The 448,034-nt window shown below is 49.1% G+C and overlaps 2 protein-coding genes and 1 non-coding gene across 10 annotated transcripts; 2 read left to right on the top strand and 1 right to left on the bottom strand.

Moving 5' to 3' along the window:
* The first annotated feature begins 42,031 nt into the window (after window positions 1–42,031).
* CUX1 (cut like homeobox 1) lies at window positions 42,032–415,745 on the top strand. Of its 8 annotated transcripts, none has more exons than XM_055339489.1 (24): window positions 42,032–42,481; window positions 130,434–130,544; window positions 217,142–217,189; window positions 245,688–245,766; window positions 265,986–266,123; window positions 269,958–270,081; window positions 272,863–272,939; window positions 275,067–275,133; window positions 307,516–307,564; window positions 322,740–322,844; window positions 329,309–329,497; window positions 337,807–337,865; window positions 341,213–341,261; window positions 342,071–342,167; window positions 343,155–343,823; window positions 344,944–345,009; window positions 346,339–346,440; window positions 348,981–349,813; window positions 351,759–351,924; window positions 352,472–352,528; window positions 372,843–373,145; window positions 377,215–377,403; window positions 382,870–383,134; window positions 387,745–388,526. In XM_055339489.1, exons 1-24 carry the CDS (start codon window positions 42,380–42,382, stop codon window positions 388,472–388,474), a joined length of 4,674 nt encoding a protein of 1,557 aa, XP_055195464.1. In that variant the 5' UTR covers window positions 42,032–42,379; the 3' UTR covers window positions 388,475–388,526. The 8 variants fall into 8 exon arrangements, with proteins under 8 accessions (XP_055195464.1, XP_055195465.1, XP_055195469.1 ...); XM_055339490.1 differs by lacking the exon at window positions 42,032–42,481 and adding an exon at window positions 52,067–52,343; XM_055339487.1 differs by lacking the exon at window positions 42,032–42,481 and adding an exon at window positions 53,145–53,803.
* On the bottom strand, window positions 259,340–259,446 carry LOC129520402 (U6 spliceosomal RNA). The gene has a single exon (XR_008666614.1). It is a non-coding gene; the product is annotated as a U6 spliceosomal RNA (small nuclear RNA).
* Window positions 415,746–415,874: 129 nt separating the features above from the next.
* On the top strand, window positions 415,875–440,237 carry SH2B2 (SH2B adaptor protein 2). Its single transcript, XM_055339495.1, is given in 12 exon segments — window positions 415,875–416,223; window positions 416,631–416,763; window positions 417,624–417,728; window positions 428,935–429,416; window positions 429,419–429,652; window positions 432,452–432,553; window positions 434,241–434,332; window positions 435,624–435,715; window positions 435,810–435,971; window positions 436,491–436,699; window positions 439,208–439,379; window positions 439,804–440,237. Coding segments are annotated over 12 exon segments (2,307 nt in total). The 5' UTR covers window positions 415,875–416,055; the 3' UTR covers window positions 440,160–440,237.
* The last annotated feature ends 7,797 nt before the right edge of the window (window positions 440,238–448,034 follow it).

Below are 448,034 nucleotides of genomic sequence, written 5' to 3' on the forward strand. Positions count from 1 at the left end.
ACAGCCAAGGTGCTTGGATACAGCTCTTCAGAGTTCCTAGGAGGTGGGACCCTGCATTGGGAGACCCAGCTGGCTCCAACCCCTCCACAGTCCGCCACCCCCCACTTCTTCTGCCCCACTGATGCATACTCCTGTAGTCTGGGGGACAAAATGAGGCTTGGGCAGGAAGAGGAGATGGAGGCAATATGGGCAGACTCCAGGGACGACAGGAGGGGTACAAAGCGGGGGAGAGAGAGAGGGGCCTAGAAGCTCCTTCCTCCTTGGCTTTGCACAGCTGCCCAGGCCAGAGCTGGGTCAATGGCCTGCACTTCATTCCCTCACCTCCAGGGGAGGCCAGCTTGCTGTCTGGGTCAGGTATGGAACTCCGAGGCAGGGTCCCGGCGCTGGGGACCCTCCTGTCCCCTTCCCACTCTAATGCATGGCCCTCCTCTGTCTCCATGACCCCATCACAGCCTGTAATTTCCAGTGCCCCCACCAGGCGGTGAGCAGTTGAGGACATGGACCGTGTGTGTGCGCCCGCACACAACTTTTCCATCTTTCTTCATGCTCCTGGTCGTGCATACTAGGTGCTTAATCAATGTTTGTTTCCTTGAATTAAAAGTGTTTGGGATCCTGGATGGCTTAGTGGTTAAGCACCTGCCTTCGGCTCAGGTCATGATCTGGGGGGCCTGGGATCGAGTCCCGCATCAGGCTTCCAGCAGGGAGCCTGCTTCTCCCTCTGCCTGTGTCTCTGCCTCTTTCTCTGTGTCTCTCATGAATAAATAAATAAAATACATATTTTTAAAGTGCTTGATTCATCTTTTGTAAGCTAGGATTAAGATCTCTCTGTCTCTCTTTACCTCTCTCTCTCTCTCTCTGATAAAATGGCACTCAGGGTGGGGATAGAGGACTTCTCAGGGAGACCTACTACCTCCACTCTGGATGGTTGAGGAAGGTTTTTTCCCCCCAGTTTCCAGACCTGCCAGAGACACCAAGCAGCCTGTCTCCAGCTGCCCGCATCAGTCCTCCACGGTGGGAGAGAATAACAAGGACCCTATACTGGGCACGCACCATGTGGCAGGTTCAATCACCTCACCTGCATTAATTACGTCCATCACTTCCTTCCATATCCCCATGACATAGTTCAAGGAGTACATTTAGAAGGGCACTCAAGAGGGCCAGGTGACTTCCCAAGGACGCTCAGCAAACTCATGGTGAGCCTGCCTGTCCTCAAGGTCCCTGCCCCTGGTCACTCTGCCTCCCGACTGCCTGCCTCTCAGGAGGCCTTTCAGAAGTGACCATGTAGTGGGACGTTGGCAGGACCCAGAGGAGTATAAGAGGAAGTGGCTTGACTTGGTGACTCCACTCCTGCCCCTCCTCCCCACCCCCACCCAGGTGCACGGAGATCTTTCCTCTGTGACTCTGCACCACACCAGCCTGGCAGCCAAAGGCACAGTGTCTCTCGCCTAGGACAGAGAGACACAACCCTCACATCAATGCCAGTAACGGTTTACCCACTTGGCTTCCTGTTAGGTTTTTTTCTTCCTTCCCCACAGGGGTGTCTCTTATCATAAACTTCTTATGAGGGGTGTTGTGCTGGGCTGTTTACCATTTGGTGACAGTTGGTGCCAAAACCAGCCCCTGGGAAAAATGAGGAGGAGTAGAGCAAGCCCAGGTGGGCCCTGGGGTCCAGACTGGACGGGACAAGCAGGCCCCGTGCAGTCAATGTCAAAGCCACATCCAGCTGCCCTGCCAGAGGCAGACTCCATCTTCTAGACAGGGCTAGCTGAGGCAGGTGGAAGGGTTTCAGCTTGCTGTGGAGCTCCCTCCGACTGCAGGGAAGAAAGAGGCAGGGAGTTGCAAATAATCCACCAGATGGATAACTGAGAGGTGGTTGGGTCTGCTGGGCTGGGGCTTGCTTTGGCCTCCAAACTGGGAGTTCTGGGTTATTCACAATGAATGCAAAATAAGAGAATCTGCTACATGAATTGGCCCTTTCTCATCTTTCTACTTCTTAACAGTCTTCTAGCAAAGACCTCTTAATGCCCTGTGGTGTGAGCTCTGTCTGACCCGGTGGCCCAGTTCTAAAGAGTGTTTTGCATCCTCCTGGGGGTCTCTGAGGCATAGCCCAGCCCTGAGCTCTTGGCCCCACATCACCCTGGGCCCCACCTCACCCTCATCAATCTGCCCAGAACACTTGAGTCTGAGACCCTGTCTACACCTGCTCATCCCCACCCCGCCCAGACCCCAGAGCCCCAACCTCAGCTTCACTCAGGGCTGCTAGGCTGCTGGTCGCTCTTCCTATCTGCTCCTGCCTCGAGATGTCCGTCCACCTGAGGGACCACCTCCGGACCAAACATTACTCTCCCCGGGGAGGGGGTGAGGGTCTGGACTTGTGATCACCCATCACTCACCTGTAAACCAGCTAGGTCCCAAGCCCCCTGACCATCCCTCTGGGCCTGTCCAGGGTCTAAGTTCAAGGCTGACCCAGACCTGACTAACCCTGAACCTCTCTGGCCAATTCTCTCGAATTGTGCCATGTCTGGGACACGTAAGGAACAGATGCAGTGAATGAAGAGAGAGGGAGAGCTGCATCTCTCAATTGAGAGAATGCTCCAGCTGGGCACAGAGGCATGGCCTGGGGTTGGGTCGGCCAAACTCTGACCAGTGATGGCAAAGAGACTCTCTTACCTGGTATCCAGAAACCGACTCCTACAGCCGGGTGAGGCTCAGAGAAATAGGCTCTTGGATCCCCAACTTTAGTTGAGATGCCACAAAACACAGAGGCATGATCTAAGTGGAATCCCACCAGCCCTCCTTACCCACCAGACTGAGATCTAGGAAGGAAGTCTGCACAAAAGAGGCTCGAGTCATCTCTCAGACACTGCCTCTGGTCACAGTCACGTAAAAGGTGAGATGTACAGAAAGAAAACAATACGTGAGGAGGGTGGAGAAGATTCGAGAGCCCCAGGTGGCCAGTCCACAGCTCCCTCCCGCCCAGCTGCCCAGCCGCCTCCCCTCCCCACAACCAGGCTGGCAGCGCTGCCCTGAAGGTGCTTAAAGGAGGGCTGAGAAACTGAGGAAGTAGAGAGACAGCAGCACGTTCCTGGAGACCTGTGTTCACAGCCCACCACTGCGAAGACACACATGGGGACCGCACATGTCCAGGGCTGTGGGTAACACGGGACACTGAGGTGCCAGGGAGTGGAGGGAAAAGTGACATGTGTGAAAACTTCTGAAGTTACTCATTCCCCATTCATTCCTTCGACAAATATTTATCGAGCTTCTTCTAGGTATGTAGTATAGGACAGAGATAAGCTCACAGACTCAGGCCAATGGCCTGAGTTCAAGTCCCTTTGCTTTTTTTTTTTTTTAATTGTTGTCTAATTGTGGTAAAATAACCTAACACAGCGTTTACCATCTTTACCATTTTTAAGTGCACATTTGGCCAAGGTCTGTGCAAAGGGACTATCTGTGCTTCTGGCTCCACCTAACAATTTTTTTCCAGTGCTTTCTGTCTCTTTGTGGGCACAGGCTGCAAGGGACATAATATTGTGGGCAGAGGGGCACCTGGGTGGCTCAGTGGTTGAGGGTCTGCCTTCGACTCAGGATGTGATTCCCAGGGTCCTGGGATTGAGTCCCGCATCGGGCTCCCCATAGGGAGTCTGTTTCTCCCTCTGCCTATGTCTCTGCTTCTATCTCTGTGTCTCTCCTGAATGAATGAATGAATGAATGAATGAATGAATGAATGAATAAATAAATAAATAAATAAATAAATAAATCTTTTAAAAATATATATTGTGGGCAGAAATCATGGGCCTGGAGTTCCAGCTGTACCTCTCCTGGGCAAAGTGGAGGTAGTGAGTGTGTGTGTATGTGTGTGTGTAGGGGGTCCCCAGGGTAGAGAGTCCCTGCACTTCACCCCTGCATCTTTCCCCTCAAGCCTGCCTCCCCTTTAACTTTGAAAAGCTCAGAAGCTCCTCTGGAAGTCAGAGCCAGCCTGCAATCTGCATTCACCCTAGAGTCAGGCAGGACCCGGGGCGGGAGGGATGTGAGGGTGGAGAAGCTTGGGGCACCCTCAAAGCGCCAGGGGAGGAGGAATCCGGAGGATTGGACCACTCCCAGGAAGGAGATCCCCAGGGGGAAGGTGGACAGGTGGCAAGTATGAGGACAAAGGGGCTCCAGCCGAGGCAGGGATGTTTGGGGCCTGAGGGAGAAAGGGAGGGCTGTGCTGAAGATCCCAGAGGTGAGAATGCCTGGGAAGGGGGACTGGACTGGGAAGGCCCCCCGTAGCCGGGGAGCTAGGGCCCCTTGCACTGCCCTGCACCCACCGACTGAGCAGTGACGGCCCAGGGAGGTGGATCCGGCCCAACTCGGAGACAGACAGACGAACGCTCACCCAGAAGACGTCATTGGCTCTGGAATGCAGAGCCGGGCTGGGAATGCAGTGACAGCGCCCCGGTGGCAGCCCGCAGGACAGGAGGAGGGCGCCTCCCGATCCCCACTCAGGGGCCCTCCCTCCCCCCGCCCCATCGACGACACAGAGAAAACCCACAGGTGACAAGTAAGGACTCTTGGAATGTGCCCCAGTGAAAAAGCCCTGAAAATCCAGCCACCCTGTTACCCAGACGGGGAAACTGAGGCTCGGACAGGGTGCCGGCCCCCGCCCCGCGAGCGTCCCGCTCCGCCCGCGCCAGGCAGGGGGCGCCCTTCCCCGCGCCCGCCAGCCCCCGAAGGGGAGCTCTCGTAAGGAGTTTTCCCTTTCGCGCGAACTCGCCGCCTCCATGCAGCCGCGCGGCCTCAAAGGTGAACATCACATAAATGCGTTGCAGATGTGCTTCCTTCCCTTCTGGCTACCGCGCGGCGCCTGCGAGCGGCGGCCGCCTCCCCGGCGCGATCCACGCCGCGTTTTCCGGCCCGCCCGCCAACTTTTTCAAGCTGTAGTTATTTGATAATGATTTTTTTTTTCCAAACCTCTCCCAATAATTGTTATCCTCCCCGCCCGGTGCGGCTCAGGTGATGGGCACAGACTGCAGACGCCGCCTCCTCCTCCTCCTCCTCCTCCTCCTCCTCCTCCTCCTCCTCCGGGTGCACAGCGGCAGCCCCCGGGGTGAGAAGCCACAGCCCGGGCACCTTCTGCAAAGCCAAGGTCAGAGGTCGGTGTCTGGGCCAGCCTGGCGCGGCTGGAGGACCTCCAATGGCCCCCACAACCCCACAAAGTTTCTGCACGACCCCCTACCCCCACCCCTACCCACTAGCCAGGCCACCTCCCCAAAGCCCACTCTCAGGGGCGCCCATGGCTGTCTGATGGACGGCTGAACAGAGAGGGTGTGCTGGGCACCGAGCTCCACACTACAAATATTGCTGGGCACCCACTGTATGCCCGGGCCCTGGGCAAAGTGCTGGCCTCAAGGACAAGCAAGAATAGGGCCTGCCCCCTGGACTCCCAGTCCAGAGGAGACTGGGACCACACATCCCTTACTTGGAAAGATGAGAGGGCTTCCAGGCCGGGATTCAGACCAGAAACTGCTCAGAATAGCAGAGTGGGACAAGGAGGGCTTGACCCCCCACCCCTCCAGGCCCCTGAGTAGAGCTTCCACACTGTCCTCCCTTAACTTTCCTCCTTTATCCTGGCCTCTGCAAAGGGTCACTAACAGTCTGGGTGGAAGCCTCTTCTAAGAAGTTACAGGGCTCAGAAAATTGGGTCACACAGGTCAGGGTAGATAGGCAAGGGTCCAGACTGTTGAGGTCTCTGAAGCCACCCAAGCAGACCGCTGAGAGGCAAGGCCAGGTGTCCCTTTGGGAGTTTAACCCCCAAGGGAGGAGCCAGGTGAGCTCTTGCTTCCCCATTTAAGGATCACATGTGTTTCTGATGTTCAACTAGAGTGGTTTGATACAGCCCTTTGCTGGAGGGGGAGTGACACCCCCAGAAAGCCTTAGTTAAACCTGAATGAATTTTAAGTTTTTACATTGACACATTTGAGGTGGAATGGGGGCAGCCAGCAGCAGGGGGTAAAGGAGGAGGAAGTGAAAGTTAAGAAGGCAGAGGGGCAGCATGGGGATGCTGAGAAGAAGGGGGTGCTGGCTTTGAGGCCAGAAAAGAATATCCTTAGGCAAAATCAGAGGGCTCTGCTCCCCCACTCCCCTCATGGCTGGATCTTCCAGGAGCCCTCCCTGGAGCCTGGAGCCCATGATCCAGTAGGCTGGCTCAGAGACACCATGTGCTCAAGAGTTACCAGTCAATTCCAGTGAATCCCAGGGTAGCTGAGGGGCAGCATGGGGGTGTGGCAGTTGGCTCTTTCACAAACCTGCCAGCTCCCCCCACCAGGTGGTGGGACCCTCCTTGAGCCTTGGAGAAATCTGTCTTCCTATCTCTCTGGGTCCAGTGGAGGCCCTCACAGCCCTCCAGGAGGGGGCTCCCCTAGACACCTCCCCTCCCGGTCCAGCTGGGAGGAGGGGCATCAGCTGCAGAGTTGGAGGCCCCTTGTCTAAAAAGAAGCAGGATTTATCTCAGTTTGGGGAGGTCCGGGCCCCAGAGTCCTAGATCATCATTAGTTCCATCAAAGAGGCGGCTGTGATCTGAAGGGGCAAGATGCATGGCGTCCAAATTGGAAACAGCCCGGGGGGCTCCGGGGCAGGAGCCGGGCTGTGAGGGGGCTCAGGCTTCCCCTGGGGAGCCCGGGACATGGGAGGAGTCCCACAGTGCACAGGAAGAGGAGGAGGAGGAGGCAAGAGAAAACATTCCACTCGGGCTCCAGGGAAGAGTGCAGAGTGAGATGGAGCAGAGCCAAGTCTTCGAGTCAAGGCGACCTCCCCAAGGGGACAGTGAGAGAGGGCGGCGAATGCTGCCAGTGACCTCAGGGCCTACTGTGTGTCTGGCCCCGGGCCGCACGCCCGTATGCATCCTATGGGACCGCCTGCAGAAATAGAAAGCACTGCCTTTGCTTTACAGACGGGGAAACTGAGGCTCGTCGGGGCGAACTGATGTGCCCAGGGTCACTCAGCCCAGGTGCCTTGCTCTCCAGGACTTCATGCCTCCCAGAAAAGGCAGAGCAGAAGGAAGAGTGGCTCCCACGGCTCCTCATCCTCAAACCCCCAGCTATTGCCCAGCCTCAAGCTGCAATCTGAGAGTTTAAACTCCAGGTCTCCAGGTGTGACGTGGAGATAGAAAAACAGGACAGAAATATCTTCTAAATATTGGGAAGTGATGACACTCCAGACAGAAGTGGAATTTGTTGTGTGTGTGTTTTTCTTTTTAAGTAGGCTCCACGCCCAATGTGGGGCTCGAACTCATGATTCTAAGATTAAGCATCACGTATTCTACTGACTAAGCCAGGCAGGTGCCCCCAGAAATGGAATTTAAAGGACACAGTCAGCTATAAAAACAAATTTTAAAGATCTCTTGGGGGCAGCCCGGGTGGCTCAGCGGTTTAGCGCCACCTGCAGCCTGGGGTGTGATCCTGGAGACCCAGGATCGAGTCCCACGTCGGGCTCCCTGCATGGAGCCTGCTTCTCCCTCTGCCTCTCTCTCTGCCTCTCTGTGTCTCTCATGAATAAATAAATAACATCTTTTAAAAATAAGTAAATAAAATGTCTTTAAGGGGAGATAGAGCTAGAGAAATGCTCAGGCTAGGAAGCCATCCCGAGAGAAGGAGGGAAACGCTGAGCAACAAGATATCTGCCCAAGGCGTTCTAGAAACTTTACATATAATGCTAAAAAATGGGACGTAACCTAAACTTCCAAGAACAGGGAGATAATTCTATGTGATGGAATACCATGTTGCCCTTGAAAATGACGCCTGTGGATGGGGTTCATTGACGCAGGAAGTGCTTCAATACGACATTGAGGAGTAAATGAGATAAGTCTAGGTAAGTGCCCGGCACACGATAGACACAAAGTCCTGACCATGGTTGGTGCGTGATAAAGGCAGGAAGGAAGAAGTACAGGGGAATGATCTCCAGGCACTAAAATAGCAAATGCATAGAAAAAGGCAGGAGGGAAATACAACAGAATATTACTGAGTTGTGACATTAGAGATTTTCTAACAAGTGGGATTTTAAAAATTCATTTTCATTTAATTTTGTGCAGCATATTAACTTAGAAAAATTTCAAACATACAGCAAAGTGGATACCTCTTCCTAGGTTCTACCAGTACCTTTTTTTTTTTTTAAGATTTTACTTATTTATTTGAGAAAGAGAGAGAGAAAGTATGAGCAAGGGGAGGGGCAGAGGGAGAGGGAGAAGCAGGCTCCCCCCAAGGACCCTGGGATCACTACCTGACCCAAAGGCAGACGCTTCACCGACTGGGCCACCCAGGGACCCACCACCACTAACTTTTTATCATGTATTCATCTATCTATCCCTCCCTCTATCCATCCATAAATCCTGTGTATTTTTTTAAGGTATTTTAAAGTAAATTGCAGGCAACAGTAACTTCACCCTAAATACTTTACCCTGAAAACATGCATGTCAGGAAAAATCATGTGTAATAGTTACCTACAGGACAGAGGCTGTCCTTAGAGCTGAGAAAAGCAGCCCCAACCACACCCCCTCCTGCAACAGGCTGGTCAGGAAGAACTGAGCCTGGCTGGGGTGAGGCCTGGCCCTCCTGGCTTACTCTCTGCATAATGTAACCGTGACTGTGAGCTTGAGCGCAAGTCCCTGGAGCCCTGTGGTTCCTCCCCACCTGAGGCAGGGATAATGAGATGTAAATAAACCTCTCTTTTGGTCATCTGAGGACATGGTGAAGGTTACTTAAAATGAGGCCTGCACTCACCTTGGGCTTCCTACAGGGATAGAGTTGTCAGATTTCGCAAATAGAAATACAGCACACCCAGTTAAATTTGAATTTCGGATAAACAACACATTTTTTTAAAGATTTTTATTTTTAAGCAATCTCTACACCAGACCTGGGGCTCAAACTTACAACCTCCAAGATCAAGCATTATAGGCTCTACTGACTGAGCCAGCCAGGTGCCCCACACGTTTATTGGTTTATTAATTTTGTTAGTATGAGTGTGTCCCCGGCAATGCTTGGGACATGCCTATGTTAACAAGTATCCCGTCTATATTGTATCTGGCGGCCCCATGCAAGATGAGAAAATGGGAGCCCCAAGAAGGAAGCGTGGCTGAAGGTGGGAACAAGGTTGGGATTCTTGATAGTGAAGTCTCCTGCTTATGCTGTACTTTGTAGTGGACAAAGTGTTTTTCTGTCCTTCTCACCTGAGACCCGCGATTGCCATTTGAAGTTGAAGAAATTAAGGCTTGGGGAGTCCAGGGTCCCCACCCGGCTGACTGGGTACGCACTTATAGCTCAGCCTCAGTGTGTGGTCTTCAAGGGAGCTCTCTCCCTCTCTAGCTCCTCTCTGGAGGCCTCAGCAGATCACAAAACCCACCAGGGGGCTGTGGGACCAGACCTGCAAGCCCACAGCTCCCATGCTCAGGGCCCACCACCCCTGCAGTAGTTGACAGTGTGTCCGTTTAACCAGGATATAGGGTGCCCAAATGTTTGGCTAAGCTTAATTTCTGGGTGTGTCTGGGAGGCTGTTTCTAGATGAAATTAGCACTTGAATCAGTAGACCCCGTAAAGCAGATGGCCCTCCCCAACAAGGGTGGACCTCACCCAATCAGTTGATGGCCTGAATAGACTGCCTGACTGCTGAGCTGGGACCTTGGTCTGCTCCAGCACTCAGACTGGAACTTATCCCACTGGCTCCACTGGTTCACAGACCTTCAGGTGTGTCTGGAACTTACACCATTGGTTCTTCTAATTCTCAGGCTGCAACTCACTAGTTTTCCTGGGTCTCCAGCTTGCAGATGACAGATCCTGGGGCTCTGAAGCCCCATAATCACAGGAGCTGATTTCTTATAATGTATCTTTTTTTTTAAAGATTTTTATTAATTTATTTGACAGGGAGGGAGAAAGCACACAAGCAGGGGGGGAAGCAGGCTTCCCAATGAGCAGGGAGCCTAAAGTGGGGCTCTATCCCAGGACCCCGGGAACATGCCCTGAATCAAAGGCAGATGCTTAACCTCCTGAGCCACCCAGGTGCCCCACAATGTGTCTCTTTCTATCTGTATGTATCCTATTTTGTTTCTCTGGAGAACTCACATAGGTTGCCCTGGGGTGCTAGAAGGGACAGATGTGAATTAAGAGGCCTTGGCAGGTCGCATGTCACATAGTGGGGCTGAGGCTCCCAGAGGTTATGGGGCAAGATCCGTAGAGCAGGAGAGAGGGAGCATCCAGGCTTCTACCTCCACAATGCTCTTTTCAGGGCACCCTCGGGCTGGACATGTGGCTTCTAGGGGAGGACACGGGCACAGATGGTGGCAGCATGGAGTGACAGGAGCTACATGTCAAGGCATGTGAGTGGGTGCTACGGATGGGAAGTAGGGATCCCTGAAGTGGTAAACCCTGCCGAGTCCTCCTTCTGATTCCCCGGACCTGCTCTTTCCCGGGGCAGCCACTAGCTGCATTCTGGAAAGAGACCCAAAACGTTGAGTTTATGAAAAGGAGGCTAGGCCAGTCCCTCTTCTAGTTAGCCTTTCATTCGCATGTGATCCAAGTGTTTGACCATTTACTTACTCCCACGTAGTGATAACTGCTCACTCCACCGGCGGAACTCTGAGAGCGCCTGACAGGTCTCTAGTTAACTATCTCCCAAAAGGCTCATTTTTAAATAACCTGTGAGTGTTTTCACAAAACAACATGAGGATTTCTAATTTTGTCACTCCTACAAGCATGCCTCATTTAGCCAAGACTGGGGCAGCCAATTTGGGGACCTGTGAGTTAAAGATTCAAGGGTAAAATACGGTCACTGGGCTCACACACCTCTCAGGGCCAGAAGGTTCTCCAGCACACCACGGAGGTCCTTCATGTCCTTCACCTTTTTCCCAGCACCTGCCCAGCTGTTGTCAGTGTTGGCCACCAGAACCAACCCGGGGTTGGTCAAGGGCTTGAGCAAGCCAGGGCCCAAGAGCAGAACCCAGATGCAGGCTCTACCGAGTGATGGTTTTGAAGCTCCAATCTGCACCAGCCCTCGTGGTGAAGCTGAGCCCAGGGAAGCTCTAGTGAGATTCAAGCTCTAGGGTCCTTCTTACATCAGGTGTGTAAATGTATCCCATATTTCCGGCCATTGCTTCACTCATCGGTTCATTGCATTCAAACAGTTATTTAAAAATATAGTTTGTTTCGCTGTGATCATTCACCGAAAAGTGTGCTTTTAAATTTAGCAATACAGTAACCAACACTTTGTAGGTCACATATTGTCAGATGCTGTTCTGACAAAGTAGGGAAAAACTCACTATCTGAATTTCCATGATCTGCTCCCCCACCCCCCAGACACACACACACACACACACACACACACACACACACACAGACATCCTGCCCCATGCCAGAATTTTTCTTCTCTGTAGGAAAGGGTGTTATTTATTTATTTATTTATTTTGGTTTTGTTTTGTTTTTACTTTGAACTCCCAAGATTAGTTTTTGGCAAGTTTCCTTTGCTCTCTACCAAATGGTTTTGAAATCGTCATCATTTCTCTGAGATGATAAACAGCGAAAGATTGCTTTTACTTTTGAAGGCAATGAAAACATGTCTACGGTTTCGCTTTGAAGCTCATCAGGAAAAAAAACAACCCTCCTATAACATTTAGCACGTGTAAAGGAATTCTCAATTCATGGGCCACCTGTGTGTCTGATAATCATTTAATGCTACTTCCAAAGTTTCAATAATCTCTGTGAACAGCTCAATCACAGCAGATAAAGCCTGGCGATGCATGGCCCCATGTGACTTGTGCCAACTACCCCGTGTCCCCGGTGTGGCTTCGCTGCTCCGGTTACACGTGTTTTGGGTAATCGCCAGTCTTTTCAGAGATGAATAGATGGCATGGAACAAAGAACTGAACACAATGAAAGCATGTCATGGGTTGTTTTTTTTTTTTTTTCATTTTTCCGCAAAAATGATCGGCATCACAAAGTCCAACCGATGGGCACGACAGTGTGCCTGAACAGCTCTGGTTCTTGCTCCTCATGCCACTGGGCACTGTCGTCCAATATCCCCCACATTTGTCATTGTGGATTTGATCACTTTTGTGATGAATCCCGCTTTGATTTGCTGCAGATAAGGCTTCATGACCCTATGTAAGTTTACACCGGTCACCTTTTTCAGGACCAGCAACAATCCATGCGTCTTTGTAATTGACATTGTGACTGAGACCTTTCCTGCCTAAGCCGCGGGGGCTCTTCCTCTGCCCCACCAGTGGTCTTGTCGTGATATTGAATCCGGAGACATTGATTTCATCTGCTGTGCCCTGTCACATTTCAGGTTGGATTTTTTTTTCTGGCAATTTCCTTTTGAATTTGCTAACTCCTTTAGGCATCGATGAATCTGTAAGTTAGAAGAGCTGGCTTTCTCTCTCCCTCCAAATTGCTTTTATTCATAGATAAAATACACTTGTCATGACATCTTAATGATAAACACTGTTTTCCAAGGAATAAAATATGTTTAACTCTGAATTTCAGGTGTATTCGAGTTTCCGCAAGCCGTTATGAGCAAGCAAATAATAATTTGTTAGTGACAGTTTCCCCAAGAAATCAATATATTCTGCCCCCTCTACCCTAACTGCAGTGATTTTAAGTGCATCTTATATTTTTTTGCATTTTTAGATTTTTCATGGAGATTTTTTTTTCTCCAAAACAGAAACCCCTTGTACTACGGGAATGATTCTCCTCTGCAGGTGTATTTTGTTGGCAACCCATGGGCACAAGTAATGAGGGAAGCATGTTTTATCACCTCATTTCCCACCCCTTGCAAATCTAAGCATTAGGAGTCCTCAGAATTTCCAGATCTGCCTTAAACTCCTCATACATTAAAAATGAGTTACAGGGAGCACCTGGCTGGCTCAGTTAGTTGATCTCAAGGTTGTGAGTTCAAGCCCCACATTGGGTGTGAAGCATACTAAATAAATAAATAGGTAAATAAATAAATATTTTAACTTATTCATCACACATTTCAAGTTATGTGTGGTATCCTGACTTGAAACCATATTACTTTCTGTATATTGGTGTCATTTGTATACAAATTGATTATTGGTAATAAGGAAGAATTTGAAGTGCTGGATTGTACCATGCTGACTCCATTATTAAAGAATAAAACAATGGGGGCCCCTGGGTGGCTCACTCAGTTAAGCACCTAACTCTTGGTTTTGGCTGAGGTCATGATCTCAGGCTCGTGAGTTCAAGCCCACTGTAGGGCCCTCCGCTGAGCGTGGAGTCTGCTTGCAATTCTCTCTCCTGCCCTCCTACCCTGCTCTCTCTTGCACATGCTCTCTCAAAAAAAAAGGAGGGGTGGCACCTGGGTGTCTCAGTCAGTTAAGCATCTGCCTTCAGCTCAGGTCATGATCCCGGGGTCCTGGGATCGAGCCCCACATTGGGTTCCCTGCTCAGTGGGGAGTCTGCTTCTCCCTTTCCCTCTGCTGCTCCCCCCCGCTTGTGCGCTCACTCTCTCTCTCTCTCAAATAAATAAATAAAACCTTAAAAAAAAAAAAAGAATAAGAAACGAGTAACACTTTGTCGGTATTTCTTTTTTTTTTTTCAAAGATTTTATTTATTTATTCATGAGAAACACACACAGAGAGAGAGAGGCAGAGACACAGGCAGAGGGAAAAGCAGGTTCTGTGCAGGGAACCCAATGTGGGACTTGATCCCAGGACTGCAGGATCATGCCCTGGGCCGAAGCCAGGAGCCAAACCGCTGAGCCACCCAGGGATCCCTTGTCGGTATTTCTAAACATGGGTCCAATACCATGAGAGTCAGACTGTCCTGCCTTCGAAATACTCCTTGGAGCCCTGTTTCGACTAGCCACCTGATTTTTAGATCGGCTGAGCTGAACTCTTCGAAATACGAACATAAGCTTTGATTTTCACATCTTTTCCCAATAATCACACTTAGCAAGAAAGCAACCATCGCAGATCATGATCAGGATATCCAGTCATTAAAGGAGAGTAAGATGTTTGCCCTCCCAGTGACACAAAGCTACGCGCTTGTCACTGTGAACACGGGGCTTCCCTGGTGAGTGGGCAGAGTACAGAGTATCCGTCAAGAAAGAGGGCACGATGGATGGATCCTGCTACTGTGCTGGTGCTGGTGCGAGCTCTCACTTGGTGAGAATATTATTATGGCTTGTACCGCTATAGCATGAGCACAAGTGTGAGCTGTTTCTCACGCCTACGTAGCTAATTGTACAGCTTTTCGACTCTACGCTGTCATGTCTCCGGCATGTCCTTCTTCCTCTCTTTGGGAAGTTGGGGTGCCTCCATTCATTCTCTGACTCCTTGGGCTTTCACCAGGCTCTTCTACGTAGGCACATAGCTGGGCCCTGGGCACACAGATGAACCACCCATCACATGTCCTAGCTGGGAAGCTTGTAGCTCAGAGGGAAAGACAGATGTAGACACTTCTTTTTTTTCTTTAAGATTTTATTTATCTATTTGAAGCAGACAGAGAGAGACCACAAGCCAGGACAGGGGCAGGGGCAGGGGAGGGTCAGAGGAAGAAGCAGGTTCCCTGTTCAGCAGGGAGCCTGATGTGGGACTTGATCCCAGAACCCCAGGATCATGACCTGAGCTGAAGGCAGACACCTAACCCACTGAGCCATCCAGGCACCTCCAGATGTAGACACTTCTAAACTGTTTTTACCTTCAACTCTCCTGACATCAATTGTGTGCCGCCCCACCCCCCCACCCCCCCTGCCACACATACAGATGCCAACCGCTTCTCTGACTTTCTGGACACCAGTTGGATGTCCTACAATTCACAGAGCTTCCCCAGTTTCTGCAGGTACACCACCTCCCAGCCCCTGGTTATGGCCACCAACCTGAAAGCTCTCTGAACCCTTCTGTGTAGGGGACTTTATGGAGATTCCATTACAGAAGCAGGATTGCTCAAATCTTTGGCCATTGGTGATTAATTCAAACTCCAGCCCCTCTCCCTTCCCAGGTCAGGGGGTGGGGATGAAAGTTTCAACCCCCTACTCTCAAAGCTGGTTCCTCTGGTAAACAGCCATTCTGAGGCATCAAGGGTCACCTCATTAGCAGAAACACAGGTTATGGATGAAAGGGATTTGTAACCAAAAAGATGTCCTATCTCCTCTATTTTTCAGGAAATTCTGAAGGTTTGAGAAGCTCTGTGTCAGAAACTAGGGACAGAAGCCAAATACATGCAATCAATTACCTGTATATAATATTTGACTTCCCCAAAACTTAACAGCCTACTGTTGAGCAAGAGCCCTACTGATAACATAGTGGATAAACATGTATTTTGTATTTATATGTATTATATGCTGAATTCTTACAATAAAGTAAGAGCGAGAAAAGGAAATGTTATTTTAAAAATTATATGGAAGAAGGGTGCCTGCGTGGCTCTGTTGTTTGAGCAGCCAACTCTTGATTTTGGCTCAAGATCAAGCCCTGAATTGGAGTCCGTGCTCAGTTCAGAGTCTGCTTGGGATTCTCTCTCCCTGTCCCTTTGCCCTTCCTGCTCATTCTCTCTCTCTCTTTCTCTCTCTCTGAAATAAATAAATAAATAAATAAATAAATAAATATTTTTTAAAAATCATACAGAAGAGAAAATACAAGTGCAGTACTGTCCCGTATTTATCCAAAAATGTCCACACATAAGCAGACCCGTGAAATTCAAACCCATGTTGTTCAGGGTCACCGGGACTTCTCCCTGTCTCACAAAACACAATGTGGTAACTGTAGAAGACCGGTGGGTCGTTTCTTCTGGTTGCAGCGAGGAAGGAAGAAGGAGCCAGTTTTCCAGAAGTGACTGGGACCACTCATAATCCCCACTGACACCCCCAAAACTACACAACCCAAGCAAAAGCAATGTCCAAATTGAGTTTCAAGGTAGGTTCCCAGTCCCTTGACCCAACCCGGAATTCTGGTGCTCAAAGTTCCTCCAATCAGAAGTGGGTGCATGCAGTAGAGGGGGAAGGGGGCTTTCTCAGGACCTTCTGGCCACCTTTGGGGGAGAGGCGGGCTCTCTGCCGACTGGGAGTATTCTTCACACGCAGAGAGGCCCCCTAACCCCAGGCGCCAAGCCTTGTTCCGTCTGTGATGGTACATGTAACAAACACAGTCCATGCTCCAGCTCAGACGCACTGCAACAGAATCTCCGGGCAGGGGACCCGGGTGTCGGCACCTAGGTGAACTGCCTGACCACAGGTGTGAGAAAAAGAGGGTGGCATTCCCTGAGAAGCCACAGCCCCTGGACCGCCAGTTAGGGTCAGTGACGGGGACCTTGGTGATGCCGGTGGCTGCCTTGGAATGAATGGCAAAGGCTGCTCGGTTGTGACCTTGGGCCCTGCCCAGTGGCCTCGCCAGGGAGAGTGTGCCTTCTCAGGCCAGCTGACCTCTGCTCAAGTCAAGCCACAGGGAGGGAGGAAACCAAACACAGTGTCTGGGTTGGGCTGGTACCTCTCCCACTTCTTTAACCATTTGCTGTGCTCCTAGCCTACTCCTGCTTCCTGTCCCCCTCATCACTGCCGGAGAGCAGCCTCACCATCCCTCTGCCAATCTGCTCCTCTGCCTCTAGCCTCTGCCCCCGCCTTATCCATACGCCAAGCTGCAGCCTGGGCAGTGGTCCATGATGCAAATTGCTCTCATTCTTCTCCCGTCTAAATCCTTAAATGACGCCCCCCCTCCATTGTCTACAGGGAGATGTCCAAACTCAGCAGCCCAGCATTTGGGACCTTTCAAAATTCTGAAACACTTCCCTTGTCTCTGAATAACCCTTTTTATCCCCCTAACCCCTACCTACCAGCCCGATTGTGACATGTTTGGGCATCACTCATGTTGGGTAGCATAGTGGCTGGGAGTGTGGCTCTGGAGGCCGGCTGCTCAGGTCCAATCCTTGCAATGCCCGCTACAAGTCTTTCAGCATGTGAATTTAAGCACCTTAAATTCTGCCTCAACTGCCACATCTGAAAAATGACGACAATAAAGATTCCTACCTCACAGGGTTGCAGTGAGGACTAAAAGATTAAACACATATGTATAAAGCCCTGGAAGCGTGCCTGGCACAAAGTCTGCATCTAACAAATATCCACTATCTTGGCTTGGCTCACACTGCTCCTTCCACTCGCACGTCCTTCCACCCTTCTCACTGAACTCCTATTCACCCTTCAAAACAAAATGCAGCTTCAAAGTCCACCTGCGACCTCTCCAGGATATCTACTCCCTCTTTTGTATTTCCTCCACCTCTTGGGCTCCCCTCTGTCCCAGCCAATGTCACCTGAGTCACTGCTTATCTGTCTCCTCAACTAGGCTATGTCTTATTTACCCTTCCCCCAAAAGCCCACAAGGCCAGTTTGATGAATGAATGAATAAAACTTCTGAAAGAGCGATGAGAAGAAATTTTCCCCCAGTATCGAACAAACACAAAGACCACAGTATAAAGAAAAAACCTGAATTCTATCTATGCAATCTTTCTTAAGGCCATAAAAGACTGGTTATTTTTCCCTCTCAAAAAGAAAAATATGAAAAACTAGATAGAAGGTAGGGAAGTATATATATATCAGAGAGATAATAAAGTAGAAAAAAATTTTTTGTTTAATTAGTCATTATGATCAGGCATCTATGGAAACAGATGGATATTCACATTCAAGACAGACAATCATCTACTTATTTAGCAATGTATAAAGAAACATGAAAGTTGGAGCCTAAAGCATCAACATTGGTCCTTCAACAAGTGTTTCTTGACCGGAAGGATATGAGAAAACAAGATCCAATCTTTGCCTTCAAAGACACCATAGGTCAACAGGCAACTCCAGTCCACCTTGTTCTGATATGGCAGTCAAGGGAGGGTGTGCCAGAGTGTGTGGGCACACCAGTGGGGAAGACCTAGTAGCAAGGGAGATGGGGTGGAAGAGACAGAAGACGAATGTAGCAACAAAGCCCTTGAGAAGGTTGGCTGGGAATGGGAACTTTGGAGGGTTGTGGAAAGTTCTAGAACTCCTTGGGGAGAACGCTCTAGAACTTGATGGTGTGATGGCTACCTGAGTGTATGCAATTGTCAAAATGTACTTAAAAGGAGTATATTGTAGTGTATGGGACTTATACCTTTTTTAAAAAGTCTTTGAGGGGCACCTGGTGGCTCAGTGGTTGAGCATCTGCTTTTGGCTCAGGGAGTGATCCCGAGGTCCTGGGATGGAGTTCTGCATCGGGCTCCGCTTGGGGAGCCTGCTTCTCCCTCTGCCTGTATCTCTGCCTCTCTCACTGTGTCTCAAATAAATAAATAAATAAATAAATAAATAAATAAATAAATAAATAAAATCTTTTTAAAAAAACCGTTTGAGAAGAGAATGATGGTGGTGCTTGTCATTGCTGTGGGGAACATAGAATTAGGGCAGGAGAAGGGGTGGAAGGGAAGACTCTGAACCCCATCTTTAACATGGGGAGGTTCAGGTATCTGTGGTTTTATACTAAAAGTGGGGTCCCTACCCCTGCACCGTGTCACCGGTGACAAAGATTCTCTCCTTGACCAAAGTTTACTCAGGCTCCCTAACTCTTTTCCAGCTAAGCCCTCCCTTTTAGACTTCCGTGCTTGTTTCGGCACTCTCCAATTTGAGCAAGAATCCTGCTCAGTGAGTTTAACCAGAATCCCCCATTCTCCATATCTGATCACCCTCAATAGCTGACCAAATTCCTTACCCCCTTTCTATCCCCCCCTCCGCGCCCCAGGGGATGCCGACACCCTGGCCTGCCTTTGGCAAGAATCCTGTTGGGTCGGTTTAGCCAGAATCCCCCTCACCCCTGATGATTCCTCTGACTAATTTTCTATCACTAACCCCACCCTGCTCCTTGGCTCTGAGTCTCCACGTCATTGAGGCTGAGCCCAACCTCCCTCCCCTACCGCAAGACCCCATTGTAGTGGTCCCTAGATCTAGCATGACGGCTCCCACCCCGAAGAAGTGTCTTTAGCAAGTGTCACTGGATAATGTTTTCTTAAATCCTGGGAACTTGTTCGAGACTCAGGATCTCGGTGCCACCCCAGACCTTCTGAACCCGAGCGCTCACGTTAATGAGATCCCCAAGTGAGTCATGTACACGTTGAGTTTGAAAAGCACTGATTTAAGGCTCCTGGAATGCCTCCTTGAGGTCAGTGACACACAGCTGTGACAACTTATAGCCACAGAAAGGCAAAAGGCACATAGTAGAGTGGCAGGTCTACATGGGGCACCCCAGCCCTCAGGTGGCAACCTGGCCAAAGGATGAAAGCAAAGAGGTCCAGGGCCCCTGATTTGGGTCCTGGTCATTTTCACAGTGAAAAGAAGCCTGGTCATAAAGATCGTCAAATTCACCAAGGGTTTTCCACACACATGGTCGTCTTGATTTTTTTTTTTTTTAATTTATGAGAGATACAGAGAGAGAGAGAGGCGGAGACACAGGCAGAGGGAGAAGCAGGCTCCATGCAGGGAGCCCGACGTGGGACTCACTCCCGGGTCCCCAGGATCACACCCTGGGTTGAAGGGGGCGCGAAACCGCTGAGCCACCCGGGCTGCCATGTGGTCGTCTTTGAGTCTGGCTTAACCCTACAAGAGGCTGGCAAGATCAGAGTGAGTCTTTTCTCAGCTTTACAGATGAAGAAGATTGAGCTCAGAGAGTAGGGGCCTTCCCCACAAAGACGCAGCCCAGGCAGTAGACTGCAAAAGTCCCCCTCAGTAGAGTCAAGAGACTGGGCTTGGGGGTCTTCGCAGGTGGCTTCTAGAACACCCTGGGAGGAGAGGGCCAGCCCCGACTTAGACTCCCTAGCATAAGTCCTTGCTTGCCCAAGTGCCTCACTACAGTCTGGCTTGTTTTCCAGGAATACCCAGCCATTTCCCCACAACGCCCACTCAGGCCAAGTCTTTCAGGTATTGGGCCTGACCCGAGCACACTGCACAGAGGGCTGTGTCTGTCACCGGGATGGCAGGGGAGCCAGAGGAGCTTTACCTCGGCCACTGGTGCCTACTTTGACGCTTATCCCTGCAGCCACTGAATCCTGGCAGGATGAGGGGGTTCAAGTCTAGGGCCATGGGGCATTTCTCTGCTGCTGCCAAGCAGCCTCTGGGGGGCTGTTTCCTGCCATCTGCTCCACTCCAAATCTCCACACCATAAGCCTGTTTTCTGGTCTCCAGATTTCGAGCTCATGCACGCATGTCAGAGCCCACCCTTGGAGCTCAAGCCTTCATTATGTACAGACAGAAGTAGAGCCCAGAGAGGGAAAAGATGCTGCCTATGTCACCAAGCAAGCCAGGGGCAGAGCCAGCTCAACATCAAAGTCTACCCTTTCCAGGGCTTCCTGAAAATCACGTGTGCATGTGTGCCTCAGCCTGGGCCTCGCCAGGGCCCTACTCACTGGAGGCTTTTCATGAGCAGCAGCTGTGTGGTACTGCTAGCCCCAAATGCCTGCCTCAGGGCCCTTGCATCTGCTGTCCCTCTGTCTGACAGACTCTTCCTCTCAACATCCCCAGGACTTATCTTCTCAGGACACGCATGGATCCAGGATCTAGGATCAGGCCCTGGGCTGAAGCCACTCCTGAGCCACCCGGGCTGCCCCTATAATAATGGTTTTCTTTTGTTTACTTGCTGTCTTCCCTGGCCTGAGTATAAAAGCCAGAGTGGCACGCACTTTGTTTTGTTAATTGCTGTATCTCCAGTGCCCAAACAGTACTTGGCATTTAAGAGGTGCCCATGAGGGGCACCTGGGTGGCTCGGTCAGTTTGATGGCTGACTCTTGATCTCAGCTCAGGTCTTGATCTCAGCGTTGTGAGTTCCAGCCCTGAGTTGGGCTCCATGCTAGGCTTGGAGTCTGCTTTCAATAAAAAAAAGAGAGAGAGATGCCCACGAAATATTCATCAGATGAATGAATGAATTGAACCTGTGAACGCATCCCTATTTCCACCCTCCACCGCCTCTGTGGTTGGCAGATTCAACCCCTTGCCCTCATTATTCTCAGGGGTGTGCGTGAGGAAGATGGGGGCTTCATCTTCATCTTGCCTTTGGATGTCTAATCTTTCACCCTCCTCATGCTGCCCTGAACCCCCAGCACTACCACCATCCCCTGGAGTCCTGCTGATTACTCATCTGAGAGTGGGCTCTCCCCCTCCCAGGTGAAGTGGCAGACAGTCTGTAATGCTGTCTCACTGCCTAGTCAATCCTCATCCCTACCTGTGGAGGCAGACACAATTACACCCAGAATCCAAGGCTCAGAAAGGTTAAGTAATTTCCCTGAGGCCACACAGCTAGTAAAGGAGCGGAGTGGAGACTCCAACCTGACTGCCCTGAATCTGGGTTCCGTCGTCTGTCCTCGTCTATGCCGGCTCCAGGGCCCGGCATGGAGGGAAGAATGCCAACACTGTATGACCACTGGGGTAATAAATGTGAAGCACCTAGCAAGTAGTTGGCGCTCAGTGACGGCCTGAGAACCCAGACAGGGCTCTGCTACAGGAGTCTGTTCTCTTGGAATGTTGTCTGACGGGTCAGGCAACCCTTCTCCGTCCTTTTTTTTAGAACACCCACCAGGAGCTTGCAGGAGGCAATGAGTTCCTGGTTCTCTAGAAGGTTCCATCCATCAGCAGCAGAGGGGGCTGAGCAGTTAACGGGGCAACCCAAGCCAGGGGGTCCATGCCACCATCCTGAGCAGACTCTGGGTCCTGATGCTGCAAAGAGCAGCTCCCGCCAGGCTTCTGTGACCAGCCCATCCTCAGCCTCAGCCTCGGTGAACAGTGGCAGACAATTTATTACCCCATCACATTTCCCAACACCTCCAGTGGGGAGGAATGTTCTTCCCTACATTGAACTGAAATCCTGCTTCCTGGAAGTTCTGCCCATGAGCCCTTTGAGGCCTCACAGAAGAATCTTTCTTCAGGAGAGCGAGGATCTCTTCCCCATCAAGTTGCCCTCTGGTAAAATGATTGTGGGTTCCCTCACAGTTCCACACATGATAGAGCTCCTAATCAACTTCCTTCTTTTTTATTCTTTTTAAAAATATTTTATTTATTTATTCTTGAGAGACACAGAGAGAGAGAGGCAGAGACACAGGCAGAGGGAGAAGCAGGCTCCATGCAGGGAGCCCAACACGGGACGCGGGACCCGATCCCGGGTCTCCAGGATCACACCCTGGGCTGAAGGCAGCGCTAAACCGCTGAGCCACCTGGGCTGGCCTCCTTGTTCTTTAAAAACACTCAGTTCCAGAGAACAAAATAGTCATCTCCCTCTGTATGAGAAACTAGGCCTCTAGTAATATAGCCCAAATTCACATTTGCTGTTTGAGCAGCCATCTCCTAAACCATGAAAGGTGTGAGCTGAGTTTGAAGAATGACAGGATTTTCATCCAGTATCCAACACAGTGAAGATTGGCAGTTGGCCTCAAAAATACACACAAAATGGTCAGAGAAAATGGTACGGCCAAAATCGTGAAGTCAAAAACAACCATGGCCTATTTGGAGGAGAAGCAGGTCTGACTGAGCCAAAGGTTCACGATGGGAGTCCCAGGTTGAATGGGGGAGTTGGGACAGCTCATGCAAAGTCTTGAACAACAGATTCAGGGGTTTGAACTCCTTGCAGGCCTAGGGAAATGACTGAAGGTTAGCAAAGGTATGGACATGCTGGCCATTGATTCAGAAAGTTTATGGGCTTGACTAAGGTTAGGGAGGAAAGGAAGAGAGCCCACATTAGGAGGCTCCCCTGCCATCCAAGTGGAAGATGAGAAATTATAGAATGTCACCAGGAAGAATAATAAGTGATGATCTGTATCTCCCTTCATCCATCATTGAGAGAAATCAGGGCCCAGAGAGGGAAAGTGTCTTGCCCAAGGTCACACAGCTATCAAGGAACAAAGCCTGGACTAGACTTGATTTTGTTGTAGGGTTTTGTTTTGTTTTGTTTTTTTCCCCTAATTTCCAGCAAGATGTCTTTCTATTACATCAGGCCCTTGCAGGGGATGACTTGGATCTTGGTACCTAGTAGGTATTCAAAAATAAATATGGGCTTGGTTTGATATGCTACCTGGCCTAGGTTGGTGGTGACAAAGAGGCATTACTGAATGGGTAGCAAGAAGATGATGTCGGGACAGGGTTCCACTTGTCCAATACAAGGGTGAGCTCACTCCACAGATACTCTTTCAAGGATCAAGCTGCTGAAAACCCCTACAGATCCAAATGGGCTCAGAGCCCTCCCTGGTCCCTAAGGCCATGGTGTGAGCACACAAGAGACATCCACCTGACTTCTGGAGGGAGGCACTGCACACATATCCCTGGACTTTCTGCAGAGGGACACCCCCAGGACACCTACAATCCTCCCTCCAGGGTGAGGGACTCAGCTTGGGAGAACTGACTTCCTAGCCTCCTGCCAGCTGACCCAGGAGCCCTCTGGGCCACCTTGAGCTAATCACTTACCCTCTTTGAGTCCTGGCTTTCTCATCTGTGAAATGGGAGTGATGATACTTACCTACCTCATCGCCGAGTTATGGGAATTAATTAATGTTTATAAAGGACCTGGAGATCCACAGATGAAAGGCGCTATGGAACTACAAAGTATCATTACTGTAATTACATTACACTATTATATCTCAGGCCAAGGGCTTTCTGCAGCTTCACTTATTACTGAGAATGGGCGATGGGGTGCAGATAAAACCCAATCTCCCCCAACCATCGCTCCAAACTCCAACCAAACTCCATCCAGATCTAAATTCCGGGAGATTCCATCAGGCTTGGAAAACATGACAAGCGTCTCCAGCCCCAGAATTCCCCCAGGGGCAGAGAGACAATGAGAAAGACTGTCTTCTGAGTCTCCTCCTGAAAGCAACAGTTTTTGGGGGGGACGGAGATCTTAGGAGTGGTCTTAGGAGATCATGGGCTCTGCTGAATTCATGCAGGCACTGCACCCCCATTGCACTGACCCTGGGTTGTCTGGCTATGCACTCTCTTCTGAGGGCCCTTTTGGTGTTAAACTGGGACCCTTACGAGACCCTTTTCCATAATTTCCCTGGCCCCAAGTCAGAACCCACTTCCAGACCAAAAAAAAAAAAAAAAAAAAATAGAAGGTGGCTGCCCACGTTTATTGAACCTCCAGCAATTCGTGCATTCACCCATCATCACCCATTTCTCAATTCCCCAGCCTGGCCAGGTAGGCGAAAGCTAGATCAGAAAGAAATATAATTACCTTTTTATGAGCTTATGACATGGTTGCACCCTCCTCGGCTGCCAGCTTGTCCAGTCACTCACAAATGATGATATACATACTATAAATTATATCATTATCGACCTATAATTACAGGCAACATATATACAAATCCCCCTGAAGGAACTGGGGCTCCAAGATTATGTACCCTCACCCCTCGATCCCCTGGGAAAAAGCCCGCTGCCAGGAGGGGAGTTAACCTATTTCCACATCTCATGGACGCCCGGTTAAAACAACAGAGACGCCCCCTGTCATCTTCATGCACACACCCCCGGGCTCCCCCAGAACATATCAGCTCTCCCCGCAGAAGCACAAAGCCGGAGATGTTGGTGTGAACAAATCTGGACATGTGAGGGCGAACTCTCAGGGGGAGACCGAGAACAGAGGCGCCCTGGCACAGAGCTCCAGGGGAAAGGGCTGGTATCCAGACCCTGGAGCAGGTCCCCGGACACTCCAGCTGGGTGTCTCGGAGCCCCGTGGCTCCCCTCAGGCCTTGGGGAATACCCTCAAGCACACCCCTGCCTCTCGAGGCTAGCTGAGCATCCGTGCCTTCAGAGTTGTCCTCATTCCACTGGGGTGATTTCCAGGGATTCTGGCAACATCTACATGCCTGCAAACCATCCTGCAGGGTGGCAGTGGGGTGAGGGGATGGGTTGGACCTGCCTGATAGGGCCTGTGGACCCTCCCTGCCACTTGGCTGATGGCAGAGAGCTATGAGTCACAGCCCAGCTCAGTTCCTCCCGGGGAACGACCTCTGGGCAGAAGGGAGATGGTCAGCTGGGCTGCACCCCAGTTACGCTCTGGGTCCTGGGGCCAGGCATCCACTCCTCTCTTTCTCCCTTGCATCCTTCTATGGACCTTCCAGGTCAGGCTCTGGGGAGAGTCATGAAAAGGACAGAAGCCTGTCCTGAGGGAGCTCATAGGGAGAGGCCCATGGCTGGAGGAGCATCTGCCCTGAGATAAATGGGGCAGCATCACACTTGGACAGCACACAGGGTGGGACAAAGAAGGGAGGGCAAGACGGCTCCGGGGAAGGCAGAAGCTGAAATTTAAGGGATCAGTAGAGACTTTCCAGGTGGGCAAATGGGGGAAGGAGATTTCAAACAGAAAGAACCACCCCCCCTTAAAGGCACCAAGGAAGGGATGACAGGGTATGGTGCATCCAGGCAGAGGGGAGCCTTCCAACAGGATGTCCAGGGCAAGCAGGGGCGTGGTATGGGGGCGAGGCAGGATCCTCAGACCAGGCCTGTCCCTTGCCACCTAGGACATTCCACTCGTCGTTATACCTCTTCCTGCCAACCACCGTGCCCTGTGGCCCCAGCTCAGGGACCCCTGCTCTGTGACCCTGCTCCAGGTGCCCCAGCACGTCTGGTCACACTGAGTCTGCAAGGCCTGGATGGCTCTCTGCCCCAATTCCCAAACAGCCGGGCCCCAGGCAGCTCTGAGAACCAGCCCCCAGGCCCATCCACCCACAGCGAGAAGCCGGGGACTCGAGTCACAAGTGGCAGGCTCACGGCAACCAAGAGCCTCCTCCATCTGGCTGGCAGGCGACCCCAACTGTAGCTCGTCCTTGAATCACATCTTGTAAAAAATCATTTGCACATTTGAATTCAAAGCCCCTCAAAACAGTATAAACACCACCATTCCGAGTACCATAAAAACCACGTTGAGCATTTATGGAAACTAAAACATGTGTATTAACATATGGCAAAAATTTCACTTACTGCATCTTTTTAGCATTGGACTGATGCATGAGGCATCTGTGCTAAAAGCGTTTGAGTGGAAGCTTCAGAAAAGAGCAGAACGTGAAAAAGGCTGTCGCCAAGACTGGGTTGTTGGCAGGGCTGCAGGGAAGCCCGAGGACTCGTCCCGGGGAGGGCCTGGGCTTTGGCGGAGGGGAGTGGGGGTCCACCCACCAGACGGCGGGATGGGGGTGCACGCACAGCATGGCACACTCACCCCAAACCCAGCAGCGCAGGCTCCCCGGCTCCCAGCCTCTCTTCCCTCCTTCTCATCCCTTGTTTTCTTCTCCTCCCACCCCAGAGAGCAGATGGGTGTCAGGGGAGAGGGTGGTCAGCATTGGAAACCAGAGAGGAATGTTCTCCAGGGACTTTTCTCTCACCTCAGTCCCGGGCAAGAGAGAGTTGGATTCCCTGGTGCCCCACAGCCCATGGACCTAACTCTGTTGGGGCTCCCAGAGCAGGACTTCCATCAGCTTCCACCCAGAGCTAGCAACCCCTGGAGCTCTTCCAGGTGGCCACAGCCTCCATGGCTACCTTGCCTCCAAAGCCAGTTGGGAATATTCCTCTTGTTCCAGGGATCTAGGCACACAGGGTCCCACGTGCTGGGCTCTAGTCCTTACACCAGCTTGTTTCCAGCTGCGGCAGATGCAGGTCAGAATGCCCAGGCCCTCACAAACCCCAGCATGCTGATGGTCAGTGGGTCCTTGAGCAGTCCCCGACACCAGCTTCGGTCTCAACCTGGCAACTGGGGGGAGGGAGGGGGCAGCAGGTTGCAGATGGAGTTCTGACCTGGTTCCTTGGGGCAGCCTGTGGGCACGGGTGCTGTGGGCAGGGATGTGCTGGTCACTCTCGGTTGCTTTGGAAGAATAAACCAGCCTGGTCAATAGCTACGGGCTCCCGGTTGACTCATGGCTTTGATGAGACCTGTTTTTTTTTTTTTTTTAATTTCTTTGAGTGATTTTGCTATCATGTGTCTTTTTTTTTTTTTTAAGATTTTATTTATTTATTCATGAGAGACACAGAGGGAGGCAGACATAGGCAGAGGGAGAAGCAGGCTCCCTGCAGGGAGCCTGATGTGTGATTCTATCCCAGGACCCTGGGATCGCGCCCTGAGCCAAAGGCAAACACTCAACCACTAAGCCACCCAGGTGCCCTACCATGTGTCTTTGAGAAGAGGCCAGACAGGCATTCAAGGTCCCTCTGAGTAGGAGACCATCCCAAGGAAGACACGAAGAGCCTTGCCGGGCAGTGTGGAGCAAGTCTGTGGAGGGCTTAGTCACAGATTCGCGCTCCTAATTACATGGACATCAAGCATAGAGGTACTAGAATCTTGACCCTTCAGCACCTTGCAGATGTGGGCCTGGGCTGGCCCTCTGTCATTTGATGGGATGGGGCTCCTCCCGATTGGAGGGGAGGGTTTGGGAGTGAAAAGCCACATTCCTGGTAGCAAGTGGGAGCATCATGACCACAACATGATCACAGCAGCTGCCAAGAAAGGCCCTTCTGATGTGGGTGGGTGCCAATGGGCCCTTGGGTTTTGTGTCCGGGGCTAAGCGAGTCTATCTCTCTCTCAGACAATAGGATCATAGCCCAAGGCAGGCAGCGTGGGGGTAACCAAGCCAGCCATGTTGCAGTCAGGATGTGCAACCACCCAACAAGGGAGGCATCCGGATGGTCGTCTCTTTCTTACATTTGAGGAAGCTAAGAACAGAGAAGCTCAGTGACCTGCCCAAGGCCACATGCCTGACAGGTGGAAGGGACAGCACTCAGAGCTGCAGACATTGTGCCCCACCCCTGGCCCATGGGTCCCCTCTAAACCCAGAAGACTCCCAGGTGGGAAAGCTTGATGCTTTCGCTGGAAGCCTAGCTCCAGAGAGCAGATTCCCCCTTTCTTGCACAGTGGGTGCCAGCTGGGTGCTTGCTCACTTGTGACCAGAAAGTGGCCTCTCGGGATTAAACCAGTCACCTGGGGCTCCACGTCTTTAGCTCTCAGTCCTGACATGGAAACAAAATAATAACCAACTTTCCTTCTTTGCCTTGATAAAGATCAAAACCCTGAAGGTAATGTCAAAGACCACCAACCCTCGCCCAGAACCAGCATCCTGGGTTTGGAGTTTATTCCAGCCCTGCAAGGTCTCTGGTCAGACAAAAGAGACACAGAGCGTCCCACCTGACTTTCCCTTTCTCTCCTGTTCAGAGAGAGAGCGAGAGTGAAAGTACCCCAGGCACAAACATGCTAAAAGGAGATAAGATGATACCCTCTCGTTACCGTCCTGGTATTTCGACTTCCAGAGATGGCAGCCCAGTGCTTGCATTGGCAAAGAAAGTGGGGTAATTGATCTCAACTTACGACATCTCTCAGAATGTGCTCCTCCCTGCTTTAATTTCAGCCTTAAGGTGTGGAGAAGCAGCCTGCTCTCCGAAAAACAAGAAAAACACATCCTCCCGTTAACCAGCGTGCCACATGGCTGCTGGCCTTTCTCACACCTACCACCCGAGGCCCCCATGCCCCCACCCCAGCCCCAAGATGGTCCAGGGTCTTTTCAACTGGATGTGTCCCATCCCAGCTTCTTCCTGCTGGATGACCAGAGCGTTCTGTTCTGAGGGGCCATGGGAAGCTATGCTGTGGCCTCTGGAATAAAGATCCAGAGACAAATTCAGGAAATGGGAAAGGCAGTTGTGATGTCTCTGGCATTTAATGCTCCCCAGGGTTGGGAGGACGAGACCCCTCCTGATTTCCCAGGAAGTGCTTCCTGGGACACTCGTGTTGGCAAGGGGGTGGTTCACAGTGGCTAGGAGGGCTGGAGGACCTACTTTGAACCCTTGGCCCACACAAGTGTGATGAGAACCTGACCCCACTGTGACTTCATGCTGTCAATTCAAGTGTCTGGCTTCAGTGTCTCACCCTGTAGTAAGAGGTGGTAACTGACCTTCCAGAGTCTCCAGAGGGCCCAAGGATGGTGTTGGGCGTGCAGGAGACTGGCACACTGTAAAGCCCTCTTCAAAAGCCAGCAAGAAGCCAGGGTGAGTGGACGTGGGTTCAGGCCAGGTGGCATATCTGAAGTTCCCTCGAGAATCCACCATCGTCAGCATTCCTTTGGGAAGAGCCTTAGATAGTCCATTGAGAAGTGGACAGGAATGGGTACATTTCTAATCTTCAGAGGAAGAAAAGGCATCACCTGTGCTGGCTGGCTCACGGTCACACAGAATTTCTGGGTCCTTCCCAAGCAGGCAATGACATCTGGTAACCCCATTGTCTGCTATCTGCAGGGAGAAAAGTGTTAGACTCGAGGGGCAGATGGAGTTTGCCTAGCGTGTCTGTTCTCTTCTCTGCTGCCTTTTCAACTTTTCTTGGGAATGCAGCAAAATAGCAGCTGTTCATAATTTCATGAATAAAGAACTATGTAAATTTCAGCTATGAAAATGTGTTGCATCTCTTGTGGGCAAAGTGTGGTATATGCTCCCGCTCAGTCTCTATTTCCATCTCGTGTGCATCTTGGAGTTTATCTAAACTGCATTCGCCGGGCAAATGCTCTGCTTCAGACTCCGTCCCGGCTAAGTGATGACAAGTCATCGCTCCCCTTCCCTACTGGCCAGAGCGAAAGGCTGACAGGCCAGGCTCCCAGTCCTGGTTCTAATTCAAGCTGTGGCACCTCTGAGTGAGGTGCCAGTCTCTGTGTGATTCTTTTACTGACCTGTAAAATGGGTATATTGACATTTCTCTCTTTTACAGAACACTCGTGTGATAATTAGGTATTTGTGAACTAACTTCCAGCAGCCTTTGGATGAGGAGGCCAAGCATGTTTACAGTTTTCTTCTGGATACCTGCGCAAGGCCAAACTTGCCAGTGAAGGATTCCATCTTGACTGGGTCCAAACAGGTACATGCAGCTCAGGAGCTGCCTTCTGCCCCATTTCCTCTACCCCTGGGAGCTTCCAGAAGGTGTGTTCACACTGCTTCTGAGAAACATGTTGTACTCTTTACTCACAATCTTACCAGCTCAGCTCAGAAGTAGCAGGAGGGGCCACCCTGTTTGATGGGCCTCATATGGGAGAGATCAAGCCTACTGTGAATGGGTCTGAGGTGTGGCCTTAGAACCCATGTGTGTTCAGCTCCTTAGAAGGGGGAACTTTCCGGTGTGCCCAAAGAGATGGACCAGGCTAATAGGGAAGGATGAAGGTGGAGGTCTGGTGGCCAGTGGTCAGGGTACCACGAGGAAACATGTGCCCATCAGTCACCTGGGGACCTTGTTAAAATGCAGACCTTGTTAAAATGCTGGTTGACTATCTGTCTTCTGCTTGGGTCACTTCTCAGGGTCCTGGAATCAGGCCCTGTGTCAGGCTCTCTGTTCCATGGGGAGTCTGCTTCTTCCTCTCCTTCTGTGATATCTCCTGCTCTCTCAAATAAATAAAAATAAAATAAAATAAAATAAAATAAAATAAAATAAAATAAAATAAAATAAAATAAAATAATGCAGCTCTTGACTCAGCAGGCCCAAGGGAGGACCTTAGATTCGGCATTTCAACCCAGTTTCTGGTGATGCCGATACCGCTGATCCCAGGACCACCCTTAAGTATAGCTGATCCCTTGACATGTCTTCCATCCCCAAGTACCTACACTTCTGTGATTCTATGGACAGGTGAATTAATTCCCTGGAGGTCCCTGTTGGCTTAGCCTAGGGAAGGTGGAAAAGGAGCCAGAGAGCCTCCCTCAAAGGTGCCCCCCTCCCGCTCAACATCCCCCTACTTGTCTTCCAATAGAACACTGGCTTTCAGTTTTGTGATGAACAGCACGGCATGGATTGCTTCTGATCTCATTGGCTGAGGCTATTTGAGGGCCTCTTGGAGTCATGCTGCTTTGGAAAGCTCGGCCCCAAAAGGTTTCCACGGAGGCTGGGGCTACAGTGGTCAGTCGGCTTCAGAAAATACCAAGTTCCCTTCCATGGTCAAGGTCAACAAAAGAGAGCAAGTTACAGGAATTCTATTTTGCCCACAGGAAACTGGCTGGCCAGGACCAAAGGAATCTGTGAACGAGAACTGGTCTCTGCCCAGTTGTCCTTTGTTGCCTGAGGCTCCGTCCATTCTCCAAGCCCAGCACACTCCTGCACACACTCCCCGACAATATTTGAACTCCATCCACTGGGTCCAACAACTATTTTCCACAAGCTTCCCTTCTCTTGCCAGGTACCAGGTCTGGTGCAGGGGACACAGAGGTGGGCCAAGCACAAGGCCCCTCCCCATATCGGACCATGAAGAAAAAGCAACCAGTACACAGAGGGAGGGCTGAGGTAATCAGAGAGGGCTTCTTAGAGAAGGTGAGATTTCAGGTGGACCTTAAAGATTATAAGATGAAGATCATTGGAAATGGGTCAGCCAAGAGTATGGGAAGGGAGTAAAGAATGCACCTGTCCCAGAAAGATGCCCACAGGGAAAACTATCCAAGAAGCGTGAGGGCTAGGATGCTGGTAAGAACATCACAGGGTACCGCTGCTTTGGAAGACAGTCTGCAATCAAACAGTTAAACATGGAGTTAACCTATGACCCAGCAATTCCTCTCCTAGATACGTACTCAAAAGAAGGGAAAGCATATAGTCCCACAGAAATGTGTACACTAACAGCAGCATGACTCACCATAGCCAAACAGTGGAAACAACCCCAAACGTCCATCACTCAATGAATGAATAAACAAAACATGATGTGTCCACGCACTGGAGTATTATTCAGCCCTAGAAAGGAATAATATATGCTACAACACAGAAGAGCCTTGAAAACACTATGCCAAGTGAAAGAAGCCAGACACAAAGGACCACAGATCGTATGAGGCCATTATATGAAATGTCCAGAATAGGCAAATCTTTTTTTTTTTAAGATTTTATTTATTTATTCATGAGAGATGTGGAGAAAGGCAGAGACATAGGCAGAGGGAGAAGTAGGATCCCTGTGGGGAGCCCAATGCAGGATTCAATCCCAGGACCCCAGTATCATGACCTGAGCTGAGGGCAGATGCTCAACCACTGAGCCACCCAGGTGTCCTTCCTGGATCCAGATTTTTGAGGAAAGTAGGCTTTAGCAGGGGGAAAAGTTGAGCTGGGAGCCACAGAAAAGGCCTCAGCTGGTGCTATGGCATCCTCTGGACCTGGGATGACCCATGAGAATTGTCATACCTGTGGCAAGGGGGCGGGCCCATTGAGTTGGGGGCTGCCTTCCAGGAAGGGACATGACCGTGAGCAAGTTGAGTTTTGGGGGGGAAGGGCAGTCCTCAAGAAAGGATTCAGCTGAATCTTGTGGGTCACTAGCACTCCCTCCCCCATCATTCACCACATTGCTCTTCAAAAAGGCTGGAGATCCACTTTCCACCTGCTTAAAGCAAGGAGCCTCACCATCAAGGAGTGAACCTGTCCCCCAGGCTTCATAGCTCAGATAAAACAGAAGAACGCAGGCTTAGAGGGTGCCTGGCTGGGTCATTAGATAGAGCATGCAACTCTTGATCGCAGAGTCGTGAGTTCGAGCCTCATGTTGAAGGTAGAATTCACTTAAAAAATTAAAAAAAAAAAAAAAAAGAAGGCAGGCTTGTTTCAAAAGGACTATAATAGGGATAATCTTTAAAATAGCTGCATTCTAGCACATTTCTGGCACAAGGAGGAACCCGAGCCCTGCGTTGTCTCCTGTTTCTTCCTTGTGTTTTTTTTTCTTTTAAAACAGTCTGAAAATGGAGATACAATCCATATAACATAAAATTTATTCCTCTTCGTAAATCTTTTTTTTTTCTCCCACTCTGTCATTTGAAGGCATTTGTGTACAAGGCTCACCCTTGAAGAAGCAGCAACACTGACAGTCAAGATATAAAGATTGGTGGAAAGTTAGGATGGTAATTATAACAAGTGTCATCAGAGAATGGCTGAAGTCATTTTTTTTGCTTAAAGAAATGGGATTCTCTGCAAAGTTTTGATATGTCCCTTGTTGGTTATGTGCATCAGCCACTGATAAACATCCATGTATATAGAATAGAAAGAGACTCGCTATCCCTTTATCTTTTTTAATATTTATTTATTTATTTATTTATTTATTTATTTATTTATTTATGAGAGATACAGAGAGAGAGAGAGACAGAGACATAGGCAGAGGGAGAAGTAGGCTCCATGCAGGGAATCCGATGTGGGACTCCATCCAGATTCCAGGATCACACCCTGAACCAAGGGCAGATGCTCAACTGCTGAACCACCCAGGTGTCCCTGGCTATTCCTTTAAATATTCTTTCAGCATAAAAGAAGGAAAACTGGGGCATCTGGATGGCTCAGTGGTTGAGTGTCTGCCTTTGGCTCAGGGTGTGCTCCTGGGGTCCTGGGATAGAGTTCCATCGGGATCCCTGTAGGGAGCTTGCTGCACCCTCTGCCTAGGTCTCTGCCTCTCTCTGTGTCTCTCATGAATAAGTAAATAAAAATCTTTAAAAAAAAATAAAGGAAAGTTGCTTTAGACTATCCACTGAGGTTTTTTTTTTTTTTTTTTTTTTTTTTGGTCAATAATACATGATGTCCTGTCCCACCAATGAAAGTGAATTGGATCATCAGATTGCCTGAGCTACAATTTAAAGCCACCTTCCACTACCCACAGTTCCTGTTTCCAAATCAACTCAAGTAGAAAAACAAGTGTAAAAAAAAAAAAACCTTAAATAATTATGGAAGTGGGCAGAAGGCTTTTTTTTTTCTTTTTTGTGATCAAAATGGTTGATAACGCTTGTATAAGGAGGGAAAACATCTCACATAAAAATTTAATCTGAGTGTTTTTGTTGTTAAAAATCTCCTGTGAATCATGAATTATGAAAAACATGACCGGGGTAGGCTGTGAACAAGTTGATTCAAGTATCTTAGGCATCTGATGATCTCACGCCCCAGTCCAGCTTGGCTTCTGGGACTGTCAGGATTTTTATCAGGTTCAGAGCTCACTGATGGCCTAATGCTGGCTCTGGGCCTCACCGGCTCCTTTCACACCGGCGCCAGATGTTTGGAAGGCACTCAGGAAATCATAGCGAACCAGCACTCGGCTGGTCACTGGTGAATACAGTGGCGGTGGCTGGTATGGCTCTCCTGTTCTCAAATTCAAAGAAAGACTCTGAAAATGAGGAGCACAATGAGATTGACTTAGACCTCATGATCTCTGACCTTGGACTCTTAACTGAAGTGTGAACCTGGCTCCTTCCTTCATCAAGTGTTTTACTAAACACCTACTATGTGCCTGGCTTATAGGCTACAGGAATGCAGTGATATGAGACAAGGTCCCTATCCCCAAATGGCTCAGTCCAATGGCAGAAACTGAAAAACAATTGGAATATGTTTAGACAAACAGACTTCAGATAACTTTTGACTCTGGGATGGAATCTGTGTGACGTGCATTTGGGGCCAAAAGATGGTGTTGACCTTGAGAGTTGGGGCCATCTGCCAGGTCCAGAGAGTGACTGGCTGAATGCAGGCAGAAAGACTTGCCTGCCCCTTGCGTGGGAGGGGTTAAACTGGGCAAAGAAAGATGTCGGTGACAAATCTGGTGTCCAGTGTTAGAAAATGCTAGAAACTAGCTGATCAGAATAGAAGGGCTGTGGCCAATCAGAGTGGATGTCAGCCATGCTGGGGCTTTGCTTGTGTGTGTGCAGTGTTGCTGAAGCAGGGAAGAGTCTGGTGTAGGCTGGAACAGTGACTCCAGGATGGAGGCTGACATAGTCAGCAGGGGCTGAGAGGTTTAACTCAAGGGAAAATGAAAGAGAAGCTAAAAAATTAGCAGGAGACAGGCCAAGCAAGGGTGTTTCAGGATGCTCACCCAGGTAGCCCTGTGGAGTGTCAAGTGGATGATTTGGTCCCTATGTCCTGTGTACCTGAGAATACAGATGCCAAGCTTAATGGCATGGAAAGGACATGAAAAGTTGAGAGGACTGGACCACTGGTCCCCTGCTTCCTTTCTTTCTGAATGCAAAGACAGCATCCAGCCACTTGATGTCTATTCCTATCAAGTTGTCCGTGACTTAGAGGCTGCAGGCCTAGACCTGATTTAAAAAAAAAAAAAAAGGATTAATTTTTTTTTTTAATTTTAGCTCTCTAAAAGAGAGAGAGAGAGCAGAAGCAGGAGGAGAGAAAGAGAGAGAGCAGAAGCAGGAAGAGGAGCAGAGAGAGAGGGAGAAGCAGACTCCCTGTGGACTTGGGGTTTGATCCCATGAGCTGGAGATCATGACCTGAGCCAAAGTCAGAAGCTTAATCCACTGAGCCATCCAGACTGATTTTTTTTAAAGGTTTTTTTTTTTTTTTTTTTTTTTTTATGATAGTCACACACAGAGAGAGAGGCAGAGACAGAAGCAGGCTCTATGCATCGGGAGCCCGACGTGGGATTCGATCCCAGGTCACCAGGATCACGCCCTGGGCCAAAGGCAGGCGCTAAACCGCTGCGCCACCCAGGGATCCCCTGATTTTTTTTTTTAAAGAAAGATTTTATTTATTTACTCATGAGAGACAGAGAGAGAGAGAGGCAGAGACATAGGCAGAGGGAGAAGCAGGCTCCATGCAGGGAGCCCGATGTGGGACTTGATCCCAGGTCTCCAGGATCATGCCCTGGGCCGAAGGCAAGGCGCTAAACCGCTGAGCCACCCAGGGATCCCCCCTCAGACTGATTTTTTAAATCACCTTCTCATCTCTTTTTTCCAGGGTCACCTAAGTCCTGGTGCAGCCCAACCCAAGAGAGAAGTCCACACTTGCCACACGCTCTGGAGAAGCGCTGCTTTCAACAAAGCCTGATCTCCTTCTAGATTGGCTGGAGGGCTTGAGATGTCCCCAGCACACCATAGGCAGACTGATAACATCAACATGGAACCACAGTGATGAGTTCCCAAGAATTTGAACTTCTGCTATTACCAGACGTCATACCAGGTACTTTATACACGTAATACTTAATTTATTCCCCACCACATGTTTTAACTTATCTTTCTTCCAAAGCACAAAGTCACCAAATATACCGTAGCATAGCTCTACCCCTCAAAATGGGTCCATAGCGATGAGTGGAGACCAGTAAGGACACTGGACCATCTGTTAGAGGGCTCTTTGGCAAAATGACCAGCTCCTGTGCATTTGCCTGCTGGCACCCCGTGAAACGGCAAAATTAGCACAGATCACAGACCTTCAGGGTTGGTCTCAAATCCTGGAACCCGAAAACACAAAGCCCACCAGTGCCAAGAGTCCGTAGAATTATTGCCACTTTGCAGATTAGGAGACCCCCATTCAGTGTCAGTGGCTGACTCGCAGTCACCCAGCTGGACTGTGGCAGAACCAGGACTCACACCCGGTCGTGTGTGGCTCTGAAGCTGTGTCATCTTCCCCTCCCTGCCCCGTCCTTTCAGTGATGTCTGTTCCCAAGTTATCTCAACGTTCAAGGTTTAAAAATACATGAATTCTCATGGGAGCTAAGATGCTACTTTTCTTTTGCCATCAAGAGGGTCTATTAAAGCTGGATCTGACCAAGTTCCTTCTGTGAACTGAGGTCCTGCACATGCCATGTCTTCAGATCAACACTTCTGGGCTAAGCGTCATCACCCCTACTCTTTCTGGAGAGAAGGTAATCACCCAGTGGCCCCGGGCTTCCTTTTCTCTGTCACAGTCCCTGGTGATGGGGGAAGGCCATGCATTCTGACACCCAAGGACCTCAGCTCTAGCTTTATTTGGCAGAAATACCTTGCTCCATCACCAGCCAGGCTCAGAAACCATGGGTGACTCTGGAGAGCCGGGGATCTCCCGTGACATTTCCCAGCCATTTGCAAGAGTCCATAATCCTTCACCGCCCTATTCTACTCCGAGTGCGTCAGGGCAGAGGGGTCCTGTAGTGGTTTCTTCCTTAACCCTCTGAGCTAAATGCCCTCAGATCAGAACTGCAAAGACCGCTGCAGATGGAGAGATGGGCTTGATGAATAAGATTGGCCAATGCCTTCATTCATTCAATGCATCATTATTGACAGAGCCAGGAGACAAAATAGTGAGAGGGAGAAAGACCCAGTCCCAGCCTCGCTCCTGCTGGAGGTTAGCAGAAAAGACAAGCAAACCAGGGGCCCTTGGAAGGCTTGGTAATATGCATACTGACAACGGGGGAAGAAATGAATGAAACCCTAACCAAATATCACTCTGGTGTGTGGAGTTTCATATATATTCTCTTTCTTCCTTCTTGTTCATTAACATATAAGTTAAAGACATATTTGGAAATCCCTGCTGTATCAGGCAGGGGCCTACCAGAAGACCAGAATCAAACACAAATGATTCAGGAGAAGTTAACCAGAGTCTAGGTACAAAGTGCAGGAAAATTGAGAGTGTCACCTAGGGGTGTTGGGCCCCCTGAGATTAGCAGCAGCAGGGAGCTGTTACTACCCCAGGTCAGAAGGGGGAGGGCGAGGGTTGTGACAGATGGAGCCTCAGCTGAGGGAGGAATGGTCTGGTGAGGGGCTGGCCTGGTGGAAGCAGTCCTTTTGGGAGAATGCAGCTGATACCCAAGCTCCAGAGGCAAAGCAGGGAGTGGGGAGGGAGTAGAAAGCAAAGCCCCAGCTGAGGTGCATCATTCCAGGCTTATTATGCTGAGGAGCTAAGAAGAAGCTAAGGAAGAAGAGTGTTGGCACAGAAGAAAAAGTTGGCCAGGGGTCCTGGGATTGAGTCCTGCATTGGGCTCCCCGCAAGGAACCTGCTTCTCCTTCTGCCTATGTCTCTTTCTTTCTCTGTGTTTCTCATGAATAAATCAATAAAATCTGAAAGAAAGCAAGAAGAAAGAAAGAGAAAGAAAAAAGAAAGAAAGAAAGAAAGAAAGAAAGAAAGAAAGAAAGAAAGAAAGAAAGAAAGAAAAAGTTGGGCTAGCTGGTTAATCTGTGCTGTTTGGGTAGTCAGAGTGCGTAATTTAGTCTCAAAATGGGAGAACTGGGAAGGTGAGGTGGTGGTGGTGGTGGTTTGTCACCATCCTGTCTGTATCGATCAACTAAACCGATAACTGCCAGCTGTCCCATTCCCTGTGCTGTGAATTCACAGCCATAATGTGTGTGCATCTGGCCCTTAACGAGAGTTCATGGAGGCTGAGTAATGTTTGGATGGAGAAAAAAAAATTATTGCATTCAGCAATATGATCTTCAGCAATCGACAGCTGGTGATGGAAGAGCCTTCAATCTTTTATTCCGTCTCAGGCTGAGCAGCTAAGTCTGGTGTTTAGCTGTCTGTTGTATTGATTTCCAAAACGACAAAGAAATTTCCAAAGCTGTCAAACAAACAGGAGACGTTTATGAAATGAAGTTGCGTCTCCTCGCAATTTATGATTTCTTCCTCATCAATTATGGATATTTCATTAGCGATTAGTCAGAAACTTGAAGCTAACTCCGGAGTTTGTCATTTAGAGTTTTCATATCAATTTCCTTATAACACGAGAAATAACATTCCTATAAATAAAGCAAAAGGCTAAGTATGTAGGCAGATAATGAAGAGCAGAAAATAAAACATCATTTCCAAACATAAGCAATTATGAAAAATAGAATAACAAAGCCGGCGATGTTTCAAATTAAGTTCCTAAATGTACATTTCATTTAAGCTTAATAAAATATCACTTATATTGCAGTAATACCATTTAATTATTAAAAATCCTATCCAACCAGATTAATAACTATGTAAGAGATGCTTGTCTAAATTCTACGTTTTTCCTCCACCCAGCAGTCCCTCATTATGAAGACCATCCCTCATTTTAGAAAGAATTTTCTTCTGTCCTTCAAAGACCTGCTGTTAACTCATTTTTAACACTGTAAATTATTTACATCAGAAGCTTGGAAACAGCAAAGCAAAATAGAGATGTCACTGATGTATCATTTCGTGTTTATTTTCCACCTACTCTGTCTTACTGGGCTCAAGCGAAATCTTGAAGAAACATCATTCATAACCATCTACAACTGTGTTTTGAGGACGGAAACCGGACTGTGTTGGGACATATTGTACGTACCTTCCCAGACACTGGACATGTTCTATCCTAAATACTCTCTGCAACAGGCCCATGAGGTGAGTACAAATGCCCCCAGTTTGCAGACGGGGGAAGAGAAGCTTGGAGTGACACAGCCAGTAAGCGGCAGGGCCTGATCTGACCCTACATGTACCGCTTCAACATTTTGTGCTTTCTCCACTCAATCATGCTGCTAAGACAACTTGTGATAATTACCTACTATAATTCCCAACACTGCAGTTCACATCAAATGCCACCGCCTTCTGATTTGGCTTCCGTTGGATCTTAGCAATCTTAACGCCTGATAACAGTAATGGTGCCAACCCCCTCCCATGACACACTGTGTGAATATATCAAAATTGATGGTTTTATTAATCGGTGACATGCCTTGAAAATTCAATCTCACAGGGTAAGAGTTTGGGGACTTGGCAACCAGACAGAGTATGCTGGGGAAGTTTCTGTCTGTATTTAAAATGTGTTCCTGGAGTTTCTCTGTCCTTTTTGTGGTTGCTTTTTACTCCAGGGTATTGTAACATTGGCCTCAGGACATGAAACAATCAGACATTGGTTGCTCAGCGGGATTTGTGTTGGGTGAGAAGCCTATTTTTATTCCATGAGAGTCACTGCTTTTTCTTTTCTTTTCTTTTCTTTTCTTTTCTTTTTCATCGAGTTTGGGCTTTAGAGGTTTTGGAACAGAGAAAAGTTTCAGGGATTCACTTGACCACAGAACCATGTCTTGGAAGTCAGTATGATGAAGCCAGTAGCTGAGAAAGACACGTCCATGACTGTGGTTGCAAAAGAGCCTACGACTCAGAACGTAGGACATGACAGACGGTCCCTCCTGCCTTTTTTTTTTTTTTTTAAGATTTTATTTTATTTATTCATGAGAGACACAAGCAGAGGGAGAAGCAGGCTCCGTGCAGGGAGCCCGTTGAGGGACTCCTGGCATCCCAGGATCAGGACCTGAGCCGAAGGCAGGTGCTCAACCACTGAGCCACCCGGGGTCCCTCCTGCCTTGTGAACTCAGGACAAGGAGATAAGGGACCTCTACTCTGGGCAGTCCTGGTGGCGCAGCGGTTTAGCGCTGCCTGCAGCTCAGGGCGTGATCTTGGAGATCCGGGATCGAGTCCCACATCAGGCTCCCTGGATGGAGCCTGCTTCTCCCTCTGCCTGTGTCTCTGCCTCTCTCTCGCTCTGTATCTCTCATGAGTAAATACAATAAAATCTAAAAAAGAAAAAAAAGGGGGGACCTCTACTCCCAGCTCTGTCTACTCCAGAACTTATGAGACATTGAAAGGAACTTGATCCTGAGACACCCCCGCCCCCTACTACCACCACCAGAAAGCCTCCAGTCTGGTTCTCTACCTCCAAGGACAAAACTGGCTCACTGTGACCATTAGCATAGGACTTGCCCACAGGAAAACAAAACAGTTGTTAATTTCGGGTCACCAGTGAAAGGATGCATCACTTCCTGGCTGCTGGTCATTATTCGTGAGTGTGTAGGGAGGGAGTGGTAGTATGTAACAGCACCTGCTTCACCTTTTTCTCTTTAAATTGAGAGCTTTATTTTTGGGAACAGTTAGATGTACAGACAAACTGAGCAGATGGTACAGAGAATTCCCATATACCTCCCTCCCAGCCGCCCTTCCCCTACCTTTAACACCTTGCATTATACGGTACATTTGTTATAGCAAAGGATCCATACTGATGCATTATTATGAACCGAAGTCCACAGTTTACATAAGGGTTCACTCTTGGTGGCGCACAGTCTAGAGTCTGGAGATGCGTATAAGGTCATGTATGGACTATTGCAGTATCACACAGAGGAGATTTACTGCCCTAAAATCCCAGTGCTATGAATCCCTTCCCCGGGCAGTTTCATTATCCTGGAGTTAAGCGAAAACCATACTCCTGGAATCAGAAAGCATGAACAAATATCATACTCATTTGGGCTACGAACATCGTGTGACAGATCTGGGCTCACAAACAAAAATTGTAATAGCAAAGAAAAGAATTATAGGCAGAAGAATGTAAAACGGGGTTGCCGAGGGAGGGTAAATCTTCACTGGGTGAGGTCTGAGCCCAAGTCGATGCTTCCCTTAATCCCACAAGGTGGGTACCATAATTATTCTATTTTACAGATAAGGCACAGAGTTTAGGCAATTTGAGTCCAAGGATGCAGAGAAAGAGCAGGCTGCATCTAGAATTTGAATCTGGGCTGCCAAGAATCAGGGAATGTTCTCTTAACTTCCACCAGGAAGCAGGAGCTTGCTGCATCATTATTGCTCAATTCACCACAGCCCTGTGGGACGGGTTAGCTATGGTTCAGATGTTACAGGTGAGGCCACAGAGGCTCAGATAGGTTAAGCCACCAGTTCAAAGTCACCCAGCAGTACCGCGGCAAAGCCTAGGGTTTGCACACAGGTCTTTGCCCTCTGATGTCCGAGCCCACGACCTTCTCTGCCCTAGGGCCCCGTCTCCTCTGAGAAGAAGGGTGGGTGAGGATTCAGCCCTTTCCTTCATCAGCGGAGTGGCCCCTACAATTGTTCCCGGGAGCGCGAGGCAGGCAGTTTTTAAGAGAAGCAGCGACAGGAAATTTGGTCTATTGTTTGAAACAAGAGGTGCAAACAAGTCTCCGCTTTGAAGTGCTGAATAACAAATCCCGCCGGGAATGGAAAGGCGAGAAGCTACAAGATTCCTGAGCTGGTGTCAAATGCACAGGCAGTGGCGGAGGGCAGGAGGGGAAGAGGCGGCCCTCGGAGAAACTGGGGCAGGATTTGTTTGAAGAGAACGTGTCTTAAATAGATCAGGCTTACAGAGGACAGCCAGGGGCCAGGGGGTCATTTCTCTTTTTTCTCCAAGGGAGCCTGTTTTTGAAGGAAAACACCAGGTCCAAAGATGGGGGTGGGAGGCGAGCAGCTCAACAGTGAATCGCAGAGCAGTATTCAAAGAAAACAACACCAAACCCCACCACCTGGTCCGCCTGGGTCGGTCATAAAACGCTATCGCATCCAAGGAGCTTGTGTAAACTAATCCCACCTCCCACTCACCCAGTCCACGTTGCATTTAGGAAGCAGAGAGGGTAGGATACCCGACTTGGAATGATTTGTCATTGTTTTACTGAATGGTCCGTCTTCACCCCTGATAGCGAACCCATGACCCCACCCTCCTGCCGCACTGGTAGCCAGAATGGGATCGTTGATCAGATATTTCCCCAGACGGTCTATTAGACCAGGCTCCCCTAACGTAAAGGAGTGAGAACCCCCTGGGCAATCAGCAAGGAGAATCCCGATGCTGGCTAGGAAAACACACCCCTCTCTCCTGCTGCTCAGATTGCCAAACGCCCCGTCTGGCTGTACTCTGGGGGACTTTTGACTCTCCCCGCCGCCTCTCATTTGTAATCGATGTCTCATTCAAGACCAAGGTCAGGTTATCAATCTTTATTATAGATGCCCTGGACCAGGGTGTCTGGAGCCTCCAACTGCCACAGAGAAATGTCTGGAGACAAAAGCTCCACGGGGAAGGACTGCTGGCAAGCAGGTTGCTGTAAGGTAAGGTGGAGGGATTCCCTCCTGGGCGGGCAATACCCAGGACTTCCTGTCCCAAGAGGGCCACCTGTCCCAAGTCCCAGGTGGGTTCCCACTGACCAGGTTGGAGCCCTGGGTGTGACAGGGGCAGCTGCAGGTAGGCGTAGGGCCCTGTAGGGAGACCAAACATTGGAGAAGTCTCCTTACATCTCTGGTCTTTAGTTTTCTTATATGTAAAATGCTCCCTGCCTTGCAAAGCTGCTGCGAAGATCAGAGATAAAGCTGTGGATGTCTCAGGACAGATGGCAGGTGCTCCCTGGATAGTAATTGTTGTTATTTGGTGGTTTTACAGACAAAGATGACTCTTCCAGGCTTGTGACTTTCAATCTGGCCTTTTTACCCTCAGGACATCAGTAGATAATAGAATATCCTGCATGACTCTATTCCCAACCTCTTCCAAGAGTTTCCATTAAGATGTCTTGTTTGGGGGAGGCCTGACCTCAGGAGTCCCCGAAGGGGAAAGAAGTTCCAAGGGAGGTGTATGGCTGAGTCAGAACGGGGCTGGGTGCCTTGGACCCTGGTCTCAGGAACAGTATCTACCAGCTACAGCAATGGACCTGCACGCAGTTGGGGTTTCCCAGGTTTTTACCTCCATCAGATATTATGTTCTTTTGCACATCAAGTAATCTCTAGAATGGAACCAATTACATGTTCCCAGTGTCTCTTCAGCCAGATCTTAAACTTTCTCCAAGGGCAGAAGCTACTGCATTTCATTTGGCTTTATATACATCCCCCACCTTGCCTCCCTTCCCGCCTGCCCCCAGTACACATGTGCGTACACACACACACACACACACACACACACACACGTTCTCCACCAGCCTGACACAGTCTTCAGGAGCAATTGCAGATTTGAGCTGACTCTAGTTCACATCACATTTGGGAAAGCAGGACACTCTGCTGCTCTGTATGTGGTTGTGGTCTCAGCCCTGATTTCTGAAATAAAAGGTGGTCTGGGGTAAAGAGTCCTTGAAGCTGAATATGAGCGTAGCCTTTGCCAAGGTCAGACCTACCAAAGATTTCATTCTGCTAATAAGTGCTTACATTGCCAAAAGAGAAGGCTGAAGGGTTACAATGCTCTGTGGCATGAAGAATGTATGTCAGGGAAGTGAAAGGCACTTACTAGCCAGCACTGACATGGTACAGGATGAGCAGGCTGTGAGGGGCCATTTTGTCTCACTCCAGGATTTTTTAAATAATATTTTATTTATTTATTCATGAGAGACACACACACAGAGAGGCAGAGACACAGGCAGAGGGAGAAGCAGGCTCTATGCAGGGAGCCCCGTGTGGGACTCGATTGCAGGACCCCGGGATCACAATCTGAACCAAAGGCAGACGCTTAACCACTGAGCCACCCAGGTGCCCCTGGGATTTCTTTGCACGGTGTTCAACCATATTATAAGGAAGGATCAGAGGACTCCCTCGGGCTCCAAACTGGGCACACAATAGGCCCTCGATACATATTTTTTGGAGGAATAAATACATAAAGGTATACATTGCTTCAGAAAGGCATTTAGGAGGGTCAGCCGAGATCAAATCATTGAAAGGTGGTCAGAAAACTAGCAGGCGCTTGGCAGCCTGGGTGAGAAATCCAATCTCTCCATCAAACAGCTCTTGGTGCTCTGAACCTCAGTCCGCTTGTCTGTAAAATGGTATTCCATCAGCACGAATGCGGAGAAGCAAAGTTAGGGTCCGTGGATGTGATTCAGCTGAATGAGAGTAAGTAGCGGCTCGCTTTCATGGGTGCTTGCTCCATGCAAGTAGAGCTCCAAGATTTGTACGTAAGTTTTCTGATTTCATGCTCGCAGCACACAATGAGGTGTGCGCTTCTTTTGTGGAAACTGAGGCTCTGCGAGGTTACATAATGTGCTCAAGTTCAAACTGTTCATTACTAGAATTTGAACCCACATCTGACCCTGTCGTTGCTGGCTTCATTGCAAACTGCTTCTCCTTAGCCCTGCTGTTTAAATGCCGACGGATAAGGCAAGAGAGTCTTTTTGACATGGTGTGCTGCAAACGGGCAGTCAAGTGGGAATGGGTCGTTCGCAGGAACAGCATGTCTGGCAGCACTGTGGCACATTGTTCAAAACGACTGACTCCCCCACCACCCCTGCCCCTTCCGAGATACCACCAGCATCTTCCCATCTGGCCAGTCTTTAAGATGCCAGCCTTCTTTCCACCTCCTGGGCTCCCGGCTGAACAACCCCACTCACCGTTTCCCTTCTTTGTGTGGATTTAGTGTGTGCTGCATTGTGCATGATTTCCTGATCCCAAACACCCTCCACCTTTCTTGCCACCTCTTCCCTCCCACCCTGTCCAACACCCCAACATTTCTGAAGTCTTGGCTCACAAGAAAGCATCTCAGTTCATTGCTTGGATCAAAGCGAGTGCTCTGGGGGTATCTGGTTGGCTGAGTTCAGGGCAGGCAACTCTTGATCTGGGAGTCATGAGTTTGTTGGGGGTGGGGGGAGACATTACTTAAAAGGTTTTTTTTAAAAAAAGCTAATGTTATGGTATGTATTAGCATTTTAATTTCTTCCCTGGATATCATTTGTCTTCTGCTTAGGTTGAATACTTTTTTTTTTTTCCCCACATTGAACAAGATTGTTATTTTTTACTATTGTTATGGACGTATTCCCAACAAAATTGTAAGCTTCAAAAGACAGGGACCTTGCCTGCTGCTTCTGTGTTTCTTTGTAGTGTCTGGCACAACGCTTTGCCCAACAGATAGTGTTTGGTGATTAGATGGTGGATGTTCCAGCATTATTGGTGACATCCTTATCTGCCCTCAAAACAACTTTTGTAAAGAACACAGGGAACCCACACAGCCACGGTTTGTCATTTGGCACCGTATCTGTTATGCCTTCTTCCACTGACTGTAATGACTTCAGTTTTTCTTGAATGCCTTTATGTTTTATACTTGCTTCAATTAGTATTAATAGAACAATACCTTGTGCCTTTATGGGATCTTTTGCTGGAGAGCTCAAAAGCATTTTACAAGAAAGTATTAATTATTCCTATTTTACAGGCAGGAAACCTGAGGCAAAGTCAGTGACTCAGTGGCAAAATTAGGACATGATTTTCCTTCTGTTTTCAATTGTCTATTTTAATCACTAGGTCACGCTACCCCTTCTGGTTAGAGTTAAATTGCTGTTTAAAAAATGCCATATCAGGGACGCCTGGGTGGCTCAGTGGTTGAGCATCTGCTTTGGCTCAGGTCATGATCCCGGGGTCCTGGGATCAAGTTCTGCATTGGACTCCCCTCAGGGAGCCTGCTTCTCCCTCTGCCCATGTCTCTGCCTCTCTCTCTGTGTCTCTCATGAATAAATAAATACAATCCTAAAAAAATATAAAATGCCATATCAGCCTTTTCCACCATCCTTATTTTGAATAATATTCACAATTTTCCTGTATTATAAAGATAGTTTATGCTCATATAGAAATTATAAAAAATACAGAAATATTAAAGAAACTAAAACTTACCCATGAAGTCATTGTCCAGAGGCATGCACGGTTAAGACTGACATATATTTCCTTATGGCATTTTATGTGAATACAGAATATGCTGTTCTTTGTGGCTGGGCTCACCCTATGGCCTGTTTTCAGCTTATATGATGAACATTTCCTTGTCTTGTTACAAATTTTCAAGCATAATTTTTAATGGCTACACACTATTTCATCATTTCTGTGCTATTGGGCATTTCTGTATTGTGGGACATTTAGGTCTTTCCATTTATTTATTTATTTATTATTTTCTATTTGCTTGTTTTTTTACCAAAAATACTTCTGTGCTGAAAATATTTGCATTTCATTCTTTTATTTGACATTTTTACTTTTCAGACTATACATGTACATGTGTGTGAATATTTTAATTAGAGAAAGCGATTGCTAGATTAGAGGTCCATTCTCCTGGCTTCTTTTTTTCTATCTCACACACAAACAACATTTTGACATCCTATTGAGATTCTGCTAGCTACTTAGACCTCTAAAGATATTATAATAATACAGAGTCTCAAAAACTGACACTAGATCAAATATCTATTGTGAATGGAGCTTGAGGGAATGAGAAAAGTTTTTTATTCACTGCTAGAAATATCAGCTTCCCTATTTTCCAGTGGAACAAGCTTTTGGAATCTTCCAAACCACAGTTACCAGGGAAAAAATAATATCCAGCCAAACAGTGCTCATGACAAAAGAAAATCTAATTACATTTCATGAAAACAAATCTTCATTCAACTCCAACCATATAACACTGCAGAGATGTGTCATAAATGATCTTGTGGAGAAACAAAACAATATTTTGCTTCATGTTGTAAATGTGATTTTTTAAAAAGCATGTCTCTACTCTATATGTCTTGGCATCAGGGATATAGTTGTGTGTTTAAAATACTGGATGGCAAACTGATATTGTGAGAGCAATATTAATAATGAAAGGTCAATATAAATAGAATGCATATGGCTCCCACTTCCCAGGAGGAAAGAAAAAGAATTAATATAAGGTCTTAGCCCAGAACATGAACTTTACATTAAGCAAGATAATAATAATATTTATACAGTACTTTACACATTTCAAGCCCTTTCAAGCTACTGTCAATGTACACTATTAATTTCTAGTGATTCAGCAATGACATCAGTGAGAGGATCATGTAGGAGGGCATTTGTTTCCATAGTGCACAGGAAATAAGTAACACTCCATGAACACGGGTATCTCACGAGGAGGCAGAGGCAAGAAGGGGGAAAATGAGCTGTGATATTCTAATAATCTCAAAAATTCAAGAAAATTTATATTAGAACAGAAGTTTGGTAAAAAGAGACTCTGGCAGGGGAGGGGGTGTAGCTGGTGAGGTGCAGTTGGCAGAAATTGTTGGGTGATGGGAAGCCCCAGGTCCTTCCTTGGGGCTTGGGAGTCCCAAAGCAGTGAGCAGTTGAGTCCGTGAAGCTCCATTCGAAGGCTTCAGCTTCTAGCTTTCTTGTTTAAGAGCGGAGGAGAGCAGAATGTAATCATTAGAGGTGCAGAAAGATACCTAGAGCTAGTGGCATGGACATATGCTGTCCAGAAGTGTAAGGCAAAGTTAAATGGTGGGCCAGAAATGAAGTCTTTGAAGATTTCTAAAAGGGTCTTGGAGACTGAGAGAATGCTGTCACCAGACAGAGGCTGATAGGGGTGGTGAAGAGGAGAGCCCTACTGCTTAGAAATCATTATAGTTTGTTCTTACAAGTTTGGCAGGTTCTTGGTACAATTATATAACTACACATACATTTGGCGGATAGAGATGAATTATGTACTATGCATGTAATTACATGTAGCAAAATGTGTACTTTTATTTGGTGGGTATTTACATAGTAGGGTGAATAGCATACTTAGAAATAATTAACATAAAGTATTATTTAAAAAACAAAACAATTAAAAGTAGTTTGGTTTTCTTGAGCTCCCAAAAGAAAAAAAAAAAGAATCTGGAATCTTGCTTTTATTTATTCCAGTAGTCCATGCCAAATTGTTCTGGAAGGCAGTCGCCAAAGACAAAAGGAAGACAAAGTAATTTCCTTCTGTTATTCATACTCTTTTGATTTAAGGAAAAGGCCTCTTCAAATTTAAAGTGTCTCAAAACTTCTGTCTGGCCTTAGATTTTCCTAAATTTAAAACATTTACAATTCAGTCGACGTGAATGAATACCTTGATTTAATTTTCACCTTCTATCTTTGTAAAATTGAGATTCTCTTATGACTTATTAGGAGTATGATTCATTTTTACCCATGTACTACAAAGTAAGCACGTATTTATGTTTGTGAATAAATTATGATGTAAACGTTAAGCATCATGTCTTGTCTCTGCTTAACTGTTTCTTGTTGAACACCCTTCAAAAACAGTACTAATTCGGATGCAAAAATATTCAGAAAGTGTAGTAAAGTTTCGGAATGAAACTCTTTAGTTTTCTTTTCAAGCATATCACATGAGATCTCTGAATTTTTTCATTATCTGTAGAGTTTAGATCATTTTCCAACTTTTTCTGGAGATAAAGTTTCTAGGTGAAACTTCATTTTATGAGTCCATTATAAATAAGATCTCAGAACATAAAGACTCTTGTGAGAGAGAGTATTTTTTCTTTTTTAATAATGCTCTACATTGTGAGACATTTTTCATTTTGGAAGAATTTTTTGACGGTTAATTCCTTCAAAAAATTAGGTGACATGTATCAGAACAACTACTATCCCAGAGTCTTTAGAAAACAAGGCAGTATTATTTTCCTTTCTTTGGGGGTACCAAAGAGGACCAATTTAGTCATGATCAACCCATATGGTATTTTAGAGAATTTGCCAATTTTCACCTTAGGATTTAATCAACTGTGTGTAGAGGTCAGGAGAGTAGGAAAATGGAAACTTCTAAAAGTGCTTTAACCATTTTTGATAAGTTATATCCATTAATGTTATCACACCCCCAGTACTGGCTACTGTATTTTTCAGAGGCGAAACCAAATAGGTCAGAAAAGAAACTTAGGAATTCTGGACCTAGATTCCAGTTGTTAGTTGCCTTATTTGGTGCTAAGCTGTATTTCTTTTAAAGGTGTCAGCAACAAACATTGATTGGTCACTCCACACTCTCCCCAGCCCCACTGTCCCCACCTGATTATTTGGGGCTTGATTTTTGAAAGCTGGGGATGGAGAATTAGTCACAAACTTGGGAAGTGTGAGCTTTCCTTCCCTAAAAGGAGAGCCTGAACGTCAAAAAGTGAGAAGAATGCTTCTGTATTGTTTTCCTTCGGCTCCATTGTAAGAAAATGACTTTTAGTCAAAATGCTTCTCTGTTCTGGGCCAGTTGCTTGCTAACCTCTTATACTTTTTTTTTGGGGGGGGGTTCTAGTCATTATCTTATTGTCTTTGTGGGTCCTAATGGAGATCTAAGTCCTAAAGCCTTTCCATTTTCTGAATATTTTATACAGAATACAATTTAGTAGGTCTACTCTGTTTGGATGTCAGCAAGTCCTCCTAATCTTCCACAATGCTAAGACAAAGTCAAGCTGAAAAAAAAAAAAAGAAAACCCGAAGAAAATAGTCTTTAGAAATAGACAGAATTTATTCTGATCCTATGTCTCCACTCAAGGAAAATTAAATATGTTTTTATAGGTCCCTGATGATTACTTCACTCTGCTAAGATAATTTTTGATCAGTGGTTTATTTCGAATGCCATTTTAAAGTGGTAACATTTTGTGGTGTTGGCAAAGTTATCCCAACCCTCCCTTTCCTCCCCAGGAGAGCAAGAAGCCTTGTATAACGCAAAACTTTGGTAGAAGACATTCAAATGTTATTTAAATAGAGCTTGACCTCTGGTCCAGTCAATGTATTGTTTCTCTCCTGGCCAAGTTAGCATGCAAATAGTGTAAATACAACCAGAAATGTAACAGGGGTATCTAATACTCATCAAATTCATTTCTAAAATATTGCAGTGGATTCAGAACCCTGAATTCCAACCAGATGTACTTCTGGAGTATTACACAGGTCATATATATTTCACTTTTTTTTTGGTTCAAACCCAGGGGATCGACACGATAATTAGATTGAGAACATCTGCACCAAATCCAAACCATTTCCCTGATCCTTCCTTGAGCCTTCCCCACGGGAGCGGTTTTTTTATTTATTTTTTATTTTTTAAGCCCTTGCACATTTTATTTGTCTAGCCCCCTTTAGGGCAATTCCGAGGTTTTGCCTGCCTGCCACCGCACATATAGGAGGCGAGCGCAGACGTACCCCCAAGAGTAGGATGGCGGGGGGGGGGGGGGAATCGTTAAGGATGTGGCATCTTGTCGGGACAGGAATCCCCAGAGGTGGCAGTGCAGCTTCCCGCCTGGGGCCTGGCTCCGGGACAGGGCGTGGCCAGGCGCGGGGCGCGCGGGTGGGCACGTGCGCGGGGACCCGAGGACGCGAGTGTCGGGGCGCCGCTGCCCTCTACCGGGCGGCGCGGTCGGAGCTGCAGTGCGGCCGCCTGGCGACTGCGCGCGCGGGCTCGGGCGCCCCACACCAAGGCGGTCCTCGGCGTTCCCGAGGTCGCCACTGCCCTGCCCGGCGTCACAGCATCGGGGGCCGAGGCTCGCGGCGCCCCGCCCGCCCGCCCGGCTCCTGCCCCGCGCGCTCCCACCACCTGCTTCCTGCCCCTCCTGCCGGTTGGGGCTGCGAGGCCGGGACGCGGAGGGAACCCCCCGGCCGACTTCAGGAGCCGCGCGCTGAGCACACCGAGACGCCTGGTGTGCAGCGCGAGACCTGGGGGGCACGTGTGTCCTCTACTCCCGTGGCCTTTCGTTTCCAGTCCTTTCCACTCCAGAAGGCTCCATTCGCCCCCTTGATCAGCGCTAAGCCCTCGCGCTCGGTTCGAAAAGCAGTTATATCCCACTTACATGCTTTATTTTGTATTCCATCCGGATTTTATTCACATATAATTTCCAAGATTAAGGAATTTGGGGGTTTAACTGAGGACGCGTCAACTGGAGAGCGGGAGAGAGGAAGAGGACAGTATTCCTACTGGAAAGTCCAACTCACACGTGTGTATAATCAGTGAAAGATGACGCTCATAAAACGTGTACTTTTGCCAGGTTTCTGCGAAAAGAAGAAATCCAAAGCGAACTGACTCTCGGGTTTGAATTTTAGCAGTTCTGTACACCCGGGACCACGCTTTCTGTAAGAAGCGTTACCCACTCGTTCCAAGTTTCTGCACCAAAAGGAGTGCAAGCCCAAGTGTCTGAACTACAGGAAGTTTCCAGGGCTGTTCCGCTGCCGCGGTGCGGGGGATACACAACCGTGCCCGCCGGGACTTTTCCTGCCTCGGCCTAGGCGGGCGCAGCTCGGGCGGAGGGGGCGGCGCGGACCCCGGCCGCCGGGATCGCGGGGCGCCTCGGGGCGTCGCGGGGGCCGCGCTGCCACCGCTCCGGGCGTTAACGGGTGCAGCGGCAGGAGGGTCGGGGCTGGTCTCGCCCCAACTCCACTCCCCCCAGCTGGAAACGCCGTCCCCGGCAGGCTCGGCCCGAGTCCCGCGGGGGCCCGGGGCGGTGGGCGTGCGGCGGCCGCTAGCCGGCTCGCCGGGCACACGCGCGGGGTCGGGGCTCGGGGCTCGGGGCTCGGGGTCGGGGCTCGGGCAGGTGGTCGCGGCGGTTCGGCGCCGGCTGGAGGGCGAGCGAAAGCGGCGCGGCTCCGGCGCCCGCCCGGACACGGCCGAAAGCCCCCGGCCGGAGGCCCCGGAGGCCCGAGGCCCGGAGGGGTGGCGGTCGCCCGCTGCGGGCCGCCCGCGACCCCCGGGTTCCCGCCCCGCCCCCGCCCCCGCCCCGCGTAGCACGCCCCAGGTGAGCCGGGCCCCGGGCCTCCCGCGGGGGCCCCGGCGCCCCTCCCGCCGCCCTCCAGCGCCCCCTCGGGGCCGGGCCGCCGCCCGCCGCCGCCGGGGCCGGGGCGGGGCCGGGGGCCGGGGGCCGGGGGCCGGGGGCCCGGGAGGGGCGGGGGTCGCGGGCCGGGCACCGGGCGCGGGGGGAGGGGCAGGGCGCCGGGGCCGCGCGCGCCAGGCCCCGCGGCCACCGCCGCGCCCTCGGGCTCAGACTCCGGCTCCGGCTCGGGCTCGCCATGGCTGCGGCGGCGCCGTGAGGAGGAGTCCGCGTCCTCCGTGGCGGCGGCGGCGGCCGGCTCCAGGCCGGGTTTTGGCGCCGCCCGCCTGCTGCCTCCTGGCGGCTCCTGAACTCCAGCCCCCTCTCTATCAGCCTCTCACTCCGTCTCAATATGTCTCAAGATGGCGGCCAATGTGGGATCGATGTTTCAATATTGGAAGCGCTTTGATTTACAGCAGCTGCAGGTCAGGCTTCTGCTCGCTCGGCCTCTCGCCCGGGGGTGGGGGCTGCGGGCGGTCGCGGCCTCCCCCGGGGCTCCGGGCTGCCCGGCCGCCGGGGGGCCGCGGCGGCGGGGAGGAGGGGGGTGCCGGGGAAAGCGGGGCCGAGTCGGGGACAAGTCCCTCTCGCTCCCCGGCCCCCATTGATAACTCGCTTGATCAGAAATTGATCCTCTTTGTTCAATTCATCGATCAGCCCAAGATGGCGCCGGGAGCCGCCGCCGCCACCGCTGCCCCCGGTGTCGGCCCCCACCCCGGGCGCCCCCCCGGCCCTGCGCCGCCGCCGCCGCCGCCGCCGCCGCCGCCGCCGCGGGACCGGGGAGGGGGCGGCCCCGGCGGCCCGCGGGGTGCGCGCGCGAGCGGGGAGCGGGCGGCGGCGGCGGCGGCGGCGGCGGGCGCTGCGCGGGGAGGGGGGGCGCCCGGGGACGGCGCCCGGCCGCGCGCCCCGCGCCCCCGGCCCACCGTATTCCCGGGGAAAGTTTGTGGGGAGTTGCTGTGGGGGGTGAAGCGCCTGCCTCTCCAGGAGGAGCCGCCGCCGCCACTGCCGCCGGCGCGGCGGAGCTGGGGCTGGTGGCGCTGTGGTGCCGCCGGCTCGGGGGAGGGTCAGAGCGGCCACCGGCGGCGGCGGCGGCGGCGGCGGCGGCGCGGCGCGGCCCGGCTCCGGCCAGGCGGGCGGGTGGCCGGGCAGGCGGCCGGGCGTCCGCGCGCCCCGGCCCCGGCCCCGGCCCCGGCCGGCCCGGGCCCCGGCCGCCGCGCGGGGCTGTCAGCCGGCCGGGGCCGCGCCGCCGCTCCCGCACCCGGCGCCCGGCTCCCCGAGCGGACCCCGGGGTTTGTTTACGTCCGGGCGGGCGCCCCGGGGCCACCCGCGGCCGCCCCGCTCTTTTGTGTGCCTGCCCGAGAGGCGCGGACCGGCCTCTCCGCGGCGGGAGACCCCGGCAGGGGCGCTGAGGGGAGACTCGCGGGGGGCGGCAGGCACCGAGCGCGGAGCCGTGGGTCGGAGCGCCCGGCGGGAGCCGCTGCGGGCGGAGGGCAGCAACTTTCCCCGCGCGCAGGCTCCGCGCTGGCCCCCGGCCCTCCCCGCGGGGGCCTCGCGCGCAATGGAGCGCGCGGCCGGTCCCCTCCGAAATGCCTCCTCGGGTCGGGTTCTCGAAAGCAGAGCCCCGGGGGCCCCCCGGGACTGTGGCGTGCCGGGCCGTGGTCCGCGCCCCGACCCCGGAGCGTCGCGGGGGGATCGCGCGGGGGCTCCCCGTCCGGCGCCCGCGCCGCCGCGGTGCCCGGGGGGCGCGTCCCTGCCGGCCGCCCCCGACCCGGAGGAGCGGCGCTGCCCCGGGCTTCGCCCCGAACCTGCCGGCTCCGCGCTCGCGGCGCCCGGACAGCCCCGGGACTCTGCCAGGTGGATGTTGTGCGTAGCCGGAGCCAAGTTGAAGGTGAGCGGCGTGTGGTCCGGGAGCCCCCCCCCGCCCCCCCGCCCCGGGAGCGCTGCGGCCGGCGGGAGGGCAGGTTGGTCTGCGGCTGGCCGGGGCCCAGGGCGGCCGGTGCTCCGGGATCGCCCAGCGTCCCTTGGGGACGGCCGCGGCGTCCAACCCCGCCGGGTGCGGGAAGGCAAACTCGACCGAACTTTCCCAACCCGGAGGACTGGTGACGGTGACCCGGGATACTTTAAGTCAGGAGGGAGGCAGATGAACTCCAGATGCAGCCTTGTAGGAAACGAAGCGGATTGCATTAAAACGTCTATCAGCGGAGTCCGACAACTTTAATTGTACATGCTTGTTTTCTGTTTCTGCCTACGTAAGAACGGTAAAGCAGACTCATAGTCGTTATGAAATTTCTTCAGATTTCTCGCTTAACTAGGAAGAAGACTATGTGAAATATGTATTTCCGATAAGATTAAAACTTAAAGGAGTTTGAGTATTTATTGACTAAAATAGATTACTCCAAAGTGTCTATTGTGTAAATTAGATTCCTGAATGTAATGAACACAGCCGAATGGCATTTTTGATGAATTGGTCTACCCTGTTTTAGTAAAAATAGCTCCCTTTTACCATAATTTAATTCCTGTGCTTACTGTAAAACCCGTTGTGGAGTTTTGAAGAGACAAACCTTAATTTTTTTTTTTTCTTCTTGGCTTCTTAAGTGGACATGTAGCTGAACATTGGCGAGGTTTATTTTTTAAGCATCTTGGCAAAACTCCATGGGAGATGGATTTGGTTTCCAGAGCGGTATTAGGTTTTTAGGAACTCTCTGACACCACGAATCTGTGGGTGATCAGCTACTTGAGGATATCATGAGGATGTTTAATACTGTGACTTACAGAACTGGGTTGGAAGTTTTCTTGTCAGTCTTTGTCAACGAACGTTAAGGTGTTGATCTTGAAAAAGAAAATTAGGTGAGTGAGCATCACTATCGTCCTCTGTACAGAGCATCCGTCGGCTTTGGGTGGGAGATAAAGATTGGGCCCCAGATGATTTCCTGCTCCTCCATCACAGGTTTGAGAAACTTCATTTGACTATGGAATGCCAAAGTTCAAGTATAAGGCTAAACTCGTTCTTTTCTCCGGGCCCTGAAGAGGCCTTTTGAGTTGGTATCCAGTTTAACGTCATCTCTGTTCCCACAGACAGTAAGTAGTAAGTGAGCCAGTGAGACTGCAGTTTGAGAGGAGAGAATTCATTAGTTTCAGACTCTTCTCATCTTTCCACAACCCCTGACCCAGAGATCGGGTTGCCTGCAGAGCCAGCTCGGGCTATGGCCCTGCCACCTGAGGGCAGATCTCAGCTAGACTCAGACCCAGGTTGGACACTTAATGCTGGTTTGCTTGAGACAAGGCAGTTGTGCCCCTCCCATGCCTCTACTACACCCTCAGTGAGCCGGGCCTGAGTTCTCATCCTCATCCCTCTGCTTGGTCTTGAAGCTCCTTGGGACGTGGACTGAGTGCCCAGGAAGAGAGCTTCTAAAGATTGAGCTCTATTTCGTTTCCTTTGCAGTCCCAAAGGCTTGTGGTATGGAAGTGTCAGTGCTTTGGTGTTGCTAAGACTAGTTGGACAAGTTTTTGTCCTATCCCAGACTTGTAAAAACCAGACTTTTTTTTTTTTTTGTTACAAGAAAAACACCATTGTATAAATTTGTCTTTTATTTTTTTTTTTTTATTTTTTTTAAAGATTTTATTTATTCATTCATGATAGTCACACAGAGAGAGACAGAGAGGCAGAGACACAGGCAGAGGGAGAAGCAGGCTCCATGCAGGGAGCCCGACGTGGGATTTGATCCCGGGTCCCCAGGATCGTGCCCCGGGCCAAAGGCAGGCGCCAAACCGCTGCGCCACCCAGGGATCCCTAAATTTGTCTTTTAAAGACATATTTGAAAAGAGAACAGTTTCTAAAACAAGTTCATGTAACTCCGTGAGCGAAGCTTTTCGGGCATGGGGCCTGCCACTGACTGGCTTCCCTTTGGGGCGTTATTCCTGCGTGGTAACTAGTGCTCCCCTTTAAGGAGTCTCTGCAAAAGTAACCTTGAAACATTATCCTCTTTATCAAAATCAGAAAATAATTCCCGTTTTGCTGAAAGTCCCATTTCTCTGATAGGTTTTATTTTGTGTTTTCCTGTTACGGCAGTATTCCCCAGAAGTAGATCATTTTGATTACAATACGTATCCCGTCTTGTACCCTTTAGAAAATACGGAGGAAACAAATCATCAAGGAGTTCTACACAGCTGCTGTCTTTGTTTCCTTGGTTCTTTTAATATCGGTGTCTTCGAGATTGGGTGTGGGAGGGGGTCACTTCACTGTCAGTGGATTAAAATTCACTTTAGTGGTTTTTGTTTTGTTTTGTTCGAAAGGTGCAAGGCAGTGGAGGGATGGGGTTATGCAAGAGTTTCTGATGCAGTTGGGTGGTGGAGTCCCCCCCCCTTGGGGGGTGGGGAGGCTTTTCCTCAGTTTCACTTAGCTCTTGCCAGTAGTTAGCTACATGAGGAAGTTGGAAGGGCAAGGGGACAAATTGCCAGTCCTCTTAGGAATTACTCTCTCCTAGCCCACTGAGCTAATCTTAAAAATGCTGTCTGGGGAGCAGCCGATGGAGCCTGAGATCTTTACTGGCAATTGAAAAAGTCTCTGGCCCTGTTACATACAATTAAAACAAACCCAGCAGGGGTTTACGGGAGCTGTGCAGAAGGGGTAGTCAGTGCTTTCTGATCAGTGGTGTCCCCCCCACCTCGCCCCCCACCGGTAGCAGTCAACAATCCAGACTGCTCCAGGGGCTGTGCTCACAGCCCTTCTTGGGAGAGAAAACAAGGCTCCAAGTAGAAAAATCTATACTCGTTTCAGCTCATTTATAAAGCACAAGGAACATCCTCAGTGAAATGAAGGACAAATTTGTTAGAGGGAACCTGGCATATTTTAAAAAAGAAATTCATCACGTGAGAAATCCTATGGAGCTAGGCCAAATTCCTACCTGTGCTTCGTTTTTACACAGTTCACACTTTTGGCATGTAAATTTCACAAACTTAAAAGACAGGTGTACCTGATGTCCTGTACCACAAACCCTACCTAAAAGTTACTTTAATATATAGGATCCTACATTATAGAAAATACTTTTAAAAACCTATTTATGGTCACTTAATGTATAAAAATGTATATATATAATTGCTTTTCCTATGAAAGTTCTGATTTTTACAAGTAATCGTCAAAGATAGAAATTGGTTATCTTGTTCTATTGTTTTGTCTGAAGCTCTGCATTATGGCTGTGAAGAGATAGTTTTGGTTTCAACTGAAATTCCCCTGCCTCTGATTGTTTAAACCAGACCCTTAATCTTATTTTAACATACTTAAAATGTTCAAAAAACCCGGAAGAATTGTTTTGTATAAGTAGCAAGTGAATGTAGTTTAAACACTCAAGCAATTCTGGTATCTAATTGGAAACAGGTGGAATTCTTGGAATCCTGTGTTTGAATCTTATTATAGCAAAGCACAGAGACACTTTTTACTTATGGCCATTTTTGTTTTGTTGAAGCTGTTTGAAGAGGGGCCCCATGACCTCTCATTGTGCCCCACTACTGTTTACCTGGACGTTCCAGTCGTGCTGGGCATTTTAGGAACTAGATGCCTGTGTATGTCTGGACACCCAAGAGAACTATGTGTGTGCAGATTATGTGGTGAAAAAGGAACTTTAATGGCATAATTAGACAACTGATTTAATATCTGTGTTATGTAGCATTTATGGTGAAGAAGTTATGAATTCACTTGTGATTTCTGATTTAAAAAACATTTATTGGGGATCCCTGGGTGGCTCAGCGGTTTAGCGCCTGCCTTTGGCCCAGGGCGCAATCCTGGAGTCCTGGGATCGAGTCCCGCGTCAGGCTCCCGGCATGGTGGAGCCTGCTTCTCCCTCTGCCTGTGTCTCTGCCTCTCTCTCTCTCTCTCTCTCTCTCTCTCTACATCTATCATGAATAAATAAATATAATCTTTAAAAAAAATTTATTGACATGAGCATTTGGATACATTTTATTATACCCTGATAATGATTTAGAATTCAGAGAGAAATTACTTTTCTTAAAAACTCTACATTTAGGGATATAAACTTATGTAGCACCCCCCCCCCCCCCAAAAAAAAAGCCAAACCGAGTTGGAGATATTTCAGCAAAATGTCAGCGGTAAGGCTCTGAATTATCTCAGCCATTTTTCTTATTCTAGTTTTCAAAGCCAGCTAAATCGCTGGTTTTGCTGTATGTTTAAGAACCAGGTTTTGGTTGGTGTTTGGGTGTTGATTTTATTGAAGAGGACAGCTAAGATTTGTATTGAGCTGTTGCTCCTGTCACAGTTTTGGATTTGCTGAGCTGTAATCAGCCCTCATGTCAGCTATATTCTGAAAAAGTGAGTAGAGGAAGGTGGTGTCTGGCTAGGGGGGGCGGGGGGGATGGGGAGTGTGTGTATTCCTACAGGAAGTTACCTGGGATTAAGGGGGGGACCCATGGCATCGCCTACATTGGCACCCATAGCAGAAGCAGCTTTGAAGCATCTTAGATTTTTTATAAAAGTACACAGTGCCACCCTATTCACATGATATGACACAGTTAAAAAACATAACGAGGGCAAACCCGGGTTTCTGAAAGACATCTAATTTGTTGCAAAACCCATCAAGGACCTTTCCTTTGAAAAGTAAACAACTCTCTAATAAAAATAATTCTCATTCTTGCTGTAATTAAATTCTGAGAGGATGATGTTAGTGCACGAAATAAATCTTGTCATTTTCTTCATTTGAATCTGAAGGTTCTTTCTTGCTGCAGGAAGCCCAGGGCAGTTGGCAGAAATTTTGTGTTTATTAGAGCACTGGGCCATGGGCAGCCTGGGAAGTTCCTCAGATTTGGCTGGTACGATTCCCACCTAGAGGGAGCCCCCCCCCCCCCACGGGCCCCATCCTCAGGAACCCCATCAGACAGGTGGCTGGAGAAGGAGTGAGGTTGGGAGTGTTCATTGCTCCCAGTTTATCCAGCACCACAAAGCATCTGGGAAAAATAGCCAGGTAGGAGATTCACAGGGAACTGAACAGATCTTGCTTCCTTTCATGGAAGCATTTGTGAAAATGAGTTGGCCCATACCTTTATAAAGCCCAAGAGGCCACAGCAGGGCCCACTCAGCCAACAATTGAAACCCTCAATGCTTTTGACTGTGATTTATTAAGTTAATGTTGAAGAAATTACCAGAACTTACTCTGAAGCTTTTTCTGTCTTAGCATTATCCTGAGCGTACCAGCATGGGGCTTGTTTTCTTAAAGACATCTTTGTATTTGGCGGTGTTTAGTCAATATGTTAAAGGAGTTAACGTTTTTTAAAAAGTTATGTATGGTTACGAGGTATTCCGAGTTTGGTTAAGGGAAGAACAAATTGACAAATTTGCTCTTTCTTAAGTGAACATTGCGAAATTGCAAGAAATGGAATGCCATTCTGACTGTCATTAAGATTTTATTTGGGTGTTGACAGCTTTTTGCTAAATGTAAGACGTTCGGATCCTGTCCACTCAACTGGAAAAAAAAAAAAAACACAACTAGCTTAAAAGCTTCTTCCTAGTTTCCTCTTAAAAGTCTCTCTTATGTTAGTTCTTCCCCCAATACAATTTAAATGTTTTATTTTCTCATATTGTCTTATGTTTTTTTCAGACCAAAAAGGGTAGGAGGTCCTTTTAGGCATCTTGATTCTGTTTATATTTTAGACTTGTGAAGGTCTTTGGTTGATTGCTAGTTTCCCTCCCTGTTTTTAGGGTAGAAATCTCTGTTGAGGTCAGAGTAACTTGATGAATGCTAAGAAATGACCTCATAGGGGTTTGCAAGGCCCAAGGCTCCTGGGCCCATGGTAAGGAAGGGCCTCGAAGGCGCCGCCCTCAGTCTGGGCACCGTCAGCCCCGAGCACCTGCTGTCACCGCTGCCTGCCATTCCTTGCCCCTCTTCTGAGCTCCTGCCCTGCCAAGCCTACCCCTCCTGTGTTGTGACAACTGTTGTTTTCTTATTTTTTTTTTCTTTGTAAGTATTTGTGGCGCTCCATTATTTTGAGATTCTTGGAAGAAAGAGACTATGTAAATGAAAATTAAAAATAAAATTCTTGCTGGAGGGAATTGTGCATTTAATTCTTCTGATTAGTTTTGGAAAAGACTTTTTTTTCCTTCCCCTGAAAATAGGAACATTCTGTTGCTCCTATCACCATTTTTGCCTCATTCTGAAAGGTGTGGCAGATAATGGTGAAACATGTCCTTTATTTGCTGTGTCTCACCATGGTAGTTGACCTAGAACTTGAACCCACGCGATTCTGCGTACAGTGAATTATTTCTGATTCACATTGTTCTGCTTTGCCCTCGCTAAGCATGTAGATAGCAACTGCCCATAGAACACAGACCTTTTAAAGGGGAAAGATTTTGAGTCACTGAACACAGAAATTACAACTAAAATTTTGAGTAGCCTTACTTCAATTTCCAACTTCCCTTCTTGTTCATATGGCAGAGATGTTATAAGTCGTATGATTTTGAAACAGAAAACTATGATTTCAGGAGCATTCATGGAAACAATTCACTGGAATCCCTTCATTTCAGCTGTGCCATGGTTCCTTGCTTACATAACATCATGTGCTGTCACAGCATTCAGCCAAGGGGGGGTACCAAGGTCAGATTTGGGGTCATGCTTCGGTTCTGTAGGCATTTGGGGGACCCAGGAGCCAGATGGGAAACCCAGGCTGCTGCAAGGCCCCCATCCAGGTGACTTGGTCCACCATAGACCTCACAGTTGCAGGGGAGCTGGGGGAGGGGGGCAAGTGAGCACCAAGGGCGTGGAGAGCAGTGCTAAGCGGTCAGGAAGTTGGTACCTGGAGCTGGTCACCCAGAGGGGGTCGCTCTGTCCCCCCCCCCCATTCAGATTTGTCAGCATTGGCATGGGATTGGGAGAGGAAGGGTATTGCCAGTTGTGGCTTAAGTGTCACTGTCAGGGGAGTGAGAAGTGGTTTGCAATTGTTTTACTTTGCTCTGTGTTGGTCTGTAATTATAGTCATTTTACGTAGCACGGATACTTTAATAAATCTGTGTGCGCGCGTGCTCGTATGTAGTTAGTTTTGGGGGCTGCTTGTTGTATGAGAGAGCCAGATCTTTCTAGCACAGGAGAACTGAGCATGTAGCCTTGACTTGTTTCAAAAGTGTCTGTCTGAAACGGGTCATAATCCATTATAGATGTGGCTGCCAGATTATATCTTCCCAAACCATTGATCCAACCATGCTGTTCTCTCTCCTTAAACTCCTGCAGTGGCTCACTTGGGTGCAGAATGGAGATTGCTTTCCTTATGCCAGCAGAGAGAGTTCCTCATGTTTGGCCGTACCTTACCTAAACCTTTTGCCCCACTTAGAAGGGTCCCAGATTCATGCTCAATTTGGGGGAATGCTCTCATCCTTCCTCTGCACGTCTGAGTATCAAATCTTATTTCATGCACTTCCTTCCTTTATTCTGGCCCAATGCTGCAGGAGTGTCTGGGTACCAGGTGCTGGTGATGCAGGCTGGAAGAGTAGCATTTGCCACCCTGGGGGCATGGGCAGCTGGACTTTAGCCATGATGGAGCCATGTGCCAGGAGTTGTTGGAGGGCTGCAGAGGAAGGGAGTCCAAAATTGGGGAAAGCGCCTCCCCGTCCCTCACCCCGGAGCAGAGAGAAAGCCTTGGCTGAATTCTGTGCACCTGAGAATTTGTGGGAGAGAGGGCATTCCAGCAGTATGGTTGGGGGTGGCTGGTGATCTCTGAGGTCTGGTACCTTTTCTGGACCCCACATAGCATCCACCATAACTTCTGGCTGTCCTTGAGCACTCATGCACTTCTTCTCCACCTTACATTGTCTTGTACCTGCTGTTTGATACAGCTCTGTGCCAGAGCACCCAGCAAGTCCCGCTGCAAGAGAATTGCCGGCCTCTTTTAAGGGGGCAGTCCCAGATATTTGGATTTTTTATTTATTTATTTATTTATTTATTTATTTATTTATTTATTTATTTATTTATTCATTCATTTATTCATTTATCATTTATTCATTCATTTATTTATTTATTTTAATTTTTATTTATTTATGATAGTCACACACACACAGAGAGGCAGAGACATAGGCAGAGGGAGAAGCAGGCTCCATGTACCGGGAGCCCGAAGTGGGATTTGATCCCGGGTCTCCAGGATCGCGCCCTGGGCCAAAGGCAGGCGCCAGACCGCTGCGCCACCCAGGGATCCCCAGATATTCTGATTTAAGGCTCATTCAGCTAGTTCACTTAAGAGTGCAGACGGAATTCTTTTTAGGATTGTGCAAGGCAGGTAAGTTATATAAAAATGGGTGTGTTTTGAGAGTTAATGATAGATATATATACCGATAGAACATGCATTTCTTATTTATTTCCACTTATTGAATTCCATCTTTGTAAAGCTGCATGTACAGTGGTTAAAACATGTAATTGTATTTGTGGTACGTGAAATATTAAAAAAAATCCACATTTTTAAAAATAGAATTAGCCAGAACAATTCTTTGATAGAGATTTATTCTTTGACTCTGCCCAGAGCCTGAATGGGAGGAAACTTCCCCCTAAGAACGGGGAAAGTGCCTTTTGTAATGATTAGAGCCCAAGCAATGCAAGAGAAAGCTAGCAGCAAGAGGCATGAAGGTCTGGGTGGCAGCACCGGAGAAACACCTTCCGTGTGCTCAGCCCACAGAGGCTGCCCTGCAGGCCTGGCGTAAGGGGAGGCAAAGGCCCTGGGCCAGGCCCCCTTCAGAGCAGTGGCCTTCATAGCCTGCATGCTTTCTCTGCTTCTTCATTTACAAAGAAAGTACCTAGGATATTTTTGTGGAGGTGACGTCACTGTCTGGCCGCATAAGCATATGCATGGATTTGGGGAAGTGAGGGTTGCCAGGGGCAGCTAAGAGGAGCCACAGACCCCAGGGGCCAGCCTAGGTGGCTGATGTGAGGGGCGGGACCTGAGTCCACAGGGACCGGGAGGAGGGAGAGGTGCCATCCCAGGCCCGGGGAAGAGGGTGTGCTCCTGGCAGGATCCGTGGGATTGGGGAGTCTGGTGGGAATTCCGGTGCTGAGCCCAGGAGAGAAGGAGCGGAGGAGATCAGTAGAGAGGTTGGTGTAAAAGTAGATGAGAACTTGACTCCTGGGGGTTGAAACTAGTGGAGGATTTGTCTGTGTGGCAGTTGGTACTTGAGAGGCTGGCATCGTTTGAGGTGGGGAGGGCCAGAGAAGTAATCTTTATTGGGGGACCCCCGCTGAGTGTTAACTGCCCCAGTCCTGGAACTAGGACTGCTGGGATGTTTCAATGGAAGGGGAAGAGAAGTACTGTATTGCTTTGCTCATAGTAGACTGCACATCTTATACCTGGTTTCATGGCCACTGGTGACAAGGTGGAGGCTTAAACTCTTCTTCTTTCTTCTTTCTTCTTTCTTCTTTCTTCTTTCTTCTTTCTTCTTTCTTCTTCTTCCTTTTTTTTTTGTTAAAGTATACATTAACAGCTGTCATCTCCCAAGTACTGACCATGAGCAGGAGCGTTTTGGGGCCTTGAGTTCTTTCCTGTCATCCACATAACAGCCCTGGGGAGGAGAGAGGATCCGGCTGGTAGGTGGGAAGCCAGAGAGCCTCCTTGGTCCATGGCTTTCCTGCTGATCCCTGCTGCTCACGAGACTGGCTCCAGAGAAGTGGTGGGGTCCTTGTGCTGAGGCTGTGGGCAGATTCAGGAGCGGGGCCCCTGTCCATGGGACTACGTGAGACGAGCCTGGGCGTGGGGAAGTCATCTAATGAGCAGCTGGAGATGGAAATGAAGCCTGTGAGGTGGGCATGCAGGTACTTGGGTTGACCTCAGTGGGTGGACACCTTCTGGTTGAGACCTTGCTGGATTTGAAAAGTTTCCTAGTGCTTCCCCCAGCCTTGAGACTTCAGAGTCCATTCATAGCAATAGAGCTCCCCAGAGAAGGTAATCAGATCATCCTTTGCTGGGCAAGGAGCGTTCCCATCAGCAAACGTTATGTGATAATTGGGGTGTAGCGACAGCCTTGAGCTGAAAGCAGCCCTCTTTTCTGTGCCCCCTGCTGTCCTCCTTGTCCCATCTGTGCAGACAACAAATGTGTCAGAAGAGCTTTGGGGAAATGGTAGGCAGGAGAGAGGGTGCTCATGGGAAGGAGGGAGAGAAGGGGCTGGCACAGGAGAGGCAGTATACCCCCTGTCCAGCTGCAGCGAGTTGGAGAGTGCGACTCTAAGCAGGGCTTTTCTCTGAGACACGGGGCCTGAAGCTGGTGCCGGGGAGCAATTTGCTGCTAGAGTCTAATATTTGTATTTCACTCGTGTGGTGGCCGGGACAAAATCCCCTCTTGCATAGCCCCCAGGAGTCCAGTTGTTTTAGGCACTGCAGTGATATTGGATTCAAATCCAAGCATCATCACCTGACAGCATGGGGTTCTGTCTGTAGTTACACATTGGAGGCAATGTTGGGGCACCATCAGCAAGAGCCTGGCTTTGTAGGGGGGTCTGTAGGTGGGCATCTGTCCCGAAAGAAGAACCCTGGCCAGATCTACTCCTTCAGGGAATTATCATGGAAAAAGAGCTCTTAGTCTACTCTGGATTCAGATGATGTTTTTTGAATGTCTGATTTTTTTTTTTGATGATGATAGTTTCTTTTATAACAAAGTTATAAATTTAAAAAATAGAAAAACGTGCAGTGGTCTTGGAAATAATGCAGCATGTGTGAGTGAAGTTGTCGGCAGTGACTCATTTTTCTCTTAGACTGTTGGGGCCATTCATTTATCAAGAGTGTCTCTGAGGTTCCAGATCACCCCTGGGGTGCCAGGAGGAATAAGCCCCAGGCTCAGCTGGTCAGAGAACTGTAGGACACACAGGGTCCCCAGGGGTCAGGTTATAAGGGCGGGGGCCTGGAAAGACAGTCCTTGGCCATCTTGCTCCATTGGCTTATTTCATCTCCTATGGGCCATGCACTGTTCTAGCACAGTGTTCTAATGACCAGAACAGCAGGGAAACCCCTGCATTCAAGGAATTTACATTCTAGCAGGGGACTGAAAGTAAACATAAGGGATACATAAGTTACATACTGTCAGTGACCCCAGCCTTGAGCAGACAGAGCAGGACCTTAGTGCAAAGCCCCACTGAGCCATATGAGGGGCTGACCAGAGTGAGGAGGGAGAAGCCGCTGAGACCAGCCCTGGGGAGGGGTGTGTGGAAGTCATAGTCCTGGAGAGAGATGGGGCGGGACAGGAGAGAGATACAGCCTGCGTGCAGGAGGGATGAGCCCGGGCCCTGGTGTTTTAGGGCAGGGTCACAGGGTTGTAGTGGCTGTGGCTCAGAAGGGGCCACTTGTGCTCGAGGCTTCAGCAGAGTGTGGGGAAGGGACAGGGAGCAGGGCAGGGAGGGAGTGGCCTTCTGGGTCTGTTTGACCCTGAGTGTCCAGCAGGCTGGTGTCACCTGGCGCTGGTCCTTGCACACTGCTGCCTGGCTAGGCCCTGGGAGTTTATTAAAAACAGGTGGGGTGACTGCCCTGTACTTGAGCATTGGGCGTGACTCGATGTGCAGGGAGTCAGCTTGGAGTTTCTTTTCTTTATTCATCCCTATTTGCTTTTTTGTCGGTAATCCTTTGTAATTCCCCAGTTTCGTGATGTAATTTTAATGGAATTAAACTTGAACACTTTGAAATTATGTAATTAATTACGTTCAGCTTCAATTACAATGACTAATTATAGCGTGATACCTGGTGGCAAGTCAGGCAGGTAGGTACTGGTGGGGGTTTGTGCCTGCTAGCTCACAGGACAGCCACATCTGTGCAGCATCCAAGCCACCTGCACCCCGGGGACAGGCCAGCTGCCTTGCTGGTTGCCCCGGGTGCCTTCCAGTGCCAACTCTTCCGGAGCAGGTCCCTGGGACAAGGCGAGGTGCGAGACGCGTGGGCATTGCAGGGAGGGCGGGTGATGGCGTGTGGGAGGGTTGTTTTGGGATGCAAAGGCTTGAACTTCTTTGCAGGTTGAAAAGGAGGACTCACTCGTAAGTTTGGGGTGCCAGAAGGAAGCTGACAGCCCTGTTGTGAGATTCTTCCATTTTTCTGTGGGATGCGGGAGGGAGGCTGCTCCCACAGGGAATGGGAAGTGTCAAGGAGAGGCTAAGACAGTTTACAGAGAAAAGAAAAGGTGTGAGAACCACCTTGGCGTGAACAGGAAAGTTGGGAGCAGGTTTAAAAAGGTTCCTATGTGGTGTTATTTCCAAGTGGCCGATGTGCAGGGCTTCTGGGACCAGTAAACTGAGCCTCAGACACCAGGACAGCAGCTCTGTGTTTGTGGACTTTCCAGAAAGTCTACCTCCACTTAGCACAAGGTGGTGGTTTTATTTTGTGTTAGGAGGAGGAGGAGGGTTGAGCTGAGAAATATTCACCTGAGTTGACCACTGCCCCTACAGCACCCACATCTCCTCCGGTTGAGGGGATGCAGTGTTCTCACAGGGATGGAGTGGTCAGGCCCTTCCACCCTGTCCCAGCACAGCTGCCTGCTTGCCCTTCCTTACTCCAGACACACCTGCCATCTAGCTGTTCTTCTGAGGAGGCTTCTTGGAATGGACTTGAAACAGAGGCGCCTGCGTGTGTGGCATCAGTGGCCAGCGTGCTGTTTCTGTGAGATGCCTGTTGTTTGAGAGGCTTAGGGCATTTTTCGAAAAGCTGATCTTTACGTCTCTGAGTTTTCTAGCATATTCCTCCTCTAGCATATTCCAAGGGTGCATGGAGTGGACTGCACTAGCCAAGGAGCCCCTGCTCTCAGAAGCTTCTGCAGAGACTGTTATTTGGATTAGGGCCTTTAAGATGTCTAAAAATCTTACAGATTTCTATTTTATAAGGGACAGTGTGACCTGAAAACATTTGAGTGTACAATTGGTTTTACATTTTGGTGGGGGTGGGGCATGATGGTGCAGAGTGCTCTTGGAAAATTTCTTTTTCTATTGAACATTCTTCAAAGAATATCTCCTTGGACACAATGCCCAATACCTCTGTTCTATTACTTTTTACTTTTTTGTTTTTTTTATGGAGCCTCTGTGCCCAACATGGGGCTTCAATTCGTGACCCCAAGTTTAAGAGTTGCACGCTCCACCGGCTGAGCCCAGCCAGGTGCCCCATTTCTCTTGATTTTTTAAAGATGAAATTCATATAAAATTCGCTGCTTTAACCTTTTTAAACTGTGCAATTCATTTTTGTGTGTGTGTATTCATAATGTTGTGCAACTGTCACCACAGTTGAATCGGAGAACGTTTTCACCACTCCAACAAGAAATCCATACCTGGTAGCTGTAACCCCCCTGCATCTGCTCTGCACATCCCCTCCCCTGCGCCTTCCCTCTCGCTGCTCCACACCTCCTCTCCCGCTTCTCACCTCAGGCTCTGTGGAATCGTTACTGTATTCTCTGTCTCAGTGGATTTGCCTGTTTTGGATATTTCACATATAAATGGAATCATATGATATGTGATCTTTTGTGTCTGGCTTCTTTCACTCAGTGTAATATCTTCCAGGTCCACCGCTTTGTGGCACGGATCTGTACCTCGTTCCTTTTTATGGCTGAATAATATCCCATGGTATGGCTATACAACATTTTTGATCCCCCTTTCATAAACGGGCATTTGGATTATTTGTGCTTTGGGGCTTTTGTGAATACTGCTGCTTTTGTGAATATCACTCTGTGTGCAAAGTGTGTTTTTGCTTTTCATAGGTATGTACCTTGGAGTGGAAATGCTGGGTTGAACACGAGGACACTGTGTTCACATTTTTCAGTCTGCCCCCCCCCCTTAAAGATTTTATTCATGAGACACCCAGAGAGAGGCAGAGATACAGAGAGGCAGATAGAGAGGCAGCGGGGAAAAACGGGCTCCGTGTGGGGAGCCCGATGTGGGACTTGATTCCAGGACCCTGGGATTACGACCTGAGCCAAAGGTGGACACTCAGCCACTGAGCTACCCAGGTGCCCTGAGTCTGTCCCTTTTTGACCTCCTGTCTGCAGCTCCGTGTTTGTTGCCCAGGCTGCTCCCATCGTATTCTGCTCTGGTCTTCCTTTGGCCTCCTCTCCAGGGCCTTGTGTGGTGGGGTCGTTGTGCTTTGGAACCAGTGTGTGATAGAGGGGCTTGTGAAAAGACTGTGTGTTTGGCTAAGAGCAGACACTGCTGGCTTGCTCCCTCACTCCTTCCTGCTCTGGGATGAAATGAGAAGTTTGTCTAAACTTAAAAAAAAAAAAAAGTTTGTCTAAACTGTCCCAGCATTGCCTTCCCCTTGCCAGGCATGGTGGGGATTTCACTTTGTTTTGGCCACAGAGACAAGGGGATGTCTTGTGACATCCTTGCTTATGAGAAAGTGCTGCTTCTCTCATGAAAGAAGATGAGCCAGACCGAAGCCCATAACGGGCCTGAGGGCAGGGAGACTCTGGGGCCCGCTGCCACCAATCTGAGCATCAGAGGGGGTGCCCAGGCCGGTGCAGATGCACACAGGTCATGGAGCAGGAAGATGGAAGGGGCCTGGGCCCTCAAACCTGCAGTCACTCTGCCTCCAGCCATCTGCAACACAAAGCAGGAATATTACAGATAAGATCCAGATGGCAGGAAGTTTCTCTTGACTGCTTTGCTGGTGTGGACTTAGGAGTAATGTTTTTGAGGTGCTCTGGTCCTAGGTGAGGGGAGGCTTGAAAGCATGAGGAGGAATGTGTGCTCCAGTCTCACTCTCTTAGTAGCAGGCAGGATCCCATTTGCCAAGCCAGATGTCCCTCAATACTTTAGATGGAGCCAATAAAGCATTAAGCAATTAGAATTGTTAATATTCAGTTAAGTATAATTAGAAGCTGGTGTAAATTGTGAATGAAATTGACAGGTTCCATAAGTTACAGCAAAATGCCGAATCTTTTTCAGCTGTGTACGTGTGTCTGCGTGGATCTGTCAATTCAGATAGGCCTGCCATGGCTCCTCCTGAGTGCAATCACCACGAGGGGCTGTTACCAATTCAGTTCTTGGTCATTTTCAGAGTTTAGCAGCATCTTGCCAACTGTTTTATCATATCAAAGATTGAGATCCTTGAGTCAAATGTAAGAGGTTTAGCACTCATTTTTGTACATGAGTGGCAGGAAAGTCCAGATCTGTCTTCTGCCTACCTCCGGTGTGTGTGTGTGTGTGTGTGTGTGTGTGTGTTGTGTGTGCATGTGTGTCTCTCACTCTATATCACTCCTCAGTTCACAGCACACATGATTCATCTTATTAAATGTTTTCTCCTCTGTGAGCCATTTCCGGACCCCCCCCCACCCCCAGGCTGGTGTGTTTAGTATGCCTTTACATGGCTGTGTTCTTGGGAACTGTGTGGCTTGCTTCGTAGGTGTAGATAGTTTCATCCCTGTCTGGCATTGTGCTGTACATCTTTCTCTCCCTCCTTTTCACTCATCACTGGTTTTCAAATCTGTTCAAGTTCCTCCCTACATTTTGGTCGACCTTCACAATAGCAGCATTGGATTCCATTTGAAGAATCCACTTGTCTTGCTTGGCTCAGGCAGATAGAACAAAATACTGTAGACCGGGTGGCTTCAACAACACATGTTTTATTTCTCACAGTTGTGCAGGCTGAAAGTCCAAGGTCAAGGTGCCTGCAGATTGCATTCCTGGTGAGCGCCTTCTTCCTAGCTTGGAGAGACAGCCATCTTCCTGCTATATCCTCCACATGGCAAAGGGGATTGAGAGAGTGATGTCTCTTCTTAGAAGGTCACTACTCCCGGTGTGGGGACCTCACCCTTATGACCTCATTTAAACCTAAGTACCTCCCAAAAAGCTCACCTCCAGATGTCATTATATCAAGGGCTAGGGATTCAGCATATGAATCTGGGGGCCACAATTCAGTCTGTAGCACCTATCTGCCACCCCCAGCTCCTATGTCCATTTCCGTGGGGGTGGCCCCGCTTTGTGGCCTCTTAACACCCCAATTCTTAGGGTATCCTTAACACATACCACTTGATGGATGGCCCAGGAGTGGGTTGGTGAGTCCAGAGCAAAAAGGATTGTTAATTTCACTAAGCGCTGCCAGATTGCTTCTCAGAGCGGAGGCATCACTGCTCTCTCCACGTTCACTTCAGCACTTCCTGGAGACTTTTTGCCATTCTGATGATTTTAAAGTGGTACTTCAGCGTTGTGTGATTTTACTCTGATCACCGGTAAGGTTCATACTTGTTATCGACCTGTTTTATACTTGTTAGATTTTCCAGGTTTACCCTTCTGTAAATTGTCTCATCGTATAGTGGGTTTTTTGTTTTTTTGTTTTTTTTTTTTTAATGGCTTACCATGTTTTTGTTGATTTGCAATAGGTCTTTGTATGTTTTATATGCTAATCCCTTGTCGGTTTCGCTGTTGCAAATAATCTTTTCCTAGTCTCTTTTGTTGATTTGACTGTGGTGTCCTTCAGTATGTAGCAGAACCTAATTCTGATGAAGTCAAATCTGTCAGACCTTTACCCTTATGTTTGGTGTGATTTCCACCTTGAGAACATCTTTCCCCACTTGAAATCACAAAGACATTGGTATATATTTTTAAAGTTTATTTAAGTGATTTTTTTCGCCCAACATTGGGACTCACAACCCCAAGATCAAGAGTCGCACACTCTACCAGCTGAGCCAGCCAGGCGTCCCAAGGATACTCCTATTTTGATAGCCATAGATTGATCTTCCACGTTTAGATCTTTAGGTTGGTGATGGTTTTTGTACCGAGAGTTAGCTAGTTTTTCCAACACTACCTGCCAAGCTGTCCCAGTGGTTTTTGGGACGCTGTCTCGCTTATAGTCTGGTGTATATATATATATGTGTGTGTTTCTGGGGTCATTCATTTGTTCTACCCAGCTATTTGTTTCTTCTAGTGCTCGTACCACACCATTCTTTAACGGTGGCTTTATATGCATTTTAATTTCTGATCAGGTGGATTTATCCTCTTTTGCTCTTCTTTTTCAAAATACCTTGGCAACTCAGGGTCCGTTGTTCTTTCGTGCACCTTTCTGTCTGGTTCCCTCCAAATTCTGGTGGAGTTTTATTGGATTTGGATGAAATAATACAGGTTATTTGGCGGCAGGAGGCGGGGGACGCGGAGTGAACTCTTAGGTTGTCCCATCCTTGAACAAAGCTATCTCTCCATTTATTTAGGTCTTCCTCCTCCAAAAAGATTTCTTGAATTCTTTATTAGAAGTAGTAGTAGCATTGTGATCAGTATCTTATTTAAAAAAAAAAAAAACACAACACACTTTTTTCCTCCTAATTGATGGTTGCGGTGTAGAGGGAAACAACTGGCTGTGTGTATGGATTCTGAAACTGGCAGGCTTGCTGAATCTCTAGTTTTCTGATTACTTTGACTCTTGCCTTTCTCTGAGGATGCAAAAAAGCGACACTTTTGTTTCTCTCTTTCCTTCCATTCCTTGAACCAGAGCTACTTGTTTTGTGGGCCAGAGCCTTGGGGACCCTGTTGCCTATTGGTGGGTGATGGTGGCCCGCCCTTTCATGGTCACCAAGGGGATGTGCCTAAAGGGGTTTTTTGTTAGAAGCCTTAATCGGATTGAGGAACTACCTTGAGTCCCTTTACTCTCCTTTACTGAGTTTTTTTTTTTTTTTTTTTAATAATAGGTATTGACCTTTAGCAAATACTTCTTAACGATCTATTCAAGTCTGTGCAATTCTGATCCCCTCAGTCTGTGTCTGTGTGTCTGTGATAAATTACATTCTGGTGATGGGTGCTTTGAGGTCAAATTGTGTGTTGCATTGTGGGGTAAACGTGTTTTTTTTTTTTTTTGTCTCATATTTTAACATATGGTAGGATTTGTTGTAGAGTTTTTACATCGGTTCTATCCCCACCCCCACCCCCCAAAAAAATTGGCCCATACTTTTTACCTAGTTGGAATTGAAATGAGACAGGTCTCTTATACAGGGGGTGAAAACTGTTTTTGGAATCATTCCTCTGAGATGAGGATGGCCTCTGTAGGTCAGGGTGGAGTAGGGCTCAGCTGTTCTACTGTGGGTCCTGAGATTGGGCACAGCTGGCAGGCATTTACCATTACACTTTCTTCAGGCTTTTGTCGACCAATTTGGGCATTTGGTAACTTTCTAGAAATACATCCATTGCATCTAGGCTTTAACATTTATTCTTGTATGAGTGTTCACAAGAGCTTCACGAGTTTTGCAAATCTGGCTTTTAGTGCTAGCTGTTGTGCGTCTTCTTTCTAGATTCTCTGCCTCTGAATTTATCTGCGACCTTATTTTTCAGTCTCGTAGAGTTTTTGTTTGTTTTATTAATCCCTCAAGGAAACCCAGCTTTTGCCCTTCTTGACCTCTTTGTCTTTGTTTTTTGTTCATGTCACCAATTTCTCTTCTTCATTTCGTTCCTGTCTCTTAGAGGCCACTCTTTTCCAGACTTCTTTTTTCAGAATGCTCAGCTTTCTGATTTAAATTCTTTCTCGTTTTCTGCTAAATGTATTCAAAGCTGTAATATCTCTTCTAAGGATTGCTTTAGCAGTGCTCCACAAACTTTGACACCTTGTGCTTTCATTTTTATGCACTTTGTAAAATTGTATTCATTTTGTAATTTCCCTTATAATTTCCTCTTGAACTCAAGGGTTAGTTAAAAGTAGATATTTTCTAGATTTTTGACATTAAAAAGAAAACTTCTTAGGCTATCTCGATGTCTGTTTTGATTGCATATAGTTGGAGGACGTAGTTCACATGATGCTGATTTCTCCAGAATAAATATGTAAGAGACCTTTTGAATGCCTTTGCACTTGGTGGATTTTTGCAGATGTTCTGTATGTGTTCAAAAGTAATGTGTTTTCTGTTTGGTGATAAAGTTTTCTCTATTATTTCTGAGACTATTTGTGGTACTTAATTTTTCTAGGTCTCTGCTGATTTTCTTCCTATAGTTTTGACAGCTATTTTATTATATTATGTTAAGGCTGTATTGTTAGATACACATAGCATGGTCTTTGTTTTCCTGATTAATAGTTTTTTCTGGTGTATATGTAGACTCTTTCTTCCTCCTTTATGATGTTTTTCACCTTAAATTCTGTTTGTATTGTTGCTATAAGATTTCTGTTTATTTTTCTTTGTAGTTTCTGTGTGCCCGATAACACTTTTTTCTCTAACATTATTTTCAGTCTTTCTATATCCTTTTGCTTTGGTTGTGTTTATTTTAGATATACGATGTAGGATTCTGTTTTTTAAACCCAGGTTAAGAGTCTGTCTTTGATTAGTGAATTTAATTGGCATACATTTAGGGTAATTATGGTTATTTTAGGACTTCTGCAATATTATCTTACGCTTTTCTTTTTACCATTATTTTTGGGGAAGGTGTCTTTTCTCATAATGTTTTATTGACTTGGTTTTTTTTTTTTCCTCTGCTGGATTTTAATATTGTGCAATCTATTTTATTTTCCTGAAATCCAGAATCGAGATTATTCCTGAAGTTATTAAGACAGACCCCCTCATGTGTTTGTTTTTTTTCTGTTTCTAAAGTCATTTTCTCTGTCTTCTTTCCACCAGCCTCTCTGTCCTCTCTGCTGGTTTTGACTGTGTCCATTTTAAGTTTTTGTTCAGTCAGATCCATTAACTCTAATTTCCCTGTGCAGGTTTTTGGGCTAGCTAGTTGGTTTCTCTCTTCCAGTGTTTGCTCTCCTTCTGGCTGTTTTTCCCTGTGACCTGTGGTCTCCTCGGCCTGAGCCCAGGGGTATATCAGCTGATGCCTTGCCCCTGAAGGGAAAGAGTGAGGCCACAGTTTATCAACCACCTGGTTTGGTGAGAGGGACCTGCCCTTAGGGTAGAGAGCTTGGGCAGGGGACAGTAAGGCCCCTTAGGCAATCTTGAGTCCTTGCTCTAGCCACACCTGTTTTCCTCCGGCTACCTGCCTCTGAAGTTATCAGCCAGCAGATCCCCTGGGGCATGGGTCACCTTCAGGGATTCTGATTCTGCTAGTCTGGGATGGGTGTTGGTAGCTTTTAAAAGGGCGTGATCTTGGAGACCCGGGATCAAGTCCCACGTCAGGCTCCCTGCATGGAGCCTGCTTCTCCCTCTACCTGGGTCTCTGCCTCTCTTTCTGTGTCTCTCATGAGTAAGTAAGTAAAATCTTTAAAAAAAAAATTTCTTGTGATAGGGTTAGGGTACAGAGTGGACTGGTCATGAATTAGCAGTTGTTGAAGCTGAGGGACCACCAGATGGGTAAGTACTTAGGGGTTTATTATACTGTTCATACACAGCTAAAATTCTGATTACTTCCTGGCTAACACCCACTGGTCCTAGGCTGTGGTATGGGGATTGAGATAGATAGGAGACAGCACAGAGGAGACCAGCTAGCTAGACCCGGGGTGGCTGCCAGAACATTTAAAATGACTTATGTGGTGTATGTTATATTTCTGTTAGACAGCATTGGTCTAAATCGAGACCCTCACTACTCAAAGAGGTCCACGAACCAGCAGTTTGGGCATCTCCTGGAGCTTGTTAGAAGTGCAGAATCTCAGGCGCCATCCCAGACCTCCTGAGTCAGAATCTGCATTTTTATGAGATCCCCAGGTGATTCATATGCACATTATATTTGAGAAGCACTGGTCTAGATCCTCTTAAAAGGGAGGGTTGGTTTTACTGAATTTGTATTTTAATAGTGACTCCTCCCTTATCTTCCCTGTAGAGTTTTCCAGAACACAGTGTTGCAGAGGGCTGAGCTGCCAGGGCGATGGCCTACAGTCAGTGCTCTTGGGACCCCTCCCAAACCTCTCTTTATCTATTAGACCCTCCCAAACCTCTCTTCTCTCTTAGACCCAGCTCCTATGGTATATATACTTGGTTCTAATAATACCAATCATCTGCTTTTCAAGGTCCTAACATATTAAAATAACACATTGGAAGAAGGCAAGGTAGGACAAGGTAGGACACCTAGGGGTCAGCTAGGGAGCAGACCAGAAAGACAAAAGAGTTGCAGGCCTGGGCTTTGTGGTATAGAGACAACTTCTACAGATAGACTCTTGAGGACTGGAGGGATTCACGATGGATGTCAGCCCCGACTTCCAGTATGATTAGCCCGAGCCACTAAGAAGTGACTAAGTTACACTGTGATTTGAGGCCTATACGCACCATCCTGTGGGGAAGGCCCTGCTTTCACCTGTGCCCTGGCAAATGTCGGGGCCTAGATTGAAGACATGTATTTGGAAAACGAACTTCGAGGAGCCTCTGCGCTGCTCATGGAGCTGTTCTCAGTGTGAGCACACGGGGTTTTCTTTTCTTTTTCTTTTTTTTTTTGGAGCCCGATGTGGGACTTGATCCGGGGACTGCAGGATCACACCCTGGACCGACAGCAGGCGCTAAACCGCTGAGCCACCCACGCTGCACCACATGGGGTTTTCTAGATGGATGGCCTTTGGATGTGCCCACAGCCTGTCAGCTGCCGGCCCTCCTGGCTGCGGGCACACCCACCTGGGTGGCAGATGACCCTCCTGGCTTGGAACCTTTGCTCTTCTGTTTATTAGCTGTGTGACTCTGGGCATCTAACCTGCTTCCTTTGTAAAAAAAAAAAAAAAAAAAAAAAAAAAAAAATGGGTGATAGTAAAACTCCATACTTTATTGGGGTTTTCTTAAGGCTCAGCTTAGGACAGTGCCTGATATACCGTCCTCAGTTTTTTTAGCCTGAAAGAATCAAGGAGAGTAGTGGTGCAGGCATCTCATCAATAGAGACTGCCTTATATTAAAAGAATAATAGGGACACCTGGGTGGCTCAGTGGTTGCGTGTCTGCCTTTGGCTCAGGTTGTGATCTTGGGGTCCTGAGATCGAGTCCCGAGTCAGGCTCCTTAGGGAGCCTGTTTCTCCCTCTGCCTCTCTCTCTGTGTCACTCACTCACTCATGAATGAATGAATGAATAATAGTGGGGTACTTGGGGGCTCAGGTAGTTAAGCACCTGACTCTTGATTTCGGCTCAGGTCATGATCTCAGGGTCATGGGATTGAGCCCTGTGTTGAGCTGTGCGCTTAGTGTGGAGTCTGCTTGGGATTCTCTCTCTCTCCTTCTCCCCCTGCTCCTGCTCTTTCTCTCTCTCTAAAATAAATAAATACATCTTGGAAAAAAAAAAAAGAAAAAGAATAATAGTGTTACTAACCCAGACGGAGCTGTCCTCTGTCACAGTGTCAGCCCTGATGCCTGGGCTGTCTTGGTCACTGGGTACGGACTGATGTTGTGTTGTTTGTATTTTTCTTTTATGCTTTTCCCCGGAGATTTTTCCGCCTTATAAGATTAAAAATATCTGCTTCCACATTAAACCCAACTCAGTTTGAATAATGTATTTTTAAGGCAAAAGCCTGCTCTTGGGTGTGAGTAACTTCCACGTCAAATGTTCAGTGGGCAAATGAAAAATGTGAGTCATGCAGTACTTGGCACCTTTGGCTTTTAATATTTGGTGGCAAACTTCCTACAGAGAGGAGGAATTTCAAAGTGGAAGTCCTTTCAGATCCAGATGGCGAAAGGATTGTTCAGTGTTGGTGGGGACTGACTAGTAATTGGTTTTTCTCCTATTTTCTCGGTCTGCTAGGCCACTGGCAAGGCCAGATTTAGTTCTGACTTCACTTCTCTTGTGCGGTGAGGCTCTGGGCCTATGGAATGTGCTTACCTTGAAGGATGAGAACGATTTCTAGTGGCTTCTTAAATGGACAGCAAATAAAAAACAGAATGTGGGTAGTCCCACAGGACACTTGCAAGGCATCTCTGCCGGCCTGGAGAGCTTTGGTCTGCTGTCTGCAGTGGTTGCTGACAGCGACGAGCAGGATATAGCAGCTGGGCCATGTGACTTACATGTCGGGCTCTGAGTTTTGTTTTCTTGGCCAAGATCTTGAAGCCTGTTTCCAAGTAGGTGTTTCTGCCTTGGCAGCAGATTTGAGCTGTTATGTAGGCACCTTGTCCTTTTCCAAAGGGGAGCTGCCTTGGAGGGTACAGGAGAGGGACAGAGCAGCTAATATTAGTGTTCTTTCCCTCCTGTGTCAGGTAATCTTGAACGGAGTGGCACTGTTGCCTGAATTTTGAATATAGGAAACTCATATAAAACCTGCTTTGATCTGACTTTTTAGGTACATGATAGAAATACGAAAATTGGAGGAAATGGTGAAATCGTTGTATAGAACATGTGTCAGCAGGGGTTTCAGAGGCCGAGTAAGAAAGTTTGTTGGTGAGAAATCTTGGGTGATAAGGAAAGAGAAGTCAGTGCCTGGTAAGGGCTCGAAGCTCCCTTGCAGGTGTGCCTGGGGTGTCATGCCGGGGCCCAGCAGCTCCAGGCAGCCTCTGGGGAAGCTGTGGCCTCCTCCATCTGACCCTTTGCGGCCCAGGCTGGAGCCAGCCTCCTAGGTTCCACCACTAGAAAATGGTCAGGGAGGGGAGCCTGGCTGGCACAGTCGGTTGAGCATCAGCTCAGGTCAGGTCATGGTCTCAGGGTCGTGGGGTTGAGTCCCACATGGGGCTCCATGCTCAGTGCAGAGCCTGCCTAAGACTCTCTCTCCCTCTGCCTCTCCCCACCCCCTGCACACACAGGTACTCTCTCTGTCTCTAAAATAAATCAGTCTTTTAAAAAAATTGGTCAAGAAGGGTGCCTGCGTGGCTCAGTTGGAAGAGCATGTGACTCTTGATCTTGGGGTCGTGAGTTCAAGCCCCACATTGGGTGTAGAGATGACTTAAACGTGAAAAAAGATGATTAGGGAGTAAAAACAGTTATTAAGGCAGGATAAACACTGTTTTGTGTGATTCGTACAGTTATCACAATTTGGAATTGTTGAAGGAACAATAAAAGGGGGGAGAAAAGGAAGTTGTACATCTTGAGTGTATTTAATTTGAAAATAAAAATTGACTAAAGGTAGTCATTGGTTTTTGCATGTTTTTCTTTCATTCAAAGCATTTGATTTTCAGTTTTCAATCAAAATTCTATCAGTATTCAAAAAGAACCAGCCCCCTGCCCACATCTCCCCACCGTTGGTACCTGCGCCCCGGCACAGTCTCTTGTCTGGGAAGCTGGCTTCTCTGATCCTGATCCTTGGGTTTCAGGGTGGGCGTCTGCTTGCTGGTGTGGCGCTGTGAGATGTGCAGGTGGAGTGGGGGCTCACAAAAGGTCCCCTTCACCCCTCTCCCCCTTGCAGGGGTAGTCCTGCTTCTCCTTTGGGCTCAACTGATTTTCACATATTCAGCGTTCAGATGGCTCTGACTACATAAATACTCATAAATACTAATTTCTGTGTACAAGATCTGATTTCTTCCCAAACTCTCTTCTAGCAAGAGAATTTGTGTCTCTTAAAATATGGGAACCCATCAGACTGGTAGGGCCTCATCTTTTCTTGGCAGTATTGCTCCTGGCCCCTTGTCCTTCTGCTCCAGCTGGGACTGGCTGCTGCCTGGCCCCGGACCACCCTCCTCCTGGTCCCCTTCACCATCATCTTTCCTTCCACTGTAGGATTGCCTGTCTCCCGAAATCTTGTGGTTTTGACTTTCTCTGTTAATATCTCACGAGGGCGCAGCGGGTGGGGGTGTGGGGGGGTGGGGTGGGGGGCTCTTCTCCAGTAGCTCCTGATAAAGGTGGTTGTGGAGCGTAGCATTCCAGATCGGAAAGCCATGCCCTTGAAATCAGGAAGACCAGGCAGCCAGGGCTCCTGTTGTTGGGGACAGTGGCATTTCCCATCCTTTGCTCTGTCTCTCTGCCACTTGGAGAGACATGGTCTTGACCTTCCCCTTTTTCGAGATCAGGAAGATGCACCTAAGGGCGGGTCTTGTTTCCTTGCCTATATTCCCTGTCGTCCGTAGCTCAGAGCTCGTTATTCAGACGTGGGGCCTCAGGGCCATATCTGGCCGTTTTTCTTACCTTTTATTTTTCATGTCTTTGTCTTTTTTGATGTATCCTGGAGAACTGTTCAACCGCCCAATCTTTCTGAACTTTTATCTGTCATATTTGTAACTTCTGAGTTTTCTTTCTTGTTCTCTGAATGTTCCATTCTTATGACCTATTCTTGTTTTTGTACATGAAGTGTCCTCTTTGATCTCACTGGCTATATTCACCACGGTGTCTTTTTAAAGTTCTGTTGCTCGCGTTGACTTCTCTTTATTTTTACTTAAAACAAATTTTTTTTTTTAAATTAAACGCTACACCCAACGTGGGGCTGGAACTCAGGACCCCGAGATTAAGAGCCACACCCTTACCAACTGAGCTGGCCAGGTGCCCCCTCTTCGTTTTTACTTTTTAAATCCTTAAGAAAACATACAATTTAATACCTGTAAACAATTGCATGTAACACATTTTGATCACAAAGTGTAGTAACCTGGTGATCTTCTCTCCCTCTTGTCCCAAGAATGTCACCAATCGTTTGCATCCACCTGTAAACTCCTCCTCTCTTGTTTTCCTGCCTCCTTATCCAGACAGGAGACCCCTGTCCTAAGTTCTGGTTCTATTATGTCACAGTCTTAAAATAGCATTTGTTTTATCACAAATGTCTATACGCTTAAATGCTGTGATATTTACTCTTGCTTGGGTTTGAGCTCTATAAAAATGATATTAATTCAGCATGCCGACTGCTGGCACTTATTTTTTGACTCTTGTGTCATGGAGATTCACCTGTGATGTTGCAGGAAATGTGGTCTGTTTTCTCTGATGTTGGTACCCAGTAGTGTGACTAGACTGGTTTTATTTATCTTTTCTCCTGTTGCTTCGTCTTTTTTCACTTTTTCTTTCTTTGTTTTGGTCCCAGTTAGAGATTCTGTCGAATGCCTGGTGACATTTGCATCATCTATCCATACTTCAGAGCAAGCCACTAGCATGCTTATGTGGAAGCTGTGTGTGCATGCGTGCGTGGGTGGGTGGGTGGGTGGGCGGTTTGGGGACAGTTGACTGCTGGCCTTCACTATAAGAGATCAACCAGGTGTTTTGGTGGGGTGGGGGAGTCCGCAAAGTGTCTGTATCTGTGGCTCTTGTTTTGGGCTGACAGTTTCTTCAGTGAGAGACCCTTTGTTTCCCTGCAAGGAGGGGTGGTTGGGGGCTATATGTCTGATTGCCTGTCTTCCAGTGACCAGGCTGGGGAAGAGGCTGGGATGTTCATTCAGTCCGCCTGCAAGTAGTGGAGAGACATCTCAGTTTTCTGCTGACAGTGGGGGACATGTCCTGAGACTGCATGAGGTCTAAACGGCATCTTGCCCAACTTGCACTCCCACCTTCCAGCACCCCCCCCCCCCCCCCTGCTGCCTGTCTTGAGTCTTTTCTGAGTTCTTTGGCACAGATGACCTTACTGTGTGTTGGGTCCCATCTCAAGGTCAAGGCTATTAGCTTCCCCTGGTCTCTTGAGGCTATAGTGTCTGGTTCAACAGCTTTGCAGCCTCTTACATGGGTGTGTGTGGGGGGGGGAGGGGGCTTCTCCTTCACTCCCTCTCATCTCTCCGTTTGTCTCCTGAGTTTAGACCATAGTTGTTCTGTCCGAGAGGGCATAGAGATGACCCGTGTGTCAGTCTGCCCTGTTAACCTGGAACTTACACGATTTCAAAAGGCCCACATTTTTGGATCAGGGTAGGCCATATATGATGACACCAGTTTTATAGGAAACACCAGTTTAGTCTTTTACAGCAATCTTGGGAGCAGCTTCCAACCAGGCTGCCAGTGAGTGACACATGGTAAACACATGCTGGGATCGTCTTTAGAAGTGGCTTCATGAACCGCCAGGAACACTGGTCTCCTTACTGAAGGGGCCTGGGCTGGACTGGGAAGAAGGGAGCACGCAAGCTTTGGGACCTGGGGCCTGGGTTCTAGTCCTGCCTGCATCGTCTACTGCTTGCAGGGCTGCACTCCCTCATCTGTAAAAGGCGAGCCCTTCTTGGCCTGGTTGTTACAAAAACAAAGGGAGGGGGTTAGATGTGAGGCGCCTTTGGGGAGCTGCTCTGCCAACAGGAGCTATTATTAACCCTAACATCCTTGCTGGACTAAGAAATGGCACCTCATTCTCAGCAGTGTGCTCCCACCTGTTTTTATTCACACACGCACACGCACACACACACACTCAAAAGGACTAAAACCAGACTCGCTTTGGATTGTGATGATCTGTTGCAGGTTATATATTTCCCTCTCTCTGTGAATTTCTCTGCTTCTGTCTTTTTTTATTTTTAAGTTATTTTTATTTATTTTTCTAATCTCTGCCCAACATGGGGCTTGAACTCATAGCCCCGAGATCAAGAGCCACATGTTCTTCTGACTGAGCCGGCCAGATGCCCCTTCCCTCTCTTGCTTGTCATCTTCTGCCCCTTCCCTTGGAGCCCCCCCACCCTACTTGGCCCTGCGTCCCTGCAGAAGTGCTTCTGTTTTCCCATCCTCCGGAACTCTGTCTCTGGAACCCTGTGGCCTTCCTGGTTGGCCTGGCCCCTCTGCTCCCTCTGTGTTGACCTTGTAGTCTGTGAATCTGTCCGGGTAGCCTGGGCCTCCTAATGGGAGGAATCACGCCTGGTTGTGTGATCTCCTTTCTGTAGGGTCTGGTCATGTCTCACTGATTGACAGATTGAGGCTCAGGGAACTTACAGGTGGCCAGGTGGCATAGCAGGAGAGCCCTCAGTGCTTCTGTAGGGATTTTGTAACTGAAGTCCCAACATTCAGAATGGCACCTTCTCCCTGTGTCCTGTCGTGTGTGTCCCATGCCCCCCCCCTTCCATCCCCCCCCCCCCGCCCCGCCATGTTAGAAACAGCTTGGGTCAGCAGGAAGTGAGCAAGTTGCAATTTGTTTACCTCATTAGAGTGGTGTGCCCATCCATTCTCCTCCCTAACCTGAATTGTTTATCCAAGCCTGTGTTTTCCATTCTCTAATTGAAGGCTCTAAAAATGGGCCCATCAAGAAGCCGGTGGCTGTGGGAAATGAAGTGGACTTCACAGAAGGATGGCACGAGCAGATGGATTTTCTTCCCTCTCGATGGAAAGCCTTCAGAGGGCTGTCTCTCTCCCAGCCAGGACAGACACAGCAATGCAATCTGTTTCCTGCAGGCCCAAGGGGAATGCTTCCTCCTTGTGGTTAGTGACTTCAAAAGTTGCCCCAGTTAGATGAAGTTCAACCGTTTCTCCAGTTTCGGCGACTTGGGGGTAAGCCGGTCATGCTGCTCTGCCACTGTTGCCGTGGCACTTGAGGAAAAGCCTCCCTCGAACCCCAGGAGGAGCTTACAAGCTTTCCTCTTCTCTCCAGTCCCCTCTTCATCGTTAAACCGAAACTGCTGTCCTGAAGCCAAACTAATTTTGGGATCCCTCCCTGGGCCTCATCCTCCTTGACCTCTTCGTGTCCCCTCTGCGCCTCCTTGACTCCCACACGTGCCAGCTGTACCAGGCCCCTGGGTGTTTGAACCGCCGCCGCTGAGCCTCTGCTCACGCCATGTCGTGTCTCCCCCCAGGAGCACCCTCTCATGTCCTCTCCCCCAGCCTCCGAAGCCCTGCCCAGCTCAAGTTCCTGTTTGAAAGGAGCCCTTCCGATCACCTCCCAACAGACAGAAGCTACCCTCCTCTGAACCCCAGCCCGGGGCCCGTTGGGCCTGGCCTGTATTTCTGCCCTCACTGTACCCAGCATCAATTCCCTGGGTGCTGGTTTTGTGCCTCTTGCAGGCAGGCAGCTTACACCAGTGCAGGGGCTGTGCTGGGCTCTGGCACTCCAGCCCCTGTCGCCTTGCCTTGCATATGATATGGTAGGCACAACATTCAATAAATGTCATATTTTTGAAATATCTGTAGAAATAAAAAGAAATGCTCCCCCCCCCCCGCCCCCGTTCCAGGAGTCAAAATGCATGGCTTTCATCCACTTTCAACACATAAAAGCTGTTTTCAACACAGAAAGGCCTTTCACATTCTTAGTTAATAGTCAGCTTTTGGAATGATGTGGACTAGAATGAAAAATGAGGAGGAACACCTCTGGAATCAGCTGTTTTGAATTAAATAAAGCTGAGTGAGTGAGGTTGGAGTCAGGTGAAGCGAGAAGATGGGATTGAACCAGGGAGGATTAATAGGCTGGGCTCCTTTAAACTCTGAGGGACTGTTTTCTCAGAAATGAGCCAGAGGGATGGACAGGGCTCTTCTGGTCCCCATTCTGTCCTCCCAAGGCTGTTGCACCCTTCCCTCCACCTGGCTCAGAATAACTTAATCCTTCCTGTGGCTTCGCATAAGCACAAGAAGGTGTTTTTGGTCTTTTTTGTGGGGATTTTGTTCTCCCCTTCACCGTTCTCCCTGGGGCTTTTCAGAGACCTGCTTCCCCAGGCTGGCTTAGCAGGAAGGACTCTGAGTCTGGGAGCGAGTTGTCTGAATGTCCAGGTCACTGCTCTGTGTAGTGTGTAGGCATGTTGGATGGGTTGCGTGCCCATGTCCCATGCTCTTGGTTGGCCTGCCCGCTCCACGTGGAGCGTGGTAGTCTGGATGTGGCACTTTGGACGTGGTGGATGTGGCAGTCTGGATGCGGTACGTCCACTCGGCCCCCAGCTGCTTTGCAGTAGCCGGCTCTGCCCAGAGGCCACAGGAGCAGAACCGAGGTAACAAAACATAAAGCAAATCCTACCAAGTCCTTATTACAAAACCTGCTGAATTGACCTCTGTCTCAGTGGGGGCAGGGGGGTCCCAAGTCTGACTGTAAAGGTGGTAGAGGTGACCTTCCCTTGCCGAGGCTGGCGGTTTAATGAACTTCACCAATACCTTGGGTGGGGACAATAGATGGCCTTTGGCCAGCTGATAGGAACTAGCTCCCTGGAAATTCTGGGGCCTCCAGGTCTGCTAGCTTTTAGTGAAGTGTATGGACAGCAGCGCAGCCAAATGTGTCTGTTCCCATGCGGGTCCTCTGGTCACATTCGTCCCCCATGGGCAGGTGGGCACTGGCGCCCGCAGTTCTTGCAGGGGCTAAATGCCCCCACTTAACAGAGAGCATGGCGGGGCTAGCAAAAAAGGCTGTATGTAGATCCCTCAAGGTTAGGACACAGCTAAAGCAGCTCGTAACCAAGCAAGTGGACAAAACTCTCACCAAAAGGGTTTCAGTTTCTGTTTTCTGGGGGTGGTGGTGGTGGGGTTTCATTTTAGAGGCTGACTTGGTGTGCCTCAGTTGGTTTTACTTCCTTCAGGTCCCAGCTCAGATGTCCCCTTCCCACCCTGTAGAGGATAGCACCCCCTCCTGCCCCTCCCCTGGACTTTTTCTTCTCCAATGACTTAACAGTCACGTGAGCCACTATTTATAAAGGCTATCCCCTTCCTCCCCTCCCCCCATGTGAACCGTGGCTGCTTAATGAAGGTATACTTTGGCCTCTAGCATGGGAATGGCTTTGTAATCCCAAGAACACCTTGCTATTTACTAGCGGATCATGGAAACCAGTATACTTCTGTTTTTTCCTTGAAGAAATCCAGTAACCTAGGCTTTCTGGATCCAAAGTAGGTCAGATGGCCATGGATTGAAAATGGATTGGCATCCAGTGTCTCTGGAAACATAGAGCTGGACTCTGGCTGCATTCGTGTTTATCTTCCTGTCGTGAAAGCACCTCCGATGGCAGCTGGCAGCTGACTTTGCAGGCGCTGTGAACCAGGAGAGAGAGAGAGAGAGAGAGAGAGAGAGAGAGAGAGAGAGAGAGAGAGAGAGAGAGAGCGCGCGCGCTAGCGCCAGAGGGCCAAGAGCAATCCCAACCCCAGGCGGGCGGCCCTCCCTCCACCTGAGCCCAGAGGGAGGCGGGCCCATGATTAACTCTCGGATGTCTTCATTGCAATTTGCTGGGGGCCAAAAACATTCACTTTTAAAAAATGATTTAAAATTACCAATTGACCATATCCGGGGCTGAACCTGCATGATTCAGCTCCTTTTAAAAATATCTTTTCTCAACAAATTGCTTCCTTAACATTTTAATTTGTTGATCATAAAGGAAGCTTGCCAAATATTAGCCGGTCTTTTCCATTTCCTGCAGCTTCGAGCTTCCCTTATTTGGCATATTTCAGAGGAACTGTAAGGTCACTCCCTATTTCTCTTCCCAAATAACTGTATTTATTACTGTCAAGTATTGGCGGGTTTGATCCAGCTGTCATCAGAACGTTTGGAAATATTGTTCTTTGCCAGAATGCTGATTTAATGATCTAATACTGACATGGCTTGTTTTCTCCACTGATTTGATAACTTACTTGTTCAATAAACTTCCGTCTTAGAGAGCCACACTGTTCTTTTTCTTTATTTCCTCCCCCCCCTTCTGTAAGCTTTATGGGCAATCTCTTGCTCTCTTTTTAAAAGATGTATTTATTTAGTTTTGAGAGAGAGAGAGGGAAGGAGGGAGGGAGAGAACATGAGCAGGAGAGGCAGAGGGAGAGAGAATCTCCAGCAGGTTCAGAGCCTGATGTGGGGCTTGATCTCATGGTCCTGAGATCATGACTGAGCCCTGAGCAGAAACTGAGATTCGGATGCCTGACCCACTGCACCATCCAGGCACCTTTATGAACAGAGTCTTATTATTTTTTAAGCTTTTATTTATTCACTAGAGACACACACACACAGAGAGAGGCAGAGACATAACGCGGAGGGAGAAGCAGGCTCCCTGTAGGGAGCCCGATGTGGGACTCGATCCCAGGACCCTGGGATCACGCCCTGAACCGAAGGCAGATGCTCAACCACTGAGCCACCCAGGCGTCCCTATGGGCAAAGTCTTAAAGACAGCAGTAGGGTTTTTTTTTGCCCCCCTTCTTTCTCTCTTTCCTTTCCTCCCTCCATCCTCCCCTCTTTACCTCCCATCCATTTTTGTCTTCTTTTGTCAGAGAATGTGTTACCAGCTCTCCTTGAAGCTAGCATTGCTGCTGCCTGGTATTTTGAGGAGCACTTCAGAAAACTTTTCCTCAGGGAAAATTTCAAACGTACACCAAAGTAGAGAGGCACCTAGAACATATCCCCCATGTACTGCCAACTAACTTGACCACTTATGAGCTCATGGCCAGTCTAGTTTCATCTCTGCCCCCACGTACTTGAATTTTGGAAAAGACCTCAGATTATTTTACCCATAAATATTTCAATAGGTATCTCTAAAAAGTCATATGTTTATATTTTTTTAATACCATATACCAGTGGCATACCTAAAAAAAAAATAAAGCCAACAGTGTGACGAAGGAGTTCCTCCTGTGTGGCACCATAGAGGTGGGTGTCATGGGGGCAAGGCGGCTTGACCCAGAGCCCTGCCCCAGGTCCTTTGCTACTGCTGCCACTGCCACCCTCGCCCACCGCAGGGCCGGGGGCTAGTTACTGCGCATTCTCAAGCCTCAGTTTCTCTGCGTAGACAAACAGGGAGTTGCTCTAGTTCTTCTGATTCAAAGTCTTGAGTCTTGGGATGTGTGAGGCACTGACTTGCTTTAGAATTGGATGTCCAGGCTCCTTGAAGGAGGGGGTGGGCATGTGCTTCAGGTCGACTGGTTCTGCTTCCATCAGGGCACGTTCTGCCTCATTCTTGCCCTACCTCATTCCTGCCAATGGTGGGAGTTTGAGTGTTTGCTTTCGGCTGTGTCCACCTGGAAGTCAAATGTGTGCTCCTGAGCATCTTTTTTTATCCTGGGGGATCACTTTGTGTGCTTCGGATTCCCCCCCTCCCCCTTTTTTTTCTCCTGATCATCTGAAACAATGCGAAATAGTTGATTCTCTAAGTAGAAGATGAGTTTCCACATTTAGTAGTTAGCTGTTAAGGGTCAGTTAACAGGTGTCACATTTGCAACCCATTTTTCTCCCCAATCTTTTAGAACTGAAATGTTTTCGCTTACTTGAATTTAACAAACAGCCTGACACCACACCAGATGCTGAGGCTTCAGAGCTCCTTCAGGTACTGGCTGTTTGTCTGGGAGCTCCTGTCTGGAGAGGAGAAGGCACTTGCCACTGTAACTGTGGCAGGATGAGCCAGGTGTAGGGCTTGGAGCTCAATGTTAGGGGGCTGGGTGGACAGAAGGTCCTGATTTGGTGGATGGTACTGCTGGAGCACGGGTGGGATGTGCACGTGTCCTGGCTGGTAGGGGGTGGTGGGTCGTCATGTGTCAATCACCATAATCACACTATCAGAGTCATAATCACCATTAACGTTGCGATTCATTTCCCTTGGATATTTTCCTATGAGTATATGTGTTTATGATATCTATTCAAGTACTCAGGAACTCAAGAAACACGTATGGAGCACCTGGCCATGTGCCAGGCACCCTTCTTGGTTGTGGGTTTGGTGGGGAGAGGTCAAGATAATTTTTGCCCTCAAGGAGCTTACATTCTGGTAGACTTGTGTCATCTCCTCTCTGAGAGGAGATGTGTGTGTGTTCTGTTTTGTTCACTTTACAAATGACATCAGGCCATCCATGGAATTATTTGCCTGCCCTTCCAGCCTGCAGTTGCCCTTGAGCTTGACAGAACAGCTGCCTGTGAAATGTGACCCTCTGGACGCCAGCCCCCCTGACACTGGCTCTGAAGGTACTCAGGGATGGCTTCCAGCTGGGTACGCTTGGGACCTGCCCCCTTTCCCTTTGGGTTGTCTGTAAAGGATGGGTTTTTCCTCTTTTTGAGTAATTATACTGACCTAATTGGCATTGAGGGACATGTTTAAAATCCCGGTATAATTTGTAACCCATGTTTGCCTTTAAATTGTTCCGTTGCCAGGTTTGGCATGGGGGCAATTGTTCTGTTGGATTTCTTAGGATTTCTAAGTGCCGGATATGTGTTTGGAAATGTCGGACCTGAAGTTTAACATTCAGAAGGGATGAATGCCCTGTATCGTTCAGTGTATTTGGAGAATGTGACTCCAAATTCAAATATATTCCCAAATAGAACAGCATAATGAATTCTTTTGTACCCATTATCCGGCTTCCTGGATTATCTGCTCACAGCCAACCTTGTTTTAGCTGTACTTTCTCATTCCCCACCCCAACTTAATTTTGAAACAAATCCCAGACAGCGGGTCTTATTTCATCCATAAATATTTCAGTGTGTATCTTTAAAAGATAAAGACTTTTTAAAAAAAAAAAAACACAACCACAATCCATTATCATATTTCTTCCCTTGCAGATGGCAAAGAAAAAGAAAACATTAATATCAACTATCTAGTCGGTGTTCAAAATTTCCATTTTCCCATAAATATCATAATTAAAATTTATTTGAATCAGAAACCAAGTAAGATCGTCATACTGTGATTCGTTCATGCATCTTAGTCTTTTAAATCTCTTAATTGACCAGGACCTTCCCCCCCATCATCTAATTCTGAACCTGAAGATCAGATTTGGGCTTTTTTAGGCGGGGAGGGGGAAGGTGCAGCTAGATTCCTTCCTAGGTATGTATTTCTATCAGGAGGTCACAAGACACATGTAATGTATATGTGATGCCAGGGTTTCCCTCCCCCTTATTTTTAAAATTATAAAATACACATAAAATATACTATCTTGACAATTTTTTTTAAAAGATTTTATTTATTTATTCATGAGAGATACAGAGAAAGAGAGGCAGACACAGCCAGAGGGAGAAGCAGGGAGCCCAATGTGGGACTCGATCCCGGGTCTCCAGGATCACGCCCTGGGCTGAAGGCAGAGCTAAACCACTGAGCCACCCAGGGGTCCCTGGCTAATTTATTTTTTTATTTTTTTATTTTGACTGTTTTTAACTGTATAGTTTAGCGGCATTAAGCACATTGACATTACTGTGCAACCATCACCACCATCCATCTCCAGGATTCTCTTCATCTTGTAAAACTGAAACTGTGTCCCCATTGAATACTAATGCCCTCCTTCCCCTGCCCCCACCCCAGGCACCCACCATTGTACTTTTCTGTGTTTGTGGACGACTACTCTAGGTGCTCATGTAAGTGGAACCATAACAGTGTTTGTCTTTTTGTGACTGGTTTATTTTCCCTCAGCCCAGTGTCCTCAAGGTTCATCTGTGTTGTAGCCCATGACATAATGTTTTTCCTTTTTAAGATTGAATAATATTCCATTGTATGGATGGATAGGCCATATTTTGTGTATCCATTCATCCATGGACAGACACTTGGGTGGCTTCCATGTCTTAGCTGTTATGAGTAATGCGGCTAGGAACATACACAAACGTATAAATAACTCTTTGAGACCCTACTTTTAGTCCTTTTGAGTATATACCCAGAAGTGGAATTGCTGGATCATATAGTGGTTCTGTTTTTAATATTTTGTGAAACGGCCATACTGTTTTCCATAGTGGCTGCACCATTTTACATTCCCACCAGTAGTGTATGAGGGCTCTGATTCCCCTACTTCACCAATACTTATTTTCTGTTTGTTTCTTTTTGTTTTGTTTTGATAGAAGCCATCCCAGTGGATGTGAAGTAGTATTTCAGTGTAGTTTTGATTTGTGTTTCCCTAATGATGGCACTTACTTTTAATAACTTATTTAAACTTAATATTTCATCTGTGGGTGCTTCAAGATGAGGAATGTATTTAGGGAGCCACCATAATTATTTATTTTAAAAAATGAGAACTATTTCTTAGACAATTTTCTGTTTTTTATTTTTTTATTATTATTTTTTTAAGTAGTCTCCATGCCTGGTGTGGAGCCCAACATGGGGCTTGAACTCATGACCCTGAGATCAAGACCTGAGCTGAGATCAAGTCAGATACTTAACCGAATGAGCCACCCAGGTGCCCCCTGGACAATTTTCACAATGTTTGCATCGTTTGTGTGAAATGTTTTGTACAATCACCAAAATTAGACCAATCCTCTCGGTTTGTGAGGAAGAAGCCGAAAGCTTGAAGGCTTTGCCCACGGCCTTGAATCCGTTAAGACCAAAGCGGAGGCTTGGGACACAAGTTCCCTGAGATCCAAGGTCTGAATCTCTTGGCTGCAACCGCCTTGTCGTTGTACCCTGTTTCCACGGCCCACTGTGGTCCTTGGGTGGTGAGGGCCAGGTGCACAAAGCCCTGCTTGTTTGGCTACACATGCCCACCAGCAGTTGCTCTTATTACAGAGTGGTTATTCTTATTTGTCAAGAAACCCAGAACAACTGTTTTTATTCTTCACAGCGGACGCTTATGCACATGACCTTTTGAGAACATATTTCTGGATGGTGTAGAGGCACTGATGTTCATGCAGATCAGCTAAAGTTAAATCTTTATTTCTTGCCATTGGAATCGTCTCTCTGTGCCTTTAAGAATTTTGCTGTGTAGAGTTTGTTTCTCGTGCTGTTAAATGTTTATTAGAAATCCCGGGTAATTTAGTGTATTATTTTCAGATGACAGAAGAGGCCCTCGGCAGAGAGTGGTGTTAAAGCCTGGTGTTAGTTAAAGCCTCCCCTTCTTGTCATGGTTGGTGTTGTACAGCACTGGGTCTCAAGCGCACGTGGGCAGGATGGGACAGAGGGGACATCTGACAGTCTGCCCCGAGCAGCCATGTCACATGTGTCCTGTAGCATGTCCTTCTAGGGGCAGCTGGCAAGTGTTTACGCATTTGTATGTGGTCTGTAAACACAGATATTCACGAATGGAGGAAGTGTGCTCATACACCTTGCAAGTGCAAAGATGTGTTGAATGCTGTTTAGGATGGCTGTGGTGGAAGGTTCATCCGCTTGTTCATGAAGCCGATATTTATTGTTAGTGAGAGCCAGGCACAATGCTAGGTACTTAGGATTATGACAGTTCCTGCCCTCTCGGGACTTAGATTTTTAGTGCTTTCAAAGGAAAACAACACTTGTTTTTGAGAGACCTTGGCAAAGCAAATGACCTTGAAATCTACCAAAGGAAGGGATTTGGAGTGCTCGTTTGATAGTCTCCAGATGCAGGAATCCTATCAGACTCTTTATTGTACACATGAACATTTATTTTAAGGACTCAAATTAAACTAGAGTAGATAAACGAGCAGGCATAGTTGTTTGCTGATCATTCATGGTTAATACAGTGCACAACTCAGTAAATTGTTGGTAGCAAATGGAATCATGAGAATTTCAACCCCAAGACACTCCAAACAGCACAAGCCATGAAATGTTGAGGTAAATGGTGATTCTACGTTGTCCCCTAAGCCTTTGACTGACTTCAAAGCTTCTAAAGAAGGCACCTCTGGGGCCTGTGGGGAGATTGCCATAGAAGAAGGTTCAAAAAGTTTTGTAGAAGTTAGATTTGAAGTCTCAGTGTGATTTGATTTTCCACGGTGATAATCAATAGGCTCCGTGTTACCATAAACATTTTGGTTCTGTTTTCTTCTGAACGCTTAATTTTCCAAAGCAGAGAAGAGTCAGTCTTGGTGGCTTAAATGGTGATGGTTCCTTACACAGAGGTATGTTCCAGAACGTATGTAGTGGAGCCAGCTCAGGCAGCAGCGTCCTGGTTGTTCAGGTGGCCCCTCAGAAGCTCAGTTTTAACGGCAGGCTGTTGATTTCAAGTCTGGCCCTCCAGCAGCGAGTCCCACAGCTAGAGCCACATAGACGCCACTGCACGTCCTGGGGTGCTGGCAGTGGCCAGGGTGAAGTCGTACTGGTGTGCCGAGTGGCCTGGCTGTGGCAGATCTGAGGCTCTGCCGCCAGGGAAAAATGGGGTGGGCTGGGGAGTGAGGGCAGGCTCACGGGACACTGGCAAAGTTCTGAGCAGCACACTGTGTGCACCCTCCCTGATGCCTGGTCAGGGGCACATCACAGAAGCCAGCGAGTGTGTCAGCTGACCAGCATTTAACGTGCTATTCTTCCTTTCTGGACCTTCATCTCCGAGTGTCTCCAGAAGCTCAGGCTTCAGATAGTTTGCTCTTCCCTTTTTTTAATTGTTTTTTTTTTAAATTTTTTTTTAAATTTTTTTTATTTGTTGATGATAGTCAGAGAGAGAGAGAGAGAGAGAGAGAGAGAGAGAGAGAGAGGCAGAGACACAGGCAGAGGGAGAAGCAGGCTCCATGCACCGGGAGCCCGATGTGGGATTCGATCCCGGGTCTCCAGGATCGCGCCCCGGGCCAAAGACAGGCGCCAAACCACTGCGCCACCCACGGATCCCTGCTCTTCCCTTTTTAAGCCAACTTCTTTGTAGAATCCCTCACTTCAGCTTTGACCATTAATGCTGCCTCAATGTCAAGGTGTCAAAAGTCTGGTCCTGTGGGCTTGGTTGCTTGTGTTTGAGAGTAGCCTCATCTGTGCTTACCCTAACCCTTGGCAGAGCGGGCTTGTGTCTGTGTGGAGCTGGCTCTATCTTCCTGATTGCTTGCTGAGCGCTGGCCTCTATGTGATTTGACACCTCCTCTGGCTGCTGGGGGCCAGGCGGCGGGCGGGGGGGGGGGGGGACGACTCTTGAATTTGCCCCCTTGTGTCTCTTCCCCTCCAGCCCCACACCTCTGCCCTAGTTGCAGGCAGACCTCCCCTGCTCTGTCTCTCTTGCTCTGCACGCGTAAGAGCTGGAGCACTCACCGGTTCCCTGGAGCACTGCGATCCACAATCCACAACGACTGTGACCCTGCCTCCCTCTCAGAGGTCGCTCCCTTAACTGGGTGATGGGCCTTTTACAGGATAAGTCAGCCATGTTAACTGCAGGAAATCTCTTGAGCAGCATAGAACTCCAGAGGGACAGTTTGTACTTTAGGTGTCGACAGGAGGAGGACCGCTGATACAGGAGTGATCAGGAAAGGCTTCTGGGAGGAGGCCTTGTTGGAAGTGGGAGGTGAAGGATGAGGATCACGTGGCTGGCAGGGAGGGGGTGGGGCCTTGGGAAGGGACACACATGTGAGCACTGGCCCTGCACTTGAGGATGCCTTGGCCGGATCTGAATCGGGAAGCCTGGCATCAGCGGGATCGCATAGGAGAGCCCCAGGACTGACTGGCCATTGGAGACTTGGTGCAGGAGGGAGCCGGACTCCCAGGGCCCAGGACAGCGCCTGGCATGTAGTAGGTGCTTCATAGACACGGGGACTGAAGGAGGTGAGGGGAGGTCAGAAAGGCTCCGAGTCCACATGCCCGGTGGTGTTCTTAACCCCACGTAAGTGAGTAAGTTCCCTGAGGGATGGAATTTAAAAAAGAGCCAGGGGCTGAGCATTGGCATGTTTAGAGGCTCAGTGGAAGCAGAGAAGTCAGTAAAGGAGTCAGGACAGGGATGGCCATGGGTGGGAGGTAAATGGCCCAGCCCAAGGTCAGCCAAGGTCAGGAGGTTCCTGTGAGGTGGTGGACACTGAGGGCACATGGGCCAGAGAGGGTAGAATAGGAAACCTTGTTCAGGTTTCCCATGGCTTCCCGAGGCCGCCCCTGTCAAATCTAAACATGGCCCGTAGTGGACGGTTTACCCCCTGCCCCGTACACCCACCAGCCCCCTGACTGGCCACCACCGCCTGTCCCTCTGGCTTGGGCCCATCCTCCCCAAACCTTCTCTGAGTCCCTCCTGAGGTGACCTCACTGGGGGAAGGCTGCGTCTCCTGCCCTCCTTTGCTCTGTGACATATGGGAGCATCTACCCGCAGTTGGATCCCTGTGTCCCCAGCCTCAGAGGGCACCTTTCAAGGTCACATATCCCAGAGCAGCTGCTGTGTCCCCATGTCTGGTTTTTACTGGTGGGGCATGCTGTTCGCTCACCTCTGGGTCCAGAGTGGGTGTTCTGGTGGACGGGAGGAAAGTGTACTGATGGTCAGAGATGGTTCTTCTCTGCCCTTTGTAAAACTCTTGTCTGAAAATTAATGGGTGAGCGAATCTAGGGAATCTTGTCAGCTTGTTTCTTGAGGAGGCCTTGAGAATATGAACTAAATAAAGGGAAATATCACAGCTATTTTGATGAGGCTGTCCAATGGTAAATGCGTGTAACCTTAAGTGGTAGAGCTGGTTTAGCTAGATTTTTTTCCTCTTTGTGGTAGTTTTCATTTTTCCTCCAGTAAAGTTGTTCCGATAAAGCTGTTAGGGAAGCATAGAGAGTCTTACCTTTTTTTTTTTTTTTTGAGTTGGTAATAAGTAATTTTAGGATAGATGCTTATGAAGTCTGTAAATAATAATTAAAAAAAAAACCCTTGCCTAGTGCCTTGCAGATATCACTTCTATAAATATTTATGTAGTTGGACTCACCTGTCTGCTTGGAGGGGTTGGGGTGTGGGTGTGGCTCAGAGCTGGTGGTCCTGATATTCCCTGGCTCAGACATTTTCTTTTCTTTTCTTTTCTTTTCTTTTCTTTTCTTTTCTTTTCTTTTCTTTTCTTTTCTTTTCTTTTCTTTTCTTTTCTCTTTTCTTTTCTTTTCTTTTTCTTTCTCTTCTCTTCACTTCACTTCACTTTACTTTTCTTTTTAAAGATTTTATTTGTATATTCATGAGACACACATGGAGAGGCAGAGACAAAGGCAGAGGGAGAATCAGGCTCCCCAGAGGGGGCCAGATGCGGGGCTTGACCCCGGGACCTGGGATTATGCTCTGAGCCGAAGGCAGACACTCAACCACCAAGCCACCCAGGCGCCGCCCCAGCTCAGACATTTCTTCTCAGAATCCCGAAGCACACCTGTGGTCTGATCCCCTCTACTTGCTTGTAGTCTGCAGATCCAAGGTTCAGGAGATTGTGGTGTTCATCCTCCTGTGGTCTGACTGGCTGGCACTGTTGGAAGCCACCTAGGTCATCAGCAGAACACAGGCCTTGGCTCCCTGTGATCTGGTCCTATAGTGAGGACCAAGAAGGAATGTTCTCGGTGACATGATGGCTTTCAGAAGTAAAGTCCCTACACCCCCCCCCCCCCCCATACAATCATCAGAGTGGCAGCATTTTAAGTCTGAATATACCGAGGGCTCACAGTGTGAACTCTGTCCTGTTGGTGGGTGTGTGAGCTGGAATGACCACTTCAGGATGATTCCTGGAAGGCCCCCTTGGACAACAGAGCGGTCATAGAGATGTTTTGGGCACATGTGCAAGTTATGGTCATGGCAGCACAGAGGAATAAAGAGCTGAAAAAGCATGTTGGGATCCTGGGGGCGAGTGTGGTTGTCATCCCGTGCTGTTCTGGAGAACAGGCTGCATGCGGCTGGACCTCACAGACATAGCGTAGAGCTCAGGAGGCCTGCTGATGGGTGTCTGTGGTGCAGGCCTATCTCTGTGGAGTTCAACATGCACAACCATACCTTGTGTTGTTAATAGGATCGTAAAGAGCTAGAACATATAGAGAGACTCTTTGAGAAAGGTAAATGGCAAATTCTGGAAAGTGATTATTTGCAGGGAAAGAGGGAGAAAATGGGACGGATTAGGGTAGAAGGGGCTCCAAGTACATTTCCTTCCTTTAAAAATAGCAAAGACAGCAGAATGTTACAAGTTAATGAAGCTGAGTGGTGGGTACATAGGAATTTGTGCTGTTTTTTTTTTTATGACGGAAATACACCCTTAACTTAAAAATAAAGCAGTGTATGCTATCTATATGCATCTGTGTGAACGGTAACCTACTGTACTTACAGCCTAAACTTTTCAAAATTGGGATTTTTGTGTATATCTCATCTGCTCACTTAGCGGAATACTAAAATTATGGTGGCTTTAATTGTATCTGTTGAAGAGCCTTTATGTTCTCTTAGTTTATTTTCTGTCTTATTTTAAATATCTGAAGGTAGGTGACACTTTCTAGGTTTGTCTCCATTTTAAGAAGACAATTTTAAGGTGTGTCTTCTCCCTTGGATTATGCCTTTTGGTGGAAAAATAGATCCTTGCCACTGTGTCTGTTCAATAACAGTGAATTTTCTACAGAGAAATGAGGACAGGTGAACCACTGAAGTGAATGCCTGCAATTCCTTAGAATATTCGGGATGCCTCAGCAAAAGTAAAGTACAAATCATATTTAATATCATTCCAGGCCATGAGTCTGGAATGGTTTCCCATTGTCCCGACGTAAGATGCTTCTCAGAATGCGAGTTCTGGCTTAATTGAATTAGGATTATTGCAGGCAGGATGGGAATGAAGTGGTACATTCCTTCTGTGCCCGTTGTGGGGGGTGATATTAAAGCAGGCCGTTGATAGAATAATATCCTGTTACTTACTCCATGTCTCTTTCTGAGGAAATAAGAGCTTAATATGCCCCATTCAATTAATCCTGACAACATCCTTATAGGTGAATGGAAGACAGGTAGTGTTCTTTCCATTTTACTTTAAAAAGCAGCTGAAACACGAGGAGTCTGAGCTCCAGGGGAGCCCTCGGACTCTTCTCCAAGTGCCAGGCGGGAGTTCGTTAATAGGACAGGCAGTGGAGAGGAGCGAGACCCACCGCGGAGGGGGGGCGGGTATTGATGATGCGTCACCTCCGTGCAGGGCTCTGTTGGGAACTCCTGGGATGGTGATCCCTTTGGATCCCGATTGCAGTTTTGAGAGATGGGAGGCCAAATCCTCCTGTGCCCACAGGCAAGTCCAGTGGCTGGTCGCTGTTGTCCCCAGGCTGCTCCGCAACAGGCTGGGCTCTGCCCTGCCCACCAAGCATGCCCCACCTTCCCTCCAGGCCATGGGTCCAGCCTGGTGGTGTGCAAGAGAAATCAGGGCTGTCTGTTGATGGAGGGAAGAAGGCAGAGGTTCAAGGTACAGGAAGTGAAATTGACAAACTGAGTTGTGGTGGATGTCAGTTGCTGAGACCGGGAACGCAGTTTTACTCAAAGGAAATAATTTGGGATCATTGAGCAGAGTTCAGGGCCCGTGAACTCATGCTTCTTGACAACTGTACAGGGCTTGCCTCCCCCAGAGCTTCCAGCACGGATGCAACGTTCATTAGTAGCCTCTGCTGGTAGACTTTAGTTGGCCACTTTAATGGGGCCCATCCTGTGCCAGGGGCTCGACCATTCCAGTGTTTAACAGTTTTGATTAGAAATCATTAGGTAAAGGTCAAGAAGGGGAAATGAGGCTAATTGGGGCCTGTTGTCTTTGCTGCCGTGCCCCAGTGTCTTGCCCAGGGACTTATTAGCATTAGGGTTTTCTGTTTTACCAGTAAAGAAAGGGGGGTGGGGTGGGTGTTGGACTTGCCTGGAGCAACTTTTTATTAAGTAGTAAAGCTAGGCCCCAGGCCCAGGCCACTTTGATTACAAGTTCATGGGCTTTCAGATCTAATAAACTGTGTGCCATGCCTTTGGTGGGATAATGTTTCTTCTTTTCTTGTTGTTTTTTAAAAAAATATTGCTAATCACTCACAAGAAATCAGGATGAGGGCTTAGACTTCAGCTGCTCTGAAGTAGACAATGATTTCTCTTATTATAAGCAGAGCCCTTTATTAACTGAAAACACTTGGCTGTTAGACATGGTGTTTAATTGCCTTTAGAATGTATTTTTGTCACACTGCCCTATAATAAGCCAAAGAACTGTTTGTGCCAAACATAGAAGGAAAGAGAAGGGAAGATGAAAACCCTTCTGCTCCTCCAGCTCCCCATTTGAGCCCCTGGTGTTCTGTTTGCTATTCTGATTCTGGTTTCTGTTTACCACTTCTACCTCTTACGCAAAGAACACCTGGTCTGGGGCTGATCGGGACCTGAGAAAGGGAGACCCTCCACAGGATGCTCACAAGGTGTCTCTGCTTTGGCGGAGTGCTTCTCTTTTTCTGGCCTTTGGGGTTTCTTTCGTTATTGTATGGGCCTTAACATTTTATTTTAAAAATTTTATTTATTTACTTATTTTAAAGAGAGAGGGAGAGAGTGAGCTTGGGGGACAAGGAGCCGAGGGAGAGGCACAAGCAGACTCTGCACTGAGCACAGAACCCTATGCAGGGCTCAATCCAATGGCCCTGAGATTATGACCTGAGCTGAAATCAAGAGTTGGAAGCTTACCCTACTGAGTCACTCAGGTGCCCCAACATTTTGCATACTTAAAAAAAAAAAAAAACCTCTTTGGCCTTTTAAATTTTTCTTTGCAAAATGGAAGTGACTTTATGTCTGAAACTAAAGTCAAGAATGCTAGTAAAAATGAAGCAGCTACAAAAGAGTATAATGAAGGAAACAAAAGTCACCACTAATCCTGTGTCACTATTCGCATTTGGGCAAATATCCTTCCAGAAATCTAGTTTATGTAGACCTAAAACTGGGTGAGTGGTATAACACTTTGGATACTGTTGTATAACAATCTTTCCCCACCCAGGAATTTACTGTGATGTTAAGAATATCTTTCCTTCGTGTGTTAGTTAAAGGAAATCAGTCCGCTATTTGTTGAGGTTACATATACAGGATTCCCCAAATTGCATTAAATCCATCCTTTCTGCTTCTTAGTACTTTAGACATTTGCTATATTTAGGCATTGGGGGGGTGGGGTGAGCTCCATCTCTGTGAGTTTTTGATGATTGTTCTTGATGTCTGATGACTTCTGTAGGTTACATTTCTAAAAGCAGTGCTGAGTGAGTGGTGTGAGTATATTTTTAAGACTTTTGAGTACATGCTTCCCAAACTTCCCAGAAAAGTTGGACCAATTTTATAGCAGCAATGGTACTAAATTCCTTGCATTATTTATTTCCAAATAACACGATCATGGTTCTGTAACAAAGCATAAGGACAAGTCTTCTGTCTGCCCTCCCCTGCTCCCGCTGTTGCTGATTTCTTTGAGTATCCTTCTGGAATTTCACAGAAACAAATATGAATGTGTGTTGTTATTCCCCGTGGACACATAGTCTAGCGTGCTATGCACCGTCTTCTCTACCTTGCTTTTTTTTTTTAATTGTTTCTTAGACTTTTCAAATGAGACAGTAGCTGAGCTTTCTATCTCTAGCCCTTCCTACATCTCTCTCTCAAAGAGATGGGATATTCCATGCTATAGATGGCCATATTTGATGTACCCAGGTCCCCACTGATAGATAACTTGAGCTGCTTCCAGTCTTTGCTCTTCTCTCTCTCTCTGTCTCTCTCTCTCTCTCTCTCTCTCTCTCTCACACACACACAGTGCATGCAATCACACAAGCAGGGGGAGCAGCTTGGGGAGAGGGAGAAGCAGGCAGGCTCTCCCCTGAGCAGGGGGCCCTACATGGGGCTAGATCCTAGGACCTTGAGATCATGACCTGAAGCCGAAGGCAGATGCTTAACCTGCTGAGCTACCCAGGTGCCCCCAGTCATCGCTCTTACAACAGGGGCCACCTTGAAGAACTTTGTACCACATCCCTTTGACACTGATACTTGTATATCTGCAGGGTACATGCCCCTGCAAGGAGAGTGGCTGGGTCCAAGGACAGGGACACCTGATGGGTACTGTCAGCTTACCTCCGTGTGCCTGTGTAACTTTTCCCAGCATTTTTTCTCCATGGCCCCACCATGGAGCCTTCCCGGAGTTCCAGTTCTTTCGCTATCATTCCAGTTGTGCAAATAGTATGCACATAAGGAATGCAGAAACCAAAGCAAAACAAATCACCTTCTCTTGCAGGCGAGTGTGTGAGTGCTTATGGAAGCATGGAGTCAGAAGAGAGTAAAATTGGTTGCTGTGGGTACCACCCCCATACAAGTGAGCGTCATCCCTTCGTCCTCCTCCCCACTCCCCTCCTCTCTATCCCTCCCCTTTCTCTCTTCCCTGCCTTTCCAACCTGAAACAGCGCCACTTCCTTTTATGAAACGGGCAGTGGCTTTCAGCCTGTGTGACCAGAAAAGCAATGAGTCTTCTTAGGGACTGACCTCACAACTAGCAAGCAACAGGTACTAGCAGTTTAACTAAATGGTCTTTGAAGCAAACTTATGACAGTGCAGAGCTCAAGGAACCCAAATGATCAAAGCTAAGGCTGACAAAATGTAGCCTGGCAGTGCCCTGGAGGACTGGGTGGCGCCACTCTCGCTGGGACGTGGTTGGACTTCATGAGGTTCTGTTCAGAACAATGGTTGCCCATCCCCAGAAACAAACTTATGCTTTTTAATATAATTGTTTAAAATGCTGCTTATAATAAAGAGAAAAAAAGATGAACCAGCAGCTTATAGGTTTTTTTAAAGAGAAGAAACTATTTTCTCTGGACTCCTGTGAGGGCAGGAGGCCTGTCTGCATCTCATAGGGCATCCTGGCCCTGTCCATTCCACGCAAGTGGTGCAAACCCATGTCATATTCCAGAGCTTTTTCAAACTCCTAGCAGGCAAAGCATCCCTGGTGCTGACTTGTGCTGTTGAGCTGAGCCCAGGGAAAGGTCATGGGGCTGCTCTTGGGAAGGCAGGGCACTACCTGGTAACTTTGGGTGACTTTGACTCCCTTTCTTTTCCTCTTGTGTCCCTTCCTGATAGCTTTAACCTAAAAATGTTTATACATCATCCACCCTGTGTGAAAATGCTGAAAATAGGGTGGATCTCTCCCTCTTATTTTCTATCCAGTTTCTAGTCCTTTAAGATACCGTAACTTTCTGCTCTATTCTTCTAGATTAAGTACATTCCAACCATTGGCATTTCAAGGTTTCTTTCTCGGGGGCTGTTAGCCTCTTCCTGGATGAGGGTGGGCTTACCTGGATGAGGTTGGGCTTACCTGATGGTGGTCTTACTGAATGAGGCCGGGCTTACCTGGATGAAACTGGGCTTACCTGATGGTGGTCTTATTGGATGAGGCCGGGCTTACCTGGATGAAACTGGGCTTAGCATGGCTCCAGTGGCCTTCAGTGTTTTCTTGGACTTACTGTCTCCCATTCCAGAGGCCCCATTCCTGAGACCCAGCCAGCACTCTCCTCAAGCGGTGGGACCCCCACAGTAGGTTCACCTGGCTTACCTGATGGGTGACATGCTTTCTTCTGAGATCCGGTGTGTTCCACTTTTTCCATGACCTCACCTTGCTGGAGGATAAAAGTGGGCTCCCTAGGTGCTAAGTGGGCTACCTGTAGGGTCCTTGATACACTTCCAGACACATGCATTGATATGCCTATAGGATCTATCCTTGTCCTGAGGCGTCCTCACAGTGGCTTCATAGAAGGCGCCCTGCTGGGTACACTGTAGTCACCAAAGACAGGCCAAGACTGCCCCTGTATCGGGGTATTACACGTGTCCATGTGGGGGACCATAGGATCAGGCGCTTATTACCCCCCCCCCCCCATGAACCTCTGTGGTGGGTGGTGGCAAACAGGAGTCAACTCGGACTGTAAGGAAAAGGTGGCTTTGCTGGGGGCCAGGGAGGAGGAGAAAAGGATGTGTTCCTGGGCTGCAGCACATACTGGTCTAGAACTGTATAAAAACCTATAGGAAAAGTCTTGCTTTCAGAAGCAACCCAAAGGCACACAGGACCCAAAGCACAAGAATATCCAGAAGGCATTATATAATGTGCTCCACTGGAAGGAACATTGTGAACAAACTGAGGAAAAGGATTTTTTAAAATGGCTTTCATAAAAATACTGCTAGGAACAGGTCAGAAGATTGGAGAGCTGACCTGGAGAAAGTTCTGTTCCAGTACATTGACTGGTGCTCGAAGCTGGTTGTGGGACTTTGGGAAGTGTGTTCCCCAGACACAGCCACCTGAGGAAGGCTCCATCCTACTTTCAGTGAATTGGGAGGAGGGTGCATGTCCCCCTGCAAGAGTGGGCTTTGGGGGCTGTTCTTCCTTATCATTCATCCCCCAGACCCCTCTCGCTGGCCTCGTAAAGAAACAGATGGCGCACCAGGAATAGCTCAGAAGTCACGTTGGCTCCTGGCTGTATAAAGAGAAAGAACCAGACCCATAAAAATTTGAAATCTCCCAGGAAAGGAAATTATTCCTCAATGAAATATTGACATAAAAGGAGCACTTAAAAAAGACAAAAATTATGAACCCGGATTCAAGTTGAGCTAGATCCTATACCTTCACCTTTTTGAGAACTGTTCATTTAAAAGCAAATAGAATGAAATATAGGCGATAAAAGCAAATTAAATCATTTTTATGCTTCCTGGGTTTTTTGTATCACATGACTGGAAGAGCTAATAGGGGAGAGCAGGTTCTGGACCAAAGATGGGGGTGCATGTCCAATCAAGCGTGGGCTATGACCCTGCAGGGATGGGAAAGAAGCAAGCTGAGTGAGGCCTCACCCAGGACTAGAAGCTCTGCAGATGCAGAGCGGCCTCCAGAACAGAAATCTTCGGTGACAGACATTTCTCTGGAGCAGAAGAGACTGCCTACTGCCTGTCCCGTGTCCCACCAGAGGGAGCAGATGTTTGAGAAAGGTGTCTGTATCTGATTCATTTGGGGGTGCCCCTCCCCGCCCCCTCAGCAGCCGATGTTTTATGTGGAGTAGGGGAAGCTGGGGCCGGGTTACATGTACCTACCTGCAGGAATAAACAATTCTTTTGAAACATCACTAGGTAAAAAAAAAAAGGCAGCTTAAGATTTATCTGAAAAGGAAGTGGGAAATTTAAGTTGCTGGAGATCTCATTACTGTCTGTCTCGCTAACCGTAATTAAAAAATGCCTGAATGATCTTAATAACACATGATTCAGCTGACAAGCACTAATTGCCCTGTATCAGGCCAAGAGAAGATGAATGTTGTCAAGAAAACCACAAGTCAGACAAGCTGATTCTCTCCTAGTCTGACACCGTGTTCCCATGTACAGACCAGTTTTTACTGGAGCCCTTCCAGCATCAAAAGAAGCTCTTTACCTTCCCATTAATTTTCATCGCTGGCAGGCCCGAGTTGTTTGTGACGAGCCGTTCTCATTACTCCTGCTTGCCGGCTCTCGAGCCCCGGTCTGCAGACAAAATGTAAATATGTTTCTTGCTCTTATCTCGGTCCCTTTTAAGAAAAGAAATCTGCTCCCATTCAGGACTAATGCCCCGGTGGGCTTGTCAGTGAATTACATGGCATTTGGGAATTGATTTTCTGACTCTCTCGATTTGTCAGGAATTTATTCTGCCTTTTCAGCAATTTGACAGAACCTGTTGGTCCGCCGAATCATGTGATCGGGTCTTCTGTCTGCAGAGAAAAGGGAACGAGAAACTCTGTGTCTCTTGGACACACAGAAACCTTCTTGAAGGCGGGGCTGGCGGCGGCTGTGGTGGTGGGGTGTGATGTGTGAAGACGGAGAAGGGAGGAATAATGACGTTGGCCCCCTCCTGCACTTCCACAGGACGGCCAAGTCATCTTGTCACACTAGAACTGAATCATAGTCTGAGTCTAATATTGAAACTCAGTTCCCAAAACAGGGCCAATTACCTCTGTGTTCTGAGCAGTGTGCTGGTGGGAGAAGGGGCCACGGTGATAATCACACCTTTGCTAGCCGTGACTGTCTAGTGCGGCCCTTGGCACCAGGCCCCGTGCCAGTAGCAGGCTCCCTACACCCTTGGGGCGGGGGAGATGGATGCAAAGCCTGCCCTCACCTGGGCTGGGCAGACCTCTGCAGGAAAATACCATAGCAGAGCATGCTGAGTCCTGACCAGCATCTTCTGTGACAGCCCTGTCCCTGCCCCCTGGAGAGGCAAGCCACTTGGGAGTGGAGAGATTGACTCAGAAACCCAGCAGAGCTAGCTGGGCCCTGGCTGTGGGGTCAAGTGCATAGTTCTTGCCATCTCTGAGCCAGTGTCCTTGTCTGAGGAAGGACCTCTTAGGGCGGAGGTGGGGTCTCCAGGCAGGGATGCCTCACCGTGACACCACTTAGCACAATGCATGGCACAGAAGAGGGCCAGTCCACTGCTGTTACTACCCCACAGGATTGGGGAGGAGGGCACACAGGCTTCAGACTGCCTGGTACAAGGTGGCACATGTGAGGAGCAGAGTGATTGCTGCAAAAGGAGCCGTTCTCTTAGTGGAGGCTGATCGAGCTAGTAAATAAATAAGCATAGCCTGGTAAGTCAGCCCAGTAACTCAGCAAGGCGACAGTGACTAGTCACCTAGTGTTCCCTGCTGGCGGGCGAATGACCAGCTGACAGGAACGCTGTGGAGCCGCCCCCACACAGAGCTTTCGCTTTAGCCTACTTAGTGTAAATGTCTCTTTCCAGAGGCCTATTTTCTTGAAATTTAGGGAAAAAAAAAAAGTGAAAATTTGCAATGATCATCAAATACCATCAGCGCAACTTCGTCGTAGGGAAAAAAAAAAGAATCTTCAAGGAAGTTGTGCATGGACAGCAATCAAGCCAGGGTGCCTGCCCTGTCTGATCTCCCAGTCAGAACGTGAGTTTGGTGGCCTCTGTCATTACCTTTTTACTTTGAAATGCAGGACCCTGTGCAGGGGCCGCATGTAGGTGCTCAGGATGGGAGCCGCTAATGTGCATGTGTCTGGAGGACCCAACACAGGAGTGTACACACGGTCCCTGCTCCCAGCCAGGCTCTGCGATCAGGATTGCCCTTTCATCAGGATGACCTGGTGACCCTCCAGAGTGTCTTGAGGCCTGGACTCCCCCACCTTAGGTTGTCCTGGGATTTGAGAATCAGGAATAAACCTTTACAGGCTTCTGGAAAGCCCCATGTTTCTGTATATTCTAAGAAACAGCACCTCTGTGTGGTGGTGTGTCCCCTTTGTCATGTAATGTATGCAGAGCCCTGAGTCACTGGAAATGAGGACTAGAGAATCCAGATCCGTTACTGATTCCCAGCCTCAACCTTACAGGCTCAGTTTTTAAAAATTTTTGGCTCTGAAGGGGATAGTGGTTCATTTAATCTTCATATCTCACCGGTTTTTTGTGTGTAGGAGTGGTTCTCATCACCCTGATTTTTTTTTTAATCAAGTTATTTATATTATGGGGCGAGTCTGTCACACGGTCTGAATGCGGAATGTTGCCATCTTTTTAATCAGAACCCTGCCAGTAACTTCTGTTTACAATAGAGCTATTGAAATTATATTGGGATGAAACTAGCATAGTATAGAAATTGTTGGCTTGCATGAGATTTCTATAATATGTATATGCAGACAAAGTTGGCTTTAGTTCAGAAGGCTACTTCTGTTTATTGTTGTGCTTTTATTAGCCCATGTTAGAGAGCCCCCACAGCGTGCCAGATGCTCTTGAGAAATTCAGGGAGATGGAGTCCCTGGCCACAGACCTTGAGATCTCTTGTCTTATCTGTAGTTAAGAGTCCTCTTGATGGCTTCTCAGAAAGAATCTGATTCTAGAACTCCTTGCTCTTCTTCTCCCACGATTTGATACATGCTTTTTTCTCTCCAATAATTGCCACAGTGCCAGTTTGTAGACTGGGTGGGGAAGGCATTGTGCTCGGGGTGGGGGAGAGGGGTACCGGGGTGGGGGGGCTGCTCATCTGGGAGACCTGGTGCAGTTTTGGACAGGTGATTGTTTAAATCCCTCCCCTCCCCAGGGCAGGTGAGTGTCGCACCTGCCATCCGCCCAGGATCCCGTGCAAAGTACCTGGGGAAGCAGGCTTCCTGGAGAGTGCAGAAGCTAATAGGCGGGGCTTTGAGACAGAGAGGCACGTGATTGTCAATTTCATGGATTACAGTTAAGTCTGTTTAATGTCCTTTTCTCCCCTTTCTTTTTGCAAAGTCCTGTGCATTATAGAACATTGACTTTAGCACAGAAGTGCTTAATACTTGATTTGGCACTTTAATAGATATTTACACAGTGACACCACAGATGTTGGATAAACAGGGGATTTGTTCTAATGAGATCTTCAGTGATTTGAAGCTGTTTCCCCCCTTGCCTTCTGGAATCCTGGGCTCCACTTCTGCCTACTTGTGGTGGTGCCAGAGCTGCAGAAGGCTCTTCTCTGGAGCATTCCCCCCACCCTGGTCTCTTCACTTCCTTGCTGGGTTTCAGCACTTTGAAGCACCAGCTTCCTCTTCTGTCTCTGTGCCTTCCATAGCTCCTGGTTCTGTGATTTGCATGTAGCGGAAATATTTGTTGAACTGAATTATTTTTACACATGAGCCTTTCATGTGGCCAACGTTTTGAGGTCTGTTTCCTTTGGCTGGAGGTGGGGAGAAATCTTCCGGTCTCCCGAGGAGCATCAATAGGTTCAGGTACAGGGGTACCCTGCTCAGGGAGGGTTTCCGGCCAGAAGGGGGCATGAGGCGAGTGCCCACATCCCCCAGCATGGTGGTTGGGCAGAAGTGAGAGTGCCTAGTCAATGGTGACGGTCAGTAGAAGGGTCTAGAGGTCTTCGGGTGGACGCCATGGGAGAGGCATTCCTTCTGCGGCCAGAGAGGAAGAGGAAAGCCATCCAGGACCCCGGAGTTCCCATGTCCTTCAAGCCTCGGCTCAGTGCTGTCCAGATTTCCTCTTTGCATCTTGTGAATTAGGCAGTAGATAATCTGTGTTTTCCAAGGATATTTTGCCCGGCTCTTTCTGATGAGATTGCTGGCTCCAAGAATAAGGACAGTTTACGCTTATGGAATATTTCCTCTGCTTGCTGGGTACTGTTCTGAGCTCTTCGTATCTTCCAACTCGGTCAGTCCTCACGAGGAGGAAAGGGAGGCGCAGGTGGCAGTTCTGGCTCCAGGGTCCCTGTGTGTCCCCCCTTGTCCCCCAGGAAGACATTCCGGGAATGGCAGGTGAAGTTCCCCAGGCCTCTCCTGTCTCCTGATAGACCTGAATATCTGTGCCGCGGCGAGCCTGGCCTTGTGTCAGTCCCAGCCTCAGTGCCTCCTGGGACTTCTTGAAAGGGGTGCTGGCCTTTCGTGCTGCTGACTTTTCTGTTCACTCAGTACATTCGGTAGGAGGGGTCTCAACAGGTCCCGCCCCCGCCCCGCCCACTGAAAACTTACAGTCCCCTGTGAGGGCCAGCCACCTCAGGCACCGCATATTTGTAAAGTCCTGTTCTCTTGTATCCACCCCAGCCTGGCTGAAGTTAGATTTTGTCCCTGAGAATACAGCGGCGCCGGGGTAAAGAGGTGGTGTCAGATGGGCTCTGACCTTTGTCGGAGGCCCCACACGGTCACTCTTATCCCTTTCCCCCCACTGGCTCTGGGTCACATTTGCTTCGTTGCGATTTGGAGGCAGCCTGAGAACTCACATGTTTTCTGGCCTGCCAGGTTTAATGCTGCTCCATGGTGACAAAAGGACCCCTCAGGACTCAGCTACAGTGCATCCCCCACCCCGTCCCAAGCATTGATCTGGGAAAGCAGCTGTGCCCAAGAATAGACGTTCCTGTGAATGGGGTCCAAGCACTGCTGGGAGTCACCTCTGGCCTGGTGGATGCTGGAAGGGAGGCTTTAAAGGAGCTCCGTGAATGGAAGATTCTGGGAGGGAGATCCTGACCATTGTGGTGGAGGTGCTGGCACCATCTCTCCTCTGCCTGTTCCCTTCTGAATTATGTGTTGACAAAGAGGGAGAGAGCCACCCAGGACACTGGCATCGGCCCTGGGATCACCTGCATAAATACCCGGCCAAGGATGCCTCCTAGCCTTGAAGAGGGCCTCCAGGAGGAGCCATTGGACAGGGCCGAATCCACAACCACTGTGGGTATGAGCCACTAAAACTGCGTCTTCCTCCAGGATTCGTTCTCCAGTGGCATTTCTTACTTTTAGTACCCAGGGATTGAAAAACCGAAACTAAAGAGGGTGTCATCTGGCAATGACAATGACCTTGACTTTACTTAGCCCCTTTCAGTTCTTAGGTGTTTTTTGGTTTACATGCAGCTTAGCAGTCATGGGATGCTCACTCCAGGAGAACACATCCAATGCTAAGGAACTCTGTGATGTATAAAATAGTTGAATTTAGGGACATCCAGGCTAAAATGCACTGAGGGGCAGTAAGTTCACTAACCATTTTTACATGTTTTCCTTGCTGCCTGGTACTGTGCTCCATCTCATTTAATTCCATTGACTATTAAACTAAATCCATGTTTGCTATCAGATTTACACACATCTCTATATTCCTGTTTACTTATAAATAATGTATTTGACACTTAGTTCTATACTGTCCTTCTCCCCATCTGTATCGTCAGCCTGAACTTCTTTTTTTTTTTTTTTTTCCTGAATCTCTTTTCACTGTGGAAATCATGCCTTCTAAACTGGAGGATAGAGCAAATGAGGCTCTGTCCTTCTTTTCTCCCAGAGATCTCACTCATAGGATGTGGCTATTCAGATTCACCAAATCAGATAAGTTCTCACAAAACCTTGTCTCCTAAAACTTGGTATCATTCTTATTTTGCAGATTAGGAAACCAATGCTCAGGAAAGAATCTGAGGATGGGTGTGGAAGAGGCACAAGAGGCACCTCCTTCCTCTAATTCTGGTGCCTTTATCTCTGTACCACAACTTTGTCTTTAGGTGCACGTTAGCTTTTGGGTTTCATTCTTCCCTCTCCTTTAGTTTTTGGATTGTTGTTAGTGGGTTTTTTTTTTGTTTTTGTTTTTGTTTTTTTGTTTGTTTACTTTAAGCTTTAAAGGAATAGACTTGAATAACCACTTCATCCTCTTCCTGAAACATTCAGTGCACATGAAGTGTTCGGGAAATAATTTCTTAGAAGGAACCCTGCAATTGTAGACATCATATTGCTGGTTGCATGCAGGATGCCGTAACTCTCCTTTAAAATAAATAGTGATGTGAGATGCTCTGTTTCCTGGTGATCCAAGCTTTCCTACCCCTGCTCAGCTTAGATGGGATACCGGGGCTTTTGTAGCAGACATGGCTGTCCTGAAAGCAGAACCATTTCTTCTGATGTGTGGTGGGGCGTCCCAAATGATCTGAGGGGGAGGGAAAGCCAGTGGCAGGAAAAGACTGGAAGAAGAGGGTGCTAGGGGAAACATGGGGTTACCGAAGAATAGGTTTTAGCACCAGGGCAGCCTGATATAGAATAGCAGACAGGCATGAGGAGCCCTGAAGTTGGCAGAGACCTAAAGAGTGTGTAGGTTTGGAGCAGGAAACCCATACTGGCACAGTGGGGTAAGCGGCCACTGGTTGGAGAAAGGGCAGGACGTCACTTTCAGAGGTAACAAAATCCCAGACAGTGACCAAAATGAGAAGAGAGCTTGGGGGTCAGAGCAGACTGGCAAGAGGGCTCTTGCCCCCACCCCCTCTCCCTCCTGCCTTGGGTCCAACTGGACTGGACAGCCGAGCCTTTCTATCCTGGGCAGGAGTCAGGGCTGGAGGGTACAGAGTACCTGGCAGAGAGCCCTGCACTAGATTTCTTGGGATCAGAGCAATGCACGTGCCTTATGATTTTGAGTTGCTGCTTCTGTGGGTTAGTTAGTATGGGGAAAAATGGAGGGTCCCTTCATACTTATGAAATGTATATAACGTCTGGCTGGAAAAATAGCAGCTTGAACCTGCTTTGTGTATCTTCTCTCACTGCTAGAACACAAATCTACTTTCCTATTTTCTGAATAGCATTTATTTGAGTTTTTAAATCCTTACATACTTACTGAACTGGCCAGGTTAACCTCAGACCTCTCCATGGCTGTGATTACTGCGTTCTCTGTCCTTCCTCACTTGACCTGTTAGCATGAGATCTTTTTTATTTCTGAAGTGTGGTTTGACATTGCTTAAGCTGCCACTTGCTTATTTTCGACTTTTTTTTTTGTCACTTAAGTAGGATGCCTTAATTCTTAGTGTTATATCACCTAGCAGAACTTTTTTTTGCTATTTTTTAAAAATGTTTTTGTATCATGTTTTGAACATTCTCCTATGGGAGGAATCTTTTTAGAATCACTCCAGGTCCTGTGACTGTTCTCAAAGATGTTTAACTAACTATCAGATGTAGACACACTTTGTTTAATCATTTATTTAGAACTCCAACCCAGGGAAGTCAGCTGTTGAGAACGAGCTCCAGAGAGAGTGCAGATTGGAGGAAGAATCACTTTATGATGGGCGTGGACTTCTGACCTGCACTAGGTGCTGTGGGGAGTCCAAGGAGAAGCAAGACAACCTCTGTCTTCTAGGAGCTGGGCTTAGTAGGTCCAGGAAGACCACACAGAACATGCCATGTGCCACAGACAGTGGGCAGGGATGAACAGGGAGATGGTGGCATTTGAATCCCAAATTTGGGGCTGTTGGCGTCAAATATTAAATTTGGGGCAGTAGTCCTTCATTTTTATTTTCCCTTGTCAATTCAAAGAAATTGTGACATTTTGGGTTTTAAACTAGTTGGTGTAGGTGTTGAATTTCTTTTTTCTTTTTTTTTTTGTGTTGAATTTCTGTATGGAGAACATCTGCTCATTCCCCCACCCCCCCCCTTGTGTCTTCCATTTGCATAGTGTCCATAAATGTTAAAGTGAGGTCCTCGAAAGGCCTTGTTGCTGCCGCTGTTAAAGAGCCGGGTGCCTTGTTTGGCTTCACACAGATCGTAAACTGGAAGCCCCATGTGGTAGGGGCAGTGCCCATTTTAGCCTTTTGTCCCCACAAAGGGACACACCAGAGGCGAGGGGCTCACTAGATGCTCATTGAATGAGGCAGATCCCAGGAGCGTCTCTCCCAAGTTTAAATGGCGAGGCTGTCCGCGTTCTGTCCCTTTCCTTGCTCTGAGCTGACGGATGGCAGACAGAGCACGGTGGACTTGTTGAGAAAACAACACCTTGGAAACAGTTTGTTGGTCAGATTCTTTTCATTTTAGGCTTAGTATTGCTCCTTTTTCTCCCATTTGGTGAAGTGGTATGATGCTTTAGCACATTTTAAATAAGATTACACAAGCTGCTGTTAGTTGGCATCAAGTGTTTTTTAATCTGGAGAGAAAATGTTACCTCCTTCACTTGCAAAGCAGAGTGTTAGTGGTACCATAATCCAGAGTGTCTTCTGGTGGTTCCGTTTCTCAAAATTTACTGTAGGCTTCTAATTACCCTCATTTAGACGTCCAGGGCAGAAATTGCCACTTTGGCAAGAAAACTTTGTAATGAGCCAGAGGAAATGGACTCATCATTACTATGTTATATGTAGCCTAAAAATCTATGTGGGTTTTATTTCATGAGAAAGTGACTGTTTAATTGAAAACTTTCCCTTCCCATCAGTCTGTTGTTAATGCTTATACATCCAAGCTAGAGTCCATTAAAATTGGTGCCCCTTTGCCAAAATGCTTCTTCCTTCTCATTTCTTGTGCAGAATTCTGTGGTGCTAGATCTATTTTTGTTTAATTGGGCCCTGCAAGACTATGAAGGAGAGCTGTATTTAAATTTTTAGACTATTAAAGAGCCTAAAACTATCCTAGATGAAAGGCGCAAAAAATTAACTTTAATATTTATTATATGGGTAAAACCAACAGGGAGAATATTTCCAGAAACCTCTTTTTCCTTCTTCAGATGGCTGGCTCAGATTGATAGGCCAGAACGCAGGCATGTTTGCTACTTTTTCTTGTTCTGTCACCAGAAACTAAGACTCCGTCTCCTTGCATTGGGAGTGGGGGAAGCGGTGCAGGTCGTAAATTCTGTAGCTCACTGATATAGTAAAATGTTGGTTGAGAACATGATCATATTTTCTTTCCTCTCTGATGGGAAAGGTCCTCCGATTTTTACTTGGACTGGGATTCCTTTTAAAATCTTCACCTAGAAAACAAAACCATGTGCCACATACTTGCCTTGCATAGAAAGTTAGAACCACTGCTTCCAGTGACATCAAGCAGGCTGGCCACTAGCCTGAGAGAAGCTTGGTATTGGTAGGAAGCTTGTATGGGGCATGGCCTGCGAATGTTCCCTTTGTTGTTGGGGCATCTATACCCATTTGAGCTGTGGGTTAGCCAGAGACTTTTGTAGAAGAATGGACAAGACCTGGTTGCATCAAATGGAGATGATGGGCCAAAAGAAGGAAGGGGAGATCCCCACCTGGCTTGAGCTCTTGTATTCCCTCTGTACACTTGAGTCCCCAAACTGGATTGGCTGTTGGGACGGAAAAGATTGTCAGTACTATATGTAAATGAGAAAGAGGGATGAAAGTGCATCTCATGCAGATAATTTCTATGTAGATAATTTGCCATAAAAATTTATATTGCAGTCCTTAAAACCTTCGGAGATTTAGTCTGTCTAGGGAAAGGTGATTTATATGGTATTAAAACACTTTTTATGTTCCAGTCCTTTAGATTTAATGTTTATTGCCTATAAAAATGAAATCTTCTTGTGGATATTTAAAAGTTTTGGTACTGTGCGAAATATATATTCAAGTTAGAGCCTGAAACGCTTTGGAGATGTTGTAAATAAATGGCAAATTCTTTGCTCCAAAGTCCATGCTGCTGTTTGGGCCTATGTCTGTGGTTTGCACACTTAAGAGGTTGCACAGGTACGGTGCCTCATCACCATGGTGAGGTTGCCAGGTAGGAAAATGCCGTGTGTGTGTGTGTGTGTGTTTTAATTAGCTAACAAGTCTAGAGGTATTCTGATGCTACAGAAAGTTATGCAAGGTGTGACCAGAATTTCATTCAGTTCTGTAGCACTACATGAATTATGGCCCAGGCTTTAAAGACTGGAAGTGCTTCGGTGATACAGAATCAAGTACAGAGCCATTTTTGGACTTTTGAAGGCCCTCAGATTCATAAGTCACGGCATGCTTTAGTGCTGGTCTTAAATAAAACTCTCGTGGTTAAATCATACCATGAGGCACAGTTCTGCTGGGGAGGGAAAGCATTTAAGCATTTTGTGGCTCCAGAAGGATGTCTCTTGAACTAAGAGCCCTGAAGATGAGGACCTTGGTTTGAATGTTAAACTAAAATGTGGTCCATGTAGCCCAAGAGAGTGCTTCCCCAGGCTGTCCGTGTCCTGATACTGCCCATGCGTGGAGAGTAGCTGGCCACCAAAGTGCCCAGATGGTGGCCTTGCTGAGCCATACGAACCAAGTGCCCATCCCCAGCTGAGCCACAGTCAGCTTTCCAGCTTCTTTAGATGCTGGACATTTTAGAAGTTACAATGAGAAATGCCTTTCCTGGAGATGTGCAGGAAAAGGTGGAACTAATCAGTGAGGCCACCCCATTAGAAGCTGCAGTGGGGATCCCAATGGGAAAGCCATTGGAGCCTGGTAGTTGGGGTGAGTCTGGCCCTGGGTTTTGGCTGCTCTTTGAGGACTGGAATGGCAGGAAGAGGAGACTGGGGCTGTTGACTTTGGATTAAATTTGGAGAAGAGGAACTTGAGGCTTTGAAATTGCTGTGATGGGGGTGTTCTCACCTATATAGCACAGAACATTTGTTCATCCATGGGGAGAAGTTTCGATAAGCCTCGCTGGGTGACCGCCCCAAGAAAGGGCTGGGCTCAGTCTCTGAGTGGGAAGAAGAGCCCATATTCTTACAATTCTAGGGGAAGAAGGATGGAGGCCCCTGAAATTTGGATCCCCTCAGTGGAACTTGAGTGTCTCTCTGTGGTAATCTGGAGGTCAGAGGACCCCTCTAAGGGATATCACTGAGATTGAGTTTTTAGGCAGAATTGGCACAGAAGTGGTTACTCTTGGAGCACCTGGGTGGCTCAGTGGTTGAGCATCTGCCTTTGGCTCAGGTTGTGATCCCAGGGTCCTGAGACCAAGTCCCGTATCAGGCTCCCTGAAGGGAGCCTGCTTCTCCTTCTACTTATGTCTCTGCCTCTCTCTGTGTGTCTCTCATGCATAAAGAAATAAAATCTTTAAAAAAAAAAAGAGAGAGAGAGATTGCTGTTGCCCGATTGTGGTGGTGTCACTGGTAGCCATATGTGTGAAGACAGGTTACTGCCAATTCAGGGGCTGCGTTTTCTTGTGTCACCAATAAAATGAAGCAAGATATCTATCTTGGGAGAGAAGACTATAGCCGACAGCCTCTTGACTTGGAGCTTGCTCTAACTCATGCCAGTGGCCTTCTGGGCCAACACCGTTGTTTGTGAGGGTAAAGGTTGAGAAGAGGGTCAGCAAGTGGGCAGGTGTGAGAATAAAGACACACCAGTCACTGTGGAGACAGTGTCCCACCCTGAATAGGTGTGTAATCCATCTGCATTTGTTGAAAGGCAAATGGGTATGTGCAGTGACAGTCCCCACCATGAGTGGGGAAGGGACAGAGACACGCCATAGTCAGCTTTGCATAGAAAAGGCCACCGAGCAGATGGCTAGCCTTGCTTCCCTGGCTCCATGTGCTCCTTGGGAGGAGGTGGAGCTCACCAACCTCAAAACTCTGCTTTATCGGTGTGAACCACACTATCTGAAAGGAATGTGAACACGCAGACTTCTCAATGACAGTGTGCGAAGCAGGCCAGTTACACAGCTACATCTACTAATATTTTTGGTATAAAGTGGTTGCTAAAATTAATTCCAGTCTGAAACTTGACAAATTCTCAGTCATGGAATTAACAGGTTTCAAATGAAAAAAAAAAAATCAGCTTGATAAAAATAAACGTTTATGGTGGAGATTTGGAGCCTGTCCCGAACAAACTACATCTGAAGTTTTTCCACTTTATAGGGTCTGTTTGCCTCTTTGTGTTTATGGGGAAGGTACATCTTCAAACCAGAAATGTACAGACTGGTACCATTTGCCTTCCTCAAATACCCACTTATGGGGAGTCAGTATTATTTGTCCTTCGTGCAGAAGGCTGGCAAGCAAGCCCTGTGAAGAGGCAGCCTGGCTTCCCACAGGGGACCCCTGAGCACACGTGGAGGGGCTTTAAGTCGTGCACCTGCTACCAAGGGTAGAGTACCAAGTGCCCAGGAGGGGCAGCCAGCCTCCTTGCAGCCATGCTTCTCGTCTTATTAGGCCTTGCTCTGGATTTCTGTCAAGCGAACTATTTAGGACACCTACATGTGTTTCATTCAGTTCTTAATGAGGTTTTGAACTTCTTCTGCCCATCTCTGTCCTCTTGGCGACAGCACGGAGCTGTACGTCATTTGGTAGGAGACATCTGTGGTTTGCCACCCTTGAAAACGTTGCTGCTCCAGGGTGTGTTCGGTTAACATAGCGGGCACAGAACAAGGGGCTCTGGATGAAGTATTTGGAGATTAGTGCTTAGTTAATTAGAAGATTTCCAACAGTGAAGGAGTGAGGTACATGCAGTTTTGATGGTTTAAAGATCACATGGTGGGGGGGCACCCTTGGTGGCTCAGTGGGTCGAGCATCTGCCTTCAGCTCAGGTCATGATGCTGGGGTCCTGGGGTCAGCCCTGCATTGGGTTCCCTGCTTGGCAGGGAGCCTGCTTCTCCCTCTCTTTCTGCCTACTGCTCTCACCCACCCCTCATGCTTGCCTTCTCTGCCAAATAAATAAGTAAAATCTTAACACCACCCCCCCCACACACACAGGTCATCGTGAACAGTTTTATTCTTTGGACACCCAGCTTTGGTGTTGAATAACAGCCAGAATGTAGCAAGACTAGCTCATTATCATCCCTAGGCCTCTGTAGGTTTAGCTGTAGGCATCGAAAGTTGAGTACCAACTGGTGTTCCTGGATACATCTGTGTAGCAATAATAATGCAAAAAGCTGGATGTTACCAGTTTCTGTTAAAAAAAAAAAAATCCATACCCAGGTGTCACTGCAGTGCCAGTGCTGCAAAATAAGCCGTCCTTCCCCCTCCTCCAGCTGTGAGATCCAGTAGCACACTCCACACTGGCCCGTCAGGCCTCTCTGGCAGCTGGCCGGCATAGGGATCCAGCAGGGTGAGGTCACCCCGGGAAGGGCAGATGTATTGGGAGGGGGAAGCCCATTCCCCTGCTTTAAACCACAAATGTCTTTTGATAACTAGTAAAATTGGCAAGCAGAGTGATTGAAAACATGTGAGAAGTAACTGGATCTAAGTTTCAAGTAGTACATATTTGAAAAGTTTTCCCCAATGTAAAAGTTACTCTTTAAGAGCCTTAAACTAATAAAAACAAGGAAATTCCATGTTACGGCTGCCACTCGGCCTTTCCATTTTTATTCCAGCAGTCAGATTTGACAGGCCCAATGCTGATTGGCTCTGGGACCCCCATGAGCATTTAAAGTTGGGTTTGGGGGAGGGTGTTGGGAGTGGGTACGTAAGCATAAGCTGGCAGCAGCTGGGCCGGGCCAAGTCTCCACGGCTCTTCAGTGCCAGGCTCCTAATTCCATTTTAGTATATCCTATTTTCTCTTCTTGGGACTGCTTCCTGTATTTACTTTATCCACTGAAGCTGATTTGGGATTAATTGAGAGATAGTGCTTGTTTCTTCTTCTTCTTCTTTTTTTTTTTTTCTTGGTCTCATCGCAGACTTCACTGGGTGTCTGCTCCACAAGCATTGGGGGCTGGACGTCTTTCGCCCTCCGCAACCCTGCCCTGTGGCTCATGGCCCCTTGGCTGAACTGCAGGGCCTGCTCTTGGGCGCCTCCAGCCCCCGCGCCAGTTCGTTTCTCCCTGTGGATCTTTCCAAAGAACTGCCTTGATCACTAATAGCCTGGAGAAGCAGCAACATACTGACTCAGCATAGAGTCAGACGCACATTCGGGGCCTGGTGAGGTGCCCCTAGTCTGTTCTAGATCCACCTCCTACCTTTCTTAGTGACCCAGCAAATAACAGAGGGCTTTGGCCCTCAAACCCCCACCAGACTTGTTCTTTTCTCAAAGTGGACCCGGTCGCCAACAACGTGAGGGCACCACCCCTGTCCCCGATTGACCTCATCATGGAACTTTACAAGAGGAAGGAGCCCTAGAGTCCATGCCCTCGGTGCCCTCAGAGCCCAGCGTCCCCATGTCAGCCCCAAGCCTGTTGCACTTTTTGGGACGATCTCGCTGCCCCGCTCTTCTTAGGTGACCTTTACCATGGTGTCCTCGTGCATGGGCAGAAGGGCTATAATGAACACGTTGTAGAATCACAGTGGTGCTTAGTACGAGGGACGTGAAACGTGGGTCCCTGAACACTAGATACAGCTGTTTTTCTTGCCTCTGCCCACTCTAGGCCTCTTGGAATCCTCTTCCAAAGTCAGCCCCATTCCTCAAGGCCACCTTAGATCCTGCCACCAGGAAGTCACTTCTCTCCCTCTCAGCTCCCAGGCCGTCAGTGTCCCTGTCCTGCAGCGATCCACCTGCCTTACATAGTCCAGTCGGTGCACCAGGGCAGTGTGTTGGCCCTTTTGTGCCCGGTGTTTCCTGCAAAGAGCTTGGGAACTCATCTGATGAGTGGGTAGTTGGTTGACCAAGTGCCTGGCTGGGAGGATAGCAGTTTCCTGGAGCATTTGGGCTGTATAGTGTACCCTGGGAGTGAAGGGTTTCCTGTGGCCCTTGTCTCACGTTAGTGTGTGAACTCGATCTAGCTGTCCCTGAAACTGGTTGTAGCCTTTCTTCTCCGAGTCTTTCAGATACAGGTGGGTTCTTCCCGTTGGATCCCATTGGACCTCCCCCAGGCCAGGCCTTTCCCCTGCAGCCAGATGTGCTGGGGTTTTGTGCTTGGTGATATGTAACAGTTGAAGTACAATACAGGTGTATAGTCACCCTGTGAAACCCACTAAGCAGGCCCTTAGGGATGGGAGTAGGTTAGCAGTAAACCAGCAAATCCTCTTTTGTCTCCGCTCTTATTGCAAATCTTGATAAAATGAATATGTTGCTGTGCTTTCCAAAGAATTAGTAGAGTATACAGAATATAATTGATTTTGCTTGTGATCATTGAAGATCTTGATTATCGTTGTGGATCTGTGGCATTATTTCCTTTGTATTTACATTAGCTTAGCAGAATCAAGTATTTGCTGGCACGGAAGGACCCTGGCTGCTGCTGGTACATCACTGCCTGTGGCCTTCTGCCTGTGATGCAGTGCCATGGGCAGAGAAATTGCCAGAGAGTGTAAGTGGGGCCACTTGGGCAGAGCTGCTTCCTGGTGTCTGTCTTCATGGCGTTGTCCCGGTGTCTGGGCCTTTGGCTGATATCACTGAGAGGGCCAGTGGGGTCAGATGTGTCCTTTTCTAGATCACACTTTACTGGGAGCTGTCATTTGTCCCCAGACTAGAACCCTGTTGTCCCTTTTGTCCCTCGAGAAGTCGCAAGAGGCACAGCCCATAGAGAGAACCAAGAGCATGGGGGTACAGGGAAATGTCATTCCAAAGGCCGAAACAAGTGGCGTCTGTGCAATTAAGAAATGACACATGGAATCAGGGAAAAACAGGTGCTGAGAACCTGAACTTGGAACGGTTACAGAGAGATCAGAATGCTTTGTAACTGGCATTAACTTCCTGCCTTAAGAGCCATTCCTGGGGCTCCTGGGTAGCTTGGTTGGTTAAGCGTCAGACTCTTAGTTTTGATTCAGGTCATGATTTTGGGGTCCTGGGATCGAGTCCCATTTCGGGCTCCCTGCTCTGCAGGAATCTGCTTGGGATTCCCTCTTCTCCCTGCTCATGCCCCCCTAAAATAAATCTTAAAAGAACCATTCCCTTGCACCCCATGTGGCCTTGAGGAGACCATGGAGTCAAGCTGTGGGATGAAGGAGGGGACTGTTCAGAGTTGGGAGGGCATTGGGAGCTGCCCTGGCTAATTAAGCGTGCTGCTTTTGGGTATCAGAACCCCACTGTATAGTATAGTTACTAGTATTTTGTTGTAATTGTGCTTATCAATTGTGTGTGTTAGCAAAAGCTCTTTAGCTGGCTTTATAAAGTCTGAGTTAAAGCCTCTCTTCAGCTATTTTCCAGAAGGTTCCCTGGACAGGATGGAGTGCAGCTGGTGACCGGAGTCATCATTCCAGTGGGCAGACTGGTGGCAGCACTTCCAGGGCAGTACATGGAGCAGCTCTTTTTCTTCTCTGGGTATCCCATACCTCTAGCACAGCTAGAGGTGAAACTCTGAGGATTTAAATGGCCTCCTTAAAGTCACATTTCTGCCCTTGGCACTGGGAGCCCTCGTGTCGTGTCACCTGTTGGTGCCCAGCACCCAGATTTCCTGACAGTGGCCAGCAGCACTGGTGCCAGGAAAGAGTGTAGGAATCACAAGCGACATTCACATTCTCTGCCATACGAGTGTCATTCTGCTGGGCCATCTGGCTGGCAGTAGCTTTCAGCCAATGGCGGGATGTTATAAACCTTGCTCGCTGAACATGGCACCAAAAATCTTGAAAATTAACTGCAAAAATAAAATCAAAGCTGGCTCTGAGGTGGCATCTCTTGGCCTGACATATGCAGCTCCAGTGATGCTGCTCTGCGTTGTTGATAGATGCCTCTTACTGGTTTGGTTTTCCCTGGGAGCTGCTTTAGCATCTTGTAACTTTTCCTTCTAAATTCCAGGCAAAAAACATTTTGAGAGCTTTTTGGGAGTTTTATTTGCTAATTAAAATGTGAGAAGGGAGCACAGCTACAGGTAGAGTTCTAGTGCAAGCCACAGCTGTGATTTAAAAAAAACCCAACCTGACAGTTTCAAAATGAAGTTATTAGCACTTCACCTATAACTGTGATAGCTTTTAACTTTCATGATCTGTCTCTTCAGCGCCCCCCCTCCGCCCCCATAGCATACAAAAAAGGCTCAAGTGAGGAAGTTGGAGGATACTTTACCCTTGCAGAAGAGAGTAAGAGCTACCATTTTTTTGTGGAACCTTTTTAACTTACAAGAGATTTTCTTATTCTTTTCTGCCATGCAGTTTTCGAGCGATCCTGTGAGCCATGGTAGGTGGTATATTTTACAGATGAGCAAACCAAGGCTCAGGGTGTCTTGGTGACCTAGTTATTGTAGCCAGGATGGAGCCTGGTCACCTGGAAATTCTCCAGCTGCTTGCTTCCTAGACCTCATCTGTGTCATAAAAGACAGGGCAGTGTGGAAAAATCACCCACTATTGGGTGACAAGTCCTCTTCCACTCACAAAATAATTAAATGAAATGGGCTCTGATTCTTCTGATCATCGAATTCAGCTGATTCTCTACCACGCCCAGTCGTATACTCCTAATAACCCTCAAAGCAACTCCATCCCAGCACACAAGCACTAGTTGCTTGGCTTGATGCACAGCCTGTGTCTGCCTGCAGATGTTTGTGGCCAGGATAGCCCAAACAGAGAGAGAGAGAGAGAATGAGAGCTGCAGGGTGGTGGATGGCTTTGCCGCCAAGCATTTTCCCAGAGAAGTGGAAGGGAACCGTTGCCAGAGTGGCTGGTGCCCTAACAAATTGATTCCTGCCAAACAATAGAAACAAATATTTTCAACAGACAGAAATTTTGGCTCCTAAAGCATTCAAATTAAAGGCTTTATTTCTGAAACAAATACTTTAGGAGGAAAACGTTTACCAGCATCGATGAGATCAGAGTTATTCCTTCTGGCAGCGGCGTAATTATTTTTTGAGATTAAAACACATTTTTCCTGTCCCTGCTTCATTTTTAGCCTGTGACCTTCCCTCCTACTTGCTGGAGAAAGTCAACTGTATTAAGCTGGGGCTTGGGGAAGGGGCCCCCACGTGGTTTACTGCAGAGAGCTTCAGCTTCCATGGAGATGGTCTCCCAAGTCTGGATTCAGATCTCAGGTCGACCCCTGACCCTTTCGTGGTGCACTTTGGGCAAATCCCACCAGCTACCTGTCAGTTTCATCAGTCCCTTAAATGTCAGTCTTGTAACAGTGAATAGCATCCCCCTCAGAACCCAGAGAGTCATTCTAGACCAGCACTGTGTAATGCATTGATGGAATGGTCCTTGTGTCATCAAGTGTAGTTGCCTCTGGCCCTCGAAATGTGGCTACTGCGATGGAGAAATTGAATCTCTAATTTCAGCGGACGCAGGCACATGTGGCTAGTGGCTGCTGTGGATAGGGCAGTTCCCACTCACCCCCCTCCTTCAATTAATTGGTCCCTGGGTCCAATTACTTGGTTGACAGGCCCGTCTGCTAAAGATCTCTCTGTATTCCAAATGCAGCTATGGGGGGCTCAGGGTGTCTGCTCTGACACCCACCCCAATCTCCTGTCCCGCAGCCAGAGCAGTGGGGCAGTACCCTCGAACTAGACAATAAACCTCCAGGTCAAACGTCTGTGGGTGTTGTAAAATCGTGACAAGGTCTCATTTGGTTTTAAAATACGCCTTCTGATGTGTACTAAGTGTAGGAAGAACAACAGAAGTCAGGGAGTCGAGGGAGCTATTTCCTAGGCATTTTTTAGCCAGGGCGAGTCACTTACTTGTCCAGCCTCAGTCTCTTCATCTGTGACATGGGATTAGCAAAGCTCCTGTGGCTGCATCTCTTTCAAAATCATTCCGAGGCCCACAGGTTCGGGGGGGGGGGGGGGGAGGGTGCCAATCGGTGGGACCTCAGCAGCACTCCTTGGTCCCCAGTGCTGTGGCCTGGGGAACCTCAGAGGAGGCGAAGATGAAGGCACTCAGCCGAGGAGGCCCTCGGAACAAGCCCCGGGAGAAAGCAGTAGTGAGCCTAAGAAAAGAGATAACGAGGGATCCCTGGGTGGCGCAGCGGTTTGGCGCCTGCCTTTGGCCCAGGGCGCGATCCTGGAGACCTGGGATCGAATCCCATGTCAGGCTCCCGGTGCATGGAGCCTGCTTCTCCCTCTGCCTGTGTCTCTGCCCCCCTCTCTCTCTCTCTCTCTGTATGACTATCGTAAATAAAAAAAAAAAAAAAAAAAAAAAGAGAGAGATAACGAGACAACAAGAACAAGGTGGAAGGGCTGGGAGAGGAGGAAGGAGGCTTCCTTGGGCTCTCTGGAGAAGTCCAAGAAGAGAGGGGGCGAGCCCTCCTGCCATTTGGGGCTGTGTGTGTCTAAAAAGTGAAGGTGGGTGGGCAGAATTTAGTTTTGTTTCGTGATACAGCCAAAGAGAGGAGCGGTAAAGAAGGCTACTTAGGAAACAGGCATTTTTATAGCTCAAAACTGGGCAGATATCCGCAGTTTCCCCTGGCTTGGTCAATGTGTAAAGCAGAACCTCCTTGTTCGGGTGGAAGGTGTCCCTCCATCTTCTCTGCAACCAGCGCCGGCCCCGCGGGCCTCCTCCCCACCGCCGGTACTCAGATCCATCTATGTTTCATTATGCATCACCGAGACGCCGTCTCTCACGTCTCACTGTTTAAATGAGAGTCTGGCAAGTATTCTATGTAGCGCCGTGCTTGTTGGATACATCTGGCATTTTTGTCTTTGCCTAGTGGGTTTGCAATGGGGTGCAAAACAACAAAAAAACAAAATCTTGGTTCTCTGTTGAAATTTCTCGATCCCAAGGAGTTCACGAAAAGGGTTGGTTTGAGAACTTTTGTACTCACAGCCTTTGTTAGGCCGACGTATTTGTTTTTTATGCACTCTTTATTTTCTGAGCCAGTAACGCTTTCACTTGATTCAAAATTCTGCTTAAAAGTAGACACTGAGGCATCTTGGCCGCACCTCGGTTCTCTCCCATCCCCACCGTCCCCGGGGGTGTAGCCTTCAGCCAGAGCTGCAACAGGCAGCAAGTTTTTTGAATTTCCTAGATTAGGAATTAATCCCAGGTCACGTCCCAGAACTGGGGAAGTATTATGTATTAAACAACCAATACATACATACATACACACGTAAATAAAAGTAAATGACCGATACCATCTTCAGAGTGAAAGCACAAGGGAATAATCTTTCTATGAGGTGGGAACCGCTTGAATCGGGAGAGAGGAGAAACTACCATAGTCACTGTAGTGGGATAAAATTATCCTGTTTAATCCTCATGACAGCCCCGTGAGATGTGTATCAGTGTCCCCACTTCAGGTTAGAGAGCTCGGCTGGTCGCAGAACCGGCAGGTCCATATGCACACCAGTCCCCCAGCACCCTGCCCCACGGGCACCTCCTCCCCATCCCCGGCCTCAGAGATTCTGTCTTTCTCCGGGGGTGCTGGACAGCAGGGCCCACCCTTGTGCTGGGAGTCTAGCCATGTGCTCTGGGGATCTGGCCAGGAGGCTGTGTCCTGCTCCTTAGACTCTGATCTCCAAGGTGGGAGAAGACGAGGTGCATTGCCTGGAGACCTCAGCAAGGGCTGGAGCACACAGCATTTCTGACCCAGACCCCGGGGAGCTAGAAACCTGAACTATAGGCAGTCCCTTGCTTGTTGACATGCCCCCTTCTTTTTTCCTGGAATCAGAGAGCCGCTGGTTGTGATTAACTGAGAGAGCTCATGCTCCTCCCTGGCTGGCGTTTACTGAGCCCCTGCCAGGAGCTGGGCTCTGTGCATGGTGCTCCCAGAGAGTGCTTTGCCTGCCCTGAGAAGAGCACTCCCTCCCAGAACCCCTCCTGGAGTCCCCTTCTGGGGGCCCGTTTCACAGTCAGGGGAAGAGCCTCCACAGAGAAGCCCGTGTATGCTTTTGCTGCTGCCTGTTTACCCCCGAAGTACTGTCAGGATAGACTTTCCCCACCCCTGTGTGCCCGTTCCGCATTCTTCGACTGGAGCTCTGATGAAAGTTGCTTCCTGGGCTGCTATGAGAGCTTGCCAGAGTGGCTCCAGCAGGGAGGAGGCCCTCTTGGGCAAATGATCCTGATTCTTATAAGATGGTACTATTCTAGGGCTCGACCCAGGATCCTTGGAGGCTGAGCAAGAGGGGAGTGTGGGTCTCCTCCAGGCCTCCCTGCATCCTTTCCCATCCATCTTGCCTTTCAAGAAGCTGCCGGCTCTGTCAGCCTGACCCCCCTCCACCCCCTCAGCCCCCACAGTCTCCTGAACTGTTCTAGAACATTCTCTGCCACTCAGGGCCTCTGTGCTTGCAGCCATCTCTCTTTCCAACTGGAAGCCTTGCAGAGTTGTTAAATTTGTCCTCTCTCTTGGTATATTTTGCCTTTTTCTTTTTTTTTCTTTCTTCTTTTTTTAAGCTTATTCTTTCATTTAGCAAATATTGACTGCCTACGTATGATGTGCCCCAGCACCGCGTGACGTGCTGACGTGGGAATTCTGAGGCAAGCAAAAGGCAGGCCCTTTGGAACTTCCAGCCCATGGGGAGACGCACTGAACTCACACATATGGAATTGCAAACTGGGGTCGCTGCCACAAGGCACGGTTCAGGGAGCTGGGCTCACTCACCTTACAGTCTCTTCCAGGGTGGGGGTAGAAGGGGATGGGGTCGGGGAAGTGGTATTCAGTTGATCTGATGGTTTGATGGAGGGGAACAGGGACAGGCCTTCAAGCAGAGGGAACAGCTGGTGCTGAAAGTTCTAGGACAAGGAGTGGACCCAACCCCTGGGGACAGCAGAGGAAGGCCATTGTGCCCTGTCATCTGAGGTCCCCTAGGAAGCCATTGGAGGCTCTGAGCAGGGAGTGAACAAGCTCAGATCTGGGCCGTGCCATGGCATGTCTTCTCTCTTGCCTTTCGTAGAAGGTGTGTGCATGTCCTGGCTGTCCTTATAGCTCCCCCTGCTCTGTGCTAATTGAAATCCCCAGGGAATGCTGGGTGTCTAAATCTTGCATCAAGCTGCACTCCTACAGCTCCCGTACAACTCCAGGATCCCGGCTTTCCTGCCTTTAGCTGTGCTGTTTTTCTCATTCAGTTCATCCACTGCCCCTCAGTGGATGGGGTCTCTGCTGGAGTTCCATCTCACTCTGTGGCAAGTACTGCTTCCTGAGTGGGAGTACTCACTGCTGGCCCCCAGCTGCCATCACATGACTACTGTAGCTGTGACCCAGACCTCGGTGGGACTTGTGGTGAAATCAAGGATCATGAGCGGGAAAGTGATGAGTGAGGACCAGATGTCTGCAAAGGGCACTTGGGACACGTGGGGTCAGCCTCAGTCCTCTACCTAAACTTAGAAAGTAAGCGAAAGTGGTAGTGTTCTCTTCGTGTGTTCTGCAAGGTTCTCCTTTAAATATCACCCTTTGTCAGTGCACACACCCAGCAGTGGAACAAAATGCACTTCCTGCAGCTCTGTGGGGAGCACCGTTCTGAGAATGAGGGGGCAGGCAGTCAGTGGTCCTTATCTGTCTATCAAAGCCTGCTTCCCATTACAGGGAAAAAAAAAGATTTGGAAAGATAAATGTATACTTTTTAGCAGAAGTCATTACAGTCAGTGCTCAGAATTCAAAAGGTATGAAGGGAAGAAGGGAAGAGGACCTCCCTGCTGGCCACTGGCCTGCTTGTCCAGTCTTCTCCCAGGATAGGGAGTAGTACCCATACCTTGTACTTGTGGAGTCTCCTAGAGGCATCTCGTGTATATGGAGCAAAAGTGTGGAGCACACATACTGTCCTCTTATGGTGGATGTCTTGGTCACTGTTGGTGGACATGTTTGGGGAAGTGGACTGTATGTTTCCATTTGAACTTATTTCCATGTTGGCGTGTTCCTCCTGTGTCTCTGCTACCCCCTCCCCAGGGGAGAGGGCTGACCAGGCTCCTGGTTCCTCTGAGCCCTGTTCTTGGTCTCCCACAGCGCTTACCCCACGGGTTGTGCCAGGGACTCTGTGAGCCCTGGGGAAGGAGAGGGAGGAGGGGAAGGAGGAGGAAGATAATGGGGATCAAGGGTGACCCACCCATAAGCCCCAGCCGAGATGGGTACCTTTTGAGAAAACTTGGAAGTCTTGCTGGAAGTTCTGTTTTCCCCTTTGAAACCTCTGTTTTGGTTCCCCTGGCTGGAACCCTTCTGTCCTGGTGCCCTGTCATGCCTGCCAGCTTCCTCAGCAGGACTGTGGGCACCTGGACGTCAGAGTCAGCTTCTGATTCATCTGTACATCCCTGGCGCCCCTGGCCTGCGTGGCAGACGGAGTTCAGGCCTGAGGTCAAGCGCGTGGCTCTGATAGTACAGAAAAACTCTCTTGATGGAGCATGTCCCATGCCACAAATTGAACATGCTTTATCTTAGTTATCTCCAGAGAGGGAATGTCATTTGACCAAAACCACACAGGTTACAGCCGAGGTGAAGCCCGGATTCCAAGCCGGGCTTTTCCAAGGGCACTATCTGAAGGGTCTTCAGATGTCCTGCGTAGGGGATGGGCATTTGGGCTGGGGATGTGGCAGGAGGCTGGAAGGTGGGCTTGGGCCACTTGGGGGGGGGGTGGTAGTGGACATGAACGACCCTGTCCAGCCAGAGCAGCTTCGTTTGGCCACTTGACCCCTGTTGTTGGAAACAAAGCAGAAAAAGCCCCAGGGACTGCCTGCCCCTTACAGAAACTGGGGGTGCCTTTCCTTATTTTGTTTGAGTCCTCATGGTTTCACTGATAAAGCCATTTTGAATTCGTATTCAAGATTTTCTATTTGATTAGTTTGACAGGTAAGCCTGAAAGAAACACCAGATGAACTCACTCTTTGGTTTAAGGTTACAGACAATAAGTAGAGAATACGTTCCTTGCTTTGCTGAAGCAGTTGGCCAGGTACATTTCTGGCCAGCCCAGGGGTGCTGGGGGAGAAGGAGCAGGGAGGTGAGGCAGGCCTGGCCTGGGGGCTTTAGGGAAGGAGCCTCACAGACACTCCACAGGTATCCCCACGTCAGTACAGCACAGCTGACACACATACCCTAAAGGTGAGCAGTTTTTTCTTTTCTTTTCTTTTCTTTTCTTTTCTTTTCTTTTCTTTTCTTTTCTTTTCTTTTCTTTTCTTTTCTTTTCTTTTCTTTTCTTTTCTTTTCTAAGATTTTATTTATTTATTCATGAGAGAGAGAGAGAGAGAGGCAGAGACACAGGCAGAGGGAGAAGCAGGCTCCCCGCAAGGAGCTCGATATGGAACTCGATCCTGGATCCCGGGATCACGCCCTGAGCCAAAGGCAGATGCTCAACCACTGAGCCACCTAGGCGTCCTGAGGTGAGCAGTTTCAAACTGATCATTGACGTGCTTAAGCTTCGTTTTCTTTGGGAAAATTTCCTTCTTAAACAGGCAATTATTGTCACTTTTTATTTTCTGTGTTTTCATATGTCTTCAACACTTGGTTGAGTCTGGAGTTCAGGCAGAGAGAAAGTTAAAATGTTAGGAGAGAAAGTTAAAATGTTAGGAGCTTTGCCTTTTGAGGATCTGTCAAAAAATGGAGGAAAAGTGTCCCAGAAATTCTGATCAGTGAAGAAAGCGGGATTTCAGGCGTCCCCAGATCTTTGGCAGCCCCTGGGTCTCCCTAGAAGGAGTGTACCTATGCACGGGGAGACTCGGCTCTGAAGCTACTGACTAGTCTTGCTCTGGACCTCGTCACCTCCTGACATTGGTCATCACTTGATGACTCTGAACAAAAATTGATTGCAGTTTCTGCATCCAGGTGCCTGTTCTTGTAAGACACTTTCCCAGCACAATTCCCAGCCCTTTTGGCCTAGTTGGAAGTGCCCGTGTGTTCAGAGCCTGCGGGTTTGCTGCCAGCCCTGCCGACTCCCCGTCACTTCGGACCTAGGACTCAGAGATGTTTCCAGCGGGACAATGTTTCTAAATCGTTTTGAGGGGACGCCCTCCTCTGCCCTTCCCTGGGAAAGTTCTGGCCTGGGTGAGTGGTGTTTTCTGTAACTGGCCGCCGCCTCCTTGTTCATCAGCTGGGAGACTGGCCAGCGCGCAGCGTGTTGTGCAAGAAACAGCTGTTGTTTTGACAAAGGACGGGCTAGCCTCACTTTTTGAATTACCAGAGCGAGTCAAGAGGTCATCTATTCCAGGCCTTTGCTCCTGGGCAGGTGGACATAGAGACCATGAACACGCATGTATGGGACACATGATGTAAGATATATTTCTGTATGTAAATCTGTATTCACATTAGCAGGATTTAAGAAATTAACATATAGTACAGTTTTTTTAATTAGGTAATTACACGCGCATGGCTCACATAGTCAAAAGATGTACACTTGTCCCTTGAACAGTGAGGATTAGGGGTGCTGACCCCTGGCATAGTCAAAAAAAGTCTGCATATAACTTTTGACTCCCCCCAAAACTTAACTACTCAGAACCTACTGTTGATTGGAAGCCCAACAAGTAACATGATTAACTCGTAGTTTGTATGTTACACATGTTATATACTGTATTCCTGCATTAAACTAAGCTAAAGAAAAGAAAATGTTATTAAGGAAATCATAAGGAAGAGAAAATACATTTATGGGATTGCACTATAAAAAATTCTGCCTCCAAACCCATGTCCAAACCCATGTTCTCTGAGGGTTATATTTGTGCTGAAGGGCCGGTCCCTGCACCCCCCACCATGCCTTCTCAGAGCCAAGCAGTTACAAGTATCTTTTGTGTCTTTCTGGAGACAATCAAAGCTTATGCAAGGGTATGTATGTATAGATACCCTTTCAAACAATATAAGCATTGTTTTTGCACTTTGCAGTTTTTGCTTAAATATATCTTGAAGATCATCCCATTTCCTACTGTATGTGGGACTTTTTTTTAACTATTGCTGAATGATCCTTGAGTGGATATGCCAATGCTCTCTTATTGGACACTTCAGTTGGTTCCCAGTTTTTTGCTTTTTGTTTATTTGGGTTCCCCCCAACCTTTGTGAGTTTTTAGTGCTTTTTGGATGTGAGGACACTACATGCTCTTTTTTTTTTTTTTTTTTTTTTTTACAAGTGATTGGTGACTCAGGGACTGAGGGCTCTGTATTTTAGGCCCCCACCACCACCTCCCCTGAACCCATTAAATTCTCTTGTTAATGTGTCATTATATTTGACACTTTGAGAATAGGCAGGCTGGGTAGATAATAAAACAGTATTTGGCTTATGTTTAATAGCTGTGTCTTCTCTGTGTTGTCCCGACAACCTTAGAAAGCCCTGATGTCCTTCAGAAGGACTCAGTGGTGGTTTTGCAGGGGACCCGATCAAAGATTGTGAGCCCTAAGCCTGACCAACCGGACCTGGGGCCAGGCAAGCGCAGCCTGTCCTCGCTGTGCCAATCTGTTTCTGTGGTGGCGGGTGGTGGTGCGGTGTTAAATTTTGGGAACCCTAGTGGTTTCTCATGTGGACCTGCGTATGTCTGCACTGATGGGGAAGGGAGTGTGGCAGGCCCCTGGAGGATCCCCGACTGCCAGCAAGTCCCCCCAAGAGCCCTGGCCCCATGGCTCCGTGATAAAGGTGGGTTTGGTGCCTTCCATCAGGGACCTGCCCTGGGCTGAGTACTTCTGAGTCGGGCTTTCTGACGCATGTACCCATGGGGCTCCTTGGCATCAGGCTGGGCTGGACTCCCACAACGAGAGGGACATGTTGGGACCCCAGGACCCACCAGACCGGGTGCTCTTGCATGTCTCCCACCGCATGGCCTCCACCGTCCCCACACTGGTCTCCCTGGATGGGAAGGCAGGGATCAGGGCCGGGCCACCCAGGCACCTCTGTGCCCCCAGTGTCCAGTGGTCCTGGCTGACCAGGTGACACCCCTCCCAGGAAGTAGGGTCCTCCTTGAAAGCAGTCCGTGCTCTTGTTTTTCTCCATGTATTCTGCATCTGCAGGCAATGGGAACAAAACATCGCCTCTACTTTTTCTGTCATGTTTCAATATTGGCGTTGGTCCCCTCTCTTGAAGCCTCCTTTTATAACTTCTTCTGCTGCTGCTTAAATATAGCTGTCTAAGTCCTCCTCCTTACCAGATTGTTTATATTTTTGAAAAGCCTTCTGCTTATCTGCGATTGCTCTCTCTTCTCCGTCTCCGTCCCCGCATCACCACGTTGGTTTTGGTTGCTCTTTTTTTTTTCTTGCCTTCACTCGACTGGGATGTGTTTCAAATGTGGTCTATCAAAATGTACAGTGTTTCCCTCTTTTTTGCAGTAGCTTTGACATCTGTTCTTGAATCCTAGCCCATGTTATTCTTTTGGACTTGTTTGACCAAGATTTGCTGTGATGCCAGAAACACGAGAAGGGGAGAGTGTGGTGGGGGGTATCTGTGCCACCCCCCTCCCTCCCCCCCGTTAAAACTGTCTACGATTTCCAAGTCAACAGCACGCTGGATATTGGCTCCAGAGCCCTGTCATCTTGTCTGGCAGTGGCCCACCCTGCTGAGTACAAGTGGAGTGCCCACTGGGAGACCCTACAGACTACTTGGGTTACTTCCTCCAAAAAGGGAAGCAGGTGGTGGGTGGAAGGTGCATGGAGGGGGGGAGACTCACGTGCTTCCTGGGTGTTTGTAGAAGGACTTCCATCTCTGATTTCCCTTGCCTTTCAATCTTCGATTGGGTCCCTGCTCTGCTGGGCCTCGGGATGGGCCATGACATCGAGAAGCCACATGGAACAGCCACGTTGAATCCTAAGCAGGATGTGCCAGTGTGTGTCTTTAGTAACTGAGGCCACTCAGCAAGAAAATGGGCCTTTTGGTGGTTCCGGCAACGTGTCCTTGGGCCCCTGCTGTCAGCCAGGACACCACTCTGGGCCCATCTGCCACAGGCTTGTTTGAAATAGATCCTGTTGGCCCGCTTCTCCCAGAATTTCTGAGGCCAGGGCACAGCTTCTCTGATGCTTTGAGTGTCATTTTGTCGTGTGGGCAGAGGTCCTCAGAGGGGCCTCACAACTGGTGACTCTCAGTTCCAGTGTGAGGAAGATAGTTTGAGGATAACTGTTGTTTCCAGGCGCCTCATGTTCAGAGGTGACTACGTTCTGCAAATCGTCATTCCTGGAGATTGCTCTTAAAGATGCCTCCTGAAATCAAGTAACAGGTTAATTTGGATTGTCCTGGACATGATGCCTCATGTATATTAAACCCACAATAAATACTCTTAATGAAAGCAAAACCAAGTATCACTCCAGAAGATCCCAGGCCCTGTCGAAGACAAATCAATTGCCCCAATGAGCAGCGCAGAGTAAAGCAGAACCAGGGCACAGAGACGTAGTGAGGGGGAGTGCCTGTCAGGAACAGCAGTGAGCCACTCGGGGTGGGAGGGCGTCTAGGCATTGGCCTGATGCTGGGTTTAGTAAAGAAAAAATGTTTTGGCGTGTTCTGTCATAGAAGTAGCCATGTGTGAGGTGTGCATGGATACACAGCCATCAGGCTGTGCTAGTTTGGTGTTCTTGGCCCACCCAGTGCACGGGATGGGTGTGATGGGTGGGATCTGCCCGCGTGTCCACTTCCTTCCTGCCACTCCCCACCCCCCGGCCCCTTCTGAGCCTGGGGGTCTCTCCCATATTTCTGGTCAAATGCAAATACGATCTCCTGGTATGCAGTGCAGTGACATCTCCTCCTCCCTTCTTTCTTCTGGACAGAGGGAACTTGATGCCACCGCAACCGTGCTGGCGAACCGGCAAGATGAAAGCGAGCAGTCCAGAAAACGGCTCATTGAGCAGAGCCGAGAGTTCAAGAAGAACACTCCAGAGGTGAGGCTGTAGCCCTGTCCGGGTGTCTTGAGAGGGGTGTCCCTGTCCATGCACATGTTCAGGAGCCGTGTTGTGAGCATGGCGTTCCCAGCACTCTGCAGGTCTCTCTGTGGGTCAGGGAACTTGGGCATTGGTAGGCCGCCTGGACCCATGAAAGGATGAGCTAATTCCAGATGCAGATATGGACCCAATTGGGTGTGTGTGTGAGCACGTGGCTGGCCTGTGGCCCATCCGTGGACTCTGGCACTTGCACCCCTTGCCCACATCTGTTAGAGTGCCAGGCCAAGTCTGCAGGGGCACTGAGCGCTGGGGCCTAGTGGGATGGGGCCTCTTCCCCCGTGTGGCGTCTGAAGGCCATGCCCATCTGAGGGTGCGATGAGCTGATCCTTCTTGTAGGACAGACATTTAGCTTGGTAGGGCCTGTTAAATGCTTCTGTTTCCTGAAATACGCCTTAAAGGGCACAGGAAACATGCACCTCGCGGGCTCCTTTTTCTTCTTGTAAGCACATGTTTCAAAGGCAGCATTTAGAGGGGCTTCATTTTGGGAAACAAACAATTCTCTATTTTCAGAATAAATATTTGGGGAGAAAACGTGGGCAAGGGACGCAGGCGCCAGAGTGTTGGGGAAGAATCAGCTTGAGTGGTAAATGCCATTTGATGCATTTCTTTGCAGGACATGTTTTTTAGACCCTTTCTTCCATGGGGAAGGGGCTCCCAGAACGCACCTGGCAGGGGAAGGAAGGTTGCCATCCTGCTTGCTCTTGGCCTTTGCCAGCTGGGCAGGGCTTAGCAGTCACTCAGGCTTCTCCTTCTGCACTAAGGAGGGTCTCGCTGCCACTGGAATTTCCAGGAAGCTGGGAAGCGTGAAGCTGCCTGCAGGCTCCTGCACCGCTCCTTGCATTTTCCTATCCAGGTCCATCCTTGAAAACTGTGTGGAGTCCCTATGGCCCACAAACTGGTGGAGAAGATAGGTTCACGTAGGCCACCAACCAACCAGAATTCTCTGTAAATAGTGAAGCCACTTAAACCAGAATGGGTGTGGGGGTGAGTCCTCTAGGGTACATGGAGGGAAGGGGTATGTGTGTGTGCGTGGGGGGGGGTGGTTCTGGTGGCACATGTTGGGGCTCTGGTGAGTGCAGGACCTGGGATTGGGAGAGGATGTTGGATTGTCTATTTGTTTGGAGTCCTAACGCAGAGGGGCCCTGATATTTCTTCCATCTTTAGTTATTTCTTGTGACTGGGCAGATCACTCAGCACCTGAGCAGAGTAGCACTTACTGTAGGGGAAACTCTATGAGAGATTAGACATAGAAAAGTGAAGGTTGCTTAGAACTTTGTTCTCAGGGGTTAAAAAAAAAAAAAAATTTGGCTTGTTGGCAGGAAAGGCATCTTCCTCAGGTGGACACAAAATTGGCCACGTGAGGACAAGGCCCTCGTTCCAGTGGCCAGGTGGACAGTGTGGCAGAGCCAGGGTTGGTGGTGTGCCCACTGGTTTGTACCCAGTGTGCCTATGGCTGGTGAAAACACTGGATTCCCTCATTGTTCCTGGGAAGAAAATGTGTTCCTAGTGTCTGTTGAACATCTAGTGGATCTCATGTGCAGGCTTAGGCATCAGAGAAAAGCCCGAAGTGAGTAAGGTTGTCTCCTGATAGGGAGTTTATATTTTCCAACCTGGCCCTGCCCAAGCGCAGCTGGAAGAGCTCAAGTACAGAGGGAAAGGTGGGCTCTGCAGGAGGCTGGGAGCTACCAGAGGACATGCAGGAGGAGCCACAGGAGGAGCAGGTGCCGTGCTGGACAGAGCCGCGAAGGTTTCTCGTTTAAAGGACATGTTTAAATTTAAGTTTCAATTTTATATATTTTTTAAGATTTTATTTATTTATTCGTAAGAGACACAGAGAGAGAAAGAGAGAGAAGAAGGCTCCATGTGGGGAGCCTGATGTGGGACTCGATCCTGGAACCCCGGGATCACCCCGGGCTGAAGGCGGCGCTAAACCGCTGAGCCATCGGGTTTCAATTTTATGTCATTAAATTAATACATTCACAGTCAGTTGATATTATTGCTTATGACTTTTTAACCCCCAAATTGTAATCAATTTGGAGAACATTGCAGTTACTTCAAAAATAAATTTTTATACATTGCTTTGATTCAAAAAAAGAGTCCCTTGTAAAGAAAAGTGGTTTTTAATTTTAATTTTGTAATGAAACATCCATTCCATATTGAATTAATAATTGAGAGTTGAGCATAAAAGACTGGGGTATTTCTAGGTTCTATCACTTTCCATCCAGATTACCTCAGGTGACTTACAGCCTGGTGGCACTGCAGATTACTTAGCCTCCCAAAGTCTCAGTTTTGCCACCTACCCAAAGTGTAATAATAGGGCCTAGCTCACAGGGTTGCTCTCTGTGTGTGTGTGTGTGTGTGTGTGTGTGTGTGTGTGTATGGTGTGTATTTGTGTGTAGATGTATGGTGTGTATGCATATGTATATGGTGTGTATTTTTGTGAGTATGATATTTGCATTTTGTGTGTTTGGTGTATATTTGTGTTTGTATGTGTATGGTATGTATTTTTTTTCTGTGTGTATGGTATGTCTTTGTGTGTGTGGTATGTGTGGTGTGAATGTGTGGTGCGTGCTGTGTATTTGTGTATATATGTATGTTATATATTTTTTGTGTGTTTATGACATGTATTTATGTGTGTGTATATGGTGCGTATTTGTGTTGGTGTATTTGTGTATGTGTCTCTCTGCATGAGCGTGTGGAGGGCTTTGCCCAAGCCTCGCATCTAGAGTCCAGGATGTTTCTTACTGGAATGAACTTGGGATATATACTGTGGAGCACAGTTGATTTATGCTCCTTAAAGTTAGCTCCGAGGACTTTAAGAAAACACAACAAATGCAGGTAGTTTCAGCTTAAAGTATTTAAAAAGTTGGTTTGTGGTAATAGGTGATGATTTTACAGATATTTTGTGAGCACCTTCCACGTGCCAAATGGTTCCACCCTGAGGATACAGTCCTATCCTTGTCCTAATCTTTGTTACCAGCAAGCAGAGCATCCTGATCTGGCATGGTAACGGCTAGGATGGTATAACTGGAATCTTCTGAATGCAGACTTCCCCCCCCAGAAACACACTCTTTGTCAGCGGTAATAAAGGTGTAAGCCATGTAGGCCTCTGTAATCCTTCCTGTAGGTAAATGAGGCTGCTTTTTGACCTTTGGTTCTAATGCTAAGTGGAAAGGACCTGCTGCCCAAGAAATGCGCATGCTTGCCTAGGTTCTCCTGGCTTCCCTGGAGCTCATCCGGGCTTAGAACACAGCCCGCAAGACGCAAGACGCAGGAGGGCCACGCCAGGAGGGCTCTAGTGAGCTGGGGGGTAGGAGACAGGTGGAGGAACTGGGCCACCCCCAGTGTGATGACCAGGGCCAGTGCCTTCCTCCTGCCCGAGGCTGGTGAAGGGCAAAGTTAGGCTGGTGACAGGTGCGCAGGCAGGGCAGCAGTAGCTTTCTGGAAGCTTGGCGGTGGTAGAACTGTGTGCAGTGTAGGCCCGAAAGCACTTGCCTTTTGCCTTTCTGTGGCTTTGATTAGGGATCCCAGGAACAGGCCAGGATGGCTTCTGATGCCCTAGATGGCAGCTGTGTTGACACAGCCGACTGCAGACCAGATGACCTGGGATATGGAAGCATGCAGGCACTGCCTAGAACTAGTCCAGGATGCTGGGCCAGCTCTGCACTCCTAGAAACAGAGTCATTTCTCAAAAGTCAGGGACCTTGAAAGGGACGGTGCTAGGGTTTCAGGATTCTACTTCGGAATTCCTTTTCTCTTGTTGTTTCGCCAGTTAAGTTGGCTCCTTGGGCCAGTTAGTCTCTAGAGTGTGGCAGTCTCTGCTCGGATGAGCTGTGACTTGAGCCCAGGCATGGTAGGCCCTGGACTGGCGCTCTCACCTGCCAGGCTCTGAGCCTGAACAGGGTGCAGGCCCCTGCGGCAAGCTCACAGGGCGCCGGCCTGGCTCTTGGAATAGAAAGCTCTCCTCTCAGAAGAAAGGTCCTCAGTGTTCAGTTTGCTTCCACAGAGAGCAGGGGCTCTTTTTTTGCTCTGTTCCAGCTCTTTTCAGTAGAGAAGAACCATCCTCTGCCGGGGGGCAGGGGCAGGCAGGAGAAGAGGGGAAGCAAAGACCCGGGGTGCAGGGATTTTATCACAAAACCACCTTCAGGGCCCACTTCTGTCCCGTCTGTGTGTCCAGCTGCTACCCTGGAATCTGTCTTAGGCACTTGTCTGCCTGCCTTGGCTAGGTTGATTTATGTTTCCTATAGAAGGGGCCACACTGACTGAGCTGCCGTTTGGGGGCTCTCCGTGGTCATTTCTGCTCTGATAACCTCTTGCCTCAACTGGCTCTTCGGAGCATTAACCATCGTGACACCTGGCCCACCACACACACTCGCATTCGGGGTCGTGTTTTCTGTGTCCCTCCTGCCCAAGTCCAGGGTTCCGTCTGGCTCCCATCATCATGGCAGAGCCCAGTGCAGCCCTGACAATTGTGGGCCTGGTTGCCTGGGGGCTGGGCCGGGACTGACTGCCCCTTCCTGGCTCATGTCTATACTGGAAGGCAGTCCTAGGGGATCTGTGACCGGGAACATTCTCTTTGCGGCTGACTTGACTGCCTGCTCACTGGAGTTCATTTCCTGGGTGGCACAATCTTATTCGCTCCTTGTGTCCCAGGCTGGAGTGCTTTTTGAATTTTACATTCCTGGGAAACTTGTAAAAGCCCCAGAGTCATCTCAAGATACAATTTGGAAAGAAACCTTTTTTTGTCATCTGCAAATCAAACTAGGTCTGCGGATCCCTTCCCACCTCCGGCAAGTGGGGCTTGGGCCAGGGATAGGTTCTGGCAGAGGTAGGGGGGGACACCTCCTTCAGGACTGCCCCGGTCATCTCTGTATTGATCAGGCTGGACTGCCGGAGCAAGAAAAGAGAGCACGGGTTGTCCCCTCCCCCCCAGGCTACCTGGTCCCTGTTGCCGAGCTGAGGACAACACTGCAGGCTTTAGGAGTCTTCTTGCATACCCCGTGAGAGGGGGAGTCAGCAGGCAGCGGGAGGGTGGAGGGAGTAATATATAGCCATGGCCCAGGCCCAAATGCATTTGGTCACTGCCTCCAAGCCTTTATATAGCCACTGCAGGGAGTGACTCAGCCTGGAAAAAGAGAGTCACTTCAAGTTGCGATGCAGATGGACACGTCCTGCATGGGCTGCCTTGAGCCCGTGTGGCCAGGGCTCAGGAGGCGGCGGGGGGGGGGGGGGGGAACGGTGGGGTGTGTGTGCCTGCAGGGGTCCCTGGCAAGGATGGTGTTACCATTGCATTGTGGAGTAGGGGTGGGGGAGTTCCGGGGCTCACATGTGACTGACTCCTTGTGTCTTTTTGACTGTGCAACCGTGTTTAGATGTTATTAGCAACACCTGGCAACATTTGAGTTGAGCACTGAGCACATTCTCCACTCGTGTTTTCTACAGATAGATGGACGGGCTCAGGAGACCAGCCTGGATCTTCAGTTTACCACTGTTCTATGTTTTACCATGTTTTTTGTTCTTTTGCTTCCCTCCTCATAAGAATCTAAAATCAATTCCCACAAAAGAACTAGAAACACCAGCATAAATTTTCTTTCTCACTGGACATGTGAGTGGGTTCATTGAAGACCCACAGTGTCAGCTGACAGACTGTGACTTTCATAGAGGAGGGCAGAGCAGACATGGCCCTCGGGACTTGGACCTTTCAGGGAAGGCAGTGATGGAATAGGAGGCCTGCAAACCTGGAAGGCCAGGGGGTGCAGGCTGGGCACAAGCTAGATACCCCCCCCCCCAACACACTGCTCAGTTCTAGTACAATTACTTTCTCCCACTTTCCAAGGGCAAGACCTTTGTATTGAGCCATGCACTTGGTATCATGGACATTTGATAACAACTGTAGTATGAAAAAGTCTTAGCCATATTTACAGCATTTATTTAGGAATCTTTTCTTTATAGGGCAGTTTAAGAGAATTCTTAAAAAAATTTTTTTAAAAGATTTTATTTATTTATTCATGAGAGAGATATAGGCAGAGGGAGAAGCAGGCTCCCTGTAGACCCCGGGATCATGACCTGAGCCAAAGGCAGACACTCAACCACTGAGCCACCCAGGAGTCCCTAAAACAGAATTCTCAAAAATGCAAATTACTCTGCAAGATTCATTTCTCAGACAGGCAGCTAACAACATTTTATTTGATGCTTCAGTTTTATTTCTTTGTACAGAATTTTTTAAAAACCAACAAATTCAAGAAATGCCTCCCTTTGGCATTTCTTCAAAATGTTAAACATAGCATTATCCTCTGACCCATCATTTCCACCCCTAGGTATATATCCAGAAGAATTGAAAACATGTCCACACAGAAACTTGCACATGAATGTTCATAGCAGCATAATTCAAAATAGCCAAAAAGTAAAAGTAACCCAAATGTCCATCGACAGACAAATTGATAAACAAAATGTGGTCTGTCCATATGAGGGAGTATTATTCGGCTATAAAGAGGAATGAAGCCCTGATACCCACTGCAACATGGATGAACTTTGAAAGCATTATACTAAGTAAAAGAAGCTAGATACAGAACGCCACATGATTCCATTTATACAAAATGTCAACAAGAGGCAAAAATCCACAGAGACAGAAAGTAGATAAGTGGCTGCCGGGGAAGGGTAACTCATAATACTTATGGAATTTCTTTCTGGGGTGGTGAAACTGTTCTGGAATTGGATAGTGGCAGTGGTTATACAACTCTGTGAATAATATGTCAGATACCACTGAACTGTATACTTTTAAAGGGTAACTTTATGGTATGTGACTTTTCCCTCCAACTCTTTTGTCAGTGCCTCTCTTTGTGGAGGTAGGAAATCATTCATTTGTTCTCTCTGATACTCTGAACAAACTCCCCCTATAAAAGTAGCTGGTGAATTTTCATCTTGGCAGTACCAGCTTCGTTTCCAGAAGGGTACTCTGGTATCTGACAAAACTATAAAGTTCAAATAATCAACTCAGATGTTTAATCATTCTAGAATCACCTACCGTTAAGTTATAATAAGACTTTAACTAGAAAAAGTTTAAAAATTAAAAGTGAGAATTTTAACTGTTACCGATTAAACCCTTTAAGCCAGCTGATCGACCCAAGAGGTTTATTTCCTCTTTGGGGTCCCTTGGAGAGAAAACCTGCCTCGTGTGTGAGGGGGTGATGGGTGTAAGTCACACAACTTAGTCACTGGCCAGTTGCCCTGTTGTCTGCCCTGCATTCCTGGCAGACCCTGCAGTGTGCTCCAAGGCACCAGGAGGCCTGTGGAGCAGGGGCATTAACTTGGGCCTGAGCAGATGGAGTGAGAGTCCAGTGCTAGCACCTTCATCTACAGAAGTATATATCATGCATACTTAGGGGGATCATGTGAGAAACATGTGAGATTCCAGAGAAGTAAATGTCCAGCCTCATGTTGGGAGTGGAGTGGGTATTTGGGCCAGATGATCTTGACCAAGTTCACTAAACATTCTGAGACTAGGACCTGTGTATGTTTGCAGGACTGATCATGTCCCAGCTACTAGGCAGGTGGAATGAAATCAGATGGATGGAACATAAAGTAGGTGCCCAGAAAACATTTCTGTCCTGTGTTCTTTCCTCCCTCCCTCCCTTTCATAAGTAGCTCTGAGTGCTTGCCAGGGGCCAGGGGCAATCGGAGGTTTGGAGAAAGACAGCAGGGACTGAGAGAAGGTTCCAGCTCTCACAGAAGGGCAGGCAGATAGAGACCAAGTAAACATGTGGCACACGGACAGGATAACTTCCATTGGTGGTCAGAAGTGAAACAGGACACTAGGGCAGTGAGTGAATATGGATGGGGTGAGGGTTCTTCAGGGAGTTAGGGCAGTATTTAGAGTCAAAGATGGAAAATACCCCTTTGCACACATACACACACCCCCCATCCCCTGCAAAGGATGAATTTGGGCAGGTTGTTGAGCAGTGGCGTCCCTAAAATTTCTTTCAGCTTAAAGCCCAGTCATCGTTACTTGTTTTTATCACTCAGCTACTTTCAGACATCATGTTCCGTTCCTCTGCTTTCTGAGACTTGGATGCTCTTTGGTTTGGATGTTAGGAAGTTCTCGCAGTTTGAGGGATACCATCTTTTGTTCAATTGCCTTTGGCCCTGAAAAGTGAATTCTTAGGTCATCAATGAAGAATTAATCTGTGTGTGTGTGTGTGTGTGTGTGTGTGTGTGTGTGTGTTGGTGACACAGGAACCCTGCCGAGGAGCAGCAAGGTGGTGTCTCAGAGTCACCTCCTCTCTCCCCCAGGCCACACTTGCTTCCTGTGAACCCCGCGGGGACGCCTGTCTGGATTACTCCCTGAAATGTGGACACAGCCGCCGTTCCCTTTCCTTCCTGAGCTCGTGCGTCGCTTCCTTCTGTGTCTAGCAGTCTTTAAAGGGCTATTTTAAGCCTAACAGACAAATTATCTAAGAGTTTAATAACTGGCAAGAGGAAGAGACTGTAATTGGATTCATGTGGTATGGAAGTTTAGTCGACACCATGCCGAGTTGTACAACCTCTCTGGGCCTCCGTGTCCTCGTCCAAACACTGGGAGTGATGACAACTATCCTGGAGTTATGAGTCAGGCAACATGTTGTAGAATACCCAGAATAGCTTTGGCAAATAGTAGAAGCTCAATAAATGGCACGTTGTATGTATGTTATTAAAACCTAATCTTCTGAAAGGAGAATTTGTGTTCAAGAGCGTATTTTGAAGCCATAAAGGAACATGAATGTCATAAAAATCCTCTAACAGCCTAGATTCGACCTGTTAGTCTGTGTAACTATAGACCTGGTTTCTACTGCAGACGTGAGTATTAAACGAAATAAAAATAGGCTCCCTCCATATATATATATATAGATGGTCATTTTCCTCTCCCTTTGGCTGAGCACCTTGTTCATAGAGAGAAATACTTGGGCTGGACTCACCCTTTGGAAGCTCTTCTTTGCATATAGCCCCCAATGCATCTTTATGAGCGATAACCTCCACTGAAGTGCATTTTGAATGGAGGAGGTCACTCTGTGGAGATCTTCTCCAGAGATACCTTTGTCGTGTGTAGGTTGTAAGGCATAATGACTAAATGTGGAGGTCATCAAATTTGGTTGGAATTGTAGCGAACTGTGGTTTATTAATATTTATCAAACATTTGCTAAGAGCAAAGTGTTATGCTGAGTGCATTACAGACGCTTCCTGGTCCTTCACTGTCACCCTGGGAGGAGGGTGTCGCTAATGCCGCCTCATGGTCTGTCAGCCACCTGCCTACCAGGCAGCAGACTCCTGAGAACAAGGCTGTAACCACTGTGCTACCCTGTTTCCTTTTAGCTTCTAGAAGCTTCCTTTTCATTACTTGTCAGCAATTTCTTCTATTAGTAGGAAAAAGTGCTGATTTTTAAAAAATTTTTATTTATTCTTGAAAGACACAGAGAAAGGTAGAGACATAGGCAGAGGGAGAAGAAGCAGGTTCCTCGAGGGGAGTCCGATGTGGGACTTGATCCTGGGATCCCAGGATCACACCCTGAGCCAAAGGCAGTTGCTTAACTACTGAGCCATCCAGGTGCTCCCAAAGTACTGATTTTTGAGTATTACTTTGAAGTGACACACTCATTTAAAGGTGTGTGTATGTGCAAGCGTGCATGTGTTCTGTGGGAGTGTACCCAGTCGGGAGCCAGTAGCCTGCAATCTGACGTTAGTTCAAGAGCATTGGTTAGGGGATTATTATAACCAGAGCACAGAAAAGTCTTCCCTTCTGTCTTGAAAGAATGTCAGTCAAGAAAGAGACAGTTGGGGCACCTGGGTGGCTCAATGGTTGAGCATTTTCCTTCAACTCAGATCATGATCCCGGGGTCCTGGGATTGAGTTTCACATTGGGCTCCCCGCAGGGAGCCTGCTTCTCCCTCTGCCTATGTCTCTGCCCCTCTCTCCGTGTCTCTCATGAATCAATAAATAATTCTTAAAAAAAAAAAAAAAGGATTCATTTTGGTATGCAGCTAAGAGTCATGGTGATCCTTCTAGTGTGTGGAGTTGGAGTCCCAGGGCGATTCTGTTTTGAGGGCTCTGGTCACTGCAGGGACACAGTGGTATGTAATAGCCAGTGACAACAGCTGACACTGAGTACGTACTGTGTGTGCGCGCCAGTGTTCCAACAACTTCAGATGGGTTGGCTGAACTCAGGATGCCTGTGAGGTAAGCACCCTGTTTATCTCCATTGCAAAGAGGAAAACTGAGGCCCAGAGAGGAGTAGGAAGAGGCGTAGCTAATAAGCGGCGAAACTGGCTGGAGGTTTTCAACCCAGGCTGACTGGCTGCAGGTCTGTGCCAGAGCAGGTCCTCAGGGAGCATTTACTGAGCTCTGGCAGTGACAGGCCAGACCCTCAGAGCTGCCCTTCCCTGCCTCCCCAGCAGCAAGACGTCCCAGTGCAGTTAGCGGGGAGCACAGGGTCTGGGTGACTGCCTCCTGATGCACCTTCTAGCTGCAGGACCCCCCCCTGCCCCAGTGGTTCCCTACTTGGGGCACTTGGGGTGCTTTAGAGAGGTGCCGCCGCCAAGAGCCCCTGGGATAAGTAGCCTGAGGTTGGACAGCCGGTGACAATGTGCCTAGCATTTCTTTCAAGAACTTGTCTGAGGGAGTAGCCACTTAGGCAGAAGGACCCAGAAGGTACATGCCCCCCCTGCCTTCCCTGAGCCCCACTCACAGGCCTCAACGTAGGATTTTTCCCTGCGGGGACTCAGTTCTCTTGTACACCAAGCTGTGTAATGGCTTTAATTATTTTTTTTATGTGAAATATTTCTTGCATACTGAAAAGTATAGAAAACAAAACATTTTCATGCCCTTCGTGAGGGCTGGATAGATGTTGACATTTTGCCCATTTGCCTCTGATGCCTGTTTTTCCAAACAGAAATAACACCTTTCACACGTAGCTCAAACCCCATTTCCATTCCTTCTCCCACCTTCTTCCTCAGATGGAAACCCCATCCTGAAACCGATGGTTCCTTTTCTTATGCTTTTTGCATTTGTAGCAGTGTTTATGCATTCCTAAGCAGTGTGTGTTGTTGTATGGGTACATGTATTTTACTGTTTGTACAAATGGTCTCTTGCTATATATGTATATATCCTTTGACACCTTGCCTTTTTCACCAAGTGTTACTTCTTATTTTATTTTTTTATAAGATTTTGTTGTTGTTGGAGAGAGAGTGCACACTGCACATGAGTGGGGGGATGGGTGGAGGTAGAGGAAGAAACAGACTCCCCGCTGAGCAGGGAGCCTGATGCGAGGCTCCATCCCAGGACCTCAGGATTATGACATGAGCTGAAGGCAGACACTCAGCCGACTGAGCCACCCAGGTGCCCCACCGAGTGTTACCTTTTAGAGAGTTAGTCCTGGGTGCTACCTCTATGCATCTAGTTGACTCATTTGAGCTGTAACACAGTATTCTGCTGTGTGTGGGAACCACAAGAGATGTCTCCATCACCTTTTAAGATGGCATGTGGATTTTTGGTTTGCTGATTCTCTTCTCTTATTATAATACTTCCCCTGGGGAGTAGTGGCTTCAGGAATTTTGTGGGGTGGACACCCAGAAGTGCGGTGCTAAGTCACAGCCTCGACCAGCCTGATGTGCCCAGTAGTTGCATTTGATGATGTGTGCTGTCACTCCCACTGGCGAGCTCCCGGCTGTGTCTTTGCCAACTTTTGCCGTGTTTCCTTATTTCTAATGTGGGTGAACACCCTTTTGTACAATGACTTGCCTGTACAGTGTCATCTTTAGTATCTTTTTTTTTTAAGATTTATTATTCATGAGAGAGATAGACAGACAGGCAGAGGGAGAAGCAGGCTCCATGCAGGAAGCCTGAGGTGGGATCGTGACCTGAGCCGAAGGCAGGCGCCCAAATGCTTGAGCCACCCAGGAATCCCTCATCTGTAGTGTCTTAACTGCTCGTATCCTTTGCTTATTTTATCTGTTGGGCTGTTTACTATTTTTCTTACCAGCTTGTGGGCAGTTTAACATTCTGAATTCATACCTTGCGCCGTATGTGTGCTTTGCTGGTATATCCTCCTGGGCTGTTGGCCTGTCCTTTTGCTATGTTTACAGTGTCGTTTGTCACCGGTAGATTTTAATTTTAATGCAGGTGAAATGTTTTCCAGGTTTAGTTGTAAAGTTTACATTTTCTCGTATCTTTTGTCAGAAACCTGCCCCATGCTGATGGTATAAAGACAGTCTCCTGCTTTCTTTCAATAGTTTTTTTGTGTTTGCTTTTCACGTTGGGCCTATAATACATTGTGTAGATGGTCTTGGGTGCAGCTCCGATTTACCTGTCTTTTGAGAGCCCCTCATTCCATAACGTTTACCATGGGATCCACCTTTCCCAATCTCTTTGCTAAGGCTGGGTATCTGGTAGGGGAAGGGACTGGCCTCCCCGCTCTTCAAAATCATCTAAGCTGTGCTTCCACATCACTTTTAGAGTCCTTTATCCACCTCCATTTTAAAAATTCTGTTGGGCCATATATGGGAATTGCGCTGTATTTGGAGATTAGCTCAGAGAGGCTTTATTTATAAAGTGTTGAGAGTTTTGATGGAATTACTTTAGATCTTAGGTGAATTTCATCCTGTGTATGGCTGCAGGGATCTGTGAAAACTAGACACTCTTAACTTGCCCTAGTTCATTGTATGGATGGAGAATCGTCAAAACCAAAGGATTGATCATTGTAGTCTGGAGCCAGGCACAAAAATAAACCCCACTCTGTTATCATAGGTGGCTGTGATTAAGATCAGGGGGAAGGTCAGCCCTGAGCCTCCTAACATTGACAGTTTCGTTCAGAAGATTAAGTGGTTCTTCATTTTTGGCCCCGGCCATCAGTAGCTTAAAGCCATTACTGTCTATTGGCTGTTTGGTTTGTCTGAAATATGGGGCTGGTCTCAGCCTATTTCCCCGGGGTCAGGTGTGTTCACATAATCAAAGTGCCAGGAGCCCGTATCGTGCCTCTGTGTGTGTGTGTGCGCGTGCACGTGTGCGCATGTGCACATACACACACATATGAGCACAGATTAGCCTTCTTGGGGGAGGAATGCATAGGGCCAAGACAGAGGGATGTTCTTCTTGTGTTTGCTTTTTAAAATATGCGCTCTTCATTAGTAGAGTTTTCTAGCTCGTTTTGAGATAGATTTGTTCAGCCAGTTATGTGGTGCTTTCGGAAATGGCCATTCGTGAAGCTGTCACCCACTGACAAAGTGAAGAAAAATGAAGATCCCTTTACTGATGATGTGTGTTAGGGATTTTCATCGGCCACTGTGATTCCCATGACCTGTTCAGGGAAGGGCGATAGCTTGTTTCCTTTCATTAAAAGTTAGTGACGACGAGGAAATTTTTATTTATTCTGTTTGTATATAAACAAGCCACGAAAAGCATTTCATATATATTTAAATGATTGCTTTGCCAAAGAAAAAAATGCTGGTTCCCACAGTGATATGAAACCCCTCTGCCAGTGACCTGTGAGTTAGGAATGAAGTGAACAGTAAAAAATTTGATTAGGACAGGTTGGGCTTAATACCGTGGAGAACAGAACTTGGGGTTTGATTCCCTTTCCTCCTTTAATATATGGGAAATGTTTATATATTTCTTTCTTTTTCTTTCAAATCAGTTTGTTCTTCAAATTAGATAAAATGTTTGTGTTCGTTTTCTTAATTACAAGTGTGAGAAGTGAGTTCCATGGTAACCCTTTATAAGTAACTGAACTGATAAGTTAGAACCAGAAGAGCTGAGAGTCATTTTTATTTTAAAATTCTTTTTGCATTAACACATCTGCAGTGTTGAAGAATATATGGAAAATTGAAATAGTGCTTCTATCCTGCCGTGTCTCCAGCACGTCAATAAATCACCTTTTTTTCCTTTTAAAATGTCTGGCCTTATAATTTATGTTTGCATAACCCATTACTAAATTCATAGTAGGTGTTTTAGTTGGCAGGCATTATTCCAGGGATTCTGAAGATCTTGAAAAAAAATACAGAGCCTTTGTTAGTATTTATATTTAAGTGGACATTTTCCTTTTAAAGAAAATAATGAACTAGTTTTTATAAAAAGAATTGGGAGCTAGCTATTTACCTTTTTCTTAAGCAAACAAGATTAAGTCTGTTTTCCCACATTATCAATTATGATCATAGATTTCTTAATAGACATTTTCCCCTCTTTCTTTCTTCTTTTGATTAAAACTGGCAGAAGAAAAGGATCAGGATATTTGGATCATACTAATTTCTATATAATTTTCTGTAGGTTTCATGATGCACATAAAATAAGAATTTCTGGTTTAGTGATTTTTTTTTTCATTTCCTAAATGCATTTGACTGTTTTCATTATAAAGTGAAGATGAATATCTTCATTCATTTATAACAGTGTTTGGTGCTTGACCAGAAATAGAAATGTTCAGGGCTAGTTCACATACTTGTGGCTTACCTTTGAGACTTTCTAATTTTTAACCAGACATTTAAAAATAATCATTGTGTCTTCCAGCCCTAAGTTAGGAAAACTTTCAGAGCTTCACTTTGAATGATGAAAAAAAGAGTTCTTTTTTTTTTTTTTTATTGTAAAAGTTTAAAAAGTGATTTTTATGGTAGTGACAATGCCGGAAGGACCATTTATGGTTTTCTGAAGAAGTTTGCTTCATTCAAAATTTCTAACCTTCTCTTTCCCTGTCATTAGCTGGTCAATAAAGTTTTCAATATAAAATATGTCTCAGCCCATTGAAATGACTGTGGCCAATCAGAGGAGGGATTGTTTCTCCCCAAGGGAGCCTTAGTATGTTTATCAGGAAGTCTGTAGCCTCCTCAGTCTCTTTGTGAGACGGATTGCAGGTCATTGTTTAAAGGAGAGTGTTGTTAAAATGCAGAATTTAACACTGTTCAAGCTATGATCTAAAAGCAAGCCCAGTTGTGCTGTATAAGCTTGAAAAACTCTGCCTTCCTCCTACCTGAGGATGAAAAGGAATGACAGTCTTCTCTGTTTTAGCTTATTTCAGAGTCCTAGCTAGCTCTTCAGATATTTTTTTAAGTGCCTTCTTGTCATCATAACATTACTTTGTTATCAGAGATGTTTATTCTGGTGGTATGGCTCTGACAGATCTTCTGCACTCATGGAATGATTTCTGTTGGGATCAAAAGGTGCCTCTTGTGCTTCTGCATTTTCTTCTGGAAACTGGAGGGGCCATCACTCAGGCCTCCTGGTGCAGTGCAGGGTTTTAAGAGTCCGTCCAACTTTTAAAAACTTCACTCTCGGTTTTGAGCCTCTGGTGACTCTTCCAAGAATGAAAAGAGGACATGAAAAGAAATGGTATTGCTGCTTTCAGTAGATGAGAAACACATTCCCTGGCTTCCCGTGGGGCTTGCTTTCCCCCTCTGCATCCACCTCCTATCCTGGGTTTGGTGGCCTCACCAGCGGGAGCCCTGAGGCTGTGTCCCAGAAAGCATTTCCACCAGGGAAGGTGCTGTGCCAGAAGCTGGGAGAAAGGAGAAAGGAGGTGTTTATCGTCCCAAAGACGCCTTCCAACTTTTATTATTAACTCCTTTCCAAAGTAAACTTTCGGGTTTGTTTCAAGTCACTAGCTGGCCAAAGTGCAGTTGGGTTTGCCGTGTCCTGTAGGAGTGGAGGCGAAAACAGCATTGCCCTGGCCTGGAAGGAGGAGGGGAGCCGGATGCTGGCTGCGGGGCACTTTGGCCTCGGGGAGCCTGGGGCAGGAATGATTGAGGCCCACCCCTCATTAGCCCTCTCTGGGTCCTGTGCCACTTGGGAGGTGCTGGGAGTCCCCACCCCCCAGTCCAGAGACGGGTACGGAGATGCAGCATTTCAGTAAAAAGTAGTAATTGACAAAATGGCGAGGATGGTGCCCAGAGGACGCTTGGGGCAAAGAGAAGGGGCCCTGTGGGAGATGCGGGAGCCCTATGCCAGTATGGGCCCATGTGGGGCTATCACCAGGAGCGAACAGCCCTGCCGCAGGTGGGGTGGGCAATGGCATGGTGCAGAGCCTCCGGAGGGAGGCTAAAGAGCCTGGACTTCCCCCTGCCAAGTGGCCACAGGGCATATACTTAGGAGGGATGTGGCTGTATATCCAAGTTGCATAGTTGATGCTGCATGCTGTGGTGTAGCATGTGGATGTTCCTGGAACAGAGGCGGAGCCAGAACATCTGGGATGCTGCTTTCACAGGCTGGGCGAGAATGAGTTAGCAAATGGTAGTAGGTCGGATCCATAGAGCAAACGCCTACTGTGCACCTCCTCTGCGTTAGGCACTGTTCCAGCCCCTGAGGATGCAGCAGTGAACAGAATACCCCAGATGTCTGCCCTCTCCTTGCTTAACCTTCGAGTGGAGGTGACAGCAAACCAAAACATAGGACTGTGTTCTATGAGATGCCAGCATGGAATCCTGATCGTGGAATTGGGGAAGCAGAGACTGTGAACTTGGGAAATGTTTGGTGGAGAAGGGCAAGGGAGAGGTAGGCAGTGGCCAGAGAAGAACAAGGTTTAAGAGGGCATTTTTCCCAACCCTGTAGGGGACCTGAGCTTGCGGCTAGGTGGCAGTGGATGGGGAGAGCAAGAGCCCATGAGAGGCAGGAGGGTGATTCCGAAGGAAGATCTTGGTCACAGAAGTGAGAAGAGGAGTCAGGTTCCCGGGTGGAGGGCAGGAGTGAGTTAGGGTGGATAATAGGGCATGGGCCAGAAGTGATGGAAGGTTCCAGGTGGTGCAACTCACCTGGAGAAATAGAAGAAATTGCCGTTGAGGGGTAAGCAGGGAAGCCCCGAGTACTTGGGGGTTGGGGTGGACAAGGTTTGAAGTGGCCCAGGTGATGGCAGAGGGATTTGGCAAAGCAAACTAGAAGGATAGAGCAGTTGGCCATGCCCTGCTGTGCCCTGGCTCTTGGATATGTGGTGGTGCCTGCTCACCAGGTGTGCAGAAGGACATGGTGGGCATCTGTTGAGGATGGTGAAAGGATTCATGGGGGTGACCAACCCTGTGGTCCCACTGGCTTCCTGGCTTTCCAGGTTTCCTGTTGCTTTACCTATTCAAGCTGGCCCTGATGCTTTTGAAATCATGCAGCACCCAGCTAGGAAGTCATGTTTCTCATCTCTCCTAGTTTTAATGCTTAAGAAACCAGCTTTGCTTCCAGTCATGCAGGAGCCACCACCCTCTGTCAGTATTTTCCTAACTTAGCTAATCATAAAAATCTCCTGGGTGTGTGCTTGTTAAAAATACTGTCCCTGGGCCCCACCCTACACATAGTGAGACATGATCTCCTGGGAAGGGCCTGGGGACCTGCATTTAGAACACACCCCCCCCCCCCCCCCCGGCAATTTCTTGCTTCAGGAATTTATACTGGGTTGGGGCACCCAGGCTCCCTTGATCTCCTCGGTTGGGATGGCTTCTTCCTCCATGAAGAAGCAGAAAGTTTTCTGTGCTGTTCCATGAAACCCAGCTATAGTTTTCATTTATCTGATGCCCCACGTTGTCATCAATGCTCAGGGACTGTGTGTGGAGTAGCCACCTAAGACTCACAGGTGGTCAGGGTAGGCAGGAGGGTCTGCCTCAGTGCACAGAAAAGCACCTTGTGACAAATTAGGGCTGTTGCTCCTGGAGGGTAGCTGGGAACCCTCCCTCATGGGATCCAAGGAAGCCTTATGGAAATGCCTCTTGTCATAAATGTGATGACTATGTGACTGGCTGGGGCCTTAGTGCTGTACAGAGATCTGCTAGGATTACATAGAACTGGCTTGGATCAGAGATCACCCAGGCTTTGGCCTAGGCCAGAGTAATGGTCTGGTAATGGGGTGCAAGGGCATTGGGAGGTGTCCTGGAGGGAGCGGGAACCACCAGCTGGCAACTCTGCTCCCTCAGGGGGACTGGTGGGATGTCCAGAGTGTCTGGAGGTCAGAAACTGTGTCTGAGGGGCCCCCACCCAGAGTAGGGTTTAGTGGCTTCTGTGGTATTCTTCGTAGGACATCTCCAAGTAGGAGACATAAGCTTGTGTACCTGTGTGTGGGGGGTGTGTTCTTTGGCTGAATGAAAGCAATGTTGCAAGCAGAAAGTGTGACTGTAACAACAATCAGAGGCGTCAGGCTCATAGCTCACCCATAACACACCAGGTGCTGTGCTAACATGCTTTGCACCTGTGCCCTGTGTACTTAACCCACAGACCTCCAAATCAGGCTGTCCTCCCCCCATTATGCCGAAGAGAGGGCCCAGGCTTTCCTTGCCTGAAGTCGTCGGGCTGAGATGTGGCCAAGCAAGGTCTGCGTCCACCAACCTGTCCTGCCACCCTGGCTCTCCCACCCCCTGCAGCACAGAGCATGGCATCTCTGGCCCAGAGGCCCAATAAGTCTCCTGTTTTCCCCATTAATGATATTAGTTATTGATTTTACATTCATGCATTTCCTCCTCCCCAGCACTTTCTAGCTGATTTGAGTTTAGCAGGCCCCAAAGATTTTTATAAATAATAGGAGATCGTGTTAAGTTTGGAAAATTCTTTCTCTGTTCTATCCACACTTAACCCCCTCTCCCCCCTTGAAAAGCTGGGAGAAGGATGAATAAGTGAATTAATTATAGTAGTGAGTATCCTGGTCTAACTACTCCAGGGTTTGTACTTGACGGGTGGTGAGAGGTGCTTTGACCTGTTTTTTGTTACACTGTAACTCCTTCTCTGGTAACAGCATAGAGGTATTAGTGTAAAATCAATTCTTCACCTGGAGAGAGATTTTTTTTTTTTAAAGTCAGGTTTAGTTTATGCTCAGTAGAGTTCAGCCTTTTTAGGTGAACACTTTGTGAATCCTGAGACACATACCATTGTGATCCTGCAGCACCACGGAGCTATAGAGCAGCTCCATGTTCCCAGATTGTTCCTCGCCTCTCTGTGATCAGTCTCCAGACACATCCCTAGCCCCTGGCGACCCCTGGTCTGTGTTCTGTTCCCATAGTTTTACATTGGCTAGAATGCCGTGTAAATGGATCGCACAGCCTTTGAGTGCGGCTTCTTCCCACCAGCCACGTTGTATTTCCTCCCTTCTTATTAAAAAGGTGCTCAGCAGAATTCCCTTGTATGCATGTACCACAGTGGGGAGACATTGGTAAATGGATTGGACTGCCCTTAGCTCAGGATCCCCAATATCCAATCTCCTGGGACATTGAAAGCTGTGCACAGCTGGGACCCCTGGCTGGCTCAGTGGGTAGAGCACATGTCTCTTGATTTTGGGGTCATGAGTTCAACCTCATGTTGGGTGTAGAGCTTACTTAAAAATAAAATCTAAAAAAAGTGGCTGGGGGCTCCTGGGTGGCCCAGTCAGTTAAGTGTCTGCCTTTAGCTCAGATCGTGATCTCAGGGTCCTGGGATTGAGCCCCACATCGGGCTCCCTGCTAGCCCCACATCGGGAGTCTGCTTCTCCCTCTGCCTCTGCTCCTCCCCCTCACTCCACACTCATGCTCACTCTCTCTCACTCAAATAAGTAAATAAAATCGTGGGGGGAAAAAAAAAGGCTGTGCACAACCCCACACCTAATCCTGCCTGATACTCCTGATTGGCTTAACAGGCAGGCTGGGCACGTGTACTTTGCACCCCTACAAAGGGTTGATCACGTGCCATACGCTGCTGTGTCTCTGCTTTGGGCTGTTCACCCTTGTTCTCCACATGAGCAGTCTTCTTGAAGACGGGGGGCTTGGGATCACTGGGGGGCTCAGTGTTGAGCGTCTGTCTTCAGTCCAGGTCGTGATCCCAGGGTCTAGGCATCAAGTCCCATGTCGGGGACTTAATATACTAGGGCTCCCTGCATGGAGCCTGCTTCTGCCTCTGCCTGTGTCTCTGCCTCTCTCTGTCTCTGTCTGTCATGAATAAATAAATAAAATCTTAAAAAAAAAAAATGAAGGAGAGCTTGGCATTGGTAAAAGTGGCAAATTTCTGTCCTTGTGTCCCAAGGGAAGGAAGGATCTGAGTGCTGCTGTTGGAAACAGGCACATGCAGAGATGGGCTTCATGCAGCTGCCAGCCCCCCAGCCTCAGTGGTGTAGATGAAGGGCGAAACTGGCCTGTGGGACCTGTGTCAAGCATACAGGTGTCACAGGTGTGGCAGGATAGAAGGTCGCAGGCTGTCACTCAGGAGAAGCCCTGCAGTAAAACAGCGTCTGGCTCCCTCTGTTCTCTGAACTGGAGATGCTCCTCTGGTATTTCCTTATATTGTTATTGGATTTCTCTGTCTTTTAACTTATGTGATGTGCTTTCTCCAGCTTAGAGGGTAAGCTCTGGGAAGGTAGGAACAATCCCTCACATCCTTCATAATCCTCGGTTGGATTTGTTGATTGGTTGATTAGTTAAATGCCGTAATGCAGATGTGCACTGAGTGGTCTAGACCCCTGCCTGACCCCAAGGAAGCTGTCACAGCGGAGTTGGGGGGGAGGGGAGGGTGGCAGGGTGGAATGATCACTTGCCCACCCTGCCCAGTTCTCTCCGAGAAAACTAAGGCCCAGAGAGGGAAAGATGGACTGGGGGGCACACAGGCAGGATCAGAGGGGCTGGGGGGCACACAGGCAGGATCTACTCCTCCCACCCCACCCCACCCTGAGGCCAGCCACGCTGCACATCCCATCTCCAGGCAATAGATGTGAAAAGGCAGAAAGCAAAGGGCAGCATGCCGGGCTTCCTTGAGACAGGTGGCTCTTTTAAAGCTGGGGCTTGTTGCCAATCTGACTTCGTTTCCATGGAAGCAGCCAGTGGGGCGGCTTGTTCTTGTCAACCTGAGGTGGTGGAGCCTCAGCCCCTGACAGGCTTGTAGGAGCTGGCTAACCCGCTCCGAGGAGGGGGAACCTCAGAGCTCTGCTAGTCTCTCTTCTGGTTACTTTTTCCTCTAGGAGTTTGCTTTGAAGGGCAAGTCAGTGAAGTGCTAGTCGTAGCCTCTGCTTCTCCCCAGGACTTGTACAGGGGTGTTCTCTGTCACTGCACTGGGGCTGCTTCCCTCGGTCCCCCTTCGTGGTGGGGTATTCCTGTGGATCATGTCTTTCCGCATTGTACCTGGAGAGTCTGAATGATGCAAATGGAAGATGCAGGTAGCATCTTTGTTTCATTTGGTAGGCAAACTCTTCAAAAAACTAAGGACCTCAGTGGAATCCGTTTCCTGAAATCAATTTTACGAAGCTACTGAATTTCTTGCCGAGACTAGTCTCCCGGTTGGAGGTGTGACACTCCCCCACTCCCCTGCCCCACACACAATCGCGAGACTCAATTTGCCTCCTTTCTTGTCCAGTAGTTTTGATGTCTTGACATTCCTGAGCTTGGTCTGCTTCATTTCATGCTGGGATCACAGCTCAGTAATGAAGCCTTTATTATATTAACTAGTCAACAGATAACATTCTTTGAAGAACTCTGAGTTTTTAATTACGCCACTTAAGCCTTTTGGACGCACTGGTTCTGAGGGGGCATTTTTGCATTGCTGAATTCCAGTTGAGTGCAAACCTTAAAAGATCTGAAAATACTAAGAACAACTTGCTAGTTCATGAACCAGGGACAGGGCCTCCCAGCTCCCCCAATCCTTCCTGCTCCCCCACCCCCACCCCAGTTGTCAATCTTACTGATAGGTAGTGGTGTCAGAGCAGTTTACCAGTCATGCCAACACCCACCGCTTCCTGGGTCTGTTTGTGCATTAGTTTAGGCAGAAAACCACCCAACTTATTTTCCAGTAGGTGGAGAAAGACACTCAAATCCTAGAAGCCCTGCTCACCTACCTTTTTAGGGTATGGCAGGTTTAGCTCCAGGGCTGGAGGATTTCCAAAAATGCATGACTAAGGGAGAAAAAGGCTACTCCCAAAGCTAACAGGGTGGAGTATTGCGCCCGGAACAGGACTATTCCCAGCAGGGCAGCAGCCTGTCTGTAATGCAGATGCATTGGCTCATGGATTTGCTTTCACGGAAACAGAGCAAAAGTTTTTTGAATTCTCTTTCCAGAAGGCCCAGTTTCTGCAGATGTGTCTTTCAGTCTCAACCTGCCTTTAGTACTGTTTCAGACAATTTTCTCTTTTGGCTGCGTACTGCAAATAGCTGGCCGAAACGGCTGCCTCTTGCTCTGCCAACCACGTGTCTCAGGGCAGAAAGTGAGCAGCTTCTCTTCCTCAAGATCCTGGCCGCCGGTTGTTCTTCCCCTGCTGTTTTTCCTTTGCCCGTTAGCTGCCAGCCATGAACCTCAGCCTGCTGAGAGTTTGTGTGTGTGTGTGTGTGTGTGTGTGTGTGTGTGTGTGTCCCCAGAGCAGTGTAAGCCTGGGGTCCCGATCTTGACTCTAGGTCCTGATCTTGACTCTACTGGCTTGCTGGCAGGTCACTGAATTACTCCACACCTCCATTCAACTAGGGTGGGTGTTTGTTCATCCATCCCAGGATCCTTGTGATTAAGTCATCACAGCCACATCCCTGCTCATGGTAGCTTAGCACCCTGCACACAGGTAGGTGTCTGGTGAACATCACTTTCCTTCCCTACCTGGTCCCAAATTGCAGAAAAATGAATAATTCATCTAGCTCTGAGAAGGTAGGTAAGTAAAAAAAAAAAGAGAGAGAGAGAAAGTAGGTAGGTGCTTTCCTACACGCCTGTTGGCTGGACTCAGCTGGGACATCTTTGAGCCTGGTTTTAGTGTTGTGTGTCACTGGCAGATGCTGAGCGAGGAGCCAGGCTCAGAGATCTCGGGAGAGAGAGGAGGAGCAGGAGTAGAGTGGGAGCAATGTCTCTTCACAGCGTGAAGTTTTGTTTAAAAAGGCAGTGATGAGGTTTATGAGTACCTTTTGGCTTGGAGGTTCAGCATGTAATTTTGGTGACTGCCCTACACACTGCACTGCATGTTATGTGCCGTGTGGTCATTACAATAAATATCATTAAATAAACAAATAAGTAAATTATGAGAATATGGTTAATGCTCGTCTTTGCACAGAGACAGACCTGATTGCAGCACTTTGTTGATTATCTTTGTCAGTGAGATATTCCTGTGCAGTCCTATAGCGATCTATGAACTCTGCCTGTATAGAGCACACCTTGGCTTTTTCAAAATGGAAGAAAAGAGCTTTGGGTTTTTTTGTTTATTTGTTTGTTTTGTTTTATTCTTAGTATTAGGGTAATACGGGCTAGTTGTAAAACATTCATTTAATGAAGAAACAGAAAGTCATACCAAATTCTGCTGTCTCAGTTTTACAACTGCTAACATCTTGCAAACAGGGTTTCTAGTATCTCTATGGCTCAGGTTTTGCTCAGTAAGATTAGAAAGCACCTACTCTGTATCAGAGACTTTGGGGTCACAGCACACACATGTACTTCTAATGAGCTAGTGTATCAGGGACATCTGTCCAGTCTATTGTAGCCTGGCTTGTGCTTTTCATGGCTGCATAGTGACCCAGTGCTTGGCTCACCCTGATGTGTTCAGCCAGCACTTGCTTGATGAGAGTTCAGGTTCCTTGTTATTTTAAGTAATCCGTGTCTAATCAAACAATACCACAACTTGAGCCACACATGGGTTCTTGCCAAGCCCTCTATCTGTGCCATGACTCAAGGAAGAACACTTGATTTTTCTCCAGGTACTGGACCATTCCAGATATGAGTGATGGAAGCCTGGAGAGCAGGAGGTTGACTTGTCAGAGGCACAGGAGGGAGCAGAGGGGGACTGCGCTGGGTCCTCCTGATAGCTCTTCCTAGAAAGGGTGGCTTTGTGGGGGGCGGTGTCAGAGCCCTACGTGAGTGTGGGGACCTGCCCTGGTCTGTAGCTCCAGCTTTTCGTTGGCTCGTGCATGAAGGAAACAAAACTGCTTTTCCCTAGGAGGATCTGTAAGTGATGTGCCCTGGCAGTCTCACTGGTATTAATTACCTGTGCTCACCTGCAGGAAGGCGGGGGAACAAGTGGGGAAGTGCCAGGTGTTAAGGTCCTAGCTCACTTCCTGCAGGCCCCAGGGAGAGAGGGGTAGTCTGGGCAGATGGACCTATGTGAGCCGAGGAGAGTGATCGCCTGTTGCTGTTAGGAATGCTCTCCTTGGGCCAGACTCCCCTCTGCTTTCCATTGGTGGCCACTGAATCCCCACTTGGGACCCATGATCTGGTCCACTCTTCCCACTCCACAGATGCTCATGGTTGTGCTTCAATTAGTTACTAACTGGCATTGAGGAGCTGGGCCCCTAGCCTTTCTACTGGGGCCCCACTGAGTGGACAATGCCTCCACATTGCCTCTGCTTTGTCATTGTCATTGGCCGTGCCATGTCTCCCTGTGGGAGAGTCTCTTTTCGTTTTTAATGAAACCCTGTGCCTCTTGGTTGCTTTTACTCCTTGCAGGTCCATTTGGTCCAGCAGACACATGGGCTTAACCAGAGAGCAGGTGGGCATGTGCATGTTGTACCTGGGAGAGCCAAAGCCCCCACATTGCCACCTTAATACCTTTTTTGCCCACACTCTTGCCTGCCTGGCATGAGAAGAGAGGAGAGGGCCTCTTGGCTGGAGCAAAGGCCTGCAGTTTGGCCTGGGAAAGAGCACTTGGGTCAAGGTCAACCCCACTTCTTTTTTTTTTTTTTAATTTTTATTTATTTATGATAGTCACACACACACAGAGAGAGAGATGCAGAGACACAGGCAGAGGGAGAAGCAGGCTCCATGCACCGGGAGCCCGACGTGGGATTCGATCCCGGGTCTCCAGGATCGCACCCTGGGCCAAAGGCAGGCGCCAAATCGCTGCGCCACCCAGGGATCCCTCAACCCCACTTCTTGCTTTACCCAGAGTGAAGACCCAAATGCCAGAGAGTGAGGACCAAATCCCAAAGTACTGTCACTCCTGAGCACTCCCCCACCCATTGCCTGCTTTGGAACTTTTGGTTCAGTTCATGGTTGCCAGAGACTAATGAGCCTGTGGGGCAGGTGCCAGGTGTGTGCGGGAGTGGGGTCAGCATGCCTGGCAGAGCCACCAAAGGCCTTGGACTACAGCCCACTGCAACCCTGGCTGGGCCCCGTCTTGGCTCCAGGATATGTTTGCTTTTGACACATCCACTATCATTTAGATACAAAGCATAACACGGCTGAAACCATTCAGTGGAATTTAGGATTCATTGCCAGGAAAATAAAACAAATCAAAACAGTCATTAATAATTTTATTTAAATTAGGAGTAAATTCCTGCTGTTGCATTTTGTAGATGATATCTAAGAGTTAATTTATTGCTGTTTAAAATTGCACAAGGACTCCTGGAAGCCCTGTCTTTGTCGAGTGTCTTCTCTGGGCTGGGCTCTGTGCAAGACATGGGGGTGCAAGAGCTGCCCTTCCTTCATGGAGCTGCCATTCTGCATGGGAGTGGAGTCCCGGGGTACATTCTGAGAGCCTGCTGCAGCCCAGGGCTCTGGGTACAGCAGGGAGGAGCTGGGTGGTAGAAGAAGCCCGGATAGGATAGATTCCACCCAGTTCAGAATTCAGGTCTTTGTGTCAGAGGGAAGAGTCAGGGGTGCTGGTCTGGGTCAAGCTCAGGGTGGTTAGCAGGCCTCATTTATTCAACCCCAAAGCCAAGGGCTGTCCGAGGCCTATTGCATGTGTCCCCTGTGGTCACTTGAGGTAGACCTTGCTGTCTTAACTGGACAGCTGAGGACAACCAAGAGTTTAAGAGCTTGCTTAGGACCACTCAGCAGGATTATGTACCCAGCATTGTTGCCCACTCAGCGCCGCCACTGGACAGGGCTGGGGCAAACGTCAAATGAGACCAAGGAGGCCAGTTTTTCCACTTGGCAATGACTGGAAAAAGATGCAGAGCAAAAGGAACCACGGAAAATGCCTGGATGTACTGTCCATGTTTTCAGCTGAAGGGATGGAGTTGGTGGGGGAGGAAGGTGGAAGCAGGCTGAAGAGCAAGAAAGCAGTGACCTTTATTTTAAATGCTTCGGTGACAGATTTAAAACTTGACTAACTTCACACCAAAATAACCTCACTAGCCCGGGAGTGACCTCAAGCTTGAATATTGTCCCTGTAAATCCATAAGCGAATGTCGTGCGCACATCCACCAGTTGCACAAGGAGAAGACTGCTCTGTGTGGGGTGTGTGGGTAGGCAGTGACTTAATGCAGGGAGATGGCAAGAATCCCCCCTTAAATTTTCAAGTACACAGCAAAAACCTCTAAAATTAAAGAAAAGAAAAGATTTTTTAAAAGCCTCCAGTGAAATAATTGTCTCAGTCTGTGGTTAGAGCTAATTTGGGGAGAATCACATATTTTGATTTCTTCGGTTTTTTTTTTTTTTAAGGAAACTTTTCGAGCAGTAAATTAAATATTTTTGGATGTAGACTGAGATGACTTACTTAGGTATTACATTGACAGTGTGGAAAACATTGAAGACAAATTTGGGGTTAGCAAGGACACCTTCCAGAAGTTTGGCTCCTGTGAACCATTGACCCCTCACTGGAAGATGGTTGTATTCCCTTTGAGCCATTGCTTGCCGGAATTAATGGTGAATAATGTCTGTGGCACCAGATCCCTAGCCAAAATATTCACATTTTGCCTCATCTGCAGAGAGACCTGAGCTGAGTTATATCTCTGCGTCTTTTTGCAAAGTGTTCCTGCACTGTTAACAGAGCTATAATTAACTCACAGGACGCCAGGCAGCCGGATTCGGCCAGGCGCCAAGAAATCAGCCCCAATTACTATATTCACATTGTCAGTAATGCCCACTTCACAGCTTCTGCTAATTTGAAATGGCAAGTTCCAACTTTCCATAGTAAAATTACCATTTTTGTACTATTCTATTACATGGTGATATTTGTCCATTATTTTGGCTATGTAAACTTGGTATTATAACGACAATTAGTTGTTGAGCATTTTCTAAAATGATTCACAATTACATCTCTTAAATGGGAAACTCACGTCTGCCTTGATGGAGTGAGCGTCATGTTCCCTCTGTGCCCCAGATAGACTTCAGGCATCGGCTTCTCATGGGAGAACGAAAGACCTTGGGATTTTATGATAAATGTGAACGTTACAATAAGGGATAGCCTTCAAATGTTGCCTGTTTCATAGATTTTTCAGGGTTAGAGTTGTGTGATCTCTTTATAATAATGGAGAAGAGTCCCCGCCTCCCCATCTCCCTAGATGCCCTGGAGTTGCCCTGGGGCTGGTGCACCGCGGGCCCTCTGGTCTGTACAGTGCTCACGCAGTGGCTGCACTGGGGTCTGATCTGTGCCCCAGATGAGCCATCAAGGTGTCTCTTCTCTGACGGTTGCTGAGCTCCAGCCGGCCACGGTGCCACAGCGAGCAGGTGGTTTCCCGGCCGGTGCCGTGAGGTTCCCAGTTTTCCAGAGAGGCCTGTCTCTGGGGAGTCAAGCCTGCTGGCCTGATTTGGTTGTACATTTTGCTCTGTTTTCAGCAGAAACTTCAGGAGGCACGTTCTAGGCCAGTGTGCCACTCAAAGTGTGTCAGAATGTGGCCCGAGGGCCAGTTAACCGGTCGTTAACCAGCCTGCAGCTAGAGAAGCATAGAAATTCAGAGCAGACATTTAGAAACGTTTATAGCATCTTGACATTACAGTGACATCCAAGTGGCATTTTTGCTGTATTTTATAAAAATACCAGTCCCCAGCAGATTGGAAATTTAAAAATCAGTGGCATGTACTTCCCTACAGACTGTTTGAGAGGCATCGGTCATTAATTAACTCCCAATCCCTGATTGGATTTCATGGTAATAATTCATTTTTGGTTAAGGCTGCACAGTTTCTTTTTCTGCCGGGCAGTGGTCTGCTGGGCATGGTCACTAAAGGAGGAGCATCTGAGAGGAGAAGGTAGGAGTCCCTAGAGGCAGACAGGGGCCCTTAGGCCAGACTCATGATGCTTAGTGGCTGGCAGCCTCAAGTGTGGGCCTCTCTGGGGGTACTAGTGTCTCCTGAGCATGTCCACCAGGACCTGACAGTTCGGTTATAGGCTTGAGCCCCAGAACTTTCAGTTACATGCTGGCTGGGCATCTGGAGTTTTGCTTGCCTGCCCACCCACCTGCCTGCCTGCCACCCTGTCTTGCCCTCCATGATTTCCAGACCTTGATGGGAAGGGTAGGGGATCAGAGGCCCAGATACCTCCTTCCCCCTCAGCCAGTTACCAGTTCCTGATTTGAGCTCCTGCCCAGCCCTCGAAGCTCTTGGCTCCTCTTTATGCCCGTTGCGTGGTGTGGGGTTTGGCCACCCACGCACAGCCTACCACCTGTTTCCCTGCCCCACCAGCCCAAAATGGCATTTATTCTTTTTAAATGGTTAAAAGATAACAAAAGAAGGCTATTTTTTGATACATAAGTTATGAAATTGAAATGTCAGTGTCCATAAATATATATATTTTTTTAATTGCAGTAAGACATACCTAACATAAAATTTACCACTTTAACTGTTTTGGGCATACAGTTCAGTGGCATTGAGGACATTCATATAGTTGTGCTCCCGTCACCATCATCCCATGTGAAACTCTGTAAACAAAGTTTTATTGGAACAGCCATGTTCATTTGTTTAACTACTGTCTGTGCCTGCTTTTCTGCTGCCAGGATAGAACTGAGTGGTTGCAATGGAGATGTGTGGCCTGCAAAGCCCTTTCCAGAAAAAGTTTGCTGACCTCTGCCCTAGTGCATATTCTTATCATATCTTGCACAGTTACCATAGCAGCCACCTAACTGGTTTCCTACCTCCAGTTACATTCCTTTCTAATTTCTCTGCCCCTGGAGTGATCTTCCTAAGATACAGTTCTGTCGATGGAACCTCCTCAATTAGAATCCTTGAGGGCATCCCATAGACTAAGGCTGTGTTCCTGGGAACACCAGTTCCAGAAAAATAACTCGAGTTATTAAAGGCTCTGAAAAGCCCTGCAGAAAAGAATCCTGCTGAATATAGGTTAATCCAGTATCTTCCAAAATTAATTGATTATATAGAATTACTACTATTTATTTTCTAATGACCTATGAACATCCTCCAGCAGGGGTTAGTAAACTCTTTCTGCAAAGGGCTAGGTGGTAAAATACTGTGGGCTTTGCAGGCCACATGGTCTCTTTTGTAGTTACTTGTGTCTGCTGTAAAATAACTATAGACCATGTAAATGGTGGGCACATTCCAATAAAATGTTACATAGAAAACTAAAACAGGCCTGGGGCAGATTCAGTGTGCTGACCTCTTTTCTGTAGGACAGTCACTCTCCCAAGTGTGGCCCCAGACCGGCTGCACCATGTCACCGGACTATGGAATTGGAAACTCTGGGGGTAGCCCAGCAAGTCGGTGCCTTACCCAGCCCTACCTACTGGCTAAGATGTAAGAACCCCTATTCTAGAACCACAGAACACACTTTAGGGAGTGTTGACTTCCCGAAAGAAGGCCAACATTACCAGAGATGGGAGGCCCTTCGAAATCTGGCCCTGCCCTCAGGCTGAACCTTCCGTAGACCCCCTCAGCATGCCATCCTCCTCCCCCCCAGACCTGGGCAATTTGCACAGGTGTCCTGTATGTGATGGCTCCCTTCTCCAGCAGCGACCTGCCTCTTCCCTAGCTTTTGCCGGGCATTGAAACTTTGGCCCAGATGCTTGCTACCTGTCTGGAAAATCTGTTTGGAGCCTCCCAGCCCCTCTGCCTACCCCAGCTTGTTGGGTTCCGCCCCTCTACACTGGGTAGTGCAGTTGTGGACTCCTCAGATGTCCATGATATTCCTCTCCATGCGCCCAGCACACAGGATGCCCTGGAGGGGGGTGTCTGTTAAGTGGTTAAATAACATGTGCAAAGTAATACCGGGGGCACGATGCCCATTTCTAGTTGAGCTGCCTGGTCTCACATGGGAGGAGATGGGGCGTAAAGTTAGTGCCTCAGAGGTTCCTGGCTTTCTGTGGCTCTGGGAGGTGGGGTCATATGGGACTCCCTATCCCTAGTCATTTCCTCTCCCTCCCCTTCCCCCACTGATTGATTGATGTTTGGAAATTGTGACTCATCTTGTTAGAGAAGGAAAAGGAAATTCTATCCTCTTCAGTCCCCCTTCCCTTTCAAATAAGCGATAAATAAATGCGGATGGCATTCCACTTGGTGCAATAAGGAGCATTTAAATGAGTTTCTGGTTTTCATAATTGGTAGTTTCTTGTGGAAAGGTGCTTATTAGAAGAAAAATCTTCCTTGTGTATTTGTTGTCGGCCTCCTCGTCTGTGAAATCAGAAAGAGAAGGTGTGGTGGGAATCGGCTCTCCCTCCTTTTAAAGGTATTTGTGGCAATTCACATTTCCACAGTGGCAGCGTTAAGCTACTTCTCTTTTAGTAAGAAATGTGAGGTGTACCCTTGCCGCCTTCAGAGTTTCAAAATGAGTTCACTAGGGTGGTGAGTAATGATGTGTTAAGCTGGTTTATTAAATGTGAAAGAATAAGATGTTCTAGGTTGACATCATGTACCAAATATAGATAAGGCCTGGATCAGCTGGACTCCTGGCCTGGGGCTCAGGCTGGTGCCAAACAGCTGAATCTGGTGATGTCTGTTTTGTCTCATGACACTGGTGATTGAAGGGGCACACACCACCTTGGCTCTCAAGAGATTTCTCCTGGGAAACCCCCCAGAAAAGATGCTGGTTCACTTGCCACTGTAATGGTGGAGGTGGGGCTTGGCATTGCACATTTAATTTACCTCTATGCTTTTGCTTGTTCAGCATGTCCTGAGTTTTGGGCTCTTGCTTCTGGAAAACGTACCAATGGAGTCAACATCTTTTCAAGTCATAACTCTGAATAAGGGCTGTTATAATAATAATTTTATCATTGCTGTCATTATTTGCCAGGCATAATGCCTGGCATCTTAGGTACCTTTATTTTATTTTATTTTTTTAGTTTTATTTTTTGAAGTAGACTCCATGCCCCACATGGAGCCCAACATGGGGCTGGAACTCACGACCCTGAGATCAAGACCTGAGCTGAGATCGAGTCGGACACTTAACTGTCTGAGTCACCCAAGGAGCCCATTAGGTACCCTGTGTATCATCTAACTTAATGTGCCTAAAACAGTGTGAGGGTATAGGTGTCATGCTGTCACCACTATAGAGAGGACACAGAGGCTTCTAGGGACTTCCAGAATCACTTGCTTCTGGTTGCATGGTGTCAGCAAGTGAAGCCAGGGTGCCCTCCTGGGTTCATCCCCCGTGCTCACTCACGGCACTCAGGTTTCCTTGGTGCTGGTCCTCAGAGTCTTACCAAATAAATACATTTCGGTATTTTAGGGGAGAAGCTATCTATCTTTCTATCTATTTATTTATTTTTAATTTTTTTAAAAAATTTATTTATGATAGTCACAGAGAGAGAGAGAGAGGCAGAGACACAGGCAGAGGGAGAAGCAGGCTCCATGCACCGGGAGCGCGACGTGGGATTCGATCCCGGGTCTCCAGGATCGCGCCCTGGGCCAAAGGCCAAACTGCTGCGCCACCCAGGGATCCCAGGGGAGAAGCTATTTAAATGCAGGACTGTGGGGTCTGCTTCTCCTGGCCATGCTGCTTCCATATGGCTGCGAGGGAAGACAGACCTCTCACTTCTCAATGATATTAGTGAACACTTGCATCCAGCCTCCACCATGCTGAGCACCTTACATTTATTCCCTGTCAAAAACCTACAACTCCCTCTGGGACAGGTGTAACAGCATCCCTCTTTTATAGATGAGAAAACTTGCCCAGGATGCTCCCCTGCTCCCCACCTCCACAGCCTGGTGTCTTAGGGCCCACGCAGTGGGGGCACCTCTTCTGCCTGGTCCCAGTCCCACGCTCTGTCCTTACTGCTGGCCCAGCCACCAGCCCCTCTAGCCAGGGACAAAGACCTGGGTTGGCCTGGGGGAGAGGACGAGGAGCTGTTCTCATTATAGGAAAAATCAAACAAGGGAACCTAGCAGAGGGTGCAAGGCCCGACCAAGGCTTGGATCTGGGGATTTGTGGCTGCCCATATGAGGCTGATGTGTGCCAGAGCCTAGAGTCATGACTTGTCCTCTGCCTTGAAGCATCGATTCCTTATCAAGCCATGTCTCTAGAGTTACCCCTCCCCCCCAAAAAAAGAAGCAGCTTGGGAGGACTGTGTCTGTACCTCTTAAGGGGGGTGGGGTGGGGGGAAAGAGCTCATAGGCTCCGGTGGGCATGAGAATCTCAGTGCCTCCATCACACCATACCCTCAACGATGCCAGGCTTAGGTCATTTCCATTTCTGTATTAGGAATGGCCTTTTGCAGATACTGGTTATATTTATCACCAGCCAACTTATCAGCGTGTGACGCCAGCTACTCAGAGCTTGTAACCTGACTCAGGAAAGAATAGATAGTTTGTGACTCACTAATAAGTAGATCAGTTTTAACGAATCAAGTAGATTATGGAATCAGCTTCTCCCTCAGAAAACTTCATTTGATGGTCTAACAGGATCGTTCAGATCGTTCTGGAGACAGTTACCTTAAAAATGTATATACTCCATTGACCCACCAATTCCAATTTTGAGAATCCATCCTCAGGGACAAAATTGGGAATGGGCTCCAAGCTCTATGAGCAAGAGTGTTTGTTACAGTGTTATTTATAATACTAAATAGCTAGGAGCAGCCCAATGTCTAATATAGGAGGTAGTTAAATTATGTTAAATCCACTCATTGAAGTGGATGTATCTGATGCTGTTTTTTTTCAAGAATATTTAATAACATGGAAAATGGTCATAATGTAACCCAAAGCAAGAATTGTAGATGCTGTGTCACCTTAGTTTTAGGAGAGAAAAATGTACAAAAATATAAACAGAACACGAACACATGCAGATACCCATTACATAAACACAGGGCTGGTGCACATAAGTCTATAGAAAAAAGAAGGGAAGAAAATAAAGTCTTCACAGGGATTATTTCTGGATGGTGTGAGATTGTTTGATTTCTAAAAACTTTTTCTGTTATGCCTTTCTATATTTTTCAAATTTTCTGTAGCGAGAACTTTATTATTCTTTAATTTGAAAGCAGTAAGAAAATGCTCACCTTCACAAACGAGAAAAGAGACTTTTCAGAAGCCATTTACCAGACATTTTTAAGTGAGAAACAGGTTAAGACAGGGATCCTAGCCCACTGTTTATTCATTCTTGTCCCCAGGAGAGTCGTTGAACCTCTGAACCTCAGTGCCCTCAGTGCCCCCGGCTGTAAAATGGGAGACTTTTGGCACCATCACTTGGAGTTGGTTGGCGGGCTTAAGTGGGACAAGGCACATGAGCCCCTAGCTGGAGCATATGTCTGGAACACCTCCTGTCCTTAACTCACTATCGTTGTGATCGAAGGCCCAGCCATGTGCCAGACTTCATGTGAAGTATAAGGAGTGTGGCAGTGCAGAAAATAGCCCTATTTTCCCAGGAGCACCCAACCTGGAGGTAGGAAGAGGGTGCACGGGGCACAGACTTGTGGGCTCTGGGTTCCAGTAGGTGCTGTGGAAGGAGGACATGCGTGCTGAATCCTGGGGGTTCAGGGAGGCTGGAGGTGGGGGTGTGGTTTAAGCTGGGCCAGAACCAGTAGGTGGCAGCCTGCCTGAGAGCCAGCTGCAGCCCTGGCTGAGGCCTAAGCAAGGTTCTGGGACATTTAGGAGGAGGAAGTCTCTAGAGAACTTGGTTCAGTGGGTGGTGTGACCAAAAGGGAGTCTGGGGTTGCACTGAGGTTTAACTAGAGCATGTGTCCAAGAGGGAGGGTTGTTTTTTTTTTTTCTTCCTTCACATCATAAGGATATGATGCCTTTACTGAGAGGAAAAACAGACTCTTTTCCAGAGTTCACCTCTTCTAAAGGTGTGTGTATGTGTGTGTAATGGGAGGGGGTGCATGACTATGACAGGGGTATTCACCCGGCATTACCATTTCTGAGCTGCCAGTACTTTTGTCACTCTTTAACTCGTCACCCTAGGCTGTCAGATGTCTCTTTTTACCTCATCCTGTGGAAGAAGGATCCAATTCTCTTCTCCCAAGCCCAGTGCATTTCTGCTCATTCCTTCAAGGGCAGACCAGACAGCATTCCCACCCTGACCTGGGCGTCGTTGGCTCGGGCATGGAGGCTGGGACTCTTGCCTCCGTGGGGCCATCAGGAGGTTTTTTCTGTTCCTTAGAGCAGTGTGAAGAAACCATGGAAGCCCAAGTAAGATCCCTAATTATTTCTGCTGAAACGGATTATATTGAGGGTGGAGTGCATCGCCTTTAATTTCTTTGTGTGCATGCCGTCTTTTGCCCCCTCACAAGAAGTATATTCTTTTCTTTCCTGTTTGTTCCTGCTTTATTTGGGGAGGCTGCTGTTTTTCCTTGCCTAATTAATGGGGAAATGTTCTGAGGATTTTTATCATGTGCACGTTCTCTGTTTGAACATGGTACAACCTGTGGACCCTTTAAAACATAGTTATGTGCTTACCTCTTTATAGGGCAATAACTGGATTGTTCTGCAATACTTTTCAGAATACCATTGTTCTTTTTCAGAGAATAGGTTTGCTGTTTTAATAAGATGTGAATGTCATCAAGACGCCTTAAATTGGCACACTTGCTGTATAATAGCATGGTCCCTTAAAATGAATTGTAGGGAACGTTTTATGGCTGCCTGGTTGTTGAAGGAGGTGTCACTTAGATGCTGCTTCTGCCCTCAACCACAGTTACCATGTTGACCCTAATGTTCTCTCCAATTCAAGTTCACGATCTCTTTAGCTTCTAGCGAGGTTCATTGTGTTTGCGTTGCCCGACTCCAGGTTTTCACTAATGAGATTCATTTTGTAAAAGGAGAATTGAAAATTAATTGGATGATTAATTGTGAGATTCTTAATCTTACCAGGGGAAGTTATAGATGTTGTGGCTTCAGATAAAATCTGGAATGAACCCTTGAAATACTTTTTTTGTTTGTTATTTTTAAGAGCGTGATCGTGTATAGAGAATTCGGTGAGATGGAAGATTTTTTCCCCCGTGCATTTGCCACAATTTTAATTCCATTGTAAGGCAAGGCAGCGTGTTGTTTGTAACAGAGCCTAGTGTACAGAATCCGAAGTTTCCTTTCACCCACCGTGTCTGCTGTGCCCCCTGAAAAAAAGTGAGTTCAACCAAGGCCATTCTGTGCAATGAGGACTGAGCCTTGGAAATGGTTGGATATAGGGGCGCAGGAGGAGGGAGCTTTCCGGCTTGGGCTCTTGTGGTTGGTATCATTAATGAAAATCCAAAAGAGACTGGTTTGGGGATATGGTGAAGAATGAGGTTGGTGTTTAGAGACTTTGAAATACTTGTGCGATACTAGATATGGAGATAGAGGTAGAGGTACTAGTGAGAGCCTTCCGAGATGCCTCTAGGCAGAGCTGCCCAGTAGACAGGCTGGCCCTCTGGATCAATGGTGTTGACTTAAGAGCCCCTTAACCGAGAGACTGGTCCCACCTCTGTGTCCTCTGTCACTTCTGGCAGTGTGATCATGGGGCAGTCCTGGAAACCTCTAAATCCTTGTTTTCTCTGCCTATAAAGTAGGCATAAAAAGGACTCCTAGGGGTGCCTGGGTGGCTCAGTTGGTTAAGCTTCTGCCTTCGGTTCAGGTCATGATCCCAAGGCCCTCAGATCGAGCCCCATATCAGGCTCCCTGCTCAGTGGACAGTCTTCTACTTGCTCTCCCTCTGCCCCTCTCCTCTGCTTGTGTTGTATTCTCTCTCTCAAATAAACAAACAAAATCTTTAAAAACCACACAAAACCTATACAAGGTTGCTCTGAGGATTGAATAAGCTTAATGCACATGAAAATGCTTTGTAAATTCTTAAGCTAGCTATAAATATTGGTTATTATTGTTATAATCATTCTTCTGTTAAACTATAATTTGCCCAAGGCATTTGGGAAGCATTACATACTATAGCCCCGCATGGAGTTTTGCAGGGCATATTATTATCTGTTTGTTCATTCCGTCACAATATTGATTAGTATTCAAACAACTAAAGCAATATGTTTTAAAAGGCAACCAGGAGCAGCCATTCTTTGATGTGATCTGCCACCATTAAAAATTATGTTTGCAGACAGAGTTTGTAGTGTCTGGGCAGGCTTAAACAAAACAAGCAGCCTAGGAAGTCCATACAGAGAATTATTACAATTATAAGAGAAATACACAAATAAGATGCACCATTCTACACCAGCCTGGCAAGTGAGTACCTTGGGGGTAGGACTTGGAGTAATTTTTCTTCTTTATTATACTTTTCTGTGCTTGAAGCACACATGACCATGGCGTGTATTACTTCTGTAATCCAAAAAGAAATTCACTAACAAGGTGAATTGTCCGCCCCCCCCCCCCCCCGCCCGCCCCCAACACAGGTGGGAATGAGATGTCTGAAGAACTGAGAGGCAAATATTGGTCTCCTCTTTTTAATATTTTCTCGTATTCATCTTGCCTTAAAAAGCCTCTTTTCCATCTGGCAGTGACAACTTTAGTTCGACTGCACAGTTACTGTGGGAACAAAACCCAAATGTCCCTGAGCAGAGTCTCAAATTGCTGTGCCCTTTTGGGATCTCCTGTTTACGTTTTTTGATAATGAAATTTGATCTCGATTTTGGCTAAAGCTTATTATGTATCAATCTCACATTTTCATTTGGGGGATGTTTTTAGCAGCCTGTGGGGGCTGAGGAGAACACCTTTGTCATCTATCTTCTCCACTGCCCTCATGTGCCGTGGACTCTGGTCCACAGACATGTGTATAGAAATGGATGCAGTCCCGTGTGCCCGCCATGCCTAAGAGGGATGGCACCCGGGTGCTGAATATTCTTTTCTGGGAGAAGTGGATTTCTCCAGTGCTTTTAGAATTCTTGGCTTCCCTCTGTCGTTCTCACGGAGGAGTAGTCATCTGATCTATTTATCAATCTCAGATTTCTGATTTGGCCTGAAAAACACTTACTCTTTCTGTCTAGCTGCAATCTATGCCTCATTCCTGTGTCTGCAGTCATCCTGTCCTGACACCCCCCCCCCCCCGTCCCCGCCTTCATCCCTGTATAGGAGGACTCTTGTCCCTGCCTCGGCTGTGGTCCGCTGCATCTTCTGGTTCTCTCTGCTGATGCCTGCCAATTTCTCCAGCACCATCCCCTTCTCCCACCCGTGTGTGAATATAGTTAGTCTTCCTTTTAGCCGATATCTTGCTGCCAATTGGTGGAGAGGAATCACGTTGGTGAATCGCTCATCCATTCATGTGTTGGGTCACCAGCTTGGTGGCCTATCCATGACGGGGCTCCTGTGCTGTGAGCCCATGTGGTCTTGATGGATGAGGCAGACACATAACCTGCCCCCTGTATTGGACCCAGTAATTCACCTTGGATCAGGGGATTGGCTTCCATTTCTTCTTCTTTCCTCTTCTCTCTCTTAAGGGGGTATTGCCACTGGTTTGTGGGCTGGAAAGCAGGGGCAGAGGGCATTCCATGGAGGAACAGGGGAAGCAGAGGGTCAGGGATGGAATAGGATACGTGACTGTAGTCCCACTTGGGTCACTGACTTGCCAGTTCCCCCACTGACAGGGAATAGTAGCTGTGGTGAGGCTACTGGTTACTTATTACCGATTGGCACAGACCCTTCACCTATGTAACTTTTCTTCACCTTCTTGGCAACCCTGTGGGGTAGGTTGGTCATTTTGTCCCAACGTCACATGCAAAGGACTTGAAGCTCAGAGACCTCTATGAAATAGCAGAGGCAGGAATCTGGATCCAGGTTTGGTGACTAAGGTCTCCATTTCTTTTCATTACACGAAGCAACAGATTGACCCGAGGGATTGTTTCCCAGGGTATGTTCCAGAGAGCATGAGTTGGAGGAGGGAAGGCTCAGTGACCACTTCACATCAGGAAACACTGGTCTCTGACATTCTGGTGTCCGGTTGTGTTAATCCTTCACTGAATGCCTCGTCCATTTCCCTAGATGCCCAGGAAGCAGTGCGTGGCTGTGGTTAGAGGGGGCAGAGTGGGGAGCCAGACCACCTGGGTGGATCTTGACCCCACTACCTACCTACCTGGGCAACTGTCTTCTTTCTCTGTGAAGAACTTGCCTCACTGGTTTGTCAGGAGAAGTAGCTGAGCTCACACAAGTGAAGTACTCAGACCAGTACTCAGAAGTAGCCTATGCTAAGCTGGGTGTGTGTATGTGTTACTGCTGGTGTTGGCTCAGGGCATAGAACAGTATGCAAAGCACATGCAGGTTTTGAGAAGCCAGAGAGAGAGAAAGCTAGCAGTGTTTGTCCTGAGATTCTTTTGTCCTCATCCTCTTTTGATCATGAGAATGCCCACCTCTATGCTGGAAACCACAACTCTGTGTGACACACTTTGGAAACACCGGTCTAAGTGATTTTGCTGGCTCTGCACAGATTCCAGACCCAGCGAGCAAACCTCAGTGCTTTTAAACCATCTCTAGGAAGCAGAGTGTCGTGTCCGGGTTGGGAGGGGCTGCAGAGTCCACCATGCCAGGCCACCTGTCTGGTGGCAGGCCCCATATGGAGGACAGTTTTTTTGGACCAGAGCAAGAGGGCATCTCCTTCCTCCAGATCTACTAATGAAACAGAAGGGTTTGTGAAGCACACTTCTTATCTAATCTCCACCAAATCACAGGGGCCAGATTCATTTCCAAGGAGGAGAGGGAGGGAGGCCTTTCTCTTTCCCTTCCCCTTCCCAAAGAGTGTAGTGTGTGTGTGTGTGTGTGTGTGTGTGTGTGTGTGTGTGTGTGTGTGTGAGAGAGAGAGAGAGAGAGAGAGAGAGAATGATATTGTGTTTGTGTAGAGTTTGACCTTGTGCATGCATAGGGTTTTATGGTGATGGTGGATTCCTTACATCTTTTCCCTGACACCTTCTGTTCTGTATCAGGCCTGACTCTGACATCAATGAACCTTTTTCTAGCCAAACAGAGAAGTCATTTGTGTGTTTCTGCCACCGCGCATCTTCAGAAATGGCAGGTCTGTGCATGAGGAATTTTACCTTCCTCAAATAGCAGCATGGGGTTAGGTTGCTTTCCAGACTCAGATTTGTAGATCTCACCAAGAAAATAACCCCAGGAGCAAAGCTGTGACATCCACCAAACCTGCACAGTGGCCTGAAATAATCAGCCCTCGTACCAAGTTCAGGAAAACGGACATCGGTGTTGTGTCCACAGTGATTACACGGTGGGCCCTGATGAGCTATCAATTATAAATGGAATCCGCAAAGAATACAACTTTAATGCATCGCTAATGTGACCTATCTAAAATAAATCTGTTGGGACATAATAAAAATTAGATCTTTAATCATGGTGTAAGCCGTCTCAGAGTTTTGAAGCATTCGTGGTCTTGCATCTCTGGGGAAAAAATGCCTCTGCATTCTTTAAGCAGCGAAGAAACGAGAATTCTTGTAGTTTTTAACATAGTCCCAAAATCGGGACCGTTCTTTTCAAAATTGTCCTTCCGGGGCTGTGAACGAGGACCTGTCTGTGACCTTGACCAGTGGAGGAGAGTGTGCAACATCTGATTTTATTGGGATGTTCTCGGCATGGACAAGGACACAGACCTGGCTCTCTGTGGTATGTAGTGTTGTTCTGTCGTGACATGAGGAGTCACCTCGCCTGGGTCTGCACTTGGCTCCCTCACTTTCACTGCGCCATGACTTGGGCAAGTTGCCATGCCTCAGTGTCCCCATCTGAAAAATGGGGGAGGGACTAGGATGTTGTCGTGAGTTTTTAGTGAATTAATGCAGGTAAAGTGTTTAGAACAGAGGCTGCCTTGGAGTAAGGGCAAGTAAGCATTGGCTACTAATGTGGTAGAGGCTTGACAGCATCTACATAACCCTCAAGTAATCAGAAGCAGCTCTGAGGATGTGCGGGGAAGACACACTGCTTGCCATTGAAAGGGAGAAGCCAGAAGCCCAGGAACACACCTCTGTTTCTGGAGCCGTCCAGGCTGGTTCTTGTGGACATGCAGGGTTGTCCATGCCAGACACCAGGTGCTCTGGGTCCAGAGTCGGTCCCCACCTTGGAGGCACCACAGTACTGGGCAGGGGGCAGACCTGAAAATGGACAAGTGGTTTTAGAATAAGCTATTTTTTAAAAGTACGGTATATACACATATGTGCCATTAGGATGTAATGAGTGGCAGAATGGTATTAAAACCCCAAATGAGGGATCCCTGGGTGGCGCAGCGGTTTGGCGCCTGCCTTTGGCCCAGGGCGTGATCCTGGAGACCTGGGATCGAATCCCACATCGGGCTCCCAGTGCATGGAGCCTGCTTCTCCAACTCTGCCTGCGTCTCTGCCTGCCCCTCTCTCTCTCTCTCTCTCTCTCTCTCTCTCTCTCTCTCTCTCTCTATTACTATCATAAATAAACAATAAAAAAAATTGAAAAAAAAAATAAAACCCCAAATGAGAGGCTAATTGGAATCGGAGGATCTGAAGATGGTCTGGATAGATGAGCAGAAACTTCTTTATAGAAGGACAAGGATACCGACCATTTCTTGAGCATCTACTCTGTGCTGGGCTCATGCCAGGATGTCCCCACCAATCCAAAGGGGACTTAATAAGCCCATCCCAGCACTCAGCCCCACCACTTGGGTCCCAGCTGCCTTCAGAAAGGGACTGTTTGAATCTTTTTCCATTTAACACATTTGCGACTTAGCTAAGTATCTTTTTCAAAGACTAATAAAGCCTTAACAGCTTCTGAAACACCACAGTAGACCTGATAGTAGTTGACAATTTGGATTCCATCTCCAGTGGGAAAGATTGAAAACTGTGGGTTTTAGAAGCTTTTAAAAGCTTCTTGTTTGTGTGATGTTCATTGAGCACAATTCTTTTGCAAATAATGGTCTGCAAAAGCTTTAAAGAAATAAACTCCACTTGCTTAGCTGGGGCATGTATCTGTCGATGGTAAAACCACAAGCACACATTCTATTAGCTGAATTGTGTAATTAAACCACATCCTCGAAATGATCCACGCCATATGAAGGGACAATATAAGCAACACACTTTCTGAAAAGATATGTAAAGGGTCCCCAGAAACAAATAATCAGAATTTATCTTCGACAAGTCATTTCCTCTCTCTGGACCTGTTTCCTCATCTGTAAAATAAGGTAGTCAGGCTAGGACACCCACAAAATCCTTGGGGTAATGCAGTTTGAAGATTCTTAGTTACTTGGGGTAACTGTACAGACAGTCCCAACTTACAACGGTTCGACTTAGGATTTTTTGACTTTGCAAAAGTGATGAAACATTCAGTAGACATCAGACTTCGAATTCCAGAATTCCGAATTTTTATTCTTTTTTCCTGGGCTGGCAATGCAATACGTGCTGTCTTGTAATGGTGGGCAGCATCAGCAGCCACCGCCCCCAGCCAGCCAGCAATGTGCTGACAGCCCTCCTGTGCCTAGACAGCCATTCTGTTTCTTGCTTCCAGTGCAGCATTCAGTACATCATCTGAGATATTCAACACTTTACTGTCAAGTAGGCTCTGTGTTAGATGATTTTGCCCAACTGCAGGCTAACGTAAGTGTTGTGAGCACGTTTAAGGCTAAGCTATGATGCTTGGTAGTGTGCATTACATGCATTTTCCACTTAGGATATTTTTGACGTACGATTATATCAGGACGTAACACCACGGTAAATGAAGACTTGTAATGCCTTAGGGTTTTATCCATTTTCCCCCTTTTCTCTTCACATAAAAATTAAGTGGTAGTTGATTCCCATATCAAATGAAAATTTAAATATGAGAATCAAGAGACCCAGACTGATTCACGTGGATCTCCTGGTCAACCCTGTCCAGGCTTGCCGTTGCTTTTAAAACGGCTCTGAACCCTGGACACATGGGTGGTGAGGTTCACAGAAAGAGCATCTAGAATCTTTTGGCCCTTTCCTAGATGTCCCTGCTGTCCAGGCGTGAGGCCAAGGTGTGGCGGAGCAGATCTGGAGGCCAACCCCAGCTCTGCAGCTCATGGGCTGTGTGGTCTTGACCCTCCCTTAGCCCTCCTCCCTCCTTGGTCAAGAGGTCTGGCCAGAGGGCTAGCGGTGAGGCTCCCCAGAGCCACTGCCTACTGTTGCTGTGAACACCTGGCAGGTGGTGGCCCTCGTTTCCCTGGGGGAGGGAGGTGTACTACCTGGATTGCAATAAACTGGCAGGTGCCTGGATTTCCCTGAGCCCCACAGAGAGAAAGCAAGCTGGAGTTCAGATGGGGAAACTGGAATTCTGTTAGAAACAAGAGGCACCAAATCCTACTTTCTGAAATTTCACCTCCATTTTTACACAAGTGGAATCCTCACAGTAAAGGCAGATCTGACGCCAGGTTAGTCCTGGATTCTCAGCTGAATATCCTGAATTTTCAGCGCTTATAGAATCATTCGCTTTCAGTGGCTGAAAGGAACTTAAGATGTACCAGCTATTTCAAAGTTGTGAAGCAGAGACTAAAATAGTTTGAAGCTGAATTTTAAGCCTCTTTTGGCCGGATCAAAGAAACCCAAACTTCTAAAAATACCAAATTAGCTTTTTAAGCATAGTTTCTATCTTTAGTTGGAAAATGTGTGCAGTGTGTGCTCCAGGAGCCTACTTTAATGTATCCATTGGAATGAGCATTTACCTTGAAAAATGAGGCATTTGGCCTGTGCTAATAAAGTCACTTTCTCTGCCCTTGAACTCCCTGCTCCCGGGATCAGGGTTCCACGGGACAGACGGGGCCTCCTGCCTTTGCCTTACTTAGCTTATCCCTGTCTTCTCGCAGGAGTTAGTTATGGCATCAGTTATACTTTTGAAAACCTAGATCAGCAGACGTGGGATAGAACTTTCAGTTTACATGTCATAAATTAAAATGGATGTTCCTGCTGGGGCATAATTGAAATACTTCTATTTGGGTTTCAAATGTGGTACATGATGCTCTTAGCAGCAAGATTGGCCTTTGTACTCACTGTGCTTGTTCAAATTCAAATTGGTTTTTATTTTCCCGTAAAACTTGACCAACGTTTGCAGAAAGTGGCCCAGAGTCCTGTTGAGTGATGGGGGCCAAGTGATCTGGGGTAGACAACTTGGGGCAGAGCATTTACAGAGATGTGGACTTGACTTGCAACACTTCAGTCACAGATGCTTTAGAGACAAGTCTTTGTGCCCTACCTTATTGGCCATGGGCATGGGGGGAGGCAGCTTTCTGCCTGTGGTCACTGAGGGTCACTCAGATATACTCAGTTGGGGCACAGGAGCATTATCTGGGGACCACACTCCCAGGATTACAGAGCCTAGTCTCTGAGAGCAGGACCTGATCTCCCCAGGCCTCTGCCATACATCTTGGACCTTTGCATTCCTGGTGGGGACTGGTCCTTGGGTCAGCTGATCTCCTTGGGGCTGTCTGGGGACTTTGTATGGGATCTCTACCACCTTTGCCTTGTTAAGAGGAAAGAGGATAAAGAAAGAGGTCCGGGGGGGGGGGGGATGGGACTTTACCTAAGTATCTGCTTTGTTCTAGGCACTGGGCTGAGAATATACACATAGGTCAGCTAGTTAAATCTGCACAACCCTGAAAAGATACTTTTCCCATTTTGCATCTGAGGACATGAGGCTCAGAGAGGTCCCTGGCCTCCCTGGGCAGTGCTACTAAGTATTAGAGCTGATACCAGATCCATGCCCATCTGACCCTAAAACCATGCTTCTTGTCACTATGCTCTTCTTGTCCTGGTCATGTTCTATCTTCTTTTCTAAAAGATTTCACAGATATGACAAACAAGGCAACAAGCCTGGGAGCTCGTGGGGAAGGAAGAAGAAATAAAAGAAGGGGGGCAGGGCAGCCTGGGGGGGCCAGTGGTTTAGTGCCACCTTCAATCCGGGGTGTGATCCTGGAGACCCGGGATCGAGTCCCACATTGGGCTCCCTGCATGGAGCCTGATTGTCCCTCTGCGCCTCTCTCTCTCTCTCTCTCTCTCTCATGAATAAATAAATAAAATCTTAAAAAAAAAGGAGGGGGGCAAACAGTGACTACACCCTAGTAAGATAGCCATTCATTTATGTTCCCAAGCCTTGTATGCTTCATAGTAGTGAGAAGTGGTCTGTACTCGATTGTGAGCTTCCCAGCGTCCAGTGCAAAGAGGGCAACCAGATGAGTCATGTGGCACACACTGTCCATGAGCTAAAAACAAAGTGTATGTTTAGGGAAAGCACAGCTCCTCCGATATTGGTAAAAATTTCTTCCCAGATCCTCATAAAGAGGACTCACTTTTTTTTTTTTTAAGATTTTATTTGTTTGTTCATGAAAGACACACAGAGAGAGACGAGAAGCAAGCTCCCTGCGGGGAGCCCAATGTAGAACTCAATCCCAGGACCCCGGGATCATGACATTCAATCACTGAGCCACCTAGACACCCCAAGAGGACTCACTTTCTAAATTTTACTGCTGGTTACCAGTTTCTGGCAATCAAGTGCCACTGGCATGTGTCCCTCTTCCCCACCCCCTCCCCAAAGATTGATTTATTTTAGAGAGAGGGAGCATGTGCACACAAGCAGGGGGCAGAAGGGGAGGGAGAGAATCTCAAGCAGGCTCTGACATGGGGCTCTGTCTCCCCACACAGAGATCACGACTTGTGTCGAAATCGAGCTGGATGCCCAACTGACTGAGCCCCCCCGCCCAAACACCCCCAGTGCCCCATGTCCCTACGGGCTATCAGAAGTAGCATTCCATTTATCCGAAGAAATCAAAAGAGAATTGTAAGCCTATGTTTGGAGTGTAACCTGTTTCTGAAGGCAAAGAAACTTCTGTCTGGATTTGTGAGGTGTGGGAGACTTAGTCTGATTTCAGATACAGGGCAAATGTGGCATATAAAATACTGATCATTAGAAGCAGAGAACCCTTTCTGTCAAATCATTGAGCTCCCTTCTCCTTAGGCAAGTGTCGTTTGGTGACAAGGAGGTTTGTAAGAAAGAATTTTCTTGTCTGGGTTAAGATCGGTGTGGGGTAGGGGGCATCTCATGGAGCCCACACCACAAACTTCGTGGAAGAGGGCCCCAGCCCCTCTGCACACTCTGAAGTCCCCTCTAGCCCTTCCCCCGGTGACATCGGCCCCTGCCCCATGACTCTGCAGCCTGGGCAGGATTCCTGCTCCTGCTGCATCGTTTCCTGGGAGGGACTCGCCTCAACCCCATCCCATCATGCTGGTGCCGGGCTGCGGTCTGCTGACTGGAGCACTGGGGGCCACACAGAACAACTGCCACCTTTGAGTCTGACCGTTCGAATGAAGTCTGGTAGACATACCTGCGGAAGAACGCACGTGTCACGAAGCATACACTCACCCAGGTTCCTGAAACTGAGTGCATGCTTGTCATCAACTCCCAGAACCAAGGATGCTACCAGCACCCTCAGAAGCCCCCAGAATTGTACAGAGTTGTACAGGAAGGGGGAAAAGGAAAAGTCTTGAAGGATTCACTCCCCCAAGATGGGCCCTTGCATACTTTTCACCTGTCCCAAATCCTCATTTTGAAGATTAGGAATCTGCCTTAAAAAGGATGAGCAACTTGGCCAAAGCCAAGGCCACACACAGAACCAGCTCACCTAAAATCTCTGTTCCGCGCTCTTTCCCATAAAGCACACTGCTGAGCCTCACTCTCTGTCTTTTATAGATTGTTAGGAGATGAAATGCCATAGTAATATTTTCAAAACTTCTTAAGAAATTTGAAATGCTGTATAATGATTAAGATAGAAACTAGGAAATGAGAGCTTTTAATCCCAGCTTACAGGAAATTCTAACTAGTAGGAAATCTAATTCAGGCCGTCCTGGGAAACATCACACGCTCTGAGATGAAAGTCATCTAAATTGGTATCTAATTCTATAATCTAAATATAGATGTAGATATATTACAGGTTGGCCTTTTCAGCTTGAGAGAGGATCATTCACTTTAAAAAGTGCCTTTTGTGGCAGAGAGAAGAGCTGCCATCCACTGTGACAGCTCAGAAGGGCAAGGAGGGCCCTTACTTTTTTCTTCCCTACTTTCTTAAATTTTACAGGAAGAATGCATTTGTACATCACACATGTAATAAACAAATGGGAAGGACAAGAGGGAGGATGGAGTGTTTTCCTGTCCTTGGGTTCGGCCACCAAGAGGGAGTGCTTTGGTTGTGGACAGGGGAGGTTTTCCAGTGGTGGTTGCCTTTCCTGCGACCATGCAGCTGCTGTCCCCATCCATGGAACACAGGGACACTCCTGAAGTCACCAGCCCCTGGCCTCTGTGTGGCAAGGGCCCTTTTATCTAAAAAAATGTCCTATTACAAAATTAATGTGCTCATAAATTAAACCACTTAGAGACAACGTATTACATAAAAAAGTGTAAAGTCCCCTTTCTGTTTCCCACATTTGAGGTCCCCACTGTTAATTACCTAACATATGCATACTTGTTTTGATTTTGGTCCTGCCCTGTCGGAATGTAAGGGCTGGGATCCCGTCTTTTTTGTTCATTGGGCTAATTCAAGCGCTTAGGAGACTGTCACATGCAGTAGGTGGTGTGTAAATGTCTGGACGATGAGTCCTGGGGCAGTGGGCATCTTCGTTCACGAGTCCTTGACCCCTGGTACAGGTATTACTCAAGGATAGATTTTTTTGGTGTGAAATCGCTGGGCCACAGGGCATGCCCATGTTTTCCTTTTGCTGGTTCTGCCAGTTTGGTGGCAAAATGGCACTCTTTGTTGTCACTCCTTACCAGGTCACAGAAAAGACAGTGGGACTGTCCTTTCCCTCACACCCTCGCCCATACTGGAAATATGTCAGTTGTTAAATCCTCCACTAGGAAAAAAATATACTGCTTTAAGTTCACATTTCCTCAGTTGACAGTGAGGCTGGCTGTCCTTTGGTGTGTCTGTTAGCTAGTGGTATCTCTTACACCAATTGCCTTTTGATATTGGTTGCCTATTTTTCTAGTGGGTGGCTTGCCTTGTCTTCTTGGTTTTCAGAGTGTGGTATTAATTCTTTCTCTCTTCTATATTGCAGATATTTTCCCCAAAATCTTATCATTTGCCTTGTAAATATAAGCATTTAAAAAAATATCCTCTTATAGCAATGAAAGAGTTTCTTTCTTTCCTTTCTTTTCTTTTTTCTTTTCTTTTTTTTCTTTTCTTTCTTATCTGACAGCAGTTTTGTGTATATGATATGAAGTGTAGAGATCTATTTTTTTTTCCAAGTTGGATAGCTAATTTTCCCAGCGCAGGATTCTTTTAAATACTCTGAATAAAAGAGGGGGGGGGGGAAGGTTTGTCTTTGAGAGATGGGGATTGTGAGCCAAAAATATGCATAGCAATTTTAATTTAAAAACCCAGACGGGAGCAGGAGTTTGAAATGAATTTCCCCTAAAAGCCAAAACTTGTAGAAGTGGTAGCCTGAGGGCTTTCCAGAAAGCTGTAACCCTATGTTCCTGCCAGCAGCTTTGCCTCTTCTCTCCCTTACTTTTTCAAGCAGCCATTAAGGATCTGATGACTAGTGTGACTGTGGCAGCATTTTGGCATTTAGGACGGCAATGTAATCACGTGTGCTGAAAAACTCTAAATTCACATCAGTCCGTCGGCTGCGTCTCTTTCTACTGAAGGTATATAAATCCCTTGTGCTGCTTTGTACACCTGTCCTGCCGAACACAGTTCAGGGGAAACAGAAGTCACTATAACTCACATTACAGAGAATTGTTTAAATTAGACTTGGTTCCCTTGAGTGGATACTGAAACTAGAATTTGAATGTGCTTTGCCTTTCTGGCTTTTCGCTTCCCCTTAACCCATGCAGCTCAGACCCTATAGCCGCCCTACTCGCAGCCCCTGCTGCCTTCCCATGAGAGGGGAACCCGTGCCCTCATTCACTGTGCCACAGCCACTGCAGCCCCAACTGGTGCCAGCCTATGTACCTGCCCCAGGCTGGGACCCATGATCCTCGCCCTGGCCCGCCCAGGAGTCCCCAGCACTCACACCCCTAGTCTGAAGTCCGTGTCCGATTCCTGGCATACATTGTCTCATGTTGTTTCTCCTTTTCTGCCTGGTGACACGGGCTGGAATGTTAGTCCGTGTAGAGCAGGGACCCTTTTTGGGCATTTTCACAGCTGAACCTCCGGCCCCCAGCACAGAGCCTGGGACATAATAGATGCTCAGTAAATAGCAGTTGACTAGCTGGCTGGATATTCTTGTGGGTGGAACCATGACCAGTGATTACAAGTTACAGAGGGGCTACCCGCCCTTTCCCATAAAGCTGAGGAGTGCCTGTTTAATTGGCAAGGAACTTGCTCCTGGACAAGCTGTACAGATGAAAGCTCTCAGAGGAGGAGCATTTTTACTACTCAGAAAATGTTGCAGGCGACAAGTAGAGAGATACTGGCATGTCCTAGCCTGTGAGGCTGGGACCTTGGGTTCTGGGCTGGAAGAGCAGGCTAGGGCTCTATAGGCAGGCCCGTGTTACAGGACCCTTGTGCAAAAGAGGGGCTTAATGGGGAGGCCCCTGGGGCTCTCACCCCCAGCAGGTTATCACGCAGAGGCAGAGCCAAGTTTGAATTCGGTAGTGCTTAGATGAAGTCTCCGTGTTGGGCAAAAGCCCAATTGAAATAGGATGCAAAATTGATGTTATTGGTTTTTGCATTATAATTAGGTAAACCATGTAATTAATTATCAATATATGGTTATAAATCAAGTATGAGGTTCACTTCTAGTAACTCAGAAACAGCCCAAAATATAGATTCCTAGGATTGACTCCCAGTGGGCCTTTATCAGCCTGTGCCTTTGGACAAGATTGTCCGCCCTCACCGGGCTCGGGTTTCTTCTGCCCTGGTTCATTTGTTCCTCCAGGAACAAATGTTTTGAGCACTTGTGGATGCCAGTCCCAGTGGGAGGGGCTGGAATGCAGTGAGCATAGACTCACCTGTGAGCTGAGTCCGCTGAACAGAGGGGCTTTGCGCCAGCCCTAAGCTCAGGAAGTGGGCCAGCAGGGTCGCTCTGAGGGATATTGTGATCACATCACAATAAAAAGAGGGCTGCCTGTCTTGCTGCCTCCCAAGAATAAGATCTTACAGAGGAAGATCTTCTGAATTAACAAATCTGACCCGTTCTCTCCCTGGCTTTGGAGCAGAAAGTGACAATGCAGGGGAAGTGGTAGATTGGTCCCCAAGCAAGCCCTGAGACTTTGGCTTCTCCCATCTCCTGACCCAAGGGCCAGCTGCCCTGTTGTTGACAGCCTCCCCATGCCCTTCATCAATTCTTTTCTGGTTAAACAGGTCCCTAGCCAGCCAGCCAGTCAGTCAGTCCTCAGGGTAACCCTGTGATCCAGGAGGTCCCAAAAGCCATGACCCCCTGTGGGCTGCCAGGCTTTTTCCCCCCAAGATGAGCACACAGGTTTTTTCTCCCTCTCTCTGCATCCACCCTTTGTGTACAATTTTCTAGGTACTTAACGCCAGAGTTTTTGTTTTCTGTTTCTTAGCCACCAAGTTACATGCTGTGTCTTGGAATTTTGAAAATAAACGGAAAATCAGGCTTGTCTTAGGGGGCATTACAGACATCCCTCAGTTGCCTGACAAGCTGAGCAGGGGTAGGTCTGTGACATGAACACTCCCCTACTTTTCATGAATCCTGACCCAGCACTGTGGCCCCCCACCCCAGCCCCAGCCCCTTTGCTTGGCTATATTTTCTCCACTGCATTTAACTCTCCTGATAAATAATCTGTCAGTTCATCACTCATCTTTCCCTGTTAGGTTGTAAGTCCCATGAATACAGACACCTGTTTTGTTTCCCTGTCCACCATCATGGCTGCCATGTATCAGGCCCTAAAATATTCGTTGAACGAATGATAAATACTGAGTCAGAGCACAGAAAGTTGCTCTGGCCTGAACTCCACAGAACTACCACTTGATTAGTGGCCGAATGAGGGTGGTGAGGGATTCCCAAGAGATGCCCTCTGTCATTCTCCTTGGCAGATACATGTTTATTAAAAATACATCTGGAGGGGCCTGACCAGTATTTAACTTGTGAACGCAAACGTCAGGGAGTCTCAAGTCCCAACTCTAAGGAAACCGGGGATGTTTTGCCTGGTCACAGACGTAGGAGGGAAAGTCAACTATTGTTTCCTGTATTCACCAGAATGACCTGAAGTAAAAAAGTAGTGAAAGAAAGAAAATCAAACCCCGAGAGGTTAGGCAAGTATATCTTTGCAGGTATCTTCTTGCCTGCTGATTGCTGGATTTGCTCATTACCTGCATTTCAGGCTAAGAGGTATGACTCAGCTCTGGCCAGGAGTGCACCAATAAAAAGTAGTTTGCCCTTCGAGCTTTCTCTTCTTCCAGAGTTGGAAGGAAGTGCTGACAGTGTCTGCAGCAAGCAGGAGGACTGTTTTGGCTCTGCTCTGCCCTCCTGGTGGCTTTGCCCACCCGGCGTGGTGGCTGCTGGCCTTTTCCTACATCTCCATCAGCAGCATCGTGGAGACCACGGTCCCTGAAAATGCTCCTGTCTCCTAGACAGTGCAGGAGGGAAGCAGCCCTGGGAGTGGGTATCAGGAGAAGGGAGGAAGAGTCACAGGGCCTCTTGAGTTTCCTCATCTGCCAAACAGGGACAATGTTAAATTCTCTGCCCGGGTGGTGGTGACAGGAGAGACAAAGAGGTACATGGATGGTGCCATGCTCTGCCCAAGTAGAGCACTTCCTTATCAGAGAGTCCACTCATTCATTCATCCAGTATGGTTACTGACAGCCCACCTTGACAGGAAGGAACATTACACAGCCACTAAAACCCAAAACCATGACCACTGGTAAGAAAGGTGGGAATGTTTATGGTAGAGTGCTGATGAGGGAGAGCCACCATGTTGGCAGGAGGTCAAAGATGGTGGCCAAGGGACAACGTCCTGCTGGGGTCTCAGGATGGATTATAGGTGTTCTGAATACAAACTCTTTCTTGAATGCTGTTACATGTTCTCTCTAAATTAGTTATTCTGAGGGTGGCAACCTCTATATTAGAAATTAAACCTTGAAAAAAGAAAAACAGAGGTATTTGTGTAGAACTCAGCCTGAGAGTAGCCTCTTGCCTCTTCCCCCTGGGAGTCTGCCCTGCCCTCCCCTCCCACCCCCCCACCCACCCCACCCCCATCATCTGTCCCTTCCTCTGAGGACTGAGATGTTAAGTCACTTTGTGCCCTGGATGCCCCCAGCCTGCTGCTGCTGATCACATTCAGCAGTTACTTAGGTGCCACCATAGCCAGTAGACAGTAAGGTGTTGGGTACAGGCCCCATGTCTTATTTATCTTTATTTCGTTATTGGTTAGCACATAGGTGTACCTGGAGTAGGATGAGTGGGTGAATCACCTTTCTAAATGTTTCCTAATCTGAAAAATGTACCCCCCCCATAGGATGGTTGTGAGACAGAGGTACGTAAAAATCTCAGTATAGTCCCAGTACACAAAAGGTGCTCCATAAATATTTTCTTCCATCTTTTGTGGCTTTTCATTTTTGAGTGCTCAGACTGTTCACTCCAGAAAAATCGCTTGCAGTAAGAACCTGCCCTGCACTCACTCTATTTTTACTTCACCACTTTGTGAGTGTCCCATGGGACTGGGTTTTTTGAAAGCCATGTACGCTGTGGGCTGCACTTTCAAAATGGTGCCCACATGGAGCAGGCCCCACAGTGGGAGGTGGCCCCCACCTGGGAAAACTAGACGCCAGTGAAAAATGCTGGAGGTGTTCGGCACCCACAGAACCTGGTCATAAAACTGGCACGTTTGGCGTGTTCTCAGTACAAAATGAATGCTGTTAAAAATAAAATGTACAAGAAGAAACACATTTGAATCTGTGGGCACTGCAAAGAGTTTCGCAAGGTATTAAGATCGCATTAATCTTAATTTTATTATATATTAAAGTTTCTAACTTTTCAAATAATGCAGTTTTCGTTGTTTTAAAACATCTGAGAATTATAGAGCTATTTGGTGTGGCTGTCAGGCAAGGACTCCTGCCATTTATTGGGGCCCTGGTTTTATTTAATAGCCAGATGAATGGAACAGTTAATAAAAGAAATATTGCTTTATTCCCTGACATTTATGTCCTTGGTTTCCAATAAAGAATTGAAATTATGAATAGTTGATGGTTTAAATTGATGTTTTATGTTGAACGCTAGCTATAATTTGCCCTCTGAGGATTGTAATACCGAGAAACAGATGGTTTTTCACAGTAACAAATTGCTATGTGTATACAGTCTATAGTCTTGGCTTTCAGATACTTTCACCTTCGGTTCCGAGCTGCCCTGCTGCTGGCAGGCCAAGGGAGACGCAGTGTCACTGGGAAGGGCTTCCCACGCGGGGGCGGGGGGGGGCACAGCCAGGCCCCCGGGGTTCGGGGCAGTTCAGATCGGAACGTGGGAAGTGTTATGCACCAGCCGCAGTTGGTACCTGCATTTCGGGCCCAGCCTGGGAGCCAGGGCCAAGAGGAGCAGCCTGCCTCCGGAAGCTACCCCTCCAGGGTTCTGGTCACAGCTCCGGGGCAGCGCCCGCAGCACAACTGTGTGTGACAGTCAGATGCCATGGGCACTGCCAACCTGAAAGAGGCAGTCCCGGAATGGGCAGCGAATGAGATCCAGTAGAGGCGAGTTGTTGCATTTTGTGGGTACCCTGCAGAACAGAGAGATTGAGAGCTCAGACTCTGGGGCCAAATGGCCCATGTCCCTGGCCTTACCACTGTGGCTGGCCAGGTGACCTTGGGGAAATTCCCTGATCCCACTTTCCTCATCTGCAAAATAATGACAGCAGGAGCCATCTCCTTGTTATGGGGAGTGAATGAGATGGTCTCATAAAACAGCATTAAGCATAGTGTAGGGTACAAAGTACGGTGCCCAGTAAATAATGTGCTGGTGCTGATGAGCTTGAGAAACCATACTTACCAAGCGGAATGATGTAGTGTGGTTATTAGCATTACAGAGCTTCCTTGTTCATCAGAGCAAGTACCCATACGGGCTCTTTAAACAGCAGTGCATGAGGCCTGCTGAAATGTACTTTCTAGAATGTTCTAAAGACACATGGCATCCTTGGAGTGTGAGACCCCTGAATAGTAACACTCCAAAGCATCTCTGTGGTGTTGGCCCCTGTGGCGCCTCCCCCCGGGAGGGAGGACCCCGGCGGTCGCAGACCTGATGGCTGCCAAGGCTGGTGAATCTCCCATGGAAGCGTGGAGCTTGTTAAAGTGTTGAAATGTGAGCTAGCGTCCCTGGTAGACAGTTCAGGAGCACTTACAGATAGAATGCGGTGCCTGATTTCATGTGTGATTTTGCATGAGGGATAACAATACTCAGTAATTAGAATTAATAGTGATGCACTTGAAGTTGGATCTTAATATTTTTGTAAAATTTCCTTGGTTGACATCGGGGGTTCTCTCTTCTCTGAGAAGAATGTTGAATTTAGTGGTTTCCCATGTTTAGATTCTGTTCCGAGAGCTTGTTTTCAGGGCATCTATCTGTTACTCAGAATGCAAAGCTCTTTTCCAGTAGGAAAGAAAATATAAAAGTGTTTGAGCTCCCAGTTGATTGAACCAAAAACCCATTTGTCTCATGACTCATCTGAGAGAGAGCTAGCAGCATTTCCTGAATACCTCTTATATGCTCCACTTACCCTTTGAGTCGATCCTCCCAAGGAGGATGAGAGCCAAGGCCCCATCGCTGTGCTGGTGCGTGACAGAGCATGGATCCAAGCTGGCCTTTGTCGCAGAGCCTCCTGTCACTTGGCCTCGACTGCCTCCATGAGGGATCCGTGGCGAGCTCTGGAGGCCAGCCTTCGCTGTGGGGGGAGGGGGGGCATAGTCTCCTGAAGCACAGAACCCAGTGAGTGGTCATTAATCTCCAAATTGGTGTGAACTGGTGGTAGTTTGGAGATAAGAAGTAGGGAGGTCGTCATCTGGAGACCTTCCCTGCTCTGGACCATACTACTCCAGAGCAAATATCTTTCAGAAGCTCTTCCTCATCTGAAATGTGAGGTCATGAATCTTGGGCACAGAGCTGGTCCTCCTTGGGATCCTGCAGCATCTCCCTGAAGCCCACAGGACCAGGCTGGCTCCTTCCAACTCCAAGCCCAGACCATCCCCAGCCTTGCTGACTGTGCAACCCCTGGTCAGTCCCCTTGCCTGCCACTGCCTCCACTTTGCTTTATTTGTCCCTACACCTTGCTCCTGGGTTCAGCTCAGACCCTGCCACCTGGAGCTGGGACTCCTTCCTGTGTGCACAATGCCTCTGAGGAATGCCAGTAGCCCTCCAGCAGAGTTGGGCATGCTTCCTTCCCAGTTAACTCACCTGGTCCTGACATGGCACCCCACACGTGGCACATGTAGAATGGATGGGTGTAAGCCAGGTGGCAGATGGAGAGGTGCTTCTTTTATCGTGATCATGAGATTCTAAAGGTGGGGACAGTCACATCACATGGTGGCAGTGGTTACTAATAGATTGTCATATCCTCCAGTGGGAGAAATGATAAATGCAGGAGCACCACTTGTTTTGAAGTCTGTTCTAGGTCAGAGCTATGTTTCAGAGCTTTTGAAATATTTTTTTTAATGAAACGAAATTATTCTCATGAGCGTTAAGGGCCTGTATCCTGATTACTCTACATGACGGGATAGCCCCTCAGGCTTCCCCACAAGAAGCAAGGACAGGAACAGTGTCTTCCGTGGCCACCACAGTGTCCTGGCACAGAGCATGTGCCTGAGGGCCCATGATGATGGGAGGCTGATTGGGGACTCCAGTCAGAGCACAGGAAAGTAATAGAATCGGTCTGGTGCCCTGTTATTCCTGACCCAGATGAAAAACAAACCTGGCATGTCTTACATTGGAAATAAGTTTAAAAGAATTATTGACAAGAAAAGCCAAGGTCAGAAGAGGTGAATGTTTGGTTGGCAGGAGCTAGTCCGCAAGGCCACCCTGGTGCCTCACAAATGTCCCAGGCTCATTTCTCACAGCCTGTGTTGTCCCAGTTGAGGGCTGAGGGGTGGGAGGTGGGAAATGGTGGCTGAACCCTTAAGTTCTTGGGGAGCTGTGAAGAAAACGTCACCCTCCCTGGCTGTGAAAGCTTGAAGCTCTATTTGTGGTGCCTTTTCCTTGGTGGACCTTAACTTGCCCGAAAACCTGTCTTCATCAGCTGCAAGCCCTGCCAGCTGAGTTGGCACCAGCTTCTCCTCCTCTGCGCCTCCTGCTTTAGACCTTTCCCCATGTCTCATGCCTCCGCTGCCTGTTTTCTGTCACCCCAAACTCCACAGTCCTGCTCTCACGTGTCCTCTGGCCTCTTGCATGGCCTGGCCTGCAGCCATCCGACAGCCTTCCTAGTCTTTGGGAGGTGGCCTGGCCAGCCTTTCCTGTCACCATCATGCTTATGATCTTCTCTGTCTCCCAGGACACTTGGAATGAGGCCTCCACACCCTGATGGCCACCCCAGGGCTCTTTGTGACAATGGTCCCACACCCCAGTACCAGACAGACTCAGCCTTTGCCCAAGGGCATCAGACTCCCTGTGCTGAGGACACAGAGATGCCTTATGGAAGCGAGGGCTCCCACATTCTGGAGCCTCTGGACCTGCTTGTCCTTCTCTTTCTATTTGTCAATAGCCTGCCCATCTTCCAAGGCCCAGCTTGTGACCTTCCTAGGTCCCCTCTCCACCCACAAGATCCTCGTCACTCCATCCAACCTCCATGTGTGCCAAGGGCCCAGTCCTTCAGTAGAACCAGAGACCTTGGGTGGGGTCAGATCTCACATGGTATCCCATTGGCACCTCACCTAAGATTATGCGTGTGCCCAGCCACGGTAATGGTCACCATAAGAGTGGCACTGGTTGCTGGCTTTATGTTAGGCATGGTACTCAATGCTCTATGGCCACTATTCTTTTATTTAACCGCATAGCATCCCCATGGGCTGAGTGATCGCATTTTGATTTCACAGGTGGGAAAACACAGGCTCAGAAGCATTAGGAAAGTTTCCAGGCTTTCCAGAAGGTCACAGGGCTGCCAAGGGCCAGAGCCCAAGCCCAAGCCCACACCTGAGCTTTCCACCACTGGCCATGCTCGGCATGAAGTTTAGCCAAAGGTCTGAGCGTTTGAGAGTTTGTGAAGACCCTTCGGAGGTGATGAGGCCAGGTGCTGTCACCTGGTGGAAGCTGAGCCTGATGCAGAGTTGTCCTGGGCGCACGCAGTGGGTGGAGGCACAGTGACGGGTAGGTGGCATGTACTGAGCCCAGCCTGGTTTCCTCCAGCTGTTTGCATTCTTGGCTTCTCTGTCACTCCCAATCCCAGGTGCGTGAAAAGCAGGAAGGCAGCTGCATGGGTAGATTGGGGTAGACTGTGACCCCTCCGTAGAAGATGCTCATAATGTCTCTCTGCACATGCTTTCTATGGCTATGATTTGTGTGTGGGTTCCTGTGCTCTGGGAAGTAACTTAATAAAATGACAGCCTCACTCCAGTGGAGACAAGCCACGCTGAGAGGCTGAGAGGTGCAGGACAGCCCCAGCACTGCCAGGAAGAGCAGGTACAGAGCACAATTCTTTAAGTCCCATTCAGCATATGTGCTGCTAATCTCTGCCCCAGAACTTCTCCAAGTATGCGTTTTCATGTCCCCTTTGACAGATGAAAACCATCAGGCTTCTTGGAGCCCAGGAATGCAGAGTTAGAGAGAAAGCCTGTTTGGCTGCCCGGCTCTCATTTTCCCCTTTGGTAGATGGTTCTGGGGGCCTCCCGAATCAACAGATGTTGGAGTAAAAGATTTGGGGTTAGAATAGCATCTGCATGCAAATAAGAGCCAACGGGGTACGTGGAGACAATGAACTTGAAAGGAGACCAGATAAGTAAAGAAGCTGCTAAATGTAACAAGAAGCAGGACTTCCCCTGCTTGTGGTCAGGGAGAACCACCGGCTGTGTTTCTTCCCATATTTTCCCCCGCTCTTAGCCTTTGCACCCAGTCATGCTGCTGATGTTTCTGGTGGCCATGATGGGGAGAGGGTAGCCAGCCGCAGTCACAGCCCAAAAGCTGCGTGAGGATTTCAGAACCTGCTTTTCCTTTTGCTGAGTCTAGTCAGTGCTTTTTGAGCCTCCCAGAGGAGGTGAACTTGGCAGGCCATTAGGGTGCTGCTGAGGCAGTGTCCCTTCCCCTCCCCTTCCCCTCCCCCACCCACCCAGTGCAGATGGGCAGCACTTCCCCGGGTGGCTCATGAGATCCAGCACTTCTGGTTTCATATCATTAAAAAGAGTACATAAGAAAAAAAGCTGTGGAAACAAGCAGCATTTGAAACAAACCGTGGGTGCCCCCCACTGCCATGGGCAGAACAGTTAAAGTGCCCTGCAATGGCAGCCGAAAGGTTGCACCTAAGAGAAGCCAGGCACTCAGGCCAAGTGGCTGAGATCACTGCTGAGATAGGACCTGTGGTTTGTATCCCAGGTAAGCATGGACACGGTCACAGAGGGTTGCATGAGGAAGCCCCTCCTCTGCTGTGTAGATTTCCCACTTAGTTTTTTGAAGCTGCCAGGGAAGTAGGGGAGGGGGCTAGCCTGCCTGCCTCCTGTCTGTCTTCAACCAGAGCAATTCCATCTTCATCTGCCTACATACATCCATGTTCCACATCCTTGTAAAGTTTTGTTTGGAAGTAGTCTTGGAAAAAAAAGAAAATAGTCTTGGCGCACCTGGGTGGCTCAGTGGTTGAGGGTCTGCCTTCAGCTCAGGGCGTGATCCCGGGGTCCTGGGATGGAGTTCCACATCAGACTCCTTGCAGGGAGCCTGCTTCTCCCTCTGCCTGTGTCTCTGCCTCTGTGTGTGTGTGTGTGTCTCTCATGAATAAATAAATAAAATCTTAAAAAAAAAGAAAAGAAAATAGTCTTCTGTATCCAAAAATTTAAAAAAAGTTTAAAAACCACTAACTTAGACTCTAACCTCTTTTTTTTTAAATTTTTATTTATTATTATTTATGATAGTCACAGAGAGAGAAAGAGAGAGAGGCAGAGACAAATTTTCCATTTGACCACATGGCCCAAAGATGGACACTGATTTCGGTCTCTTATTTCAGCTTGGCTAGAGAGGAATATATGAGATATGAGAAAGCAAAGTCTGACAGTCATGGCTATGTCTGGAAGGTGGTACATCAGACTTTTCACAGATTAATGGGATTTGGCTCTTGTATCATTTGAGGGGTTTCTTTGTTTATAGAGAGTATATATTGTTAAAAGTAATGTAATTCCATTTTCAGTAGAGAATAATACAATATATATATGGATATAATACCCCCAGTCTTCGGATCTGAGGAACCTCTGACCACCCCAAGTCGAGCCTGGCTTGCTGTGCCAACCACAGGCAGCCTGGGGTTTCATCTCCCTGGGCTTCGGCTCTTCCCTCTATGAAAAGAAGGGCTGAGCCCCACATCCTTACCTTTCCTGACATTCTCTGACCTGTGTCATGGGACAGCTGCTCTGGTCCAGACAATACGATTGGCTAATCCAGTGCAGATATGGAGGAATGCAAGAGATGGGTTCACAGGTCAGAGGTAGAGGTGCTCTGTTGGGAGATGGGGCCTGAGAGCTGTAGTGGCTCTGTGTCCCCGGTCCCTTCTGCTGGCCTTGCCCACTGTCCCTGGATCACGTCTCCCAAGTGAAGAGGACACATTCGGGCCTTGTCTTAGGCACTCCTTCACCTAAGGATGCACTCCTCCCTTGGTTTCCGTGACTGCCCCTCCCTGGTTTCCTGTGGTCCCCTCTCTCTGTCACCACGGTGCTCCTGGGAGCAGACACTGGCCCTTCACACCTGCACATCTGTTCAGCAGGCCGGGCCTTGCCGAGAGTGCCACTTATCCTCTCTGTCCTTCAGCTCCAAATTCCACCAGCTCTGAATCCATTGACCCCCTGCCCCGTGCATCAAACACAGCATGTCCAAAGCCAACATGATCATCTCCGCTAACTTGGGCTTTTCTGCCTCCCCTATGGTGGCATCATGGCCCACCAGCCTGCTCCAGCCTGGAGTCTGGGAGGGACCATGAGATGCCCACCCCTCGTATTAGCGCCTTGCTGAGGCTCTCCCAAGTTATTCCCTGGGGGCCTCAGGCTCATTTATTATTCTTACCATACCTTAGGAGTCACCTTTATTTTATTTTTTATTACTTTCAAATTTTATCTAGAGCTTTGCTGGTATTAGCCTAGCAGCAGTCTCTTCTGGGACGGGTTGATCAGCCTTGCCCACCTTTAATTGGCTTTCTCCACCCAGACAGTTGCATTTGGACCTGAGCCGAGGGCTTCCACTTCTGTTGTTGCCTTCACATACCTACATGTTATCTGCCTCCCGAGGGCGTTACAGAGGGTCTTGGTTTAGTTTTTGGAGGGCATTTAAGAACTTGTTTATCCAGAAGAGAAATCGTAGAAACCCAGGTGGCTTTGGTGTACACCTTGGACCCTCATTATTGGGAGCTGTGAGGGATTCAGATCTCCAGGCACCCCTCCTGCTCTTGCTACTTCCATTTTTCTGGATTGCTTAGGAATCCACCTCACATACGAGCCACACTAGCTTATTTAATCCTGCCACATGGACTCCAGAAAACATTTTGGAGAACTTTGTATAAACCAGAGAAACCATGCACACTGACAGAGCACATTCTTTACCTCATCAGGATCTTCCTGTTCTTTCTGCTGTTCTTTTAAAAATTAATGAGTCTGGATCTCTTCTTACAAGTCAACACCCTCTGAACCTGTGTAGCTTAAATTATGGCCTTATGCCTCCTTGACTAAATGACCCTAATCCAATATCTCTGAGCTAAGGGTTGCTTGTGATAAATGTTGGCAGAACTTCAGGTAACACTTTACTTGGGAAACAATTGGGGTCACAAAATAGAAAAACAAGTGCAGAAAAGGACCTTGTGGATCATTATGTCTTCAGACTGTAGTTGTCAAGGCTTGGATTTACTTGTACAAAACTCTTGTTGATGTTTGAGATGCACACTGGTCTGGCTCAGGTCCTGTAGGCAAGACGACACCCTAGTGAACACAGAGTGATTTGTGTTTATGGGGACTTAGCAGATTGGTGGGTAGTTTGCAGTAAGCTTGGCAGTGCTTATTCATATTTATCCAAGAGCTGCAGGGCCATCTGCCTATTTTGCATTTTGGTAGAGACGTCTGACCTTCTTGTGGAGGAGAACTCTCGGGGAGGCCGCCACGCCTAGGAGGGTGGCCGGAAGGTGACAGGGCACCTCCCGACTTGTGTCCTCTGCTCCGGGTCAGTGCTGTGAGTGAGGGCAGAGGGAAGCTGCTCCAAATGAGGTCCTGTGCCCTTAAGCTCAGCTGACCCTAGAGGAATCCCTGTTGCGGGCCTGTGGGGTGGACGGCATCCCATGCCTCTGGCAGCCAGCCCCAGCTGCTCAAGCATATTGCAGCAAGTCACTTTTTTTCTGGTTCGTCTCTGCTTTGCCTCATGCGACACAGCCTGGTGGGGCCCTGGGCAGATCTGTAGGTGGCAGGACCAAAGCAAACACACAAGGGGAGAAAATGAAATGATGATCCCCAAATGCAAAGCTTTCATTATGACTCCCTCCCTCTTTTCCCAGCATCCTTTTCTCCTTTCTTTTCTGTGACTTGTTGATACAGCCCTGTCTCCTCTTTCTCCTCTGCTGTGGCCTTGTCCTTACCTTGCCATCTGATGTCCACCCATAAAAATTGTGCACCCTCTTCCGTGTCCCTGCCCAAAACAGACTTCTCTAGAAACTTCTCTGACATGCTCACCTAAACAGGGCCATTGCTCCTTGGCACTGCCCTGGGTTGTCCGCATCTGGGTACTTATCTTATTTCCTCCCCATTCTGTAGAAGAAAAGAACAGATTCACGGTTAGGAAGCTGCTCAAAGCAACCCAGGCCATGAGTGGAGGAAGCCAGCCAAGTGCAGCTGAGAGCCCCAACTCCGGGGCAAGGTTTTGCTGACAGGCCTCAGCTTCTCCCTTCCCGGGACAATGATCTCAGGGAAGATTCACTGAGTGTCTGGTCATAAGGCTGATTCCACCCAGCACTGCTGGGCCCTGCTGGCACTACAGAGTGGTTCTCACTGGCCTAGACTCCATCCACAGCCCAGGGATTCCCTAGCTGAGGAGCATGTGCTGTCCAAGCGCCAGCCAGCTACTTAACTCCATTACCGTGTCTTAATTGGCGTTAGCAGGACTCCATTGTGGCCACGCACTTTCCCGCTCCCTACCACCACTTCTACCCCGCCCTGGGACTGCCACATGGACAGGTCCTGTGCCATGATCCTGAGTAAAGATCACCCTCCGCTTCCCCCATGTTTCCTGGGCATCCAGAGTGCCTGTTGCAGAGCCTGGAATGCAGGGATGAGGTAGCCACTTCCTGCCCTGGGGTGGAGGCATCCCAACACAGGACCTACCCTCAGCCTGGGGCTCACCTAGGACTGCCTGGAAAGCATCTGTCTTAATGTATCAACAGCCCTGCTTGTTGTGGGAGGAGCAGCTTTTCAAAACGGTTAGGCCCATAGGGTTTCAGGAAGAACAAAGAGGGAAGGGTGGCTTTCCCGACTTCAGTCTTCCTGAAGGAAATTGATTCCTGGTAAAAACTGGCTTTTTGGATTGCAGCTTTGGTGTGTGGGGCAGAGGGCCTGCTCCCCAGGATGCCCCCACAGCACCTGCAGCCAAGGGGCCCTTCATTGTCCCAGTATCTGCATCCAGCTCTTTCTCCCTCCTTCTCTGAAGTCCAGGGAGGTGGTTCTGTCAAGGGGATGAGAGATAAAGGCCCCTGAGCTCTCAGGTTTATGGTGGGACTCTGAAGTGCATTTCCTCTTGGGCCTCGGGCAGCAGTGTTTCCCTCCTCCAGCATGGTATGCTGGAGGAGAGCCCGTGGCTCACCAGCTTCCTCCTGATTCTGCAGACATTCTGGAAAGACACGGTGGCCTCCGTCACGCTATCAAGTGCTACATCTCGGGGCATCTGCTGTCCCCGGGCCAGCTTGAAGCAGGCGAGATCTGATTGTTGGGAGTGGGGTTGGCCCCATCCCTGGGGCCTCCATCTGTTAGCTGGGTATGTATGTCCAGGGAAGCAGCTCTCCCCTCCCCCCTATTAAGGCTTTCCCTCCTCTTGGCCTCACCAGGGGCTTGCTGGCCACACCTGTGTGACCCTTTGAACTTCATAGATGACGAGTGTTGGAGGATGACTTTGAGATCTTAGTTCTCCAGCAAACATACCAGTTTGGGGGCTGCCTTTGATTGATGTTGGCTACCTCCAGACCACAGGATTGCCCTGATTTGAGAGAGCACCCCACAATTAGAGTGCTCAAGTGTGGTTTCTGCTCCCCTGAGGCCTGTGACATGTTCCCCAGGAAGACCCCCTGACAGAGGATGATGTTCATCAGGGCAGGTCCACTTGGGGCCCAGTTGTTGCCCAGATTACACTTGGCCCAGCAGTCCATGCTGCCCTGTGAGGGGTCCAGCTACTGGGTTAAAGATTACTGACAAATGCATCCAATTGGATCTCGTTTAAAACTTGATAGCTTCCGAAGTTTTCAGGTTTGGAGAGAAAATGAAATCCTTTGTCCCCTTTGCAGGGCCTAGTGGTTTTGTCAGTGTCGTGTGAGCGTGTTGTCAAGAGTCTCTATTTTGAGCTGTTCAGAAAAGCAGCTGCCCTGACGTGAGACACATGTGTCTTAAACTCGTTTCCCGATGTTAGCACTAAAATAGAAATCGGACTCTGTCTGCAGTATTTCTCGAAGGCAACTTGTCAGTAAAACTGCTTCCAAATGTTTTCCCGAGTAGGCAGCTTTGACCCAGACTCTTATCCTCATGTGGAGGCCACGACAGACTGCATCTTGCCGCTTTCCATGCACCCGACTTCCTCCTTCAGACATTCGTTTGCAGTCTGGCAGACAGTTGACTTTGGTGTATGCAGTTCCCTATCGCGCCGATGGGTTTGAGGGAGTGTTCCTCAGAATTTGGGGCAAGATACCTTTAAACATTTTTCTTTTGACCAACATCCTGTAGCCTTCACTTGGAGAATCCGTAGGATAGCTCAGGGTCTTTTCAAAATGACTGCGTGCACCTACCTGCCAGACTTAGGCCGGAGGAGGACTGACCATGGGCATTCACCTTGGGTACTCTTAGTAGCGCCAGTTGACTGCTTCCCCATGAGCCAAATTGTTAAATCTGGGAGTTTCTTGTCTTCAAACAGAAAATCCCTTGTTCATTTAGCTGTGACTTGGAGGGGAGGAGTAGGGTAGAAAGTGGAAATGCTCTTTCTCCACCTTTAAGATATTTTTTAAAAAAATTTTATTTTGTTTTAAAGATTTTCTTCATTTAATTGAGAGAGAGAGAGCAAGAGAGCATAAGCAAGGGGAAGCAACAGAGGGAGAGGGAGAAGCAGCAGCATGGTATGGGACTTGATCCTGGAATTCTGGGATTACCACCTGAGCCAAAGGCAGGTGCTTAACCATTTGAGCCACCCAGGCACCCTACCTTTAAGATCTTTAATAAAATATTTGTATTAAATGTATCCTATTTGTCAGGGCCCATGCCAGGAATAGAAACATCCGAAAGTCATAGCCCAGCCCACAGGGGGCTCTCCAGGGACTGCAGACATATAAACAGGGTGTCCTGGGGTTTGGTGACCCAGAGCCATCACCCCGCCCTCCCTGGGTGGGCTTCATACTGGAGAGGACCCAGCCAGTGAAGATCTAGAGCAGGTGTGTTCGAAGGCCTGCCCGCCTCTGAACCCTGGACACCTAATTTGCTTTTTCACACTAGATTGCCATTATTTGCATCTTTTGTCCTCACAGGACTCCAGTTTAAGAGGCTCGGTTGATCTTCCTGGCCATGCACATACAGGGCACACAGTGGGTACTCAATAAGTATGTGCTGAGCAAGTGCCACTCTGCCCTCCTGGAGAGAGTCCTCACAGGTTTGCTTGAAGAAGCAAGCCCTGGCCCCGGCTCAGGAGTGCTTACTCACTGATTAACTGCTTTTATGGAGTGTGCTGAAGTTAGAGATGTCGCTATCCATCTGCTCTTACATTGATAGAAAATTGTGATTCGTTTACCAAAATGTGATTAAAGGATGGTCAGAGAACTGTTGGGTGAGGTGAAAGTGTATGTGGTTGTGACTTCTGCATGACACCCCAAGTCCTGGGCAGGGAGAGGGATTTGGCCTGTTCCTTTCCTCTGGCACCAACAGCCGTGGGATTTGGGGTGCTTCTATTTCTCTATCATGTGTTCCACCTCATGTTTTTGCTTTTTTAAAAGATTTTATTGATCTATTTGGTGAGAGAAAGAGAGAGAGCACAAGCATGGGGAACAGGAGAGGGAGAAGCAGGCTCACTGCCCCATCCCGATGCAGGGCTCCATTCCAGGACCCCGGGATCATGACCTAGTCCTTTGGTCCTTCAAGGTAAGGTCTCTGTCCCACCCCATCCAACGGGCCCCACTGTCTGGGGGACAGTGCCCCAGACAGATGGGGCTGGCATGTACCTCCCTGCTGTTTCAGGCGCATTTTGGTTATAGGGGACCGGTGGAAGCTGTCATGATAAAGGAGGCTACTTTTCAGCTGCCCAAAAAGTGACCTGAGAGGGGCCCACCACCAGCCTTGTATTTGCAAATAATAGTGACCACATTGGGGGGCTTGGGATCAGAGGAGGGAGCCCCTGTGGACAGAGCAGACCCCTGGGCTGGGAAGCCTGGGGTCCATGCCTGCCACACCACTCTGCCCGGCCGCCCTAAGCTTTTGCAGTCTCTGATTCCTCATTCTTGCCCCAGAGGCTGCTGCATTAAATGCCCAGGAATCATGAGGTGATAAGGTCACCACAGTGTCACTGAAATTCAACTTAAATTGCAACCCTGGTTTTAGAATGACCTCAAATGTGAAGTATCACCCTTTTCTCTGAATTGCCCGAGCTTTGTGTTACAAGATGTGTAGACAGGCCAAGTTTCCTAAAATATACGGCTTAATCCTTGGTCTCCCAGCACATATGTCTGGACACAGAGTGTGGATGGGTGAGCCGTCTGCAGCGAGCTGGGCAGCTCCCACCCCCAGCATGTGGGCTTCTCGGGGACACACAGAAAGTTTAGCCTGACCCAGAGATGAGATGGGATCGTGGAAGCCGGGTTAAGCTGCTCGGGTCATCTCTCTGGCACCTGAGCAAATCCTTGCACACATTCTCTATGGGCATGCACTTGGAGAGAATGTCAGGCTTCAACGTTTACAAGTAAAGAAAATAAATTTTAGTGATAAATCAACTGGTAAGTAAGTACTAGTGACAATCAGCTTTCATCCCTGAAGCGTCCTGAGCTTTTAAAGAAGAGATTCACATCCCACATCTCATTTGTTTACAGCAATCTTTTAGCAAGGATCATGCCCAGGTGGGGGGATAGTCCAGAGGCTGCTGTGTGCCCAGGTGCTCTGGCCTCCTGGTTCTTTCCATTTGGCCACACTCATCCCCTGTACTGTATGCAGGCCTGCGAGGGAGGGAGGGAGTGGGCTGATGAGTGGAAAGGAGAACGAGGGAATAAATCAGGGAACTCCAAACTTTCTCTTAAAGGCCCAGATACTAAATATTTCAGGCCCACATGGCCAAGAGGCAAGATAAGGACATTGCATAGGGACTTATCCGACCATTTTAAATGCAGCCATTCAAAAGTGTAAAAACCACTCCTAGCTCACTGGCCATAAAGATACTGGCACCAGACTGGACTTGGGCCAGGGGAGCTTGTAGTATCTCCCCTCCTCCCCGCCCCTCACCACCACCCAGAGGTAGCCTGGTGCTTGTTGCAGGTAGGATTCTGCAGGTTATGCCCCGATGCCTCCCCCCTCCTCCAGCCTCCCACCGGAGGCTTCCAGCCAGAAGTTACCAGCAGTCTCGGAGTTGCCCTGTGGCACTGAGCAATTGGCCTTGGACAGAGGCAGACAGGAGCCACAGCATGCTCCGAAGGAGGCATCAACCTTCTTCCCTGCTCTGTTCCTTACTGAGGTTACTGTTCTCATCGTGTCCCTTCTAGAACTTGCTCCTAGAGGTACAGTGCAGGTGGAGCGGCTTCTGTGAGGCCCTTTCCCTGAAGAAAGAGCAGCTGCAAAGGATCCCAAAGAGGAAAACAGCAAGGAATGGGCGGGCACGTAGATGAGTTTAGACAGGCGGTCAGTTCTCACAGATGATGGAAGATTAGCTTGGAAAATAAGGCCACGGGAGCTTATGTGCACAGTTATGGAGGCGCCGACCCAGGGAGGCAGGAAGTGAGGGGGTCTGGGGGGGAGCTGCAGCCACTCAGAAGGAAAGCCACCTGCATTTTGTTTCAGGGTCATTCCCTTTCTGCCTGGGGATGAAGAAGAAAACAGATTGGCATGTAGGTCCATCTCCTTCGGTACAGACCAGCATGGGGGCGGGCAGGGGGGCTCCAGTTGCTCACTCTTTTTTTTTTTTTCTTTCACTCATTTTTTAACGAGGCCAGTTGCTTGGTTACTTTTGAAACAGGGAAGCCTTATTAGAATCACTGAAGCCCCAGACATCTCCAGCACTACACTCCTTCCTCAAAGGGGAACCCTGCAAGTATCTAGTAGAATTCAGGGACAGTGCATCTTTTCCTCAGGGAAGAAGTAGCTTCTCATGAATGAGTTTGGCCCATCATCTTTGGAAACTGTTCGAATCAAGATCAAGATTCGGCTGGTGGGAGTGGATTAAAGCCATTCTGCGCATCAGATTGAGTGTCACTGGCAGCTCCCAGGGAGAGAAACCTCGAGTGCCGGGGACACAAAAACCAAAGTCCTCCATCCCCACCCCCACCCCCCAGCCATGGACTATAGGCTGTAGAGGGAGGCTTCCACTTTTCCAGATTGTCAACATGGAAATGTGTTTCTTTTTGATTGCATTGTTGTCACCACCATCCTTATTGCAGTGACTTAGTGTTTTGAGGTGTCTCTCCATCCCCACCACTCATCTTGTTGGAGGAGTGAACTCTCCTCCCCAGCCTGGCTGCCCTCTCTGTCTTCACCGCTGACTCTTAACCGCCTCTGCTCTCTCTGAGTTCATGCCACATCCTGCTGTTTCCTGTAGTGTCTTCTTTCTCCTGGTCCCCAAAAGCCCCTGAGGGCTCTGGTCACTGCCCCCCCACCCGCCCATCACTCCTGACCCCCCATCCCAGGGCCTTGTTTCTCCAGATCACTAGGTCCTGTGAGGGCCTAGTATTCCAGAAGCAGCTTCCCATTATCTTTACCTTCTGGGGCCTGGCCCAATCCTTGCTTCTCTACTTGGCTGCAGGGTCATGATCCCTCATCCTGGCTTTACGTTTCATGCAGACTTCATCTCCACCAGGCTTCTCTTCTCGGGGCACCACACTTGCCAGGTCCTGTCTGTTTTGTTCTAGAGAATACCATATTGCTTCTCCTCCATTGCAACTGCCCCATTTCTGAGTTTTGGGTTTTTTGTGGGTTTTGTTTTTTTGTTTTTGTCTTTTGGGCTTTTTTTTTTTTTTTTCAAGATTATTTATTTATTTATTTATTCATGAAAGACACAGAGACAGAGAAGCCGGCTCCATGCAGGGAGCCCGATGTAGGACTCGATCCCAGGTCTCCAGGATCAGGCCCTGGGCTGAAGGTGGCGCTAAACTGCTGAGCCACCCAGGCTGCCCGGCTTTTGGGCTTTTTGGTTTCTTTTCCCATTTCTTGTTTTACCCCCTTTGCCTAGATTTTACTCCCTGTTGATGTCCTCAGCTCCATGCTTCCCTGTCCAGCCCATCCTGGGGACTCCTCTCAGGGGTTTAAACAACCCCTGATCCGACCCCTCTGTTTCTTTGTCGTGGGTGGTGGTGACTCTTCCTTGTGTAGGCCATGTTCGGGTCCTCTGAGTTGCCCAGATGGCCCCTGGGGACGTGCTTCATTTCTAGAAAGCCTCCTACTCTCCCCACTTGCTCCTCCATGTCCAAGCCTTGCCAGCTTAAGTGCCCTCCTCCTCCTCCTCTTGTCCTTCCTTGATCCATCGAGAGGGTCTCTCTCTCTCTCTCTCTCTCCCTCCTCCATCATATTTTCCCTGTGCCTTTCTTTCCTGGGTGTCCCTTACCCCCCCACCCCCATGTCATTATTTGCATGTGCGGCTTCATGCCCGATGCAAGCTTCCAGGTGGAAAGGAGAGGAGGCGCCCAGCACCTACCCCTGCTCCGTGCAATCAGAGTGACCGTGCTTGGTCTCCATGAACAGGAGTGCCTGGATGCCTATTCCCATGCTGTCCTCCTCTGCTGTGGACTTGCATGCTGGGGCAAGGTTCCATTCTTTCCCTCTGGCAGGACAGGACATTGCTGGAACCTAACATGTAGCAGATGTCAAATCACATATCAAAGGTGAATGGAATACTGTTTTAGGAAGAGAGACTGAGGTGTAGTTAAGTGAAGTCGTGACTTCACATGGCAGGCCTTTGTGCAGAACTTCTGCCTGCCGAGCACAGACAGGTTCACATGTGGTATATGAGAGCTAAATTGGGTTCTTGATTGCTCACCAGTTCTGGGAACCCTTGGCCACGTGCGCTCCAGCAGCCTGAGAGATTAACCAACCAGAAGGATAGCATACAGAGACATGATCGGCCCTGGGCCCAGTTTCAGGTGCAATCTAGCATAGGCGGCCACACAACATAGTCGCTTTGGCCCCAGCAGGCCCCTGACTTTGCATTAGGGCCAAATATTCTCCAATGAAACAGCCTCTTCGAGCCCCAGATTCCCTGGGTCCACAGTGAGGATCATTCCACACGCCTAAAGGGCTTTCTGATACATGCACAAGATAGCACAGGACAGGGCCTGCCATGGTGCTGGCCTTGCAAGTGACACCCTTAGAACTCCCCGTGGGATGTAACCAGGTGCCCCCCATCACCTAAAAGTACATGCTATGGAAAGACTACAGGGGCAGCAGAGCAACTCTGTCAGAGAAGGCACAGGAAATGGCTCAGTCCACACCATGAAGATAAGCCTCTTTCTATAGGCGAAGCCATTCAAGTGAGTTAGGGGCCCAGGCCAGGTCTGGGAGCCCAGCTTCCTGCCCTGTACCTTCCACCCTCCACCCTTTGTCACTTAGTACAGGATCTTTCTATATGCCTCCACACCAGGGGTGGAGGACAGTTTCGGGCAGCACCTAGAACTTCTTTACCTCTAGCTTCTGTAAATTTAGACTTTCTCAGTTGGGTAAAAGCTTTAGAATTACTAAGATTCCTTTTGTGTTGCATAATGTTCTTGCCATTTAAAAGATTAACAGGCATCATTTCAGTGAGCCTTCATGAACGGCATGCCTCATTTAGCTTAATCTCTCTTTGGTACATGTTAAGACATAGAAAGAGAGCATCTCTAGCCTATATGGGGAGTATGGAAATGAAAGGTTGCTCTGATCCAACCTCTCAAAACAGTGCATGTCTTAAAAAAGAAAAAAGAAAAAAAGTGGTGAGCAGCCTTGCCTGATATAAAAATGCCAGGTGTCCACAGGACAAGGCATAGGAAGTCATTCTCACATCATCTGGGTGCCAAGTTTGGGGCTAATAGTAGAGGGAACCCAGGACATTATTGGACTTTCCCAGCCACAGACTAGCAGAGATCACCTTGGGAAATTTCTATTGTGTGGGAAAAATCCTTGCAGCCCAGCCCTGCATAGGACACCGTGAGCTGCATTGGGCAACCTTAGGGGTGGCGTAGGAAAACAGTTAGAAGGAGCAAGGGCTTACAGAGATGGCACTGGCTTCCCTAAAGTCAGCAGCACGGTGTGAACACCCAGTCAATGCCAGGCCCTTGATTCAGTGCCGGGGATAAGTAACAGCCTTGCCATCCATCGGGTTAGACTCCCTAAGCACCCACTTGTCACAAAGGAACACTTTGCAAACCACACAGGTAAAAGATGGGAGAGGTTTCACGCCCTGAGTAGGACACATGCAACAAAGGCATAACATCACGACCATCATCCCAGTGACTGCCACTTTGAGAACTCAGTGCATTCATTCACTCAAAAATATTTACTGGCTGCCTGCTGTGGGTTGGACATTGTTCTTCTAAGACCAGTAGCATCATTCCTACCCAATAGGGAAAAATCCGAGGTTCAGAGAGAAATCTTAGCAAGCAGCTGAATTTGCACTGCTAGAACACGGCAAAGCTGGCATTCCAATCCAGGTGGATTTGAAATTTTCCATAAGGATGACTTTGCAGATATGCTTACATAAGAAAGGGAGGTTACCAGAGCTACTAAACCATGTGGAGTATTTCTTGAATCACATCTATATTTGGAGAACATGTGTCTCATACATGTCTCATGAGTGTCTCATACATGAGGCCGCACCCAAGGAAGCGAGCCTGGAAGGGGAATGAGCTACCAGGTGATGAACTTGTTTATTGACTTGTTTGTGTGTGTGTCTTTATGCACGCATGTCCCTGTGATAAAGAGCGTCTCAAAGAGGCTTGGGTGGCTACTGATGGAACTCTGGGGAGGGTCGTGTGTGCAAGCACCCGTGACCTGTTAACCTGAGGACTCTTTCAGAAGATGCCAATCAGTCAGTTTACCTTGCTCAGTACCTTTTTTTTTTTTTAAGATTGTATTTATTTATTCATGAGAGACACACAGAGAGAGAGACAGAGACACAGGCAAAGGGAGAAGCAGGCTCCATGCAGGGTGCCCGATGCGCGACTCGATCCCAGGATCGTGGGATCATGCCCTGAGCCAAAGGCAGACACCACCCAAGTACCCCACTCAGTATTCTTTTATTGAATTTTATTTCTGCAACCCCTTACCAGGATGTTTCAGGTGGAAGAACCCCTCTTTGGATATATCACTTTATAGTATACCCATGTTGCCATCTATTCTCATAGCATTCCTAGCAGGTAGTGGGAATCCGATAAGGGCTTTTGTTACAGAGAAAGAATCATGAGAGGGTGATGGATCTCAGCACTGCCTAGCCCAGCACTTGGCATGCAGGGAACATTTGGAGAAGGGCACACTCTGATCCTGTGACCCTATCCCCCTAGCAGAAACCAGTCATTCCCCTAAACTCCTTCCCTAAGACCACCAGGAAATGCCTTTCTAAAAAGCTCTGCTGCTCTCTTAGGATGTCTGTGAGATTTGCGAGACTAAGACAACCTCTCCGATGTGTTTTTCTTTAACTCCCTCTGCGGAAGAGAGCTACCATGTGGAGTCGGTACCCACTCAGGACAGGAGGCTGAGGGGAGTGCAGTTTGTAGTTGCCGTGATCCTCTAATTTAAAATACATATTTTGTTACAGATACTTTCAGACAACAGAGAAAGCATACTTAGAAATAGTTTCACCAAATGAAGTTTGAAACACAGGTCACCATAGTGTTGATTTTGCATGGCCTTTATAGAAACATACCTCCCCGTGATCCTTCAAATATGCAGACATTCCCAACAGAGACACCCTTTGGTGTCCATCGACTCTTGAGGAAAGAGTCACCTGATGGGATGGAATGGCAGGTGAATCCTCTCAACTTCAGGTCGGATAGCCAAATGTTTGAACCTCAGACCGTACAGCCAGCTTCTCAGATCTCTTGTGGGCCTTCAGCATCTTTTCGAGGTTGTATTTGAAGTCTTTGCTCTTGTCACAAGGGGAAATATGAAAATAAAGAGAGAAGAGAGATGGATGTCTGGCTGATTGTCCTTAAAAGTATAGCCTAGGGTCATGAGGCCAGCTCCTTGCCACCTTGCCTCTAGCAGCATCCAGACCCCCTCCTGCCTGGGGGACCACCCCACTGGGCCATTCCTCTGGGCAGGTGCAGTGACCTCACAGTCCCCTCCCACAGCCTTCCCTGTGCCTACCCTCATTCCCCTGTGCCCACCTCCATTTTTTCACTAAACCCACTCCCGCCTGCCCCCAACCAAAGCCCTTTCTCTGAAAGCTGGAGGACTCTGTTGTCCCCTTCCCTTGTACCTTGCTCCCCTTCTCTGTCCTCAGGAGTGGGGCAGCTAGCTGTATTAGCTTGACTCTTGGGGCATATTTAGTGAGTGAACAAATGAGCTCAGTAGGCGTTCTCCAGACTTCTTCGACTGGCTTAGCCAGTCATGGAATTTCCCCACAGTCCATGCTTGGAAGCCTGAAAATATTCTTGATGTTTATCTCTTTAAGGAATATGTCAAAAAAAATCACTGCTGGGACACCTGGGTGGCTCAGTGGTTTGAGTATCTGCCTTCGGCTTGGGACATGATCCTAGGGTCCTGGAATTGAGTCCCACATCGGACTCGCCGCCGGGAGCTTGCTTCTCCCCGTCTATGTCTCTGCCTCTCTCTCAGTGTCTCTCATGAATTAAAAACAAAAAAATAAAAAACAATTCCATTTCCCACTTAAAAAAAAAAATCAGCCCCAACCACTCTTCTTTAGCTGATTCCTAAATGTGAGATAAGAAACACGATTCCTTGAGGAAGAAAACTCACTCAGGTTAAATTCTTGTAGAAATCCTTATAGCCCCTTGTTGTTCAGCTATGATGTAGCAAGAATGTAAATAGCTAGGTATTTTGACCTACCTCAAATATTTACTGATGTAAAACATTCTGTTCTCATACCACAAAAAAGAGAGAGAGGAAAAAAAAAAACAGCCCAGGGTTATGAATGTCAGTATTGTCATTGGGGTGTGTTGCTGTGTGTGGCTAAGTCATAGAGCAAGAGACATTCTTAAGAAAGACAGTAAGGTAAGGAAAATTCTAAAGCTCACATTGAGTTGATTAGAGATAAATAGATCTATATTTGCCATATAAGGTAATAAAAGAAAAGTCTGTGCAAATACTTTCGACATTTATGGATTTCTCTATGATTCATCTGGTGGGGCCAACGGCTGTGGCCAAAAGATATAGAATTTGTTAAGCTCTATCTCTTTCCTGAATTGTTGCACTACAAAGAAGCCTTGCTGTGCATTCAGAAGGAAATTCCAGAACTGTGCAGAAGTTAGGATTTGGTAACAGGCCTGAGAAGGACTGCTAGAGGAATTCCAGAAGTGTTTTAAAGCCATTGGTTTACCAAAAAGAAGAGTGATTCTGTAAGCATTAGCAATTTTCTGTAGACCCAGGTCCAGACACTCGGTGTATGTTCTGTGGCTGGTCACCTTGCCTCCCACATCGGGAACACAGGGCTCTGCTTTTTCTACCGAGTTACTCCCATACACAATCTTCTTGCTCTTGCTTTAATCCGTTACAGGGTTAGGTGAAAATCATGGCCCTATTTCCAGGAACAGGATTAAATGTGAGAACTTTGCCCGGGTTTCCTTAAGCCCAGGGGTTTCCCAGCTGTATCTGGGTCTTGCCATCCAGGTCCTGGCACAACACTGGGGCAATATGGCCTTCACGGTAGGTTCCTGGTACAAATGTAGCCTTAGGAGCTACATTTATGGCACCACATGGGGACACAGCCCAGAGGAACACTTGGTATGCCCTTTGCTCTCTCCCATACACCACCTTTCCCCACCCAGGATTTCCCATGAAAGGCTAATTTTGAAACGGTACGCCTGCCTAGAATGCAGTGTTGGGCATACACATCAGTACCAAGCCAACACCTTTCCTGACATATCCCTTGAGCGCTACAGACTAACAAGAGTGAAAAGTCAGGGAACAAAGTATCTTTTAGACCTTGAGGCCTTAGCATAACTCACCTTTTCACCCTGTTCTTGTCTGCATCATAAACCTCATCCCTGACCTCTGGGGTCTCTGAGGGCTGGCACCTGCTGGATAAGACTGTAAGAAACTAAGGAGGTGCATCCTTGGTGCCTCAAACCGACATCCTTTGGGGGATGACATTGGAGGCCCCTTCCTGGAGCTTAGTGGTGCTAGTTGGCCACCTGTCAGGGTTGCTATAGTGGAGGAGGGCCAGGATGTCTTTCTTTGCCCTGGAAACTTTTGTTACTCCTTAACTGCTTGGTTGAGGTAATCCACTGGGAAGCCTCTGAGTGCCTTTAGACATAAAATCAGATTCCTAAGGTTTAAATTCCCTTGTTAGCTGCTGACTCACATGTATTTCTTAGACTTGGTTTTCAGAAGCATGATATAAATAATTCCATTTAGAAATTAAGAAATTATGGCCTGCATCTCATATGCCCTTGGCTCTGTAGTATTTTCCAAAAGAGAAAGTATAAGTAAGAATCATAAAGTCCCTATTTTGATCCCACGTCTTTGGGGACTTCTGGTTGCACAGAGGTCGCAGGGTACCTTGTTCCACTACTAAGGAGCAGGACCCTGCAGACGAAGGCCCCTACTTCTGTTGACATGTGTGCAAATGAGTATCTGAGAAAGCATTTACAGTGTGCTCTGTGTCTGCAAGTCAGTAGATTTTCCTATCATTTATTATTAATTATTCCTTTGAGTGGCTCTGTGAAGCAAGTAAATATTAATAACAATATGCACTGATTATTAAGTTAAGATGAAGGTATACCTTGGCTGTGTTGCTTAATTTTAAGTAAGCTAGGTGTACACAAATGATAAATAAATTTGAAGTAAGGCCTGTGGGTGGGGGTACAAAACTAAGACCAGGACAAGGAAGAGGGGGCTGTGTTTGAGATTTAGTTCTAAATCTTCTCTGTCTCTTTGGCAAAATCTGTCCTTGTCTGGTGATTTGCCTGCTGAGCTCCAGCATCCCCCATCTGGGATCTGCCTGTGGGCCCTCCCTGCCCCTTTAGTGTCAGTTTGCAGTGATGTTTTAAGTCTCCCTGATATTCTCTGAGATCTGTGACTTTGTCTTCTGACCATAAAAAGTATGAATATGCATTATAGAAATTTGCATATAGTATAAGGAAGATAATAATAAATCCCTCATAATCCTAGGTGTAAATGTTAGCGTGTTGCTTTTAGAGCTTTCCAATTTCTTTTCGTTCATGAATACTACATATTTTAAACAATTAAGATCATGCTGTACATCCTGTTTTGTAGCACGCTTTTTCCCAAACCATAGTATTTTATATAAATGAAAAAAAAATTAATGACAGACCAGTAGGTTTCCTGCTAACATTTACTGTGCTTATAAAATAATTTTTCTTTAGAGAAGTACGTGTAGTTTGGCCATGAGTTAGCAGGTACAGTATTTATTTTCTGTGGACTGTGTGTGGATGGAGATAATGCCTGGCCGCTTAGTTGGCCACATAGACGTCACTGTGGAGATTCTGCAGAGAGGAGTGGCAGAGGGTGACCCCCTTGCTCAGCAAACCTTAAAAACTCCTCTTACTCTTTAAACTATTACTGGATCCCCATCCTCAGTTTTCGAAAGAGTGTTTTTGCTGTGAAGAGGATACGATGTGTTTAAAGGCAGAGAAGTGAAAAATAAACTGTAACCCTATTCGTTTACCACGTAATACCAAGGCATATATATGTGTATATATATTCATTTTTACCCACAAGGGAGTCATACTGTAAAGTTTGTGGCTTCTCTTTCCCTTTTTCGCCCTTGCCAGTCTTACAGATCTGGGCTAGCTACCCTTTTTCAGAGGAGTGCCCCCTGCTGTCCAGGGCCAGCTCTGCCCCTTAGACACGCCCAGCACCATGCGCTTTCCCCTTGCACCATCCACAGGCAGGGTTCTCCAGGGGGTGCCGATTGGACAGGAACCGCAGGTGGCCCAGGGAATCCAGGGGTCTGGCTCACGACCTGAGAAGCTCCTATAATAGGGCCCGACAGCCTGTAATAGCCACCCAACAAATATTTGGTGAATAAGTGGCAGTGGCGCATTATTATGGTATTAACTGTCCTTAAAAAAAAAAAACTTTTACTGACTACCTGATAAGCCATCATATTGCTTTACTGAAATTTAACAAGTAAACCCCTACTGCCGGCATCCGTATTATTTCTAATTTTTCTCTTTTTTTAACAGGATATGCTAAACATTCCTGTACATAAATCTCTGCCTGCATCTCTGGTCATCCTTATGGATGAATTCCCAGCAGTAGAAGCACTAAACTGACAGATGAATCTACATTCTAACAAGTAGCCCATTCGTCTAAATGTCAGCAGGGCCTGAAGTCTGGTGTAAATTATACAGTGGGTGTGTGTTGTGGTAAAGTCAGAGCCATGTTCATGGTTCCTTTCAGAGAGTCCCAGGGTAAAAAGGCACCTCTGAGGCAGGTCCCTTGTCTGGCACATGAGTCTCCTTGCGGCAGTTCTCATAAAAGGTGGACATGGTTTTGAGTCTGAGAAGAGCATCTCCTTATTCCTTCATTCAGTCTGCAAATATTCATGGAGTGTCTTCGGGCCTCACACTGTCAGTGGACCCAGGAGCAGACTTGGCGTGCACATTGCCCCTTAGCCACCTCCTAGGAATCTAGACTTGGTTCATCTTTCACATAGGATGTGAGCCCCGTGAAGGCAGGACTGTGACTAGCTCATTTGTGGCATGAAGTAAATGCTTGAAGGGTTTTATGATAAATTAGGTGCATAACATGTGATACCTCTCATTGACAGACTGAAAACTCAGTGGCATGTAGATACATAAACAAATCACAGCAGTACTTTCGAAGTTTGGAAATAAACTAAGGGCGTAGACATGAGCACTTATTCAGGAAGCGACCCAAAGGCAAATCAGGTGTGGGTAGAGAACTGGTCAGAGGAACCTGAGGCTGCTCCCTCCCTTGACCACTACAAGTCCTGCAGGAAGTCCCTGTGCCACCAGGCAGGGCTGATGCCAGCTGGGCTGGGAGAGCCAGCGCTTCCAAGCCCTCAGCCCCGCAGACACAAGACACTGGGGGACAGCTCAGTGCCCAGGGGTGGCTGGCTGGCCCAGCTGCCTCATGGGATGCCAGCAGGGCATCAGACCACCTCGACATCCTGACACCTGGATGAAGTTCTCTGCTCTAAGAACTGGAAACCTCACAGCTGCCATTTCTCAAACATTCTGGTGTCTTAAAATTGAGGAACGAGAGAGCTTTCATGTCTGTGTGTCTATCAATAGTGATGTGTTAGAGGTTAAAACAGACCCTTTTTCAAGCACAAGAATACACAAGCACGCATGTCATTGTGTCAGAGTGATGGCATCATCACACATCATATAGCTTGTGGAAGGCAAATGACACAAATAGTCTGGGCCTTGTGGACCCTTGGAAGGGTCTCAGAGAGCCAGGAGTCCTCAGACGTCACTCTGACAATCGCTGGCTTAGTGAACTCAGGCTCTCCTGTACTGCTGAGCTGCTTCCTTCAAACTAGCGCCTCTGTGTCTTGCATCTGGGCCCTGGCCTCGGCCCTTGTCACTTTAGGTCCAGGTTTGAGCATGCCAGTCTGATAAAACCTACCACTTCTCATCATCAAATGAGTCTCCTGAAAGAAGACCACTTGCTCTTGCCCAGGGACTCGGGGTACCCTGTCCACCTTCAGATGCCTGCAGCTGGCCGTGGGTGTTTACCTTCTGCCTGAGCCTCACATATGCCCACCCCACCTCTGCAGCTCTACAAAGCCAGGCCTTCGCATTACGCAGTTTTATTCGGCACAGTGCTAAAGGCACATCCATCAGTGTTAGAGACTTTTTTGCCAAGATACAGAACATGTTCTAAATGGAGCAAAGAAATTTAAATGGAAAGAAATTATAGCATGAGTGAGTTTATCCCTTTCAAGATAATCTCATTTAATAACCAGAAAAACTCACAAAGATGTGCATTTTATCCAGCTACAAAGGCAGCGTGGCAGCTTATATATTGTGGTAATTACATGTTTGGGGTTTCATTCCTTCCTTAAACTTGATTTCTATTATTTCAAAAAATCAGCCATTGTAGAAAAGGACTATTCATTTATTTCATTGCTGGGTGGCCCATGCACTGTAAAAATAGGTCAAGAATGGTAATCTAAATTGACTGCTAATAAATAATTAAAGCTAATGGAATTCTCTCAAATCTGTGAACTAAAATCTTTGAGAAATTGCCAGGACATACTGCCTGCTGTTGTATAGAAAGATATTTTTTATTTAACACTTGAGCTTAAATGCCATTTAACATTACTTTTTTTTTCTATCCCAGAGACTGGAGGGAGTATGTGTCCATCTATAAAAGTAACCAAAAGTAGGGTGCTCCATTGGTAGCTGCATGATTCATCTTCAGGTGATGAGACAGGAAGCAAAGGTTTCAGGAGCATGGCGCAAGAAAAAATTCACTTTACATATTTTAAGTTGAGCTCAACAGTCTGTGTGTCATACTGTCTGGACTTTGAGCCTCCACACCTGGGCCGTGCACTGGCATACCCTGATAAGGGAGAAGTTCCTTAAATCTAAATGACATGCAGGGAAATAAGTGCCAAGAACAATTTTTCTTTCCCAGATAATTAGGGTTCTTTCATTGGTGCCACCAGGACCTTAAAAAAATACACTGGACCAATGTGCATGGATGGTATTTTTTTTTTTTTTTTTTGCATGGATGGTATTTGTAGAAGAGATGGCTTATCAGTAAGAAAGCAGACTGTTACATCACAGTCAATAAAACCAGCCTTCGACTATGGTGTGTCATGTGAGCTCTTTTTTGATAATAAGGATGATGCAGACATCATCAGGGTATTTTCAAACCCCAGAAACCTCAGAATAAAGAATCAGGAGCTCCCTGGTTTTGAACAGTTTTCAGTCTTTTGGCTCTAGGCTGTCAAAAAGAGATCATTTTCTCATTTCAGTCTGAGGAATCTCTTGGTTGGAAAAAAAAAAGTCACCAATTTATAATCACTTTTTGGTAAAGTAGTAGTTCTGTTAAACAGCAATATTCATATCAATCTGATATTGTATTTACTGGGTGTTAATGCATTTATAAATGGCAGACTCTTTCTGAAATCAATGTATTTGCATTTTTATTTTAGAAAATACTCTCTAGAGAGGAATTTCTTGATTTGCAAAGGCAATGACTCCATCCAGGTTACCCCTGTCTGGCATCTCTATGATCTGTATATCTAGCAGCTAGAACCTGAGGATTTATAGACTCAGAAGGCAGCATAGAGTGGCATTTGGTCCAGAGGGAAGACGTGGGGTGGAGCGGAGGGTCTGCAGAGTGTCATGAGCAGGGTTCCCAAATACTGGACAGGCTGGGGTAGGGGGGCACTGAGCCTCAGTTGCTTATGTTCTCCCCAGCTGACCCATGGATCTGGGGAGCAGCTTCCTTCAGTCAAAACGCATCACAAAGCAAGTCAGTGAGAATGGAATCACCTTGAATCTGCTTGGATTTTTGTTTTAAGTGACTTGTTCATAAACAAACTGCTACTAGTAGTCACATTCTTTGTGTCTGCTCAGGACAACTGTTCCCCCAAATACCCGCATTCAATGCTGGCTCTGGGAGACCCGTATTGGAAAACTGTGATCCTGCATTGAGGTGTATTCTAACACCATGACTGTCCCAGCGGGGACAGAGTGGCTTCAGGAGGACAAGCCTCATGGCCAGGACACTACAAGTAAGTCTCCTGCCTTGGGCAGGAGATGGGACCAGATGACCCTTTGATTCCCAGGTTAGTCTGATGAAGGTGACAGGTGACAAGCTGGTAGCTTGTAACTTAAGAGACATGCTCCTCCACCCCCCCCCACCCCAACCTCTTAATTCTTTCTGCCTGTTCCCTGTGATCAGTCAGCTGAAGGCTTCATGTGTCTCAGAGGGAAATCTAGTGTTTTAAAAACATTTTCTATTTTAAACATACACAAGATAGGGGTGACGAGTAAAGCGAACCCCTGCGGGTCGCGCTGTCCATCTGTGGCAGCCATCAGCCCGCCAACACATTTCTTCCTTCCTTCCTTCCTTCTTCTCACTCATGACCACTCTCTGTTATATTATTTTGGAGCAAAAATCATATTTTATCTAGAACTTAGGATATATCTCTAAGAGACAAGGACCCTTTTGAAAAACATAGCCACAATACCTAAAACATAGGCCACTATCGTTTCAAAACAAAAACAACTCCAGTGTTGATGTTTTAACATCAAGTCATTGGCATGCCGTATTTTATCGATTATAATGCATACGCTTGACCATCTTCAGAAGCAGAGTGAGGAATAAAATCAGTGCCATCCCAGTTTAAGAAGCTGCATTCTTTCCTTAATGTGGCATAAAATAAGAGCACCTGGCTGGCTCAATTGGTGGAGCACATGACTCTTCATCTTGGGGTTGTGAGTTCAAGCCCCACATTAGGCTTGGAGCCTCCTTCAAAAGAAATGTGGCATAAACAAGTGATACATCTTACAGGTGATGATATCACATGAAATGAAATATGCCATATTATGTAGTGATTTTCTTTGAATATATACCTAAAACCTTTTCAAGTCAGAATTGTTTCACTTTGAGGCTTGAGTAGTAAGGCAGAAATAAGGGGTTAGTAAACTCATTTGCAGCTCACTTTTCTCACCCTGGGTAGGTGTGGAACATGCAGTTACGTAATGCCTTTCAGAAGTGACCTGGCCCACCCCCTCTACTGTTCCCACCCTGACTCTTCTCCCCACCCCGCCCCACCCCGGCCCAGTGCTCCTGCGTTGTCCCAGACAAGACAGGATCCACTCCCACCAGGGGGGATGAGACAACTGTGGGGAGTGCCAGGGAGTGCCATCCACACACAGAGAGAAGCAGAGACACAGGCAGAGGGAGAAGCAGGCTCCCTGCAAGGAGCCCGATGTGGGACTCGATCCTAGGACCCCGGCATCATGACCTGAGCCAAAGGCAGACGCTCAACCACTGAGCCACCCAGGTCCACCCAGGTGTCCCCAATTGTGAGTCTTAAATGTCACAGAAATGCATGTGAGTTACCGTGGAGTAGAAGTGAACGGGACATTGTAAAATCTGTGTAAAAGTCCGTGGCACGAGATTCTGTGACATGTCCACCCCACAAAATGGGAGAGATGTCGGGGGTATTGGGAATACCAGGCTCCAAAGTGGGTCAGAGCCTTCCCAAGACCACCCAAGTGCCCTGAATGGGCAGAAACCAAAGATGCATACTGTATAGGACCAGGGACCAGGTTTTGGGATATCTTCTGCTTGCACCTCACAGGTGCATCTGAACACCACATGATGATTTTGTTTTGGTGTTGGCTTCTAAATCAGCATGATTTTCTCTGGGAGTCATCATACACAGAAAATTCAGTTGCATTTTACCATTCAATGTTCTGATCTAAAAGGTGAGTTGTGAATCAATGGTTTGGAGAACAATGAAAATCCTTTTCACCTAGAAGCATCTCTCTGTAAACATTGCTTATTATTTGGAATGTACTCAAGGGAGAGAAGGTTGAAATGCGCTATTCTGGCTTTGCCAACAGACATCGATATTAATAATCTCAAGGACATCACTTTCTATGTGTTAAGATGTTTGTTGCTTTTTGCTCAGTAAATGGGACTGAATCAAAGTGAATTTAAATCCACACTGCAAAACCTACAGTGAAATTGAGTGGGTACCCTGAAGTTACTGAGTGTTTTGGTCCTTGTATTCAATCCCTAATTATCATCTCATGCCAGTATGCTTTTCACTGGCCTGGACCCCACTTTCTTCAGTTTACAATTGCAGAGAAGGGCACATAGATACACGTAGTGCCCAGGGTGGCAGTGTCTGCAGTTCTTGGCGCTGTGCAGACAGCAAAGGACACCGTGTTCTCAAAGGACAGAAAATCATGTCATGTGCTCACCAACCGACGGTGGAGTGGCCCAGGGGTCAGGAGTGAGCATCCTCAGCTCTGTCTCCTTAGTTTAGTACTAAAGCACATAATACATGCAGGTGGCAGAGTTGGATAAGGAATGTCTCAAACTGCCTAAAATAACATCGGAATGTTTTTTTTAAATTTTTTAAAGATTTTATTTGTTTATTCATGAGAGACACAGAGAGACAGAGACATAAAGGGAGAAGCAGGCTCCCTGCGGGGAGCCTGATGTGGAATTCAATCCCAGGACCCCTGAATCACGACCTGAGCCAAAGGCAGACGCTCAACCACTGAGCCACCCAAGTGCCCCAGAATGGGGGGTTTTTAGCTGGTGATTTGAAGGACATATGTACCAGTTGTGTGTGTATGGGTATGAATATTGAGTGCATTTTTTCTCTAAAACTTCAAATATTATGTATAGGTGTGAGTACAAACACACACATCCAGCTTTAATCTCTAAAAGGTTCTTTCAGGGGCTGTTGGTCCCCCAGTCAGTTAAGTGTCTACCTTTAGCTCAGGTCATGATCCTGGGGTCCTGGGATTGAACCCCACATTGTGAGGCTCCCTACTCAGTGGGGGGTTCTGCTTCTCCCTCTTCCTTTCCCTCTCCTGCATGCATGTTCTTGCTCCGTTTCTCAAATGGATAAAATATTTTTTAAAAGAGTTTTAAAAATATACATCTAAGAGGTTATTTGAGTAAGCCTGTTGTGAGATGTGACTGTGTCCAAATACAGTGGGTTGGTCAGAGAGGGGACAGTGTAGATAAGTTGACTTTATTTATGGTCGTTATGGGAGGCTCAGCCTTCTGCCCTCCCAGAGTGCAGTGATAGAACACAGGAACACTTTTATCATTTCTTCCACTTCTCCAAGCTGGTGTTTTCATGAGGCAGGGCAGGAGCCAGGTGGGCGAGCTTTGGGGTAGACTGAGGCCAAGCTCTGGGCCTGGGAGAGGCACGGTACCCACAGATAGTTGTTGGACAAGCATCAGGCTGAAATTACCATCCCAGATCTGTTCACGTCTTCCTTTTATGTATTCCATGAATCTGTAGGTTTGTGGCCTCTTTTTTTTTTTTTTTTTTAATTTATTTGAGAGAGAGAGAGCAGAGGGAGGGACAGAAAGAGAGAGAGAATCTCGGGCAGACTCCATGCTGAGCATAGACCCTGATGCAGGGCTCGGTCTCATGACCCTGAGATCATGACCTGAGCCAAAATCAACAGTCAGATGCTTAACCTGATGAGCCCCCCACATGCCCCAGTTTGTGACCTCTTGCGAGGAAGATTCACAGCACATCTGTGGCGGCTGGGCTTGCATGCCATGGACAGTGCTGGCACCATTTTGTGAATGTCCGCCAGCTCTTCTTTATGCACTGGGATACGTACCCTAGCACCAGCCGTACCTCATTAACCAATCGCCTTCCTCAAAGCCAGCCTTTTCGGAAAACAAACAATAGACAGACTCCATCCATCATCTCCTTTTTGCAGTTTGTGACCAGAGCCACCCGTGCGCTCATCCTTGCCCCAGGGGTGCAGGGGCAGGTGGGAGAGTGGGGGACCTGCCTGGCCCCTTTGGAGTCTTCAGGCTCTCTCTACTGCCACCCTGCCATCCGTGTCACCCTGTCCCCAACACACAGGGAGCTGTTCACAATAGACCTCCCACGTCATTACCTGTGGTTGAGGGTGTCTGATGAAGGAGTGTGGCTCATTTCTCGTGGTTACAACATTGACCTTGGTTGGGATCCAGCAGTGATTCCCCCTTATTCTTCACCTTTTTCATCCCCAGTTCCACAGACTTGCTGGCTCAAAAAAACAACAGAAATTTGTTGTCTGACAGTCCTGGAGGTCACAAGTCCAAAATGGTGTTGCTGGGCTGAGATAAGGTGTTGGCAGAGTTGTGTTCTCTCAGAAGCTCTAAGTGGGATTGTTACCTTGCCTTCTGCTGCTTCTCAGGCCGCCTGCACTCCTTGGCATCCACCCTTACCTCATTCTGATCCCTGCTTCCACCATCACATCCTCTTGGACTCTCACCCTCCTTCCTGCCTCCTGTTCACTTGGGCCATTCAGGTGCATCTTCCCAACTCAGGGTCCCTGATTTACATCTGCTGTGTCCCTAACGTCACAGAGCCCTGGGTACCAGGGATCAAGATGTGGGCCTCTTTGGGGGCTGTCTACCATAGATGGCCTTATTCATTTAGGAAGAGGCTGGTAAAGAGTTTGTTTGTTTGTTTGTTTGTTTGTTTTGTCATTGAACGTGGTGTAAGAACGTAGAAAAGGATGCGGTAGAGGAACAAACATACTGCCTTCTCCAGGGAAATAATGGTATCACCCTTAGGAAGGTGACTTATAGGAAAATGTGTAATCAAAAGGGAAATGATACTACTTCTTGATCAAATGCTTGTACAAGGCCACAGTACAAAACAATGTGGGTTAGCTGTGTTTGGCAAAGAGCTTAGAATACAGCCCCGTCTAACAGATCACTCTGTAGTGACAGAGGAGCTCCATATCTGTGCTGTCTGTCATGGTGGCCACCAGCCTCGTGTGGCTGCTGCGTACTTGAAAGGTGGCTTCTAAAATGAAGGAATTGAATTTTTCAAATTTAGTTTATCAAGTTACATTTAACTATAAATTAAATTACGTTTAAGTATAAATAGCTGGTGGCTGCATTTGGACAACTCAGGCTGGAACAGGCAGTCCTAACTTGGGTCGTGTGGGTAGGCTTTGAGAAGACCACAGTGAAATCTTTCTCAGAGTTGCATCCCGGAGGGAAGAGCCAATAGCTTTCTTCAGATTCTCAGAAGGTTTCACGACCCGAAATGGTTAAGGGATCTGGTCCAGAGGAGAACCACAGACTATGCAGGAGTACAAAACACCTGAAGCCATTCTACCTAACTTCTACCTAGGACTGCTCAGCTTGGTTGAGCAAGCAAGTGAGCTGGTTTCAGAGCATAGGATGGAAGGACCCTTGGATTAGGTATTTGGCTAAAGGAACACAGGATGTTGTCAGTGAGTTATCAAAAGAGCAAGCAGGTGTCACACGTGTGTACATACAGCTGACGAGGACAGCTCACCTCAGGTTGCTGAGCAGGCCCAGAGCCAGGCAGGCCTACTTAGGGAATCATTGCATGCCAGAGCGGGTGAAGCCAAGGGATCGTCCCTACCCCTACCCCTTCTGGGGTGCGTGGGATCCCTCTTCATCCACCTTCAAGCAAGGCTTAAAAATCCTGGTGCCAGAAAAGGCTGTCTTCTGTGCACCCAGATGGATTTAGGGGAACTCTAAATTTGCTAGAAAGCCTTTCCGTGAATGGTAACTATGGTGTTAACTCATAATAATAAAAGTCATTTATATTACTAAGTGCTTACTTTGTGCCATAAGCAGTGCTACTCCCCCCCCCCCCCATTAATTGTACTTTATCCCTCTGTTTTGGGAAAGACACGATTACCCGTGAGCACTTTGGGAAGGGAAAACTAAACTTTCCAAGGTGTGGTGTCATTCCGTGCTCCCATTGATAGTGAGCGGCCGGGCCAGAATTCAGAATCAGGACTCTGCCCTCTGTCTTCCATCTTCTGAACCTGGTTCTGACCCAGGAGCTGTGGACAGAAGCCTAGACTCTTCATTTGCTAGTAACATTCGTGTGTGTGTGTGTTTTAAAGATTTTATTTGACAGAGAGAGCACAAGCCAGGGTTGAGGCAGAGGAAGAAGCAGGCTCCCCACTGAGCAGGAAGCCCAATGTGGGACTTTATCCCAGCATCCTGGGATCATGACCTGAGCCAGGGGCAGGTGCTTAACCAGCTGAGCCACCCAGGTGTCCCACATTCACGTGTTTGACAGCAGCCCTTCTCAGTGGTTCAGAGGTGGTGTGTGCATGACAGGAGGCATATTGAGAAGTGACCTGTGAAAAGATCCTGCTTGACTTCCCAGCCCAAGCGCTGCCTCCTCTGTGAAACTACTTCTCACCTCCTTAATCTGAATTTATCCTTTCTCTGTGCTCTCCCCATAACATCTGGGCTCTTACGCTGAAATAATTCTTTTCCTCCTTCCTGTGTTATGGGTTGATTGGTCTGTGTCCAATGTTTACCAGTACTAGGCTGTGTCAGTTGGCGAGTATATCGGTCTTGGAACCTAAAAACAGGTATATGGCTAGCCTTGGCCCAGACTTACTAAATCTGATCTGGTATGTAGATCATGCTCCATAAATACTGCATCTGCTGAAGGAGAAATTGCGCTATTTGAACATATTCTCAATTACTTCATTTTTTTCCCCATTGAGATACACTTAACATGTTGCAGGTAGACCATGGACTGGTTGGTGCGTCTCCATATTGTAGTATTGTGGCTGCAATAGCGTCAGCTAACGTCTTTATCACATGACATAATTGTCATTTCTTTTTTGTGCTGAGAACATTTAAGATCTAGTCTCTCCACAGCTTTGAAGTGTATAATACACTACTATTGACTATAACCACTATGTTGTACATTAGTTACTTACTTCATTTGAAAGAAAATATTCTCAAGGAGATCATACAGACTTTCTTCCAGGGGTGTTTCATTGTTTTGAAATAGGTACTGGTGGCTTGAGATGAAATTTGCACTGACCTTATATCAGACGTGGATTCAAAACAGATGTATCCCCCACTAAGAGTGCTCAAAAGAAACAGCTCAGGGGCACCTGGGTGGCTCAGTGGTTGAGCATCTGCCTTCAGCTCAGGTTGTGATCCCGGGGTCCTGGGATGGAATCCTGCATCGGACTCCCCGCCAGGAGCCTGCTTCTCCCTCTGCCTGTGTCTCTGCCTCTTTCTATGTGTCTCTCATGAATAAATTAATAAAATCTTTAAAAAAATAGAATGAGGAGCGTATAGCTGAGACTTGGTTAGAAATAGAATCTAGTGGTATTCCCAAGTAAAGTTCATTTGAATTACAGAGCTCCAGTCGCCATTATTTATGTTGTATGAATGAAGGAAATGGACAGGGGAGGTACCAGGATTGCTTTATCTAATGATAATCATCACTGAATTCAAAGCTGTTTTTAGGAGGCTTTAACGAATGTTTCCCTTCTCTTTCCTTCTCCAATGGCTGTTTCCTGACCCACCCCTCTTGCTCCAGGATTTACGCAAGCAGGTAGCACCACTGCTGAAGAGCTTCCAAGGGGAGGTAAGCATTTATATTTATTTTATATCCTGAGCTAACCTTCATAGCTCACTGCGCTTTCTTTTTATTCTCATTAAATAAATGCCGTTGACAGAAGGTGCCTGCCCAGATGGAGCCTTCCCGGCTGCACTCATTCAGTGTCATGTGGATTTTGCGCTTCCCAGTATGATGCTTTCACTGGGTCCTCAATTAAAACCTGTATAGAAAGTGAAGCCATATCTGAAATGTACGAAGGTGTGGTAGATTTCAGGGGCAAAGTGGCCTGTGTGCTTGTGCTTCCCACAGTGGGCTGAGTTTGTCTACAGTAGAGCCTTCAGAAGCCCACTGCCCTCCCCGGGCCCTGGTTTCCTGAGTTAGCCTGAGGCTGTAGCCACCAGGAGGCCTCCTGTGTGGGAAGGATGGAGTGGGGCAGTCTGGTGCTTTCACACACAGCTACTGGGGAGAGAGGGATTTCACTTGCTTGGGCTTTGAAACAAAGAACAACTGGTAGCCACAAGGAGTAAGTTTGGGCTCAGTATAAGGAACAGCTTCTCCTGCATCCTTCCAGAGAAGAACTGCGCCATCTGGTACAATGGTGGGCAGCCCTCGGAGATGTGAGCTGTTGAGATGGGAGACACTCCAATGCCTTCTCAGCCCCTTATGGAGACTCGGTGAATTTTAGAAAACCAGAAATGTTTTTACTATTGTGGAATTACCTGTTCCTGGTTCTTACCTTCTCTTGCTAAAATGATGGCAATGGTAATAGTCCCAAGGAGTGGGAACAAGACTTTTTTGAAGCCCTCAAAAGAACCCAAATTGAGTGCATCTTGGGAATTATATTTTCTTGCAACTTCCTAATGCCCAGGTAACATGGGGAAGGGGCTAGATTTGGGGAAGTGAGATGGCAGGTTCAGGAATGGCAGGCAGTGGGCCATGCCAGTTGCCTCCTTGGACACAGGCTGGGATCCTGGGCCCAGAATCCCCAGACGCAGGGGTTGGGGCTGCCCTCTGGCAAATTCTTTTTTTTTTTTTTTCTGTTTTTAAAGATTTTATTTACTTATTCATGAGAGAGAGAGAGAGAGAGAGAGGCAGAGACACAGGCGGAGAGAGAAGCAGGCTCCATGCCGGGAGCCCGATATGGGACTCGATCCTGGGACTCCAGGACCACACCCTCGGCTAAAGGCAGGTGCTCAACCGCTGAGCCACCCAGGCATCCCTGGCAAATTCTTCAGTGTGCAGGTGACAGCAGAGGGCGAGGGAGCTGTGCGGGAGGCAGCAGGGACTGCTGGCGCCACTGCAAGTTTCGGGAGGGATGACACAGAAGGCTCCTCTGTTTACCACCTCCTGCCGCAGGAAACCCTCCCGTGCTCTGCTGTGTGAGGCTTGGGGAGTATCACTGTCCTGGGCCTGGAAGGACATGAATTGCCTTGCCTCACAAATCCATCTCCAAACTCTTGTTTTCTGAGCTAGGCTGTCTGTCACCTTACACCTGCCCTCATTGATCCGATTTCTTCTTTGACCTGTTCAGCAGCTTTTGTGAGGCCCAATGGCTTAGTATTTCTGCCACAGAAATAGCCCAGTGTGCTGGTTTGGGTTGTTGGCTTGTTTTTGTTTCTTTTTGAAAATTTTCAAATCTGCATAAAGGTGCAGAGAAAGAACGAGTATAACGAACATGTGTACACCCTTTACCTAGACTCACGGCTCACTAGCATTTTGCCACTTTTGCTCAGCATTTGAAAGTAAGTTACAGAGAGCTGGGCTCTATACCCTAAACACATACAAGTAAGTAAGTAAGGCTATTCCCTGATACTACTACGAAACCCCGAGTATCACACTGAGGAAAGCAACACTCATTCCATGGTATCTAATATGTGGTTCAAAGTCAATCTCCCAAAGTGTCTTTTATAACTGCCCTGCCCCTGAACTGGGGTCAGTCAAGTGCATGTGTTGTACATCAGGGATGCGCGTATATATATTTATATATATCCACCCACGCACTCCTCCCTCACCCCCCACATATTTCTCCTTTAATATAAAACATTGTCTTCACGTGCTCTTTTAAGAATTTAACCCACTTACAGTAGAGATTACCCAACATTCTGAATGGGGTAGTGGATGTGCTTCCAGATATATTAAATCTGAAATGCATGAGAGATATCCAGATTTCTTACTTGCCTTTTTTTTTAAAGGCTATTTGAAAAATAAATATTTTTATAGCACCACTAATATTTACCATTGCTAATTGCTATGTTTATATTAAATAATTTGTGCTTTCTAGTATGCTAATTGGAGTAGAAAGAACTAACTCCTACTTATTTCTGAAGAGAGAACTTTCATAGCAGAGGGCAGCCACAGACGGAGACCATGTGTGCAGGTTCAGTTTTCTGATGAGTAAGGCCAAAAGCCAGGGTATCTTGCTGCTTCGATGGGGCAGGATCCAGTAAGCTTGTTTTTCTAAAAAGCCTCGTCTCTAATCAGAGGATTACTCTTGTATCCTTCGTTAGCAGCTGCTGAATGAAGTTGTATTTATCGGATACGTTCTTTGAGTTTATCCCAAAGTGCTTGAGTCCCCCCCCCCCCCCGAACAGTGTATGGTGTTGTGAAAACATGTTCTTTGCCTTAGAATTGGTAGAGATTACCTTGCCATTTGAGATCCTCAAAAGAAAAAGAAAAAAAAACACAACAAAGAGTAAGATAAAGTTTTCAGGCAGCAAAAAATTCACATAGGACTTCAGAGTTCCTGTGAGAGGGTATATTCATAGTGTGTACCATACTATGGTGTGTACCACACTATGTACACCATAGTGTACCATCATGGGAAACAGCCTGCTCAGGGTACCACTCATGCCCGCCAGGGTTTTCTTGTGGTTCTCAGAGTAAATCCAGACACCTACCTGCCTGGGGCTGCTGAGACTCGCGTGACTGGGCAAGTGCTTTCCTTTTGAGACTCCTTTTACTCCTTACTGCCTATCACTGGATACACGCCATTCTGAATTTCTGCCAGGCCCCAGTGCATTGGGCATCCTCACCAGCCTCCAGGCCTTGGCACGGGCTGAATCGCTTCTTTGCCTGGCTCCCTTCAGCTTTGACGCCACTTCCTCAAGGAAAGGCTTCCCTGAGCCCCAAATGATAGGCGAGGTCCCCTCCACAGGGCACTCCCATTGTACCTACTATGTGTCATCAGATTTGTCATTGTGCCTTAAGACCCACCTATCCCTTTGTCTGTCTTCTCCTGTAGTCTATAAAATGTGTGAAAGCAGCCACTGTGCCATGTCTTATTGGCCACTGATTCCCAGCCCCGGCCACAGCAGGAACTAAAAAGTTTTAAGGCTCTCAAAAATGGCTAGAGAATAAATGATTGAAGACTGAAGTGCCTCCGGAGGTGGTTTTAAAAACATTTTGCCTCCACCCTTTTTTCTGATTGTGTTGTATTAATAAGGAGAAAGGGACACCAGAAAGTCTGCTCGGGAAATAGCTTTAAAAGAAACTGGTGAATAATTGCATTTGTTGTCCTTGATTAAACAGTAGGGAATACTATAATCGTAGCGATCACTCAGAGTCATTATAGCAAAATCATCAAATTTAGCTCACAGTGAAATTTGATTAAGTGATTGATTACCATACCTACATTTGCCTATTTCATAAACCCAGCCCACTGGTCAGTGCAGGGAAGGGTATCACCTAAAAGGTCAATCCAATTTAAGAATTATTTTAGTCCCGTAAGTGAAGTGACACCTACACTCTCTGAGAACATGCTGAGTCTTAGAAATTGTCTCCGCCTCTCTTGCTTCTCTCCCTGATAAGGGTCCTGGTATAAAAGGTTGAAGGAGGGGAAGGAGTTGGCTTGGGCCCTCCTCCTCTTGGCTGTAGGGGAGTTGGATGCTTAAGCCAAGTGTTCTCAGAGAGGAGAATTCTCCTAAGAAATAACTTGGATGCTTAATTCAAGGAGAAAATGAAAGACCCAAAACCTGTGAGCTTAACATCCATCTTAAAAAGTTAGAGAAGTACAACAGAATAAACTCAAAGGGAACAGGAAGAAGGAAATAATAAATATAAATAATAATAAAAATATATAAGAATTTTAAAAAGAGAGAGGGAGACCCAAAAGAGAAACAGCCAGAAATTGATTCTTTATAGAGACTACCATCTTCCTAATCAGGAAAGAAAAGGTTAGTAATGGAAAGAGGGTAATTGCTCAGCCACAGCAGAGATTAAAAAGATAATAAGTAAATATTTCAATCAATTTCATGCCAACAGATTTTAAAAGCTAGACAACATGGATACATTTCTTTTTTTTTTTAATTTTTATTTATTTATGATAGTCACAGAGAGAGAGAGAGAAAGGCAGAGACACAGGCAGAGGGAGAAGCAGGCTCCATGCACCGGGAGCCTGACGTGGGACTCGATCCCGGGTCTCCAGGATCGCGCCCTGGGCCAAAGGCAGGCGCCAAACCGCTGCGCCACCCAGGGATCCCAACATGGATACATTTCTGAAATTCTATAATGCATCAGAGCTGATTAAAGAAGAAGTAGAAACTCTGTGTAGTTTTGTAACTATTACAGAAATATTTGTCAGGATGGTTTTGGGGAGAGTCCTGTCAATCATCATGAAACAGACAAGCATTACTCTTTTGCAGACTCCTTGAGAAAATTGAAAAAGAACACCTCCTACCTCCTTTTGCGAAGCTAGTGTAACCTTGATACCAAAACCAGACAAGAATAGCATAAGAAAAGAAAATTTGAAGTCAGTCCTATTTGTGAATAGATTTGCAAAAGTCCTTAAAGGGGTGTTAGTAAATGGAATTCATCAAGCTCTGTGTATCCCAAGAATGCTGCTTGGCTTAACATTAGAAATATGTTTTATTGCATATTAATTTTAGCAGATTAAAGGGAGAAATTATCTTAATAGAGGAAAAGAATTTGATAAAATTCAGCATCCATACATGATTTTTAAAAAGGAAAGAAAAAGATGCCATGTGACGTAGAGGGGAATGTCTTTAACCTGAGGAAAAGTTTTTACCAAAACTTATATCAATCATTATACCCAGTGATATCAAAAATATTCTCTTAAAAATCAGGAGCAGGACAAGAGTGTGTATTATTGCTACTTTTACTTGACATTGTACTGGAAGTCTCCGCTAGCATGGAAGACAAGAAAGAGATCCAGTATTATCAGAGAAGGAACAAAACTGTCATTTTTCAAATGAGCCTCAATTATCTAACAAAGTTGCTAGATACGGAATCAATATGTAGAAGTAATTACATACTTTTATATCGATAGGAAACTGAAAAGGATACACCTAGAGTTAGTGACAAAAAAATAAAAGATACTTAGAAATAAATAGGAACTCTTTCTGGAAAAAAGTGGGTCATTTATATTGAAAGAGATTAAGAGGGACTTAAATAGAGGGACAGAAGGTATTCAGGGGCAGAAGTTCCCGCTATTATTAACAATAATCAATTTTCCCCAAATTGATCAGAGGGAGTCATTGTAATTTCTGATCCAAAACCCAACAATTTTTCACAAAACATGAAAAACTGATTCTAGAAGTGACAAGCGAAAGCAAGTGGTCAGTGATGGTGAAGGTAGCATTACACAAGAACATAGTGGAGGGTTTGTCCTGCCAGATGACAAAAGTTGCAGTGATGGGAGCAGGGATAGATAAATACAGTGATGGGACCTAATAGAGAAATCAGGAACTGACGTGCATATATAGAAGCCACGAGTGTTGCAAAGATGGGACTATGGATCAGTGAGGAAAGCAGGGATTTTTTTCAGTAAATGGCCCTCCAGCAGTTGGTTATCCTGTGGAATTAAGGGAGATTGGATCCATACCTCACACCAGACACAAACACAACTTATAAGTGAAGATGTAAAGCAAAACTTTCAACCTTGTGGAAGAAAATATAGAATGTGATGACTTTGGGTTAGGTAGGATTTCCTAGAAACCATAAAGGAAGAAATTGTTACATTTAACTACATTAAAATTTTCAAGTAAAAGCTTTATTTACTTATTTATCAGTTACGGAAAGACCACCTAGAGAAGGTGGCAGAGTAAGCCAAGGGCACTGCTCACTCCGTTTCACCTGTGTCTCAACTAGGAAGAGGCTCCACCTTTCTCAAGACATTTTACATTACCTGTTGGATAATGATCCAGGCTTCTCTGAATCTTGCTCAAAATAAAGACCAAATATCTTCGATGTGAAGGGGGATCCCTGGCCGCATGTCACAAATCAGGAGACAGTTGCCAGACGACATGATTAACAAAGGATTAGCATTAAGAAAATATTAAAGACTTTTACCTATTTGTAGGAAAAAAACAAACATCCCAATAGGAAAATGGCCAAAAGCCACAAACAGCATCCTTGGAGGAAAAAATCGAGAGGTTATGATGCCCAACCTCATAATTCGGGAAATGCAAATTAAAATAATTCAAACACCACTTACTCGTCTCTGCCAGGTTGGCCAGAATCCAAAACCCAAGATAGGAGTGTAAATTGTGTAAACTGTTGTGAAAACCAGTCTGGCATCAGATCCTAAAGCTACAGAAGCACATATACCTTGACACCGCACTTCCACTCCTAAGCATAAATTCTAAATAAGTTGAAACAAGGGCCCCAGGAAGCAAGTGCAGCAGTGTTAGAAATTTGTAAACAAGCGGAAATAGCCCATTTTCCATCAGCAGCAGGAAGAATTGGCAAAAAGCAGTATAGCAGGAGAAAATGAACGACACGTGAAAACGGGCACTACTGCACTGACGTTGTTTAGGGGTATGTGTATATATTTTTATTATGAAATAAAACCATAAAGAAAAGGATAAGTAGGAAATTGAGAATAGAGGTTATCATAGCGAGGCCCAAGGGAGGCTTCGAAAGTCATGGCACCTTACTCACAGGTGCTCATTTTTTTTATTTATACTTTACATTTACTCTTTTGTCAGTATGAACTACTTTTTTCAAAAATAAAGGCAGTAACTCCTTAATTGTATTTTTGCGTGTGAGGAGCTAAATATTCTCCCTTCTCTCTGCATTTCACGGGTGGTAATTTTCATCTCCAAGTAAGTGGATGCTTTGGGTGAGGCCAGGGGCTCAGGCAGGCAGAAGGGGAAGGCACGTTTGTGGCAGTGTCCAAAATGGCATTTGAGGGACACTGAGCAAATTCCAAGTGCTGCCCTGGGTGCTTTCCAAACATAAGCTCGCCCCGTCCTCATAACACTGGGAAGCAGCACCCCCCACATGTGCTCTGGAGCCTTCCCCTCTTGCCTCCCGAGGAACCACAGCCCTGCAGGACCCCCTGTCCTGGGTCTGCAGTTTGCTCACCTGTGCTCTGTAAGTGCTAAGATGTTCCATCATAGTGAATGGGCAAGTACATCGTAGTGAATGGGCAAGTGAATGGGCATCGTAGCCCTCTGGGCCAGGCTTCTCCAGAGAGCCAGCTTCACTCTCCTGTGTGCCCATCACTCTTCAGCCTGACCAAGTTTGGCATCTGTCCCCTCTCTCTTGACCCTTGTCGTCTTTGGCTCACTCGAATCGGGGACATTCAGCCTGCCTGACTGTGCCTTCTTCCGACATCCCATGATGGTATGCTCTCCGGGTTTTCCGTCCACTTCTCTGGCTATTGATTTTCAGTCTTGGGCAGTCCGTGGCAGTGTTCTGTACCATATGATCTCCTGGGCCCCATCTGCTGAAGACTCAGATGGCTGTCTCTAACCTGCTCTTCTACTTTGTGAGGCTGCCCCTTCCATATTTCCACTCAGGCAGTCCACAGGAAAGGACCCTTAGCCCACGGCACTCCCATGTCCAGCCCCTGCACCTGCCAGACTCTCCTGCCCCCTCCTCTCCCTTCTCAGGAATGGCCCTGCTATCTGCTCAGTGGCCTCAGCCAGAAATCTAGGATACCTTCTCCCTCCCATCCACCCCGCTCTCCTCCATCCTTCCTCCCAGTACCCTCATCTGCCCGCATCTTTCCATCCCTACCACCCTCAGCCTGTCCAAAGCTGTCATGTGTCATGGAGGCCACTGCAGTGAGTAATTCTCTGCCCGGTCTCTGCTCCAGCACCTGCCCATACCCCCCTACCCCCCCACACCCCCCCGCTGCCTCCATGCCTTGGCTCTGTGCATCAGCCAGGATTGGGAGCACATCACTTCCTGCATGCTGTCCTCTAATGGCTCCCATGCCCTTGAGGTGGACATGGAACCCTGACCTCAGTCTTCAGGGTACCCGGCCTGGCCACAGCCTACCTCCTGCCCAGCCCTCCCCTTCTGCCTTCTTGGTGCTTGCTTCAGGTGTCATGCCCTCAAGAGGTCTTCTCTGACTGCCAGTCCAAACCAAGGCCCTCTTACTAGTTCTCTTGCAAGAAGGCTTTTTGTCCAGAGGGCTTTTCTCCTTGTCTTTGTGGGTTTGTTTGTGTCCATCCACTCTCCAGACTTTCTATATCTGTATGGCCTCTGTATACATACCACCTGGCCCTAGTGACATGTGGTAGGAGTCCCTCGGATGGATGGAGGGAAGCATATCCTTATTTTACAGAGGAGGAGGCTACGCCCAGAGAGGGAAGTAGCTGCCCAGAGTCACATGGGTGATCCTGGCAGGACTGGGACCCATGTTGGTGTGCTCGGGGACTGCATGGGAAATGGGGAAGTGATGCCTTCACCCTCCATCATCTTAGTCACCACCCCCCAACCATGATAAGGACAGTGGATGTTCAACTTGTGCAAAGCACTTTGCAAATATTCCTTAGGCTGCCTTGCTCTTCTGGCCAGCCCTTCCTGTGTGGATGCTGCACTCCCTGCCTGGTCACCTCTGTGTGTAAACATCCATAACTGTGTGCACACACTTTGCTACAACCAGATTTGCACTCCCCGCCAGAGTGGGGCCCTGGTTAACTTCAGACAGCTTCATGCCGGTACCACCTGCCGCCTGGCCCACATGAGAGACCAAATTATCATTTGGAACATGCTCTGTACTGAAAGTCCACACACCAGCAATACTCAGAGCCATGGCCAGGCCACGTGAAACGCCATGTGCTGGGTTTTACTCTCTGCTACCTATTTATTTCTTCATTCAGTGAAAGCCTCTGACTGTGTACAGCTCTGGGCCAAATAAGAGCCAAGGATATACCCCTGGCCACAGTCAGCAAAATCCCTGCTCCCTTGAAGCCTAGGTCCCAGTGAAGGGAAATGTAATAAAGATAAGGAGTAGCATCAGATGGTGAAATGTACTGGGAAGGAATTAAGTCGAGAAAGTGCAAGAGCAGGTGGAGCAGAGTGACTTCTTCCGAGACTGTTGTCATCTGGGAGGCCTCTTCCCGGAGGTGGTATAGAGAGTAAGACCCGAGAGGAGGAAAACCCGACAAGCTCAGGGCTGCAGAAGGAGCACCAGGCAGAGCAGGCTGGGCCAGGGGCAGCACTGCAGGTGAGGGAGGAAGGCAGGCCAGAGCACTCAAAGGCCCCGTGTATACTTGCAGGGCCATTTTGACAGATGTTAATCAACGAATAGATGAAATGGATTAATGGTGAGTAAATACTCTGTGAATTTGCTAAAAGGAGCTGAAAGCTTAAAGGATGTCCGGGAGCCAGGATCTGTTGCGCTATAACATATTTAAGTGCTCAGATCTAAAGGCCACGTCTAAATAAAGCCAGAATGTTCAAGGACTTAACTCCAAAGAACATGTCGCAAGGAGTTAAAAAGACCTGGGAGCCAGTCTAGGCGCTGCTGTTCACTCTCCTGTGACCTTGGGCAGCTCCCTGGCTTCTTTCTGTTTCACTTTGCTCTTCTATAAGATGAGTGGCTGAGCAAGACAGCCAGCAAGGAGCCCCATAGCTCTGAAGAACAGTATGACTCAGTGGACTCATACTTGGGTCGGCTATCATCAGCAGAACAGAAGAGGACATTTGTCAGCAACTAGAGCCACTCAAAAATGGAGTGAGCTGTCACCTAAGGGAGTGAGTTTCCTGTCACTGGGAGTATTCAAACAGGGGCAGAGGACCACTGTCAGGGATGTGGTCAGCTCTTACCCATTCTTCTTCAAAGCCCCATCCTGCCTACACCTAGTGAGTACCACACTGAGCATTGCGGGCAGGATGGTGTCAGAGTAGGTTAGACCAGACTGCTGGTTTCTGAAGCTGGCCCTCGGAGGGACCACCTGGCTGCGTGAGAATCGCCCTCGTGTTCACAGAACTTCTGCTCCCAGGCCCCTCCCTGTGAGGTTCCGATTCAGCTGCCCAGGACAGGGTCTGAGCAACTGGAATTCGAGAAAGTCTACACCCAATTCTCAAGTGTGGCCACTCGTAGGAACCATGGTGCTATGTTCCCAGCATGGGCACTTCCTCTCCAGGCCACGTCCTGTGGCTCTGCCAGCTCGAACACCTGGGATCGGCAGGCTGGGTGCTTCATGATTTTGCTTTAAATGTATTTCCAGGCTTTCAGCCCTTGGCTTCTCCTCCAGCCAGACCAGTCCCTTTATTCTCAACCATGCCTTGTGCTGTCCTGCCTCTGACCACCTCCTAAAGTCATGGCCTCCATTCTTAAAACCTTCTGCTCTTCCTCACCTTTAAGAATTGTTTCCATCCTCGAAGACCTGAGAGTCCACCTCCTCCGATCCTTCTCCTGCCATCTCCAAATGTCCAAATGTCTGTTTCCTCCGAGGGCCCAGATCTTCTCTTTGACCTCGTATCCTCCTTGCCCCACCAAGTTGGCTCCCCAAGACCTCCTTTGGGGAACAACTCACCCTCTCCCATCTGCCCCCCCTTAACAGGTACTCACCGGGTGCTGTGTGGGAGGTTTCCCACCAGGTTCCCAGTGACCCACAAGAACAGTTAAGGCTACTTCTTCTCCTAGGGGAGCCAGGGCCATCTGTGAGTTGGGGCCCAGTATCCCTGCCAAGTGAGAATGGGGCAGGAGAGGCTTCATGAGGACCCCCACCTCGCCCATTGTCCTGACCCCTTTCCTGGGGAGGGACTTGTTTCTCACCCCCCTTGGCCACCTGCTAGACTCTTAGGCCTTTTCACATGCGTGGCACTTGGGGTGATGGTGGTGGCAGTTGCGGTGGCCATGGCGGTGATGGTGACAGCATTTTAATGACCTTGCAGTGCAGTCTGAAGGCCTGGTGCATTCGGTGTCTTCCTGGCGGCTCCCTCCATGACGGCTCAATTAGGGGAGCGGTAGGACTGTGGTTCAGCATTCGGGCCAGCTTCCTAATTGAAAACACATTTTCTCCTCTGAAGCTGCAGCTGGTTTGGTTCTGCTCATGCAGAAAAGGATATAACCTTGCCTAACATAGGAAATGAACGGTTGAGAGAGAAGCCAAATTCAATTTCAGTCAGATATGTTGAGGCTAAGCCCGTGATCTATGGAAGCAGGGGAGCGAGCCGTGTGCATGCGGGAAGGGACGCACTCAGCGCCCCATTAATCACGGCCGCCCGCCCGGCGCGGCCACCACCGCCTGTGCCACTGCGCCCGCGCCGCGCCTCTGCCGGGGGCTGGCCCGCAGCCAAGCACTCCAGAAGTTAACCTCTTAAAGACCCAGAGCTGCTTTCTGTTGAATAAATGTAATTTTGTGGTCAGAAATAAATGCTTGTGATGTAGCGGGAGCTTTGGAAACAACAGCGAGCCAGAGCTATTACAAATTACTCCGTGTTGTGGAAGTCAACAGCATACATCAAAATTCCAAGTGTATGGCAAATTGATTTCGGCCCAGAGCTCTGCAGCTATTCAATAAAAGTCCTATTAAGCCATTGTATGTAATGAACAATCCAGAGCAAATCTAATATTTTCAGTGGGTAATTATTTTTAACATCCTCTCGGTAAGCGTCGGCAGAGGCCTTAGATGTTTATAGCACGTACCCGCATACAGTGGGCCCTCCCTAGCTTTCATTCGCCTCTTCCGGAGGCCCCGAGACAGGCCTCCCCCACCCCCTGAACTCAGGGCTCCCACAGGGTTCACCTGCAGACCCCATGCCCAAAGAGAGCCATGTAGGGTGCTGGCGGATGGCAGGTCCCTATGAAGCCTTGGTTGAACTGAAATGAATGGAGTTGGAATGGAGAAGAGGCAGCCAGAGGGCCCTAGAATAAGTGAGTCAGATGCTGTGTTGGCAGAGTTGGCTCAGCCCCCCGGAGCCTCTGGAGATTGGAGAGTCACAGGTAAGGAATTTGAGGTCCTACACACTGAAGGGATCCCCAGGTGGTGCCCACTGCACCTCTGCTCCTCAAGAGCTTGGGAATCAGCCTGTGTTTCAGGGAACCCTTGCTAATGGAGCCCCCAAAGTGATCTTGTTGCCAGCTGAGCAGGGGTCCCCCTCCACAGAGGCTGCCTCCTCAGCTGTTCCACCGCTGCGTTCACACCTGGAGATGACCCTGGTAACACTGACTCACGTCACACTTCCAGTCTCCCCTTCCAGACCATAAGCTTCTGGGTTTACTCATTTATTTTTTCATTTACTGAACACCTACTGTGTGCCAGGCTAGACCTGAACTAGACAGTGGTCTGTAGTTATAGGTGATTAACTCACATGCTGCTTTCATGGCACTTCATAGTCAAGCAGGATCTGTGTCCTCATATAGCACAGTCCTTGGCACAGAGCAGGCCCTCAGTAAATGATGGGTGGGTGGGTTGGGTGGGTGGGTGGTTGGATGGATGGATGGATGGATGACAAATGAGTGGATGGATGGTGAGATGGGGAGTTAACAGCCCCAGTGTCTAAATCGAAAGCATTCTCTGTCCATAAGAAAGGCCCTGTTCTATCTGCTTACATTCCCAGAACTCTGCAGGGAATCATGTGATACCAGGAGGCAATTGGGATATGATAAGGGTCCTGACTTACAAGGCCTAGGTTTGAGGCCTGACTTACCAGTGACCTTGACTTTCACCAAGTTTTGACCTCTCACTACCTCTTTTCCCTCATATGATAAATGTGAAGGATTAGGGGAAAATAAATTTGAATGGTGATGATAAGTAGTATTTGTCTTATGGTTTGTTGTTATTGTGTTTTCCTGGACTAAAGTTATCCAACTTGTAATAGTCACAGAGTATTTATTTGAATACTGTGGAATTTAAATTCTTAGGGTATTGTATTTTCTGCAGATCTTTCTTCCCTTAGAAAAACTCATTCTGGATGTTAATTAGGTTTTACTACCATTCTATCAATATGATGCAGTAACTCCTTACATGAAACTGGCCCTACAGGGCAGATGATCAAAAGGAGGCCGGTGAACACCTGTGTGGGGCTCTGGGAGGGACCTCAAGGACACTGTTTGATAACAGCTGAGGGCCCAGCCAAGTTCATTGCCTGCATGTGGAGTATCCCACATTCCATCTCTCCCTTGGTCCTTTTCAGATTGCACTACTGCCCTCTTTGCTGGCAATTATTTGCACAGCATTTTATGTCTCTGAGTTCCCATCTCTATGATTTCCCACAGCCTTACCCGGCACCCTATGCTCTCGATGTTATCACCAGCCAGGGTGATGGGGTGGAAAAGTGGCTGTGAGCTGGAGGAGCAGGGTGGGTGCCTACACTCTCTACTCCTCCCTTCTTGCTGTTTCTTGGTCCCACCTGTCCTGGGATCTATGGCTCCCTGGAGCCTTGTTATGCCCAGCCAGATGCCTCCCTCTTGTCACTAAATACTCACCACCTCCAGTAGGTATTCCCAGACTGCAGAAGCCCACCCCTGCAGGGACTTTGAGCCACACACTCAGTAGCCACCTGCACAGATGAGCCTCAAGGTCCTGAGTAGCCTGAACAGCATTACAGGTTGGAACCCAGCTGTTTGGACTCGGTCAGATACTCATTCCACTCTCCTGCCACGGAAGGGGAGCATGACCAGTGTTTCATCTAACTACAACTTCAGGAGCCTTCCAAGTTGCCAGACAGAAAGAGGCAACCTGGCTGGATGGGCCAGTGACCTCCTAGTTTCTCTTTCTTCGCTTGGGGAGCCTCTTGTTCTGCCATTGCCTGGGGCTGTTCCTCAGCTTCCTCCCCTGTCATCATGAGCACCAAATGGCAGGAGAAGGGAAATAAGAGCCCTTTGCCCCCACCGTACCCACCCCCTCCACCACCCGCCCCAGGAGCTCTTGCTAGCTGAGCCCTCTAGTGGGAAAGGAGACTAACCCGGAGAGCAGGTTCTGCTAAAACATGCCGACTCTGAATGCTGCCCTTGGGGAGAGGAAGGAGAACATCTCTTCAGCTCCAGCTATGTGCCGGAAGCTTCATATGCGTTATCTGATTTTGTCTTTACAATAGCAAAGCCCTGAGAGGTTTTTTGATAATTTCTGGAGAGAAGAGGAAGTGGGCCCAGAGAAGTCGAGTAACTTGCTCGAAGCTACGCAGCTCACCAGCCATAGAGCTGAGACTTCAACTCCACCTTCTTACTCAAAAGCCAGTGCTCATTCTAGAAAGCTTACAAAGTGTCTTGAGATTGTTTCAGAAGTAGGAGAAGATGCAGAGACCTATGAAATTTATGCTTTATCCTCCAGCATAACAAGGGAAGCCTGGTGGCCTACAGTCAGCAAGCACAAGGGAAAGGATTCTTTCCTAGGGCTCTCTGGGAAAGGACCTGGCACCTACCTGGAACAGAGCTGTGCTCCCCAGGGAGCCCCTCCACCTCCAGACTCAAGCCCCTTTCATCCTCAGGCTTGAGACTACTGAAGTCCAGGGACTTGGGAAGGCAAGTCTGGCCTGGAAACACAGGGCCTGGCATATGCTCAGGGCAAATCTCTGAGTGTGTGTTTTTCTTGAAAAGCAGCAGCAAAGTGCCACCACCCGAGAAGCACAGTAGCATCCTGCTGTGGGCACAGGGGGCCCACAGCCCTGCTGGGAGGACTCACTAGTATTCATACTGGGCAGCTGCCGCTATGGACCTGGAAATTCTAGGGGTGTATAAGCAGCCTCCAGGGCTCTGGGCACCTGTGCCACTCCTTCCTCCTTCACTCTGCCTCCTGGCTTCTGTCCTGTGTTCGCTTCTACCTAGGCCTGCAGTGGCTCCTTCCTAGGGTGGAGACGTAGAGCTGCAGAAAAAACAAACAGACAAACCACAGATTTCGGAATCAGATGCATCTGGATTTGACTCCTGACATCATCTTTTACCAGTGTGACCTTGAATGGGTCCTTTCAGCTTTTCTGTGTCTCATCTGTGTCATGGAAAATCTGCCCCACAGATGCGAGATCTAGTTATTGATCATAGCATTCTCCAGATCCTTCCATCTCTTAAATACCACTGGGCCCCCAGGATTTAGCCATAGCCTTCTGGGGCTCTCACTGCACACCCATCCTATCCCTGGTTAACCTCATCTGGCGATTTAGGGGCTGAGGGCTCCAAATCTTGGTCTTGGGTCTGGGCTTCTCTCAACATCAGGCCTCCTGAGAGCTCCCCTGTGACCTCTCACAAACTTCTTATATCCACAGAAACACTTGAACACACACATCTGTGTGTCTCCCATCTCAGGGGAGTTCTGTTTCCCTCACCTCACTTGCTTTGGCTCCCTCCTTCCTGACACACACCTTCCTCCACTGCCTCCCCTACCCCCGGCCTCCATCCCCAGATTCCTTGCCATCCAGTGTGATCACTTCACTTTGTGTCACCTCCTGATTGACATCCTCAACCTCTCAGTATAAAGCTGAGCCCCTGGCTTAGCCGCCAACCCCTCCCTCCAAGCTGCTCTGGCTCCAGGCCTAGCAGGTCCCCTCTGAAAGGCAGCATGCACTCTGCCTTTGCACAGGCAAATCCCCTTCCCCATGCAGCCCTGGCCCTCGCACGACAAAGGAGACTGATCATCCTCCTCAAAACTTACCAAGGTGTGCAGAGCTGTATCTGTGATATTCTACCATTTTCATTTATTTCCTTATTTATTTATTTATTTATTTATTTATTTATTTATTTATTTATTTATTTATTTTGAGAGAGAGAGAGAGAAAGAGATCACAAGCAGGAGGGGCAGGAGAAGGAGAGAGAATCCCAAGCAGACTCCCTGCTGAGCACAGAGCAGGACATGGGGCTTGATCCCATGACCCCAAGATCACGACCCGAGCTGAAACCAAGAGTCAGACACCTAACGAACTGTACCACGCAGGCACCCTTCCTACCATTTACATTATTAAAAAAGGAAGACAACGTGTGTGTACAGATGCTTGTAAATGCACAGTATGTTTCTGGAAAGATGCACAAGAGAATCTTTGCCTGCGTGCCAGCCAGGCAGCTGGGTAAAGGTGGACATGGATGGGAAGAATATTTTTCACTGCATTCTTCTACTTTTTATGTTTGTTTTCTTCTTACAAGTAGATGGTTGCTAGTATGTATATTAGTATGTATATTCACAGAGTTGTGCCACCATTGCCACTGTCTGATTCCAGAACATTCTCATCACCTAAAAAAGAAACCCTGCACTCATTCACAGTCACTCCCCGTTCTCCCCCCCGACCTGCCGCCCCCGGCAACCACTAATTAACTTCCTTTCTGTCTCTACAGAGTTGACCATTCTCAACATTTCCTATCAATGAAATCATACCTTGTGTGGTCTTTTGTGGCTGGCTTCTTTCACCTAGCATTATGCTTTCATGATGTATTTATGTCATAGCATATATCAGCACTTCTTTCCTTTTTATGGCTGAATAATAATCCATTGTATAGATATGCCACATTTTATTTACCCATTGTCCATTGATGGCCATTTGGGCTTCTGCCACCTTTTGGCTATTGTGAGTAATGCTACTGTGAACATTCATACACAAGTGTTTGCACAGATACATGTTTTCATTTTTCGTAGATGTGTACCTAGTAGTGGCATTGCTGGCTAATATGGTAACTCTGTGTTTAACATTTTGAGGAATTGCCAAGCTGTTTTCCAGAGTACCTTCATTTCATGTTTCCATCACCAATGTATGAGGGTTCCAGTTTTCTTTCCATCCTCCCTAACACTTAACCATTCTAGCCTAGCAGATATGAAGTGATATCTCACTGTGGCTTTGATTTGCATTTCCCTAATGACTACTGATATTGAGCATCTTTCCATATGTTTATTGGCCATTTGTGTATCTTTTCTGGAGAAATATCTTTTTAGATATTTTGTCTATTTTTAAATTCAGTAATTTGTCTTTTTATTGTTGAGTTGTAAGCCATCTTAATGTACTCTGTGTACTAATCCCTCATCAGATACATGGTCTGCAAAAATGTCCTCCTATCCTGTGGGTTGTCTTTTCATTTCTTGATAGCGTCCTTTGAAATAAAAGTTTTAAAGTTGATGAAATTCAATTTACCTCTTTTTTCATTTGTTATTTCTGCTTTTGGTATCAGATCTTAAATCACAGAGCTTTATGGTTGTGTTTCCTTTAAGAGTTTTGTAGTTTTAGCTCTTATATTTTGGTCTCTGGTTCATTTTGAGTTAGTTTTTGTAGTAAGTTTTGAAATTGGTAAGTGTGAGTACCCCCCCCCTTTGCTTTTCTTTTTCAATATTGTTTTGCCTATTTTGAATCTCTTGCATTTCAATACGAATCTTAAGGATCAACTCGCCAGTTTCTGCAACGAAGCCATCTGGGATGTTGACAGGCATTGCGCTGAATCTGTAGATCGATTTGGGAATTTTGCCATCTTAACAATATTAAGTATCCTGATCCATGAACATTTTAAAGTCTCACTTTCAGATGGTTTATGGCTAATATATAGAGAGACAATTGATTTTTGTGTATTGATCTTGTATTATGCAACCTTGCTGAACACTGTATACGTTTTTATACATATAAGATTTTTTTTAACTATATACATATATTATCTGTTCATCAAAAACTGGTTTCAGAAACCTCGGATAAGAAAATGAAAAGGAAAAAAAAAAAAACTCAGGTAGACATTCCTCCTTCACAGCCCACTGTGATTTACCTATGAGGTTTGGGGGGTGGAGGATTGGTTCTGGGCCCAGAGGATAGGATAGCACACTGCCGGGCACATTCTAACCACCCCTTAAATGATTCTGTTGAAAGAATGAACAAACCAGTAAGCAGTTCAGACAACCAGCATGGTCTACCTCTGAAGCGCTGTGCTGTGGGCAGAGGCTTTCCCACCAGGAAACTATCATCTGTCTTGTAGCTTCTACCTTTTGGTTCTGGTTTTGCACTCTGGGAAGAGAGAGGATTGCTAATCCTTCTTCCCCACAGCAGCCCTTCAGATACACGGTGACAGCCAGAACATCAGATGGGCATGGCAAATGGTAAAGGAAGATAGAGGTACTGGTTACTGTTCTCATGGTCTTTGCAATATTTCTCATGCTGTCCTCTGTGACAGATCTCTTCTCTGTGGCCCCATCTTTATTTCCCCACTTGTCTTTCATGGCACTATCTTCTCTGGATTTCTCCAGTTTTCTCCTCTTAGACACTTGGTCAAGGTGGAGGCCAGGTAGTTGAAGAATATTCCATCGGTTTTTATAAGAAGCCACTGGGTGTTGTTACCCATGTCTACACTGCATTGCCTTCATAACCAAAACTACCCTGTGGTATTTGTCCATCCTGCTTTGAGCCACATAGGGATGTCCAGTGAGTCTTGTTTGGGTCTCTGCAACGGGGAGTATCATGGATGTGATTCTTCCTCACTGGAAGACTCCACCTGCAAGTTGGAAGTCATAATGGAATGTGATCTTGAGAGAGCAAGCTGTGCTGGCAGCTGGGCTCCCACACCTGTCCCCAGTCTTTCCTCCTTCCGCATTGCTCCAGAAGTGACTAGGGTACTGGAAGAGGGGCTCCCTCTACCCCGGGGTCCTCTCATGTCTCCCATAGGGCTCATAGCAAACGTGCTCTCTGCCACTCTGATCTCACTTCAGAACACATATGCTTTCCTTTTACATGGCTGTGTTCAATTAAAATTATTTTTTTAAGATTATTTATTCATGAGAGACACAGAGAGAAAAAGGGGGGGGGCAGAGTCATAAGCAGAGGGAGAAGCAGGCTCCTCACAGGGAGTCCGATGTGGGACTCGATCCCAGATCCTGGGATCACGCCCTGAGCTGGAAGGCAGATGCTCAACCACTGAGACACCCAGGCGTCCCTGTGTTCAATTAAAATTAGAACTCCAAAGCTTAGCCACGTGCGAGTCTATTTTGGGTGGGATCTTGGTCATTGTCTGTTGACTTCCGGTGTGCCACGTGGCTCTTCAAGTGATGTTTTGCCCCTGAAAGACACAGAGCAACACAGAACCAGTCTCTCATCCCTGTAGCTCTTGCTGGTCCTTACTGGCCTGTAGGCCAGCAGAGCATGTCAATTTGAAAATTCTGTTAGTGGTCCGTGTTTATTTCTAAATCATTAGCTTGTACATTCCCAGGGTACATGCTACTGGGTTCCTGAGCATGTCATTGCCACTGTGGTGTCTTGGATGTCGTCTGGATATATCTCTGTCCCCAGACCTGAAGCAGAGGAGAACAGTCTGTGGGGTGCACTGGGAAGAGAATGCTATGTTTGGATTTTTTAGAAAGTACCAGCATTTACTCCGATTCTGTCTCCTCCATACTGTACCAGCTACTTGATTTAGGAGATTCTCACAGTTCATTTTCACAATTCAGCAAGGAGGGAGCTATTCACTAGACAGATGAGGAGACCAAGGTATAAATGGTTTAAGGAACCCACCTCCAGATTATCCAGTAAGTATATCCCAGGGCTGGCTTCACACCCAAGTCTCCAGTCCTTCAAGGCACATATTCTTTCCACTGACTGTGCAGCCCTAGTCATTGTGCTGGGGTGTCATCGTATCCTTGGTGGGGTTCTCCAGGGGCTCAGCTCTGTACTTGGTCAGTTTCCACATCTGAGAAGTGATATTGCCAATCTGGGGCTCTGTCACCATTCACAACAACCAAGGTTTATTCTCCCCACGTTGCAGACAAGGAAACTGAGGCACAGAGGTTAATTCAGTGACTGACATAGTGCACCTGTGTTAGTGCTGGAGCTGGGGCTCAACCCTGTTCTTCTGACACTGTATCCAGGCCCTGGGCCCTGTGTGCCACTGCCCTCCCTACCACCTGTGCCCGGCGAGGCCCAGGTAGCATTGCAAAGATGAGCCTTTTGCACTTCAGAATATACAATGCTGGGTGAACATCAAGACCAGTCTGTTTCTTTTTTCTTTTTTTTGGTGATCCCTTAGTAAAAACCCCACAGCGTTGTCTGTATCTGTGCATCACAGCCAGCATGACAAGGTACACGGAGGTGGCCCAGTGGGGCAGCACCAGGGCGCCTGCAGCAGTCTGCTCGCTATGCCAAGGAATAGCATCTTTGTCACTGCAAGCTCAGTGTGCAACAGTTGTGGCACTGAGACCGAGGCCACCCTCGGGGAGGTTTTGGGATCACCTGTATATAAGCAGGATATTCATTGTCATGATAGCAGCTACAGAGTGTTCTGGGCCTCCCAGGTGCTCAGCCCAATTGTAGGCATATTCCTTTTTAATACTCACCAAACGCCCAGGAAGAAGGCGTATTTCCTCCATTTCAGAGATAACATCACCTGGTTATTTCATCTCCAACCCTCAGCCTCCTTCCCTTTCTCTGCCACCACCACCTCCCCCAGGGTTCTCTTGTTCTGACAAGGAAGTTTGCTCTTCCCTAAACTAGGCCTGAGCTTGGCTCTCATGCTTCCCATTTTTTAGACTAGACTACAAGGGGGCTAGTAAAAGCCTCTTTGAAGCTCTTAATTATAGGAAACTGCCTTCTCCGTTCTGATACTGCAAAGTAACCGATGCTGCAGAATTCGGTAGTGAGTTCCAAGGAGTCCCTGAATCTGTATGGCCTTCTCTGCCTGGAACCTACCTGCATTCATTCACAGATGCTTCCCAGGCAGCCTCCTGTGTTAGTTAGGACCCTGATGCTGGGGTAGAGAGAGAAAGATACTACTGTCCCTGGCCTTGGATAGACCACAGGGTGGTGGAGAGGAAGCTCATGCACGAGTCATCATCGCATGGTGTGGGAAGTGGGCAGAGAAGAATTTATCAAGAGCTCAGGTGGTACCAGGACTGAGTGACCAGTGGTGCCTGGGGAAATCAGGAGGACACCACCCAGGAGGCATCACCTAGACTGACTTATGAAGGAGGAGGGCTGGATTCCCCCGTGCCCCGGGGTGAAGAGCATCCTAGGCACAGGACCTAGCGGACAGTCCCAGAGGCATGAAGGGGCATGGCATGTTAAGGAGGCAGCAGCTTGGGGTGGGGACAAGTGTGGTTGGTGGTTGGATTTGGTGGGGGTTGAAGTTAGTATAAATCAAGGGCTGTGTCAGGAAGGGTCCTAGGACCTCAGCCTAAGGAATGTGGATTGTAACCTCGGAGTAAGGAGAAGCCATTAGGGTAAAGTGACTACATGTGCTTTTCTGGGTGCTAGGACAAGGACCCAGGGCAGCTGTGGAGGACACATCACCCTCTATGGCAAGGAGAGGCCACAGTTACAGAAATGTGCTGGGTCCAGGCTTACAGTGTCCTAACTGGAAGTAATGGGGGGATGTCAATTAAGGCTAAAGCATCAAAGGAAGGAAAGAAATCATAATTCTGCAATCGATTTCTGAGGCCAAACGATTGGGACTTCTTGACTGATTGGTGGTCAAGGAGGATTTCTGCATCTGTAAATACTACACTATTCTGTTTTTTTTTTTAAATTTTTATTTATTTATGATAGTCACAGAGAGAGAGAGAGAGAGAGGCGCGCAGAGACATAGGCAGAGGGAGAAGCAGGCTCCATGCACCGGGAGCCCGATGTGGGATTCGATCCCGGGTCTCCAGGATCGCGCCCCGGGCCAAAGGCAGGCGCCAAACCGCTGCGCCACCCAGGGATCCCTACACTATTCTGTTCTTGTTTCCATTTTACGCAAAGCATCTTCCAATTAAAATTCAGACTTGTACTCATTTTCCCCACATTTCCTTCCTCTGCAGAATACAGGAGGGTCCTACTGAAAACTCGAGTAACAGTCCCCAAAGCCTTAAAGCCATTAATGTTCGGAGTTACAGGTGGGTGAGGGACTTTCACAGAGAATGTTACCTTACCCCTAAAAAGTTGTAACGCTCCCCTGTGAGAACTATTTATGAGACTGCCTTTTTAAAAGTGGCATAGTGGTTTGTATAAAAGCTAATGCCTTGAGTGTGTAAATTCTCTTCTAACTGACCCTCTGGAAATTGGCATTAATTTACAGGGTATTTGTGTGATGTTTCATCTTCTAAGCACATCACAGGTCAGTAATTATCACCAACACCAAAAAAGTAGCTTGTGAATAGCTGCACACTGTTAGATTTTCTATCTTATTGGATTCTCCGGGGCTTTGATAAGGCAGATGTTCTGGTTGTTCTCTTCTCTTAGACATAGAAAATAAAATCCAGAGACACAAAGTGTACGTAGCTCGCTTAATATTCCCAAATGTGCAGTGGAGCCCTGTCATAAATCCAGTCTTCTGAGTTTAAGTCCTGTGTGCTTTCTACTTTATCATACCATCTTTCCCCTGCCCTGCCTGTGGCAAAAATAATAATAAAAAAAATCCTTTGGCCTGCACAATATTGGTTGTTTATTCCTTATTTTTACTTTGTGCTGTCTTAGCGGTATAGCTACCCTAGGACTTGTAACAGACAGCTTTAGTAGATCATGCTGCTGTAACAAGCAACCCCAAAGCTCAGTGGCCTACGACAATAAAAGATTACTTCTTGCCCTTATGACATATCGGCTGCAGGCTGACTGTGACCGTCCTGGGATCGTGTGTGGTCTTCATTCGGAGAGCCCAGTGGAAGCGGCAGCTCCTAGTAGGTCATGTTGTCCTTACAGTGGAAGAAAAGAGCTCAGTGCCAAACCATGTGATCGCTTTTAAATCTTAAGCTCCAGCATGGCACATAGCACTGTCATTTACATTGCATTGACCAAAGCAGCTCACCTGGTCAAACCTGACATCAGTGCGGTGGGAAAGCAACCACATGGAAAGTGCCGTTCCACCACCAGTCACATGGCAGTGGCAGAGGTGTGTGGCCTGTCACGCAGGAAGGGTAGACAGTGACTGATAGCGACAACTCTCGAGTTGTCGAGTCATGACTCCCAGAATGGCACAGTGTAGTTCTGCCAGTGCTCACATGGTCAGGCACCTGCTCAACCCCTCCACAATCTTAGGGTCTCACTGGTGATTTCCATGAACTTGTCTCCAAACCTGGCTTCTGAGTGTACATGCTACTGTAAGCAAGTATTTTGAATTTATAAAGTGGTTGAGGTGGGGTTTTTTTGTTTGTTTTTTTGCTTGCTTACAAAGATCGTATGTATGTATATATGTATGTATGTATGTATGTATGTATGTATTTGTTTGTTTGTTTATTTATTTATTTTTAGCAATCTCTACACCCAGGGCAGGGCTTGAACTTGCACCCCTGAGATCAAAAATCGCATGCTCCGCCAACTGAGCAGGCCAGGGGCCCCTGATTGTTTCAGACTTAGAATAAGGTACCTTTCTATACACTTTCATCTTCAGTTTTAATTCTTATTACAGAAAGGCCAAACTCAGCATGGTAAAACTGATGTTGCTGGGAGGATAACCATTGGGTCCAGGAGACTTGCAGAGCAACCACCGGGGTCCTACTGGTAAGGAGACACAGGTTGCTGCAGGAGGGCAGCTCGAGAGCGCTCTCAGGCGCATGCAGTGGGAAAGGATGCTTCTAGTGTGCTGGCTCCCGCCAAGTGGCTGTCATCACGTCAGCACAGGAACCATACTTCCTACACAAAGAACTCTTTACATATTAAGCATTTTCTTAAAGACTTAAAACCAGATCCCTTAACCATTTACTCACTTCTGTAGGGAAAACTCAATCACTTGAGGCAAATTGTCACGCGCACAGCGAGAATGTATAAAACACCTCCCATGTGCTATTTGGGAGGAAAGCCAATAGAGATAAAAAGCATAGCATAGTCTTTCAAGGAACCCGGGGTCTCCTGAGGGAGGCTTCTCTGTGGTCCTAGAACCTCAGGACAATCCCATGCGGCGATGGGCATGTCCCACAAGCTGCTGGGAGAGGAGTCAGTTGAGCCTCAGGATCACAAGGAGGCACCTTCCAGGCTGCTGGGGAATTGCTCGCGTATGCGTGGAACAAGGAGTAACCGGGCATGGCGGGACATGAGGCACATCCCTGGAGCGGAACAGGTTTCCCCAGGGCCAGGGCCCCAGTGCAACCAGAGCCTTGCCAGATCTGCCCCAGTGCCACCACCTCTGTCCCTGCCCGAGCTCATCCCCTTGCTCAGCCAGTGCCTTTAAGGGATAGGGATGGTAGACAGACTCTCTACCTCAGGCTGTCTTTGCACATGCAGTAGTCCGAGTGTCTAACCTGGATCCTGCTTCCAGCCTTCTACGCCCTAAGACCTTACGTCAGACTGTTCCTCAGGGCTGCCAAGCTGAGGCCTGGCTCATGGTTGCCGAGGCAAGCAGTGCACACAGCCGAGCATCTGCAGCAGGTGGAGGGCATGGGGATGAGGACCACACTCTCTCTCTCCCCTGTGTTCCCAGAATGCTCAAGGGTGACAAACACAGCCTCGCTTCCTGGGCTCTGACTGCATGGACAAACCCAGGAAATCTGTGGAATGTGACAAAGCCACTGCCAGGTAGCCAGCCTTTCCCTGAGCACCTTACCCATGTGAGCTTGTCTTCCCACTTCTGCCCAAGAGATGGGTACCATTATCCCTTGTACAGATAAGGCTGGCCAGCCCGGCCTAGGGGCCCTCCTTCCCCTCTCTAAACTCAGAGCCCTGCCAGGCCAAGGGAACCCACTACCCACGTCCTCTTCGAGCCTGAATAGGTCTTCAGCAGTAGAGATGCCAGCCAAGGGTAGTCAGAGGGAGCAGAAACCCCTGAGATAGGAAGTCCTAGGCTGCAGCAAGGAGAAGCCTACCACAGGAAACACGGAGCTGGAAGGAGGAGAAGGATCCACCAAAACTCAGACTCTAAGGCCTGGTCTTGGCCAAGGATGCTGACCATCAGGGTGTCCAAAGACGAAATGACAATAGAAGGTCTCAGAATTCCCAGAATCAACAGAATTACAGTGGGGCTGGGTCGGGGGACCCCATCGAGTAGAAACTCAACCACGCGTGGAGCACTCATCATCTCTCTTCAGAAACCTTGTAGTCCGATTGCTTACTGAATTAATGAAACCTACTGGCCTGATCTTATTCTCTCAGGACTGGCTTTGAACTCTCGAGTTTGTGGAAAGGGGAAGGCCAGGAGAAGGGCTCAGAATCACGATCCCTGTTTGAGTCTGTTAGAGCCGCCATAAGCAGGCACCACACACTGAGCTACTTAAACAGCAGATCTTTATATCTTACAGTTCTAGGAACTAGACAGCCAAGTGAGGCTGTGGGCAGTATCGGTTCCTTCTGCGGCTAAGAGGCTGTGAGAGGGATTCTGTCCAAGGCCTTTCTCCTGGCTTCTGGTGGCTAGCTGGCAGTCTTTGGTGTCCCTTGGTCCGTAGACATATGATCCCAGTCTCTGCCTTCATGTTAACATGGGGTCCTCCCTGGGTGTTTGACTATGTCTGCGACCAGATTTCCCCTTTTTTATAAGGACAAGGCCATACTGTGTTAGGACCTACTCCAGTAATCTCCTCTTGGGATGCCCAGGTGGCTCAGTGGTTAAGCATCTGCCTTTGGCTCAGGTCATGATCCCAGGGTTCCGGGATTGAGTCCCTCATTGGGCTCCCTGCAGGGAGCCTGCTTCTCCCTCTGCCTGTGTCTCTGCCTCTGTGTGTGTGTGTGTCTCTCATGAATGAATAAATAGAATCTTTAAAAAAATAATAATAATCTCAACTTGCTCACCTGCAAAGATGCCTTCTTTGCAAATCAGGTCACATTGATAGGTGTTGGGGACCAGGGCTTCACCATCTTTTGAGGGGACACAGAACAGTCCCCCAGTATGCTATGTAAATAACCAGCCCTCATCCCCTGCCTCTTCCTCCGCCCCACCCCCAATTAACAGTCCTGACAGGAGAGACAGGATCCTTCCAGATCTCATCCTTTGTCCACCAGAGAGGCAGCGACCCTTTGTACACTTGGTCGTACTACCTGGAAAGCAAAGGACCCTCCCTCCTCGGGTCCTGAGCTGAGTAGAGAAGCTTCTGTCGGGGTCAGGACATACAAAGAGCTGCCAGGGCATGTGCCCTGCTTCCTAGGCAGAAACTCTGCTCCCCATGAACACATTGCTCTCCAGAAGTAACAGAAAGACTCAGAGCATAGGGAGTGTTCCAGACATCTGAAGAGGTAACTCCAAATCCACTTTTACTCAAAACATCTACATAGGGGATGTTTAGATACAGATAAAATCATACTATTAAGACATTTTCCAAATTTTACAATAGGTACTGGAAAAGATTGATACATTATGATAGCACAATCCAGCATATTACATATGGTTTAATTTCAGATACATTTCTAACCGCTTTATTGAGATATAATTCACATACTGTTTAATTCACCCATTTAAAATCTGCAGCCCATCGACTTTTAGTAGAGTCACAAAAAGTTGTGCAACCATTAACACAATCAACTGTATAGAGTGTTTCATCACCCCATAAAGAAACCCTGCACCCTAAGCTATCCTCCTCCAAACCCCCATCCTCTCCAGCCCCAGACAACCACTAACCTACTTTCTATCACTATAGATTGCCTGTGTGACTGCATTTCATTCAACTGTATTTTTTTTTAATTAGAAAAAAAAAAAACTTTGAAGAGAACTTGAAATCAGAGGATGACTTCTACTGGAGAGTGGCAGAATTGGGATTTTTATTTTCCTCTCAATCTCTCTCTCTCTCGATTTTTTTTTTAATTTTTCTAGTTATACAATCAGCCTGAATTGCTACTACTTGGAGGGGGGAGAAACCCACTTTATTGTAAAAATAAAGAGAAAACGGTCTTGTCATTCTTAAGTAGTCCTTGGGGATTATTCTGAATACTTCCCCAGCACCTAAAAATCGGTCTTATTTTATGGGAGGAAAATGTGTCTGAGTTCCAGACAGCTGACTTCAAATGGGAATTTTGGAGCCCAATTGGCTAGAAACTGGAAATGCTTGTCTGCTCTTCATTGGCTTTCCTGAGGCCTGGCCCCTGCCAGCCCTGGAGTCCCACTCCCCAGCGCCTTCCCATCCTTCATCAAGTGGCCTCTCTTGGCCCTGAACAAATTGTTGGTTGGCTCCCGTGAGGGACCCTATAATTAAGCCACATCCTTTTGCCTCTTTAATAACATTGGAGACAGAGAGTATAATTCTGTGAGGGGACGAAGGAATATGTAATTTTGTGTCCTTTTCCTGAGCCAATATGAACTCGGTGCATGTAGCATCTTGCATGCTTCAGGTGTAAAGAGATCTGATGTCTCAACAAGTGTGTTATGTGAGCAGAAGACTTACTGAGTTCATCTGGCAATCAGGGGCTCTTAGAATGTGTGTCCAGCATACCTTAGGAGTTTCATGTGTCACCTTTCTTTAATGAAGAGGTTTTACACTAGCCCGGCTGGGTGAGCTCACAAGGCAGACTGATCCTGGCCACCATCACTAGTCTGGTACCAGAGTTAGAAACCTAGATGCCATCCTTGACTTACCTGCTTCTGCTTACTCTGTGTCTCATATCAACACGGTTTGACCCCATTCTCCCTGATTCTCCCCATTCTCTTTCTCAATCCTTCCTGCCCTACAGAGTGCTCACTGTGTGGGAGGTAGGAAGCCCTGAAATGTTCCCTTCTGCATGCACTGCTGGGCCTTTGTGGTCTGATCCCTGCTCACTTGACCAGTCTCATCACCCACATGTCCCTGTTCCCACCCCAGCAGACCCCCATGTTCCATGGTGTTGTGACCACCTCATCTGTGGGTTCTTAATCTTGATTCCATGGACAGAACACAAGAGGACACATCAGTGTCCTAAGTAGAGTAGAGTATGTTTTTAGGAGGCGGGTCCTTGGCTTTCATAAAATTCCTAACCAGGATCTGTGAACCCCCAGATTTAAAAGAGTTTTGCTCTGGGTATTTGAATGTGCTCTTCCCCTTTCATGCAATGTCTCTCCTTCCCACCTTGATGAGCTACTCTTGTGGTCTCTGCTCAAAAGTCATCCAGTTTCCTACTTGGTAGCCCTTTCTTGGTGTCCCCATGGCTCTGCTTGCCCAGGACTTTGCCAGCTGGGACTTAATCACTTGTTTCCATACCTGTTTCCCCACTGGACCATGGCTTCTAGGCTAGGAGCTGTCGCTCTGCGCCCATCTCTAGCACAGTGTCTGGCATATGGTCAACTCTTGGTCAGTACTCGCAGAGAGCGGAAAAGGGACTGTTTTCTCAGCTGGGCGGTGTGACCAAGCATGGCAAATGGCTGCAGAGTACTACTCCTGCCTTGTCACCCTTGCCACCTGGGCTCACATGGCTTGTCTCCACTCCATGTGTTTATAGCCACTTACCCTAAGAGCAAGGCCCAGCTGTCTGGCACTTTCCTGAAGAAACCAGACTTCGGTTTGCCATGTGAGGATTTCTCAGTTACCTCGTGACAAATTTTGAACTCTTTGTTTTTTCTTTTCCTCCTTCTCTTGCCTTTTAGATTGATGCACTGAGTAAAAGAAGCAAAGAAGCTGAGGCAGCCTTCTTGAATGTCTATAAAAGATTGATCGATGTTCCAGGTAAGTCCAATAACTTATACAGCCCACCAGTGGGCATTGTGTGTTGGTGAGTTGGTGGCTCTCGGGCTTACTCTTCTCCGCTTCCCTGAGGGAATTATACCAGGAAACTGGGAATTCTGAATATGGATTCTCCAAAACCGAGACTTTGGATGGGTATGGAAATTAGATGCATATTTGCTGAAGTTAATCATATAACTTCCACGTGATGCCTTTGTAAATACAGAAACTCAAATCTGTGGGGCTGCCTTTGGCTTCGGTATAAAATGCTGCACATTCTTAGAGAAGAAATCAAACCCATGTGTGGGCCATGCAGGCATCATGAATGTTCATGGTTCTGGGCTGATTCAGGAATAGCCCTCATTGGCCCCCTCAAACACCTCCTCCTTCTCCGGTCATCCAGGGAATTAGTATCCTCTGGCCAAGTCTTTGACTTAAGGGTTATAGCCAAAGGCAAGGGGTAGCCTGTTTACCACATATGTGGGTTGTTTCTTCTTTTAAAGGAACTAAAGAGTTAACCTTTTAATAATGCTTGCTGGGCAGTCAGAGAGGTAACGGCTTTCCATTCCTTATTTTAGAAAAGTAAGGCAGAATTTAGAGCACCTTGAGCCACTGTTCCCATTGGTCCTCTTTTCCTGGGTGTTCCATTCACTTAGAATCCATGGAGAGGTGATGGACATGATCACATGGGTCCTAGCTCAGTCCTGGAAAGACTCAGATCAGAAATTTAGGAAAGTTGTTTGAATATCCTCCCCTTCAGACCAAGGAAACCAAATTACCAACACCCTCCCCTGCTCAGCCATTGGAGTTGCTCACTTGCTTTTAGTAATCCTCTGAACATTACTGGCATTACTAGAACTGCTTTTAGCAAAACAGAGCAAAAGCAGGTCTCCTTGGTATCTGTATTTGTATTCCAGTTTAGGTTCACTGTGGGCTCTGCTGTCCCTTCTGGGAATGGGAGTTAATAGAGGCCACAGCAAGCTAGGTGTGGCAGAAAGCACTTTGGACACTTTGGACAGAGAGGAGGGAGATACAGATTCTCCTGTCAGGGCCTGTTGTCTTGGTCACATTCCTTTTCTTCTCCGGACTTAAGCTTTTCTAATCTGGAAAATGGAATAAGGTAGGGGAACAGCCTAGTGATGATGATAATAGTTTTTTTTTTTTTTCTAACTTTTCACTGTCTTTGGAGCATATCCAGCCTTTAGTTCCAACTCCTAGGCTTTTGATTTTCTGCAAGAATTTGTGTCTATCTAGGGGTTCTCCAGAGGCCCTGGCCATGGCTCATGAGGAGCTCTTCACAGTAACTGGATCATTTGATGCCTGACCTGGACTATTTCTCAGGAATCGACAGCTTGGTGTGCCTGCTTGCATTTTATTTTGCAAGTTTTGTGTCAGTGACTTAGTTAAAAGGGGACAGGCTTGTTTTGTCTTTGCCAAAGACCCAGAGAGCCTTTAGCTGCTGTGTTCTAAATAACCTACACTCTATTTTAAAAGTCCATTTGTACCTGGGTTTTCCCTTAGTGAAGTTTCTCAACTGGGTAGTTACTTTCCAAGTTACTGGGTTTCTCTTTCTGCAGTTTTTCCATCTTAATTTTCCATAGAAAAAGCAGAGATGGTTTTTAAATCAACACTCCTCTTTGATCAGGCCTCATTCATAGACAGACATAATTTTTACAGAATTTTGGTCATAACATGGGTATATATTTATATTCTGCCTTTTTTTTTCTTAATATAATACCATCGACATTTTTTCTGTATCGGTGATAATCTTCGTAATTATTATTTTTGGCTGGAGAATTAAAGTTTGCAGTTTCAATTTAAGATGATAGGAGCAAATGATGTTTGATGTTTTCTGTGTACATCTGTATCCACATAGAACATTTTTACCCACCTTCTAGGTATTTTTTTCTTAAAAATGCTGTGGTCTGACAGATCTAACAAGTTCTTTAAAAAGCAGGAATGGAGCTTGGAGCACTCTACCTGTGTTTTGACGTCTGCTTATTGCTCAGATGAAGTAATCCTGCGGCTGAGCCTTACAGGAAGGGTCTGGTCAATAGCATTGCATTTACTGACAGTCGTGCAGTTGGGGGAGTTAGGGTACCTTAACTGTCTGTGTGCTCCAGGCTTCCATCCAGCTGAACCCAGAAACATTGGTGGGGTGTGTTAAGTTCTAGTTGCAAGAGACAGCAACTTATACTCTGTCAGAAAAGTGAAGGAAGAGCTCTCGGGAATAATGGGATGGGTATTTCAGCTATGTGTCATATGGCCCAGCACCAGGAGCCCAGGAAGAGCTGACCAGCTGGCTCCAGGAAAAGGAGGAGACAAAGCCCCACTAACTAAGGAGGTTGATCCAGAAATCTGACAGAACCAAGCCCCACTGTCCCCGGTCCAGAAATTTTTTTAAAAAGGATTTTATTTATTTACTTGAGAGAAAGAGTGAGTTAGCAGGGAGAAAGAATGTCAGGCAGACTCCACATTGATCCTGGAGCCTGACACAGGGCTTGATCTCATGACCCTGAGATCATGACCTAAGCCGAAACCAAGAGTCAGATGTTCCACTGACTGAGCCACCCAGGTGCACCCCTGCCAAACCGTTCAGGAATTTTGTTTATTTGTGTCTTTTCTTATTTCTCACCTGCTAGTTCTACTGGAATGAAAGCTGAGGACACTTTGGTTTATCACTCTGTGCCCAAGACTTGGAGCAGGGCCTGGCATACCACGGGTGTGATATGTTGCATGACCCGAGGGGTGCATCATCACAGAGCCACCCTGGAGTCCTCAGCAGCAGAAGTCACCAAGGGACATGCTAGTGGCTCTTAAAGCTCAATCTCGGCTCAGTTCTAACTCCTCAGTGTCAGTTTGAATATCCAGTAGCTCCTAGGCACACCCACTGGGATGACTGATGTGTACCCCGAAGCTACCCAGTGTGTCCAGAGAAAACCAGCTCCTTCTTGCTTTGCCTCTCTTAGCAAGCAGCACCACCTTCAACCCACCTGCTCACACGAGAGCATGGGGTCACCAAGTCCTGGCTATTCTGCCTCCAGAATGTTCTCTATTCCATTCACCTCTCTCCATCCCAGCTTCTGCTCTCCATTTTGTAGTTCAGGCCACCCCCCTTGTGTCTGCAGTATCTCAGAGTGAGTCTCTGTGCTTATAGGAATAGATTTATTTCTACCCTGCCGGCAGGCCAGGCCCCATCTCAGCTGATACATTACTCACCCCAATTGACTTGAGACCCTCCTACCTGGCCTCCCAGGTCTGGCTTAGCCCTTTACACACACACACACTCACTCACTCACTCACCCTCCCAGCACCCTGTGTTTGTCTCTGTTGTAACTACTTGGTACTCTGCTGTTTTCCTTTTGGGCCCAGCAGAGAGATGGGGCAATGTGGTCTTGTCCTTATTTTCCTAGTGTCCACCCCAATGCCTGCCACATAGAGAAAGTCTACAAGTACTGGTTAAATGAATACATTGGGGTCAGATCATTTTTTCAAAATGCTTTCTGAAGTTTTGCAGTCTTTAATTGTTCATATTGGACCATACTCCTGGAACATTCTAACCCAGAGTGCAAGAGAATGGAGCATATCATGTACTGAGTTGTAGCAGTGGAATAGCTGTCTGGGCTCTCCTTTTGGTTCAGTGTTCTCCTATCAAGATTTACCTGGACACATAGACATTTATATGACACTTAGCACTCTGGGTTTAGCAGCCCGGCACATGTGCTTCAGAATCTGTGCTTGGTTTAACAGCTGTTCTGCTGGCGTCCCAAGCTTTGCACACCCTGTGTCCACCCCATGCTCCACTCCCGTCCTCCTTTCTGGCAGTGGTGTGACTCGGCTCTGAGGGAGAAGAAACATTTGAGCCCTGGCTGCTCCTCCCTCTTGCTCATCTTCCACATCCCAAATCCCAAATCCTCCTATTTCTTTTCCCCAAAGATCCTTCATATTAAAGATACTGAATAAACATTTAAATACAGAATTGTCCTTCAAACAGGTAAAATAGTTAAAACCCTCATATTTACCTTCTTCCTCACTTGCCACCAGATTGTTCTTCATTTTATAGTCAGTTTTGAGAATATTTTAAGATGCTTTTTATTGGGAATATCCTGCTTACTTCAGCCAAAGCATGCTTCCTTTCCACACTGCTGTGACTTCCCCCACAAATGGGGTTAGTTGGTCAGCACCTCAGAAACTGCCCCTCCCTGTGTCCTAGGAACCATGCTGAGCCACAGGGGTAGAATCGGGAGCTAATCAGCCAGATAGCTTCCTGTTTTCATGGACCTCAGAGGGTGGTGGGAATATGGGTATTAAAAGTAATCACACACATAGTTACACAGTATAGGTATGACAAGTATTTTGGAGGCAGAGTCCATTGGGCAGGAGAGTATAGATCTGAAAGGACTGGGCAGGGTCCCGGGCAGCTGCCGTGGGCAGTGACAAGAGTGGCCAAATGAGATGTCATCTAAACCAAAACACTGTCACTAGTCAAGAGAGCACTGCTAATAGTTATGCCCCAAAAAGGGCACACGCCAGTGTGGTCACCTGCTGCAAAGCCAGGTAGAGGCCTGGTAGATTATGTGAAGGATTCTGGACTTCATCTAACAGAGAAACCAGGAATGACTTGTAAGCAGAAAAAGACACTATCAGATGAGCATAATAAAAAAGTCATCCTGACTTCAGGGAACATGGGGAGGAAGAGATGAGGTCACTTGGTTTTAGATGGCGGGAGTAGAATTAGAGGAAAATGGTTGGATTTCAGCTGCATGAAGGAGATAGAGTGGATGGTTGAGGAAGGTGACCAGGACAGCCTTTGCCAGGACCTGGTGGGCACAGCATTACTTCCTTCAGGACTTACATGGTTCCCTGTGGTTCATTAATTAAAAGGAGAACCAACAAGGACACCTGGGTAGCTCAGTCGGGTAAGCATTCAGCTCTTGATTTTGGCTGAAGTCATGATCTCAGGGTTATGAGATTGAGCCCCATGTCATCTGGCTGTGAGCTCATCAGGGGATTCTGCTTGAGATTCTCCCTCTCCCTCTGCCCCCAGCCCCACTCTATAAAATAAATAAATCTTGGAAGACCAACAGACCATTGGGAGGATTAACCTCTCTTCCTGATTTCTATTATCATCTCTGATTATTGTGTTAATTGAAAATGGCCTTTGCCTTTGTTGTCAGTGTCATGGCCATAGGAAAGCAGTTTTACATTTTGATTCATAAATAAGTTAGTAGATTTTACTACATTAGTTGAGATGGCTTCATCTGTCAGTTTCATCACAAATGGATTTTGTATCCATAATGTTTGTGGTCAACATATAGAAGTGTCTTAAACTTGGACATATTTAAGTTTATTTCTTTTAATACACCTCTGATCAAGATTTGTACTTACTACTTGCTGATGATTAGCCGCATGAAGAAGAGCATCATAGCCAACTGCCAACAACATGACTTGGTAAGGACACCTAGGCGAGGCCCCCCGCCCAGAGGGGAAGTCCCTCTGCCACTGGGTCCCTCACAAGGCCAGTGTCCTTCTGCATGGGCATCTGTATTTGTGGGTGAGAGCCAAGTTAGTGAATATCTGTCAACAACAGTGATCCTGAGTGTGTAGGAAGAAGTTCAAGGTATGCTGTTTAAGAAGCCCTATAACCCATTACCTTGGCCAGCACTTCCTGGTAGTGTGTTTTTTTGCCAGGCCCTGGAGCACACACTTAAAGTACAAATGCAGTTGAGCTTTGGCCCTTGCTTGGCCGCTTTTTGGGTGGTGGCCCTTGGTTCCTTTTTGGGTGGTGGGAGACTACACAGCCTTTGAGAAAATATTCCCCATACTTAAACAGGCTACACAGGCAGCCTCCATCCCTAGCTGTAATGAAAGGAGAAATAAAGGTCTCAGCTCTTAAAGTGTGATCCTCTCCAATAGCTGGAAATATTCTAGAATGACCTCTTTAAAGGGTTTTGCATAGCTGGAATGTTACTGTATTCTGAGCAAAATTACAATGGTATGCATAATCTGCCAGGAATTAACTTTGCGTGGGTGACTTGCTCTTGCTTCTTAATACTTTTCAGATTTTTTTTTTTTTACAATGAGCATGTATTTATCTGTACAATTGGAGGGGGGAGCATAAATCAGGAAAATAATCACGATCTTAGTTTCTAAATAGCCCTTACTGGTGAATTACAGATAAGAATGTAAGCATTAGTCAGTTGAGTGTTTTTGAGACCCTTAACAATTTGTGTAAAACACAGCTATGACTTTCCTGTCTCAGAAGCATCTTGATAATGGTATTTTTTTGAAGTTTCAAAAGGAGAAAAAGAGACAAAGTGGGTGGAGCTCCCACCTGTGCATCAGGTGCTACAGCCTCTCTGCTTTGGTTATAGATTCATCAGAAAAGCCTCTCTGCAAGCTCCCATTGCCTTCTTGTCTCTATCTGTGGCCCTCCTCGCTAAGATGTGGTTTAGGTCCTACAGATAGAAAAAACCTTCAAACAAAAAAAAAAAAAAAAGAAAAGAAAAGAAAAGAAAACCTTCAAACACAAAGGCAGTGCCTGGAAGGGTTTATTTTAAGATTTAAATTTGAGGAAGCACATTACCAGTGATATAAAATATTCATTGACTCATGAAACACTGCTAGAACTTCATGTTTCATGACCGCCCGCTCTCGCTTTATTTCCGTGGAATAACCAGCCTGCAGGTGTAAGTAGAGGTGTTAGTTTGCAGAAGTCTTGAAAGAAAGCTACCCGAAGAGAGGCCACTCCATTTTCAGAACCCACTCAAAAATACCCCTGCTCCAAGGTGCTCCTCTGGGAGGTTTTAATTTGCATTCAGGAAAACCTGCCCTAGTAAATATCCCCAGCCGCCTAGCATTTGAAGATCCAGAAATAAAGTAGAACGTCATCATTTTTTAGAACTGCTTTTTAATGCTCCTCCATAGGAAGACAATAATAATCTGGTCCCTCCTTCCCAGCCTGTCCCCGACTCAAGGTTCCCAACAGCAAGACTCCTGGAAAAAAGAAATGAAATCTTAGGATTTAGTTAGAAACACCCCTTGCTTCTTGTACCAGGGCTTTAAAAGGACGTGCTCCTTGGTGGCATTTTTTAAGACTGTAGGGATGTGGTCACCCCAGCCTGATCCTGTGAGGCTGCTCCAGCCCATGTATTCTAGATCTCCTGGTGTTGACAGCCAAGCCAGTGCCCAGGCCCCTCGAGAGAGAGAACTCTGTAACCTCAGGATCCCCTTTGCACATTTTCAGTTTGCCTTCATAAAACATTTTCATTCACACACAAGAAGCAGCCACCAGCACCCTAATGGGACAGAAGAGGAACTGGGCCTGAGATATGAAGGTTGTGGTTGCACATACCCTCTTGTCTTTCAACTGGTTGCAGGGCCCTAGCTGTTCCCACAGCAGCCTGGGGACTAGGGATCAGGGACGATGATGCTCTGCCCCATGCTGAGGAATCTGTAAACCAGGTAGGGAGGTAGCTCCTCTAACACTCATTGATCAGCTTCAAATTTGGGGCCTGATGAGCCTCTTCATTTTACAACCAAAGGTTTGCTGGCTGGGCAATTAGCTACATTTTAAAGATAGACAAACGTGACAAGATGGGCATCTGGGTGCTGGCCACCACTTTCATGTGCTGCCTCTCCTTTGGGCTCTCCCTGCCCATCCATTTCTCAGTCCCTCGACACAGCTTGGGAACTCGCCAGCCGGGACTTGGGAATCCTGGGTTTGCTTGCATGGGGAGGTGTGTCGCCTCTTCCCCCCTCTGCCGTAACCAGGGTGGTCCTGGCACACTTGATATCTAGACAGCTTTTCATCAGTTGCTCATCAGCATGCTAATTGCTGTATGACTAATTATGCCCTGAATTCCAGTTGATTTTCTTAATGAGACAGCTGGGTTAATTATGTAATCGTATGATTACATTAGCCTAGAGTGCCCCGGCGAAAAGTAGCGTCTGCCTCCCTGTGATGTCATCGCAGGGATGGCACTCACAGGGGCCACTTTCCCTCTCCAAAGGCAGGGACAGCCCCACCACCCGCAGAGCTCTCTGCACAGACGCGGGCTTGGTTTAGCGAGGTCATTCTTTCCAGTCCTCGTCCTGCATATGGAGAGGCAGCTCACCACTCGCTTGTCCACACCCTGCCCAGCACACCTCGGCCCCAGCCTGTACTCTCCATGAAGTCCAGCGGCATCCTCTTCCTTCTAGGATGTCCCTCGCCAAGAGTGTCGAGTTTTATCAGAGCGTGCCAGCACTTCCTTTATGGTGGCCCAGAGAATCCAAAATAAGAGGAATGAAGAGCAGAGTGTGGCAGTTTACACAAAGTCTAAAGAGCACAGACTGGCCCCAACCTTATCCTCCTTTTCTTCATCCATGTTCAGTTTCATTCCTTCTTTCCATCCTGATCTCCAAGCACCTCGCACTTGGCTGAGAAAGTACATGTGATCTGAGGAAGGTGACATGTTCCAGCCACAGGCCAGCTCTCTACTTCCCATGACAGCAAAACTCCCAGAATCAGTTATGCCTGCTGATCCCTCCTCACCCACTGCTACACTCCTCCTTCCCCGACGGCACAGCAGCCTCTTCCTTGTGGGACTCTGAATGTGGGCAGATCCCAGACTCTGCTTAGCCTTTTTCTTTTCTGCATTTATATTCTCTCCCTAAGTATCTTCTGATTCATGTTATCCTCCCAAATGCTACCACCAGCCTCACGGAGGCCACCATGACCTCTCACCTAACCGGGCTCACCCCCTTTCATCTCCCTTCTCCTGTCTGTCCTTTGCACGGCAGCTGGATGGGTCCAAGTCAGTGGTTTCCAGACTACTCTTGTTCTTGTACCCCAAGTCTTGAATTCATACCCCTAGCATATGCTTACGTATTGACTTATTTAAATGATATCCATGTGTAATTACAGAAACGCATTAAATACATTATAAATCACATTATTAAAAAGATGTGATGAAGAATAAAAGTGACTTCAAATTTATATTGTATCAGCAGTACAAAAAACTTTTTGCTCTCAAGAAAAAAAAATCACATTTTAATGTCAACTTGATAGAGGCATGATTTGCATCCAATAAAATGCACCCATCTTAAGTGTACAATTTGGTAGTGTTGACCACCCTCACAATCAGGATATGGAACATTTCCATTGCCTCAAAAGTTCCCTGATGATCCCAGACCCCAGCAATCACTGATCTGTTTTCTGTGGCTTTCGATTAGATCTGCCATTTCTGACCTTTCACATAAATGGAGTCGCTGGCTATGTACTTTCTTCTGTTCTGGCTTCCTCCCCTCAGCATGGTGTGTGGGGATTTGTCTGTGTCGTTCATCTGTATCAGAGTCCTTTCCTTCTCATTGTGCAATGAGATTCCACCATATAGAATATAACAATGGGCTTATTTATCCCTCCCCCTGCTGATGGACATTTGTGTTGTTTCCAACGTAAGGCTATTGTAATTAACCTGCTATAAAAGCATTTGTGAGCGGTGAATTCATAACGATGAATTCATTCATTCATAATGATGTGGACATACGATTTAAATACCCAGGACTGGAACTGTTGAGACATAGAGGGTAGGCACATGGTTAGCTTGATATGAAACTACAAGGCTGTTTTTTCAAAGTAATTGTATCATTTTATCCCCCAGTAAGAAACCAGTGGGAGTTCCAGTTACTCCACGTCCTCTCCATCCGTTGGTATTGGCAGGCTCTTCAACATTAGACACTATAGTGAGTGTATAGTATTTTGTTGTGATTTTAGTTTACATTTTCCTGATGACTGATGATGCTCTTTTTGTCATGTGCCTTCTTTTAATCATTCTTAGATCTTTACTTATAAGGGGTTTAAAATCTTTTGCCCATTGAAACAATAGATGGTGGTTGTATAACTTCTGAGTTGTAAATTTGTATATATTCTAGATACAAGTCCTTTGTCAAATACATACATTCCAAATGTTTTCTCCCCAGATGAGGATAAGTTTTTATTTTAATAAAGTCTCAAGTTACTATAATTACTATGTTTTTCGTGCTTTTTGTGTATTAAGAAATTGCTGCCTAAGTTATAATTTTTCTCTTATATTTTTTGAGTGAAGTTGTATAATTTTTATCTTTTACCTCTAGGCCTATAATACATTTTGAGTTAATTTTGATATATGATAAGAGGTTAGGGTCGAGTTTCATTGAAAATTAATGGACATTATGTGAGATTCTTTTCTAGATCCTCTTTTTTTTTAAATAAAAGGGATCATTTATTTTATTTCATCAATCTGGGTGTCTATCCTTTTTTGTGTGTGTATATTTTTTTATTGGAGTTTGATTTGCCAACATATAGCATAACACCCAGTGCTCATCCCGTCAATTGTGTGTGTCTATCCTTCTGTTAATGTCACACGTCTTGGTGACAGTCTTAAAATTAGGTAATATAAATCGTTTATCTTTGATCTTTTTTTTTTTATTTACTTATGATAGTCACAGAGAGAGAGAGAGAGAGAGAGAGAGAGAGAGAGAGGCAGAGACACAGGCAGAGGGAGAAGCAGGCTCCATGCACCGGGAGCCCGATGTGGGATTCGATCCCGGGTCTCCAGGATCGCGCCCCGGGCCAAAGACAGGCGCCAAACCGCTGCGCCACCCAGGGATCCCCTCTTTGATCTTTTTCAAAATTGTTTTTAGCTAGTTGAATTTCAATATATATTGTAGATTTAACTCGTCAGTTTTTATAAACATGTCTCCTAGGATTTTAATCAAGGTTCCTCTGTAGATAATCTGAGGAAAATTGACAACACTCTTAAATCTTTCAATTCAAACATGGCATATTTATTTAGGTTTTTTGTACCTTCCCTCAGCAATATTTTATAGTTTTCAACATACAAGCCTGGCACATATTTTATCCAGCATATCCTCAAGTAGGTTATGTTTTTGGATGCTATAGTAAATAGTATTTTCTTTATAATTTTCTTTTCCATCTGTCACATTTATATAGAAATGCAGTTAATTTTTATATAATACTATATTTGTGTCCTTTTCAAAATCACTTATTATTCTCAAAGTTTTTCTGTAGATTCCTTAGGATAGCCTATCTTGAATGTTCCTTGTGCTCTTGAAGGGATTGTGTACTTCGTAGATGTCGGATGGAATGTTCCGTAAATATCAGTTACGTCAGATTGGTTGATAATGTTATTGAAGTTTCCTGTATCCACATTTATTTCCAATCTGTAATGTCAAATATTTGTTTTTCTTGGTTGTTTTGTTTTGTTTTGCACTGGCTAGGACATCAGGTATAACAGTGAATAGAAGTGGTGAAAGCAGACATCTTGCATTGGTCCCAATTTTGAGGAAAAGCATTCAATCTTTCACTGTTAAGAATGTTAGCTGTGGGGTTTTTAGTAGGCAGTCTTTTTTTTTTTTTAAGATTTTATTTATTTATTCATGAGAGACAGACAGAGAGAGAGAGAGAGAGAGGCAGAGACACAGGCAGAGGGAGAAGCAGGCTCCATGCAGGGAGCCTGACGTGGGACTGGATCCCGAGTCTCCAGGATCAGGCCCTGGGCCGAAGGTGGTGCTAAATCACTGAGCCACCCAGGCTGCCCAATAGACAGTCTTTATGAGGTTTGCCAAGAGTTTTTGTCATAAATAGATATTAAATTCTGTCAGTTTTTTTCCTACATCTATTGAGATGGTCATACAATTTTTCTCATTTGTTCTCTTAGTACAGTGAAATTGTTTGATTGGTTGTGTAATTTTAATACAGCCTTGTATTCCTAGGATAAATCTTAACTTGATTATGATGTATTGTGCTTTTTAGAATTCACTGGATTCATTTTGCTAATATTTTATTAAGCACTTTCACATTTAAGTTCATAAGGAATATAGAACTGTAGTCTTTTGCTTGTTTGAGGTTTTTTTTCCCTTTTAATGTACTTATTGAGTTTTGGTATCAAGATAGTCCTGGTCTTATAAATGAGTTGAGAAGTGCTGCCTCTTCCTCTATTTGCTGAAAGAGTTGGTTTAAGATATCTATAATATCAATGTTATATTACACCATATCTATTATTGTGTGTAAGATACCTATTATTCTTCTCTAAAACTTCTCTAGTTCACCAGTGAAGCCATCTGAGCTTGACGTTTTCTTTGGTGCAAAGTTTTTCATTACACATTTAAGTTCTTTAACATTTATAAGACTATTAAGATTTTTTTTCTTCTTGAGTCAGTTTTGGTAGTTTTTCAAGGAATGACCCATTTCATATAAATAATCCAATTTATTGGTGTAGTGTTGTTCATAATATTTTGTTATCTTTCAAATATCTGTAGGATATATGTGTAGTGATACCTCCTTTTTCATTCCTGAATCTTAGAATTTGTGGATTCTTTTTTCTTCTTGATCATTCTGGCTAGAGGCTTGTCTATTTTAATGATTATTTTTTTAAGAAACAGCTTTTGCTTGCCTTATCTGTGCCACCCCCAGCACTGCCATTTAGGTTTTATTACTCTCTCTTCTTATATTTACTAACTATGCTTGCTTTGGGTTTTATTCTCTCTTCTTTTTCAAGCTTCTTAAAGTAGGGGTGGGGGGGCTATGTCATTGATTTATTGTTGTAGTTGCAGGAAATGCATTGTATGATTTCTGTTCCTTTACATTTATCAAGATTTGTTTTATGGTCTCATATGTTCTATCTTTATGAGTGTCTATGCGCACTTGAAGAGAATGCATGTTCTGTAGTTGTTGAGTGGAGTGTTCTATAGATGGCAATCAGGTCAATTTGGTTGATAGTGTTGTTCAAGTCTTTTGTGTTATCCACACTAATTTTATATCTAGTTGTCCTATTAGTGAGAACAGTTTTGAAGTCTTTATTATTGTAGACTTTTTTTTTCCTTTTAGTTCTTTCAGTTTTTGATTCATATTTTGAAGGTTTTGGGGTATATGTATCTTTAGGATTGTTATAGCTTGTCAGTGATTTGGTTCTTTTTTTTTTTTTTTTTAAGATTTCATTTATTTATTTGAAAGAGAGATCATGCACACACATGAGCACGGTAGGCAGAGGGAGAGGGAAAGAAAGAAGCCGACTCCCTGCCCAGAACCCTGAGATCATGACCTGAGCTGAAGTCAAATGCTTAACTGAGACACCCAGGCACCTCAATGATTTGGTTAAGTTTATACAATGATTTTCTTTATCCCTAGTAATATTTCATGTCCTAGAGTTTCCTTTGTCTGATTTTGATTTAGGCGCTCCAGCTTTCTTTTATTTATTTATATATATATATATATATTTTTTAAGATTTTGTTTATTGGGGAGCCCGGGTGGCCCAGTGGTTTAGCGCTGCCTTCAGCCCAGGGCATGATCCTGGAGACCCAGGATCAAGTCCCATGTCAGGCTCCCTGCATGTAGCCCGCTTCTCCCTCTGCCCCTCTCTCTCTCTCTCTTTCTCTGTCTCTCATGAATAAATAAATAAAATCTATTTTAAAAAAAGATTTTGTTTACTTCTTACACTTCTAGGTGTGTTATAACCCTACAATAAATACATTGTTACTATTTTTGCTTTTTTCTTTCACCTTAAAAAAATATGAAACAAAAAAAAAACAAAAAAAAATATGAAACAGTCCACAAATTTGCACATCATCCTTGTGCAGGGGCCATGCTAATCTTCCCTGTACCATTCCAGCTGTAGTATATGTGCTGCTGATGTGAGCACTACTGTTTTTGTTTTTAGTCAGTTATCGGGCACCTGGGTGGCTCAGTGATTAAGCATCTTCCTTTGGCTCGGTGTGATCCCAGGGTCCTGGGATCGAGTCCCATATCAGGCTCCCCATGGAGAGCCTGCTTGTCCTTCTGCCTGTGTCTCTGCCTCTCTCTGTCTCTCATGAATAAATAAATAAAATCTTTTTTTTAAGTCAGTTACCTGTTAAGGAGATTAAAAATGAGAAAAATATTACTTTATTTTTACCCATATGTATACCCTTTCCAGTATTGATTATTCTTCCATGCCCATCCAGGTTTCTATCTGGACCATTTTCTTTCAATCTTTAACATCTACTTTAACATTTCTTATAGCAGGGATCCCTGGGTGGCGCAGCAGTTTAGCGCCTGCCTTTGGCCGAGGGTGCAATCCTGGAGACCCGAGATCGAATCCCACGTCGGGCTCCCAGTGCATGGAGCCTGCTTCTCCCTCTGCCTGTGTCTCTGCCTCTCTCTCTCTCTCTCTCTCTCTCTGTGTGTGTGTGTGTGACTATCATAAATAAATTTTTTTAAAAAATTTCTTATAGCATTGGTACACTGGCAGTGAATTTTGCCAGCTTTTGTTCACCTGAAGGAAGCAAAACCAATGTCAGCCTCATTTTTGAGGTATTTTTGTTGGGTATAAAACTGTTGAGAATTTTTGTTTGTTTTTCTTTCTCTCTCAGGACTGACCTGCTTTCTTTATTTTTTTAAGAGTTATTTCTTTATCAGAGAGAGAGACAGAGAGAGAATGAGCAGGGGTAGCGGCAGAGAAAGAGGGAGAGAATCTCAAGCAGACTCCCTGCTGAGCAGGGAGCCCAACACAGGGCTCGATCCCAGGACCTGAGCCAAAATCAGGAGTCAGACACTCAACTGACTAAGCCTCTCAGGCACCCCTGACCTGCTTTATTTCCAACAGGAGGTCTCCAATTAGTCTTATCTTTCTCCTTCTGTATAGAACAAGGCTTCTTTTCTTTGGCTTTTAAGATTGCCTTTTTATTCTTCTTTTCAACAATTTGATCATGTTTATTGGTGTTCTGTGTTTATCTTGTTGGTAGTTTGTTGAGTTTCTTGGAGTTTTAGGTTGATAGCCTTTACCAAATTTGTAATATTTCACTACTGTTTCCTCAAATGTACCCCTTGCCCTTTTCATCACCTAGTACCATAGCACAGGTTGCTGAGATTTGAGTAACTTTTTATCTATTCAGACAGTTTCTGTGACGTGTCTTTGAATTCACTGATCTTTTTCCTTTTGTAAGGTCTAATCTGATGTTAAGCCAGTCTAGGGAATTTTTTTTTTCTTTCAAACATTGTATTTCAAGCTTTAGAGTTCCACTTGATTCTTCTTTGTATCTTCCATTTCTCTTCTTATAGTGTTCATATTTTTCTTTAAGTCCTCCAACAGGCGTATAATAGCTATTTAGTCTTTGTCAACTAAATCCCATTATCTCTTGTCATTTCTGGTTCTCTTTGTATTATTCCCCCACCCCACCCCGAATTATCCTGTTTCTTTGGAATTTTACAGTAATTTTTAGTGATTGAGACATTTTTGTAAAGGACATTGTCTTTGCCCATAAGTTTATTTATTTATTTAGATTGTATTTATTTATTCATGAGAGACAGAGATAGGCAGAGGGAGAAGCAGGTTCCCTCGGGAGTCTGTTGCGGGACTCCATCCCAGGATCCCCAGATCACGACCTGAGCCAAAGGCAGATGCTCAACTACTGAGCCACCCAGGGTCCCTGCCCATACGTTTCGATGTTGATGGGAATGTTTCCAAATGTCTGCTTTCAAACTGCTATCACTATAGCCTGAGTTTCTTTCAAGAAGTGTTTTTTCCCCCCACCCAGTATTAAAACATCACGTCTACTTCAAAGACATAGATATGTGTGTTTCTTTTTTCAAAAATGTCTGCCAGGCAGCATATTACTGATAGCCATCTGCCATCAGAGAACAGGGCAGCTAATTTGGAACATTTAACTTTTCAAAAGAAAATTGCGCAACTCATCTTTAAGCTTAAAACTCTTAAATACTTTGCCACTAAACCAACAAACCTTTTTTTGGTTCAAGTACTGCAGCTTGCTTTCTTCTCGAGGCCCAATGGCCCTTGCAAGGGTCCTCTTCTCTGTGGGTTTTCCCACCAGGAGTAGAGCTGAATACAAACTTGACTCAAATGTATTTTTATGAGACTGATGCGCTGCTTAGCATACCGGCAGAGCACTTCAGATGTGGTATTTTCAGATCCGGAATTCACTTTGATTCTTCTTGATGTCTTCTACATTTCTCCTTAACTTTGTTCATATTCTTTAGATTCTTAAGCACAGGCCTCACCTCAGTCACTGATGTTGTGTTGCTTATGGTTCTCTCTTACCTTCATTGCAGCCTTCCTGGCTTTTTCTCTGTGCCTGGAGTATGCCACATTCACTCCCACCTCTGGGCCTTTGCACTGCTCTTCCCTCTGCCAAGAGCTTCAGAGTCTGTCCTCTTTGCCACCCAGATCTTAATCTCAGGGCCACCTCTTCCAAGAGGTCCTCCCTGTCCATCTGTCTCCAGGGCTCATTCCCCGTTCCCACACCCTGTTTCCTCTCTTACTGCTGCTTGGCAGTACTTTAAAGTATTTTGTTTAGTTTTGCTTTTTTATCGGTTTCCTTCATTTCAGTAAAATGTCAAGCCTTTGAGAGCATGGATTTCTGTCTTTTCACCCTCAATGTCCCCCACCCCAAGCACCTAAAACAGTCCTGACGTCATACAACGTACATAGTAGATGGCAAGTTAGATTGACGTGCTCTCTTGGCCTTGCCTGGCACTTCCGTGCATCCTGCTCTCCGACTTGCTGCGTCTTCCACAAGGATTGATTGCCCCCACAGTCTCTATGGGCCTAAATTCTATCTCCTCTTAAAAAAAGAAAAAAAAAAGTTTACCTTTGCCAATTGTTTCCATCTGGGAGTGGGCTTCTGCCTATCTGATCTTCACTGTGGCCCTCCTTACTTTGTCTTGGTCATCTGTGAACTTGGCTTATCTCTACTATGAGTCTGGTCCTGGCTAATTCTGCCGATTGTCCATCCCAGTGGACCCAGGCCTTGCCCAGAGCAGAGAGATGCGTAGCAAATACTTCTTAAATTAGTATTTGAAGAGATGGTATAATTTAGTTGACTGCTGGTTCTGGAAGCAGAAATCTTAATTAGAATAGCGTGTGCCTGTGTGCCTCGCCGATGACTCTCATCCCCCTGTCCCCGGGTGGGATGCCAGGACCCCCTTCCCTGACCTCTGTGACAGCTGGAATTAATGAGGTCATGTTACATGTACTTAGGAGAAGGTGCCGGATAAATACAGGTGATGGTATTGTTGTTGTTGTAATTATGTTCCGAGGCTTCTGTTGCGTAATGAGCGCTATATAATGCCTCAAAGAGTGTTTTAGGAATTAACTATCAGATGATTGTAAAACACTTTGCAAGTTTGTCACGTTCGGTGGATGAAACTGATAATAAAGCATGTTGACTTGGAGGAGGCAAGGGAGACAGGTTTGCAGGATTTCGTGTGTTCCTGTTCCTTGCACAGGTGTGTGCCCTGGCCTCCCCTAGATGGTTCCCTAATTGAACTGCCGAGGTCAGAGGTTTGTGACATTCAGAATGAGACCCCTCAATACTTGTGTGGGGTTTAAGGGCATCGAAAGTCATTAACGAGACAAAAGGCCATGATTTCCCCTAGATTCACAGGCAGGTTGGAGTTTGGTGGGCTGAGAGTCATTGTTTTGGTCTCTGGCCCAAACATGCTAGAGTCATTATATTGTCATGTGGTAATTAGCTGTTCCTTTAATACAAGTAATAAAAATTAAGCCTAAGAGGTACTTTAGCAATGCCTTTTACATAATCCAAAACAATATTCAAATGCTGTAGGCGTCTAGTCATTCAACTGTACTGCAGTAAAGTTTGAAGTTTAATGCATAGAGATGTTTGAACATTCAGTTCATTCTTTATTCTGTGACCAGTTTTGCTACTTAGGCATTAACCTTTAATAGTGTTAAATTAAATATACATGCCTAATGAATAATTATGTGATTGCCAGAATTTTCATTTACAATGTAACGCTTTGAAATTTTGTCTAAAGGTCTAGTTACCATTCACTTGATAATGTGCATGTTATTTTTATATGTCACTGAGTTTCTGGCTGAATCCAACGAGGGAAGCAATTTTTTTATTCAAAGCAGACACAGGTCTGCTGTGGGTCCTGGCCTTTTAAAAGGAATGGACTAGAAAAGTTGTCGACAGAAATTTTAGGGATGGAGAGGGCAGTACACTAGCTTAGCTCTTTAAAAATATCATCTGTACTGGCAGTCACACCAGAAAGCCCACATGCATGAATGTTAATAGAATTTTATCCAAGTAAAGTGGTTCTCCTTCTCCTCGATGCTTCCCTAACCTCGGTATCAAGTTTTGATGGAAGTTTCAGCTGAAGGAGGCCCTGGGCATCTGTTTGTTTCCCTCAGGCTGGTTGTCCAGTATGAGGCCACAGGGACAAGGGTAAAAAAGGTGGAGGAAAGGGGAAGGTAGGTACCCTGGAAAGAGTTTTGAAATGGGAAAAAAAAAAAAAAAAAGGACAAAAAACCCACACCTGGAATGTTCTGAGAAATTTGGTCTCTGGTGTTATTACTACCCCTACTTACAAGGAATCGTCTCCCCAAAATAGCTTTTGAAATCTAATTTAATATAAATATTTTAATGCTGATTAAAATAATAATGAAAAGCCACAAATGAGAAAGCGATGTAGTCATAAACTGTGTATACACCCAGAATAAATGCCCAGCGGCCAGGGCTGTCATGTGACGGGCAGTGTTGTGTTAAGCCCCACGCACAGGTCCATTGGTTGCACTGGATATATCCCAGCGCCTGCCTTTTGTAAACTCTGTAGAGACGTTGGCATCGCACAGAGTTCCTGGCTCCTGGCGGACTGGCTGACTAAGGCATGGGAGATCTCCCCTCGCTTCCAGAAACTGAGGGTGGTCTGAAAAATTAATGACTCTGGTATTTGAAAATTAAGTGAGCTCTTGAATATATACCCCTGTTGATCCACTGGGCTTGGTGTTTAGCATTCCTCAAGTAGAGACTAAATCTTTGCAGCCACCTCACAAGTGATACTGGCGTCCATACCAGAAATATCTTCAGTAATCTTTTCTAAGCCCGGTGGACTCCAGTATTCCACTCTGATGGGGCCTGAGCATTCTAGAAATACTCCACGGGTACCCAGCAGGTGGACTATGAGTGCCTTTTAGACAGCAGAAGAAAAAATAAGATCAACACCAGAAGAGCATCTAACGTCTCTCCATTTCACACTGAATTAACAATAACACCAGAGACTGAGAGTCAATATTGTAAACTCCATGTCTAAGGTCTCAAATTTTGGGTCAAAATACAGTTTTGTGTAAGTCAGTCTAATCACAGATGGTACGTTGAGTAGGCCACAGGACCTCCCGCACATGACCAGCCTGGGTGTGGCCTCCTGCCGTCTGTGCTGTGATGCAGATTGCTATGGTTCCCTCCCAGCTGGCTGGCCTGCTGGCCCGGTATGACCCTGCCCAGGCTGTGCCTCAAGAAAGGTGAGAAGCCAGGTCACCATGTGCTAAGTCCCAATTCTCCCTCGGGAGTACCCTTCCCTGGGAAAGGAAGACAGTGATGGGGAGCCATCATGTCCTAAATAACCTCATATGAAGCCTGCATTGACGTCCTCCACCCCATCAGGGGATCTTCCTTGTTGGAAGACTGGTCACTTGGAGTTAACAGACTTTGGGTTCAAGTTCTCTCTGCCTGCTAACTAGCTGAGAAACCAAGGGCAAGTCACTACACTCCCCAGAGCTTTAGCCTATACTTGTGTGACAGAGATGTGACAGTGTTTCACCTGACACATGTCACATCCCCTTCCTATAGTTGCTGTGAGGCCCAAAAGAGAAAACATCCATCAGAGTCTTGTGGTGGTGAGACACACTCCGAGGATCAGGTGTTAACTTCCAACTTCATAAGGATTATTGGAAACTTGAGGCTTATGGTGCCTTCACACACACTGTCCATGCTGCATGCGTGGTTGACTTTCCCTGAGACTCCTCCCCTTGCCTCTGCCATGTGCATCCCCTTCCTGTTGGTCAGATCAAGGACTGAGAAATGTTCCAAGTGTCACACCATGCTGAAGCAGTGGACAAATCCCCACACACCTCTGGCTGTGCGCAGGTTGTGTCCATAGGCTGGGGCCCTGGAGGGTGAGTCTGCGTACACATCCTTTGTAGCCGCACAGAAGCGTCCCTGACCAGCCAGCTGTGGGATAGGGCCCAGGGCTCTGCGGAGGGACAGGGGATGGCAAGGTCACAGGTGCCCTGACTGTTGGCAAGTGGTAGCATCCCGTTGCGGGGGCCAGCAGGAGGCTGAGTTCCCGGGCACCCCAGCTGGCCTGCTTCAAGCCTGTGCATGACCGTGAAAAGTGTCTACTCTGTGCTTAGAGTGGGGTGACCTGCGTGTCCCTGTCCCGTAGATCCCGTGCCCGCGCTGGACCTCGGGCAGCAGCTCCAGCTCAAAGTGCAGCGTCTGCATGACATTGAAACAGAGAACCAGAAGCTTAGGGAAACTCTGGAAGAGTACAACAAGGAATTTGCTGAAGTAAAAAATCAAGGTTAGTGGAAGATATATTCTGTGCCTGGCTTTGTCTTGTCTTTTCTTTTTTTCATCTTTTCTTTTTCCCCCCTCTGCCTTTAATTGCCTTCCCCACACTGTTGGGACTAGCTCTAACCATCATCCACCTCACAAAGTCAGGGTGGGGTCCCCATCAGAATCATTACAGAGAGATAATAATAGTAATAACACTTAGCTGTTGGGAAGTAAAACTTTTCCTAGGCACAGTAACTACACATGATTTTTGTTGCCCTGTGATGGGACCAACCAGGAGTCTTTCAAAACCTTCCTGGATCATCATGTGATAGGATCCACCTTTTAAAAGGGTGGTTGTGTTGCCTGCGGGCTACACCTGTCAGAGAGCCAGCTCATGATCAAAGGGCCGCAGCCACTAAGCCATTTAGTAGTGGCCGCTGGTACACGAAGGCTTCCAGATGCATCCTCCCAGCCTGAATGAAAGAAAACCATCAGTCAAGCAGGGAGGGCCAAGGTGGCCTGGCTCTTCCTGTCAGGGAAGAACAAAGGGATCTCGAGGCACCTAGAATCCAGATGTGTTCACCGTCCAGGATCCCGTTGGCTTGCTTGTTGCGAAGACAGGTTGTGGGCCCCATGTCACAGCAATAGCTGCAGATCATTCTGCCAACTCTACCTAAAACCTTACCTGCGTGTTTTGGTTTGGGGGTGTGGGTAAGGAAGGAGCTAGGAGCGAGAGGCTGACCACTTGGGTGATTCGGAGCATTTCCTCCCAGTGGTCCTCTCTTTACTGCACCCCAGAATTGCTGGCTGAAGATCTTTAGAATGTCCTTTGACTTTGAGACCATTGGAGACAAGGCTTTAAGAGGCGGTCCTGAGGATCCCCTTCCTCGGTGGTTGGGAGGCTGGGGGACACAGAACCAGTGGAGGCCCCACCTTGACTGCAGGGAGCAGTGAGCCTTTGGGACACATCCAGCCAGCTTTGTCCTGCTTGAAAGTGAGGTGTCGGACATAGTGGGCTGGGATCCAGGTGAGAGAAGGTGTGGCCTTGCCCCCCACACTCCAGGTGAGAGAGAACCCGTAAATGAATGAACTCTCCGGGTTGCCCTGAAGTACCACCCAGAAAGGAAGGTGCTGCTTTTTCCCCCTCTGGTGACCTCTGACATCTCATTTTGTCAGACTCCCTCTTTGTGTTTTTTATAGATTGATTTTGTTTTGTTGGAGTCCACCCAAGGCTCTTTGTGGCCCCCTTTTCCCACTTGGCTTGGTCAGCAACCCCATGGCCAGTTGCCCAGTGAGGAACTAGAACTGAATGTGAGATGTCCTCCTCCACTAAAAGGCTTTTTTTCAGTGAAATACCAAAGACCTGCCTTGAGACCCTTTGGTGCCACGGTTTAGCTCTGAGCCCTCACATAAGCGATCAAGGGACTTCAGTTTATGAAAAACCCTCCTTTTCTTGAGTGGGAGGCTTCACATCATGACCACTTAGGATCGTGGTAGGCTTACATGAGATCTGGGGAGGCATTTAGTGCTTTTCCTGATGCTCAGTAAATATCAGAGGTTCTTACTGCAAATGGTTGTTTTTTCTAGAAATTCCCACCGCCCCCCCCCTTCATTTATTGATAGCTTTATAGGTTTTCCCAACTTTCAGAAAAATGAGTTTCCTCCCTTTTCTTCCCAGTATGCAGTGGTTTTGATTAGGAAAGGGAGGGTGTGCATCATGTGTATTTATCATCACAGCCATAGCATAGATTGGTTTTTCACCAATTTACAGCAGGAGGGATTTCTCTCTATCATACCCTGGAAATGGCATGGAAAGATGAGGACGTTGGTGCCCGGGTGTAGCTAATAAGAGCAGAGCACTGTGGTCCTCTCTCTGCTGGGCCATTCTTCCTCCTCATTTGCTCACATGTAGGAACTCCAGCTGGGGCACACTGTGGGGAATGTTCTAGACTCCAGCCTGCCTATTAGAGGATCAGAGGTTCCAGGATGAGCCAGACCCTGGCTTAGTCTTGGCTGGTCAGCAAGCAGCCCACGCAGGCTGGGGATGCCAAAGAAACCTCATCAGATGGAGTGGGAGCCCCCAGCTAGTGCCCCAAGCTCCCCTGGGAGGAGCAGAACCATGTCACACTGGGAAACCCTGTTGGAATCAGTGCTGAGGTCCATGGGGTATATATACAGACATTTCCCACCAGTTGCAAGAGGCAGAAAACACTATATGTTGACGTACATGGTCACATAGGCCATTGACTTAAAAGAGCGTGCATGTGTTTTCAGAATTGTCCTGTCATGATGTCCACTTGGGAAGTGGGAAGTATCCACTCTTGCCCAAACTTGGCCCTGTGGCTCGACGGTGACGTGGATCACTAGCCGTCACAGAGCATTTCTTTCAGGTCCCAAACAGCCACCCCCAAAGGCAGAAGGACCCCGTCTCTCTTTTCAGGTGCCCTGACAGGGTCATCTGTTTTAATTTCTTCTCTCTCTCTCTCTCTCTCTCTCTCTCTCTCTCCCTCTCTCTCTAAGGAGAACCCTTTGGGTTCTACTTAATGAAAAGAGCCAGTTTCTGCCCTTAACAAAAGAGCCTTTAGCTTTTATCCACTAAGCCACTCGGGTCCTGACCTCCCAGCACATGTGCTCCTGCCTTGCTCAGCATGTCTATGCTGCTCAGGGAGTGAAAGTGGATGCGGGTTATAACCTGAAGGACCAAGGGCCCCAGTGCAAGCTCTTACTGGTAGTTAGTGTTGTCGTGTGAGCCTGGAGCCCCATCGTCACAAGCCGCATCTGAGCCTCCCCCGCTCAACCTACCCAGGCCCCTCCATTCATTTGTGCCTTGGCCCTTTCTTGGCCTAGCCCTCTAGGAGATGGATCCATGTGCAGAAGGTGTAGTTCCCCAAGAGATCTACCCTCCTCGGAGCTGGGACCCCAGTGCCCTGCCAGGGACTATCCATTGCAGAGGGTGATGTGGGGTATCTATGGGAGGAAGCAGGTGGAACAGTCCTGCCCTCGAGCCACCACAGGTCTGAGTCAGGACTCTGCCCTCTTTGTTACATCTGCTTTGGTGTTCCTGCTTTGAGTCATTAAAGTGATGGCTGTAAACATGCAGTTGGTGGTGGTGGGGCCTGGGCTTTCTGGGGACAGCCCTGCCCCCTCAGGGGCCCTGTGTCCTGAGCATTGGGCCCTACAGGGCTCCTTCATTATCCAGCTCTTCTACCCCCCACCCACAGTACTCACTCTGCCTCAGATGGGGCTCCCCCAGGCCCTGTGCTGCCTGCTCCATGCACACAAACCCCATCCACCAGCCTCCAGCCTGGATGCATCCCTTCCAGAGGAGGAGACATACACCGTGTCCACTTAGCACACTGCGTATTCCATTACTCATGAAACCCTGGAACCAAAGCCCAGGGCCAGGGCAGTCTGTAGACTCACCTGGCTTTGGCTAAGTCTGCTTCTTCCAAAACACGCACATAATTATGAACTGTTTTTCTTTGTGAGAAAGTACTTAAACTGCACAAAAACATTATTCATCTTCCTTAGGTAGAGGATTAATTTAAAGCTCATCAATAAGATGATATTCTCTGTGACCATTGATGCTCCCCCCCACTGACTTTTTTTAAGTTGTATTGAAGAAACCATAGCTCTTCTGCCCAGCAAAATCCATTGATCCTCCTCAGCCTAAATGTTTAAAGTTCACTTTAACATTTAGGGAGTAAAAGGTCTCCAAAGGGACTCATAACCATTGATTTTGTGTCAGGGTTGAGGAGCTAAAGTTTAAAACACCACAATCCTACCAGGTTACAAAAGCCTTGTGTATGTAGCTGCATAGAATCATGCTCCTCTCACTCCCGTCTTTCTCTTTCTGCAGAGGTTACAATAAAAGCACTTAAAGAAAAAATCCGAGAATATGAACAGACTCTGAAGAACCAAGCGGAGACTATAGCTCTTGAAAAAGAACAAAAGTTACAAAATGATTTTGCAGAAAAGGAGAGGTGAGTGTCTGTTGGGGTCCGTACACACTGACACAATGTCATACCTCTAAACTTCACACCACAAGGAGTGTTTAAAATGAGCCCTCTAGACCTGCCCAGGTGGTAAACCATGCTCCACGGGGCTCTCAGGAAAATTTGTTTGAAAAATAAAGGTGTCCCTTACTCTGTAATATGTGGAAATTACCTTGGGTGCCATCCATTGGTCTTTACTCATAGAGGTGATGGCATCAGATAGTTAAGGGGACCAGAGTGTGTCTGCTGGGGCCATGTGGGTCCAGGGGTCGAGCACAGAGCGCGTGCACAAGGCATACACTGACATGAGCAGAGATGACAGGGCATGAATGTGTGCCGTCTCTGGGTAAGCCCTGGACACAGGCCGAACTCCTGCCACCTTCTGAAATGAATGTGGATATTTAACATCATTCACAAATCTGGGGGGTTTTTTGGGTTTTTTGGTTTTTGCCTCTTTACCTCATTGTGCTTCATATATCAAGCATCTGATGTCAGTAAAATATGTTAGAGAAAGTGGGCTTCAGATGAGGGACCTGCCCACAGTTTCCCACTAGTTACTCAGAGGTGGGACCGGAGCCCAACCCACCACTCCAGCCCTGACTTCCCCTGGTGATCGTACTTTACCTCCCAAAGTCATCACTACAGGACCAATGTGGGTCCCTTGTGGCCTGGCAGAGCCCAGACCAGTCAGGTGCCCCCAGGAAAGAAGTGAGCCACGCAGAGAGCTGGGGCACTGAAAGATGAGAGGACTCCTGACCCAGCCTAACTGCCTCCTAGAACAGCACTTTATGCCCAAAGCAGTTTCTCACCAGGTTACTGATACTAGGGCGAGGGGAGTGGGATGTCAGCAATTGAAATGCCCCGGCCATAGGGAAATGGATAAGTAAAGGTGGACTGTCCCCAACTGGAACATTATGCAACCATTAAAATAATAGCAGTGTAGAATTTGAAATGAGACCAGAAATGTATCCAGCATGATATGGAGAGAAAAATGCATGATACAAAATTACATACAGCATGATTACAGCTGCACAGAGCAAAGTCACGCATCAGAAAATTGTGGAAGTAAATTCATCCGAGAATTTGATATGATTAAGTTGGCTTTTCAGACTTGGTAAAAGGATTAATTATATTTAAAGATGCAAATAACGGACTGACCACTCGGGATGGAGGATAAAGCTAGATTTTTTTTTTATCTCAGTCTTTACACCAAGAAATTTAAATGGATCTAGGGCTTAAACATTAATAATTCAATCATGTGCATCCTGGAAGGAAATTTCTGCAAGTATTTTGTTTTTAATAATTTTGGAGTAGGCATTTCTTTCTAATCATAATTAAAAACTGATTGTTTAAAAATAAATAACAGTAAACATTTTAAAAGCATCAAAAACCTGGGAAGAAATTTTCTCAAAGCATAAGAGCCCTTACCAACTAATAGGAAAAAATGAGCACTACAAAGTGGATGAAGATACGCAGACAGTTTATACAAAGAGAAACAAATGCTCCAAATGCTCGGCTTTACTCAGCAGGAAAATTAGGTTTAATTTTACTCAGTGTTGGCACAGGAAAACAAACACATATTGTTGGCAAGAGTTTAAATTAGTGAGGTTTTTTTGTTGTCGTTGTTGGGAAGTTTCTCAATATCTATCAGAACAACAATAACAAAAAAATTGCACGTACTCTTTGACCATTATAATTCTTCTGCTAGAGCTTCATCCAACAGATTCACTCTCAGAATTATGCAACAATGTCTGCATAATGATCACTGCAGAATTGTTTAGTAGAAAGAGGCGATAAACAATTTAAGTGTCCACAGAGGCTGGTTACATTAATTATTTAATAAGAATGAGGAGGAGCTGCATATGCTGGTGTAGAATGTTTCCAAAGTAAGGAAATAAGTGAAAAAGCAGGCAGGGGTGGAGAGTATGAGTTTATAGAATACTCGTATGTGTGTTTTGCCTGTTTTGTTTTTTTTTAAACCCAGAGCCTTGAATGGTTTTATAATTGGAATATGCAAAAACATGAGCAAACTTTCTCCATAGGTGATGGAAATTTGGCTGATTTTTTTTTTAAAACACTGTAATTTCTACTTTTCTGTATTCCCAGGTTTGTTAGTATGAGAGCATGTGTTCTATTCATATGATGTAAAAATAATAAACTTATTTTTAGAAATTTTCTGCAGATGAGGAGGAAGGAATGCTATTTATTGACCAGGAAATTCATTTGGAGATCAGGGGAAATGTAAATCTGGGGACATTGGGTTCAAACATTGAGAATCTCCCATTAGGTATTACGGTCACATTTGCATTCCATTATAACAGACGTGGAGCAGCTGTCACATCTATTAGCACGTCCTTTATTCCAACAAATTCCTTCATTGTGTCAGCAAAATGTAAATGTATCATTCTTCTTGGGTAACTTCAGAAAACAATGAGTGCGTGATGATGATTTTTTTTCCCCCTAAATATCTGGCACGGGAAGAACAAGTTGCATTTAAGATAACTGGCTGCATCCATTAGCACACGTCAGGTCCTGCAGGATGCACACTCTACATTGTATCACACTCTGGTACAAAGTCAGGGTGCTGAGGGTCAGGGAGCGGGTGTGCAGGGCTTGTGGCGCCACCAGTGGTAGCCAGCTGTGCGCCTCTTGCCAGTGGGGCATGTTGCAGCAAAGATCGCTGGTCATCGAGCTCCAAAGCACACAAGACTTCGCTTTGGGAAACAAGATGACCAGCTGGCTTTATTCTCTTATCTTCTTCCTTTTCAGAAAGCTGCAGGAGACGCAGATGTCTACCACGTCAAAGCTAGAGGAAGCAGAACACAAAGTTCAAAGTCTGCAGACAGGTGTAGTATTCTTCATCCTATCACGAAGTCCATCCAGGGTGTACTCAAGTGGGGGACTTTGCCCTGTCTCCTGGTCCCCCCAGGTCTTCCCTGGTACCGGTCACCCTGGAGGAGTAAAGGAGCCCACGCTCCTCAGAGCCCACAGCCTCCCCACCTTGACTTCATTAGTCACCCATGCTGAGTTGTTAGCGTGAAGGTGGGAGGATCTGCCTTCCATTTCCATCCCGTCCACAAGCCATCCTTTCTTTCTAGGCTTTTTTTCCAACAAACACATCTAAATCACCAAACTATCAAGGACTGACATTTCATTTGGAACAATAATAGGAAAAAAAAAAAAAAAACCACACACAACACTTATTTCCACCCTAAGTGAAGTTAAGCACAGTAATAACAGACCTTTAAAACTTAAGACGCCAAAGAAGGTTGTACTAGTTTTTATCGTTTCTTTATGCTTTTTTCTTCTCCTTCTTTCTCTTTCTCTCTTTTTTTCCCTGAAAGGGAAACTGCATCATACATTTAATGTAAACGTGGAGGGAGAAACATCAGAAGACATCATAATCCAGGAGGCCTAAGTGGCTCAGTTAAGCATCTGCCTTTGGCACAGCTCATGATCCTAGAGTCCCGACATCAAGCCCCATGCTGAGCTCCTCCTCTCTCTCTCAAGTAGATAAAATCTTTAAAATATAAGAAAAAAAAAAGAAGACATCATAATCCAAGTGAATACTAAATGACAGAGAATGATAACATAATCATAGCACATTTACAGATACATGAATAATACCCCCCAAATCTAGAGACCTCCTAAAAATCACTAAGAAATCAGTAAAAAGGGGTGCGTGTGTGGCTCAGTCCATTAAGCATCTGCCTTCGGCTCAGATCATGATCCCAGGGTCATGGGATCAAGCTCCATGTCAGGTTCCTTGCTCAGCTAGGAGTCTGCTTCTCCCTCCCTCTCTGCCATTCCCCCTGCTCGTGCTTTCCGGCTCTCTCTCTCTCACTCTCTCTCTCCTTCCCCCTCCTTCTCCCTCTGTCCCTCTCCCCCTGTCAAATAAATAAATAAATAATCTTAAAAAAAAAAAGAATTCAGTAAAAAGAGATAAACAGTCCAGTAGAACAAGGGGCTAAAGACGCAAACAGCCTGCAGAAGAGATGCACGTGGCCAATACACATATGAAAAAAAACATTAACAATTCTTAACAGGTAGGAGGATGCTAATTAAATCAGGGAAAGATTGTTTTGCCTGTCAGACTTTCAAAAGAATTTTATTTAATTGATAATATCCAGTGTTGGTGAGAGTATAAGAAAATAGTCACACTCATAATAGTATAGATGGGAATGTAAATTGCCTCTTGGGGGATCCAGCTAAGTCGGGTTTGTCTCCTTGGGGTGTCTAAACTCCTCACCCCAGTACCTTCACTTCTCTGGGTCCTCAGGTACACGGCATCTGGCAAACTTCTTACAAGAGCTAATTGTTACTGCCTGTGTCCTGACATGGAGAGCTTTCCATGCTGTTCTGCTTAAGGAAAAGAGCAAGGCTTAGAATATATTTGTGTCATCCTATCTGTGCAGAACTGGGGTGGGGAATATATATATGTATATATATGTATACACACACACACATAGATGCAGGTGTATATGGAAATATATTTTAATTAATAAAATGTATGTAAAGGCAGGGAATCCGTACACCAAACCAGTAATAGGAGTTATCTCCAAGGAGGTGTGTGGATAAGATGAGATTAAAAGTGAAAGGGGATTCTGGGCCCCATTCTGTGTATTTTTGTAATTTTTGACTCTTTGTGAATTTATTGCTTGTGGAGTTTTTTTCTTTTTTTCCTTTTTTTTTTTTTTTTTTTTTTTTTTTTGAGAGAGAGAGAGAGAGCAAGAGAGGAGAGGGGAGGGGCAAAGAGAGGGAGAGAATCTCCAACAGACTCCCTGGTCAGTGCAGAGCCCAGCACGGGGCTCAAACTCATGACCCTGAGATCATGACCTGAGTCAAAATCAAAAGTCAGACAATTAACCAACTGAGCCCCCTCCCCACCCTGCCAGCGCCCCTACCTTTTCTTTTTAAATTTAATTTGGACAACTGGTGTCTTATAGTAAACTTTTCCGTCCTCTGCCTTTCAGCCCTGGAAAAAACTCGAACAGAATTATTTGACCTGAAAACCAAATACGATGAAGAAATTACTGCCAAGTAAGTCTCTGCCTGGCTTTCTCCATCTGTACCCTTTCGGTCAGGGATCCCCTGATTTTGCTAACCCATAGAAGCTTCCCCCTGCTTCCCTCCTGTCTGCTGGCTTTCACAAAGCGGTATGGGGTTCAGGAGGTGCTTGGCCCCAGAGCTGCCGTGAGGAATACAGTGTCCCCACCATGGGCTGCTTGTTTCAGTTCAATACCCAAGATGTAACAGTACTCTGGTGCTTCTAGAACCCTGGAACTTGCATCCTCAATTGTCATGAAGCCTCATCAACATGGGCCTTTTTCTAAGAAAGTTTGGGAAGAGACATCTTACAGAAGATGTGATGCATGAGCTGTTTCGTGGAGCTGGGTCTGTGCAAAGCATGTCACCTTTTCCTGTATCTGGGTCCTTGGCTCCCGCGCAGATAGATCTTTTCAAGTCAACTTGGAACACTAGGTGTCCCCGTGCAGACACGTACACATAGGGTGTGGTGTGCCTGTGTTAGGGCCGGTATGTCACACAGGGCCTGTTGTCAGAAGGAAGTCAGTGATCTGTGGTAGCACAGGCACACTCATTGCAAGCCCACCCTCCAAGCACAACACCAGTAAAGAAAGAATGGCATTGATAGAAATCAAGAGAGACAAAAAAGCAACAGAAATTGTCCTGAGCCAGGGTCTTCTGCTGAAGTCCAGACAGGCAGTACCAGGCAAGTGGCTGATCCACCTTCTGTCCCGGGAGGCTCTTCCCATCTCCTGCAGAAACCCACACTCCACACACCCCCAATCCCACCACCCCCCATCCCCCCACCCCCTGCTGCTCTGGGCCAGTAAGAAAGGTCTCCTGCTGTGCTCCCACAGCACCTCAGGGGTCCTGGAGGGGACAGTGGGGGCGGGGGGTGGGGTGGCTCTACACAGGTTATCCCTCTGGCCCATCCCCCTTGCCCTTGGCTTCTGAGGTTTTACTGGGCCAGCTGCCCTCAGGACACATCTCGGTGGGCTCTTGATCTTTTCATTATTTGGTAGCTACAAGGCCTGGGGTAGCTCTTAGAGTCTCTAGCTACCAAATAATGAAAAGACTCTAAGAGCTACCCCAGGCCTTGTAGTCAGACCAGTTTTGATCGTGAGCACAGTACTTCTGCACAGACTAAAATATCCTTCTCGGTCTTGGCAACTTGGGCTGGCTTGTTGGCATATCTAATCCTGGTGGAAGTTGCCAGGTCATTTTACCTAACTGTTTCAGCATGCTGATATATGAATTCAGGTGGGCTAGAATGAGCTGGCTCTAAGGTATCATAACTGTTAAGATTTCCCTGGGGGCTTTGGTATTCATTCCCCCAACTCTGGGCACCAGTGTCAATGGGATGGCAGACGTGGATCTCCGGCCCCCCCTTCACCCCCCAGATGGAAGCTTGGCAAGAACTATACCAACTGCTGTCATCCTAGTATTCCCTGGTGTCCGTGTCTGTCTCCCCTTTTCTGCCAATCCGCCATCTTTATTTTTCAATTATTTTTGCCTGGACTTTATTCTACTAAGAAGAGTAGTGGTTGGTCCATTTTTATTTTTTTTGTATTTTTTTTAAAGATTTTATTTATTTATTCATGAGACAGAGAGAGGGAGGGAGAGAGGCAGAGACACAGGAGAGGGAGAAGCAGGCTCCATGCAGGGAGCCAGACATGAGACTGGATCCCTAGTCTCCAGGATCTGGCCCCAGGCTGAAGGCGGCGCTAAACCGCTAAGCTACCGGGGCTGCCCATGGTCCATTTTTAAAAGTTATAACATTTAAAAAAAATTTTTTTTTTTTTTAATGATAGTCACAGAGAGAGAGAGAGAGGCAGAGACACAGGCAGAGGGAGAAGCAGGCTCCATGCACCGGGAGCCAGACGTGGGACTCGATCCCGGGTCTCCAGGATCGCGCCCCGGGCCAAAGGCAGGCGCTAAACCACTGCGCCACCCAGGGATCCCAAGTTATAACATTTTAATCTGACACAGAGTTCTAGCCTCAGTTTATAGCATTTCCTTTCTAATAGTTTGATTTTAGAAAGGAAATGCCTCTCTGGGCATTGGCTACACCGTGCTAGTTCCCTGACCCATTCTCACTAACATCTCATTCTAGAAAGAGGTGTGGTTTTAATAAAATAATGAACTATTTTTTTAAAACCACACCTCCTTCTGGAATACATAGATACATCTTGTGTTTCTGTAATTAACCTAAGTTTGCTTTGTTATGCACTTCAGAAGTTGTGCAACCAGGCTATAAACCCCCGCTGAGCCAATGTTTCTCAAACTGGGTATCACAGGGGCGAAATCAATTTAGTGAGTGGCGCCCAGCCAAATGGACAATAAAATACAACATAAAATGAAATAGAGTAAAAAATATCATGGCTCGTGGCACATAGTAAAGTCAGGTATTGTTTTGTGGCCCTTTTGTGTTCGTTATGTGTATAAATCTAAGTGTGCAGTTATTGGGTCACAGTGTAAAATGTGGGTCTTCAGGTGGGTCTCAATCAACCGTTACTTTGAAAGCCACTGCCCTGAGAATGTTCTAAGAGGCTCAACTTCCAAAAGCCAATATCTCCCACTGTGTCCTGGGGCGGCGCTATTTGCCACAGATGGGCACTTTCTTGAGGAAAGAGACTGATGACATACATGTAGCACCTGTCGAAACTATTCAGAAATGACAGCAGATAATGCCACTTGTCACATGAGGGCTTAGTACTGGTCCCTGGTTTAGAATCATGATTTCATTATTTGGCTTCTAAAGAGCCACAAAGACAACCTGTGTCCATTTAATTGGTTTGTTTTGGGGGTTGAAGAAGCGATGCCGCAGGGGAGCTGTCGAGGAAGGGCTTACGTGCACTCACAGGTTTCCTGTCAGGTGGGGAATATGGCGGCCGGGAGCCACTGGGAGATGGCCCTGAGAGGCAGGGGCTCTGTCCCCACTCACTCTGACCTTGCCAGAAGCTAGGCTGACACTGGGGAATGGCTGGCTTCTCTCAACCTGAACCACCAATTAACTAAGGACAGCTCCGTCACCTGTCAGGGCTCTGCTCCCAGGTGGTCCTGCTCCCTAGAGTGGGGTCAGGAGTTCTTCTAAAGATGACAGGGTTGATTTTCAGTCTTAAGTATTTTTCTAGTTACTGTTTATAGACACATTGACTCCTGGGCTGTTCCTAGGCAGCCAGCTCTGTCATGTTACAGGTAAGAATGTTAAGTCTTAGGTCCCTGAACCAGTGAGGTCACCTAGTGGGGGGGGCGGGGGGTGCATCAGAGGCCCTACACCTCTCCCGGACACTGATCCTACTGGCATCTGATGAGAAATGGCAGTTACTGGTGTGGGCTCAGTGAAAAATACTTCTAGACTATTCCTCATCAAATTGGTATGCCTTAAGGCCAAAGAGATTCCCCCTCCCCAAATCCAAATAAATGAAAATCCAAGCATTACTTGTTCATTTTCACTAAACTCCAGTAAGTGGAAAATAGAATCAAAAAGTAAGAGAGTTGCGAATTCTAGCATGTAAAAATGCTCTGCTTTGGGACGGTGGCTGTTGTCACAGACTGCTCTTAGAGCCATGGGGACTCTTGGGGTGCGTCACCTTCCAGGATTGCAGCAGGGAGTTTCTTGCCTTCTCCTGTGATGAGCAGAGAGGCAGAGGGGTGGCATGTGTGTGCATAGTGGAGAGAACAAGCCTAACTTTCGTGAAGGACATGACTCAAATAAAACAGATCCACTCATCAGTGCAGCAGACATTCCTAGGGGCCCCTTCTGAGCCTGGCCCTTTGCTGGGCTCTGGAAATCCTGAAGCTAAGGGAGAAAAGTCCTTGGAATCCAGTGTGATCACTGCTATGATAGAGGGGACATTGGCCAGCACAGCCTCTGTGCTGTCAGGGTGTCCACAAGACAGACAGCACACTCCAGCTAGGGACTGGCAGGAGGGAAGCCACAGAGGAAATGTGGCAGTTTGAGGCAGCACTGGCCGGGCTGTACAACACCTAAGCTTGCAAGGACCTGTGGTCTTTGGGAGGTAGAGCAACCTCTGACTTCACCCCCCCTCCTTCCCAGGCCAAACTCAGCAGTGGCCAGTGGGCAAGCTTACAGCGAAGGCACACCCAGCTGGAGCAAAAGCAAGGTAATCAGGGAAGCCTTCCTGAAGGGAGTGACATGTGGTTTGAGGTGGAAAGATGAGTTCGGGTGAGGTTCTGCTGGAGACAAAGGAGTGCAGGGTGTGAGAACACAGGGCGGCCAAGCTGACCCAAGGGGCCAGCCAGATGTGCCAAATGTGGGATGGGGCCAGGTGGGCACAGTGTATGTGAGGCTGGATTGGGGTGGGGTCGGCAGACTCAAGCCCCCCACGGGGGTCGGGCATCTCCCAAGTCAGAAATGGACTGACTGCTAACAAAAGGCAGCCCAGGGCCAAACACTTACTGTACATGGTTCCCGGAGTAAGTAATCCACAAAAAATGTAGAGAATGGACTGAGTCAATAATCACTACTTTCTTGTAGCTTTGTGAGGAGTGCTTCAGGCTGGGAGATCGCATATGTTCAGAAGCTCCACACTGCCTCAAATCCCTCTCCCCTTTTATGGGAAAGGTTTATCACTCTACTATCTGCCTCAAGCCCCCACCCTACATGCATCTTACTAGACTAGACATCTTCTCATGAACATGTATGAATGTAAGCCCACCAGGGGCAGACCTTTTCACAAATGGTCTTAAAACATTTCTAAACAGTTTATTGTCTCTCTCTGGGAGAGTAGGGATTCTTAAATCCTTGTGGACAAAAAAAACACAGGAAGAGGATGGGGGTGGCACAGTCCAGCATGGGCTTTGGAGAAGGCTAACCCAGGAGTGGGTGGCAGGGTCCAAGACTCTTCCATGTGGCTGTGGGGGAGCTCATTGACCACCACTCCCACTGTCCTTACCCTACAACAGACGGGCACAGCAGTGGTCAAGACCCTAGCAGGTTGTGCAGAATAACAGGAAGGTATGTGGGCAGCCCCTAGTACAGTCACTGCAAGATATTCACTGTCTCATGTCACAGTCCCCTCCAGACGAGCTCACAGTACAGCTTGGTGTGCCTTTCTGAAATTAGTGTGCCCTGGGAAAATTGACATTAGTGGCATCATCTCCTGATGGGATTCGAAGAACACATGTTGCCTTTGCCTCTCTGTCACTGGGAGATGTCACCCCCATTTTGGAAAGAATCCTGCAGGTTGAAGGCACCAGGGCTGTTCCAAGAGCCCGGTTTATTGTGTGCAGTCACCACCCTGCGTCAGCTGGGACAGCGCAGGCTGACTTGTCGGGCCAGCAGCAGTAAAGTTTTCCATGTGTAGGCTTGAAGCAAAATGTAATTAGCCTTTATGTGCAGAACAAGGACCCATTGATGAATACAGCTGGTCTTTGTTTTGTCCCGTCATTGAGAGTGGGAGGTAAAAGTGTTCTTCTCATGTTTATTAATGCAAGATTCCTTAGACAAATGGCAAGCACAGTTTAATATTTGTTGGAACATAGGGGGGTTTGCCAAAACAGTTGTGTAAGAGGATTGCAGGGTTGCAGATTATAACTGTTTCTGGGTTAAATAAATGAATTATTTCTCTGCTTTTTTTTTTTTTTTAAGTTAAAAACGTACCTCCTTTCTCAGAGGGTCACCGTATGTACCAATCGTCCCACTTGTGTTAGCAAATGGAGATTTAGCACCCTGGTTGACTTTAACCTGGAAATTCTAGCCAAGCAGAGGGATGTGGATTTTAATATTTAAGCAGTCCCCAGGATGGCCGCGGAGGTGGACAGCATTCTTTCTTTTCGGCACGTGGCATCTGGCCCCAGGGAAAGGCCTGGCCAGCGTGCCAGGACCTCGCGTCCTACAGCTGTTCACCTGGGCTCGCTGCTAGGCCAGTACCGCACACCCGGGAAGGGAGTGGTGCCCTTCCAGACTAACATCCTGTGCAAAAGTGCAGGAATTCCCATTTTTGCTCCCGTCCAGAGCCATCTCTTTGCTCTGTCCCCGGAATCCTGGTTGCAAAAAGAGCTTCAGTTGTAACACATACAGTCAACTTATTACATTCCTCTTCGCTTGTGGCCTGTGACTCTCAGCCTCCAATAAAAGAAAATACTGAATTGCACTGAAATGCCCTATTTTTTATAGCTAATGTTAGTCTTAGGAGAATTTGCACCTCCAAACCTTTCCTGCCAGAAAAATTCATATTTCTTAAGGTTACTGGTGTTATAGTCCTTTCCTATGCGCTTCTTAAAAAGAACTACCTTGTATATACACTGACTTACCTAGTATATTACAGAAGAGACATTTATGAGGAACTTCTCTTGGGTTAATTTTAGAGTATTTTCTTTACAGCATATATGTAACCAGTGCCTTCTCACAAAAGGCAGTGTGCTCTGAGAGAGGAACCATTCCCAAGTGAGCATGGCTTAGGGCGTTGTGGAAATTGTTGAGGGCAGCCTGTACCCCGCATCGTGGAGGTCGGGAATGCCCAGTAGTGGAGCCCAGAGGCCCTGAAAGGCAATCTGACAAGCTTAGGAAACCAAAAGCTCAAGGCACAACGCCCAGGTGGGACGTGCAGCCCATATGCCAGTGAATGGCAGTGGGATAGGCACCTTCTGTGCACTCGGGATGCTTGGACTATTTCACGGAGGTTTCTGGCATGGCCCCCAAATCCAGTGCTCTTCACACACTGCCATGGTGGCCCAGAGTCCCATTCTGTGCTGCCTTCTTAAGAGAGCAGTGTGACCTGTGTGAGAGCCGACCAGGCAAAAGGTTTCCGTGAAGTTTCATGCTTTCCCTCTTCCTGCAAGCCCTATCCTGTTAGCCCTTGCAGACTCGTTGCTCTTGTATTTATTTATTTTTTTATACTTCCACGTGAAAGACTTAGGAAATTGGGCCCCAGTAGAGCCCAGGCGACAGAGCCAGAGAATCACCTAACTATTCTGATCATTTTATTGGACAGATGTGCCTTCCCCGGTTGAACTTGAAAACACCCACTTTAGTCTGCTGAAATGGAGTCTTTCACTGTACCTTTAAGAATGGAACATTTTCTGTTTCCTGTCTTTTTGATGAGTCATCAATTTCCAGTACCAGTTGCTGTAATTATCCTGGTTAGATTAATTTCCCTAAAAATAGAGAGGCAGCCACTTTTATGGTTTCGAGGGGATGGGCTTAGATAAAGAACCTACTGTCCCTTCAGCCTTAGAGACAACCAGATCACACTTTCAGGGAACATCCAAGGATTTTTTTTTTTTTTTACCCCCTCTGTAGCTTTTTCTCCTGAATAGAATAACAGTGCATTTTATAGAATTCCTGGGATTTTCCATCCCTGTAGAAGTATTTAACTTCACACCTAAAATTCTATGCCTGGGTGAGCCCCACAGGGCTTTCCTTGGCTTCTGTAGCAACAGCAGCATCTCTAAGCAGCACAGCCCAGATGGAGACTTTTCCCAGCCCAGGGTGCTATGCAGGAAGAAGAGGGTGGCTTTGTATTTTCAAGTCCATGTAGAATTTCCTCTGAGTGCCAAGGATTCTTCACCTGTTTCTCGGACTCCAGAGGTATCTGGACATTACACAGCATCAATGAGAACTAGCAATCTCTACGCCTCCCACCTTCAGCTACACTTACTAAAGGCCTGTGTTAAAATGTCAGGCATTGTGTCAAGTGCTCGAACTGTGCAATGAAGGGGGTGGGGTAGTCCCAGATGCCATCCACACACAGGCTCACATGCTCTGCTCTGTGCACTGAAACACATGTATATGATACATATGGCAATACTGGATATGGTATGTGTACAAATGTGTTTATGGATAGAGTGATAGTAATCATATTCATCCAGCATCCTTGGAGAAGGTATTGTGGAGAAAAGCGTTATTCTCTACTGTCACCAGGTTTGGCATGCTTTTATAAAAATTTTCTGTTTTTAGAGATCTTTGAAGTTTTCCTGGTTCGCTATAAAGGTAAAACATGGGGAGCTCACAGTTTGAAGCTCAAGGAAACAGGTAAGGGATCATTGCAGAAAACATGGATTTGTGACAAACATGGTACATCTAATGACCTGTAAGATGGGCATCGTAATACGTGCCTTCCTACTTCCCAGACTGGGGATCAAGTGAGTAATGGAAGTGTTCCTGCAGCTTGCACAGTGCTGACAAACGTCAACTGAACTACCTCCAAGGAGGGTCCTCATCCTATTTTCTGTATATTATGTGCATGTCAGCACGGTCGTAGGTATAGTCGAGGGCGAGACTTTGGACGATCTAATAAATCAGCATGAGCCTTCCCCTCAACGACAGCAGCGCATGGCCTGGATCCTGACCAATGACGTCATTTACTCTCTGAAAGGACAACCTAAGAAAGCTGATGGCTTCTAAAGAGAAAGCAAGAGCCATCTGAACCTTTGAAGTGCTTTAGGAAGGAAGACTTACCGGAGGCCCTGCCTGGAACATGTATACCACCTCCTGCCCCCAGTGAAATTCCTCTAAAAGCCATTCATTTCTTTCTTCTTCTTTTTTTTTTTTTTTTAAAGATTTTATTTATTTATCTGACAGCACAAGCAGGGGAAGCAGCAGAGAGAAAGGGAGAAGCAGGCTCCCCACTGAGCAGGGAGCCTGATGTGCGGCCCAATCTCAAGATCCTGGGATCATGACCCAAGCCAAGGGCAGACACTTAGCCAACTGAGTCACTCAGGTGCCCCACGCCATGTGTTTCTGACTTGCTGCGGGAGTACCTGGCTATTGCTGAGGCCTGTGACCACACTGGTGACCATGATGCAGCATATCTTCTTCTGTGCTTCCCAGGTAGCAGAGGAAAATGTGATTGGATGCACACTGACAGGTCCAGGGCCCTTTGGAAGAGAAGCAGGAGGGCTGACCAAAGTGAGAGACTGTCCTTGCCGTTGGGACACCCCTACATCAATGAAGATTGGTTCTTTTTATATGACACATTATTTTTAATTACAGAATTCTTCCATGTTAATTATACCATATTTGGAAAATTCTGAACAGTTTTAGAAAATAGATCATCACTCGTTATTTCACGTCACAGAGATAACTTTCTGGTGTATTCCTTCCAGTCTTTTTTCTAGACAGTGCTTTATTTCTGTTGTCTTTTATGGATGGCATCAGATTGACATACTGCTTTCATTTCTCGGCTATTGGTTTATTTGTTTGTTCACTTGACATGTAAGTATTTGTTTCCTTGTCGTTAACTATCCTTCCAAAACTTAATGCGTGCTGCCCAGTATTCCATTGAATAGGTGTACTGTGAGCTCATTACTCGTTAATTCCCCTGTTGTTTGGGAGCCTGACTCATTACCCTGCTGTCAGGGCCCTGCAGGTTAAAACGAGAAAGCTTCATACTTGCTCTGTCTTTTTGTACCTCTCTTCTGCCAGTGGCTAGCGCATTTTTAGGTGACTTTCCTGTGTCATCATCAGACCAGGAGAGTCCGGACCCCCAGAATACTCCGAGGGCACCAGCGGCACTAGCCTCACTACCAAACTACTGTTTTGTGACAGTGATCAAGGTCATAGCCTCCTCTGGTCAGTGGATGGTGGAAGGTGCTAGGCCTAGATCAAGAGACCCTGGGTCCAGCCCCAGCACTGTCACCGGTCAGGCCTCACAAAGTCCCCTTCCTACAGCAGTAGCTGTGTTCTTATTAGTAAAACGATAAGATTATACTGGATGGCAATGGGCAGCATTGAAAAGCCTGCCTCCTTTTTGGCCTCTTAACTTTATCTGCTACTTACTTCCCAGAAGCTGACTCTCCAATCCTGTCTGCCAGTGGGGCCTGCACACCCTGTTTGTGGAGGGGCCTCCGGGGAAGGCACTGATCCGAACCTGGGGGATAGTGTGAGCATCAGAGGGAGAGCCCTAGTCTCAGGGTCACTATGAAGCTTGATTCCTGTCCCTGTGAGAGGAGTAACCTTGGACAGGACACCCACTTTCTGTAACTCAGGCTTTGGTGTCTTAAAAAATGAAATGAAATAATGCCCTCATAAACTGCCTGGCGTAGCATCTTGCATGCAAACTTTCAGTCAACGGGGCCCCGGTCGCCACCTACGCTTTTGCATGTTGACTTTGTGAAGATTGGTACGTCTGTGCCACAGGTCCCCTCCTGACAGCACGCTGCAGCCATGAGAGTCCTCAGGGACACGGAATTAGAAATCATAACTAGTTACCCCCTGGGTGCTGCTAATGTGGGGAGCAGAAAGCTCCAAGTGCCTACCACTGCAGAGCTGTTAATGCCTTAACCTCTGGAGGTTCGTAACCACTGAGTAACTCTGCTGGAATCAGAATGCCACATGCGTGCAGGCCCATCGCCTGACACGAGAACTGGTCATTCGCGTGTGGTCCCCTCTGGCCACACGTCCAGGAGACTCTCACACTCTGGAAGAGAACTCACCCCATGTGGCTTGGAGAATTTAGGGCTCTCTGGGCTGTTGTAAAACACATTAAGAGAGGTGCCAAACATCTGGGTACCAGTAAGGATGTCTAGGGCTCTTGTTCTGCAATATCATTTAAAAAAGGGGATGGGGGAGAAAAACTTTTTGGAACCAGCCTTAAGAATGAAAAGCTTCCTATAGGAAAGTGAGAGTGAGCTAGATAATTGAACTCATTGATTTCCTTCACGGCTTGTTTGGCCTTTCATTCCCTTCCTGAGGTGCTGTTTGTTGAGGAATGTCTCCAATTGCCAGAAAGACAGTGGGGTGTCTCATATTTCCCCACCAGCTCTCCTTTCAGCCAGAGCCGAGTTCCGAGGCGAGCCTGCAATATGAATTTTTAATGCAGAACTTTATAGCTTCACTCTTGCAGCCCGGCTGCATTGCTCTCCTGAGCTTTCAGATTTAATGCCCCGATGAACAAGCAAAGACTCGGGGCATTCGGCATCAGTGAGAATTAACCCCCAGATGACCGCACGTGCGCCCTCTCATTTCCCTAAAGGTAAACCTAAAGCAGTCTGGAGGAAAAAAAAATTTAATCCTGTAGTGTTTGGAATGTTCTCAAAATAAATAGCCTGGAGCACAAAAACAGCATATTCTTGAAACTTTACTGGAGAGCAGACATTTATACCTTTTCATTTATCTTTTCAAAGTTTGTTCTCACTTTAACGTGCTTCCGTGCTTTTTTCTACCCATAAGACAGCTGTACACTTCTTAGGATATACCAAACACAAGGGTTGCTGGATACTCGCATTTTTTCCATGGGAAGTCCAAGTGTAGGTAGAAGTCCAGAATTTGTCATCAATAATGGGAAAAAAACACCACTTACATCCAGTGGTCGATTCTGTGTGTAGGCCTGTGGCTGATTGGGGTTTTTTTTGTTTGTTTTTCCTGTTGGTAGCCCTGTATATTGGTGAAGGTTTTGAAATTAAGGGGAAAATATTTTAGAAAAGCTGCCCGTAAAAACTGTGTGAGTTTAAATAAGTTAGAAAAGGATGGAGTTTCCGATAAATGGTGCCAGAATAATTGGCTATGCAGAAGATAAGAGAGTCTGAGCTGAGCCCCAGCAGAATCAAGTCTAGATGTTCTAAATCCTTAAGTGTAAAAAAACAAAACTGTAAAAACACTAGGAGAAATTTTAGATGGCTCCTCCTTTGATGTGGGGGTGGGGAAAATCTTTTGAAGCATAATGCCAAAGGTAGAAATCGGGGAAATTCACAGCTCCCTTTGAATTGAGTGATTGATAAACTGGCAAAAATGTTTGTATTGTATTGTATTGTATACAATACAAATATATAAAGAGTCCTTACAAAGCAATAAAAAGTTTAATAGCCCAAGAGAGAAAGCTCTCTGTTTTCAGCTCCATCTGCTTGCTAGGCCATTCTGCCGTGGGCATCTCAAACTCAAGTGAGCTCACCATCCTCCCTGACCTCCATCTTCCCTACAGATGGCTTCCCTTGTTTGTCTTCCCCACCTAAGGCAAACGTGGTCTGCCTTTTTTTTTTCTTTTTTTTTAAGATTTTATTTATTCATGAGAGACAGAGATAGGCAGAGGGAGAAGCAGGCTCCCTGTGGGGAGCCCAATGGAGGACACAATCCTAGGACCCCGGGATCGTGACCTGAGCTAAGGACAGACGCTCAACCACTGAGACACCCAGTCTGCCTTTATTCCAGAAACAGAGGGTCCTTCCTGACTCTTACCATTGCCACTCTAATCCATGTTCATTCCACCTCCCTGGGACATTCCATATCCCTCATTTTTCACTACAATAATTTGGCTCTTTCATCTCTTGGCCCCACAACTTTGGTGTCTTCCCAGCAGATCTCCCTGCTGCCAATTTCTCCCTGGACTAATCCATCCTCTAAGTGTCTGCTAAAAGTATCTTTCTGAAATATAAATCTGATCCTGTTAAAATCTGCCTTCCTTCAAATCTTCCCTTGGCTCTTTGTTGCCTCCACTGAAAAATCATGACATAGTGCTTGAGACTCTTCGTGAGGCAGCCCCACCTTCACAGCCTCATTTCACACCAAACCTAACTCCCCTTCTCCCCTGGTAGAATCGCAGGCCCTTCTCAGGGCTCACCATGCTCTGACATCCCGGTTCAGAGTTACCAGCCTTTCTTCACAAGGAGAGGAGCCTCTGGTCTCTCTCATTCCAGGGAGAGAATTTGGGGTGGGGAGCTATCAGGAATTTGGACCCAGAAAACGTACATCTTTACTTTTACTAACATCTGACTATACTATAGCATTTCCTTTCCCTTGCAAATGAAATCACCAAACCAGAATAAGAATCTCTGACCTGGTTGCAAGTGGAAATTGTGGATATTTTCCCTCACATTAAAATTGTCGTGAATATCCCAGTCTGTCCATAGTTCTTAAACCTACCACTAGGTTCATTATCCATTCTTGCATGGATAAAGAAGAAAATGTATTACCACATTTTTTAAGTATTATAATTTTTTTAAAGTATTATAATAACTGACCTTGAAGATAATTGTTTTCCTTAACTAAACTTACATATTTAAAATATTTTTCTAGGAAGAGGTCCATACTCTTCCCAAGACTGTCAGCACGCACCACTGCACTAGAGAGATTCAGCATCCATCTTAGACTGGCAGCATCTTGAAGGCCATGATTGGATCCTCCTAATTTTTTGCCCTAGGACTTTTGCACAGTTCTTGCCACATTACCTGGGCTTTTTTTTTTTTTCTTTAAGATTTTATTTATTTGTTTGTTTGTGAAACAGAGATAACAAGAAAGAGAGCACAAGCAGGGGGAAGAGGGAGAAGCAGACTCCCCACTGAGCAAGGAGCCCGACGTGGGGCTCAATCCCAGGATCCCGGGATCATGACCTGAGCTGAAGGCAGACACTGTCTAAGCTGAAGGCAGACACTGTCTAAGCCACCAGGTGCCCCTGTGGCGTTCATTAAACCCACCTCTTCCAGGCGTTAAACAGTTGGGACTGGGGCAGGGGCAAGTATTGTCTGAATCCATACAGAGAACAATGCCGATTATGTGGATGGACCCTTCCTCTAGGGATGGAGGATGCCTGCTTGCCGCTCTGGGTCTGCACCTCACATTCCTCGAACCCTGTGTGAAGAAGCAATTTGGGGATTTAAGTTGTAGGAGGGCAAAGCTTGTAAGGTTCTGCGGTGTATGCGGTTAGTGTAGCATGGGGCAGAAATCTCAGCCACAGTGGAAGAATCAATATCAGATCTGTGGCTAATGTTCATAACGAGGGGAAGGTGTAAATGTATTTTCAATCTAAGCAAAGGGACACCTTCATAAAAATGGAGGCAGTCCTGCTCCCCCCATGTCAGGGCTATTTTGAACATTCATCCATTCGGTAAGTGTCTGCTGAGTGCCTCCTGTGAACTTGGCACTGATCCGGGCATGGGGAGCACCTCAGCCTTGGGATTCAGTCTTTACACTTGTTCATTGTGTCCCCGAGAGGTTCACTGCAACCCCTCACCCCCCACCATAACTTTAAATCCCATCTGCAAGCTCCCATACTGGTGTTTCTGGCCCAGACCTCTCCACCCACCTCGGCTTGGCAGCCACCCCTAATAGATATCACAAGCATCACGCAGACAAAACCAAACTTCTGATTACCTCCATCAACCTGGCAAAACAGCCACTAAAGTGATTCTGTCACTTGCAAGCTGGCCATGTCACTGCTCACAGAACCAGAAAGGGTTGCCTATTTCTCCAGGAATTGGGGGGGGGGGGGTTCCTTACAGCAGCCATCTCCCCTCCTGGTGGATTCTGACCTCTCATCCCACTTTACTCTTCTCCTTCAGAGACTCCCTGTATTTCCCAACTTGCTGATCTCTCTCTACTCACTAGAATCCAGATTCCTCTGGCACTGTGTCCCCCGTGCCCAGAACAGGGCCTGCTGGGTACTCACAAATGTTCCTGAATGAATGAAAACAAAGTCCATGCTCTCCTAAAGGCCATCTCTGAACAAAAAGTAGATTGCCATCTAATGAAAGTTTAGGTGGTATCTAGTGTCAAGTACTGCCAAGAAAATTAAAGCAAGTTAAGGAGGGGGACAGCAGGGAGAGAGCCTTGCTGGCTTCCATGGATGGTCAGGGAAAGCCACGTGGTTCCAAATGAAATGTAAAAGCCTAGAGCAGAGACTTGATTCTGTATGTTGATTAAATCCAACCCATGCGTGCTTACCTTGCTATTTTAATGTGGACATTTCCTCAGAGATGACTTAAATGGAGGTCCTTGGACCTGGCCCCAATATGAGAAATCTTGTGCTGAAATATGGAACTCCCCTAATACGTTCAGACCAGGGAACCTGGGTGGCTCAGTGGTTGAACATCTGCCTTCGGCTCAGGTCATGATCCCAGCGTCCTGAGATCAAGTCCCATGTCAGGCTCCCCCGCGCGCACAGTCTGCTTCTCCCCCTGCCTATGTTTCTGCCTTTCTCTGTGTGTCTTTCCTGAATGAATAGGTAAAATCTTAAAAAAAAAAAAAAAAAAAAAAAACTCGGAGCAGAAAATCTAGGGTAGCTCCAGGTATCTTCTAGAAGGGCAAGGATGTTTTTAGTACAAGGTAGGAGGGGAACACATCTGTGCTTTCTCACACCATGTAGAATAGTTGACCTATGGCTCTATCCCAACTGCAGAAGCATGGGTATTCAGCACATTGGCCCTCATCATGCAGGTCAGTGACTCCTGACCTTGGCTAAGATTCCTTAGAGCCTTGGCTGAACATGCAGATCTTTGGGCCACATCCCATAGTGTCCAACACAGTGGGTCTGGGATGGGACCCACGGCTCTGTAGCCCTCCACACACACACACAGTCTGGTGACCACTCTTTGAAAAACTGGTTTCATTGTTGATATTTGGTTTAAGAAAAAGAGTTGTCCAAATAAGGACAAGGGACAGCACTGTGATGGCCGCTGTGGAGCCCCTCATCTCTGTCCCAGTGCTTAAGCACAGCCTTCCATGGATCCACATTGTGTCAGACTTGGGTGTCTGATGATCCCATCTGTAATACCAGACCAGGAACAACTCCAAGGCTTGTGTCTATGTTCTGAGGTTCTGTGACTATGCCTGGCATACAGCAAGATGCCCATCAGTATTTGGATAACCCATGAGCTAACGCACCAGGGGGAGCAGACACCTCCCCATCTTGTGTCCTTGCCCTTAGGACTCTCACAGTCTTTGCATCTGCCCCTCACTGGAAGGTCTAAAGAACAAGATCCCTGGAATATTAACGTGTCTTGACAGCTAGGGCAGGGGAGGGTAGAGGTGGAAGGCACACGAGTAGATGATGGCTGTAGGTGGCACTGTCATGGGCAGTCAGCCCTGTGAGGCTCTGCTGTGCCTGGTCTTCTGGAATTCATGTGCACTCTGATCACTAAGTGAGCCCTTTTCTGTCTTTAAAACAATGAACACAGAACCTCCTTTTGTATTGCTATGTCCAACATATGTAATTAAGTGGAAACCACAAGGCTCAGAATTTCATGTGTATAATGTGCTCTGTGTGCAAACATGGGCTCTGGAAGGGGATCTGGGAGTAGGGAGACAAGCACGTCTTCGCTGCAGCCCTCTTCTAAATTTTAAATCTCCAATTGAATGAGAATCTATTTAGTCTTCCAGCTTTCACATCAATGGATGGAAAGTGGCCTCATAGCCATCAGGGCCCACCCCTCTGCAGGCAGAGCCTGTGCTCAGCCACCTCTCTGTCCAGCTCAGAATCCATCACCAAGATAAACAAAAAAGCACTTTGGCACCATCTTTATGAATGTGTGTACCTTTAAAGCAATTCTTACTTTTCTACTAAAAGCTCAGTTAGACGGAGCCCGCAAACCCTAGAGAAAGGAGGCTGAGCGAGCAGAGGCCAAATCTGGGGGCTCCCCCCGTTCTCTTTGCCAGTGAACAGGGGGCCCTCGGCAGAGTCCCGTTAGCCTTCCCTGGCCTGGGTTTCGTGTTCTGTGATTGTGTCTGCCTCCACGTGAGCTCCCAGGAGTTAATAGGCATAAAGTGTTCAGCGGTCCCTTTGCCAGGGTCCAGGCAACATTAGCTATCACCATCATGATGAACATGTCTGACACCCTCTGATCTGGCTCTTTTTGGAAAGCTAGCAGCTATTGAAGTGCTAAGTGACCTTCCTCTGGGCCTGTCTCTGTTGTTCACGGTTAATTAGTCATCTTAATAGTAAAAAAAAAAAAAAAAAATAGGAGACATGTTTTGTCTCTCCCTAACCAGTTCTTTTACCAAGAACAGACTCTTCTACACATTTCTGATGCCCATGGCAGTGCCTACACGTGGCACATAGCCGCGTGCACATTGCTGGTATGAGTAGACGACCTCAGGACATTCTGCTTTGTGTACTGTCCTTTGTTCTTTGGGCCTGACATCACTTGTACAATTTTTACAACCCATGCTCATCTGCTGATTTGTCATTTTGATGGCAAAGTTTTATTTTCTCCTCTCGATGAATTACAATTTACATAACCATTCTCGATTGGCAAGTGTCTTGGTTAATTTGATTTTTCATAATCTTTGTTCAGAAAAATAATTCCTTCAAATATTTTTTATAAAAAGAAATCACCAGGGCAAAAGAGATGCTGCTTTAAGGCTTCCTAGCTTTGCAGCAGGATGGACCACTTACAAGAGCAGCTGAGGTTTCTTCTCTCTCTCCCCCTGGCCCACATTTCAGAGGTGTAAGCCCAGAGCTCCAGTCTGGCCTGTTGAATGAACACTACTTGTCTCAGACCTGTGCCAGATCCAGAGGATAAGGGGCAGGCTGCAGTGATTTCCACCATCTCTGCCACGCTGGGTGGGACCTCATAGATGTTTAGCTTTATATTTGTTACCACAAAACTCAGCATTTTCCCATCTTCTCATTCACTGTATGTTTCCTTATATCCCAAGAACGTGGCTACAGTGGAAACGAGGTAGTAATTCTACATGTATTTTAGATTTTAATTACTCACATTTATCAGGACTTTTACTTATTAACTGATTTTCTTTTCATTTAAGTTTTAGTGATTTCATTGTCCAGAGGTATTATATCTAGTTTATAGCAGACAGCCCATCAAACTTATCAGTAATCATTTTCAATATGGTTTCAATAATAGAAAGTGGCCTTTCCTTCCCAATCCATTTTCTAAGCATTGTTTTGTGATTTATCTTATCTTTAACCTGCTTGGAATTCATTCTAGCATGAATAAGTAAGACATAGTAAGATATGTGTCTGTTTATTATTCTTCATATGAATATCCAGTTTGTCCATTAGTGCTGACGATCCCTTCACTTGGTATTTAACATTAGAGAAATGAGGTGTAAATACCACATATATACCTGGTTTACTGTCTGGAATGCGATTCTATTGATAGAACTTTTCATTCTAATAGGCACCACACTGTTTTGCTACTGTCTCTGTTTTCTGTTTGGATATTTTAACTTTTTTTTTTTTTTTTAATTTTTTTATTTATTTATGATAGTCACAGATTGAGAGAGAGAGAGGCAGAGACACAGGCAGAGGGAGAAGCAGGCTCCATGCACCGGGAGCCCGATGTGGGATTCGATCCCGGGTCTCCAGGATCGCGCCCTGGGCCAAAGGCAGGCGCCAAACCGCTGCACCACCCAGGGATCCCTTCTGTTTGGATATTTTGACCATATAGTTTGCTGTTGTTGGGTAAAAAACCCTCAGTGTTTTGATCACCTTATTTTTCTGTATGCATCTTGTCATTTCACCAAGTTTTATAAATCAGCTTGGGAGATGAATTTTTTTTTAAAGATTTATTTATTTATTCATTCAGAGAGAGCGAAGAGAGAGGCAGAGACACAGGCAGAGGGAGAAGCAGGCTCCCTGCAGGAAGCCTGATCTGGGACTCGATTCTGGGTCTTCAGGATCACACCCCAGGCTGCAGGCGGCGCTAAACCGCTGCGCCACCGGGGCTGCCCTGGAAATGAATTTATATTTATTTATCTTCAATGCAACTGCACATAAGAAGTATCATTAACTTTCTTTGCCCACTAGCATTTTGTAATTCAATTCTCTATAAAAGGAATTTATACCACGTTATTTTAATTCCCATGTGTTTAATATTTATATCCTTGTTGTGGATAAGACAGATCTTTCATTTTCCGGATATTTATTACTGGTACTTAGGAGTTTTATCTTTTTTTGTCTTTACCAAAAAAACATGGGGCTTTGCTGAATTCACAGGTTATCTCTGTTCATTTACTCGTGCAGATCCCTTGGATTTGGTGAGCATGTGACTATATTACCCACAAACTGAATTTGCACCCTTTTGTGACAACCAGGACATCTAATCCTCTTCTTTCATTCCTATTCTTAAAAGGAGCATCTCTCTTATTTCTCTGTGGAGAATAATGGAGCCTCTTGGTTCTGAGTGTCTGCCCTGTTCAATCTAGTGATTTCCCCCATTTAAATTCCAACTGTGACCTGGTTTTCAGATTCCATGTGATAGGAACCCTTTAACTGTGTTATGCTCTCCGAGCGGTGTAGTAGATTTTCTGGTAGGATTATATTCTATACGTTGCATCTCTTTACATTTTTATATTATCTATTTTATAGATTTTCTTGCCTCCAGATTTAAGACAAGCTCAAGCTTGTGTTTTATTACTTACTGTGCCATTTGGTGTGACTTACTTCTCTGGAAAGTTATATTCTACATAAGATATTGACTACAGCGTTTTAAAACCTTGCCTCAGCCTTTTAAAAACACTGAGTTGGTCTTCACCTTTTTAGTCAAAGTGTGTTTCTACTCCATTTTGTTAGATTTGGGGTTTTCTTTAAGTATGTACTATTATTTTTATAGGTGAATTTAGCCTGGTTACATTTACTGATATAATCCTTCTCTTAACATTTGTCTTTATTGTTGCTAACTTTACCTTTCTCTGATTCATAGTATCTCTGCCAAATACTCTCTGATCTATTTAAGGAAGATGAGCCAAAAAGCTTCACTGACTCTAAGAGTGTCCTGAACCCTCCAGCCCTGTCCTGTGTCTCCTCTTACTACTGGAATTCACCACCAGATGCAGAACCATGGAGCCCCTCTAAAGCCTTTAAAAAAAAAAAAACCCACCCATTTATTTTTGATTCTCTTACCATCCTGCATGTTATTACATTATATGTCACACACAGCGGCAAGTTATACTTTACTGCATTAACCCTGCCACTGCCTCTGCAGTGAGGCCCAATCTTTTATGTGATACTCTGAACCCACAGATACTCTGGCTGGTGAATTCTTCAAAGATATTTGCATTTTCCAAAGATTATCTGCTATCTTCACAAAACTGCTGTTTAGCAAGATTATCAACTAGTGATAAGAATCCTTTTTTTTTTTAAGTCTTTATCTACTTAAGTGATCTCTACACCCAGCACGGGGTTCAAACTCAGGACCCTGAGATCAAGAATCCCATGCTCCTCCAACTGAGCCAGCCAGATGCCCCAGTAAGAATCCTTGATTCTACAGCATGTGGTAAATATTTTTCACAGACTGAGGTGTGCCAGGTGTCATCCGACACAGACGAATACATTCTTACCATTCACATTGTTTAACTTTTACTAAACTCAGAAATGATCACCTGGGTATTTGGGAGTCTTTCTCGTAAGGGTTAATTAAATTGGGGAGCCCCCACCCTATCATTGGAAAAGCAACTGAATCCAATTTCCTGTCCGGAATTACCACGGCACCACACCTTACATCAGTGATCACAGGCACGGCTGAGCTGTCAGGCAACTGTTGGCTCTACGTGTTCTCCTGATGGCCAGACCTTGAGATCATATCAGCTGAGGCTCTCCAGCCACAAGCATGTGAAAGAGGATTTGGCTTGTCCACTGTGAATCCCTTACAAAATTAATTTTGCAATAAAACCAGGAAAGTTGTTTGCTTAACTTTTAAAATTGTCATCACACCTGCCTCTAAAATAGTATTTGAAAGTGGCCTTAACACAAAACACAGAATCACTGAGGGTCTTAGGGTGGACCAGGGCAGTTCAAGGCCAAAGCTCTGTGGGGAAGATATTTTTAAGGCTTGGATTTGAATATAAAAGCTCAACTATAGGGGGCGCTTGGGTGGCTGGGTGGGTTAAGCAGAGGACTCTCGGTTTCTGCTTAGGTCCTGATCTCAGGGTCCTAAGATCCAGCCCCATGGGCTCAGTGTGGAGTCTGCTTGAGCCTCTCTCCCTCTGCCCCTCCCCCTGTCTCTAAAATACAGAAATAAATCTTTAAAAAAATTTTTTTCAACTGTTCAGTAAGCTGATATGACTAAGACATTCCATACATAGGCTTTTAAAGAGTTCCGTATCACTGTGACTGATGTACTGTTTGCTTGGCTACGGAGGAAAACTTTAGGTTGCAATTAACCTTTCTATTTTTTTCCCCCTGCGTCTAAGTATTGTGAACTTCCTTTGTGGTATTTTAGTGATTAGACAGGATGGAGGGTGTTCTTAAAGATTCATGGCCAAATCCGATGATGTCAGAATGAAGGGAAGGGACGGTCTTCGTGGGGCCAGCAAGTCTGGCCCCGTCTGAATTGTTTGTCTAACACTTCACAAGTAGAATAGGAACCGCTGAATTATTCATTTTCAAGTTGCCCTAAAAAAGGCACTTATGCTGCCGAAATGCAGACTTTTGGTGCCAGTGAGAGGAAGAGGAAGGATGCTGGCTTTCCTGAGTATGCTGGGCTCCTCTTCCTTGGTCTCCAATTTCACTTCCCAGCCCTGCGGGTCATAGTGAGGAGGGGGTGGGTCTGGGGGGAGAGGAGGGTTGAGAACAAATTCTTTGAGGGCCTCTGAAGCCACCCATGGAGCTGGGGCATGAACTTGGTGGAGAAAGACCAAAAGAGGAAGGTTTGGAAGGAGCTTTAGGTCGGGGAGGAGCTCTGTAGTCAGCAGTCCCAGGGCATGGGTGTGGTAGGAAGAGCCCACCCCAGGGCCTGAGATGGGCCGGGGAGGTCACCTTGGCCTTGGGCTTGGAGGTGTGGTGGGGGAGGGAGCCGAGAGTAATAACTAGGATGCAACAGCTGGAGATCTGTCTTTATTCTTAAGTTTTAGCTTCTCTGCCACTAAGCCTTCTCTTAACATTTCCTACCAAATAGCACTTAGGGGAGAAAGGGGGTAATTAGGAATTCCTTACACTGGGGAATAAAAGCAGGGCTCTCGCCCTTCCTTGGCCGAATCAGGTTCTTTCCTGGGGCCTCAACTGTAACCGTGAGCCCCTTTATCACGACTCTGCCCTGGGCCTCAGTTTCCTCACCTGTGGAGTCTGAGTGGTTTTCTCCTGGTAGACCCTGCACTCTGCTTGCAGGGGCGGTGCCGGGAATCAGACACGTTCTCTGGCAGTCGGTAGGTTGGCCAGCACCTGTCAATTGTAGGCAGGGCATCTACAGGTTAAGCAAACAGAGAATGAGAAACAGAATCTGAAAGGCAGTTCTGGAAGAGCCAGGGCTCACTCAAGTGGGGGAAGCAGCACTCCAGCCGCGCAAAATATGTGCTGATAGATTCTACACTAAATACGTGGAGGAGACATTTAAAATCTGTGTGTTACAAACGGCATTAGCAGCCCTTCCCAAGCATTTTTCAAAAGTCTGAAAGTAAGCAGGCTGCAGTCTGGGTCCAGAGCCCTGCTGGTGGTGGCCTCTGCCAATGGGCCCTCACGTGGGTCGTGCAGCTCCTGGGGTTGGGGGCACGGGCTCTTGGTGAGTAGTGAGGGGGTGTGTAGGACCTGGGTGTCCCATCCAGAATTCATTTTCCTCTCGTTCTCTGTTCTCAGCAGTCTTTCTCTGGATCAAAGGAAAATATTCATATGTGACTTTCCAATCATGTTTTTCTTACAGAGTTGAGCTCTTCTTGTGCATTTTTTTCTTCCTCTTTGCTGAGCAAGTAAATTGAGATTTGGGGGAATTAACCCTTTTCACACAAGTCTGCAAAGTGTAGAGTCTGGGCAGAGCTGGACTTCTGGCATAGAGGCCCCCTCTGATGTGGGTTCTTTCCTGGGTCCTCAACTGCAGCCCCCACCCCCACCCCCCACTGCTCTTCACCTCATTCTTGTACAAATGGAGTGGCACGGTCAACATCCTACAGGCTTCATTAGTAGACGCCTAGTGTTGGAGGGATACAAAACCACTGTGAGGGTCATTGCTCTTTTTATTACTTTACACTTTTTCTGGTTTTCTTTGTGTGTTAAATTTCCAACACACAGTAGAGGACAGGAACTGCCTGTGTGCAGTTCCAGCCACCCTGTTCATTCGTGGCCACCTGTCTTGCCCGTCCTCACCCCCACCCTGTTTTATCATGTGGCTCTTCCAGAATCCTTTCCCTTCCCTTCTAAATGTTTTAGCATGTCAACTTCATGTAAAGACTCTTCTTCTATAACATAACTACAATACTATCATCAGATCAAAAATTAATTTCATAAAATCATTAGTTCCTATATTTCTCGTTACTCCCAGTCATAGATGGTTTAATTTTTTAATTCGTTTGGCTCAGGATTCAATAAAATCCGGACCTTGGGATTGGTTGGTATGCCTCATTCACTTTCTGGATGCCCCTTCTCTCTTTTTCTTTTCCTTGCAATTTATTTGCATAAGGAACTGGCTCATATGTCCTGAAGAGTTTCCCAAGTCTTTCCAATTTTGCCAATAACATCCCGGAATGTAGTTGAGCATGTTCTCTTGTCCTCTGTAATTCCTCTAAGTTTGTAGTTGAACCCAGAGGTTTCATCAGATTCAGACTAGAAATTTGGAGCAAAAGCCACTTCATAGGTGGTGTTGAGTGTCTTGTAATGTTGTCAGGCACTGAAAATCAGCTCTGACCAGAAGAGGAAGATCCTGATTTTCATGTGCAACAATAAGAATGGTTATGTTATGTGCGTGGGTCTTGGTGGTTTGCAAAGCCCTTTCCACTTCGGCACTGCTCTTATTTAATCCTTGTGCCAGTTTCTTTGAGAAAGGCTGCATTATTCCTGCTGTGCAGATGGCTATCAAGCTTAAAAGTCTGCCCAAGGTCAAACAACTAAAAGGCAGTAGGGAAGAATTTGAGCCTGTTTGCTCTGCTGGCCACGTTCTTTTGCTTCTCCAGACCACATTTTCTCTAATTTCACCTCCGGTAACCTCCCATCCTACCCGTGACCTGCTGGCATTTGATTTAAGGAAAGAAAAGGATATTCCCATCCAACCTGCTCCCCATTGCTTTGAGAGCAACAGCATTAGAACGCTACAGAAATGGCAAGAAGCACCTGAAGTTTAATCCAGGCACTGATCCCAGGAGGCTTTGGTTGGTCTCAGTAGCAAAAGCAGAATGAAGTTGGAATCTCATAACCTGATTGTCAGCCACAGCTGTCCCATGTCCCTGCCCAGATATGACTGGAGTCTGAGTGACAGCCACAGGCTGTTTCTGATCATACTGAGGGTCACACAATGGCAAGTGACCAGCCTGCTGGAACTGCCCTGTTGGTTTGGCACAGGTGGAAAATAAGCCTGGTGCAGACTGTAGACCATTTCATTGGTCAGCTAGACACAGAGTAACCTAACGGAGGATTTTATTTCAATCATTTCATGAAACCAAGTCAGCTAAACAGTGGGGCAAGAAGGAGAATCTTCTTCCCATCTGGGATTAACAAGAGGAGAAACATAACTGAAATTGATTGTGTTACTTGTATCATTTAAATTTAAATAGAACAGTCAGAAAAATGAACCAATTGTGGTTATTTCTGAGCAGGCAGAGGTGATGTTCTGGCCACTTCACTGTCTGAGCACAATTTCATTTCCAATAAGAATAAAAACCACTATTTCCGGAAGGCTTGGCCTAGACGCTAAGCGCTACAGCCATCTCTATGCTGGATGTGACTGGGGAGGGCTGCGTCTACTCTGGCACGATGTGTTTGATCAGAAGCTTGGAAGGGAGCCTAGTGGCTTCACCCCTGCCCTCCACTCCTGCCAGAGCAGAGCCAGCTCAGTGTGGGTGGAACATGAAAGATAGGTCTGGTCATAGGCAAGAGGGTCATCCAGAAAACCTTCCTCCTCCTCCCCACTCCTTGCCCTCCTCGTGTCTGCCCAGTTCCTGCTTGTGCCCAGCTCTGTGTCAGGCACAGGGATACACTGGGAGCCAGGCCTACAGACTCTTTAAAAATTCAGCAAAATACCCTACACTCTCTGCTCTTTAAAATACCTGCCGTGCACCTGGGTGGTTCCTTTGGTTGAATGTCTGCCTTCAGCTCGGTTACGATCTCAGGGTCCTGGGATTGAGTCCCTCATCAGGCTCCCTGCTCAGCAGGGAGTCTGCTTCTCCCTCTGCCCCTCTCCCTAGTTGTGTGCTCACGTGTGCGCTCTCTCTCTCAAATAAATAAATTTTTTTACAAAAAATAAAAACAAAATAACATACCAGCACATGGATGGTTGCCCATCAAGTGCAGAGCTGATTTCCTGTAGCACACAGATGTCGTTAATTTGCATATTTAGTCAGCCAATATTTAGCGTGCCCCTGCTGTGTTCTCTGAGATTATAGTGGTGAACAAGTAAGTAATCAATTTGTGAATAAGATACTATAAGGCCAGAATAAGTGCGATAAAAATAAAACGAGTGGACAGAGAGGAGCGGGGCTACTGGGAGGCCTTTCAGAGAACAGACAGACACCAGGGCTGAGACACAGATGGTGACCACAGCCACCCATGGGGGCCTCAGTGGAGGGGACAGCCATGTGGACGACCAGAGTTTCCAAGAAACAACTGAAAGATCCCCAAGAGTATTAGCCCATTGAACTAGAGGAGGAAATTTACATGGGATGCATGTTACTAATAGGTTTAAAAAACATCCACCAGAAGCAGAATACACCCAACACAATGGCTCCGATTAGGATACAAGGCTTCTCTTAGGCTTCTTTATTTGGAAGACTTGATTGCCTGAAATCTGGAAAAGGAGCCGAGGTGTTTAGGGAGGCGGGCCTGTAATCAGCTGTTGATCCTCTGCTCTCTGCCGGGATGAGGGTGTTCTGGCCCAAAAGATACATTGGGCCTTACTGGGAAGGAGCAAGCTGAAAAGAAGCTTCTGGAATCCATGGCACCAACCAAACTCGACTGGTGGCCAATGGACCGGATTTGACCACAAACTACCATGGAAATGCAGTGGAGAGAAGGGCTAGTCCATAGGCTGAACAGACCCATCCAGAGGGATGGTTACTGGGTCACTGTGGGCTGGGGGTAGCAGCGAGTGTAGACATCACAGGGCTCACATGCCTAATGGCAGTGTTCAAACTGTACAGAGGGAATGTGGGTTCAGGTATTTTAAGAGCAGTATCATCTGGGCATCTGGCTGGCTCGGCCAGTAAAGCATGCAGCCCTTGATCTCAGATGAGTTCAAGCCCCATGTTGAGTGTAGAGATTCCTTGAAAATAAAATCTTGAAAAGAAAAAAAAGATCAACATCGTCAAATCTGTGATAAGTGACTTTGTCTACAGAAAGAAGGAAACGCTTTCAAAGTATTTCATATGACTTCACTTGGCAAAGATAAGACGAAACTGAAAGCCAATCTCATATATAAGTATTTATGGATAAAAAACTAAATAAATTAACCAGCACACAGAATTCAAGAGCAAACGGGCAAGTAACTGTTGGTATCATTTACCATTTTAGTGAGTCAGAAGAGAGAAACCTTTTCATTTGCTCCATTAATGCTTTTTTAAAAGGTACTTATATCAATATCCATCTTTTATTAAAAAGTCTTAATAAAAGAGGAACAGTTGGGCATTTCATTAACAAAATAAAAACACATATATTTAAAGTCTAAAATGAGCAACATACTTAACGGTGGAACATTCGATGCATTGCCCTCGAGGTCAGACACCAGGCAGGGATTTCCCGTCACTTCACTTTGTGATGTGGCTCTGGAAGGAAGCACTGCTCACTGCCTTCATCCGAGAGAAAGAATGAAAAGATATAAAAAGACAGGAGGAGACGGCCCTGCCATGTGCATATGAGGGCACAGGACACCTGAACACCCAAGAGAGCGACTGAAGAGCTGTTACAAAATCGAACAGGCACCTACCATGTTGTGATTCTTTCCTCTGTCTAGAATGTTGTTCCTCCCTCAACCCCACTGTCCTTTGCCCCACAAGCTCCTCTTTATCCTCTAGAATGTAGACCAGATGTCCCCCCTCATCCGTGAGACTGTCCCTCTTCTGTCTGCAAAGGAGACATTGTCCCTCTGTCCCTAGGAGGGCTGTTACTGTACCAAATTATACCCAAATCACTTGGGTCTCTTCATGTCCCTGCACCCACCACAGAGGAGGCAGTAACAGGGTCCCACTGGGTGCATATGTATGAGCTCCAAGGATGGGCAGGGTAGGTCCTGTGTACTAAGGATAAGGCAGATGCCAGTGCCACTACGCATTTCTGACTCAGCACCAAGGACCTTTGTCTCTCTGGACCAGGTGCTCAGTAGGCATTATTGAGTGGAGACCCCACACACACACACCCAAGTCTGTGACCCACACCCGTCAGAGCTAGCTGCTGCCAGCACTGGAGGAGGCACAGTGCCACCTTCTCTGGGCACAATCCTGCCCTGTCACACGAGACTCTGCAAACCAGCCTTTCCTCTTGGTGATGTTGCATTTCTGTGCTCTGCCCATGCAGGGCTAGGGAGCTACCTCTCCAGAGAAATCTGCACCACCACCCCCACCACCCCACCAATTAGGGGATTCCAGACGGTAGCCAAGAAACTTTCCTCAGTGCCTGGCCCTCTGGCCACCTCTTTTTCCTTTTCCTACCTGTTGTTTTTGAACCCAGCCCAGTGAGCCCCACTTCTGCGTCTCATCTGCCCTCTCTGCAGAGAATGAACTTGGCCAGGGATGTAGGATGTCGGCAAAGTGTTTGCCTTCCTGCCAGCAGAGGCCATCAAATGCAGCCTCTGGGTAGAGGGCAAGAGTCATTTTATTAAACATCCTAGAAATTCTCTTAAATTCTATTTTTAATTTTTAAAGCAGAAAGAATTAACCTTTCAATATTTCTTCTTTCCGTGCCCAAGAACCTTACAATCTAGTTGAGACTATTGGCTTTTGACTTGGGTCCAGGAACACACACTGACTGGAGGGATGCCCTGGAGCCTTTTCCAACTGCCCTTTGTTTTAACAGCTCCTGATGTGGCTGTGATTCTTTGGAATGGTAATATGTGCCAGCCTTGCCCTGGTGCCATCCCTCGGCACTTGGGAGGCTAGTGTGGAAATAAATACAGAGTTTCTGGCATGGCTATCATTTTCCTTCCATCACTGACCGTGCCCTTTTAAGTTCCTCATAAAAATTGTGTGCTAGGCCAGGGAATACCCTGAAATGATTTGTGGGGAACTGATTGAAAGAACTACCTCTTCTAGGCCACGCAGAAATTATCCGCTGTTTGAAGCAGAGCAGAGCATAATGCAGTGCAGGTTAATAGATCAGTGGAAGCTGTTTTGTCAGCTCGTAAAAAGGCAAGAGAACCAAATTTTTATAAAAAATAGTTTTGCTGAGCAAACAGTATGTGCACTTATTATGGACTTTGGAAAAATAAATGATTTTAGGCTAATGTCAGGCTCCAGTTCCTGATGTGATAGTTTGAACCCTCAAAATGAAAGGAATGAAAAACCTCTGGAATATTGTTGACATTTGTGCTATGAATGCACACGCACTGTCATTCATTACTCACTTCTCAGAGAGCATTTCTAGTTGTGGTATCAACCTCCGGGCATTTTCATATTACTTACTGAGGGCAGGTGCGTCTGGTAGGATTAATTTTGTTGGGGGCTAGGGACAGCCGTTTGAAGGGGAGTGGCAGACATGTTCTCAGACCAGCACACACACTCAAGCCTGCCATCTTTGTCCTTGTCTACAAAGGCCAATGGCCACACTTCAAGTCTTCGGAAGCCCTGATCACACATAGACTAGCCCAGCTAGTTGTATCTTCTTTGGCCTTTTCAGAAGCATGCCCCTTGGAAAAGCAAATCCTGAGCCTACAGATTTTTAAGACTCTGAACCTTTCCTCACTGCCGGCATCCCTGGTTCCTTCCATTGTCTCCTGTGGGTTTTGTTCCATTCTGTGAATGGGACCTGCAGCCTCTCTGGGCCCCATTGTCATCAGGATACCTGGTATTGAATAGCCCCTGGTTCCTTAACAGCAGAGCTCAGTGTTGTGATTATCATTTGAAAGCTTTGGAAATCTGAGAGTTGCCCCGGGAATGAAGGTAAGTGCCTTAGTTGTTATCAGGCTCAATATTTTGGTCAGTTTCATGGTTGCTTAGTAACCGAAGTGAAACTGACCAGAAGATGGAAAAACTTGAAATTCATTTCCAGGGATTGCCTCAGACTACAAGAAGGCACCTTCCTGTTTAAATGTGACTAATCTTTTTTTTTTTTTTTTTTTTAATAAGTGCCTTGAAATCCTTTGGCGATGTCTTCTGGATGTTAGGTAGACTAATGAATATCCAAAACCATCCACACCTGAGAAGAAGTCCCGAGTCTGTATTTGTGAGGAGTCTCTCAAGCCTACCACATCCCCTAAACCAGGCAGGATCCAGATGCCTCTTCCCAGCCCCCATGGGTGCCAGCCTTGCCTGTCCTGGCCTCTAGCAGCAGCAAGAAGTGAGGGATGGCTGAAAACAGGCAAGGGTGGGCCAGTGGGCCCCCAGGCAGCCACACGCCCACCCCTTATCTCCAAACTCCGAGGGCTGGGGAATTGCACCCACAGAGACCAGCTGCCTCCTTTCTTTGTCCTGCAGCTTTTCTCTGAGCATTAAAGTCCTGGTAGAGGGGAGTTATCAGTGAGGACTCTGGGAGCCTGGAGTTATCCCCTCCTCATCCTTCCTATGCTCAGCAAAAATGCCTCAGACACCTGCTCTGCACCTTTCTGCTCCAATTCATCTTGAGAACTACAGTAGAACCTGCCTCTCTATGTCCTCCCAACACCTACACTACCAGAAAGAGTAGCTGGTAATCCAGGGGGGATGTCAGCCCCAGTGGGGAATATCCATCTGGAAGACAAACCCCAAATGCAGCCTGTGACCTGAAGCAAAACAGATGGACCACAGGTACAAAACAAGCATGGAAGTGTACTCTAGGAAGCGAGGAAGCCATTAGCAACGCCGAGCAAAAACAAGGAGTAATTTAAAAATGAATGAAGTAGGGATGCCTGGGTGGCTCAGTGGTTGAGCATCCATCTTTGGCTCAGGGTGTGATCCTGGGGTCCTGGGATCGAGTTCTGCATCAGGCTCCCCGCAGGGAGCCTGCTTCTCCCTCTGCCTGTCTGTGTCTCTCATGAATGAATGAAGTCTTTAAAAACAAAGAATAACAACAAAAAAAATGAATGAAGTAGAAACACCAGGTATGAAGAAGAGAAAAACCAAACAAAGGAACAAAAGAGAAAAGTTACAGGGTGGGCACAGCTACATTGGGTCAAACTGAAGAACCAGCCAAATGACAGCAGGAACAGTGAAAGAAACAGCAGATATAAAACAAACAGGAGATCTGGATTCATGGAGGACCCAGCAGGAGAATTAGGGGGAAATCCTCATGGGCAGGATCTTGGCTCCCCCACACAGGCCATTGCCCTACAGACCACCAGGTTGCACAGTGAGCTCCCCTGATCTGCCCAGGGTAGAAGTGAGGCGAGGCGGCCCGCAGATCTGGTTCCGGGCACCCAGCAGTGATGCCTTCTGGCCCTCTCTCACAAATATGCGGCACCAGCAAAATATGCAGAAGCATACATGGGCCCATCCTGTAGTCCCCTGCCGGGGCCGGGACACTGGCAGGTGGTGGGATGTGGTCACAGGACAAGCGAGGGAGCAAACGAGCCCTGCCAGTAGCCAGGGAAGTCGGCCGTCTATATCTGGATTTTGCACTTATGTGATGAACAACCATCTGATTAAAGTTTTCAAACTGCTTTTAGTAGGATTTGCCTTAGGAAGAGTCTTAACTTTTTCTTTCATCTTGAATCCCAGGAAGTTTACATGTCATCAGCAGGTTGTCAGGGTGACGGCTGTCCAGACTGACTGTCAGGCGTCCTTTTCTGTCGCGTGTAAAGCCCCTGACACTTCCACTGACTTCTTTGCCCTTTGGAAACAGCAGACTCCTCTCTGTGGCCCCATGGTTTTCCTAGTTAAGGCCCCATGAGCCATTTCCTAGTTAAGCTGCCCCGGCCCACCCCCTGTCACCCAGTACTTCACTGCAGGGACCGGTGGTTGGGTCTTCCAGAGACAATTGCCTTTATCACAAAGTTGCCCAAAAAAATAGCTTCATTTCATGAAGCCATTTTAGGAGTCGTTTTAGACTTTTTTCAGACCAAGCCGAAAGCAGGATACTATTTCCAACAGGTATAATGAGCATTGAACCCGATCACAAGGCATCTGTTAACCCCGTTGGGGCTGCTGAGAGGTGATAATGATCACCTTGTCTGGAGGAGCCTCAGGGCCAGAGGGAGCCCAGAGTGCTGCACATGGTAAAATCAGATCAGCCAGGGCCTGAGTCCAGTTTGGCCAATTCCAATTCTTGGTATTACAGGGGGTGGTGGTGGTGAGGGTTTCAGGGACAGAGGAACCCTCTTAGCATTGGGCCCATTCCGGGTGCCCCTACACTGTCCCAGGGAGTGGACGGGACCACCGATGGCAGGATGGGCTGTATGCAGGACTCTGGCCTTCAGCCCAGTGACAGGGTCCTATGCAAGCTCCGGGGATGAGGGTGAGGGAAACACACAGCCTGGCCTTCAGAAAGCTCCCAGCGTATGGGGACCTCACCTCTAACCTGTGAACTCAAACCTGTTGTGGGGGTGGGGGCGGGGAGGGGTTGGGGAGGGACTACCCTGAGATAGAGCGGTTAAGACAGTTTGGGGAGTGCTGGGGGTGGTAGGGGACAGAAGTAGGAGATGAGATTCCCAGCGGTGGAGGGCAAGCCAGGTAGACTGCACAGTCCAAGGCTCTTTACAGGCCCACAAGTGGTGGGAGCCATCATAACCCAGGGCCCTGGCACTGGGGGGGTGGGCTGAGGCAGGCAGTGGACCAAGCCTGGTGTGGAGCACCAAGCAGGAGACTGGGACTTGTAGGCAACAGAGGGCTCCAGTCCACTTGGAGTGTGGAATTGGGAGCCCACACAGGAGCAGGCCCTGAAGCCCAGCAAGGATCTGTGGCTATAACATTATGCTCCTTCTCTGCCATGGGCATGCTGAGCCCTCCTCAGGTGGCAGCCAGTTTCAGCCTCAGCCTCCTGACAGGGGCCAAGGGGAGCTGTCCTGCAGAAGATGGGGCCGTGATTGCCCCGGGAGTCTGTTCTAACCTCCCACGGACTTTTGGAATTAGGCCTTTATTAGAAGTCAGCATCCGCGCCCCCCGCCCCCCCCCCCCCGATGTTATTATATCTCAGAACTATACATTTGTCTTCAAATGACTCAAGGGAGTACTTCCAAAACTGGGGCCGGGGGGGGGTGGGGTGGGGATGAAGGCCCTAGCAGCTCCCTGTGTATGAACCAGCCCTTGGATGACAGTGACCTTGGGTGGTGTATAGAGTCCCCTAGCCTCCATCCTATCCTCCCACGACCCTCTCCACCCTCTTGTGGTTCACTCCATCCTGGCAAACTTCTATTCATCCTTCAAAACCCGGTTCACACATCCTCCTTTGAAGCCTTACCAGATTCCCTTCCCAGAGAATTTCTCTCCCTCCTGTTTTTTGGGGGCACTCTGTTCAATCTCCTGATAGGACACATTGTATTTTATCTTTTGATGGCTTTGTCTCGCCCAAGGTCAGGGCAGCCCTGCCCACAGCACGAGCATACCTCCTCCAGATGGGCCACAGAGTCCCCTCACAGGCCCACATGACCCCTCTCCCCAAGTGCCAGGGACTCTGCCTGGCCTGTGTAGCTGCTGGTCAGTGTGCCAAACTAGGATCCCTGGTCACCCAAAGCCCCCACCCACTGCCAACTAACGGCCGTCTCTCTCTCTCTCTTTCACCTTCCTAGGGCCGACGAAATTGAAATGATCATGACGGATCTTGAAAGAGCAAACCAGGTAGGACCTTTTGTGGCTTCAGGCTTAAAATCCCAACAGCATTGCCGTTTCTTGCTAGACGCTTTTCTTAAGTTAGAAGGCCAGTTATTCTCGGTTTTGTTTGTTTGTTTGTTTGTTTTCTTATGGACAGCTGTCAATATCAACCCTTTTTCCAATGTCATGAAAAGTATGTGGAAGGTCCCAGCCATTATTTCCTTGGCAAAGCCTTGGGCGTGGTCCCAGTGTCCCAGACTCCCATGGTGAGCCTCTGCTGCAGACTGGCTACTGTGTTTCCTTTTTTTTTTTTTTTTTTTAAGATTTTATTTATTTATTTGTGAGAATACACAGGAGAGAGAGAGAAAGAGAAAGAGACAAAGGCAGAGGGAGAAGCAGGCTCCATGCAGGGAGCCTGATGTGGGACTCGATCCCAGGTCTCCAGGATCATGCCCTGGGCTGAAGGCGGCGCCAAACCACTGAGCCACCCGGGCCACCCTCCTTTTTTTCTTAATCTGTGTCTTAAATGCCCAACCCTGCTCCCAAGGTAATCGTTATGCTCCAGAGTTTGTACCAGTGAGTCACACCGTAAGGAAGTCTTCTGCCTTCAAATGCTTTGAAGCCATTTGCTCAACTGATAACTCCCTCCTGGCTGATACTTAGGTGTCACAGATGCCCCAGGGAAAGTACTTGGCACTGTGTCCAGCACATAATACTACACAGTATAGGGTGGCTTTAATTACCCAGCTGCCTGGGGTGCCTCCGGGCTCAGTTAGTGAAGCATCCAGCTCTTGATCTCAGCTCATGTCTGGGTCTCAGGGCTGTAAGTTCAAGCCCTGCGTTGGGCTCCACGCTGAGCATGGGCCCTCCTAAAATAAATATTCAGCTGCCTGGAAAAATGGGCCCCCCCTACGGTACCCGTAACTTGCCCAGGACTCCATAGAACAGTAAGACATTCTACTTTAGCAAGTGATGCTGCTGCTTTGGAAAGAAAGAGCCTCTCCATTTATTTTCTTTATTCATGGGGAGAAGCACCCAAAGCTGTGATCTATCTCTCAGCCCCAGAAAGCCCCGTGCTGTGGCCTCTCCCCACTCAGTTTATAGCTGAGTCACCACAGGCATTAGAAAGCTTAGAAGTTTGCCTCAGGTAGTCTGGGTGAGCATAGCCCCCCACCAAACCCCCAGCCTCTGTGGGATGAAAATCCTTCCAGATCTGTGGTCCCTGCTTCCACCTTGTGTGAGAGTTCCACGAGCTACCTGCCTCTTGGTGGCTGGTGTTGCTTGCACACCAGGGCAGAGGCTCAGGAAAGTGCATCCTTGTCACCTTTTTGGCCAATGAAAACATCCTGAAGTCCGATTGGAATGTGAAAGCTAGTTTATGCATGGGAATGATTATGGGATATATGGATTTCTTCATTCTTTAAAGAAGGTTGGTGGGTTCAGTGTTGCACACAGACTCTTCACTGAGCATCCTGGGCCTGGCCCACAGAAGACATACAGCAGAGATGCATGGAATGAGCCCCCCGGGATAGAAATGTTGTGTAGTAGTTACCCTGACAGTTATAAGAGGCACTCACAACCCTTGAGTAACTCCTTTTGTGCCTGGCCCTATTCTGAGCACTTGACATGAACCGAGCCCTGCAGCCCACGAGCAGCCTGCTGTTATGATGCCCAGTTTATAGACAAAGAAACTGAAGTCAGTGGCTGGTTGGGTACAGAGCCAGGACTGGACCCTGTGCTCTTCACCACCACACCCCAGAACCAGGAACTTTACCTTTCTTGCAGACCCTCTCTGCACCCAAATGCACCCGTCCATACCACTCCTTGCTGCAAAGCACTGCCTCTGCTTCCTCTCACCAATGTCCTTAAGCCTTTATTTACCTGTATTTGCTAAACATATTTACTCTGGCCCCTTTGCTTTTACTCACCACTGCTCCACATTGCAAAGACCTTAACTCAGAAGTAGTTACTGGAAAGAGTTAACTTTCTCTGTTCAGACAGTTGCCATCTGCACATCCCAGATTTGTTCCTGGGCCAATATCGGGCATGTCTCTCCTTTTGATGGCACTTTGGGGTAGACTTCTAACAGATAGCCTCGGTCTAGGATTATGGAGTGCACTGTCTCCTACTACCTCTAAGGCAGTCCACAGGTACTGAAGAAGTTTGGTGGAGTCCGTATATTTCTCAAACTGCTGGAGGCTGCTTGCGGGGGAATCTCGGTCCTGGGAGACACCAGGCAGGATTGCAGAGAAAGGGGCAACCTCCAAAATGACACTGGGTCCAGGTCCCAATTTGGTATTTGCTAGTTGGTGTGGCCTTGGACAAGTCTCTTAACTGCTTACATTTCTTTAAAAAAGAAAAGAAAGAAGAGAAACTCTGCGAACATGCAAAGGGAGAGAGGAGTTAGTCATTGAAACAGAAGGTAGAATCCTGGGTGCCAGGGGCTGCGGCAGGGGGAACTGGGGACTTGTTTCATGGGTACAGAGTCTTCAGTTTTGCAAGGTGAAAAAGTTCCAGAGATCGTTTGCATGACAGCATGGATATACCTAACACTGCCAAAGCATACACTTAAAATTTGGTTAAGATGGTATATTTTATGTCTTTTACCATAATTAAAATGTTTATTTTTTTTTTAAGATGGAAAGAGAGGGAGGGAGTGATAACCGATACTTCCTTTGCACAATTGTTTTGAGGGTAGAGGTTAAAACACCCAAGTAAGAAGTAGGTACTTAGAAAAATGTTAGTTCTATAGTTGCCGAAGAAACGCGGATTTGGTGGGAGAATTGTATAAAGTCTTGCACTAGGGAAATACCAGCGTTGTAGGCATAGGAGAAGTGTAGGGGAGTTCTAACTGGCAATTCAGGGTGAGTTAGAGCCTGATGTGGCTACCCAGAGAAATTAATGGAACCTCAGGCTACATTAATAGAAATAGTTTCTGGAATGAAGGAGATAGTGTTCTGCACTAATCTGCAGCCATCAGTCCATGCCTGGGGAATTATAATATATCTTGAAAACCACACTATGAGGACAGTTGGTACCTCGGGTGCATTCAGGCTCCACCCCGTGGCCAGGACCACAAAGGGACCCTAACACAAAAGGAATCAGGAAGTTTTGGGACATTCCTGATCCCTGGGGAACATGGAAAGAAGATAGAGGGCTTTGACACCAAGCCCCAGAGCAATAATTTCAGGAACTTGGGATGTGACAGGGTTATAAAGGGGAAGGCGTAGGATGGGGACATGATGGATTCTGTCCCGTAGCTCTCCAGGACTGGCCTGGGGAAGGGGTCAGGCTTTTTCATGGCCATGGCCACACTCAGAAGCTGGTAAGAGGGACCTTACTCCTGATTAGAGAAGCCCTCTCTCAGCCCAGCCCTGGCTCTCCAGAGGTGCTAAGAGCTGTGAAGGCAGATGCTGGCCAGCCCTCACTGAGGGTGTGAGGTGGGGGGATCAGACACAGAGGGAGCAGAAGGAGGGATCACACATGACTCCAAGGGTTGACATGGAGAAAAATGCCCTGGGTGGCCATGAGGAAGACAGTGTTGCAGGCAGGCACAGAAGGGCGTAGTGAGCTCTGGGGATTCTGGGCCATTCCATAAAGCTGAAACAAGGAGGTACAGGATGGGAGAGAGTGGGCCCCCAGGAGGGGATTAGATCTGGGTTCGGAGGAAGGCTTTGAACACAGGCCTCTGCATGGAAGACCTCTCTCTGAGAACAGTGGGGAATCATGGGCAGAAGTGAGATATTGGACTTCTGTTCCAGAAGGATCACCCTGGCGAAACATCAGAGCACGGATGGGAGTGGAAAGACAGGAAGCCAGCAGAGCAGCTGTCATGATACGTTAGGGCAAAGATGACTCGGGCCTGAAATGAGGCAGTCCCAAGTAGAGAGGAGGCAGAGGCAGCGGGGCAGGAGTCGGGGGACAAAGGAACCATACACCCATGCAGGCACAGCCAGACAGCTGGTTCAGCTGCCTTTCCCATCAAGGGAAATCCCCAGGAGGAGCAATTTACTAGTTCATTGGTATATCACATTATTTTTGCACTAGGTTTATAGTCAAAATGTTCTACTGAGACCTGAAGCTGTTTTATTGCCGAAGCACTTGTGTTTCTATTGTGGAAAAGTGGAAGAGCAGTCAGCCACCGACAGCTCCGGGTCTCATTTACACCTGTTTGTTAAACTTCAAGGCACTTGCTTTAATACTCACCACCTTAATTGTTGGCTGTGATGGTTCAGAACTTTGAAGACTGGATGGTAAATAAGAAGCCACAACTTTCTGCCTTTTCGACTGTATAAAGCCATCTGGGGCTTCAACCATCCTGTCACTTTGCCGGCTGTACCTTCACCTGCATGCCTTTCCAAGTCCCAGCCAGGGGCAGGAAGAAGTCCTTTCGCTGAGTGGTCCTCCTCCTGCTACCTGCCTGATTCTTACAGAGGAGACTGCCCTAACGGGAGGAACTTCAGCTAGAAGTGCAGCATAATCTCACCGAGGAACAGAACCAAGGGTAGAGAAAAATGCAAAGAGCTGCAAGAACTCCTAGCAAGGCATGGCACTTTCTCCAACCAAGGTTTCTGGGTTCTCGCGGGGAACAACTGGGTTTGAGTCCCACACCTCCCATTCCCCTGCCATGGGTCTTGAACGAACCTCCCAGCTCCCAGTGCGTTTCCCATCTATCTTTGAATGAGGGTAGTAATTCACACGTTGGAGAGAACACTGCCGAAAAAACAAATCCACTGAGTAAATTTTGAAGGTCTTACTGGCTTTATTCAATGATTCGTGAATTGGGCAGCATCCCACCTAGCAGACAGGAGCTCTGAGGAGCCATGCAGAATGGAAGGCAGAAAAGGGAAGGATAAAGAGCGAATTGTTTTAGGTTCCTTCCTAACGGAGGCAGGAGGTGTCTCTTGGACCTTACTAGCACAGACTGGGAAATTCCAGGTTGTTGGGTTAAAAGTCACATTCCCAAAAGAGGCTGACACTGCAATGAGGTTAGGTCTTCCTTCGATCTGGGTTTGCTGACATGGGTTTGGCACAAGTGACACCATTTGGAGCATGTTGTTCTTAAAAATAACAATTCTTCCCTTTTGATCAGACTATCAGCCTAAGAGATGTGACCAAAATTTAAGCCATTAGTGCCATGCTCAGCCACCACTCTGTAGTCCTCACAGCTTTTACTGATCCTCTGTGTGATATTGCCAGGTCATGATTTTTTTTGTGGAATTCACATGGTGGTCACAGGGTCACAACTTCAGGCTCACAGTCTCTTAGTGGGTCATTCTTTTCCTTTTCTGACACTCCAGTCTTGGGGAGATTGTTTGCTTGATGATTAGTGGCTTTGAACATGCATTTAAAGCTTTTGAGAGATGGGGCACCTGGGTGGCTCAGTGTTTGAGCATCTGCCTTTGACTCAGGTCATGATCCCAGGGTCCTGGGATTGAGTCCCACGTCGGGCTCCCCACTAGGAGGCTGCTTCTCCCTCTGCCTATGTCTCTGCCTCTCTCTCTTTCTCTCTCTCTGTCGTTCATAAATAAATAAATAAAATCTTTAAAAAAATAAAAAAAAAAGCTTTTGAGAGAATACAGTGCACCAGGGAGGTTGCTATGATTATAAGAAGCAGGATAATTCCCAGTGTCTGGAATGGACTTTGGAGCCATGGTCCCCAAAACCCAAATTATTCAAAATCAAATGAGTCAAAGAAAGACCCTGTTGAAAGAGTAACCTTTCCAAGCCAGGTGGCTTGCTCAGTGGTTTTATGGAAATGAATTCATACTTCCCCAGAAGTGTTAATCCAGATGCAGCAGATGGTGTTGATCACAGCACAGACCCTTCCTTGTTCAGCCAAAAGATAGAGCCTCTCCTATTATCAAGAATAACCTTAGCCAGAGAGTCTTAAGGATCTTTATTGAGCAGCTATGGCTTTAGCAGTGGATTCCCCAGTACTTTCAAGAGTTAAGGAGAGGTTCCTGGTTGTAACCTCATTTGTATTTACTGCTAACCAGGAAAGTAGGGCCCAGCCAAAGGAAGCAAATCTTGAATCACAAATACCTCCTAGTAGGTGTTTTCTAACTCTAAATTCAGAGACTGACCACTGAAATGTCTCAGTCTGTGGACAGTTTGAGGCATGTTAGAACCTAAGAGGCATTGCCCAGTTAGGCACCAGCCAGCCAGGCATTCATAGGCCCAGGGAGAATGATAACTACCAGAGGCAAAGATCAACCCTGTCGGGGCACAAAGCATTCTCACTAAGGTGATGCTGTCTATGAGGACAGATAGGAGTTCTTATGACAAATCCAGTACTGAAAGGCAAAGGTTACCCCCTCTCCTAGCAGTGGCCTTCAGAGATATGGATGATGGTGTTATCTTTCCAGGCTAATGTGAGTCAAAGAACAAAAGGGAAGAAAGGGTCTCATGCTCAGTTCAAGTTTGAGGTCTCCATCCAGCATCTTTTTTTTTTTTTAAGATTTTATTCATGAGAGACACACACAAAGAGAGAGAGAGGCAGAGACATAGAGAGAGAAGCAGGCTCCAATGCAGGGAGCCTGATGTGGGACTCGATCCTGGGACCCCAGGATCATGCCCTTGGCCGAAGGCAGGCACTAAACCACTGAGCCACCCAGGGATCCCTCCATCCAACATCTTGGGGAGAAGCAGCCTACATCAGTGTTCACTGCTTCTCTTCCTAGTCATTCCATGCAAAGGGTCTCCAGCATTCAAACAAGATCAATTGTCAGGTGGAGCCTTTTTGGCTGTAAGATGTATATACCCAAGCTTCAGGTTCCTGGAGTCTGCCTGCCATCCAGGCAATGAGGAGGACCTGGTCTCATCCCTTCCTTCAAGGAGATTATAAAGGGCAGTCTTTGTTCCTAGTGAATCCAAATCAGAAGGGTAGGAGAAATTTAGAAGTGTTAGTTTTGAGAGTTATGGCCAGATAGTTGAGGAAACTAGAAGAGTCAGGATCCAGGCCAGTTTAGAGGTTTTAATCACAAAACCTCAAAAACAGTTAACGGGATTAGCATCTGATAGTTACAAAGGCACAAACATAATTTTTCTCTCTGCAATCACCCCTATCCTTTTTTTACTACAGATAATCAAAGTAATTTTATATTCAACTTGGCCTGATTATTTATGTGAGTGCAGCAAGAATCGTGACTGACCATGTAAGCTCCTCTGTGCTTTCAAAGCTAGAACCTTGTAAGCAAAACACCAGGTTAATTTTTTTAAGGAGTTTTTTTTTTTTAAGATTTTATTTATTTATTCATGAGAGACACAGGGAGAGAGGCAGCGATATAGGCAGAGGGAGAAGCAGACTCCATGCAAGGAGCCCAATGTGGGACTCGATCCCAGGACTCCAGGATCATGGGTGACCCACCCAGGTGTCCCGAAGAGGCTTTACTTATTGGCCCCATAAAGTCAACCCTAGTCCCTTAAAGCTTTCTACGCATTTCCGAGTATATGCACATCTCTCAAATATGACAAGCAGGTCAAGCCTGTGGTAATATAGCCAATATTTCCAGTTGTGTCCTGTTACAAGGAGAACACATTCTCATTGAACTTATTAAATAACTATATTGCTGTGAAAAGAATAAGGTTTCTGAATTCTGGAAGGATCAGGTTGAGAGAAAAAGTAAATGTTTCATTTTTGTTTAAAAAGGTAAAAAATGGGGATCCCTGGGTGGCGCAGCGGTTTAGCGCCTGCCTTTGGCCCAGGGCGCGATCCTGGAGACCCGGGATCGAATCCCACGTCGGGCTCCCGGTGTATGGAGCCTGCTTCTCCCTCTGCCTGTGTCTCTGCCTCTCTCTCTCTCACTGTGTGCCTATCATAAATAAATAAAACAAAAAAATTAAAAAAAAAAAAAGGTAAAAAATGCCAAATTCCTGTTTGAGAAAAGTTTCCTTAAATCTGGAAAAATGAAACATCAGTCTTTCAAATAAGAAGTCATAAAAATCACAATCCTCCTCCGCTCTTTCATTTCCTTGTTATTAATCCTCATTCTGCTTGAATCCAGGTTTTTGGGGGTTTTTTCCCCATAAGTTCTGGAAATTCTTACCCAGTTTGGTTTAATGATCTTGGTTATCCAAAATTTGGACTTGTTAAAGTCCTTTCCATGAATCCCCATGAAGACAACACACTTTTAAAGGAAAAGTTTTGCAAAAAGCATCTGAGTAAAATAATATAACTCTGTAAATGACAAAGACTTTAAAATGTCTGTTGTTACAGATCTGCTGAGAGTTCATTTGATAAGGAATTGTAGTCATTTCTGTGATGTATGACATTTTAAGATAATAACTAGAATCATGACAATACCAGGACAAATCAGATTTCTAGGAATTTCACACAATTTCTGAAACACTTATATCCCTATACAAATACAACATAAAGAAGGCTCAGTATTGCATTTTACTGAACAACTCTTCCTGTGTGATTTAACAAACCAAATAAGCCAAGTTAGTTTAATATCTCCCTTTTTATAAGGTGAAAGAACAAATCCTTTGAGATGTCCCAGGACCCCTCCTGAAAATCTCAAAATTAGTTCAAAGTCAAAAAGACTTCCTTTAGCATTTGATTCACAGAAGTTTGTCAGAAAACATCAAAGGATTTTAGAACACTTGGTCAGTTAGGATCTTAGGTCTCTGTGACACAATAATTACTCCTCTATTTAACCGTAGTGACAACTGAAGACTTTGAAGGCAAATACAGGAAGTTAAATAGTTGTTTAACAAAACAAAGCAAACCCTTAGCTCTTTTAGTAGAGAAGACAGCTTTCTTAAGGAATCAAAGACCTGATAAAGACCCAGGAAATTATTTTGACAAGACACAAAACCTTCATTTTCCAGGCAAGTTACCTAAAATGTAAAGAAGAACCTTTTACTGTCTCTTATCAAGAGCAAACCAGTAGTTCAAGAAAACTGTCTTTTTATTAAAAGAGAAAACCAGGGCACCTGGCTGGCTCAGTCATTAGAGCACTTGACTCTTCATCTCAGCTTTGTAAGTCTGAGCCCCACATTGGGCATAGAGATTACTTAAAAATAAAATATATTTAAAAAAAAGAAAACCAAACTCTAATTTTGCACCAAATCACTTTTGATGTTAAAACCCATTTAACTTTATCACGTTTATTCTAATCTTAGGTAGCTTGACCACACATGAAAATTTCTTTCAAAGATTTCTTGTCCACAAATCTACAACTTTCTTTTTCACATTCAGATTTTGCCCTGTGTTTTTCCGTTTTTGCATTCTGAAATAAGCAGCCTCTCATTAAGACAAAATTGTTTTCTTTTCCCTCAACACAAATGCCTCTCCGTTCTTCATACCTTCTTTGACTGGAAACACACATCTTACTTTCCTTGCATGCAGAGATGTTTCCTTTATTATTTCTAGTAGTGTAATTACATATATTAGAATTTCTAACCCTTAGAACCTTTCATTTCTATTCCTGAACCTTTACATCAGCATTCTGTGGCTTGGCAAATGTTTAAATGCATTGTATAATTTCTAGAAACATGGTTTCTGGTAGTAAGTTTTTCAGTGTGGCACAAAATGTGTCTTACTAGTAAACCCAAATATCTTTGATTCCTCTGTAAAAGGAAGCCCAAAATGGATAAACCTGTGTTCAGTGATTAATTAGCTTTTTGCAAGGAAACTGGGAATTTTGAAGCATTTTGGAGACTTCTGCTTGCCAATTAAATACATACTGCATTCGGTTTGTTTGATTTGGGAGCCCTTGCTTTCAAGTGCACTTCTTAAATGATCTTCTCTAACTGGAATGTTCCTCATAATGGCCATTGTAATTCTATGTTGTTTTTTAATAAGATTCTGCCATTTTTATAGATATTAAGTTTCTGAGACTGTAGTTCTTAGACAAAATAAGCAGGGTGCCAGTAGGTGGTGGAATTATCATGATGATGATTATGGCTGTTTCAGCTGAGCCTTTTGGTCTTTTGGAGCCAGACTAATATCTAAAAGGGGTAGGCTGCTGGTTTGGGAGTTGTGTGATGTTTTACAGTGTACCCGATTACATGGAAGTTTTCTTGAGGTTGGCAGGTGACCTTGTGTCACTCTAACCCATTCCTAATTCACCCTAACGCAGGAGTCTTAGAGTTAGATGAGTCTAAACAGGGACTCCAGTCACCAGCACAGGGCCAGCTTGGGCCACATGGTAATAAGTGTCTCATCTCTGTCCCAGAGTAGACTTTCCTGACCTCTCTCCTGCAGAATCTCTGAAGCAGGGTCACCTCTGGGGTTTTGGCTGTTTTCTGGAGACATGCGGGAGCATTGCTTTGGAAGAATGACCAGGAGTTGGCTCTGCACTTTCCAGAGCAATGGAGTCCACCCCTTTGGAAGGCTCATTTGTTGGCTTTGCTAGCCTCCCCTCTCCTTTATCTCTCCTTCCAGAGTACAGGGCCTTGTGAGGAACAGGCCAGGAGGTCATCCCCAAGGAGAACTTGCCTTCTTCTCGAAATCGTCCAAATGTGGTGTTATTTGTCCTCGAGTATGGTAGCTAGAAAAATGGCCCCTACATATGCTTCCCAAGCCCAACTTACAAATATGTTAGTGTACCTGGCAAGGAAGGGTTAAGGCTGTTACCAGCTGACTTTGACATGGGGAGATGACCTGGGAGTGTGTGAGCGCACCCACTGTAATCATGGGATCCTGAGATGCCGAAGAGTCCACATCAGAGCCATGTGCTGGCTTTGAAGATGGGAGAGGGGCCATGTGCCAAGGGATGCAGGAGGCCCCCAGAAGCTGGAAATGGCTGAAAACCAGATTCTCCCCCAGAGCCTCAGAAAGGAACACAGCCCTGCCCACCCTATGATCTGAGCCCAGTGAGACCCATTGTGGACTCCTGACTTCCAGACCTCTAAGATAATAAATGTGTTTTTCAAACCCACTAAATTTGTAGTAATTTGCTCCAGTAGCCTTAGCAAAGTAATAGAAAAAAGGCTTGCCTGCTAATAGACCTCATGTTCCTAGCCAGGTCCCACCTCTGAGAAGCCATGGGTTTACCTGGAGGCTCTGCCCACGGCCAGCCTATGTGGCTGCTTTGTCACTGGAGGGATTTGCTTGCCTCTGGTTGCCCCAGGCCAGGGTTTTCGTGGCCACGTGTACAGAAGGGGACAAGACACAAAGACCAGGGCCCAGTTGGGCAGAAGACCAGATCAGATACCCACTAGCACCGCCACCATTTAAAACCAGGGACTCCAAAGGCTATACCTTAAATGGGTAAATTGGGCAAATCCTGGACTCCATCATGTCTCAACCCTGGTCCTGGGAGGAACGAAAACATGCCACCCTAGAGAATGCCTAACCACAGCCACCTCTCTGTGGGCCTGGGGCCTTGCATCTCACACCAGGCCATGGCTGGCCTCACCAGCCTCCCCCCTGGGCCTTCACCCACCCTGCTGGCTGCAGCTGCCTGAGGCTTTCACCATTGCCTCCTCTCTCTGCCCTGCCCCACCGTGCCTCCTCCATATTTTATTAATCAAATTTTTCAGACTTTCAGGTCTGGAAATAGCTGTCAGCATTCTATATTGGCCTTCTAATGTGTCTTCTTTTGGGGCCTGAGTTTTGGGAAAAGCTTTCTTTCCTGCCCTTCCTGGGACCTTTCAGGAGCCCTTGAGGAGTTGGGGGGGGTTCCCTTGGCCCTTCCTGTAGGATGGGGAGGCACCCTGCACCCACAGGTCAGGCCACCCTTCCTGAGATACGAAGCTGTGACTTGGGCGAGCCAGTGTCCCACGCGTAGGACTCATCACTGCTCTTTGGCAGCCTGACTGACAGAATTGATCAAGTGCTGCTCCCTGCCTCTGGCTTCCCAGGTGGCTGCTGAAGCCAGCTACGGTCTCTAGTCATCTTTCCCTAAATAGTCTTCCATTTTCAGATGAGACAAGTAATGAAACCTTCAGGCAGTGCCCGCCGGGGGCCTTAAAGATACTAATAGTGGTTTCTGATTGGACTCCTCACCCTGCGTGGGGTGCGCTGTTAGGCCCTGGGCTCCTATTACATCCTTGGTCTTCAGTTGTCCTGCGCAGGCTTACGAGGCACCTGTGTCTGTGTGCTTGTCACCAGGCCGCTGCCGGTACAGCCAGTGTCCCCACTCGTGTCCTCCTGCTTCACTGCCCCAGGCTATTAGCACCGACTCTCACTTCCCAGGAAAGTACAGAAAGTAAGCAACAGCCAGCAGAGGAGGCGTCTCAGGGGAACAGCTCCGACTTGGTGAGGAGTGGCTGCTGGATCCCCCACCCTGGGGCCGTGCCAGCTGCCAGCCAGAAGCCTGGCCTCAGGCCCTGGGCTTGGCCTCAGCAGGGCGGGGAGGGGTAGGAGAGCCTGCGCCCCCCCCCCCCCCGGAAACAAGGAGGTGGCCGTTTCGGGTCTCTGTGTCTGGGGTTCCAGGTCAGAAAACACTAGAGCCTTCTGCCTGCCATCACTGATTCCTGTTCTTCGAAACACCCCTTTATCGGGCAGGATTGTGGGCCCCAGAAAGACGGGAGACCCTGCACACGAGTGACAACGCGGTCCTGACCCAGCACGGCACCACCCCCTTTATTTTTCTGCCTCAGCTGTCAACGATGAGACTAAATTTACAACGGCAAGAACTAATTCCCCCCAGCTGCATACTGGCGGCTGTTCCCACTCCCTCCTTCAGCTGCTCTTAGGCCTGCTTTTATTTTTGATCTGCTCTGTGCCTGTTTAGCTGCACAAACCACCTCAACTCATTTTGTTTTTGATGTACCCAGGGCACAAATCCTAAACAAATAATATAAATGCTAAACGTTCAAAAAGTTGCACCGTAGTAACCAAGTCAAGCCAAATGTGGTAAAAGGCTGTGACCACTGTGGATAGGCCACAGAGCAACTCTGAATGTGAACTTGGAAACTGAACAGAGTGCAGACGCTCTGGAGAAGTTGTGCAAGCTGAAGAGAAAGCTCTCAACAGCTAGATCCCTTGTTCCGTGAGCCACCCGCCACTAGTAAGACAGCACTGTGCTCCACACGGCTAAATGCCCGCATGAGAGCCTTGCCATGAACCCATTGCCTGGGCCTGCCCGCATTCGGGTGTTTCTGGAACACCTCAGAGCCAGCATTACCAGGCAGGGCAGGGTGGCTGGATGATCTCACTGGCTGCTACTAAAACAGCTTCTCCACTGGGCTAATATTTTTCCTAGTCCAAGAGACTAGAAATATGTCAAATACACTTCATTCCTGGCAGAGTCATGGAGATTCTATGCCCAAGGGATTAGCCGACTAGAAAGAGAAGAGTAAACTTTTCAGTAATAATGACATGATTATCAGAGAAACTTGGAGTGGCACATCTAGAACCCTGCCACCAAAGAGGAGATTTCCTACACTTAGCAGGAACCAGGAATCACCCTAGCCACTGTCACCACGCCGGTAACATCACCGCCTTTCCTGTTCTGGATTCTGCTTGGAGCAGAGGGTGGGAGGCGGCTTCATGAGCACAGGTACGCATGGCAAGGTGCCTTGTGTATCAAATGGAGTGAGGTTCCAAGCGCCCCTGGCGAAGCCCGGCAGGCAGCCACAACCACCACCCTGGAAGAAGCAATTGCTGTTAGAAACATCCTTAGGGATACCTGGGTGGCTCAGCAATTGAACATCTGCCTTCAGCTCAGGTCACGATCCCAGGATCCTGGGATCGAGCCCTGCTTCAGGCTTTCTTCTCAACAGAGCCTGCTTCTCCCTCTCCCTTTGCCCTGCTCATCCTCACACTCTCTCTGTCTCTCTCTCAAATTAATAAATAAAAATTTTATATATGTATTATATATCCATATATATATATATACACACACATACATATATATATTCATTCTAATATGTCGGCGTGCAGGGAAGATTGGCAGAGCAGTACTGGTCAGAGAATCGCTGAAGGCTGCCAAACCCTTCCCTCACCAGCTAGATTGATCAGTGAGTCCTGGGTAGGCTCACTTCCTGTCTCTCTTCTTCAGTCCTTTCTTAGCAATTAGTCAACACATGCCATCGCGCCACCAAATGAAAAAATGCACAACATAGCTTGCCCAGCCAGGCTCTCCTCGTTCATCTTTTCTCCATGCAGTGGGAGTCCAGTGGAAAGAGATGACACATGATTTTGCAGTCCGCACACCCAGTGCTGCCCTTCCTCACCCCTCTAAGAGTTTTTCTTCCATCATAATTGTAAAATCAGGACAAGCCCGTTCATAAAACGCTTGTGAATGAGTCCTCTATGCAGTGTACCCCTGCAAGATGCTGAACCCAGTAAGGTCCCTGAGAAGGTGACTCTCCCCATCCTGGTAGAGAAGAAAGAAACTTAATGGGTGGAAGTCACCTGCCCTAGCTCCTCTGCCCGCTGCACCTCAGTGCCTTCTCAGGCGGCTGACACGGACATGTCCCACATCTCACCGTCCAGTGGGAAATCCTGCTGTGCCATCCAGTAGCATTGGTTTTCTCAGTCCGAGAATGACATGCAAATAGTGGCAGTGTACCTCCCTTTTCTCCTTGGGTCCCCTTCCTGCCGTTGGCTCCAATCTCCCCTCACCCCTAGTAAAGTCAGGCCAACCTCCCGCCTCTGCATGCACCTCCCACCCCATGTCCCACCCACCCCCAATGCCCCCAGCCCCCCGCCATCAGCCTGGCGGGCTGGAAGTGCCAGCGTCAGAGTCAGAAGATTTTGTCAGGTGAAGGGTTAAATATGTTGCAATAAGCCTGGCCCTCACAAAAGAGGTGGCATTTACACCCTGTACGTTTATGGAAATACTCACTACAGGAAAACAACCACAACATTGTGCGCGTCTTTAGGAAGAGAATGGCCAAAGTGTCTTTAATTCACTGTTTACCCATGAGAATTACTCCCAGGAGTAATCCTGCAATAAAATCTTCTTGGTCTATGAGAATAGAAAGAAATTGAATCAAAAGACTCTATTTCCACTTGTATTTATTCAGTCTGGGAAATTCAGTGGGCCGGAGCATTAGTATCAGCAGGGGATTCCTTGCTCCTAGCGTTAAATTACTGTCATAATCGCTCAATTATTTCTTCCTTGTACTGTTTAAAATAAAAATCCATCACATTCTGTGTTTTTTTCTAGCATTTATTAGGTTGAGTGTTTAGGAAAATCAATTATAGTCAGTCAGGCATGAATTGATGAATGTTCTTGTAATAATTGTCAGTTGTTAAACTGAATGCACTTTCTCTTCTCACACTTTTCATTTCCTTCAGAGGGCAGAGGTGGCTCAGAGAGAGGCGGAGACTTTGAGAGAGCAGCTTTCGTCGGCCAACCACTCTCTCCAGCTGGCCTCGCAGATCCAGAAGGCGCCGGACGTGGTGGGTAGCCCAGCCCTGTGGGGACTGTCTGCCATGCCTCTGCCCCTTTGGGTGACAGCTGCTTGCTTTTGCTTCTTAATGGTCCTTGTTGGGAAGAGATTTTAACCAGCACTCCTGTGTCAGTCGGGAATACTTTGGACAACCCCGGGATGGAACTTGTAAGAGTCAGAGGAAGAGCTTTGTCGATTGCACATAAATGCTAAGTGGTAGGCGTATCGCACCCCCACCCCTAATGTGGAGGCCAAGGCTCCTCAAAGAGAGGGCCTTCCCAGCTAGGCCTGTGGGGAGAGGGCTAGCGGTGGGGAGTCAGGAGTTGCGGGGGCAGGGGGCATTTGTAAAGCAGGAGCATTGCCAAAATCACACTGGAAAATCGTAGGTTTGGTCTCCACCTCGATGGGTCCTTTCAGAGTGAGAAAACAAATGGTTGGCAATGAGCAGGGGAGGCCAAAGAGGTAATAAAGGGACTGCTCCAAGTCTACGTTATAGCAGACTCTCTAGAAATACCAGCATTTGGAAGGATCAAGGCACATATTCTAGTCCTTTCTGTGCCTCTTGATTTCTCTGAGATGAATAAAAATCTCTCTTAGATAGAACTCTCCCAGCTCGATGGAGGTAGCTTTGACTTAGCAGATTCTAGGCTCCCACCTAGAGCACCTTGCAGTGATATGAGGGCAGTGCCAAGTTAAACCTGGGTATTAGAGTCACACTCCTGGAGTCATACCCTAGCACTGCATGATGTGGGCCGAATAGCTTGACTTACCTGAGCCTGGGTTTTACCATGCGTGTTGTAAGGGTTCTGGAAATTCTTACAAGTAAACCACATAGAGCAAGGCCTGACCCATAATCCATGTCAGTCAACCTCAGCGCTTACCTACTGCAGTTGGCCTCACCATCTCTGATCCGGGAGCCCTGGGTTTATTTATTTAAAAAAAAAAAAAACAACTTTTTTTTAAAAGATTTTATTTATTTATTCATGAGAGACACACAGAGAGAGAGAGAGGCAGAGACACAGACAGAGGGAGAAGCAGGCTCCATGCAGGGAGCCCGACGTGGGACTCAATCCTGGGTCTCTAGGATCACGCCCTGGACTGAAGGTGGCACTAGACCACTGAGCCACCCGGGCTTCCCAGCCCTGGGTTTAAAGCTCAACTCATCACCTGTATGCTCACAGGCCACAGATAGCCAAACTCGGGCAGCCTCAGTTTCCTATGTGCAGAGTAGGGATGAGTGGCCCCCAGGGCCTGCCAAGTTCCCATGGCCTGTAGTGAGTGAATTGTGCTTGTGGGTGTCCTTTTCTTTAACAGAGGGTTACAGAGCACCTGCTGTGCATCAGGACCCATAGTGGACAGAGGAAGAGCAGGGAGGGACAGGGACAGGCCCTTCCAGAGAAGGAGGGCACTCATTTGACAGTTGGACAGCCACTCTTCCATCTAACCCATGAGGCAGGCATTTCCTTTCTTTACCTAAATGAGGAAGCAAAAGTTGCAGAATATAAACCTATGGCACCAGAACGCTTGGCCCCAGTGGCCAAGCCAGGACTCAACTGGGACTTTTTAAAAATTATTCCCTAGGAGCGAATCTGAAGCAGAGTTTTAATATGAGGACCCCTTTTTAAGGATGGATTCTCATTTTCTTTCCTTATATTAACATTAAATTTTAAAATTAATTAATTAACATTAAATAAAACATGATTTAAGTGTTTCAGGGTACAGAGAAAAATTTTCCATTTATGGAACCATCACAACTTCATGGATTCTGGTCTTCATTTTCCCTGAAATGTCCCCTTGGCTCTGTTGCTGTCCCTTCATCCAAGTGGACCTGCACAGAACCCAGCACTATGGCTGAGAAGGGAGGAAGCCTTCGAGGAAGGAGTCAGTATGGCTCCTCCCGGCCTCTCTGGTTGCATTGGATTCTCTAGAGAAAGCCGTCCACCCTGATGTGTCTACATAGTGCTCCCGAGCTAAATGTTTTTGATTGAAAGGATTTCTGGCACCATCCAAGACTGTAGCAACCAAAACATTTTAGAAGGAAATGAATGTTTTTGTAGGTAGAGTAAGTTGTGGGTCCTCTAGGCGCTTAAACACTTCATCATGGGCTAAGTGCAGTGTTTACGTGGCTCTGGTTCAGCCTTCCAAGAGCGGCCCTGCCAGGGATCCCCCCTGGGTGTGCGTTCCCAGTAGCTCCAGCTCCAGCTCCAGCCAGTCGGGGAGCAAACATAGGAACCAGGCCAGCGGGGAAATGTCTGTTGGGCTTGGCTGGCAGGACTCGGCAGAGAAACAGTGGAGTCTCTAGATCCAGCAGAAGCCAAGACCGATCCGCTGGGTGTCTTCACAGAATCGCCAATCGAGGAAGGTGAGCTGCCTCTCAGCAGGCTCTTGCTCTGCGGTAGGGGCCTCACTGGGGCTTAAATGGTTGTCTCGTTGATGCCTTGAGACACCACAGTCATTAGAGGTAGGTTTTATTATCCTCATGTGATAAGTAAGAAAACAAGCTCAGAGAAGCTCAGTAATTTACCCAAGGTCACATAGCTCAAATATGATCAAACTGGAGTTTGATCCTAAGCTGTCCTTCTCCATAACGCACTCTTTCCCCTACAGCGAGCTACTCTCCTTCATGTGCATAGAATGAGACAGGACGTCTGCAGGTCCTTTGTGGAGTATTTATAGGCAAACATTAGTTCAGGGCTCTGGTGCATCACACCAGGCCACCCCTTGAGCCTAAACAAACTGTAATATTGGGAAACACACCTCTCCATTGATGAGGCGGCCTTCCAGGTGAAGCCATCAGATGGAATCAGCCTACTCTGGCTACTTGGTATTGACAGAAACACAGGGGTCAGTAAAAGAACTAAAACCGAGGTCCCCGTGCCCTTCTCTTTCCCCCTCTGGCGTTAATAGAATAAGGCAGTGGCCCAGAACCAGGCATCTGTCTGAGTCTGGGGTCCTAGGCACACCATCACTTCGCAGTTAGGTTTTTCACCCTGTCTTGAATGAGCTCTTGCAACTCATCCATATTTGATATGGAAATGGCTGCAGGATAAAAGAGATCATTACATAGCTTATTTCAACCTGGGCATGCTGATCTCATCAGAGGACTCAGGTGCACACAGCTTGGGAGGGAGGGGAGGTGAACAGGGTTCAAAGGGACAAAATTCAGTGACATCTTCCATCAGTAACTTCTGCTTTTACATTTATTTTCCCTTTTGGACTAGCATCATCTTAAGGCCTTCCTTTTCTTTTTACCATGTTTTCAGATTCTGCAGAGCATTTTCACACATCCTGTCCTGGCTCTTGAACCATCAGAGCCCCCCACCCACCTACCCAAGACCTGGCACCTGTGAAGAGCATAGGACCACCCCCCCACCCCCACCCCCACCCCCACCCCCTGCCGCATAGGTCTTGGAAACCTGGAGCCTGGGAGTATCCCTGTGGGACAGACTCCGGTTCTGGTACCCACCAGGGCCTCTGATCAGACTTGCGGAAGCCCGTTTCTGTTCCTTCGGAAGCTTGTCCAAGCCAGAGTCCTAATGCTGAGTCCTATCAGATGCCCCAGGGAGTCCCTGAGCCCTACTCCAGGCCCTCTGAAGCTCAGTTGCCAGGGGAGGTCCCAGAACCCATATATCTTCTAAATCCCCCCAAGTGATTCGGGTACAGCTGAATTGAGGCCCAGAGCGACACTCAGGAGCCAGCAGTCCTGTCCCTCTTTGACTCGTGTACACTTCACTTCCTGGCAGTGATCTCAAGAGCATCTGAAGTGCCTGACACTGACCTCTGTGCAGTTGTGCAGAATGCCTCTCCACTCAGCACCTCATCTACTACATTATACAACTTTCAGAGAGCACTGAGACCCAGGCCCATACCACCCCACCCCACTGCCCCACTCCACCCCCGGCCCCTTGATCATCTCCTGGGCCTTTGTCTGGTTCTTCCTTAATTTCCTGTGTGTCTTTGTGATGAGATGGCCAGGAAGCAAGTAGAATAACCTTTTCTGTCCTATTTCCAAGGTCTTACTGCTTTGGAGTGGATGATCTCATCTCTTTGAGCTTATGTAAGACGCAAATGACTTTTGCTGTGTTATGAATCAGGAATCTGGCCTGGGTGCCTGAGAGTCTGTTGATGTGCCCAAGGTCGCACAGCCCATTGAGGCCCTAGAGTTGAATAGATGACCCTCTGGGACTGCCTGCCCCCAGATCCCCATCCTGAGTCCAGGATCAGCACTGCACAGACCATTTGAAACACTTAACGCCAGCATACTCAATGTGTGCTGGCCCATTTAAAGCCCCAGATCCCTATTTGTCTTGTTTTACAGACTCTCAAAGAACACTTGAAACCCTTATTATGGCTGGCTTCCCTTAGGCTGGAAATTTGATAAATAAGTTAAAACAAGATGACTGAGGCTCAATCTCTACCCCTGATGAGACCAACCTCCCTGGATATCCCTTTCATCGTGTCCCTTCCCTGCCTCCCCAGGCTCTCCACCACACATGCAGGTGCCTCTGAACACCATACTTAGCAGCGTAGGTGGCAACAGGCTCACTCCTTTTCAAGCTGGCCTCAGAGTCGATGACTCCCCCTCATGCCCTGTCCCTGTTCTTCCAACCTCTGTGCCTTCCCATGCTGCTCCCACCCTGAAATGGGGCCCATCCTCCTTCTGACAAGGCCCACCCTTCCACCCCCTTCTCTCTTTCTCACAGCTCACTTCCATGTGCTCCTCTCGCTGGTGTCTTAGGACTGACTCCTAGCACTGCCAGGAGAACTCCTTACCTTTGTCCCAGCCATTGTTGTCGAGGGCGGGACTTCTCAAACCCTCCAGAGGTCATGGAGGGGCTTGCTTTTGTTGTTAATTCCCAATCTGTCACAGGCTGATCTTTTTTTTTTTTTTTTAATAAAAAGACAGAAAAAGTGTCATAGCAATGTTGAATTGCTATGAAAAGTGTCTAAATGCTCACTCTCCATTTCTGTTCTCGTCTCACTGTGTACCAGCAACATTTTGTGAGTTGGCACTGGTTCGTGGAGCACACAGTGAACAGAACTGATCTGGACAGCATGTGCCTTTTAAATATGCCGGTGGGAAGATGCTCGCTGGGTCCATGCACATGTCTGCCAAAAGTCAAGGGGAATGAAGACTTTACAGTGGAATACAAACCACAGAAACAGAAAGGGGTCGTTCCTTTGCACTCAGAGCTTTCCATTCTTAAATGATCGAGTCCTTAATTTCCCAGTGGAGAAATGTGGAAAAACTATTTCCCTCATGACTGGCTGTCCCCTAGTGTGAGAACCCTGTGACAGGTACATCGTGCGTGGCATGGCATGGCTGTACCTGCCAACCCCGGCTGTGGCTGCCAGTGCTTTCTGGCCCAGTATGGGCCAGATCCAGACATGAAACAGGGTGCTCCCGGGGTGGAGTTGGGGGGTGTGCAGCAAGGATGATGACATCCCACACTGAGGTCTGAGCCACCCCCAGGTCTCTGCCGTCACAGAGACCACTGTGTCCTGTCCTTCCAATTCCTGGCCATGCCCAGGAGAAGTGCAGCCACCCACCAGAAAAGCACCCGGAGTCACTCAGGAGCCAGAGTTACTTCTAAAACTTGAAAAGAAGTATAGCTTTAGTCCCTGGGAAGCGGAATTTATTTTTTCTTCTTCTTTTTTTTAAATAGATTTTTCCCATTTTCCTATTTTCCAAAATGAGGAAACTGGGTGAGGGAGGGGCAGTACATTTTTAAAAACATCAATTATCCTAAGTGTCCCCAAGCAAAGAAACCTCAAATGCATCTTCCACATCTTCTAGTTCTTTTTTAAAATGCTGGCTCAGACCCAGTTTCTCAAACACCTTGCCAGCCTCTAGATAACACAGTATCGAGCCAAAGGGACACAAATTTCATCTTGGGGTGGAAAATCCTAATGCTTCAGAGCTTCCCAGGGGATCTCCTCAGAGCCGGCCTGATCAGCACCCCAGCGCTCAGCAAGACCCCTTCTGTCACCTTCTTTTAGGGGGTTGCTCAGGCGTCACCATCTCAGTGGGACTTCTCCTGAGCATCTGCCTTGCCCCCATCTGACCCCATGCCCTGTCCCCACTCAGGTATCTTGGTGGCATGGCACAACTGGGGCCCCACTCACCCTGTACCACCGATGGCAACTCCGCCACCCGGCTCCGCCTACTGCCAGGATGCCCCGGGACAATGGGGACTGCTCTCCTTGTGCGCACAGTGTGTCCCTGGTTCCTGGTGTGTACCCAATAAATACTTGTCCATCGGCCAAATCTAGATGTGTTTGCCACATAGACAGGAAGGTGGTGCAGGGAGGGTGTTGGCAGGTCCATCCACGTGGAGGCAGGAGATAACGTCTCACTGTGAGCTCACCATCCACTGCCCTCCACCTGCGTGTTCTTGCCTCCGTTTGCAGCACTGATAAGCCCCAGCCCTGCTCAGAGCGGGGCGGTTTTGTCATTTCCTTTCTTCTCCGCAGGAGCAGGCGATAGAGGTGCTGACCCGCTCCAGCCTGGAAGTTGAGTTGGCCGCCAAAGAGCGGGAGATCGCCCAACTGGTGGAGGATGTGCAGCGACTCCAGGCCAGCCTCACGAAGCTGCGTGAGAACTCGGCCAGCCAGATCTCCCAGCTCGAGCAGCAGCTGAGTGCCAAGAACAGCACGCTCAAGGTAAGGGCGCCATGGGGGCCATGGGCCAAAGGAGGGCTTTATGGGCGCATCTATGCACACCTGCTGTCTTGGCCTTGCTCCACGCACGGCCCTGGAGGGAGCTTGGGGCTGGCCGTCCAGCATAGTGATTCTAGCTCCCCACCGATACCCTGAGCCCTTCCGTGGGTCACTTCTGTCCTCGGTGTCTGGAACACCACGCTGGGTGTAGTGACTGCGGCAAGACACCTTAGCTCAGAAACCACCTTATGGCCCCACCTTGGCTGTTACACAAGCATATTTCACATTTGTGGCCTGCACAGGTAATGGTTAGAATCCATTCTTGTGTTAAAAACAAAAGTGACGGCTAAGGTATTTCTCATTCTGAGCCCCAACCACCAGCAAGAGATGTTCTCTCCGGTAAGAACAGTGAGAGCCTAAGAAGGTGTGAGGTACCCCTGCATGCATCTCTCAGAAGCGCGGATGCATCCGTCCTGTCAGAGCTTTCTAGAGACCGTCTTATCTGGAATTGGTGTAAGTAGGGCATCCTTCAACCTCCGTGAGGGAGCAGGAAGCAGAGTCTTGGAGCCCAAGGCAGGGAGAATGACTGAACCCATCTCCCAGCCCTTGCCTGGACAGCACCGCCTTTGCAGGCAGCACTTGGTAGAAGGCCTCGTCCTCTGGGCCCATCTACGGTGCTGCTTCCACACCTGGCATCTCAAAGACGGACATTTGTGCACCTACCTGTGTGGGGCTGGAGTGATTGTCAGGGTCACAGGCTATCTACACAGACGTGCCTTTCTTCCAGCTCCACCAGCTTCTCGGTGTATTTTTAAAAATAATTGATTTAGGGTATTTCCAACCAGTTACAGTTAGCATGCTATGAAAAAAATACTCGTACCCTCAATTTGTGGCGTGTCAGGGCCTCCTCAGAAGTATCTTATTTGCTGATTAGTGACAGGGCTAGAGAAGGTGTGGACCCCATTAGCTCCCCACTCCACCATCACCTCCCAGCCTGCACAATGCTACCCAATAGCATCTGTTTGCAGTGTGGGAATGATGGACAAGCCCAGTCTTCATGGACTAAATACAGTACATCGAGGATCAGTTGTCAAAATGTCAGGAAAACTTTCTCATCTATAAAGTAATTCCAGAATGTAGTTAGGTCCGTTTCAATTTAAAAAAAAAAAAAAAAACAACAGATTTCCCTTCCCAACGCGTGACCGCGTCTCTAACCTCAAACTGACTTTCCAACAGGTCGGCAGCTTGCCGGCCTGACCTCTCGGACCCAGAGCACCCATCATTTTCCTGTATACCCTAAATTTTCCAAATACCCTAATCAATTATTTTTCCTGGCCTCTTCAGGGTGCATTTCATCCACTGAAAAACTGGGCCCCTCTGTGGAGCCAGTCCTGCTGACTTTGGGGAGAGGGGTTGAGACTCAGTCACATTTGTCATCGACCGTGGCATTTATTTCTTCCCTGGTTCTTCTTCTCCCATCAACCTGCCCAGTGAGTGCCAGTGCTCATTTTTTATTTCTAGATTAAATCTAATTTTCTCATGTTACAGCCATTCCTGACCCCAGCAATGACATTATTATTAGCTAATTTGCCTTTCTCTGCTTTGTTACAGTTAAGGGATATGACTCAGATACATCCTGCATTTGACTAGGAGAAGAAGGCTATAGACCTTACATTTTTTATTATAGAGCAATTTCTTCTAAATCAGTTAAGGTTTTAATGTTTGCCTTCACACACAAAAAAAAATGAAACAGAGTTTTACAAATTAATGTTCTTTATCCGTATCTTGGGGGAATTCTTTAATACGGTGCAGTTAATGAAACAATTTGGCAATACTTCTTCCAAAATTATCGCTCCCTTATCTTCATCTGATCTAATAATCAAAACATCCTCTAGTAACAAGACTTCTCTGATTCTAATTATCTTAACCCCTTGTCACCAGGAACGAAGATCTCCCCAACACCAAACCCGTGCACAAAAGGCATTAGCCTCCCCTAGACAAGCACATCTACCTCCCTCACCCAAAGGAGTAAGGTTAATTGAATGAGATACCTTCCCTGAGCTTTCTTTTTTCTAATGTGTATAATTTATAGTCTCAAATCTAAACAGCAATACAATTATTAGGAAAATACGTTATGAATGAGACCTGTCAAATTGGCAACCTGCTGCTTTTGCGGTGGGGGGTGGGGTCTCTGACCCAGCAATGGTGGCTGCTCAGAAGCAGCCAGGAGCGACACCTTTCCTGCTCCTCCGTCTCCTACCCCAGCCTCCCAGTCTTTTCCTTCTTGGACCATATTGTTCAGCCCTGGGGGCTCTGGGATGCACCGTGCAAGGCTTGAATTGGGATCACATCTGAGGATGCTGTGGCTTCCAGTCCAGCTCCCCTTCTTGGCACTGGGGGTAGTTTTGCCCTGAATGTTGACAATGGCCTTTGAGACAAATGCTAACGTGCTTGGTGACAGTCACTGAGGAGACAGGGGCTTGATCTCATACGGCAGAGTCTTTACTCTTGACCTTATTGGGATTTTCTCGGTGGCATATCCTGAAATGAAATATATTTGGGAACCCATTGGTTTACTTTCCCCAGCACCTCAAAAGTCTCCGTCCCTTGCAACTACTGTTTCCTCTCATCACGTAGACAATCGATTGGTAATTCCATGAGGATTAATTGATAATTGGATGTCCACCATTTCTTTTTCCTCGTTTTTTACTTTCTTGAGCCAAGTTCACCCTAAACACATCACTATCCATATACAATGGTGCACCCTCTAACCTTTAAATAAACATGGAAACAGACTCAGAAGTGGGAGATGTTTCTTCCTGCCAAATCTGACAAGTACTGAAGCACATTGCCACTTGTACAGGATAATTCTGTATTTGTAATTAATGAAATAACCCAACTGCCATTACAAGACTGCTATTTTTGATAACTCTATTCTCTGGTCTTCTGTTGGAGCACTTTAGTACAGAGGCAGTATAATTAGGCAGTCACCTGCATTTTACTTGCTAAAGCACAGAAAATCACGCTACCAATAGCTTCAATTTAAAATGGGTATTTATAAGAAAGGCTAGCTAAAAGAATGCCAGTCTCCCATCAGGAGAAATTGTATTTTCTAAAGATGAGTACTTGCCATGGGATGGGGGGAGAGGGAGCAGGTGTATTTGAATCACCCAGGGGGCTATCTCCAAACCACATGCCTCCCCCACTCTCTGTCTCCCCCTACCCCCAATCTCCTGCAGTTTTGATGGGTCCTGTTGAGCCACCACAGAGCACACTGTGTCCCTCAGAGGGTTGGGCCAGGGGAAAAACAGTTAATAACTGCTTCTCTAGATTCACTCAGTATCTCAGATTCTGGATGCTGGCACTCTGGCACATAGATTCCCTTGCCCAGCAGTGAGTTTACTCTACCTTGGGGCTACCCTCAGTCCTGTGTCCATGAGCATCTTACCAACATCTCAGGCTCACCACACGAGCAGCCACAATGATGATCATGATCTCACGGAAGTGCTTAGGAGAGGCCGGTACATGTCTTTCCACCATGCCTGCCTGCTAGCAGGGGAGACTTTTACCCTGGGAGGCACAAGCAAGCCCAAACATCAAAAATCTCAGTAGCAGAGATCCCGGGGCTAGGCCTCCCCCAGCCTTGCCCTGGCCAGGTCTGGAAGGCAGTGTGAGCACAGATTCGGGAGGAGGAAGGGGTGAGGCTTCCACAGGGAGGAGGAGGAGGGCAAAGGTGGCCCTTAGCACAGGAAGCAGAGGCAATGTGCCAGGCCACAGGGGTGAGGCCCCGGAGCAGAGCGCACTGGGATCGATGTCAGAGAAACTGGGGGGCTCTGAGCTAGTGGCCTCGAGGTCCACATGAGAATGAATATAGGAGCAGGAGACAAGTGGGCTCCTCCAGAGTGGCTGTAAACCAGGGCGCATTACTAGAAGTGCTTTCCTGAGCTGATTACTTGTGGGAATCTATGATGAGCCCTCTTGGAAAGGCATACATGCCCCTGGTCCCCTGGGTGATGGGTCCGGGTGTTTCACCTACAGGCAGTCCCCCCAGCTTGTGGCACACCTACTTGACCATGGTGGGCAATGCAGGTGGCCTGAGCGTTGAGCCTGGACCTCCTGGCCTGGGATGGCACCATTCCATGAGAAGGAGTGGGCTGTCTGGGTCATACCTGGATTCTAGCTCAGGGAAATTGGAAGTGACTTGTGATAGGGTTGCCATCCCAGGGTTCTACCTTCACAGTCTGAGGCCACACTTCTGCAGCCTGCAGCGAGCCCTCCAGTATAACTATCACTCCCCTGCCATGATTTTGGCCTTGTCCGTCTGGCCATGTGTGCACAGGACCACCTGGGCCCCCTGGACTCCCCCCACCCCCCAACACATACCCAGCATCAGTAGATCCTAAATGTACATGCCTGCTACCTCTCAGCAAGGAACGGTAGAGACGAAACAAATTCCCCATCCAGGTGAAGGGAGGTGCATGGACCTAAGCCAGGACCTCAGAGATGGCACGTCATCCTGAGGGCTGGGCTTCAGACCCTCTGCCCTGGACCAGGGAGCCCAGTCACACTTGCACATTCGTGTCCTGTGGCCTCTCAGCCTAGGGAGTCCCCGTGAAGACAAGGGGCTACATGCTGCTGCCCCTAGCCTGAGGTGTCGGCCTTCACAAAACTCTGCTGAGAGCCTGGCTCTGACCATCTGGAGGGAAAGATAGAGGCGTCTGCACAAGGCATCTGGGTCACTTCACCAGCCCAACACCTATTTGGTAGGAAAGACGTATTACTGCCCTGACCCTGGCTCCCTGCCGTGCCACCCAGAAGAAGGGCCTTCCCAAGAGTCTCCGCATCAGTCTTCCTGCCAGGCGTCCCTTGAGTTGGTAGCCCTAGAGCATTTTAAGAACTTCATGTGGATAATTCTTGTAGCAATTCAAGATCCATTTGATGAGCGCCTGTTGAGTTCCCAAGACCACATGTGTGTTCTGCATTACTAAATGGATGTGACCTACATCATACGATGGTCCTGCTGGAAGGGCACTGGCAGCCTGCATATGTATATCCAGCATGTCCTTACCGCTGACTTTTGAGAACCCATTTTCTTACCCCATTGTCAGGATGAGGAGCATGAGGCCCAACAGGCTTAAGCCTGTTACAAAGTAGAGAACTTCATAAACAGAGCCCCTGGATTCAGAACCAGAGAGCCCCTTCCAAAATCATAGTCCTATTTGATACCACCCACCGGGGATAAAGTCATAATAACACCAGTAACAGTAACCACCCACTGTCTCCGGAGTGCTTTGCTGTGTACCACACACTTAGCGAGCATTATTCCATCCAGACCTCACCAAAGCACTGTACTGTGGGTGCCATTATCCTCGTTTTATAGCTGAAGAAACTGAAGCTTGAATGAGTTCAGTGTCTGGTTCAAGGTCACCCCACAATTAAGTGGCAGAGCCAGACTTTGGCCTGGATCTGTCGGGCTCCGGAGCCCAGGCCTCCAGCGAGCACCTGGCTTGGCCTCTCAGCACACAAGCTGGAACTGCAGGAGGAGGTGTGGGTGGGGGCAGCCTCCGCCCTACCTGATTGTAGAGCTCAGTGATTTGTTTTCTTTCTATGGGCACACAGCCACCCTGCAGAGGTGGTGCAGCAGTTAAGTGAGCTAGCGTTTCGGGTGTAGAACCCAGCACAGAATCTGGCCCAGCCAGGGAGCACTAGTGAAATCTGGGAGGAGACTTTCTCCACAGAGGACAACAGACAGAGCACTTGTTACCCTTTCCAGATTGAGAGTTTTTGAAACTAGATTTCTCAGGCACCCAGCAAGGAGTTTTTGGTCAAAGACCCAAGCAGAGGACAGCACATGGCTCCAACATGTCACACTCCCCAGAGAGATTGGTGAGGATGGCTCACAGTGCTGCTCTCGGGTCAGGACAGGCTTTGTCAGCAGCCCTGCCAGACCTGCATCCCACTGTCTGCCCAAAGAAGAGAACGTCAGAGGTTTATGGAGGTGGTCTTGGGGGTTCTTAATTAAGCTGCCCCAAGGTATGCGGCAGAAATTTCAGCGGACGAGTCAGTCCTCCGAGAAAACTGTTGCATCCGACCAAGTTACATTCCAGTCCTAAAACTTTCTGATTAGGGCCCATCGTGGATCTGCAAAGCTGTGCTCCCTGGAAGACTTGGCAGTGATGATAGCCCCACATCAAAGGCCCCGTGGTGCCACATCTGTATCAGGACCTGGCTGGTGCTCCCTCCCTGAACTCTGAGGTCATTGCTGCCTTTGCGTGTTTCACAGATGAAATACATTATCATGCCCCAAGGTGTCCCACTCATAAGTGACGGAACCGATTCTAGACTGGTTACCTGCTGGCTTCTGTAGTGCTCTGGATTTTGCCCTCCCGCTGCTGCCCTTCTGCCTGTCTCTCTCATGTTCCCTGAACACGACCGAGTGTTCTATGTGTTCCAGATCTGGCGTCAGTGAAAGGTGCTCTGCATCCCAGCAGTACCCCATAATGTTTTGTTGGTGAGGGCTTCCTGTCCTTCGACTATAGGGAGCATGAAATAATCACTTCTTCAAGAGCACCTTCGGGGAATCTTTTGTTGGAAAAAGAGTGCATGTGACCCCCTGTTTGATTATGATGAGAAACCATCATAATACATAAAGTTGGCAAGAAGTCATAAAAAGGAACTAGGGCAAAGCACTTTTACGTGATGGAAATACACACAAGAAACTGCTAGCAAAGGGGAAGGGAAAAGGTGAGCTAAATGAGTTGAGTTTATAGAACACCTGAATTCTTTTAACAGTGGGCAGGTCGAGATTCAGGTGAGCATCAGGCCTGATGGGCCAAATGGGCATCTCCTCCCCAAACTCTAGAATATTCTCAGCTGGCCTTAAGCTGTGGCCATAGTCCTGGCTGGCCAAGCAGAACCTAAAAAGGCAACTGGGAGTGCTGTGGATTCAGTACGTGGAATTTGTTCACCCCAGACCTGGAAACATGCTAAATTATCAGCCATCCCTCGCCAGAGTTGGATCTTTGTGTTCTATGTTGTGTTGCCTTAGTCCCTTCCCCTTTCCAGGAGGTTGAAAGCAAACTAATCCAGACACCTTTGTAGAAGGGAGCATCCGCTGCTGACCACCCAAAGCCAAAGGTGCTGCCTAGCTAGAAAGGCCTACAGGGCTCTGCACAAACCAGCCACATGAGTGCCTCATGAGCTCACAGACTCAGGGAGCATATCAGAGCATCATCAGAGCTGGGGTGCGTGTCATCTCCTCCCTCTGAAGCACATTCAAGGGTCAGGGAGTCAGCTGTGCCCGACCTTGGCCCTGTTGGCCAGGTGCCCTGCAAGGGCCCTCCACAGGACTCTGACAGAAAGACCACCCTGCTCAGCAGGCCTGTGCTCCTAAGTGCCCACATCTGCGGGGGTGGGGAGGGCAGATCCGGAGGTGCAAATGGTTTTTCCCTGATGCCTATCTGATGCCAACACTCAGCGACAAAGGGCTTGTACCTCTTGTTAGCAGGGTCCCACCAGAGGTGTTGAAAACCGACTGTATATGTCAGCTAGCCTAACATATTTCGTGAAAAGCCACACGCTGATTTTAAGTGCGGAGAACTTCTCTCCATTCTGTTTGCCATTTCATGGTATTTCATACAAAATGGCTATTTTCTCGTCGTTTTCCACTTTTGTAAAGCTTTGTTCTACTTCAGTTAAGTTTTCATGTTACACCTTGTATTACTTTGTGTGTGTGCATGTGGGCACACATTCACACTCACCTGCACCCACTCACACACACTTGCGCCAGACCAGAAATGTGAAGGCCAAAAAGCGACCCTGCACATTGTCATCATTCACTTCCACATGTTTACGTTCTCTCTCAGGGACAGCTGGATGTTTTATAGGGACTGTTCAGTGAAGGCTGTCCTAGTCCCTACATGCTGCCCTAACAGGACATCATGAACTGGGCGGTTTAAATTTAAAAAATGTATTTCTCACAGTTCTGGATGCTGGAAAGTCCAACATCAGGGCAGTGGCAAATTCTGTGTCTGGTGAAGGCTCACTTTCTGACTCACAGATGACCATCTGCCTACCCACTGTGTCCTCGCACACGTGGCAAAGTTGCTCCACAGAGTCTCTTTTAGAAGGGCACTAATCTTATTCATGGGGCTCCCCGCTGGTGACCCAGTCGCCCCCAACACCCTCACCCCAGGGGTTTGGGGTGCAACACAGGAATTTCAGTGTGGGGTGGGGAGACACAAACATTTGGTTCACAGTGAAGTCCATCACCCCGTTTCAGGCACACCCGCTAATAAAATTCCTCTTTTCAGCAACTGGAAGAAAAACTCAAAGGACAAGCTGATTATGAAGAAGTGAAGAAAGAGCTAAAGTAAGTGTGGAGACACCTGCACGGCCACTTGCAAGCCAGGGCTCGTTGGCGACTTCTGCTAAGGAAATGCTGTGCCAGGAACAGGGCAGCCACAGGCCCTTGCTCTGGGCCTTGGCAGCTGCTCCAACACCAGGCTGTGTCCCAGGCTGCCCAGTGCCGTGGGCGTGCGCACTCAGGCCTGTGCCTGAGCTCTTTGGACTTTTTCTAAGACTCTGTGCATTTAAAGTATGCCAGTGTGCACAGAATCAGGGGAGATGTTGTCCTAATAGAAATTATGAAATACGAGTCGGTTTTCCAGTGGTTAAGTTCCCAAGACAGGAGCAGAATAGGGAAATGTTTTGTTTTGGTGTGGGTTTTTGTTTTTGTTTTTTAAGATTTTATTTATTTGAGAGAAAGAGGGCAGAAGGGAGGGGCAGAGGGAGAAAGAGAAGCAGACTCCCACCTAGGCAGGGAGCCTGACATGGAGCTCAGCTTGATCCCAGGACCTTGGGATGTTGACCTGAGCCAAAGGCATTCGCTCAACCACTGAGCCACCCAGGGAAGTGTTTTCCAATTCAAAGAGTGCACATGACCTCACACCCCCTCTAACCACCTTCAGACACCAGGACTTTCTTCTCTCAACTTCCAGTGTCCCATCCAGGAGGCAATAGCTGAAGGCCTATCACCCCTCCAGTGCTAATGTTCACATTCTCAAGTAGAAGTCCCCTCCCCACACTCGGCCTCCCAGGCTGCCCTGGCCCTCCTGGAGCTCATGGGCGGCCCCCTCCAACAGGGCCCTGCTGAGCCCCCAGTCTTACTTCAGAGTCTGTCCCCAGGCAACCCTGCCTCTACAGCTGGGCTGTCAAAACACTGCAGACAGTACAGTCACCGGGCCCTGCAGGCCTGAGTTCTCTGCCACTGTGGGAGCAGGGGGTCCTTCTGCTTCCCCTCGTTGGGTCCCAAACCCTCCGCAGACACCCCTTTGGCCTCAGAATCCCTGCTGTGGTCTTAACGTCTCCCTCCCATCTCTCCAGACTGACCCTCCCCCCACCAGCCCCTACCAGATCCCTTTCTACTCCCCTGCTATCCCATCAGCCCCTCTCTCTTCCTGACACTTTTAATTCCTCCTTTTAAAATAAGCCTACACCCACTCGCCATGCTGTTCTTTGTATTCTCAATTCCATCCCCTCGGGTTTGCTATAAAAGCCCACTGGAAGGCCTCTTCGACCTTCCCACCGCCAGAGCCCATTGCACTCCCTCCGTCATGACCTCCTCCAGCCTCGATGGAAAGGTGCCTGCAGGTGGCTTCTCAGGCCCATGCCCAGCGGCCCAGCCTGTGTCTCCCTGGACAGTCTGGCTGCAGACAGCCTTGCAGCACCTTCTTGGACGCCCCCTGCTCCTGCCTACATGCAGCTCCAGCCTCTTCCCTCTTCCAGCCTTGGGGCAGATGCTATTCACCTGTCTGACCTTCTGTCTTTGCCTCTCCTGTCCCCATTGTCCTTCCTTCCTCTCTTCCTCCCACTCAGAAGAAAACAATGTGGGCCTCCTAGTGCTGAGTCAGAGGGAAGGCCTTCGCCCCCAGCCCACTCCCATCCACGCAGCTCAGTCCAGCTCTTCCTCTGCACTTAGCTCCTTTCCCACCTGCCACACGTTTACGGTCCATTCCATCCCACGCAGCCGCCTGCTGGTCGTGACCGCATGCCCAGCGGCCCTTTCTGCTGCACCTACATGCCGCAGCCCCCCCCCCCCAGCCCCAGCTCTGCTTCTGAAAGCCCCACTTGGATGGCTTTTTTGCTAAGAGACATTCCTGCCCTCTTGCTTTCTAGTGATCCAAGTGCCCTTCTAGACACACGCCCCACTTTCTGTCCCATCCCCCACACACACACACACGCAGACCCCTTGCCGACCTCTGCAGTCTCTAAAACACCTTCCAGACACTTCTCAGACACTGACTGCTCCTGAAACGGACCCCTTCTCCAACCTGAGGAGAGTTCTGCTGCCAAGGGCACCTACCAGGTGTTCCCTTTAGGGTGCTATTTGGATTTTGCCCTCTACCTGTAACAGCCTATGGAGCTTGCAAGGGCAAGGGCCAGAGCAGTTCCAATCCTCTACGTGCTAGGCACCCAGTAGGTCATTGGTAAAAAGCCGGTGAATAAATGAACAAGTGCTGGTGTTTGGGGTATATAAGCTTACTTTAGTCTTGACATGATCCTAAGGAAGATCTCAGACAAGAACGTAGCTGCCAATATACGACGGCCGTTAAGAAAAGACGAGTTCCAGACTGCTCGTCCCTTCTCTCCCAGCTGATGCAATGGGGCCTCAAGTCCTTACTATTTTCAATAGCTCACCATAAAATTAAATTACGAGGTGTTCCCCACCCCCCCGCCCACCAGCTGTTCTTTCATTCCTGTTCTGTTACTCTACATGACCTGGGCCACCATGAAGATAGAACCACAGATAAACTAAACCATCAACTCCATACTGACCACTGTGGTGGCTGTGGCAGAGTGGTCTCCGGGAACCCTGGACATTTTTACACCATGCTCTCTCCATGACACTCCCATGGAACTTAAAAGAGGGTGAAGGCCAAGGTCATGGCTGCGAGAACGCTGGGAGAGCACTTAGTGGCCCAGTGACAGGCACCACTACCGCTCTCACTCACCTTCCCAAGCTCTTGGGGCCATGTGGACTCACTGTCCTTTTCTCCCAGATAGACTCACAGAAAGGAAGGAATGTCCCCTTGAAAGGAATGCTGGAAACAGTGGTTCCGGGCACCTGAATTCACTCAGCTCTCAGACTTGTGGAAACAGGCTGGGCCCGAGGTGATTTCAGCGATAAGGAGAACAAAGGAGAAAGAGTCCTGCTCCCCCGCACCACCTGGGGCTGCAGAGCCAGTCCGGGGCCAGCCTTTGAGCCATCCAATTTGGGAACCTCGCTTTTTGCCTATTTTCCCAGGTCCCCACGTGCCAGGCACCAAGTGAGCGCCTGGCCCCCGGGCAGGTGGGAGGAATGAGGTTTCTCTCTCTGGCTGCCTCCTTACAACTTTTTCATTCCCTGTAAGCCTGACAAATACATTCCACTTGCAACAATGTTACGTCTGTGTTCAACTTTAAAATTATACTCTGAACAGCCCTGGTGTGATTCCATATGGAATGATTTACATGCTGGGCAAGAAACTTTTGCTGGCCAACTGCTAGTTGAATAGTTATTCTAGAGACACTATCAGATTATAATGCTGCCAGGGAGGTTGTTAAAACTGTCAGTTGCTCGGTTCCTGGAGTGCAGGAAAGTGTGATGTTAGTGCTCGTTAGCATGGTGGTTATCAAAGGTAGGGGTGGGGGATGACCGCTCTGTCTTACTCTTCACAGCATTCTGAAATCCATGGAGTTTGCACCCTCCGAGGGCACTGGGACACAGGTATGCGCTCTCATTTGTTTGCAGCGCGAGTGTGGGTCAGCTCGCCGTGATCACTCTCCATCCCCGGGCAAGCCTCACGTTCCCGAAGTTTCTATGAAACCTCCCGCCTGTAGCTGGCAAGTCATTTCCCCACAAACTTTAAGCAAGTTCAAGCACATTATTTCTAATGAAGAAGAGGCCAGAAGAGAAAAGTGTTTTCCAAATGGGTAGTGGGTAGTTCAGTTCCTGGGGATGTGGGGATCTCACCTGGGTGGGCATCGAGAGTGTAGCAAAGGCCACTTTGAGATTGTCAGAGGCCAGCTCCAAATGGACTGGCTTAGGAACTTTTTTTTTTATCGGCTGCCTCATGTGGAAAAGAAGGGTTAAAAGGACCATAGCCACCCAGTAACCTAGCAGCCAGGTAGAATTCACGGCATCAAGTGGAATCCCGCTCCTGATGCCCAGACCGCAGCCGACTCTGTGGTTGGCACCAAGGAACGGTTCCCCTCTGCGGTGCCCTTCGGACAGGCTCATGGCCCGGCAGCCAGTCCTAATGTCAGGTGAGGCGCAGGTCTAGACTCCAAGGCAAGGAATGGAGAATAATGAGTTATCTAGAAGCCACACAGGTGGAAAGGAAGAATGACTTTGACGGGGGTGCGTTCTTTTGGAAAGGAACTTAAATGCTTTCCCCGTGTAGTGTGAGCATCTTCAGGGGAAGGCCTCGGAGTCAGTGGGGTGTACGTAAGCCATCAGAGCAGGGGGTGCAGGGTCGGATGGCCCTGGGCGAGTGCAAGGGTGGCCTTCAGTGAGCCCTGCTCTGCCCCATCTAGGACGCATCCAAGCCCCTGGAGGTGCTTCTGCTGGAGAAGAACCGCTCGCTGCAGTCCGAGAATGCTGCGCTGCGCATCTCCAACAGCGACCTGAGCGGTAGGTTGACAGAGTCTCGAGTGCTGTGCTCGGTCCCTTCCGGGGGTCGAGGAAGAGGAAGATGAACCGTGAGTTTGGGCCAATGCATGACGGGAACAACAGCGGTGGTTGACAGCTTTGACTAACGAGCGCTTGATCTCCTCCTGGTCCTCCTCACGGCTCCTCCCCTCCCCCTGCCCCACTTAAAGATGCTCCAGCCGAGGCGCGTGGCCGCAGAGCACCTGCGGAGGTGATTAGGGCCGGTGTTGGCAGGAGAGGCCAGGAGGGACACTCGGAGGATGATGGCCTCTCTGGTCTGTTCCCAGTCGTGCGGCCTCTGTCTTGTGGCATTTCCGGGGCTGCTCCCAGCCTCAGTGGAGCTTTTCTTCCTTTGTCAGGTTTTCCTTGGGAGTGCATCCCATCCTTAGCCTTTCTTTGCTCATCCCAAAATGGTGGCGTCACTGACTGCTTCTGGTTTTGGCAGCTGGTAAACCGTTTAACAGTGTCTCGGGCTCCGAATATATTTCATTCTTAAAAATGTGCGTGCCTTCGATCGAGTGGACTTGGTGCGGTGCGTTCGCCTCAGAGCAAGTGGTGTGAGAGAACCCATTGGTCCCAAAATGTCAGTGTTTGCTGCTCCTCAGGCGGGGCCCTTCTGGTAATAGCTCGAATGCTAGAGGCCCGATACGAGGCCCCGCGACCTGTCGACTCTTTACTGTGTGTGGTACCGGCTTCTTGCCACCGTAGGGGTTTGAATCTGTGTCGAGGGGACTCTCCAGGCTGCAACGTACAAGAAAGGTGCAAACATGAAATGCATGTTGCTTGTTTCGGGGGGCCTCGTTTGGCTAATTTAAAAATTCAATTGAAAAACAAACCAACACACCTCATTGGCCCTTGGAAAATCGGCACTTTTTTTTTCCCTTTAGTGGGGCAAACTTGGCATTTTGGTCTTGGTTTTTTTTCCCTTTTGAATCCCCCATAATGCATTATGTTTGCCCTTCCTTGTAGGGTCAGCCAGGAGAAAAGGGAAAGACCAGCCTGAGAGTCGGCGTCCTGGACCTTTGCCGGCTTCCCCTCCTCAATTATCCCGCAACACGGGGGAGCAGGCTTCCAATACTAATGGTACACACCAGTTCTCACCAGCGGGGTTAACGCAAGACTTTTTCAGCTCATCCCTGGCAAGCCCCAGCCTACCCCTGGCTTCTACGGGAAAATTTGCACTAAACTCTCTCCTCCAACGACAGCTAATGCAGTCCTTCTACTCCAAGGCCATGCAGGAAGCAGGAAGCACAAGCATGATTTTTTCAACAGGTCCATACAGCACAAACTCCATATCTTCCCAAAGTCCATTACAACAGAGCCCAGATGTAAATGGCATGGCCCCATCTCCCAGCCAGTCAGAAAGTGCTGGGAGCGTCTCCGAGGGCGAGGAGATAGACACAGCGGAAATCGCCCGGCAGGTGAAGGAACAGTTGATCAAGCACAATATTGGACAGCGCATTTTCGGACATTATGTCTTGGGACTGTCTCAAGGGTCTGTGAGCGAGATTCTGGCCCGGCCCAAGCCATGGAATAAACTGACCGTTCGCGGCAAGGAGCCCTTTCACAAGATGAAGCAGTTCCTCTCGGATGAGCAAAACATCTTGGCTCTTCGCAGCATCCAAGGCAGACAAAGAGGTGAGAGGCTTTCATGAGCTGGCGCTAGTGTGTGAGCCCTTCAGGGTTGTGTGTGAGTGTGTGTGCACGTGCACGCGCGTGATGAAACATTTGTACATCATATCAGGTAAAGTTCTTTTCAGTTCTACCATCTCCAGGGTCCAGGGGTCGGCCGGCGTGAGCCAGAGCCTATAGATTTTGGGGGGTCTGGCCTCTGACACTCGCTCAGCACCTCTCATGTAGTAGACTCAGAACTTCAGTTCCACATATCGAATCGGATGGGATTATGCCCCATACAATGTGTTTTGTCTGCTGGTCCTATTGGCAGTGGGTGCGGCCTCACATGGGAGGAGCCCCCGAGTAGCGTCCAGCCCTAGAGCAGCAGCACCAGCCGGGGTCCGAGCTGGTTCCACAAGGAGAGAGTATCAGCCACGTGTCCTCTCCTCTGCCCCACGCACACAAGGGAGCATGTCCTGTGGGCCAGCTTCCCTCCCGGCGTTACCTTCCACTAGCGGTTTGCGTAGCGCAGTGAGCAAAACATGCCTGCCTTGCAATACATGGATGTTTTACAAAGCACCCTTCCTACCCCTCCCTCCACAAAAAAGATGAAACGTTATTCGCATCCCTGACTGAAAGAATCCCTTCCCTCTTGAACGACGGGATCGTTCTGCTAATAAACCAGCAGTGGTAGAGAGGGGTAATCTTATCAGACACATTTGAAACACGACAGAGAAGGGAGACGTTTCAAACGGCGTCGATTTGCACAAAGCACTTCGAGCTTTCTATGGCAATGTTAACTGAAATGGACTGTCTCTGGGTGATTAATGTGAGTTTTTGTTCCGGGGGCTGGTGGGTGATGCGCTTGGCAGCAGGCGGTGCTCCCTCCATTTGACCCTCATGGCATTGGTGCTGTGAACCACTCCTAAGGTCTGTCTGATCTTCTGCAGCAGAGCCACAGCCTCTGCAGGCCGGCTGGCCGGGGAAGGGCCTTTCAGAAGTTTCTAGTAACTCCCAAGTTGCACAGGAAGCCTTGAGCCCTTTCTGTAGTGACAGGCGGCTCAGATTTCATGTCACACAGCCCATATCGTCAACACCACCATCCCCTGATTGTTTTGTTCTTACCACACTTGTTTTTCAACAGAGAATCCAGGCCAGAGCCTGAACAGACTATTTCAGGAAGTACCGAAACGAAGAAATGGGTCCGAAGGTATGTTGCAGGCAGGTGTTTTTCTTTGCAGTTAGTAAAATCTAGGAAGCAGCATGTCCTTAGCTGTGCATTTGGGTTAAAACTGTGCAGTGTGATTCTGGCCTGGAACCTGATGGAAAAACAGCTAGTGAGTATAAAACAAAGCTATGGGCTCAAGTCCTCGCAGTGCCTTCCTCCCAAACTGCCCGTGCTCTACTGGGTGTGGAGAGGCCAGGAGAGGAAACACCACTAAGACTCGGTCCCCAAGTGCCATCCCAACCCCCTTCAGGTTCAAAACACACACCCTGCCCCACCCCCAATTGTTGCCCTGAGAAAAATCAGGTGGCTCAGTCAAATGACATACTGCTGCTTCCTTGTAGTTCCTTGTAACTCTGAGCTGCATTAAAGGTGCCATGGAGTGGAGAAATTTCAACAAATTCCAAATGTAATCGGTTCTCCTCTGGGCCCTGGCAAGCCAGCCCCAGCTGCGCTTGTTGGTGCTGCGTCTTTAAAGGGGCTTCACCCCCTCGGTCTGCTTGTTTTGCAATGGTTTGGTGTGGCGGTGCACACTTAGTAAGATAGCCAAGAATTAAACTGTGATACATGGAAGGCTTCCAGAAAGAGCCTGGGCCAGCCCCCCCGGGCCACAGTAGCTTCAATGCGTCTGTGCACATGGCTACATCGCAGAGCATCACCCCTGTGACCAAAACGACTGTCCTGGGGGGTGCTCTGCAAGCTGTTTGCCGCCTCATTCCTAAATTTGGGAAAGACAGCATGTGATCAGAGAGCCAAAATGGGAAGCCTTCATCCTCTTCACCTTGTATGTGCCCATGATGGATAGGTAATCAGCCTCAACCCTTCACCTGTTTTTCCCATCTTTGCTCTTTTGGAGATACCAGTGTTAAACAGACGTGCAGAGCCTTGAGCCTAGTCCCAGGCCAAAGCAATTGTCGGATTGCTTTTAAATGACTCTCAAGCACCCCTGCCTATTTTTTAGGCCTTCATCTGTTTTTGTACTGGAGTAGGTGATCTGCTCTCCCTGGGCCCGAGCCACGGGTGCCATCCAGTTAGGGATGAGAGCTTGTCCCGCTGGCCAGATGACACTGACCACCAAGTAGATTCCGCAGGAAGCCCTTCCTGCACGGGGGCCACGGTACCTGCTGTGAAGTTGCACGCACAGCAGGTCCGGGTCAACGGGAGGCCACGCCTGCCTCCTTAACCATCACCAGCCTCGACTCGGGAGCTTTTGATCAGAGTGACATCTTCGTGCAGCACTGATTTGTTATTGTTGTTGTTGTGTTGTTGTTACACGTGTGGGTTTGATGTCATTGGTGTTGCTTCTCCCTGCAGGTAACATCACAACCCGGATCCGAGCCTCCGAGACCGGATCCGACGAAGCAATCAAGTCCATCCTGGAACAAGCCAAAAGGGAGCTGCAGGTCCAGAAAACTGGTACGGAATACACTTCTTTGACCACTGGCTTCCAGGCTTAATTAGAAGAATTGTCCTGAGTGTTCTGGTTAGCAGTAATTAACTTTAAAACACACACAATAGAATGTGAGTTTTCAAGCATGTAGGCAAGTGCAGAGGGCAGCTGGTCTGCGTGATAGTTACCAGTCTTTTTAGAATGTCCCGTCCTAGCATGGACTTGAGAACGTACCACTCCCCAGCCTAGTCTCTCCTTGACTTACATGAACAAGTGGTTTGTAGCAGATTTCCTTTCTCCAGTGCCATATAGGCTTTGTTGTTTGGATATATACTTGACAAAACCCTGGAAAAGAATGGATGAAAAATAAATCCTAAGCTCCTAAGCAGAATGAATGTTGCTAGGGAGGAGCAGGAAGTTGTGGATAGGTTTCCAACTCTGTAGTCTGTAGGCCTCAGGAATGGGCCTCTCAGAGCCCCTCAAGAGCTGCCTTGTCTAATAGGAGAGAGCTCTCACGCTTCAGCTTCTCTGGTTGAGTTTGACTGTGCAGCACACTGACCGTAGATTCAGCTCAGCCCTTCTGCCAGACAGGAGACTGGGTGCCCGAGGTCCCTTGCTCTGGGGTTCGCCATATGTATGCATGCCTGCCCTGTACCCGTGAAGCCCCTGTTCTGCAGAGCTGCTCCACCTGGACCTAGGTCACAGGACTTCCACCAAGCCTGGCTGTGGGCTGCCACCTGGTCACTTCCCCAGTCACTAGGCCCTCTCTCCCTAGGCCACCCCACTCCCACATGACTCACTCAGTGGTGACCTGGAAGCTCCCTTCTGGGAACCAGGCCTGGGCTTGGCGTTTTTTACCTCCTCTGCCCTTTTCAAACTGGGTCTTCACCACTGCCATGAAAGATAGATATTGTTATCTTACTCCTGATCATTAAACTCAGACTCCAAGTGAGAATAGTGTGCTCAAACTTACTTAAAAGTTGGGCCTGGGTGAAAACCTTGGTCTCTCAGCTCCTGTCCCGGCACCTCCCCCTCTGCCATCTCCTCTGCCTCTTTAATAGGGATCCTGGAGCGGTGGGTGGGAGACTGTCCTGTGAGGCCTCAGACCTGACACTGGGGGGACCTTCCATTTGGGGTAGTTCCTACCCTCAAGACCAGAATTGACATTGAAACTGGCCCCTCCTCTGCGTGGCTGAACAACTAAGAAGCTTAGCCAGGCACCCTGACGGGGTGGGAAACAGCCCTGAATCAAGAGCAGGAAGGTTGGAGGTTTGTGCAGTTTCTCCTGCAGAGCAGTGGTCTGCACCCTGAGAGCGCTGTAGGGATGTTGTGAGTCAGAGAAGGAGGGCCTCCTATCAGCCAGTGAAATCAAGTCCTTGAGAGGCCTAAAAGGTTGTCCCTATTGTTTGAAGCATTTTTGGGCCTTATTTAAAGTGGATAAAGGGCCGACTTATGTGATTCCCTCCCCGTAGATATGAGGGTATCTAGGAGCTGCAGCCACCTGCAGGATCGTTCAGCCGAGTCGTCCTCAGCCAGGGCCCTGCTCCACAGTCGCCTGGGAGATGGTCAAAGATTCGGTGTGACTACACGTGCTACTCAGGCAGACACTCCAGGGCAGTGGCCTGGGCGTGTGCATTTTAACAAGCCCAGTGGATGATTCTGGGGCACAGCCCTCGTTAAGAGTCCTTGATCTAGCCCATCACCCATCCCAAACTTACAGACAGAAATCTTGAGGCCCAGCCATGCCCTATGACCTCCCCCAAGGTCACAGCTCTGGGTTCTTGGGCCAGGGCCTCCCTGCTATCTATCCCCCCCACAACCTGCATCATGGGGCTCACTATTGCTGGCCACACCTCCATCACTTGCCCAGAGGAAAATAAATGTGAGCCAACCCAAACACAGCTACTCATCACTAGAGACTCTGGTCTTGTGCTGCAACCAGTGATAGAAATTATGTCTCTAAAGTTTGACAAAACCACTACAATTTGGTAATTTAGTGCACGGGAGTATTGTTTAGAAATCCTCAGGGAGGCTCAATGGTCGAGCATCTGCCTTCGGCTCAGGTCATGTATCCTGCGGTCCTGGGATCAAGTCCCACATCAGGCTCCCTGCAGGGAGCCTGCTTCTCCCTCTGCCTATGTCACTGCTTCCGTGTCTGTGTCTCTCATGAATAAATAAATAAAATCTTTTTAAAAAACAGATTTAAAAAAAGTCCTCCGTAATGATGGCATGTGCCTGAGTATTTTCCCACTTACACCCCCCCAGCCTCTACTCCTATTCCCCACCAAACACAGACACTCTAGAATAATGAACCCTTTCAGATGGTGTGAAGTGGAGGCCAGAGGGTCCCAGAGCGGTGGTGTTAGTCTGTCCATCCCTGCCTGGACAGGATGCACAAGCAGCCCCCTGACAGGGGAAATGTTGGCAGAGCAGAGCAGCTTGGTTCTCCCAGATAATCGGCATTTTGTGGGAGGCCAGGTTAGAAGGAAGTGGAGGGAAAGCAGCACGTTCCCACCTGAGAGGGACGGTCCACCAACCATCTCACACCTCTTTTTGCTTCGTGCAGCAGAGCCGGCCCAGCCTTCTTCCACGTCCAGCGGCGGGAGCTCAGATGACGCCATCCGCTCCATCCTGCAGCAGGCCCGCCGTGAGATGGAGGCCCAGCAGGCCGCCCTCGACCCTGCCTTAAAGCCCGCACCGCTGTCCCAGGCTGACCTCGCCATCCTGAGCCCCAAGTTGATACCTTCCTCACCCATGTCGTCTGTGTCCAGCTACCCTCCACTCGCTCTGTCCCTGAAGAAGCCCCCCACCGCCCCTGACACCAGCGCCTCCACCCTGCCCAACCCCCCAGCCCTCAAAAAGGAGTCCCAGGACGCGCCCGGGCTGGACCTCCCGGGAGCGGCTGAGTCTGCACAGGGGGTCCTGCGGCACGTGAAGAGTGAGCTGGGCCGCAGCGGCGTGTGGAAGGACCACTGGTGGAACACCGTCCAGCCAGAGAGGAAGAGCGCCGCACCCCCCGAGGACGCCAAGTCGGAAGAAGCCGGTGGCGCCAAGGAGAAAGGGGGTGGCAGCCAGCCACGGGCCGATCGCGGCCAGCTCCAGGGACCCTCGTCATCGTCGGAGTACTGGAAGGAATGGCCCAGCGCTGAGTCGCCATACTCCCAGAGCTCTGAGCTAAGCCTGACTGGAGCCAGCCGCAGCGAGACACCCCAGAACAGCCCCCTGCCCTCCTCCCCGATTGTGCCCATGTCCAAGCCTGCCAAGCCCTCAGTCCCTCCACTGACCCCGGAGCAGTACGAGATCTACATGTACCAGGAGGTGGACACCATTGAGCTCACTCGGCAGGTGAAGGAGAAGCTGGCCAAGAACGGCATCTGTCAAAGAATCTTTGGGGAGAAGGTGAGGGCTTGGATTCGGGGGCCCAGGTTTTCCCATCTCTCTTGGCGGCTGAGACTCAGCATTTCTCTGGAGGATGTGGCCACCGGCCCTTCAGTGAGCCACAGAGCAGAAAGTTCGACCATCCCCAAACTTGCCCAGAGGCTGGCTGGTGAATGTTCCATTTCCTGAATTCCCCTCTTAGGCGAGACCCTGGGCTAGGCCCCATCACCCGCCATGTTCCTTTTGACTCCTGGTGATGCTGTGAAGGGGCGCTAAAGTCATATTTGACAGATGAGGAAAGTTAGGCTCAGGGAAGTTAACTACATGCACCCGGCCAGCCAGTGACTGAGGTCAGATCCCATCTCTTGACCAAGTGTGGCCCAGACACCCATCCCTGGGCTTCCCCCCCCCCCCCCCAGAAAAGATCTGATCCCATAGAGAGACCACCAGCATGCAGAGAAGCGAAAGGCACATGCTGAGGAAAGCTTATGTCACATGATAGACATAATCATACCTTCCTCATAATTCAGGAGATGCCTGGGCCCTCTGCAGCCAGATTGGTGAAGCGACCTGCCCAGAACCCATAGCTCGGGTGACCCTGGGCAGAACTGCACAGGCCATGCCCACAACTGGCCCTGAAATCCCCTACTTCTACATCTCTCCTCCCTGGCTTATTGAAAGTACAGTGGTTGGTGAGAGAGCCCCCAGACCCTTTATGTTCTAGATGGCACTTCCCGGTAACAGATTCTGGTTAATGGGGATTTACCAGGGCTATAAAATAAGATAAACATAATACCCCAGCATCGCTTCAGATTAAGTAATTACAGAGTATAATGAAAAGCACTCCACTACCCTAAAAGGCAGCCTCCCTGAGGGGATGTGGCAGGGTTGGCAGTGGCCTCCGAGGGGCCCCACGTGGGGCCTCTCTGCCCCCTCCCCCCCCCCCAGCCCCACACTGCCCTGCCTTCCATTCGGTGTTTGCCACATACCGTGTCGTGGATCCTTACAATATCTGATTGTGATCTCTTTGTCCTGATTTTGCAAAAGGTGATGGGGTAGAAAGAAGCGAGGATGAGAATGTAAAGTCCCTTGAAATTTCTAGTTCAGTGTTGTAAAAATATCATTTGAGAACATTTAAATAGACATTTGTGCTCATGCCTTAAATTTAGCAGAGACTTAATAGCGTTGAACTTGTTTGGCCCGTGAGTGCAGTTTATTCTGGAACTTGAGAACTTTTCAAAAGAGTGATCGAATGCAGCCCCTAAATATCTCTGGGCTGCATCTGTGTCCTATGGGGGGGTGTTTGTGCCCATACATATGTATGGCCATATGTGAGCGTTAAGAAAACTCGGGCATGTACGTGCAACTTGTCGGTCGTCTGCAGTGAGACTTACTCCCAGACTGGCACCCCCATCACCACCCACTCACCTCTGGGCCCCCACTGCAGAGCAGGATGTGGTCAGAGAGAGCAAACCATTCTAAATGCCGGGCTGGCCCAGCGCCACAAAGAAAACTGGCCTCTAGCATCCTGCCAGCATCCACCGCTCTGGTTGCTAAAGGGGTCCTTGGCCCCAGCACTTCGGCCTTTCGTGGCACCACCAGGCAGAGCAAGGTGGTTTTGACGCTTGCTTCTCAGGTTGTCGGGACAACAACCCTGGGACCTTGGCAGGATCGCGGCCCTGGGAGAGATCCCATCCCCTCTCCCTGGGAGCAGAAAGCTATGACTGTAACTATGGCTCCCCCTGCCAGGGCATCAGCCCACCAGTGACCTTGAAAAGTTTCTGTCCCTGCCCCAGGCTGGCACCGTCCACCAGGCAGGGGGGGGTTCTGTGCTCAGCCCCTGCAGTGCTCACTGGGTGTCATCCATCTCGGCCTCTCCATGGCTCTGCGTGTGCATCACTAAAGCATTCTGTGGCCTCACACTAAATCCCAGGCACTGATGCCATGTCTTTGGTTGCTACTGCAGGTGCTGGGCCTGTCCCAGGGCAGCGTCAGTGACATGCTGTCCCGGCCAAAGCCTTGGAGCAAGCTGACCCAGAAAGGCCGTGAACCCTTCATCCGGATGCAGCTCTGGCTCAACGGCGAGCTGGGCCAGGGTGTCCTGCCTGTCCAGGGTCAGCAGCAAGGGCCAGGTAAGAGCAGCCCTGCCCTGGGCTCCTACAGGGAAGTGAGTGCAGGGGATCTATGGGGGGAGGCCGCCAGCTGTGCCCTCAACTGTTGCCCAGTGCCTAGAGGCCAAGAACTGCCCCCTTCTTCCACTACCTGTTGCCATGGGACTGCCTTTAGTTTTTAGGAGAGAAGATTGTGCCTAGCTAATTTTATAAGCAGCAGAAAATGAGTTACTAATTAAGAAAATGCTGTTTATACATAAATATAGGTAAAAGTCAAGTAGCTAAATCAGAGAATCAGGAAAGGAAATCAGCCAAAGACATAGAGGTGGAAGATATAATGGGCTCCAGCTTCCACCTGCTCCCACCCAGGGGTCCCAGCTTTCCAGGAGAACCGTGCCTATTTGCGTCAACCCTGAGTTTTGACCTTCCCCCCCACCACCCCATAAGGTAAGGGCCCCTACCTTCGGGGCCTGTCACTGTCCCCACTCTGCTGAGCTGAGGGCATTAGGAAGTTTAAAATGCCTGGGCTTTGTTTCCCCATTTAATTGTAATCTCTTATCTTATTTAGTTCTCCATTCTGTGACGTCACTACAGGACCCCCTGCAGCAGGGCTGTGTGAGCTCAGGTAACTACTAATGTCTCTTGTTTAGTGTGAGATATTTTCCTCCCCTGTATGTTTTCCTGTTCTCTGGTCCATACTGGGGAGACTCTGATCCCTGACTCTGGATCCAGGGAGCTAAAAACATTATATCTTGTTGGCATGTTAGATTCTCATGATCCTAGTTTCTAATGGAGACAAGGAGAGTCAAGGGCCAAGGGAGGGTTTCTTCTGGTGTTTTCCTGCTTGCCACCAAATTGTCTCATTGGTCTGTGGCTTCTTAAGTGCCCAGGACTGGGGGCCAGGGTCCGAGTCATAGACAGAGTCTGCACCTGGGGGGGGCCTCCATTTGAATAGGAGGGGGCAGGATTGGGCACATGACATCCTCCCAGCAGGGTCATGGTAGGGAGAAGTTGAGTCTGTCCAGAAGACCTTGGGGTCACTTTCAAGCAAGAAGGATGGGGAAGAAGGAAATGACAGATGGAATCACCTAAAGGAGATGGCAGGGGGCCCCTGGGAGCAGTGTAGGGTGTGGCTGGATAAGAGCCAGTGATGCCCCGAAGAGTGAGGCTGAGCATGGGAATCCAGCCTGGAGGCAGGTAGCGGGGCTCTGGAGTGCCAGCCGGCGAGACGCTTGGCTGCTTCTTGTTGGCATCTGAAGCCCCAGATCTCTGAGGTGGCATTTGGGCTCTGTGGACCCCTTGCGGAAGCACCATGCTCCCAGACCCCCTTGAGTGTCCTCCCCGCGATCCCACTGGTACAGAGCTTTGCTCGCCCAGCTTCCAGGAACAGCCAGCATCTTGTGCTGCTCTTCGTTTTTCCTTTATTTTTCTAAACATGTTGATTAGCCTCCATATCCCATTGATTCATTGAAAACACAAACAAAGCTAAGTGAGGAGCGTGAAGCCCGCCAGCCTGCTGCAAGTTTTACGAGGGAAAACATGTGTAGCGCGGGAACAGCTGGGCGGCAGCGGCCGCTACCACTGCGAGATGCCAAACCCACGCACAGATGCAGCCGGAGCGGGGCGCTTGCAGCAAAGCTCCTGGCCAATCTTGTGTTTTGGATGTTCCCAGTTTGCTCTTGACCAGAATGGGAGGCGGAAGGCTGTATCTTACCCGAGTCATTGGTCTCCTTGGTTGGACATCTAAATGGAGTGGTTGGTCCACCCAAAGAAGAATCACTGGTACTTCCTTCTCACTTCATTTCTGGCTTGGTCAGTTTGGTTAACAAGTCCCAGAGAACTTACCCAGCCCTGGCCCATATTCCAGATGCATTAGGGTAAATAATGCATGACCTTGTTTGTGCCAGAGTTTTGCAGACATTTGCATGAAAAATTAGCCTTGCCTCTTCTTGCTGCAGCAGAAAGTTGGCCTTCCCATAGTCCCCCAAGAGTAGTTGCTGCCCCACCAGACTTAGGACTAAACTTGGTAGAATGTGACAGACGTTTTTTAGATCAAAATCACTTGTTCCTAAATAAAACATGAGATCTCCTGCAGTCTCAGGTCGGTTAAAATTGATGCCAAAATCTTGGCCATGTGTGAACAAATCCTTGAAAAGAATAGCCTTTTGCTCTTTGCTCTATGGCAGGTAGTTGCTACCATACCGGAACTTCCACAGTCACATTTCCAACATAGGAAAACCACGCCAGGCTCCTCAGAGGGAAGTAAATAGTATTTGTGAGATATCGAATTACTTTATAAAACAAATTGATGCATAGAATGCTTGGAGAGTCTACAAATTGGCAGGGGCAGGGAGCCTGGATAAAAGTGAGCACTGAAGAACTTTCCAGTGGTTTCTATGAAGGGGTGGCAAGCAGGCCTCTCCCTGTGTCACCTCTGCAAGATGGGAGACAGATTGCAGACCATTTACCCATCGTGCCCCTTATCAATAACAGGGAAACCGTGAAAACAATAGTCATGGTGATTGTGGAGAGAAGTGGAAAAATATTTCGTATATTCTAGGAAAATACAGGGTTTTTTTTAAAGACATTTATTTATCTTAGTGCACGCACAGGTGGGGGCGGGGGGCAAAAGAAGAGAAAATCTGGGGCCCCCGGTGTCTCAGTGATTGAGCATCTATCTTTGGCTCAGGTCATGATCCAGGATCCTGGGATCAAGTCCCATCTTGGGCTCCCCACAGGAAGCCTGCCTCTCCCTCTGCCTATGTTTCTATCTCTCTATCTCCAGCAGACTACCCCCTGAGCGCAAAGCCCAACTCAGGACTTGATCCCAGGACCCTAAGATCATTAACTTAGGCCAAAACCAAGTGTGGGACACCTAGCACCCCTAAATTTTTTAATGTCATGATGGTAGCTAACCAAAAATGTTTCTCTGGATCAGCAAAGGCTAGAAAGTGCTTGTCAAAACAAGAAGAATGATTATCATAGTGGCAGGACTGTGGGTCGTAGTTTTCCTTGTTTGAAATTTCTTTACTATCAGTATTATCCTTTCAAGAATGTTTCTAAAAATCAAAGTAGCTGAACTTTTCAGCATGTGGAATTTAGATTCAAAAGACAGAATTATTTTATGATGATGAGTATTGGTAAATCTTTGGGATGGATGCCCATAGGGGACTTCAGAATCTTCCTCAATGGATTAGAGAAACAGTGTCTCTGAGGAAGGCTTCAGCAGTGCTGTCCCAAAGGCATGGTAGTGAATCCAGTTCAAGGACTTCCTCAGGATTCTGGTTCTCTGTTCTCACCATGGCTACCACAGAATCTTTCCAAGAAGCCCCCAGACTCAGAAAGATGCTGTCCTTGGTGGTGGCTCCATGAGGCCTGTGCCAGAGGTGGCTCGGCCCAGTAGAACCAGCTGGCTGCAGGACGATGATTCCAGTGCTGGGTTGGTTAGTTCCTGAATATGGTGAGAAATGCTCAGCAGCTGAGCATCCAGGTAGCTGAGCTGGCCTGGCTGGGAGGGTAGCCTCCCAGTTGTGGCAGGACTCTGGAAGACTGGCCCTCTATCCACAGCCCCTCAGTGAGAGGTATGGACTCAGAGCAGAGGACGCGTGGGCCCAGTGCAGGGCTCGTCCTCAGTTACCATGGTGATAAGGTGACCAGGAGTAGAGTGGCCTCACTCATCAGAACGGCAAACTGCTGACGCAGGAATCTGTTTGCCTCACTAAAGAATTCCTGTCTGCCTCTTTCTGCCCAGTGCCGTCATCCCTCAGGGTCTCCATTTTCCGTAATGATCTATATGTCAAGCTTGCTGATGAGTTTTACAGCAAGAGACTGAACTTTGAATTACATCACCAGTTCCTCCTGGTGAACAGAACCATTCCTGAATGTTCTTTGATGATCTGAGCATTGGGGTGATGGCCTTGGGCCTTTGGGAAGGTTGATGCCATTTTCCACCGGTGACCTGTGCTTTTGCTTGTAAGCCTTTGGGGTCTTGAAGAAAAATCATCAGAGTAGAGGGTCCCCTGCCAATCACATGAGTACCTTTGGCGGGGGGGGGGGGGGGGTCGTTAAAAACCGAACTTAAGATCACATACTTGTTCATGTATTTCCAGGCAGGCTGGTCCTCTACACAACATTTTTGAGTTGGCTTCTTTCAAAGTTCCCAGCGTCTTGGGGAGGGGCGTCGGCAGTTCCATCCAGGGTCGTCTTTGATCTAATATGACAGAAGTATTTGAAGATGGCATTGCAGAGAGGCCTTTGGGGGTTGGTTCTCTGCATCTTCCTTTTGTCTGTCTTCCATCCTAGGTATCATGCTTCAGCCAACCTCACACTGCTTAGCAATCAGTGCTCTGGGGAAGCCAAGAAAAAGCACTTACAGGAGGAGAAGGGAGGGGCCTTGTAAGGCTTGTTTTCTCTGAGTGTGGCCTGCCATCCATGCTTATCAGCTAGCAGGCTTTTTTAAAGGGAAGAAAATCTTGAAATACAAGGAAGGGGGTTGCTTGTGTGCATATGTATAGCTAGGGAGGGAGGGAGGGAGGTACATAGATCGGTAGGTAGATACAATCTAGTAAACCACTGGATTTTTTTTTTCCCATTTTCCTTCCCTGAAGCTCATTTCATATTCACAGTTCCTTGGTGTGATTAATCTTTTTGCCCCAAGGGAGGGAAGGAGACAAGAGACAATCTAAAAGGGGCAGAAAAAAAGGAGGCAGGGGGAGGATTTTCCAGATTTTCCTGGATGCAATGTTAGTCATTACATTACAGAGAACTGGTGGGCTCCGCTTTGTAACTTTTTAACATGAGAGCATTTCGTTACTGTCACTAATAAGCTTCCACACTGGCTTCAAATGGATTATTGCAAACTGTAAAACCTCCAGCTTTTTTCCCGGTGTATCAGTCAGGAACTGTGAATTCCGAGTCATCTCCCCCCATGGAGGATTCCATGGCTCCATGTCACTGCTCTCAGCAGGGCATCAGCTGCCTCTCGAGGGGACAGCTGCTGCCATGTCTTAAACATGGGTGGTCTCACATGTGCCCCCTCACTGGCAAGATGGCCACAGGCCGGATGCTGTACGGGACGTTCAGGCACCAGGGGATTCCCGTGACAGCAGCCCCTGGTTAGGGACAGGCTGACATTCCTTGGTAATCTGCATAATGATTCCCACTTCGCGCCCATGAGATGACCAGGAAAATGTCCAGGGTTTGAGTGCTTTGATCTCGGCAATAGGATTCTCATGCAGGCATTTGGCTAGCGTGTTAATGGAGAAAAGGAGGGGCTACTTGCCCCCCCTTAAAGATTCCATGGCACTAAATCTCATCATTCTGTGCGTTAGACTAGATTTGATTTGATTTTTTTTTCTTCTCTTTTCATCAGAATAAATCAGCAAGAGTAACTGTTGGTTCTCTACAGGAAGAGTTATTCTAACCCCTGAAAAGATTTGTATAAATATAACTGATTTACACATAGCCACAGACAGCAGAGAGACAAAAGAGAATTCTGGAAGGCCACATGTAAACTAGAAAGTGCCCCCTCCCTGAGCCAGGTGGCTGCTGCTCATCATTTGATGGGCAGCTCAGCCTAGTGCAGCCACTCATTGTCAAGAGGTGGTGTCATGGTGGCCAGAAGAACTGAGTGCTCCACCCATATCTTTCTCTCTTGGTTGAAACCTGCATTAGGATGTTTTTTATTGTATCAGGAATGCCATAATGAAGGAATAACTGTCTCTTCTAAAGTCAGAGAAGATAGGTTTCTGGATTCAGACACAACCTCCCTTCTGGTTGTCTGTCATTGGGTATGTGTGGGTACAGTCCCCAACCCCACACTGAGGAAGCCCCAAGGAGGGGCTGGGCTGCAAAGGCATCAGAAAGGAGGACATTGCAGGAAGGGTTCTGTAGGCCCAAGGTTCATAGTCATGAAAGGACATGGCATGTGTGGCACCTCTGAAAAAGGTGAGGAGCCACTAATTCAGAGGGCTTTTTTTTTTTTTTTAATGACAATAGGGGGCACCTGGCTAGCTCAGTCCATGGAGCATCTGACTCTTGATCTTGGGGTTGTGGGTTCAAGCCCCACATTGGGTGTAGAGATGACTTCAAAATAAAATATTTTTTAAATAATAATTAAATAAAATGACAGAAGCAAAGTGGGTTCTGGGAGAATTTTGTCTTCCCTGTACGTAGCTTCCTTTACTCTGTTGTATAAGAAAAGTAGAAATGGACAGATGGGTGGTGCATTGCTCTTTCAGAGTGACCTTGGTGACCTGCCCCACTGGCGGTGTTGGGCCTGGAATGCTGGCCTGCCACATCTCATCCCAAAGTACTTCTTCCCCCACTGATGGCTCTTTCTCAAGAGGAGGTGGGCTGAGGCCCATGATGGGCAACACAGCCCCCCAGGCTTCTCACCGATCCCATTCAAAGAGATCCCACGATGGAGGGGAGAAGCCCCTCACTTAAGGGCTGCACCTTTGGACCACAGAGAGCCAAAATCTAACCAGGAAAAACAGGAAAAACCTTCCACCACAGGACTGTGGAGGGGACAGGTGAGGGTTCAAGACTCAGTGGGCAGAGTGGCCTCTGGTACGCAGAACATGGGCATGGCCTGGACACTGAGATGGCATCTGACTGTGCCCAGGCAGAAGAAATTGTCTAGGGCTACAGGATGATTTGGAGGGGGCTCAGAAAACCCTCCTAGAGAAGCATAGAGGGCAGGATGTGACGTTAGTCAGTAGGCTATGCTGGCCCAAAGCTCAAAGGTCTTTCGACCTCATGTGGGGAAGGGCCTTTTCAAACAGAGGGTGGGCTGAGGAGGAGGCCATGAGCCTGAGAAGTGCGTGCCTCAGAACCAGCCAGGCCTGGGACCCTCGGCCAAGGCAGGGCTTAGGGAACTTCTCACCAGGGCCTAGAATGTTCCTTGCTCACTTTGGGTGCAATGCCGTAACTTGGCCTGTCAAGAGCAATGTGTCTCCCCACTGCCTGCCAAGATGGTCTAGGAGTTGTGAGTTTCCTTCTAATTAATGTCTTTCAAAAATTGTCAACCTTATCTCGGCAGAGCTCAGGTGGAAAGGGGTTTGGTTGTACTACAGCTAATCCTTCCAAGAGTGATGAGACGCAGACTAGGGCAGAGCAAGCCCACGAGGGGCGTCATAGTGGGGTTCCCTCCCAGCCCCCACACCACAGGACAGGAGGGTGCCCTGTCACTAATATTCTCAAAATGTGACTTGTTGGGATTACGTCCCCCTAATATTTGCACATGCGCTTTTCAGTTCTCCTAGCCTCTAGGAACATTGTGGGATTCATTGTGGGGGACTAAAGCAGCCCCACTGTAGCATTAACACAGGAGGGCAGGGGAGAGTAGAGGCCCAGCCCACCTGCCCTCCCCTGGAGCACGCTCTACCTGCAGGCCCCACACAGGCCTCCCTGGGAGGCCAGCACTGAGCACGCAGCTGGCTCAGCGTTTGCTCTCAGGCAGGAAATGTTGGCCTCACAGTTCCCAGGAAAGGCTGCTTCAGCGTATAGCACCCCCCAAAGGTCTCTGTTCCTACAGTGGGATTTGCCACCGTGCCTCTCAAAAAAAAAGGGGGGGGGGGAGGGAATCAGAGTAACTCCAAATAGGAGATTTATTTGACTCTTTTAAAAATTATGATTTGTAGGATTTTCTTGAATAAAGTACACTATGATTATAAAAGGCAAGATTTTGAGGTGCTTACGCCCTTTTTAAAAAAGCAGTCACCCACCCTCCCGAATTCCCCAGCCCCCAAACTGCCCTCCCCAGGGACGATCCTATTCCCAGTTTCCTGTAGACAGTCTCTACGTCTAGATGTTCCACACAGAACGGAGCATGCAGGCCTCAAGGTGCTGTGCCTTGCTCTTCTCAACTAGCAAAATATAGCAGATACTTTCTAGGCCAGCACACAAAGAACTTCCTCCTCCTCTTTTTACATCCATAGGGAATCCCCGTATCTGGATATATACCATATTTTATTTAACCAATCACTAGTGAGAGAGATGTAAATTACTTTTAACAGCAAAACATAAGAGACTATCCTGCAGTGACCAGCCCTGAGAGCACGTGAGCAGCAGTGACGAGGCAGGCTGGACAGACTGCAGAGGTCTCATCCGGCCCCTCCCACTGAGCGATTGTGTGGCCTTGGGCAAGTGACTCAACCTCTCTGTGTCTCAGTTTCTCCTATAAAAGGGAGAAAGGACAGTACCCGTCTCCTAGGCTGTTGGGAGGTTTAAATGATTTTGTGCACAAAAGCTTCCGAAACAGGCTGGCACAGAGGAAATGCTATTTGAATGTTTACTTCTGCTGCCACCACTAGCATTACATGCTGCTTCGTGTGTGCATGGAGAGCTGCAGAACAGTACATGTGCACACCCAAGGTGCCAGGCCTCTGGCTTTAAAACAGAAAAGAAGCCCAGCTACTCACTCCTTGGGGTAGCTTGTCGAGTGCAAACGTTGCTGGGTGGCAGCTGGGGTCCACTGAAGGATGACCTGCATGCAGCTCTGCAGATTCTCAGCTTCTCTGAAATGCCATCCATCTTTGGAAGTTGCCTGTCCATCTACAATTCTGCAAAGTTGATCCCAGATTCTGAGCTTCCAGAACAAGACTGCAGGTTATCGCTCATGCCATCTGGGGCAAACTAACATGGAACCAGGCCATCTTGTCTGGATATGGGTGTGACTGTCGGCATGGGTGAGCAACAATACCATCCCACTCAAGCTCTTTCGGTTGGTTTGCCTGGACCTCTGTGCCGGCACACCCCAACTCCCCTTTTGGAGAAGGCCCTTGCAGGCCCTGGTCACGGGCCTCTGGACACGTCTGCCTTCTCTCCCCTTTAGACTCTCTTTGGAAAACAGAATTTACAGTACACTGGGCATTCAGTGCAAGAAGCAAAAGTAGGTCATAGGAGCAAATGAGGACTTCAGTTTTCAGTGATTTGGTTCTAGGGAAGGCTGAAGAAAGCTTAAATGCCTAAACATCCTCAAGGAATTTTAAAAAGGTGGTAGGAATAAAATGAGGAAACTCCTGTATTTATGTGTCTCAACACCTTTAATCCTTAATCAAGGACAGAGGCAAGATGGTGGAAGAGTAGGGGTCTTCATTTCATCTGGTCCCCCAAATTTAGCTAGATAACTTTGAAACCTTCCTGAACACCTGTGAATTCAACCTGAGATGTAAAGAAAGAACAGCTGGAATGCTACAAATCCTTAATCAGTAAATGGACACGATGTTCCCCATCTTACCAACAAAGAAGACCAAGGCACAGAGATGAGAGGTGATTTGGCCCCAGTCAAGAAGATGGAAAAGGCATGCATGGTCCTGAGACCAGCGGCCCTGCTGCCGAGTGTGGAGGTAGGTCCAGGTGAGCTGTCACCTGCCCCTACGGGCTTGGTCTCACCACCATGGGTGAATGGCTGGTCCTGGAACTACACTCAGAAGTCAAGGCCACGTTTCAAAACAAGGAACAAAATGGGGTTCAAATTATACATTTGAACAAATACAAAAGAGCAGATCCAAGATAAAAGACTGTAGAAAATCAGATACCTCCATTACCCTGGGATGCATCCCTTGTATTTCAGCCAGGAGCTGGGCAGGAAAAGAGGAGAGAACCCAGCGACAGATCAGTGGCAGAGTCAGACCCAAGTCTCTGAAGTTTTGCCATGGAACATATGTAATCCATCTGGCCTGGGAGACGGGTCCATGATGCTTTGAAACCCTTCCCGTCTACATCCAGGGAAAATACACACAGTGTCCCAGGGCTCTCTCCCTTGCTGGAGAGAGCCCCCTCCTTCAGCTATCATGCCCTCCCCCTGCCTATAGCCCAGAGCCAGCCCGGCCCCCCTCCCGATCCCCTGGCCCCAGCCCCATGTGCTTGGGCCATGCTCAGGGTCTTCACAAGGAGTGAGGAGGGCATCTCAGAAAGAAAGCGAGCCAGGAGACTCTATCACTGGCCTCATCTTGATTTTGTGTTTTGTTCTTCCCTTTGGAAGTAGATTCCCTAAATATAGCCCAAGTCTGAATTGGCAGATGTTGGATTTGTCCTTTACAAGAGGACCAAAATTAGTCTGTCATTTGGCACCTAAATAAAGCAGCCAAACTGCCTTTGTACCAACTTTGCAACAAGGAGGGACTAGAGTTGCAGCATTTTGTCTGATAAGGAAACTTTCTTGGAAGCTGTTGAGCAGCACCTCCAAAGCCAAAAGCTGGGGAAAGGGGGGGGGGGGACACGGAGTCCAGAGGGATGTGCCTTCTTCCTGGCTACACCTGCTCAGTCCTAAGTTTTACAGTCAGTTTTGTTCCACGTAGTTTAAATACCTCCTGAAATTGGAAGGAGAGGATCAATACTCCCCTGAAATAGCAGTCAGAACAGCAGTGCTTCCTCTGTTTTGGGGAGGAAAAGAACAATCTGTCCAGAGTGCCTGGAGCCGGGTGAGCAGAGGGGCTCCCCAGGGGCAGCAGAAAGATGTTATAATCAATTACCACATCATAACACTGATGTATGATAATTACGGAGTGTTTCTCCTGAGATAGTGCTGCGTTTGGCTGGGATGCAGTTCTTTCATGGTCCACTGCCTGATTAATATGCAAATAATAGGCTGATTGCATGATGAATGCAGAAAATGAGTTCGCTGATAACGTGCGCACTGAAGCGGGAAGATGATAAATTACTTTTACTGACTGGCCTACATTAAGTACCCTTTCTCAACAATTTCATCACAAATTAAGTAAAGCAGTATGGAGAGATTAGGAGGATGTGTAAAATAACGCACCGTAATAGCTTTCCTAGTGCCGTCGTGAACGTTGGAGACAGGATCGGTTCCACCCCTCATAACCCGGTGCCCGTGGAGGACCAGGTCACTTCATCCACCCGCATACTATGCGGAAGCTGGGGTGCAGCCCACCACACTGGCACATTCAGTGGCTGCTGTCAGCCCTGGGACCTCTGCGGAACATTCCGTCACAGCCCAGACATCATTACCCACACGCCAGGCTGCCTGGCAGCGTTATTGAGAGGGGACAGGCTGCTCTTGGGGCGGACGCTAGAGCCTCTGCACAGATGGACAGTCTGAAGCCTGCTGTCCACCGGGTGCCTGGGGATAGGAGGGCTTCTGAGCTGCAGGCCTTGAAGGCCCAAAAACAAAACCATATTCAAAGCCACCACTTGGCTCCTCCAACTCTTTGGAATCTGGGAAAATTAATTCCGCTCTCCAAACAGCAGGGTGACCTGTCTGCCAAGAACGTGGCCATTGGTAAAGGATGGGCAGGCTTGCCCAAAGCCATAAAGGAACCCTGGAGAAAAAGAGAGGACACGGGCGTGCGGGCGCACACGCTGCCACACTCTCACACAGTGATTAATCTTTGATTACAGCAAAGCAATTTAACTAGAGGGTTTGTTTTTTCCCATCTCGGTAATATATATTTAGACTGTTTGTATGACATACATTTTCTCTTAATGCACAGGGACGCATTGATAAGTGTTCATACACACAGCTGGTTCGGTAATAAGGTTATTGAAGGTAATTTGAAAGCATTATTTCTAAATCAGTATGGATCTGCAGAAATGCTGGAAACCAAGTGAGCACCGAGCTCGTGAAGCAGGGCCAACTGTGTTGCCCAGTGCTCCTTCTGCAACTTCACCAGACTGAGTTCACTACAAAAGATGAATTGTAATTTAAGGAGCGTTTTTAATTTTGAACCAAATTAAACGAACATTGCATTCCCAAATCCTGCTTTTGATGTGCGTGTTTCCTTCAGAGCTTATAAAACATGCACCAGAAATATGATGATCCCTGACAGAGGGCAGACAGACACCCAGAACCTTCTGCCGAGCCCACCCCCAGCTCAGCCATGGTCACAGGACGGTGCTGTTGGGGTCAGCACAGAACATCTCTCTCGTGTGTGCTTTCCCCAGTTTGGGAGAAGAGAGAAAAAACATCTCAAGAGTGAGGGAAGCCCTGGGTTGTACAAGATGATGTCTTGGGAGGAGCCGAGCATCTGTAGATCTCTGGGTGACATGAGGCAACTTCTCTTGCACCCTCATGCAATGCACCAGGCTGAGGCGCCCATCTGGGCGCGTTCCTGCCTCCTGCCTCCTCCCACCGTGGGCTGACCGCCACTGCCAGACCCAAGAACTCAACACCCCTTCCGGTAAAATGCACCTGACCTTGGACTCAGCCTTGTCTCCCCAGAACTGCTCCCTTCAGTGAACAGGACCCCAGTGCTCCCCCTACCCCCATTTGTCTAAGCCGAAGACTGGCAGCCCGTCTCCATCCTTCTCTCTCTCTGAAGCACCCTCCCAAACACACGCTCGCATACACGCACACACATGTATGCATACACACAGTTTCTATTTTCTAAGTGTCTCTCATTTTTTTCTTCCCATTACCGCAGTCCCCACCCTGACCCAAGCTCCAGAGCCTTCTTTCCAGATGGCACATTGGCTGCGGCACTCCCCTGCTTCAGTCCGTTCCCTCAGGTCCCACCTTCCACCTTCGTAGTGCGTGACCCAGCCCCTATCTCTCCCTCCCTGGCTCCCGGCCCACCCAGCCTCAGCAGCAGTGTCACAGTGCCACCGCGCGTCCCTGTCCTGCCCTCATCTCATCTTTGTGACCTTGACTTGCTTGATGAAGTCTGCTTGGCTCGCCACTGTGCCCCATCTCCCAGCACCCTGCCTGGCTCTTGGAGGACCCCCTTGTTGAATGAAAAAGGCAGGCCCTCTCTCAAGTGGCTTAGAAGTCAAGTTTGGGGAGGGAAGCTGTACGTGGCCCAAGTAACAACCTTGCTTTTATTTTGTTTTCTTCGTTAATAAGTATTTTGGCTTTTACGTCACTGTAAGAGTTCCTTAGACAGGCGTTAAAAATGTTTTGTTCACGCGCGCACGCAGCCCAGTACCTACTGTGTGCCAGGGCTCTTTGCTCATCTGCCTGCCTTCTGTGCTGGCAGGGGGCCGGGTGTATGGGAGAGAAAGCATTGATGTTCCGCATTACAGAAGAAACGAGGACCAACCGACCGTTTTCCCTTCCTGAGCCAGCATGGGGGTCCCACCCGGCCTAGTTCGGCCCCTCCCCAGCTCTCTGTCCCAAACTTTGCTCAGGTTACACCTTTCTGCCTTTGGTTGGGGGGGGGGGGAAGAAACAAGGGATTTGGTAGGTTTGCTGAGATTTTCAGTGATTTAAGGCAATGCCCAGGTTGGCTCGGGGCCAGAGAGAGTGTTGCCAGCCCAAGGAGAGGGAGGCAGGGCCTAGAGTGTGGGCATGGTGTGCACTGATGCTTGGTGCCACCACCTTTTTGGGACTAGACCTTTCCTGTGGGTGGGGGAGACCGCCCGCCAGGGACCCCTCACTTACTCCCCTGTACTCCATGTTTTCTATTGGCCTGGGGAAGTCGGTGGTAGTCCTAAGGGGTGGGAAGTGTCTGCTGTTAGACCCAGAGGCGGGGTTCGGGACCCAGGAGCCCATCTACATTGCCACCACCACTGCCACTGGGTCAGAGTTGGGCACCAGGGACATCAGTAAAGGGGTCTCACATGACCATGTGGGGCAGCCTGGTCGATTTCTGAGGAAAAAACAGGAGGGCCAATGAGCATCACCATGCACCTTTGAGGTGAGGGTGTCTCTTAGAAGAAGCCAAGCGAGTCCCGACATGTCCGTTAGGGTTCAGCAGCTCCTCACGCAACCCCCGTCTGAAGTCCACTGAGAAGCGTTGCAGCCTGGTGGTCACCCTGTTGTACCCTTTGAAGCTGTCAGCCCCATCCGCTGGGAAGGCCTCGAGCCAGGCAGGCCACCAGGGCCACCAGGGCTCCCGCTGGACCCAGGATGCCAGCACCGGGCACCCCAGGACCTTTTGCACACCCTGATCCACTCCCCAAGCAACCACAGTGGCAAGTCTGCCGTCCCGCCTCTGGCTCTGGCTTCCACTCTGCCTCTCCCCCTGCACCCCCGTTTCCTCTTCTTGATCTCCTCCCTCCCTTGCTCACATTTCCACATTGCCAGGCCACAGCCATGCTGCTCCCCAGCTCTGCCCGGCAACCCCCCACCCCCTATCCTCTCCCTCCCCTCTCCCATCTCCCCATACTTGTCTGTCTTCATAGTCACTTGGAATTTCCTGGCTTGGCAGGGGCTCAAAGCCTAAACTATGGACATAATGAGAAGTGGTGCATCAGACCAGCCACCAGTTAAATAATGTTTGGGTTCTTGTCAGAATGTCACAGAGTACCCTGTCATTTTGTTTCAGCAACTTGTCCTTCTGAATGCACAGTTCGCCTTATGGCATGCCAGCAGTAAAAATGTCACTTACAATAATTACTTTTTGGTGAAAATGCTTGCTGACTTCCTACCTTCAAGCTGTTTTTTACACAGTGGGGAGATAATAAGAAATGACTTTATCCTGACTGCTCAAATGAACACTAAATGGAATTTGGGTTATTATTACTGCAGATAGAGGGCTGGGTATGGAAATTTCAACAGTGGATCGGATAAACTGCGGGAGATTTGTCTCTGGAAATTACGGCGGGTGAGCATTTTCAACCGGCTTCTATTGAAAACTTAAGGCAGCTGTTGTCTGCGTGCTGCGTGAAAAAAAATATAATATTTTTCATAATCCTTTTATAGTTCCTGAATGCATCGTGCATTTCAGAGGGCCTCGAGTCACTGCCTCTGCTCTCTGGATCCTACTTAACCAAGCGACTCCTGTGTACGATTTGAAGCCTTGCAAAAATAATGATCTACATGGATCGCTTCTTAATCTAACACTTTACTATTGCCGTCAACACTGGATAGACGAGCTGTGTGGCTGGGTTTCTCCGATATGCGAAGTACCCGTTTTCAGTTGGCACAGCCCCACTGTCTGCGGGCACCACGAAAGCAAGATGGGTGTCTGATTTCTCTTATTCCCCAGTGACCGCAGAGTGCATGACACAGAGTAGGTGCTTTCAGAATGCTTGTGAGGGAGTGAGCACATGAATGAATGTACAGCAGGCAGGCGGATACTCCAGTGACTGCCAGACAAAGGGTGGGTGGAAACACGGAGACCCTCCATCCTCGGTCTGGTTCAGAGCCTTCTCCACCCACATGGCCTGGACAAGTCACGTTACCTGTTTGAGCCTCAGTTTCCCCGCCTGGAGCGCGGGGTTTATATTACAGCCACAGGACCGTTAGGAGAATGGGATGCAGCAGTGTATAAACGTCCTCCACTCACTGCCCCATTTGCACTGGGCGCTAAGTGCCTTCTGGTTCCCTTCCCTGGTCCCAGTCGCGGGTAGGCTTTTGGGTGCTGACCTTCCTGTTTTTGAGATTCATGCATGTTGACATATGGATTATAGAGCAGCCGTGTCCCGGAAGTTATAGAGCAAGCCCAGGGGTTCTGCCACAAATGGACACACGGGTGCAGGCCAGGCCCTGCTGTACAGGTGGGCCGTTTTAAATACAGAACATCTCACTGGTTCTGACCGTGTCACCAAACAAGACATCTTAAGTCTGTCATAGGAGGGAAATTGATATGTCTGCCTCACACCATGAGGTCCTTGTGAGGAGCTGGGTCATTCTCGTGAGCCATAGCCCAGTACCTGGCACGCAGGGAGTGCACCATAAATGTTAGCTTGGGTAGTAGCCACCCTTACGAGTGGTGATAAAATAAGACTTAAGACTTCTTCTTTTTTTTTTTTTTTTTTTATTTATTTATGGTAGTCACAGAGAGAGAGAGAGGCAGAGACACAGGCAGAGGGAGAAGCAGGCTCCATGCACCGGGAGCCCGACGTGGGACTCGATCCCGGGTCTCCAGGATCACGCCCTGGGCCAAAGGCAGGCGCCAAACCGCTGCGCCACCCAGGGATCCCCAAGACTTCTTTTTTTATTATTATTATTTTAAGGTTTTATTTATTTAAGAGAGAGAGAAAGCATGAGCTGAGGAGAGGAGCAGAGGGTGGGGGAGAAGCAGAGTCTGCACTTAGCGTAGAGCCTAATACAGGGCTCGATCTCACGACTCCAAGATCTTGACCTGAGCTGGAATTAAGAGTTGGATGCTTAACTGACTGAGCCCCCTGGGCACCCCAATATAGGCTTCTTAATATGGTCTCCCCCACCCCACCCCAAGATGCCCCTGCTTCTTGGACCCTCTTCCTCAGGCCACATCCACCCAGCCCCCAAGGCCTGATGAAGCTTTCCCCTACATCTGTCTTGAACCACATAGTTCTGTCCACCACACCTCCTGCCCCCCTACAGGCCACCACCCACGGTCTCCAGCCAGCAAGACCTCCCAGCCTCAGCTACTGTGCTATTGGCAAGTTCACTCTCTCTCCTAAAGAGGGAATTTACTAGGTTTCCTACTTTTTTTTTTTTTTTGATGTTAGGTCGGTAATATTTTAATTACAGAATAATGCAGTGAACACCCATGTACCAACACCCAACTTTACCCTGAACGTTTGGTCACAGTGCAATCTTAGATTCGTAAAAGAAATAAAACATCCAAGATAGAGTTGAATCCCCCTCTCCAATCCCATTCCTCCTTGAAGGCGACTGTTGTCTCTCGCAGACTCGCTGTTTATTCTTCCTGGGCATGATTGTAAATCCTTGCCTCTACGTATCTACGTAGCCATGCAAAACATAGGAATGTACAAGCTCTCCGCACGTACAATCATTATGCTCTGCTCCATTCTGTCCCTTGCTTCGTGGCTCCCCTGGTACGCCCCGGGTGCTGGTACACGTGGCCCCAGCCCTGATGTCCTCGCCACTGCCTCTAGCACATGGAATATTGTATGAATACACCACAGTCTGGAGACCTGGTCTCCAGGTGACAGACACTGTTTCCAGTCCAGATGAGGCTTCGATACACACTCCAGTGGCCGCTTGGCATCCCGGGAGAAAAGCATTGCTAGGGGAAAGGTAGGCCCATCTTCTCACGCTGGCTCCCATGTGTGCACACATGAGGATTACAGCAGACGTCTGAGCCCGTTCAAATCCCCTGTCCTGCCCAACCCCGGGGTGCCTCTCTTTACCCCATATTCTTGCTACCCTACATGGCATTCATGCCGTTAGCCCACCAGAGGTCTGGAGCAATCTACCCCCCTCTCTTGCCACTCCTGCCTATCCCCACTCACCAAGCTAACTCCTCTTCATGCCAGAAGTGTCACTCTCCCTGGGGCCCCTCTAATCCTCAGGCCACATCCATGTCCTTACTCGGTGTCCCCCCATCCCTCATCAGAACCTTCATTGCCCCTTGGGCATTTCTGATGAATGGCTGTCTCCCCACTAGGTAGGAGTCCCAAAGAGGGCAGAGCCAGCTCTGATCAGGTGACTGCCATATTGCCAGTAGTCTGACTCCACAGATTATGGAATGAGTGAAAGAATGAATGGAATAATGTCTCTTCATTCTTTCCCAGCACTTAGTCTTGAATAAATTGGTACTAAAGTATAATTGAAATACAGCAAAATTCACTCTTTGCTTGTGGAAGTGTTCTGTGAGTTCTAGCAATCAAGACACAGACAGATTCCATCATTTCCCCCGCCCCCAGAATTCCCTTGTGGCCTTTTGTAGTCTAGTCCTGCCCCTAACCCCTAGCAGTCACAGATCTTCTTCATGTCCCTATAGTCTTACCTTTACCAGAACATCATCCCATCCATACCATGCCAGGAGCTGTGGAAGAAACAGCAATAAATCACAAGGAGATTTAACTGAATGTAAGGGACCTTCATATAAACAAATACATTTTTTTTCTTAAGATTTTATGTATTTATTTGAGAGAAAGAGAGAGCGCACAAGCGGGATGAGGGGCAGAGGAGAAGCAGAGTCCCCCCACTGAGCAGGGAGCAGGCTCCATCCTGCGACTCCAGGATCATGACCTGAGCTGAAGGCAGGCACTCAACTGACTGAACCACCCAGGCGCCCCTAAAATTATTTTTAATTACATGGAGTGGAAGAAAGCCTTATTCCTTCAAAAGTATTATTTTAGAGGGCTCCACTTACTTTTGGGAAAAAAAAATATTTCTTCTGTTGGCGTTTCTTGTTCTGTCAAGATGGTCAAGAATGGGCAACTACATGTCCCTCCTGCACCCAGGGCCTGGGCCACCTCACCAGGGGCTCTGGAGCTCATTTCTGTGGTGCTCTCACCAAAATAGGCCTGGCTTTGGTTAATGAGTTTGTGGCTACAGTGCCCAGAAACAGCTTCCTAAAGAAATGACTCTTTCCAACGAGATGTTCTCAGCGTGAGAGTTTGCGGGGTCTTGGATGGGGCTATTTGCTATTGCATCTGTCTGTGCCTGTCCAAACACATGGGCCCATTTCCGTGACCTGAGAGCGTGGTGGTATCTGTGTGCCCGTGTGTCTGTCCATGAATAACTGTCCCCCAGAAAGAGCTCTCAGCCTGGAGGTGTCCGTTAACAGTTTAGACACGGGCCCACAGTGGAGGGCTAAGGCACACCAGCCCAGCAGCACTCGTCCGGTACATTTAAGGCCTAGGTGAGCTTTTGATCTTGAGGTCTGTGCCTATGTCTGCGGTCACAGCCGGGAACACAGAGGGACGCCAGTAATGTGCGGCGGTGCCTCTGTTTGATTCTCTCAGGGCTTCTTGGTGGTAAAAAACCCACATAGGCACTGGCCGGGATGCCTGGAGGAGAGAGAAGTACCACCGGCCAGGGATCTGGGCGCTCGGTCCCGGCTGGCACCAGACTAGGCAGGGAAAGCACCAAGGCAGCGCTTGTTTGTTAGCCAGGCAGCCATGCTTTTGACCTTGCTGCGGGTTACAGGACACCAACCTGAGAAGGAATCTGTTTATCATGTGGGGATTCGTGCCATCCTTGACAGTCTGCAGTGAGCAAGATGGATGATCTGCCAAATCGGCCCCTCGCATGGGTGAATCAGGGCAAATTTACAGTACAATTTCTTTGCTGCTTCAGATACAAAAATAACATTTGCTGGGTTTTATATCCAGTTGTACGATGACCTGGAGGTGAGCAGAGAGAAGAAATCCGATTTGTAGGATTCATATTGCCTTAAAGATTTATATGGATCATTTCTGCTGTTTACACCTATCTCTTTTACATCTTTTACGAACCAGCGGGTTTTGTTGTTGTTTTTTTTAAGCCAGATTTTCCAGGTGGAGGATGCGGGCTTATGTGATGGTGGAACTCTGTTACTGTTTAGGACAATAATTGGGTTTCTCGGTTGAATTAGGTACTTTATTAGGGATCTTATCTTTCTAGGTATTTATACAAAATATCCCTATTCCAAATACATTTCCCAGCCTGAGTTCAGAATAGGTCGGTATGCTGGATGTGATCCAGTCCAGATTGTTGTCCTGGATAAGATATATCCAGCAAAGGACACTCGACTTTATGGCCAGTTGAAATTCAGTCATTACTCAGTGTTAACATTTTGTTTAGTCAGGTAGCAAGTATTTGTGTGCTGATGTTCCCTGAGTGGCCTTTCTGAGACTATCATCTCTCTGGGGCCATAGAGCCCATGTAACAACACCTGGCCTGGCCCCTCACACATGGCACCGTGGGGTCTTACCATGTGCTATGCTTGATGGCTGGGTGGTAGGGGGAGCCCATGTCAAGACATCGAGCCGCAGCAGAGTTTACCTCATCGGTAGGACCACAGTGCTTAGCCACTGTGCATTTTCCTCCTGGACACAGCCTTTCTCTACATTTGGTAATTAGGAAACAGCCAAAGCCTTTATTCCAGACATCCCAAGACTGAAATGGATGCTAGGTTTCTTTTTTTTTTTTTTTTTAATTTGTATTTATTTATGATAGCCACACACACAGAGAGAAGAGAGGCGGAGACATAGGCAGAGGGAGAAGCAGGCTCCATGCACCAGGAGCCTGACATGGGATTCGATCCCGGGTCTCCAGGATCGCGCCCTGGGCCAAAGGCAGGCGCCAAACCGCTGCGCCACCCAGGGATCCCGGATGCTAGGTTTCATGGGTGATACTAACAGACCAGGAGGGACTGCTCCCCAACAGAGCATGGGGTGGCACTCCCCACTGGGTACCTGAAACAGGCCAGAGACCCTTCTTAAGAAAGGAGAGCATGGAGACCTGACTGCCACTGTGGCTCCGTCTCACCCAGCCGTGGCAACAGCGTAGATGATGAGGATGAACAGAACTTGGCCTTCAGGAGTGTGTCCTGGGGTTCGATGGGGAACAGGGTGGTTGTTCCTCTTCTGTTGGTTCCCTCCAGCCTGGGTGCTGTGGAGCCCTCCAGGGTCACAGTAAGAACCCATGTGGAGTCCCAGGACTCCAGCAGCCCAGGCCTTACATCTCCTCTTCAAGGGTCTTCATAACCATGGTAGCCATGTGTCGTGGGTGGCCCTCATTTAAAGTAACCCACCCAGGGGATCCCTGGGTAGCTCCCTGGTTTAGCGCCTGCCTTTGGCCCAGGGTGCGATCCTGGAGTCCTGGGATCGAGTCCCACGTCAGGCTTCCAGCATGGAGCCTGCTTCTCCCTCCTCCTGTGTCTCTGCCTCTCTCTCTATGTTTATCATGAATGAATAAATAAATCTTTTATAAATAATAAATAAATAAATAAATAAATAAATAAATAAAGTAACCCACCTATTCGTTTTATTCTGGAAATTATGGACAGAATAAATACGCAAATTATAATTTAGCCAAGGTCCTTCTGAGTAGGGAATGAGGGGGTCCCATTGGAAGAAATCATGACTGTGAGAGCCCATGGTTCATAAGACAGCAGTTTCTCAACAGAATGTCCTTATATTGAGCTTTCAGAAACCTTTTGCTTAAACCCCTCATTTTTCTTCTGTTGCTGTTACATTTTCTTTTGTAATACAGAAAATTAGAGGCTTCTCTCAGCCATGGGTCCATAGCTTGCCATGCTGTATGGTTGCATAGGCGTTTCATTTATACTTCCTAGGTAAGGAAAGTAGATGTTTGCCATGCAAGACAGCTATTTTCAGCCTCAGATTTCCATGTGCTTTAATTACAGAAAGCACTCCAAAGACCTCTGCTAGCTGCAGCCCTGCACCCGAATCGCCGATGAGCTCTAGTGAATCCGTGAAGAGTTTGACTGAACTTGTCCAGCAGCCCTGTCCCCCCATTGAAACGAGTAAGGATGGCAAGCCACCAGAGCCCAGCGACCCGCCCGCCTCAGACTCCCAGCCTGCCACCCCGCTGCCTCTTTCCGGACACTCGGCCCTCAGCATCCAAGAGCTGGTAGCCATGTCTCCAGAGCTGGACACCTACGGTATAACCAAGAGAGTCAAGGAGGTGCTGACGGACAACAATCTCGGTAGGTTCCCTCCCTGGCTAAGTTGGAGGCAGCAGGTTGCTTCCTGTTGGTTTCTGGAAGAATGGGTGTAGGGTACCCAGGGTGAGCCAGCCAATGGGTTTAAACATTTGTAAGCTACCCCTAAGAACATAAAACTGTGAACAGTAGGGCTCCTGAGGGCGGCCAGGCCCAGCCTGCCCCTGCCCACAGCATCCCCACCAGGATCTCTTAGCAAATACCCATGCAGCTGGAGCCGACTCAGGCCAGCCCCTGAGACCACCCTGCCTGGGGCGTGCCCAGTAGAACTCCAGTCCTCTCAGGGTGCCAGAGCTGGGCAGGAGCAGCATCAGCCCAGCAGCATCTGGAGAGCATGCTGGAAGAGTCCCCAGCTTGGGTTTGTATCCCAGCTCTTCCTCTTACTGTGTCCGTGATCCTGAGCAAGCTACTCTCGGAGCCTCCTCTGTAAATCAGGCTTGTGAGGAGCACCTGTGGCCGAGCACCCTGCCTGGCAGCCAGCAGTCTACTCTTGTCCTCCCAGCTGCCTGGTGATGCTGGCTCCCTTCCCTAGGCCCTCCACTGGGAGGCAGTAGAGGGAGCCCCTGTGGGACTGAATTCACAACTCCTCCCACAGGGGTTCAACCCAAAGCCAGGCTGTTTGCTTCCTGCACGCCCCACCTGAGCCAGCTCTCCCTGAGGGCTCTGTGACACACAGTCAGTAGCTGTGACTGTGAGAATATTAGACTTTATGGTCATTTTAAAGCTTTGTGCTGCTGTGGCATGATATTGACCACACAGAGTTCTCCTGGTTTAGGCACCCAGACAGTGGAAACAGCCACTCCCCAAACACTTAATATGGGGCTTGAACTCATGACCCTGAGATCGAGATTTGAGCTGAGAGCAAGAGTCAGATGCTTGGGTAGCCCGGGTGGCTCAATGGTTTAGCGCCGCCTTTGGCCCAGGGCGTGATCCAGGAGACGTGGGATCAAGTCTCACATCAGGCTCCCTGCATGGAGCCTGCTTCTCCCTCTGCCTGTGTCTCTGCCTCTCTGTCTCTGTGTGTCTCTCATGAATAAATAAATAAAACCTTAAAAAAAAAAAGTCGAATGCTTAACTGACTGAGCCACCCAGGCACCCCCAATTCCCCCAAACATTTCTGTCCTTATTTCCCAGGTGTAAATGTCAGTTAAGGAACACTGTTTTGTGCAGTATATATTCAGACAAAGGCCCCAAAGGGGGCCTGGCATGTCTGTTTTTCCCAGAAGATAGGAAAAGAAGGGAGTAGTAGTAAAGTGAGGTCCAGGGAATTCTGTGTGGTGACTTCACAGCCTGAGAGTTTAGGCAGCCAGCTTGCCCAAGTGAGGTTCTCTACCCTATCGCTTACGCAAAACAGAACAAGAAAAATTATCAACTGGGAACATTTTTAACTAATTCATAGAAATAAAATTTAGCCATTGTTTTATTTTTTTTAATGGCCGTGAAGTCCCATGTGTTCATCAGTGAATGAAATATGCAGACATGGTTCATCCCCTGCCTTAGAATCTTGTCACAAGTCTAGAGAAGCAGGCCCGATAGATTATTGCTACCCACTCCCTTATAGGAAGTGTCGTTTCTGTAATCGTAGGCAAATAGCTGAAAAAAACTCTTCTTTTAAACCACTGAGAAGTTGCAAGATCGCAATTGTGAGGTCATGAACACTAAATCTCCTTGGCCTTGCCATTCCCATTTCCATCCTTGCTGGAGTTCTGGCTGGTGTTGGTTATGTGCCACCACTGTAGAACCCTGCGGGCCTGTGGAACTCCATTTTCAAATGCTGTAAAGCACAAATCAGGGGTGAAACTTTTCACACCAGAGAGATGACTTCCTCCGCTTGGAGCAGGAACTTCCGGGAGAGCCATAGCAGCACCACCATGGAGCTGAGAAGCAGTCTTGGTGGTTGCTCTAGCTGGTCTTAGCTTCTCCAGGGAAGAAGCTGCCTCCCCTGCTGGAGTCTCTCGGTGGAGTAATGGGCATGGAGGGGGCCAAATTCTAGCTGAATTATGCAGCTGGAAGACCCAGGCATCCTCTTCACTTCTGACTTGAGACCTTGAGGTGTTCATAGGTCAGTCTCTTAAAATCATGGGCAGAGTGCATGTGTATGCACATTTTATCAGGTGAGGGTTGGTAGCTTTCTTCAGCTTCTCAAGTGGGTCCATGACCCAAAAACAATCGAGCCACTGCTATGAAACCTCTAGAAGTAATACAAATTTCCAAGAATATTCATTTGATTTCCTCCCCTGCCCCTACAACCAGGTGGGTCAAGCAAGTAGTAACTAGCTATTTATGACATATATCACTTCCCCAAACATAGCAAGCTCCTTGGAATGAAACGAGATTCATTTGCTAGATTAGAATTAGATAAAATTCAAAAGAACAACAAAAATCTGGTAAGGACTTAGGATATTTATAGGCTAAACTAAGAATTTGAAATGCAGGCAACCACAGGTTTATGAAATTGGTAAATGTATCTCTAAGTCAAAATGATTGAGACCCGGGGCACCGGGGTGGCTCAGTCAGTTAAGCGTCTGCCTTTGGCTTAGGTCTTGATCTCAGCATCCTGGGCTTGAGCCCCATGTTGGGCTCCCTGCTCAATGGAGAGTCTGTGTCCCTCCCCCTGCTCTTGCACTCTTGTTCACTCTGGCTCTCCTCTCTCTCTCCCCTTCTCAAATAAATAAATAATTTTTTTAAAAAGATACCCTGCCAATTTTTTTTTTTCTCAAATCCAAATCATTCCATTCAGTAAATTTCAACTTGAAGCCCAACTTTTTTACAAGGAGGTGCTCTGCCATTTCTCACACCTGCTGTATGGGCACAGGTGGTGGGGTTTCCCTCTCACAGACAGAGGCAATGAGCCTGTCATCCACGATCCACCCTGCTGTGGAGGGGCAGAGCTGCTCTGGGCCTGGATGTCCTGTTCCGTACACTTTGTGGCACCAAACACTGGCCGGTCTGGTCCCAGGCTCCATTTCCACCTAATAAGTCCTATTATTCACGTTCTCCCATCTGGTCGCTCAGGTTGTGCGTGATTCCCATTTGCGCCTTCAAAAGTGCCAGCCCCTCTTAACCTGCAGCTGAATGGCTCTCAGAGAAGAGAAATTTTCTTTTTAAGCCTCTGACGAACATGGCAGAGCTGGTGCCGCACTGCTCTCCAGAGCACATTTCCCTCTGATCAGCCTGGGGAGCAGGCTGCCCGCCACGGCCTCGGAGAAAAGGCATCGAGGAAGGGGTTTTGATCCCCTTTGAGCACCAGTCAGCAGAGGCAGCTTAGACTGCGGGAAGAGACTTTAGAATTGGAAATGGCCTCGCTTTTCAGAAAAACAGAGCTGAGGGGCTCTTTCTCCTCTTTCCTGCTGTGACCTTGGGTCAAGTGCCCTGTTTTCTCAGCAAGACCGGATAACCTTGCTAATCGTGAAAGGAGCCAGACAGCCCTGTGGTTTGAGGTTGTATAAGAGAGGGCTCCCTGTGTGCTACTTAACCTCCTGAGCTTGGGCGAGGGATTAACCACCTCTGATAAGCACTGCAGGTGTGTTATCCAGGCCTCAGTACATCCAAAGCCTGAAGGCTTTTTTTTTTTTTTGAGAGAGAGAGAGAGAAATGTTGTATGCCCACAGAATACAAGGGTAGGACTGACTCTGTCACCAATGGAATTTGTCACAACACTGGTTGAAGAAATTTGAAGAAATGATTCTCTTTTTTTTCTTTAAGATTTTATTTGAGAGATAAAGAGGACATGTGAGCATAAAGCAGGAGGGAGAGGGAGAAGGAGAATCTCAAGCAGACTCTGTGCTACACGCAGAGCCTTGTGTGAAGCTCGATCCTATAACCTCAAGATCATGATCTGAGCCAAAACCAAGAGTCAGGCACTTAACCAACTAAGCCATCCATCCAGGCGCCCCTGAAGAAACACTTCTAGAAAGTGCTTTCTCTGAGGCAGGACCCAGCTGACCAGATTCTGGGGTTTCAAACCTTGTGTCTGATTGTAGCCTTGGCACATACTTGCCCTTCCAGATCCCTAGATCTCAGTCCTGACACCTCCCTTCTGTTTTCTCACCAGGTCAGCGCTTATTCGGGGAGACCATCTTAGGGCTCACCCAAGGCTCTGTCTCCGACCTCCTGGCTCGCCCAAAGCCCTGGCACAAGCTCAGTCTGAAGGGACGGGAGCCTTTTGTCCGGATGCAGCTATGGCTGAATGACCCCAACAACGTGGAGAAGCTGATGGACATGAAACGCATGGAGAAGAAAGGTAAGCCCCACTGCCTGCTCTGGCCACTTGCTTTCTCATCTTTGAATGCACTGCTTCTTTTAAAGCCTTTCTGCAGAGCTGGTGAGGGACATTTATCTGTGGCCAGATCACTGTCAGGCAGGGCAAAGGTTTTTTTGACAATCATCAGTTGATGAGTACCTACGAGGACTGGGGAGATTTGTGACTGCTTCTCCCCAGGGGACTGAACCCAAATACATTTTAGCTTTGGAGGGCACTCTGACAGTTCATTGTTGCCCGCGCAGTCACCATACCTTTTTCCTTCTTCAAGGCCACCAAGAAGTTAACATCACAGCGCTCCATGGTGGCCCATTTGTGTATTGTCTCTGTCTTGGTGGGTACATGGGGTAGTAGATCTCGGGCACATGTACCACATGCCAGGGCCTTCCATACCATATCTTATCAAAGAGATCATTAATAAACACATTTGTAGATAAGGAAAACTCGGGTTCAGAGAAGCTAGGCACCTCCATGAAGGGTCACCCAGCCCAGCAAACAGAGGAGCAAATTCCTTCCAGAACAGGTCTCTCTTGCTATTTCTTCATAGTCTGTGGGGCTGTGTAGGATTCAGACTTCTTGAGCCCTCTTGAATGTTGATCCAAATTCTTCTTACACTCTGGAGGCCACAACACAGGGGAGATCCCAAGGGGGGAGCAAGTAGTATCTGCCCAGTCTCCTGGTTTGCTTCTCCCTGCTGCTCCCCATTAGTGGATCCTCCCCTGAGCACACAAGAGTGGCTGATTCTGAATCCCTTAGACGTGGAGACAAGGCACTGGCCACCCGTGTGGCCGAGGCCTGTCTGAGCCAGGGGCTGGGCATGGAGCCCAGGGTTATATCCTCTTAGTTCACCAAGAGAGTCTGCTCTTCACCGCCAGCCTAGTGGCAGTGTTGTCACCCAGCCAGGGCAAGGGCTAGGTCTCCAGAGAAAGCAAGCAGCGCTGGTGTCTCCTCCAAGAGCTCAGTGGGGCTGGGCCCTTAGATCACAATGAGACTCCAGTCTCCAAGAGCCTTCTCTTTGCCAGGTGCTGTGCTGAGACACCCCCAACCCCCACCCCAGTCCAGACACAGCTTTGTCCAGCATAGGTGGATTCTGCAGCAAAGATGAGGCTCTGGTGTTACGACACTTGCCTGATTTCAACAGCTGGCATAAGTAGGGAGCAGGAAACCAAGGTCACAGGCTATCAGCCCCTGGAGCTGGTACTCTCAGACATGTGTTGTTTCCTGGTGCTCATACAGCAGGCTTCCACCACCCAGGGCCCTCCAGTGGACTATGGTCCACCCTTCAGTGCATAGACCAAGGCTCTGACCTAGGTCACAGCCCTTTGGGCAGCCGCAGGCGCCTGGTGCCATATCACGCCCAAAAGTTTTTTTAACTTTCTACCTTAGGAAATTTTCAAACAAAAAAGTTAAAAGGTATCACGAACCCAATATATCCATTACCGAGAGTCAGTGATTATGAGCGCCCACCAAGCAATTTTAAAGCCTTCTGCACTCTCTCCAAAGGCAGTGTCTGCAAACTTGAGCTCTGTGTGGCTGCTGCTCCCAGTGCCAGGGAGCCCCCTCCTGTGCTAGCCCTCCAAGGCCACCCCCTGAACACCCCTCATGCTGCAGGCATCAGGAGGACAGCCTTGGTTCTACCACCCCCTGGTGTGTGTCTCCTCGTAGGCCACTAGGAAAGGACCCTTGCCCCCACAAGTAGATCTTTGAGGGCTCCCTAGGCCTCTGCTCCTTCAACGTGGGCTCTGGGCGCCATCTTGTGTTACAAAAGAGTTACAGTTCCAGCCGGGCCCAGGCTGCTCCTCGTATCCCAAGGTCCCTAAAAGCAGCTGTGGCCTCACTGTCTTCTCCCTCTAGCAGGGATGCTCACTAGAGGAGCCTTCCCCAGACACCACAGTGGTTGAGCCAGACTTCCTGTGGTTGATAGCACTTCCTGTGATTTCCACCTGTTACTGGCTGTCCACCCAGTGGGAGCGGCCGGCTGGACAGACCACACCAGGCTTGTTTCTTTCTGGCCACTCACTGCATCATACTCCTTTTCTTTGGGGGAAGATATGCCTTTTCAGCTGCGTTCCTAAACATAATCATAAATTGGCAAGTCAGCTAAGGAGCTCCCTGGTCTAATTTTCTGCCTCTGTAGAATGAGGCCATAGAGTGACGTGAACTTCTCCAGGTTGTGAGATCAGAAAGAACATACTGAGTATAATGACCAGCACACGTAACTGCTCAGTAGACGAGTTTTGAAGATAAGTCAGGTTCCTTTAAAATAGATGAAAGCCTGTCGTGCTCCCAGTCTAGACTGGATGGAAAACTCTGCACTGGATAATTCAGCCTGTAGGGTTCCCATATGCACTGCGCTTCCTTCTCTTCCCAACCGAAAGCTTGTGCCGCTTCTCCCGTTGGCTCGAATCCTTTATTGCTCTCCTCCCCTCCTACTACCTTTCCTGTAAACGTTTTGTGTCCACCCTGGTCTGCCTTCTGCTTTCTGTCCCTTTATGAGATGGCCCTTGAACCAACCTGTTCACACAGCCCCTGGACGCACACAGGCACCACCTGGGCTAGCTCATGGGCTCCTCTCCCCACTGGCTGTAGAGGGACCCTGACAATCCCTCCCAGGCTTCTCCTCTGACATTTATTTGTGCCCCAAATGTCAGTGCTGCCGAAGGGTGTGTCCATGGCTTGTCACGTCTCCCCAGCTGTGGGGTGGGGGCGCTGGCTACCATCAGACAGGACAGAGCAGGCATCACTGCCCAGAGCAGACGTAGGTCAGACCTCACATCTGTCACTTAGCAGTTGTGTGGCCTGAGGCAGATCATCTCATTCCTAGGCTTCGGTTTCTTCATCTGTCCGCAGGGATGGTGACAGTCCCTCTCCTGGGGTGTAACTGGAAGGACTGCACAACACATGCTGGCTGCTGCTGCTGCTGCTGCTACAGCCACTCGTCCTCCCACCTGCTGCTCGAATTCAATAATACTATGCCCCATCTTCCATTGGTTCTAAGAAGTTTAAAGGAATTCTCAGACCATATTCCAAGCTAATCCACTAGAAAGCTCTCTATGGATGACTCATTTGCTGGAGAAGTCCGAATGGTTTTTTAATTGAAGCATAGTGGGGAACGGGCGACATGTGAGGGCAGAGGAGGCAGGTGAAGCCCCAACAGCATAGAACAGAGAACTTGAATCTGGAGGTGCGTCCCCTTTCCTTCGCAGCTGCCCGCTGCCCACTACCCCCTCCAGTCCTCCCACATGTGTAAAAGCCACATCAAGAGCACGAGGACCCTGCTCTTCCCCAGCTGCTGGGCTGCTGCGCTGTGTCCTGTCGCCCCTTCCAGAGCAGGTGCATCTTCCCAGAGTGCTATGCACCCTCCATCCACCTCCTCTTCTCTCCTGGGCTTGAGCCCTCCCTACTGGGCTCCTTCTAGCCGCTGTTTCCAGTGCCCCTTGTCTCCATCACCCACGAGCCTCCTGTCACTTTCAACGTTTTCTCAAGACCACGGCCCCTGGACTGCTTTCTTCCCCCATAACTATGTCCTGCCTCATCCAGGGAGGTTTCAAAACTGATTTTCTGCCCCCATCCTCCCCAGCTTCTGGGACCTGAGGATCCCAGCTCTCCATGGGTGGTATCACCCCAGATCTGGGTCCTAGCTTCAGCGGGTACCCTGCTCTTCTCCCCACTCCTGGCCACCCCTGTCCACCACCACTCTCATGGCTCGGTCCTATCACTTCAGATCACCTTTCCTCCTGCCTTCCCTCCTCCATCAGGAGAACGTAGCCCACCAGCTTTCCCACCTCAGTCCCCGGAGGCTTGTGTCTACCTGCAGCTCCCCACCCCCAGCCTGCCTCCTGATGCACCTGCGGTGCTTGTCTCTCACACCTGTACCTCCAGCTCTCTCCCCTCAGCTTTGGCAACACTGTCAGCTTGCTCTCATCTTTAAATCCGCCCTCAGCCCCGGATTTCCCTTCTAGAAGCCATACTACCTCTGGCTGTTCTTTTACATTTAGGTGTCTTAAAATAATAACTCATGCTCACTGCCTTCACCTCCTCAAATCCCGCCCCACACTCCACCTACAGCTGCCTGGCTTCTATTCCCACAGCTCCACTGTGCCCATTCACCATGCTCTCCAGTTAACATCCTAACTGCTAAAGCCAGAGGCCCTCCTGGGTCCTTGTCAGACTCTGCAGCACAGACACTGTCGATCATCTCTCCTCACTCATCCCTTCTCTCCCACCATTATCTCCTGGTTTTCCTCCCATCATGACTGCTTTTTCCTGGGGTGGGGACGGTCCACTCTGCCCGTGGATGTCCCTCAGGGTGCCATTCTCAGCCCTGGTCTTTGTCCTCCATGGCACAGACTGCAACCTCAGTTTCCGTTCCAGTCCAAAATCCCTCTCCCTAGCCCAGACTGTTCTTCTGAGCTGTATACCTGTGTGTCCCCCTGCCTACAGGACATCTCCATGTGGGCAACCCAGAGACCCCACCAACTCCACCGTTCCAAGATCAAATCACTGTCTTCTCCCTTCTTCTGTGGCACCCAAACCCAAAAACACTGGTGCCCCCCTTACCTCCCAGCCTGAAACCACGCAGCTCCTCCGTTCTCCATTCCCTCAGGAATCTGTCCCCCATTCCTGTCAGCTCTGGCCCTTACCACCTCCACGCCCTTTGCTTCTCTCCAGCCCCACCACCACCTCCCTGGTCTTGATCTTTATCTCTTACTTCCTAACTGAGCGTCTTCCTGCAAGCCCTCCCATCTACTTCATCCTAACTGCAGCCAGAACAGCCTTTCCAGAAGGCATATAGCTGATCATATCATTCCCCTGACTAAAGCCTTTTTATTTCTTCCCACTGACTTTATGGTCAAGTCCAAACTTCCAGCCTACCCAAACTCTGCCCATCTCTCCAGCTCCTCCATCCCGCTCCACACACCCATGTGTATGCGCATGCGTACCTCCCCCTTTCCCCCCCACCCAGACTGTGCCGTCCTATGCCCCTGGGTCTTTGCACATGCTGGTCCTACTTTCTGGAACAGCCCCCTACCATCTTCAACCTCATCGCTATTTTTTTCTGGTTAATCACTCCTTGGCCTTCAAGATTCTCATGGAAAGCCTCCCTTGATCTCTCTCCAGTCCCCTGTGCCTGCCTCCCTCACTGCATTCTACTGGGGTCACCTCTACATTTCTCTGCATCCCCCACTAAGCCATTAGGCTGGACAGCCAGCCACCTCGCATTACAACAGAGCAGGTCCTCGATGAGTATGTGTTGGGTTTTCCAAACAGTCCTAGTCCAAGTGTTGTGAGACGCTCTGGAGAGCAGGACAGAACAGCCGGCTGTCACAGTCTATGCAAAAGTAACTGTGAGCTGACGGGGCACCATGGTGCTCTGAGGGGGTCAGGGGCTTGGGTGGACCATGCAGCAGGGCCCGCAGCTCAGTCTGATTGCTCTCCCTCCCTCAGCATACATGAAGCGGCGGCACAGCTCGGTCAGTGACAGCCAGCCCTGCGAGCCCCCCTCCGTGGGCATCGACTACAGCCAGGGCGCCAGCCCCCAGCCCCAGCACCAGCTGAAGAAACCCCGAGTGGTGCTGGCTCCTGAAGAGAAAGAAGCTCTGAAACGAGCTTATCAGCAAAAGCCATACCCGTCACCAAAAACCATCGAAGAACTCGCCACCCAGCTCAACTTGAAAACCAGCACCGTCATCAACTGGTTCCACAATTACAGGTACGGCCCGGCTTGGTCCGGCTCCATCTGGCTCTCGGCCCCAGCCGAGTTAAGTCAGGGCTCCAAGAGAGCGCAGTGTCAGCCCTTGGGAAGAGTCTGGGCTACTCTGTCCTGCAGACGATGGCCATTAATGGTGCACAAGGACAATGGCCTGGGGACTTGGCCCTGGCAGGCTAGGGACTAAAAGCTTGGTGTTTGGTCAGTTAGTCAGTTCTTTATCTTTCACTGGAGTTTTTAACTCCCAAGATATAGGGTCACGTGGTTAGAGAGAATCCATGTCTGCCATGGCCAGGAAAACAGTTATCACTTAGTAAGAGAGAATGTAGGCATCCATGATGCCACAGCGGCACATGTTTCTTAGTGGAGACTCAAAGGATCTCATACAGAATTATCTTCCAAATTAGTTTGATTAGTTTTGTAGTTAAATAAATTGAGTCATGTGAGCTTTTGGGCAAGTTCACAAGTTAATGAAGATTTATTGAACATCTACCACATCTCCAGACACTGAGCCAAGTGTTTTAACCAGCACCATTCCACATGATCTTCACAATCATTTAAGGGACATAGTTCTACCTGCATTTTACAGGTGGAAACCTAAAACTCATAGAGGTTAAGTAACTGACCGAGGCAGAAGGGCCTACTGCTCTCCCATAGAAAAAAACCTGCCTGAGGTAAAATATTTGTATTAGATCATGAAAATCCACTGACACGTAATTGATTGTTGACCATAGCTGTAATCCAGACTTCCTCTGCTGGAAACCGAGACTTCCCAGTGGCCTGATAGGAAGATCTGCTTATTTAATGCCCTATAAGTGACCATCTCAGTTGCTGGTTCTCATCAGAATGTCATTTTCTCTAGACCCCAACAAAACTGGGGCAGGTGTTCCTGGTTCTACCCAGGTGAAAAGGACACATGTGTAGCCAGTGCAGGTGGAGCACTTCTGGTTACTTAGCTGAAACAGCGGACAACAGAATACCCTAGACACTTGGGGGCCACAGGGAGGATCCAGTGTCTCTGGCTCTGCTGCAGTTTACCAAGTAAACTTGAGGCCCAGTACCCCCCACCCCCACCCCCAGGTGCTGAGCAAAGTGGGAGGTTTTAAAATATTAGATGGGAGCCAAAATAATATCTCTACTGCTGATGAAAGCTAGGTTAACATTTGTAGCTTAGTGTGAGAGCCAAACAGACCTGCTACCTGACCCTTGGAACCAGGCAAGCTTACATGCATCATGGTAGCACTGTCCTCCACAGGCCTCCCTATCTATGGGCTGACTCCCAGGATAGAAGAAGGTACACGAGCTGAGCACAACCACTTATTCATCCTAAATTTACTGATGAGATAAAACCAGAGGCAGAGCCAGGCTAGTAGGTACAATAATGGAGCTCCCTCTACAAGGAAGGAAAGTTTAAGAATAGTAGACAAGGGAAATGAAGGAGGATGAATGAGAACCTGGGCAGAGGTTCCCCCAGAGCCTCCCTTTGCCAGGTATTATGCAATCCCATTTTCACTCTCTAGACACACAGGCACATTTGAATATATACTTTCGCATCTTCTGCAAGCTATGTCCATTTTAGTGCAAGTATGGGAACTCGAGATGGCTGAATATCTGGGTGAAGTTGCCACCAGTTCTACAAAACAGCTCCAGAAACCCATTTCCCCTGGCCTCACCAGGGTCACCTTTTTCCACAGATCGATCTCCCCTACAGGCCCCAGCTGAATGGTGGTCACTGCCTCCTGGCCAGGGCACATGCTCTCCAGGTTTCTCAGCTTCCGTCATTCATCTTGCTGACACCCATGGTAATGCCCGCTCCGTCACAGGTGGTCAGCTGCTCACTGTGGAGAGGCCTCAAGTGTACATTTAACAGGAGCAAATTCAACTGTACACCGTCAAAAAAAAATAAAGAGAGAAGGGGGAGAAAGGAGGAGGAGCAGTAGAACCTCAAAACTCAGTAAATAAGCTCAGCTCCAGATCTGGAGTAGATGCTCAGTAAATGTTTTCTTTCAAAAATAACCATAACAAAGCAGGCTGGACTAAGACAGATGGAAGAACCAAGGGCAGAGATTTGTTTCAGCTGCAGAGATCCAGAAAAATACCCAGGAAGCAATATGAGATGTGCAGGGTCTTGAAAAAAGAACTGAAAAGAATTTTGCAAACCACAAAATAGGTCAGATGAGAAGTAGCATTAGGTCATTCAGAACTGGCATAAAGCCCAAAGAATTGAAGTCACTTGGTCACCCAGGAGGCAAAGTGCAGAGCAGAGAGTGAGTGAGTGCTCCATCCAGGGCTTTAGCTCCTCCAATTAAATACTTCAAACAGAGACCAACTTAGCCTGATAGACCCCACAGAGCTTCAGATAAGAACTGGCACACATAGACTAAATCCTAAAGTAAGGGGATAGTTTCTCATTCTACAGGAGTTAAATAGGAGAAGTTCCTCCACCCCCACCCCGCCCCATTCCACCAGCACCCACAGGGAATAACTGGGAAGGGGAAATCAATTTTTAGGCCCATTTTTACTTCCTCTTATCCTTTCACCCTCAGGGAAGTAGAAGTATCTTAGGGTGACCGTTTACCCAGGAACAGGGCCAGAAATGCCAGAACAGTATACCTACCACAGGACACCTGATCTCCTCCCAGAAGAGCAGGTCCACCCAGTAGAAACTCTTCCAAGCCCTCAACACCATAGCATCTTGTGAATCTTGTGTGACTGGCCTGAAAACAAGATCTGCTCCTAGGACCTGGTCTTTCTAGATCAGAACATAATATTTTTTCATGGACATAGAGAAAAATCTAGACTAAGGAGAACGTCTCCTATCAGCTGAGCATAGAATATGTGCCAGGACTGAGCCAGGAGCACTACAGCTGTGTCCTCTCATCAGATCCTCAGATGAGCTGCTGAGGGTGGCAGCCAGAATGCCAGGCCCCACACAGGAAATTGTCCCTTCCTTCCCCCTCCCCCTAGCCCTTTTACCTCAGGCTTAGCACCTACCGACAGATTCTCCCATTCAAAAGGCAGGTAAAGGGTCTGAATAGTCCCCTCTTTTCCCTGGGCCTACTTTGCGTCTTACATAATACACCAATATTTTATTCTTCACATCTCTGCAAGGAAGATGCTATTCTCCACATTTTTCAGATAAGAAATCTGAAGCTCAAACAGTTCAGGACCTTTTTTCTAAGCCGTGTCGCTAGTAAGTTTACAAAGCCAGATTTCAAACCCAGGTTGGCCTGGTTCCATAAAGCCTGTGCTCTGTTCTGGGCCACTCTGCCCCTGGGACTCACAGTGGTAGATCTGTGGCCTGCCCATCTAGCCTCCCACCTCCCCAGCCAGGATGGGATGGGATTTAGGTGTTCACCCCAACTGGCATTCTTGGCTTCCAAGGAGCCTGAAAGGCAGCAGAGTAGGCTTGCCCTCACAGCACAGTGCCCAGGCACATATTGACAAGGGTCTGCACTGCACAAGCCCCTGTGATAGCCCCAGAGAAGGAGGAGGGAACTCCTGGGTAGAAGGGGGCTGTTCTGCAGTTCTTACTCAGAAACTATTCTCAGAACAAGGGTCAGAGTTCAGCTGTACAGGGAGCAAATAACAATGTGAACACATCACCACCACCAGGGCTCTGATATAAAAACTACAGCCAGATTTCCCCCTGGCTTCAACACTCCCCACGTCCAACACAAGGCCTGGCACGTAGTGGGTTCTCAAAATATGTTACCTCTATTGGGTTCTATGTACTGCAGAAAATATTTTCGTTGCATGCCTAACCTAAGGTCTTTTGGCAGGCCCAGTTTCTGCCAAACAGTCGGCTTCGTGCTTAATCTATATGCGAGAATGCTCTTCCACTAGCAGTTGGCACGTTGATCAGAGGCTTTTAAGCTCTCTGGAATAACCACCTAGAGAGACTTCTGATTGACCCTAGTACTGTGAGCCCATGGAAGGAGAAACTTCTGGCACAAAAACAGACTTAAGAGGAGCCCTTTCTTGATGTCACCAAGGGCCCAAAAACAGGGAAGGCCAGGGCGCATTTGTAGCAGTTTCCTTCAGACTCAACAAAGTAGGAGATCACACATTCCCGGGTAGGCAGGACTCGGCTTGATCACAACGTGCTTGATGTGTCGGAGCACATATCTGGTCTCCTTCCCGCTTGATGGAAAGTGACCCTTCCCTGCTCTTCTCCTCTTAGAGGAGGGAACTGGTTGAAACATAATTCGGTGGAACCTGGCCTGGGCCCTAACCCCTGACCTGTGTGGCTCAGAGACCACAACTGAAGTTTCTCGGTTTGGGCACTGTCTACCCACTGGTCCTCTCATGAAGTCCTGATGAGGGAGCGGTGGTTACCCTCCAGCCTGCATTTCCATCTCCTAGTCCAGTCAGCGTTTATTACTGTGTACCAAGCACCATGCCGGCGCCGGGTGTGCAGAGAACGGGACCTGCCATCCACAGCCGGCTCGGAGGGAAGGAGCCACTGAACAAGTCACACGGGGCGCCGTCCTCGTGGGACAGAGGGGCTGGCACCACCCAAGGGACGACTCGGGCACAGGCGCCGAGCTGGGGGGAGTTCGAGCCCTGCCCAGCGGCCCCGCTCACGGCGCCCTACCGCTTGTGTCTCGCAGGTCTCGGATCCGCAGAGAACTGTTCATTGAGGAGATTCAGGCCGGGAGCCAGGGCCAGGCCGGGGCCAGCGACTCCCCGTCGGCCCGAAGCAGCCGGGCGGCGCCCAGCTCGGAGGGCGACAGCTGCGACGGCGTGGAGGCCGCTGAGGGCCCGGGCGCCGCGGACGCCGAGGAGTCGGGCGGCCCCGCGGCCGCCGCCAAGTCTCAGGGAGGGCAGGCCGAAGCGGCCGTGGCCCCGCAGGAGCGGGAGGAGGCGCCGAGGCCGGCGGAGAAGGCGCAGCCGCCGCCCTCGGGGGCCCCGGCCCCGGAAGACGCGGAAGAGGAGGGCCGGCCCCGGGCGCCCCCGCCGCCCCCGCCGCCGCCACCCGAGGGCCCAGCCGAGGGCCCGGGGCCCGTGCCAAACCCCGCCGCCGCCGCCGCTGCCGCCGCCGCCGCCGCCGCCACGCCCGCGGGGGAGGACGCCGCTACCTCAGCCGCCCCGCCGGCGGAGGGCCCCTGCCGGGCCCGGGACGGCGCCGACCGGAGTTCCGCTTTGCCAAGCACCAGCGCGCCGGCGGCCGCCCGCAGGGCCAGCTCGCTGCAGAGCCTCTTCGGCCTCCCGGAGGCGGCGGGCGCCAGGGACTCTCGAGACAACCCCCTGAGGAAGAAGAAGGCCGCGAACTTGAACAGCATAATCCACCGCCTGGAGAAGGCCGCCAGCCGGGAGGAGCCCATCGAATGGGAGTTCTGAGAGGGCGCCGCCCGCCCGTCCCGCCGCGCCGGGCCGGGCCGCGCTGGGCCGAGCCGCGCCGGCGGGCCGAGCTGGCCGAGCCGGCCGAGTCTGGCCGAGTCTGGCCGAGCCCTGCCGAGTCTGACCGAGCCGAGCCGGCCGGGCCGGGCCGGGCCGGGCCGGGCAGAGGGGCGGGCGCCGACTCCGCGGCCTGGACCGTGTTGCGCACTTACCGCCCTGCGGGCCACAGGGCAAAATCGCCATAGGCCAAGGTGCATATAGAAAACAAAGGAGCATTAAGCCCAATCTATGTCGTGTTTTCAAGGAAGAAAACGGAAATGTGTAGTCGAGCTTTTTTGTACCCTGAAGTGTTTTTTTTATTGCCCTAAGTGATTTCCACAGGTTCTGGAATAACTCTTACAGCTTTGCCTTGCGCCCTCCTCTTTCGTGTGGGCTTTAAAAAAAAAAAAAATCAAACCCACATATTAAAAGGGGGCTTTTTATCTGCCATCTAATGGCTTCAGAGCGATAATACACTATTATCTTCTTAAACCAGGAAAAAAAGGGGGGAGGGGGATTTTTCAGAAAAATTAAAAAAGAAAGTTTTTGTAGCTGTTCAGTTGCCACTAAGAGATTGCACAGTCAAACCGACTCTAAACACACTAGTTTGGATTCCTAAATATTTTCAAGTAAAGAATCTTCTCGTTTGAAACTTTGAATTAAAATAAAACACATTTACTCCACATATTTTTTAACGAAAAAGAGAAGTCACATCAGGAAACTATCTGATTTTGTGGTAGCTGACGTAGTGTTTTCTTGTACGTGAATAGAATCCTGACATGTAGTGCACATTGATCCATAGCTTTAACTGACTCTGGGCTTTTGCTGGCCAGAGTCTGTTTAATACACTCCATTCTAGGCCAAATCAGGACAAAAAGAAAAGATCCGAATCTAGGTATTTTATAATCTGCTTTTTAACCTCTAACCGCAGAGCACGCTGATCAGACCTCATATCTCGGAGGTTTAGGAGACAAGTTAGAACTGTAGCATGTCCCCGTTCATTCTGTTTAATTTATGGTGTCTACGTCTGTGTTAATGCGTCTGCACACGTGCGAGCATGTAAAGCAAGGAGGAAAGAGTGGGCCGCCGAGGTGACAGCAGACAGTCGGGGGGCCGTAGGGGCCCACCCTGCGTAGTCAGCAGGCTTTCCTTGGCACAGAAGGCAGCACACCGCACTGCACTCTCCCGGGCGCCTGATGGACTGAGCCCCACCAGGGGCCGCTGCTCCCCGGGCCTGGGCAGAGCTCTTGCACACGCACGCGCTCTCTCTCTCTCCCTCTCCCTCTCTCTCCCTCTTTCTCCCTCTCTCTCTCTTCTCCCCCTGTCTCCTTGCCCCCCCCCCCCCCCCCCCCCCCCGCTCTTCCCACCACAAGCACTGAGGACTGTTGACGTCGTGGGAGGCTTCCTTCCCTGCAGAAGAGAGAACGTGGTAGTCTGGGCTCTGCTCCCATCCCTATAGAGGTGGCCCACAGTCACACCAAAACGTCGTTGCTCTTCACTTCCAGACCAGACCATTCATTTGGCCCTCCATTCATTCTGCCTCTTGGAACAGTTCTTTTATGCACAGTCTAGGGCAGTCTAAGTACAAATCAGAAGTCTAACTTGTCTCTGATTCCTCCTGTTGTCTATGTGTATATGCGTGAGAATAGAGGTGGATGAGAGTGTGCGTGTGTGCGTGTGTGCAATTTTATACGTCTGTGTATTTTCTTAAGTACCTGTGCACACATAGAGTGCATTACTGCCACCTTTTTTCAATAAGCTGTTTTATCAGTTATGGCTTCTACAAGTTTGCTAATTTAGACTCCTTTATTGCCATATCTTTAAACTAACAATAGATGATTTCGGTATATATATATATTTTTTTTTTGCTTATTTATAGGTGCTGTATTTTATTATCTGATTGTTAGGAAGGGATGAAAGGGGCAAATATTCTTTAGAGGGATAGACTGCCGGCAGTATTGGGTATAATTTACAAGATGTAGTTGTCATACTGTATATTACTGATTGAAAACTTTTTGACCGTATTGTGTATCATTGAAACCTTTGTCTTAGGTCAACATCTTTGGATGGCATTTTAATGGTGCATTCATTATTTCTTAAGTTTAATTAATATTACCTTTTTTGATTTGGGGGGGTGGGAGGGAGTTATAATTTTCAAGGTATGCTCCCGCTATTACACCTCAGTGTGCTTGTATTAATTAACTTGTAGGACTTTGACTGTAAGATGTGAAACCACATTTCTTGCATGATGTTTTAGGAATTATGTAGTTCATTTACAGTCTTTTAACCTGCAACTGCAGCACTTAGTTCAAGTTTTCACAAATTTAAGAGTCACTACACTAAAAACAATGCCTTTTCATGAATGAGAAGTTTTCAGAAGGCTCTAGGAGGCTGGGAGGCAGGCTGTTTGTCTTTTGATGGTCTCATCATCTCTGAACTTGATACCTGGTTCAGTGAAGAGAGATTTCAAAATGGAGGAGCTTAAGGGGAAACAGATTAACATCTGGCTCAATTCAGGTGCGTTAAGAAGAGCGAATTTGCATTAGTGACCCCCTAGGACAGTGAGTAGCAGAGCCCCTGACAGTACTGTGGTGTCCTCTCCACGAAAACCTCGAGGGAATTTTGTCATCGTGTGTGATGAATCTCTGAATATCTGATTTTCATTAGAATTGAAAGCAGGGAGTTAACCAGAAATATTAGGCTAGTGTTTTAGTTTTAAAGACATGACTGTTATTTACAAAGTTGTTAAATCTGAGGAAATTGAGAAAGTAGAGGTTTGTCCATCCTAGTGGCCAAATAGTAACAGTCTAAAACAGCCACTTTGGCTCTTCCAAGCGATTTAGTCCTTTTTGTTGGGTTTTGTTGGTTTGTTAGTGTTTTTTTTGTTTTGCTTTTAACTAGGTTTTTGTTGATTTCCACTCTACCTTTTTTTTTTTTTTTTCCAGACTTAACGTCTGGGTGCTCGATACAATCAGTTGGTTAAAGTTTGCTTGCAGTTCTGTGTTTGTATTTTTTTCTCTATTTATTTTTTTTTAATTGTGATCCCAACCCTACAATCTTTTATGTTGAGCTTTCACTGTCTATAATACGTCTAAGAGCTGCCACTAAATAACAGAAACCTTCCAGGGGGTCAGGGGAGTGTTCCCCGCTCCTCAGTTTGCACCCCTCAGTTTGAGCCTAAGGGTTGATCTTTCATCTTGATAAGCAATATTCAAGTGCCTTGAACAGCATCGTCTCGGGGAGGGGGGCTTTACCTTCAGCTGGCTGGCATTCCAAGCAGTAGCTCCCACAGGCAGCCGACCTCGTCCTCTTTCTGCTCCATCAGTTTAAAAAGCTGATTTGTACCTCTCCCCTGGGGAAAACAGTTCTGTATAAAACACTAACACTTAATTACAAGCCCCATTATACCATTTTAAATGGCTTCTTTTTGTTAATTGGAAGCAGTGTTCATAACTTAAGGTTTTTGCCATTACTTAGCTTGCTAAGTGGAGGCTCAGTGGAAGGGCGGTGTTCACGTTCAGTCTCTTGACCCCTGGTTCCCACCCACACTCCCTTGTGGTGTATTTGGGATGGAAGGTATGCAGGTTCTGTCCTAGACCTGTGTGCACTCGCTTCCACCGCCTGGCGCCTGGGGTTCCCGCCAGCCTTGAACCTCTGGATCGGTCAGGATGTCTGGGATTTCCGTCCGTCAGACCGCTCTTCTTTAGAAAGCCTTGCCACAGTCAGCTAGCTCAACTCCGTGATTCTCAGAGCTGACTTCATGGTCCACAGACTATCCTGGGACGCAGGCTTAGAGAAGTCTGGAAGTGCCAGGATCTTGACTCATAGGACTACTATGAAACCATGGCCACTGGGCCTGTGAGAGTGACTGAGGCAAAAAGATGACAGTTGTGGCCTCCCCTGAGGACCGGTTCCCTGAACTTTCAGAGCACAGGTGCCTCCCTGCCTGATGTCCTTCCTTTTGGCATCTTTGTTTTCTCCCCATTTAAAAACCATCCTGTCTGACATGGACGTTCAGGTCTGCTGGTTGGTGGTCCAGACCCACAGTGCCCCAGAGCTTTAGGTTGAGTGTTTCTCTCTGGCTCCAAGAGACCCTCCCTGTGTAACCCCACCCCCGGGCCCAGCCTGCCAGCCCTACAGGAAGGAAAGACCTTGCCTGCCTCCCTGACCAGAGCCACAGCAGTCATGCAGATGTGAGCAAACCAAGAGGAAGGCAGATGGTTATACTCTAATCCGAAGGAAAGCTCTGGTGGTGGCTGGTTGCCCTAAGATCATGCCCCAGTCATGCCCTAAGAGGTTGGGACAAGGGTCACCCCATGGCCTAGTCCACAGGCAGGGGTGTCTTTATTCCTCCTGAACCCCCGCCTTTTCTTGCAGCACTGGCCAATGAACTCTGTTGACATTCTATGCAACATTTCTCATCCCTTTCATTTTAGAAAAGCAAACCTCACTGAAGAAAGCAGAGAAGCCAGGGGAGTATATGCACGCCCTCCTGGGATGAGCACAGAGTGAAACGGTGTTAGTGACTTACTCCATCTTGAGCTAGGGGACAACAGCCATTGCCTTAAATGCACTATGACAGGCGCCTCTCGACAGGCTGTAAAAACAAGAGTCTGCCTTCAGCCATCCCAGGGTGCCACTCTGGGAGGCCAGGAAGCCGGCTGTGCAGGGGAGACAGCCAGGTGAGGTTCAGGCACGTGTGGCCAGTGTGATGGGCTATTTGCCATGCCCCTCTGTGGATGTCCTCCCTTGGCACACTCCTCATCTGTCCCCTTCTACCTCACTAACCTGTGCTCCCACTTGACATTCCTTCTCCTCCCGCTCCCTTCAGAAACACAAGGCACAAGCAGGCTCTTGGGGTGGGTGGAGGAGGAGAGAGCACTAGAAGCGTGGCGTTCGTGAGTGTGTCTGGGCCTGGTGGGCAGGCTTCTTCCCCTCTTCCCTTTTGTGAGCACAGCATGGACAAGACAGCTGTGCTCTGCAAAGCACATGGATTTTTCTCTTGACTTCCACCTGTTCCTGACGCTCTGGCAGCTGTTTCCTTTGCAGGCACGGGTGGTCTCGGGCCTCAGAGGGCCTTGCTCCGGCCTGCCTTTGCTTTCAGCCTGCTCCTGCTCAGCTGTTAAGATCCGTCAGAGCCATTCCCCTTGCCCTAGGCTGCCCCTAACTGGCCACGTGAGGACACCTCCCCAGGGTTCCTACCTGGCATTGGGAGACTCCATCCTTATTTGCCTCTGGCACGGGGATGCTGTGATTTCAGCTTTGCTATGAGACCTCCTTTGGAAGCGTCTCCAGGACAAGAGGGGAGATGGCCTTCCCCCCAACCTCCCACCCAGTCCGCAAACCCAGTCTTCGATCACGTGACTTTTCCCAAAAGAATATACCAGTTTCTACGCAGTGCAGAACAAAAACCCAGCACTCAGAGCTGCTGATTAGACGTGAGTCCACCGTCTCTGGTGGCCAGAGTGTTCTGGTGGAAAAGAATCAGAAGTGGGAACCTAAGGATTTGTGCCGTCACGGTGTGCTTGGGCATTTGCCAGAAAAAGCCCACCCTTAGAAATCCCCCCTCCCCCAATGCTTTTGTGGTTTCACGTGGGCCTTGGTGGCAACAGGGGAACCTTCGTGAACCCCCTAAGAGCTCCCACCCCAAGTGACAAGATGGTGGCCTGGGCCTCCAACATGACAGACTTCCATTCCCTGGCTCGCTTGCTGAGAGAAGGGCCCAGTGTGAGGACAGGGTTTCCATTCCCACCAGTTTCTGCCTTTTCATAGATGAAAACTACTAGGAAACAAGTTCCCAGGGAAAGTTCCAGAAAGATCCAGCCTGTGAACCCTTAGCGATGTGCTGAAAGCAGAGGCCCAAACTGTCCAGAGTGAATCAGGAAGGCAGAGGAGGGGCAGGGTGGGCAATAAGCTGGGCTTCCTGCCCCAGCAGCCCAGGAGCCTCATCCTCTCCAGGGAAGGAGGATATGCAGCTTCCCAGCCTCCCCCACCCGCAGGCCCTGCCCGCACCTGCCCAGGCCTTGGGGCCATCTTTCCTCCACCTCCCCTCCAAAGATACTGTGACCACACTGTCAGTGGTATCTCCATTCTAATTTTTGCATGAAGTGACATTTAGCTTTAACAAGACATTTCCAAAGCGCCTAGTCTCCTCCAGAATGCTAACTTTAAAAGTTGGGCATTGTAGGCGAAGAATCCTAAAAAAGGCTAGTGAGAAAGAGGCATTAGGCTATGCATAAATGTGCACTTCCCCATCCCCCGTTATTAACCTTTGAAAATAACTTTTGAGTTGCTTTCCATGGGTCATTATAGTTTCTCCAGTAATGTTAGGTATAGTCTGTGTTCCTGTCCTTTCTGTAGTGCTTAGGCTTTTAATTTGTACCACAAAATACGATATATGCTATGTATCAAGCTTTCTGTGATCAGAAAGGAAAGGTGCCTTATATCCCAATGTCACGGCTACATCCCTATGGAAAATAATCAGAAGCACAGAGTGTACGGAAGCGTTGGGACTTCCGTTGGTGAAACCAGACACCATTCAGCAAGATGCATTGAAAAAGTGGCACGGGGCTGCTTTTGTTTGAAAGTTCCTCTCCTTTTTTCATCTTTTTTTCCATTTTTTCTTTGCTTTTTTCTTCTTTTCTTCCTTTTTTTTTTTTTTTTTTGGTAGTTTGCTTTAAACAGAAAGCACTTAAGTAGATGACTATGTGTAAAAAAGCTCTGTGCAATAGAAATCATTTTTCTTCATTTTTAAGAGATAATGTATTGCACACCAAATGAACTCAAAGTAAGCTTTAGACCAGGACGATTCAGGTTGTGGATGAGTATGTTCACTGTAGTTCTGTTTGTTCATGAACTGAAGGGAAAACAGGCCTCCCCAGCCCCTGCAACCCCCATCTCAGCCTGCCTCTTGCTGACTGCCCAGCTAGGTGTGCAGGGCCCCACAGGCCCCTGGCGGGAACCACTGGCTGGGTGGCGGGGTGGGGGGTGGGGGTGAGGGGGGTGTTTGTGACTCAGCAGCTAAGAACCCTCCCAAGTGTGAGACCACAGCCATCCCTTACAGCACTTAACCTTTTCTCGTTGAGATGGATTGACTGCTACTGACCTGCCAGCGTGCGTGAGGATAATTATAAAAGGATGTTTCCTTGAGAAGAAAAAAAAAATTTTATTTCTATCCTCTTCTATTTATTATTAGGTTAATCATTTAAGTTCTTATCAGGAGTGTATTGTTGTTTTGTGTTGTTGTTGCTATAAATGCTTTTTGCTATCACTCCGGTGGTTACTGTCTTCTGCCTCCTGCCCTCTCCCCCCCACACACACACATACCCCAAAAGAACCGAAGGGTCTGGGGATTTGCCTGGGGGGCAGAGGGGGCTTCCCCAGCAGAATCACATATCTGTCTCCAGAGTAGCCACTCAAAAACTGGTGGTCTCCCCACATCTAACTTTTTAAATGAGAGACTTGAACACTCGTGTGAGGAGCTACAGAGACTTAAAAAAGCAAAGTTCAGTTCCCCAAAGCCTCCTAGAGCCTCTGGTAAGACTTCTGGGTTCATGAAGTTTCAGCAGCCCTGGTCAGGGCGGGCGCGGCGGCCTGGAGGAGACCGTGGCTTCCGAGGGAGAATGGTTTCTGGCAAGGCTCGCGTGGGTTGCTGTGTTCTGTTGGCTTTTCTTGTCATGCTTGTGGTTGCTTCCCCTGCATACAAGGTTGGGTCAGAACCATCTTGCGAAGCAACAGTGTTTCCTAGTCCGGCTGTGGCTTGGGGACCCGCCCCAGGGAGGTCGTGGGGGTGCCCCTTTTGCCCTTATGTGGTGAGGTGTGGAGGGGGTGACACGTTGCTTGCTAATCAGGTGTGAAGGTGAGGTGGGGCTGGCCTCTGGGGCCCAGGAGATGGGGGCACCCCGTGAGGCTGAGGTCCAGGTGGGGGCCACACGGCAGCCGGCCCCCCTCCCCTACTCCCAGAGGGCCACCCCCAACCCCCAGCTCGCTTTCCTGTGCCAGGACTTCTTCCCTTCTCTGAAATCATTGGGGGTCCTCATCTCTTTGAAAGAAAGCCCTCGGATGAAATCACCGTCCCCATCCCTCCCCCCACCCCAAAGGGTTTTCATTTCTCGAATGAGTCTATGCATTTCTCTCTCTCCGGTGGTTTTCTGCCTCTTTCCTTGAGAAAACGCGCATCTCCTGTCCCACCGAGACCCCTCAGAGAATGCTGTGCATTTTGGAGACGTGAGGATTCCTGCAAAATCCTTACAGCATTTGAGACTAACTTGTTGGAAAAATAGAAGTTGGGGCGGGGAAGAAAGGTGGGTCTCCCCACGCCCTTCCCACTGAGTGAGACCTAGCTCTTCGCGATGTGCAATAACTACTTGCCATGAGAGCGGGTGGCACCACGCTCCTGTCCAGACTACTAACACAGCACAAGACAAGCTCGCTCGCAGAGTGGCGGACTTCTTCCAGAATACCTTTCATAAGCTCAGCTCCCCACCCCCCACCCCCGTGTATCGTGGTGTCTTACATTTTAGCAGTATTTTGTATTTTCTGTAACGCACTAAGTCTTAGATGTTTCTAGAGCTCGTTTGTTAATACAATCACAGACTTTTTTTTAATCCTCACAGAGACCCAATTGACCAAAAACAAAAAACAAAAACAAAAAATACAAAAAAACAACAAAAAAAGGCGTCATTTTTGTACAAATAGCTTCAAGAAGCCTCTGTTGTGTTGCTGTGACCCATCTGATAACATTTTTTTTTCTTGCTATTTGTTTTCGACATTAAGAGTCAAAAGTTGATCCAGCTGGCGTGGGGGTGGGGGAGGCACCCGTCGGCCCCTGGCGTTGTCCCTTCTGTCCTTGGTTAGCCATACGATGTTTGTTCTCAGCACTGTACAACGGTCCCTATATGATATGGAGAAGCAATATCACTGTATGAAACTCACACCATGTATTATTATTATTCACTAGCACCCTAGGTGTGATAATTGAAGTAAATATCTTTTATACAAACACAAGAATGCGTGGGTTGTTTTTATTTAAAATGCCCCGGCCTGAGGAGGAGCAGCAAATCCTTATTTCTGGGTCCAGAGGCACCTCAAGAGTTGCCATGCCAGGGGCCACCAGGCAGGTGGCTGGGCTGGATTTGGGGGGGGTTGGTTTTTGGGCACTGCTCTCCACCGGGTCTCCATCAGGGCCTATGTCCCTGCTTGCTGCTGTGGGCCTTACTGTCTGAATAGCCTTGAAATGCTGACCTTCCCGGCATCCGCTTCCTTGTCTGTGAAATGAGGACACCATCGCTTGTGGCGCAGGCTGGTGAGGACCAGGAATGGTGGCTGGCGGTGCCAGGCGAGGCACCAGGCTGATTGTAGCAGCCCAGATGAGTGGGGTTTAGGTGCCCACACCCAGCCAGAGGTCTGCCCTAGCCTGCTTCAGGACGGGGAAAAAAGGGGGCGTCTCTCACTTTGTCCCCATAACCTGATGTGAAGGACAAGCTGGGGGCACCCGGGAATGTGAGCAAGTGAGTGGAAAGAGGAAGGAGGAAACAATGTCTGTGGGTTTCTGGATTGGGCTTCTGAGAAGGGGTCTCCAGCCCACGCTCAGGGCTGGAGGCCAGAGAGCTCTGCAGAGTTGGCTGCTAGGTGGTCCATGTGCTTGTGAGTGAGGATGTTTCTCATCTTGAAATCTAGCAGGTTGGAAAAGAATCGCCACCCTCACTGATGTGTGCTGGGGGTGGTGAGGGTGATTGGCTTGTTGTGCATTAATTTGTGGGTTTTAGAATGTGCCGCTCCCACATGCGATCCGGAAGTGTGAGCAATCCTCCCTCCAGTGGGAGGAGCCCCCGCAAGCAGGGACCAGTCTCCCACCAGTGCCAAGTGCTCCCAGCAGCCCTAAGTCTCATGTGATCACTCAGGGACCTGAGCGTGGCTATAGCTGTCCCCAAATGTCTGCCCCCACAGATGGGAGAAATTAGGATAAAGCCAACAGAGCTCTGCCTGCCTGACGTTCTATGTCTGCTTCAGCTAACGTTCTGCTGCTTTTCTGATTGCTAGTTTAGGTATGCCCCCCCCACCCCGCCTTTAAAGATCTGTTAACTAAATGAAAATATAAAATGTAGAAAAAATTAAAAACACTTGGCCCAGAGTCTTTTAACCCAGAAAGTCTCCCCCGGTGCTTTTAAAGTGAGATTTAATTAAGCAAAACTATAGTTACACATAGTTTCGTAGGCCTGAGTCTTTCTGTAAACTGCCAGCTCCAGGGCGGAGAAGGGGGTGAGGTTTCATGCTCTGACTGCGACTGGGTGATGCCCCCACTCCAGGCAGAGTGCTCAGCCTCCCTGTGTGTGGCCCCCTCTCTCCCCATAGTCAAGTGGGTCTGAACAAAATGACGAGCCTTGTTTGATGCCTTGAGAAAATACGACTGGTGATATAGAGGGAAAGGCCACCTGATGATACATGAAGTTGACCCTTGAAAAACATGGGGGTTAGTGCCGACCCCCGACCCAGTCGAACCTCTGGATATAATTTTTAACTCCCCCAAAATGTACCTGCTAATAGCCTACTGTTGACCCAAAGCCTTACCAATAACATAGTCGCTTAACAGCTGTATTTTTATTCATACGTATACTATACTGTATTCTTAGGATGAAATAAGCTAGAGGGAAAAACGTCATTAAGAAAATCGTAAGGAAGAGAAAATACATTTACACTATGGAACTGTAAAAAAAAAATCCGCCTATAAGTGGACCCGTGCGATTCAAATCTGTGTCGTTCAAGGGTCAACAGTAATTACCGGAGAGCGCGAGGCATCCGCTGTGATCCCGTCTGCCCGTGTTTCAGGGGGCCCCCGAGCGGCTGCCTGGGGCTGAGGTGCGTTGCTGCCTCCTCCACAGCCCTAGCGTGTCGGCTTTGGGGGGCACGCAGCTTGCTGGTCTCCACTTGGGCCCGACCTTGGTTCCTGTGAGGGGCCGGGGGTGTGGGGACCGAGCAGACAACCCCGGGGGCTCGGGGGAGCTGTTCCGATGCTGGGGGCGGGGTGTGCTTCTGGTCATCAGACCTTGATCTGCGTCGGGCCCACCGCGTGGGGGGAGCCGCGTTGGTGGAAGCGGGAGGCGCGTGCCAGTCCCGGCCGGGCATTCAGCAGTGACTGCCTCTTCCGAGAAGCTGGGGCCCTCCGCATGTCGAGGGGAAGGGCCAGTTTTTGGTCTTTTTTTAAGAAATCGGTTTGTGGACAGTACAAGGCTGCTCTGTTTGGGAGAGTGGAATGGGGGGCTCCGAGGAGTGGAGTTTGAGGACCCACTCGACTCACAGCGGAGCATCGGGACCCTCCTCTGCGGTCAAGTGGCAATGCCTGAGTCCCAGCATCTCCTCCGACCAGCCGGCGAGCGACGGGGGGCAAGTCCTAGTCAAAGCTCGGGAAACCCTTTCTGGGAGAATGAATGAATTCATTAGCTTCTTTGAGTGTCCATTTCTGTCTCTGTGAAGGGGACATAATGATGCCAGACTCGCAGCGCTGCCGAACAGGGGGGCCCGTGCAGCGACATCTGTTGACTGTCAGCTGTGGCACCCAAGCCCCCGGCAGGCACTCGGGACGTGTCACCCATGGCAGTTGACGGTGGCCGCGGCGGTCCCTGCTGTCCAAGTTCTCCCACCTTGCGCAGGAGCAGGAGGTGCGCCCTCCAGGAAGCAGGCAGTCCCGAGGGTTCGGGGTGCCTGCAGCCTGCCACCACCAGGGGTGCCCGGGACGCTCAGCAGGCGCGCAGGTGGGGCAGCAGAGTCCCCCACACCCAGCAGCTCTCTCTCCAGCCTCCGCCAAACACTCGGCTCTCGGCTTCTGTGGGGCCCAAGCCGCCCACCCTGGCCTCAGCCACAGGCTGGAAGGAAGGCAGCTCCCAGGCCCTCAGTCCCCCGGCGAGGGGCTGGCCCTTCCACAGAGGAGGTTTCCTCTGGGAGGTTCCAAGGTTCCCCTGGAAACGCTGATCCCCGTCCTGGGAACCCCGAACCCAGAAGCCTCTTGTGTTTGAGGAAAGTAGGGTTTCTGGGATGGTGGTTCTAGACTGGGGTGACTTTGCCCCTCAGGACGGTTGGCAGTGTCTGCAGGCATTTGGGGCCATCACAGCTGAGCAGGGTGATGCCACTGGCATCTAGAGGGGAGAGGACAGAGACACTGGTAAATGCCCTACAAGGCCTAGGACAGTCTCCCCACACCCAACGAATAATGACATGGCCCCAGATGTCAGCAGCACTGAGTCTAGGGTGGTGGGGCTCCTTCGGTGGCTTAGTCCGCAGATAGTGGCTGAGGATGGCCCTGTGCCGGAGATGTATGTGCTTCAGGCTGGGAGCCCGGCACTCGCAGCCCAGGGGAGGCAGAGCAGTGCACAGCCACAGCCCAGGCCTTCAAATGGGAAACAGCCTTTGCAGGAGGCAGGGAGAGGACACCAAAGTGCAGGGTCGCCCTGGGGTTTTGCACTAGCAAATCTGCAGTCCCAATTCAGGGCCAGGTGAGGCCTGCTCAGTTCTTGGATGGTGGGACCAGCACAGGCCAGCTGGCCATGCCAGGCCCTGGCCGTCTGTGTCCAGCCGACTCTCACCCAAGCTGGGAGACTGAGCCCCTAGGAATACCCTCTGCAGCCTTCCACCTAAAGGAATGGGTGCTTCTCCACTGGGAGGAATGGCCTCAGACATTCAGCTAATGGGCAGAGAGGAGTAACAGTGTGCCACTGATCTGGGGGCTGTAGTTATAACAGGGGACAAAGTTTGCCTTTCGGTGGGAACAGACAAGACAGTCCTGATAAATAAAGGAATTAATAGGGCCTTAGGCAGTGGTAAATGTTACTGGATAAAAACAAGGTAAGGGGCACTGGAAGAGCAAGCAGAGGGGTTCAAGTTTTATTTTTTATTTTTATTTTTAAGATTTTAATTATTTATTCATGAGAGACACAGGAAGAGAAGCAGAGACATAGGCAGAGGGAGAAGCAGGCTCCCTGCAGGGAGCCTGGTTCAGGATCCGATCCCTGAACCCCGGGATCACAACCTGAGCCAAAGGCAGATGTTCAGCCACTGAGCCACCCAGGAGCCCCGAGGGGTTAAAGTTTTAAATCAGGTGGTCAGGGTAGGCCTCACGAAGAAGGTAACATGTGAGCAGGGTCTTGACAATGGGGAGGGAATGAACTATGCCAATGCCTGAGGTAAGAACATTCCAGGCAGAGGGGAAACAGTAAGTGCAAGTCCTGTGGTGCAAATGTGCTTGGGAGCCAGAATAACGTGGGAGGCAACAGGTCAGAGAGAGGAGGGAGAGGCAGGGCAGGAGGTGGGACCTGATAGGCCGTTGTAGAGTTTTGGCTGTTCCTCTGGGGGACGTAAGGTCCATTGGAAGGTGTGGACAGAGGGTGGTCTAATCTGTTTGAAGGGCCCTCTCTGCCTGCTGCTTTGTGACTAGACTGTAGGGATGAGGGTGAAAGAAGGCAAATCAGCAAGGAGGCTGTTGCCGTAAGGACCAGAGGCTATGACTTGCATCAGGTGGCACAGTGGTGAAAAGTGATTGGCTTCTGGATTTGAGGGTAGAGCAAAAAATAGTACTTGAGACAGATTTGATGAAAGGAGTGATAGAGAAGAGCAAGGATGGGCTTTGGGCTGAGCCACTGAACGGTGGCCTGGCCTCTGTTCCCCCAGCTCTGAGGACACCACCTCCCTGGCTGTGCAAAAGGGGTCCTGCTGGGGTGAAGCAGGTTTGAGGGGTGGGCATCAGGCTCCAGTTCGGACCTGTTTGGACTCCACACTGGAAGCCTGGGGAGAGGGATGGCCTGGAGGACACGCTGGAGAGTTACCAGTTTTCAGTGGCCTGCATGGTAGCCAGAGTGAGGGAAGGAAAAGGCGGGTCGGGACGGCCCCCGGGTCCCGCAGCGTTGCCAGCTTAGCAGGGAGAAGGAGCAGCAAAGGAAAGAGAGTGAGCAGCGATGGGGCAAGAGGCCCAAGAGGCTGTGGTGACCTGGAAGCCAGGTGCTGGCAGGTCGGTGAGATGAGGGCCAAGGATGCAGCGAGGTGCGAGGTCATCAGTCATGTTGGCAAGGAAGTGGGCAGAGTGGGCACCCAAGTCAGGTGGGAAAGGTGTAGGGACGTGGACACTTGAGAACAGGTGATTCCTTCAGGGAGATTTGCAGGGGGGGATGTAGAGTCGAGAGGAGTGTGCATGTGTTTCAGATGCAGAACACACGCTCATGTGCTTGTGGAAAGTTGCACAAGAGGTGATGCTGCAGGAGGGAGGGTGGACGCTGGCTGGGGTCCCCCGGCCTAGGAGCGAGGGGCTGCCACTTGCAGCACAGGAGCTCTCAGCACTCCTCTCTGGCCACCTGCGGGGACAGACAGGTGCAGAGCTGGTGGATGACGAGCAGCTCCAGTGCTCCCACCTGGTGTGCAGGAGGCTGACTCAATAATGCGGGGGCCCCCCCCACCCTCGGGAAAGCCGTGAGCACAAAACCCCCAGGCCTGCCATCCAGTTGCGATGAGTGTCTGTGTTCAGTCGATCCACAGTCAGAAATCGTGCCTTGACCTGAAGTCATAGCCAGGCTCAAGTCTTGACCTTGACAATGCTTTAATTTCTTTCTCCCCTCAGTGAAATGCACCCCCCAGGAAGCTTCCCCAGATTCTCCCCCAAAGGACAGGTTCTTATGAACTGGCCCATCTCAAGGGGGCCACCTTGCAGAGGCGAGGGGTCCTCTCTCTAGCCCGGTGGTGTTCGTCTGCCCTACTCCCGCCCCCAACAGGCCTCTCCCTCTGCCCCGGCCTTTCTGTCTTGTTAGACACCATAATCTATCCATGCGCCCTACTCCTGAGCACCACCCGGCACCAGGTTCTGCCCACTGCGCTGCGCCATCTGCCACCTGTCCAGAGCGGGCTTGTCCCCAGGTCCCCCCACAGCCCTGCTGCCCCCAGTCCCACCACCACCTCAACCAGGGCTTTCCTCCATCTCCTTGCTCAGCCTTCCTTGAGCCCCCGGCCACCCCTCCTGATTCACCAGCTGTGCCTATTCGACTTGGCACTTTGACACCCTGCTTCCTGCCATCTCCTCTCTGGGTCTTTTCTGGGACACCCCTTAAAATGTCAGCGTTCCTGAAGGTTCTAGTCACTCTCACTCTCACGGCAGCTGTCCCTGGGCTTCCTGTTGGCTGCCTGGGGATTGGAGGGAACAGATAGGGAGCGGGGCCTGAGCGCCCCCCAGCCTGCATCTCTGGCCTCAGGCCATGCGCCCCACTGCCCCTTCCTCACAACCCCTTTGCCGCTCCCCTAGTACCTCGTACTCCCCTTTGGGGAACCAACTCCAGGCACAGGCCTCACCTTCTGGAGTCTCTAGCACAGAGGGGTCCCAGCTGTCTCCAGTACCTTTTACTGCCTTGCCCCAGGACCACAATTCAAGCCCAGTTCTGCTGGAGTGTAGCTCAGGACCTCCCTTGACACCAAGTGGCCTCCTGAATAGGTGCCCCCCAACTCGTTGATCCAGGTGTTCCTTCCCCCCAGCAGAGGAGGCAAGTGAAAGCATGAGGGTAGCAGCCAGGGGACCCTCACATTGAAGACTTACGTGGCTCCAGGACAGTGTCTCTGAGCAGGGTCTGTAATCAAGGCCCCTTCCTTTGGCGGTGCCCACACGGTCAGTTGCCTGGCCTTCCCGTCCCCACAGCATGGAGCGACAGTTCACTGCTAGGGTCCAGCCTGGCTTCTGTCTCTGCAGCCTCTGGCATCCCCAGCACCCCCGGGGCCTGCCTTCGGCCGTATGTATGGCATCACCTCGGGCGCCCCCTCGCCCGCCCCCTTCCCTGCATGCCTGCTGGGAGCGCAGGCCAGCCCTCAGTTCCGCCCAGAGCCCCCTCTTCAGGGACGGCCGCCCCCGACACTCAGCTTTGCTCCCCCAGAGACCCCCCTTGATGGCCAACCCAGTGTCTAGGGGGCATTTGTAGCAGCATGTGGGGCAGGCCCTCCAGGCCAGCTCACCAGGGCAGCCCAGAGCGGAGGCTTTGCTGTCAGGGCCCTCGGGCAGGGAACCGCGTGCCCACCCCGACGGAGCAGGCATGGGCACAAGTGCACAGGGACCACGGGCCGGGCACCCCCTCCACTCCCCCCATGCCCACAAATGGCTCCAGGAGCTGCAGGGTTTTCCTATCCTGGGGGCCTGACCAAGACCACGCCGCAACGGCCGCAGGCAGACAGCAGATAAACAGCCCTAGGAATCCTCCGCGGGCCTTGGATCTACCCCTCAGGCTGTGCTTGGTCCCCTCGGCACCAGGCGCCCTGCACACCCCCCGGGGATGACGGCTCCCTCTGGCCAGGCCCCTCCTCCCCGCCCCACCGTAGGTACCTGCCCCTCCAACCTGTCCCTTCTGTCCCCACGGCCTGAAGGCTGCACCCCAACCCTGCCACCCACAATTCTCCCTCGGCGACCTGGCCCTGCCCTTGGGACCAACTTCTCTGAACCCCACCAGGGACCCCTTACTTCCACCACCACCACCTACCTGCCAGGTACCAATGTCTGAAGGAAGAGGCCCCCTTGGGGCCTGACCCAGTGAGGACCCTGCTGTGGGGAAGGGCGTGGACACCCCTGGGTCTGGTCCCAGACCAAGAGGCTCCATTCTTCATCTGTAAAATGGGGATCACCTTTTCTGACTGATTGGATGGTCGTGACATGTGTAAAGAGCTTGGCGTGAGGTGGGCACCAGGAGATGGAGCAGGTGGGGGCGAGGTCAGCTGCCCGCGACCCTAGCCCAGGATGCTAAGCGCGGCCAAGGCCAAGCGGCCGGCGGGTCAGCAGGCTGCGAGGCGGGGGACAGACCCCTGTGAAGGGGAGGGTACTGGCCGTTCTCCTGACCCTGCGCACGGCCTGCAGCCTTGGGCAGGGCATTCCTGGTGCCACAGTGCCCCCTGGTGGCCATGCGGGCTCCCCCACAGGACAGCACCTCCACCACCTTCTCTGTGGCCTGAGCAAGATATGTTCCCGCCATCTAGAAATAAGGCCCCCCGGGGCTGCTCCCAGGTGCCTGCTGTCTGCCCTGCTACTGGCTGCTGACGGCACCCCCCAGGGCCTGGACTGGGAGACTTGCCCAACATCCCCCGTCCTCCAAAAGGACAGGAAAGTCTTCATACGGAATTATTTTGGATTGGCTTTTGTTGCAAGAACGACACCTGCCACTTGGGTGGGGGAGGGTAAAGACTGTGGGTCAGGGGATTCCTGGAGGGGCCACCCCACCCCCCCTTGCTGGGCTGGAGCCTCCTGGGGGAGAGGCCAAGCAAGTCTGGTGTCAGCTCCAGACGCAAGACCCCTCACTCCTCCTGCTGGATGTAAAGGGGGCCCTCCCACCCCTGCCTGCACCTCCTTCTCCCCTACTCCTACCCCTAGGCCTCCTTCTGGTCGTTACCCCAGGGCATCAGCCCTGGAAGAAACTTGGACTTTGCTGGGTTCCATCCCCCTGCCTTGCTTGACAGAGGCAGCGTGAGTCCTAGAGAGGGCAAGGGGCTGGCCAGGCTCCTGCTGGTCATGGCAGAGCCAAGGTGGACCCGTTCCTCCTGAATCCCTGCCCTGCGCCCCTTCCCCTCCTAGAGAATTTCAGGAGCCTACTGAGTTCTTAGGGCCAAGAGTGCCCTGCGGCCGAATAGCGATGTCAGGCAGTGGCACAGGCTGCGGGTGGAGAGGCAGAGTGGGGAAGGCACCGGCGGCCACGCCAGGCTCCCTCTGACAGCCTCGTCTCCCTTTGGCACAGGGCGCTGCGCAGAGCTACAGGTCCACGTCACTGAGGCCATGGCCACAGCAGCTGAGCAGAGGGACCTGATCGCCCGCCTGGAGCAGGACCTTAGCACTATCCAGTCCATCCAACGGCCGGACGCCGAGGTGAGCCACCCCCCACGCGGCCCCCTCACCCCCCGCCCCAAGCTTTGAGCTGTGTGAAATACAACTCCGCAGGTTAACTGGCCGACAACTCAGGCACCTGCAGTCCTCCTGCCCCACAAGGCCCGCCAGGCTGTCCCCTGCAGCCTTTGAATGTTGCCTGCACACTTTACCACAAAGGCCTGGTTCGGGAGGCCAGGCCACGGGCGTGGGGACAGGCTTCCTCGGGCTGGCACAAGGCACCCTGTGTCCCCGCACCGGCTTGAAACTCCGTCCATGGAGCCATAGGCAACAGCAAGGCAAGATTACCCACCCATCCCACAGCTAGAGGACCTGAGGCCCGGGGATCAGGGAAAGCTGGAGGCCACAGCACCCTTGAGGTCGCTCTGTCATCCACCTCATTTTCTAGATGAAGAAATGGGGCTCTGAAAGAGCAGCTGGGCTGGCCCAGGCCACGGGGCAAGCTGGCTAGCAGGGTCAAGTGTCCCCGTGACAGCACCACCGCTAAGCTCCCGCCTTGGGGTCAACCCAAGACCCAGCCTTCCCTTTGTTTTTGTTTTTGTTTTTGTTTTTTTTATAAATTTATTTTTTATTGGTGTTCAATTTTCCAACATATAGAATAACACCCAGTGCTCATCCCCTCAAGTGCCCCCCTCAGTGCCTGTCACCCATTCACCCCCACCCCCACCCCCGCCCTCCTCCCCTTCCACCACCCCTAATTCGTTTCCCAGAGTTAGGAGTCTCTCGTGTTCCATCTCACTTTCTGATATTTCCCACTCATTTTTCCCCTTTCCCCTTTATTCCCTTTCACTATTTTTTATATTCTCCAAATGTGTGAGACCATATAATGTTTGTCCTTCTCGATTGACTTACTTCACTCAGCATAATACCCTCCAGTTCCAACCACATCGAAGCAAATGGTGGGTATCTGTCATTTCTAATGCCAGCCTTCCCTTTGGTGGCCCATGTGGGGCATTCCTTCCAGGCCTCTCGTGGCCATCGGTGTGCCCAGTCCCGCCACCAGACCACCCCACCTGTTCCTCACCCCCCATTTGCTTGGCACCCTGAAAGAGTGCATGCAGTGGCACATACGGAGCAGCCACCTCCTCCTCCCACCTGCAGGGCGCAGCTGAGCACGGCCTGGAGAAGATCCCAGAACCCATCAAGGAGGCCACGGCCCTGTTCTATGGTAAGGAGGGGCCGGCCTGTCTCCAAGGCAGGGATGGCAGGGCGGGAACAGGGAAAGGAGGAGCAGAGGTGCCAGTCTGAGTCCTGATCCCTTCCTCCCACCCCAGCAGTGCAGCAGTGCAGCAGCAACCAAAAAGAGGGAGCTGGGTCCCCCACTTACTTTTCTGTGCCTCAGCTTGACACCCCCACCTAGGAACCTGGCCTCCCTTGTCCTGTCAATGGCTGGTGGGTGGTGGTCAGCTCCCCAGGGAGGCTCAGCACTGCTGGGGAGGTGGCCTCCTCTGGTATCAGTATGGAGGAAGAACCGGGGGCTGCTGCTGGGCCCGGACACTGGAGGGGGGCTCTCACAGCTTCCCAGTACTTCCAGTGTCCCTTTGGCTCCCCAGGAGTGGGGGGCCTAGTCTGACAGATGCAGGAGTCTCAGATCCAAGAATAGAGGAATGGGGGCCTGGGACCCTGAGACAGTATGGGCAGGGAGCCTGCCTGGGCCCTGCCCTCCTAGGATCCCTATTCCCCTGGACACCTCTTCCCATCCCCAGCCTCTCAGCACCTTGTGCTCAGATACCTGTGCCTTCTACCTCTTGGCACTTTGCCAGAGCTCCCTCAGAGCTGGGGCTACTTGACCTGAGGACTCCCACCCACCACCCCAAGCTACTCTCCCCTACCTCCTAGGATCCTCGGCACCAGCCAGTGGCACCCTCCCCGAGGGCCAGGTAGACTCGCTGCTCTCCATCATCTCCAGCCAGAGGGAGCGCTTCCGTGCCCGGAACCAGGAGCTGGAGGCTGTGAGTCACATTCTTCCCTCCCTTAGACCCCTGGGATCTGGGGACACAGTGGGGACACACAGGCCTGGGAGAGAGAGACATGTCACAGGGCATTAAACCACATGGGGTTAGATTTGTTCTGGCAGTCAGGGAGGGCTTCCTGGAGGAGGTTATGCCATGCTGGGCTTTGAAAGAAGAATCAGACGCCCAAAGTAGAGGAGACTAAGTGAGCAGAGATAGGGGACCAACAAGTCCAAAAGGCTGGGCCAGGGCTGCCTGAATAAGACACGGAGTGCTCTACTGTCAGGCTGGGGTGCAACCCGAGGATTTAAGCAGGGGAGTGACATTCAGAATGGAGCATAAGAAGGGTCACTCAGTAGCCAATTCAGGACAGAACCTGGCCCAGGAAGAAGACTGGAGAGTGGTCACCATCGTTCAGGAAGAAAATATCTAAGTCAAGTGGAGGACTAGAGACGAGCAGGTTGGAGAGAGAAAGGTCTTTGAGCCCTGTAAGGAGGAACAATCTGGAAGTGCTGAGGAGCTCTGGGGCACTGAGAGAGCACCCGGTTGGGGGCCTTCCTGGAGAGGCAGTCTGCAAAGGTGCCTCGCAGATTCCCCAGAGCCAGCCCAGATCCTCCCTGAGCTCTCCACGCCCACCCGAGCAGGAGCCAGGGAGGTCTCCATCCTTCTCAGAGAGTCACTGCTTGAGCTGATGATGGAATTTCTCAACTCTTCCTCTCCAAACCCGCTGAGCGCTTGGGGCAGGCCAGGCCCGGTGCTGGTCCAGCGGGACCTTCTGTGACCTGGGCTCCAGGGCAGATGGCTCTGCTCACAGCAGGGACTGGAAACACCCACACTCCCCTCGAGGACTAGGACAGCCGCCCAGCGGGAAGCTAGGCAGCCCTTAAAGGGAGGCCTTCAGACTAAATGGGAAGAAAAGCAGTTTATACTATTCTACCTTTTGCTTTAAAAATCTAGGGGTTTGGGATCCCTGAGTGGCTCAGTGGTTTGGCACCTGCCTTCGGCCCAGGGCGTGATCCTGGAGACCCAGGACTGAGTCTTGCATTGGGCTCCCTGCAGGGAGCCTGCTTCTCCCTCTGCCTGTGTCTCTGCCTCTCTCTGTGTGTCTCTCATGAATAAATAAATAACATATTTAAAAAATAATAATAAAATAAAAATCTAGGGGTTTTTAAAATCAGGCACTGACTTTTTAAAGATTGTAAATGCAATGTAAAATTTACTGTCTTAAAAAAAATTTACCATCTTAACCATTTTTAAGGGGACAGGTCAGGAGCATGAAGTATATTCATGTTGTACAGACCTCCCCACCATCCGTGTCCAGAGCTTTTTTCATCTCCCCAAACTGAAACTCTGTTCCCATTAAATGCGAACTCCACATTCCTTCCCGCTACCTGTTCCTGGTTAACCCCCCTTCTACTCTCTGTCTCTGTGATTTGACTGCCCCAGGGACCTCATATAAGTGGAATCATACAGCATTTGTCTTTCCATAACTGGCTTATTTTGCTGAGCATGACGTCCTCAAGGTTCATCTGCATTGTAGCAGATGTCGGAATGTCCTTCCTTTTTAAGGCTGAGCAATATTCTGTTGTGCTACACACCAAGGTTGCTTTTTTTGTTTCGTTTTTGTTTTTTGCTTATCTGTGCATCCATCAAAGGACCCTTGTTTTACTCCCATCTTTTGGCTCCTGTGAACCGGGCTGCCATGAACATGGGTGTACAAATATTTTTCCAAGCCTCTGCTCTCAATTTTTTAAAAACATTTTATTTATTCATTTGAGAGAGAGAGAGAGAGAGAAGGGGGAAGAGCAGAGGGAAAGGGAGAAACAGACTCCCCACTGAGCAGGGAGCCTGATGCAAGACTCGATCCCAGGACCCGGAGATCTTGACCTGAGCCAAATGCAGATGCTTAACCGACTGAGCCACCCAGGAGCCCCCCTGCTTTCAGTTCTTTCGAGTAGATATCCAGAAATGGAATTTCTAGATCATTTGGTAATTCTGTGCTTCATTTTTTGAGGAACTGCCCTACTACCGTGTAATTTTTAGTCCTGTTTGAATTTTTTTTTTCAGATTTTATTTATTCGAGAGAGAGAGAGCACAAGCAGGGGTGGAGGGGCAAAGGGAGAAGCAGACTCCTTTGAGCAGGGAGCCCAATGCAGGGCTCAATCCCAGGACCCTGGGATCATGACCTGAGCCAAAGGCAGACACATAACTGACTGAGCTACCCAGGCACCCTGATTGAATTTTTTAACAGTATGAAGAACACATCCACTTAAGCATTTGGATAAGCTGAAAAATGAGGTCCCCTTTAATTTTTTCCTGGATTGGCAAACATTAAAAGCGCAGAGCGTCTGATTCCATTTACATGAAATGTCCAGAATAGGCAAATCAAAAGAGACAGAAAGATTAGTGGTTGCCAGGGGGTAGAGGAAGAGGGAAGGATGGATGGGTTTGGGGTTTCCTTTTGGGGTGATAAAGACACTGTGGAATGAGATCGTGGGGATGGTTTCGTAACACTGTGAATATACTTTAAAAAAGTGAATCGTATACCTAAAGACAGTGATGTTTGTTATAAGAATTCCATCTCAGTAGTTTTTCCAAAGGTTGATGATACCATAAACAAAACATGAAGGAACCTCACCCCAAGTCTGTCTTCTGCTTGGGGTGCGGTCACAGGAGGAGAGGGGGATTTGCCAACATCTGGAAGGTCAGGGAGATGGGCACAGGCAAAGAAGGGCTCCAGGTAGACGAGTAGTACCTGTGCCAGCCTGGCAGCCTCTCCCCCTACCCCTTCCACCGCGGGCCCTACCCGTACACCTGCCCACCTGCCCACCTACCCCCAGGAGAACCGCCTGGCACAGCACACCATCCAAGCCCTGCAGAGCGAGCTGGACAGCCTGCGTGCAGACAACATCAAGCTCTTCGAGAAGATCAAGTTCTTGCAGAGCTACCCAGGCCGTGTAAGTGCCCTCCCCAGTTTCAGCCCCAGGTGAACCAGGCAAGGAGAGAGGTCAACCAGGCCCTCCAGGGTGAGAGGGTCAGAGGCAGTGACCTGCCAGGAAGCACTGGGCCCAGAGGCGCCCAGAGGGCATCCAGCCTGCCCTGCCTGCTAGCTGTCCGCCCTGAGCTGGGGAGAGGCCCCCACAGAGGAGCCTTTGTGCAGGCTCATTCACCAGAACCAGCCAGGAGGTGGAGAGGTACAGCAAGAGGCAGGGCTCACAGGCCCCAGGTGACCCCCCTCCATGAAATGGGAGTGATCCACCAGCTGATCCTAGGATCTGGGGATTTAACTACAGGGCTCTTGAGCATGCAGGATAAGCCCTGGGGAATCCATATGTTTTAAAGTTACATTCTAAAAAAAAAAAAAAAAAAAAAAGCCAGAATTTGGTCCAATATCCCCCAAACCAATCAAGAAAACAGAATAAAACCCTGCTCACACTCCATTCTGGGCCTTGGCGGGCCCTCCCTGGCTTCTCTCAGCTCCCGGGCTTCACAGGGGACCCCCTCGTGGGAGGAAGCCCTTCTGTCACCCAGGGGAGACAGAGTGGCTGGTAGAAGCAGGAGGAGCAGTGACACTCCTGGGGGCCGCCTCCCTAGGACAAGACCTTCAGCCCCTGCTGGAGCCGCATTCAGGCCACCAGAGGGCGCCAGACTCCGCGCAAACTAACACATCGTACCCAGAGCCCGGCTGGGGCGGGGCGGAACCCCTCGGGTGCCTGCCTGCGCCCCCCAGCCACCCTGCACACTCCCGGACAACCCCTTACGGGCCCACTAGCCCGCGCTGCTCCCGCCCCGTCTGTGACGTACACTCCAGCCCCAGACCGGGCTTTAGTTCCTGGTACCGCCCGGAGTCCCAGCGAGTCCCAGCGGCCCGCGCCTGGTGGGAACTCCGGGAAGGGCAGTGAGAGCTCTGGCCGCGGCCCCCCTCATTCATGCTGCCACCCAGACCCCCTCCGTGCGCTGTGCTGATGGGGAAGCTGAGGCTCCCTGTGATCCTGCCAGTCCCAGAACGCCTTATCCCGCCTCATTCCTGCTGGGCCCTCAGTGACTGGTCTCTCCTGTTCCTACAGAGCGGCGGCAGTGATGACACGGAGCTGCGCTACTCCTCCCAGTACGAGGAGCGCCTGGACCCCTTCTCCTCCTTCAGCAAGAGGGTGCGTGAACCTGAGGACACTGCTTGCTGAGCAGGCCGTGGGCGGGCTACCGGGAAGCCTGGAGGACCCAGCGGCCCACAAGGCTTCCCCTCATGCCTCATGCCACCAGCCCTGGTCTGTTTACTCAGGCCCAGCCTCACCCTGCTCTCTGCCACACTGCCCCCCCCACACACACACACACCCACTCCCAGACCACCAGGGCAGCCTCCATGCCCACTGTGGTCTTGTGGAGGCCCAGGGTGCATCCCGGGCAGGCCGAGGGTGCCAGGAACATTTCATGGCTATTTGTGGGTGTGTGATAGTGAGTGGGCTAATCCCACATCCACGCTTGGGGGTTAGGCAGGCAAGCAAAGAGGCCCCCCAACCTCCCTGTGTCACATGACCTCCAAGAGGCCTCATCTCAGGTTGGGGAAGCCCTGCAGGTGAAGACTTCCCACAGCCAGAACCTGGGCCTCGGAAGAGGGCTGAGGGAGGCAGCTCTCCAGAGGGGTGCTCACACAGACATTGGGCGAGCCTAGGGTGCCCCACTGAGTGGAACGGGTGGAACTCATTGCCCTACTGAGTGGAATGGGTCACCAGGAAGGCCTCTGGCAGCTCCCTGGGGTCCCTCTCTGCAGCAAGCTGGGGTCTTTGGGGCCCCTTGGGGTTCTCCTCTCATCATCCCTCCCCCTTTAGGAGCGGCAGCGGAAGTACCTGAGCCTGAGCCCTTGGGACAAGGCCACCCTCAGCATGGTGAGTTCCCTCCTCTGTGCCCAGCTGGGACACACTGGAATGTCTGACTCTGGGCCTCCAAGGATACCTGCCCTCAGCCCAGGCTGGAGAAGCTCCAGGGACCCTGCCAAGAATGGCTGTGGGATCTAGAACAGGGACCCTACCCCCTACAGGACAGCTCCTCTGAAAGCATGGTTCTTGGTAGGTTCTGGAATTGTGCTGCAGGGGGCGCCATTTACTGGAATTCCTGTGGCGCAAGTTCCCAACCTACAGGGTGGAATTGAGACCTGCTGCCTGCCCTTCCTTCCTCTTGCTGCCCGGAGGGCCTCTCTGCAGGAACCTGGGGCAGCCCTTCAGGGGTGGGTGAGGCCTGCCCCATCCCCACACCACACTTTGTTGCTCCCAGGGGCGACTAGTTCTCTCCAATAAGATGGCGCGCACCATTGGCTTCTTCTACACACTCTTCCTGCATTGCTTGGTCTTCCTGGTGAGTATCCAGGCAGGCGGCCAAGGGTGCCTTCACCTTGCTTCCTGTATCTCCAAGGGCCTATTACTGTGGCCTGGCGTCCTGGGCCAACCCAAGCCACATTCTCGGCTACTGGCCACCTCTCTCCCCTCCAAGGGGCCAACAAGCCCACCCATCTGGCCCTGTGGCTGCAGCCCAGCCGCTCTGTGGGAAAGGCCTGGCTGACTCCATCCAACCCAGGGGCCCATCTGGGAAGGGTTTGGGAGAGGGAATGGCCCCTGTGGAAGCCGGAGGCAGGCTGGAAAGCAGGTCTGATTGACTCTACTAAGGGACAGCCAGGTGGGCTGCACAAGCAGGGATATCTTGAACCGAATCTCCTCAAGTGCAGAGTGACCGTCCAGTTGGGCACAGTGCGTGTACAGGCCTGGTGATGTCTGCAAGTCCACTGAGTCAGGGAGGGTAGGACATGCCCATGGAAGGCTCCAGCCTCAGGAACTCCCCTCCCCAGCGGGGCCACAGTCAAGATGGCCTTCACAGGGTTGCCCTGGGTTCCAGCTCTGACCCCAGGGCCCAGCAGGTCCTGGCCCTGCCTGTGGCACACACAGCGATATTAGGGACAGTATCTCCAGATCAGGGCCAGTCTGACCATGTGTGAAACAGGCGGGCACCGGGGCATCTCTGATGAGGCCCTCCTGCCCTGGGGCCTGGGACGTGAGAACCGTCCTGTGCCACCAGAAGGCCAGGCCCAGGGGCTGGAAGGGGACTGAGGAGGGGTGGCGAGTCAGGCAGAAGGCTCACTGTGTCTCCGCCCGGCCAGGTGCTTTACAAGCTGGCGTGGAGTGAGAGCATGGAGAGGGACTGTGCCACCTTCTGCGCGAAGAAGTGAGGATGTCACCCGAGTCCCACCACAGCCCTGCACTGAGCCCCCCAGCACCGCCACCCCCTGACCCCCTCCTCTGTTCCCCACGCCCAGCCCTCCACCATTGCCACCCATTCTGCCCCTGCCCCGCTCCCCAGCACCCGCCCTGTGTGTCACACGGGGGGGGGGGTCTCCATGCCCCCTAGACACACACACACACACACACACACACACACACACACTTCTCTCCTTTTTACCCTTGGTCTCAGCAAAGATTTCTATCCCTAACAGGTTCGCAGATCACCTACACAAGTTCCACGAGAATGACAATGGAGCAGCCGCCGGGGACCTGTGGCAGTGATGTCCCCAGGGCCTCCCTGGCACGACCATGATGGCTGCATCCCCCACCCCTTGCTTGTTCAGCTGCTTCTAATGATTTAGACTTCCCTAGAGAATTCCCCACAGCAACTGTCCTTGCCTTCCACCCACCAGTGCCAGGGGCTCCAGGTCCCCGTGGGCCCCCCGGAAGAGAATGTCAGCTACATCAGGCCCCCAGGTCCAGAAAGCCCCCAAGGCCCAGCCAGGCTGAGTCAAAACCCCCTGCAGCCCCATCTTAGGCTGCTGACCTGGCTTGGGACCCACCCACAGCCTGACCACTAGCCCTGGTGGCAGTCACCTCCCATCACCAGCTGTGATGCTGATTCTGGCCATTGTTAATCCAGTTGGGATTCCCGGGGCCTCTCTGTGCCAGATCTGGAATCCCCTAGGGCTCCCCTAGAATCTACCACCACCATCACCACCCCACCTCCCACCCTGCCGAGAGACAGACGGCCCTTCCTTACAGGCCAACAGGCTTTGAGTCCTGCCTTTGTCACCACCCCCACCCCACCCCAAGAAGAGGGGAAGCCCCAGAGGGCCTGGGATAGTTTCTGGTACCTCTTCCCAGCCTCTAGACCCACTGTGAGTTTGCTTTCTTCTTTAGCAAGATATTTTGGCTTCTAGGCAAGGACAGGTCTCCAGTGAGCCCTGTGCCCCAGGCTTTTCAGACCCAAGGACTGGTCTGAGGGGCCCAGGTGCTTCTCAGCCAAGGCAGAACTGGCCGTGGGCCATCCTAGGATGGCCACCTCGGGGCCACTGGCTGATCCTCCTCATAAGTTAGATTTGCGCTTGCATGTTTAGCTTTGCACATTTCAAATAAACACATGGTTGCAGCTATGCTGGTGCCCACTCTGTGACTCCAGGGGTACAGAAAGCTGGTGGGTGCCTATAGCAACATGCCTGGGAGCCCAGGCTGGACCTTTCAGCTGCTCTGCTGATGTGAGGCATGACCCCCAGCACACAGGAGGTCTCTTCCTTTTCCCACCCCCCAGGAATTCTGTGAGTGCATCCAGACCTTTGCTGAAACTCAAACCCAAAATGTCTTAGTTCTCTTGAGCAGATAAGCAACCCAATCCAAAGGAGAAATCTATTCCTTTAAAAAAAAAAAAACAAAACTATCAGGCTGCATTTGGATGTATGACATTGAATGAGTGATGACAGCTCCTGGGAAACCCCTCCTCCCCTTTCCAGGGTGCTGTGGAGCCATGTGCTCTATGTCCCTTTCCCTTGGGCCCCTGCTTTCCAGATACTGCAGAGCTCATGCCCACCAAGCCCCCTGAGTGCCAGCTTTGCGTGGGGACCCCCTGAGCCACCGGTAAGCCCTAGCCCAGCTCTACTCCCACAGGTTCCTTCCTACCCAGACCAAGGGGCTTCCTCTGGATTTGTGGTGGTTGGTGTTACCCCACTGGCCAGGTGGCCCTTGAGCCTGGCTCTACACCCAGCTCCCACCCCGCAGTCCACCAGGCCAGAGTCCCATGTACTATCCCTGTCTCCGTTTTAGTCCTAGTCCCTCTAGAGCTTGTACATCCAGGGACACCCACCCTCAGCACCCCTCATCATCTGCTCCATCAGAACTTCCTCCAACGTCCCAGAGGCTCCTGCCCTCAGGGACCCCAGATGAACCTGTCTTCCCTGGCTCTCATCCCTGTCCCCATGGCAGAGCTGGTCTTGCCCAATCACTGATACCCTCCACCCTCCTGCCACTTCCACATCTCCCACCAGTTCCTCCTTGTGGGTCAGAGTCAAACAACTGGCTCCTCTTCACTTCCTCCTCCCTGGGGATCAGATCTAGTGTCCTGCCCTCCCTGGCCAATGACAGCCCACCAGCAGAGCTCAGCCCACTACTCAGAACCAGGTTAGTCCACGGGGGCCATGCTCTCCCATCTCTCAGAAGGGTGGGGTCTGCAGCCAGGCCACCCACACACACTCCCACAGCTCTCCCGGCTTCATTCACAGACCTCCTGGTTCCCAGCCAGGAGTACAGGCCTCTGTGCCGCTCCAATCGATAGCTGGTCCACATCTAAGCTTTCATTAAGTGTCTGCTGGCCAGGTGCCGCTGAGAGGGCAGCTGGTCTGTGTGAGACGAGGTACCAGGACCTCAGATGAGACCCTCCTTGCTTTAGGACCCCTGAGGAGGGCAGCCCAGGGCTGGGAGGCAGGAAGTGAGGGCTCCTGGCTAGTCTCCACTGTCCCCGACCCACAGAAAGGCCGACCCTTTCCGTCCACAAGATTGGGATAAAAACCCTTCTCTGCCTGTCCTGCTTCCTGGGATATCAGAGGTGACAGGGCGTTGTGAAAGGTTCAAGGGCTCTCTGCAAAGGTCAGAGATCTCTAGGGGTGGAAGAGAACAGATGGAGGCACTCAGCTAGTGAGGAGACGGGGGCCCAGCACAGAACTGCCAGAGGTAGGCTGCAGAAGGTTGTGCAAGGGCGAGGAGAACTTATCTAACCACCTGTGAGGGCTGAGGGCTTGGGCCGGAGGCAAGGGGTCGGAGGGGAGGAGGAGTTCCGGGGCCCTCCCCGCCTCCCAGGAGCGAGGAGGAGGTCTGAAGTCTGAGCCGCCCTTCCGCTGCCCGGACCCCCTCATTGGCCTCCTGGAGGCCCCAGTTCGCCAGGGGTCAGTCCACAATTGCTCCGCAAAGACCAGCAGGAGCCTTTGTCTTCTCAACCAGAGTGCTCTCTGTCCTAACCTATGCCTTGGGTTTTGGGGCTGCAGAACCCAGCAGTGGTGAAGAAGCCAGCGCTGTGTCTCCCTCGCATCGGCCCCGTTTGACCTCTGAAGATCTCTCCGGGTGGAGACAGTCTCCCCATCCCTGTGAAGGTGCGTAGACGGGGCAGGGTTCGGGTCTTCCCAGCCCTGTAGCCCCTGGGCTATTTCGGGCGGGGGAAGCACCGAGGGGGGAGGGCGTGGCGCTCGCCCTCGGGATTTATGAGAACCAGACGTCGACTTCCCCGGTTGCGACATCTGGGCCTCCTCGAGGCTCCCATTGTTTCCACGGCGGAAGGTCCAAGACAGAGGCGGCCTCCGCCGGGCGCCCAACCCCGAGGGGCCCCCACACCCCCTGCACCCGGCTCTTCTCTTCGGGCCACCCACCCCGAAGAGAAGGTAGGAGGCAAAGCATGTATATATACAAACCCTCATATGTTTGTATGTTTTCCCCCGCGCTCCAGGGGCATGTTTTCGCGCTGGGGAGACTCGCCCCAAGAGGGGCGGCTGCAGGCCGGCTCCTGACCCCCCGGGCCCCAGCGCCCGGCCAGGCGCAGCCCCAGGGAAGCCGGCGGCAGCGGCGGGCGCGGCTCGGGCTCGGCGGAGGGCTGGGGGCGCGCCGGGGGCGGGGCCGGCGCGGCTCCAGGCGGGAGGGGGCGGGGCCCGCTGGGGGCGGGGCCGAGGCGGCGCGCGCCGCGCGGGCGGGGGGCCCGAGGGGAGCGGGCGGGGCGCGCGCGGCGCGGGGCTGGGCTCGCAGCGCGCGGGGCTCGGCCGCCGGGACCGCCGAGCCGGGGCCGCGCAGGGCCCGCGAGGAGCGCACGAGCCTTCGAGGTTGCGGACGAGGGAAGCCGGAGCCGCGGCCCACGCCGGCGCCCGCCGGGAGGGAGCCCGAACCCGCCGCGGGCCATGAGCCGCCGGGCCCCGGGAGCCGGGCCGCGGTCGGGGCAGCGCTCCGCCGGCGCCCCGGCCCGCCCGGTCGCAGCTGCGCGCCTGTAGGTACGGCCTGCTTGTCCTCAGCTCCCCGATCCGTCTCCCCAGACCCGGGCCGTCCCTGAGGGCGCGCGTGTGTGTGCGCGCGGCTGCCCCGGTCCGCGCGTGTCGTCTTTGTGTGCGCGGGTGGGAGGGAGCGCGACGGAGGGATGCGCCCCCGGCGGGGACCCACTCGCCGACCCCCACCCCGGGCCCGGCGGGAGTGGCGGGAGGGGCCGAGCCGCCTCCGGAGCAGCTGCGCCCCCGCCCCCTCCTCGGGCCCAGGGCCCACGGCCGGGCGAGCGCAGCCGGCCCCCTGGAGGAGGGGTCTCCGGCTGGGCCGCGTCGCGAGGGAGCCCGGGGCTCTAATCCGGGCTGCGGGGGCGGGGGGCGGGGGGCGGGCCAACCTGGCAGCCGGTGCGAGCCCCGGGAGGACCCTGTCCAGTCCGCGACCGCCGGGCCGGCACGCCCTCCGTTCGGCCCAGGCCGTCTTGCTCACGGTCCCCAGTTCGGCCCGCCCACCCCGGGAGCTCCCCGAGCCCGCCCTCGGTAGTGGGGAGGACGCTGTGGGTGCCCGAGGGGCCGGCGCCTTTAAGAAGGGGCGGGTTCGTGCCCTCCATTCAGGCCCTTGGGCCTCAGCCATTGAGGAGCCTGCGGGCCGCGCGGGGCCGGGACCGCGCCGGGACCGCGCCAGCCCCGCGCCAGCCCCGCGCCAGCCCCGCGCCAGCCCCGCGGGCCACGGCGGGCAGAGACTGGGGCCCGCCCCGCCCCCATCAGCCCACAAGGGAGGTCTTCAGAGGGAGAGGTCTGCAGTGACTGGGGTCCCCTAGGAACTGGCCAGGGCGTTGGGCAGCCAGCCTCAGGAGTAACTGAATGAATCTGTTACACCGACTGGGCGCTGGGGAAGACCTCAGGGCTGGGAGGCAAACCTGGCTGCACCCTGCCTCTGCGCTTTGAACCTCCCTCCGTATGTGCGTTGTACAGTGGAGATGGTGCTGCCTCCCTCGTGGCCGGGTGACCAGCAAGAGCTGTCCCCTCCAACACACTCCACACCGACCGTGGGGTGAGTGAGGGCAGGAGGAGGGAGGAGAGGTCTCCCTAAGAGACTTTGGCTGTGTCAGTGCCCGGAGTGATCTGAACACCGCCCCGGCCCCCCAAACTCTGCAACCACTTTAAGCAGATCTCTTCCTTCCTAACCTCCCTGTTCTGTCCAGGAGGCGATTGGTCAGTGGAGTGACCTAGAACCTTCCAGCTCTAGCAGCTTTGGAAGAGGTCTGGCAGTCCGGGCAGTGCTGTTAGGCTGGCATGAGTCAGGGAGTTTATAGGGGTCTGGAAGGCAGAGTTTCCCACAAATTGCTCCCTTCTACCCCTGTCTCCCCCTAGAGGGCATGCCTGATGGTGGGCAAGAGATTCTGAAGTGGGGTTGATTGAATGCTTCTAAGTAATTGAGGGTTTGTATATATACATGCTTTGCCTCCTACCTATCCTGGGAAATGTGTCTGAGTTTTCTAAACCCTTCCTCCCTCCGTAGTGGTCTTTTAGGGAGAATACACACACACACACATCCCCAAGAGCGGGCTTCCGCCAAGGCTGAGCATTTGGTTTTGAGTTGATGTGCCAAGCAAAGGGCGTCATGCTGTTTGTCATGTAACCTTCACAATAACCCTGTGGGTTTGGTACTATTATTACAGAGAAAGAAACAGATTCAGGGAAGTGAAATGACTTGGGCCAGAGTCACTCAACCAACAAGCCAGGCCTCTGAGCTACTTGTCTCTGACAAGAGCCTGGTCATTACCTCTTGCACTGTGTACCTATCCTGGATGGTACCCCTGGAATTGGGGTTTTAGATGCCATGGGCCTCCTGGCTGCTGTGCCCATGGGGTTCTGGTCCAGTCTGGGGGGCTGCTGCACTTCCTGCTCCTCATGGTCCACATGGGACCAAGGGGTGTTGGCAGCCTTGGGACCTTGGGAAAGTTTCTCTTCCCCAGTCACCTGGCTAGGTCTGTTTTCATGGCTGTGCTCCATCCCAAGGGAGAGTAGGTGTCCCTCCTTGTCCAGAGGAGGTTACGGCCCACACCTTTTTGGGCAGAGCAAAGCAGAGCATCAGTGTGTAGGAGTATAGCATCCTCTGGGTGCTGCAGGGTTTCCAGACACTTCCGGCCCCCAGTGTATAGGGCCCCCCTAGGGGTGGATATAACACCTGCTGGGATTCATGGTCTGGTGCTATTGTAAAAGGGCAGGAGAGTGAGGGTGGAGGCGGGGAAAGGACACAGTGGGTGTTTCCAAGGCCTCCACCGGCTCAGGGGCCTGGCAGCTGTCGGGGCAGAGGAGTAGGAGCTGGTGGGGCAATGCCAGGCTGGGTGCTGAGACTCCGAGGAGAGAACAAACAGGGGTTGGAGGAAAAGGATGTAATCGAACTTGGAAGTGGTGAGTTTGAGGTGCCTGGAGTTTAGCCAGGCTGGGAATTCAGTTGTTCAAAGACCCAAGGAAGCTTATAAAGCTTTATAAGCTTCCTGGGTACCCAGAGTTTGGGGATCCTCAGAACTGAAAGGAGGTACTGAGGTCTCAGGAGCCACTGGTATGTATGATGTCATGAAAAAGTCAGAAGGCAGACTGGTGGGCTGGGTAGTAGGAGTTGAGGGGGGTGTCTTGCAGATTTCAGGGGTTGAGCCAGGGAGGTTAGGGAAGGAGATGAATCCAGCCTAGGTGAGATCCATGGCACGGGGAGAGAGGGAGAGACTTCGAGCTGGAGAGGGGCTGCCTCCGTTCTATACCGGGGAGGGCAGGGCCAGTGCAGCTGGATCCATCCCAGCCTGCACTCCACCTATAGAGCTCATCCAGGAACTGTCCAGCACCAGGTGCTCCTGAAGGAGGATGGGCTTCCCTCCTAAGCCCCCAAGCCCCAGCATAGCTCCCTGTTCTGGGTCCCACTGCCTGCTTATCTGACTTCTGTATCCTCCAGGGCCCAGCTCACTCCCCTGCCCTCTAGCCTGTCAGAGTGCCCTCTCCCAGGGTGGGCATCTCGTTGCCTTTTCCTGAGGCAGGACTGGGTCCCCCACACACCCCCACCCAAGAATGCCCTCAGAGGAGAGCTCCACTGGGACAGGGCCCTGTTGTAAGTAGCATGCTGCAGAGAGAGACAGATCTGGACTCAGCTCCACCCTCCCCTCTTGCTCATTCTGTGGCCCGGAGCCATCCGCATGTCTCCTGACATATAGTAGAACCCAGTACAAATCCAGTAAATGATAGGCCAGTCGCCTCCCTTGCAGGAACCCCATTTCCTCATCTGTAAAATGGGCAAATCCTTTCTTCCTGGCAGGGAAGATGTGAGGGGAGAAGGGTTTGAAACAGGGACAAAGCTCAACTGGATGTGGGTTCTAGCAAAAGACCTGAGCCGCACTCAGAGCCTGTATTCGTTGGCAGTCAGAGGGGACAGTGGGAAACAGGGAGGCCAGGGAAGAGGCTTCTGTAACCATCTGCTCCGAGCAGTGAGAGGACGAGAGGGAATGGGTGCAGTACATTTATGAAATAGAAGCAGAGGAACTTTAAATTCTTAACCAATTGCTTACCAATTTTTTTTAAAAGATTTTATGTGTGAGCGGTCTCTATACCCAACCTGAGGCTAGAACTCACAACCCCGAGATCAAAAGTCACATGCTCTTCCAACTGAGCCAGCCAGGTGCCCCCAGCTCTCACATTTTTTAATTTTCTCCACTTTCCCTGTGTCAAAAGACCGGATGTGGAAGTGTGGGACACTCGGGTAGTGGGGTCCCTGAGGACCAGGGGTCTGCAGGTCCCAGAGCCAGCAGGGTTTGTCCAGGTTGGGGGCATCAGTGAAAACCCAGGGGCTGGCGGGAAGGGCGTCCACCCTCCCACAGTGGCAAAGGCTGGCAGTGTGTGAAAGGCACGGGGGAAGCCTGAGTGCAGAGCCGCTCCGGCTCTGACAGCCTCCTCCTAGCGCTGCTCCTCAGCATGGGCCTTGGACCAAGAAGCAGTCCGTGTGTGGGGGAGCAGGATGGTCCTCTTCACAGCTACAGAAGCTGATGCTCGGAAAAGCCAGGCCCACCTGAGTGTCCCCCCACACACACACACACATACACACTGCTGCCCATACAGGGCAAGAGTCCTGTCCCTGTCATTAACCGAGTGCCCTCCTCCACACCCACTCTGCAGCCAAGTCCCAGCAGGTTCAAGGTTGTGAAGACCAGAAATGATTCCCACTTGTGCCTCCTCAGGGGTTATGGGGTGAGCGCAGATATTCTGTGTGGGAGGGTGGGGAAATTCCAGCCCCACCTCCCTCAAGGGAGGCCTTGGTTCAGAGCCTGCCCTGAGGGGACGCCCTCTGGGGGTGGGGTGGGGTGGGGACTGGGCTTGAGAGCCAACGCCCAAGTACCCAACCAGAGAACAGGCCTGGTGTGCTCTCTGCCTCCACCCCACCCCCAGGAGACTCAGGCATCCCGAGGGCTGAAGGCACTCTTGGCAGAAGGACTAGCCCAAAGGTTGTCTGGTCCTGTTGGGGCTGGAGGGGACAGTCCCCACAGAGGCCAGGAGAGGACCAGCTGGAAGGATAGCAGGATGGAGGACAGAAGGAGCGTTCGTGGTCAAGTGTGGGGTTGGGTTAGCCAAGCCAGGCCAGTCCTGGGAGGCCCGGAGGACAGGACGTCAGTGGGTATGGTTGAGGCCGAGGGACGTCTTGTCTTCTCTTGTGTGGCCGGGCCCCAAGTAGGGACCACAGCTTCCCCATCGTGGATGGTTCTTGGAGGGGGAGGCACTGCCCACCCCAGCACGTAACAGAGCACCCTTAGTTCTGACCCTCACCCCCACCCCTTCTGGCCCTGGCTGTCCAGGTGTCCCCTGAGCATGGAGCTGAGTGAGAAGAAGGTGATGGAGTAGCTTGCACAGGGCCTGCCCTGGAGGCAGCCCCCCCAGGACAGCTTCTCAGGGCGCTGGGTGGCTGGCTCGCACTGCGGGGCCTACTTCCCTTCCCTGGGGGCAGAATGTCTCCTGTGGCAGTAGAAGCTCCGGAGAGGGCTCCTGCACACGAGGCCCTGGGGCCCCTGCAGTTCGTGGGCCAGGCTGCTGCCTCCTGCTCCCCAGACCTCTGCCCACCGCGGGTTGGATCGATTGGTCCTCAGCCCATTAGCGGGGGTGGCTAGGCTGTCTCATCAATATTTTAAGAATGACCTGGCGTGGGGTCGGGAACTGCATGTGGCGTGGGGGGGGGGGCTGATGACTGGCCTTTGTTTTTTGCATTCCAATTGTGAGTGCTATTTTTACCACCGGAAGGCCAGCCGCCCCCTCTCCCAGGCCTCTAGCTGGTTGGGGGTGGGGGCAGGGTCTCCCATCTGGGTTTCCTGCTGCAGGGTTAGCAGAGTCGGAGGCTTGGAAAGGTGACAGGCAAGGACTTGATTGGGCTTCCCCCATCTCGACTCCAGGAAGCTCCCTCCCATTGCACTCGGCCCTAGTAAAATGGGAACAAAAAATGACGAGCCAGGGCAAGCCAGCAGAGCCTCGAAACTGTGGGGCCATGGATCAGGGGAGGGTGATCTCTCTGTGTGGTCACCCTTTGTCTCTGGCCCCAGTCCTCAGGAGAAGAAGCCTGAAGATGAGAGGCAAGCCTTGCCCATCCCTGGTCCCAGGGGGGTGACAGCAGAGCCTCAGTCATCAGTGTCCAAGGACCATGACAGCTCTAGGCCTTAGAGGCCACTGTTCAGCACCCCATTTCACTGATGGGGAGCCAAGGTCTGAGGGGACACAGGGCCTGGCCTGAGACAGGGCCCAGCTCTCCTGTTGCCCAGTCCAGCGCCGTCCCGCACTGACTCAGCAGGCCTCTTCGGGCTCCCTGGGGCCACAGGCAGAGAAGCTGGGACCCTGCCCACGGAAGCAAGAGGGCCAAGGGCCACAGGGACCATGGGGGCTCAGGGAGGGAGGGCCAGTGCCAGGAGAAGGCTTCCTGGAAGGAAGGGTTTTACACAGCTAAAATGCTGAGGAGAATTTGAGTAGTTAACAGAGTGAGGATGGCTATCCAGGCAGGAGGGTGGCACGGGCAAAGACCAAGGGGGGTCCCCGAGGAGCCACTGGAGGAGGGAGAGCCCAGGCCCAGCTGAATTCATCCATAAACCTTCCAGGCCAGCCAGGCAGTGGGGGCCAGGGTGAATTCGGCCACCCTGCTTCTGGTACCACTGGCCACCCCTCCCCCTGAGGCTCTGCTTTTCCCACATCTGGGTCTGGTCACCTGCAGAATGGGAGCGGGCTGTGTCTCATTAATTGGGTGACAACACGGGCTGGTCCCTGGAGAGGACTGGAAAGGCCTCCTGGCTGCACCCAGAGGTTGGGCGGTGGGCAGTGGGGGAAGCCCGGCTCTGCCCAGGGCCACACATGGATCATGACAGTACATAGCCGCCTCCTGTGCTGTCCTTCCAGGGAGGGGTACCCCTCCTCCCCGTTTTAAAGTGAGGAAACAGGCTCGGCGGTGGGAGCTGTGGTCATTGTCACTCACCCAGAGAACAGTGGGGTCAGCCTTGGGCCCAGAGCAGCCAAGATCCCAAGTAGTTGTCTCATCCCAGTTTTGGCTCCAAAGGCAGTTGGGTTGGGGTGAGCACAGCCTTGCCCCTGCCAGGACCGAGCCCCCTTCCAGCCAGGTCTAGGCCTCCGTCTCTGCATCTGTAACTAGTGTGGGGCTCCCTGCTCGCCCTGCTGCTTGTGACTTTTACCTCTGGAGGCTCAACCCCTGTCCTTTCTGTGTAGCTCCAGCCAGACCCAGGGGACACTGAGGGCTTCAGGCCAGCAAGGGCGGGTAGGGGAGGTCAATGCAGGCCTAACCTCCCAGTGCCTCCCAGGCCAGTCCCCACCCAGGACACGGCCACAGCCGCCATTCCCTTGGCAAATCCTTCTCTGAGTACCACTCCTACGTCCAGTGAGGACTGGCTGGACCCATGCTGTGAGAGCCTCCCCCAGGGCCATGTACCTCCACTTTGCCCCTTCTACCAGCAGGAAGAACAAGGAGGACCAGGGATTGGTGTGCAGAGGTGTGCTCGTTGGAACTGATTCCTTCCTGCCCCCTCCCCAACCCCTGGAGGGCCAACCAGGTATCCACGCTGGTGCTGGCTCCAGCTCCAGCCCTTCTCAGGCTGCTGTGTCACCCAGTCTGACCCTCCTGGCGATACAGGGGGAGAGCACCATCGCCCCAGGCGAATGGATGGGCTCAGGGCACAGGAACAGAGCCTCTCGGGCTTAGCCGAAGGACTCTCTCCCCCAAAATGCACCCCCTTCTAAGTAGGTTAGGCTGAGGCCGAGGCTCTCCACCTTCCCTGGAGGCCTTGGTGGTGGTGGTGGCAGGGGCATTCCAACCTGCACCCTCATTCCTGACATATGACTCAGGCCTGCCTTCTGCCCCCAAGGAGTGTCTGTACCAGATGAGGAGACGCACATGGGAACAGACACCTGGAGCACCTGGTAACTGGCACCTTGCTAGAGGGGCTCACAGGAGGAGATTGTGGGAGCTTGGAGGAGACTCCCATGCCACATGCGTGGGGAGGCTTCCTGGAGGAAGTCGCCCCTGGACTAATTATTGAAGGATGAGTAGAAGTTAGCCAGATGAAGAAAGGAAGAAGAGCAAGGCAGGAGCCAGGTGCATGGGCGCCTCAGCCCCCCTTCCCCAGTCCTTCCCACTGCATCGTATAAGTCCGCTCCCAGTTATTGTTCATCCCTGCAACGAGGTCACCCTTCATCCTCTCCCCCCTTCCCTGTCATAAAGGCCATTGCAGACTGCCCTTGTCCTCCAGGAAACCTTCCTAACTCCCTGCTACCCTCCTCCCCAGTTCCTACCAGGCAAGAGCCTCTCAGCAGCCCCAGCAGTTCGGAAAACTGCCCCGTGTGCTAAGTAGCCTCATCGAGTGGCCCATTCATTCCCTTCCCAGGGCTGTGCTGTGGTTATCGACTGCAGATCGATGGCCAAGGCTGCCCCGAGTTGAGAGGGAATTCCCATGGTGCCCTATGGCCCAGCGGCCCTGCAGATGATCTTACAGAAGCGGGGCAGCTATTTTTTACCAGGCATTTAATTACAGAGTTTGGATCCCAGAGGAGAGATGAGATGGTGCTCCCAGGAGCTCTGAGGGAAAGGCCGTGCTGGGAAATGTGGGGATCCTGGCAGGAGGTGAGGGCATGATGACCGTCTTAGTTCCCCTAACATCAGGCTGAGCTCCCTCAGACAGGAGCTCCCCAAGACAGGGTAGGACCACATTACCCCATTTCTTTGCCACTGGTAGTTCTCACCCTGGCCTGGGCCCAGGGGTGGAATACATAAACACAGTGGGCTGGACATGTGCTCCCAGGACAGTGGCCACCTTGGGGGACAAGGAGGCAAGGCCCCCAAATGCCTGGACACACCAGTAGTTTGATGAGTCAGAATGATAAAGGCTGGACAGGCTGGGAACAGGAGGAAGCTGGATAAGGAGAGAGCTGCAATCCCTGCACTGGGACCTCTTCAGGAAGGCCAGGTTTGGAGGCGCCTGGGTGGCTCAGCTGATGAAACATCTACCTTTGGGTCATGATCCCAGGCTTCTGGGATCGAGCCCAGCACCAGGCTCCCTGCTCCATGAGGAAGAAGCCTGCCTCTTCTGTCTCTCTCTTCTCGTGAATGAATGAATAAAATAAAAATCAAAAAAAAAAAAAAAAAAAGGAGGCCAGGTTTGAATGGGAGCTCTGGAGGGAGCAGGATTTCAGAAAGTGGGAGCACAAGTAGACTGCAGACCATGGGGATGGAAAGAAGCCTGAGAGGGCAGTGCCTTCAGTGCCAGTAGAAAAAACAGGTCCTACTTAAACACTAGAGGGTAACTCCCTGGGGTCCTAGAGTCAGGGTGAGCATCCCAGGCCTGTCACTAACAAGCTGTGTGCTCTCAGGCCCTGTGCGAGGGCTTAGGCAGTGTCACAGCTGTGACATGCCTGGTGTGCTGGACACATTCATTTATTCATTCAGTGTTTTGTTTTATCTGTTTGTTTGTTTATAAAAGATATTATTTACTTATTTGAGACAGCGAGAGAGAGCAAGCATAAGCAGGGGGCAGGGGCAGAGGGAAGAGCAGGCTCTCCACTGTGCAGGGAGTGTGATATGGGGCTCGATCCCAGAATACTGAGATCATGCCCTGAGCCAAAGGCAGATGCTTCATGGACTGAGCCACCCAGGCGCTTACTTAATTTTTTTAGTAATCTCCATACCCACTGTGGGGCTTGAACTCAGGACCCTGAGATCAAGAGTCGCATGCTCTTCCAACTGAGCCAGCCAGGCGCCCCCATTCACTTAGTGTTTACTGTGCCTACTGTGTGCCCAGCACAAGGGACAAAGGCACTTGAAACACAGCATTCTCAGGGGAAGGGTGTGGAAGGGAGTGCAGGATAGGACAACTCAACCAAGCAGGGCAACAAATGGTATGTCAGATGGGGATAAGCACCACAGAGAAAAGTAAGCAGGTCTAGGGCATGCAGACACCAGTGCTGGGTGGAGCAGGAACATTCCTTAGGAGAGTGGTGGTCAGAGAAGGCTATTGGACAAGATGGTATATGAGCAGACCCTGGTAAGGGAGTGTGGGGGAAAGGGCATTCCAGGCAAGTGCCAGAGAGAATTGCAGGTGCAAAGGCCCTGGGGTGGGACCTAGCAGCAGCCAGAGCAGAGTGGGCGAGAAGTGGCAGGAGATAAACAACTCAGGGAGGTAAGTGGAGGCAGATCGTGTGACGCCTTGCGGGTTATGAGTAGGACTTCTACTTTTACCCTGAGTGGAATGGGAGCCAATGCAGGATTATGAGCAGAGGAGGGACCTGATCTGTCTTGTTTTGGGAGCGATGGGTGTGTTCCTGGGTGGAGAATGGACTAGGGGTGAGGTGAAGTTCCAGGGGACCAGTGAAGAGGCTGCTGAAGTGCTGCAGGGGCGGGAACAGATCATGCGGGCCCCTGGAGGGCAGCTCAGAAGATGAGTGGGGCAAAGGTTGGGTTCTTGGCATGTTTCGAAGGCAGAGCCAAGAGGATTCACAACTTCCTCCTGCCCAGCGCGTTTGAGGGCCCTCAGGAGAGGTCAGCTTGGGAAGCCAAGTAGGGGGCTCTGAGGACCCTGCATCAGGGCACCTGGCACCCCAGAAACGACCTTGAGCATGCCGTTTGAAGGGTGCGACTGGGGGCTGGGGGGTCCCCTCCTGCAGACAGTGCCCCCCCCCCGCCTCCCTGGTCGTCTTTCTCTGCCCTGCAGCCCCCAGCCCCCAGCCCCCCAGCCCAGCACGCAGCCCCGGGGACCCCCGGGGGACGGGGGGAGGGCGGAAGGGCCGAGGACCCGGAGTCACTCGGCTCCCCTGTCGCCCACAGCCGCAGGGGGCTGCGATGGGACGGGAGCCATGAATGGTGCCGCCGCCGCCCCGGTCCCCGACTGGCGGCAGTTCTGCGAGCTGCACGCGCAGGCGGCCGCCGTGGACTTCGCGCACAAGTTCTGCCGCTTCCTGCGGGACAACCCGGCCTACGACACGCCCGACGCCGGCGCCTCCTTCTCCCGCCACTTCGCCGCCAACTTCCTGGACGTGTTCGGCGAGGAGGTGCGCCGCGTGCTGGTGGCCGCCCCCGGGCCCGCCCCCGCCCCCGGCCCCGCCCGCATGGAGCCCGCCGCGCTCAAGGCCGCCGCCTACGGCCACTCGCGGAGCTCGGAGGACGTGTCCACGCAGGCGGCGGCCAAGGCCCGCGTCCGCAAGGGCTTCTCGCTGCGCAACATGAGCCTGTGCGTGGTGGACGGCGTGCGCGACATGTGGCACCGGCGCGCCTCGCCCGAGCCCGACGCGGGCGCCGCCCCGAGGGCCGCCGAGCCCCCGCCGAGCCTCGCGACAAGTGGACGCGGCGCCTGCGGCTGTCGCGGACGCTGGCGGCCAAGGTGGAGCTGGTGGACATCCAGCGCGAGGGCGCGCTGCGCTTCATGGTGGCCGACGACGCGGCGGCGGGCGCGGGCGGCGCGGCCCAGTGGCAGAAGTGCCGCTTGCTCCTCCGCAGGGCCGTGGCCGGCGAGCGCTTCCGACTCGAGTTCTTCGTGCCGCCCAAGGTGAGCGGCGCCGGCGCAGCGTCTGAAAGCCAACCTAGCTGTGGCCGGCCCTGCTGCGCGCCCCGCGCCCCGCGACCCTGACCCGCGCCCCGACCCGCGACCCGCGACCCGCCGCTCCGCTCCCCCGGGAGGCAGCTTGGGGGCAGCCTGCAGAGCCCGGGGCAGCTGGGGCCTCCTGCAGGGTGGCAGACCTGCCCTATTCGGAAATTGGGAATAACTGTAACTTTAGTACCCATTTTCTGAGGGCACCCGGCATGCTGAGCCCTGAGCCTGGCGCACAGCCTCCTCCCCCCAGCCTCCCGGCCGCGGGGAGGGGCATCATGGTCCCCAGGTCACCCAAGAGAGAACAAAGGAATACTCGAGAGGAGGTGCGGCCTGGCCTGCCCAAAGTCACAGAGCTGGTGGGTGGCACAGCCGGGCTGATTATAGTCCCCACCCCGGTGGTCCTGAGAATGGAGGAGCTGGAGGTGGGAGCTGCTCGTGTGCTGGGAGGTTCGGAAAGGTGGGCGGTTGTGCTGATGCAGCTGGCAGCACCCCAAGAACCACCCAGCCCTCCCCCCCTACTCCCAGGCACCTTTAGTCACCCTGAGCCTCTCGCCTCTCTCCATCTCCTCATCTGTCAGGACTCTGGGTGCCCCTCCTTGCCTCTACTCCCTGGAGGTGCAGGGTGTGGGCCCCCCAAGGCTGGGTGCATGGACTCTGGAGAGATGACTTCCCAAGGGGTTTTTCCCTGCCGGGCACCCACCATTAGGCCCCTCAGAGAAATCCTAGACAACCAAGCCAGCTCCACTACTTGTCAGAAGGGAGACCTGGGCCTGGCGAGTGGGGCAGGCAGGGTGGGGCTTGCCCAGAGTCACCCAAAGGGCAGAGGCCCAGGGCTCAGGGCCTGTGGGCCTGAGTGGCAGTTACAGCTGCCCCGCTGTAAATAGCGTCTGCTGCTCTTGGGGAGGGGTGGGGTGCAGCAGCTGGCACCTCTCTTTTAGCCTCTCCCATCCTACCATTCACCGCTGGCAGAGGGCAGGGCTCTTGAGGGCTCAGGTTCCCAACCTTGGAAGAAGACAGGCAGCTGGGTTCCTAATGCCCAATCTGGCCTCAGACCCTCCTTTTCCCAGGGAAGGGTTTGTGAATTCAGGTGCAAGCCCCCCAGGAAGGCAGACAATACCATGCTGAGGGCTTAGGTCAGTTTCCCCAAATGTGTTGGGTCCCAGGGTGAGTGGGCCCCTACAGGGCCTCCCTGAGGACACCGCCTCCCAGTGCCTTTTAGTCCCACTTTCCCACCCACAGTCCAGATCTCCTTCTGCTCCTGGGGGCACCCTGGGAGCACAGGAGTGTGGGGTCTGCAGGCTCCGGGACTTTTTCCTGGGGTCTTCAGACTTTGCTCTCACCTGGCCCCATGAGTCAAGCCTCTGGCCTCCTGCCCCCTCATCCTCCAGGAAGCCTCCTGGGCCTCAGGTGCCCCAGAGCCCTTTGCGAGGACAGCCCCGGAGAGAAGAGGGCCTGGCCCCACGCTGCTGGGGAGCCATCAGGAAACCTCCATGTGCAGAACCAGACAGTAAACGTCAGTGGAGTGAGCACTCGCTCTGGGAATCCTAAGGACAGAAGCTTGCACTGCATCACTGTCCACCAGGAGCAGAGCCCCCAAGACAGGCATCTCTGGAGACACAAGCAGAGTGAGGAAAGGCTAGAGATGTGACACCACCTGCAGGTTCTGGCCAGAGAGTGGGAATAGGGGAGGTGCAGGGTCAGAGGCCACCACTGGGCTAGCTAGGACAGATGCATCTCAAGCACCAGGCAGAGGAATCGGCACCTGCAGCCAGTGGAAGCCCAGTTAAAGCCCCCAGTCTAGGCCTGCACCATCCATCTGTGTCTCCTCTCCCTACTCCCAGATCACGACCCCCTGCCCTGCCGGCTGGTAGGATGGCCTGCCCTGGTCAGCTGAGGCCCTTCGGCACTGCTCCAAGCCCAGCCCTGCATCCGCTGGATGGCAACCAGCACTACCAGGAATTCCCATTAGCCTGCCCACCCAATGTGTGGCGCTTCCCTTTCCTCCTGAGAAAGTCCCTGTCCCAGAGCCCAAGCCCTGCCGGGAAGCACAGTCTTAAACCAGCCCTGGGGGACTTGAGGGCCAGAGCCAAGAGCCTTGGAGCAGAGTGGAGAGAGCCAAGCACAGAGTGGCCCTCCCTGGAAGCCCTGACAGCTCACCTGGGTTAAAACCCCACACTGGTCCCTTGACCTCCACCTGGGGACATGGCCATGCCCAGCTTCAGGAGCCCTGTTCCAAGTCAGGGACCCCAGAGCCATGCTCTGGAAAGTCCAATCTGAAGGGGGAGGGCAGCATTTTTTTCTCAAAGGAGCTAGGAGAAACTAGAAATTATCTCACTGCACCACGCACAGCATAAACATTGTCTGGTGAGACGTTTGTTTCGGAAACACTTTTACCTAAAGTGTGTACATCATGGGCCACGGTGTCAGATCTGTTTCTCAGTCTGGGTTGGGGTCAAAAACCACAGATGTGGGTACACGGGGCGGGAGGGCAGCCTGGGGAGGCGTTTCCCCTCCAGGCTCAGAGCTGGGAGAAGCAGATGTCGGTTCCAGCTCTGTCTGTGCCTCACTGTGTGACAGTGTGGGGAGGTCCCTTTGTTTCCCGGAACCTCCCCCCCCCTCACCCATCTGTGAACTGGTGATTGGAATACCCCCATGCTGGGGCTGCCATGGTGCTCTAAGCTGAGGGTTAGGAGGGGACAGAGGGTTTCAGGAGATGCTGGGTGACTCTCACGGTCCCTTCCCCTGGCCTTCCAGGCCTCGAGACCCAAAGTCAGCATCCCTCTCTCGGCCATCATTGAGGTCCGCACCACTATGCCCCTGGAAATGCCAGAGAAAGACAACACGTTTGTGCTTAAGGTAAGCCCCCCGCCCCCGCCCCACAGATACCCTGGCCACCCCAGCCCCCGCGCCCTCCACCGTGGGCAGCACAGCCTGAGGCTGCGTAGTGGGAAAGAGGGTAAGGAGCCAGCCGCAGGAGCTCTGGTGGCGGGGCCCGGGACCCTACCCAGCTGTCTGGCACACAGCTAGGACTTGAATCTGGGCCTGGCCTAATAGGGCTGCATGCTCTGGGTGTCACCCACCATCTGGGGCCCCCTCTTCCCATTTCCTCCTGGCCTGGTGAAGCTCCTCTGAGTTTCACTTCCTCGCCTCCCTTCCCCAACTGGAACCAGCCTATACCCACCCCATGGCCTACAACAGTTATGCAAATGCAGCCCCCCCCCCCCCCCCCCCCCCCCCCCGTCTCTGGGCACCAGAGTGTGGGAACCTGTCCCGTCCCACAGATGGTACAAAGGCATTGGGGGTGGCCGGGGAGGTGGGTCTGGGGGCAGCCCGTCCTTTTCCCAGGCTCCGCCACACCAGGGTGGCCTGCTTGGGTTGCTGAGGACACGGCTCCGGGCTGCCAGGGCTGTGGCCCGGGGCCTCCTCAAAGCACTGGGCATTTGTGAAGCCAAGCCCCCAAGGAGGCCTGGTTCCACCCACCTAGAGCTGCATGGAACACCCCCCTCCTCCACAGGCTCCCCGTTGGGTTTATGTTTTACTTGTCCCTGTTTGTTTAGCCATGAACTCCCTTATTCATTTAGCAAACATTTGCCAACCCCATACCCTGAGTCACCCCAGGCCCGGGGGCTGAGGACACAGTCCCTCCCTGCTTGGCATTCTTGTCCGCTGGGTGCGACAGGCCCAGAGCCTCGCTTCCAACAGCCAGCCTGCCACTGTGTGGGGGACTGTGCTGCCTGCCGGCCTCACTTTGGCCTCTGTTTCCCCATCTAATCAGATAAAGGTTGAAGGTGGTCTCTGAGGCTCTCCCAGCCCTGACATGCTGGGAGGCAGCAGCTGTATTTTAACTGGGACACACACAGGAAGCTGAGAGCCCGGAGCCTTGGCATCACGGAGATCTGGGTTCAGGTCCCAGCACCACCACTGAGTGCTGGTGTGAACAAGTCATCTGACCTCTCTGACCTTCAGTCTTCTCCTTTGTAAAATGGGGAAAACCTCCCACCTCCCTCACAGGGGCTGTTGGGAAAAGGTCATCAGATAAAGTCTGTGCAGGATTACACTCTGGGCCACAGCAGGGCTTTCTCCTCCTCCCTTTCCCTGTGGGCACTGACTGTCCCAGTGGCCTGGCCACAGAGGTAGAGTTCTAGGCACTCAGGTGTGGGAGCCCCTCAACTCCGTGTGCTGGGGCCAGCTGGGCCCTTCATTGACTTGAGGGTTGTGATGTTCTTTTACCCCATCTCCTGGGTGCCAGGCCACCGTGGCTTCCTCAGAGGCTGCATCTCCAGTGCCTGAGGACCTGAGTCAGTGGGGCCAGACATCATCCCCGGCGATCCCCACTGGTGGGCCCCAGGCTGCTGAAAGTGTGGCCAAGGCTCCACCCCGAGACCCTGGCCTAGGCTTGGGGTGGTGACCCCACTGTCTTCTGGGCTGCCTGCACCAGCGAGCCCCCATGGAGGAGGGTTGGGACGAGTCATTTGCCCTGGAGTGTTCTGGGGCTCTGTACTGAGGGCGCTGACAGACCTGGACTCTCGGCACCCCCTCCTAGGTCGAGAATGGAGCTGAGTATATCCTGGAGACCATCGACTCACTGCAGAAGCACTCGTGGGTGGCTGACATCCAGGGCTGTGTGGACCCCGGGTGAGTGCCCAGGTGGCCCTAGAATGGGTAGATGTGGGGGGCTGGCCAGGGAGTGCCCGTGGTCCCCCCTTCCATGGGGAGGTTTCCCGTGAGGGCAGGAGCTGAGCTTGGGAGCTGGGCTTTTCTCACTGTAGTCCTGGCCAGGCTCCTCTGTACCCCTAGCCCCAACAGACCCTTTGAGGCCTGCTTGGACCTGGCCTGGGCCTAAGGACCTAGAAGAAACTTGGCCTGAGACTTGTCTTCACTCCAGGGGAGTCTGAGACCAATAGGAGGTGGGCAGTGATGGGGTGAGCCCGAAGGGCCAGGGGTGATGGAACAGAGGCAAGGCCCCAAACCCAGCCCTGGGGCTCAGAGCTGATATGCTGGTAGAAGTACTCCCCTCCTCCAAGACTTAAGGAAGAGCAGGTCTGAGCCAGGCAGAGGGGACCCCCGGCCTGCCAAAAGTGTGAGGTATACGAGGGCCTGGGACTCACACAGGGGATGTCAAGGCTTTTGGATAGCCAGAGGTAGAGCTGATGAGGGGGACTTTGATGAAAGCCTGGAAGCTAAGCTGGTAGGTCGACGGCAGCAGGCAGCCATGGCTGGTAATAAGCAGAGGGCAGCTACAGTCAGCTATGTGAGGAGGAGCAGCAGCAGGGAAGCTGGCTTCATGATCCAGGAGAGATCCCAAGGCCAGGAGTAGGAGGCGCAAGGCCAGGAGCAGGAGGGGTAGGCCGGCCAACAGCCAAGCATTTGGCAGCAGCTCTTCTGGCCGAATGGGGTGAGCCAGGCCCGGGGGAGGGGCTGCTGCTTTCTAATTAACAGCTTCATTTGAGGAAGCACAATTAAAGGCCTGAGTGCCTCCCAGACCCCCCTCCCTGCTCCATCCCCCAAATGGCTGCAATCCCTCCCCTGCCACCCAGCCATCTGCCCTGCAAACTCCCACCCCCCCACCCCGCCCAGCCCCTGGGAAAGCGAACCTCACTTTACAGTATTTTGGAGCTGGCAGGATCCCAGACACCTCATATCACAAACAGGGAGACAAAGGTCGGGGCAGTGAGGGGAGCTGCCCTGCCATCATTTGAGGGACACCTGCTGGGGTCCCAAGAGGCCATGTCCATCGTGGCCACAGAGCAAGCTGACAGTGTGTAACAGAGGGACATGGAGGCAGAGGGACCCAGATGAGCAGGATAGGGCTGCTGCTGGCCGTGGAACTGTCAGCCATTGCATCCCGAGGCTCCTCGAGCAGCTAGCTGGTGGTTGGGGTCCGAGTCCCATGGCAGGACACCGTTGTGCTTCCCTGCCTTTGCAGGGACAGTGAGGAAGACGCTGAGCTCTCCTGTGCCCGGGGAGGCTGTCTGGCCAGTCGAGTGGCCTCCTGCAGCTGTGAGCTCCTGACGGATGGTATGTGGGGAGCAGAGCTGGCTGGAGGAGTGGAGGGCAGGTTAGAGGGGGTGGTTGGTCCCGGGTGGCTTCCTACCTGCTACTTCTCCAGCAGGGGACCAGCCCCGGCCCCCAGAGACCATGGCAGCCGTGGTGACAGCTCCACACAGCCGAGCTCGAGATGGCATTGGGGAGTCCCTGGTCCATGTCCCGCTGGAGACCTTCCTGGAGACCCTGGAATCCCCAGGTGGCAGCGGCAGAGACAGCAGTAACACAGGTATGATGCACAGTCTTCTCTCCCTGGGCTCCTCACCCCCATCCCAGGCCACAGAGGCCCTCAGACTCCCCTGAGGACCTTCCTGAGCCTCAGAAGCCATGATGTTTCATCCCACCAGGTCCAGCGCATGGCAACTTGGTAGTTCTGGCTTTTGTAGGCAAGTCTGGGAAGGGGACCCCTCCCCCAGGCCCTGGATTCCATGGAAAATACTGGTGGGAAGGAGTGGAGCGTAAAGGGTTGGAACCAGAAACTGGGGACAAGGAGACTTGACTTGTTCCCAGGTTTCCTGCTGACTTACAGAGTGACTCCAGGACACTCGGTTTCCCTGTGCTTCAGGTTACCTCCTATGCCAAACAAGTGGGTCGGGCTGGTTCCTTGCCTTGTTCTAAGACCGTTCAAACAGCATTTTACGGGCAAATACTCAACCAGCTGTTGCATCTCTTCTCTCATTTACTCATTCCCCCCCACACACACACACCTCTGCTTCCCCAGGCCCCTCACACTGTCACCCCTCTACAGGGGAAGAGGGAGCAGAGCCGGAGCCCGAGGCCGAGCCGGAGCTGGAGCTCTCCGACTACCCCTGGTTCCACGGGACCTTGTCACGGGTCAGGGCAGCTCAGCTGGTGCTAGCAGGCGGGCCCCGGAGCCACGGCCTCTTCGTGATCCGTCAGAGTGAGACTCGGCCTGGGGAGTACGTGCTGACCTTCAACTTCCAGGGCAAGGCCAAGGCAAGTCGGGGGTGGGGGTGGCACAGGGGAGCAGCATGGCCAGCCCTGAGGGAGGGGTATCGAGGTGGTCCTGGTCCTGAGGCGTGCCCTCACCTCACCTACATCCCCCTACCCCCACCGCCCTGAGGAGTGTAATCAGCCCCAGATGTGGTTTCTTAATTACCAGATGGGGAACTCACTCACTGGTGGCTGAGCCCACAGGAAGCCAGGCCCTTCTAAGGGTTTGCCTTTGACCCTGTGCACTGGAGATCACTTACCACTAAGGTTTCTGAGGATCTCTACGCACAGCCACATTGGTGCAGGGCTGAGGTCAACCACCACCATGCCGCCCCACCTACCCCCAGGTGACTCCCTTCTGCCCCGCTCTGTAGGGTCAGTTCACCAGCCTCTCCTGGGCCCCAGCTCTGAGCCAGGCCTGTGGCAGGCCCAGGGTCACAGAACCACGCACAGGCGGGCCCTCAAGAGCTGGGCAGGAGAGGAGATGGACTGGGCCCTACATTCATGCAGAGTCTACAGGGCCACAGAGCCGGGGGTACTCCTGAGCCCACCAGCCAGAATAAGGGGGTTGGTGACCTGAGGCATGCAATGGATGGAGAATCCTTGAGGAGATCCAGACAGGGCACAACAAGTGGGGAGGGCAGTGCGCCTAGATGGGGGGGGGGGGCTCTTGAGGAAGGATGCTGTGTGCTAACAATGTGCTAATAATAATAAGGGGCAAAGGAAAACATGACAGGAAAGTCAGATGATGTTGGGGCAGGGGATGGCTTGTGGTTACACTGAGACCAGAATGAGCTGGAACCTCAACCCAGCTCCCCCCAGCATCCCGAATCTCCAATAACGATACAGACCTGGCCCCGGCTCCTCCCAGAACACAGTTCCCATCAGTCCCTGCTGGAGGAGGGAGCACCCCAGGGCTCCCGCTGCAGGCCTGCTCTGGGGGTCAGTGTCCCAATCCCTGGTTGGCCTGGCACAGGCCCTCCCCTGCTCCCTGGGCATCTCTCCTTGGCAGCGTTGGCCCACCGTGGAAGAGGCAGCACCTCCCCTGGGACACCTCGGAAAGCAGCTGCCCTTAACTAGTTCCTCTGGCAACCAGGCGCTTAACGCTGTCCCTGGCAGTCCTAAGTTTACTGCTGGGCCAGCAGCGCCCCGGGCGGCCTCCCTGGAGGGCCTGGATCTGACTCCTGCCCAAGCCAGAGCCTAGGATGGCGCCCAGCCCTCTGTGGGGCATGGTGGGGGTGGTGAAGCAGGGTGGGAGGCTCCTCTCCTTCCTAGGGCACGACCCAGCCTTGAACTTGCCCCAGCTGCCACCCTGTCAGAGCGGGGTGACTGTCCAGGGTTTGACAAGTTAGTCGTGGGGTAGAGCAAGACCTCCAGCCTCCTGCCAGCACACCTCCTAGGAAGAATGACCTCTGTCTTCCCAGGCAGTTCCTTTCACCTTCCGATAATAAATGTCTGGAAGGTTTTCCCCAAAATTGAGATGGACCTGCCCCCTGAGGCCCAGCTCTGCCGAGGCCTTTGCCTTCAAAGGACCCACCCAGACTTGAGGCTGTCGTAGGCCCCCACTACGCTGTTCTCCCCAGCTGAGCCCCTGCCCTGGCTGCCAGTGATGCTCCCTGGGTTCACTACACTGTTCTGGCAACTTCTGGCCATGCTGAGTAGCAGAACTCACTCATGAGACCACCTTCCACCCCCAGGGCCTCTCTGTCCTTTATGTAAGGGGCCAGGCCAGCTTCCCCTCCTCCTGGGCTCGGAGTCACATGCATACCCTAAAACCCTGCTACCTCTGACCCTCTTGCCACCCACCCCCCAGAGACAGCCACTCTTCCTCCTGTGGGACACGTGTTGAACAAAATAGGGCTGAAGCCAGAGACCTGTGGCTCACCACTAGAGACCACAGGCCTGAGGTATCACCTGTCACATGCGGGCCCCGGGGACCCTCAGAGGACCCAGCTCTGTTCCTCATGCTCCAGATACTCCCACTGCAGCATAGCTGAGATGGACATTTGGTCCCTCCTCCCCAGCTAGACTTGGGGTTGTTTCTGGCCCCCTGGATTTTGGCTGTGCAGGAACAGCAGGCCAGCACCTAGCCTGCAGGGCCAAGAGAATCACACAAATGCGTTCTCTTCCCAGCTTTGTGACTGGGGGGAGTCCCTCCTTTCCCATGCCTCAGTTTCCCCATCTCTAACATGGAGGCTATAATCTCCACCTTCTGGGGTTATTGGAAACTAGAGATGGGGTTGCAAAGGGCAGGATGCAGGTGCTTCTAGCATAGGGACAAATGCATGGCTCCCTTCAGTCCCAGCCTGGCTCTGTTCCCTTCCTTCCCCATCCTCACTACAGGTGCGACCCCCTGAGATGGGGCTCGATGTGTGAAGTGCCCACGTGCTCTCACACTGCCCCATCTGGCCCCTGTGACACTTGGTACTTGTAGTCACCCCCAAAAGTGCTTGCAAAGCAGTTGGCTAGCCCAGAACTCCATCTCTGACCTCCCCCCACCTGTGCCCACAGCACCTGCGCCTGTCCTTGAACGGCCACGGGCAGTGCCACGTCCAGCACCTGTGGTTCCAGTCTGTGCTGGACATGCTGCGCCACTTCCACACCCACCCGATCCCCCTGGAGTCCGGGGGCTCTGCAGATATCACCCTGCGCAGCTATGTGCGTGCCCAGGGCCCCCCACCCGGTAAGGCCCCCCACTTGGCCTGTGGGATAGCTCAAGAAGAGACGGGGTGGGGGGCGGGCAGGAGGGGAAAGGAGGCACCCGCAGGGCCACCAGGATGGGAGAGAGGGTGGCAGCCCGGGGAGCCCGGCCAGGTCCTGAGTGATTCGGGGCAGGCCGAGGGAGGTGGCTCAGAGGAGCACCGAGGGGTTCTCTGGGCTCCTGCAAAGGGGGGGCTCAGCGCGGAGGAGGGGGAGGGGCAGGTCAGGCTGTCGGGCACGCGCGTTGGGAGTGCCCTGTTGCCCACAGCGGCGACGTTAGTTGGGGGGGGGGCTGCCCCCGCCCCGGCACTGCGGGTCCCCGCGTCCCCGTGTGGCCCCGGAGCTGGGGGCCGGGGTGGGGCGAGGGTGCCCGGCTGGGCCTGACGCGCCGCGCTCCCCCGCCGCAGCCCCGGGGCCCTCGGCCGCGCCCGCGCCCGCGCCCCCCGCCTGCTGGAGCGAGCCGGCCGCCCAGCACTACTTCTCCAGCCTGGCCGCCGCCGCCTGCCCGCCCGCCTCGCCGTCGGAAGCGGCGGGCGCGTCGTCCTCGTCCGCCTCGTCGTCCTCGGCCGCGTCCGCGCCCGCGCCCGCAGCCCCGCGCCCCGCCGACGGCGCCCTGAGCGCGCGCAGCCGCAGCAACAGCGCCGAGCGCCTCCTGGAGGCGGGGCCCGGCGGCGCCGACGAGCCCCCCGAGGCGGCGGCGGCGGCGGCGGACGGGGCGCGGGGCCGCGCGCGCGCCGTGGAGAACCAGTACTCCTTCTACTAGCCCCGCGCCGCGGGCGGGAAAAGCAAAGCTCTTCAGTGAAGACATAATGTTATTAAAGAGCCTGTTTTAGGGACTGCATTCGGCTCTCCTGTCGTCCTTTCTTCCGCCCTGGCCTCCGACACTGCTTCTCTGGGCACCCCCCTCCTCACCCCCGACCTCCGTCGAGCCCACACCCAGCCCTTGTCGTTTAGGGGATCCAGCGCCCCGGCCGGCGGAGGTGGGGGCCAAGCGGCAGAATCTGGAGGAGGCACAGAGCTGAGGCGCCAGGCCCCACAGCGGGGCTCGGGCGGGAGGGATGGGGGAGGGGGCTTCAGTGGAACCGTGGGTGAGGGGTGAGGGGTGACCGAGCAGACGCCTGGGGTCAAGAATGAAGGCTGGCGGAGGGTAGGGAAAACAGGAGAAAGAAGGGGCCCCTTTCGGCAGGGACACAGTGAAGATGGGGGCTGGGGAAGTCATGGGGCTTTGAATGCCAAGATGAGGAGCTGGTCCCTGGCTAAGAGAGTAAGGGTGTTCTTGGGCAGGTCAGTAGGGGTGGTGGGGGCGGGGGGGGGCAGGTTTCCTCCACATTAGGGATTGGGCAGTGGGAGAGGCTGGTTGACTCAAACTTGGGAGAGGCCTGAGGGTCCTTCCCCCCTCCCACCCCCTCGACCCTCTCCTGTACCCCCTCACCCCAGCCCATGCTTCCCTGCAAGCAGAGGTCCAGCTGTGGCTCCTGTGTCCCTGGGCAATGGAGACAGCCTACTCAAAGTCACAGCACTCCAGCCCTCAGGCCATACTCCCTCTGAGAAGGATTTCCTTCCTGTCAAGCTAAAGAGTACCCACCTACCCTAAATCCAAAAACCTGGGACCACAGATCCAAGGTGCCTCTGCCCAGGAGTGCCCTTGCAGGGCCTGCGCCTTTGATGTGCCATTCAGACCCCCAGACCGCTAATCCTCTTGCCTCTGCAGCCGCAGCACCCATACGCCCTTCCCCACGTGAGGGGCACCAGCACCCACACTGGGCTCCCACAGCTTTGCTGCTGCTCCCAATTCACAAAATGACCTGGAAGTGACTGAATAGTGCCCCTGCTGCCACCTCAGAGAGGGAGGAGTACAAGGCCACTGCTCTGCAGAGCAGCCTGTGCCTCAGCTTCCCACATCTCCATTCATGTGGCCAGGGCTACTTTGCGCTCTTGCTCCCTTCCCCCAGTAGTTTGGGATGTGCCCCACCCAGACAGGAGCAGAGCAGGTCTGGGGTGAGGCTCAAGCTGGCCAGAAGCCCAGCAGCTGGCGAGAGCTTTGCATGGCGGCTCTCTGCCACTCAAGCATCTGGAGTCACTGAACATTCTTTCCCTCCAGCAAGAGGCTGAGTCCCAGACAGTGCCCCAATCCTGGGGCTCCAGCCTTCTCCCTCAGTGGAATGCCCCTCGGAAGTGTTCAGAGTGGCCTCAGGGTAGGGTTAAGACTTGAACACAAAGTATGTCGTCCTTCAGGCCCTCTCCTCCCCCCTCAACCCACCCTGACACAGTTCCTGCCCAAGCAGGAACCTGGGGCACTCCTTTAGCCTGTTGCCTTGGCTGAATTGGGGGCACATGAGAAAGGAGAAGATGGCCTGCACCCACCCCGAGGATGGTAGTCCGACACTGTTTCTGAGGTGTTCCCAGAGTAAAGTGAATTGGGGGGGGGGAACGGCAGAGAATGAGAACCCCCTGGGCACTCTAAGGTACACCTGGCCCTGCAGCAAGATGTCAAGTGGAAAGGGGGCTCTTTCCATGACATGGCCCCCAAGGCAAGATCCTTAGGCCTGCTACTCAAAGTTGTGCTTCCAGAAAGCCCAGACTCTATGGGACCCTGGGGAAGCCATAGCCATGGCCCAGTGGCAGCAGCATTTCCGGGGTGGGGGGGGAAGCACTTCAGATGCCCACTGGGTGCCTGGTCGGGCCCACAAGATAGCAGGGGGGCAGCCAGGCAGGCCAGAGGGCTGGCCCAGGCACTACAGTCACATGGCCAATGTGCCCAGGCTGCCTGTTGCGGGCACTGATGGGGCTGGGGACCCCAGGTGCGAGGGATAGGGAGTAGTATGTGAGAACAACCAGCTTGAGAAAGTCTCGAATGCCAGCCAGAACTGAGGGGCACTGGGGATCCAGAGCTAGTTTGAGATGGGAGCAAAGGTGGTCAGCTGGGGTGGGAGGGGCGGGGGGGAAAGATGGATTGGAAAGGGCAAAATAGAGGGCAAGGGGCCAGGGAGGCTGTTGTAGGTGTGGGGAGGGCAGGGCAGAGAGCTGGGGAAAGGAAGATTGTCCATAGGCTGATGGGAGGGAGCTTGAGGCTAGGAGGCCAGTCGGACCCACCTGGAGACCTATACCCAAGAGCTTCCCACACGGAGAGAAGGAAGAACTCTCGCCCTCCTCCAGCAGGGGGTTCCAGGGACTGTCTCCACCAGGGACCATACCGTCCAACCCTTGCTGCCAGATCTCCCAGCTCTCCCTCCAGGTAAGAGATGGGGTTACAGGTCTTCTCTATGAGCTGCAGAAGGGGAACTGTGGCTACCAGAAGTCTCCAAGATGAAGAGCTGAGGGCGGTGGAGAGGCGAACCACTGCCGTTGATTCACTCTCTTGGGAGGGGCCCTCGGGCCAGAGGCAGGGACATGGTGAGGCTCAGTCTGGGCCCGTGTGCATGACCGAGGCGACCTGGTCTCAGAGGGCACCAGGCTAAAGCAAAGGTGTAAGGTCTCTCCGAGAGGGCACCCAGGCCTGTGTGAGGTGGGTTTTCCCTTGCTTCGGCCACACACCAGCCAGACCAAGAAGTGGGAAAATGCTCTCCGTCCTGCCTGCAGACATGAAGCTGAACTTGCTCCAAGGTGGTCATTGCCATGGGAATGGAGGTGTGTGTGCCAGGGGATCTATACCTGTCCCTCCTCCATCAACGTGCAAAGCCAGTATTTTATGGCCCTGGTGGTGAAAATACTTTCAGAAATAGAAGCAGGGTACCAGCAGTTATTCAAATGAACAGTCTCCTGTTGGTGCTCCAAACAGCCAAGTTGGAGCCATTTTGGAATAGAACATGTAAAATTCCTGGGACCTAGGAAGGGGGAGGGGTTCTCATATGCCTAGTGTTAAGAGACATCAAAGCAGAGCTCTAATGCAAATTTTGAGTAATGAATCTCAGTCATTCTCCCCAAATCCTTTAAAAAGGCAAAAAAAAAAAAAAAAAAAAGAGGGGCACCTGGGTGGCTCAGTCAGTTAAGCATCTGACTTCAGCTAAGGTCATGATCTCGAGGTCCTAGGATCACCTCCAGGGCTCCATGCTCAGTAGGGAGTCTGCTTTTCCCTCTGCCCTTCCTTCCCCCAGCTAGTGCTCTCTCTTTTTCTCAAACAAATAAATAAAAATCTTTTTTTTTTTTTTTTTTTTTTTTAGTGAAAAAGGCACCTGGGTGACTCAGTTGGTTAAAACATCCAACTCCTGATCTCTGTTCAGGTCTTGATCTCAGGATCATGCACTCAAGCCCTGGATTAAACATGGAGCCTACTTTAAAAAAAAAAAATTTTTTTTTAAGTAAAAAAGATTCATCTGGCCCAAATTGCCATCCTGCAGATGGAAAAGGGCAAGTATCCTTAAGCTCTTTTGTGTCTCAGATCTCATAATAGTCTGATGAAGCCTACAGACACCTGCTCAGGATAATGTTTTAAAACTCATGGGGACACCTGGGTGGCTCAGAGGTTGAGTGTCTGCCTTCAGCTAAGGTCATGATCTAAGGGTCCTGGGATCAAGTTCCACATCAGGCTCCTTGCAGGGAGCCTGCTTCTCCCTCTGCCTATGTCTCTGCCTCTCTCTGTCTCTCATGAATAAATAAATAAAATCTTAAAAAATAAAACTCATGACAAACCCATAGATTTGCAAAGGAAACAAAGTATACTTCAATCAAAGTATTAACTAAAGAAAAAATAATTCCAACAAAATTTTGAACTTGCAGTACGGTAATATATGTGCTTCTTTATTAACGTTTTAAATAGCAAGCTCTAGCGACGGCTCTAATAACCACCAGAATTCCAAAGAATAACGAGTGTAATTCGTACTTCCAAGTTTCTGCAATTGAGATCTGATATGAAAATATCCCTGACTTCTAGCCATGGCAAAGTGGCAGGTACTGCTAATACTACTATGGTTTCTCCTTAAATTAAAGAACTGTAGCTCTTAGAGGTTTAAAGACATAATTTTATCCCCATTCAAATTCATGGACTGACGGAATGATTTATGCATGAACCATCTCAGACCCACAGATTAACAACAACTCTTCACTAAAGAGCAAAAATAGGGGAATGCCTGGCTGGCTCAGCCCACAGAGCGTGGGACTCCTGGATCAGGGTCATGAGTTCAAGCCCCATGTTGAGTGGAGAGCTTACATTTAAAAAGAGAGAGAAAGAGTGAAGACAAATTACATGTTTGGTTTTTTTTTTTTAAATACATGCCCAGTGTGGGGCCCAACTCAGGACTTAAACTCATGACCCTGAGATCAAGACCTGAGCTGATATCAAGAGTCAGATGCTCAACCAACTGAGCCACTCAGACACCCCGAGGAGACTATTTTGTAACTTGATTGAGATTAAAATTTGGTGCTCAGGAGCTTTAAAAGATACCAGCAAATTCACAGAGACAGAAAGTAGATTAAGGGTTCCCAAGGCCTTGGAGGAGAGGGGACATTATTGCTTAATTCATTACAATTTCCATGTGGGGTAATAGAAGAGTTTTGGACACAGATATGGTAATAGTTGCACAACCTTGTGAATATAATTACTGCCACTGAATTGCACACTTCAGAATGGCCAAAGTGAAAACAACATGGCTATGATGTGATTTATATACTTTTTAAAGATTTTTTTTTTGGTGGGGAGAGGGAGAGTGTTGTGGGGAGGAGCGGAGGGAGAGGGAGAGAGAGAACTCCAAGATTCCTCACCAAGCGTGAAGCCTAGCAAGGGGCCCAATCCCACAACCCCTAGACCATGACCTGAGCCAAAACCAAGAGTCGGACACCCAACCAATGGAGCCACCCAGGCGCCCCAGTGTGATTTATATTTTAATACACACACCCCAAATAAGTTACCATTTACACACAGCAGATTGGCAAAGACTAAAGTCTTTCAATACACTCCATGACCAAAATTGGATCAATGAGAATTTTTAGTTGAGTGGGAGAGGTATAAATTGGTATAACCACTTTGAAAAGCTTTTTGGTGTTATGCAATAATGTTGAAGAGATTGCATACCCTTTACCCAGAAGTTCTACTCTTAAGCTGGTGTCCTAAGGAAACTCTTTCAACATGCCTGATGACTTCTGTGAAAATGTGCACAGAGGCACTATTTATATTGCAAAAACTTGGAAATAACTGATATATCTCCCAATAGGAGAAAGGCTAAGTACCTAATAGAGCATTCATATAATGGAATGCTGTTAGAGCAATGAAAATGAATGAGCCACTGTGACATCCATTACCATGGATAAAGCTCTTAAAATATTGATCAAAGAAGCCAGTTGCAGAAAGATGTGCACAGAATATCTCATTTACATAAAGTTCTTTTTTTTTAGAATTTTTTTTAAATTTTTATTTATGATAGTCACACAGAGAGAGAGAGAGAGAGAGAGAGAGAGGCAGAGACATAGGCCGAGGCAGAAGCAGGCTCCATGCACTGGGAGCCTGACGTGGGATTCGATCCCGGGTTTCCAGGATCGCCTCCTGGGCCAAAGGCAGGGGCTAAACCGCTGTGCCACCCAGGGATCCCTACATAAAGTTCAAAAACATCCAAAACTAAATAATGTGTTGGAGGTGTATACATATACAATAAAACAAAAAAAGAAAAAAAATTGACAAACACAAAATTCAGTATTGTGGTTTTTCCTAGTGGGAATGAGTTGGGATGTAATGGTGGGAAGGTGCAGACTAGGGTACCCGGGCAAATGGTGCTGGTAATAATCTGTTTCTTAAGCTTGGTGGTAAGTACATGGATGATCACTTAATTTTTTTCTTAATACCTTACTTTTGCATTATATATGTCCTGTTATGGATATGGAATATTTTGTAATTTTTAAAGTGAAATATGTATAATCATTAACTGATTTTTTTTAAGATTTTTAATCTAAGAGAGAGAGAACATGAGCAGAGAGAGGAGCAGAGTTAGAAGCAGAAGCAGACTCTACACTGAATGTGGAGCCTGACATGGGGCTTGATCCCAGGACTCAGAAATCGCAACCTGAGCCAAAGTCAGACACTTAACCAACTAAGCCACCTGGATGCCCCTAAACTACCTGACTCGTTTTTAAAAGGTGAAAAGACAACCCACAGAATGGGAGAAGATATTTGCAAATCATCTCTCTAATAATGGACTAGTATTCAGGATATATAAAGAACTCTTGGGACGCCTGGGTGGCTTAGCAGTTGAGCAGCTGCCTTCGGCTCAGGGCATGATCCTGGAGTCCCAGGATCGAGTCCCTCATCAGGCTCCCTGCATGGGGCCTGCTTCTCCCTCTGCCTGTGTCTCTGCCTCTCTCTCTCTCTCATGAATAAATAAATAAAATCTAAGAAAAAAAAAACTCTTACAACTGAATGACAAAAACATAAATAAACATAAATAAACTCAAATAAGAAATGGGTACAGTAATAGACATTTCTCCCAAGAGCATTTATAAGTGAACAATAAGTTCATGAAAGGATGCTCAATGTCATTAGTCATTAGGGAAATGCAAATTCAAACCACAATGAGACCATTTTATACACACCAGGATGGCTATAATCAGAAAACTGGAAAACTGTATTGGCAAGAATGTATAGAAGTTGGAACTTTTTTTTAATTTTATTTATTTATGATAGTCACAGAGAGAGAGAGAGAGAGAGAGAGAGAGAGAGAGAGAGAGGCAGAGACACAGGCAGAGGGAGAAGCAGGCTCCGGGAGCCCGACGTGGGACTCGATCCCGGGTCTCCAGGATCACGCCCTGGGCCAAAGGCAGGCGCTAAACCGCTGCGCCACCCAGGGATCCCCGAAGTTGGAACTTTTCATATGTTGCTTGTTGGAGGGCAACATGGCACAGCCATTTTTTTTTTTTTTTATGGCACAGCCATTTTGGAAAACAGTTTAGCAGCTCAAAAAGCTGAACAGAGTTACAGATAATACAGCAGTTCTGCTCCTAGGTATATACCCAAGGGAATTCAAAGCCCATGTTCACACAAAATTGCAAACATGAATGTTCAAAGCAACATTATTCATAATGGTCAAAAAGTGATGAAACCCAAAATTTCCATCAGTGGATGAATGGATAAATAAGATATGTTATATCAAAAAAAAAAAATATGTTATATCCGCACAATGGAATACTCTTCAGCCATAAAAAGGAAAATAGTACAGACACATACTGTAATGTGGAGGAACCTTGAATACAGTACGCCAAGTGAAAGAAATCAGGCACAAAATGCTACACATTATAATGATTCCAGTTATCTGAAATGTCCAGAGTAAGTAAATCCACAGAGACAGAAAGCTGATTAGTGGCTGCCAGAGCCTTGGGGGGCGGGGGGGGGCGTGAGAGGCATAGAAAGTGATCAGTAGTGAGTACAGTATTTTATTGGGAGCAATAAAAATGTTCTGGAGTCAGGTAATAGTGATGGTTGCACAGCTTGGTGCAATGGCCATTGAATTGGTTACAGTTTAAAAGGGTGAATTTTATGTGGATATAACTATGTGAATTGTATGTTGATAAAACTACTGAGGGAAGGAATTTACAAAGTAAAGTTATTAAAGAAAACATTGTCCAGATCTCAAAAGTAATTCTGTGCTTGGAAAATGTGACCCCTTCGTGTAAAATTTCAAAAAAAATTTTTAAACCTCTGTGTATGCATTATATTTAA

Source organism: Nyctereutes procyonoides, unplaced genomic scaffold, assembly GCF_905146905.1.
Source record: "Nyctereutes procyonoides isolate TBG_1078 unplaced genomic scaffold, NYPRO_anot_genome, whole genome shotgun sequence".
In the NCBI taxonomy this organism is placed as follows: Eukaryota; Metazoa; Chordata; class Mammalia; order Carnivora; family Canidae; genus Nyctereutes; species Nyctereutes procyonoides.

What these genes read in the sequence shown, in the direction of transcription:
- CUX1 (XM_055339487.1), top strand. Translation starts at nt 53,474, where the DNA reads ATGGAGCGCGCGGCCGGTCCCCTCCGAAATGCCTCCTCGGGTCGGGTT. An exon ending in AAGATTGATCGATGTTCCAG is followed by an intron (nt 245,767 to 265,985) that starts GTAAGTCCAATA and finishes CCTGTCCCGTAG; the next exon opens with ATCCCGTGCCCGCGCTGGAC. An exon ending in GATTTTGCAGAAAAGGAGAG is followed by an intron (nt 270,082 to 272,862) that starts GTGAGTGTCTGT and finishes CTTCCTTTTCAG; the next exon opens with AAAGCTGCAGGAGACGCAGA.